The sequence below is a fragment of the Martes martes genome, assembly GCF_963455335.1.
Source record: "Martes martes genome assembly, chromosome: 5".
NCBI lineage: Eukaryota > Metazoa > Chordata > Mammalia > Carnivora > Mustelidae > Martes > Martes martes.
In genome coordinates, this window is record NC_137892.1 from 32,731,405 (window position 1) to 33,264,573 (window position 533,169).

The window sequence follows — 533,169 nt, forward strand, 5'->3', positions numbered from 1 at the left end:
ATCATATAAAAATAATGTTAGCACAATATTTTTGTTTGTATAAGACCAAGGTTTTATACATGAATTTCTCGTGTATATCTCTCATGAATTAAACTTTCTAAATTTCCTGAATGATTTTATGAGTTAAGTAAGTTACCACTGTTTCCATAGCTTGTTTTAAATGACAGATGGTATGTATACAATTTTAACTAAATGATATTATAATAATAGACTTCTTTTATTGTGGTAAATATATATATATATACACACACACACACACACACATATATATATATATATGAAACAAAATTTACCATTTTGGCCATTTTTTTAAAAGATGTTATTTATTTATTTTAGAGAGAGAGAAAGAGAGAGGCGAGGGGCAGAGGGAGAGAGAAAATCCCAAGCAGACTCTGCACTGAACTCAGAACCCAAAGTGGGGCTCAATCCTATGACCCCGAGACCACGACCTGAGCTGAAATCAAGAGTCAGATGCTTAACCAACTGAGACACCCAGGTGCCCCAATATTTTTCTTTTTTTTTTTTAAAAAACCTTATTTTTAGAGAATAGGTTCATAGCAAATTGAGTGTAAAGTGCACAGAGTTACTATAAAACTTTTGCCCCCACACGCATAGTCTCACCACTTTCAACATCCTACACCAAGGTGGTACATTTGTTATACTTAATGAGCCTACACTGACACATCATTATTGCCCAAAGTCCATAGTTTACATTAGGGTTCACTCTTGGTATTGTACTTTCTCTGGATTTTGATAAATGTAGAATGATATGTATCGATCATTATAGTATTATACAGAACAGTTTCACTCCCCTAAATTTCCTCCATGCTTTGCCTATTCATCTCTTCTTCCTTCCCAATCCCTGACAACCACTGATCTTTTTACTGTCTCCATAATTTTGCCATTTCCAGAGCGTCATATCATTGGAGTGATACAATACGTAGCTTTTTCAGATTGGCTTCTTTCACTTAGCAATATGCGTTTAAGGTTCTTCCATGTCTTTCTATGGTTTTGAGCTCATTTCTTTTAAGCACTGAGTTATATTCCATTGTCTGGATATACCCATTTATTGACCCATTTACCTGGTAAAGGACATCTTGGTTGCTTCCAAGTATTATAATTTTGAATCAAGCTACTATAAACATCAGTGTGCCTATTTTTGTGTGGACGTAAGTTTCTTTTTTTTTTTTTTTTAAGATTTTATGTATTTATTTGTCAGAGAGACACAGAGAAAGAGAGCACGTGCGCACAAGCAAGGGGAGCGGCAGTCAGAGGGAGAAGCAGGGTCCCCACTGAGCATGGAGCCCGACGTGGGACTCAATCCCAGGACCCCGGGATCATGACCTGAGCTGAACCAGGCAGGTGTCCCTGGACACAAGTTTTCTACTTGTTTGGGTAAATACCAAAGAGCATGATTGCTGGATCATATGGTAAGAGTATGTTTAGTTCTGTAAGAAACTGACAAGCAGTCTTCCAAAGTAGCTGTACCATTTTGCGTTTCACCAGCAATGAGCGAGAACTCCTTTTGCTCCACATCTTCACAAACATTTGGTGTTTTCATGTTCTTGATTTTGGCCATTTTGATAGTTGTGTAGTGGTATCTCATTGTCATTTTAATTTGCATTTCTTTGATGACTTGATGTGGAACATCTTTCTATATGTGTATTTACCATTTGCATATCTTTGATGAGGTGTCTGTTCATGTCTTTCGCCCCCATTTTTTAATTGGGCTGTTAGCTTTCTTTTTTTTTAAATAGATTTTTAAAAAAAATATTATTCATCAGGGAGAGAGAGAGAACAAGCAGGGGGAATGGCAGGCAGAGGGAGAAGCAGACTCTCCACTGAGCAAGGAGCTGGATGTGGGACTTGATCTCAGTACCCTGGGATCATGACCTGAGCAGAAGGCAGGAGCTTAACCAACTGAGCCACCCAGGTGTCCCCTGGATTGTTAGTTTTCTTATTGCTGAGTTTTAAGAGTTCTTTGTATATTTTGGATAACAGTTCTTTATCACTATGTCTTTTACAAATATTTTCTCCCAGTCTGTGCCCTGTCTTTCCATTGTCTTGAAAGTGTTTTTTGCAGAGCAGAAATTTTAAATTTTAATGAAAATTAAATCATTATCAATGATTAATTTCAAAGATCATGACTCTGGTATTGTCTTTAATAAGTCATTGCCATATCCAAGGTCATCTAGATTTTCTGTTATCTTCATAAAGTTTTTATATCTTTGCATTTTACATTTAGGTCTGTGATCCATTTTGAGTTAATTTTTGTGAAGGGTGTAAGGCCTAGGTTAGAGGCTTTTTTTTTTTTCTTTGGCCTATGGATGTGCAGTTCTTCCAGCACCCTTTGTTGAAAAAACTATCTTTCCTCCATTGTATTGTCTTTGCTCCTTTGTCAAAGAGCAGTTGATGATATTTCTGTGGGTCTATTTCTGGACTCTCTATTCTGTTCTATTGATATATTTGTCTATTATTTCAGCAATACCTCACTGTCTGGATGACTGTAGCTTTATAGGAAAGTTGGGTAGTGTCAATCTTCCAACCTTGTTCTTTTCCTTCATATTGTGTTGGCTATTCTGGCCAGCCCTTTTACCCTTCCATAGAAACTTTAGAATGAGTTTGTTGATATCCACCAAATAATTTGCTGGGATTTTGATTGGGATTGCATTGAATCTATAGATCAAGTTGGGATAAACAGACATCTTGACAATATTGAGTCTTCTTACCCAAGAACATGGAATATCTATCCATTTAAGTTCTTAGATTTTTTCATTAAAGTTTTGTAGATTTTTTTTTTTTTAAGATTTCGTTTATTTGACAGGGAGTTATAGAGAGCACAAGCAGGCAGAGCAGCAGGCAGAGGGAGAGGGAGAAGCAGGCTCTCCACCGAGCAGGGAGCCCGATGTGGGGCTCGATCCCAGGACCCTGGGACCATGACCTGAGCTGAAGGCAACAGCTGAACCGAATAAGCCACCCAGGTGCCCCTGTAGATATCTTCATATAAATCTTGTATATATTGGGATACCTGGCTGGCTCAGTTGATAGAGCATGCAACTCTTGATCTTGGGGTTGTAAGTTTGAGCTCCACATTGGGTGTAAAGATTATTTAAAAATAAAATCTTGAAAAAAATCCTGTATATATTTTGTTGGTTTTATACCTAAGTATTTCATTTTTGGGGGTGTTAATGTAAATTATGTTATATTTTTAATTTCAAATTCCACTTTTCACTGCTGGTATATAGGAAAATGATTGACTTTTGTATATCCACCTTTTATCCTACAGACTTGTTACAATCATTCATTAGTTCCAAGTGTTGTTGATTCTTTTGGATTTTCTACAAAGACTCTATCAAAGTTCATTTGATTGAACAAAGTTTTATTTCTTCATTTTCAGTCTGTATATTTTAATTTCCTTTTCTTGGGGCACCTGGGTGGCTCAGTTAAGTGTCTGCCTTTGGCCCTGGTCATGATCTCAGAGTCCTGGGATTGAGTTCCGTATCAGGCTCCTTGCTTGGCAGGGAGCCTGCTTCTCCCTCTCCTGCTCTCCCTGCTTGTATTCCCTCTCTTGCTGTCTTTCTCTGTCAAATAAATAAATAAAATCCTTAAAAAAAAAAAAAGAAAAAAATTCCTTTTTTTATTGCATTAGCGAGGATTTCAGTACAATGTTGAAAAGTAGTGGTGGGAGGGGACATCTTTGCTTTGTTTCTGATTTTAGCAGGAAAGCTTTGAGTTTCTCACCATTAAGAATGATGTTAACTGTAGGTTTTTTGTAAAACTTTTATCAAGCTGAGAAGGTTTCCCTCTATATATTTTTCTGAGAGTTTTTATTTTGAAGGGATGTTAGATTTTGTCAAATCCTTTTCTGCACCTATTAAAATGATCATGTAATTTTTCTTCTTTAGCCTGGTGATGCATACACATGTGGAGATGTTGTGGTGGAATTGATAAAGTTCTAAATTGGAATTGATAAAGTTCTAAAGTTTCTTGCTGCCATTTCACTGGGGAATATAAATGTAACAACCAGAGACTTAGGCCTTAATTCCTTTTGAGTCCCCAGTCCCTCCATCAACAAACAGGCACCTATATTTGAAAGTTAAGAGCCCTGTCTGTTTTGTATACTTGTTTGTACTAGCATAGCCCTTTATGAAAGAAACTGAGCAATTACTACCTGCTAGGTGCCTTTTTTTGAATTATAACTTTCGGGCAAAATAGTATGCAAGGAATATCGCATATGTGTATATAAAAATTCGAACAACTTTATTGTGAAGCGTATCATACATAGAGAAGAGCATGTAAAATGAATATTTGCAGCTGAAAGAGAAATAATGTGGATAGCTGCATACCCATCACTCAGGCTGGGAAATAAGTTGGTCCCAGAACCTTAAGTAAGGTTCTTAGGGGCATATCATGTTCCCCACGTCCTCCCAGATAACGACTAGCCTCACTTATTAATTAGTATTAATCTTCTTTGCTTTTCTTTGTAGTTTTACTCTAAATAACGTACTCCTAAATAACACACTGTATAGTTTTGAAAACTCCAGAAACAAACTTAAACCCATCTGTGCAAGGAAAAGGCAGTATGGTCACTGTCAGATGAAGTTCCAGAAGATAAACTGAGCAGAGGTTCTGGGGCATAGCCTTGGCTTTGCTGTCCTTGAGTTTTCAAGGGCCCCTCCAAGGAAGTCAGTGGGCAAGATCATGAGTGAGGCCTGGATGGTCTCACCATAGTCGGAATATCCCCCAGGGCTAACAGAGTTCACAGGTGCTGGCAGCAATATGATGGGTAGAGAGGTATTTCTATGCAGTGGGCTAAGCATCCTCAGCTGATGCAGACAGCAGGGCATGGAGAGCAGAGCAGGAAATTTTTCTATATAAACGAAGTACAGATGAAAATTAGGATCAGGCTCAGCTTGGCATGTGTCTTCTGGTTACGAGATGATGCAGTGAAGGTGGGCGCCCAAGGATTCCCCTTCAGCATTCTCCTGGGGTTTCCTTCACTACCCTCCGTGTTGATCTTTTGGTTCCATTGACCTGTTTCTTCCTCTTTCTTGTTTATATTGTGTTTTGGTGAAGAACATCTCTCAGTAGCCTTTCAAGAAAAGGGATTTGGGAGGTCATTTTTTAGACCTTGCATACCTGAGAACATCTGTATTCAACCTTCCCACTCGATGGATACTTTATCTTGGATATGGAATTCTAGGGTGGAAATTATTTTCTTTCAATATTTTGAAATGATTACTCTCTTGTCTTCTTATCTCCATTGTGGTTGTTGATAAATTTAAAGCCATTCTGACTCTTGATCTTTTTGTGTGTGTGACTTGTTTTTTCCACTCTCTCTTCGGGTTTTAGAATTTTCCATTTGTCCCCAGTGTTCTGAAACCTCATAGTAACTTTCTCTGTTGTGTACCTATAGATTTTTGAAGGGCTCTTCTAACCTTCCAACCTTCCAAGATCTTCAGTTCTGGCAACATTCCTTCAATTACTATTATTTAATGTGATTCTTGATTATTTCCTCCCTTCCATTTTCTCACTTGGATGTTTGAGGAGAGTTGCTCTAACTTTTCTCATCTTTTTCCTGCTTTTTTTTTTTTCTATCCCTTTTCCTTTGCTCTACTTTCTGGGAGTTTTTCTCGAATTATCTTGCAACTTTTACATGGCATTTTTCTTTTTTAAAAATTTTTATTTAAATTCAATTTAGTTAACATATATGCATTACATCTTTCCATTTATGCTTTCAGGTTTTATTTACTTATTTATTAATGATTTATTTATTTGAGGGGGAGGGGGCAGAGGGAGAGGGAGAGAATCTCCAGCAGACTCTCCAGTGAGCGCAAAGCCAGATGCAGGGCTCAATCCCAGGACCCTGAGATCATGATCTGAGCCGAAACCAAGAGTCAGACACTTAATGGACTGAGCCACCCAGGCGCCCCTATGCTTTCAGGTTTTAAATTCCCTCAGGAAAACTGGGTAGCTCAGTTGGTTAAGCATCTGTGTTTGGCTCAGGTCATGATCCCAGGGTCCTGGGATTGAGCCCCACATTGGACTCCCTGCTCAGTGGGGAGCCTTCTCCCTCTCCCTTTGCCACTCCCCCTGCTTGTGCTTGCTTGCTCTCTCTCTCTCTCTGTGTCAAATAAATAAAATAAAATAAAAATTCCCAAGTGTTTTTTTTCCCTTCTTTTGAATGTTCCTTCCTTCTTCCTATTTTCCTCCCTCTTTTTTTTTTTTAAGATTTTATTTATTTATTTCACAGAGAGAGAGATCACAAGTAAGCAGAGAGGCAGGCAGAGAGAGGGAAGCAGGCTCCCTGCTGAGCAGAGAGCCCAATGCGGGCTTGATCCCAGGACTCTGAGAGCTGAAGGCAGAGGCTTAACCCACTGAGCCACCCAGGTGCCCCTATTTCCCTCCCTCTTGGCCCTTCCTTCTATCCCTCTTCCCTTTCTTTATTTCTTTCTTTTTAGAAATTATATATATATATCTTTAAGATATATATTATTAATATATTTATATATCTTAAATATATATATTTAAATATCAGTGATAGCTTTAAAAATCTTACTTAATTTTAAAGTCTACATACAGTAGTATTCACTCATTGGATATACAATTTGAAGAGTTTTAACACATGCATAAAGTGTTCTTTCCCTGCATGGTGTCTATTTCCTCCAGGTTAATTTTTTTTATCTTTTGTTTAAATGTGTTAGACATTTTTATCAGATGTCTAGCAATTCCTGGTTCCCTTTTATGATTGAAACTGGGGACTAAGAAAACATAGTGGGAGCTTCACAGTGGGTGATGATGTGGGCCATTTGTTGGGGGTGGGCGTGTCCAGGAAGGAGCCCTCCAATCTTCTGCCTAGAGGGAGGGGTGTGGCTGCCACCTGGGGGGGTGCAGGGAGGGGTTGGGGAAGTAGGGGGCATCTTGGCATTCAGCATTTTGAATGCAGCTGGTAACTTAACTGCCTGTTTTTGGTGTGCCACCCTGTCTCATTCCCCTAAGTGTATGTCTGTTACCTGTTAGCTTAGATTAGTATCTGTTTACTCTCCTGCTGCGAAAGATGAGAAAGCATACGTGTGCTCTCTTCTGAAGCCAGTTTCTTTAATTATTTCTAAGTTTATGTTCTGGAGCCACAAATGTAGCAGTTATCTTCACCTCCATTGCACACTTAAACACATTCAGTGCAACACCACTGACTTCGTTGCTGGTGTAATCGCTAGTTTTTCTGCTCATCTTTGACTGAAAATCATCATCTAGGTCAGTGTTTCTCCAGCTTTTATGTTCATAAGATTCACCTGGGGATCATGTCAAACTGCTGATTCTGGCTCAGCAGGTCTGGAATGGGGCTCAAAAGTCTGCAAGTCTCGGGCCCCTGGGTGGCTCAGTGGGTTAAGTCCTCTGCCTTCAGCTCAGGTCACGATCCCAGGGTCCTGGGATCAAGCCCTGCATCGGGCTCTCTGCTCAGCGGGGAGCCTGCTTCCTCCTCTCTCTCTCTCTCTCTGCCTGCCTCTCTGCCTACTTGTGATCTCTGTCTGTCAAATAAATAAATAAAATCTTTTAAAAAAAAAAGGTCTGCGAGTCTGACTGGCATCTCGCAGGCAAGGCTGATGCCACTGATGAAAGTGCAAGTAGTGAGATGCGAGCAGTTTCTTCATGAGTTCTGAAACTTTGAAAACATTTCTCTGTTGCCTTGATACTTGTGGGAAATTCGGGCATGAAGTTGGGTCTTTTTCTTTTTTTTCCTCCACGACTCTGCAGACATTGCTGCCCTATCTGCTGATATTGAAAGTCGCTTGGAGTTTCTGAAGGCAGCCTCACCGCTTGCAGGCGGCTTGAGTTTTGTATGCTTTTTGGCTTAGATGCCATCAGAGTCTTGCTTTACCTTTGAAATTCAGTGTCTTTGCAGGCAATGTCTCAGCGCTGACTGATATGTGAGAGCTGCTTTCTGGGATGTGGTATGGTGTGCCCTTCTGAATGTGGACTCAAAGTCTCTTCTGTTTGGTAAGAGTTACCTGATTTTTCTGTTGTTTTCACCTGAGTCATTTTTTTAAAACTAAGACATAATTCACATCCTATTATTATAGTATATTTATCCTTTTAAAATATACAATTCAGTGGTTTTTAGTACATTTGCAAGCTTGTGCAACCATCACTACTATCTACTTCCAGAACATTTTCATTTGCCCTGAAAGGCAACCCCGTACCGATCAGGGGACGTTCTCCATTGCTTTCCTCTTCCAATCAAGGACAGTTTACTGGCCTGCTTCCATCTCTACGGATTTGTCTATTCCGGACAGTTCACAGAATTGGGATCATACAACATGTGACATTTGTGTCTCTCTCCTTTCACCTAGCATACTGTTTTCAAGGTTCACCCAGGTCCCAGCATGTATCAGAATTTCATTCCTTTCTATGGCTGAATAATATTCTTTTGTATGGAGAGACCACATTTTGTTTTTCTATTCATTAGCTGATGGACACTGAGTTGCTCCTACCTGCTATTTTAAAATCATTTTTGAGCATTTCTCTTCTTCCTTTTGCTCTTCTTCAGAATCCCAACGATGTGTCTAGTAGATCCCTTTTTGTCTCATCTTTTTTTTCTTATTCGATCTTTTTCAATTCATCTTTCTTAATTTTCTCAGTCTTCTCCTTTCTGTCCCTGTTTGTTATCTGCAGTGCCTCCCCAATTTCTTCCTGTAGCCTTTATTTCAATGAGAGTCAAATTCTCCTCTTTCTCTTTTTCCTGAGCTCTGCTAGAAAAATTTGTTTCCATTGGTTTTGCTCTCCTATCATTTCTTCACCCTGCACTGATATTTCGGCTTTGGGATCTTGCATAATGGAAGTGAATACACTTAGTATACTCTGTGAGTTCTTGGGGGGAAATCTTTGTTCATGATACTTATCTTTACCGTAAAATCTTTTTGAGATATGTTCTTCACTTGCTGCTTTATTTATCCTCTATCTTCCTCCCAGCCCCCTCTCTCTGCTACAGATTCCTTGCCTATTCATTTTGTGGTCCAGTTCTTTTCGGATTAGCTGTTTTCGCAAGGATGGTGTTGGGGAGAAGTCAGGGTATTTGCACTATCTCATGGGGACTCCTAAATAGAAGGTGCTTGTGCCTAAGGCTGCTAACCTCTCCTTTGCTGAGCTGATCAAGAGCAGCAGCTTTGGGGCTGTGACCTCCCCTAGATCCCTTTCTGCTCCCTCCCCGTGTTGGCCAAGGTAGTGGTTTGCCAGGTGCCCTATGCGGCCTCTTTTACCTCTCTGAGCACTGTGTCTCCTTCCACTCTACTGTACCAAATGTGTTGTTTTGTTGGCCCCAGACCAGCCCTGCCTTGAAGGTCTGCCTGGATGGCCTGGTGTTCTCTGCCCTTGGCAGTCTTTCTCATTGACATTAGAGTTCGGAGTTAGATGTTTTCCTTCATTTTGTCAAAGACAGGGAGTTGCTGTTTCTCATTTTTTATGCTGCTTTCCGTGGATTTGGGGAAAGAGGCATATAGGAAGTCATGAGGAGTCATTTCTTATATGTACTTCTTGATACAAGAACTACCAAAAGCAAAGGCATAAGAAGTAATGAAGATTTGGAGATACCAGTCCCTTCCTGATTATAAAATGAGGGCAAAATTGAATACATGTGAAGTCCTGAATTTAGCTCAAAATCTTTACAGGGGTACTCCTCCTGCCTCATACATATGCTAGTTTATGACAGTAAAAATATATGAAATGCTCCAATGACTTTAAAACCAAATTTCAAATGTGTTATATAGTTCATATTTTAAATCAAGCCATGCCAAACATTGCTTCTGAATTTGGAGACAGTCCAGTCATCTCCATAATGTGGTAGCAAATAGTTATCTTGTAGGAAGGCAGAAATACGACTTCATACAAAGGAGCAATGGGTGTAAAACACTCGGCAAACTGTTGCTCCCCTTTGTAATCAACATTGGGTTTTTCTCTCTGCCTCATTTTCTCAGATCAAATAATATCAGGAACCTGTCCAAGTTGGACCCCTTTGGGGAAACAGCTCTCCATCAGGACTGAGTCCTTAGGATGGTAACTGGGCATCTCTTACCTGCTGCTTCCAGGGTCTGTGTCTACTTGGCTGTGGTTTGGGCCTCTCTCTTTCTGGAGCATTATGACCTGGAAGGGCCCACAGCTCTTTATGAGGCTGCTGGAGGCTCGTAACTCCCTGAGGTCACCATCACCCAGCACTCTCAGCCTTGCTGGTTTCCAGCTCAACCTTTATTTTTTATTTCTTATTTTTAAAAAGATTTTATTTCTTTATTTGACATAGAGAGAGATCACAAGTAGGCAGAGAGGCAGGCAGAGAGAGAGCGGGAAGCAGGCTCCCTGCCGAGCAGAGAGCCTGACGTGGGGCTCGATCCCAGGACCCCGGGATCACGACATGAGCCGAAGGCAGAGGCTTTAACCCACTGAGCCACCCAGGTGCCCCCCAGCTCAGCCTTTAAAGCCAGTTCTCCAGATCATCTGGCCTCTGTCTCCACTATTCCTAATGTTCCCCCCATCTCCCGACAGGATACTGCTGTGCTTATGGCAGACTTCACAGCCTCCCCCTGGCTTAACAGAAACCCAGCTCCTTCCCTTATTGACCCCTCACTCTCCCTCGCCTGAGCCTCTTGGTGCTGTTAAAAACAGACAGCTGGACTCAACAGAGTCACTAAGTCCCACCTTAGCAAACCAAGACTTAATATCCAACCTAATTGCAGTTTCAGTCCCTCTCAGGGATGTCATCTTAATTGGAAGAACTAGTGCGTTAATCCTAAAGGAAGGTGACCTTGCCTGAAAGCAATCCACTCATTTTGCTTTTCTGCCTATAAGAGCCTTCCACTTTGTAGAGCTCCTTGGAGCTCCTTTCTATATGCTGGATGAGATGCTGCCCTGTTCATGAATTGTTGAATAAAGTCGATTAGATCTTCCAATTTACTCAGTGAATTTTTTAAAACAGTGCCTTAGCTGAGATTGGAGTGTCCCCATGCTGCAGCTGCCACCTCCCCACAATTATGTCCTGCTGTCCCTTTGAAATCCTCCCTGCTGGGCTCATTACCCGCCCCCATATTCCTTGCCACTACACTGGCAGCTCTGGGGCTGTGGCTCTTGGCTTCTGCTGTGGGCCTGGGAGACTTCCAGGGCCCGCTCTACTGTGGAGGGTTATCACTATGTTTCCCCTGGTGCCTATCACGGCCCCCACCCCCAATATGGCCCTGACCCCTGGGTGTAGTTCTGTGTACGTTAATGTCTCTCCCAGTCCACTGGAAACTCCTCTCCTACCAAACGAGAGTCTTACTCATGGGTGTCCCATTGTCAAAGTTAGAGTCAAGCCCTTGTCAGCGGTAGGTCTGTATTAAGAATAAACAAAAGACTGGAAGGAAGGAAGGAAGGCAGAGAAATAGTATCTTCTCTCCTCTGAAGTCAGTCCATCCTGCTCCTGCCCCCACCTGGAAGCCTTTCTCCATCTGCCAGCCCCACAGGACACTTCCTTCCTCCTCCTCCTCCTCTCTATAGCCCTTGTCCTCTAGGACAAGTCCTCCTGGCCCTGCTTCCTGTTCTCACACCTTCCTTCCGTGTAGGTTGGGGAGGCAGCTGGAGGCCTGTGGCCAGTAGAGGGCAGGCATCTTCCCATTTGCATGAATTGCCTGTCTCTCCCAGTGCCTGCGGCAGGTCAGGAAAGCACAGAATAGGTTAAATAAGGGTATGCTGGTGCTGAGCCCTCAGACATGCTGGTGTCTGCAGCTGGTGCCCTACTCAGCAGCCTCTGCAGGGAAGGATTTGACCACTGACTCATGGGCATCTGCTCTCCTGAGGAAGCCTTAGGTAGGGCAGGGAAGAGATGAGGCTCCAGATATGGTGCAGAGACTTGACCCTCCATTGGTGAGAGACTCTGGACTGATGGGGCGGGAGATCAAGCAGGGGCATGGGAAGGGCGGGAGAGGGAGAGTTGGGAGGCCCAGGCTGGTGGTCTTCTCTGTGCAAGTGCTCACTGCAGCCTGCTGTTCACTTTTCTCTTCCCAAGTATCACAGACAGAGGGAGTAGACTGTCTAGGAACTTTCCTGGAACTGGAAAAGAGTGGGTGGTGGGTCAAAGTTGTGTTTGGCGAGATCTGATTCTTCCACCCATTTATTACTTTAAAAAAATAAAAAGATTTTATTTCTTTGAGAGAGAGCAAGAGTGAGAGAAATAGCAGAGGGAGAGGAAGAAGCAGACTCCCTGCTGAGCAGGGGGACTGATGCGAGGCTCGATCCCAGGACCCCGAGATCACAACCTGAGCTGAAGGCAGATGCTCCACCGAATGAGCCACCCAGGTGCCCCTCATTCATTACTTTTAAATTATTATGGTGGGTGCCTGGGTGCTCAGTCAGTTATGTGTCCAATTCTTGGTTTCCACTCAGGTTATGATCTCAGGGTTGTGGGATCAAGCCCCAAGACGGGCTCTGAGCTGATCATGGAGCCTGCTTGTGATTCTGTCTCTCCCGCTGCCCCTCCACCTTGCACCCCCACTTGTGTTCTATCTCTCTCACTCTAAAAAATAAAAACATAAATTATTATAAAAATCTGCAAACATAAACAAGTACAGAAATTTAACAGTGGACTCACATATACTCATTTTATTTTAAAGATTTACTTATTTTTAGAGAGAGAGCGCGTGTGAGCAGGGGGAGGGAGAGAGAGAATCCTCAAGCAGACTCCCCACTTAGCACAGAACCTAAGAAGGGGCTCAATCCCAGGACCCTGAGGTCACAACCTGAGCTGAAGGCATATGCTCAACTGACTGAGTCCCCCAGGTGCCTCTATACTCATTTTTTAGATTGAATAATTACCAAGATTGTGCCATATTTTATTTGTAACTTTTTCTTTGTGTCTTAAGGCAATTGCAGACATTTTGCCATTTCATCTTTAAATACTTTGGTATATACATCTTTAAAAAAATAAGAATATTTCTTTTATAACCATAATGCCATTATCACACTTAAATTAACATTGGTTCCTTGGTGTAATATCAGTTGAGAGATGAATTTTTTAAATGTATCTTTACTATTGTTTTGCATGGAGGGCCCAACATTTGGATGTGATGATTAATGATAACTCTTTAAGTCTGTGTGTGTTTTTTTTTTTTAAGATTTTATTTATTTATTTAAAAGAGAGGGAGAGAGAGGAAGAGAGCACAAGTGGTGGGGTAGAGGCAGAGGCAGAGGGAGATGGAGAGGGAGATGCTGAGTGGGGCTCTACCCCAGGACCATGAGATCATGACCCCAGCCAAAAGCAGATGCTTAACTAACTGAGCCACCCAGGCACCTCTCCTTAAGTCTGTTTTAATGGACGGAAATCTCCCTTTTATTCTGGTCAGTGACCTGGGTCAATGACTGGATATCATGTAGAATGGCTCTCGATCTGTCTGTAGAGTAGACAGTGTTGCTGCCCTGTCCAGCACCCCTTACTGGCACATCCAATCCCCGGCAATCCAGTGAATGTTGGCTGCTAAGGGCTCACAGCTGCCCCCTATTCAGAATTCTCCAGAATTACTTCTGGAGACTGCTCTTGGCCAACTTGAGTTCACCTTGTTCACCATGGCCAGCAGCCAGTGAGACTGAAATAGGGGTACTGAAGCTTGCAGGGGTGGGGGGCAATTCTGTGGTGGTGGTTATGCTCTAGAGCTTTGGCAGGGGTAGAGGGTATTAGAAGGAGCCTAGGCTTCAGCTGAAACCACTTATATTCTTAGCTTCTTCCCCTGTCCTACTCTGCCTCCTTCACTTCCTTGCAGATTTCTTTTGAGAGTCCTTATATAAGATTCCTGGTGTCAAACTGTGCTTTTTAGAAGACCCAAACAAAGATAGTTCATTTGGCTTCTTAGAGTCATTTAACTTATACCTTGATTTCCTGAATATTTGTAATGTTATCATTGCCTGACTTAATTATTTTTTTTTCTTGTGTAGTATATAATGAGATACTGTTAACTCTAGTCACCATACTATACATTAGATCCACTGGACTTATTTTTTTAAAGATTTTATTTATTAATTTGACAGAGATCACAAGCAGGCAGAGCAGCAGGCGGGGTGGGGGGGGAACAGGCTCCCCGCTGAGCAGAGAGCCCAATGCGGCACACAATCCCAGGACCCCGAGATCATGACCTGAGCCAAAGGCAGAGGCTTAACTCACTGAGCCACCCAGGTGCCCCCGCTGGACTTATTCTTATTATAACTGAAAGTTTGTACTCTTTGACCTACCTCTCCCCATTTCTCCCACCCTGACCCATCAATCCCTGGCAACAACCAGTCTCCTCAGTTTCAATGAATTCATCTTTTTAGGTTAGTTTGCTGTAGTTCCATTTATGAGTTTTGGTTTTGTTGCTTGTGCTTTTGGTGTCGTATCAGAAAAATTGTTGCCAAGCCCAATGTCAAGGAGCTTTCCCCCTATGTTTTCTTCTCGGAGTTTTACAGTTTTAGGTCTTGTGTTTAAGTCTTTAATCCATTTTGAGTTAACTTGCAAGTGGTGTAATATAGGGGTCTAATTTTATTCTTCTGCATGTGATCATCCAGTTTTCCCAACACCGTTTATTGAAGAGATTATATTTTTTCTACTGAATATTCTTGGGGCTCTTGTCAAATATTAATTGACCATAAATGTGAAGGTTTATTTCTCAATTATGTTCTATTGGTCTATGTGTCTGTGTCAGTACCATATTGTTTTCTTTACAATAGCTTTGTAGTATAGTTTGAAATCAGAAAGTGTAATACCTCCAGCTTTGTTCTTTCTTTCTTTATCTGTTCTTTTATTTATCTATTTTAGAGAGAGAGAGTGCATAAGTCAGGGGAGGGGCAGAGGGAAAGACTCCCAAGCAGACTCCCCGAGGAGTGCAGAGTCCCATGTGGGGCTCAATCTCATGACCCTTGAGATCATGACCTGAGCGGAAACCAAGAGCTGTACACTCAACCAACTGAGCCACCCAGGAACCTGTGTTCTTCTTTCTTAGGATTGCTTTGGTTATTTGGGGTCTTTTGTGGTTTCTATGAATTTTAGTATCTGTTTTTCTGTTTCTGTGAAAAATGCCACTAGAATTTTGATAGAGATTATATTAAATCTATAGATGGCTTTGAATAGTATGGAAATTTTAACAAGATTAATTATTCCAGTCCATGGGACACTTGGGACACATTCCCATTTATTTGTGTCTTCTTCAATTTCTTTCATCAGTCTTAACAGTTTTCAGTGTACAGAGTGGATCTTTTACCTTCTTGATTAAATTTATTTCTGAGTATTTTATTGTTTTTGATATTATTATGAGTGGAGTCATTTTCTTTCTTTTTAAGGTATTTTAATGTTAGTGTATAGAAATGCAACCAAGGGGTGCCTGGATGGCTCAGTTGGTTAAGCGCCTAACTTTGGCTCAGGTCATGATCTTGGGGTCCTGGGATTGGGCGTCGTGTTTGTCTCTGCCCCTCCACCTACTCATGCTCTCTCACTCTCAAATAAATAAATGAAATCTTAAAAAAAAAAAAAAAAGAAATGCAACTGATTTCCATATATTGATTTTGTATCCTGTGACTTTACTGAATTTGTTGATTATTCTTTTTTTTAAAAAGATTTATTTATTTGAGAGAGAGTGAGCACAGCGGGGAGGAGCAGAGAGAGGGAGAGAGAAAGTCTCAGACTCTTTGCTGTGCACAGAGCCCCCTGTGGGGCTCCATCCTACAATCCTTAGATCATGACCTGAACCGAAATCAAGAGTCAGATGCTTAACCAACTGAGCCACCCAGGCACCCCGAGTTTGTTGATTAGTTCTAAAAGTTTTGGGGTGGAGTCTTTAGGATTTCTTTATATATAACATCTATAATATAAATAATATATAACATATATATAACATTTGCAAATTGTCTTTGCAATTTGTATTGTCTTTTCTAATTTGTATGTCTTTTTTTTTTTCCTTGCCTAATTGCTCTGGCTAAGACTTCCAACACTGTGTTGACTAGGAGTGGTGAGAGGGGGCATCCTTGTTTTGTTCCTGATTTAGAGGAAAAGCTTTCAACCTTTCATAGTTAAATACAATGTTAGTTGTTGGCTTGTCATATATGGTCTTTATTATGTTGAGATATGTTCCTTCCATACCCAATTTATTGAGAGTTTTTAATCATGAAAGGATATTGTATTTTGTCAAATGTTTTTTCTACATCTATTGAGGTGATGATGGGATTCTTATCTGTCGTTCTATTAATGTGATAAATCAAATTTATTGGTTTGTGTCTGTTTAATCATCCTTACATCCCAGGTATAAATTCTACTTGATCATGGTGCTTTTAATGTGCTGTAGAATTTGATGTGCTGATATTTTATTAAGAATTTTGCGTTTATATTCACCAGGGATTTTGATCTGTTGCTTTCTTTTCTTTAGTGTCCTTATTTGGTTTTGGTATCAGGGTAAGGCTGACCTCTTAAAATGAATTTGGAAGTGAGTGTTCCTTCTTTAATTTTTTGGACATTCAAGAAGTATTGGCATTAATTATTCTTTAAATGTTTGGTAGATTTCTCCAGGGAAAATTCTGGTCCTGGGCTTTCTTTGTTGGAAATTTTTAATTACTGATCCAATCTCCTTACTCATTATTGGTCTGTTCAGATTTTTTATTTTTTTTCATAATTCAGTCTTGGTAAGTTGTATGTTTCTAGAAATTTATCCACTTCTTCAATAGTTCAAGTCCAGTGTTTCCTTATTGATTTTTCTGTCTGAATGAGCTATCTTTTATTGAAAGAAATATTGTCTATTTCTCCTTTCAGATCAGTTAGCATTTGCCGAATACATTTTACTGCTCTGTTGTTGGGTACATAAAAATTTGCAATTGTTATATGTTCCTGAGGAATTGATCCTTTTATCATTATATAATGACATTCTTCGTTTCTTGTTACAGTTTTTGACTTAAGTCTATTTTGTTTGGTATAAATATAGTACCCTGCTCTCTTTTGGTTTCTACTTATATGAAATGTCTTTTACTATTCCTTCACCTTGAACCTATGTATGTCCTGAAGCTGAAGTGAATTTCTTGTAGACAGGATGTAGTTGGATCTTGTTTTGTTTTTGTTTGTTTTTAATTTATTTGACAGAGAGAGAAAGAGAGAGAGCACAATCGGGGGAGTGGCAGGCAGAGGGAGAAGCAGGATCCTCACTGAGCAGGGAGCCTGTTGAAGGGCTTGATACCAGGACCCTGAAATCATGACTCGAGACAAAGGCAGACGCTTAGCCAACTGAGCCACCCAGAGGCCCCTGGTTTTTTTTTTCCCCCTTAAATCCATCCAGCCATTCTATGCCTTTTTTTTTTTTAATGCACTCCCATGTTTATTTTACCATTCACAATAGCCAGGACTCATGGGAACAACCCAAGTGCCCATCAACAAATAAATGGACAAAGAAGTTGTGGTATGTGTGTGTGTATATATATACACACACACACATATATATGTATCTATATAAATAATATATAATATTATATATATATATATATATATATATAAAATGGAATATTAATCAGCCATGAGACAGAAGTAAATCCTGCATTCTTTGACAACATGGATGGAACTTAGAGGCGTTATACCAAGTGATGTAAGTCAGACCGTGAAAGACAAATACTGTATGATATTACCTACATGTGGAATCCAAAAGATCCAAACCCATAAAGACCAAGAGTAGAATAGTAGTTACCATGGGCTGGTGTGTGGGAAAACAGGAGAGACTTTGCTTAAGGGTCCAAATCTGCAACCAGTAGGCAGGAGAAGTCCTGGAAATCCAATGCCCAATGTATGGACAATAACATTGTATTAGATTAATCAAAATTGATAAGAGACTAGACCTTGGTTTTTGCCACCACAAAAAAAGAGATGACAATTATGCGACAGAGGTGCCAGTTATTACCACAATGATAATCATATTACAATACGTAAATGCGTCAAATCAACATGTTGTGCACTTTAAACTCACATAGTGTTTTATGTCAGACCTAATTCAATAAAAAAAGAAAGCTGATTTCCATCCAAGTTTCAGAAGTGTCTTTGTCCCGGCATCACCAGAGCCAGGCAAGTAGGATACCCCAAACTTCAACCAACCCAAGGAATGTGGGTAAATTGCCATAAATCTCACCCCAGGGGATGCAGTGGAAGATACCTTTGGAATGGAAGGAGGGAAGGAGTCTGACCACAAGAAGAGTGAATGATGTCTTGCTGCTGCTAACAGCATAGTGGTAATTTAATGCCTTTATCTTCCCAAAGGTGAAGTATGTTTAACTTGAAGACTCTCGTCAAGAAGGTAGGTGTAGAAAGTAAGGCCCAGCCATGCGGTCCTACTACTGATCCAGAGTGGCCCTCTGGCCCTGCCATGAGGATCATCTTGTTTCTCTGAGTCCTGGTCGTTTTTCTCTCAACCGATTTGTAAGGCCCTGCCCTGGCTTAGGCAGCCCCAGGCCTCTCCAGCACCTTGGAGCACATCCTTGATAAGCGGAAGGAGTTTGGAAACAAGGGCTGGGCAGCCACTGAAAGCATCAAACAGAGTGACATTGGTGATGTTGATCAGCTTTCACCTGCAGAATGACTCGGGTCAGGGTCTCATCTTTCATGAAGGTGATGTAGCTCTCCAGCTAGCCTCAAACATACCCACCTCTCACATATGCAGACATGTGGAGCTCATGGTTAATGAAGTGGGGATATAGGTAGACAACATCTCAAGCTTCCATGGCTGCCGGGTAGCCCGGGATCATTTTGGTAGTGGCTGTCCATGATGTTTTCTGAAGGAGAATTTTGTTTGGGATGATAACTCTGGTGGATTTGATTCCCAGACACGTCCTTCTCTTCCCACAGAGGGTCCTGAGGAAGCTCACCTGCTGTCACTGTAGACATGGGGACAAGTCCACTGTATGCCTTTTGATTAGAGTTTATGATGCAGTTAGTAGAATCCGTGTTTTTTCCATGCCCTCCAGGAGTCCTATTTGCTGCTCTCCCAGCCCCAGTCATGCAGCTCTTGAGTCAGTACCCTGGATGGGATGAGAGAGAAAGGAGCCTCTTTGGCAGAGTCCTGCACAGCTAGGGAAGCCAAGTGCTCACTCACATGCTCTCATGTTCCTGGTGCCTTCTCCCTACCCCACTGGAGAATTCACGGACTGAGAAGGTGATTTCTTGGCACTGAGATGTGCAGCTTAGGGATAGGTAATATGCGCAAAGTCAAACTGTTCCTCTTACCTTCTCTGATGTGTCCAAACACACACACACTCACACATGCATATATACACGCATATACTTTGTGCTGCAGCCGTGTGCTGGAACTTCTCTGGAAACCTGGTCTTATACAAAGGCTCTCTTCTATAAGAGTGGTTGTCTAAGACAGTGATCTCCAGGGGCTCCTCGACCATGGCTGATGGGGGCTAAAGCTGGTTCATGGACCAATGCAGTCTCACAGGTGGGACTGAGGTCTATAACTTGACACGTGGGTGTGTGAGACTTCTCTTGGGTCTCTTGCATACAGTGCTGGACCCCACAGCTCCCATAAAGGCACTTTCATCTGTGGTTGGATGTCAAATTGTTGTTGGTCAGGAGTAGATATCAGTGAGGGACATCATATTAGGCTATGTTGCTGATGGCACTCTAAGCTCTCTTCTGTGCCCCACGTAGCTTCCCAGGGGTTAAAGTGAGGGCAGAATTGTACATCAGCCTCAGAAGAGGGGGAAAATAATCTGCCTTTTCCCAAGAAGTATTAGAGGCCACCTGAGCACCAAGTACCTTTTCCTTTCCCTAGGATTTCCTACAGGCACAAAGGATGGGGCAAGGAGAATGTTTAATTCATTGCTGACCCTCAGACTAGTAATCAAGCACCCAATTTAGAATGGTGGAATTCTTTCGTTCTTTCTTTCTTTCTTTCTTCCTTTCTTCCTTTCTTAGAAAGAGAGGGAGAGAACGAGTGTGAGAGTAGGGGAGAGAGGCAGAGACAAAATCTTAAGCAGGTTCCACATCAGCTCAACGTGGGGCTAAATCTCACAACCCTGAGATCATGACGTGAGCTGAAATCAAGTGTTGGATCCTTAACCAACTGAGCCACCCAGGTGCCCCTAAACTGATGGAGTTATTATTTCTTTACAGCAGACCCTGTGGCTGAAACTGGAGTCACTTAGCAAGACAGATAGGTCCAGTAATAGGGAAAGAAGGAGAACCTCACCTGCAGGGCAGCTCACCTGTTCACATCTAAACCTTCTCTACCCTACTCTGGGTAGGGCCAAGGCTCTTCAGGGCGTGACATGGGAATGGGCTGGGGGAAGTTCCAGTCTCTACATAATTCTGCCTTTTTCTTTCCTGGGCCAATCATACACTCCCATCTCACCCCCAGTCAGAGTGGAATTTGGGGACTCCTGGAGGATGGGTAGTGGGAGTATGTGCAGCTGCCTGCGTGGCTGATGACAAGAGAAAGTAGGCATAGGACCTACATTCAGCTAACAACCCAGCTGTAGGAGGGACTCTGGCTAGAGCAGGGTACCCAGAGTCCAGACCCTGGGTATGCCCATTGTTGGTGGGGCAGGCAAGGGCCATAGTAGGAGTGTGGGGAATGGTGGAACCATGTGCTACGAGTCTTAATAGAAAGAGTCTTTTACCTCTGGGATCAGGGAGAATGCACATCTTTCTCTAGGCTTGGGAATCCAGGGCTGTGGGGGATTGGGGAAGGACTGCTTGAGAAGACACAGAGAAGGAGAGGTCTTAGAGAAGATCCATGTTGTGGCTTCAGAGGCTGAGAATGCAGAGATTTGTCTGCTGCAGATCAGGGGATCCAGAAGCGTGGTGGAGCGGTTGATGGGGGAGAATAGCTGAGGGTGGCTGGATCAGGGTGGAAGGGGACAGGTGCTGGATTGTGCTGGAATAGGGGAGAAGGTACCATAATGATCCTGAGGCTGTGGTGAGGACGACAAGGTTGAAAAGTTTCCCCTCACCCCCTATCCCCATATGACTATTGCTCTGGGATATGTTTCAGCCAGACCTGTCATATGCCTCCAGGGAAAGATTCAAGATGCTCCCACACAGTGAGTGGCAAGGGGCAGGATGTAAGCCACAGAGCTTCCCATAAGATCTTACTGGAAGCCAAGAGCTTTCAGAGGGAATGGCCAATGATTATGTGAAGGGATCAACCAAATTGCTAACCTCAGCCTTGAAGGGATGTTGGTCTTTGCTCTGAATCTACAGTGCCCTTCTGCCCTATTGTCTGCCCAGGGTTGGAATGGTGGTACCCAGAATCCCACAGGAGGGAGGGTGGGAAGGAGGGGGTAGCTTGGTTTAGAAACTTCTGGATCTGAGAAGGTGGCAGAGGAAGGAAGGCAGGCATGAGAAGCCTTCAGTAGTCCCAAGTTGCATAGGGGAAGGAGGAACCCCCAATAGAAAGAATATTCGGGTACTGCCTCATGGGGAAAGCCCTGATTAGCTGCTTTGTGACCCAGCCCCCAGTGCCCCATTCCTGAGACAGGATAGGGCTAAGAGATCAGACCCCCCCAGGAGGCCATCTGCAAGTTCCAGAACCATGAAGTTGGAAAGATGCCCCTTTCAGATGAGTTCTCCATCTCCGTGAAGGCTTCAGTGGCCACCCAGGCTGAGACGTTTGCTGGGTTTTGGCCAAACTGGGGTATGGGATAGTCTAGGAGAGGAGAGGGAGGAAATTCACTGAGATACTATTATGTGCTTGGATAACCCTCTCTCCTCCACCAGGGGAGAATACAATTATACTTCTAAATCTGCAATTGAGGCAACAGACCATGGAAATAGAATATTTTCTTTCTTTTTAAAAAAAAAATATTTTATTTATTTATTTGACAGACAGAGATCACAAGTAAGCAGAGCAGCAGGCAGAGAGAGAGGGGGAAGCAGGCTCCCTGCTGAGCAGAGAGCCCGATGTGAGGCTCGATCCCAGGACTCTGAGATCATGACCTGAGCTGAAGGCAGAGGCTTAACCCACTAAGCCACCCAGGCGCCCCGGAAATAGAATATTTTCACAACCAAATAGTTTTTTTTTAATTTTTAAATATTTTATTTATTTATTTGATGGAGAGAGACACAGTGAGAGAGGGAGCACAAGCAAAGGGAGTGCAAGAGGGAGAAGCAGACTTCCCACTGAGCGGGGAGCCCAGTGCAGAATTTGATCCCAGAACCCTGGGATCATGACCTGAGCCGAAGGCAGTTGCTTAACCAACTGAGCCACCCAGGCACCCCACACCCAAATTGTTAAAACAAAATAGAAGATGCATGAGGGTAGGTTTTACTATTTCATTCCCATTCCTATCTGTTCAACAAATAGTTACTGTGCACCTAAGCATAGTAAGTTGCTTCAACATCTCTCATTTCTGGACTTAGGCAGAAGTACAGAAACACAAGAGAGAAACCAAACAATGCAGGCACATTTAAAGCCTGCATACTTGTCACAACCACCTGCATCCCACTGGCCAAACTGACAGGCCAAGGCCAAAGTATACTCCCACTACTCTGTTGGGAGGCTCTGCTAAGCCACAGGAAAAGGGTCATGAATATGTTCTCCTATTCCTAGGAAGCCATACTCAAGAAGGGAATAAATAATTGTGAGCAAAGAATATAATCTACCACACTTGTGTCCATCTCTTGAGCTTGCAATAATGGCTTGCACAAAGTACATGTGCAATAAATACTTGTTGGATGAACAAATGAATGTGTTTTCTTCTTTGTTTGGCTACCAGAATGGATTGACATGGTGGTTGCAAACTCAAATGCCAATAAAGCCCAAACATTCAAAAGGGGTATGGGGGATAGTGGTAATGTGTGACTTGATGCCCTATTAATGTGTCAGGATAAGGTCTCACTTCCATAAAGGGGGCTGGTTCCCCCTGAAAAGGGTGGTCTTCTGGGGTTAATCATTGGGGAAGAGGCAAGTCCTAGACAGACAAAAGGGAGGAGGGGAGATGGTGGCAATTTAGAAAGGCGTGTTCCATCCAAGGATTTCAGCCAGTTGTGGACATGAAGCAATGAAGACCCAACAGAGCCAGAAATCTTTACTTCTTTTACTATTAAAGTTAGTAGCAGAGCTGCAGGGCAGCCTGGTGAGGCCCACTCCTTCCTCATGAAGATTGGAGTGACATAGCCACCAGCCAAAGAACACTGGGAACCACAAGAAGGTGGAAGGTAAGAATGGATTGTCTCCCAGAGCCTTTGGAGGGAATGTACTTCTGGGCTTCAGAACCATGAGAGAATAAATTTCTGTTGTTTAATTTACCAGATTTGTGGGAACTTACGTCAGTCACAGGAAACAAATACATTTCCTATCCGTATTGGCTCCTCTTTAAAATCAGTGACTCTTATCTCCCTGTATGGGGTCTTTCCTCTATCTGTAGAAAGGTAGCCGTGGCAGAGAGAAGAACACCAAGAACTGAGTCGAACTGGCCAGGTTTTAGAATGGCTCACCTCCTCCTTGCTGGCTCTCCTCTCTAGAGCGGGGACATGTGCATTTTCCTCTGAAGGGACTGGGAAGGGTGCATGTGGAGGTGAATGCGGAGACTGACACAAGTGGGACTCTGTGTGTGCAGCTCCCCAGTGCCCTTCTTTGTTGTTTTGTAACTTGACCTATTGAAGTATCAGGATAAGGTCTCACCCCTAGGGGTAGGGAACTCGGTTCCCCTGAGAAGGTTGATTCTCTGGGGTTAATCATTGGGGAAGAGGCAAGTCCTAGACAGAAAATTATAATTCGGAAGGCAGGCACCTTGTGGTCTATTGATTGTTGATTGTTTCCTTTTATTTTGATATATTCCCAATAGTTTATTTTTGCTCTTATTCTCCATATCTTGGGAGACACATCTAAAAAAAAGGTTGCTATAGCTCATGTCAAGAGACATTATCGCCTGTGTTCTCTTCTCAGATTTTAATGGCGTCAGGTCTCACATTTAGGTCTTTAATTCATTTGGAATTTATTTTGGGGTATGGTATAAGAAAGTGGTCCAGTTTCATTCTTTGGCCTCTAGCTGACCATTTTTCCCAACCCCCTTTGTTGAAGAGACTGTCTTTTTCCCATTGCATGATTTTTCCTGCTTTGTCAAAGATTAATTGACCGTATAATAGGGGGTTCATTTCTGGGTTTTCTATTTTGTTCTATTGATCTATGTGCCTATGTGTCAGTACCATACTGTTTTGATTACTACAGCTTTGTAAGTCTGGAATTGTGATGCCTCCAGCTTTGCTTTTCTTTCTCAAAATCACTTTAGCTATTCAAGGTCTTTTGTGGTTCCATACAAATTTTTGGACTTTTTGTTCTAGTTTTGTGAAAAGTGCTGTTGGTATTTTGATAGAGAGTGTAGATTGCTTTGGGTAGTATAGACATTTTAACAATATTTGTTCTCCCAATCCATGAACATGGCATGATTTTCCATTTCTTTGTGTTGTCTTCAGTTTCTTTCATCAGTGTCATATAAATTTCAGAGTACAGGTCTTTTATCTCTTTGGTTAGGTTTATTTCTAGGTATATTATTTTTTTTTTGTATTTTTTAAAAGACTTTTTTTTAAATTAACATATAATGTATTATTAGCCCCAGAGGTACAGGTCTGTGAATCACCAGGTTTACACACTTCACAGCACTCACCATAGCGCTAGGTATCTTATTTATTTTGGTGCATTTGTAAATGGGGTTGATTCCTTGAGAAGAGATAGTTTTGATTGGAAAGGAATATGAGTTTTATTCAGGATGCTGGCTACCTGGGGTGAAACAGCTCCTGTTTTCATTGGTCTATTGTTTTTTAGTTCCTATATCATTTATTTCTGCTCTATTCTTTATTATTTCATTCCTTCTGCTGGTTTGAGGTTTCATTTGTTGTTCTTTTTCTAGTTCCTTTAGGTGTAAGTTTAGTTTTTTTTTCTTTTAAAGATTTTATTTATTTATTTGACAGACAGAGATCACAAGCTGGCAGAAAGGCAGGTAGAGAGAGAGGAGGAAGCAGGCTCCCCACTGAGCAGAGAGCCCGACGTGGGGCTCGATCCCAGGACCCTGGGATCATGACCCGAGCCGAAGGCAGAGGCTTTAACCCACTGAGCCACTCAGGCGCCCCTAGGTTGTTTTTTTGAGATTTTTCTGGCTTCTTGGGGTAGGCCTGTATTGCTACAAACTTTCCTCTTAGAACTGCTTTTGCTGGGATGCCTGTGTGGCTCAGGGGGTTAAGTCTCCACCTTCCAGGTCATGATCTCAGGGTGCTGGGATCGAGCCCTGCATTTGGCTCTGTGCTCATTAGGGAGCCTGTTTCCCCCTCTCTCCCTGACTGCTTCTCTGCATGCTTGTGATCTCTCTCTCTCTCTGTTGAATAGATAAATAAAACCTTTCAAAAAAAAAAAAAAGAAAAGAAAAAAGGAACTGCTTTTGCTGCATCCCAGAGGTTTTGGACCATTGTGTTTTTATTTTTATTTGTTTCCATGTACTTTCTAATTTCTTTTTTTATTTCTTGGCTGACCCATTCATTGCCTAGTAGCATGTTATTTAACCTCCATATATTTGTAGTCTTTCCAGATTTTTTCTTGTGCTTGATTTCTAGCTTCATAGCTTTGTGGTCAGAAAAGATGCATGGTATGACTTCAATCTGTTTGCATTTGTTGAGGGCTTGCTTTGTGGCTTAATAGGTTATCTATTCTGGAGAATGTTCCATGTGCACTTGAAAAATGTGTATTCTGCTGTTGTTGGATGGAATGTTCTGAATATATCTGTTAAACCCATCTGTTCCAGTGTGTCATTCAAAACCACTTGTTTTGTTTTGTTTTGGTCAGTTTTCTATTTGGATGATCTGTCCATCGATATAAGTGGGGTGTTAAAATTCCCCTACTATTTAAAAAATATATATTTATTTATTTTAGAGAGAAAGTGTGGGGCAGGGAAGGACAGAGGGAGAGAGAGAATCTCAAGCAGACTCCCTGCTGAGCCTGGAGGCCAATGCAGAGCTTGATCCTACAACCCCAAGGTCATGACTTGAGCTGAAATCAGGAGTTGGACGCTTAACCAACTGAGCCACCCAGGTGCCCCAAAGTCCCCTACTATTATTGTATTACTAAAGACTAGTTCCATTACTTTTTTTATTAACATAATTGGCTGCTCCCATGTTGGGTGCATATATATCTACAACTGTTATATTTTCTTGTTTGATTGTTCCCTTTATTATTACATAGTGTCTTTGTCTCTTTTTGCAGAATTTGTTTTTTAATTTTATTTCTCTCAGACTTTGTTTTAAATTCTATTTTTCTGATAAAAGTATTACAAATGGGGGTCCCTGGGTGGTTCAGTGGGTTAAGCTGCTGCCTTCGGCTCAGGTCATGATCTCGGAGTCCTGGAATCAAGTCCTGCATCGGGCTCTCTGATTCGCAGGGAGCCTGCTTCTCTCTCTCTCTCTCTCTCTCTCTCTCTCTGCCTGCCTCTCTGCCTACTTGTGATCTCTCTCTGTCAAATAAATAAATAAAATCTTTTAAAAAAGTATTACAAGTGGGTGTCAAAAGAAAGCTAGAGTAGCATTATAAATGTTTCTCTATCCCCTCACTTTCAATCTGCAGGTGTCTTTCAAGACTTAAATGAGTCTTTCACAGGGAGCATATAGTATCTTGTTTTTTTATCCATTCTGTCACCTACGTCTTTTGATTGGAGCATTTAGTCCATTTACATTCAAAGTAACTGATGATATGTATGTATTGATTGCTATCTTGTGATTTGCTTTGTGGTTGTTTTTGTAGTTTTTTTCTGATCCTTCTTTTTCTCTCTTTTATGGTTTGCTGATTTTCTTTAGTGATATACTTGGATTCCTTACTCTTTTTTTCTGTATCTATTACTGTTTTCTGATTTGTGGTTACCATTGAGTTTATATATAACATCTTTTGCATATAGCAGTTTATATTAAGCTGTCACTTAATTTTGAACTCATTCTTTACTCCTCTCGCCTCCATTTTTGAGATATTTATTATCATATTTTATATCCTTTTATTCTATGCTTCTCTTGACTGATTTCTATAAATATACTTATTTTCACTATCTTTGTGTTTTCCATTTTTCTTATTCTTACTTATGGTTTTTGTTTTCCACTCACAGAGTCCTCCTTACATTTCTTATAGGGCTAGTTTAGTGGTCATGAATTCTTTTAACTTTTGTTTGTCTGGGAGACCCTTTATCTCTTCTTCTATTCTGAATGATAACCTTGCTGGAGAGAGTATTATTGGCTGCAGATTCTCCCCTTTCAACACTTTCAGTATATCATGCCATTTTTTTCTGGCCTGCAAAGTTTCTTCTGAAAAATCTTCTTACTGCAGGGCTTCCTTATGTGCTCTATCCTCTGGCCAGAACAGTTGTCTTTTGTCTAACTCCTATTAAGAGTCTTGGTTCTAGGGGCGCCTGGGTGGCTCAGTGGGTTAAAGCCTCTGCCTTCGGCTCAGGTCATGATCTCAGGGTCCTGGGATCGAGCCCCACATCGGGCTCTCTGCTCCGCAGGGAGCCTGCTTCCTCCTCTCTCTCTGCCTGCCTCTCTGCCTACTTGTGATCTCTGTCTGTCAAATAAATAAATAAAATCTTAAAAAAAAAAAAAAAAAAAAAAAAAAAAGAGTCTTGGTTCTAAAAAGCCACCTTCTTTGACCATCTAGACTAGGCTGGGACTCTTGTCATGTTGCCCCTAGCCTGTGCCCTTCTTGGAAATATGCATCACCCTTATGTCTTGTTCAACCTCCTGCTTCATTTGATATCAAATCATAGGCTCTGTGGGCAAGAATGTGCCTGTCTGGGTCACTGTGTTTCCACTGCAGTGGAGAGCAGAGCATCCCACTCTCAGCTTCAGGTGAGGGATATGGACTCTAAGGTCACATTCTCTGATCAGAGGTTACTCTCCAATGGTTTCTACCCTTCTCCCTGAGCCTTCAGGTAAGTTCCATTAATATTCAGAGACATTGTAGCCAGATTCACAAATGAGCAGCATCCCTCAAGAATATCCCGAAAGTGAGTCTATCTCAGGAGCCAAGAGCTGTCATGTCTCCCTCTCCTCATGTGGAATCTTCCTTTAGTGACATCCTTGGCCTTGACAATTTGGACTTGATTTTGTTGAGAGTACCAACCAGTGAATTTCTTTATAACAGAAAACGTCAAATTCAAATGAGAGGACTATATTCCAAAAGGGCAACCAGCACAGTCTTGATAAAATGTGGGCAAGATCAGGCAGAAGCAATGGGGACGTGGACGCCTGGTCATCTACACCTGTGTGCACATGTGAAGATTAAGTTACAGGGCATGTTAAATGTAATGGAAACTGATTTAGAACCCTATGAAGTGAGCATCTCCTGGAAAAAATTAACCAATGATGTCATAGAGACCCAGATTGACCGAAAAATAGTAGGAAAACCAACATGCTCCTCTGATCTCCTGGGAGAACCCACAAGTTGGGCTGACTGGAGTGGAAGAGCACATGAATCTGAAGAGAACCCAGAGACAGGCACAAGATCATGACAAGCATTCAGGCTATCCAAGAGATGGGCCCAAAGTAGACTTTTCTGGAAAGGGCTCTCCACATGTTGCCAAGGCTTCTTGGGGGCACATCCCTTTACCCCAACTGTTCTGGGATCAGTCACCCACCAATGCATGCAAGGCTTCATGTTAATATCTGTTTAGACACATAAAACACCAGAATTAATTGCAGAGTGGGAGGCAGTAAACATTTAGGTTAGAAAGCAATTTATTTTCCCTCTTATTTCTCCATTTTGAGACAGTTCATCCATCCTGTTTAACACAGGGGTTGGGAGGACCTTTACCCTTTTCTTGCTTAGTATCATGGAGTCACAAAGGAGCCCACAGCTTCTTCCATCCAAGTGTCTCCAACTGGAAACCCAACCTCTCCCTAGTGCTGGCAGAGAAACCAGTTCAAAGAGATCCTCAGTCCCCCTGCAAGGAGCAAGGAAGCCCTGTGGGGTTGGGTGTGGTGGGAAAAGGCAAGAGGTAGACCAGACCAGGCCACTCCCCATCAGTTCACAGAAGGGTAGTGAGTGGATGCTAGGTCGCTGGGGCCCATCTACACCAGCTTCTTGGCTTTAAGTAAGGCTCTTGAGGCGCTGCATCTGCCAGATCCCAGTGGCCATGAGGATGAGGTTTGTAGAATGGACCACAATGGCACCCACTGACTGGTGTTCTTGCTGGTCTGCCAGAAGGGCTGGTTTGCCACCGTGCTAAAGGAGAATGGAAAAGGTGTCTGGCTAGGACTGAATCCCTACCCCCTCCTTCAAGAGCTGGAAGACTCGCTCCCTGGGAGGTTACACATTCCCCGTCCCAACTGGGGCAGCCACGCCCCTCACCCTCCAGTACTCCTGCTCCTTCTGGATCTGCTCTGTCTACCCCACCAGCTCCACCAGCTGTTGCCTGCACTAATGCTGCAGGTGAGCTTGTTGTTGGCCAGAAATTCCACAAAGTCATTAGTATGTTCACCCAACTACATGTCCAAGTGAACGGTCTGGGAAACAGAGAAGCCGAAGGTGGGGGTGAGGGACCCTGGCTCTATGAACCTGCCAGAAACCCAGCTTCAATGCCCCAGTGTGGGCCTGAACTGGCAGTACGGTTCTTTGCACTCACTGACTTGGGGCTGGCCCTGCTCCGGATGCTGAACACCAGATGAGGACCTTGCCTGCGTGGAGTTCCATGTTCAAAAGACAGAAGGGATAGGGCAACATGTGCAGAGAAACAGAGGTATAACTCAGTGTTTGAGACAAGCTATTACTAGAAGTTCTGTGTTGGTGGGAGGTGACAATGGAGAGCCTGGGAACACTGAGATGCAGAACAGTTCTGAATTTCACATTATGAAGCTTGGTCTTTACCCTAGGGATGTCAGGGAAAGAAGGGATGATTTGAGGTCAGAGTGATTCCCCCTCAGTGTTCCCTCTCTTCCTCATCCCCTCATCCTCATCTCTGTATGCTTACCTCCTTATCTCTGTATGCTTATGTATGTGAAGCCCCAGCCCTCCTCAGTAGACACCACCTGCTGCACTCTTCTTACCCCAAGGACTGAGATGGTGATCCCCTGAAATTGTGGACCTCTTGCCTGCCACACCCACCAGCTTGCCAATATAGAGAAGGATGAAATGGATGGACTTGATGCAAGGGTAGGTTTGGTAGTCTTGGGGAAATGGGGAGGTAGGTGATGGTGAAGCTGCCCTGAGGGCAATACTGATGGCCCACAAGTTTCTAGAGGAATCAGCTTCCAGTGAGCACATGAACCTGTATCTAGAAGAGGAAATCTGGGGGTATCCTAGGTCTAGACCCCCATAGGCCAGGCCAGAGGAGAGGGTGTGAGGGAAATGGCATCAGTTTGGGCTGGAAAATCTCAGATCCTAGGATTGCCAATACACAATATTCTATAGTTTGCAAAGAGCATGGCCCTCATTGAGCTTTCTTGCCTGAGGAGACAGGCCCTCCTTTGAGAAATGGAGGACTCGGCATTGATGCTGAAGGCTTGGGGGCTGCAGGGAGTACAGGCCTGCCTTGCCTTATTCTCAGTGTCCTTCACAAATATGAACACAATGATCCACTATGGAGAGGCCTGCTACTTTTCTAGAGTGGGGTCTTATAGCTCAGTCTTGTAGTTTCTTAATGGAAAAATAGTATGGAGTTTCTTCAAGAAATTAAAAATAGACTATCATATGATCCAGCTTTCCTACATCTGGGTATATATCCAAAGGAAATGGAACCATTACCTGGAAATGATATCTATAACCCCATGTTCATTGCAGCATTATTCACAATAGGCAAGGTATGGAAACAACCGAAGTGTCTGTCAGTGGATGAATAGATCCAGAAAATGTGTTATATGTATTCTCTCTATATGTAATGGAATATTATTCAGCCTTTAAAAAGAAGGGAATCCTGTCTTTTGCTACAACATGGATCATGCTAAGTGAAATAAGCCAGACAGAGAAAGACAAATCCTGCAGACTATTTTTTAGATTTGGAATGTTAAACAATTAAAAAGGTTAAACTTATTGAAGCAGAGTAGAAGGGTTTCTAGGGGTTGTGGGAAGGAGAAATAGGGAGAATTGGGAGAGGAAGGAGTCCTGTACTAACACGCCCATGAGTCACTGCAAAGGAGCCTGAGTCCTGCTGTCCTAGAAGAGAACAAAACACACACTCTGGATGGTTTGGGAGATCCTAGAACAGAATGACATTGTGCTGCTTCCCCAGGTGGAGCCCCAGGGAGACAAGCCAGGAAAGAATGGTGTTGTGGTGTGCCAAGGCAGGTGGGGCCCAGTGGGGAGTAGACCAGCAGGTGGGGTGCAGAATCAGCAGTTATACATCAGACCCGAAGGTGTCTTGTGGCTGGGGACAAGCAACAAAGGACACACAAGTGACTTCTGTTATTTGACAACTGAGGATGAGAAACGCCTTCCCACACTTCCTGATGACTTGACACCTTTTAAATCCTCCAGAATTTAGAAGCAAGCCTGGGGATGGACTTGGGGGCCCCTGAATTAACTGAGATTAGGTTAATTAAAGAGAAATTAAATCCTGTGCATCTGTGGAAGGTGAAATTTGTTCCTACCACCTGAGGTTTAAGTAGTTGTAAAATTTCTTCCTGCTCTATCATTTGGTACATATGTAATTTTATATGCCTCAAAAAGTGCATATATTCCAATACTCTGTATGTATCTACAGATCTAGCTATGTAGTCATCAGCTTAAAATGTGTATTAATAGGTTAGCCACAAGGTGGTACTAGAAACCTATCTTTGGCTTTCGGTCCTGGGCTTCGAATGTGGCTGATTTTACTACACAACTGTGAACCGCTGTAATAATGGCAGTAATCATAGTAAAAGTTGAGATGGAAGCAATTGGGTTCACGTGAGACAGTGTTTGTATTTAAAAGTCATAAAAATAGACTCTCTGGAAGATGCTATCAACGAGTTTGTACTCTTCCTCTTTTTCTTATCCGCTGTCATGTCATTATAGAATAATCCAATCATTATCCAAAGCATCAAACACTAACACGTTCAGTACTCCTACAGAAAAATGTAAATAGACATGCTCTTTTAAGCCTTAGAGCTCAACATTTTAATGAGCATTTTTACAAGATGTGCCTCAAAAACATCTGGAACACTCTTAAACCATCTCTCAAACACGAAAAAGCTCAGCCGCCGAATGTGAACACAGTAGGTTAGCAGATGCATTGTGTAACTTCTGGAGCACTTACTCTCATGCTGCGAATGACCGAGGAAAGAAAAAGCAACACCTCTTTCTGGTTTGTCTCTCTCTCTGCCCCTCTTTTTGTCCTTTGTTCTCTGTTTTGTTTCTTAAATTCTTCACATGTGTGAAATCATATGGTATTTGTCTTTCTCTAATTGGCTTATTTCACTTAGCATAATACATTCTACCTCCATCTACATTGTTGCAAATGGCAAGATTTCATTCTTTGTTATTCTGAGTGATATTCCATTGTATACATGTAGCACATCTTCTTTATCAGACTCTTAACTCTAGAGAACAAACAGATGGTTACCAGAGGACGGGGCAGAATGGGTGAATCAGGTGAAGGGGATTAAGAGTGCACTTACAGGGGCACCTGGGTGGCTAAGTTGGTTGAGCCTCTGCCTTCGGCTCAGGTCATGATCCCAGGGTCCTGGGATTGAGTCCCACATCAGGCTCGCTGCTCAGCAGGAAGTCTGTTTCTCCTGCTGACCTTTCTACTCTCATGCTCTCTCTACGTCTCAAATAAATAAATAAAATTTTTTTTTTTTTTAAAAGTGCACTTACATGATGAGCACTGAATAGTATATGGAACTGTTGAACCACTACATTGTACACCTGAAACTGATATAACATTATATGTTGATTACACTGGAATTAAAAGAAAAGTTCCTCTTTTAGGCAGTCTTGATAGGTTCCTCCCCGCAAGTAAATGTAATTTTATTTTATTTTTAAGATTTTATTTATTTATTTGACAGAGAGAGACACAGCGAGAGAGGGAGCACAAACAGATGGAGTGGGAGAGGGAGAAGCAGGCTTCCTGCTGAGCGGGGAGCCCAATGTGGGGCTCGATCCCAGGACCCTGGGATCATGACCTGAGCTGAAGGCAGATGCTTAATGACTGAGCCACCAGGTGCCCCAGTAAATGTAATTTTAAAGAGATGTACAGTAAAAGGGGAAGAAGAGGTTTGGAAAAACAGGGAAGAACTTTCTAAATATAAGGTTGATGGAGAAGAGAAAGCGCCATGTCACAACCTTGAAGACCACTCCCTGGGAAGATGGTGAGGTAGGCTGAAGGAGTCAAGGAAGAAGGCAGTGACCCGACTTAATCCATGGGAGTCTAGTCTCTGGTCTGGTAGCAGGGGAAATTTACTTTCCCGGGAACTGGTGCCACTATATGAATTTAAAGATAGGAGTGACATAAATATGTCAGCTGGCATATGTCCTTGCAGAATTTTAAGGAAACCATGCTGTTAGGATGCCAGTCAAGAGCAGGCTCTGAAAATCAAGTGTGGAAATGATGACACTTGGAGTATTTAACTGTGTTTGTAGAAAGGATCAGATGGGAGGATGCAGCAAGATTGGGGGGATGACACCCCTAGGTTTCTCCCTCAGGAGATGGCTCAGAGAACTAGGATAAGAAGCAGGGAGTTTGTCTGTTCATGTAGTCCTCTGCCAGGAACCCCTTCCTGGGGTCCTCTGAAGAGGAGAAAACATCAAAAACCCACTGAAAGAAAAAAGGTTTATCCCTATTTAATGTTTCCATTTTATTAAAGTATCTAGTTTTAATTTTTTTTTTTTTTAAAGATTTTATTTATTTATTTGACAGACAGATCACAAGTAGGCATAGAGGCAGGCAGAGAGAGAAGGGAGGAAGCAGGCTCCTTGCTGAGCAGAGAGCCCGATGCGGGGCTCGATCCCAGGACCCTGAGATCATGATCTGAGCTGAAGGCAGTGGCTTAACCCACTGAGCCACCCAGGCGCCCCTCTAGTTTTAATTTTTTTAATTAAACAATTTAATTTTACTTCCAGTATAGTTAACATACAACACTGTATTAATTTCAGATGTACAATGTAGTGGTTCAACACTTCCATACCTGACCCAGTGTTCATCCTGACAAGTGCCCCCATCTCCTATTTCACCCATCCCCCACCTCTCCCCACTGGTAACCATCATTCCTCCTTTATAGTTAAGAGTCTGTTTCTTGGTGTATGTGTGTGTGTATGTGTGTGTGTGTCTCTCTCTCCCTCTTAACTTTGCTTGTTTGTTTTGTCAAGGAATTCAATTTTTAAAACTTAGGTCAAGGGACACCTGGGTGGCTCAGTTGGTTAAGCATCTGCCTTCAGCTCAGGTCATGATCCCAGGGTCCTGGGATCAAGTCCCACATGGGGCTCCTTGCTCTGCCTACTGCTCCCCCTACTCTTTCTCTCTCTCTGACAAATAAATAAATAAAACCTTTTTTAAAAGTTCAAGTCAAATTTACCCTTGCATGTCATTGAAGAAGGATTTCCTATGTTTTCCTGTGGTTCAGTAGTGTATTTATACCTCACAAAATAATGAGTTTCTTTCCCCCATGGCAACTTACTACTTTGCAGATATAACACTTCGTTTCTTACTGTGTATTTTTCTTTAAAATCTTCACAAGCAATCACTGAATCTGAGTGGAGTCTCTTTACACTACTCTTTACTTTTGCAGCATGTTTGAAACTGTTGATAATTGAAAAAAAAAAAACATTAAAAGTCTTTCCAACTTTTCCAATGCATATCAAGTTAGTAAACCTATTTCACATGTGAGACAAGTTAAGAGAGTGGTGTTCCTTGAGGAAATGCAACCACCTTGTTTGATAAGATCATCCAAAAGTAGTCAGAAAACTACTCTGGGGGCTGAGAAGTTCACTGGATGCCTCAAACAACAGCACCGGCTTTGTAGTCTCCAGGAGAGGAGGAATGTTTAAGAATATTCCCTAGCTACATGTTTTGGGCCCATTATCTTTCATGCCTGATTTGACAAACTGACTCATGGCTAAAGCTGGACGGGAAGGGGCCCACATGATTAAAAGGAGACTGTATTCGTCAGCTTGGGCCTCCAAGCCAAAATACCAGCAGACTGGGTGGCTTACAGGACCAAAGTTTATTTTCTCACAGTTGTGGAGACTGGAAAGTCCCAGATCAATGGCTGGCAGCACCCAATTCCGGTGAGCCCTCTCTTCCTGGCTTACAGATGGCTGCCTTCTTGCTTTGTGTTCATGTGACCTTTCTTGGGAGAGTATGTGTGGCGAGCGGGACAGGAATCTCTTTTGTGTCTCCTCCAATAAGGCACTAATCCCATCATGGAAACTCTCATAGCCTCGCCTAGCCCCAGTTGCCTCCCAGAGGCCCCATCTCCAAATTCCATCAAGCTGGGGCTGGGGTTTCCATGTATAGATTTGAGGGGGACTCAGATATTCAGTTCCTGACACACATGTAAGGAACTAAGGAGTCATGTGCTAAAATTCACGTGGACTGCAACTGAGTCAAGTGTCCCCAGTCTATTCCCTAACTGTATTCCTGTGCCAACTGGCCTGTCACTTGGGGTAGTGGAGCCCAAGAAATGCATGGGGTTCACATCAGTGCCTTCACACTCTTCTTCAGTCCATTCTCCACCTACCCATAAGACCTCTCTATCTAATGGACTGTTTCCAGCAGTTTTAAATCAATGCTAAGGGCTGAGTAGTCTTCCAGGGTCATTTCCATGTTAATAGGGTGTCTTAAAGAGGAACCTCCAAAAAGAAAAAAAAAAAAATCTCTTCTACTATAATTTCAGGAGATGCTATAGCTAGTGAGGAGTTGGCAAACTTGGAATTTCATCTCCTTATGCCCTAAATCACTGCACAGAAGTACTCACTATTCTCTGCTTGTGAGACGGACCCTTGTCAAGAATTAAGTAACACATGAGCCAAGGACAATTCTACCTTACCAATAACTTGCCAAAAATGGGTAAATGAAACCTTATGGCAAATAAATCATGGAGTTTTAGAAATATCAGCCAGATCATGTTACAGTTGAGGAAATGAAAGTAGAGCTTGGCTGGGTGGATTGCCCAATACTGCATAGCTACTAGAAGATCCAGGACTAGAACACCTGTCTCCTGTACCATTTCATGTTAGTGCTCCAGTTCCGCCTCATATCACTAGACATCAAGACCAGCCTTTGGCAGCACACCCTCTCTCTGGCCCATTAATGTGGAGGTGGGTGAGGGGGCCATTCCCTCACCAGCAGGCCTTTCATTTCTTAGCCCTGAGCAAGTAATTCAGTAGGTTTCATGCTGTGTTGAGCCTCAAAGATTAGTTTGTGGCTTCCTGTTTAAGCAAACCACACATGTTGAATTGCCAGCTGTTGCCACCTCACCCTCTCTGTTCATAATTCACAATGTCAGGTACTTCCCAGGTAGGTAGAGGTCTCGTTGCCTTCTTAATTACCAGTGCAATGAAATAATGAGCATAGGTCTCTTCTACCCTCACAGTTTGCTGGAAGGTCTGACTTCAGAGAGATCTAGGGGGTCAATGGAGAAATGCTGGATTTAGTACACGCTCCAGACACAAAGCCACCATCTCCATCTCTTAAATCCCTTCTGATGACCCAGTGTGACTCTGGTGGATCGGCTGCTCCTGCACCATCCCGTCTAATGCAACTTCAGTATTTGGCTGTTGGGAGCAGCCAAGAATGTGGAAACAGAAACAGTCTAGTGAATTCATGGCTCCCATGTTGGTTTGAGTTTATGAAGGAAAGGCAATATTAGCCCTTGGATGGATTAGTAACAAGGAGGAGTGTTAAAGGCATTTGGGGTCATTGTGGAAAATTTCAAATACAGAGTAAATAGAGTATGATGAATCCCCATGTACTTTTTACCCAGAGTTAACAATCTGCCATTCTTGATCCACCCCTTCCTTTATACACTTCCCACTCTTAATTATTATCATTTTTAAAATTAAACTATATGTACATTGAAATGTACAATTTTTAGCTATGTAATTGGAAATGGATACACCCATGTAATACATACCCCTGTCATCTCCTTTTAGCACATTTAAAATATGTAAATTGGTAGATAAGGAAATAATTTATTTGAATGTTTTAGCTTTTCTCATTTTCAAATCATGAAACATTGCTGTGGATGTTCCTCATTTTGGGGATCCTTCCCTTTTGCCTCCTATCCTCCCATTTCAACACTGCAAGATCAACCTTTCCTTCTTCACCCTTGTTTCTGACACTGTTTTTCTCTGCACCTTGGCTTTAGATTTCTGCCTACTTCCTTGGATTTGAGGATCCAAGTGAGATTTCTAGTAATTTCTTTTTTTTTTAAAAGAGATTTTATTTATTTACTTGAGAGAGAGAGTACACACGAGTGGGAGGGAGGGGCCGAGGGAGATGGAGAAGCAGGCTCCCCTCAGAGCAAGGAAACCTACATGGGGCTCGATCCCAGGACCCTAGGATCATGACCTGAGCTGAAGGCAGAGGCTTAACTGACTGAGCCACCCAGGTGCCCATCTAGTAATTTGTCATTGGCTCCACCTGTCTCTAAGAAGCCCGTTCCAGTCTCCTCCCAGTACCCAACAGCCTAGTTCACTCTTGATTATTTTTCCAGCTAGGAGAGAGAAATGGAGCGGTCCAGCCTTCTTAGCCCACCCAGGGCACCAATCGGAAGCGAGAAGGGGCATAGAAGGAACAGCAATAAAATGCATTCTTCTTGATTACCCCAAGTCTAATGAATACAAGATGAATGAAATGGAAAGGAATAACAGAAATGCCTCAAGCTATTCCTGATCAAACGAAAGGAAAGCAGAGGAAGGCTTTGGGGTTGAGTGTCAGGGTGATAATTCGGGCTTTAAGTATCTTCCCCCTAAGGCAGTATATTTCAGCCAGATACACAATCAGCTACACGCTCATTTTATATTATACCCCAGAAAAAAATATACATTCTCAAATAAAAAGCAGTATGTAGTTATGTAATATAGGTCTCTAGCTCATTGAAAAAAAAAAAAAAAGCTTGTCATCATCCACTAAAATGATTTTGTCACCCTTACATAGGTTACCGCCTACAGTTTGGAAACCACTGCCCTAAAGTCTTTGTCTGACAGGTTGGGTTGGGGCTCTCTCTGGTGTTCTGGGCCTCACCAGTTCCAACACTGGGGGCCAGTTTGATCCCTCACAGGGTATGGTTGCTCTACCTGAACCCAGGATATCTAGGCACCTTACAAGAGATGATATTTGACGAGGGATTATTTAAATCCAACCACTACGAAGTGTCCGCTAGAGGGCAGTCACCTCTTCACAGCCCGCCAAACCCACCATAGCTGGGGAAGAAGGAGCTGGAGAGCCAGCCACCATCTGAGGTAATGAGCCAGTGCTGAGGCTTCATGCTCGGCCGGCCCCCCAATTCCCTATTGTGTTTGCCATGCCCTCCGGCCACAAGAAGAAATGCAGGCCTCTCACTGGGTGCTGGGTGTGCAAAGAAAGTACCAGGCCCATTCTCCAGAAAATTGAATCTAAATACTGGAGAGCTAACTTCCCATATCTGAACCCAGAAAGAAAAATATTTTAAAAAAGGCCTGAGGATATCAGCTATCCAATAATAAAGGTCTTAGAAATATTACGGTGCATAGCTTGATCCAGATTTTTTTTAACTTTTTTTTAAATTATTGAAGTATCGTTGACATACATTATTATTATTAGTTTCAGGTGTACAACATAGTGATTTGACAATTCTATACATTATTCAGTGCTCACCATGGTTAACTATAGTTACCATCTGTCACCATACACCATTATTACAGTATTATTGACTATATTTTCTATGCTGTCCCTTTTATTTCTGTGACTTACTTATTTTGTAACTGGAACTGTGTACCTCTTGATCCCCTTCCCCCATTTCACCCATCCCCCTCCCCTCCCCTCTGGCAACCACCAGTTTGTTCTCTGAATTTATGAGTCTGTTTCTCTTTGTTCATTGGTTTTGTTTTTTAGATTCCACATCTAAGTAAAATCATATGGTATTTGTCTTTCTCTCTCTGACTTATTTACTTAGCATAGGACCCTCTAGTTCCATCCGTGTTATTGCAAATGTCAAGATCTCATTCTTTTTATGGCTGGGTAATATTCCACTGTGTATATATGTGTATCACATAATCTTTATCCATTCATCTATCAATAGGCACTCGGTTTGCTTCCATACCTTGGCTATTGCAAATAATGCTACAATAAACATAGAAGTACATTTACCTTTTTGAATTATTGTTTTCATTTTCCTCAGGTAAATACACAGAAGTGGAATTATTGAGTCATATGATACTTCTATTTTTATTTTCCTGAGGAACCTCCAGACTGTTTTCCATAGTGACTGCACCAGTTTATATTACCACCAATAGTGCATGAGGGTTCCTTTTCCTCCACATGCCACATCCCCACCAGCACTTACTTCTCATGTTTTTGATTCAAGAGATTCTGACAGGTGTAAGGTCACATCTCATTGTGGTTTTGATTTGGATTTACCTGATGACGAGTGATGTTGAGCACCTTTTCTTGTGTCTTTTGGCCATCTGTATCTATTCTTTGGAAAATGTCTCTCCCCATTTTTAAATTGGATTATTTGTTTTTGTGGTGTCGGGTTGTATGAGTTCTATATATATCTTGGATATTGACTCCTTATGGGATATATCATTTGCAAATATCTTCTCCCATTTAGTAGGTTGACTTTTTCATTTTGTCGATGATTTCTTTCGTTGCACAAAAGCTTTTTATTTTGATGTAGTCCCAATTGTTCATTTTTTCTTTTGTTTCCCTTGCCTGGAGAAACATATCCAGAAAAATATTGCTAAAGTTGATGTCGAAGAGGTTACTGCTGATCCAGTTTTACGAAAAAAATGATAATAGTTAAGTTTTACTGGGCTCTTTCTGGCGATCCATATAATGTGTTTTACATGAATTATATCCTGAAATTTTTACAAGTTCCCTAGGAAATAAGTAATACCCCCATTTCACAGATGAGGAAACTGAAACTCAGAGAGGTCAAGTAATTTTCCAAGATCACCCAGGAAGTAACCAGTTTAGTCAGGGTTTGACCTCTGATTCTGATTCCGATATCTGATCCTGTGAAGATGCACCACTTGATTCCCCTTTAAGAAAGGGCTTGTGGCTTCTGCCTTCTGCTGTCGGAGGGCTGTCAGTGACAGCCTTTTTCTGTCAGACTGTTTAGGGATTGATTCAGCTTCAAAGAAACTCCTTGACCAGAGTCACAACCTTCTTGGAGCGGGTTGTATCCAGTGACTGGTTGAGATGGAAATGTAAATGCCCAGCCATGACAGGCCAACATAAGACAATTCGGAAAGATCAGTTTAGCTCTAAAGCTCTGTATCCGATCTTCTAAGACTGTCATCAGGTCTATACCCAGCTGTACTTCTCTTGCTGCTCAATCTTGCTTCCTTTCTCTTTTTCCCCACATTCTGTCCCAGCAGATTCCTTACTAGATATTCTACACCAAATTCTTTCTCTGGGTATGCTTCCCTGAGAAACAAAACCAGCAAGTGAAAATACTCCTAATGGGCAGATCCTCAAGTTGTCATCCGCTTTGTATAGAGAGAAATGACCCAAAGTTAGAATATATATAGACTCATAGTGGCAAATGGCTTGGCCAGCTGGACAGGAACATGAAAGGAGGAAGAATGGAAGAATAGGGAGGCAAGAATGACTGGGTAGAGACAGGTGAATGGACATAAGACTGTGGATGAAAACTGTGTAGACCTTGCTATCGTATATTATAGTCCACCAAAGAGCATCCGCCACAGAAGAGGCACTAAACAACCAGCTAGACAAAATGGCTCATATGTCAGCCAGACCCTGTCATCAGCCACCCCAGTGCCAGGGCAATGGGCATAGAATAAAGTAGTCTTGGTGACAGAAATGGAGGCTATACATGGGTCCAACAACATGGGCACCAGTTTAACAAGGCTGATGTCACTGTTAGTGCTACCAAATATCCAACCTGCCATTAACAGAGACTAATGCTGGGCCCCCAATATGGAGACTAACTGACCATTGGATGGCAAGTTGAGTACATGGGGTCACTTCTCTTCTGAAAGAGCCAGCAATTCATGCTCACACTAGACACACATTCCTGCTATAGGTTTGCTTTTCATACCTGCAGGACTTCAGCCAATATTACTGTCCAAATCTTTCAGAGTGTTACTCTATTGACAAGAGATTCCATATAGCACTGTGTCAAATCTGGTAACCCACATTACCTAACGTGTAGGAATGCTCATGATCATGGGACCCACTGGTCATATCCCATACTGCACCACCAAGAAGCTGCTGGAAAAAGTGGAACAGCCTCCTGGAAGCACAGCTGAAGTTCTATCTATTATTTTTTTAAGATTTTATTTATTTATTTGACAGAGAGAGATCACAAGTAGGCAGAGAGGCCGGCAGAGAGAGAGAGGGGGAAGCAGTCTCCCCACTGAACAGAGAGCCCGATGCGTGGCTAGATCCCAGGACCCTGGGATCATGACCTGAGCCGAAGGCAGAGGCTTTAACCCACTGAGCCATGCAGGCGCCCCTGAAGTTCTATCTTGAAGGTGATACTTTATGAGGATGGTGAACCAGCCTCTAGGGCACAGCATATATGTTGAATCAAAGACTTCATATAGTGTTCCATCCCCTATAAGGAGTCTACATGGGTCTAAAAACCAAAAGGGTGGAAGCAGGAGTGACCATACTTAACTCCCTGTTGGGAAACGATCCATTTGGGAAATTTGGGCCTCTTGTCCCCAAAGCTCGTGCCTCTGCGGAGTTAGAATTTCTCTCCCCTCATGGAAGACCACCTCCACCAAGGGAGAGAGGTCAGTAGACAAGAAGAGTCACTATCTTGGCTGAGATAATTGACACTGATCATCAAGAAGAGGCAGTGCTATAATTACATGATTGAGGCAGAGGACTATGTTTAGCATGCAGGTGATTTATTCGGGAACCTCTTTGTTCTCCCTTCAGTTCTAACAGTCAACGAACAAGTGCAGCAAACAGAAATGAGAATCTGGGGCGCCTGGGTGGCTCAGTGGGTTAAAGCCTCTGCCTTCGGCTTGGGTCATGGTCTCGGGGTCCTGGGATCGAGCCCCATGTCAGGCTCTCTGCTCAGTGGGGAGCCTGCTTCCCCCTCTCTCTCTGCCTGCCTCTCTGCCTACTTGTGATCTCTGTCTGTCAAATAAATAAATAAAATCTTAAAAAAAAAAAAAAAAAGAAAGAAAGGAGAATCTGGGTTGTGTCACCAAGTAAACAGCCTGTACCAGCTCTTGAGGGTGAGGGGATCTAGACTTGCTAGTGGAGGAGGGAGACAATGAGTAGCATTTGAGACCTTAAGACCTACGGCAATGCTGGGGATTGTAATTTTTCCCCCCAAACTTTCTCTTCTAAGATTCCCCCTGAAAGGGAGGCCCACCAGAATCTTGAAGGAGAGGCCCCCCAAATATACATGAAGTGGATCCAGTGGCTCGAGGAATGACTGGTGATGAACATGGAAATACATACAGTTCTCCCTTCAAGACAGGACTTGTTGCCAGGCTTCTAAGCACCAAGTGTGCTGTCAGAAGACAACCCTCAGCTGTCAGTCCATTGGGAACTGACTTTTTAACTTGGGCATGCTACTCTTAAATTTTTTGGATTTGCTTCCTCTCACTTGCCACCCCCTACCCCATAAGTAAGGATGATAAATACTTTCCCTACTCGATAGTATTAAATAAGGCATTTAAACATTTAAATCAGTACTTACTGATTTGTGGTAAGGGCTTAATAAAAGTTAATTGGGTTCCCTCAACTTTACCTTTCTGTTTTCTCTCAGGAATTTACAGCTTCATTTGATAATAAATAAATGGTACTGTGGGAAGGGGAGTCAAATCACCATTAAAGTGTATGATTCTAGTGATTCTATCCTCAAAATGTGTGCTTCAAGCTAAGTGAGCTCTGGAACATCATTGTGACCTGGGGAGGTAAAGGAAGGCTTCTTGAGGGATATAGAAGCTTAGCTGGGCTCATAAAAACTGGGCAGAGGACATGGAGGGAGTGGGACAGGTGTGCAGGTGGTCCTAATTTAGGTAAACAGAATTCAGAAAGGCAAGTGCCAGGTAATTAAGTTTGCACAGTGTTGCAATGGTTTTATTTGTTTTAACTGGTGACTTTAGATATAGAGGATGTATATCTCATAATGTATACAGTGTATTTTGAAATGTATGACAAAAATATGAACTGTTATTATAACCAAGAGGAATCTGAGAAGGAAAAAAAAAACTGGATAAGGACTATGTTGAGCTATGTACTCATCTCAGATAAATACATAAAACCTTTGAAATTATGACATAACCAGTACTGTTAGATTTATGGCCTTGGGTATTGCTCTCATTCCAAGCTCCTGCTTTACGTTTATCATCTTTATATTCATCTGGCATCTCTATTTTCAATGTCTTACAAATTTCACCCTCTCCTAGTAACCTTTTCAGCTGAAATTTCATATGCTTCATATCAGCTCAGAAGCAAATTCTTTTCTGGAAGATTGAATCTATGTGTTCAGCCATTTCTGAATTACCCAAGCATGAGCAAATGTTGTTTAGGAAATTTGTCAAGATCCACTTTTTGTGTGTTCAGATTTAATTCAAGATGGTTTAAATTTAAACCTCCAGAGCTGTCATGCACATATTCTCTGAGGAGAAAAACATTCTTTGCTTTGAAATATAATTGGTTGAGGTTTACATTCTGCTTTCTGTATATATGGAATGTGATTATGAAGAGATCTACTTGAATCCTGGAAAATCTTTGTATTTCCAGTCCCTCAATACATATGTATTTAGAAAAATGCTTTTCTTTTCTTTCTTTTTTTTAACCCCCAAACCATCAGTTGTCTAGGAGGATTTAAGGGTAACAGCTCCTGTTTGGCTATACTGTCAGACAGTAACAAAAGTTTTATTCTGTGAAAAATTAGAAAAATAAAGATATGAAATATTCATTTTTTTAGAAACTTGGTCCTTCTATTGTAGCCAAGAATATTTGTATTGACAGTAGCATCTTTTAAGCAAATACTATTGGATATATTGACAGAATTTTTCTCAGACGACATCTTTTCATTGTATGAATTATAAGTGCCCTGAAGTCCTGGGAACTTACAGAATTAAAAAGAATTGAAGTAGGAAGGAGTGGATGGGGCAGAGAGGGGAGAGAAGAGAGCAAAAACAGCTTCCTTCTGACCTGGCAAACAGTTTCAAGACATACGGACTTCTTCTGGTTCTATTGCTACGTGACAAATGACCTCAAAACTTAGTGGCTTAAAGCCACAACAATCCTTTTATTATTGCCATTGTATCTCTGGGGGTTGTCTGGGCTCAGTTGGACAATTTTTGTTCAGGGTCTAGAATCATCTGAAGCCTCTCTCATTCACTGGGGTCTGGCACCTGGGCTGGGAAGGCTCAAACAGAGGTTCCTTGGGATCTCTTTCTGTCTTTACGTGGTCTCTCCAGCATCGCAGCTTAAGCGTGGACAAATTTCTTTCAAGGTAGTTCAGGGTTTCCAAGGTCCTTGTCCCAAGTGAGAGAGCCAAATGGAATCTGTAGTGTCTTTTTTAGCCTGGCATCAGAAGTTCAGAGAATCATAAAGGCCCCCTCAGGTTCAAGGGGGAGGCAAACAGACTCCATCTCTTGGTGAGAGGTACACCAAAGAATCTGCAGATGTGTTTTTAAAACTACCACAGGAATTCTCAGACCTCTGACAGAAAGTCTGGGACAGAATAATGAGTCATTCCCTAAACCACAAATTGGTTCGTTGTGGTTCCCTTTCTGCTGTGGTAGAAGGATACTGTCGTGTTTAAGGGCTCCTGCTCTGGAGCTAGACTGCCTGCCTGGGCTTGCCTCTGCCCTGACACTTACTAAGCCTGGAACTTTAAGCAGCTCTGGGTGCCTTGGTTTTCTTATCTGTAAATTGGGGATAACAAGAGGTAGCATTTATTGAGTACTTAGTATGTGTCAAGATATTGTCCTAAGTACATTACATACTGTTTTATTTATTTATTTTTTATTAGCAAGATACCCTATGAAGTGGTTACCTACCTCCTAAAACATAGGGTTGATAATAATAGAGACATCTTTCAGGTCTGCAATGAAATGAGACCATCTGTTATGTTCGCTCTTGATGTTATTAAAACTGTCGGGTCAAATGCTAGTGACACCAGGTCAGGAGCCGTTTCCAGAAATGGACCAAACGTGCACAATGCCACACAGGAGAGATCGTTTACAGTACAGTGTGAAAGACCAGTCGGAGCCAAGGAGGTCCAGATTTCTTGACAGGTGTTAAAAAGGCACAAATCCCCTGCCATTCCGGGTCTCGTTTGGGGGTTATGGGTACAGAATCCAGCGCAGTCTTGCAGACTGAGACCAGGACTATCGCTCTGAGTTTTCAAAACGGGAGTGTTTATCTTTTTCCTGAAAAGAAATCCACGCCGGGCAGTTGGAGGAGTTCCTCCCGGAGCACGCTCGCCTCTGCCGGAGCGTCGCGAGCCCGCGTTGTGGTGGGATACACGGAGCTGCCACCCTTCCAGGGGACCTGCTGTGCAGTGCCTCCCGTCGCGTCCCCTCGCGTCCCCCGGGCATCCCGGCTCCCGACTCTACGACCCACCTTCCCCTCCTCCCCCTCCACTAAGGTGACTACCCCGCGATTGCAGAGCGCCGATCTTGCCAGCCCGGGCAAAACCCGGAGAGCTGGAATCCCGCGCCCGGAGCGCCCCGGCGGCCACTGGGCATGCTCCGTTGTCAGGCAGGTTCGGGGCTGCGAGACGCTTTTGCGCCTCGCGGATTCCTCCCGCGGCCGCGCGTCCTCCTCCTCCCGAGCAGGCAGCGGGCGCATGATGGCGGCGGCGGCGGCGGCAGGGAGCGCCAGCGGCGGTGGCAGCAGCGGCGGAGGCGGCGGCGGCAGCAGCAGCAGCGACACGTCCAGCACCGGCGAGGAGGAGCGGATGCGGCGCCTCTTCCAGACGTGCGACGGCGACGGGGACGGATACATTAGCAGGTACTGGGGCGGTACGCGAAACCGGCTGGGGCGCAACCAGCCTCTCCGCGCTGCCCTTGACCCCTCCTCTGCCCACTCGCCCCAACTTCCAGCAAGTTGCTCAGAAGCTCACGGGAAAAGTTGGCTGCGACTTCGAGAGCGCGTCGCCGGCTCGGCCACCAAGGCGGAGGGGCTGATCTGCTTGCCTTCTGGTGGTGCCAGTTGGGTCCAACTTTTCCCAGCGCTGTCTTTGTCTGGGCGTTAGGAGACGTCTCTTTAGGATGCGAGTCCTCCCCGGGTCTTGGAGCGCTCATGCCTGTGCAGAAACGAGTTCTGGCCACTTGTCCCAGGTAGGAGGGGCCGCCCTGCAGCCTCTGGCTCCTGGTGTCAAGCCGCTGCGGCAGCACCAGTCTGGCTGCTCAGTGGACAGCCCCGGGACGGAACCGGGATAGGGATGCGCTGTCAGTGACGGAGTTGGGCGTGAAAACAGGCTGCGAAGAACTTTCGAGTGCTGCAGAGCCCCTGTGTTCCAAACTGCGGAACCCACAGAACGGACGTAGCTTGCCACCCAGTACTGACGGAAACCTGTTAGCTCGAGGGAAACCAAACGCGCAGGCACGAACTGGGGGTTTAGAGGTGAGTCCGGAACATAGACCCGACTCCCTGCCTCAGCTACGCAAGCTGACCAGGTGAGCCTCCCCAGTGGGGTGTGAGCGCGAGGCCACTTAGAACCCTCAGTGTGTTTGCTTCTGGGCTCCCTGCGGGGTTGTGTTGTAGCTTCCAGCCGCAGGGCTTGGCCAAATAATTATTTCTGCCCCCATTTTTAACACTTAACCACACACAGATGACGAAGAAGGCACACGTAATGTTTTATGATCTGCTTCTCTGAAGGGTTGACACAGAGCACTGAAGACCTTCCACGCTGAAATTTGAATTGCCTTCTAGGAAGGCCACCTAAGTCGTATATTACATGTTAGTTTAGCCTTTGTCTTGATGATAGTAAAGATCTCTGAAAATCCCAGGCTGCCTCCTGCTGATTGTCCTTGCCTACTTAGAGAAAAAAAAAAAGAGTGGGGAATCCCCCCAACCCTAATTTTTAGTAAAAAAAAGATCTCTAAAACAGGTAATTTGACATGTAAGATGTTGATAATTAAAAAAAAAAAAAAAAACGTATGTGGGACTCCATTCAGTTATGATGACTCGACTGAATCTTATTACTTTTCTAGAGTTTCACTGGGAAACAGAGAGATGTCAGAAAACTTTATGGAGTAATTCTATTCTGAAATGAAAAAAATATATACTTCTAGTTGACTCCAGGTAGATTTTCATCAGGAAGTCTTTCCCTGTTTAGGTCCTGTGATGAAAAATTTCATCATATAGTTTAGATTTTTTTTTTCCTGCTTGAATAGCCTACTTGAATTTCCTACTTGAGTGCCCATTATCTTATTTGTGATAATAAAAACAGTCTACATTCTTCACATTAGGATGCACAGAGAATTTAATTTCACGTGAGCAAGGGTGCATACAGAAAACGAGCAGAATTCTCTCCTCCCCTTCCTTTGATTTGGGTTTATCTGAACTACACTTTCTGTACAAATGTTCATATTATTTTGAATGGTGGCTCTATCTCCTCTGAAGAATTGTGAATTCTGTAGGCACAATCTGAGAACTTTGTTTTGGAGGATGAGGCATTGTGTGTAAGGGTGTGGTAGTAATCAGGAGATTTCAGATTAGAGTAGAAACGTGCTAAGGCAAAAGTGGAAAAAACGATCCTTCCTTGAGCCATATCACTTTAATACATCTACTTGAAAGTTGAAATGTATGTGTAATAATGAACCCTAAGCCATAACTTCACCTGTGGGCAGAGTTGCTCTGGACGTTATTTTATGCTGTGAAAAACTCCCATATAGGAGGAGTTCAGGGATGACAATCTCATTGCAAGGAGGCACCAAGGAACCTCTCTAGAAGTATGTTTACATAGCACACGCAGTTTTACCTGGAATACATGTTTATTTGATATGGCTTGGGAAAGGAAGTTATGAAGATAAGTGGCATTAAATGCCTTCCTCTCTGTAGCTGATCCTTTGTGCTACTTTTGTTAAATGACCTTTACTGGCTGCTCTACAGTGGGTGATGAGGAGTGGAGGGCTGTGAATTTTCTCTTTTATAATCATGAGAGTTGGACTTTCTACACTAAAACCTTAAAATTCTTGGATTCTTCAAAAGGTGTTAAGTTCATGCTCATGGCATATACCACTGTATCTGTTAGGATTTCAGGTGGCTATATAAAATGGGAAACCAATGGGGCAGTCAAATAAAGATGGACTTTCTCACCTAGAGGTCCGGAGGTGGTTCATTCAGGCTGCACCAGCCGTTCCACAACAGTGTCAATGTCCAGCTTCCTTCCATCTTTCTGCATCACTATTCTTTATATAAAATATTCATCCTCATGGTTATCTCCTAGTCTTAAAGCGATTGCTCTGTTTCCAGCCTCATGTCCAAGTTCCACGGAGGAAGGTATAAAAGGAAGCTGAAATGAGTAGTGCCTATATCATTAGAGCAGAGCTTTCCCAAATCCCTTAATTGAAATCTTATTAGTTAAACTCCATCACCTTACCATGCAGTAGTGTTCTTGCAGTAAAGTTCAAGGAAGCACATAATTCGATTAGTCACACCACCTCCTAAACAAAATCTGAGTTCTGTTACTAAGAGTGGGGAATGGATATTGAGTAGGCAAGTAGCAACCAAACCTATAATAAAACTTGCATGGGAATCCTCATTCAACTATTTTGGCTTTGGTCCTTGACTCGACTCTCATTCTCAAACAGGAGTGTGCTAGAAATCTCGTGTTTGGAGGAAGGCTAGTGGAAGATATATAGACTGAGACCAGGAGGGGATATGTCAGGGTACACAAACTCAGGAAGACGGAGAGAAAGTGTGGGGCTTCAAATCTTCAATATTCTCTTGGCCCATACTTCTCCAGCAGGCTGACAAAAAAGGACACCAGCTCACTGGAGATTCCTGGAATTGCGGCCTCTGTCCAGGAACTCCCAGCCTTCCCCGCCAGGCCCCAAAACCATCCCTGTGGATAGTTGAGCTGGAAAAGACAACTACTCGTAGGTAGAGCCAGACTGCAGCTTGGACAAAGAGAATTGGGACTATACTGGGACCATAGTAGGCTCTTCTGCTACATTTCATTAACTTTATGATCACTTGACCCCACATTTTATAGTATTGAATTTTTTGGACCCTATTTACCATGATATAGGAGGTGGTGGGGTTACTCTATTTGTTGAAATTAATTTGTCTTTGGAATTTTAAAGCTTCCTATTTTTACCTTTCAGTTTAAGAAACTGTCTTGAAAAATTGACAGATACCCAAAACCAACATTTACATTTATATCAAGTAGCCAAGCCTCAGCTCAAACTTTGGTGCCTTAGAGAGAGCTTCCCTGACTACTGTATCCAAGTGGGTTAGCTCTTCCCCACCGTTATTCCCTATCATAGTGCCAGGGACTTTCTGCCATAGTACTCTCTACAATCTATAATTGCATCTCTATTTCCTACTTTGTTTGCCTGTTTATTGTCAGTCTCCCACTAGTTGTAGCTTCATGAAGGTAGGAATCATGTTTATTTTGTTATAATAGTACACTCTGGTGTGCCCCGGTGGCTCAGTGGGCTAAACATCTGACTCTTGATTTCAGCTTGGGTCTTGATCTCAGGGCCCTGCGCTCCCTGCTGGGTGTGGAGTCTACTTTAGAAACAACAACAACAAAAAAGCAAGCAAATAAACAAAAAAGCAGTACAGTCAGGAGCTAGCACAGTATTTGCCATAAAGTATTCAATCAGTAAATTCTGATGAAGAAATGACTGAGTATAAACACTGGTATGTTCATGTATTTTGAAAAATCTTCCATGCATTTTCATTTTCAAGCGTATTCCATATTTATAAAGTACTTTAAATGTGAGTGTCTTTTATTAAAGAATATTTTTCTTTTAAAAAAATTTATTTATTAGAGAGAGAGTGAGAGAGGGGTAAGGGACAGAGGGAGAAGAAGACTCCCTGCCAAGCTGGAAGCCCGATATGGGGCTCCATCCTGGGATCCTGGGATCATGACCTGGGTGGAAGGCAGATGCTTAACCGACTGAGCCACCGAGGTGCCCCAAGAATATTTTCTTTTGAAAATAACTGTGTTGGGCTCCCTGCTCAGCAGGGAGTCTGCTTCTCCCTCTGCTGCTCCCCCTGCTTGTATTCCCTGTCTGTCAAAAATAAATATACAAACAAACAAATAAACAAATAAAATCTTGAAAAAAATAACTTCTTATTATATAAAAGATGTTGAAAAATTGGAAAATGCAGAAAAGTTTAAAAATAAAATAAAAATTACCAATTATCCCCAAGCCAAGGAATATCATTTCTATTTTCCTGGTGACATAGCTACTTCATGTCATTCCTCTAGCACATTAAAAATGATTGGATAGGGGCATCTGGGTAGCTCAGTCGATTAAGCATCTGCCTTCAGCTCAGGTCATGATCCCAGGGTCCTGGGATCCAGCCCTGCATCAGGCTCCTGCTCAGCAGAGAATCTGCTTGAGATTCTCTCTCTCCCTCTGCCCCTCACCTCTGCTCATACTCTCTTTCTCTCATAAATAAACTTGAAAAGATGCTTCCTTTCCCCCTTTAAAAAAAAAAATGGATAAAGGGAAAGACATCCCCTGTTCATAGATAGGAAGATTTAATATTGTTATGATAACAGTGCTTCCCAAAGTTGATCCACAGATTTAATCCAAACTTTCTCAATATCCAAGCTGCCATTTTGCGCAGAAATTGATAATTTGACGCTAAAATTAATATGGAAATTCAAGGGGTCCAGAATAGCCAACACAATCATGAAAAGAAGAACAAAGGTGGAGAATTCACACTTCCCAATTTCAAAACTTACTGCAAAGCAACAGTCATCAAGACAGTGTGGTATTGACAAAAGGATAACCTATAGATCAATGAAATAGAACTGAAAGTCCAGAAAAAAACCATGTGTCTGTAGTAAATTTATTTTTTTAAAGATTTTATTTATTTATTTGACAGACAGAGATCACAAGTAGGCAGAGAGGCAGGCAGAGAGAGAGGAAGGAAAGCAGGCTCCCCGCTGAGCAGAGAGCCCAATGCGGGGCTCAATCCCAGGACCCTGGGATCATGACCTGAGCTGAAGGCAGAGGCTTAACCCACTGAGCCACCCAGGTGCTCCTATAGTGAATTTATTTTCAGTAAGAGCATGAAGACAAGGGTTTCAAAATCAAGGATGAAATAGAGGAAAGATAGACTTTTCAACAAATGGGGCTGGAGCAACTGCATAGCCACATGGGAAAGAACGAAGTTGGACATACAAAAATGTATATATTCCTCATATACAAAATGTATGTGTTCCTTACATTCCTCTTATACAAAAATTAACTCAAAATGGATAAAAAACTTGAATGTTAAGAGCTGAAACTATTAAATTCTTAAAAGAAAACATAGGACAAAATCTTTGTCATCTTGGGTCTGGCAATAGGTTCTTATATATGATATCAAGACACGGACTCCAAAAAAAGATAGATAAATTTGTCTAATAAAAATGTTTAAAACTTGTGCTTCAAAGGACACTATCAGAAAAGTGAAAGGCCATCCAAAGAATGGGAAAAAATATTTACAAATCATATACTTGACAAAGAATTTGCAACGGGATTATATAAGGAACTCTTACATCTAAATAATAAAAAGATAAGCCAATTAAAAATGGACAAAGGATCTGAACAGACTTTTCTTCAAAGAAGACATACAGATGGCCAATAAACAATAAAAAGGTGCTCATCATCATTAGCCACTAGGGAAATACAAATCAAAACTCTAGTGAGACACTACCATATATCCAGTAGGATGGCCATAATCAAAGTCAGATAATAACAAGTGTTAGCAAGGATGTGGAGAAACCAGAATCCTCATAACTACTGGTAGGAATGTAAAAAGGTGCAGCCACTTTAGAAAAGAGTCTAGTAGATCCTCATAAACTTAAACATAGAATTAACATCTATACCAGCAACTCTCCTCCTAGGTATATATGCAAGAGAACTGAAGACATATAACCTCACACAGACTTGTACACGGATATTCACAGCAGCTTTATTCACAATAGTCAAAGATGTAATCAACCCGAATGCCTATCATCTGATGAATAAATAGACAAGATGTGGTATAGCCAATACAACGGAATATTATTCAGTCATAAAAAGGAATGAACTACTCTGAAACATGCTACAACACAGATGAGCCTTGAAAGTACTATGCTAAGTAAAAAGGTCCAGTCACAAAGGACTGCATATTATATGATTCTATTTATATGAAATGTCCAGAATATACAAATTTATAGAGACAGTAAGTAGATTAGTGGTTGCTTTAGGGCTGGGGAAATTGGGAGGATTGAAGGATGATAGCTGAAGTGTCCAGGATTTCTTTTTGAAATGATGAAAATCTTCTAAAGTTGATTATAGTGATAGTTGCACAACTCTATGAATATACTAAAAGCCATTGGACCCAATGAATATACTAAAAGCCATTGGACCAATGTCACTTGGGTGAATTTTATGACGTGTAGATTATATCTCAATGAAGCTGACACCAAAATAAAGAAGATTGGAAAATGTGACTTGTAATTATAATATTCCATTATTTATTTAATTTCTTTAAGTCTTCTTCTATTGTTGGACGCTTAGATTGTTTCCCATTACTTGCTCTGGAATTTTATTAAATCTAAGATGCTATAAATTGGGACACACCATTGTTTTCTGTACCAATCACACTATGATAAGATACATATCATTGAATAGATTTTTAATATTATTTTTGTTTAAAGTTCTGCCTTAAACTTCTTTAGTCATAGATTTTTATCATATTTTACTGTTGTGATAAATAAGAAAGGAAAATAGGCCATCAGAAAACAGGCAAATCACTTTTTGGTTCAGAGTATTGATGTTGGGTCTTAGCACCCAGCATCAGCCTCAATGGCATCAAAATATTCACAGATGCAGCATTTCTTTAAAGGAGACTCCACTCTTTCCTGTAGGATCATTTAAGATGCTTGACATCTTTCTGTAATCACTGATGTTGTTACTTCTGGTCTTACCAGATCATGTCAATGAAAGATTCTCAGACAATAGCCAGAACTTGTATTCTTAAGGAAGCATTGAGAGTTATCTAGTCGTGTTCCCAAGAATAACAATGTGATTCATGCTGCACACACAGTGGTAACTATGTCAGTCAGTGCAGGGCCAAGAGAATTATAAGAATCATTAAGATTTCACAATATTAATTCACTATGCGTCTTAGAAGTTCAAAATACAGTATTTTATGTAATGCTTGAGTAAACACCTTCATGGTTCCATGTACTGTATTATTAAAGAATGAATCTGAACTGAGATTATTAGTGAAACATATGAACAAGAATTGCTTTACAAACATTTTCTTCATCATCTTTGCACAAGGAAAGCAACTACAAGAGATTTTCAGGTCAGATGGAGAATACTGTAGTGTTTAATTAAAGAATTGCAGAATTACATAGTAAACAGGCTCCATTATTCCTCCCCTGGACAGTTAGCAGAAACTGGCTCGGGGAAGCTAGAGAGAAGACTCATTTGGCTTTAGAAGTTATAGGAGGCACTTGAACAAAAGGTAAATGGAGTAGAAAGACTAGGACTTCTAGATTCCTTGTCTCATGCCCAGGTAGATTCCCAGGACATAAGGATTATACTTAGAGGTAATAAGTCTGGAACATAATTTTTTTTTAAGATTTTATTTATTTGACAGACAGAGATCTCAAGTGGTCAGAGAGGCAGGCCGGGGGGTGGGGGTGAAGCAGGCTCCCTGCTGAGCAGAGAGCCTGATGCAGGGCTCAATCCCAGAGATCATGACCTGAGCCTAAGGCAGAGGCTTAACCCACTGAGCCACCCAGGTACCCCTGGAACACAATCTTTAAAGGAGAGCCCTTGGGGATATTCAAGGAATAGCACAACCAAACTAAACTTTCAAGAAACTTAATAATACTGAAAGCCTCAAAGCTATAATCAAATCATAATGTCACCCAGAAAAGCACAAATGGAACCTAATTGAGGGGAAAAAAGGAAATCCATTATAACTAATATGAGGGAGAGAATTTTGAATGGGACAAATTTGGTACCTAATCATCCAGAAAAGCCCATTCTGATATGTAGTATTTCCTTAATTGGATCACACATTCTTCAGTATGTAAAGACTCTTAAGAATCATCTAGCATATGGGGTGCCTGGGTGGCTCAGTGGGTTAAGCCTCTGTCTTCGGCCCAGGTCATGATCTCAGGGTCCTGGGATCAAGCCCCGCATCAGGCTCTCTGCTCAGCAGGGAGCCTGATTCCCCCTCTCTCTCTGCCTGACTCCCTGCCTATTTGTGATCTCTCTCTCTCTCTGTGTGTCAAATAAATAAATACTTAAAAAAAAATCATCTAGCATAGCACTTCCCAAACTTGAGTCACTTGTCTACCGCATTTATGATCCTTCCACATCACTGACCACAACCTCTCCCTTGAATTTAAGACAGGTTTGTGAGGTAACTGCATATTTGACTTGCATGTCTGATGAAAGTATCTCAAACTTACAATGTGCAAAACAAAATTCCTGACTCCTCTCCCCAACTCTTCCTCCCTCAGTTTTCTCCATTGGAGTAAATGGCCTTCCCTTGCTAGAGTAGAGGCTCAAGTCAAAAAATAAAGTCAACCTGCATTCTTCTCTTTTCTAATAGTACATTCAGTCCATCAGCAAACCCAGCAATTCTGCTTTTAAAATATAGCTTCTATCTCACAGTTTCTCATCACCTTCCTACTCTAGGTCCAAACCATCACCCATCTCACACTGAGATTAGTACAACTGGTTCCTTCTTCTGTCTGGGCCCCTCCACTCTCTCCACACACTCAGATTATGCATACTGCAGCCAGGTGACCTATTAAAGAGTAAGTCATGTCATGTTATTTATCTGCAACATAGTGGACAGGGCACTGGATTTGAGTCAGGAAAGCTGGGTTCACATCAGCTTTGCTACTAAGTAGTCATGTGACTTGGTACCAGTACCTGCCTCTGTCTTAGTTTCCTTACCTATAACGTAAGATGATAAAACACTCATCTGTGCTTTCTCCTGGTTGGAGTTTGTTGAAATTCTTGAGTCTGTAGATTTAGTTTTCATCAAATTTGGAAATTAACCAGCCATTATTCTTTTCAGACATCTTTTCTGTTCCTTCTCTAATGTCTTTTTGGTACTCCAGTTATGCATGTATTAGATTGCTTGATATTTGCGCACTTGTCGTTGAGGCTCTGTTAACTTTTCCCCCATTTTTTTCTTTCTGTGTTTCCATTTGGAGAGTGTCTATTGCTATATCTTCAAATTTTCTGGTCTTTTCTGCAGTGTCTAGGCTGCTATTAATCTCATTCATATTTCATTGTATTTTTAGTCCTTTTGAATATATGGAGCATATTTATAATAGCTACTTTTGACTTCCCTGTCTGCTAATTCCATCATTTCCGGGTCTGTTTCTATTGATTAATTTTTCTACTGAATATGGAACATAGTTCTCTTTCTTTGAATGCCTGATAATTTTTGATAGAAGGAAGGACATTATAACTCATTGAGTTCTGGTTTTTGTTGTATTCCTTTACTTTGTTCTGGCATGCACTTGTCTCTAGATCTTTTGGGAACTTGTCTTTGAGCTTTGTTAGGCAGGATCCGAATAACCTTCAGCCTAGGGTTAATTTAGCCTCTGCAGATCTCTGGAGCTCTCTCTTTCTGAGGCATTCCCTCCTCTCTGCACCACAAATTCTATGCACCTTGAATTTGCTGAACTTTGTTCTCCATCTCAGCTCAGCAGGACCACTGGGTTATGTTGGATTCCTTCTCCTGTTCTGCAGTGTGTAAACTGTCTCCAGGCAGTAAGTTGGTATAATTGTAGGCTCTTCTTGCTGGTTTACCTTTACACAGGGATTTTACTCTTGTGCTGCCTGTTATATAATGTCTGGAAATTATTATTTCTTATGTTTTGTCCAGATTTCTAGTTTTTTTTAGGTAGGAAAGTAAATCCAGTCTCTGTCATTATCTAAAGACCTCAAGTGGAGTCTTGATTTTTTCTTTTTCTGTGTCTTCAAGTGAGCCTCCCTATTTGGAAACACTGTTTAATTAAGTTTACATATAAATAATTTTATAGTAACATTTACAGCAATATCTTACTATCTTCAAGCTACTACCTACAGCCTAGGCCCACATATCTTTTTTTTTTTTTTTTTTTTTAACTAACATTATTCGGGCACCTGGGTAGCTCAGTCATTTGAGCATCTGACTTTTGATTTCGGGTCAGGTCGTGGTTTGGCTCCCCTCTCAGTGTGGAGTCTGCTTCAGATTCCTTCTCCCTCTTCCTCCCCCTCTGCCCCTCCCTGCTTATGTGTGCACGCGCATTCTCTCTCTCTCTCTCAAATAAATAAATAAATAAAATCTTAAGGAAAAACCAGCTAAAATTCTGAGTGCTTACTGTGTGTTAGCCAGTACCCTAAACCAACATCTTATATACATGACCTCAGTTACTACTCACAATAGCCTCTTTGAAAAGAGAATTATTATTACATGCAATTTAAGATGAGATACTCTTATTTGCTCAAGATTCCACGGTTAGTAAGAGCCGAATATCAACTGATGTCTTCGGTTCTCAAATGAAGGTCTTGACCACTATTAGTGCTGCTTTTCACATGTGTTTCTTTCAGATATTTTCTAACAGCTTTATTGAGATATAACTTGCATACTGTACACTCTGCCCATTTAAAGTGTACGATTTGGGGCACCTGGGTGGCTCAGGGTGTTATGCATCCGGCTCTTGTTCTCAGTTTGGGTCTTGATCTCAGGGTTGTGAATTCAAGCCCTGTGCTGGGGTCCAGACTGGGTATGGAGCCTACTCAAAGAAAGAAAAAAAGAGAAAGAAAGGAAGAAAGAAAGAAAGAAAGAAAGAAAGAAAGGAAAGAAAAGAGAAAAGAAAAGACAAGACAAGACAAGAAAAGAAAAGAAAGGGTACCATTCAATGTGTGTGGGTTTTCTTTGTTGCTGTTTTGTTTTTTGTTTTCAGTATATTCACAGTTTTGCAACCACCATCATAATCAATTTTAGAACATTTTTATCACCTTAGTAAGAGGCCCTTTACCCTTTAGCAATACTCTTCCATCTTTCCCCAAACTTTCCAGCCCTAAGGAATGACTAATTTACTTTCTGTCTCCATAGATTTGCCTACTATGGACATTTCATGCAAATGGAATCATATATTATGAGACCTTTTGCTGCTTGTGTTTTGGTGACATATCCAAGGAGGCTTTGTCTAACCCAAGGTCACCTATGTTTTCTTCTAAGAGTTTTATAGTTTTAGTTCCTGCATTTAGGTCTATGTTCCATTTCGAGTTAACATTTGTGTGTGGTGTGGAGAAAGGGTCCAGATTCATTCTTTTGCACGTGGATATCCAGTTGTCCTAGCATCATTTGTTGAAAAAACTCTTCTTTTCCCATTTTGCAACTTTGTAAAAAATCCATTGACCATAAATGTAAGGGTATATTTTTGGACTTTCATTTATTTTCCATTGATATATATGCCTTTTTTTGTATCAGTACTAACTACACTGTCTTGATTATTGTTGCTTTGTCATAGGTCTTGAAATCAGCAAGTGTGAATCCTTCCACCTGGTTCTTCTCTTTTTCAAGATTGTTTCGCTCTTCTTAGTTCCTTGAGTTCCCATACAAATTTTAGGATGAGCTTGTCAATTTCTTTGACCCAAATAGCTGGGATTTTTTGATAGGGATTGTGTTGAATATACAGATCAATTTGTTCATATGCATTTTTAGTAACTTTATTTTTTCAGGGTATTTTTATTTTTTCCCCTAGCCCACATTTTTATTTTACAGTCCTTTTATTTTGAGTCAGTATATTAGTATTAGTAAATGTCTAGATAATGGCATGCGTTTATGGAAGCCTTTATAGTTTATAATCAATTAGTCCACACATTATCTCATGTCATCCTTGCAACAGGAATTAGTATCTCTATTTTAAGACAAGGAACCATGATAACAAAGCCTCTGGGGGAAGGATGAGTCTGTGGCCCTACTTGAGGGCCTTTTCCATCGTACATGCTGCCAAGCCAACACAAGAAAATGTATTTTCCCCAAAGCCTTACATTTCTTTACTGTTTAATTTACCCAAGGTCTATGGTGAGGGTGAATTTTCATTTTATAACTGGTTTCTTAGCATAAGTGGGAATGGCATTTAAATACTCGGTACAGAAGGTGAGGCATTTGCATTCTAAATGAAGTTCCATGGGAATCTCAGCTGGGGAGACTCTCTGTTGTTCCGCAAATTGAAAATCTCTTTAAGTGTTACTCCCAGAGTAGAAACCATATGGAGAGAAAGGGCATTTCCTTAGAGAACAGTTAATTGTCAGCTTCTCATTGTCATTTCAAAATGTCAGTTTAAATATGTAAATGAGTAATTCCTAAATTCATGCCATTGATTATTGCTGACTACCGATGGGAGAAAAAAAGTTGGGTCAGCTGGCCTGGGTAAGGACTCCTAGACTTACTCATTTTTCAAACATTTGGGTTCCTAATGAAGTGAGAATGTAAACAAACACATTTCTAGATTGACCGATAAGCATTACATGTATCTATCTGATGGGACAGATGTTAGTTGAGTTTAAGTGTAGCCCTCAGTTGAATATTTAGTTGTAACACTTGTGCTTGGAAAACTCTAGATAGATGTGCTTTGTGTTTATTATTATTATTATTATCATTATTTTTAACATTCACAACAACTAATGTAGATGTAAAAGATACTTAAGATGCATTTTATTTTAGACTTGATGTTGGTGTTAATTGGGCATCTATTTAATGTAATGGCAAGTGCAGTTGTGTTATACCTGTTATCTATTGTTTATTTGTGGTACAGATGAAGGAATTCAGAAAATAGATGGGGTGAAGGGCAGCATTTGTATAAAAATGTGGCGGCATTTCCTTTAAATGTCAGTGTTTTTCACTTATTTACAAAAATTGAGAACTTCTTTAGGGGAAATAACAAGCTTAAGAGAACATCTACATTTGAGTAAGGGTGTGAGTAAGACTATGACAAATTTATGTACTATAGAGTCTTTTTTTTTTTTTTAAGATTTTTATTTACTTATTTGACAGACAGAGATCGCAAGTAGACAGAGAGGAAGGCAGGCAGGGGGTGGGGGTGAGCAGACTCCTTGCTGAGCAGAGAGCCCGATGCGGGGCTCCCCGATCCCAGGACCCTGGGGTCATGACCTGAGCCGAAGGCAGAGGCTTAACCCACTGAGCCACCCAGGTGCCCCATATGTACTACAGAGTCTTAACCTAAGTTCATTTCATGATAAACAGGATGAAAATCAATGTGAGGATATTGTTGGGGAAGTAATTCTTCTAAAAAGTGTGATGGCAGTTTTACATTTGTTACAAGCAGAGTGAAATCAGTGCTGCTCATCCTCCTCTACCTTCTTGGTTCCCTAAGCTCCTTCATTCCTAATCACAATTATTGTCCTAGTGTCCTAACCTGTAGACTCTGCCCATCCAGGCCTCCCTACATGGATGCCAAAGTTATCTTTCGCTAATGTTTTTCTATAACTGAGCAGGAAGCTCTTCTTAAAGTCCTTCAACAGTTGTCCATTTGTTTCAGATAAGTTCGGACTCCTTCTAGAGGCATTTAATTTGAGGCCTGTGGCCATCTGGCACCGTGGCTCTGTCCAGCATGCCTGCCCAGGTGTTCCAAGCATCATGCTTCGCACACATAGGTCCTTCCGTAAGTGCCCTTCTCTCCCCATTGTCTCCCCGATGAGCACCTTCTTATTTTTCTCTAGACTGTGTTCTCATGCACCTCTTTCTCTGGAGACTTCCCTGATGCCTTGGGACCTTACACACACTCCTAGGCCAGCCCTGCTCACATTTCATATTTTTATTCTTTCCATTTCCTGCCTTTCCATAGTTAACATACTTAAGGCGGAGACTACACTTTTTCTTTTGTCTTTGTAACCACGGTGCCCAACATTTTTTTTTTTAAAGATTTTATTTATTTATTTGACAGAGATCACAAGTAGGTGGAGAGGCAGGCGGAGAGAGAGAGAAAGGGGAGGGGAAGCAGGCTCCCTGCTGAGCAGAGAGCCCAATGCGGGGGCTCGATCCCAGAACCCTGGGATCATGACCTGAGCCGAAGGCAGAGGCTTTAACCCACTGAGCCACCCAGGCACCCCACAGTGCCCAACATTAATAGAAACTGAGTAAGTAGATAAAAGTGTTCAGTGGATGATAGTAATTTCAAACACTTTAGAATTTTTAGAAAAAAATTTTTCGGGATTAGTCCAGTTCAAAAGAAGCGGCAGAATTTATAGTTGAAAATGCATATTGTGTGCACTTTACCTAATGTAACATATCAGTGTGGTGGGGATTCAACGCCCCCGCTGCCAACAGGTCATGTGACATTAGGCAAGCTACACCAGCCTCTCCAATCTGTTTCTTCTTCTGTAAAATGACTTTAACATCTTTTCTGGGACTAAAATACCTTCATTTTGTAGACTCTAGGTCCCAGCTCAGGATTTTGGATTACTCACAGTGCTTCCATTAGTCTCTGTTGGGCAACCGTTTGGTGTTTGTTCATGAGCTAACCCCGATGAATCCACAGTTTCTCTACAATAGTAGCTGTTCTCATCCGAGAACCTTCAATACCATCCAGTAGGTAGTATTTTCAAAAACAGTGAACTCTTGATCAGGTTTTTGTCTGTTCCTAAGTACTGGTTATGGGATGAAGTGAACATAAAACTATTCTGACTTTTGTGTCCTAGTTGTTATTAAAAAGTTGGTGGATAGCTGTCCCCATGGTTCTATCTTGACTCTCTCAGGCTATGTAAAAGCTTAGAAAGGGAAGATTTTCAAGTTAATATGTTTATTGCCCACTTTTCTGAGCCTATTCCTCTGTGGTTACTGAGTATTCACAGCAAGCTAACATTTTAAAGTAATGATAGAATAAAAATAAGGGAATTTGCCCAATCATAACTTACGTTTTAGTAATTTCAATTTAACTCTGTTTGCTTACCAGATTATAAGCTTTGTGAATGTGACAACCATGCCCTTCTATCTCTCATATCACCCAACACCATCCCTTGTACACGGATGCTGTGTACATAGATGCTAAGTCAGTGCTGAATGAATGAACTGATGGATTATTATTATGTTACAATAGAATTACGTTGCTGCTTCCACACTCGCAAGATAGGATTTTCATTTTTTTCATTCCTAAAATAGAGAAAATTCCTATGCCAATATTAACCTGTCTTAACTGTATGCTTTCATGATTCTAGAATTACCATCTGTGAAATAACATGGGATGAGGAAATTGCAAAGGATATTGTCTTTTGATCTCTTAAGCTAATTTGTTAAAGCCTCCTCCCTATTCTGATATAAAATACATGTTTCCTTGACGGAAGAGTTACTATTCACAGTGCTTTGTCATTTTCTAGAGTTCCTTGTGAACCTTCAGTACTCAGAGCCCTGAGAACTATCATAGGAGAGTGAATTTAAGAATAGTGATTTTAAGTTTAATTTAATTTAACTTTTCAAAGATTTTATTTATTTACTTGAGAGAGAGAGAGAAAGAGAGAGAGCACAAGCAGGGGGCAGAGGGAGAGGGAGAAGCAGACTCCCCCCAGAGCAGGGAGCACACCGCAGGACTTGATCCCAGGACCCTGGAATCATGACCTGAACTGAAGGCAGACGTTTGACCAGCTGAGCCACCCAAGTGCCCTGGTTTTCATTTTTAGACATTCATTGAATGCCCACTGTATGTATGGAGGAATATAGAGATGGGTGTGTTATAACTCCTGCCCTTAAGGAATATTTGGTCTTTAAAAAAAAAAAAAAAAAAGGAATATTTAGTCTTATGCAATAAGTCCACCCATGACCAGAAACAAGGAAAAGTGCAATGTGCTTAGGAAGTTTCTGGGAAAAGAGAAAAAACAACCAGTTGGACTTTCTAGAAGGATATTGTTCTAGTCAGGGCTGAGTTTGTTGCAAGGAATAAGGACCAGGCCCAGAATGGCCGCCTAGCCTCACTTCCCCTCCTTGATCATGGCCTCCTTCTTTACTTCAGCCACATGGATCTAGTGATCGGTCGTTTCCTGCTTCCTCACTCTCTCCCGTGCACCAGCGAGCCCCGTGCGGCACTGATGACACGGGGAGACCACTCTCCAGAGGCCCTGTCTTCCTCTGTGGCTGTCTGAAGAGTCAGACGCACAGACCTGAGGTGTTGTGGAGGTCACTCCCTGAGGGGCAGCAATCAGTGAGAGACAGGAGATGGGAAGAACCAGTTGAGAAGCTGCTCCTCCTTCTCCCTGAGAAACTATTCCCAGTGCAGTTGTTTCTTATGGTCTCTCTGGAGACGTCGTGTAAAACCAAATCACCAGTGGTTTCAAAGCTGTGGCCAGGTTGGTTAGGCACTCTCTAATATTGGTTCTCCCCACTGTTTCCTCACTTAGATTTCCCCCTTACTCTTGCTTCCCTGAGATTGCACCCCTAATAAAATATAAGCATGTAAGCTTAAAATAGAGCCCGTATAAACAGTTCATAAACATCCATTTGAAATAGTAAACACACTAAGAGACACACACACAGGTAGGATGTAGTGCCCATTATTAGTTGCCCCCACACCTATCCTCACTTTTCATCCCACCCTCTTAGCAACAGTTGGGTTAGGAATGGGCATCTGAGGCAACTTGGACTAATGAGTCTCTAGAAAAAGTTTGCAGGAGGTTTCTGGGCAAGTTTTCCACATTCTTCTGGTAGAGTTTCTGGAAGCAACTCCTTCTCCCCTTCCCTTCCAAGTGGGACATGACCTGAAGAGGATGCAAGTGCCCTCCCTTGTCCGTAGCAGCCACCCACAGATCCAAAGGGAAATTAACACTAGGATGAAGACCACACATTGAAGGGAGAGAACCGCATGGAGAAAGCTAGAGCCTTGATGATACTGATAGAACCATGGAAACCCACCCTGCCTCTAAACTTCCTCCTATAAAAGCCAATCCATTTCCTTATTAAAGACTGCTTGAGTTATTTCTTTTTGACTTATATGCATCCTAGAACACTCATGTGTTTATGTAAATGGGATTTTACTATGCGTGCTGTTTTTGTGATCTGCTTTTTCCACAAACTATATCATATAGACTTTCCATGTAAATATAGATCTTGTATCACCATTTAAAATTAATTCCATGGTTTGTGTGTGTATAAAACGTGATATATTATGCTAGTTCTCTCTCTAAAGAAATTTAATTTTACTTCCTGTCTTAGTTATTTCTTGCTTGTCCCAAAACTCAGTGCCTCAAAACAACACATATTTATCGTCTCAGTGTCATGGGTCTTGAAACCAGGCACGGCTTAGCTGGGTCCTTCGTTTTAGGGACTCTCAGGAGGCAGCCGTCAAGGTATCAGCTAAGGCCAGAGTCATCTTCAACTGGGCAGGATTCATTTCCAAGCTCGTGCAGTAGTTGCCGACAGGATTCAGTTCCTCGAGGGCTGTTGGATGAGGGCCTCAGTCCCTTACTCACTGTTGACCAGAGGCCACCCTCACTGTATTTCTTACCAAGTGTTCCTCTTTACCAGAGCAAACACACAAGAAGCCAAAGAAACAGTGCCACTGAGACAGAAGTCAGTCTTTCATAACCTGATCTCAGATGTGATGTCCCATCACTTGGGCCGTACTCTGTTCTTCAGAAGCAAGTCACGAGGTCCAGCTGACATTCAAGGCTGGGGGGGGCGGGGGCAGTACACATGGGTGTGACAACCAGGAGGCAGGGATCATGTGGAGCTATTTAGAAGGCTGCCCATCACACTTTCTTTTATAAACAGTGTTGTGGTTGTAAGGGCCTATTTAGCCAGAGCAGCTCCATCTCGGTTGATGCAGTAAAACTTAAACTGACCCTGCCCCACCCAGCCCCCCACCCCCGCCAAGGGGACTTACTTAAAAGTAAGTCTGGGAAACCAGTAAAATATGGTCGACCAGTCCCAGGTAACAGAGCCCAAATACAAGGGCGGGTCAGGTCAGGTGTAGATAACAGCCCGAATGCGGGATGAGTCGGGCCAGGTGGAGATATCCAATCAGTGGGGCGAGCATACTACCTCCCTAGCTACCAAGGAGTATGGGCCCCGCCTTTTGGGTACCTTTTGGGCGCGAATTATGACCAAGGTGATAGACTAGTTCGAATAGCTACTGTGGGGTGAATTGTAATTCAATTGGCCACCCATGTGTGACCTGGCATGATCATGCAGCTTTCTCTGTGTGTTGCAATCTCATTGGCCACCTGTGTGTGGCCAGGCTCAACCACATGGCCTTTGCTCTATAAAAGTTAGTCTGTAAGGCAGGGAGGGGTCGCCCTCTCTGTAAGAGGCGGCCCCAACCGGTCAGTTTGATTCTCGATGCTTGGCGCGAAATAAAGCTTTGCTTGACCTTCACTTTGTATCAGTCTCGCTCCTTTGATCACAGACCTATCATGGTAAATATTCTTATGTATACATCTTTGAAAACTCCTTTTGCTATGGGCTGAATTGTGCGCCCTCCCATTCATGTGTTGAAGTTTTAACTCCAGTACCTCAGACTGTGACTATATTTGGAGATAGGATCTTTCAAGAGGTAAATAAGGTTTAAATGAGGCTTTAGGGTAGACCCTACTCCAGTATGACTAGTGTCCTTATAAGAAGTGATTAGGGCATAGATCCGTGCACAGAGGAAGCCCATGTGAGGACACAGGGAGAATATGGCCATCTACAAGCCAAAGAGAGAGTCCTCAGAATGAAACCAGCCTGATGACACTTGAACTGGACTTCTGGCCCCCGGAACTGTGAGGGCAACAACGAATTTCTGTTGTTTAAACCCCCCAGTCTGTGGTATTTTGTTATGACAGCCCTAGCAAACTAATAAACCCTTCCATTAATATCTGGGTTAATATATTATTAATTGCCTTCCACAATTTACTTTGCCATCAGCAGTCTATGAAAGTGCCTGTTTCCTCACATATTTAGTAACATTAAATGTTATTACCCTTTAAAAAAAAAAAAGATTTATTTATTTATTTTAGAGGTGGGGAAAGGGGGAGAGAGAGAGAGAGAGCTTGCATGCATGTGCACAGGGCTAGTGGGGGGAGGGCAGGGCAGAGGAGGAGAGAGTCCTAAGCAGTCTCCGTGCTGAGCGCAGAGCCCAACATGGCGCTCAATCTTATCACCCAGAGACCACGACCTGAGCCAAAACTACGAGTCAGATGCCCATCCAGCTGTACCACCCAGACACCCCTTTACTACCTTTTAAAATCTTCATCAATCTTACATCTGAATGATGGTATAAAATGACTAATTTTACAATTATTTGAATCCTAGTGAGTTTGGACATGTTTTCCATTTATTTATTGACTACCTGTATTTCTAACTTTGGAATTTTCTCTGTGCTCTTTTTTTCTGTTAGGGAATTTGTTTTTCTTTTTGACTTACAAAGAAGTCTTTTTATGTTGGGGACATTAATCTTTTGTTAGGGTGCAAATGTTTTCTCCTAGTTTTTATATTCTTTTAAAATTTGTGCTATCTTTTGCAAAATATAAGTTTTAAATTTTTGTGGAGCCAAATCTGTCACTTTTTTCTTTTACTTTTGCCCATCTTAAGGCTCTAATGAACCCAGGAGATACATATTGATATTATTTTCTTATAGCTATCTTATGGGTTCATTTTATAATTAAAATGTCTAAGCCCTTGGGGCGCCTGGGTGGCTCAGTGGGTTAAAGTCTCTGCCTTCAGCTCGGGTCATGATCCCAGGGTCCTGGGATCAAGCCCCATACCGGGCTCTCTGCTCGGTGGGGAGCCAGCTTCCCCCTCCCTCTGCCTGCCTCTCTGCCTACTTGTGCTCTCTCTCTCTCTCTGTCAAATAAATAAATAAAATCTTTAAAAAAATAAATAAAATGTCTAAGCCCTTTAAATTTATGTGCATATAATTTACATGACAGTAAACATCATTTTTCCCCTAAATGGTTAATAAATTGTCCTAATCTCATTTAATGAATCTATCCTTTCCCTATTGATTTGAAAGTACACATTTTATTGTGTATTGACTTTAAAAATATGTATTTGCATCTGATTATGGATCCTACATTTTCTTTTATTGGTCTCCATATTCTTGTATTAATACTGTTACTTTATAATATTATTCAATATTTCATATGAATTACCTCCCTTCATCATCTCTCCTCAACACTCTGCCCACCCCTGCGAAAAAGCCATCTTGGCTATTTTCAGACATTTTTTCTTCCCAGAAGAATTTTAGAAATTCCGTGGAACTTTAGCTGGAATTGTGGTATATTTCTATATTAATTTAGAAAGAATTGCTATCTCTGTAAGCCAATTGTTTCATAAGAAGTATTATATGTCTCTGTATTTACTCAAGTTATTTTTAGATGTCACTCAGTGGTTTTTCTCATATTTATGCCTTATTTTTTGTTTTGTTTCTATCTTTCCCTCCAAATTTTTTTACTATCATATATAGAGCTTTTAAGAAATTTTTTTCTAGTTGGTAATTGATGGTATATATATTTAAGCTATTTTTATCCCTTCAAATATTTTATCTATTCAACACATATTTATTGAGTGCTTACTCAATATACACTTTCTATGCACTGAGGATATAGAGGTGAACAAAATAGACCAAATTCTCTGCCCTCAAGAAATTTACATTCTTTCTGTGAGGGGTGGGGGAATGAGGTAAATAGTAAACACAAAAACAAAATATGACCTGTCAGATAGTGAGAAATACCAAATAGTAGAGAAGTGTGAGGGGTTAACTTTAGCATTAAATACATAGTTAGGGGAGACTTCACTGAGAAAATAATTTTTGAACAAAGTCCTGAAGAATTAGGGAACAGTCATTTATTTATGAGGAGGAATAAGGTTCCTAATTGAAGGAATAACACATACGAAAGCCATGAGGTGCTCACTGGTAAATTCAAAGAATAAGGAGGTCAGCGTGGCTGGAATGAGGATCTACGACCTTGTAGATTATTATAACACCTTTGGGTGTTAGTCTGAGTGAGAGTTTCCTGCTTAATTCTTAATTATACTTAATTATACTTAATTCTTAATTATACTTCCTCTGTTTTCTTACTTCTCATAAACTCCTCGGCCCATTCAATTCTTGCCTCTGTCCCCCTCAATGATCTGTACAATCACTCCATGGAAATAGTGCTAAGTCTGCTAGTGACCTTGTCAGTAAGTAAAATGGGTTTTCTAGTCCTTGCTGTGTATCCCCTCTCAGGGGTGGGTTGTGTTGTCCATTGTTGGCCTCTTGAAGCACCGTCATGTCCTGGCTTCCATGACCCACAGCCTCCTTGCTTTTCCCCCACCTCTGAGGCTCCTCCTTTTCTATCTCATCTGTAGGCTCAGCTCTTCTCCCTGGCTGTTGAGGGCCAGGATTTCTCAAGGCTTCAACTTTCCCATTCCTCTCTGGGCGTTTATGTCTTGTCTCTCCTGTTTCAGCTTCACTTGTCTTTGTAGATACCAGTGGTTCCCCCAGTAAATGTCCAGCTCAGACTTCTTTTTGGAGGCTCAGACCTGCATAACAAAGGAACTCAATTGCATATCTATCATCTCCCCCCAGATAACTCCACAGGTCCGATATTGGACCCATGATCTCTCACCTCAGATTCTAATCTTCTGGTTTTGCCATCTCAGTAAATGTGACCACTGTGCACCCACATACACAAACCAGGAGAAACCTTGGTGGCATCAGTCTTGACACCCTCATCACCTCCCATATTCATTTCATCACCAAGTCCTATCATTTTCTATCTTTATTACTCCCACCCTAATTCTCTCTAAGCTTTGAGTACTGAAATACTCCTGGCTGACTTCTTGTGTTTCCTTAGGCCCTCCTCCAATCCAGTCTCCACACTATATCCCTAGAGGTCTTTTTGAAATGCCAATCTCTCAAATAGCCCCTGCTTAAGTCCCTCCAAGTGAGGCAAAAACCTCAACTTGGCCAACAAAGGCCCTGCATGGTTCCACCCCCTCCTTCCTCTCCTGCCTCAGCTCTTTTCTCTCCCCAAACACTCTAGTTTTTTTTTTTCTTTCTAAGTTTTATTTATTTAAGTAATCTCTACACCCAGCATGGGGTTCAAATTCACCATCTGGAGATCAAGAGTCCCGTGTTCTCTTGACTGAGCCAGTCAAGCACCCCTCTAGCCTTTGAATGTCAGTTTCTCCCATGCATTCTGCTCTCAATTCCTTTTTGAGTCTCATGCAACTGGATACATCCAGCTAGTCCGAGCTTGTGCGCTCAGCCCTCCTTGGCCCTCTCATCCTCCTTGCCTTCAGAGCACTTATTTCAGCTTGTAATGATATGTTTATTTGTGGGAATTCTTGATTAACGTCTTTCTGGCCCACTCAGCACGAGCTCCATGAGAACAGGGACTGTGTCTGTTTTTGTTCACCACTGAATGCTCAGTCCTAGCTCAGTAACCTGGCGCATTGTAGGTATTCAGTAAATATTTATGGAAAGGATCAATGCAGTCCCTTTTGCTTAGAATGAAACCAAAAGGTGCCTTTTTGCATAACTGGCACACCAGTACATTTATTTTTATTTGCATAAGCAATTTATTTCCATAAACATAAAAAGTGCCCTTTTTGAGAAGTTTCTAGGTTTTTCTAGAGTTGTTAGAGAAGATCTGATATAACTGCCCTTTATCCTTTGTGCATACCACCTGGACTCAGGGTTGAGTAAATGCAAAGATTCTATGCTAATAGCTATCCGACACTGTTAATGGTATTTCCAAATATATTAAAGGTGTTGTTTTGACTTGGGTAATGTCCACTTTCCGGAGGCTTCGGGAAATGAGTGCAGCCTGAGGTGCTTTTCCTGCTGTTTCTGCTGAGCACTGTCCTGGAGACTGTGAAACAGGCAGCCAGGAAAACCCAAGTCTGTGCCCAAATTTGAGATCAGAGCTGTGAGGTGTTTTAAAAGGAGGCAAGGCCCAAAAGTAGAAAATGGTGAACGGCTGGGTCAGCTAAAGTCACATCACCTCATGGACAGTTCCAGAAGGCCAGGGGCCCAGTTCTGTGGTGGGTCTGCAACTGGTTTTAAAGTATTTTGACCTGACTTTGACAAGTCCAACAAGAAAAGTACCCATTTTTTTAAAAAAGATTTTATTTATTTATTTGACAGAGAGAGATCACAAGTAGACAGAGAGGCGGGCAGAGAGAGAGAGAGAGGAGGAAGCAGGCTCCCCGCTGAGCAGAGAGCCCGATGCGGGGTCAATCCCAGGACCCTGGGATCATGACCTGAGCCGAAGGCAGAGGCTTAACTCACTGAGCCACCCAGGCACCCGAAAAGTACCCATTTTTAAAACTTGTTTACATCTCTCAGTTTCTAATGCCTGTGTGGACATTAACAGGGGAAGTTTCCCATGCATGTGGGTTCAACTTTTTTACTTTACTATGCAGACTGACCTTCATGATGGAAAACATTTTTAAATGTATCAGCAAAGTATAATCATTTTTGTTTATTTAGTTATATGCCCTCTATTTAGTAAGCTCTCACTCCTGCTTATCTTGGATGCCTGATCATCTGATGGAAAGAAGCTTTGCTGCTTGCAGCCCTTCCTGAATTAAGAATCCTTTTGGGGGCGCCTCGGTGGCTCAGTGGGTTAAGCTACTGCCTTCGGCTCAGGTCATGATCTTGGAGTCCCAGGATCGAGTCCTGCGTCGGGCTTCCTGCTCTCCAGGGTGTCTGCTTCTTCCTCTGACACTCCCCCCTCTCATACGCTCTCATTCTCTCTCTTTCAAATAAATAAACAAAATCTTAAAATTAAAAAAAAAAAAAGAATCCAGGGCACTTGGGTGGCTCAGTGGGTTAAAGCCTTTGCCTTCGGCTCAGGTCATGATCTCAGGGTCCTGGGATCGAGCCCCGCATCGGGCTCTCTGCTTGGTGGGGAGCACGCTTCCCCCTCTGCCTCTGCCTGCCTCTCTGCCTACTTGTGATCTCTGTCTGTCAAATAAATAAATAAAATCTTTTAAAAATAAATAAATAAATAAATAAAAAATTTTAAAAATAGTCCTTTTGGAGCAAAGGATCTCTCTGGGATTCTACCGTAATCTGTAGCTTCCAGGATAGTTGCTATTACACCTGTGGGTATTTTTTTCTGATGCAAAGTATCCAGCCTTTAATATCTGTTCTAATTATTTCTTTTATGTCTCCAAGAGGCAGGCAGTGTAGAATCATGACATACAGAATGGATTCTGGAGTTCTTTTTTTTTTTTTTTAATATTTATTTATTTGAGAGAGAGAGAGAATGAGAACATGAGAAGGGAGAGATCAGAGGGAGAAGCAGACTTCCTGCCGAGCAGGGGGCCTGATGTGGAACTTGATCCCAGGACTCCAGGATCATGACCTGAGCCGAAGACAGTTGCTTAACCCACTGAGCCACCCAGGTGCCCCCCAACCCCGGATTCTGGAGTTCTTATCTCCGCTCCATCATATACAAGCTCTGAGACCTTAGGCAAGTACTTAACACTTTCATCCCTAGGTTTCGTGATCTGTACAATGAGGGTAAAATGGTACCTATCCAGTTTATTCTTATAAATGGGGTTGTTCAGAATGGGAACTGAGTTACTGTTTGAAAGAGTGAGTGAGTTTTAGGATTGCTTGGCTTACAGTAATTACTGTGTTTCTAAAATGGAATAAATGTGGTAAAGTTCCAGTACTTCTTAAATTTCAGTGTGCATAGAAATCATTTGGGGATATTATTAAACTGCAGACTCTGACTCTGCAGTTCTGGTGTGGGATCTGAGATTCAGCATTTCTCTCCCCTTCCCTTCCTCCCTTCCTCCTCTCCCAGAATGGAGCACAGCGTGGGGCTTGAACCTGTGACCCTGAGATCAAGACCTGAGCTGAGATCAGGAGTGGGCCACGTCACCCACTGAGCCACCCATGTGCCCCTTGGCATTTCTTATGGGCTCCCAGGTGTTGCAGATGCTGCAGAGCCGCAGGCCATCCTTGGAGTAGCAGCCGCCAAATGTAAAGCAGCAAACTCTGTCTTCTTAGACATGACAGGCTGCATTAAGAAGAAGCAGGGGCTTAAAATGCTCCTGTCTTTTGCAGTTCTGTAGGCACACTGCATACGATGTAGAGCGTGGGGCTGTTAGGGGCGTCTAGAGCAGTGTGCAGGCTCCCACAGTCCTCCTGCAGCTTTTAATGGGGTAAAGCCATTATCCTTATTGCTGGAAGTTAGTTCTCCCATCAGCTGGGGGTGAGCCACTGATGCAGCATGTGCCTTATAATGTTTCAGGGCAAAGAGGAGGAAAAGAGGAAAGAACGCTGATAAGAAAATGCACAGGGAAAGAGATAGCAATGCAAATAATTAGTTAAATAAAAAATGGGCACACCCAACTAGAGAGTTCCTGTGGTTCTTCCATTGGGGTAACCAACTGACAAGGTGCCTCCGAGGATGTGTCCCAGGCCTCGGTCTTGACCCTCTTACCTGCCTCCAGATTTTAAGAATTTCCATTGGAAAAAGGGTTCCCTTCATTTAAGGTATTCCCCAATTCACCTGTGGCAATGATAAAAGGCTAGAAATAACTTCAGTTACAGACACTTGGGAAGTTTCTTTTTTTCTTTCTTTCTTTCTCGTTTTTTAAAATTTATTTATCTATTTGAGAGAGAGAAAATGCATGAGTGTACATGGGGGTTGGGAGTGCAAATAATGCTGAAGCAAACCCCCTGCTGAATATGGAGCCCTACATAGGGCTCGATCCCAGGACCCTGAGACCATGACCTGAGCAAAAACTAAGAGTCGGCTGCTCACTGCTCAACCGACTGAGTGACCCAGGTGCCCTCCCCTTTAACTTTTTTTTTTGTTTTTTTAATCATTGAAGTATGAACACTGCATCTGTTTTCATGCAAGGGACGCTTACATAACCTGCTTAGTCTCTCCAGATTTGGTTACTTTCCCTTTTTCTCAGCTTTCCTGAATACCACGTGAACAGAGCACGTGGACAACCCAGTTCCCTGCCCTAGGATGCACAGTTCCGTTTTCTTTATCTGTACCCACAGATTTGAGCCAAGGTGTACGTGCACTTATGTGTGTGTGTTTCCTGTAGTGATTCTGAGTCTCTTCTTGGAGTAGATGTCTGAGCCCTCGAGTTGTGCTTGAAGCGTGTCTGCCTTTTTTTTTTTTTTTTGAGATTTTATTTATTTATTTGATAGAGATTACAAGTAGGCAGAGAGGCAGGCAGAGCGAGGAGGAAGCAGGCTTCCCACTGAGCAGAGAGCCGGATGTGCGGCTCGATCCCAGGACCCTGGGATCATGACCCGAGCCGAAGGCAGAGGCTTAACCCACTGAGCCACCCAAGTGCCCTGCGTGTCTGCCTTTTGACTTTCAGATTAGTGATGGCCTTGCAGTGGCTAAAGTTGAATGGTCCACAGCAACACGGGTTTCTAAGGTACCCCATGATGACCAGATACTTCTGCTCCAAAAGCTTCTGCTTCAAAATCCTCCCCACCAGTCAGAGAAGAAAATAGTGTTCATTGGTCAAATAAGATTCCGGGAACACAGTATTCTGGTTTTTTTTTTCCAAAAGATTTTTTTTTCCAAAAGACTTCTTTTTCTGGAATCTTCATTTATACACATGTATACACACGTGCACACACGCACCCCTCAGCCCTGGTCCTGGACCTCTCGGCTTGCCGGAATCTTCTTGAACAAGCTGTCTGGGAGCAGCTGGTATCTGACAACTTCGGGAGGTTTGTTTTCAGGATGAGGGTCCATCATTAATCAGTAACTTTCCCACAAAGTCAGTTCTACTTTGCTGAGGTGAACACCCTTCTTTCATCCTTTCATGATGTAGGTGAGTTGAAGATTCCTCTGGTCAATTCCTGTGCACAGGCCCCTGAGAGTGAGATCTTAGTAAACAAGCCAGCCACTTTGGGTTTGTCTGTGGTCAGGGCCTGGGGCACTCTCTGTGCATAACCCCTGGAGGCTTCTTCTCTAATTCTAATTCCTTCTAACTGCCCAGCAGCTCAGAGGAATAGCCCTATTTGCCCTGACACCGGCCTACACAAGTAGTACAGGTCAGCCTGTTCTGGTCTCACAAACCGTTAGATTTTTACCTGTGCTGCCTTGTAGAAGAGCCCTCATTCATTTATACCTGAAATTGCATCATTTTTACATCTTGGAAGCAGAATGACTTTGTTGTCCCTCTCACCACCCCCACAGGTCTCTTGAGATTATAAAAAGCGCTTAATTTCCCCTGCTGCGATCTTCTGGGCCCCACCCAGGAACTGACATTCAAAATCATGAAAATTCAGCCATAAATGTGTAACAGCCGTAAATCACTCGGCCTTAACCCTGCCCTGGGGTGTTGTGCCCAAGGGAGGTGGTGGTTAGGATCGGGATTCATCCCTGTAAGTTGGGAAGCAGGTTAATTTTTATTTTATTATTTAGTTATTAGGCATTAATTTACGTATGTCACCTATATTATTTTGTGTGCACCAAATACTACATCATTTAACCTTTTTACAAATTTCAAGGGTAGAGTTCTGGAGTCAGGCATTGCATTCTAGTTTATTAGCTGTGTAAGTTACTTAACCCGTCTGTGCCCTTGACTTCATTTCTAAAATATGTAGGAACCACTTTGCAGCTCCATATTCCTTTGTTAGTATTTCTGAAATCCCAAAAGCTCTAAAACTGACAGCTTTTTCATAAACTGCAAACGTACTAGGAAGCAAAACTTGACCCTGGACGTACCAGAGTCTAGTTATAGTCTATTTAAATCACTTAGTGTGATTATTCATATGTGTAGCTGATGGTTTGATTATTGGTGATTATAAGTGTATGATTATATGTGTGTAATTATACATGTATATGTATGTATGATTATCAGTGCTGCCCAAATCTCTTTGGGGGCTACTATATATACTCTTTAGTATAACATACTGCCTTTCTGAAGTTCAAAAATTCTGAGATTCAAACCTTAAGAATATCTAACCCTAAGAAATTTGGAAAATGGCCTTCGGATCTGTATTCTCCACCTCAGAGGGCTGCCTTGAGGATTATATGTGGAAATTTACTGCAAGTGCCTATCATATAAATTATGTTAGTTGTAACAGACCCCTGATAGATGACCTTATTCACTAAATAATATTTTTTGAATTCTTACCATGTGCCGAGTGTGGGTGGAGCGTGGTGGTGGTGGTGGGACGGCAGGATAAAAGATGCCACCTCTGTCCTTGGGGAGCCCTGGTTCAGTGAAGGGCAGACATGCCGGATGAGGAAGGCCAGGCGGGAGCACAGATGGCCTTGCAGACTGGCTTGTCGCGGAGGGACCTGGAGCCTGTCGGCATGCGACATCAGCGGAGCCAAGTGCTGGGCACCAAGAAGGCTTTTGCAAGCAGAGGATAAAAAATGCAAGGGAGTGAGATCGCATTGCTTTACAGGTGGGAGGTGGGCGCTTGGGGAGCTGGGGAGGGCCCTGCAAGAAGTCAGGTAGGACGGGAGCTGTGGCAGCATGGAGAGAGGAGGCAAACAGGGTGGGAAGTAGGGGGCATGAAATACCAAGCAGGTATATGTGTACGTCCTCAAGAGGTAGTTCATTTCAGTCAGTTACCATTTACTCAATATCATTTAGTATACGAATCCGTGTGTGCCTGTGCATAGTATTTCTGCTCCCAGGTTCACATTTTTAGTATATTCCGTGTAACACTGTGTCTGTCCTTCTCATAAAGCACATTTCAGTACTTCCAGTTAATGAAGATGATGAAGGAGCATCTTTTGAATTTATAGGTTCTTCTTGTAATTTTTTGTTGATGATTCTCCCTTTGAAGTCAGTTGACATAGTTAAAATAATGTAAAGTGTTTTGTTCCATTAGTCTTTCTTAGGGTTTTATTATGACTGACATTTAACTAGAAGAGTGACACTTTATCAAGGAAACCGCCGCCAACCATCTGCTTCGGGCCCTGGATTCTGCTACAAAATCTACTGAACTGTATGAAAACAGAAGCAAACAAAGCAATCCTTTTCAAATAAGGAGGAATAGGAACAGATTTTGAGGGGGTTCTTTAAAAAAAAACTCATTTTATATTTATTACTTTAATAATTCTTAAATTAGTCCCTGCACCACTCCCTCCCCAGAGATCATTTCTTCTGTGACTTGCTTGTCCCGTCCACTTGAGCTGTGGAGACACATAAAACACCTGGAAGGCAGCTGTGAAGTCCCTTATAAACCAGGCCTGCTTTCACACAGGAGGAAAATACTTTTTGTACGAATGTGAACCCAGAGCGGGCGTTGTGGTGCCTGTCCTGGGCTGAGGCGGCAGGAGAACACAGCCGCGCCTGGTGACAGCTTGGGAAGCGCGCGGGCCATCACAGCAGACGGTGTCACTCCAGGGTGGCTCCCGGTACTTCAAAAGAATTGTGAAAATCCAACAGAAAAAGTGTCAACTTTAATTTTCACTTACTTAAAATAGCTGTTTGATAGCATCTTTATTTTTTTTACTTTTTAAAGATTTTTATTTACTTGTTGACAGAGAAAGAGAGAGAGAGAGAGGGATTGAGCACAAGCAGGGGGAGCATCAGGCAGAGGGAAAGAAGTAGGCTTCCTGCAGAGTGTGAGCCCAACACAGGGCTCTATCCCAGGACCCTGAGATCATGACCTGAGCTGAAGGCAGAGGCTTAACCCACTGAGCCACGCAGGCACCCCTTGAAGTCGTTTCTGAAAACAGCAGCATTAAGCAGATTCAGTCAAATCAACCAACAGTTATGCTGGGCCCTGTTTCATCGCTGCCTTGCAAATAAATGACACATAAAGGTACAGTTGCAATGATGCCAGTGCCCCCCTGAGAGCAGGTGGGGGGCTATGGCCCTGCCCCTGTGTCTGTGTCTATGATGAAACCGTAAGCCTAGACTTGAACATAATGGCATTTCTACTGATCTTTCTGGGTCCTACCTATGCTCCTCATAGTCCAGTAGGTTGTCTGCAAATACAGCTGCCCACAATTCTTCCCATTCCTGTGCATGCATGAGACTTCTCCATCAACAGCCTTTATTCCCTTCCCCTTGAATCTGGCTGGCCATGGCTTGCTTTGACCAACAGAAAGCAGTGGCAGTGATTCTGAGTGACTTCCACACCTACCCTTAAGAGACCTGGCAGTTTCCATTTTTGCCCTCCTGGAAGTCCTGCCATGTTAAAGAAAAGTCTGGGCCGTCCTACTGGAGTGACCATGAGAAGTGAGGTCTTGGAGGCTGAGAGGCCAAGTGGAGGAGAACTGAGGTGCCTTGCCAATGGCTAACCAGGAGAATGAGGCCATCTCATTGGTCCAGCCTCAGCCAACTTCCCAGTTAATGTTTTGTGGACCAGAAGAACTGCCCAGCCATCCTGGTTGACCTACAAAATCATGAATACTTATAAACTGTTTTTTTAAGCCACCAAATTTTGAGGTAGTTTGTTACACAGCAGTAGATGCCCGAAATACTTGGTGTATAGCTTGAGCAAATGATTTGACAGTTACAAGCCTCAATTTTCATAATCTGTAAAATGGGCATTATATAAACAAGACCTGTCTCACAGGGTTGTTATGGTGACCGGTAAGATAATATAAGTAAGTGTTCTGGGCAAATTATAAATTGAATTTGAAAAGTTCATTGTTGAATTGTTACTCTTTTTTCATCTCCCCCTGAAGAATCCCTTAAGGCTTTTTGTTATAGTACAGAGAGAAGGAAGGCCCCCACAGAGCATCTACATATATAGAAATACAACCTCAGTCAAGGTATTTTAAACATTTTCCTTGGTGTTATTTTTTTCTACCTTTAGCCCTTTCTCTTTTAACATTTTGAGATCTATTTCTGTATCTGTATGTGTTTATTTACTTGTAAATATAGAGTTGGGAAGAGGTTCTCCTCTAACTTACTTCATGCAGGTCATATAAACGACAGGGTTTGGTCATAGAACACAGTGTCCTTTCTGCTATGAAGTATGCAGCTGAAAAAGTATTATTTAAGTTTGGAGATTTACAGAAAGGTAAAGCATGGAGAGCCGTATTTGGAATGGAGAGCAGTGTTTGCTTCGTAAGTGTTAGCTGTTGTTATTGTAATAAAGTATAATAAGGGCATATTACCTCTCTCTAACGTACCCCCAAACCCCACTCAAAGCCCTCCACAGAGAGTTTGGTTTCCTTTCAGGGGTTTGAAGAAGAGGTGAAAGGGTATCAGGTGGGGTCAAAAGAATGCCACCAGGTAGGAATTCTTATTTAACTTCCTGAATTCCACTTAAAGAGGCCAAACAATGGTGGCATGTGCTGGCCTCTGTCATAGGTAGGAAAGAAGAATGTACAATTGTGGAAAAGGAAAGACACTTGAGAATAAAAAAGGCAGAGACAATCAAAGGGCTGATATTCAAGATCTGTAAAGAACTCCTCAAACTCAACACACACAGAACAGATAATCACGTCAAAAAATGGGCAGAAGACATGAACAGACACTTCTCCAAAGAAGACATACAAATGGCTAACAGACACAAGGAAAAATGTTCATTATCATTAGCCATCAGGGAGATTCAAATCAAAACCACATTGAGATACACCTTACGCCAGTTAGAATGGCCAAAATCAACAGGATGGTAAACAAGTGTTGGAGAGAATGTGGAGAAAGGGGAACCCTCTTACACTGTTGGTGGGAATGCAAGTTGATGCAGTCACTTTGGATAACAGTGTGGAGATTCCTCAAAAAATTAAAAATAGAGCTACCCTATGACCCTGCAATTGTACTACTGGGTATTTACCCCAAAGATACAGATGTAGGGAAAAGAAGGGCCATCTGTACCCCAATGTTCACAGCAGCAATGGCCACATTCGCCAAACTGTGGAAAGAGCCAAGATGCCCTTCAACAGACAAATGGATAAAGAAGATATGGTCCATATATACAATAGAATATTATGCCTCCATCAGAAAGGATGAATACCCAACTTTTGTATCAACATGGTCGGCACTGGAAGAGATTATGCTGAGTGAAATAAGTCAAGCAGAGAGTCAATTATCATTTCGTTTCACTTACTTGTGGAGCATAAGGAATAACATGGAGGACACTGGGAGATGGAGCAGAGAAGTGAGTTGGGGGAAATCGGAGGGGGAGACAAACCATGAGTGTCTGTGGACTCTGAAAAACAAGTTGAGGGTTTTGGAGGGGACGGGGGTGGAGGGCTTGGGTGAGCCTGGTGGTGGGTATTAAGGAGGGCACATATTGCATGGAGCACTGGGTGTGGTGCATAAACAATGAATTTTGGAACCCTGAAAAGAAATTAAATTAAAAAAATACATTTTGATAATAAGAGGGGAGACTAACTGCCCTTTTCTGGAATAGGAAGTATGTCTTTGTAAACCTATTGAGGAATTTGTGTTCTATAGACTTTCCCAAAGATGCTGATGGTGCATTGCAGAAATGCTTCCTCTCAAGGCCATTTCCTCGAGCATATGTGTACCCGTGTACTATGGAAGCGTCAGTTTAAGGTGAATGTGTTTCAGAATGCTTATGAAGAGAATTGCAAAATCATCATTAGAGAGAGTAGTGGAAACTCTGAACCACCTTACAAGCATTTCTTAATGTAGCATATGCTGTGAGAACATCTGTTAAGTGGCTTCAAAAGTGTGCTTGGTCCCCTAAGGGTCTGATAAGCAAATGGTGCTAGCCAGAGTGCTTTATCTCCCGCAGTTTGCACACGTCTCTGTTCAAGATGCTGCCGGGTCTGGGACACCATGTCCATCAAAGACTGTTCGTTGTATTTGCCAGAACTGTCCACAGCAGGCCAGGCCTGCAGCTGACCCCACGGCAGCATGGAGCTCCTTCCTTCCTCCCAGAGACCCTTCAGGAGCCTAAGCCCCTCTGAGGCCTCTCAGGGTCCTAGAGGCTTTTCTCTAGGCTTAAATTAACAAACTAATTCAAGGTAGGGTATTAAAAACGAGGTAACATTTAGTGTTATGTCTTCCCAACCCAATATTTGATTCTTACGCTGAACTTTTACTCTAACTCAAGGCAAGAGTCCAATGAAAGAATTTCATTCTTGGGGACTTGAGGGAGGGTTTATACAGGGAGAGACCCTTCTAATGTTCATAAACTCCTATCTTAAACAAATTCACTAAAATATTGGCAGTGCATTCCTCAAATTGTACATAATGACCGTGTGTTCCTTTTATAAAGGAAAAAGTAAAATTTTCATAATAAAATAAATCATACTCCAAATGCAGCCATATTCTCCACCTACCTGTGAGACCACCCAGGGCTCCCCATCCAAACAAAGGTGTTCTTTCCCCCCTGCCCCCCATTCAGGAGTATAAATTTTTAAAACTTCCAAATCTGGGAATACATATATTTTAATATCATTATTTATTTGTTGTGCTTTGTGGATACTGCTGGAATCTGTTTAGACAAATGCGACCAAAGAGAGAAGCATGTGGCTGGTTTTTGTCTTCCTCCATCTTCCAGATCCACAGGGAGCCTGTCCTGGGGCTTAGCACCTGTAACCCAGGGGCTGTTTGGCCTCAGAGCTTACCCCATGACTGTGCCCACTCTGAATACTGCTCTTTTCCTGGTTCACTCTACCCTGCTCTGCTTCCCTCAAAAAGAAGAATCTTAAATACACTAACTCCCAATTTGTCTCTCTGTCTTTAGATAAAAGTCTGCAGAAATCATCATGGGAAGGTGGGTGCCTGGCCTCTGCTGAGGCAGCACCCAGAGCTGGGGTCTCGGTGACAGTACAAACCCAGTGCCTGCTGTGGAAAGAAGGGAGGAGGGGAGGGAGGGAGGAAGCAGCTCTTTCTCAGTTCCCAGTGGGGTTTTGAATCCCTGACATTACTATATATATCTATATCTATCTATCTGTATGTGTGTGTGTATATAGAGACATGTATGTATATGTTTCATTTTACTCTCATTCCTGGTCTCAGCCACCTTCTCTGCTTTTCACTTATGTAGGAAGACCTTTATCAGAATATTCTTCAGCTGTGGGGTGCCTGGGTGCTCAATCGTTAGGTGTCTGCCTTCGGCTGGGGCCATGATCCCAGGGTCCTGGGATTGAGTCCCACAGCGGGGCTCCCTGCTTGGCGGGAGGCCTGCTTCTCCCTCTCCGACTCCCTCTGCTTGTGTTCCCTCTCTCACTGTGTCTCTCTCTGTCAAATAAATAAATAAAATTTAAAAAGAAAAAAAGAATATTCTTCAGCTGTGTCTTTTCCAGGCTAAGTAACTTGTTTCTTTCAGCTTTCCTCAGAGGTACTATTCTCTAGCTTCTACAATTAGCTGTTTTTCTCTCACTTAAATCCCTGGTGCTGAGAGACATTAAACTGACTTTTTGTTAAGTATCTTCCCTGACCTAAGATTATTTACACAATTGATCAGTTCATGAAACATTTATGCTGTTTTAGTCCCAGTACGTAGGTAAGCTGGCCCTCTGTAGGATTTTCCCGGTGACTGTTAGAGGCTGGGCCAGCACTGATGAGTGGTTGAAAGTAAATAGTAAATTAGTACCAGAAAACAGTGTTAACTTTTATCCCTTATATACCATATATATGTGACACATACATATACACACACATCTATATAATCTATTTTGCAAGCCTTCTTTATTAGAGAGAAAAAATCAGATATAAGATTGACAAGGTCAGGGACATGTATGTGGCTCAGTTGGTTAAGCCACTGTCTTGCGCTCGGGTCATGATCCCAGGGTCCTGGGATCGAGTTCCGCATCGGGCTCCTTGCTTGGTGGGGAGCCTGCTTCTCTCTCTGCCTCTGCCTACTTGTGCTCTCTCTCTCTCTCTGACAAATAAATAAATAAATTCTTAAAAAAAAAAAAAGATCGACAAGGTCAGAATCAAATGTTATGTCTTTTTTGGTGTAGTTGCATTGGAGACTTTTTAAAAGATCATGCCTCCTTCTTCTTAGATACTTTCTCTTTTGATTATGAACATTGAAACCTAAGGACTTTATGGTACTGATTTTTTTAAGATGACAGTTTTGTAATGCCAGGGGAAAAATATGAAGAAATCCTTAATATGCCAAAACAGGGGATTTATTCCCACTATCAATAAAAATGGAAAATTTTGTTAAAAGCTGGGGTCTGTGTGCATTACAGCTGAAGGCACTAAATCAGATCTGAAAAATAGAAGACCTCAGGGGTCACTGGACCTGAGGCTGTCATTCTGTGTCAGTAGGGTCTGTCCGTCTGGGGGAGGGGGTAATTAATTCCCTTTCACTTGAGCACTTCCCCACCTTTCTTTGTTATGAAGATGGTACTCTTCTGTCTGGCTTCCCTTAAGATTAATATTTAAACAAAATGTTTACCTTGGAAAGATTTTTCTAATGTGAAGCCAGTTGTGCCTGGAACCATGATATTTTCATGAGTTACGTGTCCTTACCAGATGCACAGCTCTTCCTTCAAAAGTTACTCACCAAAAAGGAAAGGGAGGCAAGACGGACTGACTTCAGTGGTAGAACAGTCCCCGCCCCCACCCCACCCCACCCCACCCCAGGGGGGCTCCATCTCTTAAACAAAGGCTCTCCATCCTGGCATAATTAGGAACTTCTGGAAGCTGAGAGGAGGCAAATGACAGAAATGGGATGTCATTCTGTCTTGTGGTGAGATGTAGTGTGTCCTCCTTATTTTCTTTGTGGCAGTGGCGACTTCCATATTTCAAGTGTGTTGTTTTCCAGATAGGTTTCATTTTCCTCCTTCCTCCTCCTAGTCCCCCGTTTCCAGGCCCTGCCTTCTCTCCCCGATTAATGGCCAGATTCCAGCCCCACAGGACTCCTGAAGAAGGTCCACAAAGCCACAGCTGTTTGCTGGCTCTCTGCCAGAGATTCCCCCCAAATGAGGCAGCTGGCGCTCTGTCTCAGAACGCTCTTCCTCGGTGAGCAGTTCCAGGCACTGCTGGACTTTTGGCACGAGCACAGAGGCCCTGTGTGTCGACCAGTCTCAGAGGTAACGTCTTCCATCTCTGAGAAAGCCGATCTGGAGAGAGAGAATGTGGGGAGGATGTGTTTATTTGAATTCTAGCCAACTTTAATAGTGTCTCCAGTTTAAAAAAAAAAAAAAAAGATATATCTTTAAAAAAAAGTCCTTAGGGGATGAGTCAACTCTAAGAAAATGTAAAAATGTGTTCATATTGTACATGTGGTCTTCCTCATCTGTCAGAGGAGGTGGTTGGACTAGATATTTCTAAGACCTCTTCTGGCTGTAAATTCAGCTGTAGAAAAATCAAAGTGGGACCGTAATGTACACGGATACCTGCAAACCCTCGGGGAGAGAGTTTTAATCAGAGCTGAGGAAAGGCGGACGCTGGGAGCACTGGACCAGTTACTACAAATTTTAAGAGTGTCATGTTCCCAAGACTGCCCAGACTCGGTACCTGGGAACCAATTTAGCACGCAGGCAAAGAAGGCTGCTCCAACCTTCCTGGCAAGTGGGGATGGAAAGTCAGACCAGGGACCGTGTTCCGAAGTAGGGAGAGCTGAAGTGGCTGGGCTGTATATGAGATGCAGATTTATTTGTGATCATTTGGGGAGATCGAGTGATTTAAGATTGAGAGACTGTATTGTGTTATGGTGAAGCATACGGCGCTGCCCTTGACTAAGTTACTTAAATCCTTTGAACCTCATTTCTCTCACCCATTGCAGCACTTCCTTCATAGTGTTTTTATGGGGATATGTGACATCAAACAACATAAAGCCCGTTTTACATTCTTAGTGTTGTTGTCATTGGGTCATTGGCCTAGAAACTGATTCCAGGCCTTCAGTACAGAGAATTAAAATTCGAAATGAACCACTAACCTGAAAGAACTATAATAATTGATGAACAATAGAAGCCTTTCCCGTTAACATAACTAACAGAGCCAGGAGTCAGTAGCAACAAGAAGAAAAGGAGACAGATGGCCTTTGAGTCTCAGTAATGAAAGCAGACATTGGCCTGAGGGCAAACCCCATCCTTCTCTGATTGTCCTCAAGGACAATGGCTACCCACCCTTCCCTTCATTGTCTTCAGGGTTGTATGGTCTGGATGTGGACTCTACAATTAGAGCCCAAATAAATGTGGTGTCCATACAACCCAGTCTTGCTTCTTTCTTGCTTGCTTCAAAGAAACTCCATCCAGTCACTCTTAAAGACTAGCAAAGGACATCCAATGCACAACCTACAACTGTAGTTTTTTGTGTTTTTTTATAAGATTTTATTTATTTATTTGACAGACAGAGATCACAAGTAGGTGGAGAAGCAGGCAGAGAGAGAGGAAGGGAAGCAGGCTCCCTGCTGAGCAGAGAGCCCCATTCGGGGCTCGATCCCAGGACCTTGGGATCATGACCCGAGCCGAAGGCAGAGAGTTTAACCCACTGAGCCACCCAGGTGCCCTACAACTGTAGTTTTAATAATCCCAGTATCTCTTTACCTTTTCCCTTGTAGCTCTCTTCTCATCTCTTGCACCTTTCAGCTGAAACCCTTTCCAGGCCTTCAGGCTCTCCTTGGTTTTTTCTTCCCCGCTTTCCAGGGATAGGCAAACTATGGCCTACCAGCCAAATTTGTCCTATCACCTATTTTTGTGTGGCCCTCAAGCTCAAAATGGTTTTTAGATTTCTAAAGTATACAAAAAATAAAGAATTTGTGACAGAGCCCACATGTGAACCTCAGAACATAAAATATTTACTACCTGTCTCTTTATAGAAAATGTTTACCAACACCTGTTCTCTTCTGCTCTCTCTTCTCCACTGTGAATAGAACTTGTGTTTTTCCAGTTCTCCATCTGTCTTTGTTGGGTCTTCCTCTGCCCCGTTAGCCTAATCTGTGGGGGTTGGAGGTGGAGAGGAGGGGAAGAAGTTGTGGACTCTTAAGCATGAACAGTTTTTGTCCCTGTCGCACCGTGATTCCAGCACAAATATGAGTAAACCAGTGGTGTCTTTCATGATCGACCAGACTCATTATATGTCACTGTCAAACTTCTGATATAACCCCCTATTTCTTTCTTCCCCTTATCTCCTTCCTGTTCCCTCTTGTTCCTCCTCTGTCTTCATTTGCTGATTTTACTGAAAAATTTACAGGAAATGAGTTTCTTACAGTTCTCTTAAAGGATAGGCTTCTTCCCCCGCGTTCTTTTTCTGTCTTTCCTTCCATTTCTTTCCTCCTTTCTTGCTTCTTCTTTTTGTTAAACAAGCATCTATCGAAGACCTACAAAGCACGGTGCACTGAGACTCCAAGGACAAATAAGATGTGATACTTGCCATGGAAACTTTTTGTTGGGGAGACAGATATGTAAAGGAACAACCACACTGCAGACTGTTAAATGCCTGTGGTGAAAATGAGATGAAGGTGTTGTGGTCCGCCTGAGGATGGGGTGAAGAGGGAAGCCAGGGAAGGTTGAAATGAAGACACAGGCAGGCATATAAGGGGGCGACAAGGCAACCTAGGCAGGGTTGGCAGCACATACAAAGGCCCAGAGATGAGAGATGCGGAGAATGTTGTTCAAATACAATATCTGAGAGACTCAGGAGAGGATGGCAGGAAGCAGACACTGAAGGGCTCAAGATTCCAAAAGAATCTGTACTTGTTCCTAAGGGCAGTGGGGATCTATTTAGGAATCTGAAACCGGGGAGTAAAATATCCAGATCCATCTTTAATAAAGAACACTGAGGCTCCATTGAGGAGAAATTCCCAACTGGAGAGAGAGAGAGACCAGTCAGGGGCTGTCATGGCAACTGGTGAGGGATGATGAGGGGATGCGTGAAGGCAGCATCAACAGTGAAGTCCCAGAGGTAATCCAATGACCGTTAATATTAATAACAACAGCCAACACTAGCTAGGCACCTACTGTGTGTTAGCCTTTTGTTCAGCACTGTCCATCATTGTCTCACTGGTTCCCTGCAGTAATCCTACGAGATACATACTGTTGATGGCCCTACGTTACGAATGAGGATACTGAGGCTCGAGGAGATTGACTGGGATGATTACCTGCGGCCCAGGCCTAAGGTTTTGCTTCTGTATCCCTCATCCATGGCAGGGGTCTCTGGTAGAAAATTTGTGACTGACCATTGGATTTTGCTTCCTTGGCCTGTCAGTTGGGAGGTGCCCAGGGCACTGAGAGACCGTCTAAGGGCAGCCGCCATGTTATTCACCCCTACTTCCCCAGGGCAAGTTCTTTGTTCTTTACTATACTCATTATAGTAGCTTGTTCTTTACTATATTCATTAGCTATACCTCTCTGTGATTTATTCAGATGCTGTTTCTCTTTCCTCTGTTATCTATCCACATCAACCTGTCTTACTCCTCCCCTTATTTCAAGGCTCCTGCCTCATCACCTCCGTACAAGCCTCCATCTGTCCCTTTTCAGCCACTTTCAGTCCACTAAGCATGCCTTCACAGGCGAGTCTGGGACTGGACTGAACCCTTACTCTGAGCCTGTTAATCATGACCAGTCTTGCTCCCCCAACCCCTGGCTCTGGTCTGCCTAACTGATCAGTAACCTGCGCTCTTTATGTCTTTTCCAAACTGAACATTGGTTCCCATCTTTCCATCTGATCCCTTACGTCTTTCAACCTGGTTTTTTGATTGTTTCCTTAGCTCAGATCTTGGCCCTGCATTGTGGAATGTCTACCCTGCCATGGCTCACCTCCCAGCTAGGGGAACCTCCTCCTCCATATGAGGAAGCTCTTATACCTTCTTGGGCAATACCCAGCTCTCTGATTTCTGTCTTCTCTCCTTTAAGATTTAGGAAATTTATTCCAAAATTAGTACTTCTCCATCTACTTAAGTGTAATGTTTTCATATTATTATAGAGCATTCATATATATTCTAGTGATTCCCCCACGAAATGTAAAATTTCTTGAAAGATGAGACCACACCATAGTTTTTCAGCTTCCCCATGGTGCTTAATAGTGTTGAGAAAATGCTCAATAGATACTTGAAACTTACTTGTTTACACGGTCCCTTCTAGAATATTCTAAGGTATATCTAAATGTCATTTGGTACATAGCTGGGACCCTATATACGCAATTGACTCTGCTTTAGACCATTATGACATAATGCAATCCCAGGATAATAAGAGGCAATTTTCCAGGAGTTACCACATTTAACCATCGCAATAACTGTGTGAAGCATGCCCCTATTTCACAGATGATATTCAGAGAAGGATGTAAGTTACTTTCCAAAAGTCATACTGCTAATAAGAAGGAGCCACTGGGATTTATTTATTTATTAAAGATTTTATTTATTTGACAGAGAGAGAGATCACACATAGGCAGAGAGGCAGGCAGAGAGAGAGGAGGAAGCAGGCTCCCTGCTGAGCAGAGAGCCCAATGCGGGTCTCGATATCAGGACCCTGAGATCATGACCTGAGCCAAAGGCAGAGGCTTTTACCCACTGAGCCACCCAGGTGCCCCAGCCACTGGGATTTAAAACCAGCTTCATCTGCCCCATATCTGGTGTTCTCAGCCTAATTCAGATCTTGGGCCTTACTGTGTGGCAGATGGGGCCCCGAGAATATGTCTCTTCAGGTATAGAATCACCAAGTGTTAGATGTAGAAAGGACCTTAACATTTTCTAGTGAAAATGCTTTTCTTTCTTCCTTCCTTCCCTCCCTCTCTCCCTTCCTTCCTTCTTTCCTTTTGCACATAACAAAACCGAGGGATAAGAAGCACAAATCTCTTGCTTAAGATCACAAAATAAGTGGTCAAAGCCCTAAGACTAAGAGTCAGGTCTCTATGCATTCCGTGTAGGAAGATGATCTTCCTGCCCAGATCTGAGAGTTGTGCTTGCCCAGTCACTGGGATTTATAGACTGCTGATGGCCGATAGCTTCAGTGTTGATTTTAGGACACTTCATCTGCCTATGGGATGGTTTCCAAAGAGAATCCCACAAGGAACTGAAGGAGCAGACATTCAGCACGATAGCAGCAGAAGTTGGCGGGCTTCTTGCCCCTCGCCTACCCCCCACTAAAATTTACAGAGTATATTTACCCCTTCATTCTATACCCAAGAGCAACCTGATCAATAATAAAATTCCTCAGTCAGGGTTCTGAAATAGCTCTATTACCTGGAACGTAAAGGAACTCTTTCTTGTCAAAGCATCTAAAGAATCAAAGGAGGACCAAAAAGGGGGTGGAGGCGTCTTGGGGAGTTAATTTTCAAAGTATGGCTCAAGGAATTTTGAGCAAAAGCAGATATGTTCCAAGGGCTGCACTATTTCTGCTTTATCTCCAAGTGTTGTGTGCATCTGTGTCCACGTGCGAGTATGTATGTGTATCATCTGTTGCCCAGTTTTTTGTGACATGCACATACTCAATCACCCCATCAGCTCAGGATTTTAGGTGCAATGTTCCCACATAATCTTAAGGTAATTATTTGTCATTCTGCGTGACTAACTCATACCTCCCTGTCTTTATTCCGGGACGACGCAGAACACAAAGAAGATAAAGGAGTAATAATGGAGAACGGGTTTTCCCCTCTCCCTCCTGGGCCCCAATCCGCCGGTTCAGCCAGTGTTTATTCAGTGCGGGGCTGTGCGAGGCTCTGTGCTGAGGGCAGCCAGGGGACACACAGATGAGAAAGCCCAGTTTGCAAGAAGCTGGCGTCCTTGACTCTCTTTTGTGTTTGCTTCTGCTTGTCTTTCCCTATTTCCTCTGTAAGATAACAGCATTGGGACCAAAATAAAATTGTCTTAGCTGTTTTATTCCTAAGGGTAAACATAACACTGGATGTTTGTCATTGTAGACAGCAATAAAGATAAACTTTTAAAGAAGGCTTGAAAAATATTTTTAAAGCATTAAGCTGACAGAAGGGCTGGAAATCTCTTACCCCATATATGCTTCTTTCAATATTATCTTGGATTCTCAGGAGGAGCATAGATACTAAAGAGAATGGGAGGGAAGAGAAGAAATAGAAGCCGACTTAACCTCTGGTTTATTCAATTTTGATTTTCTTATCTCATTACTCTCCCTCCTGTTCAAACCCTCTATTGTTAATATTGGAAAAAGAGAAAGTGGAAATTTTATTTCCATTTCTAACTCTTCCGTATTTTTGATCCTTCTTGTTTTGTTTTGTTTTGTTTTGCTTCAAGTTTTTTATTTTTTTTAATTTTCTTTATTTATTTTTTTCCTTGCTTCAAGTTTTTTAATTTAAAATCTAGTTAATTAATATATAGGATAATATTGGTTTCAGGAGAAGAGTTTAGTGATTTATCACTTGCATGTAACACCCAGTGCTCATCACAAGTGCCCTCCTTAATACACATTGCTCGTTTAGCCAATGCCCTGCCCCTCCAGCAACCCTCAGTTGGTTCTCTGTTGTTAAGAGTTTCTTATGGTTTGCTTCTCTCTCTCTTTTTTTCTTTCTTTCCCCTGTGTTCATCTGTTTTGTTTCTTAAATTCCACATATGAATGAAATCATACAGTCATCTGACTGACTTATTTTGCTTAGCGTGATACACTCTACCTCCATCCACACTGTTGCAAATGGCAAGATTTCATTGTTTTTGCTGCCCAAATAATATTTCATTGTGCATATATACATCTTCTTTATCCATTCATCAGTCAATGGACATTTGGGCTCTTTTTGTAATTTGGCTATTGTTGATAATGCTGCTATAAACATTGGGAGTGCATGTACCCCTTTGAATCAGTATTTTTGTATTCTTTGGGTAAATATCTACTAGTACAATTGCTGGGCCATAGGGTAGTTCTATTTTTAACTTTTTGAGGAAGCTCCATACTGGCTGCACCAGTTTGCATTCCCACAAACAATGTAAGAAGGTTGCCCTTTTTCTGCATCCTTGCCAACATCTGTTGTCTCCAGTGTTGTTAACTTTAGCCATTCTGACAGGTGTGAGGTCGTATCTCATTGTATTTTTAATTTGTATTTCCCTGATGATGACTGATGTTGAGCATCTTTTCATGTGTCTGTTAGCCATCTGGGTGTCTTCTTTGGAAAAATGTTTATTCATGTCTTCTGCCCATTTCATAACTGGATTGTTTTTTGAGTATTAAGTTTGATAAGTTCTTAACGTGTTTTAGATATTAACCCTTTATCAGATATGTCATTTGCAAATATCTACTCCCATTCCCAGGGTTGTCTTTTAGTTTTGTTGATTGTTTCCTTCACTGTGCAGAACCTTTTTATCCTAATGAAATCCCAACAGTTCACTTTTGCCTTTGTTTCCCTTGCCTCTGGAGACGTGTCTAGTAAGAAGTTGTTACAGCTAAGGTCATAGAGGTTGCTGCCTGTGTTCTTCTCCAGGATTTTGATGGTTTCCTGTCTCACATTGAGGTCTTTCATCCATTTTGAATTTGTGTGTGTGTGGTAGAAGAAAGTGGTCCAGTTTCATTCTTCTGCATGTGGCTGCCCAGTTTTCCCAATACCATTTGCTGAAGAGACTGTCATTTTTCCTTTGGATATTCTTCCCTGCTTTGTGGAAAATTAGTTGACCTTATAGTTGTGGGTCCATTTCTGGGTTTTCTATTCTGTTTCATTGATCTATGCATCTATTTTTGTGCCAGTACTATACTGTCTTGATGACTACACAATATAGCTTGAAGTCTGGAATTGTGATGCCTCCAGCTTTGCTTTTCTTTTTCAAGATTCCTTTGTTTATATGGGGTCTTCTGTGGTTCCATACAAATTTTAGGATTATCTGTGCTTAGCCCTGTGAAATATGCTAATTCGATAGGGATTGCATTAAATGTGATCCTTTTCCTTGTAATCGATACTATAGCCAAGTAAATTAAGGAAAAATTTTTCCTTTTTACTCATAGAATTCGTATTTAAATGCTAACATCAACTTAATGGGAAAATTAATAGCTAATACAGGAAGCGATAAGATATAATTGTTACAAGCATGACCTTCTGATTTCTGTAGATTGTCACTAGGTGCATGATCTTCAGCAAGTTAGTCAAACTGTATGAGTCTCCATTTCTTCATCTATAAAATGAGAACAATAATGTTAGGTGTGCTACTTATTAACATGCTTAGTTCTCATAACCCTACAGAATAGATCTTTTCTAGATGGGAAATTGAGGAAAAGTCATTTTTAGTCACTTGCCTCCCTGTAAGTGGCAGAGTTGAGCTTAAAACCCAGTAATGCTCCAGAGCCCATCACATTCTTTTTTTTTTTTTTTTTTTAAGATTTTTATTTATTTGTCAGAGACAGAGAGAGAAAGAGGCAGGTAGAGGAAGAAGCAGGCTCTCTGCTGAGCAAGGAGCCGGATGTGGGACCTGATCCCAGGACCCTGGGATCATGATCTGAGCCAAACGCAGACACTCAACCAGTTGAGCCACCCAGGTGCCCCTGATCATATTAATTTTCTTTTTTTCTTTTTTTAAAGATTTTATTTATTTATTTGATAGACAGAGATGACAAGTAGTCAGAGAGGCAGGCAGGGAGCGAGGAGGAAGCAGGCTCCCCGCTGAGCAGAGAGCCTGATGTGGGGCTCGATCCCAGGACCCTGGGATCATGACCTGAGCCGAAGGCAGAGGCTTTAACCCACTGAGCCACCCAGGCGCCCCTCATATTAATTTTCTAATGTTAAACCAAACTTGCATTTAAGAGATAAACCGAACATAGTCAAAATATGTGATATGGCCCCAGCTCACCCCAATATTATCCCCTAAGATAACAAAGGGAGACCAACAATCCAACAGGAAAAGCCTTACTCAGACCATCTGTTAATGGAAACTTCTGGTCTGAAACTAGATTTTATCATTCTGTCAGAGGCGACCTGGCTCGGCTAAGTTCATTCATGTTAACAAAATTCATAAAAGACACAGGCTCTGCTCTGACGGCATTTCATATCTGAGTATTCAAGAATGTGGCCTCGATTGGATTTTCATGTTTCCCTAACCACAGGATTATCTCACAGGACTTATTACTTCTGTAGGTTGCTAACCTCATTTACAGTGTTGGTTTCTTTGTTCCTCCATTTGTTTATATGTTTGCTAATTTATTTTATTTTTTTTAAATACATTTGCTAATTTAGATAAGAAGCTGCCTTATCTCTAAATTCTAAGTGCCCCTTACTATTGAGCTCCTCAGAATTTCTCTGAGTAAGTTTTAGGCCACCGCTCCGCAGTCTCTGAAATCCTGAAAAGAACACCACCAGCTGGCCCAGCCAGGGCCAGAAAATAAAAATGTACAGCATTCTGGAGTTAAGAGCACTGACAGTAAGGGAGCAGGAAGAAAAGGAGCTGAAGTAAGGCAGTTGAGAGAAAGGAGAGAAGCAGAGTAAACAGGGAAACAAGTGGTTCCCTTGAGAGGACTAGCACAGTGCTGTACTCAGCTTAGATTACGCACTACTCACCCCCTGTATGATCTTCACCATAACAAGAAACCATAGACTGAGTAGCTTCAATGATGGAAATTTACTGGCTCACATTTCTGGAGGCCCCCAAGTTCAAGATCAAGGTGCCGGCTCATTTGGTTCTTAGCGAGAGCTCCCTTCCTGGCTTGCAGATGGCCACCTTCTTGGTGTGTCCTGATATAGCAGAGAAAGAAATGTCTCTTTCTTCTTTTCTTCTTTTCTTCTTAGAAGGCCTATGGCACTAAGGCCCCACTCTTAAGACCTCCTTTAATCTTGATTACCTCCAAAAGACCCTATTTCCAGATACAATTACACTGAGAGTTAGGGCTTTGACATATGAGTTGGGGGGGGTGCACAATTCAGTCCATAGCACCCTCCCTCACCAAAAGTATACATAAAGGGCTTTTTTCCCCCTTTGCTTTAGTGAAAGAGAGCTGCTGGACAGTGAGATTCTCAGGTATAGTGTGATTAGAAATACAGTAAGTTCTGACCCAACAGAGCTACCTAACAGGTCTAGGTTATTAGCTCGACAGGGAAGCAACTCAGCAGGATACCATCTGTTATGTTAAGATAAGTGAACTTAGGGGCTTCAAAGATAGCTCTTCTACTGGGAAGTCTAAATTTTATTTAATATCTTTTGGACTATGAAGGACTGAACTCTTAATCTAGGAAGTTCAACTGAGTTTGGTTGGAATTAATTTACTTCTTTACAGAAAGCTGAACTATGCGGAGTTCCTCTTAAGTCCTTTTTTGAGTTTGGGTTCTTTAGGTAGGGATGTGGTAGGTCCGGTTTTTAAGGAAACAGACTCTGATGGGGATTTGGGTGCAGAAGCCTTGTTGGGGAGCACTCTGGGGTCAACACATGTGAGGGAACCCCAGGAAGCAGGATTAGGTTGATGGGGAAGTTGAACGGAGACACTTCGACAAGAGGTGTCTCAGCTGATCTTACGGAAAGCTCTGGAAGTTAAGATGGGCCTTCGTCACATCCAAGAGTTGAAGAAAGGAGCCAGGATTTTGTACCCCCTTATCAACCAGTCATTAGATATTGGCTGTCTCTGGGGAAGGAGCGTGACTTTCGGGAGGGTAGCCTCCTTTTGCAGAGGGCAGTTCCATCATGAGATTTCGGCAGGTAACATTTGTAACGGCTTCAGCCCATAACGAGGGCGTCTGGTGCTGTATCACTGCATCCGCTGCACGGCATGGGAGCCAAGGCCAGGGAGCCATTAGTTACACATTCAGATGTGTTGATATTCCTCTGCTTGGTATTCAGTTTTGTGTTTTTTTTTTTTTTTTTCATGGTTAAAAGATCACTCTTGTGCTCGAGGTTAAAGATTTTTTGTACGTAGAAGCCCTCTGAAAATGGTGGGTTGTGGCCAACTAAGAGTAGTCATTAATTGTGAAACTGAAGTGCACAAGATTTCCAGTCATGTCGTTACAAGCCCAAGGGAAGGAGGAGCTAGAACTAGTTGTGCACTTATCTGAAAATTACCGATAGAGGATGTGATGAGGAGCAAGTTTGAGACAAGCCTGGACATTTATTTAGGAGGAGCTCATTTCCGCAGAAGTACACGTGGTTGCAGTAACATTCTGGGCTTTTTTTTTTTTTTTTTTTTTGCCCTGAGAGTGTTTATGTTCATTTGCTCGAATTAGCAGAGGAGTTGTGAATATGGAATATGGCCCAGTGCTATATAAGTGTTCCTCAACACTTGACTGTTAATTAGTGTGGTTAGGTTTAATGAACTCATTTAATAACAATATTCCTGCTGAGAATTTTATTGGGGTACTAAATTCTCAAATTCAATAATGCAAAACATATTTGTAGAGTGTTAATAATGGTTGCAGGACTTTCAGAGAGTAAAATACTGAAGGTTAAGTGTCATGGATTAATTAAATAAGAAAGCCCAAACTACCTTTCAAAGTGACTCCATAATGCCGTTCGCTTTCTTTTAATGAATAAAGTAGGCCGTATCAAATGCCATTTGTGTGCGTTCATTTAAAAACAGCGTTCAAAGCTAGCAAATTTAGACCAGAAGAAACTCAAACACAGCAAAATATTCTGCTTGGCAGACCAAGTTTTGTTTTCTGTACTGATCATTAAATTGAATTACTTGATTTTCTTACAAGATGTCAACAATATGTTTCTTCCATGTAGAGAAATCCGTAGGCACTCTCCAACCAACCCCTGAATAGTAGCAGCTTCTATCAGTGGTGGTCCATGTAAGCATTTGGGAAATGTTTTTAATTGCTCTAATTGCATTTTAGTGAAATGATACAAACTTCTTATAGCCTTTTCAAACTGAGCAATTCATTTAAATTGGTGAAGAATTCTTAAACTGGTTATAAATGTCCTTTATGTGACATATTCAGAATTATTTCTAGCAAACTTTTCGGGATGATAAATGGTTTTGTCTTTCATTATCCTAATGAATTGTTTGGGCCTAGGGAAGGTGTGCCCCTCAGTTTTCCCATCTACACAATAGGGACAGAAAAATAATGCCAATTAGGATGTGATAAGGCAACGTGTGATTAAGTGTGCACACTTGGAGCTCTCCAGAGTCTTCTAAGGCAGTTTTATTTGAGGACGAGTTTTGTGGATTTTGTTTGTGGAGAGGTAATTACTCCAGACAGGAGCCCTAGGGGAGAATATTGAACTCATTTTCCACTCCTGGTGGATTATAAAGGAGTGATTTTTGAGTTTCTGAAATATTAAAAAAGCCTGGAAGCTGTGGTTTCCAGTCATATCCATTCCCATCACATTGGGATGTGATGGGAATTCCTAATACAGTTAGGAATGTGTTTAGTTATTTTGTTTAGTTATTTTATTTCAGACATCAGGAATTTTGGGAGTAGGTAGCTCTATGATGCCTTCATTGAGTTTCCATCCATCCATCCATCCATCCATCCATCCATCCATCTTTCTGTTTGCCATCCTTAGAATGCTTGTTGCTGCAGGATTGTACAATGGCCTGTCCATTCCCAGGGAGCATGTTGCAGGCATGAGGACGAGGGAAAGAGGAAGTAGGAAATGGGGGCGCCTGTATCAAGAAAGAAAAGGTTTTCCAGGAAACTTCAATGTTTGTTTCATTGGCTGCATTTTAGTTCATTATATGGGTGAGGCATAGTTTAACTAGTCCTGGGAGTAGGTTTTGTGGGGGGCTATGTATGGCCCCCTGTTGGGGAGTAACAGACATTTTAAAGGAAGACAATGGCCTGAGGCTCTTAACTCTAACAATTGGTGTTGACTTAGTGTTTGTCAGTCCACGCAGATTTCCAGTTTTGCTTCCTTTGTTATTCCCACCTTCCATGCTCAACCTGATCCCGATTCTGAGCTCAGGCAAGATGGAGATAAAAAGTGAGCCCTGAGTACTCTTGGTCTCAGCATCTGCTCTCGTTGGCGGCCAGACAGGCTCCAACCTGGTGCCCCAGTTCTGAGACCCAAGTCCCCACATTGCATTGTTTCCTGGGCCTGTCTCGCTGCCTTGGAAACCTCCCAGCCCTCAGTCTCTGGAGGACCTGGCCTGCCCAGCTTTCACTCGTTTCCCTCCAGGGAGAGAAATTCTATCTTTGAGCTTCTGCCTAATGGCTGGGGTTCCGCCTTCTGCCGACAGACTCACTTAATGATGCCTCGGGCTTCGGAGCACTGCCAACTCCCCTGACACCAGATCCCTGGCTTGGCCTCCACCTCCCCGTCCACCGCCACCACCATGACACATGCTCACATACACACACATTTGATCAAAGTTATCGTGCCTGAAACAATCAAATATTCAGCACTCATAATGAAAAACAGCACTGTTTTGTCCGTCCCTCCCTACTTGCAATTCTTTTCTGTTTAACACTTCTAACAGTTTTAACTGTTTCTTCTCATTTGCCTCTATAATTTAGAATTTGTGTTTTATTGCTATTTTTTCCACTTTACCTCCATTGTAGATATTATGTATTGATTTTTGACAAGGAATATGCAGATCCAGTGCCCTCCCCAAATACACACCAACTTCCGCTTTACCCATTCTCCAAATCTTAATTTTTGGTTAGATCAGTATTCAGATTTCTTGTTACATAAGAGAAGAATCAACGGTCTTGCTTATTCCACTTTGACTTGGTCACTGGTTCTATGCAGCCAAACCCATATACCATGTTTCTGTCTTCCTTGGAAACAGCCTCTTGTTGATGGATCCCTCCTCTAGTGGCTTCCTGAGAAAGCATTCACGATGGACCAGTGTTTTGAGAAACATCTTAATTCTGCCTTTGCATTTGATTGACTTAATCCTGCCTATGCATTTGGGCATAGAATTTGAAGTTGGACATTATTTTCTCTAGGTATTTTGAAGTGATTGTCCCAGTGTCTGTTGGCACCCAGAATTGCTATTGAGAAAGTAGGTGCCCTTACGACTCCCAATCCCTTCCTTGTGTGAGAGACCTGTTGTTGTTTCTCTTTTTCTTTCCTGTAAGCTTTTGGAATCCTCTTTGCCCAGTGATCAGAAATTTCATGTTGATGTGTCTTAGTATAGGTGTAAGATTTTTTTAAAAATCCATTTTGCTGGTTCCATGGAGGACCCTCTCCTATGGAAACAGATACCCTTCAGTTCTAGGAAATTAAAAGTATAAATGGTAAATTTCCTCTCTTTCAGTTTTTTGTCATATTTCGGGAACTGCTATAATTTGGATATTAAATATTCTAAAATTATCTCCTCATAATTTTACTTTATCTCTCATATTTTCTCATTCTTTGGTTTTTTTACTCTTAGTATTACAACTCTATTTTCTGGGAGATTTTCTCAACTTTACCTTTCAATTTTTTTTTTTTTACACCTTTCCATTTTTTTAATTGAAATTTAATTTCTGCTTTTAATTTCCGAAGGGTTTTTTTTTTGTTATGCTGGTTTTTTTAAAACTTCCTATTCCATGAACATTAATTAATCAAGAATATTAAAACTTTCTTTTTCCATGAATAGTATATTTATGTTAACTCTATACATGTCCCCATGATATTTTTTTAGAAATTTTCTTATGTTCCAGCATTTTTCTGTTTCCTCTGAGTTGCTTTTCTTTCTTTTCTCCTTCTATGTCTCTCTCTTTTATGTTAGATACTCTTATATACTCAAATAGATACTCTTCAAGTATCTATTTGTTGGTGGCTGTCTCTTCATATTTAAGAGTAAGGCACAACAAAGCCAATTAGAAGATATGTGAGTGTGTGTGTGTGTGTGTGTGTGTGTGTGTCTTTAGGGGAAAAGGATGGTGTAGTCAGTGGGCTTTACTATAGGGTGATCTGAGAGGGCTATTTCATTGGTGATCATCCCTCCCCTGTCCAGTATATACACAGGTATTTTCCTTTGGCCCAGGTAGTATCTCCAGAGGGACTTCCTTCAAGGGTTCTCAGAGCTGAGTGGGAGAAAAGGAGCCAATGGTCTTATCATTCAACATGTGGCCTTCCTTTAACTCTCCAGTTTCAGGACAGCACCCTGATCCTCTGACTGGAGGCCCAGAATCCAGAATCCATTTGGGATTAACCACTGTAGAGGGTAAACCTCTGGTTTCCTTTCTGGGTTGGGAAGACTTGACGGTGCTGGGTTGGGGGAGGTAAAGAGAGATCCAGTGTCTCTTTACATACACTTTCCACATACTGATCCACCTGTTTGGAGCTGTATGTGCGCTCTCTGGCTCTCCTGTCCACAGTGTTGGTTCACTCTGTCTCTCTGCTTGCTAAATCCACTCATTTGTTTGCTTTGCAACTTCTGAAATTGACTTCTAATCTTCTCTTCTGTTCTTGTCATTATACAGTTAATTCTCATTTTTGCAATACTTGTGTTCTATGAAGTTGCTTTACACACTGAATTAATAAACACTGAACCACTGTTCCAAGGAAATAGAGGGTTAGGCACCTGTGAGCCTCATTAACTCAGCAATACAGAACCTTATATTACGTGTACTTCTGTTTAAAGAAACCTTATTTAAAACATATTATTGATTTGTTAATATCAAAGTCACGACCAACACTACTGGAATGTATGCCTGAGTGAAGCGTATCCAATACATGCATTTTCTCCATAAGGTGCATGGCAGCCTTCTTGTGCTCAGAAACTCTAGACAGGGCTTCTGCACTGTGCCTGGGGGGCATTTTAGACAACAAAATCACCAATAAAAAGCACAGAAATACAAAAACATGCACTAAATAGACAATGAAAAGGCTGCTTGTTTATAGCGTGTGAGCTGAAGCGAGAAGTCAGGATGTGACCCTGTTCAACCCTGGTTGGGAATGTGAGTGTTAGGAGTCCCCCGTTTTTCACCTCTTTGAGCATGCCCACAAATGACCGTGAAAGCATCATGAGTATTGATTTTGGAGGAGAAGTAAGTTTAAGGAATAAGCAAGTTCACAAATACAGAATGTCCAAATTATGAGGGTCAACTGTAGTTTTATGCTTTGTAAAATTCCTTTACAAAGTGGTTTCAGGAAGGATTGAAGGGAACCAAGATAAATAAGCATATTCAACCCACTGCCTGTAGCTAGTCTCTGTCATCCTAGTTATTTTGCATAGGACCCACTGACACCTGCTTGTCTACAATGACATGGCAAATTTCTTCTGCCTCTTCCATCCATACGTGTCCCCTCTGGGCTCATCCATGCCCAGACCCCCATGCTCCTCAGGTGACCCAGGCCCTCTGTGCCCGACCATGCCACAACATACTGATATAATGTATAGGTTTTTAAAATATCCTGGAATCGGTGGTGTTCTGGAGCTCTGAATTTGGGCTTTTTCTCCCCAGAGAGCCCATTGGTAAACATACACCACCACACCCCTGTTGCCTGAAAAATTGTGTGGAATTGAGTAAAAATAGAAATTAACTGACAGAGGCGATGAGGAAGGAGAGAATAGCTAGAACCAAAGATCCAAAGATATGCATTGACTACTTGGATTTTTTTTTTAATTTTTATTTTTTTAAATTTTATTTATTTACTTGAGAGAGAGAGAGAAAGAGCACAGGAGCAAGGGAGAGGGGCAGAAGGAGAGGGAGAAGCAGACTCCCTGCTGAGCAGGGAGCCTTATATGGTGCTTAATCCCAGCATCCTGAGATCATGACCTGAGCCAAAGGCAGAGGCTTAACTGACTGAACCACCCAGATGCCCCTTTTTATATATATATATATTTTTTCTAAGATTTTGTTTATTTGAGAGAGAGAGAAAGCATGAGTTGGGGGAGAGGCAGACTCCCCGCTGTGCAGGGAGCCTGATGCGGGGCTCTATCCCAGGCCCAGGACCCTGGGATCATGACCTTAGCCCACAACAGATGCTTAAGCAACTGAACCACCCAGGCACCCTAGCTACTTGAATTTTATTAGGCAGAAATAAAGAAGAAAATGAAATGAAGACTTGTAGAACTGAGTCGCAGACAAGGAATCTGGGCCCTTCTTGCAATGTATTATGAAGGGTCTGACTGAGCTGAACTAAAGGGTCTTGTATGTGTAAAGCTAAAGCTTCTATAATTAAGAGAAAGGGGTTAAAAATCATTGCTGCCAAGTTGGAATCATACTGCCCAGGAAACCCTTAATATGTTTGAGTAAGAGATGATTGACCCATATAATATGTTTTTTCTCTGACCAGTTAATACTGTTGTGAAATTGAAGAGCTGTGTTTGTCCTGAGCAATAGCTCTAGGGTAGTTTCTTGAAATAATTATTCTGGAAAAGTCCAAGAGTAAAAAAAAAAAAAATCATATTTAAAATGCTTTTACAAAATTTCTACTAGTTGTAGATCTTCATGAAGTTCAACTTATTGGAGATTATTATAGGAGATTTAAGTGTGTTAGATTTAACTTTAGTGCTTCGAATTAGTTGATTCCCAGAGAGCAAAGAAGAGCTAATTGACTGATATATGTCTGGAAAGGCAGTTAAGGCGGGGGGATCACTGTAAGTGGTAAAAATAGAAAATAGTAGTGCTCCTGTCCTCTGTGGCTATCATTTTTATGAAAAAAAATAAAAAACCTGCTTATATATTTTTTAAAATTTTTAAAAAATTTTTTTCAGTTATTTGACAGAGCACAAGCTGGCGGAATAGCGGGCAGAGGGAGAAGGAGAAGCAGGCTCCCCGCCTGGACCCAGAACCCTGGGATCATGACCCGAGTGAAGGCAGACGCCTAACCAACTGAGCCATCCAGGCGCCCCAAAACTGCTTATATTTGAAAAATAAAATAATTTCTCATCATAGTCATGCTAGGCCTAACATCATCTTGATTCTTAGTATTTGTTCCAAACTCTGGTTTGGGGACCCTGTAATATACTGTCTTTGAAGGAGGAAGAATTACTGTCAGGTTTATATATTAAATTTTACTTCACAGACATGGTCCCTGCTTGAAGTGTTAGCCCCTGAAGTAAACTCAAAGCCTTCATAAAGTTACTCAGGAGATAAGGCCAAAATGTTTTCCTGGGTTGTTGGGTATAATCTTAATGTAACAGAATTTTTATAAGTTGTCCCATCAGATTTCTTTATTCCTTTTTTTTAACTGTTACTAGTTTGCATCTAACTTGTTTTTGGTCCTATTATCGCATCTACTTTTTTCCCTTCGACGGAAAACAAAATCATTCGTCTACATAACATTGCCTAATCTTAAATATGGGTAATCTGTGGCACCATCAATGAATTCATTTTTCCCCAATTGAGATATAATTCATATAATATACAATTCACTGTCTTAAAGTGTACATTTCATTGGTTTTAAATATTTTCACTGTGTTGGGCAGTTATCACCACTATCTAATTTTGGAACATTTCCATCACACCCAAAAGAATCCCCATACCTATTAGCAGGCATGATTTCAATTCTCTGAGACCTATACCTACGGTGGAATTGCTGGGTCATGTGGTAACGTTTAGTCTTTTGAGGAACCGCCAAAGGGCTTTCCAGGGGATCCATTTCTGTCAGTCACTTACCCTCGTGTCCCTCACTGCCCATTTCTACAAAAGTGCATCCCTCTCTGGTGGGTCGCACCAACTGTGATGTTCTCTGTGAGACGTGATACATCTGGCCTCTGAGAGTGAGGTGCTGCTTGACGCAGTGTAGCATGCGGAAGAGCTGCTTTGTCCTGTTCTGTTTACTACCTGTCGGGACATAGTTATTTAAAGACCCTCATATTCCCAGAATTGTGGTGTGTAGACTCTTTTGTGGCTTCTGTGTCGATTCTGCCTTCCCCTTGAAAAATGGCCGCCATTCTTGTGTTCTTCTTCTTGAGGAGGAGGATGGTGGTGGTGATGTTGACACCTCACTAGGCGTGGCGCCTTCCCTGTGGGAGACATTGCACCGGGAGCTTCACACACATCATTTCACTTCGTCCTTGCTGCACCTCAGAGATGGATATTTTAAGTCCCTTTTGCCCTCACCTAGACCAAGGTTTAAATTGGTGGAGACGTTTCACGCGACTGGAGGTTGGCAGGATGGGAGGGAGGTGCTGCTCCACTGGGCCCTCTCATTTCTTGGAAGAGTTCACATGTGTCTACTCAGATGTGGTGCTTTTGATTCTAGTTTGCCCAACTGTATGTGCAAACTGAGATCACACCTGAAGCCTAAAGCAAATAGAAAAGAAAAAGGAAGGCCTTAGACAAAACCATCATGTGGTTTCAAATCCTCTACGTAAAAAAATACCTGAGAGACAAAATGACCTCAAAAGCAGCATGCAATCCTCTTGTGAACTCTGTAATTTTTAAGTCTAATATCCTTTGTAAATGGCCCCAGGAAGGTTATTTCCTATTTTCACTTTGGTGTGACATTTTACACATACACATCATAAACCTAGGTATAAAGTTACACTAATGATTATTGGCTTTCAAGCCCTAAGATGAAAGTTCTTTCTCTCCAAGATTCATCGCAGTTGTAGCCTTTCATATGTGGAAGCTGTTTTGTGCTTCCGTGGACCTGCCTTGCTGCACTGGTGCTGAGGGAAATCACTGCTTGCTTCACTAAGCATGGTAGAAGCTGTAACAGCATTTTCAAAAAGATTTATTTACTTGGGAGAGAGAGAGAGTGAGAGAGCATGAGCATGGGGGAGGTGCAGAGGGAAAGGGAGAAGCAGACTCCCTGCTGAGCAGGGAGCGCGAGGCGGGACTTGATCCCAGGACCCCAGGATCCTGACCTGAGCTGAAGGTAGACGCTTAACCAACTGAGCCACCCAGGCGCCACCTGTATTTATTTATTATTGAACAGGAATATGCACATGGTAAAAAATTCTAGAATACAAAATTACATGCAATGAAGAGTATATTTTTCCTCCCATATTGTTCGCCAGCTACCACATTCTCCTCCCCAAAGACAATTACCATATTTTTAGGGACTCCTTTATGATTATCCATGAACATTGGTAAACACACAAATATGTTTGTATCTGTATATATGTGTGTGTGTATACATATTTATTATATATACTTATATTACTCACACCATTCTTCTATACCTTGCTTTCTTCTTATAACAGTTATTTTTGGAAATTTTTCCATATAATCTTATATAATACAGTTCCCTAATGACAAATATCTAAATTGTTTCCCATTGTTTGTCTTTAGAAAATAATACTGCAATTAAATCCTTATACATAGGTAATTTGGCATATATGAAATATATCAGGGTGCCTGGGTGGCTCAGTTGGTTAAGCGACTGCCTTCGGCTCAGGTCATGATCCTGGAGTCCCAGAATCGAGTCCGCATTAGGGTCTCTGCTCAGCAGACACCAGGGTGTCTGCTTCTCCCTCTGACCCTCCCCGCTCTCAAGCTCTCTGTCTCATTCTCTCTATCTCTCAATTAAATAAATAAAATCTTTTAAAAAGAAAAAGAAATGTATCAATAGGGGAATGCCCTAAAAACAGAATTGCTAGGTCAGGAGGATGTATATTTTTAATTTCATAGATACTGCCAAATGTTCTCCACAGAGATTGTAGCAACTTACACTTATACTAACAACGTGTGAGAATGGATGTTATCCCATACCGTCACCAAAAATGTTATCAAAAGTTTGATTTTTATCAAAATTAATGGATGAAAAACCAAGATACTACTTTTTGCTATTGTTTTGGAAAATATTTTAGAATAAGAGGATACCCAGTGTTGGTGTAGGTGTGAGAAAGAAGGGAGACTCATCTGTATTGGCAAAAGGAAAATGGAGTCAGCCTTCCCTTAGGGCTGTCAAACATGTGGGAGAGGCCTTACTAAGTATATTTCTTTTCGACCCAGCAATCCCACTTCTACCAGTTCCACCTTTAGCCTAAGGAAGTAATCGGAAAAGTCCTCGAGGATGTTCATCACAGCATTTTTTTAAAAAAGATATTATTTATTTATTTGAGAGAGAGAGAGTGGGAGAGAGAGAGAGTGAGCATGAGCACGAGTGGGGAGAGCAGCAGAGGGAGAGGAAGAAGCAGACTCCCCGCTGAGCAGGGAGCCTGATACAGGACTCTGTCCCAGGACCCTGAGATCATGACCTGAGCAGAAGGCAGACGCTTAACCCACTGGCACCCCCATCACAGCATTTTTATAAGAGAAAAACTGAATAGATTTTAAAAACATATTATGCTGTCTCTATACAAGGGATGCCATGCAGGTGTTTAAAAAATACGTAGTGCCACATATATTATTGTGGGAAGATGTTCATGATTTTTTTATCTCATGAATACACATGTTACAAAACAGTGTGTTTAGCATGATCCTGTTTAGTGGAATGTATGGAACGATAGATATGTGGATATACAATTTGAGAAATAAATACCATTGCACAGATGACCCAAACACATAAACAAAGATCTACATATCTGTGTCAGTCTATGCATGGGTATACCTGGAGCAGAGTCTGCAAGAATGAACAGGAACATGAACTCCCCCATACAGTAATGGGAAGTATGATCATAGCACACTGTGATGGGAAGTATGATCATAGCACGCTACCAAAAATACTGATAATTTTTCTTTGCTTTTATTATTTTCTATATTAAAACAATGTATATAGCAAGCATATTGTTTGTTTTTTGATCGTGAAGTAATAGAATGGAAAGAAACTCTCATGTGCAACCCATAGCACCAAATAGAACTGCTAAAAATGTTAAAGTCATTTATTCAGGTGACTTTTATTAAGTGCGTGTTCTGTGTGAGCTTATGTCCAAGGGTCTAAGGTCTAAGTGTTGGGGAAGGGACAGAGGCCAGTTAAATATCCCTATCATCACAATATGATGTATACAATTCGAGTTTTGGAGTAGGGCAGGATTGAGTGAGTAGCACATGATTCTCATGTTTCTTTAAAGTTACTGATTCTCGGGGCACGTGGATGGCTCAGTGGGTTAAGCCTCTGCCTTCGGCTGGGATCGTGGTCTCGGGATCCTGGGATCGAGCCTCACGTCGGGCTCTCTGCTCGGCGGGAAGCCTGCTTCCCCTTCTCTCCCTGCCTGCCTCTCTGCCTACTTGTGATCTCTCTCTCTCTCTCTGTGTCAAATAAATAAATAAAATCTTTAAAAAAATAATAAAGTTACTGATTCTCAATCGGTAAGAATTATTCCAATGATTCAGATGTGACACTCAAGTATTTAACCGTGTTACTAAAATCTGGATGTTTCCCTTCATTGTCCCTGAAAACAGGGCTTTGTGGAAAGGCTGAACTTATCTCAAGGAGGTTTGGAAATGGAGATCTGAACCCAGGTCTGGAAATGCCTCTTCTAATTAGCCACATTCCAGCCACAAGTGAAAATACACATTTTTAAATTATCGAGTACAGAAGAAAAGGGTAACTATAGGGTTATGCGGTGAGAATTTTGATCCCTGTCCTGCTGCTGTGACTTCCTGTGTTGCTTTTCCAGCCTGAGCAATCAAAGGACCCCTTGACTGCTGAATTTTTTTTTTTAAGATTTATTTATTTATTTGAGAGAGAGGGAGAGTTGGGGGGAGGGACAGAGGGAGAGGGAGAGAATCCTGAAGCAGGATCCCCACTGAGTGCAGAGCCCAGTGCAGGGCATGATCTCACGACCCTGAGATCATGACCTGAGCCAAAACCGAGAGTCAGACACTTAACCGACTGAGCCACCCAGGCGCCCCCCACCCCCTCCACCCCCCGAATGGTGAGCTTTTATTTGCTCATCAGCAGGCCCTAAAATGGATCCAGGTCCTGAATTCCTTAAAATCCTGAAACTCCTTAATGGTGAGTTTCAAACTTTTGTTTAAGCTGTGAAAACTTTCATTCAAATAAATTCTTAATCTAATATTATATACAAATATATACAATATTTGTATTGTATATACAATACATAAAATATTGTATATACAAAATATATACAAATATACACAAAATAAAACAAAAAAAATACAAAAATAATATACAAAAGAGACAAGCAGGATGAGGATGGGGTAGGTGTCCGCCCCGAAACCCGGCACATTGTCAGCTGTCTCCTGCTCCCTTGTTCCCTCAGTCCAGAGCAGTGGTTTGAAGACGAAGCCCCAAGACAACCCCCCAAACAGCCAGTATTCATGATAAAACAAGCTTCATGGTTTGCCTCAGTTAGTGATGATCAAGCCTCTTCTCTCAGCAGAATTCCCTGGAGGGCTTGGGAAGACACTCCAAGAGCTTCTAATTCCGTGCGTCTGGTTTTGGACCTTAACATTTCTAACCAGTTCCCAGGTGATGCTGCTGGTCTGGGCACCACATTTTGAGAACCTCAAGTCTGGGTCTATCGTATGGAACATTTGTTTCCCACCTAGTGTGCCAAGTGGGGAAGATTCATGGTTAGGTTAAGATTGGGAAATGCTGGGTTAAGAAGGATTAAACAGGTTTCTCCTGAAGTTTGTAGTGTTTAGTGGTTAACAGTACATTTTCTATCTCTAAGAGAAAGATCTAGCATTTTCAACCCCAGAACACCCTCTCCCTCCTTCCTCTTTCTTTTAAGAACAGAGTAAACAAGGTGCCTGCGTGTTTCAGTCAGTTGTGCGGTTGCCTTCAGTTCAGGGCCTGGGGTCGAGGCTGGGCTCCCTGCTCAGTGGGGAGTCTGCTTCTCCCTCTCCGCTGCCTCTCACACCTTGCTCGTTTTCTCCCTCTCTCTCAGATAAATAAAATCTCTGGGCGCCTGGGTGGCTCAGTGGGTTAAAGCCTCTGCCTTCGGCTCATGTCATGATCCAGGGTCCTGGGATCGAGCCCCACATCAGGCTCTCTGCTCAGCGGGGAGCCTGCTTCCCTTCCTCTCTCTCTGCCTGCCTCTCTGCCTACTTGTGATCTCTGTCTGTCAAATAAATAAATTAAATTGAATTAAAAAATAGAGTAAACGTGGAAAACCATATAGTGTATATGCCAAAGGTGGAATTCAGAAAAACTGGAACACAGTCAAGCCAAAACTACACTTGAGGTTTGCTTTCGTTGCCTCAGAATTTGCCTTCTCTGTCTTAGACCACTGTTCTAGGTACAGATTTTGCTTTAAGACGCCAACTGATCTCTCAGAATGGAAGTGTCTGGAGTGAGCGTTTCTCTGTCCAGGGCGTAATTCTTTCGGACAGCCTTGAGGTGGTTTGTGAGGGTTGTGTCTGGGGTGTGTATCACTACCTCCGTATTTGCTTCTCCGTTGCTCCCCTCTCCTCGCCAGGCCTCTTAATGAGCTGGAAAGGGCTCTGGACTAGGAGTTAGAAGGCCTGCCTGTCTCCGTCTCTAATGAGCCCCAAATCAGCTCCGGCATCAGATGCTCCTCTAAAGCTTGGGGAGGTTTAACCCGGCGCGTGCAAAGTTCATGTTCTGTCGCTCGCTGGGGGTGCCGGCCCAGGGCATGACGGGACACGCGAATGGACTAGCCCGAAGGGCCCTGCTGTCAGGGCGGCAGCACTGGACTCTCTTCTTTCTCAGACTGTATCCTGAAGAGAAACTGGCTACAGACACTGGGCAGGGCTCACACACCTGGCGACGGGAGGATCTCATTCTGTCTCTGAGACTGAAGAATGCTTTCCGCTCTGCCCACTGCCGGAAGGCTCTTACTGCCCAGCTTCTCCTTAAACAGTCTCATTTTTTTAACATTTCCTATGAGTCCTCTGAGACCAGGCAGATTCTGGACAAAAATCTCAACTAACGAGTTACCTGATCTGCATGATCTTTGCCTCCTTCACTTTAAAAAGAAGGTAATAATGTTCTCTTTGCATCTTTAGTGTGAGGATTATGTCAAATGCTGAGCACAAAGTATGGCTCAATATATAATACATCAGTTTATTCTGGAGTTACAAACCTTGTGGATAAAGTTTTGTATTCTGCCCTTTTCTCTTGAACAGTTTATTACAAGCATGTCTGGTGTTGCTCAGGACTTCCATATTTATATGTAGAGGCTGTATCTGTTTTCACTAAGTGGATAAATGGTCTTTACTCATCTCTTCTGTAATTGATATTTGGTTCTATTGCTTATTTTATTACAGTTGAATGAATATAGATCTTAAGAGCCAGATGTAGCTGAGCTAAAATTTCTTTTTTAAAATTTAAAAAAAAATTATGTATTTGAGAGAGAGGAAGAGAGAGAAAGCATGAGTGGTAGGGGCAGAAGGAAAGGGACAGAGAGGGAATCCCAAGCAGACTCCGAGCTGGGCGTGGAGCCCAAGGCAGGGCTTGGTCTCAGGACTCTGAGATCACAGCCTGAGCAGAAACCAAGAGTCAGAGGCTCAGCCGACTCAGCCACTCAGGCGTCCCGCTGAGTTAACATTTCTAATTCTACTGCTATTTGGTTTTGGATTAGCTGCTCGAATCTTCTGGCCATAATAAAACCTACTTTGCAGCATTGTTCTGAAGATCAAATAAAGCAAGCAACAGCTATAAAACTCTTAACACTTTGCCAGGTGCATCATGCATTGTCAAGACAGGCTAATTCTTTCTCCCTTTCACCAGATGGGCCAGGCTCAAGGTGCCTTTCAGCAGACTTAATGATGCCACTTGCTCCCAGCTCTTGTCGGGGATCTGTGCAAACCTCACTGAGATTCTCTGCAGACGGGCCTTCTGCTTGAACCTGCTGGTAGCATAGCAGGGACACACAATTCTCTATGTCAGATGCACAGCCTCAAACTTGAAAGTAATCTTCACTTCTTATTCTATGTGTTATTTGCTTTTCTGTGAGTGAAAGTTGTTTTTCAAACATTATTCTGAATGAGTAGCCAGCTATATTTAGATGATTTGAAAAAAATATGGTTTAATTATGCTTTCACTCATGGGCACAGATGGAGACTACAAATGAGATTGTAGAGAATTATTTTTATTACTGGTTCAGAGGAGAGGGCAGAGGACCATGATAGAGTTTAAGCTTGAGGAAAATCTGCATTACATTTACATAGGCAGGAGTTTATTATGTCCCAACAGAATGGGTCTGCTTTGGGTAAGTTTAGAAAATTCTCCAATATGGACTAGAATCATTTTTCCATGATATAAGTAAATTTCTTACTGCCTTGATTTTTCTATTAAAATCAGATATCCATGGGGTGCCTGAGTGGCTCAGTCGGTTAATCGTCTGCCTTTAGCTCAGGTCAGGATCCCGGGGTCCTGGGATCAAGTCCCATCTCAGGCTCCCTGCTCAGCAGGGAGTCTGCTTCTCCCTCTCCTTCTGCTCTCCCCCAGCTCATGCGTGTGGGCATACACACTCTCTTTCTCTCAAATAAATAAAAACCTTTTTAAAAATCAGATATCCAAATATAGCATGATCTTAAGCTAGCAACTCCTTTCCTTCATCTGGAAGAAAATAAAATGTTATAGAGCTGGATGCTAAGATGTAAATTGCAGGGAAGTTGTCTATAATTAACTTAGAAAGTACTGTTTGTGTTTAGCTTCACCATAATTTTTCAGGATGAACAAATTGCACATTAGTGCAGGCAAGAAGTAAGGCTTTTAACAAGTGTAAATGTTTTTTTTTCCCCCAGTCTCATTTTCTAAGATGAACCTGTGAACTTTTAATTTATACATTGGTTTGGAGTAATTAGCCTCTAAATTGTCTAGCTTTTGAGACATAATTATTTAGAAAAGTGATGGACCATGGAAAGCTTTCTGGTTTTCTGGAATCATCAGGAGAAAAGTGATAGCCTTCACTGAAAATCATACAATGAAGCTCAAAAGGAAAATATAACATAGTCATGTAGACATCCTTGAAATATTTATAATTTTTTTGTTTTGCAAAAGCCACAGTATATTTCATATGACTCTTTTCCCCCTAAATCACTTTGCCTGGTAGGTTTTGAGCACTTTCTTATCTTTACAAAGTTAGGAAAGTGAAAAGAATTCAAATTCTCTCCAACTACCAGGTAATTAAATCTTTTTAAAAATCTCTTATATACTGTTGTCTATATTACATAAGTCACCTACAAAAGATTAAGTAATGAGTTTAAGGCAATCAAAGTGAACTATTGTCCAAGCCAAGTGTGAATTGCAGGCTACTAAAATCTCCTGGCAGGATAACCGCCGGAATGACCTGTAAGCTGATACACCGTAAGGAGGCTACTGGTTTTCCTCTTGGCAAGGTGCTAGATGCCAACGCTAAGCTCCTGGGCTCAGTTTCCTCTGACACTACTCTTTAGATACCAGGATACTGACCGTCACTGCAGATCTGGTAGGTAGCTTTTTAAAAAAAATGCTTTATACGTGTGCATGAATCAAAACTCACAATGTACTGAAAAGGATAGGTGCCAGAATAAGTTTCTGTCCCGTTGCTGTCTTCCAGACACAGTTCCCCCACCTCCAGAGGCAGTCCCTGGTAAGGGTTCCTCACATGTCCCTCCAGAGATAAGCTGCGCATATCACGGGCACACGGACACATATTCTGATTCTCTTACACATATGGTCATATCACGTACACACTGAACTGCACCTGCTTTCCTTAGAACTTGACCGATTTGGGAGATTGTGCCATCATTATTTAGAGCCACCTCATTGTTTTTAAAGGCTATTTGGTATTCGCTGCAGCGTATGGATGGACTTTTTTTTTTTCTTTTATTTTTTTATTTTTTATCTTTTATTTTTTTCTTTTTTCTTTTTATTTTCTTTATGACACCCCCACCTGGGAATGTTAATGTGATTTCCAGTCTTTGGCTAATACAAAGAGTGGGGCATTGGATGAATCTGTACATTCATTGTTTTGCATACATCAGCCTATCTGTGGGATAGATATTTCTAGAAAGAAAATTGCCGATCAAATGATGTGTGCGTTTTTTATTTTGACAAACCCTGCCAAACTGCTGTATACCTGGTGGAAGTTACCCGCCCACTGGCCGAGTATGAGACCATGTGCTTTGTAAGTCCTAGACCTGGCCTTTATCATTGAGGGTTGTATTTTTCTGAACCTGGCCACAGCCCAGAACCTTTGGGCTCACTTATGTTACATTGGTGACTTGCTGTCTGTGATCAGGACTCATTTTCCAACACTCTGGGACACTGGATTTTATCCCAACCATGTGAAGCCATTGCTTACAGCCTTAATAGGAAATAGACATATTTCTGTGTTTCCTCATAGATGAAGGGACCAGGGGGAGGTGCTGATGCTTGAAAGCCCCTGAGTTCTGGCAATGTGGGGGCAATGGAGAGGTTAGTTTATTGTCCTTATGAAGGCATCATCCCAACCTTCAGGAAAGAAACAAACTTAAGTTCTGACCTTGAAAGCTACAGTGTTGGTGGTGTCCTACCGTTATCACTTCACCCCTGAGCCACTCTCTTTGCTAAGCAGACATCAGACATCACACGCTCACCCAAGGATCGGGCTCCCTGCCACCTCTGTGGGGGAGCTGCGTCCCTTTCCCCCTGCTGCTTCCTTTCCTCCTCTTCCTCACCTGCATTTCCTCTCCTTCTTATCCAGTTTTTAGGACGCCTGTTGGAACTTAATCACTTCTCCCTAAGCCACTATCATAACATGGCAGGTCCAGGCACGAACCCGGGCGAACTCTCTTTCATTTTTATATCTATAGATCTCCCTCCTGTGCTTGCTATTTTATAATCTGTGATGTAGTTTGTATTCCCAACTTCTAAAACGTAAGGAGCCCTTTTTGTTCAGTTATGTAGAGCACCTAGTTCACAATGCTGTATTTTAATCATAATTTATATTAAGAAAATATATATATGGGGTGCCTGGATCGCTCAGTGGGTTAAGCCTCTGCCTTCAGCTCTGATCATGATCTCAGGGTCCTGAGGACCCGCATCGGGCTCTCTGCTCAGCAGGGAGCCTGCTTCCTCCCTCTCTCTCTGCCTGCCTCTCTGCCTACTTGTGATCTCTCTCTCTCTCAAATAAATAAATAAATAAATAAATAAAATCTTTAAAAAATAGAGAGAGAGATAATATTTTAGAATTGTGGTTCTGCATACAATTTGAGTAAATCAAATTCAACAAACTGACCCTCAAACCTAAATGCTTGAATTTACTCAAGTAAGCATAGCTTTTTCTTCTTCTTTGTTTTAAGTCTACTTCCTGATTCCAAGTAGCAAAAAAAAAAAAAACCCAAAAACCTTAATGAATTATTTTAACTTAAATATATTTATAACTATAAAACTACGATGGCATTTCTGTGGGTTGTTTCCCCGATACGGTGTTCACTAATCCTGAAGATAGACTTAAATGTTGCCATGTATACTGGCTTTCCTTGGAATGATCTGTCCAGGTGAACAAAAGCAGGGAGCCACCAAGGATATGGGCATTATTGCTGGTTGGACCATTCCTCATGACCTCTGTTGCCATGGCGTAAGGGATTGCTTTAGCTACATTCATTCACTAGAACAGTGCTGCTCAAACAATGGCCCATAGTGTTTTCTTACCTGACTGCAACAAAATAAGTACGGGAATTGGAAATAAGTGGTTCAGAAGTTTTTATATCAATCTGACAGAGTTGAATCTAATTTTTTAAATTGAGCTTATTTTTTTTCTATGTCCTTTTAAAACCCTTTTTTCCCCTAAACACTCCTTTTATTTTATTCCACAAAATATGAATCTATCCCAGATTAGGTTTTTGAAAATAATCTAGAAAATTCCTCAAATTTAAGTGACTGTCTAGCTTGTAAGGCAGATGCATTGCTCTAAAAGTCGCTGCCTTGGCTGGCTTTCATAGTGTGACAAGTGTGATATCATCATGTAAAACTTCAGGAAATGAGACACAATGACAGAATTCCTCGCCTGCGGCTGCTGCGTGTACCAAAATTAAATCTTTCCCTTCTCATTTCTGTCATCAGAGTATGAGGCCTCATCTGCTTTTCGTGATATGATATTTTAATTAGAATCTGAGAGAGTGGTGGAATAAGAGAAAATTCGTCATGAAAAGAACATTGCATTTTCATACCCTTCAGAGAAAAGTGCAGTAACATTTCCTTCCATGTTATTTTTCCTTTAATGCCATTTTCTAAAACTGAAGTACTTTGGAAGATATTTAGGAGAATTTAAACATAATGGATTTGTGCTCAGAAAAAGTTCTCTGTGGGACACCTGGGTGGCTCAGTCTGTTAAGTGTCTGCCTTCGGCTCAGGTCATGATCCTGGGGTCCCGTCCAGCTTCTGTTCAGTGGGGAGCCTGCTTCTCCTTCCCCCTCTGCTCCTCCCCCTGCTTGTCTCTCTCTTTTTCTGTAATAAATAAGTAAAATCTTAAAAAAAAAAAAAAAAAAGAAAGAAAGAAATTCTCTGTGTGCTCAAGGTTTTTATTTTATTTTTTTACTCTTTAAAAATTTAAATTCAATTAATTAACATATAGTGCATTATTAGTTTCAGAAGTAGAGTTCAGTGATTCTTCAGTCTTATAAAACACCCAGTGCTCATCACCTGACCTGCCTTCCTTAACGGCCATCACTCAGTTATCCCCTCCCTCTCCCTACTCCCGTCCAGCAACCCTGTTTGTTTCCCATCATTAAGAGTCTCTTATGGTTTTGTGCTGGATGTTTTTAAATGATGGTGGAGAGTATATAAAATAATATTTGGGGAAATTTGCGGGTGTTACAATGTCAGCCTCAGGGAGAGGTTTGGGTTTCTGTACCAGCCAAAGTACAACCAAGGAGCCAGAATAAACATTGACAATATTGCCTGTTCTTTTTTTTTTTTTAATGACGTTATTTATTTATTTATCTATTTGGGGGGTGCAAAAAGAGGGAGAGCGAAAGAATCCCAAGCAGACTCTGCACTGAGCCCAATGCAGGGCTCAATCTCATGACCCCAAGATCTTGACCCTGAGATTGTGACCCGAGCCGAAACCAGAGTCAGAGACTTAACCCACTGAGCCACCCAGGTGCTCAGCAACATCACCTGTTCTGAGTGACAACACTGGCCTACGCAGCAAGCCTTAGCTGTGCGGGCAGAGTCGATAAGGGTTAGGAGGTCAGTCGTACAGGTCCGAAGGACGCTTGAAGCAAGAACTGAGAGGGGTGTTACATGGTGGAGAGAATAAGACCCAAAGACAGAGGACTGGAAAGGATGGGGATAGGCAGGAGGCCACCACGCTGGCTTGCCTTGAGGCTCCTGGTGGCAGGCTCTGTGGCTAGACCGCTTCCATTTATAAGGGCCAGGGGTCAGGTACACATTTGGAGCCTAGCATTAAAAATTTATTAGCCTTGGTTATCTGGTTGAAGAGCACTTGAAAATTTTTGCTTTATCTTCTGTTACCACTTCCAGCAACTCCTCTTCAACACTGGAAAAACTAATATAGTTACAAGTTTATCATTCACAGCAGGCTGTGAGTTCTTTATATGTTAAAAACATGTAAAAGAATCTTTCTGCCTTGATGAAAAAAATGTGGGTGCAATTGTCTCTTTATAATTATCGTGTTACGTGTGTGCTATAATCTCCCCAAAGAAGTGTGACCTAAAATGATCTGAAAGGATGACTATTCTGGAAGTGTTGTTAAAATGCACCTAGAAATAATTTTTGAAAAGCAGAACTCTTTCCCAAACCTTTTTTTGCCCCCAAATTTAAATCTCTGCAGACTTTTCCAGTATCCTTTCATTCTAGATCTTTCAGATGTGACTTCTTGCCTAATTTTTGGATCTGGGAGGAATATTTATATACCAAGAACCACTTACCCATTTGTCATACTGACCATTATTGCTAATATATCAATTAGTAAGGATTCACTGAGTGCTTACTGTGAGGTTCTGTGTCTGTCACTGAGATTACAGAAGAGGTGCCCTTTGTTCATTCTTTCATCCAACAACCTGTTTAAGCCTGGTGCCGGGAGCTTGGGACAGGTCCTGTCTTATAAGGAACTGATAGACTTTTGTAAAATGGAGCTATATCTTTTAAAGGTATTATGAGGATTAAACAAAATAATGATTCTAAAGCACCTGAAACAGATACTCTGAATGAGTATTTTCCCCCAGGGATGGCAAAGACAGCTTTTAAGAGTTTTTTGCAAATCATTATGAAGATAAGCTGAATCTTGCTTCATAGCAAACGATAATTTACTGATATAAAAAATCCAGGGGCGCCTGGGTGGCTCAGTGGGTTAAAGCCTCTGCCTTCGGCTCAGGTCATGATCCCAGGGTCGTGGGATCGAGCCCCGCATCGGGCTCTCTGCTTGGTGGGGAGCCTGCTTCCTCCTCTCTCTCTGCCTGCCTCTCTGCCTACTTGTGATCTCTGTCAGATAAATAAATAAAATCTTTAAAAAAAAAAATCCAAAGGACAAACACATTAAAATATTTTCTTCTTTGGGAATATCAGTAGGAAACACCAAATTGAGAGATTGCCAAAACAATGAAGAGTAAGAGTATTAGAAATCAGTCACGTGTAAAAGAATTATAGAAGAGCTTTTAAAAACATGTAAAAGTAATAGTGTTTTCAGATGCTATCTTCTTGAATGTTGGTTGTTAGTCGCTCTTGACCTTTTACCTGGAGAAGGGGAGACCATCATGTCAGTGACTGATCTTGGCTGTTCATTATTGCCACAAACTCTCAGGAAGTTCAGTCTGAACATCGGAAAGAATTAATATCACAGTAACTCAAGTCTAAGAAGACAAAGCTGGTGCTTCCTCTGGAAACATACACATCCTTCCACCTGCCCCCTGAAGTCTGATAAATCTTTCAACTAGAGTTCTTTTGTCAGTTATAGCATAGTGGATATGAATTTGAATCTGATCGCATTTCCTTATGCAAAAAGTGGGCATTTTTGTGTGTACCTTCCGAAGAGGAGTGATTCCAAAATTGGAAAATCAGCGGCAAAGAGAACCTACAGATTTATGACACAATGTTTTTTCTGTATTCAGGGGAAATTCCTCCAGTTTCAAAATTCTTTCTTTACCTAGAAGTAATAACTGACATTTGTAACAATTTCCTTGCTTGACTGATACTATTGCCTGAAGCTTTTTGAGGATATTGTACTCTATTTTATTTTCCCAGTGCTATTCAATAGAACATTTTGCTATGAGAGAAATGTTCTGTATCTGTGTAGTGCAGCGTGGTAACCACCAGCCACATGTGGCTTTTGAGCATTTGAAATGTGGCTGTTCAACTTGCATAGCTGAGACGGTGAATTTTTAATTGTATTTAATTTTAATTAATTTAAATGTAAACTTAAATAGCCACCTGTGTGTAGTGACTATCATATTGAACAGTGCAATTCAAGACCATAAATATTAGTTCACAAGAGTTAAAACAGGTTTCACCATAGACAATATTGAGGAGGTTGATGGTTGGAAATTCTGGTTTTGTGAAAGATCTTTTTTTTTTTTTTTTTTTGGCAGGGGGATGGGGAGAGAGAGAATCTTAACCCAGTATGGAGCTTGATCTCACAACCCTGAGATCATGACCTGAGCTGGAATCAAGAGTCAGACACATAACTGACTGAGCCACCCAGGCACCCCTGGTTTTGCAAAAGGTTTTATCTCAATATTCCACTGGGTGCCTTGATCTCAGCTCAGATCTTGATCTCAAGGTCTTGAGTTCAAGCCCTGAGTTGGGCTCCACACTGGGCGTGGAGCTTACTTAAAAAATAAAAATCCATTGGGTGTGAAATTTAAAAAAAAAAATCTTTATAATATAAATTAGATAACAAAGTGTTTCTTCTTTCAATTTTGACTTTTGTTTTGTCTTTCATATTTTCCCATATTTTTGCCAAGTTGGTAACCTCAACCAAAAGCACTTTTCAGAGATAGTAAAAATTAGGCCAACAGCTTCATCATTTCTGGCTGTGCGTTCCTATGAGTGAGAGAGACACACGAGGAGAGAGGAAGAGAGAGAATGAATGAGTAGGCTCCACTTTGAGCCAGGCTTGGATGTTCATTACATCAGCTGACTTGGCTTTAAGACCATAGTGGGAGGTCCAAGATGATTCCACTTAATTTCTTAGAATGCATGTCTTATGCCGTTTTGTTTGTTATGGCATTTCTTTTTCCTTCATGGCTTTCCATGATCTCATTCCATGTGTTTATAAGCTACAACTGATCTTTTCAAAATTTTTAAATTAAAAAAATATTTTAATTGACATGTAATTAATATATGTGTTATATTAATTTCAGGTGTACAATACAGTGATTCAGCAATTCTATACATTACTCAGTGCTCATCACAAGGAATGTACTCTTTGTCCCCTCTACCTATTCCACCCATCCCCCCTACCCACTTCCCCTCTGGTAACCAACAGTTTGTTCTCTGTATTTAAATGTTTTTTTTTTTTAATTTGTTCATTTGTTTTGTTTCTTAAATTCCACTTATGAGTAAAACCATATAGTATTTGTCTTTCTCTGTCTGACTTATTTCACTTAACATTATACCCTCTGGGTCCATTCATGTTGCTGCAAATGGCATTATTTCATTCTTTTTTATGGCCAAGTAATATTCATCTTCTTTGTCCATTCATCTATCAATGGACACTTGGGTTGCTTCCATATCTTGGCTATTGTAAATAATGCTGCAGGAAACGTAGGGGCACATACATCTTTTCAAATTAACGTTTTGTTTTCTTTAGGTAAATACCCAGTAGTAGAATTACTAGATCATATGGTGTTTCTATTTTTAATTTTTTTAGGAAATTCCATGCTGTTTTCCACAGTGGCTTCCCCAATTTGCATTTCACTAACAGTGCACACAGGTTCCGTTTTCTCTACATTATTGCCAATATTTGTTATTTCTTGTGTTTTTGATGCTAGCCATTCTGACAGCTGTGAAGTCATATCTCATTGTAGTTTTTGATTTGCATTTCCCTGGTGATAGTGATGTTGAACATCATTTCATGTGACTATTGTCCATCTGTATGTCTTCTTTGGAAAAATATCTATTCGGGTCTTCTGCCCATCTTTAAACTGGATTGTTTGTACAACTAACCTTTTTTGAAAAATCAGGATTGAATTTTTAAAAGGAGTTTGGATGCCTTTATCCATAGCAGGGTCTTTTTGCCTTCCTCTTTAACACCAAATCACCATTTTATTTTATTTTTTAAAGATTTTATCTTTAAGTCATCTCCACACCCAACCTGGGTTTCAAATTCATAACCCCAAGACCAAGAGTTGCATACTGTTCTGACTGAGCCGGCCAGGTGCCCCCCAAAGCACCATTTTATACTGTAGAACATGTTTATTCCCCTAAAGAAAGTTGTTTGTCGATTAACTGAAGACTATATTTGAAGACTATATTAACTGAAGACTGTATTTGAAGACTATATTAACTGAAGACTATATTTGAAGACTATATTAACTGAAGACTATATTTGCCAATTTGCCTTTTTCATATATATAACATTTCAGTTAAATGGAATATTTCCAATCAGGGGCTTCTGGTTGATTAAAAGCAGATGAAAAAATTACTCATACATTCATTATTTATTTAGGATCACCTATTATATGCCAGGTGCTGTTCTTGGTAATACAGCAGCGAACAAAACACAGAATTCTCATCCTTATGGAGCTTAACTTCTAGCAGAATCCTTTTTGTTTCCATTTCCAAAGATAATTTTTCTAAAATATCTATTTCTCTTCACCTCACAAGTACATAAATTATCATGATCTAGTGAGTTTGTTTGTTTGGTTTTTATTATTAAGGTTTCTGAGCTGCCTTAAATCCCTCTTTCCTCAGTACTATGGATGTAGAACCCAAGTTCTACTCTGATGCACTTAGGGAGCCTTTTAGCAAATACCAAGGCTGCATATTCTGCCCCATCCTGATTTAGCTTTCAGCCATAAGGCATGAGCTTCAGTATGTTTTGATCACCCCAGGCGATTATTATATGCTGCCAGAATTGAGTACTACCAGCATAGAAAGTCTTGGGGGAAGGTGGGGGGCGCCTGGGTGGCTCAGTTGGTTCGGCGTCTGATTTCGGCTCAGGTCATGATCCTGGGGTCCTGGAATCAAGCCCCGCGTCGGGCTCCCTGCTGGGCGGGGAGTCTGCTTCTCCCCCTCCCTCTGCTATTCCCCCTGCATGTTCTCTCTCTCTGTAAAATAAATAAATGAAATCTTTAAAAAAAATTTTTAAAAAGGCTTGAGGGATATGGAGCCAACATATATACCAGAAGATATTTTAAGACCTAATGAAATCAACTTGTTTTGTTTTGATTGTGATTGCAAATTGAGATGTACAAGAAAGAAGGGAGAAACGAGATAGAAGTTTCTTTTTTCCTAAATTCTAACATTTTATTTATTTAACTTTTTATTTATTCACCCAACATTTTATTTATTCATTTATTTAGCACCTATTATATTTCCAGTGTTAGGGTTTTGAAGATGAACAAAGAATGAGCCCTGTTCTCTATGAATTTATAATCTAGTAGTGGGTTCATAAACTTTTTCTGTAAAGGACCATATAGTAAATATTTTTGGTTTTATGAGTCATATAGTCTTTGTCATAACTATCCAACTCTCCTGTTATAGTCAGAAAGCAGCCATAGGCAATACGTAGACAGATGGGTGTGCCTGCGTTCCAGTAAACTTGATTTATGAAAACAGACAGTGGTCTGGATTTGGCTGCAGGCCTTAGCTGCCAGCCTCTGGTCCAGTAAAAGAAAGGGAACATAAATTGGCAAGAGAACATAAATTGGTAGAGTGGAGTGTGTGATCAAAGGGAGCACAGGCATATATGAGTTACGCAGAGAAGGGACATTGACTAGGACAGCAGTTTACCTGAGAGATTTAAGGAACATTCTGGAGGAGATGCTGTTCAAATGGATTATAAAGCATGGGTGGGAGTTTGAAGAAAGGCACAGGAAAGGATGCTCTAAACAGAGGGACAAATGTGCAAAGCATGGGAATGGAAAACAGCACTGCCTCTTCTGGAGACTAAAAGGTATCCAGTGGGGCTAGAGCACAGGTTGCCTGCTTGGGCAGGAGGCTGGTGTGAAGACAGTGGGTGGGCCGTATTCCGATGGGCCGTGGCTAGGATGTGAGAAACATTGCGGGCGGAGCTGAAAGGCTTGTGGGGAGCAAATAAAGGATTCTAAGCAGGCAAGAGTAATTTGTTGGCTGCCCATTGGAAAGGAGAAGATGCAGTAACTGTACTGCTGTGGTAAATCAGATGGAAAATGGCGAGTGGCACACGTTTCTGGGATGGGACGCATAGGAGCGCTGTTTAGACTACAGAATCTCTCGTCTTGGTGTCCGCTTGCACATGAGCATAGATGAGAAAGAAACATCTTAGACAACGTCCAGATTTCTGGCTTGGGTGCCTGGATGGTGTAGTCTACATAGATGGGAGGAGTAAACTTGGGGCGGGGTAAAGATGATGAATTCAGTTCAGGATTTTGAGTGTGGTGGGAATGTATGAGCCCAAAACGTAGCTTCCGAGTAGAAAACACATTGCTCCTTAACTGGACGTGGAGATTCTGGAGTCAGCGTGCCTAGCAATGGATAAAGCCGTTCATTTAGATTAGGTCACCCACAGAGAGCCTGTATGGTGACAAAACAGACAGCAGTGGGCAATAGGCACATTTGGAACCAGAATTATGAAGGAGCAGTCAAATCGAGGTGGAAAGAACCTGGAAGACAGGGCTGAGGGGAGAAGTTTCAAGAAGGCTGCAGGAAGTGCTGAGAGAAGTGTCTCCGGAGTTCTGTGTATGGACACTTTGCAGAGAAGGAAAGTGAGGCCATAGAGACGGGGAATGAGATGACGCTCCCCAGAAACTTAGCTGAAGTGTGGGCAGCTCAAACACTATTGCTGGTGCCATAAATCGCTAGATGTTTCTCAAGGGATATTGGGAAAACTGTACTGAGAAATTTGACCATTTAACAAGTCATTGCGCTCTTAGAAAATCATGCCAGGAAAAAGAATCAGATGCTCTGTAGTTGGTAATGATAAACAAAATTTGCAAAATGACACTTGGGTCATCTAATCTGATTAATTCTAAGAGATATGCCCTGTAGGTGCTTACTGATATGAATGACATTGTTCATTTTAATTGTTTTACCCTTTGACATGACCAGACCAAATTTGTTTGAGTTAGCTTTTTATGTGTTATGTTTTTAAATTAAGAAATACTTAAAATACTGAACGTTACAGAGTGTATAAGGAACACACACATGTACCCATTACCCAGATAGAAAAACGTTAACACTGTGTCATGTCTGCCTATGATTTTTCAATATGACATTACAGATCCACGTTAAATTCCCTTTATACCCTTCCCTAGTCCTATTCCCCTCTCTCCCTCCCCACTTCACAGTTGACATTTATGCTTCCTGGTTTTGTTTTTATTACTTGTGTATGTGTAAATCCATATATAATTTATAGTGTTGTTTTACATATTTTTCAACTTAAGTAAGTGCTGTCCTACTGTTCATATTATTCTTTAGTTTGAGGTTTTTACTCACCACTCTTTCTGAGATTTATTTATGATCATATATTATACCTACATTTCTTTCAAAAACTTCATTCTGTGGTGTTTCATTACCTGACAGGACCTCAATTTATATATTCATTGTTGTTGGTAGGCACCCGGACTAGTCCTTGCACACCTCTGGTCTTCAACTTCCTCACTAATTAAATGGAGCTAATGAGAGTATCAACCTCATAGGGAGTTTTGAGGATTACATTAATTAATATATGTAAAGCACTAGCTCAGATCCTGACACACAATAAGCATCCAATGTACATTAGCTATTCTTATCAGTATGACCATTAATGATATTATTAAACTTCCCAAATCTTTGCTGTCACACATATTGAGCATCTCTCCTTGCATCCATGCATAAGTTTCTTTTTTTATTATTTATTTTAAAATTTTTTTAATTTTTATTTTTAAAGATTTTATGTATTCCTTAGAGAGGGAGAGAGAGACAATGCGCGTGTTCTGTCCAGTGGGGGGAAGGGCAGAGGGAGAGTGAAGCAGACTTTGCGCTGAGCAGGGAGACTGCTGTTGGGCTCAATCCCAGGACCCTGAGGTCCTGACCTGAGTTGAAGGCAGATGCCCAACTGATTGAGCCACCCAGGCACCTCCATGCATAAGTTTCTTTAGCATATACAACTAAAAGTTGAATTTCTGGTTGAAATGTGTGTTTAACTCTGCTGGTTTGGATGTTGCCCATATCCTTTCTGAAGAGGTGGTACCATTTTTTCTTCCACCTACAACACACAAAAGTTTCTTCTTCCTTGCCAACATTTGGTATTGTCAGACTGTCATTTTTGCCAACTCTCTTGGTATTGAAGTGGTATCCCATTGTTTTAATTTGCATTTTCCTTATGTGTAGTGAGGTTGAGATGAGAATCTTTTCACATCTTTTTTGACCATGCAGGTTTTCTTTTACGTTAATTTTCTGCCCACTTTTCAACTGGGCTGTTATATTTCTCTTATTGTGTGGTAGAAATTCGTTATATATTTAAATGCTAATCTTTTGTCCATCATATCTTGAATCAAATTAATGACTTCTTTGGTTTTTTAAAATTTGGGAACCTTACTTTTATCAGAGCACTTCATGCACAAGGTTAAAAAAAAAAATGCGAGTAAAATGGTATCCTCTTTCTACCATTTGTGCTTTGGGTCCTCTGATCATTTTTCCGTAAGTGCTCGTACCTTGTATCCTGATATATCAAGGTGAGCAATATCTCTGGGTTCTGTGCTGTAAAAGGTAAGTCTGGCCCCACTGTTCTCAGCCCCATTCTCAACATTACCATTTGTCTTTCTGGCCAGCTGCTCCCATCTTTCTTATATATCGCCAAAATTTGTTGAAATCCCTTATCTTTAAGGGATAAACTCTTCTCTTTTTTATCTTAACTATGGGTTTGTTAGCTTATTTCCTCATTTGTTTCATTTTCACTGTAATTACTTCACTCGGGAACAATGATAAAAGGCAAATGTATTTGTTCCTTCCAACAGCTATCCCCAGAAATTACCAGCAGTAGCCCAGAGCCTGGTTTTTTTATGTCTTATTTATGGTTTTTCGCACTTTGAATATTTATGCAACTGAAATTAGAGTCTTCTAAATTACATTTTTGCGTGACTCCAGTTGAACAGTTAGGGGCAAAGTGAACTTTCAGACTTTTTTTTGAGTTTTTTCATAAGCAACTCTTTCTGGTCTACCCACGATAAGTGTCTGTTGAGAATTGTGAATAGAAGCATCTCCTTCTTACTCAAAGCAATGATGGCTTTTGCATAGCCTGCATTCCAACTGACTTTGGGATTTAGTATCATTGTGGGAAAGAATAACGTTTTTCTCTGCCTCGGAGCCTCTGAGATGTAAACCCATCTTTTCCATTAGCTATGAATTTCCCTGAATGATAAATAGCTTCACTGAATTTTCCCTTCCTACTCAATTTCTTTATAATTTAAAGGGAGAAGAATAGCCAAGACACAAAAGGCTTTTATATATAGAAAGTAATAGCTGTACATTGTGAAAACATGCAATTTTGAGCTAGAATCATCGATCCTCAGTCGTATTTTAATTTTGCTGCCTGGTGATCGGTGTTCTCTCCAGAACTAAATATTATCTGACTTGGCCAGTTTCTCTGTTATAAGCTGGAATCTGTTCCTTTCTTGCCTCATGGTGATATCCTCTGAAGATAAGATACACATACGTGAATAGAAATCAATTGGAAAGCACTTTCAGAGCAATTGTAAAAGTGATTTTAAAAAATGACTAAGAGGACATTTATTTATCTAGAAGAAATTTAGAGGCTAAAATGTTCACCGCATTTTTGTGACATTACCCAAACTCTCACTGTGGTTATTGCCAGGTAGAGTGACAGCGTGTGATTTGCGTTTTCTTCTCGCTTGTCTACATTTTCTATAATGAATGAATGTATTTTCTGAAAGAATATACAAAATTTTGGTGGTTGTTCTTAAATTTAAGGCAGGTGCCTTCTGTGAGGTACTGCATTACTGCTGTAGTTCTCCACTACATTGTCTTGGTTGTGAACAGCTGTTGTTTAGGATCTCAATATCTCTTCCTTGGAGAAATGTTCCTGGCCTAGAACAGGGAAGCTGTCATTCTGCCCTGTCACCAAGGCTGCAGGGCTGTTGTTGGTTTTTATGGTAGCCACTGGTCATTCATACTTTACCGAGCATCCCATGTGTGGCCGTCTGTGAGAAAATACAAAGAGGATTGGGGAAATACCCAATCCATTGAGAACTCCCTTCAAAAGAGTGATCATTTTCCAACTTCTGAGAGTTTTATGAGTCAGCCCATTGGAACAGATATCCTGGATATCTGCTGTGTAGAGGGTGATGTGCTGGGTGCTGGGCAGATCTTCAGGGTTACTGGTGCATGGCCAACACTGGCTTCCAGGAAATTGTGGTCACATTGGGAAGATAAGACTGGAGTGTGTGAAAATAATACAAAGAGAGAGAGAGAAAAATGCAAGTTTAGTACAGTTACCCAGAAATTGTCATGCAGCTGTACTTGGGCCCCGTGTGAATGGTGCAGATGCCAAGTGCCATCGGAAGGAAGAGCTCTCCTGTGGGTCTTAGTGGGCCACAGGATTGCACGGAGCTGGACAGACATGAGCTGGAAGTGGGAGCAACAAAGCTTCCTAAGGCCTGTACTCAGTGATTCTAGAATGTTATTTCTGGCACATGCCATTGGTCAAAGCAAGTCACAAAACCAACCCAGTTGCAAGGGCAGGGAAATGGCCTCCACCTATTGAAGGGAGGGATCGAAGGCACAGGGCAGATAGGCAAAGTCACGGGTGTGGTCATGGGCGAGTGGAATTCCCTAGAACCATTTTAAACAACCTAACACAATGGCTTATGGTAGAACTCTGAAGCAAGTTCCAGCTCTTGATATGTAAAGGAGAGCTTTGGGAACTTTTTCTCTCTTGTGTAACTTATCATGTTGATAACAAAATGTAATTTATTATTTCATCTGTATTTAACATAGAAGGTAATAATAATATACAGATGGATATGGTCTCTCTGGTTTGATATTAAAGGATTATTAATTAGTGACCACTGAAAATCAAGCTGCCCATATTAGTGCTGTCCTCACTTGTGTTCACCTGCCAAAATTTAGGTATCAATGACATCCAAGGTGCCAGATGATAGAATGCAAAGGGTGAGAGTGTTGGAATCAGAGGGATTCCAGTTACATTTGCAGCTCTGTGACTTTCAGTCTTTGTGTCCTGATCTGTGAGTCGGGGTTAAATCACACTGCCCCGGCCTGTTTGTCGGTCGTCAGTGCTAGTTCTAGATCTCTATGCTGAAAAAAATTTAGCTTTCATTCAGTTTTTATAACTAGTACTTCTAGTTAAAGATTACAATCTGACTTTATTTCGTGGAGCGCAGTGTATTTCGTTTTTGATCTTTTTCATCAGCCTCTCGGTGGCCCACACTTAGAAAATAAAAGTGTATCGTTACACATTCTCTCCTGAGTTGGCATTTCTAGAACACAAATTCTTTATTTAAGCCTTTTTTTTGCGGGGGGTGTAGAATGAGGCTTCCCAGGCCTGGACAGAGCTGGGTTTCTCACCGGGGTGCCCAAACCCGTAAGTGGGCCACAGGCCGGATGGGAAGGCAGCCTCTGCAGACGGATTGCTCTACTTAGTGCGGCAGTCCGCTCAGTTCAATAAACACTCTTTTCCCCCTGAGCAACTTGTGCTTAATTACTAAAGACTTAATCATGAAACTGGGGCGTTGTGAAAGATCTACGATCAATAATTATAAAATAATCATAATAATGATTACTATTTATTGAGTACTTAATATATGCCAGGAACTATGTTAAGTGCTTTACATGCATTATGTCCATTATTCACAGAACGATGCTCTGAGATTGGTGCTATTATTATCCTCATTTTTAAAACCTGAAAAATGACATAGCAATTTATGAAAGTAGCATAGTATGTTGTAGGAGGTTACAAAATACAGATAGGCAAGGATAAGCGTGAAAACACCATTTTCCTACCATTCAGAAAATATTACTGTTAACATCTTTTTATGTGAACTTCTGGAGTTTAGAAAACCTCTTTCTTTTCTTTCTTTCTTTTTTTTTTTAAGATTTTATTTATTTATTTGACAGAGAGAGAGAGAGACAATGAGAGTGGGAACACAAGCAGGGGGAGTGGGAGAAGGAGAAGCAGGCTTCCCGCTGAGCAGGGAGCCCGATGCAGGGCTCGATCCCAGGACTCTGGGATCATGACCTGAGCCAAAGGCAGATGCTCAACAACTGAGCTACTCAGGTGCCCCAAAAAACCTCTTTATTTTCTACCCAACCTAACTGTTAAGACTATTACCTGAAAATATAAAAAAGGAATTTCCATATTAGAATGTAGAATTTTTATATTAGAACATCAGCCCTTTCTTTCTATTTGCATTATTCTTTAGCAATCCTAAACATCCCTAAGTCCTTTTTTTTTTTTAAGATTTTATTTATCTATACGAGAGAGAGAGAGAGAGAAAGAGCACACAAGTGGGTGGAGGGGCAGAAGGAGAAGCAGGCTCCCCGCTGAGCAGAAAGCCTCATGCGGGGCTCAATCCCAGGACCCTGGGATCATGACCTGAGTCGAAGGCAGCCGATTAACCGACTGAGCCACCCAGGGGCCCTAACATCTCTAAGTCTTAGATGAAGTCAGCTGAATATTAGGCTGTATTCAGAGAAGGGCAAAAAAGATAAGCATATACATGCATTAAAACAAAACATTGTTCCAGTATATCAGTTAGTTGTTGCTGGGGAGCAATCACAAAATCTCATTGGCAGAAACAAGAACTTACCCTTGATCGCACATCTTGGGGTCAGCTGGAGTGGCTCCTCTTAGCCATGGGTCTATAGGTTGGCTGAGATGGCTCATCTTGGGGCCCAGACTAGACGGTTAATGACTACCTCCGTTTGTTCTTTTCACAATGATGGCAGAAGTGGCAGGGGACAAGCCCAACTGTATAAACATCTATCTGCTAACATCCCAGGGGACCAAAGCAAGTTCGATGTCAAGCCTGAAGTTAAGGAATAAGGAAAGACCTACCTGCAATGAGTGTCCTTAGTACTGAGGCCAAGGCAAGGGTATGGGTATATAATACTACTATGAGGTCATGAAAAATTAAGACTAATAATTTAATCTACCACCCCTACTTTTCATGTGTATGTTTATTTATTCATCTACCCTATACATAAAAAATATAAATATATACACGTAGGCATTTTTACATGATATACATATGTACACACATATACACAAGATGAAATCAAACATGTAGCTATGTGTCAAAAGATTTATGAAACTTGAAAATGGAATGGCATGTGGAAGCTGGGTGATCAGTTGGAGAAACTAGTGAATTGTACCTGAAAAACCCAATTAAGAGTAAATATGAAAGCATTTCAGGGACAGGACCAGCAGCAATTTGATAATAAATTGGACACTGGGGACCAGGGAGGGGGAAATGAAAGGGAAGAAGGAGTGAGGGAGAAGATAGTAAAATGATTACAGTTCTGCATGCCCGGGGAAAGTGGGGAGACCAGAACAGCAGCGACCAGGAGTGGGAATGGGTGAAGGAGGGCTGGAAGACAGCAGTTGGTCTTATGTGGCACGGTTAGGTTTCAGATATCAGCAAACATCAAAGTAGTCGTGTCCTCAAAATGATTGGACTTTGGTGGCATGTTGAGACAGGAGCACTAGTTAGCTTTGTTTGTGACCATGGACGAGTTTCTAATGTCTTTTCCAGCTCTTAATTTCTATAATCCTTTGACCTTTATAGGGATGTACAGTTGGAGCAATTTGAACAGAACGTTTCCCCAAGGAGTGCAGATGGAAAAGAATAAGACTTATGTGTTGGGGGCCAAATGATGTCCTCTAGAATTGCTCTTGGTCAGCATAGTGTTGTTGTTCTTGTTCCTTTTTAGTTATTTTTATTTTTGTTGTTTAAATTTGAGAACATATTAAAGTTGGATATACTTTAGTCCGGCCCTGGACTCGACCAACCCCGCCTGTCTTAGAAGGACCCATTTCACACATTTACATTGTGTCCTAGTCCTGGAAGACGTTTGGGATTTCGACCTCTGCTCTTGGTCTGGGGCTAACTGCTGATGGGAAGGTGGAAAATACTCCAAGAAAATCAGGAAAAACCAGAGGTGGGCAAGCACTGAGTCATGAAAGTTGGGATTAAACAGGCTTTTAAAGAAGTCCTAAAATTCACTGATTGGTCCAGAAAGCTGAAAACCAAGCTTGTTAAAGTCTTTGTTGTTCTTTTGTAATTGGACTAGGTTTTAAACTCTGCCGAGGGTAGAAACAATGTCTTTTCGATGTTCCGAAACGTTATCTTATAGTGAGATGTCAGGTGCTTGATCGATTTCGAAAGAAAGACAGGGAGGGAGAGAGGAGACAGGAAGAAAAAGAGAACCGAAGGATTCAGAGTTGCCTCACTCTCCCAAATAATTAAATAGGGTTCATGTCTAAAATCACCCAATGAAAGAGGTCTTTTTGCACACTTACCACTTTTCTAGAAGCGATAAGAAAGTTGGAACTAGGTTTCCTCAGTGTGGATATATTCAAGAAACGCGCTTTTCTCCCCCATTAACCGCGTTCTCCAGCTCGATGTCTCTCCTAACGAGTCCTTCTGTTCACCCCTCCCGTAGAAATGACTTGTTGATGGTCTGTCGCCAACTGAATATGGAGGAGTCTGTGGCTGAGATCATGAACCAGCTGGGTGCAGATGAACATGGGAAGATTTCCTTTCAGGATTTTACAAGGTGCCGCATGCAGCTCGTTCGAGAAATTAGGAAGGAGGAAGTAGGTCTTTCTGAGAAGTCAGACAACTCCTGTAAAAAGAAGATGCTGCGGGATAGAATTGCGTCCTGGCCCACGAGCAGCGACAACAGTTTGGGTAGGTATAACCAGGTGGCAGTTTGGTAGTGCCCCACGAGCCCTGCTTGGTGACCTCTGTTAGTGGGAGTGGCCTGCCCAGCCTGCTTGGCGAGGAAGGGCACGCTGGGTGGGAGAGGTGGTGACTGCATCAGCAGACCTCAGAGACTATCTGGGGACGCCTTCAAATATTAGTGCAGCTCTGGGCTGTGAGGTTTTAAAAAAATCCACTTCTCTATCTCTTTTTAAAGATTTTATTTATTTATTTGACGAGAGAGAGATGCAAGAGAGGGAACACAAGTAGGGGGAGTGGGAGAGAGAGAAGCAGGCTTCCCACTGAGCAGAGAGCCCGATGCCATGCCAGGCTCTATCCCAGGACCTTGGGATCATGACCTGAGCCGAAGGCAGACACTTAAGGACTGAGCCACCCAGGCGCTCCCCAAAAATCCATCTCTTGTTTGCTTAATCTTTAAAATGTTTTCCTGTTCATGGGTATTATTGTTTCCTACCAGCACAAGACAAGCAAATTAGAAAGAAAGATCCTACAAATGTTGATAATTATTGAAGCTGGGTGATGAGAATCTGGGGCTCACTGTACATGTTTCTGAGCACTCAAAAATAAGTGTGTGTGTGTGTATGTGTTGTGTGTGTGTGTGTGTAGAGAGAGAAAATATTTATAATTTTTTATAATGAAAAGTTTAGAGGAAAGAGGCATCTGAAAGGGTAGCCTGAACAAAGGGATAGAGGAAAGTATCTGCATTTTCTACTTATATTTTAGGGAATTTTTTTTTTTTGCCCTTAAAACTATCTTCTGGATCTCTCTCTCTGCTGCTTTCTCTTCTAGGTAGATATGGTGGCAGGAAACAAAGCTCCATGTTAATTGTCCATCATTTGTTAAATATATACTAATTAGCATGGATAATTATGTAGTGTCCCATAACACACACACACACACACACACACACACAACCTGAATAATGCTCTTGGCAGTGGAATCATTTGGAGCATTATTATTGAGTAATTGAAATAATAAACGTGTCCTCATATCCCCTATGACTTACTATCTTAATGGATTCCATTTTAACTTCACATCAGATGTCTGGTAATGCATGTGCTCTCAGCATAATATGTAGAAATATTTAATTTTTGAAGGAACGTTTTTTCTGAGTATTAAAGTAATATATGTTTATTATAGAAAAACAAGATTTTAAAAAAGGCAAACAGAAGAAAACAAAAATCATCCTTAATATCTCACATCCAGAAATAGTAACTACTGCTTAGATTTCTCCCTCCCTCTCTCTTTCTCTTTCATGTGTATGTGTATGTGATTTGTTTTTTATTAATTGTTTCACATACTTTCTATATAGTTTTGTATCCTGTAATTCATCCCTTGCATTTTCCTCATGCTTTTAAATAGCATTTGAAAGCATGATTTGTACTAGTTGCATGACATAAAAAGGACATGCAGTAATATTTATTAGATGAAAGAATGAGTGGAGTTCCTTTTGCTAAGCTGTGCTTTCTAATTTTTCTGCCAAGAACATGGCCTTCTTATATAATTAATAAGCCCACACACATACACATTTGAAGTAAACTGTGGTGCATCCCAACTAGTGAATCCCGTGTGGCCACTGAAGTAATATTTATTGTGTCTCTAGGAGGAATACTTGTATGGGGAAAAAAAAACTACACCATCCAAAATTGTATTTTCATGTGTAGTATATGTTTAGAAATATTCTAAAGGGGGGCAGTTTTTTTTTCTTAAAAGAGGCATTTTGGGGGGCACCTGGGTGGCTCAGTTGGTTAAGCGACTGCCTTCAGCTCAGGTCATGATTCCGGAGTTCTGGGATCGAGTCCCACATCAGGCTCCCAGCTCCATGGGGAGTCTGCTTCTCCCTCTGACCTCCCTTCTCATGCTCTCTCACTCTGTCTCTTTCTCTCAAATAAATAAATAAAATCTTTAAAAAAAAAAAAAAAAGAGGCATTTTTGGTAGAATTGCTGCCCACATCTAATTGGACAGGCCATCTCATAGGATTGCCCTAACTTGAGAAGGAGGTGAAAAGGAGTTCCTCCCAACCAACTGTTTGCCCGGGAGAAAGAAGAGGTAGCAGAGAGGCAGTGAGTCATAAAATGGGTCATGAACTGAGGAAATGCCAGCAGATGTGCAAGCTTGTGCCAGTTTATCCTGGTAGTGAAAGCCTCAGAGTCAGATGACTTGAGTGTGAATCCGGGTTCTGTCGCTTCCTGCCTCCGTGACACTGGGCAAGTTACCCAACGTCTCCATATCTCGATTTCCTCATCCAGGGTAGTGTTAGAACAATTACGGTTATTCGGAGGAATGCAGAAGGTAATATCTATAAAATGCACATAAAACAGTGTCTAGCCCATAATAAGCACAAAATACAGGTTAAGTTAATATTATTGTTATTACCACTCGGTTTTATTTCCTGTCGATTGTGACAGTTCAGTCTAATGATGAATCAAATACATTGAAAAATCTACAATAATTAAACAAAGAATCCCTCTCTTTTCCACATTGTTAATCATCTCTTCTGGCTCTATGCACAGAAAGTGCAGTTCCTCCCACCCTGGAGCCGGGGTGGGGGGGAGCCCTTTCCTGGCTCCTGCCTCCCTTCTCTGCCCCTTTTCACACCCGATCGTTTTGAAAAGTTTGTCTACACTGAATGCTTACCAGTCCTCACCAAAGGCCTTCAACCCACTCTTCCAGCTTTGGTTGTCACCGCTCCACTGAACCTGCCCTGACTGCCTCCGTGGGGACCAACTCGATGGGTCTTCTTCTGTCCTCATCTGGATCTTTGGCATTTTCCTCAGTGAACTACTCCCTCATGGCAGCTGTACTTCATTCTTTTGGGCTTCCCCACACCACATCCTCCTGGGGTCCTGTCCACCATTTTGGCTTCCCCTTCTTAGTGTTGGTCTCTCAGGGGTTTGGGGGCTACAGTCTGTTTTTGTGTGAGCGACTCCCATGTATGTATCTAGCCCTGCTCTTTCCAGTGAGCTTCCGAATCAAGTAAAAGTGACCCATATTCCTGGATGTCTTATAGACCTCTCACGCCTAACACGCTCAGAATTCTTGATTCCCTTCCTCGGTCTTCCTCCCAGCATCACTGATCTCCTAGATATCCCCATATAGGAAGTATCACCCTCCTCTAGTTTGCTTAAGCCAGCAAGTCCTGCTGTCTCTTTTGTCAGGGTACCTCCAGAATCTGTCTCCTTCCTTAGCTCTCCTGCCACCCCCCTCATCTAAATCACCATCATGTCTTGGTTCAATGACAAAAATAGTCTATAACTGGCCTCCCTGATACCTGCCTGAACCCCTATGTTTCATTCGTTATCCTGCAGTCAGAGTGGTCTTCTAACATTGTGGGAACACGCTCAGCTCGCTTTCATGTCTGCAGCATTCCGTGGCTTCCGTATCCCCTAAAATGACGTCCAAGTCCCTTACTGCTGTCTGGCTCATACTCATCGTGCTAAGCTGTTATCATACTGATTGCCCTAATTATGCATGTTGCAGCCACACTGACTCCTGCTATTCCTCCAACTTAGCAAACTGAACCTGCCTTCAACCTTTGCCCTGGTCCTTTCCTCTGGTCTAAACTCTTCTTTCTGACCTTTTCTTTGCATGACTCAGATCTTTTTCTTTTGCATGATTCAGATCTCAGCTTAAATATTCCTTCTTTAGAGGCCTTTTCACATGCCCTTTTTGCTTCATACAACTTCTTTTTTTTTTAAAGAGATTTTATTTATTTGAGAGAGAGAGCACGAGAGAGTGTGCATAGGTGGGGGGGAGGGGCAGGGGAAGGGGCCCTGGGACCGGGGGAAGGAGGCTGCAGGGAGCCCTGTGTAGGGCTCGATCCCAGGACCCTGAGATCATGACCTGAGCTGAAGGCAGACTTAACCAACTGAGCCAGCCAGGTGCGCCCCCATACAACTTACTCTTATCTGATATTCTATTATGTACTTACCCAGCGGCTTACGTATGTATGTCCCACAGTACTGTAAAAGTTCCACCAGAGCAGAGGGCTGAGGACCTCTCAGGGATACTGCTATACCCCCAGCACTTGGAACAGAGCTCAACACATTAGAGATGTTTAGTGCATATTTGTTCAATGATTGAACACGCAAAGGACGGTGTCCGTGCTCTTTTGGGGACACACGGCCGCCCATTGCATGGTTCCAGATACCAAGGAACTTACCATTTCATCGTGAAATGAAAAGCACACGACAAATTAAATAGCAATAAAATTTAAGTTAGAGTCAACAGAACTTTAGAAGCAACTGAATGGTGCCAAAGGTGTATAAGGAGAGCTAAGAAGACTGGGAGCAGGAGTTTCAGGAAAGCTTGGGGACGCCACCTGCGGCTGCAATATGGAGAGAAATAGAGGGAACGTCGTACCGCTTTGAGAAAAGCCTGAGAAAAACTTGGGTTTAACAGTTAAGTGTCGGAAGGACTTTATTGTCAGTTCTGACATTTCCCAGCACATCCACAGCAGGGAGTTGGCAGAAAAAGAAGAGCCATCAAAACATTACATGCTCAACTTGAAGGAGGAATTTCGATAGAGTCATTTTTCTCAAATGTTTTCCACAGAGCACTGGTTTCAAAGGATGGTCATAAATATTATGTGAAGAAGTAATTCCTTTGTTAAATACATTGGAAAGCTTTGGATTAAACTAGATTAACAGTTTCCTTTACTGCAAGACATCTCTGAGTCTTTAATATGCTAATATTTCTTGTGACTCTCCAGGAGAAGAACAAAATAGATAGCATTTCACACATTTAATTGACCATAAACTTTCCATTTACCAATCTTCTCTTTGCCTTTGCATTCTCTGCTCAAATATACTTTGGGGAAAAATTAAGATATCTGAACAGCTAGATCATAATAGATTTTTATGCCTATGTTAAGTCCTCTGAGAGAAATAATATTTAAAAGGTTTTTATGTCTTTCAGGCACCAGCTATATAAAATTAAATACTTACAGCAATAACAGTAAGAACGGTTAAAAATTACTAATATTTACTGTGCACAAGGCAATTTGCTAGGCATTTATTTGTATCATATGCTAGGAATATAAATTCCAGGTCACCACTGAGTTACTATGGAATTTAGGCTACATTCTTGATTATTCTGAGCTTCGGTTTTCTTATCTCTAAAGATAAAGTAGTGATACCTGCATTATAAGATAGTTGGAAGGACTTAGTGAGATGTCATTTGTAAAGTTCCCACACAGTGCCTATTCACATTAGGTTTTTCAATAAATAATAGTGTTCCTATAATTATCATTATCCTCTCCAATCCTTATGGCTACCTGCCACGTTTAGAATAGAATCCCCCATTTATAGAGGAGGACACTGAGGCTCAGAGAAGTTTCTTGACTTGTTCTATGCCACAGAGCTAATAATGAGCTGAGAACACTAGGACATTGCTTATTGAGAGAGATGATTCTAAGTCACCTGCAACTTAAAAAACGGTTTTGGTCATCAAGATGCCAACTAAAAATAACACTGCCATCCAGAGGCCAGTCCCAGAAATTGCAGGCACATGGTCTCCAGCGTCTGAGAGGGCAAGTCCTGTTAGGAAATCCCGCCCCTTTGGCCGCAAAGTGACAACATACCTTACACAAAAACAGGTATGAGGTTTTGTGTATGCTGCCTAATTTACAGGGGAAAACAAGTGTTTATTATAATTATTTGTAATTTTCATTTCAGAATTTTGTGATTTGATTCTCTTCATTTTAAAATTTAAATTGAAAAAAAAATCACATTTTTAAAACAATGATTTAAAGTTTTTTCTATTTCCTTTGTGATTAGGAAAGACTGGAGTTAAAAATTCCTAGCTTTGGGGCCCCTGGGTGGCTCAGTCGGTTGGGCGACTGCCTTCCTCTCGGGTCGTGATCTCTGGGTCGTGGGATGGAGCCCCACATCGGGCTCCTTGCTCAGTGGGGGAGCCTGCTTCTCCCTCTCCCTCTGCCTGCTGCTCTGCCTACTTGTGGTCTCTCTCCATCTCTCTAATAAATAAATAAAATCTTTTTTTTTTAAATCCTATCTTTAGGTGTTTATATACGTTAGCAATTCCAATGGAGACTTTATTTAAACACGCCCTTTTAAATAAACAGTTTTTTACTTCAACCAAGCTGTAAACTTTACCCACGATTTCCACATATTTTTGTCAAATGTGTGAATTATGTGAAAGAGAGCTTCAGGGTGATGACCATTGGAAATAAAAACCACTGAATTGCCTGAGGAGAACTGATAAAAGCCTTCAAGCTTGCCTAATGAGGTTGTTACAAGCCTGGCCTTTTCAGATCTTTGGGGGCACTTGTTTTTCTTCGTCTGGTCAGGTCTCAGAGAGCCGAAGACTTATTTGAATCAAATCCCTATGGTTTTAAAACATTGTTTAAGACCGCAGACATAAAGACCTGTTAATTAATACAACTTCGTTTAATTTATGCTAAGATTAGAACACTGGGCATAGTTTCCAATAACCTGTATCTTCAAAAGACCCCTTATTGGTCTTTCTTTAGGTTATATTCCCACGTGATGTGTCAGCCTTCATTACCGCTCTGGTAGCCATCCCTGTGGTCCAGCAGGAACATATAAAGTTCTGAAGTGTCTCAGACAAACTAATAGCAGGACTTTTCCTTAACAGGAATTCAAAGTAAAAAATGAGATCAAAGAACATATAGTTTAGACAGGAAGATCTCCAAAACCACAAAGCCTAAGGGAAAAATGTAAGGAGATATCGATTGCTTGGCAGATTTAAAGAAATAAATAAGCAGCTCCCTGAATTTTAGTTTAGTTTCTTGCCTTCAAAAAATTAAAACCACACGTCATTAATATACATCAAGCCTGTCTGGTCCTGACACATGCCAATTTTTCCAGAATGAATGTTATTTTTAAATATTGTTGGGGCTCCTTTTGTGTATATCAAAATTCTTATAAACTCTTGAGACAGGTTAAGTGAGACAAGAAGGCATTTTCCAATCCAGCTGCATTATCCCTGGTATGTAGGGTTCTGGGTGGTGAATTAAGAAAATAAAAATGGTTTAAATCCTCTGTGGGTTCTGTATGAGCAATTAATAATTAACACAGAGCCTTTGAAATAAAATCACTCATGAGAGTGATTCATTGGTAAAAGTACTGCCCAGCTAGCATAAAACTAAACTGAAGTCACTGTGGTTTTTAGCTCCAGGTGAAGGTTTCTAGAAATTTGTTTCTTTGGTGGGGGTGGTGGCAGTTTTTCACATACACTAAGCCCTATGTCACAGAGTGAACAATATGTTTATTTAATTTACTCCTAAATTGGGAGTTAGCATAGGCTTCTAAAGTTTTTAAGTAATAGATATCATTTCACATTCTTTTTTTTATGATTCCAGTAAGTAAAACATTATTTTATTGCATTACAAAATACTATACTGATTTGCCAAAATTTTGTAGTTTGGAGAAGGAATTCCCTTCTTTTTTTTTTTTTTTTAAGTTTTAATTTAAATTCCAGTTAGTTAACATAGAGTGTAGTATTAGTTTCAGGTATACCAATATAGTGATCCAACACTTTCATATATCACTGTGCTCCTCACACAAGCACTCCTTAATCCCCATCACTCTTTAACCCGGCATCCCTCCCACCTCCCTTCTGGTAACCATCAGAGGCCAAGAGATCTTCTGAACAAAGAAATGGGAGAGAATATTATAAATCGCTTCTCCCCAACCCCTACCAAGCTATGTCCTCACTGGTTATTTCAGGCTTTGTGGAGTCTCAAGTAACTGAACCCATATATTAAAATTTAAGTACAAAATAGCTAATAAATCAAAGATAACAAATGACTTTGACACCATCGGAGGCAGGGAAAACAATCAAGTCAGATGTATGTTATTTATTAGACTGAAAATGTTTCTGTGTTGGGTGTATTTGAACTTTGATTCTTTGTGTTTATTTGGCCGTTCTTTGTCTGAACTTTAAATTCTGCACTTAAGATGTCAAATTCTATTTGTAGTACATTCACTATCATCTCTCCACTCTGTAGTCACTGTGGGTAGGAAAAATTACAGGACGACGTAAGAAGAAAAAAAATACAGGTGTATCTCTTTTAATTTAATTTAATTTGTTTTAGAAAGAGAGAGGAAGGGGGGACTCAAACTGGGGGGTGGGGGGCCGAGGGAGATTCTTAAGCAGTCCACACACCCAGGGTGGAGCCTGAGGCAGAGCTTGATCTCACGACCCTGAGATCATGACCTGAGCCGAAATCAACAGTCAGGTGGTAAGAGACTGGGCCACCCAGATGCCCCTGGTATGTTTCTTTTTTCAACTTTTAAGCAAGTATATACAAGATCACCAGATTCTCAGCTATTTCTTGAGATATTTAATAGTTTGGATTTCTTTTGCACATTATTGCGTCCTGTACGTCACTATGCTGTTCTGTGGTGGTCTAAATTCTTGGAAAATGATGTCTCAGGTAGTGCACACTGGTCCTGTCTTTCTTCCTGATTTTGTCCTTTATGGGTATTTCCATCTATTTGGCAGTGCTTCTTTTGAATATATTATTTTAGCCCCCTTTCCATTAGTTATTTCATTTTAGCCAGCAAAGAACAAAACGTTCCTGGGGATCCAGGTGTGCTTGTCTCAGGTGGTAATCCTGGCATGAGGGCCCCCCCTGATTACCTGCGTTGATTGTATCTTTTGGAGGACATAAAACACAATGAGATTGTTCATCCATTTTCCCTCCAGCATGATTTAGCTGAAGCAATTCATTAAGTGTCACTGTTTTTATGGGATGTTGAAGCCATTCCAAATTCAGTGGCAGTGATACAACTTGGCACAATTTTAGATATTTTTCATGGAGTAAAAATGATTCTTTGGCTGAGATAAAGGCTCAGTCTGCTGGCAGAAAGTGTTTAGTTTGGCCAGACTATTTCATTGTCCATTGTTCGTTCTGGAGAATCCGTCACTCAACATTATAATCACAAAAGGCTCAGGAAGGCTTGTTTTGCTTCCTGTTTTATCTTGTAAGTCTACTGCAAGTTCATTGGAGAACACAAACGAAAGGGCATTAGTAAGTGACTGTTTAAATCACTTAATTTTTATGGTTGTTTTGGAAGGATTTGGTATGGTTTCCAGTAGATGCATTTATGCTTGCTATCTATAAGAAAAACACTTTTGCTTCTAGTTGAAGCAGAATTTAATCTGATATGTTGTGTGTTTATTTAGTTCTCATTTTCTGGATGTATATCAGTCAGTTCTAGATAAATCTTAATGCAAACTAATTACTGTGTCAGATTTGTCCCTTGGTATTTGTGGTGTATTTTCTTTGATTTATCTGACTTAAGATTTAGAGTCCTTTGATAAAATTGTGCCCTTGAATTACAGTACAGCCCAAAGGGTCTGTTAAATACCCTCTGGTTTACCCTCTGTGTAGAATAGATGAGGAAATGAAGATGGAGGGGTTAAATAATAATAATTCTCAGGCCACATAGTTAGTTGGTGGTGTGGCTGGGGCTAGATGAGACTTCTGACTCCTGGCTTAATTATTGCTCTAATAACTCACACCACTGTGTTCTTTTCTATTTTTCTCTGCTGTATTAACAGAAACTTAGAATTCCTATCTTCAAGATGGGTTTTTTTTTTCCTTAATGTATTTTTTTTAAGTTTTTTTGTTTTTGTTTTTGTTTTTGACAGACAGAGATCACAAGTAGGCAGAGAGAGGAGGAAGCATGCTCCCTGCACCCTGGGATCATGACCTGAGCTGCAGGCAGATGCTTAACCCACTGAGCCACCCAGGTGCCCCAAGATAGTTGCAAAAATCTTTTATGAATGCTGCCACTTTGGTCTGTTTGGGATATTAAGGAAAAAGAATTGTCCATTTTGAGCCACGAAGTTTCCAAAGGGAAACAGCTCTGCCTCTCTATGGCCTGGGAATGGTTGCAGGGATAATTAGAGGGAAATCCTGAAGGGGAAGGTGTCTCACGGAGGACAGCAGTTGGGATTATGGTGCTCTGCTCCATCATCCGTTGTGGAGATTCTCCATCTAATGCCAGCCTTGTAAGATAAGAGGTTTGTTTTAAAGAAAATAAAAGTAAAAAATAAATTTTTTAAAAAAAGGATAAAATGTTTGTTTTTATTAAGGGAACTCACTGTTTTCTCACAACTTTCTGCTGATTGGCTTTAATGTTGACCAATATATACCCTGAGAGTCTATTCCTTTGGTTTAGCTTTTTCTAAAAGCCAAATACCAGAAAACATATTTCGTCTTATCAGTCATTTATACTGTATATTAATAATATGACCTGATTTTTTTTTATTTGAAGGGGCTCTGTTGAGGAGGAGCCACTGGAAGGGTCCTGAAGGACCATGGTGGGATGAAGAAGAGTTAGAGTTGTGGAGGAAACCTGAGGAAGGAAGGGGGTGGGGCTTATGAAAGCCATTTTGTTTGTTTCACTCCTGCCTCTGCCTGACCTGATAAAGTTCCCATTCATTTAGGATGGCATAGATCAGTGTTTCCTTAACTGGGCTCAATAGACTACCATAGTTTTGGGAATGGTGACCTTAGATCTGGAATAGGTCATATGGCCCATAGGACCAAACAACCAAGGAACACTAGACATCGGAGGGATTCCTCTAAAAGGGAAAATAGAGACGAAAACAAGTAGAAAAACTTAATCCAAGTGGAATGGAGATTCTGCAAGGAGAACATTCAAAATAATCCCTTGTTAATATGTTTTGAAATACAGGAGAAAATATTGTGTTCACACACAAAGAAAAGGATAAAAAGAAACATTTAAAAAAAATCTACCCTGGAAAAAATAGAGCACACATTATAAACTCCACAGAGGAAGAATGGGAAATAAAGATAAGAATGTCTTCCGGAAAGGGGAGCAAAAAGACGAAGAAATATAAGATGGGGGCACGTGGGTGGCTCAGTCATTAAGTATCTGCCTTTGGCTCAGGTCATGATCCCAGGGTCCTGGGATGGAGCTCCATATCGGGCTCCCTTCTCGGCGGGAAGCCTGCTTCCCCCTCTCTCACTCCCACTCACCCTGCTGGTGTTCCCTCTCTTGCTGCGTCTCTCTCTGTCAAATAAATAAATAAAATCTTTAAAAAAAAAAAAAAAGGAAAGAAATATAAGATACGGGAGAAAAGAAAATCAAAGGGCTGGTGCAGAATGTCTACCACTCAGATAATAGCTGTCCTAGAAAGAGTAAACAAAGAAAACAGTAGAGAAGAAATCATCTACAAAATGGCCCATGAGATTGTCTTGCAAAATGAAGGATATGAGTTTCTTTCTTTTTTTTTTTTTTTTTTTAATTTAAATTCAATTAGCCGGGGCACCTGGGTGGCTCAGTGGGTTGAGCCTCTGCCTTCAGCTCAGGGATCTTGGGGTCCTGGGATTGAGCCCCACATTGGGCTCTCTGCTCGGCAGGGAGCCTGCTTCCTCCTCTCTCTCTCTGCCTGTCTCTCTGCCTACTTATGATCTCTCTCTCTCTCTCTCTCTGTCAAATAAATAAATAAAATCTTTTTTAAATAAATAAATAAATTCAGTTAGCCAGCATGTAGTACATCATTAGTTTTAGATGTAGTGTTCAATAATTTATCATACAATACCCAGTGCTCACCATATCACTTGCCCTTCTTAATGCCCATCACCTAGTTACCCCATCTTCCCTCCCCCTTCCCCTTCAGCAACCCTGTTTGTTTCCCAGAGTTAAGAGTCTCTCATGGTTTGTCTCCCTCTCTGATTTCTTCCCATTCAGTTTTCCCTCCCTTCCCCTGTGGTCCTCCATGGTATTCCTTATGTTCCACATATGAGTGAATCCATATGATAATTGTCTTTCTCCAATCGACTTATTTCACTCAGCACAGTACCCTCCAATTCCATCCACATTGATGTACATGTAAGTATTAACACTTTCTGATGGCTGAGTAATATTCCATTGTATCTATATATACCACATCTTCTTCATCCAATCATCTGTTGATGGATATCTTGGCTGAAAGATGTGTTTCTTGATAGAAAGGGCCTACCAAGTATCCCCTACCATAAAACGTAAGGACACAAATCACTGTGAAATTTTATGACACTAGAGACAAAGAAAATATTCTTCAAATTTCCAGAGAGGAAATACAAAACAGGACAAATAAGAATGATTTGGAATCAGAATGGCTTCTGACTTCTCAAAAATAATAACAGATATTAAGTAAGGACTGTCTTCAAAATTTTGAAAAAGAATGGTTTCCAACTTAGAATTCCTTACCAAACTATTAGTGAAGTGTAAGGATAGGAGATAAGTGTTTTCATGCAAAAGACTTTGAGTGCAAAGTCTCAGAAAATTGACTTCCCATGCCTAATTTCTTCAAAATCTATTAGACCTCCAAGATAACCTAGGAAGAGAAATACTTGGAAACATGAAACAAAGAATGAAAACAAGTTAGAAGTGAAGCATACTGGTGGTCATTGAAACCAATCTAGGCTAGAGCAGATCAAAAAGTTCCAGAAAAATATTTTCTGGCTAAATTTTTGTTTAAGGATTTTATTCATTTATTTGACCTAGAGAGAGGATAAGCAGGGTAAGTGGGAGAGGAGAAGAAGGCTTCCCTCTGAGCAGGGAGCCTGATGTGGGGCTCAATCCCAGGACCCTGGGGTCATAACCTGAGCTGAAGGCAGACACTTAACCAAATGAGCCACCCAGGCACCCCATTTTCAGACTAAATTTGATGAAATTTTATGCATCTTAAATTACTGTGAGGATATTTAGATAACTGACTGAGAATTTGAGACTGAGTTCATGACATGGAAAACTAAACATGAAATTACAAAAAAATGATTAATCCCAGGGAAAACAAAAAATTATTCAAGAAAAGAAAGTAGTCATGGTCCATTTGTGAATATATAGTTTACATCATCACAATTCATGTAGCATAATCAAAGAACAAATATTTATTTCCATAACAAGTAATATTAGATATCAAGATGTATTTTATAGCTGAAAATAATTTAAAAAGCTGAAACAGCTGCAATGGCCACGGTCGCCAAACTGTGGAAAGAACCAAGATGCCCTTTGACGGATGAATGGATAAGGAAGATGTGGTCCATATACACTATGGAGTATTATGCCTCCATCAGAAAGGACGAATACCCAACTTTTGTAGCAACATGGGCAGGACTGGAAGAGATTATGCTGAGTGAAATAAGTCAAACAGAGAGAGTCAAGTATCATGTGGTTTCACTTATTTGTGGAGCATAACAAATAATATAGAGGACAAGGGTAGATGGGGAGGAGAAGGGAGTTGAGGGAAATTGGAAGGGGAGGTGAACCATGAGAGACTATGGACTCTGAAAAACAACCTGAGGGTTTTGAAGGGGCGGGGGGTGGGAGGTAGGGGGAACCAGGTGGTGGGTATTGGGGAGGGCACAGATTGCATGGAGCACTGGGTGTGGTGAAAAAACAATGAATACTGTTATGCTGAAAATAAATAAAAAATTTAATTAAAAAAAATATATATAAATAAATAAACTAATTAATTAATTTTTTAAAAAAGCTGAAACAGCTGTATTTTAAGTCCTCCTTTATCACATATCTATATCTAGCCAATAGTAAATGATTTCTGAGTCTAAAATCTAAGTGAATGAGGAAACCTGGAGCATCAAGCCACTTTTACCTTGAAACTATTGTCTGAACCTATAAAATCAAACTTTTGACTACATGACTATGTGGGCCCTGAGAACAGAAGAAAAATTCCAAGGACTTCTCAGGTGGGGAATGTAATAAGATATACCTTCTTTTTCAAAGGTAGACTACTATAGAGGGCTGTACCCTCTGTGTAAGTTTGAACCAGAAGTACACCAATCTGTATACTACCATTGGAGTATTCTCAATGAAATTGCCTTAGAGATACGTAAAGTAGTTCTGAAAGGATATCCAGAAATAACTTTCCAAGGAATATGGGCAATTCAGTATCTAAAATTACTAAGTATAAAAGGAGACTACATACCATGATCAAGAATTAACATAAAAAAAAAACATCAAGATTTCATTTGTTGAAATTATCAGACTCAGAATACAAAGTAGTTATGTTTCCTGTGTTCAGAAAGAAAATCTAAGCTAGCAAAAGAAAACCAAAGAGCTAAATGAACATCTAGGAATGAGAAATGTTGTAATTGAAATAAAAACTTAATTAAACTTAACAACAAATTAGTTAGTGATGAAGATAGAATTAATGAAATACAAGACAAGTTAGAGGGCATTATTTAGGAAACACAGAAGAAAGAGATATAAAATGTAAAATATAAGAGAAAGAATAAGAGTCAGGAAAGTTTAACATAACAGAATTGGATTCTCAGAAAGAGAGGAAAGAAAGAATGAAGCAGAAGCAGCATTTGAAGTAATGGCTAAGAATTTTTGAAAACTGATAAAAGATACTAACAAGTAGATTCTGAATACTAATGAGTTCTAAGCAGAAAAAATGAAAAAAATATATACAAATCAAGTAACATAGTTAGATAATTAGACATAGTGAGCCTGTGGAACACCAAAGACAAATGGAAAATCTAAAAAGTTTTTGTTTTTTTTTTTAAGAGGCAGATTACTTTCAAAGGAGCAACATTTAGGCTGAGAGCACACTCTTGAGAACAATAGAAGGCAGTAAATAGTGACATTCCCTTGTCCTCCATGTACTGAGAAAAAGTAAGTGACAACCTAACATACCATACGAGCAAAAGTATCTTTCAAGAACCATGATGGAGGGCACCTGGGTGGCTCAGTTGGTTGAGCATCTGTCTCTTGATTTTGGCTCAGGTCATGATCTAATGGCTATGAGATGGAGCCACACTGCTGGGCTCCACACTCAGTGGGGAGTCTGAGATTTTCTCTCTGCCCCTCCCCTCCCAAGCTCATTTGCACTCTCTCTCTCTCACTCTCTCAAATAAAATAAATCTTTTTTAAAAAAGGAGCCAATGGGGCGCCTGGGTGGCTCAGTGGGTTAAGGCCTCTGCCTTCGGCTCAGGTCATGATCCCAGCATCCTGGGATCGAGTCCCGCATCGGGCTCCTTGCTCAGCGGGGAGCCTGCTTCTCCGTCTGCCTCTGCCTACCACTCTCTGCCTGTGCTCGCTCGATCTCTCTCTCTCTCTCTAACAAATAAATAAATTTAAAAAAAATAAATAAAAATAAAAATAAAAAAGGAGCCAAGATGGAATAAAGACATTTGAAGACAAACATAACCCTAGAGGAGACCTTCATTAAGGATATATTTCAAAGGATATATTTCAAGCAAAATGATGGTGGGTCCAGATAGATGTTTTGAGTTGCAAGAGAGAAAGAAGAATAAAGAAAGTGGTAAATATGGTTAAATATAAATAAACAGGGTAAAAACAATAATACTTTGTCTTAAAGACTTTAGAGAAAACAAATATAAACTAATAGTAATCTGTAAGTTGGGAGTGGGATGGATAGATTTCAAGTTTTCTAAGGTCCTTATATTCTCCAGAGATAGATAAATATATTGATAAGCTTTAGATTTTAATATATTAAGGATGTTATAATTTATAGCATAATCACTAAAATAGAAAATAAGTGGTTTTTAAAATTTTATTTATTTTTTAAAGTTTATTGATTTATGTATTTAACTAATCTCTACACCTAATGTGGGGCTTGAACTCATGACCAAGAGATCAAGAGTCCCATGCTCTTTTGACTGAGCCAACCAGGTTCCCCTAGAAAGAAAATGTTTAACTCTCAAACCTATAGATTTAAAAAATGGAATGAGAAATTTTTCAAAAAGGCAAGAAAAAGGTGGTGCCCAACAGTCAAGATTGTGTCATCCTGCGAAGCCTACACTATTTTAGGCAGGGTAGGTGGCCAAGTCAGGGTTTGTTATGACCAATATCAGGAATGCAAAGGAGACATCACTATAGATACTACAGACACGAACAAAAAGAAAATGATATGAACAGCTTTTTGCCAATATATTTAAAAATTTGAAAGAAATAAGGAAATTTCCAGGAAAATATAACTTACTAAAGCTGATTTATTAAGGAATGCAAAATCTGAATAGTTCTATAACTAAGAATGAAATTAAAACAGTAATTTTAAAAATGTCCACAAGGAACACTACAGGCCCAGACAGCTTCCCTGGCAAGGTCCACCTCACATTCAAAACCAAATAACTCCAGTCTCATATAGACTCACACATAATCTTAATACCAAAATGTGATAAGGACAGTAAAAGAAAAGTTACAAGGCCAATTTTACTTTTGAACAGAGATACAAAATCCTAGACAAAATACTAGGAAACCAACGTCAATAATAAATAAGATATCCCATATTTCGGCTACGATGGGTTTGTCTCTTTTTTTTTTTAAGATTATTTTTAACTGTCTTTTTTTTTTTTTAAGATTTTATTATTTATTTGACAGATAGAGAGAGAGAGCACAAGTAGGTGGAGTAGCAGGCAGAGGGAGAGGGAAAAGCAGGTTCTCTGCTGAGCAGGGAGCCCGATGTAGGGCTCGATCCCAGGACCCTGGGATCATGACCTGAGTCCAAAGCAGCCACTTAACTGACTGAACCACCCAGGCATCCTGTTGGGTTTGTCTCTTAAATCCAAGTTTGGTTTAACATTAGAAAATTAATATGATCTGGGACACCCGGGTGCCTCAGTCATTAAGCATCTGCCTTCGGTTCAGGTCATGATCCTGGGGTCCTGGGATTGAGCCCCACATCAGACTCCCTGCGCAGCAGAGAGCCTGCTTCTCTCTCTCCCTCTGCCAGCCGCACCCCCTGCTTGTGCTCTCTCTCTCTCTATCAAGTGAATAAATAAAACCTTTAAAAAAATTAATATGAGGATGCCTAGGTGGCATAGTCGCTTAAGCATCTGCCTTCAGCTCCGGTCATGATCTCAGGGTCCTCGGATTGAGTCCCACATTGGGCTCTTTGCTCAGCAGGGAGCCTGCTTCTCCCTCTGTCTGCCGCTTCCCCTGCTTGTGCTTGCTCTGCCTCTCTCTGACAAATAAATAAAATTTTTGAAAAAATTAATATGCTTCAACATATTAAAAAACTTAAATGAAAAATACCAACTTTTTAGGAATGAAACATAATATAGTACTATTTCTTGCTGAGAAGCTGGAGTCAGAATAATTTTTTGTATTCCTGTTTGTGTATTTTTCCTGCCTGGCATTTTCCATTTTGATTAGGCTGATTTTCAGCCAAGAGATATGACAGACCCTATGGGCATGCCAGCCAAAGGATATGTGTGATACTTCCCACAGGCTCAGATTAGCATTATCTCCATTCAGTCTGGTACTTAAAAATTAAGAACTATGAGGGCGCCTGGGTGGCTCAGTCATTAAGCATCTGCCTTCCTCTTAGGTCATGATCCCAGGGTCCTGGGATCAAGCCCTGCATCAGGCTCACTGCTCTGAAGGGAGCCTGCTTCTCCCTCTCCCACTCCTTCTGCTGTGTTCCCTCTCTCGCTGTGTCTCTGTCTGTCAAATAAATAAATAAAATCTTTTAAAAAAATTAGGAACTACCAAGGGCTTACTGAATACATGACCCGTTAATATGACTTGTAAGAGAAAGATAAATTGATCCAAAATACCATCTCTGCCTTCTAACTGAGAAAGACAAGCCTTTTTTTTTTTTTTTAATCTTAATCTCTGTGGACTGTAAACATTAGCACCCCCAACCCTGTCAGCCTCAGGTACAAGTGAAACTCAGTTAACACTTCTTTGCTCTAACACTCATTTTAACACTTGCCCTAAACTATCCTTTGAACTCTTTAGCCCTAAGTCAACCCTCTTGGTTATCTCCTTCATATATCTAGTTTAGACAAGCCAAGATAATAAGCTGCCCAATATTATTTTTAATTGTTTTTTTTTAAGTTAAAGATGCTTGCCTCAGCTGTGCTTTCATAACTAAAGTATTCATTGCCTAAGGGCAGACATTTTCCCTTTTATATTAAATTTAGCAAACAGAACAATAGAATTTTAAAGGTTATTTATTCCTGCTTCCTTTTGGTTGTCTCTACACCGTCTTCCATTAGATGTTCTCAAGCCTGTGCTTAAAATATATCAAGGGTCTTTGAACATGTTTGTACAGAGTGGGACATCAAGAGATAGCCAGTAATGATGACGATGTTGATAAGCACATTTCCATAAGAAAAATGCATTTCTTCATTTCTTTTTTTTTTTTTTTTTAAGATTTTATCTATTTATTTACAGACAGAGATCCCAAGTAGGCAGAGAGGCAGGCGGGGGAGGGGGGGGAGGCAGACTCCCCGCTGACAGAGAGCCCAATGCAGGGCTCAATCCCAGGCCCCTGAGATCATGACCTGAGTCGAAGGCAGAGGCTTTAACCCACTGAACCACCCAGGCGCCCCACATTTCTTCATATCTTTTCTTCTTGTCATCTATCAACAGCCTTGGCACAGGGGGAAGGGAATTGCATTTCAAAATACATCTTCCACTCTATTCCTGGTGTGTCATTGGAAATTGAGTACATTGTCCCTAGATGGGCCACATGTGACGTATATTCAAAACAGGACACTGATTGGCTCACTTCCTACAGTTAACCAAGGGTCGAAGAACTGACTTTTATCATTGGGAGCTAATATTATTTACCTTCCCTTAATAGGCAGGACATGTGCTTTGCATTACTTTTGTTTTTTGTTTTTCCCAGAAGGCTAGGTAGTTCCTATTTATCTATCCCTTCCCATCCAATTTTCCTTGTGACCACAGACCAGGTTTTTAAGACAATTGTCCTGCATATGCAATGTAATTCGTGCTGGAGGAATATAGAGGTCCTCAGGGGAGTTGGGATCCTGAATCTTAGACCAAGCATTGACATTAATAAATGACTAAAGACTCACACGGTGTCTCCCTTCTGGACTAAACGATTTACTGCTGCTTCTGTTGATGTCAGTATTATCTGGAAATAGTAAATGTACTATGGCAGGGAAGGCTGACAGCTGGCAGCCGATTTGTTCAAATTCTCCCTCGCTTCTTTCTGTGGTGGTGGTGTCATGGTTCTAAATGCAGAAAGGTAGCTGCCTCTGGTTTTTGAAAGGAGTATTTTCTCTCTTGCCACCGAGGGTAACAGATTAGGTAATGTTTTCTAAACAATCCACATAAAGGAAAAATTAAGGACCACTAGATACAGACGGTGACATAGGATACTATTAATCCAGGTCTCAGGACTGCCTAACCACTCTGTGTTATCATCTGCCTGGGATATGATGAGAGGCCCCAACTCTCAATTGAAGGATGGAAAGGAAGGAACTGCGGGTAAAAAACAGAAGGGTATCGGGGATGGCCAGAGCGTAGGTATGATGACTAACTCTACTTGCTCCCCTCTCGAGCTGCTGCTGCTAGGCTGTGTGGATTTCCTCATGGTGCTAGCTGCCAGTTTGAGGAAGGTCAGTTGTCCTCTGGAGGTAAGAGTGGGCCAAATAGAATAGGGAAGCAAAGGGGCGCCTGGGTGGCTCAGTCGGTTAAGCCTCTGCCTTCAGTTCAGGTCATGATCCCAGGGTCCTGGGATCGAGCCCCAGGGCTCCTTGCTCAGCGGGGGAGTCTGCTTCTCCATCTGCCCTCACCCCGTTCATGCTCTCTCTCTCTCTCTCTTTCGTTCTCCCACTCACTCTCTTTCTCAAACAGAGAAGCAAAGTTTCTCAAACCCAATAACCAAAGACTTTGACTTACTAATGGAATATTCTTTACTCAGAGAAACATAACTTTGACTCTGACCTAATTGTCTATTGTCTTTAAAGAAACTAGTAAAGTATAAAACCATTGATGAAATTTTAGCCACTGGTTAGGTACCAAAGGTTTGTTTTTTTGTTTTGTTTTAAAGATTTTATTTATTTATTTGACAGACAAAGATCACAAGTAGGCAGTCAGAGAGAGAGAGGAAGAAGCAGGCTCCCGTGGAGCAGAAAGTCCGATGTGGGGCTCAATCCCAGGACCCTGGGATCATGACCTGAGCCGAAAGCAGAGGCTTTAACCCACTGAGCCACTCAGGTGCCCCCAAAGTTTTGTTTTTCAGCAGGTACCTTTTAGAAGCTGGGAGAGAGTATACCTTTCCTCCGTATATTGTTCCCTACTAAGTTGTCCCAAATGGATTACAAATAACTAGAACTATAAGATAGTACCAGATGATTGCTAACATTCATTGATCAGTTTCTTATGTGCCAGGGGTTTTCTAAACATTCTACATATTTTTATCTTGCTTCCCTCCCGCAACACCTCTGTGAAGAACTCTTCAGTATCCCCATTTTAAAGACAAGGAAACTGGGGAATAGGCTGACTAACTTGCTTGAGATCACATAGCTGGCCACAGTGACTCTTGATTCGACCCCAAGCCATCTGACTACAAGCTCTTAACCACTCTCCTATGCAAACAGACAATGTCTACAAAAATAAGCTGAGAGAGGGAAAATGTCCTCTTCTAAAACTGGGGGGGCATGATTTAGTCATTCATAGGCTGTGGGTAGAACGAAAGAAGATAATACATGGAAGTTGCTTGGAACACCGCCAGCTCCTAGTGTCTTGAGTAGATGTTAGGTATCGTGGCCTTATCCTCATGGGGGCATCTGGCCTGCTGGGAAGGCTGCCCTGAGCCTTTGGTGAATAAGCACAGTGACCACAAGAGCTGAACCTGGGTGGCACTTCGAAGGTGGCACTAGAGCACGAGCTGGCAGCTGCCATGCACCCAGCCAAACAAGGGTCTTGATGTTGGGTGGATTTTCTGTTTCAGTATTTCTCCGAGAGCAGGGTTTCCCTAGTGATATATTTTATAAACATGTCAAACTGCCAGCTGTTTTCTGTGCTTTTCTGATAAGGGAAATATTTAGAATCTGTGCTCTGCCACCTTAATACACTAAATATTTTGGTTTGAAATAAGAATTTACATCGTTGCTTACTTCCAAGTGCCCTAAAGAATTATGGTGGCAGGAGGGATGGCTTTCTTTGGTCCTGTGCGTGCAGAGACCTCCAAGCCCAGGCAGTGCTTTGGGCCTTTGGTCTTTAAAGGGAGGCCACGTGGTCAGTGTCCTTCCTGGCCCGAGAGCGACTGTGCAGTTGGTTGTTCTGGACTGAGTGTGTTCCCCCCAAATTCCCATGTCGAAGCCCTAGTGCCCCAACTTGAAGTTTGGAGATGTGACTCTGGGGAGGTCCTCAAAGTCAGATGAGATCATGATGATGGTGCCCTCATGATGGGTAAGTGTCCTTAGAAGAGGAGACCAGAGAGCCTGGTGAGCATGAGGGACAGTAGGATGGTAATGGTATCCATGTTAAGGAAAAGGAAGCATAGCCACTTCCCCGAGGTCAACGGGCAGTTCCTGAGCTTAGCAAGAGAGTGAAGTGAGGCCAGCTGAGTGTGAGCCTGGAAACTTCATGATATTTCAAAGGGCAAAAGGAGGATGGTTATCAGACCTACAGTTTTTGTTTTGTTTTTGTTTTTTTTTTTTTCAAGATTTTATTTATTTATTTAACAGAGAGAGAGAGATCACAAGTAGGCAGAGAGGCAGGCAGAGAGAGAGGGGAAGCAGGCTCCCTGCTAAGCAGAGAACCCAATGAGGGGCTCGATCCCAGGACCCTGAGATCATGACCTGAGCTGAAGGCAGAGACCTAACCCACTGAGCCACCCAGGCGCCTCAAGACCTACAGTTTTGATGGTTTTCAGTGAGATCATCCTAATTAACTGACTAATCTCACCTTAGGAATGTTGGTTTTTATCCAGAAAAATCAGATATGAAGTCACATTGAAAGAGAGTAATGGAAATAGGGTAATAGTAATGGAAATAGGGTACTGTATTTAAGAACTTCCCCTTTTGGGGTTCATTCACATGGTGCTGATGTGATTGACTTGGCTCCCTAGCAGAAGATCTGAGTTCCTCAACACCACTTCAGCAGAAATTGTTATGGTAATAGTGTGAGAGTGTGAGGGCCTTTTGATCCTGCTGATTAACATGGAGCTTGGCTAACCTGATTATATGACTCTTCCAGAGACTGGGTTTAGGTCTGTTAATACAGCACCATAAATTCAAATGAAGCTTCCTTGGGCCGTCTCATCCCAGAACTGTTGTATTTTATTATTTGAAAATGAGACTCCCTGTTTGCATAGAGATAAAGTTTAAGTGTATAATTTATTTTGATTTGAAAAATTAATCTCCATGTTGCTTTTCCCGTTAAGAAGTGAAACCCTGTGGTACCACAACCGTGGATAATTCAGCCATCCACTCACTAAATGTATATTAAATGCCAGATGTCCTAGGCCGTGTGCAAGGTCCTGGGCCTTGTGTTGAAACATAAAGGCAAGGGCCCAACCTCATGCTTGCTTGTCTTCCACGGGAGAGAGGACCCAACCCGTTTTTCAACTTTTACCTCAGTCAGTCTTCTTGCCACCTGTGCCTGGGCCGGGACAGAGAATGTGAGGCAGACAGGCAGAGGGCAGAGACCACTCAGAGCAAGCAGCAGGGGGAGGGCGGGCAGCCATTTTGCAGTCTACGCTGAAGGAAAACAAAACTGCCTTTGCAATACAGTTAATAGACTTGAATATTAAAAGAAACTTTGAGGGGCGCCTGGGTGGCTCCGTGGGTTAAGCCTCTGCCTTCAGCTCAGGTCATGATCTCAGGGTCCTGGGATGGAGCCCCTCATTGGGTTCTCTGCTTAGCAGGGAGCCTGCTTCCCCCTCTCTCTCTGCCTGTCTTTCTGCCTACTTGGGATCGATCTCTCTCTGTTAAATAAATAAATAAATAAATCTTTAAAAAAAAAAAAGAAAGAAAGAAAGAAACTTTGAGAGTTGTCTGGGTGGCTCAGTCTGTTAAGCCTCTGCCTTCAGCCCAGGTCCTGATCCCGGGGTCCTGGGATTGAGCCCCGCGTCGGGCTCCCTGCTCAGTGGGGAGTCTGCTTCTCCCTCTCCCTTTCACCCTTCCCCCTGCTCATGCTCTCTCTCCTCAAGCAAATGAATATAATCATTAAAAAATAAAAAAAATAAGAAACAATTAAAAGAAACTTGGAGCAGTTGCGAACACAGGGGTTGTCAGCTTTAATACAAAGATATGTCACTCCAGCCGTAGAGCACTGTATAGAGAGTGTTGGGAGACTAACTGAAGAAGACCAGAACATGAACCGTAGGGGGAAAACATCCTAAGTGGTTCCAGACAAAGAAAGTTTACCTAATCACATTGATTAAACTCACCAATGCCTAATAAAGGGGAGAGTGGACATTCATATCAGAACCCACTGTACATAATTTATAGTTTGCTATATGTAATTACACTCAAGTAAATTACAGGGTAATCTGTACATGTTCTCACTTCATAGCACAAATGGAACCATTTGAATGAGTCCCTTTTTTGCCATTGAAAGTCACGTATTGAAGACCCATCAATACGAAAACATCACGGGCTGAAGCTACAATTTCTCATGCTCATGGCTTCATCCCCGGTACCTAGACTTTGGTCATGTTTTCTAGCAGCCCAGGCCTTTTGCATATTCTTCCTGGGTTTAGGAAAGGTCTCACCTTACAAATCCTGCCTCCCCAAAGTAGAAGCCAGAAAACAGATCTCCCAGCCTCCCTCACAGCTGAGACACAGATGCATGTGCCCCAGGCTCCCCCAGCCAGCTGCACCCAAGGGACTTCTGTTCAGAAGTGAGCAATTCAAGGAAGAAACCTTTGCCCCAAAATGAATTTTTCTAGCCATGGTGACAACTGACACATCAGGCTTTCTCCTCCAGATAACTTTCCCTGAGCATCCCCACCCCTCTCCAGGTCTACTCTGTCGTCGTACTTTTCCACTGTATTATAATTATTAGCATCTTTTATTGGGTTTTAATCTGTTGTGATAGTGAAGGTCATACTAGCTGCTGTCCCCAAAAAACTGAAAATATACGGTGACCAAAGGAATGTCCTTTTCCTCATCACAAAAGGTCGAAACAGGGTACCCGGGATTGGCAGACAGCCCTGGGGCGGGAGATCATTCAGGCACTCAGGCGTCCTTCATCTTGTGCCCCCCCCCCCCGTCTGTGCCCCGCGGCTCCCGAGGGTGCCCTGCCCACGCGAGCCAGGCCGGAAAGCGAAGGGCATGGAGAATCGTGCGCTGGGGGTTTTAGGAGCCAGGCCTCGAAGGGACGCTTGGCACTTCTGCTCCCATTCTACGGCTCAGAACTCAGCCGCGTGGCTACACCTAAGTGGCGAACACCGTCTAGCTTCCTGCGGCTTCTTCCAGATAAGAGAAAATTACGAGAAAGTGCCATTCCTGCACTTTCTGTCGACTGCCTTGCTCCCTTCTTCCTTAGCCGGGGAAAAGGATTACAGTAAGAAGGCAGATGATCCGGTAACCCCGTGCAAATCACAGACAGACGTGGCTCGCTCTGGATTTCCTTCCCTTGGCTCTCTGGTGCTTTTCTGCTGAGTGGTTCTGTTGGGGGGGTGGGGCATACAGTCATTGGAGAGTTATTTCTGAATGATTGGCCTAAAACTGCTTTTATCTTGAGGCTCCCCGCGTGTCCGTTTGAAAGAGAAAGCGCTTAGCACGCGGTCTGGGCACCACATGTGTTCTGACTTGCTGGCATGAGGAAGGCTTCAGGGGGATTCCAGATCACTGCCTAGTCGCCACCCACGGGCTAATGAAGGAAACATCTTTTTATTTCCCCTGTATCTCCTGGACGTAGGTGCCCTATCAGCAGCCAGGGAGAGCTGGGAGTACGACTCAGGAGCCAGGGACCTCCAGAGCCCAGACTTGCAGAGTCACTGGGCCCTGCAGAAGCTTCTCGAGCACAGTTCGCGCTCTTTGAGCCAGCAGGCTGCAGCCCTCCACACGCTGCGCACACAGTCCCAGCATTTGGGCAGCTCTGGAGGAGGAAGCTATCTGGAGCTGGCCAACACGGTGAGTACTTTCTGGTTCATGGAACACGTCCTTTGTGTATTCCGGTACAGATATTTTAATTTTGAGCTCTAAGGGACATACTGGCTCTTGTCTTTCTTGCAGAGCTAAACATTGTGCCATTGACAGCATTGCCAAGAATGTTAAGGGCTCCAAACACTTGTGGTCAGTGACTTCGCTCTCATCATTGAGAGCAGAGTGCTCTCCTAAAAGGCATTTCAATGAAGTCCGTAACTTGCAGGATTTAATTACTAGAGAAACGACATCAGCATTTCCATGACTAGAGTACTTCTATGGTACCAGACATTACAAACTGATAGACTATAATCCTTTCTGTTCCCTAATTTGGATGTTACTCATTTAAAATACAAAGAGGAAAATATTTCATTGAAAATTTGATTATTGTTTTCTGCTTGTACTTTAAAAGGATTTTTTGTTGACAACCGCCTCCCTGGTCCTGCCACCATTGTCTTGTGGCACTCTCTCCCTTGTGCTGTCCTCAAAATATTTCTATCTCCTTAAAAAAAATTTTTTTTTTCTGTTGAAAATGGTGAAACAACTTAGAATTTCATTATGTTTAGTTTAACCTTCCCTTTGACCTTGGGATGGATCACGACCAGGGTGACCTTTTGGTGAAGAGCTATTGTCTTCCCTTCGAAGTTAGAGCTGGGGAGAGCAGGGAGGTGGCTGAGGGTCTGGTCCATTTTGGGTGAACTGCAGACAGTCTATAAACTGAGATTGCTATCCAACCACTGTGGGAAAGGTCTACAAACATACCTGGCTTTTTGAAACTGAAGTTTGAATGGTGGAATAAACACTGTGACAACTTCACTTACGTATATTTATAGTCGGGTTTAATGTAGACTAGTGATTTTCAAACTTCTTGTGTTTGAGGTACATTATCTGATTCTGACATTTTGGGTGACATGTTCAAAGGATCTAACGATTCTAAACATACCAGCGATAATTAAAATACAGTCCTTAGACAAATCCCAGTTAAAGGACATTCTATAAAATACCTGATCAGTATTCTTCAAAACTGTCAAGGATAGGGGCACCTGGGTGGCTCAGTGGGTTAAGCCTCTGCCTTTAGCTCAGGTCATGATCCCAGGGACCTGGGATCGAGCCCCGCATCGGGCTCTCTGCTCAGCGGGGAGCCTGCTTCCTCCTCTCTCTCTGCCTGCCTCTCTGACTACTTGTGATCTCTCTCTGTCAAATAAGTAAATTAAAAAAAAAAAAAAAACTGTCAAGGATACTACAGGCAAGGAAAATCTGAGAAAGAGAAACCGTGACAGCTCAGAGGAACCTGAGAAGATATGACAACTAAATGTAATGTGGCACCCCGGATGGGACATTAGCTAAAAAACTAAGGAAACCTGGATAAATTATGGGCTTTAGTTAATAATAATGTGTCAGTATTGATTCATTAATTGTGACAGCTATACCATAATAATGTAAGATGTTAATAATAAGAGAAACAGGGTGTGAGGTATATGAGAACTATCTTTGCAACTTTTCTGTAAATCTGTAACATACCGAATTGTTCACTTTATTAAAATTCAGGAAGTATACCCTGACAGTTTGCATACTTTTCTTTTTTTTTTTAAAAGATTTTATTTATTTATTTGACAGAGAGATCACAAGTAGGCAGAGAGGCAGGCAGAGAGAGAGGGAAGCAGGCTCCCCACTGAGCAGAGAGCCCGATGCGGGGCTCGATCCCAGGACGCTGAGATCAGGACCTGAGCCGAAGGCAGAGGCTTAACCCACTGAGCCACCCAGGCGCCCCTGCATACTTTTCATGTATACATTTTATGTGATCTATAAAAACTCATGACAACCGATAACCAATAATGATGACTATTTATTGGGATACATTGACTAAGTAAAAAAAGAAAGAAAAGGAGAGAGAGGCAGATAGAAACAAAGAAAGAAAGAAACAAAGATAGGGCGCCTGGGTGGCTCAGTCAGTTAAGTGTCTGCCTTTGGCTCAGGTCATGATCCCAGGGTCCTGGGATTGAGCTCTGTGTTGGGCTCCCTGCCCAGTGAGGATTCTGCTCCTCCCTCTCCCTTTACCTCTCCCTTACACTAGTTCTCTCTGTTGCTCAAATAAATAAATGAAATCTTTAAAAGGAGGAAAGAAAGAAAGAAAAAAAAGAAAGAAAGAATAAAATCTTTAAAAGAAGGAAGGAAGGAAACAAAGAGAGGGAGGGAAGGAAGGAAAGAAGCTATAACCCCACAAACAAAATCATTCATGCTCACTTAAGGTGATCCCTTGGTGGGAAGGAGACCATAAATACAAACACAGCCTTCATTATCACAACGTGATTTATTTTTTCACCGAATTGAACATTTCAAAATAGCAGGGCGCCTGGCTGGCTCAGCTGGTTAAGCATCCAAGTCCTGATTTCCAGGGATGTGATCTCAGGGTGGTGAGATCGAGCTCCACATCAAGCCCCTAGTGGGGCTCTGAGCTCAGTGGGGAGCCTGCTAGAGATTCTCTCTCCATCTCCCTCTGCCCCTCCGCTCTCACCTCACCCCTGCATGCACTCTCCTGCTCGAGCTCTCTCTCTCAAAAACAAAAAAAGTTTGAAAATTTCAAAATACTATTTAAACTCACAGACCCTAGGTAATGGCCTTGGACCCTGTGGTGCATTTTTGAACCCCGATTCTTCACCCTTTCCTGTATCTTCACCATTTGTCTCGTGACTTTGGAGTCCTCCTATCAAACATGAGAAATAATAAATGATCGTGATTTTAACTTTTGCATTTAGGGCGGTTTCCTGCACAGCAATAGTTGACTCTGGCTGTGTTCACAGGGTCCCACGGAGCCCACTTTGAGGAATACCTTGTATAGGCAGTCAAGAAAGCAAATCCCGGGACGTCTGGGTGGCTCAGTTGGTTAAGCGGCTGCCTTCGGCTCGGGTCATGATCCCAGGGTCCTGGGATCGAGTCCCACATCGGGCTCCTTGCTCAGCAGGGAGCCTGCTTCTCCCTCTGCCTCTGCCTGCCTCTCTGTCTGCCTGTGCTCACTCTCTCTGACAAATAAATAAATAAAATCTTTAAAAAAAAAAAAAAAAAAAAGAAAGCAAATCCCCTCTCTAAACTGCGCACTTGGGCAGTCCCTTCACTTATGTACTCACATTACACATGACTTAAGTTCCTTGTAAAAATCCTGAACAAATAAAATTGCTATTTTTTAATAGCTACTAAGAGCAAAAGACATTTAATCAGTGTCCAGTTCGGAGACAGAAAGCACACGGTAATTCACACAGGGGAAGTTTTTTTGTTTTTGTTTTTGTTTTTGTTTTTATTGGGGTGCCTGGGTGGCTCAGTCATTAGGCACCTGCCTTCGGCTCAGGTCATGATCCCAGGGTCCTGGGACCGAGCCCCGCATTGGACTCCCTTCTTAGCAGGAAGCCTGCTTCTCCCTTTCCCACTTTCCCTGCTTGTGTTCCCCTCTCACTCACTCACTCTCTCTCTGTCAAACAAACAAATAAATAAATAAATAAAATATTTTTTGAAAAGATTTTATTTATTTATTTATTTGACGGAGAGAGAGAGAGCCAGAGAGCATAAGCAGGGAGAATGGCAGAGGGAGAGGGAAGCAGCGAACCCAGTGTGGGACTTGATCCCAGGACCCTGGGATCAGGATCTGAGCCAAAGACAGACACTTAACCAATGAGCCAGCCAGGCGCCCACATACAGGGGAAGTTTAACGTAAAAAGTGATTAACTAGTAGCAGGAGACTCCTCTTTACTATGGAGTAAAGAAAATTCTAATGCACACAGGAGTAGCATGTATAAAGAGGAGCTACTCTCTCCAGAGCTGAGGCATAATGCTCAAGGAAGACATAAATTAAGAAGACGGCCCTCTCCTCACCAGACCCCACTGAAAGGGAGTGGCTGGAGACTGCTGGATGGCAGAGAAGTTCCCTGAGATGCCACAGGCCAGCGCTGGTGAGTGGGAAGCCAGCCCTCTGGGGTGTCAGCTCAGCTTGCTGGATGTCACCCATCTGGGTGTCTGCAAGACTCATTGAGCATCACCAGGGAAGTGCCCACCGGGCTGCCAGAGGAATTCACTGGGGAGTAGCCTGGTGCTTGGTGCCAAAATCCACTGAGATGTCCTCCAAATGGTGCCACCAGATGCAGTAACACTGGCTGTCCTGTGGCCTCCGTCTACCATAAGAGCATGCAGGGAAGAAGAGCACCACAGAACCAGGATGAGAATTCCTTATTGAAAAAGGAGAGGGGTTCCTAGGTGGCTCAGGGTCTGCAGAGTCTGCTTGGAATTCTTTCTCTCCCTCTCCCTCTGCACCTCCCACTCATGCTCACTCTCTCTCTCTCTAAACTAAATTAATTCTTCGGAAAAGAAAAAAAAAGGAGAAATGTTTACAGGGTCCAGCTTCACTATCACAAAGCAAGGCAAGAAAGATTGAGATGAGAGGTAATAAATCAATAACTGGTACAGGCATTTTTAGTGCTGAGAAGCTTCTGGGAGCTTGCTATACAAGCTTTTACCTTTCTAACCACCCCTTTCTTTTCTTCTGCCACCAAATACCTGTCTTATCCTTCTACCAAAGACAATGGATATTATGACTCTGAGGCTTAACACACTGTTCGAAATGCGAAAGCAACAAGATGGTGATGTACCTAGAGTTTTATCTGAGAAGCGGATGGCTACATGTGGTCTAGAATAAGGGATTTATTACAAAGGGTAGACCTGGCACAAATGTGGGAGCTGGGGGAGCTATCTGTCCAGGCTGTTGACTCTGCATCTAGGGTTGAGCCTGAAGTTACTCCCAGCCTGTCAGATCAGCATACAAGAAGGACAGCTGAGTGCAGAGGAGGCAAAGCCAAGCCAGCACGCATGACGATGACCTGAGACCCATAAGGACACAGTGGAACCCCCATCTGTTCTCTTACTACCACAACCAACCTCAGTGCTGCGGTGGGGAGCTGGCCTCCTTTCATCCCGGAGCTGCACACACACCTGGCCGAGGACTCGGGGAAGCCAGAGGAGGAGACCTGCGGCTCTGGAGCTGCCACAAGCCCGATGCACCAGGAGGGAAGTGGACCGTTAACAACATCCCGAAATCTTCACCTCTACTTCCTGGGTTTCACACCGAAAGTCTCGTGTGGCTGTACGGAATCACGCAGGCAAGAGAACGCTAGGAAACGGCGTTCCAGCTTAGATAAATGGACAGAGCCGTGGCGAAACTGCCAGAATCAGCAAAGCGAGATGAGACACTGAGGAGCTTGGTAAGGAAGAGAGGCTGGGAAAGACGCACCGGCTGCTCTCCAGCGGCTTTCCTCTCCAAACCTTTGTCTTGCAGGGAGGAGTCTAAGTGTCCATTGTGATGTGATAGCTTCTGAGGAGTGACCTATTTAAGTGTTATTAAACATCACTGAGGTGCTGCTTTTTAGCTACAACCCCGATAAATTTCTGAATGGAATATAAAATTCTTGATCGATTCTTTCAGCCATGGTACTTGTTTTAAGTCTTCATTATCAGCTTTATTAATTTTTACTAACAAAGACATTACCTAATTGGTGGCAATTAAAAGTAATTTTTCTATAAAAGAAGTCATGCACAGGATATAAAGCTTTTGAATCAACAGAGAAAGTTGATGAAAAGTTGAGGTCATCATTTGTCTCCCCGTCTCCCCTCATTGAGAAAGTCTTCACCAATTTTTTTTCTTACGTATCCCCGAATTGCTTTTAATTTAGAAAACTTGCCATTTCCCCTTTTGCAATTTTAAGATGCTGTGTTCATTATGGTTCTTGCCAAACTTGGGATGACCCCATCAAAGCCTTGGGTCAAGAGATGTATCCTGGTTGTGGTTAAAGCAAGCAGATTGTTCTGTGAGCACCCTCTTCTGGGCATTGTCCAGAATCAGAGAACAAGAGACTCTTTTTTATTTTTTATTTTTTTTAAAGATTTTGTTTATTTGACAGAGACAGACAGCATCGAGAGAGGGAACACAAGCAGGGAGAGGGGAGAGGAAGAAGCAGGCTCCCCACTGAGCAGGGAACCCAATGCAGGACTCGATTCCAGGACCCTGGGAGCCTGACCTGAGCTGAAGGCAGACGCTTAACCACTGAGCCACCCAGTCGCCCCAGAACAAGAGATTCTTAAGCACAAGGCACACTGATCACCCTTTAGGTTTTCAGAGAATCGAGACAGTTCAAATAAAATACTGGAATTTTGAGAGGGGCTACAGAAGGGTCTAGAATATAGGGTTGGTAGGAACTTTACAGAATCTTGAATTATTACTTCCAAATAATTAAAGCAGAATTCCAATAAATAAACAAATTAGGTTCTATGGAGAGACAAATAATAGTGTTGACTTTGTGTTGTTTGTTACCTGAAAAGCCAGCGATCTCTGCTTCCTAAGTTTTCCCTAACATGTCAAATGATGACAGTTTAGGCACACTTGGCCTCATTTCTATGCAGCCGGAGAGAGCGGTGAGCCTGCTTTTGGCATCCTGCTCTTCAAGGCCAGTTTTCTTTAGAATCCTTTGGACAGTTTGACTTCAGCTTTGCCCATTTTAAGATTCACTCTCATACTTCAAGTCTTTTTGCAAAAGTGATTTACATTTTTGCCTGTGCTAGACGTCCAGCGTGCTGCTCATTGCACCATAGAGCAGGTGCAGTGATTTCCAAGGAGAGAAAAAAAAAGACAGGAGTCGTACAGATAAAAGTAGTGAATTTAAAAACTGGCATAATGGGGCGCCTGGGTGGCTCAGTCGGTTAAGCGTCTGACTCTTGGTTTCGGCTCAGGTCATGATCTCAGGGTCATGAGATTGAGCCCTGTGTGGGGCTCTGTGCTGGGTGTGGAGCCTCCTTATGATTCTCTCTCACTCTCTCTATCCCTTCCTCCTACTCCCCGGAGCATGTCTGCACTCTCTCACACTCTTAAAAAAAAAAAAAAAAAATCTTCAAAATGTGTGTGAATAAGTAAGGAATTTATCAGTAAATAATGGGTAAATAAGTAGTGGCAAGATAGATAAGAGTCACCTTTTTGGTTAATCACTTGGCCAACTCCTCTGTCTCCTGCTAGCTTTTGATGTTTCCCCCTTTCTTCATTCCAAGTTTGGGATACTGGGGTTTTTTAATACTTGTCAGCTGCCACCATCCTTAACATAGCTCCCTCTTGTTTAGATCGGTCGTCTTGATGTTTTCTAGTCAAGGGCAATGAAAACTCTTAAAACATTATAAAAAATTTGGAAATAAACAATAAACGGCAGACTTTTAAAAATCGTATTAGACTTTTAAAAATCGTATTAAAAATCGTGGCTCAGTGGGTTAAAGCCTCTGCCTTCGGCTCAGGTCATGATCCCAGAGTCCTGGGATCGAGCCCCACATTGGGCTCTTTGCTCAGCAGGGAGTCTGCTTCCTCCTCTCTCTCTGCCTGTCTCTCTGCCTATTTGTGATCTCTCTCTCTGTAAAATGAATAAATAAAATCTTAAAAAAAAATCGTATTAGAGACCCCTACAAGCCCTCTGATTCTACAGGAGATCGAGCTTTGTTTGACTTACTGTTTACAAAAGAAGGGTAGCAGAATGTGCCACCCCAAAATATGAGTGTCTGCGTTTAGGACATGTCATCCCCAAATGAACCACTTTGGTATTTTGGTTATTTTGAGCTTTCGGGACTTGAAAAAACAGCAAGTGCAGGGAAGGGCTTTCTCTGAACTCTCTGTATCTGCCTAAAGACAGATCATCCAAAAGGAACTCAAGTGTCATCGATCCTCTCCCGGGAGATACATCAACTAGGGCAAATTGACTCCTATCACAGGGAAGAAGTCATCCTCACACCTGGACAGACTTCATCACAAACTGCCGTTCCTCCTGTCTTCTCCAGCCATTCATTACATCTCCAGAGAAACTGGGAGCAGGTGGTGTGGTGTGAAGCTCTTCCAACTTTTACAAACAAGGTACTTCAGTTCAACCTTGGTTAATAGAAAAGATAATATGGATGTATATACAAACTATCATTTTAGCTCATGCTTTTGTTGATTACATGACATGGAAGCATACAAAAGTTGCCAAAAAAAAAAAAAAAGGCACTACAGTGGAAGTTATTTCTTTGGATACTTATTTGCCTTATTCAGGAGATTTCCATAATTGTACAGAGACAATTTATTACGCTATATACTAATTCTTTGTGAAGGTTGAGTTCTGAAAAAGCCCTCACAAGTACTTTTTAATCTCTGAAGTACTCTGCAGTGATAAAATTGAGATCAAGTTCCAACGTCCTATTGAAATTACCAAGCTCCTTACACGAAGAATTTTAAATTTCACAGAAGTCTTTATTTGTGAAAGTGAAGACGCTCTCAGTGGATTGTTGCTTTACTATTATTGCTATGAGTAGTATAAAATCTGCAAATAAATGGTCAGTGATTTAAGTTAGTGTTTTTTTCCCTGGAGAGTGCCTCTGTTCTTATTTAGCAGAATCTCAGCTTATTCTTACTTCTTCCCCTCTGCTCTTAGTTTAGCTTCTGTTTCCTCTGTGTCTCTATCACAGATGGAAAGACTGACCTACTTGTAGGGTAGCCAGAGGAATCCCCATCTTTCCTCCCTCTGGTTTATTCAGATGGTGAAGAGATGATAATCTGACTGTGCTTAGCAACACATTATCATCAATAAGACACACAAAAGGTAGGCATACCACCCTTTTGAAGCTTTTAATCTTGGGAATGAATAGAGTCCCTGCTTAACACACGGTCAATCAACCAGAGAACGATGGCCCCCAGACACTGCAAATCCATGGACCAGTAAGTCTCAAAATCCATGGACCAGTAAGTCTCAAAAAATTGAGACTTGCCAACTTTTTATTTCGCCAAAAATCAAATAGCCACTCTACCTGCTATCTAATACCACCATCATTCCAGAGAAGAGAGGACTTTTTTGGCACAAATATAGACAGGCATCTCTAAATAAGTAAACAAATGGAAAGGATAAATTTAACTTCAGGGAAGAATTCACAAAGTTCTTGTTTTTCCCATATCTCCATTAACTGGTGGGGACTTTGGCACAGGTGAGGTTCTCTAGCAGGGTAACTGCGGATGTAGACTTTACCCACGTGTCCTGTGCTTGTATGTGTGACATTGGACAAGTCATTTAACCTCTGTTAGCATCTGTGTTCTCATAAAATAGGAATAATAATAACTTCTTCATATGATTGTCCTGGAAACTAAGCAAGATCATGCATCGAAAGTGCTTAATACAATGCCTCATGCAAGTAGGTGTTCGATAAATACTCATGGTTGTTATTGCTGTTTCCCCCACCCAGTTATCAGAGAGAAGCCTTGAGAGTTACTTACATGTGGAAAAGTTTGGGTTGGAATTTGGAAACAAAAACTTAAAATGTTCTGAAGAAATGACATCTCAAGAAGATACCGAGAGGGGCACCTGGGTGGCTCAGTGGGTTAAGCCTCTGCCTTCGGCTCAGGTCATGATCTCAGGGTCCTGAGATCGAGCCCCGAATCGGTCTCTCTGCTCAGCAGCGAGCCTGCTTCCCCCCTCTCTCTGCCTGCCTCTCTGCCTACTTGTGATCTCTGTCTGTCAAATAAATAAATAAAATCTTAAAAAAAAAAAGAAGAAGAAGAAAAAAAGAAGATACTGAGATTTTGAGATATTGAGTACTTTTTTAGGAGCTAGGAGCTGCCTCAAAGACGTTGTTGTTAAAAATTATGCTGAGTAATCCTATGTGTAGAATTCACATGGAAATACCAGATCATGCAAAAGGGTATTCATTCCTACCTTTTCCTAACCCCTCTATTTAAAAAATGAGGATGTAGAGGCCCAGATCAAAAAAATCCTCTTAATGTCCCATAGAGAGAAGTAGTAGAACCAGAACTAGAGGGTGGGTTTCTTGACACCCACCCCCTATACCCCTAACCCAGACTAGGGGATGATCCTCGCCATTGGCAAGGGAAGGAACAGCTGCTGGTGGGAAACGAGGGACCTTTGTGTCCTCTCCTTAGGATCATTGCTGCTGGGCTCTGGATCCCTCTTCTGTTCTGCAGTGTGGCGCTGGGTGGTGGTTCTTATATCCTCTATTCTTCTTTCTGGAGTTAACGTTCAACCATTTGTTAAAATATTGTCATGCTTCTGTACCAGCCCCCCCGCCCAGTGCCCTGGCTACCTGGCTCCATCCCCCAGGAAACCACCACTTGCCCATGGTTCAGCCTCCGAGGGGACGGTGCTGCCCTGCCGGCGCCTGTATGTCTGGCTTCTTGCCGGCCAATGTTCTAGATGCTCGTGGCTGGGCCACACCAGTTGTCAAACATTTTTAATATCCCTTCTGCCCTCTGGCAACCTGTCGGACTGAAACAATAAATCCAGTTTTAAGGCCTGATAACAGTGTGGACGTCAACAGACAGTGAGGTGGCGGGAAGTCCTCTGATCGTCCTCTCTCGGTAATTTTTTTAAGTGATTCTGTTGGAGGGCGTGCCTGACTGGCTCAGTCCGTAGAGCACACGACTCTTGATCTCGGGCTTGTGAGTCCGAAGCCCCATGTGAGCTGTAGAGATTCCTTTAAAAAAAAACTCTTGAAAAAATGATTCTGTTGGATAGCTCAACAGGGATTCAAGTCACATTCTGTTTTCTACCCTCTTTGGGGTAAGATCTCTGGTTTGCCAGAGTAAAGGAGTTTTGTAAATTTTCAAGTACACACTAGAGGGCAGTGGGCCCATATGTAGACACCTGACCATTACCACTTTCTGCAAATTTCTCCGCCCTTCCTTTGTGTAGGGGAGGGCGCCCAGAGTGTCCTCCACATCACATAAAGCCATTTATGCCTGGAGTGTTTTATGAACACAGAGCAGCTGCTGGGGAGCCCCCTGTCTGTCCTTCCTTGTAGGTTTTTTTTCCATCTTTCTTCCAATCACTTCTCAGCGGGGCTGCCGTGGTAGACTTAGCTATTCTTCTCACGGTCATGTCCTTTTTCTTTCTTTCTTTTTTTTTAAGACAAGAGCAAGAAAAGGTGGGAACCATATATTCTTAATATGGGGTACTATGGTTTTCTATCTTTGCCTCTTTGCCTTTGCGAATAAAGTCATGAATTAAGAATGAAGAGAAAACGAACGGTGAAGGGTTCTTGTATTTTGCACGTGCAGACGCAAAACCCATTTACCCAAGTCCGCAGGGCTGCCCCCTTGGCCATGATCACTGAGGAGAATCGTGTTTCAACTGTGTTTACCTCTCCTGCAGGCTCCTAGAGCCCCACTTGCTGAGAGGGGCGTAGCTGGTCTGTGTGATAGAGATCTGGGGTAGGGATGAGTGGGTTTAGAGACCATGAAGTCATGAGGTTGAGTGTTTGTGGAGCTCTGGGGTACTGAAGAGGGAAGTTCAGTGCAGCTGATTGTGGCCTGAAGTTCAAGAGGAAAACAAAGGAACACTAAGACGTATGTCAGTAGCTTATGTATGAATCTACATTTGATGCAATCGGAGAACCTAAATAAAGGGTTTGGTTTCTTTTTAATTACTCTCCTCTGTTGTTCCTTTGAAAGGGCTAACCCTCTGAGCCTGGATTACGTGAGTCCCTTGGATTTACAGAAGTTAGAGAGAGAATATACTTACTGGGGTGTGCTTCTGAATTGGTGAGATCTATAGCAGTTGTGTTCATACACACGGACACATATCTAGATCTATACCTTCTTTTTTTTTTTTTAGATTTTATTTGTCTATTTGACAGAGAGAGATCACAAGCAGGCAGAGAGGCAGGCAGAGAGAGACAGGGGAAAGCAGGCTCCCCGCTGAGCAGAGAGCCTGATGTGGGGCTCAATCCCGGGACCCTGAGACCACGACCCGAGCCGACGGCAGAGGCCTTAACCCACTGAGCCACCCAGGAGGCCCTAGATCTATACATTTTTGAAGTGTTTGAAGTGTTTGTTCACTATGTGTATTCTTAGACACTTATGGGAGATAAGATGCTCTTTTTTGGATTCACCCAACCAGAGGCTGGGAGGGAGGGGGGAGAGGACACCTGGACCCTCATAACAGCCCGTGTTCTGCAGCTCAGGGACAGGGATTCCCTCTGCGTTTCTCTTGGTGTTGCTAATATTTATTGAGCGTTTACTGTATACCACGTATTGTGTTAAGTGCTCGGCTTAGATTATCTTGATTAGTCCTCACAGTAACCTGATGCCATACGTGTGGTTTTGATCCCCGCTGACACTTGAGGAATCAGAGGATCAGGGCGGTTGCTTGGGCTGCAACAGTGAGGAAGCAGCAGGCTGAGATTTCAACGCGGGCTGTCTGACTCTGCAGCGTGGGCTTGTAACCCTCATTTCTGTGCCCCCAGCGGAAGGAGGGGGGCGTGGGGCTGCAGCCGGTACCATCACCAAATCATCCCTTCTCCTGACCAGACCGACAAGGTGCACTGTGGTCTCACACACCCTGAGCTGGCTACAGGCTTTCTGACCTTATTCCTTCAGAGTACAGCCAAGATGCCCTGGCTTTTCTGGGGAGAGCCTGGGCCATCTCTCTCCCTGCCCCCCTTCTGATGCACACACACATTCATGGGTTCAGTTTTCATGTCTTTCATGTCTCTGATTTTTTTTTTAAAGATTTTATTTATTTATTTGACAGACAGAGATCACAAGTAGGAAGAGAGGCAGGCAGAGGGAGAGGGGGAAGCAGGCTCCCTGCTGAGCAGAGAGCCCTATGTGGGACTCAATCCCAGGACCCTGAGATCATGACCTGAGCTGAAGGCAGAGGCTAACCCACTGAGCCACCCAGGCATTCCAATTTTTTTTTTTAATTTTTAAAAGATTTTATTTATTCACTCTAGAGAAAGAGAGACAGAGAAAACACAGGCAGGGGGAGAGGCAGAGGGAGAGGGAGAAGCAAACTCCCCACTGAGCTAGGAGCCCAAAATGGGGCTCGATCCCAGGACCTGGAGATCATGACCCAAGTCGAAGGCAGACACTTAACCATCTGAGCCATCCAGGCGCCCCTCATGTCTCTGATTTTGTATAAGACATTATCACGGGAGAGTAATTAAAAGCCCTGGTGGATTTATGGTGGGGCCTCCCGACATGCTTGTGTAGTTATTTATGCCTAGATGACAGGGAAGATTAGCATTAAATGCCGAGAGAAATGCACCTGCCACTGGGATGCAGTTAGAGGCATCGATCAAAGATGCATTTGGAATGCAGAGGCCTCTGTCTAATTACCAGGAATAGTGCCGGCTTTCTTCAGCTCCAGTTAAGGGTGGAGAGCAGAAGAGTTAGAGGTGAGAGAGGTGGACCGTCACCTTCACCTGTCAGTAGATTCTTCAGGGGCAGAGGAGCAATCTCTTGGGTCTTTGAGGTAATTATCCTAGTGCCATGGTTGACGGCAAAACCTGCCCTAGAGACAGAAGCGGGCAGAAGGACTAATGCGTCTTCCTATTGTTACTGCTACTAATTGGTCACATTTGTTAAGTGTCTGCTATGGGCTGGGTATTCCTAGAGTGAAGTCTTGCCTGTATCATCTCATCTGATCTGTAGATGGTCAGTCCCTCTTTTAAGCCTGAGCCTTTCCAGCCTCCCCACAACTATCACTTATTATGTCATTTGTATCTCTGAGGATCCGGGGAAGGGGTCGCCTGCTTGTACGATTGTTGTACGAGTGGTGTCCCCCTGAGCTCGAGAGGAAATAAACATTGCCAATGACGAAGGCAGAACGGGATTAGCAGATTTATGCATTATGTGATGATTTTACTTCTACTGAGAAGGATCATTTTGTTGTTAGATTATAGTCTGTGTTTATGGATGTCAGTGTAATACATTTCACACTAAAATGGAATAACAATTAGTAGTAGCAGTTATAATAACCCAAATGTCAGCAGTCCCTTTGTCCTTCAGTTTCAGTGTCTGTCTGTGCTGTCTCCAATTTTGCTCTCACTGCAACCCAGAATTGGAACTCAGAGGAAAGAATCTGTGGTCACAAAGGAACTGGTGAGCGGGGTACGTGGCTGGCTCCATCGGTAGGGTGTGCGACTCTTGATCTCAGGGTTGTGGGTTTGAGCCCCACATTGGGTGCCGAGATTACTTAAAAATAAAATCTTAACGGGGTGCCTGGCTGGCTCACTCAGTGGAGCCTGCGACTTTTGATCTCAGGGTATGGGTTTGAGCCTCATGTTGCGTGTAGAGGTTAGTTTAAAAAATCTTAGCAGCGCCTGGGTTATGTTGGTTCAGTTGGTTATGTGTCCGACTCTTGGTTTTGGCTCAGGTCATGATCTCAGAGTCCAGGGATCAAGCTCCGCATCAGGCTCTGTGCTCAGTGCAGAGTCTGCTTCAGATCCTCTCCCCCCTCCCTCCCACTCACTCTCTCTCTCAAATAAATAAAATCTTTTAAAAATCTTAACACAGTGGCACCTGGGTGGCTCAGTCATTAAGTGTCTGCCTTCAGCTCAGGTCACGATCCTGGAAGCCTGAGATGGAGCCCTGCATCGGGATCCCTGCTTGGCAGGGAAGCCTGCTTCTCCCTCTCCCACTCCCCCTGCTTGTGTTCCCTCTCTTGCTGTGTCTCTCTCTGTCAAATAAATGAATAAAGCCCTTAAAAAATATATCTTAAAACAATAGCAACAAATAAATTGATGGGTAACATGGGTTTTGTAAGGGATGAGGACATGAAAAGATTTGTATCACATGTAAATCTCTCCCCCACACATACCTCTTCTTAAGCAAGGAGTTTCAGAGTCCATATTAGGTACTTTCATGCTCTGGAGAGCCTCCCCATCTCAGATCTGAGGCTTTTCTGTCTATGTTCTATACCCTTTGCCCCAGCGGTGCTGGTGCCCACTCTTCCCTACGTCCTTCTCCTTCACAGGAGGGATGGAAATTCCTCTCCTAATATTATATGTTATAGTTTAGAAACCGTCTTTTGTTAGTAAATATATTCTAGCACCTTAACTTCCACCCTTTGTGGTTTATCAAAGTATTCCTTTGAAAGAAACTCTACTTACAAGAAATTCCAGGGGAATAACATTTTTGTTTCATTATAGAAATAGGCCTCATTAAGACAGAATTCTGAAATGAAGGACCATCTGCAGAATCTTGACCATAAATGGTGTGACACCGCCCACCCCCATTCAGACGTCTTATGTTTAACAGTACTTGAAGGAGTTCATTAGCATGGGAATTTATGCAGATGACAGAGTTTTGGGGATGCCTGAATCCATATTTTGTAGTGAGAACCACAGAATATTCATTATAAACGTAATATAGCACTGTGGGGTGGGTGCCTGACTGGCTCAGTTGGTAGAGCATGCAACTCTTGATCTCGGGGTCATGAGTTCAAGACCACGCTGGGCATAGAGCTTACTTAAAAAACAAAAGCAGACAAACAACTTAAGATGGCACCAGCACTACATCAATAATATATTGTGATTTCTATTGTGTGTCCTAACTTAACCTTTAACCAGACAGTCCTGGTTCTGTTTGGGTTCTTCTGTCTGCCCCATATTAGTCATATCCCTAGTTCTGGTTCATAGTTAGATGTGAGAAATTCAAACCATATCACATTCAAACGTATTTTCTCCACTTGTGCCCACTAATGGCTTTAATCCAGACAAAATATCTAATTTACAACCAAAGGTGTAAATGAAACCCTAATTCCTGTATTTGCTCATTGCCCTCTCCCCTTCTCCCCGCCCTCCCAGAATCATCTCGGGTTACCTTTTTACAATGCAGTCAGATTTCCTGGTTTTCACTGTGGCTTTCGAGAGTTCAGATACATCAAGATTATGTCTCTGTCAGAGCCTGTTGGCTAAAAATGTTTCCAATGAATCCAAAAAGGCAACTGTAATATCAGAGGGGTAAAACTGTATCAGGGTTGCTATGGATGGCTGGTTTAAAATTCCTGTGAAATTTAACTGTGGACTGGCTCCTTTTAAAAGCAAAATACAGGTTTATGCTCCTGAAAGTCTGTCTTCAAATGAATTAAGCTTTGATTGGAATGGCATCATGTATTGTAATACTTTCCATTAAGTAAATGGCTTTTAGTTGTTCAATAAAATATGCAGATTATCACTGAGATTTAAGTTTCCCTGGGCCCACAATACTTGTGATTCTGGGCAATAGCCTAAGATAGCAACAAAAGACTTTGCAGGGATGTCCAGGCAATCATAGGAAAATAAGAATGGCTAATGTCCAGGAGGCAAAGAATTTTTATTTCAAACTTGGTATCAGATCATTAGAAATATATTGAGAGAAACTTAGACAACCGAGACAACCAGAATTTAATAGACTTCTCCAGACAGGCTTTGTTTTGAAGTCGAGAATTCAGATTGAGCATTGTTATTGTGTGAATTACTAAACGTGTACCCATCTCTTCAAGTGCTGCTCCTATAGTTACAAAGGGGAATTTTTGGTTAGAATTTGTGGCAAGAAGAAACCTCTGTTTTCTACCCACCCCCCAACTTATTTATCTTAGCGGGAGGTATAAAAATGGTGCCAAAATCCTCTATGTAACGAGCAGTCCTCAACTTTTATTTTTCTTTTCTAATGAGCTAAGGAGGGAGGCTGAAATTAAGGAAATGGATATTTGTGAAATGGCAGCTCAGAGTGACAGCTGCTGATTTGAATGGATGGCCAGCTGCCTTTAGACTCACAGAAAGAAAGGGAAGTAGCATTCTTGGTGCTGTTTATTTTCTTCCTTCTATCTTCTGTGTCTTCCAAACTACCCAAAATCAATATTAATTGTTTTATAGTGAAGAAGGAAAAAAACTAAAAAATCTTAGTTGTGACCAGTTTATATTACATACAGGCATGAGGATACTAGAAGGATATTTATCAACAGGAAAACTGTGTTTATCTCGGAGTAATTGGGGTGACCAGTAATTTTTAGGTTCCTTTCTCTTTTGCACATTTGCATTTCTTAATTATTCCGCAATTCATATCACCTGCATAATAAATGAGCATTTTTCTACAGGGAGCATTATCTCCATAATAAAACACGGGGTTTCTATTTTTAAAAAAAATACCCATACCGAAAAGTAAATATTTGTACTGTAAATTTGTTCTTGTCACGGTCAACATTTTAGGCTTAGCGCGTAGATAACTCCTATGGTTGGAACTGGATTCATCGGGGTTTAGAGACTGCCTCAGAGGAGGCCTCGAGGGGGCGCCTGGTTGGCTCAGTCAGTAGTGACTGGTGCTCTCAGGGTCATGGGTTTGAGCCCCACGTTGGGTGTGGAGCCTCCCAAAAAAAGAAAAGACAGGACAAGAAAAGGTCCTGCGGTCCTGCAGAAATGGGCAGAGACCCCTGTTGCTCTCTCCCCGGCAGCCACCCAGAGGCCACAGCAGGCCTGAGTCTTGAATAATTGGATGGGTAATCCTGAGAGTAATTAGATCTTCGCCTCATTCCTAATGCTTTCAAACCATCCCTGATCATTCTTATTTGAGCCCCTGAATAACTGAGGAGTAGACAGCAGGCCAGGCATCAGTCTTCCTTCCCCATATGGCAGCCCCACTGAGATTTTTAAAACAGAGCAGATCACATTAGTCTTCTGCTAAAGACTCATCAAAGGACCCCCAATGCATCAAGAATATAATGTAAACTCTTTATAAGTGACGCTGCCTGATTTGGCTAAGACGGCCTCTGCCACTTCACCTTTCCCACTTCCCTGTAGGAATAAGCTCTGACCACGCTGCCCCCGTGCCCAGCTCGGGAACTTCACATGGTGCCCATGTTCTGGAATGCTGCTCTTCACCTCGCTACCGCTGCCATGGCCTTCTCCTCCAGACCGACTCCATTTTACCCGTCCCGGCCTACATGTCTTCCTTCTCAAGGGGGCCTTACCAGACTGCTGTGTTTGCTAGACGTGTTCTGCCTCTCACCGGATCTATTCTTTAGTAGTTACCCACAGCTACATGGCGAGTCACCCCAAATCTTAGTGGCTTCAAACAACAAGCATTTATTGTCTCGTATACTTTCTGTGGATCGGTAATCCAAGTGTGGCACGGCTGGGTTAATCTGGCTCAGGGTCTCTCAGGAACTCGCAGTCAAGGCTTCAGTGAGGGCTGGGGTCATCCAAAGGCTCGAGTGGGGCTGGAGGCTCTGCTTCCAAAGTGACTCACTTACCTGTCTGCCAAGGCAGTGCTGGATGTTCTCTATTTCCAGTTAATTCTTTACTTGCTTATTGTTTGTCTCTCCCCACTCATTCACTCTCTGTCCTCTGCACCCACCCAGTGCCTAACACACCGTTGCTGCTCAGTAGATATTTGTTGAATGAATAGGAAACCCCGACCTTCTAACTCAGCTGATTGCTGCAAACAGGGTGTATAAATTGCGGTGGTAAAATGAACATTGCTGGCTAATGTTGACTTCATCCAAGAAACTTTAACTGAATAATTGGATAAGGGTAGGTGGACTGATTTCCTCTTTATTTGCAGAAGCACTTTTATTTCTTTCAGTTGGGAAACTAGTAATGTACAGTTTTATTTTTTTCCATAACTGATTTCTTTGATATTTAAAAAAATTTTTTAAGACTTTATTTATTTGAGAGAGGTAGAGAGAGAGCACAAGTAGGCAGAGTAGCAGGCAGAGAGAGAGGGAGAAGCAGATTCCCCACCGAGCAGGGAACCTGATGTGAGGCTCGATCCCAGGACCCTGAGATCACGACCCAAGCCGAAGGCAGAGGATCAACCGACTGAGCCACCCAGGTGCCCCTGATTTCCTTGATTTTTTTTTTTAAGTGAAACTGTTCACAACAGATTTGGTTTTTTGTATCTTTTCCTATAGGATCATTTTATTTACAGTTAACACTTCAACACAAGTTTGAACTGCATGGATTCACTTACACACAGGTGTGTGTGTGTGAAATACACTACTACAAATGTATTTTCTCCATGACCTTCTTAAGAGTTTCTTTTCTCTGGCTTATTTTATTGTAAAAATCCAGCATATAACATACAGTATAATACAGTATATAAGATGTATACAGTATATAACATGCAACATGCAAATATGTGTTGACTATTTGTGTTATCAGTAAGGCTTCCTTACTGATAACTTCCTTACTTCCTAGTCAATACTAGGCTATTAGTAGTTAAGTTTTTGGGAAGTCAAAAGTTATACACAGGGGCATCTGGGTGCCTCAGATGGTTAAGTGTCTGCCTTCGACTCAGGTCATGATCTCAGGGTCCTGGGATCTAGTCCCACATTGGGCTCCCTGCCCTCTGGGAAGTCTGCTTGTCCCTCTCCCTCTGCTCCTCCCCCCTGCTCATGCTCTCTCACTCAAATAGATAAATAAATAAAATCTTAAAAAAAAAAGTTATACACAGATTTTTGACTGTGCAGGGTCCATATCCCTAACGAAAAGGTTATTCAAAGGTCAACTGTAGTTGTTTCAATACATTCATGGAAAGAGGTTTTAAAGCAAAAATTATAAAAAACGTATGACCATCACATGAAAATCAGTAGGTAGGAGTGATTTCAAGTCAAACTACAATGGTTCCTGGTTTACTTAGAGGTTTTCCCCACTAGAGGGTAAAGCTGGGGAGGGCATAGTTGCATGTTCTCTGTATCCTGGCATCAGGTATGGAGGGTAAATCAGTAGCTTCCACCTCAACTGGGATTTCACTAGAAATGCAAATCTCGGGCACTGCTCCAGCTCTAGTGAATCAACACTTACATTTTAACAAGTTCTCAGGGGATTCATAGGCACATTAAAGTTTGAGAAGCACTGAGCTTTAATACATAACCTGGGGCTTTACATTTTACTTTTTACTTAACAAAAATGGAGCATTTGCTTTTCTGGAGTCAAGTTCAGGAATAAAAGGCCCCTCTTCTAATAACCGAGAGGCTTCTAATTGAGAAGATATTTTTATACGTTCTAGGTGTGAACCACAAACCATCACCATCCTTCCTGAGTTTCCTACTGGGGCCTCTGCACCTGCCTGGTACAGTTCCCTCCACATCCAGAAGGCCGCGCTCTGATTTAGGTTTTTACCTCAAATTAGTAACCTGGTGAAAAACTGGTTGCTTCTGGTTCCCAAAGCCAAGGTTTGAGAATTGGGGTCGAAGTTGTTTAAATGATATGACCCTGAGAATAATTCTTTTCCATATTGTTTTTAGGGAAAAAAATTTCAGATTTGCTTTATTTTACAGAGAAACATTTTTTTTAAGAACTCAGCTATGAAAAGATAGATTCTAGTTTAGTTTCTAGACTCAAATTAAACAAAGAAATTCTGTGTTTTCAGATTTCAGTCGAAATGAGAATTGCTTACCATTCTTGTTTTTGTTTTCTTTCCTTTATATTTTGCAGTTTCAGTCGTTCTGAGGCTATTTCACAAAAACGGAGCAAAATGACCACAGAACCATGAGTGTGTGATGAAATAGTTTCGTGCCCGTGTGTGTGTTTATTAAGTAGGCTCTAGGCCCAACACGGGCCTTGTACTCATGACCCAGAGATCAAGAGTTGCATGTTCTACTGACTGAGCCAGTCAGGCTCAGTTAAAAATTTAGCCTGGGGGGTACCTGGGCGGCTCAGTGGGTTAAAGCCTCTGCCTTCCGCTCAGGTCATGATCCCAGGGCCCTGGGACGGAGCCCCACATCGGGCTCTCTGCTCCGTGGGGAGCCTGCTTCCTCCTCTCTCTCTGCCTGCCTCTCTGCCTACTTGTGATCTCTGTCAAATAAATAAAATATTTTTCAAAAAATTTAGCTTTGAAAAATTAGAGCAGTTGAATTTCCTAAAGCTGTTTACATTATTGTGTCAACTATGGAAGTATAGGATATTATATTAAAAATACTTGAGAACGTATTGAGGCGCCTGAGTGGCTCAGTCAGTTAAGCATCTGCCTTTAGCTCAGGTCAAGATCCCAGGGTCCCAGGGTCAAGTTCCAGATCTGACTCCCTGCTCAGTGGGGAGCCTGCTTCTCCCTCTCCCTCTGCCCCTCCCCAGCTCATGCTCACTCTTCTGTCTCTTTCTTTCTCTCTCAAATAAGTAAATAAAAGATCTTTATAAAAATATTTGAGAAAATATCATTAGTGCTATGCTGACACCCCCCAAAAAGTCAAGAGGATTGACATTCAAGTCAAGCCTCCTGTCACATTTCCACAATCTGGCCAAATTATATTTAAGAGCAAGATCTCATCTATATACTGATTTACCCACTGAGGTTTCATTCAGCAATGTCCCTGTGCCAGCGACTGGGCCCAGCATTGGGTTGCAAAGAAGAGGGTGTCATCTGTGAGGGAACTACCTTTTTCTGAAGCAATAGTTTGGTCAGGGAACTCTGTTAATAATTAACGTGGTTACTACTGGTGGAAAGTTTAAGGTGTAAGCAATACGCTTTCCTAATTCTAAAACTAACCCGTGTTTCTCCAGAAATATAAATATTTGGAACAAGCAGAGGGCTTGTAGGTTATCAGGCTTCTGTGCCAGTTAGTTCTCTGTTCCTCTGGGACATTGACTTTTTTTTTTTAAACACAGTGACTCTGGTGCATTTTCTTAAATAGTCTTGTCTCATGTAGAATTTTATCACCATTGGAAAATCTGTTTCCTGACATGACTCTGAATTTGCATTTCTTTCATTTTCAGTGTGTTTCTCACTTAGGATCCATTGCCATATTTGCTACTGAAATTCGTTTTTTAAGACAGCTTGTGTGTGTGTGTGCATGTGTGTGTGTGTGTGTGTGTGTTATACTACATATTAAGTTTGGTACACATATGAATGTGGGTTTTTCTGGGGAGAGAGTACATGCATATAAAAGTACAGAAAGCTATTTTTGTATTTTTGTAGAAATTTAGATACCTCGTTAAACATGCTACTAAGTCCAATTACAGAAGATGAGAAAACAAAATACTTTCCACACAGGGATGTAGAAATGTCTTTTGGTTATTCTGTTTGACATATGGAGGTGGTTTTTTAATAGTTTATGTTGATAATCTTGGTCCTCTAATGGCCATGCTACCATTCTATACTTTTTTAGAAAAGAAATGAGAAGGCCAAGACAAAATCATGCTGAGAAATGACTTTCGGGGCCCACGTGGCCACTCTTTGAGTCAAGTTTGCCCAGCAGTAGGCAAAGTATGAGGAACTTCTAGCCTGTCTTCTCCGAGTTTTGTAAGAGAGAGGGGCCTGGTGACGTCTGCATTGTGATGTTCACAGTAGTTTAACCAGGAAATACGGCAAAGGCTACTCAATAGTTCCTAGATCCAGCATGCTTGAAGCCTGTTGAATAGAGGTATTTTTTTAAAAGATTTTATTTATTTATTTGAGAGAGAGCATGAGCGAACGGAGGAGCAGAGGCAGAGGGAGAAGCACACTCCCCACTGAGCAGGGAGCCCGACGTAGGGCTCGATCCCAGGACCTGAACCAAACGCAGAGGCTTCACCGACTGAGCCACCCAGGCACCCCAAATATCAGTATTTTGAAAGAATTTAGCCCGATGTTTAACTTTGAATTTGGTCTCAGATTTGTTACATATAAAATTTAATTGAATCATACGTGGAAGCAGAGGTCAGTTCCTTTCAAGTTGAATTTTGATTTGAAACACATCAGATCCAATCAATTCTATTCTATCTTCTCTTGCCTCAGCTCAAAAAAAGGTAATAATAATAAATGGTTGTCCAATGGCGCATGGTTCTCCCAAATTGGGACGACCATGCCACCCCTGGTAGGTAGGGTGATTCCAGGTGGTATATCCCCATGTGGTCCATCCAGTCATCAAAGAAAACTGTATCACAGGAGACAAATGGGATTCCCATTTTAGTGCTCTTTCAGTCCTCCTGTTTACATCAAGAGAAAAGCTGGTACACCAATGTCTTTAATACCTCCCTAACTTTGCAAGCCCTCCTTACCAGGAAGAGTCAGGTCCCAGGATCAGAGCTTTGGTTGGGTCAAACTCTTTATTTTTTATTCATTTTTAAAAGATTTTATTTATTTGTCAGAGACAGAGAGTGAAAGGGAGGGAGAGCACAAGTCGGGGTAGTGGCAGGCAGAGAGAGAAGCAGGCTTCCCACTGAGCAGGAAACCTGACATGGGGCTCGATTCCAGGACCCCGGGATCATGACCTAAGCTGAAGGCAGAGACCCAACCAACTGAGCCACCCAGGCATCCCTGGGTCCCACTCTTTAGCTAGAATTTGTTTTTGTAGTTGCCTTCGGCTTATGGCAAATGATGATTATTTTCTATTAATAATAGTATTATACGATTTTTATTTTATTTTATTATTTTTTAGGTAAGCTCTATGCCCAACATGGGGCTTCAGCTCAGAACCCTGAGATCAGGAGTTGCATGCTCTACTGTCTGAGCCAGTCAGGGACCCATAAATTATTTTCTTTTATTTATTTATTTATTGTTATTTTTAAGTAGGCTCATTGCCCAGGGTAGTGCTTGAACTCACAACCCTGAGATTAAGAGTTGCATGCTCTGCTGAGTGGGCCAACCAGATGCCCCTACATTTTTTTATTTCAAATAAATATTTAAAAATATAAATCTATGAATTAGGGATGAGTATTAAATAGATTATAGCACCGATGGCATGTGGTCTGGCAAAAGTGAAGGTGATGCATAAAAACAGCATTGTAAATCTTCATACTCACCTATCTGTCTGGGTAATTAGTAACTTTGTGACTTTGAGGAAATTATTTCATCTTTGAGCTTTTGTTGTCTTCATCTCAAAATAGCAATAACAGCCCAAGTATGTAAAGTATGTAGTACAGTGCTTTAAAAAACAAATATACCTAAATTGTAGCTCCTCCCCAGCTAACTAAAACTCTTCCAGATTTCATCATTCATACCTGATTTCCTCCACAGATTAATCTCGAACCATCTCCCCACAGTGCGGTATCAATAATTGGAAATCGTCGGGCCTCTACCTCTGTATAATTGATTTGCTTCCCTATTGTCCTTGTATGATTTATAAAGCACTTCAGTCTCCTGATACCTCTTGTGCTACGTAAGCTGTATAACATCTGAAATCTGTAAGACTACGAATTATCAAAGCTGAAATTATCTTCTGATCATATTTTTCCTCTTGATATTCACAGACTGGCTCTGGAATTTCTTGGACATCTGGGTATTGCGAGGTGGCCAACATAATGGTATACCTTTCCCCATTTGCATCTTCATTAGCCCAGCCACCCCGGCATTAGGGAAGACACGTGGATTGCATTTACAATTTACACGGCCATATGCTACGATTCCATTTTTTAGTTCTATTTGTGGAATGAAGTTTTTATGGAAAACATTTTGCTACAGAGTTGTGAATGTACTTAGGGAGATCCATGTGGTTGATCATGACAGCTCTCCCCCTATCATCCCCACACACACTCGCCTCCTTACTTGAAGTGCCTCCTTTAGCATCTGGCCACATACATCCCTTTCTGGTATGATCACTCATGAAACAACTGCTGGTCCACCTGTGTATATTTGAATGATGGCACATCTGATTAAGTAGACATTCCTATTAGAGTGTCATATGCTCAAATAAATCTCCCAGTGTCCATTTCAATATAATGCAATAAACTCACTTTCCTAGCAAACTCAGGAATTGCAAGCCAAGCCCCATGTGGACCCAAGAGTCTGTTAATTCCACATATGGCCAATTCCCTGAAGGAAGATGTTTAAATACAGTCTTTTTTTTTTTTTTTAAGTGGGTTAGCTAACAGAAAATTTAATTCATATGCTAAAGTGTGTCAGGCAGCTGAGTTCCAGCGTTTAGTTCATCATTATCTTGAATTGTGGGTTTAATCAAGTTCCTTCACTTAATGTGAATGTTTGTGTTCAAAACCTAGCATCCTGCTTTAAGGAAAATGCTCACCTTCTATTTCTTCTGGAGAATCCCCCGCTTTGTGAAGCCAATGAAGTGAAGCTAATTTGGGTGGCTGAACACGAGGAAGAGTCAGGGAGACGCACAGAGTGTTGCTTTCATTAAAATAGCTTTGTCCAAGAAGACATTTTCGCTGTGCTTCTGCATCCGTTCCAGGGCTGTTTCCATTTTGCTTTGCTTAAATGAAAAGGGAACGTCATTAAAAGGAAAACTTGGTTTTAGAAATAGAGATGTATAGAATCAAGTCAGTGGTTGGGCTGAGTGCTGTGTCAGTGGACTGAGTTGGTGTGTCTGCCCCAGGATGGGAGAGCAGTTTGGTCTACCCTCGTGGATTCAAAGCCAGTGCATGCAATGGAGTTTCTTTGTTCGGAGCTGGGCAGCAGGTGTAATAAAATGACACACTGTGTTTGTGTGACCCTCCCTTTCATAGCCCTGTAGCTGCTCATTCATTCATTTTTCAGATGTAAATTAAAAGAGGAGGTTGCAGATTAGATGTGGCTCGTGTGGGCTCTGTGAAACGTAGTTCTCTCACTCTCGGAACTTACCGGATCATGACAGAAATATAAATGAGCTCTAGGAGAATATTTGACTCTTGAGAGAATTCATTTCCGTCAAGAATAGGTAGCTGGCTTTGCTAGTGGATGCGGCCTATAAATTCATTTTCCTCTTGTTCTTAGAATTTGTTATTGTTATTTTAATTCAGTTTGCGATACAAAGGATTTTTAGTGTTATCCTCAGTTATCTTTATAGGTTTTCAGTTGGGAATAGGATTAATGTGAAGTAGATTCTCCCACTTATTAGAAGAAACGTCTCTTGAGAGTCTACACTGTGTCCAGCAGCGTCTGGCTACTTTGCAAGAAGTAATCCATTCAGCCCAATCTTTTGCTGTCGTTTTTTTTGTTTTTAAAGGTCAAATGAAGAGCATTTGACCTCTCTGGATGCTAGTAAGATTATTTACATAACAATTCAAACTTGACTTTCCGAACTGGCACTGTGCCACAGGATTTAGTATTAAGTCGAGCTGTTTAAAATTCATGCTGTTTACTGTTTATGTTCTATGAAAATGTTGATTCCGTGAGGTGCTCCCGCTAGAGAAGTGACCGCTCAGCCACTGAAGACAATGCAAACTCGAACAAGAGAAGACACAGAACTTTGGGAACTGCTGTTGAAGAAACGCTCACTGACGTTGCTGTTGGTAGGAATTTGGGGATTTCCTAGCAGGGATGAGGCTCTGCGGATGATGAGAGCCCCGCCCTGAATGTGGGATTTACAATTTAACATCTTCCAATGCTCACCTTAAAAGAACCTCATGCAGCAGTAAAAATCGCCAACGCTATTTGCCAAGAACATGAACACTGACTGTATCTTATAACATTATTTCATTAAGAGATCGTTTCTTGCTGCTGGATGGAGAACAAGCCTCCCCCGGCAGATTAAATCGGGCAAATAGAATATGCAAATCAGAGACCACAGTCAAAGGCCGGAAGGAGCCAGACCCTTGGAGGAGAACTGAGAAGGTGCTGCTGGACCTTCAGACTGACTTGCCAAAATGAACATTACGTACGGCCCAGTAGAGCCAAATGTGGCCCCAGAAACATCTCTAAAACAGAGGGTCACAGTTATCCAGCCTTGACTCCCAAGTCTAACCATACTGTAATTAGGAAAATGGGCTTTTGTTTGCCTATTATATCATTTTTAATTTTTTTTTAAGATTTTATTTATTTATTTGACAGACAGAGATCACAAGTAGGCAGAGAGGCAGGCTGAGAGAGAGGAGGAAGCAGGTTCCCTGCGGAGCAGAGAGCCCGATGCGGGGCTCGATCCCAGGACCCTGGGATCATGACCTGAGCCGAAGGCAGCGGCTTTAACCCACTGAGCCACCCAGGCGCCCCTGCCTATTATATCATTTTTAAAGGCCAACTAAAAGCACAATGAAGCCCCGTGATCTTTTGATTTTATTCTACCGTCTTGCCTGGAAAACGACAGATCCTTCTATGGGCTTCTCCGAGAGCTTTGAGAAAATCTGCAATATCTATTTTGAATTAAGGTATCTTTTCGGACGCTGTGGTTTCCACAAAAGGATGCACAAAGAACATCCCCAAACAATAGGAATCTAAGAAAATAACTGAGGGCTGACATCGACTTGTAACGTCTGGATTAGGAGATGCAATTCCAGGGGCACCTGGGTGGCTCAGTGGGTTAAGCCTCTGCCTTCGGCTCAGGTCGTGATCTCGGGGTCCTGGGATCGAGCCCCACATCGGGCTCTCTGCTATGCGGGGAGCCTGCTTCCTCCTCTCTCTCTCTGCCTGCCTCTCTGCCTACTCATGATCTCTGTCTATCAAGTGAATAAATAATAAAAATCTTAAAAAAAAAAAAAAGGAGATGCAATTCCACGGAGGAAGGTACCCTGGGTCTCACTGTTATTCACCCCCTATTTCTCCTGTGTCTCCAGCCCAGCTGCCCACTCATGCATCAGCGTCAGATAGGACAGAAACTCTTAGGCCAGAATAGGAGCTGTGATTTCCTCAAGCCCATTTTTTCCCCAGTGTGTGTAACTTGGCCCTCACAGATTTTGATGTTCCTTCTCTGTGCTTTTATTTATTTTTTTTAAGATTTTTATTTAATTATTTTGACAGGCAGAGATCACAAGTAGGAAGAGAGGCAGGCAGAGAGAGAGAGGGAGAAGCAGGCTCCCCGCTGAGCAGAGAGCCCAACATGGAGCTCTATCCCAGAACCCTGGGATCAAGACCTGAGCCGAAGGCAGAGGCCTTAACCCACTGAGCCACCCAGGTGCCCCCTTTTCTGTGCTTTTAAAGCACATGGTTCATATACCTCTGGGTTAGCAAGGACATCTCGTTTTCGTGTTCATCTCCCTCCTAGACTGTGGGCATGTCAAGGGCAGGAGTTCTGTCTTTGGGTCTCTCCAGTACCCACCAGATTGCTTGGCCCTGGCTCATTCATTCACTTAATCTCTGAATCACATATTCATTCCCCATTGGACCCTCTTAATAAATGTTCATTAAATAAAGGGATGGGTGAATGATACCTTTGTTTTAGAGCTAACTTGTGGAATTTATGGGCAAAATTCAAGGTGTATGGTTGAGAAACTCCCTATCCACTGCCCAGCCAGCTAAGCATGTGAGAAGAACATTATTACCATCTTGAAACTATTGGGTAGTTCTCCCTGTTCTTTGGGTTGAGTCGGAAACCCTTCACATGTTCCATAAGGTTTATAAGTCACTGTCTATGCTTCCAGCTCATTTCTTTGCCTTGTCCCCTTATCTCCATGTTCCAGCCACACCAGCCTTCTCAAACCATCTCCCTGCCTCTATTCCTTCCCTACAAGGCCTTTGCACATGCTGTTCCAGGGACCTAAACAACTTTTCTCCCATTCTTCACCTGGTCCACTTCTACACATCCTCTAGATCTTAGCCCACACATCCCTTCCTTGAAGAAGGGTTCTTTGACCTCCACTCTCCACCTGCCTAGGCTGGATCTAGCTCTCCCGTATTCTCATGTCTCTACACTCCAGGCCTTCAGAACACACATTGCAACTTCTTATTTTAGGTTTATTTTTTATGATTAAGTGATGTATCAGTATTCTGTTGCCACCTAACGCTGTGGAATAAAACACCACAAAATCTCAGTGGCACTTAGCAGTGAGGGTTTATGGCTCGCGTATTTGGAGTCAGCTGCAGGTTGGCAAGGCAACTGCTGTTCTTGGGGGTAGAGGCTGGGGTTCCCCATATATCTGGGGATAAACTGGCTGACTGCTGATCTAAGACTGGGGCAACTGCTCCACCTGTCTCTCATCCTCTGGAAAGCTGGCTCAGGCGCACTCTCGTGGTGGAGACAGATGTGCACGAGGACAAGTGAAAGGCTCTTGAGGGGGCCCAGGAACACCATTACTTCTGGCTTATTCTAGTGGCCAAAGTAAGTCACACGGACAAGTCCAGAATCGGAGTGGGAGGGCACTGCAAAGTTACAAACGAGGACAAGGAGAAGTAAAGATTGGGGCCATCTTTGCATGCCACCACAACATGCCTCTAGGACTGATGAAAGGCAATGCTGGTATCTCGTTTTAGTCACCGCTATCTCCCTAGTACTTAGCAAGATGCTTGACATATGGTAGTTGATAAATATTTCTTGAATGAAAGCAAGACTGAATATGAAAAGACGTCGTTCTGTCGCCGTTGTCTCAAAGATCTAGAGAGATGTTCACTTTTGGAGGAGGGGCCTGCCTTATGGAAAGTAAAAGAAAATTAGAATTGTCATCTATTTCTCGTTCTTCAAATTTCCAAATCCCCCCAAATAACAGCTGTTTGCATCTAGGGTTAGCTTTTGTTTCTCATGAGATACTTTTCTCTCTCTATCCTTGTTGCCAGTAAGCGTGTTTGAAAACAATTTCAAATGAAGAGAGTTAAACATGAGTTGTATGGAGAAAGGGGGCAAAAACTTAATACTTTGGATATGAGGGGAAAATAGAGTAGCTTTCGTTAGTTTGGATAGCGGTATGTGCACACTTTCTCATGTGCCATAGACTTTCACAAAATAGGCTCTGAAGGGCCAAAAGGAGGTTGATGGTGCATTCAAATAGCCGGGTTCCTAATAACTGGGAAAATAAGTCAAATAGTTTCATTAATTCTGTAGCATGAAATCCTAAAAAGGTCCTAAGGGTATGAGACACAAACAGAAAGGAACAGAAAGGGACACCTAGGTGGCTTAGTCAGTAGAGGTTCTGACTTTGGCTCAGGTCATGATCTTGGGGCACTGGGGTCAAGCTCACATCAGGCTCCCTACTCAGCAGGGACTCTGCTTTTCCCTCTGCCCCTCCACACCCCCCCCGCCCCACCAAATAAATAAAATTTAAAAAAAAGGGGGGGGGGAACTTGACCTGGAAAGGAAATATAGATTGGCATTGTCAAGTATGTGGAACCTTAAATGGGTTTCATATTTGGAGAGTGGTAAAGGAGTTGGGGGATACAGATTCAAATGCTGCTAGGAAATTCTGTAAGAGTATGATGATAATTTAACTGAACCATGTAATTGGATATCTTTAATAAAAAAATGTAATCTTTGGTTCTCTCTTCATTTAAAAAATAATGCGTCTTGGGGCGCCTGGGTGGCTCTGTGGGTTAAAGCCTCTGCTTTCAGCTCAGGTCATGATCCCAGGGTCCTGGCATCAAGCCCCACATCAGGCTCTCTGCTCATCAGGGAGCCTGCTTCCTCCTCTCTCTCTATCTGCCTCTCTGCCTACTTGTAATCCCTATCTGTCAAATAAATAAGTAAAATCTTAAAAGAAAATGCGTCTTTTCTCTAAGGGTGACATTTAAAATGCTTGACAACAGGAAGTAGCCACAGTAATGAAGGAAAGTTCTAGAGCCCTTGATTGTGCCAGCTGTTAGTCCTCTGGCAGCTAAACTGTGGAAAGTTCTGGGAAATGTCCGAAGTTAGGAATGGGGTAACCTGGGCAGCAACTAGTCAGGGAGTGGGCACTCTCTGATTCAGGGCAGTGGTTATTTACCAACTGGACCAGAATTTTTTCTGCTTTCTAATATTTATCCAGCCAATAGATGGTAATGGTTGTGCATCTCTGTGAATATACTGAAAATCATTGAATTCTACATGTTTAAAAGTGCATTTGGGGGCTCCTGGGTGGCTCAGTTGGTTAAGCATCTGACTCTTGGTTTCAGCTCAGATCATGATCTCAGGGTCCTGAGATTGAGCTTCATGTCGGGCTCTGTGCTCAGCAGGGAGTCTGCTTGAAGACTCTCTCCCTCTCCCCTTCCCCCCCAACTCATGTGCGTGCTCTCTCTCTCAAATAAATAAGTAAATATTTTTTTAAAAGTGCATTTTAGGTTGTGTGAGTTATATCTCAATAAAGCTTATAAAAATATCTAAATACAGACTTACTTGCGCAATGACATGATTGAAAGCCGTAGTTTGGAGAAAAATAGCTGGGCTAGAGCATGCAGACTGATTTGGAGTTGAGTCATATTGCTAAGTTATAGTTACCAAAATATAAAGAGACAAGGCCTGGAAGATGCTGCTAGCAGTAACAGTGGAGAGAAAGGCCTAAATGACTAGAAGAGGAGCTGAGGGAGGAGGGCGCTGAAAATGACCCCAGCGTTTCTAGACTGGAAACTCTGATTTCATTTACAGAAATTTGCACGCTGCAATGAAAGCTGGTCGTTGGTGGCACATGACAAGCTCAGTTTTAGACTTGCTTTATGGCGATGGCAAGACTGATGAGAGTGCCTGGTAGTTACATGAGAAACCATTAACTGGAATGCCAGGGAGGGTCATGGCTAGAGATGCCGAGCACCCCACATCTGCTTGGAGGGGAGAGTCTGAGCTCATGAGGCAATCATGCAGGACAACTGAGGAGGATTGGGAGAGATAGGCAGGAGCTTGCTCCTCCTGCCTTGGCTTGTCCCTAGGGGAAATCTCTATCATGGTAGCCCATCCCTTGACACCTTGTGGACTGAGAATCAGGGATGACTTGCCCCAGCCTGTGCCTGAGAACTTCCTTCTTCACCCATCAGCTTGGGACGATGCCAAGCGAACTGCCTTCTTTGTCATTAGGTCTATGAGGCATATTAGATTAACTATTTCTCTACTCCTTATGGGCAGCTCCTGTAACATATTCTAACTAACAGAGAGTAATGGAATGATGCTATTTTAGCCTCTCAAAGAGCCTCACAAATAACAGTGGCAGGCATTTGGAACTCATTTAATTTAAGCATGTTCTCCAAATTTTACTACATCTATTTTCATGCATCTATTTAATATATTTTTTCTTTCCCCTCCAGGAGATTGACCATATGCAAGCACTCCTGGGAGGATTTAAAAACCTTCTTCTTCTTCTTCTTCTTCTTCTTCTTCTTCTTCTTCTTCTTTTTTTTAAACGCCCTTGGATTGCCAAATCCCTAATCTCCACTGATTATTTTTCCTTTCTATAGAGAATTTAATATAGTTTAAAGACATTTGGAGAACAAATGAGTAAAGGTTTGGAAAGATACTTTGAATATTTAAGACGGGATGACACAGAAATTTATTGGGCTCCAAAATATCTTATCAGACAGCGAAGAGGTTTTTGAAGCATCACATGAATGATGCGATGTGAATCTCAGCTAGGAATTCCCCACTAATAATGTCAGGGATGTTGATGCCAAATGATTTAGGTTGTTAGAATACCTAGGCTGGGAGGGAGGCAGCCCATGAATGCAATTAAAGAGACAGACAGACACCCCAAGGGGGCTTTCCTTGCCGGAGTTATATTTGCCATTGGAGAAGGCTGGATTTTTTGCTTGTTCTATGTGTGAGATTTAATCCGGAAATAGTTTTCAAGGATTTCTTTTCTCAGCAAATTTTAATCACAGACTAACCAAAGTATCTACTGCCTTCCATCTATTTCACAACAGTAAGTTATTGCGTCTAAAAGCAATGTGGCTGATTTCATAAACAATAAGGTGAAGACCCAGGGTAATGGAACAGACTTCGGTTACCGGCGTAGGGAGGCTCCACCGCGGTAACAGCTCAGAGTTTCGAATCCCAGCCAAGAAGGGACTCCAGGATAACTTGACTGAAGGGGTGTAGTGCAGGGAGAACGGCTCAAAGGATTATGGTTCAAGATCTCATCTGATAGTGCAGTAGAAGTGAGGCTTGGGGGCAACATGTTTCTGGAAATCTATCTCCCTGTGCTCTCTCAGCGGTTTCCTTCCCAGTCAGTATTCAATCCAGACACATCTAGCTTCTCTCCCTCTCCACCATTTAGTGAAATTGCTTCTCTCAAGGTCACCAGTAATCTCTAGAGCCAAAAGACATGCCCATCTCTTTCATTAAAAACCCCATCTGTTTCCTTGTCTCCTTTTTAGAAAAGATCTATTTGTTTGAAAGGGAAAGAGAGAGCAAGAGAGAGTGGGTGCAGGGAGAGGGGCAGTGGGAGAGGAGAGAGAGAGAATCCCAAGTGGACTCCCCCTGAGTGTGGAGCACAAAGCAGGACTCCGTCTTACGACCCATGAGATCGTGACCTGATCATGGCCGAAACCAAGAGTCGGATGCTCAACTGACACAAATACCAGACATTGTATCATTTTGCCCCTAAATGTTTCAATCTACGTCTATAAAAGACAAAGACTCTTTTGAAGTATAACCCTAAGACCATGAACACATCTAAAAACTAATAATTTTTAATATCACCAAATATCTGAAAAGTGTATTTCTGAATGTCTCATAAATATCATGATTTTTTGTAGTCGGGTTAACTCAGTAAGGTCCACACATTACAATTGATTGATTGATTTGTCTATGGGATTCTCCTTCTCTTATATCTCACCCACTCACTAGCTTTTCTGTCTCCTTGCAATTTATCTGAAGAACGTACATTGTTTGTTCTGTAGAGCTATAGTCTAGATTTTGCTGATTGTACCCCTGTGGTGAATTTAACATATTCCTAAACTAAGGTGGCCTCAGAGGTGTATTCTACTCTTCCATCAGAAGTCATGTGTGCGGTGGGGTGTCCTTCTGGGATGTCAGTAGACGTTGTGCTTTATATCTAAATTATTAATTCGGGTGCCTGGGTGGCTCAGTGGGTTAAGCCTCTGCCTTCAGCTCGGGTCGTGATCTCGGGGTCCTGGGATCGAGTCCCATGTCGGGCTCTCTGCTTGGCAGGGATCCTGCTTCCCCCCTCTCTCTCTGCCTGCTTCTCTGCCTACTTGTGATCTTGCTCTGTCAAATAAATAAATAAAATCTTTAGAAGAAATGTATTAATTCATTAGAGGTTGTAAAATAGGAATATTCCACTTCTATCTGTTCTTCATTTATTCACAGGAATACTTTCACGAAGGAGGAACTATTTTTTGTCTATTTTTTAGGTTACCTAGTGGTAAAGTTTGTACAGACATAGATCACATCTCAGCCCTGCTTGCAGTGTTGCTGTGGCCTCTCCGTGTACACAGAATGAAATCTGTGAACGAAACATACCCCGTTGTCTGCCCCCCCATCACTCTTTTAATTAGGTTCCATCATACAGTCTACCTTTATATTGAAATTTAAAATTAAATTAAATAAAACACTTGAAGTGTATTGAAATTAATTGGAAAAGTGAAGTCCTTTCTTCTTTCTTTCTTAAGATTTTATTTATTTATTTGACAGACAGAGATCACAAGTAGGCAGAGAGGCAGGCAGAGAGAGAGGAGGAAGTAGGCTCCCTGCTGAGCAGAGAGCCCGATGGGGGGCTCGATCCCAGGACCCTGAGATCATGACCTGAGCCGAAGGCAGAGGCTTTAAGACACTGAGCCACCCAGGCACCCTTTTTTTAAAAATTATTTTTATTAACATCTAATGTGTTATTTGCCCCAGGGGTACAGGTCAATGTGAATCATCAGGCTTACCCATTTCCCAGCACTCACCATAGCACATACCCTCCCCAATGTTCATAACCCAGCCATTCTATCCCTCACCCCTACCCCCCAGCAACCCTCAGTTTGTTTCCTGAGATTAAGAGTCTCTTATGGTTTGTCTCCCTCCCGATCAAAATGTTTCATTTTTCCCCTCCCCACCCTGCACGACTCCCCACCCTGCCTCTCAAATTCCTCATATCAGAGAGATCATATAATTGTCTTTCTCTGATTGACTTATTTCACTCAGTATAATACCCTCTAGTTCCAACCATGTTGTTGCAAATGGCAAGATTTCATTTCTTTTGATGGCTGCATAGTATTCCATTCTATATATATATATACTACATCTTCTTTATCCATTCATCTGTTGATGGACATCTAGGTTCTTTCCACAGTTTGGCTATTGTGGACATTACTGCTGTAAACATTCAGGTGCACGTGCCCCTTCGGATCACTACATTTGTATCTTTAGGGTAAATACCCAATAGTGCGATTGCTGGGTCATAGGGTAGCTCAATTTTCAACTTTTTGAGGAACCTCCATGCTGTTTTCCAGAGTGGCCACACCAACCTGCATTCCCACCAACAGTGTAGGAGGGCTCCCCGGAAAGGTGAAGTCCTTTCTTGACCCTGAATTTTTGCACTTGCTGCTCTCGCTGCCTGGTCATCTTCCCCCACTTTCTACCTAATTGGCTCCTTTTTGACCTTCCTGCAGAAATGTCCTCTCCTCGTCAAGGCTGTCTCTGACTACTTCACTTCCTGGGCCTGATCTCCCTCATCATGGCTCCTGTTTAATTCCTTGATAACACCCACCACAAGCTGTAACTATCTTCTTTATTTATTAACCATTTTCTGCCCAGCACGCTAACTCTATGAAAGCAAGGATTTTTTTTTCTGTTCCATACGCTACTGAATCCCAAGGCACAGCACCATTTCTGGTACAAGTGGATGCTTTTCTTTTTTGGAACAAACACCACAAACTTGCTGACCCTGCATATCCTCATCTCTGTAAGTGGGATGCTGGGGTGAATGAGGTGATTATAGGATTTCTTCCAGTTTTTTAATGTTCTCTGAGGACACAGAGACCAAAACAAAGATCATCCAGTGCGATGCTTTCTGGATCCTTTCTGTCGTGGCGCCTGGTGCAAGTGATGTCTGTGAGGGGGCAGGCCGGCAAGGCTATTGGGAGGCTCCCAGCCTGGGACTCCGGCCTGGCCCATTTCCTGAGAGAAGAGCTGTGTTGGTGACTGAGCAGAGGGCCACAGGAGTTGAGTGAGTGAGAGCATTTTTGGACTCCTGGGGGTGGGACCGTGGGGTAGGCTTACAGAGTTAGGGCAGGAAATTCTTTTGAGTGTACACTTTGAGGGCTCCCTGACTTTTATGACCCTTAAAGAATTAGGGGTTTGGGACTTCCTGCATCCCCCCGGGTTTGAAATCTCCTTTTCCTCTGAAAAGTCACTTTCTTCTTCAGGAAATCCCGCCAATTGAGCATGATTTAAAAGCATTCTCTTTCTACAATACAAATTCTTTGCGCTTGGTTGAGAAGGTTATGAGTGTTTTTCACCTTCATGTGAATTAGCTTAAGTAGACGGCTTTCTTCCTAAAATCTGAGGTATCAACGTTGTGTTTAGGTTAAGAGACTTAAGAGATAAGGGGACAGTTTGGGGGTTAAGACCCTTGTTGGGGCTGGAGGAGGACAAGCCTGACTTAGCACAGAGCAGGGGGAGCTTGGACACCCAAGGGGGAGAGATAGAGGGCATAGGTCAGCCAGTCCCAAAGTTTCAGCCCATTTCCTGAATGCTGCGGTTCTAGAATTTTACCCAAGATTGCTTTGATTAATCTGATGTTCATCACCAGAAGAGGGTACAGACAAGACCCAGAATATTATCCTGACTGTGTAGAAATTCACTGAGATCAGCAGCTGTACACAGAGGGACCGGACTGCCCCTGCCAACAGAAGGCAGTGCTGGGGAGGCTGGAACGTGTAACCCGCACACAGATGCATCTGCTCAGGCAAACGGCCACCTCTGCCTTCCCGAAAACTGTCCCAGGCCTGCTGCTGCCTCGTGGCCCAGAGATCAGATGGGAAGAGATTAGCCTCTAGGGCAGATAAGGCCCAGGAAGGAAGGGAACCCAAGGTCTTGCCCAATTGGAAAGCAGGTTTTCCTTCTCCTCCCAGACCTGCTCTCTGATCCTGATAAACCCGGCTGCCACCTCCTGCTCCCACCTCTTGAGAGGGACTGACTCTGTGTTGAAGCAGAGTTTGGAGAAGCTCTTTGAGAGGGATCACATTGGGGCCGCCACAGTACAGGAGGATTTGCAGGCATTCCCAGCTGTACACTCAGGAAACTACGGTGCGTGCTAATCTTGAGGCCGTTTTCTTACGACACTGGAAATGCACTTGGGGCTCTATTTCCCTCCGGTGTGTTGAGATGACACGACGACACGCCCAGGTGCTCTTTGCCTTTCTCGGGTATTTGAGATGTTGACCCAGTTCAGTCTTGGGTACAGCACCCTCTTAGCTTTCTCAATAGTACAGATTCCCAGTCTGATTTCTGACTAGACTAAGAGGTCAAGAAAAATCACAAAATATTTAAATTCTAGACTTTCATGGAGTCTTAGATTGGAAGAAAACAAACTGGATTTCCCTTCATGGGATGAAACTGTTCTCTACATACTCTTGGCCTTCGGGGCGTCCCACCAGCCTTTCACCCGTGCCGGAACAATTTCAGATGTCGGGATCACAGCTTCTGTATTCTTGCATTGACAGACAACTCTGTGGTCTTCCCTTCGTTAAGGTAAAATTTAATTATGAGTTATTATTAGTCTTCATCACCCCTCCACAATCACACAGAGAAACTTGGATGACTCTTGAAGTAAGTGCCGTTAGTTGGTATGCATGCCTGAAGGCTTCTCCCTACTAGTCTGTAAATTCTCCAGCTCTTGCAACTTTAACTGCTGAAGAAGAAAGACAAAGAAACATCAGTATCCTCTGCCTCTCCAGGACTATCCAAAGCTAATCTCATGGTTTGGGTCCTTGGCTTTTACCCTTCCTCCCCTTTCCGGAACTTTACTCCACCCCCTTTCTCTCTCTCAGTATCTCCAGGGTTTCCCTTAGCCGCAGACTACTAATCTCCCCTCCTACCCTCTAGGCAATGTTGCTTCCCTGCTCTGAGAAATTCTCCTGATTTCCTGTCACCATCAAATTTATGGCAAGAGTGGCGTATGTTTACTGGCTCCCCCCACCCCCGGTTCTTTCCTCATTCCCTGTGGTAATCTACATTCTGTCTCCTTAGCTTTGTAGACATTTCTCTTTGAAGGACAGTCACGTCTTTGAAATGCTTTTTTATCAGTTTTCAGGCTTCTGCCCCCTCTCTCGCTTATAATACAAATGCTGCCTCTTCTGTCTCGACAACATCTCCCTTCGACTCCCAGACTCAGAGTTACTCTGGCTATCTTCCTATTTCTCTAATGGGCCTTCCCCATCATTTCCTCTTTTATTCTTTCCCCTGGATGAAAAGACCTTCTTTTTTTTTTTTTTTTTTTAAAGATTTTATTTATTTATTTGAGAGGGAATGAGTGAGAGAGAGCATGAGAGAGGAGAAGGTCAGAGGGAGAAGCAGACTCCTCAGGGAGCTGGGAGCCCGATGCGGGACTCAACCCTGGAAGTCCAGGATCATGACCTGAGCCGAAGGCAGTCGCTCAACCAACTGAGCCACCCAGCCGCCCCCCCCTTTTTTTTAAAGATTTTATTTATTTATTTGAGAGAGAATGAGTGAGAGAGAGCATGAGAAAGGAGAAGGTCAGAGGGAGATGAAAAGACCTTCTTATTTAACATAATGTACTCAGATCTTTTTTTCTCTGTTCTCTCTTCCCTGGCAACCTTACCGGATTTCACAGTTTTATTAATTGTTCTAATAGGGATCATCCCAAGCGTTCATTTCCATCTTAACCCTGATGTATCTCTGTAGCTCCACGTCAAGCTTCTTACTGAATGCCTTGAATACCCAGTTGCCACCTTAGACTTATGGTATCTCAAACATAGTTTCCTCTGTAACCTATTTGTTTTTTGGAATCCCTATTTTTGTTGAGGACATTGCCTGAAACCCCATTTAGCCACATTTTAGAGCTACAAGTCATATTTTAGGGATCGAGCCCTGCATCGGGCTCTCTGCTCAGCGGGGAGCCTGCTTCCTCCTCTCTCTCTGCCTGCCTCTCTGCCTACTTGTGATCGGTCTGTCAGATAAATAAATAAAATCTTTAAAAAAAAAAAAAAGATTGCTAAAGTCACTGTTTGGGGTGCCTGGGTGGCTCATTTGGCCAAGTCTTTGGCTTGGGCCATGGTGTTGGGGTCCTGGGTGGTGCTCCCTGCTCAGTGTGGTCTGCTTCTCCATCTCCCTCTGACCTTCCTTCCCACTTGTTCTCTCTCTCTCTCTCAAATTAAGTAAGTAAAAAAATCTAAAGGGCTCCTGGGTGGCTCAGCGATTAAGCGCCTGCCTTCAGCTCGGGTCATGATCCCAGGTTCCTGGGATGGTGCCCTGAGTCAGGCTCCCTGCTCAGCGGGAAACCTGCTTCTCCCTCTCCCACTTCCCCTGCTTATGTTCCCTCTCTTGTTGTGTCTGTCTCTGTCAAATAAGGAAATAAAATCTTTTTTAAAAAAATCTTATTAAAAAAAGTCACTGTTTAAGAAAAAATTCCATATAGTTACCATTACTCTGGAAAATGCCTTATACTGTCCATAAAGTAGAATCTCAGCCATTCGGCTTCTTAATAAGTTCAACACTGCCAATTTTTCCTCCAGTCTTGGAACAGATCACTTTCTTTTGGTTGAACACCAGATGAAGTCATCTGCTTGCTTTTAGGGGCCATTAGTATGAAAAATATGTTTCTTTAAACACCAACATCACGCTCACCGTTCGTCTATTTGAATTCATGTGAGGTACTCACGAATGTGGTACAGATCCATTGGAATGTCTCAAAGCACAGCTCCGATCTTATTATTTCTGTGCTGAGAAGACTTTAGTGGCTCTCCAATGCCTATCCGAAGTTTCATTTCTTCAGCTTGTCACTCAAAACTGTCCATGATCTGGCTTTAACTCACTTACCTAATGCAGGTTCCACTCCAAAATGGAACACCCACTATTCCTGACACACACCTGGCACATTCCAGCCTCCATCCATACTTTCTTTCACAGTGGTCTCCCTCTCTGGGGTGCCTTCCTCTTACCCCTCATTTTTGCTAGACTCAGCCATTCTTCAGAGATCAACTCACATGCTGCCTGTCCTAAGATTCCTTCACAGTCCCTCTCCAGTTCAGTCCCGCAAAAATCCCATTTCCTCCTCCGAACTGCAGTAGATCTTTATTTCTATTGCTCTCATGGTAAGTTTTATTTTCTATCTAGAACTGACATTTTCTTTGTGTTTTCTGAGACAATACACACCTTATGGACAGGTTAGTGCTTGAGTCTCCTTTATATTTTTATATTCACCACCATCGGCATCTTAAAGCACACACTCAGCTCCCAAATGGTTTTTTGAATGATTTTTAAAGATTTAATTTTTTAATTTTAATTTTTGGGGGGAAGAGATTGATTTTTTTTTTTTTTGAGATTGATTGATTTGAGAGAGAGAGAGAGAGCACACCACATAGGGGCTAGACTCGGGTCAGTGGGGGAGGGGCAGAGGGAAGGCAGCAGAGGGAGAGAGAATCCAGCAGATTCCCTGTTGAGTGTGGAGCCTGACTTGGGGCTCCATCCCACGACCCCAAGACCACAATCTGAGCTGAAATCAAGAGTCAGACCCTCAGCTGACTTACCCACCCAGGCTCCCCTAAAGATTTTATTTTTAAGGAATCTCTACACCCAGCGTGGGGCTTGAACTTCACCAACTGAGTCACCCAGGCGCCCCAGTTCTCAGTAGGTTTTAATGAGTAAATAAGAAAAATAAATGTGGCTTCTTAACCTCTCCCCGAACAGCAGAGTTTCTCCCAACGTGCTCTAGTCTGGCAGTGACCCAGAACTTTGGACCCAGGGCTCCCCCAAAGCAGCAAACTCTTCTTTATCCCAGTAGTGCCTCCATCAGGCAATGAATGAACTCACCAGGAAGGCAGCTGGGCAAGACCATAAATGCAAATGGTCAAGCTCTTTGCTCCTTCTTAAAGAGCAAAATAAACATCCTATTTGATTTAAAAAAAAAAAAAAGACCTTGAAAATTAACAATACAATGGCTTTTTCATAGAAGGCTCTGGGAAATGCCAAGTCTGTCACTGGGGATGGAGGCATTTTGTTCCCAACGTGTAGAAAGAGACTGATGAGGCCTCCTAAGCAATGCAGCAGACCCGTTTTAAGGATCAGAGCCTTTTTCAGTGTATTTCAAGTTCAGTGGGACTTTAAGCTTTATGGAGAGAAAATCCCTCCCCTCCCACCTCCCTAGACAGGGATGCTTTTACCGCAAGGAAACTCGAAGCTGACAGGAGCTCTGATTCCAGGAGTCCACTGGATATAACAGTCGGTTGAATCTTTTCTGATTCATATTCCAAACCCCAGAAACACAAGCCCAGCTCTGCTCAGATGAGCAGTATGATTTTTAAGGAAGGTATGGGAGTTGAGGAGGTTGGGAAATGTAATACTTAAAAGGATGGTCTGGGGTTGGGGAGGATGGGAAATTGAAGCCTATTTTATATCTTTCAAGGGATGGGGCATCTTCGTCTTTATTACCGACGTGCAGAAAATGTAATCTGCCCCAGCGACAGAGAGGGAGTTTGACCGTGAATTTACACCCTCGGTGTTGACTTTAGACCGTTCAGGGAAAATGACCGCCCCACACTCTTGTAAAATCTTAATGTAGCATGGGAAGTGCACAGCGCTGCCTGATGTACAGTGTTCAGATGGGTCTTGACCTTATTAAATCATGGAAAGTGGCTTCTAGGAGGAATTTAAAAAAAAATTTTTTTTTTTCCTGCACAATTACTCAGGTGGCTTTTCCTGTTTCTTCTCTTCCTCCTGGACTTGGGTCCTGTAATTACTATCGCAGAGAGCTGGAAGGATGCCGGCTCTCCCCCGCACGGTCCCCTCTGCTCAGCCTCCTCCCTCCCTCCCACCCCGCCCCGCGCCCTTTCTCTTCCTGGCCCCGCCTCCTCGGCGCACCGCGCAGCTAGACAGCTGTGTTCAATCAGAAACCACTTACAACTCCAGACGATTCAAAAGGGAAACTTCGGCGTGAAGTGCAGCCCCGCTCCGGCTCTCTCCAGCTCTCTCCTTCCCCGGAGCCCGAGGCGCGGACGCCCCTCGCTCCGCCGCCCTGGTTTCTTCGGGAGCTCGCCGAAGCCTTCTGGGGGTGCCGGTTCCTGCTGGGAGGTGCCCCGCAGCCGAGTAATGGGGGGCGGCGAGGCCCCGTAGGAGCGGCGAGGCGGCGCCGAGGGTGGCAGTGCCCCGGGACCGGGCGGTGGGCGCGCGCGGGCGGGTCCCCGCGCCGGCTCGGCCGCTGCAGCAGCTGCGAGCGCACCACGCCACCGAGCCTCCTGCGGCAATGGCTCGTCCGTGAAACGCGAGCCGGCTCCGTGCCTTCCAGGAGAGCTTGCATCCTTCCTTGGGGTTTCCCCCACTGTCTTGGGTGAAAATGGCTGTCTAGACTAAAATGTGCCAGAAGGGACCAAGCGGTGGATCTCGAGCCCGGTAAGCCCAAGTCAGAAGCTCCGAGACCCGGAGGAGGAGGAGCTCGGCTCTGAAAAGTGCAGTCATGAATTCTGGAGTTGCCATGAAATATGGAAACGACTCCTCGGCCGAGCTAAGTGAGGTAAGGAACAGCTGAGGTCGGGAGCTCCGGCTTCTTAGGCATTTGCTTTTCGACAACCGCCCCCCGGCCCGTGCCTCCCAGCCTCCCCCCAGCCCTACACCCCACCCCCCTCGTGCTCCCGGGCTGGAGGCAGCGCAATTAAAGATTAATAGATTTTTTTTTTTTTTTTTGGATCTTGTTTTAACTTGTAGTGCTACTCAGGAAATGACCTGAACTGGCTTGATAATTCAGTCTGAGACGAGAGGTTTCAGAAAGAAACGAGCCCTCACCACGGCGCCAAGGCGTTCTGCTCTCCGCGAATCTGGGTCCCCCGTCCCTTCCCGCCCCGGTTCCCCCAGTTTATGTTCGACATTCCTTTTGGTAGCAATCGGGGATCCGAAGGCGAGCCGCCGCCGGTGGTAACTAATTTGGTGGGGCCAGGGGAGCTCAGCGGATTTTGAAGTCTGCCCCTTGGCTCGCACGTGTGATGCGTTTGGTTCAGTTGGGGCACGGTGGTCTCGCGTCGGCGGAGGGGAACGACCCGCGCTGGGGAGGGAGGTGGGGAGGAAGAAGCACATCAAAGCCGCTTAGAACTTTATTTCCTGCCCGGGACTGGACTTCTGAGTCTTCGAGGCGAGCGCTTTTGCAATTCCTGGCTCTCACTGTAACCTACCCACTTGAGTGTTGGAGACTTGCTTTGAAATTGCAGCTACATCAAACGGTATGCAAATATGTGAGCGGTAAGATGCGCAAAGCTACCTTTTTTGATGACTTTAGGGATGCCTCGGGCAAATCCCCCTCCCCCCCCAACTACTGCCACCCGCGGCTTTGAATACCTGAGAAGTGGCGATGGAAAACCTACAAAACTGGGTACTGGAGGGAGAGGAGGGAGTCCGTGTAACTCGTGTCTACAGCAGGAGGTTTAGTGGCTGTGGGTTTTCCTCCTGGCACCATCCCTGAGCTATTTATGGGGCAAAAGTAGAATAAATAGTCTGTGCTTCTTGAGTATGGCTGAAGACAGGAAAGGGGAAGAAAGGGAGCAGAGCATAAAAACAGCCGGAAGGCAGATAGAGGTGATGTCAGATTACCGACTGTGAAGGGAAAATGAAAGGCTGGTGCCCTGGCTGAGGGGAGAGGGCTGGAGATGGGAAGGGGGGGGGGGCGTTGGCAGGGGGAAACCTGAGTAGGTCTGTGGTGAATATCCAGCAGGGAATCCTGTGCACCCTGCCTGGTGCCCTGTGTCTTGCTGCAGTCTCCGCTCTGGGTTTGGAGTAGCGTTGTGGGGTGTTGGTGAATGAGGCAGAGGCATTTCCTAATCCTGGGGGCTTTCCCTGTGATGTAGAAGGTCGGGAGATGCTAAGAGGGGTGGGTGGAACTTGAACACAGGAGGTTAGGGGAAGAGGCAGGAAGACCTAAGTGATTTACTTACTTATTTATTGACAATTTTATAAGCAGGGAGAGGTTCTACACCTAAAATGGGACCTAAGACCCTGCTCCATAGCTCACCCTATGTAAGGAGAAGCCTGTGACTTCCCTTGTAAGGTCCCTTACAAATCAAGCACTTACTACTGGTGCCTTCCCATGGTCCCTCAATCCTCTTCTCTGTGGCAGCTGCAACTCCCCACCACCTAAAGTATGTTGTTTCAGTTGCCTTTGTTTTAAAAATGAATCCCAGCTTGGGGAGGAAGGTGGTAGAAGGCTGGGTAGGGAGAGGAGGCCTGACCTGACTCGCACAGTATTGGCACAGTGAGTGCATTAGATGAATCCAGGGTGTCCGTGAAACTCAGGTGGGAGGTTCTTTGCCTGGTCGTATCCACTCCCTGTGTACTCCTTAGAAAACCTGGGGCTGAAGGGAAGAGTAGAGGGTGCTCCGTGGCCCCTGTGTTGGTTGGAGCCATACTATTTGAATGTTAGAGGACATCGTTTTGTCCCTGAGGAAGTTTCTGGCCAGTCCTATCCCTTACCAAATTCTCTTTCCTTGTTCTCAGTGTCTGCTCATCATTTCTTACCTTCTTTCTGTCCTTCTTTCTAGGTTCGATGATTTAGTCCACCGTGACCCTCCCCAGTCCCAGATTCCCTGCAGGTCAGGTAGTTGCCGTAGACTGTAGGGTAGTTATTTCTAGTTTTTGGACATATTTTCAATTAGGATATGTGTAAGAGAATCTTTAAGGCAAGGGGGTGTGTGTGGTTTATACTTGCGGACCCTAAATCTCAAGTCAGTTGATCATGGGCATCAGTTGTAGGATTGAGCTCTTCTGTAATACCCAGTTCTGAATACAGTTTGTCTGTATTCTTCACAACAGGTCTCTGGTGGACTGGAGAGTTTCTGGTCACAGTGATTTTTCTCTTAAACACTGGTTCTGCTTTAACGTCTTGAGGGAGGCAAAGTTGACATTCTCTTTTGATGGTTGGTTCCTCCTCCTCACCTGGGAGCAGAGCTAATAAAACCCCTCAGGGGCCCCTTTAGTACCATTATCTCTTATTGCCCTGGAGCCTCCACACGGTCTGGAGGTCACCGTGGGGTCAGATTCAGCCTGTTGTTCCCCAGGCGGTTCAGGGGCAGGAAAAACCGTTGAAAGGGCCCAGCATCATCCTGGGGTTCCGAAACAAGAGGCCTCTCTCCTTGGTATGGACTTGTGAGCTGACCCCTTCTGGAGGGGCCCTCCAGCCATGGGAATCATTGACTGTTCGGCAGTAATGTTGGCACTGACTCCATACGGCCTCAACGACGGGGAGTGACTTGAACCCGTTGCTGGTTGTAATCTGCTGGTCTGGCGGGTGAGGGCCGCCAGCCTTGGTAAGCTGCTGAGGGGCTGACCTCTGCTTGTGCAGTGCTCTGGAATGCTCGAATGGGAGAGAGAGGGAGAGAGAGGAGATTCCGGTGTGAGGGATGCCTGGGTAGGACCTCTAGAGCTAGAGCTGGGTGTTGGGCGGGAGGTGTTTTGCATGTGTGAGAACTTTAAGATAGAAAAACAGGAAATTCATGAATGTGTCCCTTTTGTGTCTTTACTTGGAAACAATAGCTGTTTAAGATCCTGCAAGATGATTATAGGAGATGGTAAAATTGCCTCTACCTGTGGGCATTCAAAACCTTTTTGTTGAGCCATGACCACAAATGGCTTCTATCAAGTCTGAACACTTTAACCAGAGCAAACTAATCCTTAGCATTAACCACAGTAATGCAAAAGGAAAATCTGAGAAACATGAATTGGCTAGTCTCTTTTTTCTTGGCTATTAGCTGTCCCTTTCAGAGAATCAAAGGATGTTTTTCTTTTTCTAATGTGAGGTTAAGGAAGGACTCCAACATCAGCCAGATCAAAAGTCTTTAGAAAATCAAGTACAGGGCACCTGGGTGGCTTAGTTGGTTAAGTGTCTGCCTTTGGCTCAGGTCATGATCCCAGGGTCTCTGGATCTAGTCCCGCATCGAGCTCCCTGCTCCGTGGAGAGTCTGCTTCTCCCTCTCCCCCACACCCCCACCCCAGCTCGTGCTCTCTCTCAAATAAAATCTTTTAATTAAAATCAAATACACTTTTAGCAGCATATATATTAAATTCTCCCAAACCTTGTCAAGGGAAGGCTCTTAATTCCTCTTCCTCTTTGCCATGGGTTGTTGTTTAGCGCTTTATTTTGTTTGTCTTGGTAAAACTTGTGGGACCAGTATGTAGTTGAACCTTGTCACGTCTCTTAGTTCTTAGAATCATTCAGATTTTGGGAGAAAGAGCTCTTAAGGCACAGCATTACCAAGGTATGACTTGAATTCACTAATCTTTCCTGAAGACCTGTCTACTGGATCTGCTTGTCAGGTGGACAGCTGCCTATTAATGCAGCAAAATAAAAATTTATCTTTTAAGAGTTCTTTTTCGGGGCGCCTGGGTGGCTCAGTGAGTTTAAGCCTCTGCCTTTGGCTCAGGTCATGATCCCAGGGTCCTGGGATCAAGCCCTGCATGCGGGGGGGGGGGGGGGGGGCGGGGGCGGTGGGGGCGGTGGGAGGGGAAGCCCTGTTTGCTCAGCAGGGAGCCTGCTTCCCTTTCTCTCTGCCTGCCTCTCTGCCTCCTTGTGATCTCTATCTGTCAAATTAAAAAAAAAAAGTTATTTTCTGGTGATCATTAATCTCTGGGGATTAAAAAATATTCTTAAGAATAATTTGTCTGGGGGTGCCTGGGTGGCTCAGTGGGTTAAAGCCTCTGCCTTCCGCTCAGGTCATGGTCTCAGGGTCCTGGGATTGAGCCCCGAGCCCCGCATCCAGCTCTCTGCTCAGCAGGGAGCCTGCTTCCCTTCCTCTCTCTGCCTGCCTCTCTGCCTACTTGTGATCTGTCAAATGAATAAATAAAATCTTAAAAAAAATTTTGTCTTTAGCAATCAACTTATATTTTCTGCCTTTTAAACATTAAACAATGAACAGGTAAAATTCTCCTGTCATTGTTTACTCTGAAACCTTAGTTGCCCCTGGAAATCCTACTTCCTTTCCTCTTTCCTCATCACTTTATTCAAAGCTGCTTTCATGGGATGGTTCCACTTAGGAACATGAGTATAGAGGCAATTCAGAGTACTTTCACCAGGAACTAGTTGGGTAGCTATGGAGACCCCACATCTTCACTGATAATTCTACAGGGGTTCTCTACACAGACCATCCTGTGAGGGATTTCACAGATGTGAAATTTCACAGATGTATTTCACAGATGTGTTTAGGCTTCATCATCAAGTTACAAAATACCAGAGTTGGAAGGGCCTGTGAGATCACCTAGTATTCCCACACCCCTTTATACTTCCTTATACTCCTTTGTTTTTATAGAATCCACTTCATTCTAAAGAGTTGTCTCCTGTGTGTCCTGCTATAGACCATCAGCACCAGAAGGGCAGTGTGAAGACCTGTCAGGGTCTGGCACATGGTAGGTGTTCTACAAATATTTAAATGAATGAACACCTTGCCTCTTCTCTCCCTTTCCCTTTTTACACACATAGGATTTGAGGAACTGCTTTAAGTGCTTTGTCTGAAGACTTTTTTTTGCGGGGGGGGATCCGTCTGTGGTTGTGTGATAAAGTGCCCCTAAATTTAGAGGCTTGAAGAAATCTTAGTTGTGCAGGATTTTGCAGTTTGGGGCAGAGCTCAGGGGAGATGACTTGTGTCTATGACTGGAGCGAGAAGATCCCCTTCTGACAGCTTCACACATGGCTGGCATAGTGGTGCTGGCCCATGGACTGGGAGATCACCTCTCTTCTCTTCTGCAGGGGCCTGTCTCTGTGCCTGCTTGGGTTTCCTCTCAACATGGCAGCTGCATGCCGGGGGCGGGGGTAGGGGGCAGCTGGCAGTCACTTGTATGCATCTGTTGGTCAGAAACAGCTTTGTGCTTAGCCCAGATTGAAGGTGGTGAAGAAATAGATCCCCACCTCTCCAAGGGGGATATAACAAAGAATTTACAACCATTTTAAATCTACTCCAGAGGCCACAAAATGACAGAGCCTTGTCTAAAACCCTGGTCTCTTGATTCTCGGGGCCTGGCAATCGTTTTGTTTTGTTTTGTCTCTTAGCTGTTAATTCAGTGGTTTTCCCAGGTATCAGTTTGCTTCCTTATCAGAAACCGTATGAGAGACATTTTGTTATACATTGTTATACCAGAGACATTTTGTTATACATTTTGTTATACCATAATACAGGTGTGGAGATTGAGGCATAATGAGGTGAAAACACTCACCGAGGTTCTACAGTCTATTAGGGGTGAAGTGAGGATTTGAGCCCAAGCAGTCTTTCTCCCAGACCCACCAACGTACATGGCTTCTTTCGTCAGTTTCTCTTACTCTTCTGAGCTTTTGGTCACATGCTCCTAGGAGGGAGTATTCTGTATAAGAGGCCTGTTATTTAACTTGATTTGGATTGGAATCTATGCAATGCCCAGATAAATGTTTTTGATAAAAATGAAATGGATAGTGATTAAAGGAATGTGGTCCCTGCATCACCTTCAAGTGGCTGAGGAATTCTAGGCATGGGTTTTCCAGAGCCCTAAAAGCAGATCTGTCCATAAGGAATAGGGGGATCCTCATCTAGGAGAGCCCTCTCTTTTGTCCTTGTTTACCCCTGGGGAGAGAGGTTGCCCCACAGCCTCTGTCCCACTGCCCGTGTGCTCGGTGTTGGCGTGCTCGGTGTTGGCATCGGAAGGATTAGCTCTGCCACATCTGAGGTGTCAGAATGAGAATAAGACTTCCTTTGTCACAAGAATCCGCACTCTCCCGTCCCTGCAGGTGGGGCTCTTGGCTCCTATGGCAGTGAGTTAAATCCCTGTGGGGCCGCAGAGGGCTGACGTTGGTGAAGAAGGCCAGGGAACCCGGTGAAGTAGGCCGCCGTGGCTGCGTGGCGAGGCAGCTGCTGGTGGTCAGATCTCGAGGAAGCACGAGCTGAACGTGGCAGTGGGGCGGTGTATCTGCCCCAGCTGCCCAGGGAGAGGAGATCAAGTGTGGCTGGAACCAGGTGATAGTTAAAGTAACAGGGAAAAGGAGAAATACATTATGGAAGGAAGAGGTTAGTCACAGACCAGGCAGGTGATGGGGACTGAGGTGGCCACAGACAGGAAAGCAGAGAGAGACCCTGGATTCTGGGGATGTTCTTTGTCTAATGGGAAAATTGTAAAACGAATTCTGAGACGTCTCCATATTAAGGAAGTACTTACAGGACTGTGGCTACCAGGTTTTGAGGTACCAGAGCTTCGAGGGAGTGGGGGCACCCATCTAGGGTAGGGAATGTGATGACAAGACTCAGGAAGTAAACTCAAGGGTGCTTGAAGCTAATGTACCCAACGCAAGCCACGCAGAACGTTTCCTCCAAAATGAGACGGAAACTGGAAGATAAAAGATGCATTTACGGCAAAATTAAGGTGTTGATGAACAAAGACTTCAGATTTAGGTTTTGATCCAAGGAATCAAATTTCAGAAAACCAAGATCGTACTTTAAATAATCTCGCGGTTCTGGGAAAGAGGTGTGTAGTGGCGGGATTGCAGAATCGGACATTGGACGAGCCAAAAAAAAAAAAAAAAAAACTGATAATAGTTAGGACGTGCATTTTTACATCAGCCAGGGGATGTCAGGGCAGAGATAAATTATATGCAATTATTTTCCCACCCTGCCCCCCCCCCACTACACCCGAATTCCTGACATTGGTATCTTTCAATCTTTAAAGAAACAAGGAGAGAATAACCTGGATGAGAGATAAACAGAAGTTCAATTTATAGAGTAAATATTTCCTGGGACCACAGAATTCTTTTTCTTTTCTTTTTTTTTTTTTTTTTTAAGATTTATGTATTTATTTATTTGACAGGCAGAGATCACAAGTAGGCAGAGAGGCAGCGGCGGAGTGGGGAGGACGGGGTGGGGGGGGATGGGGACGCAGGCTCCCCGATGAGCAGAGAGCCCGATGCGATTCGGGGCTCAATCCCAGGACCCCGGGATCATGATCTGAGCCGAAGGCAGAGGCTTTAACCCACTGAGCCACCCAGGTGCCCCGAGTTGTTCTCTTTCTAGCAAATGTCCTCCTCTCCTTGCTGAACAGAAATAGCCAAAATTAGTTCATAGGGGAAAGAGGACACCTTTGAGAGGTTTGCATTACCCTAAGGAGTGAAGTTGTAAAGCACTTTATGAAGGCAAATCTTTTAAGATATTTCTTAAACTCAGCAAAGAAGTTAAACCAAATCAAGTCTGGGAAAAGCCAAAATCCTGAATGAACAGCTGTTGATTCTACTTGCCAAGTAAGAAGCTCCAGGATAGGGTTTGTTGACTTTGTAAACAAGCAATAAAAACCTGTTGGGCTGGGACAATTGTATGCTAAAAGCTACCTGATGTTTTGGCAGGTGGGATATTTTGAGGCCTATCCCCTATCCTGATCCTCATGATGGAAATACATCTAAAGCCAAAGGCTGTAGCGTTTGATTACCTGAAACCAGAAAGTTTCATGGAACCTCAGTGTGTGCGCATGCATGTCGGTTAAGGATTCCAGCTGGATTTGGAAAAAAAAAATTTGAAGCGGTCGTCAAGGGAAGAATGCCAACATGGAAGGAGATTGCCTTGCAATTAGAAAAGCTGGGGAGTCCTCTGGTTGGGTGCATGGTGGGAGTGGGAGTAAATTGCTTGTCCCTGTTTCCTATGGGCTGTGTGGACTTGTCCACAGAACACGTGGCACACTTGCAATGACTTCTTGCTTTGTCTGGGCCCCTCCTGGCCTCCCACGTTGGTTGTTCCTTCTCTCACCTGTGTTCAGAACACTTACGATAATTACTCACAGCCTCCATGGGAGACTGTGAGCTCTTTGCAGGTAGGGACAGAGGAAAACCCATCCGTGTCACCAGCACCTCATCCGTGTGTAACATGGTAGGGCGTCGACAAACGTTACTTGTTTGCACTGAACTGCACTTGACATTACAGCGTGACGGATGGATTGGATTGGCCACTTGCATTATTTTGGTTGAAGGGCACATTTGACGGGATTTAGTTTGGTCATTATTATTACTTTTTAAAAGATTTTATTTATTTGATAGAGACAGAGAACACAAGTAGGCAAGAGAGGCAGGCAGAGAGAAAAGCAGGCTCCCCACTGAGCAAGGAGCCCGATGCAGGACTCCATCTCAGGACCCTGGGATCATGACCTGAGCCGAAGGCAGCGGCTTAACTGACTGAGCCACCTGGGTGCCCCTAGTTTGGTCGTTATTTCCATAACTTATACTCTATTCCCCATTTGTTTATTCATTCAACAAATACTGTGTGTCTTCTACACACTAGGTGCTGTTCTTAGGTGTGGGGATACAGAAAACGTATCGTCCTTGTTCTTTTTTTTTTCTTTTTTAAAGATTTTATTTATTTGACAGATCCCAAGTAGGCAGAGAAGCAGGCTCCCCACTGAGCAGAGAGCTTGATGCAGGGCTCAATCCTAGGACCCTGAGATCGTGACCTGACCCAAAGGCAGAGGCTTAACCCACTGAGCCACCCAGGCGCCCTTGTTTTGTCCTTTTTCTAATGGAGCCTGTGTTCTAGAGGGACGCAGGCTGTACACATGACAGATGTATGTCCAAGTGATGCTACATGCTGAAAAGAGAAAACACACAGGGAAAGAAGGAGGGAGGATGCTATTAGAGTGATCAGAGAAGACCTGTCTATGGGACTCTTTGGGTTGAGACCGGAGTGAAATGAGGGATGGAGCCATGTAAAGATGGGAGATGATCACTTCAGGCAGAGGTCAGATACGCATGGTGTGTTTAAGCAAGTAGGTGATGTGGCTGGGAGTGAAGTAAGCAAGGGGAGAGTGGAAGGAGATGATGTCAAGAGAAATAGTTCTGGCTAGATTGTCTGTGTCTCCTAGGCTGTGGAAAGGAATCTGGATTTCTTTGGAGCGGTTTGATATTCCTGAACTGAATTTTTTACATAGATATATACACACACATATATATATTATATAAGGCATATAATATATACATTATACACATACATACATATCCATTATATGTATGTGTATATACAGATACATATATATAATTAAAAAAATATTTATTCAAGATAGAAAGTGAAAGAGAGCATGAGCCAGTGGGGAGGGGCTGAGGGATAGGGAGAACCAGACTCCCTGCTGAGCAGGGAGCCTAATGTGGGGCTCGATCCTAGGACCCTGAGATCATGACCTGAGCCCAAGGCAGATGCCTAAATAACTGCTGAGTCACCCAGACACCCCTGTATAATAAAGTGTAAATAAAGTAATTAAGTTTGGGGGCACCTGGGTGGCTCAGTCAAGATTCCGACTCTTGATTTCAGCTCTGGTCATGATCTCAGGGTTGTGAGATTGAGCCCTGAGTCAGGCTCCAAGGTTGGAGTGGAGCCTGCTTTGGATTCTCTCTGTCCCTCTCCCCCTTTGAGTGTGCGGACATATGCATTCTCTTTCAAATAATAAAATCTTAAAAAAATCTTAAAAAAAAAAATCGTTTAGGGGCGCCTGGGTGGCTCAGTGGGTTAAAGCCTCTGCGTTCGGCTCAGGTCATGATCCCAGGGTCCTGGGATCAAGCCCCGCATCGGGCTCTCTGCTCAGCAGGGAGCCTGCTTCCCTTCCTCTCTCTCTGCCTGTTGCTCTGCCTACATGTGATCTCTGTCTGTCAAATAAATAAAAAAAATCTTAAAAAAAAAATCGTTTAAAGAACTGAGTGACACAGACATTGGCCAAGAATGATTTGAAAACCGTCTTCCTTTGAGGGATGGTTCAGTGTTGAGGGATGCTGAGGTTGTAGAATATAGGTGGGTTCTGAATTAGGAAAATTGGGCTCTATTTTCCTTGGTCACTTGGACCAGTTTCCTTCAATTATTAGAATCATTGACTTTATTGTTATGAAACTTAGTATCAGTTTATGGATTTATGACAAATGTAGCTCTAAGGAGCCTGGAATGCTAACATTTGTTTTTCTATTGAAAAGTTATTTGGTAGTCGGGTTATAACCAGAAAGTTTTCTGGTGAGCATGGAACTGGACAAAGGAGATGTTTCCATTGGGAGGTACCATTAAGCCATTCTTTGAGATGAGGCTTCTCTTAGCCAAGCCATTTGCATAACTGATGAGGAAACTGAGGTCTGAATAAGGCTGGCTAGGGACAGAACATGAAGTGTAGGACACTTTTTTTTTTTTTCTTTTAACTCCAGGGATAATTTTTCCTCTTCTGTCTCAACCTCCTCTGTATCTGTATCACAGGATTTGTTTCAGAGTTTGTGTCTTGGGGTGCCACTGGGTGGCTCAGTCCATTAAGCATCTGACTCTTGATTTCTGCTCAGATCCTGATATCTGGGTCCTGAGATTGAACCTGTGTTAGGCTCCATGCTGAGCGTGGAGCCTGCTTAAGATTCTGTCCCTTTCCCTCTAGTTCCCCACCCCCACAATGTGCACACACTCCATCTAAATAAATAGATAAAAATGTTTTTTAAAGAGTATGCATCTTGTAATATTCTGTAATTATCTTAAAAAGAAGCATATATTCCTTAGTAAATCTTGTCTATATGTGACGTTACTACCAATTGCACTATTGAGATAATTAGAAGAATTTAAATTTTGCCCTGGTCTTTTGGGTCTATTGTAGTAGTCTGCTCTCAGTGGGTTCTTACTGGCTGAGACAGTCGGGGCTTAAGTCTTAAAAATCCAGAGGAGCATTTGTGTTCTGTTTTGACAAACTAATGAGAGATGGGCCTACTGTTCAGCTGGTTGGCCTGCTGCTCTGTGTTGATGGTTGTATGACTTGGTCACTCTACTATCCTTTTTTGGAAACGGTGGTAAGCACTACATACCCTAAAATCTCCCATTTTAACCATTTGTAAGTATGCAGAGCTGTCGCATTAGCTCATTGACCTTGTGGGGCCTCCCTCCTCACTTTCCATCTCCAGCACTTTCTCATCTTCCCTAACTGACACTCCATACCCAGTACCCAGCAAACACTAACTCCCCATTTCCACCCCACCCCCACTCTTTGACCCTATCTCTCCGTGGATCTGACTAATCTAGATCCCTCACATAAGCGACCTCATAAAATACTTGTCCTTTTGCAACGGGTTTTTTTTTTTTTTTTCCGTAGACCTAATGTCTTCGAGGTTCATCAACACTGTAGCATGTGTCATTTTTCTTCCTTTGTGAGGCTGACTTTTCCACGGTGCCTATACATCCCGTTTTGTTTATCCATTCATTCATCAGTGCGCACTTGGGTGGCTTCTACCTTTTGGCTGTGGGGAATAAGGCTGCTACGAACACGGGTGTGCAATTATCTGAGCCCCTGCTTTCAGTTTTTTAGGTGTACACCCAGAAGTGGAATTGGTAGACCATATGGTAATTCTGTGTTTACAGTTTTGAGGACTTGCCTCCATATTTTCCATAGTGGCTGTTAGGCTTTACATCACCCCACCGGCAGGGCGCAAAGGTTCCTCTTTCTCCTCCTCGCCAACACTTGTTCTTTCCCGCTTTGCTTTTTCTGTCTTAGCCATCCTGGTGGGTGTGAGGTGGCCTCTCATCCTGGGTTCTGTTTGCATTTTCGTAACGATTCCTAAATGTCGAGGGTCTTCTCCTGTGCTTAGCGGTCTTTGGAGACATGCCTGTGGGCGCCCTCACCCATTCTTCACCTGAGCTGTTTGGGAATTTTTGTTGTTGCGCCGCCGTAGGCGTTCTTCCTCTGGTGGGGATCTCCATGCCCTTGGGCCTTTCTCCTTTGTGCCAGTCTCGTTTTCTCCGTTGCTGGGGCTTTGCAGGCGCTTCTTGGTATTTCCAGATGGAATGACAGCATAAGGCGAGGCAGGAGAATAAAGCGTTTCGTTTCCCCGTGGAAAACAAACAGGCTCTGCCCGGGCCAAGAGGCTCCTTCCTCCACGGTGTCCAGGAAGCAGGGACTTCCGGGCGTGTTGTGGGGCCAGCTCGCCCTTGACAGGCTGATGACCAGCAGCTTCTTCTGCAGTCCAGCTAGCTGCTCTCCAGCAACTGGGAGGCCCCACAGCAGAGCTCCCGAGCGTTCTGTTCATGGCATTTGAAGGGTTACTTTGCTCCTTGACATACTGTGATTTCACGGTATTGAAAGCGGAGTTTTAGGAGAGCGTTTTAGCAAGAGGGGCCTGTGGAGAGTAGCCAAGAAGTCTGGGGCTGGCCTGTTAGATTAGATAACTGTTACTTTATTTCTTGGTGCTGTGAATCTAATCCTGGTTAAACCAAAATCTAATTTATTTTCATGCTTGATTGGGAGCCCTTCTGATTAAGTGTTTGGATGAGAGTAAGCATTGTATAGGAAGGCTAGGGCTGGGGGAATGAGCTAGTCCGGGGGCTGTGGTGCCGGACTGATGATTAAGAGACTATTAATAGTGAGTGGGGGGGGAAACAGGTGAGTCGGAGGGACTCCAAGACAGGAGGCATTGTTACTTCTGGCTCAGAAGGGTAGATTGAAACTCACATGTGGACTCCCCTCTCTTCAGGATGCCTTGATGTACGTGTGGGGCAGAAAGCAGGGCGCCTACTGCCAGGACTGCTCCTGACTTCAAGGCTGGTCTTTCACTTGGGACTTCTGAGTTGCTCATGAGAATGCTGTCTGGGCACACACGTGATGACTGCCGAAGAGAGCATCTGATGCCGAGAAAGCTGCCCTCAGACCCTTTCATTTCCAAACTGCGAGAGATGGGGCATCCCTCTTGCCCTCTCACATAAAGTGCCCCAGCTGAGTAATGATGACATCCGGGGGTTGGGGGAGTATGTCAAGGGACAAGGAAAGGATCTGGTATTTTTGGCCTTCTTCTCTCCTAACTTCTTTACTGGGTCAGGTTACTTGGTTCATCACCTCTGCCTGTCTGTGTGTAACCCGGTAGTATGGTAAAGTCGTGCGCTCCGAAATCCTGGCTCTGCCACTTCCTGGCTAGGTGGTCCGGGGACCGTTGCTTTTCTGGGCTACCCAGTCCCTGTTATAAAATGGTGATATTGTAAGAGTATCCTCCCGCTTGGACGGATGTTGTGAAGGCCAGTGAAATAATCCGTGTAGCGCTTATCGAAGTGTCTGGTAAATACTAGTCATTAGCTCCAGCTGCTGCAACGCTAATCCAATGTCTGTGTTTTGGGGCTACAGTGCGGACTTGCTACAGTGACGGTGCCAAGTAGAACTTTACAAACACCATTAGGAGCTGTGCTTGTAAGCACTGAGATAATGTGAAAAGAACTTCTTAAGTGGAGAGGAATCTGTCATAGAGAAAATATGCAGGAATCCGGAGAGTCCTACAGCCTCCTGACGGTTTTGTTCTCTGGCCCTTAATGCCAGAAACACTACGAGGGGAAACTGTGCTTCCAAATATTGGCAAGTATTTGAAAAGAAAGGTGGCTCATTTCTTTTTTTTTCTTTCTTTCTTTTTTTTTTTTTTTTTTTTTTTTTTTTTGATTCATGGAGCCAGAAATGTTAATGAGCTCACAAATGGCAGGCAACACTAATTGCTTTTTAAATGTTCCCCTTTTGGTTTATTATCTTTGTTAATTTTGTTTTAATTTTGTCTGGGCTATCGTGTCTTCAGGCCTTTGTGTGCCCAGGAACCTGCCCTGAGGAGAGCCACACCGGGGGGATGGTGGAACGTGGGAGAAGGGAGGTAGTCAGGTCACCCCCCACCCCATGCCCAGAAGGAAGATGCGTTGGGGAGAAACAGACCGTGTTCATGTATTGTGTAACTACTTATTTCACGAAGATAAGGCTTTATCAGTGATGCATACTCTGTGAATTCCCTTACAAGTTGTGATCTGTTAACGGTGGGGAGATAGCAGCAGAGCCGTGGGAGCTCTGCCTGGGTTAGCAATGGCGCGGGAGGTGAGAGAGGAGCCTCGGTAAGTTGATCTGAGAGAGCTGGAGTCTGGGCCACAGCAGGGAAGGCCACTCTGGTACCACTTGTGGCTGGCTTTGTCATCTGAGAGAAGGCTTTTGGTTTGTGCGTGTTTGTTTTAGTGTCTTGACGGAGGTTTGGTCTACTGGTCAGAAAGGAGGAAGTGGTAGAACAATCTCTCTCATGTTCTGAAGTGGTTAGGTTTGGTCCTTTGCTGAAGAGTGTCTACCCGAGGGCAATAGGAAGGAGGTGGGCAGGAGTCGTGGACCTAAGGGAGCCTAAGGCCCTGAGTCGCACTGGGTGGTGGGGAAGGTATGGAGACCTTGAACGTCCACCTCTGTAGACGCCTGCGGTGATGTTACGCAATCCCAGGGCTGAAACCCGTCTCCGGCTAAGCCGTTGCCTCACGAGTCCGTGTCTGACGTTGGGCTTATCCGACTGGGAAAGCCGGAGCACAGGTCTTGTGCAATACGAAACGCCCTGCTCCTCCCTCCTGCCCTTGCAAACCCAATTGCACGCAAGTCCCTCTTCCTGCCATGCTTTTCCCTCCATGGGGACGGCAGCTCGTCTTCGACCTTACACGTCACCTTCTTCGGGAGGCCTTTCTCAGCTTCCGCCCAGTGCTTGCCAGGCATACGGTACAGGCCGGCAGCACCGCTCCTTCCCCTGACTTCCCGCAGCTGTCGAGCGTACGGGGTATTTCTCTATCCCTCTCAGAAGCTTACCTGCTGGAGGGTGGCCTGTGGCCAGAAAAAGGCTTTTTTCTCAGAGCACATTCTTGCAGAGTGACTGACAAGATACATGACAGTTAATAATCATGAAAAGCAGTTAAAAACCAACAACAACAACAACAAAACCGGGCACCTGCGTGGCTCATAATCATGAAAAGCCGTTAAAAACAACAGGGGCACCTGGGTGGCTCGGTCCGTTAAGCTTCTGCCCTCGGCTCAGGTCGTGATCTCAGGGTCCTGGGCATGAGTCCTCTGCTCAGTGGGGAGCCTGCTTCTCCCTCTCCATTTGACCCTCCCCAGCTCATGCTTGCTCTCTCTCTCACTCTCAAAGTGTTTAAAAAAAAAACAAACCCAAAAACTAAGAGGTAGAAAAAATACACAAAGGACAACTACTTATATATGAGCTCACTAGTGCTGCGAGCCCCATGATCCATGCTCAGATTCCCTGTCCCAGCAGATGGATCCTGGCCAACACTGGGCTTGCCTTCAGGGGCCCACCCAGTATGCCTGGGGCTGGAGAGGTGCCCTTCCATCCGTGTCTCATGGGAGCACTGGAGTCTGGCTGGGTGTTCTCTCTCGGGACGAGACATCAGAGTGGAGGCTGACTGGAAGTAGGTTCCAGGCGTGAGGTGGTAGGCGTAGCTCCAGGAGCTGAAATTAGATGATGTTATTGTATTAGAAAAGATAAATGTGGAGGACGACAATCCTAAGATTATGTTAAAACACTTCAAGTGAAGCCATTACTTCTATTTCATCTTGCAAGTATTTTTTCCCTTTATGCATATCAAAGTCTAAATCCTAAAATATGCCACTTTCAGTACACGAAAACTTTTGTTCAAAAGCTTCCCATTAGAAATTACTGTTGTCTATTGATACTGCAGTTAACCTGAAGTAAAATTGTAGAACTCACAAGAATGGTTAACCTAATGCCTCTAACCTTATCAAGGTTTTTTTTTTTTTTTTTTTCCCCAAATTAGAAACGAGTATGTGGTATTTAAGGGTGAGGATGTGGAGGATCATTCCATATATAATTGTGCCCCACATGCAAAAAGACATCTTTTCTTACAAAGGGTAGGGATGTCCCTGCAGTTAAGCTTCTCTATTCATTTGCAAGTGACAGAAATATGTTAATTGCTTTTCTTGGGTGAATGATTCTTAATCTGGTGGGAAGGATAAAGATTTCAATTCATGTCACTAATTTTAAAAATATCCGTATTCATAGGTTACTAGATGGAGCTAATAAGGCATTCCAGTGAGGTCTGAGTTACTGGGTGGATTTCATTGAAAATGTGGCCTTGCAGTGTTCCTCGGTGGTAGGATGAAGTCTTCATCAAAGCAGTCGGCAGGTGATACTCTGGCTGACCCTGAGTGCCCTGAGCCACTGGTGCTGATGTGGGTTGGATGGAAAGACGGGTGTGTGTTAGGCCTTAAAAGGATGAGGCTGAGGCGGTGTCTTATACACACTTCTTAGCACAGCAGTTGGAAATGGGAAGTTAGCGTGAAGCTCTGAGGTTTATGATAAGAAATTTACCTTTTCATTATTCTTTTGACTTTCAAAGGATCCAGGTAAAGACTAATGGCCTTTTCCCACCTTTAATTCACCAAGTAAATGAGGAAAAAGTTCAAGTTGCTTTATATTTTATTATTACTATTTTTTTTTTTTTAGTAAGCTCTCTGCCCAGCATGGGACTCAAACTTGTGAGCCCAAGACCAAGAGTTGCATGCTCTACTGATTGAGCCAGCTAGGTGCCCCTAAATTGTTCTTTAAAAAATAACAGCAGCTCTTTCTGCCCATGGGGTCCTGTCCCTGTGCTTTAATAAAACCATATTTTTGTGCACCAAAAAAAAGTACTCTAACATATTAATAATTAATAGGAAGAGGCCAGTTTAAGAAAAAAGACTTTAGGCTGTAAATCTGTGGATAGCATAAACCAGACTAGATAGTGGTAAAAATGAAGGCAGTTAAATATAATGAGGAGTAGCCCTCAGAAGTGTGAAGCACTTGGCATGCATTTTTTATGTCCTCTCTCAGCTTACAACTCTTCATTTCCATGTGCCCAACCCCTCAGCCCCTGGTGACCTCCCATCCTTACATTCTAGTCTCCAGCTGACTTAACTTTCAGTACCTTCAAGGGGCCTGACTTTCTCTTGGCCTCAGAACTTCACATCTGCTGTTCCTACACTATCCATATCTTCAACCCTTCTACCTTCTGTGCTTTCCTCTTCTAGGACTTAGTTAAAGTGTGTTTTTTCTTCAAAGTCTTTCCTGGTATACCACTCTGGTCCCGTTGCTATGCTAGCCCACCCGCTCTGAGAGCATTAGCTATTTCCGCGTTCTAGAGCCTCATACAACACACTGGCCTGCGGACTTGGGATCTTCTACCAGGGTGGCTGCTGTTGACCACTGCTCACTAGGACTGCACAGAACCTAGCCCTCCACATTCCTTTTAGAGTGAAAGACCTTAGCTTAAACTTTGCAACAGCCCTGTGATAGGATAGAAGTCCTAGCTTTAGGGGCATTTGGTAGTGAGGGAGTGGAAGCTCAGAGAAATGAAGGGTCTTACCCGAGGTCCTATATCCAGTAGGTGGCTGGGCCAAGTTTAAACTGGGGTCGGATTCCAGAAGTCCATGCACAGTGCCGATAGCCTTCTCAGACCATGTGGTCATGACCTCTAGAACGGACATCTGTAGGACCTGGGGCTGGTGGGTTGATGGGTTGCAGGGAAGTTAAGGGTGTTGGGATGATGTCCAGGCTTCTGAGAGGATTATGCTGATAAGTGAGATTGGAGGCTTCATGGCAAATCTAATTTGTAGCAAATGATGAGACTGGATTTGGGCATGCTGCATTCGAGATGCATGTTGGTCCTCAACGTGGAGGTGTAAGTAGGCTATGGGATAATAAGGCTCAAAATTTGGTCAGGATTTGGGAATCTTTGGCCTCCATGGCTCTTTACTCTCAATGCGGAGGAGCTGATGATGGGCTCTGTTTTAGCCGCTCCATCACCCACCACATAGATAAGGAGTAGAATGAAGCCACCCAAGTATTGTGTGTATTCAGATGCTGCTCCAAGAACCATAGTCTCTGCCTCCTAGTATTTTAAGCATATATAATATACACATTGGTGCTGATGGTTCAGAATTGGCATTATAATTGAAATAAGTTGTGTTTAAGTTGTGGTTCTTTCATTTTTTTAAAGAAAAATCCAATTAGCTCATCACACATCCTATGAGCATTTCTGCCTTTGAGTGTTTCTTAAAGGACAAGGTAAAGATTAAGGAGATCATAAAAGTAATGCATGTACATACCAAGTTTGGAAAATAAAGGAGGAAACAAAGTCTTAAACGGTCCGGTAACATTTTGGTATGTTCTTTTTAGTAACATTTTTTGAAATTTTAAAAATTTAAATTCTTCATATTTTCTTTGATAACAACTTGAATTTTAATAACTCTGAAGTATTTTATGGTATATAAGATGGGCTAGTAGCTGTTGACTAAATACTTAGGTTTTCAGGCTTTGTTTCTGTAGATAATGTCTCGACACAGTTTTGCGTTTTCTTCTATCTTTAGGGCAGATGGAGGGAGAAGGAGAGTGACTGAGAAGGAGAAAATGTGTGTAAATGAAGAAATGGAGGAGTATATTGTGCAGAGTTTGTGTCTGATGTTAAAGAAGAAAACATAAGGGTGCCTTGGGGCCCTGGGATTGGCTTTGTGAAATAATCCCAAGACTGAAAAGATCCGTTAAAAACACACACACACACACACACACACACACACACGGGCTGTAATAAACTGGGACCATCTGTTGTTCTATCTCGGCCTGCTTACTTAGTTTTCTGCCTGTTGCTTATTGAAGAATGCCTTTAAGATGGTGACGGGGTGCGGCCCAGGGACAGAGGGCAGAGAGGCCAGCAAGGCGGTTGTGGGGGGTGCTGGATTGCAGGTCTGCAGCCAGCTTGGGTTGCCTCACTGTTCCCCCACGATGACCCTCTGGGGCCAGCACGATTGTGGCCATGGTGGCCTTGACATTCTGATCCATGGAGGTGTGCGATGGGGGTTATGGGAGGTTAAGGAGTGAATCCCGCCTACCTTTTTTTTTTTTTTTTTAAGATTTTATTTATTTATTTGACAGAGAGAGAGATCATAAGTAGGCAGAGAGGCAGGCAGAGAGAGGGGGAAGCAGGCTCCCTGCTGAGCAGAGAGCCCGATGTCAATCCGAGGACCCGGAGATCATGACCTGAGCTGAAGGCAGAGGCTTAACCCACTGAACCACCGGGCGCCCCTAGAATGGTGTTTTTTTGTTTTCTTTTTTAAAGATTTTATTTATTTATTTGACAGAGATCACAAGTAGGCAGAGAGGCAGGCAGAGAGAGAGGAGGAAGCAGGCTCCCTGCCGAGCAGAGAGCCCGACTCGGGGCTCAATCCCAGGACTCCGAGATCACGACCCGAGCCAAAGGCAGAGGCTTTAACCCACTGAGCCACCCAGGCGCCCCTAGAATGGTGTTCTTAAATAGCATGTTTCATGGGCACTTCTAAGAATGTTTTCCTTCCTTCTTACATGTATGTTGATACTGACTTTTTCTGCGTAATTTCCTACTAACGCATGGTCGCAAAGTCTTCTGCGAACCAGTCTCTGTGTAGGAAGCTTAATCCTTGGGGTCCTGTGGAGTTCTTTTTAATTATAGGGGCTACTGAAATTTATTTCTGGCCAAAGAGTGTTACCATTATGAATTGCTAGTGTTGGGGCGCCGGGGTGGCTCAGTGGGTTAAGCCTCTGCCTTTGGCTCAGGCCATGATCTCAGGGTCCTGAGATCGAGTCCTGCATAGGGCTCTCTGCTCAGCAGGGAGCCTGCTTCCTCCTCTCTCTCTCTCTCTCTCTCTCTCTCTCCCTCTCTCTCTGCCTACTTCTGATCTCTGTCTGTCAAATAAATTTAAAAAAGTCTTAAAAAAGAATTGCTAGTGTTTCTCTGTTTTATTTATTTTTTTTTTTTTTAAATTTATTTATTTGTTAGAGAGAGAGAGAGCGAGCACAGGCAGACAGAGTGGTAGGCAGAGGCAGAGGGAGAAGCAGGCTCCCTGCCGAGCAAGGAGCCCGATGTGGGACTCGATCCCAGGACGCTGGGATCATGACCCGAGCTGAAGGCAGCTGCTTAACCAACTGAGCCACCCAGGCGTCCCTGTTTCTCTGTTTTAAAGATGACTTTCTATACAAACAAAATTATTACTTGAAAATCCCTCAAGTTGAACCATGTTGCTAAGTACCAGTCTACTGTTACAGGCTTTATTTAACTTTTGTTTAAAGTGACCAAAATGTTAATCTAGAACAACATTTAACTTCCTGGTTTGGCAAACTATCTATGTCAGGTAATCAATTTAGCACTTGGAATAATTTTTTCTTTTTTTTTCAAAGTATTTTTGTAGCTTAAAGGAGGAGGGCTTGCTTTGTAGCTTCAGGTTTTGTTTTTTGGGGTTTATTTTTTGGGGGGGTTTATTGTAGCTGTTTTTCTTTTAAGGAGTTTGTTAACCCTGGGGCCTACCCTGGATGACCCGTCTGGAGGCTTTGGTTGCTAGGATGGTCTCAGGGCATTGCTGCTTTCAAGGAAGTGAAGGGAAGGCCACAAGCTGCAAGTTGGCCTTGCTTTCCTCAGCACCCCAATCCCTCCCTTCTCTGACATGTTGAAAGCCAACCTGGGAATATAGGCAGGGTGCAAGGAGGTGTCAGAACCTAGTTTCCTGCCCAGAAATATCACTGGGAGCAAACATCTTCTTAAGCATAAGATAGAACATTCATTCAGAAGTAGGTATGAAAATAGAGCTGAATGTGGAAACTTGTATGATGAAAGCCTTCATACTTGGTATTTCCAGTAGCCCAGGATTAAGCCCATGAAAGGATCATAGTAGAAACTTGACTGAATGACAGGAAGTGTTTTCAGAGTGCTAGTCTGGCTTCCATTTCATTAGCCCTCAAAGTATCTTTAGTCAAAATGAAATGACCCCAGCTTAGGACAGATGCTTCTCTATTGGTTTGCCTCTTGCCTGGGAGGAAGTTGGATTGTTAAGAATTACCATTCTTAGCAAGGCAGAGGAAGGAACGGACCAGTTTCTAATCCTGGAATTTGATTTATGCTCAGCTGTAATTGCTACTACACATTGGAACAAGCATCCTGGCCATCCCAGGAAGTAGGTGTTGTCTGATATCATGACTGAAGTAAGTCCTTACGTGGCACTCATCAGTGACCTCCTGGAAGTCTCTCACCCTGCTTCCTATGGCTGGTGGGTGTACAATGTTCAGCAACTTGTGTTTGCTGGAGAAACTGGCATTTTCCTATAGAGAGGTAAAACTCTGTGTGTCAATGGTATAAATAAAACCTGAGAACAGCCCATAGTTAGTGGAATTGAAGGACAAGATAGGCAGAATTGGGGGGATGAAGAAAGGATACTGGGAACAGCATATTTCATGGAGGAAGGTTTTATTAACCTATCCACCCTTGATATTACTATGTTTTTCATCACCCTGTTTATTATGGATGAGGAGATTCCCCATATTTATTACCATGGCCATTTGCATAGTGTTATTTGCATTTCTTAATCCAAATTCATCATGAAAATGCCCTTATTTGGTCCAGCTGCCTCAGCTTGGCACCACTACATGCCTACTCTCATCCCTTTTCTAAAAATCCTATTGCATTTAATCTCAACTTGCACATGTTAAGTGCTTTATTATTATTTTTAGAGATTTTATTTATTTGACATAGATACAGTGAGAGAGGGAACACAAGCAGAGGGAGTAGGACAGGGAGAGGGAGAAGCAGGCTTCCCGCTGAGCAGGGAGCCTGATGCCGGGCTCTATCCCAGGACTCTGGGATCATGACCTGAGCCACCCAGGCACCCCATGTTAAGTGCTTTAAAATGTGTGGCCTCATCCTGTATCTTTTTTTTTTTTTTTAAGATTTTTTTTACTATTTATTTGACGGACAGAGATCACAAGTAGGCAGAGAGAGAGGAGGAAGCAGGCTCCTCCCTGCTGAGCAGAGGGCCTGATGTGGGGCTCGATCCCAGGACCCTGGGATCATGACCTGAGCCGAAGGCAGAGGCCTTAACCCACTGAGCAACCCAGGCGCCCCCATCCTGTATCTTTTGCTGAAGTTTTTCCTGCCCTACAAGTTTTAAGCACCTTCAGAGGCTTGGAATGTCTGGTACTGTATGTGTTCTTCTGCTGACCTTCTGTGATACCTAACACAATATGGGAAAATCAGAGAACACCCAACTGATAAAGACTAAACGTGGAAGGCATGACTCCAAAAGGTGGATGGAGTCCCTGACTCTCAGCTTTATATAAACTCCCCAAGATCTCATTGTTCATCCACGGGGCTTTCCCTGTAGGCGGCTTTTAGAAAACCCTGAGCAAGTGGGAGATCTCTGCTCCCCTGTACAGAGCCTGCTGTAGCTGATAATGGAACTTTGCCAGAAGGGGAAAAGGACACACGGTCGTGGCATTCCTCCTGTTTGCTGGGGAACGTGCACTGGTTCAGTCTTTGGTAATGAATCACTTTCCTGCTTCGGAGGAAATGCTGCTTTTCTTTAAACTCTGAAAGTTTGTCTAATGTCATGGTCAGCCTCTCAGGAACTGTTCTGATAAACACAGTAGTTTCTTTTATTCTCTTCCTATTATCATGGGACTAATAGTTCTCTCTCATTAACGTTTTCACATTGGTGAAACAGTAATGGTAACGTCTTTATTGCTTGCCCCATTTCTACAGTCCCTGTTGTGGGAAGCCCCAAGAATCCGTGGCCATCTTGTCAACATTATTAAATTTTTGTGATTCCGTGCTGCCTACTCAAATGATAGTCAGTGGTTTTATTAGCTTGAGATTGAAAATTCAAATGAATAAAGGTGAACAAAGTAAAAGAAACATAGTCCAAGAGGATAGGAGAGTAATGTCTCTTAATTCATTCACTGAAGTGCTTCCTTGCAAGCCCTGCATTATCGTATTCATTTTTAAAGAATAATTACTGTGTTTTGTTGAAAGAATGGGCTCATAAATTCCAAGAAGCTAATTATATTTTGTTACTGGTGTTGCTAGAATTCTAATAAGCTTATTCCTATTTCTGGTCTAGCTGTTGGAAAGGGAACCTATCTTGAAGTGGACAAGTGTATTCTGGTAATTAGGAATTACTGAGAAAGAAATAATGCTATTTTGTCATTAGAAGAGTTTTCTAACACTTGGTCATGCTGAAAGCAGTGTGGTAGAGACTGATTTTAAATTGAAAAAGGAAATCAAATTGTATCTTTTATCCTTTATATAGCTCTGTCAGGGAAAAGGGGAGAAATTAACCAAGGGCCTATTAACTTGATTATACTTGAGATTCTTCTGAGATTTAAGAAAAAAATCCATAGTATTTATACAGCTGATAGAGGATCTCCCGACGTTACCAGCAGAACAAAGATGGCAGCACCACTCGGCCTTCTGTTTTCGGGGTGATAATGCTGGCTCTCATTTGAGCTTACTAGGTGCACGGGAGCCTGAGGAACTCGAGACCAAGGTGAAATAACTTGCCCAAGGTCACAGAGTTAAGTGACCATCCCTAGATAACTAAGCCCATCCTTAGTTCCCTTAGGTGAAACTGAAAAAAAAAAAAAAATCAAGAAAAGGGTAAAATGCATACAAGCTAAAGTTAGACAAGCTCCAGTTTTTAGTGCAAAACACTGAGGTAAAGTAAGTATATTCGATTAATCGTCTTTGATGATGCAACTATTCTTACTCACTTGAATTTCTGTTAAGGTAACGAACCGTGTCCTAAGAACCCTTTTCCTTTTTCTGTTCTTTTCTCTTAAGGAGCTAGGTCTCCTGCCTGTGGTTATATCTGCCTTCCGTTTAAGGTTTGAGCCTGGAGACTTCATTGCATACACATTGCTTAGCACTTGTCTAATTATTTGTGAATCCCAGCGTTCTGGGTGGTTGGTGGAAGAGATAACATTATGCTTTTGTTAGTGATGGGGAAACTGAGTCAAGGGGAAGCAAACTATTTCTTGCTATAGGAGTCCACAGCAGCCAAGTCCGTAGTATTTCATCCTTGTGAGTCTATGCTTGGAAATGTAACCAAAGACCTCTTAAATAAAAATACTTCCTTCCCTTTAAAGTAAACTTGCTTGATTATTTAAGGGTTCAACTCCAAATAGTCCTCGTGCAGCCACTGACTTAGTTAAATTGGTTAGTTAAGCAGACTAGTTGATTGAAAATTTAATGAAGCAAATATTTTTGTCCTTGTCTCAGCAAACTTAATGTTCCTCAAGGAGGGATCAAATTTTAAGCCCACGTATGCGAGCGTTTTACTTGTAGACTTGTTTTGTTTTTGCAGGGAAATTTAAGAGGTAAAGGGAGAAAGTTGTCTTTGTGTCCAAGGCTTTTCTTAGCACCTGTGTGGGTAGTATTTGGGTCCTTTAATTGAAAGAGCAAAGACCTCCCGGGCTACTTGGGAGAGTACATGTGTGGGAGTGAGTGGGGAGTCCAGGTCACGTGCGGTTTGATGCTGGCTTTTCCTTTTCTCCACTTTCTCAGCGGAGGCCTTGTTACCATTTTCTCTGCTTTATCTAGTAAGCTGAGGAGTTAAAATAGGCCTGTATCAGAACACATGAGGCATCTCTATATCCTGTTAGGTGGGGTAAAAGGAGTCAGAGAGAGATGGGTGCGGGGGCGGGGGGAAGAGGATGACAGGAACATTCTAGGAGCCTGGAAGTTTTCTTTCTTAAGAGGTCAGCCTGTGGGACTAGACGGAGTACTTGATTTTCTTTATCCTTTGTTTTGCATGATTCTCCTTTTTCATGGCACTCGGAATGAATTTGATGTGTCACCATAGGAACTTTGGACTTCTGTCAGTGAAAGGCTGAGTCCAGCCCCTCAAATCAACACTCATGCTTGGGCTCCCTCCAACCCGCTCCTCCCCCCCCCCCCCCATTCACTTAGCTTAAGTGAATGCCTCCCGTGCTGGGACATCTAGACACCCATGACCTGGAGGTGAATAGCTCTATTATCCATTACTGACTCTTAGAATGATTACCTTTGTCAACCGCTTGGCTTATTTAGGGAAAAAAAAAAAAATTGAAATGGCTGAAGAAGGAACCCATTTTTATTCTGTCCCGATTAAGTCATAAACAGATCCCCCCCTCCCCCACCGTGCAATCCAGATCTACCTCCTTTAGGTGCCTTTTCTTTAGCATTCTGAATTGTGTTGAGAACGGAAGCAGATTCTGTTAAACTGTCCTGCTCTTCCCATCTCTTCCCCCAAAACATTTTCTTATGCCCTCTTCCTTCCGTAGTTAAGCTTCTTATACTCTGTATGTTTAAAAATTTCAAAAATGTGGGGCGCCTGGGTGGCTCAGTGGGTTAAAGCCTCTGCCTTTGGCTCAGGTCATGATCTCAGGGTCCTGGGATCGAGCCCCGCATCAGGCTCTCTGCTCGGCAGGGTCCTGCTTCCCCCTCTCTCTCTGCCTGCTTCTCTGCCTACTTGTGATCTCTGTCAAATAAATAAATAAAATCTTTAAAAAATTTTTTTCAAAAATGTAATTGTACTTCAGGCAAAAGATATAGTTAGGCTTTGGCCCTGAGCTCTCTGTACTCTGGGGCCCTGTCTTGGAACTCCATCTCGCAGTGGTGAGAGAAACGCAAGGAGTCTGTCAGTGGGGCACTCTGGCTACCCTGCTAGTAATCATCTTTATTGCCCTACGTTTCTCCTGATTGCTGCTCTGACATTTCCATGCAAATTACCCAGGGCAGCTGAACTAGATAAATTAGGCCCTTTCTGACCAAATAACAAACCACTGACATTTTGGCAGTGCTAAACTCATTAACAGTATTAGCCAGGAGTCCTGCTTTTAGCAGAGCTCCATCCTGGGCATGGGACTGGAGGTTGGGGAAGATAAAGACCTTACAGCTCCTAATTAGCAAGTGTAATAAATGGCAAACAGTTTGTGGGAGTCCCCGAATAACATTCATCAGATTTAGAAAGTGAATACCATTTAATAATTTGTTGCAGTGTCAGTGTGGGAAAAAAACACAACATTCTAGAGATGTGAAGGAAATGCCTATTTATTTATTTATTTATTTATTGATGTTGTATCCTTGCGGGGAGGTTAAATTCGAGAACTGGGTGTTAACCATGTTTATCATTCAGGCCTTACTTGAGACGGTGGGTGGCTAGGGGTGCGAAGGCCTCCGGGTCCCTGCAGGAGAGCCTGTTGGAGTCAGAGAGAGCCCGTCCCCGCCCGGACAGAGCTCTTCCAGCGTTGACGCCAGGAAAGGAACTTGCCGGCTGGTGTTCCCTTGGTTTCCTCTAAGCAGGGAGTGATTATGCCTCGTCTCCCTCCGGCTTGCAAAGCTGGTCTGACTTTTGTCTCTTCATCCCTGGCTGCTCTGTCAAACCTCACCCACCCTAGGGCCTTGCTCTCTTTCCACTGCTACCTTCCCTGTTTGTCATTTTTGCTGCCATTTTTCTTTTGTTCCCCTTGGTCCCCGTTGCTCCTTCCCTGCATTCCTTTGAGAAGCAAGTCTGGCCTTTGCAGATAACAGCAGCCAATGTTAATATTCTTGTCCGTGTGTTCTCTACAAACCAATTAGGATACCAGTGGGTAAAATCGTTAGCTTCCCCAAGCTGCTCTGTGTCAGCGGCTGTTTCTCTCCCCTCGGGCCCCATGGGGGGAACCATTCTACAAGCCAGTTAGAACTAGTTAAGACTAGTTTCCAGATAACCAACGATTAGTGGATGATTGGCTCAGTTGGTTAAGCAGCTGCCTTCAGTTTTGGGTCACGATCCCGGGGTTCTGAGATAGAGCCCCTCAGCGGGGACCCTGCTTCCCCCACCCCTGCACCGGTCTGCCTCTCTGCCTACTGGTGATCTCCCTCTTTCTCTCTCTGTCAAATAAATAAATTAAAAAATCTTTAAAAAAAACCCCTACTTTTAGAAAAGTAATTGTGTTAACCCAACTACTAATGTTAATGAAGTTATTACAAATAATATTTAGAAGAAACCCTTTACAAACTCACTAGACCAGGGGCGCCTGGGTGGCTCAGTTGGTCAAGTGTCTGCTTTCAGCTCAGGTCATGATCCCGGGGTCCTGGGATTGAGCTCCACATCAGGCTCCCTGCTCAGTGGGGGAGTCTGCTTTGCCCTCTGCCTGCTGCTCACCCCTTCTCCTGTCTGCTTGTGCTCTCTCGCACTCTCTCTGGGGTGTTACATTAGACAGTAAATGGGTAACTGTTATTTTTTGGAGCGCGCAGTATTCTGTAATGGCCGATACACTGAGGGACACTGTATATAACAGCATTCGAATTTAGGCCAGATGGTTGGAGGGAGGACATGGGAGATGCCCTACCAGCTGCCCGAGCTGCCTTTTGACCCTCACTGGGAGACAGAACACAACTTTGTTTTCTCCTGTAGTGTAAGTTATCAAGTGAGCCCTAGAGATTACTGCTAGGTGTTGAGAAAAACATGATGGCCTGGAATGGCCAAGGGAAACTGAGGAAGGTGGTGCACCCTAAAGGTGCCCTTCCCTGCGCCCCGGTCAGCAGGAAGAGGGATTTCTGGTGGTGTCCGTGCTGCGAGCGCCAGCCCCAGAGACACTCCGGTGGGGTGAGGGGGGGCCAGCCCCAGAGACACTCCGGTGGGGTGAGGGGGGGCAAGCCTGACCAGATGGGACTCTAGATGGAGTGGGAAGCCAGGGTTCAGCCAGGCTCCTGAGGACCACTGGATGCCAGGTGGAGTTTGATACCAGCGCCCACTGGCTGCTCTAGGAGAAATGACTGCGACTGCGAGCTTTAGTGGGGAAGCAGGGCAGACAATGGGGCCTCGTGGAAGATAATGGTGAACTTCTTTGTATGGGACTGTTGGACAAGGAGATGCAATGTGGTTGTGAGGCAGGAGACTGGAGGTGTTGTCAGTAACCATGTTCCGTTCGTCGAGACTGGGCCTGGATGGAGATGGAGAAGGGCTGGGTGCAGGAGCGACAGGACTGACTGGGGACTGTGAGAAAGAGGGGCGGAGAGGGGCTGCAAATGGAGTGGGGGTGGCGACGGTTGTCCCCCATTCATTCTACTTTCTGTGCCTCTAAGGCCCATTCTGTTTCAATGGACGTGTCTTATTCCTAAGATGTTGCGTATAAATGCAGACTTATTTTTAGTAGCTCCATTAATATCTTCATATACTGTACAATCTATCCATTTAAAATGTACAACTCAGTGGTTTTTGTATATCCACAGGATATGCAACCAGCCTCACAATCTAATTTTAGAACATTTTCATCATCCCTGAAAGGTACCCCATTTGCAGTCACTCGCTGCCTCCCCACTCCTAGGCAACTACGAATCTCCTTCTGTCGCTGTAGATTTGCCTGTTCTGGGAATCCTACCTTCTTGTGACGGGCTTCTTTCACTTTGCATCATGTTTTCCAAGTTTGACTAGGTTGTAGCAGGTCTCCTGGTGAAGCCGGGGTCTGCTTGGGCTGGCGGGTGGATGGGAGAGAGTGCCCCGAGAGAAAGAAGCTCGGAGGCCGAGTGGCCTGTTACATGGGAGGGATCACACCACCTTCTTCCCAGAGTTACTGTGAAGATCAGATAACGGGTATGAGCATGAAATTATTTTATATACGCATAGAGGTGTTTATGACCTCTTTTGCCAAAGGGGTGGTGGATGCTAGGGTGGAGGGGATAAAATGTAGATCCCATTATGTTTGAGCTGATAGCAGGTGGTGCGTGACTGCCTGCCTAAAGAGCCTCTTGGGAAGTCACGTTTGTTGCGTCAGTGGTTAGTCCCTGTGAGCTAATGAGCTTCTCCAGGCAGAGGTTAAAGAAGGGAGAGCAGAGGATGGAGATGGGAGGAAGGCCCGCTGTGGGAGGGTGGGAAGAAGAGAGCTGCAGAGAGAGAGAGCCCTAGGATACATGGCAGTGTTAAACCAGTTCTGCTGAAATGGTTCAATCATGCAGTCATCGCTCAGTTCTCCTAATTAGCTAACCGTTGGCCAAGTCATGCCTGTGCAGGATGCTCTGACCCAATTTATTATTGGCCCAGGCCCACATGTTAACTGGTCAGTAACTTAAGCCCTTATTTTAAAAAAACAAAAAACAAAACCAAAAATTAAACACACACACACACACACACACACACACACACACACAAATGGAGTAAAACAAAACAAAGTGTCCTGGGCCGGAAATGCGACCCGGATCCCAGACCAAGATTCTGCTCTCTTGTGTCGGCTTGAGCTGGACACCCAGTCACTCTGAGCCTTAGGGTTCTGGTGTTCTTGCCTGTGCGCTACGGTTAGGTGTCCTGCTGGGATGTTGGAGATCGCATCACAGGCAGCAGGATGTGCGAACAGGCTTTGTGAGTGCTGAGATGCCTCTCGATGGGAGGGACTGGTGAGATCCCATCTGCTGTCCCTCCCTCTCCCAAATAAACACAAATAAAGCCAGATGTAAGATAATGGGACTTTCCCAAGGACTGGCTGGGGCTGCATTTGTAAGGAGCCCTGCTGCATTGTGTAACCCCTCCTGTAAATGGTGTAATTGATTGCTGCTGGGTAGATAAGAGTCCCACTTTGGGAGATCGAGCATCTAGTCTGAATATTTTTCTGGTGTTAGGTCCCCCCACGTCCCAGGGCTCCCCCAAGGAGAGGAGGGTGATTCTTATGTGGTGGGCAGTGGTAGTGGTGAGTGGAGTATGGAGAACGTGGAGAGGGGAAGCAGGAAATATAGATGGAAGGTGGAGGTGGTGGTCATCTGAGTTGGGATATTTTTCAGATTTCCAGGAGAAGGGATGAAACCAAGGGGAGCCATAAAAAAGAACATTCCATTTTGGGGCGCCTGGGTGGTGCAGTCGGTGAAGCAACTGCCTCTTGATTTCGGCTCAGGTCATGATCTCAGGGTCCTGGTGTCCAGCCCCGTGTTGGGCTTCGTGCTGGGTGCGGAGTCTGCTTGAGACCCCCTCCCTCTCTCCCTCTGCCCTTTGAGCGTGTGCGGGCACATGTGCTCTCTCTCTCTCTCTCTCAAGAAAATAAATCTTTGAAAAAGAACATCCATCTTTGCATGGGATTGGCATGGGACCTAGGGTTTTAATAAAAGTTGAGATCAACTGCCTGAGACTGCCCCATAGTGTGAGTGTCTTACTAGACTTGGCCTTGGAAGGAGATTTACTGTCTCCCTTCTGAAGTACTTATAGCTTGTTGTCCTCCCCCTGTGTGTTGGTAGGCAAGGTGGATACTCAAAGTATTGTTCATCTAGATGTCTCCTCATTCTTTAGGAACCACCCTGCTCTCTATACTACTGTACTGGGCCCTGTGTTCGACCCATCTCCTGGCCATTTGGAAGTAGGCTATGATTTCACTCCTAGCTTGATTGTCTCTGAAGCAGGGGAGATGTGAATCCCAGTGGCTTATGAACTGGGAAGGGGGCTTGGTCTGCGGTGAGGGAAGAATGAAGGAGACGTGCATGGGAGAGCAGAATCAGGCGATGTAGTCTTGGCAACTTGCAACCAAAGGAGCCCTAACTAATAGAGCAGTTAAAAGCAGTCTGAGGGGCACCTCGGTGGCTCAGTGGGTTAAGCCACAGGTCAGCATCCCAGGGTTGCTGGGCTCCTGCTGGGCTCCATTTGGCTCCTTGCTCAACAGGGAGCCTGCTTTATCCTCTGCTCCCTACTCCTGCCCTCTCTTGCACATAAAATCTTGAAAAGCAGTCTGAGATTTTTATAGCTGCTTTAAGGACCTGTTCGCATGTAACATAGGGGATGTAAGCATGGGCTGAGTCACTGGTAAAGCAGCCCCAAGGAGAGAGCTGATCTGTCCTTCTCTGAGCGCAGGTGTTGAAGTTGGGGCACACGATAGCCTTGCTCTGAACTAGGAGGAGAAGCGTGTGTTAAAGAGACCAGTCTGGGGCGAGATAGCCACTGTGCTGCTTTTCACTGTAATGGTCTGTCTCTAGCCTTCACTTTCTAAGGGTCTCACAGTGCTCAGAGGCACGTAGGAATTGGACCCCTAACAAGGCAAACATTTTCTATAGAGGGCCGGATAGTAAGAGTTGTAATTTTTGTGGGTCCTAGGGGCTATGTTGCAACATAGTTCTGTCATCATAGTATGAAAGCCACCATGGACACATGTAAACAGAGGGGGAGGCTGTGTCCCAATACAGCTTTATTTACTGGCACCGAGACCGCAGGTTCATGTAATTTTTGCATGTTATGAGACACTAGTTTTATTTGTTTTCTTTTGTTTGTAAAGAACCATTTAAACACTGAAAAAACCTTTCTTGTGGGTGATACAAAAACACTCAGGGAGGTGGATGTGGCCGTAGTTTGTAGACCCTTAGAGCTTGACCTGGAGGCAGAGGGGCCCTTCTGTCATAATGGCTCAGGTCGGTGAGAACAGCTTTCAGCAAGGCTGAGTCCTGACTATTTCAAGCTCTTCATTAACCCCACCAGATCTCTGTAAGATTACTGGCTAGCGCTCTAACTAACCCTTGAGATGGAGGAAGGTTTTTTTAAGCTCAGTGAGCCTGTTTCAGAGCCGGGAGCTAGTAACTGCCAGGCCAGTCTCTTAGCTGCTTGGCCCATGACTGAGGTCCACTGCATCAACCTGGAGTAGAGGCGGTTTCCCCGGGCAAAGAGAGAAGTCGGGGCTCCTAAAATACTGTGTAATGCTTTATGTGCAGCCTGAATTAGAATTACAGAGCTTTAGCTGCTGAAATTCACACCTTCTCTTACTCAGTAGTAGAAAGATCTAAGTATGTTTTTCTTCTTAACTGTTTTGTTGATGTGTAATTGACAATGAATTGCACTTATTTAAGGTGCCTGAGCTGAGAAGTTTTGAGATATGTATATACCCATGAAACCATGTCTACGATCCATATACTAAGCATAACCATAACCATCATTCCCCAAAGTTTTCCTCTCCCGGCTCCCCGTTTCCCTTCTCTTTCTGAGACAACTGCAGATCTGCTTTCTGTCCCTATAGACTAGTTTACATTTTCCTGAATTTAATGTGAGTGGCATCTTATAATAGGTACGTTTTTTTTTTTTCTTGGTCTGGCTTCTTTGATTCGGTATAACGATTTTAAGATTCATCCATGTCACACGTGTCAGTAATTCATTCCTTGTGGCCGGGTAGTATTCTGTTATAGTGGAATTTATCTAGTCATCTGTTGACGGACATTTGAATTGTTTCCACTTTTTGGACATTTCAGATGAATTTGCTGCTAACATCTGAGAATAGGTCTTTCTATGGTGTCATCTCTTTGGGGTAAATATCTAGGAATGGGATAGCTGGTCACCTGGAAAGAATGTTTTTTTTTGTTTTTTTTTTTTAAGATTTTGTTTATTTATTTGACAGACAGAGGTCACAAGTAGGCAGAGCAGCAGGCAGAGAGAGAGGAGGAAGCAGGCTCCCTGCCGAGCAGAGAGCCCGCTGTGGGGCTTAATCCCAGGACCCTGAGACCATGACCTGAGCCGAAGGCAGAGGCTTAACCCACTGAGCCACCCAGGCACTCCTCTGTTTAACTTTTTAAGAAACGCAGATTGTTTCTCGAAGAGGTTGGGACACCTGACATTTCCACCAACATGCAGGAGGGTCCCAGGTCCTCCACATCCCCACCACGTACACTGGACGTAGGAAGCTATGTTATTAGGCATTTCCCTTATCAACTGTCTTACATACAAAAGATCACATCCTTGTGGATCACTTAATTTTTGTTTCCAAAGAGCACTAATAGCCAGCATCTCTTGTTCATTCACAGACCTTTCCTGTAAAATGAAAGGAGCAAATATGTCGCATGTCTGACGCAGACAGAGTCCGATTGTTTGACCTCCCGTCTGGTGGTGGTGGTTCTTGTTCTTTCTCTTTCCCCTTAAATAGAAGCCACTGGTATTCTTTCTTTCCTCATTTAGTCCCTTCGGTTATGTTGCTTTTGCCACATTGACGTGTGAGATTGGTGTCTTGATCTGTGCGGAATTGGCATTCTCGAGTCGAGCTGTTGTTGGCCGCGCCGTGGATGTCTTGGGAAAATTAAGATGCTCCCGGAGATAACCCCTTAGGTAATAGCTGTATTACAGCTTTTACTTTTCAGAGTGGCTTCCCTGCAATAGAATTATTGCCATCTTTTTGCCCTGTCCTTGAGTTATGTTACTCTGAGAAATGAAATGTTGCTGAAGATGTGTGCATCTCAGGAGGCGAGTTTTAAACAATTTGAAAGGGCTGCGTTTTAACGGTGCCAATTTCACAGCTTACGAGGCGGAGGTTTGTTACGTGAACCTGTAGCTCTTCAGCTGTCCAAGTGAATCAGGGGCACTATTGATTAGTCAATAGTAACCTCGCTATGATTCTTGGGTAGAGCAGCCAATATCTGATCCAGGGTTAATGTACCGAGAATGTGTCTCCTCTTGTACATTCCGTTTCCTTTGTCTTTGGCCTTTAGCTTCCACTCCCTTTAAGGGGCCTCTCTGTCACAGTCACTTAGATTTTGCTGCAGGCCCCAGCAGTCAGGTTGGAAGACTGTTCACCATCTCCAGCTCCAGTAGACCCTGCTCAGCTGTTGGTTGGTCTAGAAGAGATAGCAACAGCCTGTTATTAGGGCTGGTCTCTCTGTTCTTCCCTGACTTGGGAATACTCTCACTCTACCACGGGGAGGACTGGGTATTCTTGGTTTCTTATCAGCTTGGGTGGGGGGGGTGGGGTGGGGTGGGGGTAGGGGTAGTGTCTTCTGCTCTGCGGGCTTCCCAGTGGTGCAGTGGGGCAAATGGAAACCCGAAGCAGGTTTCCGTGAAAGGCATAAAGAGAGAGGAGAACAATACACAGGTAGGAAAAAGCATTTCTCAAATTGAATTTTTTTTAAAAGATTTTATTTATTTATTTGACAGAGAGAAATCACAAGTAGGCAGAGAGACAGGCAGAGAGAGAGGGGGAAGCAGGCTCCCCGCTGAGCAGAGAACCCGATGCAGGGCTCAGTCCCAGGACCCCGAGATCATGACCTGAGCCGAAGGCAGAGGCTTAACCCACTGAGCCACCCAGGTGCCCCTCTCGAATTGAATTTTTTAAAATGTCAGAATTCCAACCTTTTCATTCCATATAAACTTAGTGGCTCTGTTACCACCCTTCATTTCCTTTCTGCGTGCACAGGGACCCCTCTGCAAGGTTGTGTTGGCTGATGTGGTTTAGAGCCCTAGTTCTCAACGTGTGGTCCCTGGATGAGCAGCATTAGCATGGGGGGTGGAGGGGTGGCTTGTAAGAAATGCAAATTATCAGGCCTCACTGCAGACATACTGAATCAGAAAATCAGGCGGTGGGGCCAGGAATTCCTTTTAACAGGCTCTCCTGGTGATTCTGACACATACCAGAGTTTGAGAACCACTTGTCTAGGGCCAAGCCTGTGCTTGTATCTTACTTGTGTTACCTAAAAGCTAACTGGGGACTAGTTTTCCTTCAGTTTTCCTCTATAGGAAGAGGATAACCGTTTCTGCTGTCCGCGGTCGCTGTGGGGATTATTGAGATGAAATATATATATATTTGTACTTAAGTGCTCAGTAAACAGTAGCTGCAGGTACCATCTTTTAAAAGGGGAGCGATCAGGGGCGCCTGGGTGGCTCAGTCGTTAAGTGTCTGCCTCCCTGATCAGGTCATGATCCCAGGGTCCTGGGATTGAGCCCTGCATCAGGCTCCCTGCTCAGCGGGAAGCCTGCTTCTCCCTCTCCCACCCCCCTCCTTGTGCTCCCTCTCTCGCTGTGTCTTTCTCTGTCAAATAAATAAATAAAATCTTAAAAAAAAATGGGCGTGGTGGTGGTGATCAGCAAGGAGAAGATAAAGGCCTAAGACATGGGCTCAGCCCTGAATTTTGTAGTCAAGAAGAGGTAACTTACATATAAATAAATGATTAACTGATGCCCACCCCCCTAACCAAAGGTAACCTTTGTCATAAAATCCAAGTCAAGGGTATATTCCTTGACTTGCCCCCCTTTCTATCTGATAGCAAATGTGATAGTTGAAGTACAAGTAGATTGTGATTCTAGAGTCATGAAATTGACATGACTTTTGCTGGAAATCTGTTGAGCTTGAATTCATAGTCACATGTTAAAAGATTAAAGGCGCCTGGAAGCCCAGAGCTTCCCAGAGGGTACCTTTGTTTCAGGGAGCTGTAAGAGAAAAGGCCTTTGGTTTTTGCACTGACCTTGTATTTTTTAAAAAATAGGTTGGGGGGCGCCTGGGTGGCTCAGTGGGTTAAGCCTCTGCCTTCAGCTCTGATCATGATCTCAGGGTCCTGGGATCGAGCCCCGTGTCGGGCTCTCTGCTCAGTGGGGAGCCTGCTTCCCCCTCTCTCTCTGCCTGCCTCTCTGCCTACTTGTCATCTCTCTCTCTCAAATAAATAAATAAAATTAAAAAAAAAAAAGGTTGGAAGACAGACCTGAAAAAATTAATGCTTTTGAGTTGGTGGGGGATTGGTTTATCAGTCTTTATTACCAATTCTTTATTAACAGATGGATAGATGGATGCGTTTTTCAGTTTTTTTTTTTTTTAAATCATCTGGTAGCTTTGTGTATACTTCAGTAACATTAAATAATGTCAAATATCATGGTTCCAGAATAGCTTTGACGAATTCTATAGCATTGTGTTCACTCTGTAGTAAAAGGAAGTGATTAGCAGAAAGGTCTTGGATTTTGGACAAAACCCCTTTGTTCTGTCAAAATTACAAAAGGATAGTCTTTGGGGGAAAACATCTAAAGAAATGCAGGCTTTTTACCTCCTGTGCCAAAAGGCAGGGCCTCATTTGTTTCCTGTTGGATGGGATGGAAGAGGATTTGTATTCCATTCTTTTTTGCTTGTGTCAGTGATGTTGAACTCAAGGTGTTTTGTTTTTATTTGATTTTAAAAAAACTTTTTTTTTTTTTTTGGATTTCATTTGAGAGCAAGAAAGAGAGAAAGCAGGGGGCAGAGGGAGAGGGGGAAGCAGGCTCCCCGCTGAGCAGAGAGCCCGATGCGTGGCTCAATCCCAGGACCCTGAGATCATGACCTGAGCCAAAGGCAGAGGCTTAACCCACTGAGCCACCCAGGCACCCCAAGCTGCTTTTGTTTTTAAATTTGAAGATAATATTTGTCAAGCTGTCCCATCAGTGTTAAATTTGGTATCAATGAGTGTTCATTTGTAACTTCTTTTCAAAGAATAGGGGTGATTCAAAAGATTTCATTTGAGAGAGAGCGTGAGAGCGCGCACCAGAGAGCACAGGAGCATGAGCGGGCAGGGGTGTGTGTGGGAGGGACAGAGGGCAGAGAGAGGGACAAGCAGACTCCATGCTGGATCCCATGATCCTGAGATCACAACCTGAGCCGAAACCAAGAGTTGGTCACCCAACCGTTTCACCCAGGTGCTGCTGCCATTAACTTGTAAGAGACTACCCTGACCAAATTGTATGCCCTCATCAGTTGTGTATATTATGAACAGCTTTTTGCATATTAATCTGATTTCAATGGAGTGGTTAAAAAAGAAAAAAAGGAATTACTACTTGGTGGATTTCAGGGACACACCAAAGAAGAACATCCCCTTATCTGAAAAGGCTTTTATTTTTTTTATTTTTTAAAGATTTTTTAAATTTATTTTATTTATTTCACAGACAGAGATCACAAGTCAGACAGAGATTACAAGAGGCAGAGAGGCAGGCAGAGAGAGAGGGGGAAGCAGGCTCCCTGCCTAGCAGAGAGCCCGATGTGGGGCTCGATCCCAGGACCCTGGGATCATGACCTGAGCCAAAGGCAGAGGCTTTAACCCACTGAGCCAACCAGGCGCCCCTGAAAAGGCTTTTAAAATACCGTTCCATTTTTCTCACTACTTAGCTGCATGAGGCCATGATTTTTCTTCATGAACTTGAAGCTACGCAATGTATTGCAACAGAATGTATGCAGAAACAAGCAGGAGACCCTACTGTTTTCTATCAGCCTGGAAGTTGAAGTGAGGTGGGAAAATGCGAGACAGTGCCATTCTTATTACTCAATCTTTTTCTTTTGGCAGATCTACCTTTCATTAAAAGTATTTTATGTTAATGTGCAATTTAAATTATTTTTAATCGAATAAATATTTGGAAAATTTCTCAGTTAATCTTGGATGCGGTGATTGTCAATAATTATAACCCACATGACCAAGGTCTTTGAGGACCTCAGTAATTTGAGCGTTAAAGATTCCTGATACCAAAATGTTTGAAAACAACTAGGTTAGATGAATTTCTATGTTGAATTCCCCTCCTGCCCTAGATTTGGAGCTCATTGGTTTCCTGTGTCTACTCATGAATTTGTAATGAATTCAGGCCACCTTGAGAGATAATGTTCATTAATCAGGTTAAATGATTCATCTTTTTCTATCTGCCTGAGTGTCTTTCTGCGGTGAGAACTTGTTGATACATTTTGGTTAAGTTGAGGTGTAACTTTTCCTAGACATAAATATTTACTTGAGTGAAATACTGCATTCGGTGGTACCCAGAACAGTGTCATTCATATGAAGTAGCTTTTATTCACTTTGATTTTGATGATTAATTGTGCTAGGGGTTGGAACCTCTTAGAGGGAAGAATAACAGCCGTGGGCTTCCCTCTGCCCCCTCCCCCCAGGTTTAAGCTGATTCCTGGAGATAAAGGAACAAGTGCTTCATAGCTCTCTTTGCAAATGAATTTTGAAGCGTATTAAGAGCAGCCTGCTTTCCCATTAATTTTGTTTTCTTGTGGTAAATGATAATGAGCCCTTAAATGACTTGGGGGTGGGAGTAGCGTCCCTCCCCTGGCAACTGTTTTCTCCAAGGTTGGCTGTCTTCTAACTCGAGAAGTAGACGCACGGAATTAGAAGTCAGGGCTGAATGATTGTGAAGGACAGCCTTGCTCTCTGAGTAGTAGTCACTATTTGCCTAAATGAGAATGTTCATTTTTTGGCTGTTTCAGGTGGGATTCGTCTGTAACAACGGGGCTTCTCTCAAGTGATGGAGGATGGAAAATAAATGCATTCCTCTGTAATGGAGTAATTTTGATAGTTCTTTTGGGGGTGGAGGAGTACCCTTCTAAGAGAATTTATCAGTGGGTTAAAGTCTCTGCCTTTGGCTTGGGTCATGATCCCAGCGCTATCTGCTCAGCGGGGAGCCTGCTTCCCTGTGGGGGGCCCCCCAACCGCCACCTGTCTGTCTGCCTGCTTGTGATCTCTTTGTCAAATAAATAAATAAATAAATCTTTTAAAAAATGGGGTTTTGTTGGGGGGGGCAGGTTTGTCTTGCTTTTTGCTATTGTAAATCATAAAATGTGGGTGGTTTTAAAATAAAACACCTTTTAACCTTTTTACGCCCAGCACGTGATCTATCTTAACGAGCTAAATAGATCACTTAAAGATCCTTTGATAGAAGAATTTTAATGGATAGCAAAGAGCGTAATTACGTGGTCAAGCAGGGGAGTGCAGTCCCTTAATATACTGTCAAATTACCTTAAAAGTTTTAATTAGCATAATTAAGCAGAATAAGTTACAAGATCTATTACTTTATGTGTTTTTATATGCGCTCCCTCCCTGAGTCACTGCATTTAACAGGAGTCTTTCAATTTAATTACCAGGTGTGAGGCACAAATCCTTACAATGTGGGTGAGCGCTTCCACAAAAGAAACTGTTTCCACCTTTGCCTGAGTCCCCAATGCTCCTCAGCCATTTCTTTGGTTTGTGCTCTTCTGTTGGCTTCTCAGTATTTTGATTGCCACCCACGGAAAGAACACTTTGATACCATGATTCCGTATCCACACAGACGTGTTATATTAATTGCATTCTATACAAGATGATCGCTTTTATTATATGCAATGTGCTCTCATTTTTTAAGTCCCTTTTTAAAATTTTTTTTTAAAGATTTTATTTATTTATTTGTCAGAGAGAGAGAGAGAGAGAGAGAGCGCGCGCGAGCACAGGCAGACAGAGTGGCAGAGGGAGAAGCAGGCTCCCTGCGGAGCAAGGAGCCCGATGTGGGACTCGATCCCAGGACGCTGGGATCATGACCTGAGCCGAAGGCAGCCGCTTAACCAACTGAGCCACCCAGGCGTCCCTTTTAAGTCCCTTTTTAAAAAAATATTTTATTTATTTATTTGACAGAGAGAGGGAGACCACAAGTAGGCAGAGAGACAGGCAGAGGGAGGGGGAAGCAGGCTCCCTGCTGAGCAGAGAGCCCGATGCGGGGCTCGATCCTAGACGCCTGGGATCATGACCTGAGCCGAAGGCAGAGGCTTAACCCACGGAGCCACCCAGGTGCCCCTTTAAGTCCCTTTTTAAAGAGTACTGGTTTATTCTCTCTCACCATCAGCTCACTGACAAACATCGCCCTGGACGGCTCTCTCTGCCGTTGGCCACAATGGTTATTTGCTATCTTTTCTACACTCCTATCTGATCACGTCTGTCAGTTTCAGCAGCGGCCCTTGCCCCCTTCTTTACAGAGCCATTGAGTTGTGACTTCCTCAGCTTGTCACCAATCTGTCCTCTCTCCCTCCCTTAACGGAAAAGGTTTCCCTTCTCCACGTAGGTTCTAGAGAGCACCCCGTGCTGTCCAGTCCCATGTACCCTGCTGGGCCGGGATGACTGGGAGTGGAGCCTGGAGAGTATGCCTGAGTTCCCTGAATCTTACAAGTGAACGTGCTCAGCCCCATAAGACGCAGCTGCCTCTGTGTCTCGATACCACAAACTTCTGGTAGTCTCTACCAACAAGATGGAAGGTAGAAGGCAAAAAGAGATGAGTTTGGGACACTGATTTGCTGACAACAGAGACAGGAAGTGGGGGGGGGGTCATGGAGTTTGATAGCCTCCTGCCAGGTCTCACGTCCTGCTCGAAAGATGAATTGAAGTTAGTTACCTTGGAGAGGTCAAGGAAGGTTGTCATCTGGCTCTCAGAATGACTTCCGGGTTTTGCTTTACAAGCGAAAAGTTTCCTGCAAAGTAAGCAAAACGTTGGTATGGGGTAGAAACATTAACCCGGGTTTGAAGGCCACAGTGACTCTTCCCTGATTTGAGGCTGCGCTGAGTGTGTCCGGTTGGAAGACTGAAAGTGGCAGTGTCTGCAGTAACGTCCAACCCTCAGCTTAGATGACTACCCGCTGGAATCCTGTCTGAATATCTCAAACCCATACTCCCTTGAGTTCTTAATTTCAGTAGTGATAGGACTGTCTACCTGGATGTCCAGGTAGATAAGTTCCTTGAACTTGAACTTAAAGTTTCTTGACTATACCGTGTCCTGTCTTGCCTCTAGTCCCTCTATCTGGAGAGCCCATCCTAAACATCCCTTATTTCTTCTAGGGCTCCTTTCCTGATGTTCCTTTCTTTTCCTTTCCCCTCCAAATCCCTGCTCTGTATTTCCATAGTACTCTTAAATTTCCCCTTCGTAGAACTCCTTATACTGTATTGTAACAGCTTGGTGACTTTGCCCTCTCTGAACCCTTGCCCTGCCCTGCTATCTCTAGACAGAAGCCCTTTGAAGGCAAGTATGTCTTACATTCTAGGTTATCCACAACACCTGGCAGGGCATCTGCTATAGTAGATGCTCATGTAACAAATACTGTTAAGTGATTCAAAGAAACAGTACTAGGATGAGGATAGGCTTTGATTCAGTTAGAGTGGTGGGGTTGGCTAGCTGCCTCTTGCATGAAAACTGGGGAGAACCAGGAATAGCCCTACTAAAGAGAATAGGGTTGGCACAGCTAAACATCATGGTGTTTCGAGTTAGAACCTTCCCTTTGGATTTGGTTTATTTGGGGTGTGGCGAATTACCAGAACAATAAACACCCAGTTTAAAATATAAAATCATTCAAGGAAAACATTATTTTGGCTTTTCTGTACCATTGTTCACTGAATAATGGAGAGATGAGTGGTGAATGAAATGTTGATGTGACTGAACCCTACCGAACACTCTTGAATTTAAGAATTTGCAGTGTTTTAAAATACTACTAAACTGATCTAAATTACTCCCTTCACTGTACTTGCAAAACATAATCCCATACTCTGGCAATATTTTGTGTTTGTAAATTCTCTGTCCCGTTTTAGTGAGACCCACGTGGACAAACGTGGTGTCTTGTCAACTTGGTGTCCTGTACTCAGCGCAGGAATTAGCCTGTGGTTGGGACCAAGTAAGTAATTAAATGAAAGCTCTGTGGGATGCTACGCAGCATCCCATTCCTCTCAAGGCTGAAGGTAAAAGATTGGATCTTTGACTGTGACTCTTTGTCCTTTGGAGCGGAGTGCAAACAAAGAGGGTATGTATTACTTTCTGGCTGGCAGGTGACAGAAACCCAGCTCAAACTGCGTTTCATTCAAAATGCAAACCAATTACTTGTTTGAGTTACGAAAGTGTTCCCCAACAACAACAGACATGTAGCTAACATCTTTAATGGACAAGGGTTAATCTTCTGTGACAAGAAGCCCAAAGGAAGTCCATCCAAGGCTGATAGAGCACTCCTGGAGGTCATTTTGGACTCTTGAACTTCACGCCCACCATTCTTTTCTTTTCTTTTTTTAAGATTTTATTTGAATGACAAGAGCGGGAGCATGCACAAGCATGGGGAGGGAGACGAAGAGGGAGAGGGAGAAGCAGACTCCCTGCTGAGCAGGGAGCCTGATGTGGGGCACAATCCCAGGACCCTGGGACCATGACCTGAGCTGAAGGCAGAAGCTTAAACGACTGAGCCACATAGGTACCCCTCATGCCCACCATTTTTAATGTGTGGCATTTATCCCCAGAAGCAAAATGGTGGGAAAAACAGGGAAGAGAAAAGGGCAAGCCTTTCTTTTTAGCAAGTCTTGGCCTTCTTTTTTTTTTTTTTTTTTTTTTTTTTTTTTTTTTTTTTTTTTTTAAGATTTTATTTATTTGACAGAGATCACAAGTAGGCAGAGAGGCAGGCAGAGAGAGAGGGGGAAGCAGGCTCCCGGCTGAGCAGAGAGCCCGACTCGGGGCTCCATCCCAAGACCCTGAGACTATGACCCGAGCCGAAGGCAGAGGCTCAACCCACTGAGCCACCCAGGCGCCCCAAGTCTTGGCCTTTTTAATCCTAAAGGAAACCACCCCAAGGACCTGGGCTCTAACTATGGTCACACTGCAAAGGAGGTTAAGAAATCAAGGTTGGAAAATGGAGGTTTCCTCAGCCTACTAACAGCATCTTTCACGCTTATTTTGGGAAAATCCACGAGATGGTTTGCTTTTTTCCTTGGCTAGCCAGAGGCTCAGATATCTCTTTTAAGGTGCTCTCCAAATGGGCCATAAAGATAGAAATCTATAGGGGCGCCTGAGTGGCTCAGTGGGTTAAAGCCTCTGCCTTCGGCTCAGGTCATGGTCTCAGGGTCCTGGGATCGAGCCCCACATCGGGCTCTCCGCTCAGCAGGGAGCCTGCTTCCCCTTCTCTCTCCGCCTGCCTCTCTGCCTGCTTGCGATCTCTGTCTGTCAAATAAATAAAAAAATTAAAAAAAAAAAAAGAAATCTATGCTTCTATGTGTAGGTTATTGGAAGGGAGAGAGTCTGATCACCTAAGTCAAATTCTCTCTTTAGTTGTGGTCATTTGCTCAGGACCATGGTACACTTATGTTTGTTTTATATGTGGACTGTGATAATCTTGTGTAGCTCCATAATTCCTGGACCTTCTAATTGCCTTTCCATTGGCAAAAGTAACATGTTTTCTTTCTCTCGATGCTAGAATAATATATTCTCTCAGTTATACAACTTTTTGGAATTTTTTCCCATTAACTAACTGCTTCCTCCGACCTTCTTACACAGCTGTCATCCTGAAATTTCTTTTCCTTTTATTCTACTTTTTCTTGGATTCTATATCTTCCTCTTAGACATATTTTTAATTCTGCTGGAGCGTATTTTGAAATAAGTTTTCAGAGAGAGTGCGTGGCAAGCATACTTTGAACTCATGCTTATCTGCCTTCATATGTAATTGGTAATTTGGCTGGGTATGAAATGCTAAGTTGAAAATAATTTTCCCTCAGCATATGAAAGGAATTTCTTTCGAGCAGCCAGTGTTGCTAAGTCTTGTGCCTTCATATGGACTTTTCTTTGCAAGGTTAGAATGTTTTCTTCTTGACATTGTGAACTTTCATGAGAATCTTTTTTCATATATCCTGCTCAGTACCTGTGGGCTCTTCTACTGGAAAGATTGTGTTTTTCAGCTCTTGGAAACCTCTTTTTTCTTTCATTACTTCCTTTCCATGATTCTCCTCCACCCCCGTTTTTAGGGGGTAAATTCAGTAGATTGTCAGATTTCCTAGCTTAACTCCCATGTTACCTTATCAAACTTTCTATCTCTGCTTTCCCTACACCTGCCAGCTGGTTTTCTGGGAATTTCATCACTCTTCTATTTGGACCTTCTATGGAATTTTTAACTTCAAAAGTCAAATTTTAATTTCTGCGTTCTTCTCCTTTTCATAATATGTTTGATGTATGTATTATGTGTTTTCTGATGTCTTTGACTGCACTCAGATACCCTGTCCCCTGCATTCTCTGCTTCTTGGATTACTGTCTCTTTCCTCTGAGTGAGTTCTGTCTGTTTCATACTTGTCTTTCTCTTTTGTTCTTTTAGCATTTCTCAAATCTGGTGATCCTTGGTTACTTATCCATATTCACAAATGAAAGACTTGGTTATGGTTGTAGGTAGCAGACTTAATCTCTCCCAAACATTTGCCCGTGCTGACCTTTTCCTTCATTGGCAGGGCTGGCTGTGCGTTCTGAAACTGAGGACTCAGTACGTCCAAGAGCAGGTTTCAGTTTAGGGTATATCAAGGTGAGGCAGCAGGCTGTGTTGAGGTTCGATCAGTGTCAGAGAAGAGGTCCCCATTGAGGGCTGCCTTCCTTCCCGGCAGATCGTTTGCTTGTTTTGGAGAGCAGATGTCTGACTTCAGACCAGGGCACTATCCTGTCCTACCCTCATGAGCTGAGGAAGGCTCAAGCTGGGCCCCCGTTTAGACTCTCAGTCTCTACGCTTGTCTCCGCCTCCGCCAACTCCCAGCTCCGCTCTTGGTTTTACCTGCCTGTGTCCCAAGCTCTCCTCTGCTTTATTTCTCAGTACGCGCTCATCCCACTTATTAAAATCGTTAAGTCCACGAATGAGCCCTTCTGGGTTGGGATGGGGAAATGTTTTACTTCTTACTCCAGAAGCTCTGGGATACTACACTTTGAAAAACTTACTCTATTTTTGAGAAATTAATATTCCTATGGTGAAAACAAAATTCAAAAAGCATAGAAGGGCTGCAGGGGGCAAGTAAGGCTTCCTCAAACCTAGGTTTTCTGTTCTCCAGGTCCCCTTTCTGGGAGCAACCACGGTTCGCAGTTTCCTTCCTGCTTCCAGAGGATTTATGATCGGTCCATTGAAGAAAAATCACTTCAGTAGTTTTCTGTAGAAGGGACCAGGGTTGGAGAGAGGCAGAAGGAGAGGGAAACGGGTCTGGGGGTCCCATAGCGGCTGCAGTGGTCTAGGCAATGGGTGAGCTCTGCACCAAGGTCTCAGGATGGGAACGAGGGGCGGGTGCTTTTGGGGCTTGCCACTGGTTGGGTATTGGCAGGATGTCAGGGATGGCTGGAATAAATGGGGGCAAAGAGAGTGATGGAGGAGAACAGGCCCCTTGGCTGACTTTTGTAGTGGATGAAGGGTGGGGTTTTATTTGCATTAACCCAGTGACTTCACAGAGAATCCAAATGCTTTCATTGTCCCTCAAGTCAATGAAACTTTAATAATTTGCTGTCTCTGCTCATGTTCCTATTCCTTTTACACATTTCCTCAGGCCACTGGAGGGTTTCTGAGCCTAACATTGTAAAGGAATTTTCCAAGTATCCTAGTCATTGAATATGTATTATTCCCTTTTCCTGTAGCAGACTGGAAACTCAACAACCAAGTCTGGCCCTTGGGCGTATTTGGTTGGGCACACTGTTTTGTTTTCAACTTGAGTTGACATTTAAAACAAAATGGAAATCATCCCCCAAACCTGGATTAGTGGCTTCTCTTGAGAAGGAGGAAAATCTGGCTACAGTGCAGGGGTCTTCCTCACGGTAATAGTGGGCTAAGTCTTCACAGCTACCACCTCTGTAGATGGGCCATACCTTCTCCGCTTGGCCACAGCCCCTACCGCGGTGTGGCTGCATGTGAACATGGCCCCGCCATCTTGATTTGCGTTGTTATCCACCAAGCCCCTGCGATCCTGCGTCAGTCATCGTGGCTGTAAAGATTTGGCTCTAGAAGATTCCACACTATCAGAGAAGCTATCCAAGTTTCTTTTAGTACTCTGTCTTGTGGTGGTTTTTTTTTTTTTTTTCTCTAAGCACAAACGAATGGGATCATAGGGAAACTTTAATCCTTAAAGTTGAAATCCAACCTAGGGAATACCAATGTTTTTGTTTAAAAAGAAAAGAATAGGCAGCCCTGATTGAAAGGTATTAAAGGGGAATACATTCTAGCTTGGCCAGACTGACCTAAATAATCCTGGTGCTGTGGGTCGCACATCTGCCATTCACAACGGTGGAGAGGGGACCGCTGGCATTCTTCTGAAGTCCATAAGCTAAGAGATGGGGTAACTTTATTTTCCTCAGAACAACAGTAATGTATTAACATGGAGGAAAGTGGAACCGAATAAAACAGTTTTGATGGTATTGTTGAAGGAGTACCCTAAGGAAGCCTTCTGGATAAAATCTCTGCCCCTTAAGTTAATAAGGAAAAGGTATAAATTGTTTGTTGCAGCATAGTAGTTGGAAAAAACATTGTCACTTGAGATACTTTATTGGGGAGGATATGCCCAAAATTTACCTCTTTTGTGGGGGGCATATTTCCCTAAGACCTTCCTAGGGAGTTCCCTTTGTGCGTGTGTAGATCGTCCTTGGACTACCCCCAAGATTTCCAGTCATCAGGACGTAGGAAGTGGAGGGAGTAGCATTACATAGCCTTGGAACCCAGCCCATTAGAAAAAAGCCACATACATTTTCCAGTGTTGGCTGCCTTTGTCTCCAGTTTTGAGTCACTCACTGAGTATTTGATCTGAATTCCCCATCCTGCTTACATAAACCGTTCCACGCACTTCTCAGGAGTTGGGCGACATAACTTTGTGACTGATGTTAAGATTCCAATAGCAAAGAACACATGATCACAGAAAGGGTCTGGTAAGCTGAGTAACTCTGATTTATGTCTCCACGTGGAGGAAGACAGACCTAGGGCAGCTGTGCCTGTACTGTGGCAGTGGGATAAATTGGGATGACGGCCCAAGAAACACAGGTTCCAATCCCAGCTCTGTCTCTGTCTTGATGTGTGACCTTTGAGCAAATTTCCTATTTCCTTTTCCTTTTTGTATAAACTGAGGCAGATGAACTGCCTGATAGCCTTCCAGGCAATTCCCATCTCTGACATTTGAGCAATCATTTACTCTCATTACCTTGGCTTGAGAGAGAATCTTGGGGAAGATGCTCCTCAGTGGCAGTCTGATCAGAGACACCATCGACTTTTTCCTCCCTGAGGTAATGGCTGAATGTCCTGTGTAACTGACAATGGGGAGTCTTTCTGACCGTCTTCAATTCCTGCTGTACACAGTGCATCTGGAAACACCATGAGAAGCCAGACTGGCTTTGTGGGGAGACCATCTTCTCTGGTTTTCAGAATGCCAGGGAAGTTCTCTTCCTTCTAGAAGTTTCTCTTACTGTTGGGTAGTGGTTTCTGAAATTGAACAGTATTTTCTTTCATCTTTTTGCCACCCACCCACCTACCCCCATCCCTTGAAGACTGTTTTGGGGTCTGAAGATGCTAGTAACATGGCACGTCTTAAGTCGTAGAGGATTAGTTTAGTAGATTGCAACACTGAAGGGTTGGGAGGTAGACGAGGACACCAGGGGGACAGTGGGTCAGCGGGCTTCTGCCACAGTGGCCCGGCCTGGGTCCAGCGGGTATGGATGTCAGCTGAAGCCTGCTGCTCGGCATGGCTCTCCTTTCTGCCGCTGACACCCAACAGTTCCATGTGTACTCCGCTTGCCCTGAACACACGGACACAAGCAGAAGCAGCCAGACCCCCCCGCAAACATATTTGTGGGGTGAGCCAGGAGGAAGCAAGAGAAGATACAAAGGAGAAGAAGTAGCTAATGCAACCAGAGCTGGACGGAGGCTGGAAAGGCTGGAATCACAGTGCCGGTCGAGCGTAAGGGTTTGTGAGACGGGACAGGAAACCTTGTCATCACAGAAAGCTGTGAAAGAAAAGCGTAGGATATGGTTTGGACCCTGGGGAGAGGGGTCCTTGAGGAATTGTTGATCTTCTGACTTGTCTTCCGTAAAGTGGGGGAAGTCTTCCTGTCCTCACCTCTCTGCCGACCTCCTGATTTTCTGTGTTTTATTTGGTTCTAAAGGGATCTTTCTGTTGTTGAGATTGACATTTGGAGAATAGCTGTAAACAACAGGCACTTGGCTCCGCCCTACATCCGCTAAGCATTCCCTTTCCGAAGCCGTAGGGTGGTGTCTAATCGGGCATTTAAACAAGGGAGGGGTTGCTTTACAGGGGCCTAGAAGCAGAGTATTGTTCCATCCTGTTCCTGGAGCGGAGCATGTGTCTGTGTTAGAACCGTCCTGTTAGCAGTGGAGTAGGAAGGTGGTGATAGCTTTAAGATTCAGAACCGTCCTTGCTCAGTGTTTTGGCCCAAGAACGCTTGACCTGTGTCCCTTTTAGCATTTAGAAAATCAGCCGAGTTCCAATGCTAAGGCAATTCAGGAAGCAGCCAGATCATCTCTTACGCACTGTCCACCTATTTCTACTTCGCTTACATATAACATTGATTTGTATATTTAACCAGGCACCGAGGGATGGTCACAGGCAATAAAACTGGGTATTGTACTTGATCTAATTCACATTGCCCTGTCTGACTCTGATCTCCAGCTGCTTGTTGAAAGCAAGGTGATGACCGGCCGAGGGTAAGCCACTCTTTTGGGCGCCTGGCTTACATACAAATACAGCAGAGCCCTTTTTGCTGAGACGTAAAGAGGCCAGAAAAGGGAAGCTGGGTCTTCAGGGAAGCCTTGGCAAAGACCTCCTGTAACCCAGAGCCTGAGAATCTCAGGATGTTAAGGCTGGAAGTGTTACGCATCAGCAAAGTCTAGTCCTGTTTTTACAGGTGAGGACCCTGACGCTCAAGGCCACACACAACCTGCGAGAGACGAGCAGTGGCTAAGGTGCACTCAAGGCTTCGGACTTAATAGTTTAATTAAGCTAATACTTCATTAGCTTCTGTTCTTGGTCACGTTGTAGAACTTCTCAGTGCTTCATTTTCTGCAATTAAAAAAAAAAAAGAAATGGAACTTGTAGGGTTCCCTCTGTGGGCCTGTTGTGGAGGGCGAGTTCATTAACACAGGGGAAAACACACAGCGCGTGGCACCCTTTCCTGCTCAGCACCGTGGAGCCAGTGACACGGTCAGACCTCGAGGTTCCTGAATCAGTGCACAGAGCCTCCTGCTGCATCTCCCCGTCTTTCAGATTGTGCCGATTTTATATCCTTACAGATGATCAGTGGAGATTGTTCAAGTTCCCATATTTCCTTTTGGAGCATTTTATTGCTTAACATCAGCGTTCTTAACTTTTTCTTCTAATACCCATCATCTTCCAGTCATCTCATCAAATCGTTTTCTCTGTGTTCATTGACTCTGATTCCTTGGACATTTAATAATACTGATTTGTGAAGCTCTTTTTGGCTTTCTCTTATGCTGTCTTCATTTTTAGCCGCCCCCCCCTTTTTTAAAGATTTTATTTATTTATTTGACAGAGATCACAAGTAGGCAGAGAGGCAGGCAGAGAGAGAGGAAGGGAAGCAGGCTCCCTGCTGAGCAAAGAGCCCGATGTGGGGCTTGATCCCAGGACCCTGGGATCATGACCTGAACCAAAGGCAGAGGCTTTAACCCACTGAGCCACCCAGTCGCCCCTCTTAGCCTCCTCTTGAGGCTTTTCCCTCTCTGTCCCCTTTCCTGAGTTTTCCTGCTTCTTACTGGCCCCTAACAATGGGGTGTCCCCCAGGCTGAGCTCTGGAACTCCTTGGATAACACCTTCACCGTCAGGGCTCGGATGTTACTTCTGTATGATTCCCGACACTATACTTCCTAGAGTTTTGCAGAGCTGTAGTTCAGCATCTGATTGATCTCTGCCTTTTTGGATCTGTCTTCATATGTACCCACACTCTACCCACCCCACCCCCGCCACCTCTCAGGGTATCCCTGACATCCTTCTCTCTGGGGGTGGAGACCCCATCCTTCCATACCTGAGCGTGGAGATGTAGCTTTCTTGGATTCCTCCATCTCTTTCCTCCTCCCCCATGTCCAGCTGATGGGCCTGTCCCATTGGCCATTCTCTGAAAGTTCTTTCTTAGACCTATTCATTCTTCTCTTCACCGAGCCCCACCATCTAACACCTGAACTGCTGGTCTCGCGATTTCCCTAGTGTCAGTCTTCTTCCGTCTACCTTATTCTGCATTTCCAGCGCTGTTCTCCTTAAAATGCCACCTTGCATGCAGCACTTTTATTTCTGCTAAAACTTCTATCAGAACCTGCAGAAATTTTTCTTGGCTCTCTGGTAAGAGAAGTTTAAATTCCTTAGCCTGTCATTCAAAGCCTTCTATAGCTTTTCTATTTCCTTCTCATCCCTGTTCACATTGTTCTCCGTTTTCTGAAAAATGTCCCGAACTGTTCCAATGTGTTTGTGTGGGGGGGATGTGGGGGGTGGGACTGTAACCCCACCGCCCTCCCCCACTGAGAGTGCTCCCTTGCGGCCCTTGCCTATGCTCTGCTCTTTGTCCACCATGTGCCCCCCACTGTCACAAAGCCCTCCTCATTTGCCCCTGCCCTGCCCTTGGCAAAGGCTCCCTCTTCTGGATTCCTGTAGGACTTTTGCTAACTATATTGTCACGTGTGTGTGTGTGTGTGTGTGTGTGTGTGTGTGTGTGTGTGTGTGTTTGTTTGTTTAATTTAATTTAATTTATTTGACAGAACAGGAACACAAGCAGGGGGAGTGGGAGAGGGAAAGCAGGCTTCTCACCAGGTGGGGAGCCTGATGTGGGGCTCGATCCCAGGACCCTGGGATCATGACCCGAGCCGAAGGCAGACGCTTAACGACTGAGCCACCCAGGCGCCCCTCACCTGTGTTTTCATGTATATCCCAGTCTTCTTCAGTAGTTGTAAACTGTTCCAGGGCAGTAATTGTGTCTTAAGAATGTAACCAGAGCCCAAGGCCGCAAAGGCACTTGGCTCTGGGGGTCCCAGACAGATGAGGTTTGACCACTCAAAGCTGACAAAATCCAAAGACAGACAAGTGGTGGTGAAAGAAGAAAGGAATTTACTTCAGTGAGACCAACACCGGGAAGATAGTGGACTTACGTCAAATGTCCACAAAGTGCTGAAAAGACTTCCAGGTATATTTAAGGAAATGTGGGACAAAGGTCCATGGGCACAAGCAAATGGGTAGTAAAGGTCAGGTAGATCACTATCTTGGGGTCAGTCCTGCCTTGGGGTCAGTCATGCGGGGTCTTGCTGGCTCAGGGCAGCCCTTACTGCCTGAGGGGCTAGTTTCGTTCGGTTCCCATCCGGTGGGTGTTTTGTCCGTCAGGTCTTTTGCCTGAGTTAAGAGATGAGCTGGAAAGAACTTCATCAGTCAGAAAGTACAGACTGAGGTTGAGCTAGAGGAAAAACCCTCTTTCAAGATTACATCTCCAGTGCCCAGCGTCTTTCTTTTCAACAAGTTATTTGAGGACCAAGATAGAATAGGCTCTGTAATAGACTGAACAATGAACTGAGCGAGGAAAATTGCCTTAGAATCTCACTCAGGCTTCCAGAAGTCACCGAGAACCTCCCCGTGTCTCCTGAGCTCTCTGGGGCTCGGCTTTTGCATGCTTCAGTATGAAGGGAGCAGAGGTCGTTTTTCAGGTCCTAACCCTAATGTTACACGAGTGGCCCCGATGATCAGGTTTGGGAATGATACCAGCATTGCAGCCTTCCCGTCCCTGTTGTGAATAAGCGGGGGTGTAGAGTGGTTTACGAAAGCAATATATAACTTGATAAAGACAATAGAGAGAGAGGGAGTTCCAAAATAAAGTGGAAGGATTTTTCCTTCCAGTCACAGAAAGTGATGAGACAACTTTCAGAAAATAATGAAAAGCCTAACTGAGACAAATGACAGTATCTCCTCTTAGGACTCGTTTACTTGGCGCTCAGCCTCTGTCTGTGTCCTAAATGGGATTAGCTGCCTCTTCTTTCCATTCCCCTGAATTCCTGGTTGAATTGGCAATAGCAGGCACTTACCAAACCATTAACTTGGCTTTCCTGCTCTAAAAATTAAACCCACCCTTCTTCCCTGCCCCACCCCTCAACCTGGAAGACATAATCTGAATTCCTTTTCGTTCCATAACACATCACTGCTTTTCTTCCTCCTTTTCCTTCCCTTTTATGTCCTTCTTCCTCTAAATGAAGGTGAGACTGCTACTTTTTTTTTTTTTTTTTAGATTTTATTTATTTATTTGACAGACAGAGAATATAAGTAGGCAGAGAGGCAGGCAGAGAGTGAGGAGGAAGCAGGCTCCCTGCTGAGCAGAGAGCCTGATGCGGGGCTCGATCCCAGGACGCTGAGATCATGACCTGAGCGGAAGGCAGAGGCTTTAACCCACTGAGCCACCCAGGCACCCCAAAGGTGAGACTACTTCTTACAAGAAATTGCTCTTGGAAGAATGAATTGACTTCCCGTCTGCCAATTGAAAAAAAAAATGTTTCAGTGGGTAGGGAATCTCACGATACTAAATTTCTAACTGGGGCAAGCATGTAGAAACCTTTTTAACTGTCTATGGAATGCTGAAACTTCTAGAATCTGAGTTGTTTGGGGATAGCCCTGAAATTCTGGCTCAGTGCTCTTTCTTACCATTGTTTATCAAATTCTCTTCTAATATAAACCATCTTTTGATAACCAACTCCAAATGTTTCTCTTTTCTCCCAAAACTCCATTCTTTTTGCTCCCCATCTTCCCCTTGGGGAATATATTTGGTTAGAACCTTTTCCCAAAGCCTTTTTCATAAGATCTTTTTCTAAAACCCCTGAAATAACGCTGTTCTCCTTGGCCTCAGCGTCATTGTGAAGCCCAGACTTCCAGACATTTTCTGATCCCATTAGATGTTGATTACATTGTTGGCTTTTACTCCTGGTGACTCCCCACCCCCCTTTCTAAGTGGCAGTTGCTGTGATTGAATGAGTTCTAAATTGTCTCAGTAGGAGTTCTTTATGGCTTGGATCCCTTTGGATTTTCCATCATTTCAAGCAAGGGGATGAAAATAAAACTATGAGGCTCGGTCAGACATGTGTTCCTGAAACTGAGAAGCCGTACCTCCTGGGAAGTTCGCAGGGCGCTAACACAGCTTCAGCATTAATCACTAGGAGTTTTGTTTCTTACACTGGATTCCAAACAAACTATTATCCTGGTGGTGTATGTCTTGTTGGCTTTGTGTCATTTGTTCCTCCAAAGATACTGTGGCAGGGGCTGAATTCAATCCGCACGTTTAAGTTAATCAACTTTAAAATGTTCAGTTGGGTGAAAAAAATCAGACAAAAGAGAGAACATGAGAGATTTCTTTGGTTTGCTCTTCAAGGGTCTTTCAGTGGAAATCCTATGGGGAAAACAAAAATTGATGTCATTTCCAGAAGCAAGAGCTACCCAGGTGACTTAATCTAACAGGTTTGTGTGATTATTATTTTTTAAACCCACATTGACAAATGGATACTAAATTTTGCATACCTACGGGCAACATTGCTAGTTGAACAACAGTGGAGAAACTCGGATTTTATCTGGCAAGTTTGTTGTCACAGTGGGCTTACATGTCATAAATACTGGGGGAGGGTTCTGCTTATAAGAATTTATAGATGTGGTGTTTGGAGGATAATAGTAAAGTGAAACATTGTTTTCTTAATTACTTTAGGGAGGCATTTCTTAGCATTGCTATCTTTGCTACAAGCCTCCCAGAGTAGAACTCCCGTAAACTCACTTAGTGACATCATTTCTTTAGTGGGGAGAACAGGTTTGGATTTGCACTGATTTCGTTTCCTTCTTTTTGGAGTCTGACATTTCATCTTTCAGACGAAGTAAATTCTTAGTCACAAGAGATACTCCTGGTAGCCAAAAGCATGTTATTTAAAGGCTTTTTTTCCTCTTTTTTTTTTTAAAAAAGCCGAGATGACTAAAGTTTCACAATGTATAGGCTAAACGTCAGAGCAGATGTTAAAACACATTCTCCCCACAGTTCCAGAAGATTATATCAAGTATTATATAATGCGGAGTATTTCTTCCATTTACTCAGAGTGTAACTATCGGAAGATAAAAATACATCGTGGTTGTTTGTACTGGCTTTAATATTTGTCTACTTCCAGATGACTTAACCGGGCATATTTATTTTGTGTACTTACATTTCATTGAAATATAAATGGTCATTCCACATGTTAAAAGTACATCTGTCACGGAGACCACAGTTCCATTACAGACACAATTGAGGGATGACAGAAGCATGTTCCCGTTTAGAAATCTGTTTATTACATCAGCCACGTCTGTCAGAATCAATTATTTAGATTTAGATCACTTTGATATTTCCCATATATACTACACAAGGAAATATCTGACTCAGAGTTCTGTGTGTTTACTTTGCTCATTCTGTAGACTTGGATGCCGGTCCCTGTGTACTGATGCTGGGCATTGAGTCTTCTGCTCCATGGCCTGGCATCAAGCCTAGCATTCAGATGTGGGTCAAGCTGAGTGTTGGATGGCTGGGGGAGCAGAGGATGATGGTAGTGGAGCCTGAGCAAGGAGAGGAGGTTGGGAAATGCTGGATGTATTGAGAAATGCCCTCGTGTTAGCTGGCTGCGACATGGGGCAACGGGGGGGTATCACTGAGACCTGGGCCGGAGAGCCGGGAGTCTCATTGCCAAGGCCTTGAATGCCTGGCTGGGTTGGTAACTTAGTTCAGGAGTCCAAGGGAGCCAGTGATAGATCTTAAACATGAAGAAAGGTAAAACCAGTGGGTGTGGCCCATACGCTTCAGTTATTTTCCAGAAATCAAGGTTTGGCTTTTGTGGGTGTTCTATATCTGCTAAATGTTGGCATGTGAGTTATAATTTTTTAATAAGTCTTCTTTTAACGTCCCATTTATATGTGTTGATGATTCATTACTGGAGAAGAGTTGGTGTAACTGCAATAAAATTCTAGATCATGCCATTACTTGATACCATCCTATTAAAAAAATTAAAAAAGAAAACCATGGTTATAGACAGCCAGTACTCGACCTGGGGCTTCTGGAATACATTGATTGTAAGACGTGGGATGCAGAGGCCATGGTTGTTAGTTTCAGGATTCAGTAGATTGCTTGCCTGGCTGTTTTGGCTTAAATTCCTTATATAATAGGTCATTCACTAGAAACAGAAGCATCTCTGCATGGTACCTCAGCGTGAACTGGATTGATTGGATACTCCTTGTCTGAATGGGGAGCAGAAAAGATCTCACTACCACTGATTCTTCTAACCGGGTGGTGTTCACTTGTCTCGTCTGACCCTTACTGTGAAGTCACAGCTTTACTCTCTCAATTCCCACAGCCCTGTTTCTCTTGTTTTTGGTGAGATTGGAGAGTATGGCTTTCTGAGCAACCAGAGTGGGAAGGGTACAGTTCTCTATTCTGCGTAGTGTTGAGCCACGTTGGTCTGGTTACGCTCTCTGGTCCTCTTCTGCCCTGCTTGCCACGCTCTTGAAGTGTCATGCCTGTAAATTACCTGGGCTGGGTCCCGCTGTGCAGCGCTGAAACGCAGAAGCTTGCCCAGTGGCTTGGGCATTCTACTTGTCCTGCCTCCATCAAAGGTTGTGTTAGTCTTTTGGGCAACCGTTTGGTAGAAGAGGCACTAAATGTGTAGGCAACTCTGAGTCTTGAGGTTATGTGTTTAAGATTTCTTAATAATTTACACTTATTCATTCAAATCTCCCTCTATTTGTATAGCTTTTTAAAAATAGGAATACAAGATAATTTCTGATTCATTCAATTTTGTCCTTACTCTGCCGGTCATTTCAAACTCTGTTTGGATGACATCCATTTTCTGCCGGCTTATGTTGGCTGTCCCAACTGGAGTGGTGTCCTCTGAAGTTTGAGACCCAAACCACTGACCTAATTATCAATAACTCGAATAAGTGTTGAATAAGCCAGAATGGATGCCCGGTAACATATCACAGGAGGCCTCGCCTCCCCCAAGATTAATTTTTCAACCCGGCCATCTCTTGACACAAGGAACTTAAATGATCTCCTGAAAGAATTTGTTAATACTTGCTGAAGCCCAGAATACTGTGAATGAATCCAGGCACTACCAGGCATATCGGTCTGCTGTCCGAGATGGTTATAGTGGGGAATTTGGTTAGCACTGGTAAGGGAAAGGGTATAAGGGGCCATGGAAAAAACTAAAGTGTGGTTTGTAAGAGGGAGAGGGCTCTCCTTTTATGCTATATTACTTGGTCTCTCATTTATGTTGGAGCAATTCCTCAAATGTATGGTGCTCTTGACCATTGGCTCTTTGTTGAAGAGAATATGAAAAAACTGATTGGAAGTTCTATGATAGAATAGGGTGGTCTGGCCGACAGGTGGGTTTTGAAGCCAGCTGAATATCCATACAATAGCTGGGGGTCTTATCTGAGTTTTTCCAGAGAAGACACCTAATCTCCTACTTTGGGGGCATTCTGATATTTGGAAGAACAAAACTTTGGAGAAGGAAAGGAGCAGTTGAGTCCCATGGGTCAGAATGCATATTTTTATTTAATGCCCTTTCTTTCCCCCTGATTCCAAGCTTTTCTTGTGTTGCCCATAAGTGCCTGAGGTTTGCAGTCGTCATACTTGACATTGTCCAGAGCTCTCTTGTTGAGGGAAGCTTGTCAAGGTGAGAAGATACCACACCTGTACCTATGAAAGGATAAGGCAGAGACCTAGGGGTCCAGCCTCTTTCTAAATAAACTTCCAAACAGTCTTTAAGTTTCCAGTCTCCTGTCTTCTGTCCTCCGTGGTACATAGTGTCTCCAAACCCAAACCAAACCTCTTTGGGTTTTTGTGAGGGCAAATTCTTCTCAGTATCTCCTCTGCAGGTTCTTTAGGCTATAGCAGAATTGAGGAAGTTACATTATTTGTGAATAAAGGGTCCTTATTTTGTGAATAAAGGGTCTGGTCTTCAAGGTGACTTTTAGGGTCAGCAGTCTGGGATTCTTTGGCAAAAGGCAGTTTGTGTGGAAGCTCTGTACCTCTCACTTACGGGGTTTTTGCTCTGGTCCCAGAGACTCAAGCCCAGAGGAACTGAAACCCCTGTGAGATGTCCTTGCCTCCTGCGCAAAGTGGAGCATGAGGCTCATCCTGGTTCCCGGCTTCTCCGGTCCTGAGGCTTTAGCTCCTGGAGCAGATCCCGGTTGGCTGTAATGCAAACTCCCATCTGCTCTTCTGTGGCAGCTGGTGTGTTAACTGTGCGAATGCAATCACTTGGTTTGCTCTCTGCTGAGTGTTGGCTAGAGGGCTAGAAACTGTTACCGCCTGCATTAGGCTTTCTGAGGGAGGTCAGTGTGCTGAGCGCAAGCTCCGCTGAAACTAGCCTCCTGGAAATAGTCCCGCTGACCTATGACACAAGCCGTTATAGAGAGGGGGGCTGGAGGGAGTATAGTTTTTTTGTTTTTTTTTTTTTAAGATTTTATTATTTTTTTAAGATTTTTTTTAAACATTTTTAAAAAAGCTTTTATTTATTTATTTGAGAGAGTGTGAGATCCGGAGTGAGCACACAGCAGGGGGAAGGGGCAGAGGCAGAGGAAGAAGCAGACTCCCTGCTGAGCGGGGAGCCCATCGCAGGACTTGACCCCAGGACCTTGGGATCATGATGCGAGCCTCAGGCAGACACCTAACCAACTGAGCTACCCAGGTGTCCTGGAATGAGTATAGTTAATCTCTATAAACTGGAGAATGGACTCCATGAATCATGTTGCATCTGGACGTATTTGCTCCTGTAGCCTAATAGAGACACATCAGTAATAGGCAGGGCAGTTCAGTATGGTCTAAGTTCTAGGTTTATCTTAGTGAGAAGTTTAGAAACCTTTTCCAAATGACCCAAACACAACAATAAACAATTTTAGTTTACAGAATTTACAGGTTCCACAGGAGTGACTTGCCCCAGAGCTAGATCCCAAGGCCAGGTGTTCATGCCTCACTCTCCCTCCGTCTGTGAGTTGTGCTCATGCATGTTCACCTTAGGGAGGATTCGCTCGGATCCAGTTCCAGCCCCAGGCCGGTCATGATGCTGGGGAGAGGGTATTAGGACTGTCCTATCCCAGGCAGTGGACCTCTGGCAAGCACACCCAGGGGAGAGGAGCTTTTCCCCCGAAGGACCAGGGTGGGTAATAACAGTTCCCCACCCTGCTGGTTCATTCGTGGAAAATACAGCCATCTGTGAAGGTTTAACTGGAAACCAGAAAGGAGCAGGACTTAGATTTTTAAAAGTAGGGAGGAGCCACTGGAGGATACAGGTGATGTATGACTGCTCTGACGAGGCTTGTATCTTAAGCTGGCTCTGGGCCCTTTGGGGAGCCCTCCTTTGGGGAGAATCCGTCGCTTACAGGGGGTTGGCAGTAGGGGAGCAGGTAATGATCAGAAACTAGTAGCATCTGGCACAGAACCAGGACTCTGTCCTTCTCAGGGTTTGGGTTTGACCCAGAGAGGAGTTGGCAGTTCCTTGTAGGAAATCTGACAAACAAGAAGTGTGTGTGTGTGTGACAAATGAGTGTGTCCACCATGCTGACTGCGATAAGCATCCCAGATTTGGGCTCCATCCGCACAAGCCGTCCCCCCCTCCCCCCCCCCCCCGGAGAATTTCCCACAAATGTGCAGCATGTGGATGGATCAGACCTTAAATCCTCACCCTTATCCTGACTGTACAACTCGAAGGCCTTTCTAGTTGTGGCTGAACCCACCTATCCGTAGCCTGATCCCAGGTATCATGGTTCCGGGGACTCATGTGGGTGTTTCAGCAGGTACATCAACCAGACCCCTGAAAATGGGTGAGGAGAGGGTCCGTCCTACTTCCCAGATTAATAGGGGGCTAAACTGAAGGAGGTGAAGAATGACTCCCTTCTGGGGGTCCCCTGGGAGGAGGGAGGAGCCCTTCCTCCTCTCAGCGCTCCTGTTCTGGGATTTCAGACTCCCATTGCTGAGTTTGTTTCTGAGAGAGACCCAGAGACCCAGAATATAATGGGATGTTCCAGTGACAGATTTATTCCTGGGGCTGTCTGGGTTAAAACTTTTTTTTTTTTTGACCATGTTTTTGTAAAGAGATCTTGTTATCAATATGATAGTAAACATGAGGAATGTTGGTGTTACTGTATAAGCGAATGGGCTCCAAATCTCTGCTTAAAAAGTAAGAAGTTAGAGCTTTTATAGCTTGTACTGCTGATTTCTATATATTGAGAAATGACTTTTCCTACTGTATTAATGTTAGGGATCCTATAAAACAAACTAGGCGGGATGCCTAGGTGGCTCAGTTGGCTGTGTCTGCCTTCAGCTCAGGTTGTGATCCCAGGGTCCTGGGATCAAGTTCTGCATGGGTCTCTTCTGCCTGCTGCTCCCCTGCTCGCTCGCTCGCTCGCTCGCTCTCTCGCTCTCTCTCTCTCTGACAAATAAATAAAATCTTTCTTACTTATTTATTTCTTATTTATTTTTTATTTATCACAACCTGAGCTGAAAGGAGTCGCTTAACCAACTGAGCCATCCAGAGCCCCGATAAATAAAATCTTCTTAAAAAACCTTAAAAAGCCCCCAAAACTGGGCATTAAAAAGGTGAGAAATGAATGAATATTCTCACACTGCAATGAACTGTCACAGTTACCTAATCTTGGAGAACTTTGGTTTAAACTACATGGATTAGGGGCACCTTAACTGTCTGCCGTGGGCTCAGGTCATGATCTCCAGGTCCTGGGATCGAGTCCTGAATCAGTCTCCCTGCTCAGCGGGGAATCTGCTTCTCCCTCTGCATGCTGCTCCCTTGCATGTGCTCTCGCTCTCTCAAATGAATAATGAATAAATAAATGTAAAAAACTAAAAAACTACATGGCTAAGATTTTGCAGAGTAAACTGAAGTATGCCGCAACCTCTTTCTTGTACTATTTCCCTGGAAAATGTGTTTGTTTTTTTCCAAAAAATTTTAAAGATTTTATTTATTTAGTTATTTGAGAGAGAGAGAGAGCGCCTGGGGAGAGGGAGAATCGATCTCCCCGCTGAGCAGGGAGCCCTGTGTGGGGCTAAATCCCAGGACCCTGAGATCCTGATGTTTACCTGACTGAGCCACCTGGGTGTCCCTCAAGTTTTTTATTTGAAGAATAATTAACATACAATGTTACCGGTTTCAGGTGTACAACATGTTGATTCGACAGTTGTATGTATTATTCAGCACTCACCACAGTAACTACAGTCACCATACATTATTACAATATTATTGACTCTATTCCCTATGCTGTACTTTGCATCCTTATGACTTACTCATTTTATGACTGAAAGTTTGTACCTCTCAGTCTCCTTCTCAATCACCTATTTTTGCCCATTCCCCTCTTTTCATGTGCCTTTTGGCCATCTGTCTTCTTTGGAAAATTATGTTTTCGAGTTCTCTGCCCATCTTTAATCAGATTATGATTTTGGTATTGAGTTGTAAATATGCTTTTATATTTTGAATATTAAACTCTTATTGGATATGTCATTTGCAAATATCTTCTCCCATTCAGTAGGTTGTCTTTTGGTTTTGTTGATGGTTTCCTTCCCTGTGCAGATTTTTTTTTTTTTTTAAGATTTTACTTATTTATTTGACAGACAGCAAGAGAGAGAGAGCACAAGCAGGGGGAGTGGCAGGGAGAGGGAGAAGCAGGCTCCCCGCTGGGCAGAAAGTCCAACATGGGGCTTGATCCCAGGATCATGATCTGAACCTAAGGCAGACACTTAACCAACTGAGCCCCTTTGCAGAAGCTTTTTATTTTGATGTGGTCCCAGTAGTTTTTTTGCTTCTGTTTCCCTTGCCTCAGGAGACATATACATAAATATGTCGCTAAGGGTGATGTCCAAGATACTATTGCCTATGTTTTCTTTTAGGAATTTTATGGTTTCAAGGCCTCGCATTTAGATCTTTAGTCCATTTTGAGTTTATTTTTGTGTATGGTGTAAGAAAATGGTCCAGTTTCATTGTATGTAGCTGTCTAGTTTTCTGAGCACCATGTACTGAAATGACTGGCTTTTCCCCATTGTACATTCTTGCCTCCTTTATCATAGATTAACTGACCATATAGACATGGGTTTACTTTTGGGTTCCCTGAAAGTGTTTTAAGTTCTAAACAACCATTTTAGCAAAAATGGGAGCTATAACTTTATATATTTGAGGCCCCAAGTGTTATCCTGCTGCCATGTTCTGTCACCTTGAGACTCTGGGGCAAACCGTGGTAAGGATGGGATTTTGTCCTCATTCCATCCCATGGAGGTGTGGGAGCACCAGTGGGAATCCCCTGAGTTCTTCAAGGTGTTGATCTTTTCTTCTAATCTGACTCTTCGTACTTTTAACTCTGAGATTTAACAGCCTTTGTTTTCGAAGTAAAAACAAACAGCCCCCCCTCCCCACAAAATCTTAAAGTTGGGAGAAATCTGTGAGCAAAGTTTATTTTAGCTTAAATTACTTGGTGGTTTTGTTTTAACAGCATCAGTGAAGAGTTTCTTGAGAGGAGAATAAAACGCAAGACTTGGTTTCTTGTGTGGTTCCATGTTTAACTGCCAAATGGGAAATTAGGAGGAAAAAAAAAAGGACTAGAATGAAATCTACAAAATGCTAACAATTAGTCATGGGTAGTGATATTGTAGGTGACTTTTTTTTCCTCTTCATTTCCCAGTTTTCAGTGATAAAATTGTTTTATTTACAAAACAAAAAAAGTCCCAAATGTTACTGCCTTTCTAAAAATGCCAAAAATGCATCAGCCTGATTTCAGAATGTGCACGTCAACAGGCAGTGGTGGGCAGAGAGTAACATGAGTCGGTATTTTACTATGTTTTGTACTCTAAACTACTCAGGTTCCCGTAACCCCAAAGCTTTGTAATTCTCAAAATGCCTCCTTTCTGAATTGAAGTGACCCGTGAGGCTGGGTGGTTGCCGTTTGCGCCGGGGTGGGGGTGTGGGGGGTGGGGAGGGTGGGGGGTGGCGGACAGGACGACACCGAATGTGGCTGCCTTCTTGATGTCTGTCCATACTGGCCTACCAGCCAGGAATTTCAGAACTCTCTGTTACTGTGGAAGGAGGGAAAATCCACAAGACACACTTCCTTCTCTGAATTCCTACTTCAGTTTTTGCCTTCCCTCTCCCCACCATACTCAATTCATGGAAATTATTTTTCTGCTGTCACTGAAAAATAATTCAATTTTGATACTTCTAGCATGAGATGACCCCGATTGTTTTTCACTGCTCTTTCCTTGGAAGAAATTAAATCACCAGCAATGTTTTACATCCAGCCAGCACACATCAAAACTCCTGTCTGTGTTTTGCTCTGAGAGCCTTGGAAATTTCATAATCAGTTAGAAATTACGGTAGAGCTGAGACTGATCAATGAGGAAGCCAGTTTTATTGCTCAAAGCCCAATCTCTCTTGTAGCTCATGTGTGTGCCAGTGTTTTCTCTCAAATACACCTAGCTCTTATTCCCGTACTTGTTTTACACCTGAAGCCTCTGTGTTTTCTCCTCTGGCTCCTTGGTAGACAGCTGTCATTTTCAAGTAAATGACCCGTCTGTAGATTTGAACTTCACTTGGATTTTCCTTGGCGTAAATAAGATTAGGTAATTTTATGACCACCTAGTTCTAGAGGCATCAGTTTTCCTAGTTTGCAATTTTGTTATTGGGCATCTCCAGAAAAATACTCAAAGAACATTAAGTTAAATGAGCTGTAGAAGCCGTTGGCCATTGCTTTCCATGGAGCATGCCCGTTTATTTCCCATCACATGGTACATGATGTCAATGAACATACCTAAATCACATTAAAATATCTTTGAGCTATGAAACTCAAATTTCTGAGTTTAAACATAATGGCCCAAACTGTACCCACTAAAAAAATAGGAACAAAATGTATAGATTTTCACGTCTGTGATCTCAGGAGTAGAGTTATACCAGTTAAATATTTAACTTAAATATAAACTGTATTCTGTGGTTACTATTAGGCAGCAAGATGCTTAGTGAATTGCATACGCCAAGATTTGTTCCCCGCAGGCATATACATTTCCAACTTTTCTTTCAACAGACAAGTTCAATTAGCAAGTATTTATTGAATATCTTGAGGGCTTTTAGTACATTAGAAGCCCCTTTTACCTCTCTCCTTCCCAGTTTTCAAAAACTGTCAGTGAATACAACTTAACCTGAGGGTCTAATTTCTTTTCTTTTTCTCTCTCCTTTGCTGTGTTACTTTTTATTGAAGTATAGTGAACACACTATGTTACGTTAGTTTCAGGCGTACAAAATAGTGACTGGACAACTCCTGTCTTACCATAAGCTCACCCCAAATTTAGCTACCAATTGTCTGACAAGGCTGTTTGCCATCAGCATTTCTAGGATTTGTTAAAATTTGCCTTCCAGACTATTGGCGTCCTTCTTGGTTTATGCGATGAATGTGGTGGTGTCGTTTCAAAGCTGAAGTCACGTACACCTCACCTACTAACTGCTATCTAATGCCTTCTTGGGGGCATGGCTTACCTGTTTGCATCAGAGAGACCTGAGAAGGGATACCACAGCCAGCATCTTGCCCTCTTACAGAATTCCCACCTTGGAGGCCTTCAAGGGTCTGACACGAACACGGGGAATCCAGCCTACATAGGTTCAGGAAACCAAGGGCATGTTGGCAAGAGCATCACCAACGGTGCCTTGGTCTTCTAGATTCCCAGGAAGTGTGGCAGACCCTGGTAGAGCCTTATTGTTCTCAAAATCGGGCAAATTAGACTTAACGTTCGGGTTCTAGTTATTTCTTCTTCTGCAAAGTTGGAGCTGTGGATATAATGAAGTAAAAGGGTGTCCCCTCAAAATGGTTTTTGTTTTCTGGAGAAATGGACGTTCTGGAAGGTTTTTTTGTTTGGTTGGTTGGTTTCATTTTTGTTTTTGTTTTTTCAATGAAAATGGTGTCTCTACAGAGAAATCTTGCCTGAAGAAACTTCCTTATCCCTGTAGTGAAGATGTGCTTCTCCAAGCTCTAAATTTCCTTGTGTAGTTCTCTGGGGGAAGGGATGTATGTGGATCAGGGGAGTGTTTCCCAGGCACTCTGGCCTCAAGTGGCATAATAGTTAAATCCACACCCACCATTTTATTATAACCCTCCCCCCACACGCTTCTTTAGGGATAATTGGATCTTCTTAATTCTCAAATGCTAAATTCCATTTAAATATACTTTCTCTGTGGCTCATCTCCTTTCCTCCTATTAAGTGGGTTAAAGAAACTAAACCACTTGCACAGCTGAATCAGATTAAATTTATTTGGGAATTTCTTTTGGGAAGGAGCACAGCATATGTACGTTTGGCTATTGAAACCTAATAAGGAAACCAGTGTTTTTATTTAGAGGAAAATTTTTCTTTGATTCATTTCACATGTCTGCCGAAATCATACTTTTGGAGAACCCAAGATGGGAAGTGAAAAGAAAAATGGGAGTTTTGTGTTGTTGCCTGTATTGATATATTTTTAAGTCCAGCTCGTTTTTATTGTGGAACAATTTAGAGTTTATATGGCACCTTTCATCCAAGGCAGTTCCTTGAGCAGAGTCACCTCGTCTCTAAAGTTAGAGAAAATCGGTCAGGCACAGCCTGGGAGAAGCAAAAGAAATGCAAGGGAACATTTTAGGAATCTAGTTGGTAAGGCAGCTGGAAGTTAGCCAGAACATTGAGGTTACCATCGACATCTGTAATGGGGAGCTCAAGAATCCCAGCTAATTGGATCAGGACCCTGGTTTTATCTCCTCGGACCGAGACACTTATGTCTCTTTCATGTTTCTTCAGGCTGAATTGCTAGAACCCAAGAACTGGTCATTCTATGAGGAACCCAAAGCTGCTTTTAGCAGCTTGGGTTTTATTTGGAGTCTGCATATCCGGGATCCGTGAAGAAGGATAGTATTATGTACGGGGCTGGGTGGGGCCCTGAATTTCCTTGAGGAAATGGGCAGGAAGAAGAGTACTATTTTAACTGGCTGTTTTCTATATATAATATTCGTGTTGAGTGTTGCTTTCTATTTTCCCGTCGTTTTGAAGGAAAACTGAAAACGGTGGGTAGAGATAGAGACCTTTTCTGCATGGATTTTGATTTTGTAAAAAGCCTCAGTGAGGGGGACCTCTCCTGGTGTCCTGAAGCATAATACGATCCCATAGTATGTTCCTCTATCCTGATCTGATGCAAGGTCGCTCACTGCTTCTAGTCCCATGGCACAAAGGAAAAAACTGGTATGCTTACTTGCATTCTATTATTAAGGGTTCCCTTCAGAGTGCTCCTCTTCTTGGAGGGCTCATAACGCTTGGTTTTATCCGAATACATACTTATATGAGATTCTGGTCTTTTTCTGGTAACGCGAGTGAGTCAGTGTGAAGGATTCATCTCATGTGTGCCAAATATTGAAAGTGACCGTGGATCAAAGTAACAGCGTTATTTAAAAATAATTTTCAATATGATGGCAATATATCGAATAGGTTTCTTTATGTGTTTAAATGTCTATTCCTCATCAAAGCAATGATTAGGCAATTTCTTTCTCACGAACTATCAGAATGTTCCTGAAAGTAGGTCAGCACCGCCAAACTCAGCTAGTCCACAAATATTAGGTGCCTATAACTCTTTCCAGGGCTAGTAAGAACGGATCTTTGCGTGTACACTGTATGTTAGGTTTATACTGTTAGGCCAGGTGGCTCAGAACATTTCTCCCACTCTTAATGGTAGAATGTGGAAGAATTTATTCTCCAGCATATACACTTTTTTCTCTCATTCCTTCCCCCCCCCCCCCCCCCACCGCGCTAGGGTCTCCCCATCCTGTGAATTCTTTTCTGTTTGGGAGCAGAGGATGATCTGATGAACAGAATTGGTTCTGACAACCAAGGTCCTCCTGGGCCATCTGTTAGTGTGACAAATTTCATAGCAGTTAGGTTTGAATATTATTTGTAATCTAGGGATTTGGGGCAGCTAAATATATCTTGGGTGACTTGGGATGGATTTGGATCTAATTCTCCAAATGTTGATTTAATGGTAAATGTTTCAGCCTTTCCACACCAAAGTGGCAGATGTCCTATTAACATCGGGCTGGAATGGGGGTGGGGGAGACTGGAGGGAGGGAGGGAGAGAGAAGGCACACACATGCAAGTTAACATCACCTCAAAACTATAAACCACAGAGAAATGGGAGTTTTGAGCCTATTCTACATCCCCAGATGGTCTCTTGGAGAAATAAAAGACTTGACACACCTGGAGTTTCAGACTGACAAGTGGAGGAGACTTCATTACATTCATACTTGTGTTTGGAGCCCAGTAGCATGATTACTATGGTCATTTTTTCCTAAATTCATCCTCTGAGGTACTTCCTAGTCTGGACCATTGCGGGGCATTTGGGATCTAAGTCTGAGAGGCAGGCAGAGAGAGAGAAAGAGGTGAGCAGGCTCCCCGCTGAGCAGAGAGCCCGACGTGGGGCTCGATCCCAGGACCCTGGGATCATGACCTGAGCCGAAGGCAGAGGCTTAACCCACTGAGCCACCCAGGCGCCCCCGGGATCTAAGTCTAATGATTTAAGATACTTACAGGAAAATACCAAACCCTTTTGGTCCCCCTTCCTGCCCCGAATATGGGTATTTTCAGCCTTTACAACTCCTGTGGTACCTTGTGTAAATAAATATTCCATCTGGCCTCCAAACTGATTGTTTCAGACAAGCCTGTTTCCTCTGTTTTGATAGTTTCAGATAAAGTGAATGGGCCAATACCACCCATTTACTCTCTTGTAAAATTTTGTGTCATTAATATTAGCGACAGTCAGGGCACCTGGGTGGCTCAGTGGGTTAAAGCCTCTGCTTTCGGCTCAGGTCATGGTCCCAGGGTCCTGGGATTGAGCCCTGCATCAGGCTCTCTGCTAGGCAGGGAGCCTGCCCCTCCTCTCCCTGTGCCTGCCTCTCTGCCTACTTGTGATTTCTGTCTGTCAAATAAATAAATAAAATCTTTTTAAAAAAAATTAGCGACAGTCACGTTTACAGAGCACTTACTGCATGCTGGAGGCTTTGTTAACTCTGCGTATGTTACCTGATTCCATCCCTGTAACAAGGATCTGCTGTGGGTCTGGAGGTGTGTTTACTGTGCTCCTCACCTGCCTGGCCACTTCCAGAGTTCTGGAAGAGGCTTGCTGTGCGTGCGTACACTCCTACACCTTTGCAGATGACTACTCACTCTAAACTTCAGCACCCCAAAACCTGGTTCTGTTCCTGGGTAGCTACATTTTAGAGTAGAGAAGACAGAAGTTAGGAATCTGCCCCAGGGTCACATAGTAAGGGGGGAAAACCGGGCTTGACACCGGAATTGTTGGACTCCAAGCCCCTACGCTACTCCGCACACGGAGAAGTCTGCGTTTTTCTGAAGATCTGTATGAAAGTCCTGCCTCATGTGAAAGTTACATTAATTATACTTAATGAGCAATTCTAGATTCTTCTTAGTGTTCACATAGGTCCTTTCTTGCTTTAATCAATTTTCAAAGTACCCTTCATTAGAGGTAGAGGCTTAAGTGTTGAAATTGTGAACATATGTGTATATAATTATTCACTAATCGGACTTTGAACCCAAAGTAAGAAACCTGCCAAGTAGACGGGCAGATTCTCCGCTCTCAGTTGTTTGGAGCTTTTTGGGCATGTGAGAATTAGGGAGACAAAAGGAGCGGCTGGGGTGACCTAAAAAAAAGCTGGCAGCTGTGGCAAAGGTGTGGGCGTGTTGACTCGCACAGGTGTTGCTGTTGTGTAGCGGTGCCCAGACACCTCGTTCTGGAGAGGGGCTTCAGAAGTCAACCAAGGGAGCCTCTCATCCACGCACCGAGGCCGTGTCTTCCAGCACTGGGAGAGGAGATGATATGGATTATATTACGTAGGTTAAGTGGAAACTATTAATGCAAATCTGAAAAAGTTTCCGAGTTTGTTTTCTCTCTACCTCATGTGTAAAGGGTGTTTTCACATTTATTGGGTCTTTGTTCCCTGAGGTTTAGAAAATCCAACGTTAGACGTGGTAAACTTTATTTTTGCTTGTGTGTTAGAGCTTTATTTAAGGTGAAGGTTAACGTACAATCTTTGTGCTTGAACCAGTGATAAACTAGGTAATTGTATTTCATAGTGTATGAATCCACTGTTTAGTGAATATAAACTCAGAAGGTGAAGTTCAAAGTCAGAGTTTTGTGGAACTTAGTTAATAAATTGTTGGATGTAATAAAAACGAAGGATGAGTATAGATAAACAGAGTCAAAGTGTACCAAAGAGTAGACTATGATTTGGATGTGTATAGGGAACGTTAACCATGTGAAATACCCTTGACATAAATATGAAAGCTCACAAAACTCATTGAGGATCATCAAAACCGATATTTTTTATTGCCTCAAAGTTTAGTACATATTTTTCCGTATTTCTTACACATTGGCAAATTGGTAATCATGATTACCTTAGATAATGTTACTTGTTTCTTTTCATAGCTGTCAAGAAAGTTTGTGAGCATTGCCTTTCTAGGAGAAAATTCCGATCTGAGGATGGTATGGGGAGGGATGGGGGGGATTAATGAGAAGGGTACAGGGAGAAAGCAAACATGGAAGGACCACCATGACAGATGGAGAAAGAAGCCTCACCTGCGTCCTGTGGCCAGGGGAATGTTCTGGGTTGAGATCTGGCTCATTGTGAGTAAACAGGTTAAGAATAGCTCATTTGCAAAACTGAAAAAGCATGATCCTTCTTCTGAAGGATTTGCATCCTAAGATTTTTTTTTTTTTTTAAAGGTGGGAGCAGACTTACTTGTGATGTGTGAGAATACAATACAAATTGAGCTCCTAAATGAAATTAGAGTTGGAAGTGTGACAGAATCTCTAAAGCAGGGAAACTCTTTTCTTATGAGGAAGCAGAGAGATTCGTGAGAAGCATTGAAATAAGAAAATGTTCCTATATCTTAATACTCCACTTTAAAAAAAAAAAAAAAGACTTAATCTCTGCCATTTTCACCAGTGATTGAAAGCTAGGCTCTTGAAATTTTTTCACCCCAAGGAAACATTTCTGGAATTAGATAAGCGTTTTGGAGGAAAGGGTTTGCTTTTCAGAATGAGGACTTGAACATTTTGAGGGCAGTGTGCAAATTCTGCAATCCAAGGAATTTCTGCAGCTGGGGAAAAGTGTGCGCTGGGCTCATCTCTCCAGAGTCCAGAACTTTCTTGCAAGGTATAGGAAGTACGTGGGAGCATGCGAATCAGAGGTCAGAGGTAACAGTCCATTCTCCAGGTGGTTTTGCCGTCGTTTGGCTCATCTGCTGGAAGAGAGAGTCAGGGCAACTGTAGTTTTTGTCTGGAGAAATCACAGTAAGGAGATGCAGTCCTATGGCCAGGTTCGTGTAACTGATGTGGAGTGGGCACCAGGGTTCTTCACCAAGTTGCACCAAATTCTTTATCTGCAAGTTAGTAATTTATAGCTTCCAAAGAGAAAGAAGAGCAAATCCTTTTCCAAGCTAGGTCACATTAACATGTTCCTTCTGCTTCAGATGGACTAGTTTTTTAATTCTTGTTGGATCAGGGGCATCATTTTGCCAGATTGCAAAATTATTGTGAATTATTTTCTCCTTTATTTTAAAGGAAGGAATGCCAGGTTACTCTCGCTTTTTCAGTTCACTGTGCTGGAGGGAATAGTGAGATGGGCAATGTCACATGCAAGAATTTGATTAGGCTCTCTTCACATGGTGTTAGCAGATTGATTGGTTTCTGAAAATACAGTGGTGTTCTGTGTTTATGAGCTGTGAGTCCTCCGGCCGTGTCATCTCAAATTGGACTCACCTCAAAGTCATTTCTCAAGGGCGTGGATGTGTTAGCTCCCTTAAGTGTCCTCAGGTTGAATTTTTAATGAAGATATTTTTAAATTGCGGAAGCGAGTTTTAAAAAACCCATGACTAGTTTTTTAAAAAATCCTGTTGCTGCTTTAATTTAGTAGGAAAAAGGATTAGACAGTTGAACTATTCAGTGGCCATTTTTAGAATCCACTCTTTAACTTCTGATAGGGACTGAGAATTATTGAGGTGATGTGAAAACTGCAATTTGCTTTCCTCCTTTGACTACACATCAGCAGAGAGAATTCTCAGAGAGCAGAAATGCAACCTATGTAATAATTGCCAGAAAGTTTTCTAGTTTTCTAGGTTACCACGTAGCCCGGCCTGGGGTATTTTGCTCAAAAAAATAAGAGCATTAGAAAGGGGCAGAGTTGGACCTCTGGGCTTCAAAAACATCTGTTTTGCTAACTTGAGAATTTTTCATCTTTTTGAAAAGCCAACTTCTCTGAGTGTAAGTTGAAATCACTAATAGTTCACGTCACTGGGTGCTCAGAAAAATTCGTAATTGCAATCTCTGGTTGTACTTCCGTCACGGTTACGTGGGTACCTACAGGGTATTTAACTGGGTACTCCCTAAAAGAACAAGCGGTTTCTGGAATTTTAAATTAGCTTTTAGTTCACATGTTAGTGTGGCCAGGACGCTGCTGTCTTGGGGCTCTTCTCCCCGCTCACTGGCCGCCCTTTTTGAGCTCTGTGGCGGGTCTTCCCGTCCGTTCCAGCTCCTCACGTTGAGTTGTCCTAAAGCCTGATCTCTTGGCTGTAAAACCGTCTAAATGTTGACCTCTAAGTCCACGTAGCCCGTGCCTCTGTCCCGATTAGATCCATGTCCGGCAGCCCCTCCGCATCTTTGCTTGAATATCCAGCAGGTGTCTCCAGGTGGACATGCTGAAGGCAGGCTGCAGGGACTTCTCACCGTCTGTCCCCTGGATCCACATGGGACCTGACTTTCCATTTGTTAGGGCCCAAAGTGTCGGGGTTTGCCTTGACTCTTCTTCCTCGTACCTCCGAGTCCTGTGGGCTCTACCTTTTTTTTTTTTTTTAAAGGTTTATTTATTTATTTGACAGAGATTACAAGTAGGCAGAGAGGCAGGCAGAGAGAGAGAGGAGGAAGCAGGCTCCCCACTGAGCAGAGAGCCCGACTCGGGGCTCGATCCCAGGATCCTGGGATCATGACCCGAAGGCAGAGGCCTAACCCACTGAGCCATCCAGGTGCCCCGGTCTCTACCTTTAAAGACAACCTTGAAATCCTGGCGGTGTGCGCCTGCATAGCCAACTCCCCACCACCTGAGCCATCTGGTTTTGTTTTTTGTTTCTGTAACTGTCTCCCTGGATCCATCGTTGCCGTTCCACCGTCCAGTTCTCTCTGGGGCAGCTGAATGATCCTTTTAAAATGTGTCAGTGTGTGGTAGTCCTCTGCCCCAAACCGCTTTCCATTCACTCGGTATGAAAGCTGAAAGTCGTAGGAGGGGGCCATAAGGCCTGGTGTGAGCATCTGCCACCCCCTGCAATTCTGCCTCCTTCTCCCTTCTCCAGACTCATCGGGTGCCCTGCTCTCCCTCCGGCATGCCAACACCTTCTCTTTCAGGGCCACACTTACCCCGGATCGCCACAGGATTTGCCCCCTCCCCTCCTTCAGGCCCCCGTCCACATGTCAGCTCATCAGTGAGCCCTTTTGGATCATCCCATAAAAAAGGCAGCATACTCCCTACCCCTCCACTCCTACATTCCTAGCACCATCTGGATTTTTTAAATAGTTTGTTCATGTACATGTTTTATTTATTTACATTTGTAAATAATTTTATATTAAATCCATTAATTGGGTGTCTGTGTGACTCAGTCGGTTGAGCATCTGTCTTCAGCTCAGGTCATGGTCCTGGCATCGAGCCCTGTGTCAGGCTCCCTGCTCAGTGGGGAGTCTGCTTGTGCTTGCTCACTCTCTCCTGCCCTCGCTCTCTCTGCCAAATAAATAAATAAATAAATAAAATCTTTTAAAAAATGCATACACTTATCAATACAAACATCTATAATAAATTTATATATGTGCATATTATATATAGTATATATATATTATATATATGAAATATTATATAAGAAAGATTTCATATTTGTTATATATATACATATATACATTACATTTTATATAATTCTATATATAATTTTAAAAAACATGAAATCTTTCTCTATCATCCCCTGATTAAAGTAGAAGTCGCGTGAGGGCAGGAACCTGTTTTGCACATGCTATGTTCCCAGCAGCCAGGATAGCGCTGGGTACATGATACCCAAAGATAATTAACAAATGGAGGTTGGATCCTCTCTCTCCCCCACCCTCGCCAAAGTTGCTAAAGTATATTTCATAGTATTTTTGATAGAGAAAATGACTGTTAACTATTTTGCTGAATAGTTTTATTTTAATTTCTTTCTGTTACAAAAGCCTAGCTGGCCATATTATAGGCTTATTGAAACAGGTTAAACCTTGAGAAAAGTTGCGGGCATAGTGTAATGAACATGTGTATACCCTTCACGGATTCTAACGTTTTGCCACTTTGGTTTAATCCCTCTATCTATGCCTGGGTTATATATTTTTTTTTTCCTGAATTTGAATTAGTTGTAGACATCCTGACCCTTCATGCCTGAAACACTTTAGGGTACATCTTCTAAGGACAAGGACGTTCTCCCGCATATCTGTAATATAACTATCATTCCCCTGAATTTACCACTGATACAGCCCATATTTAAATTTTTCCAGTTGTCTCCATAGTGTCCATTACAACAGTTTTTAAACACCCAGGATCTAATCAAGTTTCATCAAGTGCATTAGTTGTCATGCCTCCTTAATCTCCTTAAATCTAGAAGATAATTCCCTAGATTTTATTGGTCTTTCATGACTTCACATTTTTTTTTTAGAATCCAGGCCAGATGTTTGATAGGCTGTCCTTCAATGTGGGTTTATCTGATTGTGTAATCTGAGTCTAGTCATGAGAAAATATTTTTGACAGGAGATTAACCCAGGAGATGTGGGTGCTTCTTAGACCATCCACTGGGCACGTGGTGTCCTTCTGTCTCACTGTTGGTGACACCAGTGGAAGTCGTCCATCAAGCTGATATCCACTAATTTCTCTGTTGTCAAGATACCTTTTTTCCTTGTGTAGAAAACGGTGTCTGAAGTGATACTTGGAGACTGTGTGGTTATCCCACTTCCCAATAACCTTTCAAGCAAGAGGTGTCCATTTCTCCTGAAGGTTCTTGCCTGAAACAATTACTGTGGTTGCCATAAAATGGCAGTTTTCTTTTTTCTATGATTCCTTCCATTGTTCGTTGCGATTCTTCTGTAAAAAGCTTTCCCCTCAGTATCTCCCTTGTTTTAAATCTTGGTCGGTATCAGTATAAATTAGTGAATTATTTTCTATCCTGTGTGTTCTAATCATTACTCTTATTTATGTTGATACTCAAATTGTCCCAAATTTGCCCAGGAGGAATTCTCCATCTCAGTTGTGATGGGGAGAATAATTGAGGTAACTCCCCCCCCCCCTCCAATATGGTGAGATATTTGAGGAGCTAAAGGAGTCTACTCAGAATTGGAGAACATTAAGGGAACGGACATATGGTAGATTCCCCTTGGTAGATTCCCCGTGGGGAAAGTGAAGAGGCCTCAGGTATCCCCGGTGAAGGGCCTTGTTCCACTGGCTCTCTGCCAAGGCCTCAGTACCTGCCGGTCTGGCTGAGGCAGGTCTGGAAGTGACTGCTTCTCTCCTGGAGCCGTTCCTACCCTCAGTAGGGCAACATGGTAGAGTCTCGGAAGGCTGGGGTCTCTCACTGCCGCAGTGGTTTCCAGATATAGGTGATAAAAGTAGAGATATTTGGGCTGCTTTTTATTTTGTTGTGTTTTTTGTCTTGTTTTTGAGTGCAGCGTGTAGACCCATAGTCTAACTCTTTGGATCAGGTCCCATACAAACTCTGAATGCTGACAAGTTTCCCCCCTGGTGATCCTCATATCTTAGGTTTGGAAATAAGTTTTTTTTTTTTCTTTGACAGGGACGTGAGCTGTCAGATATTTTGGGCTTTTGGGAGTCATTGACCTCAGACTCCCTGGGGCTAAGAGGCACAACCTGTGGATGGATTGCAAGTGGCCTGGCATCAGCTCTGTTGTCAAAACCTTGAACTGGTTTTGGTTAGCCTGGACTAGCCTTTAACCAGAAGGACGTGTTGGCTCAAGAGGGAATGATGAGGAGCATAGCTGATAAGCAGTCAACCTTACAGATTTCTTCCTATAGGATTTTCATGACGGGGTGGGGCGGCAGGGGGCCACCTGGGTGGCTCAGTCGGTTAAGCATCTGCCTTCAGCTCAGGTCATGATCTCGGGGTCCTGGGATCGAGTCCAGCTCAGTGCGGCAGTCAGCTTGTCCCTCTCCCTTTGTGATCTCTCTCACGTTCACACTCTCCCAAATAATAATTTATTTTTTTAAAGAAGATTTTCATGCCAGGTAGTAAAAAGTTGGGAGTAATGGAAAGTAATAGATCTAATGCGGGCAGGGGGAAGACCGCCTCTTCTGTTCCTTCCATGAGAGGAACAGAATATGTTTGGCATCTACCTACTTTATAGCTGTTATAGCTGTAGAGAAGTAGTATATGTCCATGAGAATTTTATAAGCAATCCCACTGTTGTTTCCTCCAGACTTACTTAAGCTTTGCTGTCTACTAAAGCATGTAATTTGACCTTTGTTTAAGGATTAAAAAAAAAATGTCAGTGGGGTAGTATAAACAATATTTACTTAAAGCACAAGGTTAGTATATTAGTGAACGAAGTACACACAGCTGCGGGATTGGAACTGAAGTCAAATTTGGGAACCATGTTCCTACCTGGAGGACACTGTATAGGTAACTTGAGTTGCTGTAAAGTATGGTTCAATTCAGGAAAGAAAGATTTGAAAAATGGATGTCTGAGTTATCTGAGATATGATTAGATGTGGTATAATATATGATATCTTTTGGTGAGGATTTTGAGTCTGTTTTCTCGAACATTTTGATGTCTTTTATAGTACCTAACACCAGATTATTTGACAAAAAGGAGAATGCTTATATTTTCTGGTGTGTTGGAGATAAGATGACATTTGTTATTTGGAGATGGTGTTGGGACACTAGAGATGAGAGGAGATAACAGAGACAATTGCAAGAAGTTAAAATGTGCGTTAGAGCATTATGGGCAATTTTTGTTAACCATCCAAAAGTTTTGTAATGCTCTAATGCTAAACCAGATTACTTAATTAGTTCTTTTTAAAAGTAGGTTGTCTCATCACTTTGGTTGAAAAGTAAAATGAAATTTGAGGCTTGGTTTTGCTGGTAATGTTAAATATATCTGCCCTAACTGCATTGCTCTATCTTTAGCAAGTAACAATATATATCCTTAATTTTCACAACATACAAGGCAGGTGCAATTATCTCCGTTTTCAGATGCAAAAACCGATGTTAAGATAAAGTAGTCCAGTTGAAGTCACTCAGCTGGCTGATAGCAAGAGACAGACTTTGAACTCCATCTGAGACCAGGACTGTTCTCTAAGACTTCTCCCCTGAAGACAAATAGTATTTACCACAAAGAAAAAACATCGTAATTTTCACATAATTTCGTACCCCAGCAATAAATGCTGTCACTATTTTAGGGGCTATTGTTCATTATTGGTTTGAGGAAGTATCCAATTGGCTTGTGAAAAGCATATGGAAATTATTGAAATTGTAACATCTTTTATTTTATAATGGGGTTTAGTAACCTAGATCCTCACATTAAATGGTTAGTTACTTGCAAATGTAGCATTTAGACACACATATAACTTACTTTGAAGATACAAGCTGTCCTTTGAAAGCCTGATTTGTTCCACGCACAGTCTCTCTGAACTTTCCGCTCATGCTGCACTCTGGTGCAGAAGTATTTGTGGATTTCTCCTTGCCTGCAGATATCTGAGCATATCTCCTCTTTCTCCATTGTGGCTCTTGCCTTTCCAGTGACATTAGCCCCTCCCAGGGACTCAGAATTGCTGTTTTTCATCCTTTAGTACAACTCCCCCCTTCTTCCCCACCCCCAGGAAAGTTCCTTGCTCAGCACAGATCTGCTGCCTGCTAGCATTCGCCGTAAGCCAGGTTGCTTCATCTCTGTAGTTAAGGGATTAGATACATTTGTTTAATAACCCCTCTAGCTCTGATATTGTGTAATTCTCACTGCTTCTGGGGAGACTGTGACTGTCCAGCACACACCAGTGACCCAGGTACAAGTTGGTGTCTGTATAGGTTCCTCAGCTTGTGATTCCCACCCTCCTGTTGGAATTATGGGAGGAGATCAAGGAGATGAAGGAGTCAGTGGGGCTTGCAGTCATGAGGTGCTCATTGGAGTGGAGGGTGGATAGGGTGTGAGTGTGCAGAGGAAGCAACCAGCAGAATTGAGCTAAATTGCACCAAACTTCAGTGAATGCCTTAAGTAGCTCTTAAGGCCCAAAGAAAGTTCAATAGGAGTAAGGTGGCACAGGTAGAAAGAAGGGTGGCCAGGAGGTTTGGTTGAAGAAGGGAATCTTGGTAGAGAGCGCTTAGAGGTAGAGCAGTTCTAAGTAGTGGATTAAAATGGAGGTCTTCAGAATGGCGTGGTCAGAACACCTCCAGGGCAAGTTTTAGAAAGAAATTGATTGATCATGTTAGTTCAGTAGAACATAGGGAAAAGCATGTAAGGTTTCATGTCATAGCTGGGTTCAGGTCAAAAATTCAGGTAATAACCGTGCTATGGGCATTTTTGACTCTGTATATGAATCTGTGAATACCCATCTCAGAGGTTCTCACCAAATCAGGCAGCACATATAAAGGCCTGAGGAAATCAATCAAGCACTGTGTAGATCTGTCGGTGGTTGTCTGGTCCTGGGATGTGGCCTCATTCTGAAGCCCCTTCCTCTCAGTTCTGCAGACTGAGTGTAGACTGGGAGCAGGGCCTCTCCTTCTACATCTCTTCTCTCCTACCAGCGTCTTTTCCCTTTCCAGCCTGTCTGTCCTACGTCATGGATCTTGGACAAAAACATGTTCCGAAGCCACTTGATATCCGCTGCTTGATGTTTGTCTCTGTGAAAGGGAATGTGACCTGAGATTTACCTCGTTGTAAGAGATTTGGAGTTTGTAGCAACTATGTATAACCATTGTTTGGACTTTAGGAAGGTCCTTTTTATGACCTTTCAGTGGAGGTTTTTCCTCTATTTACTCCCATTCGAAGAGCTGCTGTTTGGATTAGTGGTTGTACTTTTGGAATTTACACAGAAGAAAACATACTGTTTACTGACTCTGGGAGTCTTAAAAGGCTTCTGTTCTTCCCATAGTGATATTAAAAAAATTCAATGTTGTGCCACCATTAGAAAATTCTTAAAGATAAGGATATTTCCTCCAAGGAAAGGAGGCATTTTTGGTTTGGGGCCCCTCTAATTCAGACTTGAAATAGTAAAAATAGTTTGCATACTTCCAGTATATAAAAGCAGGCCTAAAAAAAACAAAACAAAACAAAACAGGCTTTTTAAAAGACGGTGGAGAAGAGAGGAAGCCATTAAGGGAAAAAGGGGAAAAAACTATTATACAGGTGTGCCCCCACATAAAGACTATCCCATTATAGAAAGAAAAAACACAACCCAAAACTTTTGAACTTGAAAGCATAATGGAGATAGAGGGGAATTCACTGATCTATAAAAAGAATCCTTAAATATTTCTAAGTCCTTTTTAGATAATTAAATTATTTAAATTCAGGCTGGTGGCAATGACGCTTAAATAAGCCTCAATGTTAGAAGAAGATTAATTGATCAATCAAAAGTAAAGATTAAATATGTATGATAATGTTTGGAAAGGCACAAGACTTTTGGCTTGCATGTAGTAGCTTAGGACCCTATCCACAGAGCAGAAGTAACTTGGAGAAGAGTAGCCTGAGGGAAGGTGGGAGCCAACTTTAGGTTTATAAAGGACGCTCACATGAGAATGGGATCAGGTCTGTCTTCCGGGATTCGTGGGACACTTGGTTGAACTTGAGGAACTATAGCTGTGAAGTAGGAGATTGTAACTCATGTGGTCCAGCCATCTAGCATGCTTGCAGAGTGGGTAGGCCACCGCCGGGCGTCCGGCATCCCCAGGCCAAGTGCTGTGGTGTTGCCAGGGGAATGCTACAAGGAGAGGATTCCGGGTCTTCCAAGTTGGTTTTTTGGGAAGGAACTAGAGATTTATGCTTGAAAAGAGTTCTCTAGGAGAGTGTGATGAACCAGGTTGGGAAACCACAAGGCTAGACAGTGTCTAGGAAGAGGTGGTGATAAACGTGGGGATGGTCAGCATATTAGCCTCCAAAGTTGCTTTACATTCCAAGTTCTTTCAGAGTCTCTCAGTTAACAATTTACTCAAGTACAGGACAAAAAGTAGTTAAGAACATGTGGTCTACTTAGAGTCAGACTGGCTAGGTTCAGGTTCCATACTTATCACCTGTTGGCTTTGTGTCTTTCTTTGGCCAAGTTGCTTAACTTCTCTATTTCCTTATGGGCAAAATAAAGATATTAACAATACCTACTCCAAGAATGGTGTATTACTTGAGTTACTGTTTGTAAAAGATTTTAAAAGCATGCCTGGCTCATAGTAAGCTCTCGGGAACTGTTGCTGGTACAGCAGCAGAGCAAGGATCTTGAGGTTCACGGGAGGGTCTCACGAGTCATTGGCCTGGACACTGACCAGAATGCCGGTATGTCAGGCCTTGGAAGGAGTGCCAGTTTTCAGGTTAGATGGATCGCACATGAAGTACGTGTTTGGCGAAATCTCAAATCTATATGCCAGTAATAGAAACAAATCTACCCTTGCTGGTGACTTTGCCATTCTGCTATCTGGGTTGATTGATTGAAGCTTGATTCCTCTCTCTGGTGAATCACCATTTAATCCTTGCTTTAAAAAAAATGCTCAAATAATCCTCCTTTCACTCTAATTCCTACTTCCACTGCCCTCATATAGGCTTGCTGCCTCCCCTATCCTCTCCCTGCTACCAGTCGTCCTGTGCCCGGCTTGGCGCTACCACAAGAGATGTCATCTAGCACCTAGATCCGCAGACTGAATGCCTTGGAGGACCCAGGCTGGGTAGACACCTTGGTGAACTAGGGGAGGCTCTGAGGGGGACAGCGGGCTTCTCGACTCCGGGGGTCATGAACTCCATGTGGCTAGATCTTTTGAACAGGAGCCAAAACCCACATTTGTATATAAATCCCCAGAGTTTTAAACTTTCATAATTAATTCAAATATTTCACAGACAGAACATGTTTATGGGCCAGCAGGTGTCCAGGCACGAGTTTGCGCCTTCTCTCAGTGTCCCAGTCTAGGCACACGAGGCCGTCTAGGACAGCCCTCCTGCTTGCCTTCCAGCTCTACCTTGTTACACACCCTGTTATCGCACTCCAAGCTGCCCTTAGAGCAGTGGTTCTTCAGCACCTCATTACACTGGTGCCTCTGCCCCTATTAGTAAAATCCTTGTTGCCTGGAATGTGTGCTTTGATCTCCTCACACTTGGCCTGACAAGTCTTACCCTTACATTTTTGGGAAGATATCTGAGCCCTAGGCACTGTGCTGTAGTGATGGGGGGCACAGCCCTTGGCCTGGGCATCTTTGCAATCTCTGGCTCAGGTGTCCTGTCCACAGGGGGTCTTCTGGAAGACCCCTTTTGTAACCTACCCTGGTAAGATTGTGCAGCCAGTTCTGATGTGTGAGCGTTTTTCTATACTGTCAGGCGCTTCTCAGATACCAATCTGGTGTCCTACAGTTTAACTAAGTCCTGATAGGATCTCCCCAGAGATCCCCTCGGATCCCACACAGGAAGAGCTCAGTCCCACGAGACTGTCCTCCATTTCAGATACCAATTTCTAGTCCAGGTTATTACCTGTACTTCTGATTGACTATAAATCAGACGTTCCCATGACCCCCTCCTTGGGTACGGTTAATTTGCTATGGTGACTCCTAGAACTTAGGAAGCCAGTTGACTCATTAGATGGTGGATTTATTACAAAAGCTCTCAGAAGACACACATAAACAGCCCGGGGAAGAGATACACAGGCCGGGTTGCATGGGAGGAGCTGTGGAGCCCACATGTTCTCTGACCCTGCCATTCTCTGAATTTCCACATCTTCACCAACCCGGAACCACTCACTACCCATCTAGGAGAAGAGCTCAAAGTAAAAGGACTGAATAAACAAGGATCGGCGTGCATGTGGAGCAAATGGAATTCTGATCGCCCACTAGTGCGTGCATACAATTGTTCAACCACTCGAGAAAGCAGTTTTACAATTTCTTGAAAGTTAAACATACACCCACTGTATCACCTTGCCACTGCAAACACTCACACACACGTATTGAAAACAGCTTTATTTATGACAGCCAAAATCTGGAAAAAACCCAGATGCCCGTCAGCAAGTGAATGAATAAGCAGACTGGGTTACATCCGTACATTCGAGTACTCCACGATAAAAAGGGTGTTGAACCGTGCCATGGCCAACGTGGCTGTGTCTCAAAATAACGCAGAGGGAAACAAGACAGAAAAAGTACAGAGTGTATGACTGCTCTTACGTAAAACTAGGAAACGCAAAGCAATCTAGTGACAGCAGATCGGTGGTTGCCTAGGGTTGGCAAAAGTGGGAAGGGGCTGAGAAACTTTCTGAGGGTCCTGGATATGTTCACTCTCTTCATTGTAGCAATGGTTTCACAGCTGTATAAATGTCACTGCATTTTCTGTCTACTTGAAACATGAAGTTGATTATATGACTCTTCTACCTCAAAACTTAAATACGATGACAGGACCAATATTTATTAGATCTTGTCTGTTGTATACACCCTTGTCTGTTGAATACATCCTTACTCATAACGGGTGCTTATTAATTAGGTCTTGAAGTGAATTTTTTAAAAGTTGGATGTGGGAGAAAGTGGGTTATGAAAACACCTGAGGAACCACTACAGTGTCGATAGTCGAAGCTTCATTTATTCAAGTGAAGGCGGGTTCAGACCACTTTTCCTTTTAAATTACTTGAGCATTTATTTTCTTGTCTTTAATAGACTTGTTTCTGGAAGAGAGACGAAGATAGAGCTGTGTTTGGTGCACTGGGGTGACGTAGTCAGTTGGGCATCCAACTTTTGGTTTCAGCTCGGGTCATGGTCTCAGGGTCATGAGATCGAACCCTGCGTCAGACTCTGCGCTCCATGGGGAGGCTGCCTGAGATTCTCTCTCTTCCTCTACCCTTCCTGCTCACGTTCTAGCGCTCTCAAATAAATCTTTTTTTAAAAAATTAAAGAAAGGGGCGCCTCTGCCTTCAGCTCGGGTCATGGTCTCGGGGTCCTGGGATGGAGCCCCACATCGGGCTCTCTGCTTGGCAGGGAGCCTGCTTCCCCCTCTCTCTGTCTGCCTCTCTGCCTACTTATGATCTCTGTCTGTCAAATAAATAAAATGTTAAAAATTAAAAAAAAATAGAGCTGTATTTTACTCTGATAGAGCCTTAGGCTTTTGTATACCTTTATGCTCAGGGGCGGCCTGAGGTACAGGAAGGCAAATCCTACTTTTTATAGGTGAGTAGATTGGGCTTGAAGTTAGAGAAAACAAGCTGGTACCACAGTGTAACCTTTACCTAAAACGGTTTCACTTTTATGAGCTATCCTCTTTGGTTCTGGGCGGCTGACACTCTCTCCAGGTCACACCACCACTCCAGTTTAACTTCCTGCCTGATTCTGAGAGGGGAGGATGTTCATTCTTACTTTCAGGAAACTCGAGTAAAAACTCGAGTAACAAAAAAAAAAAAAAAAATACAAATTATTCTCAGTCTGACTCTCCTAAATACCATACCTCGGTATTTCTGAGGGATATGACCTTGGTCCCTTTGTCTTTGGATCCTTGTACTCATGTTTTTGGAAACTCTGAGAGAGAAAATGGAGAGGAGAGTTTTTGCTCAGCTGGGTTGACTTTATTTTGATGGCTGACCAGGAGGGTGTGAGAAGCCCGTTACTTGAACCTGGTCGGTCAGGTTCCACAGCACACCTGGGTGTGGAGCGGAAGGGGCTGTGGGAGAACAGCAGGAGCTATTCTGAGGGCCAGTTTGGGTAGTTGGAGAGGGATCAGTACCCTGATCACAGCAGACCCAGGCCCCCAGGACTATGTTTGAGGGACATGAATTTTACCTCACATCTGTCTAGTCTGCTGGGATTGGCCGTAAGTCTTTGTTGTGGAAAATTTCAGTCATGTGTAAAAGTTGGGAAAATAGGTAAGGGGATTCATTATATTGTCCCCAGCTTGGACTTCTTACACAGTCATTTTATTTTAAAAATTTAATGACGACAACAATATTAATAATCATGTTAATATATAATAAAAATTAATATTATCATGTAATTGTATTATTAATATAATGAGAAATGATTTATTCTGAGACATTAATGGTTTAACCCCACATTCCTTCAAATTGTTTTTGAAAATAGAAACATCATGTTAAAACCATTTTGTAGATACATTTGTGGATAAATATAACAATTGATTGTTGTTGTTTTTTAATTGATGATTCTTAATGCTGGTAACTTCATACTGGAAGTCGCAGCAGAAGTTGAGGGCCCCAAGGAAAGGCCTCTGGAGGGAATTTACGGCCAAGGGCTGTTTCCTCAAACTTCCCTGTGCACAGACTGCACGGCACCTTCCAAACAATAGTCTCCAAACTGACTTGGCAACTGAACTCTGTGTCCGAATGAAATCTTCAGCACCCCAATATTGAAAACAACCACAGAGCTGAAAGGAATAAACAGGGTACCTCTCCAGGCCTTTTGGGTTTGACACAAATCCCTGATTGTTTGCAGGAAGCTGTAAACACTTCAAGGAGGCAGAGGCAAGGCTTTAGAAACTGTGGTTTCCTACATTTCTCTCTTACACAGGGGTTTGTTTAAAACTCTGTCCCTACTTCCATTAAAAAAGAAAAAGGGGCGCCTGGGTGGCTCAGTGGGTTAAAGCCTCTGCCTTCGGCTCAGGTCATGATCCCAGGGTCCTAGAATCGAGCCCCACGTTGGGTTCTCTGCTCAGCAGGGAGCCTGCTTCCTCTTCTCTCTCTCTGCCTGCCTCTCTGCCTACTTGTGATCTCTGTCTGTCAAATAAATAAATAAATTTAAAAAACACACACACACACACACACACACAAACGACATACTGTCTATAGAACATCAAAAATTTCTATGGATAATCTTAGTGTTCTAGGTTATTTCCAAAGCTGCTCTTATGTTGCTCCTTCTATTTAGAATGATAATTATCAATTAAAAATTTTTTTATTGAAGTAGCTGAACATTTAAAACCGAGAGTTCTTCATGTCTGAGTATATCTTGACATGCACAAAATATATTGCCAGACACATTGTGCACAAATCAAAGGTTTAACGATTTAACACGTTTGAGAAGGCATTTATATTCTAAAAGAATTCTATAGTACATTTTTGACGTGAAGAAATAGCTGCCTAACTTATCTGAGGGTAACTTACTTTGGACGCACATGAAGCCAGATGCACCCACACTTTGGTGTTCGAAGTTCGTTTCTCCCTCTAGGCATTTTCTCATTAGTTGCCCTTGTGGGATTTGTAACAAAGAAGGGGAGAAAAACCCTAATGCACTTAACTGATTATCCTGACCTACCTCCCACCCTCCCGGTTGAGTGGATGGTAATGTCAGTAATAAGGAGGAAGCAGGGGCACTCAGCAGATCGCATGGTGCCCTTTGCCCTTGTCTGACTTACACACTCTGCTCCTGAAACGCTGTCTGCCCAACCCCCAGCCTTTCAGCGTCGTGCCAAAACTCCCAGCTAATCGCAAGAGATGCAAATGTTGGAGATGCAAAAGAATAAAATTTAATAAAAGCCGGGGTATGGATCCACCTACCCAGCATCCATTTCAGAAGTTATTTATTATAGATGAAGCATTTATAAACCAAGAGAAGTCCTGTAGGGGCCTTTCCAGTCCTCTCCCCGGCCCATCTTCGCGGTCAGATGCTCAGTTAGGAGTTGTGTCTCCTTTCTAAGCGAAACCATTTGCAAAGTCTGGTTCAACAGGGGGTAGAGCGAGCTGCAAAAATAAAAATGCCGGAGACCTAGGTTTTGTGTATCTACTCTACTTCCCTGGCCCCCCAAACTGTGCTGTGTTGGAAGAAGAGCAGAATATTCGGGCATGGCGTACGCACAGTACACATGTCCTTTTTGACCTCTCACTGTTTCTCCTGTCTTCTGGGAATAGATAGGCTAGTACCTCCATGAGCAATGCTCAGTGGGCTCTGCCTGAATTCTCTGGTTTCACTCCAGAAGATAAATGACCGCGCTCTGGCCATCCATCATAGTCACGTGATACAACCAGAGTGTCCATTTAGGGGTGTAGGTGGAGGGCAGAGCTTTTCCCCTTAATTAGCTTAAGACTCCACCTTTTCCCTTAATTCCCAGCCTTTTCAAAGGTCTTAATATACTGACAGGATATCTGTGTGTTCCTCTTTTGGTGAATTTGTTGGTATTACCCCCTCTTTTTATTTTGACATGTGCAAAACTTAAGTATGTCTGCCCCAACCCCCATAGACTAAACTCTACTTAAAAAAAAAAAAAAATTCCACATATATTTGTTAATTTGGCAAAAATATCTTGGCAATAATGAGAGGTTAAAAATTCACTTACTCGGGGCGCCTAGGTGGCTCAGTGGATTAAGTCTCTGCCTTCGGCCCAGGTCATGATCTCAGGGTCCTGGGATTGAGTCCCGCATCGGGCTCTCTGCTCAGCGGGGAGCCTGCTTCCCTCTCTCTCTCTGCTTGCCTCTCTGCCTACTTGTCATCTCTCTCTCTCTCTCAAATAAATTAAAAAAAAAATTTCACTTACTCAAAATCGTCTTTCTGAGTACCAAACTGTCTACTCTTAAAAATTTGTAGCTCGAACTTTAAGCCATGTGTTATGGCTAAAAAACATAATGGTAAAGTCTATCAGGGAAGGACAATTCACGGAACATTTTGTTGACTCCACTTAGGATCAGCACTAATGCCTTGTAACTGATGAAGCTTTATGGAGGAGAGGGAAAAGCTGCACTCTTAGAGTTTGATGTTCTCTTTTTATTGATGTTAAGACGCAGCCACTTGTTTTTCTAATGTTAAATATGAACCAACCACCTGAACCTGGGCTCCTGCCATGAAAAACTGAAGATAACGCTAATTACAGCCATGTTCCTTGCCAGTGTACTTGGAGCCTTAAAGCAGAGGAACTTGTCCATAAAAATAATAGCTCCTATTTATTGAGCACCGAAATTGCTTGACAAGGTGGTGGGGCCTTTTACACATATTCCTAGTTTCACAACCACCTACTGTCTCATTATCTTCATTTTATAGGTGAGGCCACTGAGGTGCGGAGAGTACACCCCTTACAGAAAATCCTACAGCGAGTAAATGGCAAATGCAGGCTTTCAGCCCTCATCTTGAGGAAAAAAATCCCCCAGTTAGGGTTTCCACTTTGTCCCCTGTGTTGTCTATAAACAGATCAAGAACAGATCACTTACAAGAATAAAAACCTTGTGAATTGAACTATTGTGTTTTCACCAGGGGACCATGCCTGAACTTTTTTCAGAGCCTTTAAATACATTTATTTTCGAAATACCTTGTGAATACTCGTCCACCTTGTTGATATTTTTGAATGGCTGCTGTGTGCCTGGTGCTCTGCTGAACTATAGCCATAATCGTGAGCCCCGTCCTCAAGGAGTCTAGTCTGTTGGGGGACTCAGAATTACACCACAGGTTTGCGATGAGGCGAGGTTGGGTCTAGTCTGTTGGGGGACTCAGAATTACACCACAGGTTTGTGATGAGGCAAGGTTGCATGCCATGGGAACCCTGAGGGAGGGAGACTGTGTCAGGTGGGAAGATTGAAAGATCCTGGGGACCCCACTTTCCATCTTCACTGGGCGACAGAATGACGAAAGCCTGTGGAAGCACAGTCACCAAGGTAGGAAGGAGACCCATAGGAAAAGTGGGACTGGGGGCACCTGGGTGGCTCAGTGGCTTAAAGCCTCTGCCTTTGACTCAGGTCATGATCCCAGGGTCCTGGGATCGAGCCCCGCATCGGGCTCTCTGCTTAGCGGGGAGCCTGCTTCTTTCACTCTCTCTGCCTGCCTGCCTTTCTGCCTACTTGTGATCTCTGTCTGTCAAATAAATAAATAAAATCTTAAAAAAAAAAAAAAGTGAGACTAGATAGAGCAGGGCTTGGCAAATTTTTCTGTAGGGTCAGATAGAAAACATTATAGGTATTATGGGCCATTTGACCTCTGTCACAGCTACTTAACTCGGCCCTTATTACAGCCAAAGCACCTCGTCTCCACGTCCATGAATGGGTATGGCGAGGTTCCAGTGAAAGTTTATTTATAAAAACAGGCAGCAGGCCGGGTTTGGCTAAGGGTTTGGCCATACTTTCCTGACCCCTGGACTAGGTGAAGCAGAGGGACTTGTTCCCAAACAAGGGATGACCGAAAAGTGACCGTTTTGACTGAACAACGAAGAAGTTGGTGGCTGCTCTGAGAGGTGTGGGTGGTTATTCTAGTCCCACCTAGCATATTTGGGGCATTTACTAAGGATTTGTCAAATGACTAAACTTGGGCTTCTAGTTAGCCTACAGGCTGTAGGCAATCTGGTAGTGAAGGGAGAGGAGAATGCGGTGGGAGTCTGATTCAGATTCTAAATGAAATATGTATAAATTACTTGATGTTCTATTTGGAAGAAAAACAGAAATAACCTGCTCAAAGGCTTATTCTTACTTTCAGATGGATTTATGAGGCATCTGTTGGGGCCCTAGTGGGCATTCTATTGTTTCTGGTTTTGTGTTTTTGTGAGGGGAAGGGGAAGTGCTGGTATTGAGTGTCCAAAAATATTCAACTAGCTGACGCTGAAGAAAGTTTTGATTGCTTATTAAAAATCTGAGCACTTAGGGGCACCTGAGTGGCTCAGTGGGTTGAAGCCTCTGCCTTCGGCTCCGGTCATGATCCCGGGGTCCTGAGATCGAGCCCCACGTCGGGCTCTCTGCTCTGCGGGGAGCCTGCTTCCCGCTCTCTCTATGCTTGCCTCTCTGCCTACTTGTGATCTCTCTCTGTCAAATAAATAAATAAAATCTTTAAAAAAAAAAATCTGAGCACTTGTATCATCCACAGGGCACAGGCAGAATTGTTGAAAATGAAGCTTTGAACTTCAAAGTATCCATTTGTTGCTATGCTGTAGGTGGTTTTAGTAATCTCTCATTGAGCTAAGAGTTATTTATGCTTCATTTCACATTGTTCTTACTTCTGAACATCTAGGATAACATAATGAGGTCTGTTGTTCAAGTTACAGTGACAGTAGTCCACCGTTCAGTCGTAGAAATAAAAATAAGTCTTAGTAACTCAGCGTAGTGATCTTTTAGGGGATACCAAGATGAAGTGTTTTGTGCCCATATTGGAGAAGACAGGCCTTGGCAGCCTTGATTGATGTGGGGGCACAAGGCTAATGGGAGGGTGGGCTTTGCATTTGTTTTAATGTGAGGACCTTCCTAGAGTGACAACCGTTGACACCACAGTCACAACTGGGCCTTCCCCAAAGCTTGGACGAACCATGTTCTTGCCTTAGGACTGAGATGATCTCTTCCTGGATGAAGCCTTCCTCTGCCTCCAGGCAAGTTTGTCCATTCAGTAAGAGCCACCTGCTTTTGTTAGGCACTGTGCTAAGGACAAAGATGTAAGGGCAAATGCGTCCTAGCTCTTGTCCTGGGATTATCAAGAGACTACTCTGCACAAGGTTCTAGTCCCCTTAAGTTGTCTGATCTCTGACAGAGGCAACAGGTGTGCTTGCAAACATTTGCGCTTGGTATAGGTTCTACAGTAGATTTTATAGAGCTTAAAGGAGAAGCATAAACTTAGAGGCCTGGGTACAGCTAGCCGAATGAAGGGTGGGGGCAGGAGGGGGCCAGGAATCATGTTCTAGGGAGGGTTTGTGTACCAAGTCCCAGAGGCAGGGATGAGCATGGTGATTTGGGGGTACTATGAGTGTTTCAGTCTGGCTCAACCAGGTGCCAGGTGGGACATAGGGAGAGAGGAGGGGTTACAAAGAGTGACTGATATTTTTAAGAGGGGGCCAGGGCCTGCATTGAAGGAGCGGTCTGAAAGAGGTGCCTGGCCGCGTGGCATAGGTGGGGATGAGAGAAGAAGGAGAGAACCAGCAGCAGTCTGATGTGATCTGGAGAGAGTGGCTGCTGAACTGAGTGTTGAGTTGGGAAGTGGAAATCGTGCAGAATTTAGGTGCTGGAGTTGACGCAGGTGGTGAGGCCGACGAAGTGGGGGGAGCCAAGGCACAGACCTGGATTGCTGCTGGATCTCCCAGATCTCCTGTGCATCTCTGTTCTAGGGCACGTCACACTGTACTCGAAGTGTTTCCTTTTGAGGCTGTCAAGTTGGACCGGAGCTATTCAGGGAGGTTGCCGCCGGGGCATCCAGCATGAGAGGGTAACACGAGCGTGCACGGTGACTCAGTTAACGGCCACGGATTGAACAGAAAGTTCTTCGGATGGAACCGACTAGAGGGGAGCCATGAGCACAGAGAACTGAGCCTCGGGTGGGGTCTCCCCATCCCCCACTCTGGTGTCCTTTGTGGGCTTTGAAAGCAGGACTGAGGGAACCTCGGGCCTTGGCCACAACCCACATTGGCACTTCTCAGGGCTGCTTGGTGTGTGGCTTTGTGCTTTTGTGCATTCACACCATGGTGCTTGGCCTTGTAATTTAGAGTTGAGAATAGGGAGACAGACTGGGAGGAGGGAGGCGGAGAGACAAGACCTCCACAAAAGCTGCCAGTCCCACAAATTCCGACTTGGCTGCCTGGCTCCCTTGTGCTGTGTTCTGTGCCTGGAGGGCACTTGGGGAGTGGAGGGAAATGAATGATGCCCCCTGTGGACAAGCTTCAGTGCCCAGCAGGACCCGGGGATTAGCTGGTGAGCCCTCTTCCGGGCAGAGGAGCCTCTGCGGAGGGACTTAAAGGACTGTGAGTGAGGAGGGTAACAAAGGAGAGTGGCCAGGCCGCAGCAAGTGTGTGTGTGAAAGACAGCACGTGTCCGGAATTAGAAACAAGCCTTACTCTGTCATCCGGCAGCTTGAGGACGCGTAGGCCCAGTGAAGGCTCCCGCCCCCGCTCTGTGCCCTGGGAAGGACCTTCAGTTCACGCCTCTCTCTCTCTCACCGGACATGTTTTGACATGAGACTGTCAAGGCCACGGGCAGCTTGTTGGTCTAGCTAGCCTGTCCTTCGTGACGGTTCTGTGCGTTCTTTGGGTTACATTATCGTTCTCCTTATGACCCAATATTATTGGGGCACTGCTGGCTGCAAGCTGCCCGAGGGGCCATGGTAGTTGTAAGCCTTTCCCGAAAGCTGGGGACATGGGGGCCGTGACGCACTATGTGTCCCACTCCATCCACAGAGGTGCCCGATGTTGTCCGCTCTGCCTTGAAAGCCGCCTGTGGCACCACCCAACTCTTAGGGCCGAGCTTCCATTCTGTTTACTTTCGCAATGACTCGTGGCCTCCTTTCTCATCAGCCAGGTAACCCTAGCTCCCAAGGACTCTGATTTTTTTCTTGTTTATTCCTAGACCCATGAGTCTGCTTTCGCAGGAAGATGAGGGAGGTGTGGGGCAGTCAGTATGAAGCAGAGACCCGAGGAAAAAGTGGCAGATCAGATGACCCGGCACATGACAGTAGCAATTTCGGTTCTTGCCATCTTCTAGAAAACAGTCTTGGTTAGGTTATTCTAAAATACAGCTCAGGGACTCTTTCCACTGGGAAGCAAGCGTCGCAGAGTAGAATTGTAAAATGTGGAGAAACAAGTAGGCTTCAGAAGGAAGGAGGCACATAACAAACAGAGAAATGAAAGATGAAAATGATTGCCTAAGTCAAAGATAAAGACAAATCAGACCTGAGTGGGAAGGGGAAGCCGCAGCAGGAAGGGAGAGGAAAGCTTGGAGCAAGATTGTTTGTTTGTTTGTTGCCTATTCGTTCAGCAACAGTTAGAGCAGACGGGCACCGTAGAAATTGTGCAGTCTGGAAAGTACAAGAATGTCCCCCTTGGAGCCCCATGCATGCAGGAACTGTGTTTTGTCTAGTTTTGTGTTCTGTGCCTGGGATTCTGCACCTTGGCATTTAGCGTGTGTCCGTGCACGACTAGTAGGAGGAACAGGTTTTTGGTGGAAGGGGCTGGGAGTTGAGAGCATGAAATTCCAAGTGGGGATACATGTTCCCTGAACTGCTGGAGATTTTGCATTTGAATAATGGCAAAGTGAAAAAGAAAAAAGATGGTTCTGTTTAGAGGTTTCCATTTTTGTTGTGCATGTCTAACAACAGCACGCTAACGTAGCAAAGCTGTCTGCAGTGTGGGATTTTTTTTGGGGGGGGGGTGTTTAAAAGATCGTGCTACATGTGGCAGCTGAATGCTTTCCAAGAATGGTATGAAGCCTTCTCTCAGGCCTTCCCTGGAGAGGAGTCAGGTCATAGAGCTCTGTCTGACGGTGGCTGTCAGCAGCAAATGTCCATGGGGAAGATATCTAGGGATTTAAGATTAGTGAGAACGAAATGTGTACCTTGCTGCTTGGCCAAGAAGGGGGTCTGACTTTTCTGGCCTTTTAGCATTGGATATGTGTGTATTGCCTTTCTCTCTCTCTCTCTCTCTCTCTCTCTCTCTCTCTCCCCCCATATATATATATTTATTTATTTGTGAATTGATAAAGATAGATAAAGATAAAGATATATATATAAGATATAAAAAGATATATATAAGGATATATATAAAAGATATAAAAAGATAGATATATATATTTGTGAATTGATAAAAATTGATTATATGTAATTTATGTACCAACATAATTTTATTTACTAATGTATTCTTACTGAGAACTCTGGTGGGGTGTTAGTTATCAAATACTGGTTTTTAAATGCCAGGCGTTAGTAAAGTGCACTTCACTAAGCTGTCAGTATGGATTCTTGCTAGAATTATTTGGAATCTTACAGCATCTTAGGGACATTGTCTTAGAGAAGCCGTATGGGAATTAAAAAATTGTAGATACTTTTCTTTTTCATGTTTAGGTTCTGATTTTTTATTTTTATTTATTTATTATTTTTTTAAAAAAAGATTTTATTTATTTATTTGACAGACAGGGATCACAAGTAGGCAAAGAGGCAGGCAGAGAGAGAGAGAGAGGAGGAAGCAGGCTCCCCGCTAAGCAGAGAGCCCGATGCGGCGCTCAATCCCAGGACCCTGGGATCATGACCTGAGCCAAAGGCAGAGGCTTTAACCCACTGAGCCACCCAGGCACCCCAGGTTCTGATTTTTTAAAAAAGATTTTATTTATTTGAGAGGGGGAGTGAGCAGGAAAGAGAGAGATTGGGAGAACATGAACGGGCAGAGGGAGAGGGAGAAGCAGGCTCCTCACTGAGCGGGGAGCCCTATACAGGACTCGATCCCAGGACCCCAGGATCGTGACCTGAGCCGAAAGCAGATGTTTAACCGACTGAGCTACCCAGGCCCCCCCTTAGGTTCTGATTTTAATGAAAATCCATTGTAGTATGTAGTTTCTACTTTTCAAGCGTGTGTCACACATAGCTACTCCCATTTTTCATGATTTTAACAATGTTAGTTTTTACGATAGGTTCGTTTCTAATACAGTGTCTTCATTCACGTGTGCTAAAAACTGCCCTCTAAGCCAGTTGGGTTATTTTTAATTAAGTGGGGTTTAGGGTGGCGATCCCTGAGCTTCGGCAGTCGAGGAAGGTGTGAGATAGAAGTCTGATTCCCCCATGGTGCCCTGAGAGTGAGCGTGGACTCCTCCCAGCCCTGCTACGGGTGCAGGTGCCTCATCGCAGAGGTAGGCATGGAACAGCCTCCGAGCCCGCCCTCTGAACTTTCAGAGGCCCCGACAATACCTTCCATGCAAAGTTAATGTGAAGCAAATGTGACATTTCGGGGGGGTGGGTGGCGGAATCCCGCTAACCTAGTCAGGATCCGATGACGAGAAGCCTCCAAGCCAGTGGCTGTACGAAGGACTGTTCCAGAATTGAGAGGTGGGCTCCATGACACGGGGCAGGGCTGGCTTGTCAGATGCCCCTCGCTCGTTTGTCCCCTGGTGGAGTGCCTTACTGTACTTCTGGCGCATCCACGTAGCTCAAACACCACAAATTTCCCCGCTGGGAAATCTTTCCTGACCTCTAAGCTAATGGACCAATCCTTCGGTGTTGACAAAGAGGTGAGGAGCTGAAAGTAGCCACTTCCGGAGTGATACCTTGCGATGAGCGACTTGCAAACACTAGTTTCACGTGTCTGGTGTACGGGAGTACACGTGCCCGGTTGGGGGGTGCTCCCAGCCCCTGGGGGGCAGATGAAAACTAACACCTCCCCAGCCTCGGGTCTGTGCTAGACTACTCTAAATTAGTGTTCCTGTAGTTCTTCCCTCACTGGAAATTAATCTCGTCATTCAGAGAGCTTCCCTAGTACCAGTCAACCTTGATTTCTTCTCCCTGTGTTCACTCAGGTCAGGCCTGTCTTCTAGCTTGTGTCCTTGGGTTCATGGACCCCCAGACACCCTGTTTGCTTTCACCTCCGCGAATGCCGCCTTCGGATTCCTCGCCGCACTTGGCTTCCTAGTTCCCGAGGTCTTTCTGAATCCCAGCCACAGTGAGTCTGGGCACATGCGTTCGTCAGATGCACTAGCTGGCTTGGGCTCAGTAGAGGTTTGATGTGTATGTTGAGTGGGGGTGTGTGTGCTCATCTCTTCCTTGCATTCCAGACTAGAATAGAAGGTTTATGATGAGGGCCTCACATGCGTTTTCTGAACTACTCCCACCCGCATTTAGCAGAGCACCAAACTCTAACAGGTGCTGGATGAATAGGTTTTTTTCTTTTTCTTTTTTCTTTTCTTTTCTTTCTTTTTTTTTTTTTTTAAGATTTTATTTATTGATTTGACAGAGAGAGACACAGCAGGAGAGGGAACACAAGTGGGGGAGTGGGGGAGGGAGAAGCAGGCTTCCCGCCGAGCAGGGAGCCCGACACTGGGCTGGATCCCAGGACCCTGGGGCCAGGACCCAAGCTGAAGGCAGACGTCCAATGACTGAGCCACCCAGGTGCCCCTGGATGAATACTTAAGAGAGAGAGAACTGAGGAGGAAGAAGAGATGATATGGGAAAATTATGGGAAGGTATATTTAGATTCCCTCTTATCCCCAGAGTTACTTGTCTGGGGAAAAAAATGTCCTATTTTGCTGTTGACGGCTTAACACTTCACTCTTTCCAGCCACAGCTTTGTCCCCTCATTCCCTGCCCTATCTTATCCCTTTGTTAATGCCAATGTGTGTGCTATCAGGGTCTACTGAATGGATTAGGTGGTTGTGGTGGTACAAGGAAAAGAGAAAAAAAATCAGACACTCAACGGTCAGGTGGAGACTGTATCTTAGAAATCTTTGTAAGTTTCTCATTTTGTTTCCAGTATAGTTAACATAGTGTTACTTTAGTTTCAGGTGTATAAAATAGTGATTCAGTAATTGTGTACATGCCTCAGTGCTCATCATGATAAGTGCACTCTTAATCCCCTTCACCTGATTCACCCATTCCCCCTGCCCTCTGGTAACCATCTGTTTGTTTTCTAGAGTTAAGAGTCTGTTTCTGGGGACGCCTGGGTGGCTCAGTTGGTTGAGCAGCTGCCTTCGGCTCGGGTCATGATCCCGGCGTCCTGGGATCGAGTCCCGCATCGGGCTCCTTGCTCCGCAGGGAGCCTGCTTCTCCCTCTGCCTCTGCCTGCCACTCTGTCTGCCTGTGCTCGCTCGCGCTCTCTCTCTAACAAATAAATAATAAAAAATTAAAAAAAAAAATTAAAAAAAAAAAAAGAGTCTGTTTCTGGGTTTGTCTCTCTGTCTCATTCTTTTTCTTCTGCTCTTTTGCTTTGTTTCCTAAATTCCACATATGAGTGAAATCATATGGTATTTGTCTTTTTCTGACTGACACATTTCACTTAGCATTGCACTTTCTAGATCCATCCACGTTGTTGCAAATGATAAGACTTCATTCTTTTTATGGCTGAGTAATACTCCATTATATATGTATATCTACCTATCTATCTACCTATTATATACCTTCATTATCTGTTGGACACTTGGGCTGCTTCCATCACTTGGCTCTTGTGATAATGCTGCTATAAACACAGGGTGTATGTATCGTTTTGAATTAGAGTTTTTATATTTTGGGGGTAAATGCCCAGTAGTGCAATTACTAGATTGGATGGTAATTCTATTTTTAATTTTTTGAGGAGCCTCCATACTGTTTTCCACAGTGGCTGCACTCATTTGCATTCCCACCAATAGTGTATGAGGGTTCCTTTTTCTCCACATTCTCACCAACACTTGTCTGTGGTTTTGAATCTAGCCATTCTGGCTAGTGTGCGGTGATATCTCATTGTGGTATTGATTTGTTTTTCCCAATGATGAGTGATGTTAAGCATTTTTTCACGTGCCCGTGGGCCATCTGAATGTCTTCTTGGGAGAAATGTCTCTTCATGTCCTCTGCCCATTTTTAAATTGGATTATTGGGTTTTTTGGATGTTGAGTTTTGTCAGTTCTTTATATATTTTTGGTACTTAACCCTTTATCAAATATGTCATTTGCAAATATATTTTCCCATTCAGTTAGTTGTCTTTTAGTTGTGTTGATTGTTTCCTTCGCTGTGCAGAAACATTTTATTTTGATGTAGTTTGTTTTTGCTTTTATTTCCCTTGCCTCAGGAAACCTGCCTAGAAAAATGTTACATCAGCCAGTGTCAGAGAAATTGCTGCCTGTGCTCTCTTCTAGGAGTATTACAATTTTAGGTTTCACATTTAGGTCCTTAATCCATTTCAAGTTTATTTTTGTGTATGATGTGAGAAAGTGGTCAGTTTCATTTTTTGTTTCATTTTTCATTTCATTTTTTTTTTCATTTTTCATTTCATTTCATTTCATTTTTTTAGCTGACCAGTTTCCCCAACACCAATTTGTTGAAGAGACTGTCTTTTTCCCATAGGATATTCATTCCTCCTTTGTCAAAGATTAGCTGACCATATAATTGAGGGTTTATTTCTGAGTTTATTGTTCCACTGATCTTTGTGTCTCTTTTTATGCCAGTACCATACTGTTTTGATCACTACAGTTTTGTAATATAACTTGAAGCCTGGAATTGTGATGCCTCCAGTTTTGTTTTTCTTTTTCAAGATTGCTTTGGGTATATGGGGTCTTTAATGGTTCCATATAAATTTTAGGATTGTTTGTTCTAGTTCTGTGAAAAATATTGGTATTCTATCTTACAAATGTTATCACTGCTGACAGATGGCTCTAAGTATGCACACCATTTTTATAGCAAAAATGAAATAGCCTCTAGACACATTCGTTTACAAATTTAACAAAAACATTATCCACTTTTCCCCATTTCTACATGTGTGTGTGCGCACGCGCATGTGCCAGACTTGGTTTTCGTCTACCACCCCCCCCCACCCTTTGAAGAGTGGGTAAGATGAATAAAGGATCCTAACCAAAAAACGATATCTCAGGAACTAGATTATTCCATACAGGACTAGCTATGGAAAAAGAGTGTTAGTAGATTGGCTGACACCAGGAGTTAGGGTGGAATGTTTGAAAGCAGCTCCTTTCCTATTCTGAGTGCAGTGGTGGCCTTGAATGAGAAAAAACATACCTAGCTTTTTGCTTGACAACTTAATATAAAACTCTTTCCCAGAAGAAATTTCTGTGCTGGGCTTTTATATTAAAATTATTACAGCCATAAAGGTAGTCATATACCAAAAGCCTAAAGGAAATCAGGATAGGTCTAAAATAACTGTGTATATTCTGTCATCCTTCTGTTTCCTTTGTAGTCTTTATGGGCTCTGTTGGGAGGAACCCAGTGGAATTGCCTTAGACACACTCTGGTGTTTTCTTATGTTGCCTTGGGAGAGCATGGCTGATTGGGAACCACTGATATATGACAATTGGGAACAATAACATTGTGGGGATGAATATAATTTTTGAAGCTTTATTTCCTCTGCTTCTGAGGCATTTTGGTAAGTTCTTTATGACTTTAGGTAAACACGTCAAGTATTCCCTAAAATCTGAATGAGTTCTGTATGCATGGATTAATGAATGTCTTAGAACATCAGTCTTGAGATGTAAGAGCCTGTCGAGGAAAACCCAGACCCTCGATACAGAAAATAATCTGTTGGATATACAGCTTCCATAAAAACTCTGGTTGTAAGAGAGGATTTTTAAGGAAGGTATCTTAACAGGCAGTTTATATCAATCCACTTCTTGAAATATTTTAGGATCTGTCCTGGGATAAAATTAGATCACTACAGGATGTAGCTGTACAGTGCCTCACTTAACCCCTCACAGAATGACTTCAGAATCTGACCTCAGATTTAGGCCTCTGAATTTTATAGTGCGTTGCATTAAACGAGAGCATTAGGAAACGCACATCTGCAGTTCGTGGCCATGTTGTTAGTGACATTGTGTTTCGGTAATACCGTGGGGATCTCTATAATCCTTCAGGCAAGAGATATATCTTTAAAGAATTGGATCTTTTAAGAAACGGGTATTTTTGCTTTTTAATGTGGTACTCTTTACCTAAAGTTTCTATGACTTCCTCTTTGTCTCAGTTTCCAATAAGCTTAAAAGGCAAGTGTTCTCTTCTTCATGGCAGTTATATTTGTTATGGTTTAAAAAAAATTTGTGGGTCTTTTTTTTTTTTTTTTATTCAGTTTTTTCACCTCACATTTCAGATTAGAATGAAAACTCTTTTCCTGTCTCCAAGAACCTAGTGGAAGAAAGTCGAAAAGATCATTATCCAAAGAACTTAGTCCCTCATTTTTTTAATACAGGGCAGCAGCCTGAGACGGATGAGAACCATCTGGGAGGCAGATATTAATAGCTTCTGGGTGTTCTTGAAAGGTGGTAGTTTTTCCTTCTGCATAAGATTAAGGAACTTTGTAGAAAGGAGTTAATCGTGTCCATTGGGATAAAGGACAGAAAGATAGGTGCCAACTTCCTTACTCATCAAGTTGGCTATGCAAAAGATTGATATGAATTATCCAGCTTATGAATTCTCATATTTTGTGACTTTGTTTTATCTTTAGTAGCAGAACTTTTTTCTTAAATTTCACAGGCTAGCCCATTTTGGCCATATCTTCGCTTCATCCACATGAATATACCTTTGGATATACCAGGAGCAGGAGAGTCGAAAGGTATAAATGGAGAGGAAGTGAGAATCATAGTACAAAGTGGAAGGTGTGGGATTATTATCTGTGTTACCTTCTGTAGGCAAACATGGCCTATGAGCAAGCATTTGGCCAGGTGGATTCTCTCCTTCAAATGGAAGGTGAAGTTTTTCCATGATGGAAGTCCCAATCACCTCAGGCCACACCTGTGCTAGAGAGTTGGGTTCTCCTTCAGCTGCTGACCACTCAAATGTGGGGCTTCGGTGGAGCGAGGCATTCTTTAAATTGCTAATAGAAATCATTTTGCTGAGGTTCTCTTTATAGGTGTCTATCTCTTAAGCTGTTACCACTGGCTCGGATCAGAATAGACCACAGCTATGCCTCATTTCACCCAGTAGGTATAACTCTGAAAAGTTGTGAGTGTAGCTCTTCTAAAGGAGCTCGTATTTTAAGTATTCTAGGAAAACCCTTTATTCAAGGGAGCCCTGCTGAGAATCATTTTGTAAAGCACTTGTGCTCACGGTAGGCACTGGATAACAACATGGATGGACAGATGAAAAGAAGGCTCCCTTTTGTACACACAACCCTCCCATCAGAGCCATTGTCTACGTTTCGGTTTCTTCAGAAACTCTTGTCTCCCAAACCAAGTACAGGTGTCACTGGGCTCTGCTCCAATAATGACCTTGATATGACTCGATCGTTGTTGTACTGGTTAATGGTGATTAAAACAGGGTATACTTCCTGAATGCTTACCGTGAACCAGGCCCCATACTAAACATCTTCTATCTGCTAGCTCCTTTGATCCTTGAGGCAGTCCTATGAGATGAGGAAACCACAGTTTAAAAACATTTGGCCATGGCTCGCCATGTTCACATAGCTGATAAATAGTGGAGTCAGCTTTCAAATGTGAGTCTAACCCCAAAGCTTCTAACCCATGAGGACATGTCTTTGCTACCTGTGTGTGTGTGTCCACTAGATGCCCGTTCCCTGAAAACCTGAGCTCTCTTCTGCCCACCTTTGTCCCACCATGCCTGCTGTATCCTGAAGTGGATGAACGGAGAAGGAAGGGCCAAGGTTGTGGTCAGAGGGCTTGGGTCCAACTGTGGTTCCGACATCAGATACATCCTTTAACCTCCCCGGAGCACCACATAAGCGGCAAATAATCCCTCCCCTGCCCATATCACAGAGCTGTTGTGAAGATCATGTGAGAGAGAGCTTATGGAAACCATAAGGAGCTATATAGGAAGGATTCATAGACTAATTGCCTAGTTTACCTATTTAAAAAAAAAGTTATTTATTAGAGAGAAGGAGAACAAGCAGGGGGAGGGGCAAAGGGAGAAGGAGAAGCAGGCTGAGCAGAGAGCCCGATTTGGGACTCAGTCCCAGGTCTCTGGGATCATGACCTGAGCTGAAGGCAGACGCTTAACCGACTGAGTCACCCAGGAGCCTGCAATTTACCTACTTTATCAGTTCAAAACAATTCAAGGCTAGGATTCCTCAGAGTACTTGAAATATTTAAATATTTGGAAAGTAAGGAAAGGAGAAGAAACAACGATTCTTTTATCAAGTCAGGAGGAGAAAATATTCTAAGATAATCTAAAGTCTCACAGTGTGTATATGCATATTGGCAAATGGGTAAACCATATGGTTCCAATTAGGTGACCAGAAAAATCCCAGGTTAGTGGAGTGGACACCGGGTGGGGAGTCTGGGGAACAGGGTTCTCAGTGGAGCTCGAATGCTACCTTTCCCAAGGAAGTGCCTTCATTTTGCTGCCGAGCCTCAGTTTCCCTATCCGTAAAGTGAGATACTTGGTTTGAATGACGCCAGGCTCCAATGATCCGTCATTCGAAGCTTGGGTGTCTAGGGCAATCCTGAAGGACTTGGGTGTCTAGGGAAATCCTGCAGGACTGAGGCAGCAGACTGATTGTCTGCTGCCAGCTTCTGGTCTTTCTCCAGGCTGGCAAAGGGCCGGATAGACCCTCACCAGCTAGGGCAACAGAGAGGACCATCACTGTGGTAGCCTTCCGGTGTCTTGTAGAACGCTGCTGGATTCCATAGCAGGTCTGTGCTCCACATCAAATGAGATTCCTCATTAACCCCTTTAGCTCTATGTCAGTGGTCTTATTTGGGAGAATGTTCTAGTCCCTGGCCCCCCCATACCCCGAGTCCATCTGTTTGAAACTATTCGATTTCCCTTACTTAAAGCAAGTACATTTTTTTTTCTTAGAATACAATTTGAAAATGTTCTCGAAGACTTTCAACTTAGAACTATTTATACTCTAAAAACGTAGCGTTTTCAAGACTGATAAGAATGTGCCCTATGATAGCATCTTGGGTTTTGTAATATTTATTTTCGAGTGCATTGTTTAAAGCTTTGTGTTGACACTGGCAGGTACACAGAACGGGAATGACAATCCACATTTTACAAATGGCCTAAAAGGGGAAGGAAAGCACACAAGGGACAGGGGGAGCTGGGACTCAGGCTTTGTCTTCTTTATCCTGTTTAATCCACCTTCTGGATGACACAAAGCCACATTCACAGGCCAGACCGTGCAGGGTCCAGGTCAGTCCCGAGAAGGAAGCAAGCAGGGCAGGTCATGCTCTCGAGATAGCTGGGGAGAGGAAGACTCGCACGTCAGACTCCTCGCACACAGGCCTGGGGCTGCTACGGGTTCTGTGTCTCCAGCCCCCCTCTTTGGCTGGTAGGGCTGCTCTTCTCACTACACCATTGACGTCCATTCAGCACTTCCCATAAAAGCTTCGGGCAGTGCCTTCCTGTCACCAGCATAAAACACATCAAGTTTTAGGGACTCCTTGAGGAAAACGCTAGTAAAGCAGGAATCGGGAGAAAGAGCAAAGGAGGAGAGACTGAGACCAGCACTTGGATGGGCTGCCTCCTTAACGAAGAGTGGGAAGCTATCCTCGTGATGGGAACCCCTCCTGCTTTGTCCCTAAAACCCTCAACCAGCCCCCAGACTCTCTGCTTCTGCCTTGTCACGTGTTTAGGGGAAGGTTACAGACATTTCCACTTTTTCATGCTAAGTATTTGTGTACTTTTCCTATTCTTGCATATTTGCATTTATCAGTTGCTATATATATAAAACTTCCAAATGGGTTCAGTTCAGTTTTCTAAATTAATCCACCTTGAATTTGAGATCTCCTGTGTGACCAAATGCAAAAGGCATTATGATCAGAAAGCAGTTGGGATTTGCCTCCCTTCTGGTAATCATTGCCAGACAGAAGGCAAGCACCTTTGGAATGGATCTCCGCTTCCTTTCTCCTGGGTTCTTGATGGCAGTGCTCCCTGCTCCCGTTTTCCTGCCTGGAGGGGCTGTCTGTGCTGCGCACAGTGGCGCTCTCCCCACCTGGCCTTGCTCCCCCCGTGGGGTTTGCCGCGGCACCCTCAGAACTGCCCAGCTGGTTGGAACATGGACTTCAAATAAGCAAGTATTTGCATAGTAAAAGTGAATTTTTATTTGGTGCCTGTTTTTTATTTGAGTGTATTTCTGAGGGAAAGGGGTTGAATTTTAAGTAGCTATCATCACAGTTTTAAAAGGAAAAACCTTTGTGTTCAAGATCAATAAGTAGAGATTCTCTGAGGAAGAGAATTCTGTGTGCACAGGGTTTCCTCTGCTGAGCAGGCTTCATCACTTAACACCGAGTGCTGGAAAAATCCTTGGTGACGACTTTATGTATGGCCTCGCATTCTTGTTCTCACACGTAATGCTGATGAGACTGTTCTTCTAAAATCTCAAGACTGCCTCTCCAGGCACGTATGTGAGTGGTTCTCTGGGAACACCCAGCAATCTCCCTGACAGTTCGTGGGCTCTGGACTCATCCCTCTTATTTATCTTATCTGCTCAGAACGGCTATGGAGAGAGAGGCCGGCGTTCTTCTCTGCCAGCCATCAGATTGTAAAAACAGGATAAAAATTGCTGGAAAAGATGAGGAAGTAGAGAAGTTGGGTCTGTACTCTGGTTCCCTCGCACCTTCTGTCGGGTTTGAGAGACTGTACCCCCATCAAGGAACAGTGTAGACTGGATTGGCTAGGAACCCATCTTAGTAATTGGATTAGCCCTCTTAAACATATCCTGCTCAGTCTAGATAAACGTGAGAATGAAATGCCATGTAGCCTTGCCGTGGCTCTACTGGCAAAGAAATCTGACAGCAAAACCCATACATCTGGTATTTTCAAGCCCACCTTCCCCTGGCATTTCCTATGCAGCTTTTATTTGTAATCTTTCGGTTCGGTGGCAGTGAGGATGTATGTTGCAGTGACACTCTACATCGTGGTTGTGTTTTCTGGAACCCACGAACGATTCTTACCGCTGCTTCTGTGTAAAACCCAGCCTCCCTTTCTCATCCCGGTGGCTTGGACGGCGCGGGGTGGTGCGGTTGAATATTGGTGGCCCAGTTGCTTTGTTAAAGCCACAAACTTTGGAAGTGAAATCATCACACCGAGCGATCTGGCTTCTGTCGACTCTTCTGTAAATAGTACGCGCCAGGGGAGTATTCTCTGGCCCCCAGGGAAGGTCAGCAAAGTGGTTGTGAGACAGAGTAATCTGGTGTGGGTCGTGCTGAAAGCTCTTATTGATACGGGATTAGTCTCGGTGGAGACAACGTGCTGTCACGTGGACATCGCAGTGATTGAGAGGAGTGAGATGGGAGGCCAGTGGGGGGAAGGGGACGCTGCTGAGTCACTGAGTTCGTTGAAAGGCTACGGCAGAGGCGGGCAGCAAGACCAACGCCTGGACCGTGCCACCACCGCTCGCACGCCCCTGGGTGGCTTAAGACTCAGCTTCGCTCCACACCAGGCGGGAGGACCACAGCGCTTGACAGGGTAGGAACCTGAGAAGCGCATCTCTCTCTGGGGCCCGTAGACCTGTCACGGAGCCCAGAGCCCCCTGGGCAGATTCGTGGGGGGTGGAAGGGCGACACCCCAGACCGAATGCACAACCTCAGCCTCTGGTCCTTCCTGAGCGTGGGCTTGCCAAGGAGGCTGGCCACCAGAAGATTTCCTGCCTTGGTGGCTCAAAAGTTCCGAAAGGGAAAAGAGGAAGTTGTGTCTGTGTTACGAGTAGCCAGCAGTCAGAAATACTATTTCTCCAGCTGGGGCGTAATTTAAAGTCCCATTCACACTCAGCAGGGAGCACGCATCGCTGGTGTGGGTGGGAGAAACAGGGCTGAGAATGTTAAGTCCCTGTTCTGTCATGGGTGCCATCTAGTTCGTTGGACGCTTCTGCACTACTAGAAAAAGTACAAAAATGGCAAACTTTCGTCTGCATCGGGGCTGGGGGTGGGGGATGTGGAGGCTGTTTGGGGTGGGGGCAGTGGGGACAGAAGTCATGGTCTAACAAACTGTGTCTCACCTCTCTAAGAAAGGAGGGTGGTTTTCTGGTCTTGGCCTCCAGTTTTGTTCGCAGCCTTCCTCTGGTGTGTGTGAGTGTGTGGCTCCTGCTGATGGACGAGGCGGGCATGTTTCTGTGTCCCCACCACATACACTGCAGGTATATCTGAACAACTGCTAACAAACGAACATGTCTGAAAAGGAACTATTAGAAATGAGTCTAGAGACCAGTTGTATGTGTACATTGTCAATAAGGACTGAAAATTGGTGGTGGCTGGAGAACACCGTTCAAAGTAAACTCGGAATGTTGGAAGGCCCCACTCTCCGTTATGAATCCTGGAAAACTGATTTTGGCAAATCTTGATTAAAATGGCTGCTTGGACGAGGGGAGTGCATTTTTTTTTTCCCTAAAGGTTTTATTTACTTATTTGACAGAGAGAGGGAACATAAGCAGGACCGTGGGAGAGGGAGAAGCAGTCTTCCCGCTGAGCAGGGATCCTGATGTGGGGCTCGATCCCGGGACCTTGGGATCATGACCTGAGCCCAAGGCAGATGCTCAAAGACTGAGCCACCCAGGTGTGGCCCCCCCTTTTTTTTCTGGTAAGAAACCATCTCCCCCTGAAGCTCCCCGTGCATTCAGGTAGAAGATAGGCGTTGCTTTATTTTTTGAACTTCTTCTCTGCCCCTCCCCTTCTCTCCCATTTGCAAAGCTGAACATTGAGTTCTATTCATCTCAAGTTGTTCCGAGGTGTCTCAGGCAAGGAAGGCAGACAGCAGATGTTTGCTGGCTTTGGTGAATGGGGGATATTAGTAACGGAGGAGAGAGGTTGTGCAGGGTAAGGGAAGAAGGAAAGCTTGTTTTAGTGCAAGAAAAGGTTGCTGTTTAATTGGTTGTGTTGGCAGCCAGTAGGGATTGGGAAGGAAAAAGAGCAAAGATGAAGAGAACGGGGTGTTGGGAGGGGGGGTCATTGCTTGCTCCTGTCATCTCTTCCCTGGCTGGCTTGAGTATAGCTTGTCTGGCGTGTTGCTTGGATGACCCGTCAGGAAACCACTTCATGCCTGGCTCCCCTGGTCTCAATTAGCTTGAGTGTAAAAACTTGCTTGGTTTAATCTGTCCCTCTAGCAGAATAAGACTTTCCCTTTTTAAAGAGAAAGGAATGTGTGTCTTGGGCATTAATGAACTTCTATTAAACTCACCTTCCTGCATAATTAAATTACTTACTTTGAAGTAAAGGAGCACCTAAAAATTAAGGGTTGAAGTATGATCCAGAACATGTTTAAATAGTTCTTTTAAATTTTAATGGAAGTTCAAAAAAGGAGAAGGTCAAAAGAAAGCATCAACTCTGATGTGGAAGAAGTTTGTTTAACAACACTCATAACTGGGAAGAAAAACAAAACCTAGTTGGTTCTTGAATTTTGTAAGTCTCCAAGGAGCTGTAGATGAGGCTTCATCTAACTTGGGGGCCTTGGTTTATGGAGGTGCGGGAGGCTCAATTGCAGTGGGCCAGTCATTTCTAACTCTAGATCTGAGCATATGTGACGGCAGATTAATTTTAGAGGGATAGATCAGAAGCTTTTTCCCATGTGGAATAGTTTAAAATAAGAATTTAAACATTTATTTGAGAGAGAGCACGTGTGAGTGGGGGAAAGGGCAGAGGGAGAGGGAAGGAGAGAATCCCAAGCACACTCCCCACTGAGCATGGAGCCTGGCTCCTGCGTTCGATCTCACAATCTTCAGATCATGACCTGAGCTGAGGTCACGAGTGGGAGGCTTAAATGGCTGAGCCCCCCAAAATGAGAATGTAAATGTTTGATCTCATTCTGTCATACTCCAGGTAACCTGCAGATTATCCAGTGCAGAAAATTAACCTTGCACGTGCTGCATGGTCAAGTTCGTTTGTATTGAAGAAATGCAAATACATGCAAAGATTTAGCCTGACAAAAGTCTTCTCCCTCTCTTGGTTTTATGGAGGATGGTACTAGTTCCCTATCAGCTAAGGGGTCTACAGACCTCACCCTGGACATACCCAGATAGCTGTGGGGTGCTTTCTAGCTTCAAATCCCTTCACTGTTATGTCTCTGACATTCTTCTGTGTTTCTGGGAATTGATGCTCTTGCTTACAAGATTGGCTAGATTTTTTTTTTTTTTTTTTTTTTTTTAAGATTTTTGTTATTTGAGACAGAGAATGAGTGAGCATGGTGGGGACGGGCGGAGGCAGAGGGAGAGGGAGAAGCAGGTTCCCCGCTGAGCAGGTAGCCCGACTCAGGGCTCGATCCCAGGGCCGCGAGACAATGACCTGAGCCAAAGGCAAGCGCTTAACCAACTGAGCCATACAGGTGCTCCCCCACCTTTTTTTCATTTCTTAAGTTTTATCCAGTATCACTGTATACTAAAATAAGTAAGGAGCTTTCTGTGTTAGCTCAGTCTGCTGTATAGACCTGGGGTCTACTCTGACAAAGCAAAGCTGAGAAGTTGAAGACGGAAGAGCATTTCTCGAAGTTGAACTACCAAGTCGTTGCGTTGCAAGGAGCCCTGTTAGCCCTCCCTCGTACAGGCTTCTGCCTTCTAGTGGGGAGGGGATCTATGGAGACGTAGGGATGTGTTCTTACAGCCACACGTGGTTCCACTGTGAAGTTGTCACCTGGACACACGGCCGCCCTCCTGCACGTTCCTCGGGATGGCTTTCTTCAAACACTATCTATATTGTTTCCACCAAGGCTATACTTGTACAAGATCACCTTTCCTTCATGAGTTCAGGTTCATGGTGTTTATTACCCACAGTCTGTGCGTTTATGGTGACATCCCAGCTCCCTTTTATTCTTTCCTAGTGGGTTTGAAACCCCTTGTGTTAATTTATTGCCTTCCACTCTAGCTAGGTTTTAAGTTTTACCCAAGGGTCTTTCTCTACTTCCCAAATTTCACATTAAAACTTGTTCACTTTGTCAGTTTGTCTTTGCAAAATTTCTTTTCACCCGAGATCAGGAGGTGCCCTCTCTCCCCTGTTGGGGGGGGTGGGGTCCTTACTCTAGTGCCTTATATGCTGTCCAAAAACTAAAAATCCTGTTTTGCATTGTCACATATGTTGTTACAATCCAGGTCCACTTTATCTTTAAAAATTCATGACCTTCACCTGGAGGAAAATACTCCCTTGGGTTTCAGGACTGCCCTCAGAAAGTCCAGGAAGTTTTAATGGTTGTTCCTGTGTCAGAAAGCAGATGGGGAAAGGAGAGGAGAGGGTGGGCTCAGTGTTGGCAAGTGGTTGCATCCTTCCCTGGACTGTTGGTCATTTTCTTCAGGAAGTCTGCACCTTTGGGATTCCTCATCTCATCTGTGGGGGTCTCCAGCTCCCCCCTCTTAGCATTCCCCTGGAGTGGCCCTGAGACCCTCATGTGACCCCAGATGCCGTCCTTTAGCCTGCCTGTGACTCGAGTTAGATAACAGGTGTTTTCAAGAACTTGAAAGCTGCAAACCTTTCTCCCGGAGGAAATACACACATGCTCCATTTGTGTCCAGTTTCAGGGGATTCGGCATATCCCGATCAAGGTGTGGGAACTCCGGGTGAAGGTTCCCAGGCATAAGCCATGCACACGTTGCTTTGAAACTTGGCAGTTTCTTTTCACTAAAGTCTATATTACAGATTGTTCTGCATGCCGTGTTTCGTTTATTATGTACTTGTGGCCTCGGTGCACAGAATTGGGTTAATCGTAGTTCATGTCACCCTCATTACTGGTCCACACAGGGCCCTTCTCTGTCCCTTCTGTTTCTGTATAACAGCTAACGCTGGGAGCCCATCCCCAGCCGAGGGATGAGAGTGTGGCCTAATTTACCTCCACCTGCTCAGTCCCGCCTACCCAAGCCAGTGTTGCCTGTCTCCATAATCATAAACCAATTATTGCCTTGCTTTTTTCAGAAATAATTTTGTCACATCTATGCATTCCCAAAGGGCCAGCTGGGAAACGGTTTCAGTTCTTAAGTCCTCTCAAAACACCTGTAAGTTTTCCGACGTTTTTAAATTTAATATGTTGGGTATATTTTAACATTTAAAAGAATTTAAATATTTAAGTTTTTTTTTTTTTAAGATATCTGAGCACCTACCAGGTGTTAGGTACCAAATGGCAGAGGAAGGTGGACGTAAAATGACAGACCTGCTGTCACACAGCTCAGGAAGATGATGCCAGGATCCCTTATGCTCAAATAATTATACCAACAGAGACACAAATCGAACCACCTTCTACGGGCGATTCCATTTCTGTACATAGCAGGAGACCTGTTTTAAGTCAGATGTATACATATGGTGAGCAAGAAAACCTACAGTGCCGCCGCTTTCCTTGGATCTGAATTCGTATCTGCTTTCGGCACGGCCAGCAGCCCCTCCTTCCGTCCTCACACCTGCGCTGTACCACCAGCTCACACGTCTTCATCTTCTCCTCACATGACACTCCTTCCCCTCTTCCCACCTAGGTTTATGGTAAGCAGCATTTTTGTCCCAAGTGTGGGACAAAAACCACAGCCCTCGGTGTCTGTGACCCTGGGTTCAAGTCCTGACTTCCCAGGTGCTCTGTGACCTTGAGCAGATTACTTAATGCCTTCCCATCTCTTTCCTTGAGGGCAAAGGAATGATACTAATAACTTTCTCATAAAGTACTATGAGGATTGAATGAAAATAAATGTGCTTTATTTCATTTATCTCTGAAAACAAAGAACGTGCTTAGTACATAGTACACAGTAAGTTCTCAATATCTGAGGCCATTTCTAATTGTTTTGGGACTGCCGTGGCCCGAGAAATAGCAGGAGGCCAACATGATGACAGAGATGGGCTCTGTCACCTGTAGTCAGAGACCGCAAACTTCCTGCATGCTGGAATGGGCCTAATAAGAGCTGCTTTTATTTTTTATTTTTTTTTAAGAGTTTATTTATTTATTTGACAGGCCGAGATCACAAGTAGGCAGAGAAGCAGGCAGAGAGAGAAGGGAAAGCAGGCTCCCTGTTGAGCAGAGAGCCCGATGCGGGGCTCCATCCCAGGACCCTGAGCTGAAGGCAGAGGCTTAACCCACTGAGCCACCCAGGTGCCCCAAGAGCTTCTTTTAACAAGAAGGAAGCCAGTCCCAGCGACCTCCAGCCCGGGGCAGCCCTTCTCATTTCACAAAGTCTGAAGTCCTGTCTCCACAGTATTGTCATGTGTTGCCATTTCCTGTTCCTGTTACTACACAGGCATGTTGTGTGTCCAGAAGTCGGGCGCAGGCTTTCTGAGGGTGGAGACTGTGTCTTTCATTGTCAGTGTTACACACAGGGTGGCACCCTTCATAAATAATTACAAGGAAAATCAGTCACATATGTTGTAGCGGGACGTCTGGGTGGCTCAGCCGGTTTAGCATCTGCCTTCGGCTCAGGTCATGATCCCAGAGTCCTGGGATCCAGTCCGGCATCATGCTCCTTGCTCAGGAGGGAGCCTGCTTCTCCCTCTGCATGCTGCTCCCCCCTGCTTGTGCTCTCTGTCTCTGACAAATAAATAAAATCTTAAAAAATCAATGGAGGTTCTAAACCACTAGCCCCAACGTACTTCTATTTGTCCACAGATTTTTTTTTTTAAGTTAGCATTGGTAAATAGTCCTTTCACATCAAAATATTTCACTGAAAACTCCAGGTTTTTGGATTTGCTTACAGAACTGTCTAGCAATACATGGTCCGCATTCCCACCTGGCTGTGAGTGCTGGTGTTGAGAATCGCAAGCCCACTGGTAAGCAGGGTATGCCCTTTCCAGTTTGTCATGGACCCCACTGTTCCCTAATGCTCACCTAGCCTGCATCCCTTATGTCTGAAGATCTCCTGGGCCCTGGAGTTTGTTACCCCATCCCCAGTGTATCATGAGACCCTGCTACTGGGTGGGAGGGTCAGTCATTGATTCTGCTGCTTCTAGGACCTGGCCCTGGTTCCCGGGGCAAGGCGGGGCGATGGGAATGAAGAGCGGGACTGGATGATGTGTGTCTCTACTAGATATGTCCACAGTCAGACAGGTGATTTGTGTGCGGGCGTGATTGCCGAGGCGATGACGTGTGCCCAGTGAGTGGTGAAAGACAGAATTGAATGGAGGGGGTATGTGCTTCTTCCTGAGCTGGTTATGGGGCAGGGGGTGTGGTCTCAGGAAGGAGACCTAGCTCTTTAAGGATAACATTTCAATGTCTAGAGGAGAAAATAGCCTTCTCTCCGGAGGGAGCGACATATGTAGGAAAAAACAGCTGTGACTTGACCAGTTTGACCCACACATGGAGGAGCAGAGGGAGCTGGAAAGGGAGGAGGGGGTCAGGTGAGTGACCTCAAAGTCCAGACTGTGGCACTTGGAAATAGGCGCTAGGGAGCTGCCAAACATTTTTGAGGAGAATATTGTGATCAAAGGAGTTTGAGGAATGACCCTTCTTTTGAGTTGTCAGCAAGCAAAGGTGACATTTATCACTTCATGCCCTGGGGTTTACAAATTGAGTTCTCCAGATGCTGGTTCATTTCCCTCAAGTGCTATTTCTGGAGCTGGTGCTGCTGTCACCAGGTGACCCAGGGTACCTGCAAATGGGGTAGGAATGACAGGTGGATCCTCAGGTGTGGGTAATGGGGAAAGGCAGGAATAGCTCATAAAACACGATTTCAGAGAAAATTAAATATTATCTAAGCTTTGGTTAATCCTTCTTAGGAAAAAAAATGATGAGAGGAGGAATTCTTAGGTGGATAGCCTTCATGGAAGTAAATCCTGGTTGGTCTGTAGACCTCGGTGTACAAGTTAGCCCCACAGACAGATGGAAATGCACGTGTCCGTGTGACTGAAGAGTAGAAACTCTGGGTGAGTGGCTCCAAAGCTATGAGGTGGTTTCCTGTGAGAAGCAGAATTTGCTCTTACTTCACGCATCTCTGTAGCATTTGAACTTGTCGCAATGAGTAAAATACACACAGATACAGGATTTGACAACAGACATGTTGCTTTTATGGAAAGAATTTAACAAGCTAGAGAGAACATTTCCAACAAATATCCATCACCAGCCTCACAAAGCTTAATACAGTAAAAACATTCGGGTAGGCTGAATGATGGGCACCCCACTAACGATGTCCGCAACCTAATCTCTGAATTTGGGAATGTGACCTCACAGCGTAAAAGGGACTTGGCATACGTGATTAAGAATCTTGAGATGGGGGTGACTGGGTGGCTCTGTCAGTTGAAAATCTGCCTTTAGTGGAGGTCATGATCCCAGGGTCCTGGGATCGAGTCCTGCATCAGGCCCCTGCTCCGTGGGGAGCCTGCTTCTCCCTCTGCCTGCTGTTTCCCCTGCTTGTGCTTACTCTCTCTCTCTCTGACAAATAGAGAAAAATAGAGACAAATAGAGGGGAAAAAATTATTCTTTTTTAAGAACAAAAAATTCTAAAAAAAAAAAAAAAAGTCTTGAGATGGAAGTGTTCTTCTGGGTCACCAGGTGGTCCTAATATAATCAAAACGGCCTTTAAAGAGGGAGGCAGGAGGATGGAAATGGGAAGAGGGACGTGATGAGGAAAGCAGAGGGTCAGAGTCAGGGCGATCTGAAGAGAGAGGCTGGTGGCTTTGAGGATGGAAAAAGGGGACCTGACCCAAGGAATGCTGGCAGCCCACTGAAGCCTGGGAGGAGAGAGGAAGGGACTCTCCCCCAGCCGCTCCGGATGGAGCCCAGTCCTGCCGACCCTGGGATTTTGGCCTAGTGAGACCTTTTCAGACTCTTGACCCCCAGCACTGTAAGGTAGTAAATGTGTATTGTTTTAAGCACTAATTTCATGGTAACTGGTTAGAGCAGCAGTGGGAAACGGAGGATCTGAATGAATGAGAAGCTCCCCTAATGAGGTCTGCTGTCACTCAGCTAGTGTCCAGGCTGCATCATGTGTCCTCTCTCTGAGTCATCATAAACCTATGGGGAAGGTGGTGTAACTCTCAGTTTTGCAAGTAAGTTAGGTATAGGTTATAAATTGCATGACACACGGTTAGTGTCAGAGCAGGGATTGTCCCTGGCCCATGTGACCTCACAGCCCATGCGTATGTGTCTTTAACCCTTACTTCTTAGGACCACATGCAAGGGACAGGCTAAATGTAAGCTGTGGGGTTGGAGGTTATGAGTGATATTTTCTGCTTATGGTTTTTTGGTTTTTTTGTTTGTTTGTTTGGTAACTTAGAAATTTTCTGCAGAGAATATATAAACTTCAGGAGGAGAAAACACTTAGTGACACTGACCACAAAGTCGTCCCAAGAATGTTTCTCTTGTGAATTGGAAGCCTTCTTGGAGGTGGTTTTCAAAGGGCGCTTTGATCTAATAGTGTGGCTGTTTCAAAACCTCTCCAGGTTTTGTCTTGGCTGACTCTCTGGGGTGGGATCGTGTTCAGGGCCGGGAGGGTGGGTGCCGTGGTGACAGTGGGGCACAGATGATGGGGCACGTGGCCCCGGGTCATGGGGAATGTGCACCCCTGGGGAACCGATGGCCCCGGCAGGCCACTCGGCTTAGTTGCTGTTATGTAATCAGTTGTGTCCCTTTATGGTCACAAAAATCAAAATGTCGAAAAGAAAAAAGTCACCCCATCCTCTGCTCTGCGACCTTGCTTCCTTCCTGTTCCTCACCTGTGCCGAGGTGCGGCTTGAGATGAAGAGCTAATGATAATTGGGAGGAGACCTCGGCCTGCGTCACCGTGAGGTCAGGGAGTCCCCGCGGTCGTCCTCTCCCCATCCCATGGGTCCCCCCTCCCCTGTCCACCAGCCTCCCTTCGTTCCAGCCGAGGGCCACAGCCTGGCTGTGGGGACACACAGCCCAGCAGGTGCTCTCTGGCAGCTGTGCCGTCATGCTCGGGGACCAGCCCATTTCCTCACCACACAGTCTGGAACCTGGTTTCACCAGGATGGCTGATGCTTCGGCCAGGTCCTGGGCCAGAAAGAGAGCGGTTAAAAAAGACAGGGGACCCGTCGCTCCTCTGAAGGAATAGAGGGAGAAGAGAATGGCAGGGGCAGAGCCCAGCGGGAATGGAATGCGAGGTTCGGAAGCCGACTGGGAGGCCGAGTGGATGGAGAGTGGGGTGATCCCCTAGAGGAGTTCTTGAAATCCGAAAGGCCAAGAGAACTGAGGTCAGAGAAAGCTGTGGCGGTCTGCTGTGGAGGCAGGTAGGGGCACACCACCCTTCTTAACCCTCCCTCCTCTGACATTTGTCATGTCTGGGTGGGAAGAAATCAGGAGCATGCACAGCTTCTGCTCAGAGACACGGGGAACCTACATGCGGTGTGACATGTATTCCAAAAGGCAGTGATGGTAGTTTTTGCATTTGATGAGCTCTTGTTTTATGTATTTACATAGTTTTTTGAAAGACTTACTTACTTTAGAGAGGAGAGAGGGAGGGGGGAGAGAGAGAGAGAGAATGAACAGGGGAAGGGGCAGAGGGAAAGGGAGAAAGAGAATCCTTCATGCAGGCTCTGTGCTGAGCCCAGAGCCCAATATGGGGCTTGATCTCACGACCCTGAGATCAGGACCTGAGCTGAAACCAAGAGCCAGCCTTTCAGCCAACCGAGCCTCCCAGGCGCCCCGGTTTCTGGTGTTTCACAACTCAGGTGATCTGGAGGGTGGGGCCCTGCACCCGCTGTCCTAGCACAGCCCCCCAGCTCTGGCCCTCCCTCCATCCCCCTCTCCTACTTCAAGGTACTTCTGTTTGGCCCTAAGCACTGTTGTGGATGTGGTGAGGGGAGTTGTTTTCAAGGGGCGTTTCCGTGTCTGTTCTGAAACTTGAGGGATGTTTGCTGTTTTTCTTGGCCTTTCACAATCAGGCAGGCCCCCGGACAAAGGCAGGGGCTCTGAGGGTGCTTTCTCCCACTACCTCTTTCCTCTGCCACGGGCTGCCCTGGCACAGCCTTCTCACGTGTCCAGAGGCTGTGGTCCTCGAGCACTCGGGTATTTCTGCAGCGTTGTACCAGTGCCTGGTGACTGTGGCCGCACACGCTCCTGCTTGCACCCCACTGGTGACACCCGAGGTTTGGTGGCGGTTTTGTCTGTCTGTTGAGTTTTATCAGCAGAAGGGGGAGCTCCTACTGACTAGCTCTGCACGCTTCAGCTGTGAGGCAGGGACGAGTTTCCACCCTGCCATGGGGCTCTTCTTTGTTTGGAGTCAGAATCATTTCTTTCCTGTGTCCTAAGGGCCTCCTTTTCCTGTGCTTCACTTGAAGTTTTTTTCTTTTCTTCTTTTTTTTTTTTTGGTAAGAGTTTTGTTCATTTGAGAGAGAGTGCTCATGCTTGTAAGTGAGAGGTGGGGGAGGGGCAGAGGGAGAGGGAGAGAGAATCCCAAGCAGACTCCACACTGAGGGCAGAGCCTGACCTGGGGCTCGAACCCAGGACCCTGAGATCATGACCTGAACTGGAACCAAGAGTCAGGTGCTCAACGGACTCCCCACCCCCCAGGCGCCCTCACTTGAAGTTTTTCTGACCTTGGAGAATTCCCGTAGCCTTCCTTTTCCACCAGATTTTGCCCTTGCCAGGCAGGCCAAATAGCCAGGATCTGGGGAAAACACATGAGCTGTCACTTTTTGGTTCTCACCCTCCTTCCCCTAGCCTGCTTAGCTGTGTGTGGACATGGAGACCACAGCCTCGCCAGTGCAAGCAGAAGACCAAGCCTCTCACATCTTGTCTGCTGACCTGTAGGATGTGGAGTTATAACGGTCGCTGAACAGGGGACCTCCCAGGGACGTTAGCATACTGTTTGAATGCTAACGGAAGACCCCAAGGCAGGGGTGTGGGGGGGAGAGTGCTGGGCTGCAAGGTGACGAGGCTGAGTATGACTGGCGGGTTAGGCCAGGGTCTCCATAGGCTAATGCTGCCATCTTGGTAACCAAGCAAAGAAGAAACCCCAGGGGCTCCTCCTGCAGGAACATTCTACAGCGGCTTTGCTGGTCAGAGCGCGGCCACTCTGTGTGACTGTCTGATTAAGATTGTGGCTAATGGACGGTGAATGCCTAACCTTGTAAAATTAAATTGGATCATCCCACCTATGTCCTTCAAAACAAAGTACTTCTCTTTTCAAAGCTTAACTAGCTTTTCAAAGCTTCAAACTCTGATCACTGTCTCAGCATTTGGAGGCTCTTGTCTGCCCAGTGGGTTTGCCTCACTTGGATTTTATCCTCTGTTGCGCAGCATGAATATAGAGGGATAAGTGAGGCACTGGGTCATAGTGGTGGTTGGGGGTCTTGGAGTCACCGGAGTCCTGGTTCTGCTTTAGCACATCATGGTCCTGCAGGGTCCATTCCGTTAACTTCTCAGACTCCATTTTACCGCCTATAAGACAGGCTTACCTCTAAAGGACAGGCTTTCACTTTGAGACTTTTTTGATCATGATATGATGATGATGGTGATAATTGAGTACTTGCTATGTGCCACACATTGTTTTAGGTGCTTTAAGTACACTCTTTAACCATAAGAATGCCTCTGAGGAAGATGCTGTTTTTTATACCCACCATGTTACTTGCTGGAAAACCAGTGTTTAGTGAGGCCAAGGAACTTGACTAATGTTGCATGAGCAACGGAGTGCAGAGCCAGACTTGAAAGCCATGATTCCGACTCAGAAGTTCAAGTTTCCTTATCACACTGAGATGTGAGTGGAAGTAACTATTAAAGGAAGGTTTCCACACGCATCCATGTATCAACAATTACATTCCCGTCATATGGTGTGTCTTAGGATGAGAAGCGATAGCCATTCTCATGCACTGCTTCTGGGAGTATAAATTGGTACCACCATTTATAAGACCATTTGGGTAGCTTTCTGGAAAACGGAATGTAGTCTAACACCTGTGCTTGTCGGTGAATCCAGGAGATGGTCCCTCACAAGCACAAGGAGACAAGTAGAGGACTCTGCATCACCGTGCTGTTTATAGCAGCGAACAAATTAAGGGCAGCTGAGACTTCCAGCAGAATTGACAAACCCTGGGATCTTCCCATGGTGGAATACCATACAGCAATTAAAATGAATACTTCATTGATACTGTTACATCAGCAGAGATGATGATCTTATGGCAAGTTGGGGGTACCATATTAAAGGCTGTGTAGAAGAGAACAGTATGTATAAAATTTAAAGGGAAACTGTTTTAGACCTTTATGGAAAGTTAGGTTATGTGAAAACCTGGTAAGGTGGATTCTTACCAGCTTTGGTGGGGTAGCTGGCTTTGAGGAAGAGTATGGGGTCAAGGATGGACATAAGAGCTTCAAGTGAGCTGTAACCTATTGTCTTTCAAAAAATCTGGCAACAAGGGGCGCCTGGGTGGCTCAGTTGGTTAAGCGACTGCCTTCAGCTTAGGTCATAATCCTGGAGTTCTGGGATCAAGTCCTGCTTCCGGCTCTCCACTCGGCGGGGAGTCTGCTTCTCCCTCTGACCTTCCCCCTCTCATGCTCTCTCTCTGTCTCATTCTCCCCCTCTCAAATAAATAAATAAAATCTTAAAAAATCTGGCAATGAATAGGACCAAAGATTGACATCTATTAAATCAAGGTAGTCAGTATATATACAATTCTCTACTGTTCTGTATGTTGTAAAGATTTTCTGATAAAAGTGGAAACAGGCTGTGCTTAAGGGACCTTTGTTTGGAATTCTTGCAAAGATTGTCACACACTCTTCCTCTGACGTTTTCTTAGTAGCCAAGCATCTTCAGCCTTCGAGGGCAAATTGGATTTTTTTTCTAAATAGAGGGCAATTGGCGTTGAATCTGAGCAAGGTAGATAATAAATCAGAAGGCTATTTTTGAATTCAGAATTTGGTGTGGCCATCAAAGAAAGAGAGTGAATGTCTGAGCGGTAGCAGTGTTGGGAAAGCAGGTCCCGGTCCTCCTGAGAGACTTGTCAGGACAGAACTCATCCCCATAAATATGTAAGTTGGGCCTGCTTGTTAATAGCTCACCCTTGTTCCTGACCGGCCTCGCAGCCAGACTGCTGTGTTTTCTGATAGACCCTCACGGTCTGTCTCTGCTGCTGAGCCTTCAGGCCATTCTTTTCCGTTCAAGTGTAAAATTAGGCTAGAACTTCAAAGTTTCTTTCTCCTGTCCTGTGAAATCCCGGGGGTGGCCTAGGGTGAGTCCCTCCACCAGGGCCACAAGCGAGAGCCTTACACTGCAGGGACAGCTGACTGGGTCCCAGGACAGGATGCCAGCGTCTTGCAGAGAGTGTTCCGAGCGAATTAAGGGCTGCAGCTGTTGGTAGGTTCAGAGAGCACACGCCGGATTGTTTTGTGTACTCTGGTTTCGGAAGCCTTTGGAAGCAGTGGGCAGGTCGGAGGTGTTAGGGATTCTGTTCACGTCCATCTTCTGGATGCGTTCCAGGGCTCTGCTCTGTGACGGCTTTTCACAGGGCTCGGCAGACAGCCTGACTCTTCCAAGGTGAGGCCGTCTCTGGGCTTTGCGGTCAGGATATCTGTTGCGCCAAGTCCCACCTCGTCCTGCGGGGGGACAGGCATTTCTCTTCTCACGTTTATTTTTCCTTGTGTGGTAGCTATTTCTCACCCAGGTTATCTAATACTGGCTTTTGATATTCTTTGCTCTGTTTTAATAGTCCATTGAACTTGGAGTTTAGCTAAGTTTTGATTCTTGGCTCTGCTGCTGACGGACCAGCTCCGTGACCTTGGGCGCCATTACTCAACCTCTGAGACTCCGTTAACTCACACTTAGGAGAAGAGCGATCGCACCTTCCTTAAGGGGCTATTGTGATGACTCAGTGACTGGATGTGGATAGAATACCTTGCACGTGACATTCAGGTTCAGTGTTAATTGGTATCTTCCTACCATACTCGAAAAATGTGTGTGCCCTCAACCTTGATTTCCCCCTCCTCCTCTGTGCCTTTGGGCTGCCTTTGCTTAACCATCATGTCAATGTAAAGCCTTCAGGCTCTTGATCAGATTTACCTTTTTTTTTTTTTTTTTAAAGATTTTGTTTATTTGTTTGACAGAGAGAGAGAGAGAGAGACAGTGAGAGAGGGAGAAGCAGATTCCCTGCTGAGCTGGGAGCCCCACGTGGGGCTCGATCCCAGGACCGTGGGATCATGACCTGAGCCGAAGGCAGACACTTAACGGCTGAGCCACCCAGCCACCCCAGATTTGCTTATTAAATAATAGAAGCTTTGCCCTGCAGTCACCAGGGCTGTCCTTTTGACACTAAATCTGGACTGCCAGGTATACCGCGGCAGGACACACGATTCTGTGTTTCTTGGTTACCTGTTTGACGAAGGTACCAGAATAATTGGAATCCCTTTTACCTCCTTTCGGTAAACAAAGATGAATTTGATTTGTCAGATGGCTCTTGTCTTCTTCCGAAGCTTGACAATATCCAGTCACGGCTGCTATGAATTTATAATGGAAAATGGGGTATCCAGAAGCGACCGCAGGCTTGCATGGAATATGGACAGGCTGGCTCTGATAGGAGCTCTCTCTGTGATTTCAATTCCCATCTGAGGTCTCTGCCTCCTTACTTCTAAATAATGCATGACCCCTTTTACATCCCCTTTTGCAAACCTGGGAGCAAGAGAAGCCTCTTTATGGCTTGGTTTACTTGCTCCTACTTTCCCATCTCTAGAATGATCGCGGGATCATGCTCCAGCAGGCCACACACTAACTTTGTTTATGTCCATGTTGTTATGTCTTTGTCACTCAATTTGTTCTGAGTATGCAGTCGAACTGTAAGGAGCCTGGCTTGTAACGTGGGCTCTGTCTAACCTGTTGTGGCTCACGTTTGTGAGAACTTACGTCTCAGGGAGAGTTTTGCTTTTCTGTTCTCTTCAGGAGTGCCCACATTCACTTCTGCTTCTGTTGGTGTGTTTTATTATCTCAGTCTCTACTAGACGAAAGGATATGTAGAGGTTGTTGGGGAGCTCGCTAAGTGGTGTTACCTTGCAGGAGAGACAGTCCACACAGCCGGCACACACTTGAAATGATGTCGTATGAAACGGTGTTCAGGGGTGTGTCGCAGTAGACGATGAATGCCTATTTCAGGAATTCTGTTAACAGTCACACCGGAGGGACCAGGCGCTCTGCTGTGGACATGACTGGGTTAATGATTCATCTATAATTTAGAAGTAGACATTCTCTTGGTGTTGTGCTGGATACGCAGAGAATCCCAGCTCTGGGGGCAGCTGGTGCTGTCTCTCTCCCTGGGCACGTGAGATACCTACATACAGCATGGTCTCCAGCTGCGGCATTAGAAGCGGACCTACCCTGAACATATCTCCGGAATGCCTGGTCTCAGCTCTGAAATATCCTGGGATCCTCTGACCCTTCCAATAACCTAGTCTGCTGAGGGTGCTCTTAGGCCACTTTTATTTGGGCGAAGAAAAAAAAAAAAAAAAAGAGGAGTCGGAAGAGAAGGAAGAGACTTGCCTATGATCAGAGAGCCAGTGAGGGATGGTGCGGGATCCACGCCCTGGTGTGCCGGGGTGCAGAGCCCAGGCTTCCATCCACCCTACTTATAGTGCTCTTGTTGCTCCCCAAGCAGCAGTGTGGTGAGAATTAAATGAGCTCGTGTAAATATGGGCAGATGGAACAATGCACAATAGAGGTGGTCATGTTTGTGAGATCATCAAGGCTTTTATTTTTAAAATGTGAGAACACAGAAGGAAAACCATCTAATTTGGCAAGGAAACCTTGGGGTCAGCTTCTAGGAGGAAGTACTATTGAAGGTGACCTTGACAGGTCAGTAGGAACAGAAGGGCGTGGCGTTAATAGGGCCACATTGTGTGTGAGGGACAGAAGCAGGATAGGTAGTGATGGGACAGGTGTGGGATGGAGGAGGAACGAGGGATGGAAGCTTAGATGCTCTTGGAATGGTAGGTGGAGGCCAGCTGTTGAGCAGCCTCAAAATATCCTGAACCCTAAAGGCCAGCTCTTTTCAGTCATTCCCCCAAAGCAGAGGTTTGGGGTGGGTAATTCTTTGTTGGGGGGCAGTCCTGCGCACTGGGGGTGTTCAGCAGCATCCTTGGCCTCTGCCCACTCCATGTCAGTAGCCCCCTCCTTGCTCCCCCCCACCCCACTTCCATTGTGAAAAGCAAAATACATCTCTATACATGGTCTGGGAATGGACTTGCCCTGGGCCCTCAAGTAAGACAAACTTAGAAACTGCCCACCTCAGGAAGCAGAGAGCAGCCAGGGCTGACCTTCGGAAGCATTCATAGCTCGGAAGTTCTTCAACGTCTCAGGGCTAATGGAGGTTTTCTCCAGAAAGTGCATGTGTGTGGACGCCTGGGTGGCTCAGTGGGTTAAGCCTCTGCCTTCGGCTCAGGTCGTGATCCCAAGGTCCTGGGATCGAGCCCAGAATTGGGCTCTCTGCTTGGCTGGGAGCCTTTTTCCTCATCTCTCTGCCTGCCTCTCTGCCTACTTGTGATCTCTGTCAAATAAATAAATAAAATCTTAAAAAAAAAAAAGTGCACATGTGCTGCAGAAGACGAAGCTAGCTACCTTCGGAGGCAGGAAGGCTACAGGTCTTCCGCACAACACACTGATGTTTTCACTGCGCTTTGCTCTGGAAATAGGTTTCTTTGTTCAGATCCCTCTTAAATATTTTGCTTTGTTTGTGTGTCAGTATTTTGATTTCAGAAGATGTCTTATGAAGTCAGGGAGCTTGTCTTTTTTATTGGGTATTAATATCTATTTCAAGCATACATTATGTAATTTATGTCATGGACACTTAGTTCTTTTCTATAATCATCATCTATAAAATACAATATTCCTGCTGCTTGGCACTGTGTTTAAAAATATGGTTTCGATTGCATCAGATGTTTAGAATGTGAAGTCAAATGATGGTTGAACTGAGCACACAAGGTATGTGCAGGGATTATTTTTTTATAATAGTGATTCTTGGTATTTCAGTATTTGATTAAAATAAATAAGAACCCTAACTTTCTCTTAAAAGGAAAAGTGCACACATACTTTACTTTGCTCTTTAATATATCCATGTCAATCTTAAAAACATTCTAAGTTATGGTGAAATCAAGTAAATTGTCGCTCCAGGGCAGGCTCCCACGAACTCAAATGCCAGGCTGGGCAGGTTCAAGCAATGAAGTGGGCTAGAAGGTTTATTTGTTTTAGTCTAAAAGATGATGTTGGGGCTCCTGGGTGGCTCAGATGGTTAAACGTTCGACTCTTGGTTTCGGCTCAAGGTTATGAGATCAAGCCCCAAGTCAGGCTCCACACGCGGTACGTAATCTGCTTGAGATTCTCTGTCTCTACCTGCTCTCCCACCCCTAATGAATTTTTAGAAAAGAAAAAAGATGGCTGTGCCAAGGGCTCGGTTGGGTAAGCGTCTGCCTTCTGCCCCGGGAATAAGCCCCTTGTTAAGCTCCTTTGCTCAGTGGAGAGTCTGCTTCTCCTTCTCCCTCTGCCCGCTTCTGCCTCTGTCCCTCCTCACCCCTCGTGCATGCGCGCGCTCTCTCTCTCTCTGTCTCTGTCTCAAATAAATAAATAAAATTTTTTAAAAATGTTAATTATGGAGGGCAGTGGTTGGGAGTGGAACTGCTGACACTCCTAGTCCATTGTCACCATGCCTGCTACAGGCCTTGGGTTGCTAGAGTTCAGGTTTAAAGAAATCCACAAACGTATTTTCATGTTAAATCCATTCGTGCTTAAAACAGGCTCAAATAAAGGAGACTGTGCAAACCAAACACGATATATGGGATGGTCCGTTTATAACCCCCTTCCCCTGGGAGCCACCTGTGTTGTGGCTTCAGGTGCTTACTGGTACCTTACTGGCACCCACGCTCTGGGTGCCCCCAGTTTGAGAAGCAGGGCCTCGGAGCCAGGGAGACCATGCAGATGCGGTTGGATCCCTAGTAATTTGAAAGGAGCGGGGCAGCACTGGGGTGTGTGTCCTCCAGCATCCCCCAGGGGACCCCTACCATGCTTTAGCAGCAGCTCCAACTCAGTCCTACCTACTGGGTTTTTATGCATCACCCCCTCCCCCCAACATAGAGCCCATCCCTCCACTGAAACACCCCCACAACCTTTCTCATGTTACCCGTTTGCAAATCTCTGGGTCCTGGTGCCTCTCCTCTGAATGCGGGCTTATTTGCTCTTCCTTCTTGAATCAGGGAGTCCTGAAATGAATTCGTCTGACCAGTGTAGGGTCTGGAGGCATTGAGTCCTCTCTCAGACTCCCCACACAGCTTCTGTTACTCTGTCCTAAGACTGCAGAGCCCCTTGGCAGCCACAGGCATGCTTAATTCACCACGAACTTAGTGTGAACTAGAATTCCTAAATCTCTTTTATATATTCTGCTACCAAGCCATATTTTCTCTCCTACACTTGTAATAAATTACTTTAGCCCGCTCGGGGATGGTAATGACTGAAGAGGGCCTGAAGCTGGTAAAGCTGTTTGTGCCTCTCAGCGATCCTGGCTGCTGCCGCATGTTTAAACATGTTTGCTTTTTAACATAATTGTCCTTCTTACCTTCTTGTCAGCGGTCAGTTTTTGCAGTTGCCTGTGTGGCTGTCTCTGGTCCTTCTCCTTTGCTGCTTCTGGTCTCCCAGGAGTTGGGAATTCATGTGTCCAGGAATTTTAGAATCGTGGAACGAGAATTTCTAGAATTTCAGACAAGATCGATGGTCTCTGTGTGTGGGCCCTTAGTATGGGTCAAGCATGGGAGTGCAGGTTGGATGATAATGTTTCTTTTGCCGGTCAGAGTTATTTATTTTCCCTCCAGTTTTCAGGTCTGTAGAGGAGTTGTTCCCTCTAGGACTTCTGTCTTGTCAAGTAAGACTGGGCTGCACAGAGAAACTCTTCCCGTTAAGACAGCCACTCTTCTTCACCTTCTCGTCTCCCTCAACTGTCTGGGGAACTGGGACCTCATCGTGGGGACCACCTAGATAGGACCCAGGCTTGGATGCTTTTGACTCCTTATGCGTATTCTCTCCTCATAAAGGTGAAGCTTCAACCATTGTGGAGAAGCCATTTATAGACAGAATGGTTAATAACCTTTGGAGGCCTGACATTTATTCCATGGTTTTTGACTAGTGTTCCTGTGGTCGGTGTGATGGTACATGGTCATTAGATCCCCCATGGGCTCCTCTGGTGGTCTTTGCCATCTTCCTCTCTCCTCCTTTTCAACTGAAAGGTAGAGGAGATGGGACACCTAGGTGGCTTAGTTGGTGTATTGTCTGGCTCTTGGTTTCGACTCAGGTCATGATCTTGGGGTTGTGGGATCGAGCCCTGCCTTGGGCTCTGTGCTCAGGGGGATCATGCTTCCCCTCTTTCTCTGCCCCTCCCCCAGTTTGTACCCACACATGCACTCTCTCTCTCTCAAATAAATCTTTAAAAAGTGGAGGGGATGAGATGTGGGTTTGGGCATAGAGGTTCTCAGAATAACTTTTTCTTTTACTACAGAGTATTTTGTAAGTCCTTTAAAACTTAAATTGCCTATTTCAGAATATAATTCTAGAATTGGAGATGTAAAGTTGAAACTGTTAGCTGTCTAGTATACCTCTGTTAGGGGAGTATAAAGTTTTTATAGTGAAGTTCTGTCTTTGGACATGCTCAATTGACTTAAACCTATCCATTTCTTGTCATTTTTGCTAAAAGCAAGCCCGGTTAACCTCTGTTCCAATAGGGTTATAGAAACTGAGTTGCTATATGGGAAAGCCATGTGCCAGTCCACAAATTAGCAAAATGAAGTCTTACAGGTTGGTTTAATTTTTCTCCCACCATCTTTCTGACCAGCCCAAACAAAAAAATTATGTTATGCCTGTAAGTTAAGGAAAACCAGTTGAGTTGGTGGGAGAGTGGGGGGCAGACAATTAGAAGCTGATGTTGCTTTTCCAGACCATCTTAAGTAGAAACAGAGCTTTGGGTTAAGGACGTGAATTATCCCATGATGCTCTGCCAAAGTATTGATACTTTGTATTGCCAAGTTCATCTCAACAAAAATGGTGCTATCAAGTAGGAAAACAGTCTCATAAGAGCAAACTGTAACATTAAGAGATGACAGCTCTTTGGAAAGTCACCACAAATTAAATGCCAGCTCTCTCCTCTAATGAGCTTTGGAGGGAGGGTGGAGATGGGTTTTGGCATCAGACATTCATTCTGCGCGGCCAGCTTTATGACTTTGGATAGTTACTCTAACCTCTATGGGCTTCAATTTGTGCAAGAGAAAAATAGAATGGGGAATTGTAAAGAGTGGAGGAGTGTGGAAGGGAGGGTAACAAAGAAGGGAGTAGGGTGGCAGGAGCTAGGTAATGGTGGTAGTCCTTTATTCTTACTCCTCCCCACGTCTTGTGTCAGACGGAACTTGAGGAAGTTTGGGCAATCATTCCTCACTAGTTAGGGTTTCCAGATAGCTCACACTCCTCTGGATGGTCTGCTTTTCAGTGGTACTCTTAGGATGGGGGTTTTGCCTCTGCATCATTCCCCAGGTGTCTGACTAGCTCTGGGTCTACATTCCCAGATACTGTGCCAGATACAATTTTCCTGTTAATGTAGCTAAGGTTGGATTGTCATTTGGGGCCTTTAATGCAGTGTTCCCCTGCAGGCTTATTTGGAAACAAAACCCTTGGGCGAGCCGAGGCCCCTCCTCGGGAGAGAGATGTCTGGGGGAATGGAGGTTGCTGAGTCAATGACCTTGATGTTTTAGTCAGGGCTGAACACCAATTGGACACTCTTCTTTCTTAAATAGGAAAGGAAAATGTTTTTAAGAATAGTGTTCTAGGTTTTCTCCAACCTGGTACCTAAAGGGAAAAAAAAGATTGATTTGAAAAGAGTCCTATGTTGAAAACATTGAAATTTAGAGATACTTATTCTTAAAAAAAATCTTTTTCTCTGTCATAACACACATAGCTTAAACTTTTCAAACCTCCCTCCAGTTTGAATCAAGAGGGTAAGGGACCTGCATTTTGTCTGCTAGAGTGAGCAGCCCCTAACCTCCCCCCCTCTTTAAGATTTTATTTATTTATTCTGAGAGAGATCACCAGTAGGGTGGTGGGCAGAGGCAGAGGGAGAGAGAGAATCTCAAGCTGACTCCACTCTGAGCACAAAGTGCAACGTCGGCTTCCATCCCAGGCCGTAAGATCATGACCTGAGCTGCTGAAAGCAAGAGTCCGGAGGTTTACCGGACTGAGCCACCCAGGAGCCCCCTAACCTTCTAAATCAGTAACAGTAAGGAGCAGCTGGGCTGCTGAGCGATCCAGAGCCCCAGCTGTGTAAGGCCATCTTCCGGCTGCTGGGTACCCAATACAAATCATAGGTTGCGCTCACTTGAGCTGTTCTGCCCACCTGGACACCTTCCCCGCAGAATGAGAGTTTTTATACCTGTTGAAATCTACTCCCAGGCTCAGCCCAAATACCTACTCTCTCATAAGATCTTCCTAAGTCCCACTCTCCCTGCTTGTGTTCCCTCTCTCACTGTCTCTCTGTCAAATAAATAAATAAAATCTTAAAAAAAAAAAAATCTTCCTAAGTCACCGCTGAGGGGAATTGCATGGAATCTGCTATGCTGTCTGGTGGCAGATCATTGGGACCTGCACTGTGGCCCTGTCACAAGCCCGCAGTGGCTGGAGGGGCAGCGCGGTTGCTCGGTAAACACCTTCTGCTGTAGATGGTCACGTCCTCATGGGCTAAACAAGCAAGTTCCTGCTGGGAACCAGGCCTCGCCTAAATGTAGGCACTCAGCATCACGTATGGAGCTGGCACGTGAGTACAGGTCTCACTGTGCCAGGAAGGGCGTTGTAGGGTGAAAGGAGGTAACGAGTGCTATGGTGGTTTCCCGTGAGCGTCTCTGTGTAACTTTCGGAGGTCTTACCTTTTGAAGTTGGCGAGTGTCTCGTCAGTGTCTCGTTGATCTTCGACACCTTAACAGAATGCCCAGTGCCTAACAGGTCCCCAGAATGCGCATGTTAAATGAATTCCTTACCATTTCGTTAGCAAAAAGAATGTGTGTGCCCATTTAACCACACCGCACCGCCGGGCCGGGCTTGAGTGCTCTGACAGAAGAACAGACGTGAGGGGTACCTTCATGTCAGCCTTTTGGTAAATGCTAATGGGAGGCAGATGTTTTGTATGATGTGCATAAGGCAGTTTAATCCCTCCCATCCTGTGAACACCTCTTTTAAAGCTCCCCTGATGGAGAAACTGACCTGACAGGTAAGGCGTCCCCCCAGGGGAGAAGAGCACGGTGGCTATTACCGTAGGAAGACACAGGATGCTTCCAGCAGAGTCCTCTGAGCTGACACAGAGCCCCGGGCAGCTCACTCCGGCTGGGTGGTTAGGGGGAGAACGGGTGATGCAGGGAGGTGGTCCTGCATGGGGAGGTGGGGGGCACTGCAGTCCCAGCCAAAGACACTGGCTCGTTCTTCACGGTGACCAGTTTCACGATCTTATTTTTATGCCGTGTTGGTTTTGGATCTGTGACTTTTACCTGCAAAGAGAGGAGCTATCCGGACGGATGAGCTTCATTTTGGTTTGAGGTCTGCATTTTGCGGTTAACACTGCAAGCCCAGAACCTCTCGTCTGTCAGTGCTGTTAACCCTTTCCATTTGCTCATACTCATCCCTTTGGCTGCATCGATTCCAGTGGGCTAGGTATCCTGCAGCTGGGGAAACGGAGGCCCCGAGAATAAAGTTCGATTTGACCCCACTCTTCTGATGGCACTGTGTAATCAGCATATAGTGAAGGCCACCATACGTGCTCTCTCATTTATATTCCATTCTGTAGTTAGAGATGCAAGGGACTTTCGTTGGATGCTATCAGTTTCGTCTTTGGAGTTCATATACATTATCTCTTAGTAGGTAATGTATATATAATATATATAATGTATATTATGCTTAAACACTATTAGTATTAGAAACAGTACAACAGCCAAGCTATTAGGAACAGTACAACAGCCAAGCTGAATTCCTTTGGGTCTCTGTGAAAGTGTAGCTCACCAGAACCTATTTCTGAATTCTGATCAGGACAGTTCAAGGCTGGTCATGGTTTTCCAACAAATAGTGCTGGTCTCAAATTTGCCTGATACGGTCTTTGCAGTCAAATGCTCTACCACTGAACTATACCCCCGCCTAACACGGTCTTTGAAGAGGCCTGTGTGCATCCGGGCATATTTTGTTAGCAACAGAACCAGGGAACCTGCTTCTTGGGATTCAAAGCTTCCCGTCAAAATCTATTTTTAGGCCTTGTCGAAACCTGGCAGCTGTCTAAATTGTCTGTTTCTGGCGATTTAAATTGAGTTGTCTTTATTAATTTGTCTTCGAGTTCATGAAGACATTTGTTGGTCTTAAACTTGGAGCTTGGAAGAATGCATATAGGTTTTTAGGTCACTGCTACATCAGTATAATTTAATCAGTTTGGCTGGTCAAAGCTATGGCTCTTCAAAATTAGAATTGGCTATTTAGGATTATTTCAGACTAAATTATAAACAGGATTAATGACAGTTTGCAGTATAGAGTGCTGAATGGGGATAGGACATTATTTCACATAATTAGAATTTTTTTTTTCTGATTAGAGAAGTAATTTTGCCCTTCGTTGTAAAATATAGGAAGTCAGAAAAATACTAAAGCCAAAATTCCCTAAAATCCCACATCCAGTTATATTTACCATTTACCTTTTTTAAAAAAATTAACGTATAATGTGGTATTTGTTTCAGGGGTACAGGTCTGTGAGTCATCAGTCTTACACAATTCACAGCACTCATCATAGCACCTACCCTCCCCAATGTCCATCACCCAGCCACCCCATCCCTTCCCCACCCCCAACCCCCACCCCCAGCAACCCCCAGTTTGTTTCCCCAAGATGAAGAGTCTCTTACGGTTTGTCGCCCTTTCTGGTTTCCTCTTGTTTCATTTTTCCCTCCTTTCCCCTATGATGCTCTGCTTTGTTTCTTAAATTCTGCGTTTCAGGGAGATCCTATGATGATTGACTTTCTCTGATTGACTTATTTCACTTAGCATAATACCCTCTAGCTCCATCCATGTCTTTGCAAGTGGCAAGATTTCAATTTCTTGATGCCTGTGTAATCGTCTAGTGTGTGTTTCTGTCTGTGTGTATGTATATGTATGTATGTATATATACCACAACTTCTTTATCCACTTGTCTGTCCAGGGACATCTGGGCTCTTTCTATAGTTTGGCTATTGTGGACATTGCTGTTCACCATTTACCTTTTAATATTTACTGGTGTATAGAGAAAAAAACTGGTCCTGTTGACATTGTCGAGATCCTAACATGTGCAAATGGGGTATTTGTTTTGGATAAGAAGTGCTGACAGTGTAGCATAAGCATTTGCCATGTCTGTAATAGGAATTTTTGTTAAGAAGCTGCTCATGGGTCACTCAGCCCTGCCTGGAAGGTGAAGGAGAAAGAGCCCACGAACTAGAATACTCTTCTCCTCTCACCAGTGTAGCTTGAGCAGGCTTGAAAGCAGAGGGGTGAAGTGAAGGAGGAGGAGGAAGTCAGTAGTCCCGTCTGGGAAGACAGCAAGTGGGTTTGGCAGGGGCTTTCTCTGTGCAGTATAGTCCACAAATCTGAGTCATACCGTATTTATTTCCGTCATTAGATTTCTGAACTGGAAGCACTGAACTGAAAACTTGAAATGTATAAGGTTATTAAATTGAAAGCATGGGAGACAGAGGATGGAAATGAAGAGAAATGAGACCAATAGAAGCGTTAGGAAAGAGAAAATGACAAATTCAAAACCAGGTTTGGGTCGGGGGGAGGGCGGTAAGCAGTAGAGATGGGCCAGTGGAGTCTAGAGTCGGCAGTGAAATAGTGCTCAGGGAGAACGGTGTGAATAGCTACATCTGTGCTCGAATTGGGGGAGGAGGGTGGCAGGCCACCACTGAGCTCGTTCTCTGTAGAAGTCGTCTTCAGCTGCACTCGCGAGGTGGGAGTAGAAGTATCTAGGAAACACATAGTACAGCATGTGAAGCTACTTTTCAGAGAATTCAAAACCAAGACGTAGGAATGCATAGCAGTAGCTTAAGTGAACACCCCAAAGCCCTTGGTTCGGGACGATACCGGGCTGGGTGTTACACGTGCTAAATCATTGGATACTTGCAATACGCACGGCCACAGAGCATGGAGGTGACAAATGGTGGAGCTGGGATCTGAACCCAGGTGTGCCTGTGTCTAAGGCCCTGCTCTTAGAAACATCAGCAGGCCTGGGCTCTCGTGTTCCCCAGTGTGAGATGTAAATAGGTGGTATATCCTTGCAGAAGGCTCACGGGTCCTAACACAGTTGCCGAATTTGAGTAAAATCTTACTGAATTCAGCCACGTCCTTTTTTTTTTTTTTTTTTTAAAGTAACGTATAATGTATTAGCCCCAGGAGTACAGGTCTGTGAATCGCCAGGTTTACACACTTCACGACACTCACCATAGCACACACCCTCCCCAATGTCCATAACCCCACCACCCTCTCCCGACCCCCCTCCCCCGGCAACCCTCAGTTTGTTTTGTGAGTTTAAGAGTCTCTTATGGTTTGTCTCCCTCCCAATCCCATCTTGTTTCATTTATTCTTTTCCTACTCCCCAACCCCCCACGTTGCATCTCCCCTTCCTCATATCAGGGAGATCATATGATAGTTGTCTTTCTCTGATTGACTTATTTCGCTAAGCATAATACCCTCTAGTTCCATCCACGTCGTTGCAAATCAGCCCCATCCTTTTGTCTTTGAGAGAACTTGCATACAATTAATTAGTAAATGAGGCACTACATTAACTTCTGAAATCAATGGAATCCAACTGGCCTTAATTTAACAAAATCTGGCATCTACAGTTTTTCAAGTCTTAAAACACGAGCACAATGGTAATCCGAAACCCTTGAACCAGGTTTGGCAAGAATTTCCCTTGGATTCCCTCCGTGAGGAGTCCAGAGCCGGTCACTTCAGAGTCCTGAGCACGGCCCTGAAGTAGCTCGTGTTCCTAACAGCCAAAGTACTTGTCTCTAACAGCGTTGGAGAAGACAAATGTACCTAGTGCTCGGCTGCAAATGGATTAAAGCAGTGTTGATCCTCATCTGTCAGAACAATTAACGTGAGTAAAATACTTGCCCTACTTAAAGCAGATGGAGGGAGGGGAGGGGAGCAGGGGAAGAGGGGAGGACGCTCTGTACTACTGTTCATAAGATTAATGTTGCTCTGTGGGCAGAGAGAGCACTGGATTTATTTTCTGAACATTACATGGATTTACAGGGATGTCAGTTATTGCTGAAAGCACAGACTGTGTTCTTAAGGAGTCTCTGTAGGGTACTGAATGAGGCACAGAAGAGGTGTGGGGGTGGGGAGTGACGCGTGAGATATATAGCATTTTTAACAGTAAAGTACGACTTGTTGACCATTTGTCCTCTGATTTTTAAACTCTGTTAAATCCAAGGCTTAACAGTAGCACAGCTTCTTAGAGGGTGTATAAATATTGTTACAAGATTTTTTTTGATAAAATAAATAGGATGGACAGACACAGGACTGTAGCGACTTGAGACCACAGCTCCGTGTTTTCAGGGAGACTTGAGATCCCCTCTGCCTTCCACGAGAACTGGATCCATGCTACCAGGGTGGGAGGAAAAGAAAACAGCATATTAATTAAGAATGAGACATCCAGGAGGATTTTATTATTCCTTGACAGTGGAAGTGGAAAGGGAAAATTGTTGAGGTTAGCACAAGAATGATAGAAGATGACAGTCGTGTGAGAAAGAATATTTACCTGAGTGCTGCATCAAATTTTAATTATAGGAAGCCCACTGAGGAAGGCAGCGGGCTGTTGGGGGAAGTTCAGCCGTCCCTGCCAGGACCGGACTTGGGGGTGAGGAGGGAGTATTATGGGGTGACCGCCAGCTGTGGGCAGATTGGGTAGAGATTATATTATTCCTTTGGTTATGCTCCCCACAGTGTTCCTCGTAAATAAATATTCTGTCCTGGTAGTCACTCCTCCCCTGGATGCTCTTCTTCTTGCCTCCTAGTCCCTCAGTTACTGGAAGTTCAGAGTCCTCTGCTGTCAGTCACGGCTTTCGTGTTTAAATGAGATACTTAGCCATCTTGTTAGAAGAGCTGTTGGGTGCTGAGATGTCAAGATGGTCCGCTTACCACTGGAATGTTGTCTTTCTGGACAGGGACAGCAGAAAGGTAGCACCATAGTTAACTGACTGAGGACCAAGAGTAGCTCTGGAATTGCTCTTCTCAGGTCTTTCCAGAACGTCCTCTACTTGCACCTTGCCCGTCTGAATCCCTGCTGCTGCTTCTCTGAGCAGCATCTCTTCCTTCCTCTGGTCTTTGTCACCACCGAAATGGGAAAAAAAATTAACTCTGTTCTGATTTGGGAAAAAAAAAAGTGTACATATAAACATTTTATATATATGTTACATTATTTAAATTAGTAAAGATCAGAAATTTCCTGTATATGATTAAGAAAATTGAGTATTTACTTGATAACATTTACTCAGTCATTAAAAACATATGAAGACTCTACACCCACTTATGAAAACCTATACAAGATAACAGTAAATGAGCAATGTATGTACACTGTGATTATAACCATTAAAAAAACAACAACACATGGTTAAAAAATGGAAAGGACCATAGAGAAATCTAATAGCTGGTGTAATTGTGGTTTTCAAAATGTAATTTCTTTATATAAAGTGGTTTTAAAGGTAAAGTATATTTAATGTTAACATTGTTCATAATCCCAAGCAGGCTTACATAATTGACTTTAATGCTCACGTTTGTTCTGCAATTGTGTGGCCGACACACAAACCTCTTAGCTGTAGGTTTTCCATCCCTGTGCATTTCAGAGGCTTTATGGCTTCCCTGGCCACTGCCAGAAGTCCATACTGTGTCATTGTGCAAGTCCCACGAGGGCCCTCCAATGCCCGGTTAACTTTCCCATAGTTCCCATTCCCCCTAGCAGGGGAACTGAGTAATGCTAATCTCCACCATACACACATTCCACATTTGCTGTGTGCTAGGCACAGTGATGGGTGTTGTAAACCAGTCAGACACAATCCTGCTCCTCGGGGGAATCTAGAGGAGGGGACCCAAGAAATGGAGCCACTGGGTAGTGAGGTAGATGCTGCGGTAGGAAGGAGGAAGGGCACGTGGGAATGGTGCCCCCCAGGACTCCAGAAGACCTTTCAGAAACCACCCGAGTGAGATGTGCGGTTAAGTGGCATGGGGTGGGAGGCAGGGGTTGCAACATACCTGGAGAACTGCCATCTGTTCAGTATGGCCAGAGAACATAGATTTCGGGCAGGGAGGGAAGGGTGTGGTTCTTAGGCCAGATTGAGAAATTCGGACTCTACCTAAGATCAAAGGAAAGTCACTGAAGGGTTGTTCCTGTTTATAGCGATCTTTTAGCAAGAGAAGTGACGTGCATTACTCAGAATTGCATTTAGAGTGTCGGCTCTGGCTTTGGAGAGCAGTTGGGAGAGAAGGCCAGAGGCAGCAGAGCCCAGTAAAGCGCAGTTGGTGCCGTCCAGGGGAGCAATGGCATCCTCAGTTAGAATGGTGATAGCGGGCATGGGGAGGAGCAAACAGTTTCCGGAATGACTTACGAGGTAAGATCAACAGGAACTAATGGTAAGAGTGAGGAGCAGGGAGGAAGAATTCAAAAAAGGATGCCCCTGTCTCTGGCTTAGGCAAAAAGTCATGTAGAACCTGGCTCATTGGGTTGAAGCAGCCAGCAGGCCAGCACGGTGATGGGGGAACGGGTTGGCTTTGCGAGGGAAGAAGACGGGTTGCGTTTGGAAGCGGGTGAGCTTATCCCTGGGCACAGAGGTCTGCTAGGCAGCTGGACGTACCGGTCCGAGGTACAGGAAGGCTGTCACCATGGCTGCTGGGTTTGAGATCAGTGTTTCACTTGTGCGTGAGGCCCGTGGTAGAGCTGCAACAGATGTCACTCACCCTGAGAATTCTGCTGACAATAGTAGTTTTTGGAATTGCACGTGCCAGCTGCGCCCGGCAAGAAGGAACTTTTCAGTTTTGAGAGTTAGCTATTAGCTGTTGCACGCAGGGCAGGGTCCCCGCGCTCTTGCCGCTGGTGCGGGGCTGTTGCTGCAACACTTCAGAACCTAGCCTGAGCCCAGCCTTACATCTCTATTGTTGTAACCGCCTTATTTTTACATGGCATTTTAATATACAACAAAAGGGAATTGGGGAATTATTTCTCAGAGATCCAAACGCAAAGCACTTACCTGTTATAACAAACACTTTGTTGTGAGGTGGAGAAAATAGAATTATCTCTTTACTTTTCTAATGGATACTTGAACCTGACTTTTTTTTTTTTTTTTTTTTTAAATGGCAAAATCAGCTCCTTGAAAATCAGCACAGGATGTGGCCAACAGACTTGAAAGTGTTTCGCTCCTGCTGTTAGGTGTAGGAATAGGAATGGGGGCAGGAAAAAAGGGAGTATTTAATGCAGTGGTTTTCAAACTTTTTTTTTTTTTTCCTTTTTTGAATCTAGACCTATGCTGATCGTAACAACCTAAATTTATTTCTAGAGTGATTCATGGGTCAAGACCTTCAGGTTGAAAACATGAAAAATACTCTAGGGATAGTTGACTGGGGACCATTTTATCTCTTTCTTAGGGTTAACTATATTTTAGAGTATATTATAAGGACTGTCATGTGATCTTTAATTTATTCCCAGTTACGCCATAGCACATTTGCCATTTCATACAACCTCCTTAATATTTTCCTGAGCAGGTTGAACAAGGCTTTCAAAAGTCAAATAAATTATGGTGGATATAACCTCATCTCTACTTCTCTGTCACTGCTTCCCCTGTAGTTTGAGTGGCTAATTGAACACCAACTATAGTAATCTGATTTGCATTTTCCCTGTCAAATGTGCCACTCTGTGAATAGCTAAATTAACTCAGTCTTCCTGGAATATACCCAAATGTTGAGAACCATTTAGGACTTTTCAAAATCATTTGGTCTATTAGCTCTGTCTTAAGATAAGCAGAATAAATGAGTCCCTGAAATCAAAGGGAAACTAATTGTAGTACCTCTTTCTAGCTTTGAGTCATCAAAGCTTGGCTGTCTCAAGTATGTTCTAATGGGGTTCATTATTTTGTTTGTTCTACATTTGATAATTCTGAGATAATTTTACATTTGCATTGTTAATATCCATTTTTCAAAATTTGTTGATATGTCTATTTATTTTCAAGAATAATAATTTATTAGCCTTCCCTTTCAAGGCACAAAAGCTATACGCGCCCATTTTAACAAGTCAAAATGCCATGGAAGCATCGCATGCAAAAGCCAACTCTGTCCCTTTTCCTCCATGTGTTTCCATCTTCCTCCTTAATGCATGTTAACAACTCAGTGTTTATTCTTCAGTACCCATCTATGCTCATATATACAAATACGGAAAATATCTTTATAGAAATAGATCAGACTGTCTGCATCCTCCTTTAACTTCTTTCAAACTTACCAATATATCATGGTTTTCTAAGATCTCCAGTAGATCTCATTCTTTTCCAAAGCTGCAAAATACGGATATGCCAGTTTATTCATTCACTCCCTTGTAGATGAGCGGTCTCTGTTTTGCTTGTTTAGTTCAATGTCATTATTACATTGCTATAGTATCTTTGTAAATAGATCCTAAAACTAGTAAATTAAGTCAAAAGAGGTACTTCCTGGATATCCTAAATAATGCCAGTGATCCTTACCAGTAGGCTGGGCACAATTCACATCATTCCTTCCAGCGTCCACCAGCTGGTTGCTTTTTCTTAGTTGAGTTCCTTCAGCAAGGTATTGGGAAGAAGGGATGGGTCAGGAGCCGTGAGTCAGGTCATCTTTTGGACCCAGGTTGCTTCTCTCTCTACCCACCCATGTCCTGAGCCATTGTTCTATAAATGTCTTAATTCTTTCTTAGCATTGGCTCCAATGACCCCCCCCCCCCCCCCCCCCCCCCCCGCCGCCAGGACTTTTTAAAAGCAGTTTGCTGACCACTCTATTCCTCCATGGCAATGATACAAAGGGGAGCCCACTCTAGTAAGGTTTCTATAGTTCTCAAGCATAAATTCCTACTCTGTGGTTTTAGTCCATCTTCGTATATCCGAGCGTTAAACCTCTTCTTTCTTTTGCCCTTTGTGTCGCTATTGCAGTAATTTATGGAGGTCTCCATCTTTGGATTCATTATGCCATTGATCAGAGTTTCGCGCAGTGGCCTGTAAGTCCCTTGTACACCTTTGCTACAAGGGCATTCAGAGTTAGAGTGTTGTTTTAGCTATTTCGGGTTAGAGAGACTAAACCAAATAAGATACTCAAGACCAAAAAAAAAAAAAAATTCTGGGCCACTTGGATTTCATTCGTTTATTAACTATATGTGTGCTTGTGCTTGTGCTGGAATAACTGCTGGGAATAAGATACCCTGAGGAAAAAACAGGCATGTGTTTGTCCTCGAGGAATTTGCATCTGGATTCAGGAGAGCCACTACATGTTTTTAGCAGGCTTACACATGACTCACTGACTTTGGGGGTGGAGATGGGGAGAGTGGAAGTTTCATGTTTAATGTTCTCATTCAAGCCTTACGTGATTAAAAAAAAAAAAAATCTTCATGGTGATTTTATCCAAAGAATAAATATCTAAAATATTTTTGAAAAACTGGATGTTTTAATGTAACATTAAATGTTAAAATACCGTCATTTAAAATAGCATAAAGAGGATTTTGTTGTACCGTAATGGCAGCAAGAAGAACAGTAGGGGTTTAATTATTTAGTAGTACTAGGACAATTGTTAAGTAAAAACAAATTTGGATTGGTAATTTATGTAATAAAATTCCATACGGAATAAAGGTTTTTAATATGACCATATTTTAGAAAATAAAGAAAATGTAGGTAACTCTCTGACTAGAGTAAAGAAGAAATTTCTAAACAAAAAGCAGAGGGAAAAAAAAATCTGCAAAGAAGATTTATGCAGACAACTTAATAATATAAAACATAGATGCAAAAAATGCTATATAATTTTTTCCAAGTTCATAATTTATTGTACAAATTGAGTATCACATCATGAGTTGACATTAGCTTCTCCAGGCATGGAAACTTAATAGATGGGGTACAGGTTAAAATCCATTTATGTTGCTTTCACAGCTGGTACCTTTTTAGACCTTAACTTGAAGTATGATCTGATACTTCAGTGCCTCCGTATGTGGCCAGTACACACAATTCATTCTACCTGTGAGAGTATAAGAGTTGAAATATTTTTTGATACCAGTGAAATGGGATTGAGCATCAATTTCTGGACCTGCCATGATTTCAACCTTGCAGAAGGCACCAGTTCTGCCCAAAAATGCTATATAAGTTAAAAGGTGAACAGAACAGTCAACTAGGAAAGAATAACTTCAAATACATATGGTGAAAGATGAGTATCTATAATACCCTTCAAACTCTAAGAAGTCAACATCCTGCCAAAATGGGCAAAGAACATGAACAGGCGATTAGGAAAGTAAAGCCACATGTCTAATAAACTTAGGGGAAAAAACCTAGCCTCAAATAATCAAGGAAACAAAGACAATCATTTTGGAACCATATTGGCAGAAGGAATTTTTACATGGTCTATCTAGATTTGCTGGAAGTAAAGCAAATAGATATACCTGGCAGAAGTATATACTGCAGTAGCTTTTCCTCAGCTTTTGTGAGGGAAGCAATTTCACATTCAGAGGCTTTGGACAAATAATTCTATTTCCAGGAATTTGCCTAACATTCTTCACTGCAGCATTATACAACCAGGGAAATTGTTCACACATCCAGTAACCGGTTATTGGTTAAATTATGATATATCCAGCACATAGGTAATGACATCAAGATGGACAGATGGCCATGGGTGAAGTCTTCTTTCTTGTAGGTTTCCTCTGGGATCTGTCAATGTTTAGGAGGTGTGTAGAAAGAGCAAATTCTTACATTTGCCACCTCTGGTCCTTTTTATTCCAACAAGATTACTTAGGAAGCTCTGTACATGGAAAGTAAAGATTTCTGAGCTCTAAACCTACAGGAAGTATGTGACCACATATGGAATGAAAGGAAGATAAAGGCTATTCTGTATCCACATGAATTGCTAAAGAAGCTATAATCACCTCCAAAACCTTACCTAGGCTATTAAATAATCTGAAAGAGATGATCGTGACACCTGAGATGTTTACCTGTGTTGTTTTGTGGTCATATGGGCAGAAACTGCACCATTCAGCTCTGAATCCTGTCTCACTTATAAGTGGAATTTGGTCATCAGTATTAAGTCAGGCACCTGGATTGTTTGAACTGAATTATGTTCATTTGGTATGAATTGTCCACTGGTACATGTCTCTGTTGTCTTCCACTCATTGACTGGAGAAAAGTGTCCTGTGTGTTTTCATATAGAATCCTTTCTGTAAATAATAATTTTTTTCTTTCTAAGGCTTCCACAGTGCCCGAAGTCCATCTGCCACATTTGAATAGCTTTCCATTTTATTTTCTCAGGCCAAAAGTTCAGCTGATGGTAGATCGATCATGGAGGCAGGGAAGGGAGGGTCTTCCTTAGGTGGGGCTTCCGACAACAGTGTCAGTTACCGCCAAGTTCCACGGCTCCTTGGTTGACAAACAGATCTCTCTGAAATGCTATGTGCCTTGAAACCTCACAATTTCTGGAGAATTCCTTCCTGATGGCTGCTGATTTTCTTGGAGGCTGCCCAAGAGCCATTATGAAATGATAGGGGACATAGAGCCACTGATTATATTTTCTGGGTAAAGAGGGTTTCGACCTTCTGCTTGTCTGTGCATTTTTGCCCTTGTTAGCTAACTATGAGACAGGACCTTAATACATTTTGGGGCAGGAATGCAGACTAATCGGTACCCAAGTGATGAAACCACTCTACTTTCTGTGCTTCTTCCTTTAGTCTCCAGGGTTAAGAAAATGGCTCCCTGTCCAATAGGAGATTACCTTGGACCATGCTGTGGTTACACCTTGCAGAATTTGTCTCGGGAGCTTCCTGGTGGATGTATGAAGTTGTGATAGGATGTTTTGTGTGAAAACAGATATCTGAGTGAACTTGCAGGAACTCACTTTCTGTGATTCATTGAGGTCATGGCCAAATGCCCAGACAGAGCAGAAATGCTCCGCAGGAGCACCTGATGTGTTTGAAGCCACAGCTTTAGCGGCGGCCATTCCCAGTACTTCAGTGAAGTGTCCATTCAGAATTCAGAGTTGCCAGTGTGGGGGCCAGACACCATTACTTTGCTGTAGGAGACCTGACTTCAGGAGACTCCTATTAGCATAACCATATGGCACGTAATTTGGCAATATGTGGATCCTGACCCTCAAACTTCAAATCTTGTCCTTAAGATCCCTTCTCCTTCATGCTCTTTGGTGGAACAGAACACATCAGAGGTGCTCGCTTACACTGTAACCACCGACTTCATTAGCAAAGAGGCTGTCGCCCACAACATCACTTCTTCGCAGACTCTATAACAGAGGCAACGTAAAGTGTGTGAGAGAGGAATTTTGAAGACCCAAGTAGGAGGAGTTAAATATAAAAGTCGGTAAATACTCCCCTTGAACTGTATCCTATAATATTTTTATAGTGCTTGTGACCTATAACCTTTATCTAAACATTTTCCTCTCTCCCCAGTGTCTGTGGGACGTGGATACGGCGAATATTAGCTTCCACAGCGCAGATAAGCAATAGGAGGGGTTGGGGGTAGATAGAGGTTAGGCCCTGAGGTACTTCAGTTATAGGCACACACAAGAAGCAGTGAGCTTCCCATCATTCATGTGGTTGTGTTTCATCAAATTTTCAGCCATGTGGCTTCCTGCCCGAGAGGTGGGAAAATTGCACATTGCCCAATCCTACAAGAGAAGGGTGTTTCTGTCCTAGGGTAGAAATAAAGTACGTTGACAGAAAGGAGGAGAAAAAAAAAAAAGAAAGAAAGAAAGAAAGGGACCAGGTACATCCTGGGGCTCCACTTGTCCTTGTTTAAAAGAAGTAGTTGCTGGAAGGCAAGAAAGAAAAAAATTAATGCGGATGGTACATGAATTATTTCCTGCCACGAAGACCAGCCTGTCCATGATCCTGCGCTTTCAAAAAACAATTTCTTTGTGCAATGTATAACAAAAAATTCCTCATTTTACACTGGAGTTGAGATGTGGGATAGACCCATCTCATCCTATCGTGGTAGCTATAGCCAAGGTAGTATGCACTTGTCCTCCCCAGAACAAAGTGCATTATTTAACCAAAGTGATGTCGGGCAATGTAAAAATGGTGGGGAGGATCGCATGGTATCATTTGTGCCTGTCTCCCAAGCAGCGCGCTTTGCCGACTAGCCCCCGAATTGCCTCTTGCTGCCTGAATAGCTACTATTAAAGAAATGAAGCATTTTGTTTTCCAGACAGCTCTCTGATTGTTCCCTACACTCACACAGGAGTGCCTGGCTGCGGAGCTTTCTGTTTTTCTCCTAGGTCATCCCACAGCAGTTCAAAAGGTGATCTGTCACGGGGAGGAGGGCAAGTCAATGCATTTTAAGAAACCCGCCCTTGTGTCTCCCTGTGGCCAGCATGTGACCTGCATGGAATATCTGAACTTGAACATGAACCCCCTTGGCTCTGCACCTGAGCCGTTCGACCAGGTCTGAATGAGAGAATTCTTTTTTGAGAACAACCTCAAGCTGTTTCTTAGTCCACAGCTCAACTCCAGCCAATTATCTAAGTATGACTGCTCCTCCGTGTGCTTCTGGGAAGGGGTGGGGTTGGGATTAGAGGAGACGAGGCAGGATGAGGGCTTCGACACATCTAGCTGCAGGAGTGATCCTGCAGGAAGTCTTTCAAATGGCACATTTTGTGGAAAAAAAAAATATGGAGATATAATTGATAGACAAATTTATTTATGTTAGCTTCAGGTGTAAAACATACAATATTTGTATGTATTGCAAAATGATCAGCACCATGTCTTATTTAACACCCGCGATCACACATGACTATGGAGTGTTTTTTTCTTGTTATGAGAACTTTTAGGCTCTCCTTTCTTAGCAGCTTTCACAAATGCACTACAGTTTTGTTAAGGACAGTCACCATGCTGTGCGTCACATCCCCGGGACTTAATTTATTTCATAACCGGAAGTTTGTACCTTTTGACTCCCTCCACCCATTTCACCCATCTCCTCCCCGGCTCTCTCCCCTCACTCTGGCACCCACCAGTCTGTTCTCTGCGTCTGTGAGCTTGGTTTTGTTCTGTTTCTCCCAAAGGGCCTGCTTTATTTTTTTTTCTTAAACCTATAATGCTAATTCTCATCATGATTTTTTCCTTATTTTCCTTTTTCCTTTCTCCTTCTGGATTTCTTGGCTTCCTTCAGAACTAATGGCTGCCTTCATGTATCTAGCATGTCCATTTTAGTTCTCCTTTCCCTTTGTCCTTTGGATTGAATTCTTTCCTCTTTTCCCTCTTCCCTTCTTGTCTACAGAACCACAAAAGCAATGCAAATCAGTATCCTCCTTCTCCACCAGGCATCTGGGATGGTGACAATTCCAGAATTTCTCTACTGGGCGGACTCAGGATGCTCTGGGGCGGGGGACTGGGGAGGGGGAGGCACAAGGGGCCTCACCTTGTCTGTTTTCTTAGCCAACTTCTATTAGATGCTTACAGGAGAGCTGATGGGTATTCTGGGGGCTGAAGCCTGCCTAAGTTATTGTTACTAGTCTAGCCCAAACTCAAGGAGTCTTTGCTTTATAGACTTAAAGGGATAAAATGCAGTACGTAGAATTAGCATTGCCAAATCTTTGGTGCCTGTGTTGGTCTACCCTCTCTAGCTTGAGTCATTTGTCTTCTTCCCTACCCCCCATCCGCTAAGAGGGCTTCATAAAAAACCACAGACACAGAAGAGAAGCTTGCATTGCTGTGGCCTGCTCCCTATTCAAACTTGGAGATTTGGAATTCCAGAAACCGCAAGAGTTTTGTGCGTATGGTATATTCTGGAATTTGAACTCACCGTAGGCAAGGTCTGCTTTATATTAGCATCTTTCCTAGCATAGCTTTATCCTGTGTACTCTATTAAGATATTTCTGTGGAAATCACTTAACGTATGGGGCATGGCTAATCTTTTTTAAAAATTTTTTTTTTTTCTTAAAAAGTACATGAATAACTGTGTTTTTGTCCCAAAAATGCAGTGAGAGAAAGAAATGCATGTTTTTTCAGAAGGTTTCAAAGAACAGATCATGTAAAGCACTGGTCTGAATGGATATGAAGCTACTCTTACCATCTGGAATTTATTAGGAAAAAAAGAACACATATTCAGCAAAACGGTAACAGTCCACATTTCAAGTTATCAATTCCTTAAGGCTCCCCGGCTGCCGTGTTGAAGTGAGTGTGTACTACACCCCATATAAGCTCCAGATGGGCTTGCTGGAACTTGTCTGAGGCTTAATGCACACTGGGCATGTGAAATGACTAAAGGAAAGTCAGCTTAACCTTGTTGCTTTACAAGGACACTCTCCAGCTCTGGGAGTCCGCAGGAAATGATTTGAGATGTTCCCACTTTTTCTTTGTGAACATGAATCTGTTGCTCAAAAGAATGTAAAATCTGGAATGAGGCGGGTTAACTTTGTAATTTTAAAAAAGAATCCTGGGACAGGAGGCAATTTCTGAATAATTTTAGTTTCTTTTGAGATGTGAATTGAAAGGGCGAACCGATGCCGTACATTAGGCGTGTCTGCCCCAGGAGAAATCGCTTTAAAGCTAGAAAGGAAGTTAGATCTCTTCCATTGCGATTGGAGGGGAGAGTTCTCTGTACCTTTTTCACCCTGTTATTGTGGGAGAGGGGGAGCTCTTCCTTGACGTATCAATCGCTTTAAGTACCCAGTTCCAGGATGCCTGGGTGGCTCAGTCATGAAGCATCTGCCTTCGGCTCAGGTCATGATCCCGGGGTCCTGGGATCAAGCCCTGCATGGGGGTCCTTGCTTAATGTGGAACCTGCTTCTTCCTCTGCCATTCCCCCTGCTTGTGTTCCCTCTCTCACTGTCAAATAAATAAAATCTTTTAAAAAAAAAATGACTGCACTCTTTTAAAAAAATTAAATAAATATATATTAAAAAAATTAAATAAATATATACCCAGTTCCGACGCAGTCATTTTGTGGCTGGCTCTGGCCCCCGTGGGTATGTCAGTGCCCTAGTTCTCAGGCCAAAGTGCAGCAGGGAACCCAAGCCCACAGATGCTCCGCTCCCGTAGATGCACTTGCTATCGGTTTGTTTTTTGTTTTTTGTTTTTTTGTTTTTTGTTTTTTGTTTTTTTTAAACCCAGCAAACCCCAGAAAGCTTACTTCAAGGGGTCTGTGCATCCCTGGAAATAACCTCTGTGTTCCTTTGGCACATGAAGAGAAATGTCCTCCATAATCGCTCTGTGTGTTGGCTCACCTTATTTGGCCCCAGCTCATCTCCTGGCGTAAAATGAGAGAAGCATCAGACTGGAATGAATTTCCAGAGGCTGTAGACTGAACTCCCCAGGCGGTGCTGCACCCACACTAGCCCGGAGAGAGGAGGCTCGCCCCCTGTCTTGAAAGGGTTTCCCGGAGCGGAATTCCACAGCCACTGGGGCACCTGCCAGGAAGTTTCCACTCAGGGGAGACCTTGGGAGCAAACCCGGGTCCTTGTGCCAAAACATAAATTCATCATGTCGGGCTGTATATGCTGGGGACTCTGCATGGAAGAACTCCTCCTAGGCCTGTCAGCTCATGCCCATTTGCCTTCATCCTTCTTGCCTCAGAGCTAAATAAGCCCATTCACATTTGTGCTGTTTTTCTGGGAGCCCAGAACTAAGCTCAGAATTTTCTATAAAATGATGCCCGGGATCGAGATGGATGGGAAGATGATCTCGCAGGGTCTTTTGATGTGTCGTCCTGTTGATCCGTCTCGGGACGGTGTTTGCGTCTGAAGGACGATAACCCCAGCACAGTTTTATAATTAGCATTCCAGAATTGGGGGTGCACAGAGCAATGCATTCCAGCCTCTAAGGAAATTGCGTCTAAATATCAGGCAAAATCTTGCTCCCCCCCATTGAGTCCTATGCCCAGCGATTGACAGCGTCACCTTCTTTAGCCGTGAAGCTAAGCTTTAATAGTTGGGGTGAATTTGGGATTTCGTATTGTTGAAACTGCAGTATTGCTAGTCGCTGCTAGATTTAGGCTTTCCTTGGATATTTTTGTCTAGGTTGGAAATGTTTCATTCTTAAACAGCCTAGGAATCTTGGATACTTTTTCTGCTCAGTGCCTTTCTGCTCCCAGGAAGCAAAATAAGGGGACTTTAGGGAATTTTTGTCAACATTCTAGTACCTGTCTACAAGGAGGTAGGAGGGCAAAGAGTATTGGGGAGGGGGTAGACCGTGCAAGAAAGTCAGAGGTCAGGAATCCTCCTGTTTGGGCATGGCGTGTTTGACCTAATGATCAGGCAGACTTCTTGGGTGTGGGAAAACAGGCACTTTGTCCCCCGTAAGCACAATAGGAATTCAGTTTGCAAGTGAACCTATGTGATGAGACGAAAGCAATGCCCTATCCAAAACACGTGATGAAGGAACAGCTGACTTCTGGGAGGCCCTGTGGTAAAATAAAACCTCCCCACCTCCTAGGCAACCAGATAGTTGGTCTCTGTCCACATCATTCAGCTAAGTCCAGAAACACGCTTGGGTGTGTTGCAAGCCATGCCTTCTTCCCTGGGGGATCCTTCCTTTCGGAAAAGTCAGAGACAACTCACAGTGTCTGTGCCCAGAGGAACATTTCTTTCATCAGCCCTCTGGTATGGCCTCCTCTTTATCCTTTCTGCTGCTTGGCTCCCAGGTTATTAGAGAAGCCCCAGGACAGCAGAAGGGCGGAGATGAGCACTGCTGCGGGAGAGCTCACGTTGCCCTTAGCCCCCCTGCCTGTGGCCAGCGGGGTCTGCCACCACCCCCGCTGTACTTTATTCATTTCAGCATGAGTCCGGGAATGGAGGGGCCAGGAAAGGGGAATAAACCCATAAGAGAGAAAATCATCGAGGTGTCGGTGATCAAATGTGTTCCTTGTAGGTTAGAGCAGAGGGGAGGGGGGAAGGGAAACTTGGTTGATTAATGCTGAACTGTGATGTACCTGTTGGAATTCCCGTTGTGTTGTGGTTTCTAGAGGCAAAGCAGGAGGGCAGGGTGCCTTTGAAGGACAAGGGCTCCTTACAGGAAAGGAACGGGAATGCTGTCAAGCTCGACTCAAACCACAGTGTTTGATTCTAGCCTGTGCCTCACTTGCTTGTGTCCTAGCGTTCAGCTGCAGTTCTGACATCTTTGTGATTTGGCAAGGGATTGTGCAACACTCACCGGGCCCCTGCCAGGCAAGCTCTGGCAGATGCGGTGGGGGGCACACCTGCTCCGGGAGGTGAAGGGCTCACTTGTATGCATGGGGGTCGTTCTGGGTTCGTCTGGCCCTGCCCTTCACCTGCGCTGTAGCTCCTTCCTTCCAGTGCTGGGCGAGTACAGGGGAGCTCACCGAAACTCCCTTCTGGTGCCAGTGGCTTTTCCAGTTTGTGCAGCAGTGCTAGAAACCATCTGGTGCTGGGAACCATCCAACTCTGCAATCTTGACTCCTCCGGTTCTTTCCCTTGGCCCGCGCCGGATCGTGGGATCTGAGAATGTGCGACGCCAACATGCGTAGCCGGTGACGTGCCATAATGGTAAACGGGATAGGTCAGCCTGGGAGTTTGGGGTTTCAAGTACTAGAAAAACTGTGCCCCCAATTGTTATCTGCATAATGAAGTAATAATAGCTCTTATCTTGTCAGTGAGAATTCAGTGCAACCCATTTAAGGCAATTGGCATGGTCTCTGGCTCGTAGGAAGTGTGCTGGCTAGATTTCATCGGGAGTGCTGGGCTTGGTCCTAGGTAGTACTTATCAAAAGGAACATTGACATGCTGGAGGGAGCACTGAGGGATAGAGGATTGGTCTAGAGATTTGATGACAGGGAGGGGATGTTTACGATATGGTGAATTACCCGGAGAGGCCAAAGTATAGAAGAGAGTACTACAGTAAACATACTCTTTTGTATAAGCCATTTTAAGTATATTTACACATAGAAAAATGTCTCACAGGTACTTGTGAGTGGTACAATCTCTAGGTGGTAGGGTTAAAGATAATGTAAATTCTTTGATCCAAATTTTTAAGTTTTCTCAATTTATCCATGTAATGAATACCGTCTGAACCATCCCAGGGCAGGCTCAGTTCATCTTGTGCGTCGGCTGTCTCTCCGAGGGTCTCGACTCATCTGCCTTCTGGGAACTCATAGTCTCATGGGGGAAATGGGTCAGCAAAAAACCTATACGTTACATTGTCCGGTAGTCACAAGTGTTACGAGAAATAAAGAGGAGTAAAAGGTGGGTGTGGGGTAAGGGAAAGGGAAAACTTGTTCCAGGGGGCTGTTGGGGACGGTGGGAAGCAATCTGAATGACCTGAGAGAATGAAGTCGTGATTGCCAGGTTAATTGTTATATACATTTCTTTATTTTATTGACAACATAGTATATTATTATGCATATCGTGCAATTTATTCAACTAATTTTTTTTTTTACCATCATGAACAGATCTTTGTGCACATCCCTGTCCACAGTGCCTTGTGTCTTCTTAACATTCAGGTCTATTTTCATGAAAATTAATTCTGGGGTCACTGTATATGTCCCACTGGGTTCCTGATCATCCCTTACCGTGTGATACGAGGAGTCAGGGTGTCGGGCGTGGGCAGGGAACACGAGGGTGGGTGTGAGGCTAGTCCAGTTGCTAGGCTGTTGAGGACTTGCGTGTTTGCGTGCTCTCCTGCAGGGGCAGCCACGGCGTGGGAGCCGTGGATTCCGTGGCACAAGCTCAGAGACTGAGGATACATTCCTGTGATTAATGTGCTCTAGGCCTCCGTGTGATGAGTCATTCTGACTGCTTAATCAGGGTTTGGGAAAACAGGAAGGCACAATAGTTACCATCATTGTTTGCAAAGGCTCAGTTTTATCTTAACGCTTTTTAGCCAGCTCAACACATGACATGATGATCACGATAATTAAGGTGATGAGGGTCATTATGGCTCACGTTCTGCCAGGCGGCACCGTGATCAAGTGATTTACCTGTAGTGTGTTCATTTAATCTTTACAGCTCTGTATGGTTGGGTATGGTTCCCATTTTACAGGGTGAATAAACTGAGGTTTGGAACATTTTAACAGTTTACCCAAGGCTGAACCTGGTGTACTCAGGTCTGGGGTTTGGTTTGTTTTTGTTTTGTGTTAAGCCTATGCCTTTCATCATGAAACAGTTTTTTTGGCCATTTTTTTCTCTCTCCCATTTTCTTCCTTTTCAGGGAACAAGGTAATCCTGGTTGGGGCTAGTATGGGCTGGGTTAGGTGATTTGGAAAGGAGAGGAGATTCAGACGTTTTCTCTTTCGCTGAATGCACTGTTCTCTGAACAATCAGCAGGACCCCTGATGAGATAGAACATTGGAGCCGATTTGAAATGTGTGTCTCCGGCTCTTTCCTGTTGCTTAGCATTAGATGTACTAGGGAGTATAAAATGGTCCGTCAGTCAGTAGCCTGTGGTGAGGAGGGAGAAGTCCGTGCCTTCTGCTTGTGCCTTCACTGAAATGAGAACTTGTTTTTGACATCAAACACTTGAAAGGGATTATCTTTAAATGTAATGCATATTAAAGTAATTTTAATAGTTGAGGAGGCATTTAAAAATGACCATCATGGGGCACCTGGGTGGCTCAGTGGGTTAAGCCTCTACCTTCGGCTCAGATCATGATCCCAGGGTTCTGGGATCGAGCCCCGCGTCGGGCTCTCTGCTCAGCGGGGAGCCTGCTCCCCACCGCACCCCCCGCCTGCCTCTCTGCCTACTTGTGATCTCCATCTGTCAAATAAATAAATAAAATCTTTAAAAATAAATAAATAAAAATGACCATCTTGAATATTTCGATGGTCAGCATCTTAGCTGTCTCCTGTGCTCTAATGAATAAAGTCTGAAAGCACATGCCTTGCGTCTGGGGTACTTACAGATTTCACACGTGTGTATGCGTGTGTTAATACATGCATATGTGTATAAGTAAGTATCTGTGTATGTATCCATGCAAACACGCAATCTAAATCTTCCGTTGTTTCCCCAAGAAAAAGCACTGTCCTTGATCCAGTGAAAAGCAGGATCCTTCCAAAGCAATCCACTATTGCTGTAAACGTACCTTGTCCTCTGCTGATGTGCAGAGTTTACTGACTGTTTCACCATTAAAGGTACTTGGTTTTCCTAGAACAGGGAATTCAATACCTGCTAAATTGGATTAATATAAAAATTTATGAACAATGCAGGCCTTATCAGGGAACTCTTTTCCTCCTGTTCATAGAATTCTCTGTGGGAGTTTCTGCCTCAGGGATCACATCAGTATTTAGCGCACACTGAAATATTCATGTCCTCTGATTAGCGGGATTTAATTGTTATACCTTCATCTCCTTCATGGTGTGTCATTAAGATGCAACACACCTTGAAATTTAAGTGGGTGCTACCAGTTTATTGCAGTGTCTTTATTTTGTCAGTGTTTTCTTTCCAGACATCCTTGTATATGCATGTAATTTTGGTTTCCCTTGAAAACAACACTACAAAAAGTAAGAATTGGTTAGCGAAAAATACTAAGTGACTTATTCTTACTGGCAACCATCGCACTTTATTTATATAATAAATTAAAAAATAAAAGCTTTAAGATTTTTTTTTAAATTTATCATTTGTTTCCCACCAAAATCTCTCATATTACTGAACTAAACTAGTAGTATGGAAGCACAGAAACAGAAAAATCATTTCTCAGGTAGAACATGTCCAGTTGCTCAAGTGGTAGTGATATTTACAGAGTGATATGGTATGACGAGCAAGTGAGGTTGGTAGAGCATGACCATGTGTGCCATCTCACATGAACTTGATAGGGCGTGCCTACACCCGCCATGTTGTGATTCCTTGTAGACCTGGCGTGGTTCTTCTCCAGTGTCTCCTCCTGGGGCTATACGTGATTTTGTCACCAGTTTTCATCCAAATCCACTGGGGGATGGAGAGATTCTGCTTTTGTTTCTTGGCCAGGAATCGCTGAGTCCTCAAAGTCGTGAGAAGACACAGTGAGGAACAGTCAACCACACACACCATGATAGTGGGGAAGAGGAGAGAGCTCACTTTTTTTTTTTTTTGAAGATCAGTTAAACTAAGCTTTCCTCCCATGTTCAGTTTATTTAGCTTTTCACCTACACTGCAGTATTTTCCTCTTTACCTTTTAGGGTGTGGAAATCGCTGGAGATTAATTTTTCTCTGATAACTTCCTGGGTCTGATATCAGCTGAGTTGTCTTCTGTTTCTCAGTGTTGGAAGTTTTAAAGAATTAATGCCCTTTTCCCCATGCTAATGTTGCAATTCTGCCCTACCTTTTAAAAAAGAACCCTCTGTCGGAGACCTCATCTTCTCATCAGTTTCATGGGGATCTGGGAGGATCTCAGAAGGGCTTTGATAGTCTGTTGCAAAGCATGAGGCATGACGGGCTCTGGAATTAGACCGGGGCTTTCATTCTGGCTCTGCCACTTCCTAGTTTGACAAGGTGCCGAACTTCTAAGCCTCAATTTTGACCTCTTTAAACTGGGGTTAACAGCACTGCATACTTGATAGGGCTATGTGAAGAATGATGGAGAAAGTGCATGTTACATGCTTAACATAGCAGCTAGCACATAGTTAAGTACCCACATGCTAGCTAATATTATTTCCAGTAAAAATTATGGTATGACTTATTTTTACAGGAGCTTACGTTCCTGGAGGGGGTGGGATTGAGGAGCCTCTTCAAAGCTGGGATGGCCAGTCTTAGACACCTCCACTTTTTTTTTTTTTTAAGATTTTATTTATTTATTTGACAGAGATCACAAGTAGGCAGAGCGGCAGGCAGAGAGAGAGGGAGAGAGAGGGATGAAGCTCTATCCCAGGACCCATGACCTGAGCCGAAAGCAGAGGTTTAACCCACTGAGGCACCCAGGCACCCCATACACCTCCACTTTTTGAGTGCCATCTCCCTGACCACTTATTTGAGGCAGAGAAAGAGTGACTTTAAGTGTGGCTGCCTCCATGGTCTGCACCCGGGCCCTGCTTTGTGACTCGGTCCCATCACCTGTGTCAAGCACCCTTGGATGGGGTCGGTTTTTCTTCTAAGAGTGCTGTTCTCATGCCACCACCTTGAAGCAGACTTAAATGCCGTTTTCAACAACTGAATTTCAGCAGAGGTTTAAAAAGTAACCTGGGCCACTGATCTCTCAATGAAATTATCAGGTAAAATGAAAGACAAAAGGCTGATGCTTTCTGAGTTGATTTGGGCAGCAAAAATTGATTTGCATGCAGTGAGCAATCTTGCAGATGATATTTAATGAGTTTAACGTTTCAAGGCCGTGAGCAACCTTTCTCGAAGTTACTACACAGCAGGTGCCCCTAGCTGGAGTTCTGGCAAGAAATAGGAATGTTCCAGCCCTGGAAACCACTGAACAGGCCTAACTATGTCCATTTGGAAGGAAATAAGACCCTTTTGCCAGGGATTTTGTTCTTTGTGTATCTGAATTAGAGCATCCGGGATGTGGGGAGTCTTGGAGTGGAAGCTGAATGAGGCTGCTTTGTCGTGTGCAGATGTCTCCTGCTATTTCCAAGGCCAGGACTCGGATATGCACACTTTTTCACTACCCGGGAGCTCCTGGATTGCCATATGGGAGAGTGGGAAGCCTCAGGACGGGGAGTGAGGAAATCTGGATTTGATGAGCCTTGTTTCTCTGGGTCTGTTTCATTTCTTTACAGTGAGGGAATTGGACTAGATAGTGATTCTGAGTGCTCTGTCAGTTTCTAGGAGAAAGATCTTTGCTGATCAATTCTGTGTATCGTGAAGCTTCCTCATATGGTGGGCTTTAGCAGCTACTTTCTGGGACTAGTGGGCAAATAAAGTACGCAAAGCTCCAAATGCAGACCTCAGGGTGGGGACTGTGCAGGCGAATGTGCCGGGAATACATGCTTATAGGTTTGAACCAGAAGAATCTTACCGACCATCTGGTACAAATCCTTCTCAGAAGGATGAAAGAGCACAGGAAGTTAAAGAGATTTCCCCCAGACTCAGAGCTGAGCTGACTACCAGCCCCAAGTGTTATCACTGCTGCCAGAGGACTCCCCCTGCTCCTCCCATCCGTGGAGATCCTGACCCTGTTTCTCCCCCTGTCCCTGCCCCTGCCAAGGCATGCATTTGATCTCTAAACCTCACATCCACCTGCCCAGGTCTGTGCGCGTGCACACGCACATGCATCCCACAAGCAAGGGAGAATAGTGGTGAAGTCTGCATTAGCATCTCTGCTATGTTTTATCAGTTTTCTGCCCCTGAGTGATTTCCTGCCCTGCTCTATGCCTGGGTTTCTTCATTTGGGGGAAGGAGGTAGTAATACCCGTCTCAGAGCATTGTGGTGAGGATTAAATGAGATACTGCATGAAATTGACTTAGCCCAAACCCCAGTTCAGCAGATGGTAGCTATTAATATTATGCCTTCTATTGTTACTGTCAAGTTGTCTGGAATTCTCAGAATATTCCTAGACGTTGGCATTGGGGTTTGGGCACCGCCTTTCTTCTGCAGGACTCTGCAGCTGGTTCAGTCTGGAAATAATAGAGAAAACAGTGCGGAACCTGTCAAGAATGTGTGTGTTCAGGAAAGTCGTGCTTGTTTCTTGCTCCTCCATGAAGAAAACAGCTCACTCCGTGAAAGAAGTTGGCACTACCTGTTGTCATCACTCAAAACTAAGCGGAAACTGGGTGTTCCTTGTATTTGGACGGCACGCGGCTCCGTTAGGACAGAATGGTGATTCCTCTCATCACACGGTGGGAAGGAAGTAGAGGTATCCTGGCAGCGAATGACTTATAGGAACACCTTAAGCAGCTAGAGCAAGTAGGAAAGAGAGAAAGCACGGTTTGCCCTGGACGAGCTTATCTGCCGCTAACGTGGGGAAGGCCAGCTCTGCCATCACAGCATTCGGGCCCGCATGGTGCCGGTCTCTGTCTGGAGATTCTGGGAATGAAATTCCCCTGTCTTAAGTGTGAGTGGGGAGGCCTTTGGCCCCTTTGAAGAGAGTGCTATTCAAGGGCAGACCGAAGTTCCAGAGAGATGAGTTGGAATGGTGGACTTAGAATTTGGCAGCCTAGGTTCAGGCCCTAGATGCCCTTCACCAACCACGGTCTTGGGGTAAAGTACTTGCCCATCTGCCGACGGGGAATCCTAGCTTCCTGTAGGCCACAGGGCTGGCGTGCGATGGTGAAGACGCAATGAGCCGATGCAGAGGAGAGTGCCATGCAGACTGGACGGTGTGGGCACGTGTTCATTGTCGTTGCCGGTGGTGGCAAGATGCAGAAGTGCTTTATAGCTGGAAATACACCGTGGTGTCTGGGGCACTCATCTGAGTCACTGGGCTGCTGGCTTAAAAGGCATCTCAGGAAGTGCGAAGCCCTTTGTCTCGTGGCTCAGGTGTACTGGGAGAAACATCTATCCATGTAGCCCGGGAGAGGCCATCACAAAGGCACTGCTGGCTTCTCACCCAGGTCCCTGGCGGCTGGACCCCGTACCTGTCCGAGGCTAAGCGAGCCTGTTCTGACAGACAGTTGAACAGTGAAATATTAGTGAGTAGTGTTTCATCCAAAAATAACAACCATTTTGACAGCCACCTTGCAGTCAAAATTCCACGTGGTTTAGTTTCATTTGGACACACTGTAAAATGAGAGGCCAGCCTGGGGACTTCGTGCCTCCGATCTCCAGAGTGATGAGGTAAGTATGAATTTATGGCCTTCATGCACGAGACCCACATTTGTTTAGGAAGTGTCACTGTCCCATCCCAACCTTGCTTAGGCCTCGGGTGAAAATTGCACAGAGATGTAAGAGCCTTGGCAGTCAGCTCTTTAAGATAAACCTTAGGACATCAGCAGAATCAGACGGACTAGCTCTGGTCTCCCACTCCCATGCTGATACCCACTGGGAAGGAGGCTGTTCTGAGACAGGACTGGCTTACTCACTCGGTTGAATGTCCCACTCACTACCTCTGATGGGGCTTCTTCTAAGAAGGCTGTTGACTTGAAACTCATTGACTTAAACCTTGACTGGGAAAGAGGATGTGGGCTTTTGTTGAATGCTCCCCGGGTTCCAGACACCCAGCGAGTTACAGTTTCGGCGTGGTCTCATTTGTCTCTGTGGCAGCCTATGACAAAGTGATTAAATTAGCCATCTAAAGGCAAGTCTCCTGCAAGTGGCTTAAATGAGATTTGAACCCAGGCATATTTGATTCTTTACAAAGTAGGGTTAGATCAATTGCATTTGCCAGAGCACCTCAACGTAAGAGTGGCCTATACAGTGGAGGTCTGTTGCTGCCTATTCTGTTCCAGAAGTCTGACGCCAACAGTCCAAAGCTGGCAGGGTGACTCTACCAACTTGCTAGGGCTCGGGCAAGTTTTGGCCCTTTAGAATGTGGAGCTCACCTTTATGAAGGAGAGTGGCTGCTTGAGCTCCAGCCATCACATAATGTACCAAGCAGCAAGGATGGAGGAAGAGAAAAGGGGAATGACTTCTTTGAGATGTTTTCCTAGAACTCCCGTATAGTATTTCTACTTACATCTCATTGGCCAGAACTTGGTCACATGGCGATGCCTGGCTCCAGCTGTAGAGGGAGAGCTAGGAACTGGGACGATTCAGCCGAGCAGCAGTGATATGATTGGCTAAAATGTGGGGTCTTGGGGCGCCTGGGTGGCTCAGTGGGTTAATGCCTCTGCCTTCAGCTCAGGTCATGATCTGAGGGTCCTGGGATCGAGCCTCACATCGGGCTCTCTGCTTAGCAGGGAGCCTGCTTCCCCTTCTCTCTCTGCCTGCCTCTCTGCCTACTTGTGATCTCTGTCTGTCAAATAAATAAATAAAATCTTTAAAAAAAAAAAATTGGGGTCTTGTTGCAGAGCACGAAGAGAAAAACGAGTTGGAGGGGCGCCTGGGTGGCTCGACTATTTCCCTTCGACTCAGGTCATGATCCCAGGATCAAGACCTATGGAAGGCTCCCTGCTCAGTAGGGAGCCTGCTTCTCCCTCTGCCTCCTGCTCCCCTGCTTGTGCTCACTCCCTCTCTCTCTCTCTCACATAAATAAATAAAATCTTTTAAAAAAATAAATGAGTTGGAGAGGATGCTGGCACAGACTCCAAGCATCATATATATTTCTTCTCTTTGGTTAGTGAAACATCTTCTTTTCATGGTTCTTTATGGGTCATATGTCTAAAGCTCTGACTCAAGTCAGAGACCATTTCCAAAACCAGGGAACAAGTAAAGAGATCTCAAAAATGGGTATACATATCATTTTCCTGTTACAGATATTTAACCGTTTCAGTTGCTTTGGTAAATTTGTCTTTCCAGACTTAAGTCCACTCTTACTCTTGTTAAAAATTTACCCCAAAGACCTCTATCCTTCTTATCTTTTAATACTTGCCTTGACAGGGCACAGGGTGTGTCCTAATACTTGGAGTGTTGCGCTCACACTCCGCAGCCTTTGAATTCCCAGGGCTCCCACAGGTCTGCCAGAATGAGGGGGAGCGAAGCCCACAAAGAAGGGAGGTCAAGCTAGCTTTTGATTACTGGATTACTAATGGGGGAACTTCTCGTGAAAACTTAGCACACCTCTCATGCTCAGTTACCAGGTAGGAAGGGGGTGCCGTCAGCCCGCTCCTAAGCAACATGTCTTGTGACTCGCCTGCTTTGCCCACTCTACTTCCCACCTTCTGATATTAGTTTCTGCCGGGAAAGCCTCTCTCAAGACTTGACTTAATGTCTAACAGACCACAATGTCTGACACAGAAGGAGAATCTTCAGATGGACAGTTCAGAGGCAGAGGGGGTTGCCCAGCTGTCTAAGGAAGGAGTGAATTTGTGTCCCTCTCCCCGCTGTTGGAAGCAGAATGGCCTGAAAAGACTACAGTGGGACCACTGTGGTATTTGTGCTGAGACTTCTTACACAAAACCTTGTACCTGAAACCCAGAGTGACCTTTTTTGAGCAGCCCTAGCCCTACATGAGAAGGCAAATACCGCCAGATTGCCTGACATTTCCTTTTTTAAATTTCAGGCATTCCTGATTTCAGATGAGCTATTGATCTGTTGGTTTGCAGCCCTGATGCAATGAAGCAAAGTCACGGTCACTGCCATTATAGTCTAACATAAACAACTGCTTTGAAAGCCCAGACCCTGCCCTGGGTCTCCTTCTCCCTTCCTCCCACTCATACCCCCAACAAGCCTCCCAGCCGACATGCAGTTGCAGAAAAGCATTTTCTGAACCTGCAATTAAAATCTTCAAAGTTGAACTGTGGACCGTCCTACCACGTCCATCTTTAAAGATCACATTTATTTGTCTACTCCTTACTTTAATCCCTCTTGGCAGAAACTACTAAAAACCTGTCAGGAAGGGAGGGTTTGTTCTGATCCTAATCACTCACCCAAATGGAGTGTGGAATTTGGCTAGGGAATGGTCTACACTTCCCCCGCTGGAGCTGCCAGTGAAGACAGATGAGAAGCAGTGACTCAGAAGACAAAGAAGGTTGAAGAAGGGTGCTACTCTGGGACCTGAGTGTTGAGCTCTGTCCGTTGCCCTGCAAAGCCACAAAGGCTCCTGGGGTAGCTTTGGTGCTGCCAAAGCTCAGTGTTTGGGCTCGGAAGTTGGGCATGTTGAGATCCTAGGGGTGCTGGGTACCCCTTGTTAATGTGTTAAAGAACTTCCCTTGTCGTTCCAGTTAACCTGAGGGAATTGGCTGGGGAAGGGGATCTGGAGGGATTCTTGGTGTGTCTTCTCCGAGCATCATTTATCAGAATTCTTGTTCTGTTCCTGGGAGAGGGCCTGCTAGCCCAGAGGCAGCATCTGGACAATCTAGTGTGTCTGGAGGACAATGAGGAAAGATGAGCTGGCAAGGAAATAAAGGACCGACTTTATGGGGAGACCATCTGACAAAAAATGAGCTCGCCCAGGTTTTCTTAAACTCGGCCCCGTGATCTGTCTGTACACGCAGCAGGATGGGTCACAGAGTTGCCCTGTCCAACTTTCATATGTTCCAAAGTGAGTTCAAAGCTGATCTGGTTCTCCTCCTTTCTCGTGGCTCAGGTTGAGAATCAGGCAACCCCACACCAGCAATGAATCGCACCCTTGCTGAGTAACAGAGGGAAAGCCCTCAGAGTGAGGAGCTTTGCTCTCTATTCTGATGGGACCCCGAAATTAGGTCCCGCTGCCCACATGTGAGTTTTCTCCCTGTTACGTTTACGGTGACCACCATATAACCCGGCTTGCCTGCCCGACACCTGATTTAATAGCACCCATTGGAGTTGCGGCATTTTTTTTTTTTTTTAATATGATCACAGTAATTACAGGGAAGGAACGAGTTTCTGCCAGAGGATCTAACCTTATGCTCCTTTCCTTCTCTCACCACAGCTCCACTTGGCAGCCCTGGCATCACTCAAGGGAGATATAGTGGAACTTAATAAACGTCTGCAGCAAACGGAGCGGGAACGAGACCTTCTGGAAAAGAAATTAGCCAAGGCACAGGTAAGGGATCTGGAGAGGTTTTTTATTTTATTTAAACTCTTATATTTTTTATTTAAAGATATAACCTAGATTGAGGAATTCCAGCAGATCGAGTTACGGGGTCATGAGCAAACATTCTCATAAGCACTGTTCAGGTCAGGAAGTAGAACTTGCCAGCCATCCCAGAAGCCCCTCCTTATGTCCTGTCCTAGTCGCACCCTCCCTCCCACCAAGGTGACCACCACCGTGACTTTTATAGTCCTATTTCCTGTCCCTTTACCCTATATCCCTGAAGTTTATATATCCCTAGACAGTGAAGTTTAGTCTTGCTCATTAAAAACTCTGGGTTTCCTTTGAATCTCTTAATTTATAGGTTTGGCTTCCACTCTTGGTTTGCTTTTTAGTTAATCTGTTAGAAACCTGCCATTTGACCTGTGGAGTTCCCTACAGTCTGCATGGTGCTCATTAGACACTCACCGTACAGCTCACCACATCCCTCCGTCCCCTCTAGCTCCTGTGAAATGGCAGGTGGACCCAGAGGCTCATTCAAATTCATGTCTGGTCCCTTTGGCCAGACAGTAAGGGGTATTTGTTGTTTCAGCGGGAGGCAATATAGGGTCTGCTTGTCTCATTTTCTGTGATGTTAGCAGCTGTTGATACTCAACGCCTTTGTTCATTGGTTCATTGAATTATTAGGTCTTATAAATATGGTGATATTTCAGTTCTGCCATTTCTCATTAATTGGAATGCTTTTATAGGGATATCTCCCATCATCTGTGATTTGGTGAAACAATGGTTCATAGAGGAAAAGCAAAATTTCTCATCTTTCTATTAACATTTTTCAAGAAAACAAACTCTGATCCTCTGAAGTTGCCCAATAATTTAAAAATCTATAATTAAGAAATTATAGATTTAAACATATTTGGGTTTTCATTCTACCATAACTGTTTTCGTTACAGAAACTCAAATTGTATTATCTTTGGCCAGTATGAGCCTCTTCAGGTTGGCTCCTGAGTCTTTTGATATGAGTCCAGACTCAGATAGTACGTTTTTTTTCCCCCAAATGTGGTAGTAACCATCCTCTGAGTAACTCTTACTTCTCTGAGCAGAGAGTAGTATCTTAAGACCACAATCTGAGTGCTAAGAGTGCTTTTGGCTTCTAGGTCGGTCATTGTTTCCAGGCCCCTTTTATAGACGTAGCCAGGAAATTCTTTATTTCCTTATTTACCTACATATGCATGTACATATAACTTTTCAGATAAAATATGTTAGGAGTTCGTACAAATAGCCGCAATTTAAATTGAGACTACAGCGTACTTTATACCTAGCTTCCTCTGTATTTTATCTGAATCTCCTTTCTTTCACATGAAGAATCCTAGTTCTTAATGCTACAGAGGACAATTGAATGAAAATACTCCATGATTACTTGCTTCATTCCATATTACATACAGTATCAGGATACTACTACTACTGCCGTAACAGATACAGTTCCTGAGAAGAATGTGATTTTTTGTTGTTGTTGCGTTACACTCTCTGCACTCCCCCAGTTTTTTGCTAAGTTGTCTTCCTTCCACCTGCCTCGCCGTCTGGCCATTGCAACTCACACTCTCCCCCTCTCGTCCTCATTTAGGCTTCTCTAAGTACCTATATGTTTAGTGTTTACCGTGGTCCTTATGTCAGCGTTCCTCGTTTATTCTTTTATTGCCTGAAGTGGATTTTCTAGGCGATTCCTCAGGGAGGACTCGGCATCATCTTCACCAAGTTCTTGCTCATTATTAACAGTATGTCTGTTCTTTGCCCTTCATACTTGAAAGACGTTGCGGCTGGATAGAAAACCCTTGGCCCATCTTTTCTTTGCTTGAATACATTCCCTTCTTCTCTTTTGGTGTAGAGTGCTGCTCCCAAAGTCTGATAATACAGCCTCACGGACATGTACTCTAGATGTCCATAGCATGTCTTGTCTTTTCTTTTCCTTTTTCTTTTCTTTCTTTCTTTCTTTCTGTCTGTCTGTCTAGTAATTTTACTAGAGTAACTTTTCTTTAAAAGACTTTATTTTTAAGTAATCTCTACACCCAGCGTGGGGCTGAAACTCACATGCTCCACCAACTGATCCAGCCAGGTGCTCCTACTAGAGTAACTCTTGATCTGAGTCATTCTGGTTGGATATTCTCAGGTTTGCTGTGTATTCTTTTGATTATCTCTTTTAATCTTTTAATTTCAGGAAAGTGTAAAAAACTACAGTGTTTAATACCAGTTCTCTTGCTTTGATTTTCTTCTTCAAGGATGCTTATTATTTGTATGTTAGATCTTTTTTGCCTGTTTTCACTATCTCACTATCCACATCCTGTCTCTCCCTTTTTACTTGGTTTTTCCTGTTGTTCATCTTCTGTTTCTTTTGGGGCTTTATATGTTGTGTTTATTTCTTCCCATGTGCCTTTTAGTTTAGTTTATGCTCCTGAAATGCATTTTTTTAAAAAGATTTTATTTATTTATTTGACAGAGATCACAAGTAGGCAGAGAGGCAGGCAGAGAGAGAGAGGAGGAAGCAGGCTCCCTGCTGAGCCGAGAGCCCGATGTGGGGCTCCATCCCAGGACCCTGAGATCATGACCTGAGCCGAAGGTAGAGGCTTAACCCACTGAGCCACCCAGGTGCCCCGTCTCATGTCATTTTATTTCCTTAAGGTCTTTCAGCTTATTTTGAAATAGTAGGCTTTGTCTGGGCTTTTTGGGGGTGAGATGTCCATTTTGTGGCATGCTTTCATAGTATATAGGGAGACATTCTCTTTTTTCCTTCCTTCTTATAACTTTGTATGGAATTTGACCTCAGGACTTCTCCATTTTTCAATTTTTTATGAAAAAAATCGTTTCCTTGAACTTTTAGGAGGCCCGGTTTAAGATGGTTTTTTAAGTTCATAAAGCTTAGTCTTCTGTTGTTTTCATTTTGTCAAAAATATGACCGCCTGCTTTCGGACACTTCCTGGCTCTGTTCCTCTCACCTACTTCTATCTGGATCTATTCTTTCCTTTGTCTCTGTCACTCCATCTTGTTCAGTCCTGATCCCACTGTCAGCAGTTTCTCCTCCTGGAAGCGAGTCCTGAGGCCAATCTTGAGAGTTCTCAGGGACGAACTGCTTTAGGTCTTCCAGATCTTGTTGGGGCCCCTTCCCCGTTTACTCTTGGCTCAGGCAGAATACCTCCTAGTTTTAGCGACTCCTTTCCAATTGGCGCCCCTCACTTTCCTGTGGGTATTGACTGTTTATGTTGGGGTTTTCCAGTTCTCGGGTCCACCAACCTTACGCTTCTCGCTGCTTCTGCCCACTCAGAAACCCTTTCGGGCTTGTGGATGGTGTGGGTTTGTCCTTGCTTGTATTTTGTTGTTCGAGAGAATACCTTGTCTCAAGCATTTGGTTCTGTTGAATAAGGTGTTCTGTTTTGTTTTGTTTTTAAAGATTTTTATTTATTTGACAGAGATCACAAGTAGGCGGGGGTGGGGGGTGAAGCAGTCTCCCCAACGAGCAGAGAGCCAGACGTGGGGCTAGACGCGGGGCTCGATCCCAGGACCCTGGGATCACGACTGGAGCCGAAGGCAGAGGCTTTAACCCACTGAGCCACCCAGGCGCCCCTAAGGTGTCCTGTTTTTTATGTGAGAATTCAGAGAGCTCTAAAAACCAGGCTGCCTCAACCCTTGGTCTAGATGACCTGTGGAAAGTTTTGAAAACTCAGGTCTCATAATTGTAGATTGTTTGAGTAGAGAGGAAAGACCCTTTATACTTGAGATCTTCTACTTCCACATTTGTCAATATCCCAGAGAGGTTAACTTGCTTACCCAAGGTCAAATGAATAGCTTGGCGCCAGAGCCAAGACAAGATCCCCAGTGTTCTTCTCTCATAAAGGCTATTATACAGACAAAATCTTTAAGTTTTTACTTGGATGAAAACTTACAATATTTTCCTTCTATTATAAAAGTAATAAAAATGTGATAGGAAAAGCTGGAAAGGCAGCAATATGATGTTTTAGTAGTGGGCTCTGGTGAATTACAACTTTTTTTAGTGCTCTTTTTGGTTTTGTTTCACAAGGGTTTTGTTTGTTTGTTTTTTGTTTGTTTTGTTTTTTTTGAAAAAGTGATTTTTCAAAATCACTGGGGCACCTGGGTGGCTCAGTGGGTTAAAGCCTCTGCCTTCGGCTCAGGTCATGATCCCAAGGTCCTGGGATCAAGCTCCACATCACATCAGGCTCTCTGCTTAGCGGGGAGCCTGCTTCCCCCTCTCTCTGTCTCTGCCTGCCTCTCTGCCTACTTGTGATCTCTGTCAAATAAATAAATAAAATCTTAAAAAAAAAAGAAAAAGTGATTATTTTTGTATTAATGATAAATACAAAAGAGTGTTAGGTGAGTTTTCTAATTTGCAACCATCAAAGGCAACCATTGTTAGTAGTTCTTAACAGTGATAATTTTTTAAAAGATTTTATTTATTTATTTGAGAGAGAGAGAGACAGCACCAGTAGTAAGGAGAGGGAGAAGGGAGAAGCAGCCTCCCCCCAGGCAGGGAGCCTGACGCAGGGCTCCATCTCAGGACCCCGGGATTGTGACCTGAGCTGAAGGCAGATGCTTAACAGACTGAGCCACCCAGGCGCCCCTGTGAGAATATTTTTAAGAGGAAAGAAGTTGTGAAAGCTCTTAACTAAAAGCTGGCATGTACTATAGTTTTGGATTTTTAAAGATGACCAGGAGGGTATTTATTAAAATTTTAAGCCTACAAGGACAGAGCAACTTGTGCAGAGGATGGTAGAAGATAATGGAAAACTTTCTGTGCTGTGTCAAAGATTGAGTCAGTTCCCTTTTGACTAATTGTCAAGACATTCTTATGTAATAATGTTTGGTGGCTCTTTACATCATAGTGGCATTCATTGACTCTATTCCATTTGCATTCTTACATTAAATATGCTTAAAGATTACTCTCTGTTCCTTTCAATAGAGACATCTTTCCAGTGCAGATACTGGGACCCAGGAGAGAGAACATGGGGGTGGGGGGAGGTCAGACTCACCAGTCTCATACCTTTTACAAAGATGAGATTTATGGGGCGCCTGGGTGGCTCAGTGGGTTAAAGCCTCTGCCTTCGGCTCAGGTCATGGTCTCAGGGTCCTGGGATCGAGACCTGCATAGGGCTCTCTGCTCGGCGGGGAGCCTGCTTCCCCGTCTCTGTCTGCCTGCCTCTCTGCCTACTTGTGATCTCTCTCTCTCTCTGTCAAATAAATGAATAAAATCTTTAAAAAAAAAAAGAAATTTATGCAAGAAAAAATAAGAACAATGAAATGGCAGTGCCATGCTTCCTGTGTGAGTGATTCATGTTTGAAGCTTGACCAGATTGTGGAAGAGCAAGTTCATGCATAAATTTATGCTCTGTGGCTTTAGAGAGTTTTACCAACTCTCTAAATATTACAGAGCTATGATTAACCTAAAATGTGAATGGTGGTTGTCTTCATCAGAAATAATCAAAAAGAGCTTCAACATCTGTTGAGTAATTATTGATGGTGACCCTGGGACTAGTTGAATAAAAAAAAGGTTCATTATATAGTCATAAGGTCAACCTGCCAGTAGAGTTTTAAGAATAGCGATGGAAAGGGAAATGCTGAATAAAGGAGCCTAGATCAGCATGATGAGGAAGGTAGAGTGCTTCCGTATTCATTTTCTATTGCTGTGTAATAAGTTACCACAAAATTACTGGCTTAACACACATTTATCAGCTCACAACTTCTGTGCTTCAGGAACTCAGGTATGGCGGTAACAGGGTCCTCTGTGTGTTTGCCATCGAGGTGTTGCCAGAACTGAGTGCTCATCTAAAGCTCAACTAGGGAAGAGTCCACTTGCCCAAGTCCTTGACAGAATTTATTTCTTTGTGGGTGTAGGATCCATGACAGTTTGCTTTTTCAAGGCCATCAGTGCAGAGAAAGATTCTAGAATAAGTCTGTTGATCAGACAGATCCTGGGAGTGACATCCCATCACCTTTGTCACATGGCACTAGTTAGAAGCTGGTCACAGATCCCACCCAGGCTCAGTGAGAGGGTGTCACACAGAGGAGATACAGGGATCATTGGGGGCATTTCAGAGGCCACTCATCATACTGTCCTGGGGGATTTGATGAGCAGCGCCACTGTTAGCGTGTAGTGTAGCGGTAGTGAGAATCACCACACTTTAGCTCTGTTTTGTGCCAGGCAGTGTGACAAGCAACCTGCTTGCTTTATCTCAGGGAGTTCTCATAATGGCCTCTGGTGCAGGTACTGTTAGCAGGGCCGTTTGGCAAGTGAAGAAAGAGAGGTTTGGGGAATCTGAGTATCTTGCCGAAGATTATGAGGCTAGAAAGTACCAAGAGTTAGAATTTGCATCCAGGTTTTATGGGAATCCACAGCTGTACTAGTCCTGTATTGTCTTTTAGGCTGTCCAGGCTGCCCTTAGCATCCAAAGGGGTTCCCAAAGTGGGTGGAGCATGATGCACGGGTCCATTTGGTTTAAACTTCCCTACCGTCCCCATCAAACAGGTGCACAGACACATGCATGCACCAACATTAAACAGCCTGGTGGGAAACTGACAGAGATTCTATATGCTACTGGTTCGATGCTTTCGGCATATTTGCTATTTTTTGAGGACCAACAGTTTTACATTGCTGCATTTTTTTTAAGGGCTATAGAATGATATATCTCAAGCAAGCTTATGAATCTATTATTCCCCATGTAATCAGTTAGTAGTAATACGGAATGCTTTCTATTTCTAAGCTCTCTATCTTCGGATAGCAAGGCTTCTGAATTTTCTACCTCTTAGCTTTTAGGAAGAAAACATAAATACTTTTCATTAAATGTCATGGAGAGAGCACTTTGTTGGTGCTTTCTCGTTATATGAGATACTTAAAGGTACGGTTTGGCTGTGTTCTCTTGGTCAGGAATGTCCTCCATTCCTTCCTTACTTGTTTCTACTTTGCTTTGGTAAATTGCGCTAGCCGTTTTCCTCATCAAGGGCATTTCCATTTGTGCTGGGCCTCTTTGTTTTGTTGGCCTGGTTCCTCCCATCTTCCCCCTGGGAGAACCTGGGCAAGGACTTAGAATGAGGGTGGAAATAACCCTGAGTAATATTGCCGAGACCAATTCAGTGCGACCCTGGGAAAGTGGCATGACTTCTTTGCATATTTTACAAGGGGGTGGTGCTGACCCCCTTCACCAGGATGGTTGAGAGGGTTAACAGATTAATGATGGCATTGCATTTTTCAAGAATGGAGTTCCTAATGCTCTTAGGTTTGACAGCTGAGACTAATGTGATGATTAAAGATCCGTGGCCTCTGTGGAGTAAGATAAAACCCAGTGAAGAACATTAATAAAACCAGAAAGCTCCTTAGCATTGCCACTTTGCACAGGGTTTTTCCAACAAGAGCTCAAGTTCTCAGACCGGTCTGTCTCGAGGCTGACTCATGGCTTCATCCCAGGATTGCACCAAGAGCGGAGATATTCTTGGTGGCTGGAATGATACCGCTTGTTTTTATTACACATTTTTGCATACAGGCAATTTCACCAATTTATGTGGCTAGACATAGGTATTTATATAGATTTTAAAGTTGCTTCCTCATCATGATAGCTGAAACCTAGGGAAAATGCTCCGAGTATACATTAAGTCCCAGACGAAAGTCAGGAAAAAAAATTTCCTCCTATCCGATCCCAGTCTTTTTTTCTTTGCCTTTCACACTGACTGTTTGTAGTTGTGGGAGAAATCCTAGTGATTCTGACTTCCAGAAATTCATGGTAAGCAAGATGCTGCAACCACAGGCTTGCTTTCTTTGCTAAAATATAGGATCAGTCAAAAACTGAATATAGGCTGGGAGAAAGGAGAGCCCTGGATGCGATTCCCTGTGATAAGAGGGAAAAAGTGGCAGCGTGTTGTTTGAGACCATTTCTTATTTTGTTCAACTGAAATTTTATGGGGTATTTCGGTGTGGTGAGGAGAAGAAATTCATCCCTCACTCGTAAGTTTTGCTGGAAGAAGCTACCACTCCTCCCTGTTAAGAAAGTTGTCGCTGAATAATTGACTTTGGCAGCTAAAGCTGGCTTGATGGGTACCAGAGGGACCTAGAATTCCCTGTCTTAAAACCCCTTGTGTCTACTTTTATATTTTGGTTCTCCAATGGACTGAGGAGAGAGTTGTCTGGGTTTCCTACCTTCACCTGGTATGGGAAGGCATAATATTGGTGTTTCCTGGAGTTTACTGGAGGTGGGTCGGGGAGGAAGACCAAGGAGGGTGACTCTGCTGTCCCTGGAGATCTTAAGGCAAATCGCATGGGGACAAGCCCGCAGGTCAAGGAGCTGGGAGGGAGTAGGGGGGAGAAGATGGTGGCTACAACAGCATCTACCCTTTGATGGTGTAAACACAAATCAGACGGTTTTTCAGAGAGTTCTGCTTGTTGCCTAGGATATAACAAATCAGTCACTTTACATTTTGTTTTCATCTGTAAAATGGTTGTATCATCAGAATATGCCCAAATAAATAACCCCCAAACCACCTCAGCGGCTTTACATATCAGAGATTTATTTCTTGTTTCTTGCTAGGAGCTCTGTAGGGCTGGCAGGAAACTGTCCCGAATTGTCCTCTACCAGCCTCCTAAGCTGATGGGGCTTCTACTGTCTGGAACATTGCCAGTAGCCATGGCCAGGGAAGGGAATGTAGCAAATCCTGAAGGAGCCTTAAAGGCTTCTAGGCATAAGTGACATAACTTCACTCATACCTCATTGGCTGAAGTAAGTCACATGGCCATATCTAGCTTCAAGGGGAGAGAGAAAATATCATCCCCCCACTGTGCATGGATGGAGGTGAACCAGAGTCTTGAGGAATATCCGTGTTGTCTATCAGGGGTGCTGATGCTTACGAGGCACACACCCCACATGATGGCCCTGCCAGAGACCCCTGTGTGTACCGGAGAGAAACGAACACCATTGCAGGAACTGTTAATGAATTATGCGAAGAGTGGACGTCTATCGCCTTTTTTTTTTTTAAATAAAGATAGATTTATTTATTTATTTATTTATTTGACAGACAAAGATCACAAGTAGGCAGAGAGGCAGGCAGAGAGAATGGAAGGGAAGCAGGCACCCTGCTGAGCAGAGAGCCCAATGTGGGGCTCGATCCTAGGACCCTGGGATCATGACCTGAGCCGAAGGCAGAGGCTTTAACCCACTGAGCCACCAGGTGCCCCCATCTATCGCTTTTTAATGTGTATATAAAGTGCCTCGACTTGTAACTTAAAAGTCAAGAAATGTGTGCAAACATGAAGGAGTAATCTAGAAGTCCTACTCCTTTAACCTGTTTAGCTGTCATTGTTGTAGTACCGCCTGGATTGAGGCTTTACGGGGATACCTGCCCAGAGGTGACTCGTAGATGGAGGCGCGGTATCCAGCCTGACCTAGCCTGTGCCCCTAGGAAACAGAACACTCGAAACCACATGCCCTCCCAGGCTAAACAAGGCTCTCACCGGTCATGAAAACTCAGGGTGGTGAGAGGCGTGGGTCAGTCACCGTACCGGAGTGTGTTCATAAAATCGGGCAAGACTGGAACGGGCAGTCCTGCGGCCGCGGGAGCTGGCCGGCGCAGGAACGCGGATCACGCGCAGAATGGCTCTGTCTGTCCTGGGTCCCGCCACTCGTCTCCCACTTTTCCTGCACTGAGGTGCCCCTTTTCCGAGGTTGGTCTTATGCAGTTCAATGGGAGCTGTTGAACAAGGGTGTTCTGTCGGGTTCTTCGGGCTCCGGCAGGTAATGGCTTGTCTTCTGATGCCCCGTTGCTCCACCCCGCCCTGCCCCACCCTGCAGCGTGGAGGTCCGGGCTTCAACCTGTCTTTGTCTGGGTCCCACCAGTGTGTGCAGAATGGGTAAAGTGTTCAGTGTGATACCTCAAGGGGATGTTGATTTGTACGGATGAGCCTTGGGCAATATCTTCTCAAGCCATCCATTCTCCTTGAGGCTGGGCATTTTGATAATTATTTTCCAGTGTTCTCTTTTCATTGTGTGAAGGATCCCCAGGGTACCATTCTACCATCTCTCCTTCCCCCCACCCCCCATTTCTGTCCACGTTTCTTATTCTCCAGCAGAGAATTCCACCTGGAAGCTGTGACTGTGGTTCCCTTCGGAGGACATGTCCCAGTGATCCCCACTCGGTGGCACTCAGCCTCGTATCTTAAATATTATGGGAAATCAAGCTGTATCTATTATTTTTAGGAAGAATTAAATTATAGAGGCTTTCCACTATTTTAAGAAACCATACTTATGGAAAAAATATAGGAACATAAACCAGATATCTTTGCCTTCAGCGAAGAACTTTTCTGCCTCCGATAGAGTCTTGTTGCTACTCCCAAATGAACCCCTAGTTCCAAATATACATTATGAGTCTTTTGTCTCCTTTTAGCTACAAGTGCTGTTCTGTCTGAATCATCAGGCTTCCTGTTGTCTCTTGTTCATACTCTTACCCTCCAGGCAGACTTCCCAGTTACAGGCAGGGGCGAAGGTGGTACAGTACCAGATAGTACGCTCTCGTTATCTGGGCATCGGCCATCTGCTCTCCCGGCAACCTGGGCACCCCTCCCCCGCCTGCAGCCTGGATCTTACCTGTTAGGCAGCTCACAAGAGTCACCAGGGGTGTCTGGAGTTGTCTTGGTGATTATCAGTAGTAGATTGTGTGCCATTTTCTTGTGTGAATATTTGCATACCTCCATTTTAACGTGAATTTTGTGGTTTCTGGTCTGCCTTGGTGGTGGTGGGCTGTTGACTTCTAAAGACTATGAAGGAGGAACTGTAAGTGGGGAATTAAAGGAGACTGAGAGGGGTACCTGGGTGGCTCAGTCAGTTAAGCATCTGCCTTCCGCTTAGGTTGTGACCCCTGTGTCCTGGAATCAAGCCCCAATTGGGCTCCCAGCTCAGTGGGGAGTCTGCTTCTCCCTTTGCCTCTCCCCCTGCTGGTGCGTATTCACACGTTTTCTCTCTCTCTTAAATAAATACAAATCTTAAAAAAAAAAAATATAAGAGAGTGAGAGCTGTTGAGTATGTAAAGGGAAGCATTTCACAATGGCTTTTTTTTTTTTTTTAAATTAAAGATTTTATTTATTTGTCAGAGCACAAGCAGGGGGAGCAGCAGGCAGAGGGAGAAGCAGGTTCCACACTGAGCAAGGATTGCAATGCAAGACTCGATCCCAGGGCCCTGGGATCATGACCTGAGCCGAGGACAGATGCTTAACCGATTGAGTCAGGCAGGCACCCCATTTCACAGTGATCTGTAGCCCTAGAGAGCTGATTATGGAAAACCAAAGAGGAGGAGCCAACAAGAGTGCAGTGTAGTAAGAGTCACAGCATAAATGAGATTCAGGTCAGGCTGGGCAGTATCTTGTAATTATTTTAAGATCTAAAACTGGTGGTCTTCATAAGAGTGCCAGCTACACTGAGACATGTGCATACTGCACATGCACATGTACACACATGCACACACACACACACACACACACACACACACACTTTGAAGGTGGGAATAAAGCATAATAGCAAAAGCTCATAGATACTTTGCAGGAATGCAGAGAAACAGTATTCAGCTGTGAGTGTGCTCCAGAGAAATATGAACCTTTTTCACTGATTGACACATACTGTCTCTGACACATTGTCATTTTGTGGGTTTGTGTTGTTCCCTGTAAAATATGATGGATCATGGATGAAAAGGCATAACTTCATGGAAAGAGTATCTGTGGCCTCTTAGGGTTTTAATCTGTTTAGGAAAGCTTCTCTGTAGATGTGACTTTATCCTTGCCTCAGTTGCCACATACTTCTAGTTGTGTTCGACCTCAAGGGGAGGTTATCTGATGTTGCAGGTTGTCCCTGAGAACAGAAGTTGCCATTACTGTTTCCCTGAAAACAGCCAGCTCACAAAGGTCTGGGACACAGTCTCCACCACCTCCTTGCCTCCAGTCTTGTTCCTGGAGCTCTGAGCAACCCCCAGGACGTTACTGCATTAATACACATCAAGGTGGTTTGTAGGTGTGGTCTCTGCCATGACCTGTACCGCCATATTGCACAGACTTACTTGCCGCATACATCTGTCAATAGGGAGTGGGGCTTAGTGGGGTGGTGTGCTCATCTCTGAAGGCATTTGTCCCGTAGCTTCTGGGTTATGCTGCCATAGGAAGCAACAGATTAAGGGTGGGTGGAGGACATTGGACATGGTGGGTGAGGAGTCTTACCCTTGCCCGTCTGCTACGAGCCCTGAAAATGCAAAGCTGGCAAGTACGTATCACTCTTGGCATTAGGAAAACCTCACTAAAATGAAATTAAAATTCCTCTGCTGGACAGGAAATTAATCAGGGCTGAATACAGTAGACAGGGATAGAAGTTGGATCCCTTGTTCCATCACTGATGCGTTTTATTGTTATGCAAATGAGACTAAATGTACAGTGACTGGTGGGGCATTGAGGAGGGAGCAGAGAAGTGAAGGAGATGAACAGGTTCCCTAGGATTTAAACTCTAGCTACGAAAATGTTTTTCTAGCATCTGCTGCCTCTGAGACCATCAAATGCTGAGCAAGGGAAGCGCCTCAGCTTCTCCTGTCATTGTTTCTGCGAAGTGGTCTCCTTGACGGTGTGATATATTGCCATTGATTCATTCCATAACACTACTAGATCACCCACAGTGAAGCAAGCCGTTTGCCAGGTGTTAGGGCTCAATCATGAAAACACCTAGTTCTTGCCTTCCCAGAGTTCATAGTCTGGTAGAAAAGAATACTGGAGGGGCGCCTGGGTGGCTCAGTGGGTAAAGCCTCTGCCTTCGGCTCAGGTCATGGTCTCAGGGTCTTGGGATCGAGCCCCGCATCGGGCTCTCTGCTCAGCAGGGAGCCTGCTTCCCTTCCTCTCTCTCTGCCTGCCTCTCTGCCTACTTGTGATCTCTCTCTCTGTCAAATAAATAAATAAAATCTTTAAAAAAAAAAAAAAAGGATATTGGAAAGAATGAAGCCTTACGGATACACCAGCCAGATAAGAAATGTTGTCATACCACTTAGGATTATTTGGTTGAAAAGTGGCTGAAACAAAAATAAAATAAATAAATAAATAAATAAAAGTGGCTGAAACGTACCCCAGCAATGTTAACAAAAAGGGAATGAACTAAAAATAAATTAATGTACAAAGAGAACTAAACAGCTACAAGGAAACATGGGGGGGAAGCTCTGGGATATCGATGTCGGGAACGAAGGGACAGTCTTTTCAGGCCCCTCAGTGAAGTGAGCAAACTGCAGGCAATCTTAAGTCCATTCACTCAAGATTCACATTCCCAAAAGAAGGTAACTGATGGATCCAGCTCGGACACTTGCCTCCTTCTTGGTGAGGGAAAAGCAAGAGACTTGGATAATGCCCCAGAGATTGTGAGCAATGGCAGGTGGACTTTCTCCCGAAGACAGAATGAATGCTACAAAGGCAAAGACTTTTTCCCTGGCGGGGGTTGGGGGGGCAGGTGGGAGATGCATTCTAAAATTCAGCTGCTGTTGTGGCTTCTGGGATTCCGGGCCAAGGCACGGGTCTGTGTTTATTTGGAGCATGCTCAACGTGGAGGTTGTGGTGGTTTGAGACCATAAAATTTAGCATCACTCACCCGTTGGTGCATCCACTCATTGGCACTTCTGTTGTTCTCTTGATCCCAGTGTGAGCAGTCCCACCTCATGAGAGAACATGAGGATGTCCAGGAGCGGACGACGCTTCGGTACGAGGAGCGCATCACGGAACTCCACAGCATCATTGCTGAGCTCAATAAGAAGATAGACCGTTTGCAAGGCACCACCATCAGGTAGTGAGCTCCCAGACGCGGCTTTCTCTCTACCCCTCTGGGCTCCAAGCTGGCTCTTGGAGCTGAAGAGGTCCCGATGGGTAATGATGATGTTTTATTTGCGGCGAAGACTTTCACAGTTGATATCTACTCCTGTCTCTTCACCTTGTTAACCATGCCCTTTCCCCTCCACTATTCTGTTCTCTTCTGGATCATCACGAGGGCTCCCCTGGAAGGCAGCCAGGGTGGGAGTTGTAATCCTCCCTTTACTGCTAAGAGTGTGGAATTGCAAGTGGGTGAAATGATTGTTTAGCGAGTTCTAAAGGGCGCCCCTCCATCTCCCTCCCAGTATCCCTGTCACCTCTTGAATCTACTCGATGTGCAAACTGTGTGCCTCCCTTGGGAATTTTGAGAGATCTATCAGTGTGGTTTAGGACTAAGGAGTATATCTGCTTCTAGATAATGTAACATCTTGAGCTCACTTGAAGTTGATTTACCAACATGGATGTGGCCTCTTGCAAACTCGGGTGGGGAACAAGATTGGATACATCGTTTTACTGACACAAAGTCTGAGGCTTAAAAATATTAAGGGCTTTGGGGTGCCTGGGTGGCTGAGTGGTTAAAGCCTCTGCCTTTGGCTCAGGTCATGATCCTAGAATCCTGGGATCAAGCCCCACATCTGGCTCTCTGCTCAGCGGGGAGCCTGCTTCCCTTCCTCTCTCTCTGCCTGTCTCTCTGCCTACTTGTGATCTCTGCCTGTCAAATAAATAAAGAAAATCTTTAAAAAATATATTAAGGGATTACTTTGAAGTTCTAGTTAGAGGACAGAGGTGGAGTCAGAACCCACAGTCTCTCTGCTTTTACTTAATATTCTTTCCATGAAAGTGACTCCTGGGGGTCCTGCCTTCCTTAGACATCACTTAACCCCTAAGGCTCCTGCATGCAGCACTGAATGGGTGTGTCTGCCCTGCTGTGCAGAGGAGGGGATCGCTTTGAGCCACTTAGCCAAGGACGAGGACTTTCATCTCCCTGCCTGTCCTCAGAGAACAGCCCTGAGGAAAGCAGATGGTTGTCTTCCATCTTCATGGAGAAAGAGGGCTTTGCCCACTGAGTGTCTGTCCAAGCCGCAATCAGGACATTTGTAGAGACCGCTACTTTAAACTCTCCCTCCAGAAGTCCCGGGTTAGAAGTAACTTCGGGTGGTTTTGTTCCAAGTCTGAGAGAGTAATGACAGGGCTATCTGATGAGAGTACTGATGGGCCTCTGGTTTTTTCGGGTAAAATCATGGAAAACTTTGCACGACTGGAGCCATACCAGAAATCCCATATTCCAATTTAGAACCTCAAGGCCTTTAAATTGTATCCCAGTCTTTAGAGTGATTGTAGGTTAGAAACGCATGAGCAGAGGAGAATTTTCAGACCAAAGAAATGATTATGGCAGATTTAAAGGAGGCTGACAGAGTACATGGGCAAATTTGTAATTTCCATTAAAACATGTTGCACTTTGAAACACTTGAGAAGGTGAGGGCAAATGGGCTAAGTGAGTTGTGAAAAAAAGCATCACACATCACCTGGAAAACTCAATTTCGGAATGTTTAAATTAAGTATAACGGCCAAACGGCTTCGTGTTAAAATATAGTGAGCTTCTCGACTGTAAACATTTATTGGTGCCTCTTATTTAAAGTGAGATTGTGTCTGTGCAGATGTCACATTAAATTCTGCCAGTTTTCATTATGTAAATGAGCTGCCCCTCCTTGAGGGGACTCCCTGCAGGCCACACAGACATGGGGGCCAGGAAGACAGGGCTCTTCTGGTCCCCTGAGCTCCTCGGCTAAGGGGTGTCTCCTGCCCCCTGCACTCCAGGAAACTGATTTGCCCTCAGGTCCTGAGATGCTTGCTAGACTGAGTGAAGCGGGAGCCAGGTACCTGGGAGGAACTCCCAAAGGCCCTCGAAGATCCAGGAGGTAGAGAATGGAGAGTCACACTAGTCAGGCACAATGCTGGTCCTGACAGACTTTCTTGTCACTTTGGCTTGGGCCCGAGTTAGGAATTTATTGGAAGTGCTGAAGAATCATTCGTAAGGGAATAGTGTATGTAAGCTATGACCTATCCATATGTAAGCAATACTACATTGCTTAAGTAAAAAATAATCTCATAGTTGTAAACTTTCCTCTCTAGTTGCAGTCAGAATGGGGACCTTCTGTGGCCACCCTAGAACACACTCTCTCATATCCTGTAGCCACAGGGCTAAGGCAGCCAAGAATCAGACACTGCAGGGGGCTGAACTCCAATGTAAGTTGAAATCCCAGCCCCATCAGATCTCTTAGATGAAGATGAAGCATTGATAGGAAAAGAAGAAATGGTGAGAATTTGAATCGAGACACCCGGGTGGGTTTCTATGAATCGAAATACCTAGAGCCTACAAACCCCCATCCTGCAGAAGCTCTCCCCCTCCCTGCCTGATAAAGCTAGTCTTACTTTGCTTGGAGACTCTGTAAGCAATCTCATCCCAGGTAGGGGGTGCCAGGTGTATACACTCATAGCTAGGTCCCTCGGGAATAAAGATTGCTAATTATTTCACTCGGTGAAGAACTCTAACCAGCTAAGATGCTGGCCAAACACAAAAGAAATAGGGACTTCCGAGTGAAAGAAGAAAGTTAGCAACACCAACTGGCCTTAGGGCCAGTTGTAGAAAAGAAGGCTAGCCTGTGCATATTTTGGTGCTTATTTGCGTATATATTCAATTTCTTTATTTTTCCTCTTCTTAATTTCTCCTGTTACACAAGGTGAGCTGGTTTTGGTGAAACTTATCTATTGGTCAGGTTAGCTGGTATCTAGGAGGATTTGCCGCTGAGCTAGAAGAGCAGTGGGTGCCTGACGATGGAGACAATAACTGATGGGACTTGGGGTCTCCCAATTTGGTGAGAAGGTGAGTCCCCTCCCATTTGAATGAGGGGTGGTTACAGAAGCTTGGGGTCATGGCTGTTGCCATTTGGAAATTTCAGTGTGTGTGAGAGGTTGTGTGTGGTTGTTGAGTAGCCAAAGAGGGTGGCCTGTGACATGTCATCTAACAGCTGGTACCATTCCCACCCCTTCTCTCTGCTCTCTCCAGAATCAGAGAGGCTGGACCCGTGGGACTGCTTCCCAGACTGCCTAAATAGCTGGGTTTTGGAGATGGTTTTGGTTCTGCTGGTGAGGTGCCTTTGAATGGGTTTGGAAAGCAGAAGGCAGGTGGGAGCCGTCGTTCCTCAGGCCATGATGGCGGCAGCGGACATAGAGACTTTCGTGGGCATGAGGTCCTGCACCTGAGAGCCGGGAGCTGTGGGCAGGTGTGAAGGAGTGGCAGTTTGCTGACCTTCGAGGGGTCCACACCTGTGATGGCAAATGTCACAGCTCCCGGTGGCCTGCACCCACACTTCTCTGGTCCTTCCAACAGTCATGCAAGCCTGGAACTGCCTAAATTGAATCTCTTCTACTTGAAATATCCAGTGTAGTTTATGTTCCTGACTGAGCCCTGCCTAATGCATCCTAAATCCCATCTCCTGGGAATAAACACTGAACATTTTGTATATACGGCCTCCTAAAAAATTTTATTCATGAATATTTTAAATAAATTGGATCATATAGCAAACAATGTTTTGTAATGCAGGCTTTTTAACTTAACTATATGGTATGAGTGGCTTCTTTTAATGCTCATCTGACTTGGGGAGATTGTATAATGGGATAGGGAAATGGAAAAATACATCAGTAGCTCACTTTGGAATGGGGGGGTGTATTTCTAAACAAATTAAACATGAGCACTTTTGTTTCCCAAGGAGATTCTTTTCTTTTTTTAAAGATTTTATTTATTTATTAGAAAGAGTGAGTATGAGCGGGGCGAGGAAAAGGGCAGAGGCAGAGGGAGAAACGGTCTTCCCGCTGAGCAGAGAGTCTGATGCAGGACTTGACCCCAGGACCCTGGGATCATGACCTGAGCCGAAGATAGACGCTTAACGGACTGAGCTACCCCGGGGGCCCCTGAGGAGATTATTTTCTTTGCCCAAAAGCTGCTCTCCTAACACCACCGTTTCACTGCTAGCTGTCGTGAGTAGTCATGTTTCTGCTTCATTGCTTGGTTGTTAGCCCACAGCTCTCCGGCTTCTGAGTGCAGCAGCTTGCTGACACGCCTTTTGCTAAGGACTGAATTGTGTCTCCGAATTCAAAAATTCATTTGTGGAAGCCCTACCCCTGAATAGGACAAGCATTTGGAGCTGGGGCCTTTGGGAGCTAACTGTCCCATTGAGGTCATGAGGATGGGGACCGCATGGTGGGTGTAGTGGGCACCCTTCTGAGAAGAGACACCAGAGGGCTTGCTCGAGGACGCGCTCGCTCCCTGCTGTGTGAGGACACGGTAAGCCAGGAAGAATGCCCTTACCAGAAACTGACTGTGCAGCTGCGTTGGTTTGGGACTTCAGACCAAAGTCCAGAACTGAGAGAAAATCAAATCCTGTTGCTTGAGCTAGCTTGTCTACAGTGTCTTATTACAGCAGCCTGAGCGAAGAGGCTTTTTTGACAATCACTAGTGACTTCCTAACTGAAAAATCCAGCGACCTTTTCTTATTTCGGGTCCTTTTCTACAGGATTTGCTTCCAAATCTTTCTTCCTGGTGTGTTTTTCTTGAACTTGTAGGACCCTGTATCTTTTCTTCTGTTGCTGAGATTCACCTTCAGCCTTGGCTCTTACCCTGGGCTCTCCCCTTCCCTTTCACCTCGAATGGCTGCAGCCCTACCGCACTGACCTCTCCCCTTGGAGTTTCCTCCCTCTACTGTGGCCCTTCACCCTTCGGCTGCTCTGTCTGCAAAATGCTCCTTTGGCAACAAAGATAATATGCAAAGTCCCATCTACTCTGACATAATGCAGTCTCTAAAATCTCATACCTGCCCCATGAGCCTGACCTTTCCATTTGCCCTGTTATCCACCAGAAGATTCATAGATGAGTCCATCTTCCTTTGCACTAGATGGAAAAAGAGGTGTAATTGCAGGAAGAATTGAGACTTAACACCGATTTCCTGCTTTAGAGCCTCTGAGAGAATTGGAAATACAGTTCCTCATTGTATCTAAAAAAAACTTTGTTCTTTAAAACAATGATGGCATTTCAGGGCACATCTGCCTTTGCTTACCAGGAAGGATGTAGTTCAGCAAAACCCCCAGCAGGTCAGGGCGGCGGGATTAGCTGGACGTAGTTGACTGACAGGTGCCAAGACAGGCAGACGTCCATCTGGATCTTATTCACCAATCAATCCAGTGACAAGGCCTGAATGTCCACACCAAAACAGAAGAGACATGGGGATTGCTGAGGAAATAATATTTGTACCAAATATTACTGATTCCGTAGTACTTTAGCTTCAGGTCTGGAAGTACTTCCCTTTTCAGATAAGATCATTTCACCCCTGGCCAGTTATGAGAAGGAATCTTTAAAAATTGTCATCAACAACCACCACCAAACCTTCTCCTTAGATCACCATATTTGACTATTGATTCATGGTCCTAAATTTAGGAAAGAGGCTGTACCGCTCACTAGTTGCTGGCTCTTGGGTAAATCATTAGCCTCTTGAAGCTTCAGTCGTCTTACTTGTAAATTAAAGGTATTGGGACACCTGGGTGGCTCACTCATTAAGCCTCTGCCTTCGGCTCAGGTCATGATCCCAGGGTCCTGGGATCGAGCCCTGCATTGGACTCCATGCTTGATGGAGAGCCTGCTTCCCTCTCTCCCTCTGCCTGCTGCTACCGCTGCTTGTGTGCTCTCTCTCTGTCAAATAAATAGATAATCTTATATGCAAAAGAAACGTACTGATCCCAGCTTTGATGAACCCTAAGATCTCTGCTGGTCAGTCACTGCTAGTTACATAGGTGGTGGGTACAATCAGATGCTTGCGTCCTTGGGAGCATTTGTCTTTTGGTTTGTTTAAGCTCGTAGCAAGTAGGCACCATTGCCACTCTAAGAGCCACTTGTAAGCACGTCACAGATACTTCTAGGTGAATGAAATAAGGTACATTCAGAACCCTGTGAGATGATTCTTTATCTTCCAAAGAGAAACACCTGAGCACTTTGTAATTCCATAATTATGAAACTGCCACAATAGTGTGTAATTACCAACATTTATCACTCGATCAAGCTTCTGGGTTTTTTTGTTGTTGTTGTTATTTTTGGCTTAAAATGATCACTTCTTGGATCTTTTCATGTTTTCTTCCTTCTCATCTCCAGCATTAGCAGCTGGTATTCTTTGGGGAGATCCTTTTTCCCCCAAAGAAAAAAGTTACCATTTGCTGAGAGTTACCATATACACAACAGAAAGACGCAGGCGATGAAGTCACTTTGAGATGCCGATGCTGTGATGTTAGCTAGACATCTTCACCTGCCAGGTGATTCCTGCCGTGCAGAGCAGCCTAAAAAACACCCCTCAAGTTCCTGCTTTTGTAAAACTGCTGGGACTGGTAGAGGCTTTCTGGCTTCTTGTTCCATTGCTCTGGGTGAACCGGTGCTCCCGGATAACACAGTAGGGAGAAAAGCCTGCGCTCCCATCATCTACACGCACTGCAATTGCAGATGGACCGTCCTGCTTACAAAAGGCCCTGTGAGGGTGCCTGGGTGGCTCAGTGGGTTAAAGCTTCTGTCTTCAGCTCAGGTCATGGTCTCAGGGTCCTGGGATCGAGCCCCACATCAGGCTCTCTGCTTGGCGGGGAGCCTGCTTCCTCCTCTCTCTCTGCCTGCCTCTCTGCCTGCTTGTGATCTCTCTCTCTCTGTCACATAAATAAATAAAATCTTTAAAAAAAAAAAAAAAAAGGCCCTGGGAGAATTGGCTTTTGTTCTCTCTCAGTCCCAGATCCCAAGCTCTTTTTAGGAATGATGCCAATATTGATGTTCAGGAGATGATAAGGATATGCAACTCTATGAATTTTTAAACCAGGATCAGTGGGACAAACAAAAGGGTTGCACATACTTTAATATTTGGGTTCAGTTGAACCATTTTTCTCCCTCCTTCGTGGTACAGAATGCTGCCTGAACTCACAAGGTTTTTTCTGCCTTGTATTACCATATACTTGGTTTGCACGAGTTGTTTTGTACTTTAGTACTAGGATTACCACAGGGAGGCATCTTAACCAGGAATTCTGTGTGCTCAGCTCAGCCCTCGCCTTTGGGGTCAAGAACACAGACCTTTGGCACTTGCCCCTGCTTATTTTCTCTGATTCCATATGAGAGCTCGGCAACGCTTCTTCCCCTGAATTCCTAGACTTTGTCATTTTGTTTTTGTTTCTCCTAACTCCAATGATTTGCCCCCTTCAATGCCATCCTTCTGATCAAAGGGCCTGAGTGTCCCTCCAGCCTTGTGGTTTCCATTGGGAACCCCATGGGGTTTCAGCGGTATCGACCACTTACTCCTGTCCATTCCTCATTCACATTCAGAGGCTTCCACCCTCATGACCTATCTAAAGTCTACTTGCCTGGGACTTCTCTGGAGTGCTGCTCCATCCCAAAAGTCTTTCCTGGCTACTACTCACCTGCAGCCCAGATGCTCCGCCTGTGTCCACACACAGCTTCTTGGGCTCGAATGAGTTGTGAACACATTTGACCCCTAGAAGACCGCACCCACCTGGTCTTTGCTTTCCTGTTCTTTGGTGCTCGAATACATTGACCACGGGTCCTTAGTTTGCATTTCATGACCCTGAAAGTCTTTGGCCTCAGGTGACACTTCTAGGGTAGTGTGATTGTCCCTCAGACCGTGCTCTGACCACAGTGAGGAATGAGCCCTGCAACCGACAATCTCCTCTCCCAGCCCTTCCCCATTCACTGCTACATACAGTTCATCCTGGTAATCCCGGGAAGTAGTTCCTTACAAAGCACGAGATTTGGCAGGCCCTATGTGTTTTGGAACCTGCTGAGCCGGAAAGGTTTAAGGTGGCTATGAGTGATTTTGCAAATGCCATTTATACAAAGATACAGCAGCATTTATCTGGCTTTCTTGGCTGTAAAACCGTCTCAGCCAAGCTGAAGCTGATTACATTGGCCATGCAACAAAGGTAATTTATTCATCATACACAAAACCACCCGTTAACTAAAATCAGATTTTGTAAGTGCTGATGGAAAAGAGAGCTGATGTATCAGGGCACAATTACCCTCTAGACCGAAAAGGCTACTCTTAAGGTGCTTTTTAATTGTTTTCATTCCTAAACCTAATTATTGTTAGCTTTGCAGGTGTCTCATAATTAACTTAGTCAGAGAACATTAACCTATATTTTTCCCCTTCACCACTCCCATTCTAATTCATATTTTGCATGTCTGGGGGCCTAATAACTGTTAAAAGTCTCCCCAGATTTCTGGATGGCTTTTATTAAAAACCCCTTAAAAAGCAGGGGCTCAGCGGAATTCCTTCCGAGACGATGCTGATTTCTTGAGAGAAGAACTCTGGAGAGTTCTTCACATTCTCTAATTTATAGATGTGTCTCCCCAGCTTAAAATGGCGGTTGCCTCTTCCCTAAGTTCCAGTGGTGTCACCCATTACCATCTTGGTCTACCCCAAACCCAAGGCTGTAGACTCTTGGCCCTGCTGGTGTCCACAATGTCAAGCAAATGCCAAGCCAAGAGGACTTCTCTTCCTGGCTTTCTTCTCAGACATCCACGGGCTTCACAGCCTCAGTTAAATCCCCTGACGGTTTTCTCCTCTGGTTCACTTGCAAAATCAATGCTTCACAGCCTGGCTGATTTTTGCCCTCTTCCTATCCGTGTCCAGTGTGTGTGTGTGTGTAGTGATGGTGGTGGTGTGAGGAAGAGGTATGCGTGCACCTTGACAGACATACTACAATCGTAAGCTCCCGTCACATGCCCATAGCTAATTCAGGGACCAAATGTTGAGGGATTGCGAAGGGCTGAGAAGGGGCGGGGGTATGTGTGTGCAGATACAACATGGCAGCATTTAAGTGTTGACTTCTCGTTACAAGTGCTAACGGACGGAAACAGACCACTGAGTGGTGTGCTTTCACTCACTGTGTCCATTTTTCTCCTCTGCCCATTCTCTTTTCCTATCCCCTAACTCCACTGACTTGCTTTAGGGAGAGTAAGTGTGGCATTTACCTCTCAAAGCATTGAGAGTTTTCTGGTAGCTCGAGCCCCAACACCTCCTTATATCCTCTTCCAAGGAGAACGCCCACCAGTGGGACCCTCCAGGTGGTGGGATGTGACATTCCCATGCTCTGGGCTCCTGTTTACTTTGCTCGCTCTAGCCTCAGTACTCACACCAGTTTTCAGGTCTTGGGTTCTTTCTCACATCAGAATTTGAGGAGGTGAAGGAAACTAATTTTTTGAGGAAATCTTAAAAGCAAAAAAATTTCAATAAAAAAAATTGAAAAAACAAAAACATTTCTACTAGGCTGTTAGATGGATCTCGTTCACCATATGGATAGGTATGGGGCCACAGGAACAACCTTTCAGTTTCACATGTGGACCATAGAGATGACTGAATGTTTGGCCTCTTAAGAGTCCTAGCCCATACAGCTGAGTAGGGTGGGCAGGGGGAGTCGATCTGTCTTCTTTCTCTCTGAGTATCTTTCTTGTCTTTAGAAGTCATGTTCTCTGGGAATTTGTCTTCTGTCTCTGCCGGTGGTGGCTGACTCTCCTTTTTTCTCAGGGAGGAAGATGAGTACTCGGAACTGCGATCAGAACTCAGCCACAGTCAACATGAGGTCAATGAAGACTCTCGAAGCATGGACCAAGACCAGACCTCTGTCTCCATCCCCGAAAACCAATCCACCATGGTCACTGCTGACATGGGTGAGTCTGCCTGCCACTGCACGAAGCCAGAGTTTGGTTTCTGGATTGTAATGGGAATTTTAGACATAGGAGGCAGCCTGAAGCAAAATTTAATTAGTCAAGGAGTTTGGTGAGTAGATGGAAACACACCCATTTGAGTCCCTTACATGCTACTGTGTCGGAACTAAAGGGGTGAATGAGCTTTCTGTCCTCATGTTTGTGATTCAGACATAGATCACCTCTATTTGAACATTCTGGAGATGGGGAACCAGCTGAAAAGGCTATTGTAGTGTTCCGAGTTCCAGTAAAATCCGAGCTACGAGGGCAGGAATGGGAAGGATGGAGTGGGTGGCGACACATTGCGGTGGGAGAACCAATTGGCTTTAACAACTGTTGGCTCAGAAGGAATCCAAAATGACTCTAACCTGTTGATCCTGAGTGACTAAGAGAATGATCATAGTTCTTAGGATGTTCGGTTGAGAAATGAGTTGGGAAATAAATATATTGTGTTTGAGGTTGTAGAGAAATGTCCATCTGGGAATACTTGGTTTGGTGTATTTTAAACTGCAGGTCATGACCTGTTAGTGGGTCTTGAGATTAAATGAAAAATATTTTTTAAGTGAAATCAAATAGGAAAAAAATGAAATGACAGTATTACTTCGTGAGACTTATTTGTTGAGTTATGTGGGTATGTAGAAAGTTGCCAAGTGAAATGTTTCTGCTGTGCGCTGCAGTCAACCCACAAAATGTTGCAAAATCACAGGTCTACTTGGAGATGCTTAACCAGATCTTTGGAGAGATGAGGGTTGGGGATAAAGGCTTTGAAGTTATGAGGTAAGGAGATCTCTGTGATCAAAAGGGTGTGGAGTCAGAGAGGGAGGAGCACCATATCTTAGGAAATGTTCACATGTAGGGAAGGTAGAAGGACTAGGAGAAGGGGGAATAAACATAGTGTAAATTTCTTAGAATCTAAAATTTTGTTGGGGAGAGAGACTTGAAATATAATACACATTTATATTAATTTTGAAAGTGCTATAACATTAAGGAGCATAGTACTATGAATTTATCAAAGGAATTTAATTCAGTTTAAGATTCTAGAAGAGCTCCTAGAAGTGACATTTGAGCTGAGAGCTGGAGGGTAAATAGGAATTAACCTGTTAAAGGAGGAGATGCATTCAGGGAAGGGTGGTGTAGTGGATGCGTTCAAGGAGATGGAAAGAGATGGTGGAGGGCGCAGAGGTGTGAGATGCAGGCTGGAGAGGTAGGCGGGAGCTGGAGCATGCAAGATCTCATAGACCATGTTAGAGAGTTTGACCTTTAATCAAAGATGCACAAAAAACCACTGAAAGATTCGAGTAGTGGGGGAAGGGGATGCGATGATCAGGTTTGCATTTTGAATCAAACGTTCTTTGATAAAGAGAATCAGTGTATCAAGAATGAATGGGGGAGGCCAGCTAGGAAACCTTTGCTAAAGTCTCAGTGGGCATGATTATTGCTAGGTTCAGGGCGATGGTAGTTAATCTCTAGAAAGATTTAAAGTTGGCAAGATCTGCTGGAGGATTAGAGAAAGAAGGGAAAAGGAAGTCTGCATGTGGAGATGTTCTCTCAGTGTCTGGGTGACGACACAGTGGGTGGACGGCACCGCTGAGCACCAACATGGGAGCTCAGTGAAAAGAGCCAGGCGGTTTTGCTTCGAGTTTCATTTTGTTGCACTTGAAGGAAGTGGGAGTGCAGGGTGGAGCGCCTGTGTTTCGTTTGGGGTATCTCGAGGTTTCTGGGGGGAGATGCTTCCAAAGGCAGCAGGTATCCATGAGAAGCCAAGAGGAAAGGTCTAGGCTGAAGAAAAGCAGTGAGGAGACACTGGGCTATGTCCAGTTACTAAAGCAGTGGGAGGCTGTGGTCGAGCGAGGAATGTGGAGAACCAGGGCAACCGGCCAAGGAGGAGACACAGCAGAGCTCCTGGTAGGGATGCCCCTCCCGCCCGTCATTTTAGTCTCAGTTTAACTGCTCCCCCTCCAAAAACATCTCATGGGCATCAGCCTGTAGCTTCCTGTGTTCCCTCTGGCACTACCCCTTTTGTCTCCTTCTTCTATTGCATTGGAATATTAAATGATGTATTTCTAGCTCTTTGCTCGACTGACTCTCCCCCTGAACTCCACTGGACAGAAGTATGTTTATCTACTAGCAGATCTCCAGAGCCCGCCAGTGGGCCTGGCACATAGCGTGTGTTCAGAGGTATTAGCTGGGACAGACAAGTGAAGCAGTCAGCAAGTCCTTCAAGCAGTCGGCCAGCCAGAGCTATAGGAGGAAGGGAAGAGAGCCATGTCTGGGCAGTCGGTGGGCCAGAGAAAGCTCTGGAAAGGAAGCCGTCAGCAGGAGGGATGGGCACTGAGGCCAACAAAGTCATGGAGAGCTGTATACGGATACCGATGTGATCCCGACAGGAATGGAGTAAGGAGTGGAGGCCTCTCCTAGGTCCTCAGGCTCTAGGCTTCAGGCTGAAACTGCCTCTCTGAACTCACCCGAACCCCTCTTTCAGGCCTCGAGTTAGAACATATGCAACCTCGGGGACCATCCCAGCTGCGGGCCCAAGTCCCACGTGCTGCTGTATACCAACCCCGCAGTCTCTCACCCTAGTGTCCCCAGGCTTCTGGGCTCTGCCTTCCAGCCTCGGGAGTGGGACAGGTGCAGACAGCCCAGGAGTTCCCACTCAAGCAGAGAGATACGTCTACACCGATCCCTCCACTCATGTCTCTGAACATATATTTTATGAAATAAGTGCCCCACACTCCAATTAAGTTTATCAGTCAAGTAAGGTTGGGAAGTAGAGGGATGAACCTACTTCAGTGGGCCAGGCATCTTCACTGTGGGGCTTCTCGGAGCACCTGACAGAGCGCCCAGTAGCTCAGGCTGTCTACCCAGGAGCTGGTGTCTGCCTGTCTGGGCTGTGAGCTGGCTTCATTTCCCAAATGATGAATCTCCCATCCTTTCTTTGCATCCTTCTTCCCGTTATAAATATATGTTCATTATAGCCAGGGAGAGCGTCTCTGCCAACGAGACTGAGCTCCTGGAGGGAGGGGATCCCATCTGCCCCATGTCTGCGTGTGTTCTCGGCCCACAGAGGCGGCCTTGATTCGTTTATTCAACAACTCACTGGGTGCTGGGTGAGGGACCCGGGGTGTGAGACACAGGATCTGCCCTCAGATCGCTGTCATCGCACGCTCCCATCTCTCACACCGAGAATGATGCCCGGACTCCTGGCCACGGACTATAGGGCCTCACAGAACTGGGGGTCCCCTCCCTCAGGCCACATCCTCCCCACCCATCCCCATTTCTCTCCCAGCTCTGGCCACACTGGCCTCCGTGCGGCCCCTCACACCCTCACATCGGCTTCCTCCAGGCCTGCATGGAGCACGCTCACTGCCAGGCACTCTCCTCCCTTTCTGGGTTTGCTTCTCCTCACAGCACTTAGCGCTCCCTGGCGATGTGCTGTATGTGCCTTTCTTTGACCGTGTATTGCTAGTTACCAGTCTCTCACGCGAGATTCTAGAAAGCCAGCACCACGAGGGCAGGGACATCAGCTGTCCTGGCTGCCAGTTCCAACAGCGCCCACGCAGGGGAGGCACCCAGATACCTGGGAGCAGCGAACGCCGGCTTGGAGCTCACGGTTCTCTGGAGATGCAGACCAGCAACGGGAAATGACCCACAGTGACGTGAGGCCCGTGACAGGAGGTAGACAGCGGCTCCTAGCCACACCCTGGGGGCAGGAGCCTCCGGGAAGACATCCCTGAGGCCTCATCTAGCGGACTGCCGAGGGGACAGGTGGGAGTCAGGTGAAGAGCAGGGGCAGGAGGAGAGCTCGGGAGGCAGAGGGCCCGCACCTGCCTGTCCCCTGGGGAAGGCAGGTGCAGGGACAGCAAGGAGGCGGGGTGCAGGAAGGCTGCTGCAGGGTGCATTCCCCACGTGTGTTCATCGGGACCGGACGTCTGCGTCTCCGTACTCCTCTGCCATTTTCCAATTAAACTGCTTCGATAGGGAAAAAAGCTTCCATATATAAACACCATTATAGGAAATCATTAAAAAGCAGCCATTTCATTATGGTTGCTATATTTGCAAACCTGCATTAGCAGCCCAAAGGTTTTCTTGAGCTGGCTTTGATATGCAGAGTTGGCTGCGGTGTGTTTGCTGATCTTCATTCTAGATAGGAGGAGTTAGTCCCATCTAGTCCCTTCATCAGAAAGCACTTTTCTTTTGTTTTCAAGCCCCACCCGTCAGAGCCCGGCTGCTCCTGCAGTAAACTGGCTCCTGGATCCTGTCCTCGGGGCCCAGGATGAAAATTAGCAATTTAGAAAGTGCTTTGATTTCCCTGACCAGTTCCCTGACCCCGGAAGGTCCTGGCAGTGTCACAGGGCATCTTCAACTGTTCAAACAGTTGCTCTGTTCAAACCTGGTCACACAGTTTGGAAAATAAAGGGAATTAAATAGACAAAGACAAGATGGGAATCATAGCTTGGGACTTCTCTTCCCTCAGTTTGGCAAAGAGCTCTAGTTCAGAGGTAACTGTAACGGGTAACACAATTCCCTCAGTGTCGAGCGTTTACATGCATCTTGGTGTGTAATCCTCAACATTTGAGAGGACGCCCTGTGGAGCTCCTCCTCTGTAAAATTGGGCTAACAGGGATCAGAAAGGGTGAGTCACTTGTCCCAGGCCACACAGCCAATCAGTTGCCGCTGTTGCTGGCGCCTGCCGCTCTGCTGGTGGCTTCGCTCTTCAGCGCTGCTGCCTAAACAGCGAAACATGCCTCTGGTTAGCGGCCCCACTCTCTGCAGTCCTTGGAGGTCTCTAGTGCTGACCGGGGAGTTGAGGGAGCAGCTGTGCCCAGCTTCATAGCAGAGTGTTTGTTGCTAATCGAGATCTTGCAGACCTCCGTCTTAGAAAACAGCGCTTTGAGGCCAAGTGATTCTGGGGGTTGCCATAGAGCAGAGCACAGATGTGTGTGCACGGGCTCATCGCGGCATGCGTGCTCGTGCGTGTGCGGTCGCTTCCTGGCCGGCTGCTTCCCTGCTGTGTTGGTGGCACGGCAGAGCTCATCCAGAGCAGTTGCTCACAGAGCAAAATCCTTGGTCCAAAGGACCTTGGCACAGCCTGTGTTGGGTTCTGTTCCTTATTTTGAGCTCTCCTCTGGTTTTAGGTGAGAAATTCTTATTTTTCTGGAATCTAGCAATGCTCAACTATTATCCCCTTAGGGATGAAAGGAAGCATATGATACCTTGTTTGCTGGTGGGATCATTGAGATTGAGATTTCCTCCTTATGAGTCGTTTTTGGAGGACAACCAAGGAAGTGTTTACACATGAGACCTGACTCTTTGGCACGGCAGTGACTATGTGATATGTTTAACGTTAAAGCCAGATTTTCCTGGCTTCGTGGCGGATGAGGCTTAATGGCTTCAGGAAAAATGTTCCAAAGTGTCAAGCAGCCACTCCCAGTAAGGAGAAGGGGGGTCGGACAGGGAAAGGCAGCCCTCCCTCCTCCAGAAACAATTTCTGCAGGGTTGGGAGAGAAGTGGTAACAAAGGCAAAAGGAGCCTGTCTGGAGAAAATTTGCATTTTGTTAGGAGCAAGGGGACTAGACAGCCAGTTACTCTCCAGCAAAAAAATTTTTTAAAACAGATTACTTGTAACCTGATTCTGGAACTTTGAAGAACCAGTCCATAGGTTGGAAAGATTAGATGGGGCTGAAAACAGCACCCTGAGTAGTAGAGAGAATATGCTGAGCCCTTTGTTGCCTTTTTCCCTCTTCTCCTCACTTTAATTGGGCAGCTTAATTTCTCCCAAGAGGTTCACAGTGTTGGGCATCCCTGAGAACCAAGCCCAGAGGAGACTTTGAAGTTTTGAACATGAATTCACCAGAGGACTCTTTGAAGGGACTGTGTGCTCTCTCCTTGGGAGCTGAGCCTGGTCAGACAAGACCTGTCTGTGAACGTCACCAAGGCAGAGTCACTAAGGAGTCCATCTAACTTATTCTGGAACTTTCCTTAGAGTAATCAAGCTTGAAGGCAGGAAAGGTCGCTACCCCACATCAGTTTGTTATTTTGGAATATTTCCCTCAAATTGTACTCAATGATTTTTTTCAGCCCCTCAAAGACACTTGGGGTATAAGATGCAAATGGCAAGGGATTGATCCATCATATTTGTTCAAAATGAGTTCCTATAAATGTTGGGATTCAGGAACTCCTTTTATAATACAAGTAGTCTTGATTTTCTAAACACCAGGTCCCTCCGGGTTAGATGGGTTTTTTGGTTATCTGAAACTCAGGACATGTTATTCCTTAGAGCCAGCATTATAAAGAAGTGTTTGCTTCCAAGACCAGCCCGCGAAAGCCTATTTTCATCTGTAATGGGAACAAAGTATGGGATCTCACGAGTGTTCCTACAACCCCAACCGTTGTTCTGGGGGAAAGGATTGTGTCGACCACATTTGACTGTCAAAGGCCCATCGACCCCCTTCTTCGGGAAGTTTTGGAAATTCTCCCATCCCTGCCACAGTGAGAGCCCCAGAGTCTGGGACCAGTACCTACCACCTACTCTGCACTTGTCACAGTTCACTCTCGAGGGCTTGAGGCAAGGGCCTGTCCGAATAGGGCCCTCGGGCTGAGACGGGAGACCAGGCACAGAAGAAGGAAGGGCCCTTTGGACCAGAGGTTAGTGAGCCTGGGGGAGAGCCGTCAGAGGTGATGTTGTGGAAAAGCAAAGTGACAGGAGCAAAAATGAAAACAAATGCAGGCTTTTAAGATGTGGCTGACATAGAAGTCCTGAAAATACAGCTTCGTTTTCTTGGGGAAAAAGAAACCCATCCCTCCTGGCGAAGTTAGGACCCAACCAGGCTGGAGGCTCCCACCCTCACCCGTGCCTATGGCCTTGGGGGGGGGGTGATGTGGGTGTGGCAGTGACCCTTTCTCAGGAGAGCATTCCAGTTCCCATGGCTACACTGAGAAATGGATCATCACTGGGGTCCCCACGTCACATCCAGACTCAGTGCCCCCATGTTCCGTCAGACCCTCTGACCTTGAACGATAAGGTGTTTATTTCCCCCTCAACTTTTTATTTTGAAAAACTTCAAAATTACGTAAATGGTAGAATGAACCCCGGTAAACCCTTTGCCTAGACTGACTAGTCATTAATGTGACAACACATTTGATTTTGCGCTCACACGGAAATATTTTTCCGGAGCTATTTGAAAGTAAGTTGCAGACCTCATGATGCTTCACCCTAAATATATCAGCAAAACCTCTTAGGAACGGGGAGCGTCTCTTTTTTAACCACAGCACTTTTATCATACCCGAGAATTTTAACCCAGATGGAACGTTATATATAGTCCGTATTCAAATTTCCCCCAAATGTACCATTCATGCCTTTTGTTGCTTTTGTTTAATCCAGGATCCAGGCAAGGCTCTCGCGTTATATTTAGTTACCACGACTCTTTAAGCTCCTTTCATCTAGAACAGGTTCTCCCACCTTTCTTGTCCTTCATGACATTGACATTTCTGAAGAGGCCAGGTTTGTGGTGCCGCAGAAAGTCCTCAGCCTGGACGGTCTGGTTGTTTTCTTGGTATTAGATTTGAGGTTAGCATTTTCCACCAGAATTCACAGGGGCGGTGAGATGCCCTCACAACGGGGTCCCCCCAGGAAGTTTGTGATGGCAGTTTGACCGTCAGTGGTGATGTTGCAGTGTGTTCAAGCTGTAACAGCTCCGTCCCTCCGCGTCCTCTCCCCTTCAGGAGACGCAGGCCCTGGGCCTGTTACACAGGGTGCAGCCTGCGTGGATACTGCCTCATTCCTTTCTCGCAGACCTTACAGGCTCCTCCTGGCTTTTCATTTTCTGTGTTGCGTGATTCTGCTCTGGCTTCTTCTTTGCTGCGTGCTGCCTGGAGGAAACTGCTCATGCAGGAAAGCCACAGCCCTCCTCGTGTCAGCCCTGGAGCCACAACAGGGGCCGGGATGTTAGGTCCCCAGGACATCACTGCTGGCCTCTTAGCAGGACGCCTACATTGCCACTGAAAGAATCTGTAGCTTTTTCCTCTACTTGACCCGTCTTATGAGGCGCACGACGTGTGCCCGTCAGAATAGAGGTGGGGGGACGTGTGCTGGCCCTTGGAAGGCCGTGGGGGTTGTGGTTATGCCCTGAGCTGCTGCACCGCACAGGGAAGGCCTTTGGACTCTGCGCACAACAAGCCTACCACTGCTTCTGCCTCTCAGACCGGCTCCGGTTCACTGTGCCTGGCAGCTCTAGCTCGAGCGGACACATCCCCCTCGGGGACCCACCCAACAGAAAGCTTTCTGCCTTCTGAACAAGCCGTGGTCTGCCCCAAGACAGGTCTTGGATTTGATGATTCTTTAGCAGTGAGCAGACTAACAAAAACCAGCTCCTTATAAATGTGGATGTACAGAAAGTCTTTCCTTTCTTTTACACATTCAACTCAATCAAGTAGGCTTTACTGAGCACGATCCTGTGCCCACTGTTGTGAGCATCTGGGAACACAAGGACTAATAAACAGTCATTGGTCCCAGGGCTGGGCTTGGTAGGGTTGATATGTCAATTATAGGAGTAGATCCATTCTGGTACAGGTACATACGTCAGAATCAGGTAAACCAGGGGAGTGTTTCTAGTGTCTAATGTTTTATTGGGGTTAGGGTTTTTACAGGGGGTTTAAAAGAACAAAGAACAGGCAGCCTCTGACACCTAATTCCAAATGAACCCACTGTGGCACAGTTTCTTGAATGGAGCTCGGGTAGGCTGAGTTGATCCTGAGAGAGAGAGAAGAAAACTCTAGTGTATGTGTTGAACAAAGCAAGAACACTGGTTAGGCTTGATTTTCATAGCCATGAACGCCCTCTGACCCTTTTTCCGGGTTCCCCTAGTACTGGGGTCTTCCCTCAAACAGCAACATAAAAACCTAAGCCTCTGGGGTCTGTCAGAACAATTAACCCGAGCTGTCATGTCTTCAGCTCCTCTCTGGGAGAAGTCATGCTCCGAACGGAGAGCCGAGGCAGGGTGGCTGATGGACGGGGGCAGCGAGCGGTGGTGAGGGAAGTGGAGGGGCGCCATGGCCATCCAAGTCCCAAGGGGCCAGCTGCCGGGCGCGCCACAGATGGTCCTGTGAGGAGCCAGGCCCGCTATTGCCAGACCTGACTCGACAAGAAGAGCCATAAATTCTAATGACTTCCAAATGCCGACCATTAATTCAAAACTGCTTCAAAAAAACCCAAAAACCAAAAAGGCCGTGCCAGACTTCTACGTCTGCCATCCAAACAACACGCATCCTCCTGGAATGCAGGTGGCCGTGCGGCCTCCTCTGGTCAAAGGGAGGTGCTCGTTCCACTTACTCGTCTGTGTCCTCGGTCTCATCTTTACGGCAAATTAGACCACTGGAAGGCACAGTTTCGAGACCGTGTGAACTTACTCTTCCCAGAAATCCCTTCACCTTATACTTTCATGGCCCACTGCTTAAATTTTTTTTTAAGATTTTATTTATTTATTTGATAGAGATCACAAGTAGGCAGAGAGGCAGGCAGAGGGAGAAGGGGAAGCAGGCTCCCTGCTGAGCAGAGAGCCGGACGAGGGGCTCGATCCCAGGACCCTGGGATCATGACGTGAGCCAAAGGCAGAGGCTTAACCCACTGAGCCACCCAGGCACCCTGACCACTGCTTAATTTTAATTAAAGATTAACATAAGAAGAAGCCATATGAAATCTGCCTCTCTTTGAAACTGGGTCTGAGGAGCTTGGTAACCACATTGCTTTACACCACATATGAAGTCCCAAATACCTCAATTCTTTCAGCATCTGTCACTCAACACCCATTGTCTGTCTTGGGAAACCGGCATGCTTCCTCCTCTCTGACAGGAGAGGTTTCATTTTCACTCTGGCTGCCAGGAAGCTCAGGGATAAGTGGAAGAGTCAGCCCCAGCAGCTGTGCGAGCCTCTGTCGGCATCCTTGGCCTTTCCCTGGGTCCGGTCACTCTGTTTCCCCCTTACGTGCGGGTGTTTGCTACAGCCTACTTCAAATTCTTCTTTGGAAAGATAAAAATAACCTCTGTTAAAAGCATGTGTACCCTGGGTGCCTGAGTGGCTCAGTGGGTTAAAGCCTCTGCCTTCAGCTCAGGTCACGATCCCGGGGTCCTGGGATCGAGCCCCGCATCAGGCTCTCTGCTCAGCCGGGAGCCTGCTCCCCCACCCTCTCTCGCTGCCTGCCTCTCTGCCTGCTTGTGATCTCTGTCTATCAAATAAATAAGTAAAATCTTAAAAAAAAAAAAACATGTGTACCCTATATGAAGGGCCTCCTTTTGGTTGTCAGCAAGTGGGGCCAAGCCATCACCTTTCTGGAATAAACAAGGCACGGCATGGCCTGAGGTGCTCCTAGCAGGTCAGCCTGCACATCCCCCTCACGACAAGTGTGGGGTTCGGTGGGAGTGAGTGCACTCAGAGCTGTGCGACCCTCATCACCATCCATTTCCAGGACTCTCTCCTCCTCCCAAACAGAAACCGTGTATCTGTAAGCAGTTGCCCCATTCCCTCGGCCCCTGGTAAGCTCTGCTCTAGCCCCCTCATCATTTCAGGGGTGTCATATGACATCTGTCCTTTTGGAACTGGCTTATTTCTGGTATAATGTCCTCAGGGTTCATCCATGTTGTAGCGTGGGTCCACGTTTCCTTCCTCTCGAAGGCTGGGCAGCATTCCCTTGTGTTTCTGTGCCACATTTTGTTTTTCCGTTCATTGGCCAATGGATGCTCAGGCTGCTTCGGCCTTTGACTATTATGTGTGAGGTTGCTGTGAACATGGGTGTGCAAGTATCTATTTGAGCCCTACTTCCAACTCTTTTGAAATTGGATTGAGAAATTAGAGTGCTGGAGGATAGGATAGTTCTATTTTTAACTTTTGAGAAACGGCCATAGTGTTTTTCTCAGCGATTGCACCATTTTATATTCCCACCAGTAGGGCACAAGGACGCTCATTTTCTCTCTGTATCCTTACCAACACCTTATTTTGTGTTGCCGTTGTTGTGGTAAATAGTATCCGTCCTAATGGGTGTGATAGTATCTCATTGTGGCTTTGATTTGTAAATGAGGCACCTTGTGCCCAGTCCGGAATACCTGGTCCGTGTCTCGGTTTATCCTGCTCCTCTGGTCCCTTGGTTGAACAAGAGGTCCCTCAATCTTTCTTGTGGAGACTCCCGCTTGCCTCAGCCTGTGGTGTGGATGCGCTCGTCTGTAGCAGGGGCCAGACCAGGCAGAGCATTGTAGGTCCGGAGGAGGGATTGAGAATTTATTCTGACTCAACGTCTAGAGGAACTTGCCACAGACTGAAAGCTAATTCCACCCTGTGTGGAGCAGCACTGACGCTCGGGGTGAACGGTGGTGAGTGATTGGTCCCACGGGGGAGGCACTCAGGGGACTCAGGGTAGCTGCTCCTGCCAGCCTAGCCACCTTGTCCTCCTCAACTGAAGAATGACAGAAAGACAGCCACACATCACCCAGTCACTAGTGGGACTCGTGTCAAACCACAGGGCAGAACGCGGTGGATAACAGGCAGGAGTGTGTGGAGTTCATCATCCGGCTTGTGCCTTGGAATTTTGGCTTCCGAAGACCACAGAAAGCGCTAATGGCCCTCTTTGGTTCAAAGGGAAGAAGCTCAGCTGTTTTCAATCTGGATGTTAATTTACACACACTCCTCATCTCCCGATTCTCCATCCGGTACCAGCACCATATTCTCTGTGGCCCCTTTCCCCAGGATGCTAGTGAACAGCTGAGAGAAGAGACTGTGGCATTTCCTCATCCATCTGTGGGCCTCTCAGGGTTGAGGAGAGTCTCTTACTTATTTTTGTACCCTGCTGCTCGCCTGAGGCCAGGACTCAGCAACTGTCTGATTAAGCAATGAGAAAGAAGTACTGGCCAGATTTGTACACCTTCCTCCTGCTCCCGAGAGCCCAGCATCATCAGCATGCAGCCTGCTTCCTCCTCTCCGGTCCTGCCAGAAGGGCCCAGAGCAGACACGTCTGGTGTGATCGCTGTAGCAGGTGGAGCTGTACTAGGGAAATCCAGATGGAACGGCTGAATAGAGCCATCTTTCTTCCTCATCCTGCTCAGAAGCACTTAATAATGCAAATAAATCAGGAGTGTATGTGAACTCCAGCTCTGTGGACCAGGAAACCTACAGCTCAAGGTAAATGATCGTTTGGAGAAATTTCTCTGATTATTACTTAGAACTAAGTAATAATTCTAAGTAACTATTACTTAGAATTAATCATCAAATCCAAGACCAGAGAGAGTTCCAGTGGCACGTGCTGGACCTGCTTACCTTGAGATGATGGTGGGCACCTGTACCCCTTCTCCAGAGGGCCTTCTGCAGTGAGGACTGTCCCCCAGTGGTTAGCAGCTCAGAGCATGGTCTGTGATGAGGACAAAAAGCACAAGGTTGATGTAAAACCTGCTGCTGCTGGCAGTCTGGGTTTCCAGTCTGTCTCTTAAATACCTGACCTGAGGTTCATATTTGCTCACTTGAAAATAATTCTTGATCGCCTACACCCTTCTGTGTTGGAGATACAGTGGTGAGGAAGATCAAAGTTTCTTCACGGAGCACACATCTCAGTAAAGAAGAGATAATGAACACATAAGTCAGAACAGATAGTGGTAACTGTCACAAAGAAGACAGGATAATGGAGTAGGGACTGAGCAGGGAGAAGGGTGGAACCATGCCTTGGATAGGGAAGAGCGTGGTGAGGAGGTCCCGTCTGACTGAGAGCTGAGTAAGAGGAGACTTGGGTGGAAATCAGTCTTGGCAGAGGAAACAACAAAGGAGAAGGAGGCCCTGAAGCAGACGGGATTGACATGCTCCAGGGATGGAGAGGAGGGCAGGAGCATGAACGGAGCAGAGCAAGTGAGGGGGAGGAAGGCAGATGAGTCAAGGTCAGGGTCTGTGGTTCTCACCCTGGCTGCATATGAGAGTGATCTGAAGATCTTTAAAAATTTCCCTAGTGTCAAGCCCCACCCCCCAGAGACTATGATTTAATTGGTCTGGGGTGGGGCCTGGACACGGGTAATTTATAAAAGCTCTGCAGAAAATTCCACGGTGCAACCTGGATTGAGAACATCATCAGTCTTGATCATGCAGAGTCTTACAGACTCTGGTGAGGAGTTTGGACTTGAGCTGCATGACAGCGGGAAGCCATTAGGTGGTTTGGGCTAGGGGAGTAACATTGGACTTATGTCCTTGAGAGGTTCACTTCGGCTGCAGTGTGGGGAGTGGAGGTTGGTGGTTGTTTGGGTCGTTTGGCAAAGAAGTGATGGTAGCCTGAGCTATGGTGATGTTGGTGGAGGTAGTAAGAAGAGGTCCCTTTGCGGATAAGTTTTGGAGGTGGCACTCTCAAGGTGGTTTGGGTTTAGGATGTGAGACAAAAGGAGATGAAGCTTGCCTGACAGGTAACCTGAGTAACTGAGCGGATGGTGGTGCCATTCACAGAGATGGGAAGGAACAGGTGTAAGAGGAAGTGGAATATTGGGTCCATTGGTTGTTGTGAAAGCCTCAGGCTGTCTTCTCTCTAGATTCAGGTAGCTTGGAGATCCAGGCAGTCAAATAAGGCTGACCAAAGGATTCTCATATATTGTTACTATAGTACTGAGTTTCTTGGTGTCTTCCAAAGGTAAGCACCAAAAGCAATGGACTGTTTTCGTACATGGAAGCTGTGATGAGAAGGGAGCAGGAACAAATACGAGAACTTGAAGATGTTGAGCTTCTTTCATGTAGGAATCACACTGGGTGTAGGGGAGGAGTGCACTTGGAGAGGTTGTTTAACAACCTGTTTTGCTATAACCCAAAATAGAAAGTTACTTGTGTTTGACTTTAAGGGGATTTTTTCCCCCAGCAGAATTATGTTCTAAAACATTTGTAGCTCATACTAAGATTATAATTAATTTTTCTTCCCAGACCAGGCCCTAGATGTCCAGAAATTAAAAGTAACCTAAAGTTTTCACCTGGGTAGCTCAGTTAGTTAAGCATCCAACTCTTAATTTTGGCTCAGGTCTCAGGGGTGTGAGATCAAGCCCCAAGTCATGGAACCTGTTTAGGATTCTCTCTCTCCCCCCGTACCCCCACAGTTTTTTTTCTCTCCTTAAAAAAAAAAAAGTAACCCAGATTTTTAATTCAGAATCATTAGAATGACTTACAAGACCTTCACAAGGAGAACAGTATGAACTTCATTACAAGAGTTTGCTTTTCCCCTGAGGGAAAAATGGGTTAAATTGCAATGGTAGAGTACATTGGTTGGTCATATCAGGAAAAAGTCCTGATTATATGCTCACTGAAGGCAAGGACTGTCTCTTACAGATAGTTATTTATTTATTCATTTTGAATGCTTAGTGTCTCTGCTTACTCTGGGCCTTTTTGTTCTGTTGAGTAAAGTTCTGAGATCTTTGCTGAAACTCTTTCTGGAGTTACACTTGTCTTAATGGCTAGAGAGGAAGGTTGACCAGAAGGCTTCTGAAGTCCCAGCAGCCTCTTGTGAGACCCTTCCTCGTTCTTATCAAAGGACTTGAGACAGAGCTCCCTTCCAGTGAAAGACTAGAGCATTTAGTGCGGCATGGCTGTCTAGAAAATGACCGTGGTCTGAAACTCCTTACCAAAGGCTTTACCTTGGCTCTAAACCTCAGAGGTGGGGCCAGCAGCCTGTGACATGAGGCCGCATTGCATTAAAGTCTAGAACATCAAGCTCCATCGCCATCCCATTATACCCGACTGGGTTCCCCACGGTGAAACGGAGCGCGTTCATTGCCCGGCTGCTTGCTTACCTCACCCTGTCCACCTTCACTCCCAGATAATTGCAGTGATCTGAACTCCGAGCTGCAGAGGGTGCTGACGGGGCTGGAGAATGTCGTCTGCTGCAGGAAGAAGAGCAGCTGCAGCCTCTCCGTGGCCGAGGTGGACAGGCACATCGAGCAGCTCACCACGGCCAGCGAACACTGTGACTTGGCCATCAAGGTATATGCTCCCCGCCTCCTGCCTGGCTCTGTGAGCGCCTACGAGGGAAACGGTCAGATCTCTTTGTTTTGAAGTGTGGTTTTCTTCAATACCTGTTAGGAATGAGTGTTTCTGAGAAAACCATACTATACCAGGACCACCAGGGAGAGGTAGGAGCCCTGTAATTTTTTGTTGGGAGTCAAGATCTCTGGCTTTTTAGCAAAAATGACGATTTCGTTGACATCTCAGCCTCCTAGGATTGAACCATATCATTTTAGCGCAGCACTCGCAAGTTGTAGGATTAACTTGGAAGTTTCATTTGAGCTCTGAGGCCTCTAGTATATTAATTCAGAAGTTACCAATTCATGGTGCCAATAAGGGGGAAGGGAGTTCAGGGTCTGAGTGAGTCATCTATCCTGGGCACGCTGGACGAGGCCTCAGCCACCCTTCCACAGCCATCCATCTTGGTACCTCAGGAGCACGAGAGAGGAATGGGCTGCATCTGCCCAGGCTCCTCATGAGCGATGGGAACGCCAAGGCCTATTGATACTGGGCCTCTGGTCTCCGTATATGACTTTACCACAGTTTAGTAATAGGCATGGCAGTCCAGACTGAAAAGTCTGGGAGGCGCCTGTGTAAAGGGAAAATGTGACACATTAATTGAAAAACCCTTCGACACTAGGCCCAAGTTTCTATCCATAGGAATCCTGGATTTCACAAAAGAGCTGTGGTATCTCGAGGTAAACCATGATTCCTATTTAGAACACGGCTGGTTTTCCATCTTATTCATCACAATTATAAATATATAGTTGATGTGGTTTGGGTAGGCAACCACTGGCGTTTCTTTCTTTGGAGTCCCCCAGGCCCTGTATTTGATTGTAATGTCACCTTGGGTGTTAGTCCTGGTCTCAACATTGAGGATTCAGCATTGAGTCCTGGCCTCAGCCCCGCCAGTAGGAGGAGCTCAGGGGTTTCTGTCAGCCAGCAAGGGATGGAGTGGGCCTGGAGCAGGGCTGAGGAGAAGAGCTTCAGATCTGAGGGGAAGGATGAAGCCCCACATGTGGAAAGTGGTGGCAACACTTGGCTAACATCTTCATCATGGAACCAACTTGGGTATCCAAGGGTGTAATCCCTCACGTTTTTACATTTTTGAGACCACCTGTTTCTCCTCACATCTCCTCACATCTGCCTTCTGCCCTGCATGGTACTCCTCCCTCTTTTTTCCGTATCAGTTGGCTTATGCCTTCTATGCCAAAGGACTGCGGATGGGAACGAATAGTTTCTGAAACCAAGCAGAATTACTTCTTCCTTTTTTCCCCGTAATTCTATGCTTGCCTCTTCTCCATTAATACTACATTTTAAATGAATTTGTAAAAATCTCTCCAAGTACTATTAAGATTCTATTCTTTTTAGCTCATAGCTGTCTTATTAATTAATGAAATCCCTGCTGCCTTAGAAGCATCCACAATGAGCTTCGTCTTTTCTGTGTCACTGAGGTTTATTTTTGTCTTTTACATCTTGGGACTGAACCTCATTCACACCCTCTGAATTCTGATATGACACCGAAAGCTGGAAATGGTGATGTGACTTCTGCCATCTCGGAGTTGCAACACGGGAGACCTGTAATTTGGGAAACTTCAAGCTAGCTTTCGTATGCTGTTTGCAACTTCACACTTGCATTGTGAAGCCCACTAACGGGCTTTCTGTCCGGTTCTGAATGTTTACCACCTCCGGAACATGGACAGAGGACAGAAGCATTTGTGTGGACATGGCCGTTAGATCCACAGATAGATAAACATACCATATAGGGACTGTGTTATTCTGACTCTGGGGACTGTTAGGAGACACAGACTGTGACCCAAGCGAGTGACAGAGCCTTCTCTGAAAATGGGGAGAGGGTGGTTTGGGGGTAGTCATGGCTACCATTAGCTGTGAAAGGATCGTAGAAGCCCACTCCTCTGTTGACACTTGCTCCCTGTCCTGCCTGTTTTCTCACCCTCTCCTTTCTCCCAGAGAACCCACCGGACTTGTCTTTGTGTTTTCCAGACAGTCGAGGAGATTGAAGGGGTACTTGGCCGGGACCTGTATCCCAACCTGGCTGAAGAGCGGTCTCGTTGGGAGAAGGAGCTGGCCGGGCTGAGGGAAGAGAATGAGAGCCTGACCGCCATGCTGTGCAGCAAAGAGGAGGAGCTGAACAGGACCAAGGCCACCATGAACGCCATCCGCGAGGAGCGGGACCGGCTACGGAGGCGGGTGAGTGCGCCAAGTCCATCGTGGCCAGGCCTTCCCCCTGGGCTGTGGGGCTGGAAGACAAACAAGCATACAGAGCCAAGGGCAACCCCAAGAATTGTGTGGCATTCATAGTCTTGGGAATCTCCTTCCCTTTCTGATCAGGAAGTCATTCTCTAGAGGGGAGTAGTTTGAAAGCGCTGAGATGTGCAGGTAAGATTTTAAAAAAAACCACTCTTGTCTGGAATCACAAGTCTAAGTGGATGGTAAAATTCTGTCAGCGCAGTGATTCTCACACCATTCTCCAGGATATGCGTGTGTTCCCCAAGCTCAATTAGAGTGTACTTCTTTTAAGATAGACCGATAATATTTTATAATTTGCGGAATATATAGAATTTTCCCCTTTGCAGTTTCTTCTATAAAGTTTTCTCTAAATTTATAGTACCTGCTCTCACCTGTGGTGAGTCTAATGTGAAATGTCCTCTCCTCTGGGGTATGTAGGAAGGTTACGGTCACATATGTGTGTATGTGTGTATGTGTGTGTATACGTGTGTACGCGTGTGTTGTTCCTGGCAATCACCCCAACGTACCAAATGGTTCTGTGGCCGCTTCCAGAGCAACTTGCCTAGGACATACACCCATTACAAGAGTCATGTTTGGGAGAGTTGTTAGAGCCCTCTGTTTTCTAAAGACGGAGGTTTTTTTGTTGTTTTTTTGTTTTTCTCGGGAACCCACAAGTACCTCTTTGTTTCTCTGTGAATTTGATTCTGTGATTAGTCTGGAGTAGAGCAATGAGTTCTTCAGTCAGAAACATACCCTCTGAACTTCACTTTGAATGACTAGACTGGCTTTACTCTTTCTCAGTCTTGGCGATATTAGCAGCTTGCTTTCCAGTGGTTCTGACTGGCCATACTGCACACAGATAAAGCCAGCTCAGAGGGGGAAAGGACATCTAGTAGACCCCTCGTCCTTCACCATCGCTCTTGCTCCCTTACTTTTTTTCTTTTAAGATTTTATTTATTATTTGTCAGAGATCACAAGTAGGCAGAGAGGCAGGCAGAGAGAGTGGGGGAGGCAGGCTCTCTGCCGAGCAGGGAGCCCGATGTGGGGCTCAACCCCACAATGCTGAGATCATGACCTGAGCCATAAGGCAGAGGCTTTAACTCACTGAGCCACCCAGGCACCCCGCTCCCTTACTTTCAAAGACCATAAGGTCAGCCTCTATACACCAGTTTGTTCTAAATGCACACACAAGTTTTCTTGGTTGCCATTATGCATGAATATGGAAGAAATGACCATTTTTGAACATTACCAACTCTTAACCTCATTTGCAGCTAATGTCATAGTTAAAAGGCCAGCACTCGCACCTCTCCTATCAGAGCATGATTTTTTCTGAACTCATGTGCCTAACCTGGTTTTCAGCCCCCAGCTGTACGGAATGCCTTTCTCCAGCCTGGCATCAGCAGGTGTAAATCATCCCAGTCAGCAAAGACTTTATCTGGGCAAGCTGATGAAATGTACTTAGGGCTGAGGCCCACACCGCCTGGAATTTCCTGGGTTACACTCCCTGATTGTTATGACTAATGCCCTAATTTGGTGTGCTTGCTATTAGCGTGCACATTCTGATGGTGCACATTTCGTGAAGGAAATGCTGGTCTTAGGCGTAATTGCACATTGTGGTTTAGAATAAATGTCCTCCTCTCAACTTGAGTTACTAATGTAGAAGACAGCCCTGCATGGGGACAAGCAAAGGATGAAAAACCAGTCTCCCTTCTGTCCAAGAATGTTCTCCAACTCTGGAGGTCAGCGTTAAGAACAGCTCAAGGTGGTGGTACTGTTATGATGTACCTGGGGTCACAGTTTGACCTGCCAGGTCACTGTGAGCCTTGAGCAAGTTACTAACCTCTCGGTGCCTCAGCTGACTCTGCCATGAAAGGGGAATAAGAATGTTACCGAAGTCAGGAAAATCAGTTAACACTCCTAAAGCACTTAGACAACTTTCATTCTGATCACACTTACTGCCCTTCTTAAGCTTTGTGGTTAATATGGTTTTAGATAATCTGGATTTCCATTACATCCACATCATAAAATGTTGAGGAACTTGTGTCTCTTCCTCGACTGGAAATGTCCTCAGGAATGTGGATACCTACCCATGGCTCATTTTTCTGTATTTCAGAACTAGTTGTGGGTCTCGTGGAATTTGCTAGCTGCCTCTGAATGCCAGTTTACTAGACTTTCAGTGTTGGATCCCTTCCGCCCACCACCACCCAGTATATTTCATTTCCCTGAGGAGGAATCTGTCTCTTATTGTTCGTTTTCTTCTGTTCTTCGTGATGTGCCGCTCTTTGGAATGACTGAGGTATGGTTTCATTTCCATCTCTGTGACACCACATGATACATGGCTTGCTGTCCCTTGCTGGTTTTAGAGCAGGTCTGAATTCACAGTTCATCAGAGTTGCCTGAAAAGCAACTAGGGCCACTTTTTTTTTTTTTTTTTTCGTTATCCACATTCACTGTATAGAATTTGAACTGACCAGATCAATAGAATTGGTGCTTGCCCCCCTCGCCTGTAATTAAACAAAGTGCCTCAGTAGGTTTTCTAAGCCTTCCTCAAGATTTAATTAAATGAGATCTTTAATGTCAGTTAACAGATTGGGCTACTTGGCAGAGCAGTAACTAAGGAGCAACAGGCAGACAATTTTTATTATTGGCCCCAGCTCGTTATTAAATGAGGTGATCATTTATTTCTGCATGCTTGGTAATATAGCCACTCATTTCCTCACACTTAAAGAAGTGGGCTTAATTTAGGCAAGGTAGAATTAATTACCCAAAAAGGAAGCACTCGACTCTTCATTCATTGATTCATTTCACGAATACGATTGGCCCTCTGTGCTGGGTAGAGAGGTTGCAGTGATAAACAAGACACAGTCCTTGGCCAGAAGAATGTTGGGGAGACAGGCAGGTCAACAGGTTGTTCCAGTGCTCTAGGGAGGGAAGAGCACAGAGGACGCCTGGGCAGTCCACAGGAGGGACACTGGATAGTAGGTCCAGCTTCTTTACACTGTTTTCACCTCTTACCTAGTAGTTTAGGTCGACTGCCAAGTAGCAAAAATGATCAGTGCTTTCCTTAGGTAGCTGGGTAAAGCATAGTCTGGTAAAGTTTTTGGTAAATCTGTAACTACAAGCTCATGGTTCTGTAACCCATTGAGTCATAGACTTGAATCAAAATTAGGCCACACAAGTTCCTTCTGAGATTTTGTACAAATTCTTCAGAGTGTTCTACAAGTTCATGGCCTAGGGTGATGGTGGGAGTTCGTTCTGTGTACATATCCCACGTAGGTATTTTCAGCGTATCTGGAAATGAATTTCACCAGCTTCTCCTGGGCTTCCTTCCTTCTTGGGATTTGACTTCTGCTTTGAGTCTCTTGCCATCACCACAGTCAATTCAAGAGACTAGAAGACACACTGTCTTGAACTAAATAAAAGTCACTCTAATCTTGGGGTGCCTGGGTGGCTCAGTGGGTTAAAGCCTCTGCCTTCGGCTCAGGTCATGATCTCAGGGTCGTGGGATCGAGCCCTACATCGGGCTCTCTGCTCAGTGGGGAGCCTGCTTCCTCCTCTCTCTCTGCCTGTCTCTCTGCCTACTTTCGATCTCTGTCTGTCAAATAAATAAATAAAATCTTTAAAAAAAGAAAGTCACTCTAATCTCACATTTTTCCCTCTCGACGTCTTCTGCTTTTCCTCCACATGTCTTAAAAACCCTTAGTGTTAGTTAATTGACTTGTCTGGGGCGGAGGAAGGGGGCAGTATTTCTACTAGTGATAAGCCGGTCTTTTCCAAACGAATTACTCTTGATTCCTAACTGTGGTGTTACTTTTGTGAAGGGATTTCATTGTTCTGTGTTCGTAGGACCCATGTAATACAAATGGAATCCTCCCAGTTCAGCTAAAATCTTTTAAAATACAAATGAGGACTCAGCTCCAGATTTTTTAATGTGGCTCCTTGGCCAGGAAAAAGGATGAGTAAATTTCTAGAATGCTCCAGGGCCCATTTCCTCTACCTTAACACCATCTTAGTAAACAGGAAGTAGCCCCCAATCCCTGGTAATGTCACCTTTAGGGAGGAAGAAAGGGGAAGCTGGGAAAGGAGGATTACAGGTAAAAAGAGAGAAATTTCCTTCACACATTGTACTCTCTGAGGACCATTAACGCTGAAGCGTTTCAAAGTAACAATCCTGTCATATATTCCTCTGGGCCGCTTTTTTAAAATTTAAGGTTATAGTTTTATTATAACAAAAAATCAGAAGCAGCCGAAATAAGGAGGCGCAGATCTGGAAGGGGTCCAAATGCAGACGTTCCTGTTGTCTTCTCCAGGTAGAACCCTGTTTGGCATTACCTCCTCTTCAGGCAACACAAGAGTATTGCCAACCAGGGAAGTTCACCCAAACTTCTGTATCCAGAGTTTTTATTGGGGTTTCACAATGCAGGCATGATTGATTGACTTATTGGCCATGTGGCTGAACTCGGTTTCCAGCCCCTTCTGCTTCAGGGAGATGAGGCTGAGATCGGGTAGGCTGCTTTTAGGTTTGTGCTCCTGACAAGCGGGCTGGGACTGCACGGTGTCTGCCCCGTCCTTCTCCTAGAGATCCGGGAGAATGGGACAGTCCAGGGCTATGCAGCTCAGTGTGGTATGCGACACACAGGTCAAGCGTGTGTCCCATGAACTCACCAGCCAGGGCCATTTACAGAGCATCCTCTTCTGTGACCTCAAGGCCCTCCCCTAGAGCCATTAGTTCTAAATCCCATTGGTGCCAGTTTCTAAATACAGAACTGGTTCCACATGCCAATTCCACTTTCAGTATTCATATTAACCTGCTGTTATCTCCAAGGGCGCTTGTCCCATCAATGGTCACGTTTAAAGAAGCTGGAAAAAAGAATCCAAATTAAGCCAAGAGGCCTGTTAGAAAGAGTAATCACCTTATAAACCGACTGTGTGTTTTACTGTGTTCTTTTTTTCTACTCATTCATTCTTGTATAATATCTATTTACTAGTAGGCTACCCACCTCTACCAGGAAATGAGATTTCTACTGTCACACTGACGTGTCCCGAGCACGGTCTGTCTCCGAAGCAGCCATTTACTTGGTCTGAACTGTCTCCTGTCATATGCTAAGTCAGTATCTCTTTGATATTTTTAACTAAAAACCGGTAACAGTGGAGATATTTCTGGAAGTGAAATTGTTGTGACCTTATGTAGGTTAAATAAAGATTCATCTCCGATTTGCCTTCCTTGGCTTTGAGTCCCATCTGAGCTCTTTCCGTTCTGCCTCCCCCTCCATGATGCTTTTCCTGACCACAGTGTCTGGATATGGAAAATGCAGGGCTGCAAAATGGTACTTTATATTTACTATGAATTTGTATGTGTATAAATTTACATTGGCTATGTGTGCATGTATTTAAAATAGACCAGAACAATGTAAAAAAATCTCAAAATAGTTACGGTGAGGAGGGGAAGCAAGTACCTGGGAATGTCCGTCAAAGGTTACTCAGAATTTTCCACAGTGTTCTGATTTTAATTTTTTTTAAATATTTTATTTATTTATTTGAGAGAGAGAGTGCACGTACAGAGGAAGAGGTAGAGGGAGAAGCAGACTCCCCACTGAGCAGAGAACCCAACATGGGGCTCGATCCCAGGACTGTGGGATCCTGACCTGAGCTGAAGGCAGGCACTTACCTGACTGAGCCACCCAGGCGACCCTGATTTTATTTTTTAAATGAATGTATTCTTTTTGTATAACTTTTAATAGGTAGAAATAGTATGTAGACATAGAAGGAAAGCTAATATACCAAAATATTAACAGAGGCTAAATCCAGGAAATGAAATGTTAGGCATATGTTTCTTCTTTATACTTTCGCTTAATTTTCAAATTAAACAAAAAGTGGATTATGGTCAGCGATCCGCACCTCCCAGCTTTAACAACTTGCTGTAGTCATACACCGTCTTCTCCTTTGTCCTTGATGGAATTTCGTGCATATCTTATTTGTTCCGTTTATTCTTAGGCATTTCTTTATATGAAAAAGACATGGCTGGTATTAGCTCAGCTTATATTAATAAACAGTTTGGAAAGAGAGGGAAAGAAAGCGAGAAAGACCACCTGTTTTAACACTCCCAGCCCTGATCTGGCCACGAAGGAGGGAGCTGAGAGGAGTGGGGTCTGGCTCCAGGGCTCTCCTCCCAGCCGCTATTTTGGGGGTCTCAGGTGACTCTTCTTTGGTGTGGCTGATCTGTTAGCCGGGATGAGGATAGGCTATACAGCCGTTACAAATGAGCTCCCCTGATTCCAGTGGCGTGGCACACCAGAAGAGCTCATTTCTCGCTTGCACGGCATGTCCTGCACAGATGTGGGGACACGAGCACACAGAATAACACAGAGCTCTGCTCCGTGTAGTCCCTCGGCGGGGCAGGCTGATTTCTTCACCCATCATCTGAAACGTCCCTTGAAGGGACCCACCCCACTCACCGTCGATTGACCAGAACTGGACAGATGCTCCCCGTAACCACAGAGGGACTGAGGAACGTGAAGGAGCACGTGGATATTTGCGGAGCAGAAAATGTTCCTAACTCAGCTGGTTTGTTTGCTTTGAGCGTGACGCCAGATAGACTTGGACGTGAATCAGGGTACCAGAGAAATGGGCTGCCTGCCCCTCCATCTGGCGGTGGCTCTCCGCGCGTGTCGGAATCATTGGAAACTCTTTCGGAGGATATGTGCCCAGGCCCTTCCATGAGCCACCGCATCAAGGGATGGGGCGCAGGACCCTGGCACGCTTCTGCTCGTCTTGATCCCGGCAAGCGCTCGGGGACGGGAAAGGGAACGAGGTATCCCTCAGTCACCCACTGGACGTGGGCCAAGAGCCTCTGCAGGCGTCTTCACCTCTGCTCCTGCAGGGCGAATCAAAGAGAGGACCGCAACTTTTCTGGCACCTTCTCCTCACAGCTGGCCTGCTCTTCCTGGGCCACAGTGTGGTGGGGATGAGCCCCGTGTCTGGGCAGGAGCCACTTGATGTAAAGAGCCTGCCCTGCTCTGTCCGTTCCTGGGGGTCACAGGAGCTAGAGGAAGGAGGGCAGAGAAGGATGTGATTGTCCTAGAATCCAGCAGGACATGGGCACCTGGGGGCCCCCAGAGGCAAGGAGGCATTGGCTGGCATGGTGTGTAACTCCCCATGCACATCTGGGAAAGGAGAAGACAGTTTTTCGAGGTGCTGCTTACCACTGTGGTCTTTTTTTTGTCCTCCCCTCAATGCAATCCTGATAGCTTGTTTTTAAAAACCTGTTCATATTGATAGTGTTACATTCTCTGAATATTTTCAGAGTAAACATTACCCCTCTCAGACTAAAAACAGATCCTCTGACGGCAAAGCCGGATTTAAAGCCTAAATTCAAACGCTGAACGTACTTTGAGCTTTTGCTTGTGACAAGCAAGGATGTAGGCATGTCTCGTTTCCTGTGTTCCAGAATTCTACAAGACCACTGCTAGTATTAAACCCTTCTTAAAGATGAGAAAACGGAGACCCACAGAAGTTTGATAATCTGGTCCTAGTCCACGCTGGTGCCAAGACTTGGGCCCTGGTAGCCTTATTATGGGATGCAGTTTCATTGTCCTGTTGTCCAAATGCTTTTCCTGGGTCCTCTTCTCTTCTTCTCATTCTGTCACCTGCCTCCACACAGGCTTGAAGTTAGTAAACCATCCTCCGTTATGGTAACATGGGCACCAGATTCCTTGGGCTTCTACAGGCCAGTCTTGCTAGCGTGGTAAGACAGCACTAAGTGAAGGCAAAAGGAGTTTGTTTCATAGAGGATAAGTGACCTGTATGTGTATTTCTCTTGATCTGAGCCCAACAGAGCATCGCTGGTAAAACCTATCACCCTTCCTCTCTGTGGTCTGAGGAGGGGTGAAGTGTGGGATCCGAGGCAGAGATCCCACAGAACTATGATTCTTTTCATGTCCTCTTTGGAAACCGTTCCAGGGACTCTAAAAGGGAGTCCCGCACATTTGTGCCATGGAAATTGTGAGGTGACGTACTCCGCTGAGGGCACTGGTGTTTGCTTCTCCATCCCTGGCCTCTCTTCTCCAACCCCTGCTCTGAAATCTCAGGTTAGGCTGTTCAAAGGCAGACTCATGGCTCTCAAGAAAGTAGTTGAGTCCCTTTGTTGGAAAGCTGGTAAGAAATGAGGAAGGCAGCCGAAAATGACCTTTTCCCCGTTGCGGCCATTTCGATGATCCGATCCACGTTCTTCAGTGGTCTGTAGAACAAAAGAGAAAACAATGCACCTAGCACATCTTCAGAAAATGGAAATGCTTTTGGGTTTGTTTCCCTTTTTCTGTTCTGTGGTCCCCCCCCTTCCTCTTCTGTTTCAGCCTGCACAAAATTGCCCTGAACAATGAAAATACAACTTTTCCCAAAATATAATGTAAAAATGAGATTCAAAGGAACAAATGTATCCTTTCTGTAAATAAATTCTGATTCCTCATTTGTCTGAGGGTTCCAAGAAAAAGTCTTATAAAATCAACATAATAGAAAACAATTTAAAAAAAGGAAAAATATCTTAATATCAACAACGACAACAGAAATAACGAGATAAAATCTTGAGTAAGAGAGCGGTTCTTAGCAAAATCTGGACTTGGAGGAGGCTGCTCTCTGAGAAGCAGAAGGACCCAACTGCCCAAATCCCGTCGAGGAGGGCTTTTACGGTCCACTGGTTCTGCCCCTCTGCAGGGCTGAAACACACAGTGAAATTATGAACTACAACCCGAGAGCCTGAAATTACAGCCGCCCCGCGAACATGGCTGCACATCATAAGGTGAGCGGACCCCTCCAGCTGGTGACCGTGTTTCTAATTCTGCCCAGGACTCCCGGGCCACCTTTCATTCCTGCCTGTCACCCGTCTGTGAACCACATTCACAGATGACTTCATCAATCCCCCAGTCGTCTTGTCTGCATCCCTACAGCTGTCCTGGGAGATGGAAGTGTCCAGCGGCTGTCCCGTCTTACACTTGTCCTAGGCTCCCTTTTTTGGTAGACTTTCCTCCCACTTGGGAAACCCTCCCCTGCACCCACCCCACCGGGTGCCAGCTCCAGTTCCAGAACCTTCGTCACCGGCATCCCGCCATCTGGCTTCCATGATCTCATAGGTTCCTGATCTCTCATCTTTGTATTTACTTTCTTTCATTCGTTGGCTTTTAATTGGGCCTGCGAGAGCAGAGAGATAAGCCAAAGACGTTCCTCTGTTAGAAGCACACAGTGAAAGGTCCCTCACTTAATTTTTTCTTACTCCTTTTATATCCCATTCCCTTTTCCCACTTTGCATATGTCTTTATACGCGGTGTTTTGTGTCTTGTTTTTAATTCGCATACATGTTGTTGTGCCGTAGGCTTCTCTCTCCCACTCACCACTCTGGATCTGCCCGGATTGCTGCGTATCCCATCGGGCCCGACACACTCACGGCCGCCTCATAGTGTGTAGGGTCCCCACCATGTGGGCCGAGCCTGACAACAAGACTTCCCACTGCCACAGACAGCCTTATGGCGCATGGGCCCTTGCCCACGTCCCCTCTGGGCCCGGGTGGGAATTCCTCTGCAGTACGTATCCAGCAGTGAGTCCTGGAGCGTGTCCTCCTTGGACCAACCATTACGGGCTGGCTTTGCAGAACACCTTGCCAGTCCCTGCCCTCGTGGGCAGCATAGGAAGAAGGTTCCTTCTGCCTCTACTTCTCTGCCAGCTCCTGTACGTACCGCGATCTCTTCCAGAGGGGTTCTCTTTCTGGGTTTAATTTCCTGGCACCTGGAAGCATGCATCCTTAAAGAGTCCCTTCAGGGAACCTGGGTGGCTCAGTGGGTTAAAGCCTCTGCTTTCGGCTCAGGTCATGATCCCAGGGTCCTGGGATCGAGTCCCACATCGGGCTCTCTGCTCAGCAGGGAGCCTGCTTCCTCCTCTCTCTCTCTCTCTGCCTACTTGTGATCTCTGTCTGTCCAATAAATAAATAAAATCTTTAAAAAAAAAAAAAAAAGAGTGCCTTCAGTAGAGGTCCACGCAGGACAAACTCTCGATCTTGGAGAATGTCCTTGTTTTTGCCCACGCCCGGCGTGACAGCTTCATAGCTCCTGTTGCTGCTGTGATGATCTGTCACAAGCTTGGCTCCAAAGAGCACGGACCGGGGATCTCACCGCCCTGAAGGTTAGAAGAAGTCCAAAGTGCATCCACTCCCTAACAGCAGAGTAGCGCCACGCTGCAGCCACGGACTTCCCTCTCAAACTCCGCCACTCCTGCTCCTCTCCTTCCAGGGTGCCTCCCGTGGCTGGCGTCTGCCAGATAATCAGGGATAAGCTTCCCCTCTCAAGGTTCTTCCGTCTTTCCTGCACATTCCCTTCTGCTATGGGAAGTCACAGATTCACTGCTTTCTAAGGCTACAGTGTGGACATCTCTGGGGGCCATGGTTTGGTCTACCACAGTAGTTGAGCTAGGTATTAAATTGGGGGGCGATCATTTTTAGTCTTTGAAGGTTTTTTTTTTTCTTCCATTACATTCAGCAAATTACAGTAAGACGGATCCTGTGTTCAAGGTGCTGGCAACACAGCAGTGAGTGGAATGGACCACATGCTTGCTCTCAGAACCTAAGGTGGCTCTGCCTCCCACCAGCTTGAAGATGATTATTCCTTTTTCCCTCTACATGTGCCTTACAGTGTTGCTACATATGCAATTATGTTTGCATCCTCATTTTCCAAGTAGCTTTAGCGGCATAACAAACCACCCCGAACGTAAAGACCTATAAAAAAAAGACTTGTTCCTATCTGGAAGCCCATGGTTCCCCAGAACCATGCAGCTGGCAGCCCAGCTCGCCTGGGCTCAGATGTGGTTACAGGTAGACAGTGGCGAGGCCAGAGTCATCTTGAAGGCGTCCTTACTCGTAGGTCTGTGGGGTGAGGCTGGCTGTCCTCTGGGGCCTCAGCAGGGACTGTTGGTCAGAAACTCCTGTGGGCCTCTTCTCTAGGTGGCCTGGCCCTCCTCACTGTGGAGTGGCCGGCTTGTAAGAGCCAGCATCCCTAGAGGGAGCGGGCAAAACAGATTCTCCTGGTCTAACGTGGCCTCGGAGGCTCTTAAGTATGGCTTCTGCTGCTTTCTGTTCCTTAGAAGCAGCCCCCCCAGGCCAGGCGCAGGCAAGGGGAGGGGTCTGGGACTCGACCCCTTGATGGAGGGTGTGTCGAAGAGCTTGTAGGTCTTGCCGCCTGTTAGAACCCAGGGTGATGCCTCAGTGTTAGGACTTGGGTCCACCTCCAGTTCTGGAAAACACATCTGTTCTCATCTCAGATACTGTTTCTCCGTCATTCCCTGCATTGTCTTCCTCTGGAACTCTTTTATAAGTATGTTGGGGCCTCGGTGGGTCATTTGTAGTTCCAGTGACATATGCATATTTTGTATCTCTTTGGCTCCCTGTGCTGTGTCCTGAATTAATTTCTCTGCACTCTGTTCCAGGTCACTCATTGTTTTTGGTTTTATCCGGTTGAGAGGTTAACAAGTACATTGATTTTGTGTCGTCGGCTACATTTTCTGCTGCGTGTTTTTCTTGTCTACCTATTCTTGTTTGATGGCTGCCTGTTTTGTTTCCTAATTCCTTACTTTTTAGAGAAATTACTCCTTTTAGGGGTGCCTCGCTGGCTCAGTTGGAAAAGCGTGCCGCGGGGCCGTGAGTTCAAGCCCCACGCTGGGTGTAGAGATTACTTAAATAAAGAAAAAACTTAAAAAGAAATTAATCTTTGTGTCTTTCAAAGGGCCCTACGCAGATTGATTATGACATAGTTTGCTGTTTGCTTCATGTTTGTTTCTTCTCATGTGGCTTCCTCTTGTGCTGTAGATTGCTGCCTCTCCTGGGTCACCAACCCTTCATGCAACCATCCCCCCATGGCCAGCCCCTTCCGGTCATGGGAACATTGTCTCCTGCCCAACCCCCCAACCCCGCACCATGATGTGGGTGATTTACAAATTAAGTCTCTGAGGCAATGGCCGGCTGGCGAAATCCAGACCAGTTTTAACTCGTCATTGCTAAGATAGGGCCCTGCAGTACATAGATACTAAAATACCATGGATTTGACTCAACACCCGAATACATCCTGGGTGTGGGATTTTGGGTTCTCATGGTTGACCGCCCCCCCAGGCAAGTTCTAGGGCTTCCTTCCGGCTTCCTGCTAGCTAGTGCGCTGGTCACAAAAGGGTGGGGCGGGAAGGTTCCAGGCTTCCAGAGGAGGGTGTGGACACAGCCTGACTCGCAGGGGCCCCTCTCCGCCCCTCCTGGCCCCACACTCTACACCCCGCTCTCCATTCCCTGGGCTGCGACACCACCTCCCTCCTAACCTCTGTAGCTTTCTTTCCCACTTCATTTCTGGCACCTGGAGATTTCACTGCCTTTCTTTTAACCTTGGCAGTGAATTTCTTTCTCATTGTTCCTCTTTTATGCTACATTTCTATGCACCCTTAGGAGGAGGAGGGCCTGTTTACTTTAGCTGAGGCTGTCATGTGCTGGAAATGGTCATTTGTTTTGTTTCCAGACCGTTATTCCTCCCATTTTTTCAGCATCCTTCTCATTCTTGTGCTTCGTATACCTGCCAAAGCTGAGTCTTAGCCCTGCCAACCTCCTCTGGGTTAGACAGGCCGCCTCCCCTTGCGTATTTGATAGAATTTGGCTTTACCATTCTGTTCCTTCCATCAATACTCTTTCTTCCACTTTGCATTTACAGAACGTGCCCAAATCTTTCTGCTAATGCCCTAAGCATGTGTTTTGCACTGTTACGGTTTTAATCCGTTTCTTATTCTTTACTATTATTTTCACGAGGTCTCCAGAGTTTGAAGAGAACAATGCATTTACTCAGCCTACTGTCTTGAATGAAAGAGCTCAGCTGAGTTCTCAGCGCTGCTGTGTAAGCTTTTTTCTTTTTTCTTTTCCGGTCCTCATTCAGCTCCCTTCCTCGTTTCTGACATCTGCTGTTCCCTCCCTCAGTCCTAGCAGAGGACCTCAGCTCTTTTCTCTTAGGGAAACAAACCGTCAGATGGGGGCCGTTGTGTTATCCTCCCTCTCTCTCTTCTTATTTCCTATCCTCTCCTCTTTCCCATCTTTCCTGGAGCCAAGTCGCGTTCTCGTCTGTCCGTGGATCCTTCAGCTCACCTGGCTCTGTGTGGGCTTTCCTCCCCGTCCCACCACTGCCCTGTCTCATCAGTGGGCAGCCTCATCCACAATAAAATTCCGAAACTATACACCAGGTCTGATCTCCTTCCCTTAGGTTATATTTCTGACTGCTGGCTGAGTATCCTCTACCCTTCAGCATGTCCAAAACTAGCATCTTTAGTTCTCTCTGGAACGTCTGCTCCTTCCTACGTTTTCCCCATGGTGCCAAGTAATGTCCTGATTCACTGAATCACCCAGGGGCCCCCCAGTTTGAGGTTGTTTGTTTGTTTGTTTGAACTTACTTGAATGGTTCTAGAACTGCCCTGACCAATACAGTAGCTACTGGCCACACACATCTACTTGTATTTGAATTCAAATGGACTAAAATAGAATACAATGAAAAATTCCGTGCCTCGGGTCCAGCAGGCACCGTGCAGACACTCTCAGTAGTCACGTGAGGCGGGAGCAGCTGCAGAACATCACCAGTGTTACCAGAAGTCGTGGGGCGACGCCGGTCTAGGCTGTATTCTGCCATTTTTTGCTCCCATCTCGCTGGATTTGAGTCTCATCGTCTCTCTCGACTCACCCCCTTTTTCTTGCTCATTTCAGTTCATCCTCTTTTCTAATCAAATGATCTTTTTATAAGACCCTTTACTCCCTTTGAGAGTCATTAAGTTATAAACGAGAAATGCAGAGTTCGGGCATTTCAATGTCGTGTCCTTCCTTGAACCTTTCTGAGTCCTCCCCAACCCAGCTCTACCCTGCCTCTGTTGCCATTCCTTTTCGTTGGCTTGGTGAACAGCGACTTGACCTCCAAGATCGAGGCCCAGCGTTTCCTGCTGTCGCAAGATGGAGGCAGTGTTTCTTTTATACTTGGACATTCCCATTGATACCCCTTTTCAGGGCACATTCACATGGAGTCTTTGGTTAGACTCCAAGCCCCTAAAAAACAAAAATTTTACTTTCATACTCTACCATGTTTCCCATGTATATAAGAGATTGACTCTTTTTTTTTTTGAGAGCGAGATTGTGTGCGCATGAGTGGTGGGGGAGGGGCAGAGGAAGAGAGAGAGAATCATACGTAGGCATGGAGCCCAACCTGGGGCTCGGTCTCATCGCCCTGCGATCACAATAGCCGAAATCGAGAGTCGGACACTTAACCGACTGAGCCGTCCAGGCGCCCCTGCAACAGATTGACTTCAGGGCATCCTAGATGAGGACTGGCTACGTGCTCCCTTCTGGAGAAATGAGAAAAGGGCCACTCAAATCACATCCTGTATTCTGCTGCCAAACTCCAGTTGAGAAAACCTGGAAAGGATGATGAATGACCTTCCTACAGGTATCGGTTCCTAGTTTGGGGTAGTCCTGATTCCTGGCCACGCCCCTGACTCCGAACCACATATTTTGTAGAGACAAACATATTTTTTTTTAAATACAATATTTTCAGTGACAGATGGGTATATTATGTAATTACCCCAAACTCAGTGGCTTGAAACAACAGAAATGTGTTCTCTAACAGTTCTGGCATCCACGCAATCCAGGTGTTGGCAGGGCTGCGCTTCCTCCAAGGGCTCTGGAGGAGAATCCTTTCTTGACTTTCCAGCTTCTGGTAGGTCCTGGAGTTCTTTGACTTGAGGCCAGTCTCAGCCTCCATCTTTTTTTTTTTTTTTTTAAGATTTTATTTATTTATTTGACAGACAGAGATCACAAGTAGGCAGAGAGGCAGGCAGAGAGAGAGAAAGGAGGAAGCAGGCTCTCCGCTGAGCAGAGAGCCTGATGTGGGGCTCGATCCCAGGACCCTGAGATCATGACCTGAGCCGAAGGCAGAGGCTTTAACCCACTGAGCCACCCAGGCGCCCCTCAGCCTCCATCTTTACTTGGCTTTTTTCTCTCTGTGCCTTGCCTCTTTTTTCCCCCCTTAAGTAATCTCTATGCCCAATATGGGGTTTGAACTCTCAACCCCAAGATCAAGAGTCACAGGCTCCACCAACTGAGCCAGCCAGGTGCCTCACATACCTCTGTGTCTTCAATTTCCCTCTCCGTTTCCTTACATAAGGATACCAGTCATTAGAGTTAGGACCCACCCTAACCCGGGATGATCTCGTCCTGAGATTCTTAATTTAATGTTATCTACAAAGACCATATTCCAAAATGAAGTCACATTCACAGGTACTGCGGGTTTAGAACTTGAACCTGACTTTTGGTGGTGCGCGGGGGGAGGGGTGAAGGGTATGACACAACCTGCTGGAGTGAATAAGAATAGGAATGAAGACAATCATAGCTGAGTTTCTCCCCTCTCCCAAGCTTCCCCGAAGCGGAATCAGCAAATTGGCTGTAGCCTTCATTTCTGTGCATTTATTCATTTAAATTAATTAAGACCCCTCCCCACCTCCAATCAAGAAAAGAGAGAAGGCTATTTAATCCAGCCAGCTGTCTGTCTTCATGACAAGCTCGCTCCACTCCCTTCAGACAGATTTTTTTTCACAGCCTAACAATTATCATTAAACGATAAAGCGTAGACCAAAAATAAACATGTTTATCATTCTGTAGTTTTCAAAGGCATTCTCTAGGACTAACACTTTTTAAATGAAAATGGATTTTAGATTTAGAAATCATCTTAAACATGCATGTCTGTGCACAAACAAGTCGTGGAAAGATCGGAAGAAAGAATGTTAGGTACCTTTTCTGTTTTTATTTTTCACTGCCATCTAAATTTTCCACAGTGGACATGTTTTACTTGAGTGATGAGAAGAAGAAACTTCTTTCAGTAACATGGGTAGTTTTAATGCAGTTTTTGTAAATTCCCCAGGACAATTTATATATATTTTAAAATAAGGTGAGTTGGGCCGCTTGACATTCTAGGAACTGACCACGGATTGTTTTGTGAATGATTCAGATACTCTCTAGAATTTGGAGTGATGTTAACATTATTAATTATTCAGGACCTCATCAGACTTTCACAGCAGGAGCAACGGAAATCCATGGTCACCATCAGGGAGGTTTCCTGGGTGTCAGGAAGCCAGCCTGACGGAAATCAGGCCCTCCCCCTTTCCCATGCGCCCTAACGAGACATCTGCGCCATGCCTCTTCTTGGTTTGTTGAGGACCAGTCCAGAATGAGCCCTGCCATCTCTCACCAGCAATACCCTTTGGCTTTAACAAGCATGTGTTTTTCTGGTCTTTAAACTATTCTGCGGTCTGCCCTGTGTCTGGTGTGCGATGAGGATGACCCATGTTCCCATCAACCCCCCGTTACTGGAAGCCACCGGAGAGTGTGAGGCACTTTTAGCTGTTACACTATTGAATTCAATTCGCTCTGAGGGAAATTTCCTATTTTGGCTTCTAAGATGTTGATGAATTATTGAAACTTCAATTACTTTTGGTTCCCAATTTAGCAGGATGGAGACATCCAAGATATTTAATATGAAAAGCTTTCCAATCGCTTTTAGAGAAGGGTTTGGTGTCAAGGATGTGGGTGCGTTCCTCCTGTCTCTGGGACTAAAGCGCTGCGTGGCCCCGGGGACGTTTAGGATTCAGGATGTGAGCCCCCCGCTGGGAGCATCTGCAGATCCTGGAAACCTATTAGAGATACACATTCCACCTACTAAATCAGAGTCCCTGGGGATGGTGCCCTGGGCTCTGTGCTTTAACAAGCCTCCTGGACATTCTGGGGCACTGACAAGTTTGGAAAGCCCTGACTTAGATGCCCCAGTGCTAATTCTTCCCAGCAGGACCTGGTGCCTATTTCTAAGGACCCCACGGGTGCTGTCGTCAGTTTGCCCTTCAAGGTAGACGTTGTACCTGATGACGAAACTGTGATCAAGGTCATCAGACCAATTTCTAACAATTATTTTCACTTACTTGGAACACTTCTCACTTTGGAAGTCACCCAGCCATGACCACAGAGAAGAGACTTTGGGCCTTTAAATTGTGTGCAGGTAAATGTGTGTTCCAAATGTAATTCCAAGGGCCCGGTGTTTCTCTTTTCTGCAGAAAGACTGTTTAGATATTCCTTCTGGGGTAGATATTCCTTCCCGCTGTCCTCTGCATAATCCCATCCTGAAGTCTCTGGGGGGGGGGGGGGAGCTGCAGGGGCTTCTGTGTCTTGCCCTTGGCCTCCCCTCCTTGCCGGTGCACGTGGCTCTTCCACACCATGCAGTTCTTCAGATAGAGTGCGTCACCCTGATGCCTGTGCACTCGTGCAAGGTGGTCTCCCACCCCCAGCTTGTTCAATGCCACCACCAGAGCCGGCCCCTCCTCATCCTGTCCATTGTGGTCTGGGCGCTCACAAGACTCTGTCCAAGCACCATCCCCTCCTTCCTGGTCGACTTGGGATGAAGGCACAGTCTCCCCTTTTCGCCTTCCTACCACACCCGAGGTAGATACTTACAGCTTTCACATGCACTTGCACTGAAAATATTTGCTCTCTCTTCCTCCGAACTTTGAGTTCCAGGCGAGTGGCGGTTTCATTCCGGGTTCTCCCTCTGCAGGGCCCAAGATGTTCAGGCCTGTGAGGCGGAATGAATAAACATTCCTTAAAGATGGTCCTTCCACCTTGGCTGGGAGCTTTCAGAGCCTCAGAAAACATTTTTAGATCCTATTTGTGAAGAACAGATGACGGCTGGCCTGTGACAGGTCTAGTTAAGAGTACAGCAGAGTTTCATGTGGACTCAACCAAGTTAGTTTTAGTTAGTTCTTCAGCGAAGCCTGGCTCTTCATGGAAATGATGACCCAGCCATCTGGCTATTTTGCTCTTGGGCCAGGCAAGCCACCAACTGTGTCTAAAGTTTGCATTATTGTTTCAGGTTCGAGAGCTTCAAACACGACTACAGAGCGTGCAGGCCACGGGGCCCTCCAGCCCTGGCCGTCTCACTTCGGCCAACCGCCCGGTCAACCCCAGCACTGGGGAGCTGAGCACGAGCAGCAGCAGCAATGACATTCCCATTGCTAAGGTGAGCTCCAGGGGAGGGCAGGAGCCCTGCTGTTTTATCTGGAATCCACACCAGCCTCTACCAAGCATGGCCATCGTGTGGGCATGGGATGAGCTCACAGAGCCCCGAGGAGCTTCCCTCAAGTCTCTCGCAGGCCTCCTATGCTAACTAACCCACTGGTGGTTTGGTCTGTCTTGACTATGACCTGGATGCCAACCCTCATTAATCAGCCCACGGGAGCAGGTCACAGCTGACCAGTCATAGTAGAAAGTGAGATGTTTTGTCAGATTCCTACCATAGTAAGAGGTGGATGGATAGTTGCTCTTGAGGACTGAGATTCTGCCCAGGAAGGGACCCTGAGTAATGAACCAGTGGGCGCCCTTCTCATAGGATCACCAGCCCTGTCTGCAGACCAATATGTTCTGTTGGGCAGGCCATAGCCTTTAGAGAGCAGCCCCTTCCTGCACGTATGCTGAGTGTGCCCCAGAGGGACTGTTCCCACGACACATGTGCTCTTCCCTGGTGGTCTGCTGGTCTCTGCAAGGAGGGTGGTTCTCAACCATCCAGTTGAATCAGTGGGGTCAATCCATCGTTTCTCAACCAGAAGTGATTCTGGCCCCCCCTACCCCCCAAGGGATATTGGGCAACGTCTGGAGACATTGCTGATAGTCACTGCTAGAGTGCTAGTGGCATCTTGGGTCTAGAAGCCAAGGGTGCTGCTAATCATTCCACAGGGCACAGAAGAGCCCTGTACAACAAAGAAAGTCCCACCCAAGCTGTCATGAGTGCTGAGGTTCGAAAACCCTGAGTGAAACAAATTGGTGGAAACATTGGGCGAGTGAGTTATTTTTAGGAAATTGATGAATCCATCGCTTCTCGGCCTTTTGGCTAAGATCAAGTGTAGGAAATTGATGAATCCATTCAGTTGCCATGGCTGAACAGTAGCCCTGTATATGCACAGTCTCAAAAGTTTATCTGGAGAGTGAGGCGTCATTTTTTGACAGTGTTTTGTTTTTCCAGATTGCTGAAAGGGTGAAGCTCTCGAAGACCAGGTCCGAGTCTTCATCGTCAGATCGGCCGGTCTTGGGATCAGAAATCAGTAGCATAGGGGTGAGTGTTTGTGAGAAACGAGGCAAGAGAGTGCCCAGTAGGGCCACACAGATGGCAGAACTTCCCAGGTTCACCTCCTGTGAAGAAGTTAATTATAAAATAAATCATACCCCATTTCCCTCCAGAGGATCAGATTAAAGGGTACAGTGGTTTCTTCATCCGGGAATTGCTTCTTCAGCTATAAGAGAGTTCCTCTTTTTCTCTACCTGAAAACTGTCAGAAAGAGGTGATTTAGGTCTAGTTACTGGTGATGGAGATGAAAGTCTTCAAGTACCTGCTTTACATCACCCTGGTCCCCCGAGACCAAGTGGGTCAGGGAGCTCTAAAAGAATCTTACCTTTTACACATGGCTCTTAAAAGGGAACGTGTTCTCCAGGGAGGATGACTGCTGCCTTTGAAGTGCAGCCCAGTGCTAGGAGAGACTGGAACCCTCTCACTTAGTACCAGGGTTTCCATCTGGAGAGCCTACAGACCCCTTGGGGCCATAAGAGCTGATGGATGGTGAACAGGGAGTAGCTTTAGTTCCCTAAGGAATATTGTTTTAGGCTTGGGGATGAGGCTAAAAGAGCTAGCTGTTTGATCCCCAGGGGTGGGGAAAGCCTGAATAGTACTTTTAAAGCCCTAATTTAGAATTTTGCACTGAGAAAAATTGCCTGCATCAGATTTGGTGCCAGGGCCAAACTGAAAATAAGGGAGCCAGCTGCTCTCTTTGGCTGCAGCAACCAGAGACGGGGGCCCGGGGGTTCAGGGGGCTCAGGAAGGGCAGGGGAGTCCAGGCTCTGTTCAATACCCCAAATCTGGAGAACTCTAAAGTGGCGTGCTCCCCCAGATCTGCTGCCCGGCAATACAAGCCTGGAGGATACAGCCGTATTTTGATCCTGTTGTTGTACTCTATTCGCAGTAGTGAGCTTTTTATCATAGAATCATGTTATAATCAGGGTAGCCATCTTCAGGTGCCTGATTTGTCAAGGAATATCGGCTGTAAATTCTTCTGCATGCAAAGCGTGCCTGATGACCGGTCCCCAAAGCGACCCTGTCTAGAGCGGGATTCGTGCCCTCCTGTACAGGTATCCAGCAGCGTGGCGGAACACCTGGCCCACTCTCTTCAGGACTGCTCCAACATCCAGGAGATCTTCCAGACGCTCTACTCACACGGATCTGCCATCTCGGAAAGCAAAATTCGAGAGTTTGAGGTGGAAACGGAACGGTTGAATAGGTAAGGAGATATCCTGTATATGGGACCGGTGGTGTGTGGGAGGGCGGGGGTGGGGGGTGGCGCTGCCCTCCTTTGCCTTTCAAAGAGCAATTCAGGTTGGCTTATGAACTGTGACACAGAGAGCCGCTGTCAGACTGGTGGGTGGGGAGTTCCCACCTTCTTGTCCATCAGAAGAATGCTTGCAGCCCTCGGGGCTGGCTTCATGGGCGTTATGTGACCTGTGTCAAATGCATAGGCCTCGTGTTTGGAAGGATCCCACACTTGGCTTTACTGCTCTACTGTCACCATTTTGATCTCTTGGGGTGCCTGGGGGGGGGGTGCTCTGTTGATGAAGCATCTGCCTTCAGCTCCTGATCCTGGAGTCCTGGGATCAAGCCCATAGTCGGGCTTCTCCCTCTCCCTCTGCAGCTACCCCTGCTTGTGTGCTCTCTCTCTCTCTCTCTCTCTCTGTCAAATAAATGGATAGAATCTGTTATGCCCCAATAACGGGTCCGTGATTAAAGGAGCGAGACCGATACAAAGCGAAGGTCAAGCAAAGCTTTATTTCGCGCCAAGCATCAAGAATCTAACCGAACGTTCGGGGCCGCACCTCTTACAAGAGAGGGCACCCTTCTCTCTTTCACAGTCTAGCTTTTAAGGGTAAAGGCCATGCGGTTGGGCCTGGCCACGCACAGATGACCAATGAGATTGTAACACACACAGGAAACTCCACAGTGATGCTAGGTGACCAATTGAATTATAATTTACCCTAGTAGACATTTGAATCAGCCTGTTACACCTTGATTAGGATTGGCGCCAAAAGGGTTCCCAAAGGGCAGGAGCCCATACTCCTTGGTAGCTAGGGAGACAGTATGCAACCCCCTACTGATCGGATGTCTCCACCTGGCCTGACCCACCTTTGTATCTGGGCATTGTTACCTGGAGCTGATTTCGGACCCGCCTTTAAGTGAATCCCCTGGGGGAAGGGGAGCAAGGACAGTTCAAGGGCTAAACAACAAGGTTTTGTTTAACCTCAATGAAAGCGTCTTGACAAAATATAAAATAGGCCCTTACAGAATCTTTTAAAAAATAAAAAAGAATTCTTAATAATTTATGAAGCAGGGTTCCACCTTTTCATTTTGCACCAGGCCTTGCAAATTATGTAGCAAGTCCTGGGAGCTAGTTGTAATGAATGACAAGTAGGTCAGAAAGACAAGATGGCTACCAAGTGTGCAGGCCTGTGCTGCGGGGAACCACAGAGAGCAGCTCTGGAATGTTGCGTCAGCATCCCGGGGGCGCCTGGAGCTATCAGCAACCAGCAAAGGCGGTCTGATGGGTCTGATCGAGGCATTCCGGGATTGACCAGGCATGCTGGTCTAGCCCTCCCTGCTCCTCTGGAGGGTTGCTCAATCTTATTCATGTTCTTTGTGAACGTACACAACCCTCTGCCCCTCTGTTCTATCCCACTTAGCCCTACTTAGAATCACTTTCTAAATACCCCTAACTGTCCTACTTAGAAAATTTTTCCAGTTCGATGGATTCTTCCCAAATCTCACAACAGAGGTAGTTAAAGTTTGCACTCATGCCTCTTGGCAAGGACTGGCTTATAGGTCATCCCTGTGATGAGAGTTGCTGAAAAAGCAAAGAAGGACCAGGGCCAAGTCCTGGTAAACCACTGACTCGGAGTGGGTCCCGCAGGGGCAGAGCACAGTACTGAATCCTATCCAAGTGTGGCGCGGCTGGCCTTGACCCACCAATCTTCAGTGGGAGAGCATAGTCAGAATTTGAAAGGCTTGTGAACTAACCAGAAAGAAATGCGGATGCCAGTTCCCCTCCACTGTTGCTTAATGCCATTCCCCTGGTGTCTGGCAAACCTGAATAAATTAAATTATCATATTAGTCCTCCCTGATTTGATGCTGTTTAATATAGTGCTTGAGGACTAAGGAAATGCAGCAATCTAGGTCATTTCAAATCTGGAAATTAAATGGTTTCCTTATTAAATCCAAAATACTTAAGAGTGACAATCTTGATGATTACCTTGTAGCAGTAAAGAAGCAGCCCTCTCAGTACAGCAGGGAGTGCTTAAGAATTGAATCAGATACGCCCTTTGCAATTTAATGAAGTCAGATGCCTTCAGGGGCCCTCTGTGAGTGAGGATCTCCTCTCCACAGATTCTGGGACTTAACAAGCCTGCTTTGTGGTTGAACTTGGGGGTAGTTCCTTTCTCCTCAGTCTGTGCACCTAGGAGACACCAAAGAAAGGGGAAGCATTTGTTGCTCGCGGCTCACGGTTATTCTGGTGTCTCACAGTTTACGAGGGGTTCTCACAATCACTTCATCTTCAGCTTGGGAGGGCAGAACAGTCCCATTTTGTAAATGAGAAAACAAAGTCTTCCGTGTTGAGCGACTTGCCTTGAGTCCAGAGCTGTTAAATAGCCCAGCTGGAATTCTTCCCTTACCCCCCACCCCAACCTTGGACTTCCCCTCCAGTGTCTTCCCTATGACCATAGCTACAGCTGGATGCAGGAATAACCTTAGAAATAGTCTACCAGTATGCCCTCTTGTCTGTTATTAAACTACCTAACCTCGAAGTCAGGGGCCCTATTACACCCACCAAAATGAGAGCCCTTAGCTTTGTGATTGTGTGTGGGGTAGAAGTGTTTCCTGACTTAACAAAGCTGTTTTAAGCACCTACTCTGTGTTAAGCTATTTGTCATGCAAAGGAGAATGAGACAGACAAGGTCCCTGCTCTCATGGAGCTTCTGTTCTATTCTGGGAGCTGAACAAGAAGCAAACAAAAGGAGATCATAAGAAAACTCCCAGTAAACAGGGCAGTGCGATAGAGCAGGGGCAGGGGTGTTGATTTTTAAGTAGGCTCCACATCCAGCAGGGTGCCCGGCACAGGGCTCCAACTCACAACCGTGAGATCAAGACCTGAGCTGAGATCAAGAGTCAGACGCTCAGCCAAAGGGACCACCCAGGTGCCCCCAGGGGGTTGTTGATTTTAGATGGGTAGCCAGGGAAGGCATCTCTGAAGAGGCAGCTTTAAGTTGCGATTTTAAGGGGAAAAGGAAGCATCCATATGACAAACTGAGATTCTTACAGAGCAATTAACAACCTTAAGGTGGAAAAGGAGGTTGACATGAGGTAGGATCTGTCCACAGGTTGATGGAACTAAAATAGAGTGAATGAGAAGTCACACTCAGTAAGGTGGCAGAGTTGGCAGGGTGTGGTAGGCATGAATTTTGAGGCTGTGGACCAAATTTGCTGTTTATTCTAAGTGTCACTGGAAGTCATTAAAGGGTTTGTTTGTTTAGATAGCAGAAGAACAGTTCAGTTTAAATTCTGAGAGCTGACTCAGGTGTAAAGAATGGAAGGAGGACAAGAGTAAAATGCTGAGCAATGAGTGCAGTGGCCCAGCGTGGCCAAGGTTCAGGTGATGGGAGGAGGTGCCGGGCAGTGGGTTTGGTGGTAGAATCAGTGCAAACTTCAGCTGGATTGGATCGGGATGTAAGAAGAAGGGATGGTCTTGAAGATTCTCACATGTCTCTCCAGTATTATTGGGTGGATGGTGGTAGCATTTACTGAGATGGAGAAGATAGAGGAGGACGGGGTTTGGGTAAAATCCAGAGTCTCATTTGGTAATGTTAAGTTTGAGGTGCCCTTGTGATATCCACATGGAAATATCAGGAAACAGTTGGAGATGTGAGACAGAAGAAGAGCTGTCTGGGCCAAAGAAATTTGGGATCCAGAGGAACATAAATGTCTATTAAAGTCATGAGACTAGATAAAATCACCCTGGGGAACAGGGGGAGTACTGATAGAGGAGGGCAGCCAGGACTGCGTCCCGAGGGAATGCTAACCCCCACAGATTTCACAGAGAATAAAGAACAAACAAAGGACACCGAAGAAATGACCTTTTAGGCAGGAAGAAATCCAAAAGGGACCTATCATGCCCCAAGGAGAGAGAACACTTTCAGAAGGAAGGAGTAGCCTGTTAGTGGGGTGTTGCCTAAGAAGGCCCCTAAGATGGGATTGGTCACATTGGAGGTCTGTGAGCCAGCTAGAGTTTCACCTACTTAGTAGGGACTGTTTCAAGACATCTTCATGTCAACAAGAACACAAAAATATGTTCTTATAAAAACCTTACGTTGAATTAAGCTTGGAGTGGCCAAAACCTCTCAGTGGTTTGAATTACATGCTCACCGGATATCTCCCATGTTGGAGTGAGTGTCTCCACGATCTGCTCTAAGATACGTGGTCCTAAGATTGATCCCCCCCCCCCCCCAAGGCAAATGGCTTGCAAACCCCTTACCATTTCAGGAGTCACTTGGATTGTGTTTGTGTGAAACCCTCTATGTCTTTAAGACTTGGTGGTCAGAGTACTATAAATGAGTGTGTCTGTGGGAAATGAATCATTGCATCCAGAGGCTCTGTCCCAGGACAGAAAGCAGAGAAGCTGAAGGCTTATGTTTTTCAGACTTCGCAGTAAACTCATTTGCTCTGAATTTATAGTCCTGATTCCTATAAACCGTGAGGTTCCTGCTGCCTGTTCTGCCAGCAGTTAGCAACTGGGGGACCGTCCAGCCTGGAAGGAGTTTTGGGCACAATCCACAGTTCCTGGTCCACTGCCCATTCAGAGGCCCTTAGGGATAGTTTCTTACTCCCTGATTCATCTGTTGCTTCTGCCCTGTAGTGAGCGGTTAAGAGTACAGGATCTGAGTTCAAATTGCGTGGTTCAAATCCCAGGGCAAGGCACTCAACACCTCTGTGCCTGTCCTTGCTCCTCGGAGAATGAGGATAATCATACTTTATCCAAAGAGCCATGGTGGGTTATTAAGCACAGGGTTTAACAGGTAGTAGCCCTTCCTGAAGGCTTGAGGTCACATGGTTGGCTTCTCTCCCTGGTGGGTCCTCAGCACCTCACACGGTACCCAGCACACGCTCTGTCCCGGGCTGGGTGGGAAATAACCTGGGGGCATGTGTGTATTTCTTAGTTCACACAGAATTTAGCGGTTCTCGTGCTTAGAGTTGCTCCCTTTATTACTCACATCAGTTACATTTCCTACTCACATCAGTTACATTTCCTAAAACCGCTGACAAGCTCACATCCTAACAGGTGTGTCTGACCTGGATCTCGCTTAGGCAACTCAAATATTGGCAGATGAATTGTAATCCTACTGTGAAGTCATGGACGATTTTTCTCCCTTTGTAGCCGCATCGAACACCTCAAATCCCAAAATGACCTCCTGACCATAACCCTGGAAGAATGCAAAAGCAACGCGGAGAGGATGAGCATGCTGGTGGGAAAGTACGAATCCAACGCCACAGCGCTGAGGCTGGCCCTGCAGTACAGGTAGGCAAATACGGGCCGGGCGTGCGTGTGCGCATGCGTGCGCGTGCGGGGCGGGGGTCGTGTTTTAAATTAGAAATGCATCCGTGGTAACTTGCCTCCAAGTGGAAACCAGGGTTTTAGAACGCATACGGGGGGCGGGGGAGGGTTGGACCAGCAAACATAGTGTGATACATATTGAAAATCCATTAGACCTTGTGGCAATTAACAAAATAAGAGTAATGAGTATGGTGTCAGAAAAATGGCATGTCTCTGCGAACATGTTGAACTTGAATGTTATTGAAGTAATATCACTCAAAGTATGTATTTTCATATTTGTATCCCCATTTGTTGCCTTTTCCAGTCTTTTTTCATTGTCCTATGTATTTTACATTGTTATAAATCCCGGACATTCCGTTTCTTCAGTTTATGGTAGTTTTGTAATGTTGTTTCATAGTGTAGGGTGCAATTTGGATGGCTGTGTCCGCCGCCTCAAGTTTATATATTGTTGTTTTATTTACTCATTTCTCTAAAAGACGGTTAGACTTTTGCTGACTTAGGATATTAAAAATAATTTTATGGTGAGTAATTTAATACGGATAATGCCTTCATTCTTTTGAATATTTTCCTTAGAAGAAAATCTCCAAAGGAGGAATTACAGGTCAAAGGATATGAATATTTTTGTGGCTCTTCAGGCACATGTGCAGTTTTTTCCCACAAAAGCAAGCCAGTTTAAATGACTGCCGTTCATCCATCGATGAGCAAGCAGTATATGATTGTACCATTTTTTTCAGTCTCATCAGCTTTGGAATTTCTCTGTTTTCAAGTGATTGTTTGTTTCAGAGTGACAAAGCTATGCATTATTGTTTTCAGGGGTTTATTAGTGTCTCGCCTTAGGCATATTTGCCAAGATCCAGAGTAATGACTCTACCTTACTCTTAGCGTCCTCTGAAAAGATCAATATGTTTTAAGAGACTTTGTTTCTTCACAAAACAAAATCAAACTCCAAAAGCTTTGAGACCAGGGGCGCTTGGGTGGCTCAATCCGTTAAGCATCTGACTCTTGATCTCAGCTGAGGTCTTGATCTCAGGGTCGTGAGTTCAGTCCCATGTTGGGCCATACGCTGGGAGTGGAGCCTACTTAAAAAAACAAGACACATGAGACCAAAGCTAGAGTGCAGTCATGCTAGTTTACAGACACACCAAAGCAAGCAGATAATCCACCTATGATAACTCTTGAAACAGGCTGTTCTGCAGTCTGCCTTTGATCTGTGCGGATGAAGCAATGTTGCCGTGTGTCTAACCTGAAAGATGGACTACCCTTGAAAGGAGGGGCTGCCAGCACCCGGGGCTAGTGATGGGGCGCTTTTCCTTATCTCTCAGTGAAAGAAGATGAAAGTGAGACAATCAACAAACAGATGGTCTGTTGACTAGGTGTTGAGTAAAGCAACATTTCCCTGCTTAGCTTAGAGAAGCTAATCAGTTATTTGCTTAGCAGGGAAATTTCTGCTCTGCAGGCATCTTGTCCCGGGCTACTCAGGCATTATATACATGCTCCACTTCCTGTGCAGACATGCGTCCCTGTGGGTCACGTGTGGCCATGGAGAAGGGGTCCCTCTGAGATCCTATACCTGGTGTGTCCAATGATGACAGGCACAAAGAAGAGAGACTGATTTCTTCCTCTTAGAAATCCACATTTGTCAGGTTTCATACATGTTTCAAGGGGCAATTTTACACACATCTAATAGAACTTTCTGTGATGTTGGACCTATTATTTATCTGTGCTGTAGTATGGTAACTGCTAGCCACATGTGGTGCATAAACATACGCTAAACGGCTGTCGCCACAGGGGAACTGAATTTTTCATTTTACTTAACTTAAATTCTTTTAACCTCAAATAGCCACATGTGGCTAGTGGCTACTGCCGGTCTAGGTCAAAATAGTCTTCTTTCTGGGGCTTTCCCTGCCTCCCTCCCTCATTCCTTTCTTTTCTTCTTTCCTCCTTCTCTCTCTCTCTTTCTTGCTTCTTTCTTTCTACCAATGATTATGTAACTATTTCTTGTGGCACAGTTTCTAGGGTCAGGAAGCTGGGAGTGACCCCTCTAGGTAGTGTTCCAGCTCAGAGTCTCTTAGGAAGCCTGCTCGAGCTGTCAGCCGGGGCTATGTCATCTAAAACCTTAACTGGAGCTGGCAGATGTGCTTCTGGGAAGGCTCGTTCACACAGCTGTTTGGTGGAGTCCTTCACTCACCGTTGGCTGGAAGCCTTAGCTCCTCACCACATGGGTCTCTCCATGGGGCTGCTTGAGAGGCTTCAAGACATGGCAGCTGGCCCTCTCTAGAGAGCATGATCCAAGAGAGAAAGTGAAGGGAGAGAGAGAGTGACCAAGATGGAGGTCACCATGCTTTTAAATAACTTCATCTTGGAAGTGATATTCTATATCCTCTTAGTCACATAGACTAACTCTGGTACAGTGCAGAAGAAGACAACACAAGGGTGTGGACACTAGCATATGGGATCAGTGGGGGCCATCTTGGAGGCTGGCTACCGTAGGCATAATACTTTTCCTGTTTAGCCAATCGTTAAAGAAGCGGTTAACTTACTTCTCCCACTTCTTTTTTTTTTTTTTCTTTTTTGAAGATTTTATTTGTTTATCTGACAGAGATACAGTGAGAAAGGGAACACAAACAGGGGTCATGGGAGAGGGAGAAACAGGCTTCCTACTGAGCAGGGAGCCCGATGTGGGACTTGATCCCAGGACCCTGAGATCATGACCTGAGCAGAAGGCAGATGCTTAACGACGAGACACCCAGGCGCCTCAACTCTCCCACTTTTATTGCTTCTCTTGTATTTTTCTAGGTTCTAGTTCATTGATCTATTATTATTTTTAGAGAGAAAGCATGTGCCCATGGGTATGAGTCGGGGTGGGGAGTGGCAGAAGGAGAGGGAGAGAATCCCAAGCAAGCTCCACATGGGGCTGCATCTTACCACGCTGAGATCACAACCTGAGCTAAAGTCAAGAGTTGGATGCTTATCTGATTGAACCACCCAGGTGCCCCTAGATCCTAGTTTAAAGCAAAAGTTTAAGTTAAGTAAAAGGGGAGGGGGTGGGCAACAGAGCAGAGCAGAGCAGCAAGCCCCTGGCTTTATACAGGAATATTTGTGGATGTTTCCTTGCTTCCGTGGACAGTGAGGCCAAGAAGCAGGTCTGGAGCTGCTTCCCCGGGGGACAGTGTGGCACTGAGGAGGCTCCCTGTCCTCTGCCAGAGCTGAGGATGCCGTGTGTTTCTGTTCCAGTGAGCAGTGCATCGAAGCCTACGAACTCCTCCTGGCACTGGCCGAGAGCGAGCAGAGCCTCATCCTGGGGCAGTTCCGGGCGGCCGGCGTGGGGTCCTCCCCTGGTGAGTGTGGCCCAAGTTCCTCCCTCCCTCTGCCTCCTTGTTCCCTGCCTCCTGGGCTCTGTGGTGCCCCCATTTCACTGTTGGTATTAGAACACCTCCCGATGACATGAAATTCGCTTGTCAAGTGTGTTTTTCGTTTTTTCCTCATGACTGAGTGAGTAAATTGTTTATGTTGAATGCAGCAAGAACTGGAGTGGAAACAGAATTACAGGCAAGTTAAAACAATCAAGCCCTCTTAGGAAACATACTCTCCCGGGCCAACAGTAGGAGCAGATGGAGCAGGAGGCCCCCAGTTTGTGATGAAAGGGACCGATTTTCCTACAGCCTCTCTCTGGGATGCTGACTGTTAAGGGTCCCTTTGCTGATCATGTAGCTTTCGCTGAGATGCGCCACTTCTGTTGGCTGTGCTTCTGGGTGGTGTTGAGGCCTGGGCTCCCCCTCCCGGGTCTCCAGGTTCCTCTTGAACACCAAGGAAATATTTTCTCACCCTGCTGTCCACTTCAGAGGGCTCTCCCTGGAGCACAGAGCTCAGCCCTGTGGGCGAACAGAGGGGTGAGCCAACCCGCTTGTCTCCCACTCGGCAATGGCTGGGAGCCTCCACTGGGGCCGCCCTTCCAGGATGCACCTTGCAAAGAAGGTTGGCATGGGGGCCTCCGGAGTGCATCTGCATCCCTACCCCCATTGTTCTCACCAGCTCCTCCCCCTCACCTGGGGTCTAGCTTGGGCACTGAACACTCACAGGTTTTTCCTCCTTCAGTTTTGACCTGGACAGGAATATGAAGCAAATCTGAAGGAAAGGAAGTATCCCAGGCATTAATTTCCTGCTTCATATCTAAGATACAAGGCAAGGGAGCAGGCCTCCATTTGTATGGGTGACCACCCTCCTCTCTCTCTCTCTCTCTCTTTTTAAGAGTATTAATATCCCAGCCCAGATGTAGAAACTCTGCCAGCATTTCCATTAGAACCCTCATTTTTCAGAGTCTTTTCACTAAACCATAAAACTTTATACCTCACATTAAACAGATCCTAAAATGATCTCGGCCTGCTGTCAAGTTTTTTTTTTTTCCCTTTTAAATATCTGTATTAAGGAAAATGATCAATTAAAGGGGAAAAAAATCAATCCTCTTATTTCCAGTTTGTATGATCAGAAGATGCCTTTAAACCATCCTGTCCTGGAAAGGTACCTTTTATTAGGCTTGTCTCTAGTTGGCACAGTTACTTGGTAGGAGCTGGAAGGGCTTATATGAATCTGCATTTAAAATATGTAAAATCAATAATGAAATGCTTTGTATTAACATAATCCTGGGTAGCTCATGATATATTTATCAAAGGAGCCAGTCAGTAATATTATGCCTGCTTCAAAACAGAATTCAAAGAGCAGTCAGTTGGTAAGAAGGATATAAACTAGCTCATTTGTGGAAGGAAAGAAGGAAGGAAGGAAGGCATGAAAGTTGTCGGAGACATGGCCGCGGGGGCGGGGGTGGGCGGTGGTCCAGGAAAGCTCAGCCTGCAGGATGGGGACACCCACGCTTCTTCCCCACTCTCCATAAAGCTGTGAATTGGCTTACCTGGCGCAGTTCCTTATGAAATCTCCCTTCCATTCTGCTGACGGCAGCTGTGGACCCACCGTTCTGCTCTAATGGGCCATAGAGGCGCCCGGCCGGGCGAGGACTAGCTGATGACATTGCCGCCAGGACCAGCCCCTGTGGTTATTTCAGTTTCTTGTCGATGACACAGGCATTTGTTACGTTCGTTCTGGATGAGTTAGATCAGCGGTTTTCAAACTGCGTCCGGGGAGGCTGGAGGAGTGTCTTGGGGCCTCAGCAGTGGTTTCGGAGGATGGGGGGGAAACCGGAATGTAGGACCCCCCACGCCTGTTCAAGTCACCCAGTTCTGCATTTACCATTTTGGTGCCTTGGGCTTTGGCATATGATTTCATTTGAAAGTACTTGGAAGACTAGGGATCTAGGCTGAAGAGGTAGCAAACTGGTGACCTGTTGGGCCAGGATGGTTTTGAAAACACAACAAGAACATGACCATCTTTGGCTGGGACGTCGCTGTCTGGCCCTGTGTGGGTGCCCGCCGTTCCTGAGGTCTTGCCCCGGCCCAGGGACCTGACTCCTGGAGGCATCAGGGCTCGCCACAGACCATGCTCCAGCAGAGACAGCAGAGTTAGGGACAGCAGTGGTAGAGAAAATACACTGCCGATCTCAGGTGCTCATCTTAACTCTTCAGTGTTTCTCTTGCTTATCCAAAGCTCGAAGCAAAGCTCTGGGTGTGTGCAGGGCACAGTTTGGGCTTCATTCATGAGAAATTGCCACCATAGGAATGAATGGCCATGAAGTAAATTACAGCTGAATGGGAGAACTCAGGGGCCTGGATCCTTAGAAAATCACAGCATGTTAGAGCGAGAGACAGGCCTCCGAGATCATGCTGGCCAGCCCTTCATCGATAGGGACAGCATAGCCCAGGGCAGAGACGTGCCTTGCTACGTACAGTCTCTAAGGGACGGCGCCCGGCCCCGCCCATGTGTCTCTTCACTGGCCATCCCCTGCTCGTTTCTCTCCCCCGGGCCACCTCTGCCCCAAGTAACCGAAAACTGATGATCCGGACTGTGCTCCCAGGCTTGTACAAGTGTGTGGATTAATCCTTTGGCCTCTTTGTAACATAGGAGACCAGTCAGGGGACGAGAACATCACTCAGATGCTCAAGCGTGCTCACGACTGCCGGAAGACAGCTGAGAATGCGGCCAAGGCCCTGCTCCTGAAGCTGGATGGCAGCTGCGGGGGCGCGTTCGCCGTGGCCGGCTGCAGTGTGCAACCCTGGGAGAGCCTCTCCTCCAACAGCCACACCAGGTAATTCTCGGCCCTTCTGCTACCGACGGACGTGTGTGTGCCTGTGGTCTGCTCACCAGGCCGGACATGTGGGGACCCACCTCTCAGACTGTGAGGCTTGGATGAGGTCAGAGGTGCCCCCATGCTTGCAGCCTGCTCCACCCTGGGGAGTCGGGGGGTCAGCATGGGAGAGCTGGGAAGGGCCTTGCATGGCCAGTGTGGGGACCACAGCCCAGAGAGAAGGGGACCTTCGCACAAGAAGGCGGAACCTGAAGGTGGGAACCAAGCCTCTCTTTCTGTCTGGTGCGCTCGCTCCCATTTTGTTCTGTTCTCCATTTCTTCGTAGTTCTTGATTTCCGAGAGCATCTGGGGTAGCATAAGGCCCATTTGCTGCAAACAGTCGCTAAGCATCCGCGACCCAAGCTGAGTCCGAATTCTAGACTCCATTCCCTCCCCTCTTCTCCCCGGGCCTCTGTCCTTCATAAGCTCTTCTAGGGCGATAGCCTCCTCCTCTCCCGTCTCTTTTGCTCTGCAGCGTGATGCCAAATTCAGAGCTGGTCGTCCGCAGATGCTCGGTGATGAGCCTGAGTACAGGTTCAGTGTCTGTGAATCTAGAAAACTGAGGCGGGTACATGAAAAAGGTGGGGAGAAAAGCAGCGAAGACCTGGCTGAGCATACCTTGTGGAAGCCGTTGGATTCTTCTAGAAGGGGGTAGAGGATCAGAATGAAGCCGTTGCTAGCCATCTTCTCAGGTCTTACCACGGAAGCCCTATGAATGCCTTCCCTTTATGTATCAGTTCTAGGTCTAGAAACTACTTTGTTACAGATTCTCCTATGGTAGCCAAATCATAAGACACAGGAAGGTGACTTACCCTGTTCACACAGGGGAGAGAGCCTGGGCTCAGAGATCTGTAAGTGACTTGGCTAAGTAAGGTCTCATGGCTGAAAGAAGCAAGTTGGGACTGAGCCCCAGCACTTTGGCACCAACATATGACTCTTGCCACTACACCAGGCTGCATATCATAATGTTAAAAAACGGTGTCCACTCGCCGACCAAGTGACAAGAACCTCAGAAGGCTGGATGGGATCTCAGGTGCCAAAGGGGAAATACTGGCATTTTCTTGGTGCCGGAGCATCTCCCCTCCCACTGGCAGGACCCAGCCATCTGACTGAGTGCCTCCATGTACCTGCCCCATCCCCGGGGCCTCGGGAGAGGGGCTGCTCCCGACAGCGGAGCTGGCCGGGTGCTCATAGGCTCCGGGGAGCCCATCGCTTTTGACTACGGCGCCCCAGTCATCTTATTCAGAGAAACAGAGATTATAATTTATTTTTGTCTTAAAAACCACATTCTTCTGCTGAACACAGAAAGCAGATGCTCTCCTTAATGGCTTTTCCAGATGTGTATGATCTATAATTTCCTCGTTCATTCAGAGTAGAAACATAGTCCCCGGGCTGTCAGTGATGCTGTTCTGTTGAATCCATGAACACGAGAAGCCAGTCGACGGGGAATATGTGCTGTTTCAGTAACTTCGAAGGGGCGTGTTACACATCCTTTGCTCACACCTCCCCACTCCCAAAATAATTTCGTTTTAATCCAGATCAGAGACAAATTTGGAGACAAAAGTAAGAACCCGCACCGTCCTTTTAGGGGAGATCCTCGTTTTGAATGTTTGCTAGAAATACTTTAATATACAGGTGAGCCTTGATTCTGAGACAGTTTTCTTAGAGAAATTTAATTTTTGGTGATATCTTAACACAGGCTGAGATCAATTCAGGACATGGTCTTTATTTATTTATTTTTTTAAAGATTTTATTTATTTATTTGACAGAGATCACAAGTAGGCAGAGAGAGAGAGGGGGAAGCAGGCTCCCTGCCGAGCAGAGAGCCCGATGCGGGGCTCGATCCCAGGACCCTGGGATCAATGACCTGAGCCGAAGGCAGAGGCTTTAACCCACTGAGCCACCCAGGCGCCCCCATGGTCTTGATTTTTTAAGGACGCTCTCAGCCTCAAATGGGTCTTCCATCAAAGTACAGTGGACTCTAATTCAGATTTCACTCTCTCGTCCTTAAAAATTCACTTTCACCCTCCCACCCGAGTCTGAGCAGCCAGGGTGGGCACGGAAGAACCACATGCAGCCCACTGGCATGGCATTCCACATTTTCTCGTCCTGACACAACCAGAATACTTTATGCGACCCGTGGGCTCTGAGAAAACGTCCCAAACCACCAACCCTTTTCATAAATATAATGACTAATTTTGTGTGTAAATTTTGCCATTCCAGCTCAGACATGCCCCCATGTCAAGTTTAGGGGGAGAAAGAGGTGGAGTTTTCTGTGTCGGAGCCCTGTCTGGCTCCGTCGCCCCCCTTTCCTCCCACGGTCACCGACTGGCCCGGAGAATCCTAATCAGAGCGTCGGTCAGCTGTTCCTCCAGGGCTCAGGAAAGGAATGCCGAGTGTCAGGTCTCCAGATGCCTTTCCGGCAGCAGACGGGCGGCTCCTGATGACAGGAGGGTCGTGGTTTGGGAAGGGAACAGCAGCAGAGTATTTACCAGAGAGGAGAATAAAAATGGTAGCCAGCCCGTCACCTGACTGTTGGCAGGAGCCTGGAGACACTGCTATTTCGCTTTTGAAAAATTCAGCCCTAGCCTCATCAGCAGTTACAATAGACTTAATGGACTGAGGAACTAGGTAATGTTGATGGCCTGGATAGCTTTCTCGGCATCTCACAACAGAGGGGCCAGGAGACTAAATTGTTGAGATGGGAATAGGGAATCCTTAGTCAAGCCCACCTTTCCTGTCAGGCATCACAATTTCAGTTCATTCCGTGGAAGCACAGTCATCGATCTCAGTCTGCAGAAGGACATGTGGCCAAGACAGAATACGCCTCAGCAGATCTGTCCTAATGGAGACTAGAGCTGCGTCCCTTCTGTACCACCGTTGGGTGGGGATCACGGAGAGCCATGGGAGTCCGGTCACCACAGCTGTTCTGGGGAGCGGCCGGGCACCTTCCAGGCATCAGGGTTCTACCCGGCTGACCGTTCACCCCCAAATTGGAGTAAGGGCAGTGGAACTCAAGATGCCCACTCTTCACATTCTAAGCTTGTTGTCTTAGGTGAAGTCTCACTGGAGCAGAAAGGAGGGTTGATGACAGTGGAACCCTGTCCTTTGAAAGGATGGATGAGATTAGAATGGCCAGCCCATTAGGAAAAGCCTGGGCCACCGCCTTCAGCAATCTTCTGGGAGTGAGAGACCAGAGCTGGCTGTTGTAACTGTAATTGTTCTCATCCCTGTGAAGAAAGGAGTTGCTCTCTCATCCCAGCTATCAGAAGAATCTATCCACAGTCCTTGGGATTAATGCTTAGAGGTGCTAGTACATTCTGAAGCCCAGCTCAGACACATTCCTCAACACGGCAGCATGGTGCTAAGGCCTGCTGCTCAAATGGCCTTGTCATTTACCTTTTAGGCTCTATGAAGACTAGGTAGAGACCTGAAATGTGTTTTTTAAAGAGTTTATTTATTTGAGAGAGAGAGCGCACGAGCAGGGGGAGAGGCAGAGGGAGAGGGGGAAGCAGGCTCTCCACTGAGTAGGGAGCCCGATGTGGGGCTCGAACCCAGGACCCTGGGATCATGACCTGAGCCAAAGGCAGACGCTTAGCCAACTTAGCCACCCAGATGTCCCAGAATCGCATGATCATTGTAAAACTAAATTAAAATCCAAGCATTATATCCAATTCTCTATAGGACGACTCTCACTGGAAAGGACACTGTGAACAGCTCAGGGTGTATTTCCACAGTTTTACCTGTCCGGTTTTTCCTTTGTTAAGACCTTGGGCTGAAAATGACAGAATCATATTCAAGTAGCTAAAAAACGGGGCCTTGTTAGAAGGCCACTCCACGCACAGGAGCTGCCCACCCAGGAGCAGCCTGCGCTCCCCACGCGCGGCCTTCATCTTCCTGCTGCAGGCAGGCACCCCAGATGACAGAAAACCAGCACAAGTCTCGCCTTTGTACTCAGGCTGACTGGTTTCACTGATGTCAAGTAAAAAAAAAAAAAAAAAAAAAAAAAAAATTCAAGCTGGGACATCTTGGTCCAGGTCTCACGTCCTCCTCCTCCCCCCACCCTCCCCCACCCGTCATCGGTGGCCAAGACAGTTCCCACAGGAGCCACACAGGTGAGAAGAGAGGAGGTGGGTCCCAGGAGAAAATGGAAGATGGGAATCTTCCACCAGCAGGCCAAAGCACAGCATCTTTAAAAATATGATTATATGTAATTTTTAATCTGAGAGTCCTATTATATGGACTGTCTTGAAATTTGTTTTTCCCCTTAGCATTCAATTTTTTTTCCATGTGACATTCGTATCTGTCAGTAGCTTCCCACTCTCACGCCGGATGGCAGTCCTTCGTGTATTCAAACAGCTTCCTCTCATTGGACATTCCTACCCGGCTTTTCACTATTAACCATTAGAGCCACCGTCCTGGACCCCACACCTGTCCCTCTTGTGCAATTTCTGTGGGAAACTCAAAGAAACATAATTTGCTGGCCCAAAAATGATTGTTTCCAAGGTCAGAGAGCCTCCATACATGATGAAGTTTTTCCTCCTCTTCCTCCAAACCCTTGCTAAAACTGGGTAGCATAGATTTTTTTCGATTTTGCTGATCTCTGGGCAAAAAAATACCCTTAATACTTTCCTTTCTGTCTCCTATTTATTAGCGATGTTGAAAATCATTATAATGTTTAATTTTTCTAATGTCTGGGAAATTGTTAGCAACAGTGTAGCTGTGAGGCCTAGATAGCGTCTATCTTGGTGTGTTACCAGTGACTGAATGAGGGAAAGGTTACTGTTTGGTTGAGAGAGGTCTCATTTCCAACACTGTTATAAGGACACCTTTACAAATGGCTACGGAAATAGAATCTGTTTCTCGTTTGTTCTTCCACTGACAGCTAAGTTCTTGGGAGCTTTCTGGAATGAGGCAGGTTTTGAGAACTTCGGTTTTCTGGCACCAGATTTTCCCTGTATTTTGTCAGATAATTTTTCTTCATTTAACCTCCACTTCTCCCAGAGAATTCTGATAACCATCTGAGAGAATATAGACCTGAAAGGTTAGGATTGTGTTTAGGTGTTTTTAGTCCTTAGTGACAATCGTCGGACAGGGTGGGGAGCTGCCCACAGCCAACACTCCAAGATGCAGGCAATTGACAAGGCCCCGCCCTCTGTCTGGAGGAATGGGGGGTCACCAAGGAGTGGCTGACCCCCTCCTTCAAATCAGCTTAAAATGCTCAGCAAAACAGAAGGCCAGGCCTGATGGCATTTTCCTTCTGAAAATGAGCTGCGCCTTGGTGGAAATGAGATCTTACTGGGGGCCAGATAAGACATTGATAAAAACTCAGGGAAAAACCCATCTCTGGTTTTTGTGGCAAAGAAATGAAATGCCATTCTAGCTTTTTGCTGTGACAAGACGAGGCTGCAGAAAAAACGGATTTTTCTTCTAAAAAGCAGGTTGGGGAGTTGTCTGGAGGTTGAGGCTGGGACATGAAGAAGCGGGGGACAGAGGACCAGATATCGGAAATCTGGCAGCTGCTTCACTAAACTTGAGTCCATGTCCCATCATGTCTAGGGCAGGTAGAAGGGTAGGGTGTCCCAGGCCACCAGCACTGACCCCCCCCTGGCTGTAGGCCACCCCCTGGCTGTAGGCCACCCCCTTGCAGTGTGCCAGAAGATTCCTGGCAACTCATGGACGTGGAGCAAAGCCAGCAGGAAGGGGCTCCCGCAGAGCATCCCGGAAAGGAGAAACCCACGTGACCTGGCCCAGCTTCCTGAAAAAAACAGAACAAAATGCAAAGATGGGCTGTTCCACCATTCTGGGGTGGGCTGGGGTTCTCCACCTGCGGCCCTCCCCAAAATCCCTCTCAGGGAACAGGCCTCCCACCCTGGAGACGAGGAGTGACTGGTCCGGGTGGGCAGTGATTCATTCTCCCTTGACAGCCAAGACCAGCCAGCATTCCAAGCTGGGAGAGCTAATGGATGACCTAACCCGGGCCCAGCAGCCAACAGCAGGCCCTCGGGAGACCGGCAGCGCTTTTGCAGGAGGCAGAGGACAGGCCGGCTGGCTTCCCTGCCTTTCACAGTGTCACAGTCCTATTCCACAGTGGAACATTAGGCCACAAAGCAGAATTGTAATTAACCTCCCTGATCCATTCCCGGCTGGCTTCCCGGAAGGGAGTGAGGGAAGCCACAGAGGCTTCGGGGATGCGGCGTGTATCTGGAAATCAAACTTTGTAAGAGCATTTTAGAGCACTGAACTTCCCACAAGGGTCCATCTGGGGAGGGAGATCTTGTTTCTTCTTTTTTGAAAACTATACTCATGGTAGAGATGGTGAAATAAAGGCCTTCCCCCTGGCCAGGTATCAGATCCCAGACCCTTGGGGGTCCAGGACACCCCAAAGCCTGTCGGCCTCTGCCTACCCGTGTTGGTGTTTCCTTGAACATTCTAGGTGGTTTCTCTAGTCCCGTCCAGCACTTGATGCATTGCTTCTCCCTCAGCCCCTGTATTCTGCATGACTTGCTAGGTGGCTCTCATCCCTAGAGGGAGCCCCTGAGTCTGTGCAGGGAGGGCCTGGAGGTGGGCACAGCTGTTTCTCCAACTTCCCAGAAGGAGTGCTGCACTGGCTGGCCCTGCCAGCTTCAGGACCCATCGTTCCCTTCCAACGGCCTGGTGATAGGGGACTTACTTGTATTCCCATTGACTGCAGCCTGCGAATATTGGGTCATTTCCTCTGGACCATAAAGCCAGGCAGAGGCAAAGGAAGAACATCTGCTCAGGTCTAATGTCAGAGATCTGCTCATAACCATTGGCACCTGCCAGATCAGCCCAAGAGAGTATGGCCTCCCCCTAGAGATTTTCTGGGAGGGCGGCCCAGTTACCCCACAGGCTACCGTGCAAATGCCCACCTGTCTTATGGGGTAGACCAGTCGTTCCCAAACCTGGCTGTGCCTCAGGAGATGGGGAGGGTATGTTAGAATGCAGATTGCTGGGCCCACTCCCAGAGTTCCCCCTCTAGAGGTCTTGGGGGGGGGACGGGGCTGGAGCATGCATTCCTAACAAGCTACACAGCTAGCCCAGCAGCGACTCTGGCCGCCACTGGGCACACCAGCCCTGTCGAGTGGAAAGCCTGCCCAAATAGTATCAATTTAGCACCTGCGAGATAATCACAGAATTCTAAGCTTCTAGTGCCCTTTGAATTTTGAAATTTCTTTAAGTGAAAGAGAACAAAGCGTTCTTGGAGTATAAGTGTTCTATTTCTTTAAAAAAAAAAAAAACCAAAGAGAAAATATATCAAAAAACTCATCTGAGTGGTAGGTACATGGGTATTGGTTCATCTCCATGGTTTTCTTGACGTAGTAATTTTTAACGTAAGGAAGGACGAGGGTTGTAAAGGGAACCTCCAGCCCAGAGTCCCAGCTCCCCGGGAATCAATTTCGTTCCTGAAGCCTCCTGGCAGCTCCCTGAAAGGGAGGTGCTGCCTGCCGCTGCCCAGCACACGCTGTCCAGACCTGCCACGCCCCCGAGCACAGCTCCAGGCTCACTCCTGTGGAAGGCACTGTGTACTCGGCCACCGCCGCAGTCAGCTCTCATTTCATTGTCGTTCGTTCTTCTGCTCTACGTTTAGATGCCTGTCCCTCCAGGTCTGGGTTGACAGTCCATGAAGGTGAGCGCTGAGTCCTACTTGAATGGTTTTGTTCCAGGCAGGCCTTCCCCCATGGCCGGAGGCGGCCTGCTTTACTGCAGAGCAGGGCAGCTGCTGAGGGAGGGACCCTGAGTACCCCCTGGGAGCAGTCCCCCTGGTCCCCAAGTCCCACCGGCCTCCCGGTGCCCTCTGCTGGGGCTACTGTTAGCTCGTTCGCTTCTCTTGAGTGGCTTGTTTCTTTATGAAATTGCCACCTGAAGGGCTCCAGCCAGAGGGTGTTGCTGCTTCTCCCTTCTCATCCTTTTTAAAATGCAGCTTGAGAAACCAAAGGAACGGTGACCGATCATAATAACTGTGTCCTCCTTCCTGCTGCCCGGCTTCCGCCATCTCTTCCTGAGATTGTCGCAAGAGCCCAGGATGGGTCCCCCTGCCTCTGCCCTTGCCTCCTTGTATCTCTCCTCAGCCCAGAGGCCAGAGGGATCCTATTAAGATGAAAGGCAGATCACATCACGCCTGTGTCACAAACCCTCCAATGGCTTCCCTTCTAATGGCTTCCCTTCTAATTCTAGAGAGAAAGCCAACCCTTATAAAACCTGACAGGACCTGGAACCCTGCCCTTACCCCCACCCCCACACACACCCTCCTCTCTGACCAGCTCTCTTCCTTGCTCTCCCTTAACTGACTCCAGCTCAGCCACACTCACTGCCTCAGGGCCTTTGCATTCGCTGTGTCCTCTGCCTGGATCACTCTTCCTCTAAATATCCACACAGCTCCCTTTCTCACGTCCTGTCAGTCTACTCTATCCGTAGGTCTGCTTTATGTAACTTTTCATGCAGGTCCTCCCTACAACTCAGTTGCACAGAATAAGCCTATCTTTTTGTGCTCCCCATAATTGCTTCATTTTTCTCCATGGTCCTTCTCACTGTCTGGTATATTCCGTATTTTACTTATTTGTCTCCCCTGCTAGAATATGAGTTCTGTGAGAGCAGAGATTTTTCTAGGGCCTAGGAGAGTACCTCATAGTGGCCCTCCAGTATCGCTTAAATGAATGATAGCTACATTTATTTATTGAGTGCTTACTGCATGCGAGGCAGTTCTAAACCCTTTACATTCCAACTTCATTTTACAGATGAGGAAGTAGGTCTAAGGAAGTTGAGTCATGCTACCTGTAAATCTACCAAGCGGCGAAGATGCTTGGGTTACAGGTCAAGGTAACACCTCTGTATTAGGGTTCTCCAGAGAAACAGGACCAATAGGGGTAGAGGTGTCAGTATGTATACATGGGAAAAGAGTGATTAATTTTAAGGAATTGGCAAGTCCTAAAACTACAGGGCAGGCACACTGACTGGAGACCCAAGGAAGTCTTGATGTAGCAGTCTTGAATCTGAAGGCTGTCCAGAGGCAGAATTTCTCTCTTGGGGGGTGCCTGGGTGGCTCAGTGGGTTAAAGCCTCTGCCTTCAGCTCAGGTCATGGTCCCAGGGTCCTGGGATCAAGCCCTGCATCGGGCTCTCTGCTCAGCGGGGAGCCTGCTTCCCCCTCTCTCTCTCTGCCTGCCTCTCTGTCTACTTGTGATCTCTCTGTCAAATTTAAAAAAAAAAAAAAAAAAAGAATTTCTCTTTTGGGAGACCTCAGTCTATTCTCTTAAGGCTTTCAACTGATTGGACGAGACCCACCGACATCATGGAAGGTAGTTTGCTTTACTGAGCGAATGATTTAAATGTTACATCTCAGGGTGCCTGGGTGGCTCAGTCGCTTAAGCATCCGACTTGATTTTGGCTCCGGCCGTGATCTCAGGGTCATGGATTCAAGCCCTGTGTCAGGCTCCTTGCTCAGCAGGAAGACTGCTAGAGTTTCTCTCTCTCTCTCTCCCTCTGTCGCTCACTCACACTCTCTTAAATAAATGAATGTTAAATACATCTTTTAAAAAAATACCTTTGCAATGACATCTAGATGGGTGTTCGGCCAAGCACCTGGGCGCTATAGACTAGCCCTATTGCTGCATGAAATTAATGATCGGAATCTGTAAGGAGGTATTGCTCCTTTCCTCTGCAAGATACATCCTCCCTGCCCTGATGGGATGAAGACGGTGGGGTGGGAGAGTGGCCCCAAAGGGTCTGTGGTGCTCAGGAACTTGCAATTCTAGTGGGAGTTTTCTGACTCAAAGATCACCCAAGCCCCAGGATGCTGGCTTCCTCTCGTGCACGGGCAGCTGCATGGCGGGGCTCCCGCTCATCCCTTCTCTTCACCCTTGTCTCTAGAAGGCCTTATCTAGAAGCCCCATCTTCTAGATAATGCGTTGCATATAAGAGTGGAATGGTCCCTGGTCACACCTAGGTTATGGGACCATTGCATCTGCTGAGTTGGGGTCCTGGGCCTGTGAGGGTTCCAGGGTGAGGTGAGGAGGGCACCCTGGGCCTCCAGCAGCCAGCAGGCTGTGGAGACCACTCCTCGCTCCTGGCACAGCTTCTAGCAACAGGAGTCTTGGGAGGATGTGCCTGAGGAATGAGAAGACAGTGGCCCAAGTCCAAGTATACCAGTGTCCAGCCTCATGACCAGCCACCTAACATCTCAGAGCCTCAGCCACCAAATCTGTAGTGACAGAGATGATCATGCCAACCTGGCCTGTTTTGATGAGAGTTCAGTGGGCCCCTGCTTGTTTTCTAACGTCTTTCCAAGGCCAGAGCCATGAGGGCTATGTCAAGTGTCGGCGGGACCAGCGTAGGTCCAGAGAAACTGTAGATCCACACTGGCCTCTAATGCTCGAGGACTGACAGGGAGCAGAGGGCCTCATTCTGAGCCAGTGGGGGCAGCCTGCCCACGCCACAAAAAGTCGGTGCCCTCTTAAGAGCCCGAGCCTGCTCCTCAGGTCTGGCAGCCGTCACCATTCAGCACAGCTTCCGGGGCCCTGTGGGCGGACCTGGGTCCCTGTGGTGGACAGTATACTCAGCCATGAGCCAGGAGGAATGGCGCGGTTGGCGGGCGGGGTGGGGGGGGGTGCCTCCTGCTTTCTAAGTTGTCACAGCAGCAATACACATGGGGGTTTGTTTCATGGCACCCCACTCCCCCTTCTCCACCACACCTTCCAGCTCCTACCCCAAGGGGACTGCCACTGCAGTCCTAGATGTGTGTTTACACGAGTGAATGCGGACACACACATGGATCTGTACATCACACCATAGGTATTTTGTTCTTCAACTTTGTTCCTAAACATATCTTTTTTTTTTTTAAAGTCCGGCCCACATGTATGGCTATTTTTTAATCAAATACTACTTTTATCCTATTTCTCCACTTAAAATGTTTCCACCATGTCATAATTATTACTGAAATGTCCATGCAACTTCCCTCCTTTTGGCATGTACCGTAATTAACTACATCCTCTATGCCACACAACGTCTTTGTATCTTGTTGCTTCTGTGGGATTATTTCCTTAGAATTCATTCTTAGGGTCCACATGTTGTGTTAAAGGGGGTAAGCATTTCTGTTATTCTTCAGACTGATTTCTCTCCTAAAAGGTGATACCAATGACCCAATGGCACAAAGAATGCTTTTTTTGGAGGTGCGGGGGGTGGGGATTACCATGGAAGGCCGTTGCAGAGATGGGGTGTGGAAAGGAGTGCGGAACAAGACCCGTTCTCAGTGGCCGGAAACCGTGAGAGGTTTGCTCTGTCTCCTCAGCACAACTAGCTCCACGGCCAGTAGCTGCGACACGGAGTTCACTAAGGAAGACGAGCAGAGGCTGAAGGACTATATCCAGCAGCTCCGGAATGACAGGGCCGCGGTCAAGCTGACCATGCTGGAGCTGGAGAGCATCCACATCGACCCCCTCAGCTACGACGTGAAGCCCCGGGGGGACAGCCAGCGGCTGGATCTGGAGAACGCGGTCTTGATGCAGGAGCTGATGGCCATGAAGGTACCGTGGGGCCGGGGCCTGAGGCAGCCCGGGGTCGCGTGCTGCCGGGTCCTCTGGGGGAGACAGGAGAAGGCCCTCTGGAAGCAGGTCAGCCACGATGACCAATCAACCCGCCGGGGTTCCGTCACCTCCCCCTGGAGGACAGCCAGAGCCTCATTTGTAGACAGGACTAGTTTCCGTGTGTCTGCGGTCCCTGGGGCTAGACATGACCCTGGAGGGTCAGAGGAACTCCAAAGGAGGCCTCGGGGTGTCTCGGCTCCGCTCTGGAACACCTCATTCTCCAGGAGAAGCCAGATCAGGTCCCTAGAGGCGGGAGCAGCCCCTGTCCCCGTAAAAGGACCTCTCGCCTCCAGGAGCTTGGGGTGCTTCCTGGGTGGATGCTGATGTTAATGAGGAGAAGGGGAGGACGGGGTGAGGATGGGTGCAGCACTTGGACAGACCCCCCCCCCGTCCTGATGTCCTTTTCTCTTCCATGCCACGCAGAGCCCGCCAGCATCCTGACCCCCTCCGGGGAAGTGGCCAGTGCCCTTCACATCCACGTTTCCTGATAAGATCCTGGCATTATCTGCTGGCATCTGGAAAGTGGGGGGGTGGGGGGGGTGGGCAGCATTCTTGAACAGCTAGCCCCTGTCATTGGGAAGTGGTTACACGGCCATCCCTTCCATTGGACACAGTTTGCACGGCTCTGGCCAGGGCCTTCTGCTGCTGAGTGCTTTCTCAGAAGACAGTGTGGGGTGGTAAAGAATATTCTTGGTCTGTGTTCCCAGCTCCCTCTGGGAGCTCCTCAAACCCTTGGAATTTCCTGCCTGGGAGCAGTGTCTCTGTTATGCTAATGCAGGCACTACAGGCTGGCCCCCTGAAAGCCAGCACCTGGACTATCCCTGGAAGGATGGAGCCTGTGATTATAGGGTTGGATGTTGAACCCCTTGACCAAGGAGGGAAGGAGGGCTGCTGGTTGAGTTTCCCTGTGTGGCCAGTGATTTCATCCATCGTGCCCAGTCATGAAACCCCAGTAAGGTCCCTGGGCACCGAGGCTCAGGAAAGAGCTGCGTTCAGCGCTCTTCCAGGCACCCCCGTGTGCACCCCCTGTGGTAAAGCCCTAATCTTAAGTACAGCGCTTTCCTGATGAGTTGTTGATCCGAGTGGGTTGTGCACGCCCCTGAGTGGGCGAGAAGGGCAAGTGGCCTGGGGACCCCCCCAGTACTTGTGGCTGGTATTGGAAGTGAAGGCGATCTGGGAGGATTGTCCTTACCTGTGAGGTGTGCGAGAACTCAGGAAGCTCAGGCCAGTGTGATGGATTGCGTGCCCCCCACTGGAGCCGGAACAGGGTAACTACTGGCCAGGAGCACGGTCCCAGAGGGCTGCCACCAGGTCTCAGCAGGCCTGGGGCAGAGGTGGGCACTTGTAAGGCCTGCGGACGTGGCGAGTAGGAGCTGGGAGCCAAGTCCTCGAGCCTGCCCTCCCAATTCCATTCTCTTGTGCACAAAGGCCTGATTGACACAGCCTTGGGTTCTGCAGTGTCTCTGGCCCCCTGGTGTTGAGACAGGAAGGGCTCTCAGGGACAGAAGCCAGCTTGGGGGCCAGAGGCAGGTCCTTTGGGCCAGGTGGGTCGAGGAAGTACTGCGTTAATAGCTCGTTAAGTGTTATCTCCTGTTGAAATCACTACTGCCCCTGCAAGAGAGCAGGCCCCCCTCTGGTTGACTCACCTCTGGAAAGAGGAGCCACCAGCAGTGGTCAGCCCAGCACCCTCAGGGCCTTGCTCAATGTGTCCCTGTCCTCGGCAGCGGCTCAGTCTTGAGTCTCGCTGAATCCTGGGAAGACTTAGGGCAGTGGCAGAGGATTAGGAATGAGCCCTTTGCTTCCGAGCTGGCTTATCACGACCCACCCACTCAGCTCAGACCCTGACTTCTGCTCCGTCTGGGGAATCCTCCTGCAACCTTGGCTGATTTCTCCTCTTATTGCCCATGAGCCAGGCACTGGGTCTGTCATCACAGCACCTTTCTCCCCAGTTGGGAGCCCTGCTTTGTGGGCCTTTGTGCCCTGAGGCATGAGCTGTGAGGCTGCCCTTTCGTTTTGTGTTCCAATCATCATGTTCGATTTGGCCAAAGACTAAGTATTTCCTTTTTATTTTATTTTATTTTATTTTTTTTATTTATTTGACAGAGAGAAAGATCACAAGTAGGCAGAGAGGCAGGCAGAGAGAGAGGGGGAAGCAGGCTCCCCGCTGAGCAAAGAGCCCAATGCGGGGCTCGATCCCAGGACCCTGAGATCATGACCTGAACCGAAGGCAGAGGCTTAACCCACTGAGCCACCCAGGTGCCCCTAAGTATTTCCTTTTTATATTTGAGCCAACGTGTGATAAATTCCGGTTTACTCTGGCCAGGAAAGACGTTTTTGGTGGTATAAAATATTCCCTTTGCTATTTGAAAATAAAATGTGTATACATCCTAGAAATTGTCTAAAAGAGTAGAAATGGTGTGTCCAGGTAGCTCAGTAGTTAAACTTCCAACTCCTGATTTTGGCTTAGGTCATGATCTCACGGTCCTGAAATCGAGCCCCGCTTGGGGCTCTGTGCTGGGTGTGGAGCTTGCTTAAGATTCTCTCTCTCTCTTTTCCTTCCTCCTCTCTCTCTCTCTCAATTAATTAAAAATTTTTAAAAAGAGCAAAAATTATAAAAAGCTGGGAGAGAAATAACCCACAGTATGGTCTAGAGGCAGCCATAGCTGGTGTTCTGGCTCCGGGCCCTATTCCTGTGAGGTCTGCGAAGGATAAAATCAGAGTCCTATCTCCCTCCCCTCCACACCACTCTCTTCATTTTAAATATTTATTTTCTAGTGTTTCACCTGTTATCTCTGGTTCTCATAAATGCTGATTCTGTCTCACGTGATTCGTTTCCATTTCCTTTTCATGTGGGTCGAGGGGAGGGCGTGCCTAGCAGCTCATCGTCAGTGGAGATGGTGTCTTCCATGTCTTATGGGTCCTGGGTTGAAGATGTCCCTACAGCATGGTTCTGTGCGTGGATCTGTTGGGACCCATGGATTACAGAGGTCTGGGGCTGGTTTCTAGTACGTTCGTGACTTAGGATTCCTGTTTCATCTCTATATATGACAAGTGTGTGGCTCTGATTCCTCAAAAAGAGGCTCTTCTGGCTTTTCCCACCTGGATGCTGAGGGATAAGCTTCCTCTCCACATCTCCAAAAAGGAAATCATCTAGTCTTTTACTCTAGGCAGTACTTGGAGCGTCCCTGCTCATGTAGGGGGGTCTCCGTTCTGGCTCTCTGCCCTGCCCTTAACTCTGGTGCCAGAAGCCCAGGTCCTAGGGCCTCCATACTGGTCTGAAACCTCTGTTGGCCTATATTATGGCCGCTTTGCCTTTCCTCTTGGGCAGAGTTCCTTCTTCATTTCTGGCACTCATGGGTTCATGTTTCCTTCTTTCAACCTTTATAGGTTTGTTCTGGGTGTGACTAGTCTCCTTGGCTCAGTATGCAACATTGCGAGAACCTTCAGAATCCTATTTCTAAGGGAGAACAATGAGAAGGCTTCTGTGCATGGAAACGTCTTGCATGCTGGTTTTATAGCTCATCTTTAGGAAAGGTCTGGGGGCTGCTTTTTTTTTTTTTTTTAAGATTTTATTTATTTATTTGACAGACGGAGATCACAAGCAGGCAGAGAGGCAGACAGAGAGAGAGGAGGAAGCAGGCTCCCCACGGAGCAGAGAACCCGATGCGGGGCTAAATCCCAGGACCCTGGGATCATAACCTGGGCAGAAGGCAGAGGCTTTAACTGGCTGAGCCACCCAGGCGCCCCTGGGGCTGCTTTTGAACAGTCACTGAGCACACAGCTTTCTGCATGTCTAACGTCTCCCCAGCCCTGATCTGAATATTACAAGTCGTAGTGGGTGCTCTCTAGGTATTTCCCTACACTGGAGGGTGAGAACATCTACACTCCAGGTCTGGCTCACCCAGAAAAACATAGCAGGCCTGTGGCTTTTTACCTCAGAAGGGTCAGTTCAGGGATAAGTAGAGTTGGTGACCTTGGTGAATCCTTCTCAAGGCAGTGAGTCAATTACAGAGAATCTTTGTAAAATCACAGAGCGAGCAGGGAAGACACACATGGTCACGTGGTAGTGGAATCACATGACCGGAGTCATGCATGGGCTCACCTGGAGGGAGGGACTATAGGTTTAATGATTAAGAGCCAGACAGCCTGGGTTCAAACTCCAGGTCCCAATTTACCCAGTAACTGTGGGCAGGTGGGTTTTCCTTTGCGTGCCTCAGTTTCCCATTCGTGTAGGGAGAGATTCATAATGCCTACCTCAAGTTGGAAGAATTAAATGGGTCACTTTGTATAAACATCTAAAGCAGTGTCACATGCTCAGTAAATGCTGGTGGTTATTGTTACCTGGTTCCCGGTCCCTGCTTTCGAGTCACTTCTTACATACTCTCCCCCAGAAAACTCTAACTGGAGTTCTCTGAGACACTTTGACAAGTTATCTGATGAGTAGTCACCTGTGAAGGACTCTGTTTCCATTGGTCTCATTTGGTCCTCCTGCAGTAGGTAAGAGCTGAGGTGATCTCCTTGCTGTGGGCCCACACCACCCACCGGCTCAGCTGTGGGGCACCAAGGGAGGGTTGACAATGTAGATTGGGGCCATGGAAAATGGAAAAGGAAATGGGAATTGGAAGGGAGCTGGTCAGACCCAGCCTTGCGTGGACGACCCTCCTTCACAACGTCTTTGGCTGCTGGAGCATGGCTGATGCATGCTGGAAAACTGTTCCCAAAAGAGACAGGTGTGCCCTTGGGGGTTGGAGGGCAGGAGTGGCGGAGGGGGGTATGTTCCAGTTGTTTGAAAGGTTTTTCTTACAATGAGCCAAAATCCGCTTGCCTGTACTCCCCTTCATTTATCTCCGTTCCGGTCCGTAGACTGACAAAGCACATGGCTTTGTCCACTCGAGTCCTTCAGATGGCGGAGGCGGCGGGCTTGCGTCCTCCCGGTCCTCTTGTCCCGGCTGCGAGGTGGTAACTCCACCGCAGGTTGCGGGTCCCAGCCTAGGACGCCCTGGTTGCTGGCCCGCTTTCCCACGCCCCGTCCTGCTCCCACGGCATGAGTGCCTCACACCATCTGTGCTCCGCAGGAGGAGATGGCCGAGCTGAAGGCCCAGCTCTACCTCCTGGAGAAGGAGAAGAAGGCCCTGGAGCTGAAGCTGAGCACGCGGGAGGCCCAGGAGCAGGCCTACCTGGTGCACATCGAGCACCTGAAGTCCGAAGTGGAGGAACAGAAGGAGCAGCGCATGCGCTCCCTGAGCTCCACCAGCAGCGGTGGCAAGGACAAGCCTGGCAAGGTAGGAGCGAGGGCGCAGGGATGCCCCAGCCCTGGCCTTACCTGCCCCCCAGCCTCCGTCCCCACCCCGCCGCCTCAGTTTCCTTATTTGCAGGGGAACTGCAAGCCTTTCTAGAGATCTTAAAGAAGGTAACATTTTGAATGCAAAGAAACGAAGTCCACTTTTTTTTTTTTTAATTGCATGTGAGGTATTAGTGACCACATTTTCGTATGCCACAGTCTGACTAGGGGAGTGATCGGTGCATTTGTCCAGGGGTCTGACACCGGGCCGCCTCCTTGGCTCCCCCGCCTGGCACAGTGACCATCGCCTGTGGCCTGTTGGTCACATCTGTACTGATCATCGCATTGGTTGGCCTTCTGTAAACCTCAGCACTGAGGAAGGAGTCAGTACCCCCTTTACACGAGGGAAATGGGGCTCACAAGACATGAGGGGGTCTTGCAGCTGGTAGGTGCAGAATCAGGATTTAACCCGAATTTGGCTCATGGCCCTCCTCTTCTCATCCGTGATGCCACGCCAGCTTCTGTTGGCATTTCTGCCAAAGGCAAGAGGGGAGGCCGGAAGTTGCTCAGGCAGAGGAGGAGGAAGGCGGGCCCTAGGTCACACACAGGGTGTCACAGAGCGTGGGCTGACAGGGGATGTCATCTGGCAAACTCACACTCTCATGAGCCCAAAAGTCTTTTTCTCTAGAATCTAAGCTCATTCCATCATACCATATCTCAGAATTATTTCAAATATTGCGTTGAGAAAAAAAATACTGCGGACCCTGAAGAATTACAACCCTTGTCCCAGGATATGGAAATTTTGTATTCTGCATTGTATTTTCTCTTCTTAATAAATGCTAGCTTCTCCAAGCCCAGTTGGTTTCCAGCCCAGGCCCCGGGGGCATACGCCGACTTGATCGTCTCAGGAACAGCTTCTTACAGCCCAGATGCAGGGGTGTCCCTGGGAGTTTTGCACATGGAAAAGAAGCAACTTGCCAATTGGTGTGGCAGTCAGTGGCCACTCCCTAGACAGCTAAGAACTGTGGAGCAAGCTTCGCAAAGGGCCACAGCTGCACTCTGTCCACCTCTCACCTAGCGAGGGAGTCAAGGGAGTTCAAGTCCATGGCCCCTGGCTGGGCCATCTCTCCCAAGACCTGGCTGCTTGCCTATCATCCATTCACGAGATAGATGGGAGCTGGTCGTGCTGAGGTGCTAGAAGCATTTTGAGGAATTTCTATCCAGAGAGGGACAGTGATGGGCAAACAGATGACTGTAACACGGTGACCTAAGACCAAGGATCAATTCTTCGTGCAGTGGGAGACCATGGGACTGACACAGAGCCCAGGTGTGATTTGGGACAGGTTTCCTGAACCAAGAGCTAGAGGAGAAGAGCAGCTACCTGATGAGAAGGGTTGGGGCAGAGAAGTCAGTCCCCTGTAAGGGAATGGAATGCCAAGGGCAGAGACCCAGAGGGAAGAGGAATATTGGTACATTGGCTGACGAGGTGAGGCAGCTGTGCTATCCGGAGGACAGTGAGAAGTCACGAGGGTTTTGCAGCAGGGGATGACATGTCCCCATCAGGGCTTCAGGGGGGTGCCTGTGAGAGTCCCCATGAAACCATCTGCCCACTGCCTGCAGAGTGGAGTCTGGGTGGACAGTAGCCTACAAAGCGTTTCATGTGGTAATATCTGTGGTTCAAGAAAATGGGGTTTCCCCTTTAATGGGAAACACCTTGGAAATCTGTACAGCCATTTGAGCCTATTTCCAGTCACTCTGGGACAGAGCTGAGGGACAGAGCTCCAGCGTTCGCCAGTGTGTTCTTAAGGGGTGGTGGAAGCAGACCTACCGGGTTCTTGCCAGAAGGTCCATGAGCCGAGCCTTTTCCCCTGGTTCTTGGTGTTTATTTTGACTGAGAGAAACACTGTGTTTCCCAATTGTGTGGAATGGCTTCAAAGTACAGGAATCTAATGGAAAAGGCCAGATGGTTTTATTTTTAAATTTTTTTTTTACATTCAAGTAAGAAGCTTCATGAGAGAGAAGAGTACCTTGTGCTGCTGAGGTGGTGAAGTCATTGTAAGCTGATTGTCTTGTCTTTCAAACATGAGATGCATTTGCTCTTTCCGTGAAATTTCCCTTCTGGGCTCTTCATTTGATCTCGTTGGTCGGTAGAGGAGGCAAGCAGTCTGTAGGAAGGGTTGCCAAACTGTGATGAAGCCGGAAGCCATTATCTCGAGGGCCTCAGGTCACACAGACATCTCTGCGAGTCCGGAACTGGGCTGTTCTAGAGCTGTGGCCTGAAAGCAGACCCAGTGTGGACCGAGAGGAGCGTGGGCTGTGTTCTAATAACAGTTCATTCACGGACACTAAAATTTCGTAGAATGTATACACATCACAAAATCATCTTTTTTTCATGAGTTTAAAAATCGGAAACAATGCTTGGGCCGCGGGCCTTAGAGTAACAGGTTGCAGGCAAGGCCCGGAGCTCGTATGGCCACTCTGGCCCCACGGGGCGGGTGTCGGGCTTACTTTCAAACCGCCTCCGGCCCTCGAGCTGGAATCCTACCCAGGCTGCCTTCAGGTTTTGCAGCTCTTGTCTCTGTGCAACAGATAGTACCGCATGTGTTCAGGGAGAGGCACCGGGTGAGGCAGAGCCACCCGGGCTCTAAGGACCCTTAGGAAACATGAACATCACATGGGAGCCGATACCCAAAGAGAGAGGGTGTTGGAAACTCGGCAGATGCCAGGGGCTGGCAGAGGGGGCCTGGGTCTGCAGGACCAAGATGGAGAGGGGTGGGGAAGGCAGCGCAGGTGGAGGGCGGGGCAGGGCGAGGGGTCCGGAGGCTGGTGGGGCTGCCACAAAGGGGACCCCCGAGGGTGGTCCTGTGCTGGAGAGGGCTGAGGGACACCCTGTGCCCTCCTGTCATCTGGACCGGGGTGCTCAGTTCTTACATCCCAGCACGCGACAACTTTCCTTTGACCTCGCATCTCCTGGGACAGACCACAAGCTTTTTGTTCTTAAGCCCTCAGTATGTGTCTGCCGGGAGGAGAGCCCCCCAGGCCCCTGGTTCTTCAGCACGGCTGCTGCCCTCCATCTGCCCACAGGGAAAGGAGTGCCCCAAGGTGTCTGAGTGTTCCTTCACGGTAGTTCAAACTCCATTTAGGATTTTAGAGTTCCGGCTCTCGTGCTTCCTCATCAGATGAGAGGACTGGGTTTAGATGATGTCAAAATTTCTAAGGTTAACATACAAGTGGGGTCACAACCGAAACTAAGGTAACATGTGTCTACTGTATTTCAGTTCAAAAAAGGGGGCGTTAAAGGTGGCTCAGTCCGTTAAGCATCTGACTCTTGATTTGGGGTCAGGTCGTGATCTCAGCGTGGTGCGACGGAGGCCTGCTGGAAGCCCTGCATCAGGCGCCACCCCCTCCCACCCCACTCTCTCTCTCCCTCTTTCTCCCTCACACACACATGACACACACACACGGAGGGTGCACATCTGTCTTCCTTTTTTCCTGGGTTTTCTGTATGATTACACTGAACCCATTCAGGCTCCCAAATCTAAGGAAGATTGGTTTTCTCCCAAGAAGTGGGTTGGGGGAGACGGCAAGAACACCCAGGTGCATGTCCCACTCATCTTTTATGAATCACACCCCAGTGGTGAAGAGCACAGATCTGTAACCAGCTGACCGGGGTTTGAATCCTGGGTCCACCCTGTCCTAGCTGATGACTCGGGGCAACGTAACTTCTCTGTGCCTCCATTTTCTCCTTGGTAAATGGGGGTAAAGACATTGCCTCAGCAGGTCACCACGAAGAGTCAGTGAGAGAACGTGTGTGTGAGGTGCTCAGAGCATGCTGGGAGTCCCCATCGCCCACAGCCAGCCTGCAACGGTCCAGAGAAGTGGGGCAGATCTTCCTTGTGCTTCCAAGGTGCTCCCAGGGCTAACCAGAATGTGTCTGCTGTCCTCAGGACTGTGCTGATGCCACCTCCCCAGCTCTGTCACTGGCTGAACTGAGGACAACGTGCAGCGACAGCGAGCTGGCTGCCGAGTTCGCCAATGCCATCCGTAGGTAAGCCCCCTCCCCACGGCCCCGGTGAGCGATGTATTCCTGGTTCTCTGGCTGCACGTGTCCATGGGTCATTACAGGGAAGGAGCAGGTGCCGAGAGGTCCGACTTTTACCCAGGCCTTGGAGGCTCGGTGTGGAGAAGGTGTGGTGCCAGGCCTTTTGAGGGGGGAGTGGCAGGGGAGAGCACAGAGGCAGTCATTTCATCTACAAGCGGGAAAGTTCTCTTTGCTTTCTTATTGTGCTCCTGCATTGACGAGGACAGCGCTAAATGGTGATGATCAGTGATCTTTGTCTCATTCCCAACATTAGCGGGAATACTTTCTTTCAACATCACTGGCTCTTCCCAGTCAGAAGACCTCATAGGTTTATTTATTCAGTCCTGGACATTCTTCCTCTGCTGTCTCAGTGTTTCTTTCCCTCCCTTCTTCCTCTCCTTCTGCAAGGACAAACATGCCGACTCGTCCCCATCTGTCTCCCGCATCGTCAGCTGGCATATTCCCACCATCATTTGCAGTGCTGTCCAGGAGGCATGGAACACAAGCCACCTAGGAAGTTTCACATTCTCTAATAATCAAGTTCAAAAAATAAAAAGAGGGAATCTGGGTGGCTCAGTTGGTTAAGTGTCTGACTCTTCATCTCAGCTTAGGTCCTGATCTCAGGGTCATGAGTTCAAACCTCACGCTGGGCCCCATGCTGGGTGTAGAGCCTAATGTATTTTATTTTTTTAAAGATTTTATTTATTTGACAAAGATAGCACAAGTAGGCAGAGCAGCAGGCAGAGGGAGAAGCAGACTCCCCACTGAGCAGGGAGCCCAATGTGGGGCTCGGTCCCAGGACCCTGGGATCATGACCTGAGCCGAAGGCAGACACTTAACTGCCTGAGCCACCCAGGCACCCCGAGAGCCTATTTTAAAAAAAAGTAAAAAGAAAGCTGAAAGTCCATGCTAATTTATTTTATTTAACCCAGTATATCCCAAATATCATTTCAATATGTAATTAGTATTCTTTTTAAATGTTTAAGTTAGTTTTTCTTCCTCTTCCCCCTCTTCCTCATTCTTCTTCCTCACTAAGTCTTCAAATCTGGTATATATTTTACACTTACATTTCATCTCACATTCAAACCAGCCAGTATTTTAAGTGCCCAGGAACTCAGGTCATCTTTCTAGAAAGGTTCTTTGGCTCAGTTTTCCAACTTACAAATTTCTTCTCAGCTATATCAATTGTGGTGTGTGGCTTCTATGTTGAGTTTTTTCATTTAGGTGATGAAATTTGTCCTCTCTTTACAAAGATGAGGATGTTTATCATTTATATTCTAAAAATGTTAGTCTGTCTGCTGTAGTAACTCTGTTTCCTCACGTGTAAGTTCTTTTTAGAGTTGAGTTTTATGACTCTTGGTTTTGGGTCACAAGGCCAACTGTTGGGCTTCCAGTCCTCCTGGCTGACAACACCTCTCTGTGCAGATGGGGCCACAGCGTTGGGTCCCCTCCTGCTGCATGGCTGGCGTCCCTGGTTGGGCACTTCTGAATCCCCTTTCTCCTCTCACAGCTTTCTTACCTGTGCATTTTGAATTGTGGTTTCCCTTTTCAAGAAGAATAAAAGTCTGCCTTTCACATTTTATGATTGCTCATGGTTTCTGGTATACAAAGAGTGCTCCTTGCTTTCTTGACGTGCTTGAGGATTTTTTGAAAATGGGTTTGCCATCATTTCTGGGGGCAGGAGGCGGGGTAGGAGGGGGTAGAGCCACTCCGTCTGCTGTCCCGACCCAGCCAGGGCTGTTTCTGTTCCGGCGTGGCCTCCAAGCGGATGGAAGGCTGCCTGGTGGGGAACTTCACTACCCTCCTGATTTACTCACTGTCCTTTGGTGTCTTTCCTCCCAAGCTGTAATAGCTCTGCTTCACATTGCCAGCGCCTCTGGCCACGAGGTGAAATGGTAGTTGCTTTGCTTGAGGTGGGAAGAGGAAAGCAGCACAGGGAAAATAAAATGCCCTCGACAAATCCCAACGACGACGTGACTGTGCCAGGAACATGGGCGAAAGACCCACTCCCTGCTTTCAACTGGGAGCCATTTGGATGTTGCATCTGTAAGCTAAGCCCCTCAATTTTTCAAATTCCCCAAACCCCCAAGGCCTTTGCTGGCACAAGTAGGATGCGGGTTCTGCTGACTAAACAGAGAGAGACTTCGTTTGTTTTGTCAGTCACAACGGGCTTCCAGTAACCAGCCGAAAGTTGGTTAGCATGGATTTCTAATCAAGACCCGGATAGATGGAGCCAAGAAAGAACCCGCAGGGCTACAGGAAGAAGGAAAATAACATCATTATATTGTAAATATAGCCTAGGAACTGGAATAATCATTTCATGGGGGCAGAGGATTTGGACACCTGAGAGCTGAGGTCTGGGGCTGTTTTCATTTTTAAAAATCAAGTAGAAACTACCATCTTCTTTGAAGGTCTTAAATCACTGCCAAACTCGTGGTTACGGTCGGCTGCGGGAATCGGCCTTGTATTTTCAGAAACAGTCCTCCCTTAAAAGAGGATGGGTGCAAACACCAGTGTCATGGGGCCGGGCATCCAAGCTGCAAAGAGCAGGGGTGGGGAGGGGCTTGGGGACCAGGCGAAGCAGTGGTCTTTTCGGGAGGAGAAACCCCTCGGGAAGGTGCCTTGTGACATCCGGGTTTCTGGTTCTAGGTCACGGCCCTGTCCCAGGCAGGTCTCCCCGAGAGCTACCTTGCTGGGCTTCCGTCCCCAGCACCGCCCTCTGTGTGTCTTCTCCAAGCCTTATGTCTGGAACCAAACCAGGACTCCAGACAGTCACACACTGGCTGCGTCCCTCCCATCCAGTCTGATTCCATCCCCTCCATTTGCGTGAACGTTGGCAGCATGCTTGTGGCTGCAGGGTTACCATCAAAGCCCGTCCGCACGGCTGGGTTTCCGGTCCCGCACAGGAGTTTTCTCATCGGGCTATCTCGCTCTGCCGAGTTCTGCAGCAGCTGTGTGCCACGACACCCTTCTTCATCTCCCATCCCTCTCTTGCTCTCGGTCCTGGTAAACTCGCAGGGAGTGGCCTTTCCAGCAGAGAAGCGAACTGTAAAAACGCGGCTGAGAATGTATTTTCAGAAATGACTCTGCTCTCTAGCGGTCTGGGGTCTGTGGAGGCCTCCTTCGGGACCCGAGCTCACCCAAGAGGAGGGGCCATTGCATCTCCGCCCTGTTCTTGCGAGGCAGCAAGGAGCAGGTGTTGCTCTCCGCAGGCCGGGGGTGGGCTGGGGACCCGCATAGCAAGGCAGAGGAGTTCCCCAAGGTCAAACAGGGAGGCAGTGGGGAAATAGCGAGACTTCACCTCCTCTGCTGGGCCCCGTGTGCGGACAGCGGTGCTCCCAGATGGGTGTGAGCTAAGCCTGCTTGTGTGGGCTCCCCTGGAGACTCTGGCCACCACAGTGTGCATGGTCTGGGCAAATGGGAACATCCGCACCGCTGGTACACGACCGTGCATCTGTCTCCCGAATGCGGAGGGCAGATGAAGGGCTGGGGGTCAGGGGGCACGCTTCCTCCAACACACACAGCCCTGTCCTACTGGGGAAGAGGTGGGGCTGCTGAGCCCTTCAGGGAGTCGGGGTCTACCACCTGCACACACACGTGTGCCAGATCATTCCATAAATGAATGTTGGAAGATCAGTTCCTTGCGGTTGTAGGGCTGACATGCCGTTTCCTTGCTGGCTGTCGGCCTGTGGTAACTGGGCTCCTGGAGGCCTCTGACATGCCTTCCACACAGCCCCCTCCCTCCTGAAAGTCAGCAAGGAGAACCTCCCACTCGTCACATCCCTTGCCGGCTGTAAATCTCTTTTAGGAGGAGCCCGGTCCCTTTTAAGGGCTCATCTAATTAGGTCAGGTCTTCCCAGAATAATCTCCTTATCTTCAGATCAGCTGTTTGGGGCCTTAATTACATCTGCAGAATTCTCTCCCAGCAGCCCCTAGATTGGTTTTTGACAGAACTGACTGGGAGAAGGTAGGTCTGTACTAAGGCGCTACAGTCTTGGGGGCCATTTTAGAACCCTACCAGTTCATCTTGTTACTTAAAACCTTCCGGCGACGCGCAGCACTGTCCAAACTCCTTAGCACGTGTGGGATCTGACCCCCCACCCCGCTTCTCCACCCTCACCTCCTATCACAGGTCCCCTCCCACCCGGAGCCACATCAGACCACGTGCTCTCTTTTGTGCCTCGGGGACTTCCCTCTGCCGCTCCTGCCCTCACACCATAACCTCACGCTCTAAGCGCTCACACCCGTGTGCTTCTACCCTGTCAACAACATGGGTTGGTTTGGTGTTTCTTTGGCTCCTGTGCCCTGAACTTCCTTCTGTCACAGAACCCATCATTGTTCCGCTTCTCATGTCCCTGGTTCCAGCCTCCCCTCCCCGTTTCACCTGCCACTCCCTGCAAAAGGAGAGTCCTTTTTGGGTGGGGATCGCGACGTCATCACCCAGGTATATGACCTCAGTGAGGATGACTTTCTTTCCTTCTAAATGGTCCCTAAATTCGCTCAGCTGCGTTTCTCTCTGCCCACTGGACGTCTTTCCCAAATACGATGCCAGAGCTTCAAAACACAGCACATTGAAAACAAATTCCAATCCGTCTCCTCCTGCACTTTGAAATTGGCCCCTTCTTCAGAATTCTTATAGCACAAATTATACTTTGTTAATGATCCAGGATTACAACTTCACAGTCTCCTACCTCCTGATGGCAGGGGAGGGTGGGTTTTCCCCCTTAAAATCCCGGGCATTCGTGGCCATTTGCATTATCTTCTCCTGAGGTTAGCCCTCAACTCTTCAGGACTTGGGGGTTCTGCCACCAGATAGACCTTTCAGCATACTCCGGGTCGGGGCTCTCTGCAGAGGCGTCTTCAGTGGCTTGGCATGCCAGACCCGCTGTGTGTGGACTTCCTAGCCCTCTCAGACGTCTCTCCTGGATGGAATCTACAGTCCAGCTTCTTCTGGACACTAACTCTTTCCAGGAGCATCTTCGTGCCCCTGACTCTCTTAAGCCACGGACCCCTCCCCTCGTCCCCTCCAGTAGAACTCTCACCGCCCCGAAGCTTTCCTGTCACCTCCACTGTGTGCCTTTCTGCTTTTCCCTGGGCTCCGCGGGTGCTGACCACGAGCCGCCTCAGTTCAAAGCCACGTCCAAGTTCCACAGATACCTTCCCAGCTCTAGAAATCTCCCAGACTTGTAGGAAACATGCGACCATGAGAGGACAGAAGATGGCAACAGTTGACTCCTCTTACTAGCGGCTATGGATTCATAATGTTTTTGAGCCATACAAATCGTGGAATGCAATGAAAAGGGAATTAGTTGGGGGTCCTTGAAAAGGAGCCCCCAGTGGGCAAAAGAGCAGCAGAATCTTCGCCATTTTGGTAGTAAGGCCAGTATTTTAAAAGGTGCTGTTTTATTAGATTTGCACTTGCTGATTCTTCATATTTGGCTGATTTATACTGGCGATCAGATAACTGAAATTGCGCTTAGAATTCTGCAAGCGCGCAGGGATCCATAGGATGGTAATAGGAGACAAAGTGCACCAAGGAATTGATTATCATGTAAATAACTTGCTGAACTCTAGAGCCAGAGCCCCAAAGGGCACCAGTAAAAACCAGGGCTCACCCCTAGGGTTGAAGTGGACATAGCTTGGGTAACGGAGATCCTTGTGCATTTCCGTCATCCCCTCCGTGTTCCAGAAGCTTAGAGAGAAGGCCTTATCTGGGATCTCGTAAAAGCGAGGTGCGCAGGCAAAGGCTGCAGCACGCCTGTGAACACACAGCTGCATTTCTCAGGCAAGAACCATGGTCTTAGGAAAGTCTGGGCCAAAATGCTAGACAGTCACGATCGTCTTGCTTTTGCTCCCGGGCAAATACAGCCACGCTCCCCCATAGTACCTGAGGAACATCACTACCAGGGGACGCCTCCTCATCGGGACCACAGGAGCGCTCTTCACTAGAGGTCTGAGTGCCTGCTCCACGCCCCTGCTATGAGCCACGGCAGGGAGCCCAGGAGCTCAGGCTCACACAGAGCCCCTGGTGAGCCTCCCAGTTCTGTGGACATACTGGCAAGTTCTTACCTGGGCCCCAAGTGCCTCCTCTAGAAAAATGGTTTTTTAGATTAATGGAGATTGCAGTGAATACGGAGGAAGTGACAAGGTGCTGTGACATCATAACCCTGGGACGTGTGTTCAGGTGGGCAGTCAGGGTGGGCTTCCGGGAGGAGGTGACATTTAAGCTGGGATGAGAAGGAGGAAAGGTAGCCTGTGGAAGAAGCACATCCCAAGCAGAGGGACCTAGTCCAGGTTGTGCGGTGGGAAAGAGCATGGTGCGTGCCGAGGTCTGAGAGGATTCCAGCCTGCAAGGGGGAGGGTGATGCCCAAGACTGGCCAGGCAGAGGTCAGGTCAAGCAGGGGACTTAGATAGACGTCCAGATAAGACCCAGACTTTGCGCCGAGTGCTGGTGGAAGGCACCAAAGGGCAATGATAGGATGTGGTTTGTCATACTAAAGAATGAGCGGCTGCTCTGTGAGAACCAGTCTAGAGGGTGCAGAGGTGACACAGAGAATCCACTTAGGGGAGGTCTCAGGGCTGCCCAGGTGAGAAACAAGGGCAGCTGGGACCTGGGTGGTGGGGCAGAATTGTCCCAAGACTTGGTGGTTGGGGGCTGCTGTGGAGTAGAAGTGGAGGACCAGGAAAGGGAGGAGTTGGGCAGTGGGTGTTGCCGTGTGCTGACAGGGGAGGAAGGTTGGCTTGGAGGATCGTCTGGAAGTTCCTGCTCCAGGCACGTGAAGTGGGAGACGCCTGTTAAGTTGAGATGTCCAATAGGTCCAGAGATCCAAGGGAAGGCCTGGAGATAAAGAATTGGAAGCTTCTAGCATGAAGGTAGTCTTTACGAACATCAGTGGGAATGGAGAGAGGCAAGTAAAGAAAGGGTGGGACACACGATATGGTCCAAGTGCACGTCCTCCGTCCTTGGGGACTTCGAGGCAGCAGCGAGCGAGGATCGGTGCGGAAGCCAGAGGGACCACTGGCATGGGCCACAGCGCGCACTCAGGAGCGAGGCCTGTGGGAGGAAGAGAGCAGGAGCGCGGGCGTGCAGGCAGGGAAGGAGGTCCCCGATGATTCCGGGGTGACCTCACGAGCAGTGGCAGGGGAGACAAGCCCACTGGGGTTAACCAGTGGACACCGAGGGAGCGAGGAACCACACGCGCTGATTCCGGCCATGACTAATGGCATCTCTCGGACAATGACTGAGTGATTGTGGACCCTGTGATGCCCACGCGGAAGTTGTCCTGGGGACCACAAAGCCCCTCGCCCTTTGCTCCGCCACGCCCAAAGCGTCTTTGGGTTTGTGATGACAGTCTGGCCCCAGCCTTTGATTTTGGGAATAGCGTACCCCCGTCCCAGGGAGCCGGAGAGCCCTGCCTGGCGCCTCCCAGGCACTGTCCTCTTATCCCCCATAGGCTGCCTCAGACATGTGTGCATGTGCCCTGCCGCTCATGGGGATGACATTGAAGGAGGACACCCTCGGGGCGCCTGGGTGGCTCAGTGGGTTAAAGCCTCTGCCTTCGGCTTAGGTCATGGTCTCGGGGTCCTGGGATCGAGCCCCGCATCGGGCTCTCTGCTCTGCGGGGAGCCTGCTTCCTCCTCTCTCTCTGCCTGCCTCTCTGCCTGGTTGTGATTTCTGTCAAATAAATAAAATATTTTAAAAAAAAATGAAGGAGGACACCCTCCTGACTGTATGGTCAGAGTGAGGTTCACGGGACCCATGGGCAGCAGGAGGAACCCTTGTTTTTGGTGGAGTGGGAGGCCCTGCCAGCTGTGCCAGGAGCGGGCCCCCTGCCAGTGGGACCCCGAGGTGACTTTTCACCTGCTGCTGGAGGCAGGTGTTCCGGACTCAGGGAACAGGGAAGAAGGAAGGGATTATGCCCTTCTGGGCATTCCAGAAAACACTACTGGAGGGGCAAACGGAACGTGTAGCATTTAATGTTGACTCTCTTAGCTGTGTGGAGACTGAAAGTGCTTGTGTTAGCTTTATTTATCTTATCTAGACAAACTACAAATTCTTCTCAGCTGAAGGCCAGAATTGAGCTAGAAACTTCCATAGAAGGCACAGGACATCAATAGTTGAGGTTCCAAAGTGACCTGGATTCTTATCCCAGTGCAATTTCTGGAAGTTGAGGAAAGTGGTAGACTTTGGGAAAGCGTGCCCCTGCGCCTAATTTCACGTTCAGATCCAGAGCCTTCTCCAAGACACAGGAAGTTCATCCGCGGTGCCGGGTGAAGGACAGTCTGCCTTACCAGTTTCCCAAATGTGCTTGATAGTTAGGATCGACTGGGTGCTTCTTAAGCTGCGGGTTCGGGGCCTCACCCCAAAGCCTGCAGCGGAAACCAGGACCAGGCCTGGGGCCCCAGAGCGGCACTACCCACTGCCGGTAGAGCAAACACAGGTCACAGGTGCAAGCCACGGCATGACGCACATTTCCTAGTAGCCACGTTTAAAACTTAAAAAAATTAATGACATGTTTAGCCCAGTATATCCAAATATCATTTCAACATGTAATCACTGTTTTCTTTTTTTCATATGAAGTCTTCAAATTCGGATGTGTTTCTACTTCCCTCACATCCTCGAGCCCTGACCAGTGCCGGGGCCGGTGCTCAGATGCCCACCGCGGCTCGTGCTGCCCTGCTGGGGTCGCGGGGGCGCAAGAGCACCTGGCTCCAGGGATCCCAAACAGACCGGGCTCTACCATGGGCCCCTCACAAGATGGGAAGGCAGAGAGACAAGGGGTGGTGAAACAGAGATTTATTTCACTGAGGCCAACACCGGGAAGACAGCGGCTGCCTCCAAAGTGCCGAACATAGACCGACACTCATATTCGGGAAAAGGTGGTACCAAGGTCTGTGGGTCCGTGCATGTGGGCAGTCAAGTTCAGGTGGATCACAGTCTTGGGATCAATCATGCGGGGTCTTGCTCAGGGCAGGCGTTACTGCTTTTTGGGGGGGCAGGTAGTTTTGGTTCCCTTCAAGGGGATGCTTTGCTCGTGCGTGGGTCTTGTGCCCGAGCTGAGAGGAAACTGGAAGGAAAAAATTAAAAAGTACAGACCAAGGTCAAAATGGAGAAGTCCCCTTTCATTGTCCTCGAAAGTGGTTTATAGAGTTTCAGTCAGTGAGCTGTTGCAGATACAAACAGGTAAAATAACCCACATTTTAGGTTTAGGTTTGGCTTCATCTTTGTATTGTTGAATAAATCAGCATCCTGGTTCTGTCCTGGACATTGTACAACAAGTGCACTTCAGTCTCCTTCCTGAGGCCCAGGGAGCTCTTGGGGGCAATTCTCAGCTCCCAGCGGGCCCCCCCCCCCCCCCCCCCCGCCAACCAGGGGTTAGGCAGAGTCTTTAAGGGCCTCTCCTGTCTTCCTGGGTTCTGTCCCCCATTGGAGCCTGCCACGTCCGGAAAGTTCCCTCCAGTCCCCCAGGGGCCTGAGTACTGGGCAAAGGAACGCTTTGTTTTGTGGTGAGGCTGGGATTTCTGTACTCTCAGCTGCTGGGGCAGTGGTGTGGATGTAATTGGGGGTGGGAAGGGGTATTGGTCTGGGCAGTTTTTGTTTTGAATTTACTGTGCTCATGGTGACATTTTAAATTCTCTTCACAGTTTTCTTTTCTCCATTTACACTATTAACTTTAGAATGAGAAAGAAAAGAATCGAAACAGTAACAAAATGTCGGACAAAGAACCCCTTCCCCATTCTTAATAGCCAGAGAGGAGGGGGGTGAACTCTTTCCTGTTTCCCTAGCCTTCCCTCAGCGACAGAGGGCTGTCTGTAGGGCCCCTCCTCCCCAGACACTTCTCTCGCTTCTGCTGGGAAATGGTCCCTCTCTGGATGTCAGTAGGAAATGCAACCAGATCTGAGACTTCCTGGTGCTGCCGGGGCCCAGGAGAGACCCCCATTCCTCAGGAATTCCTCTGCAGTGGCTCTGACTTCTCTAGGATGGGCAGGAGGATTCACTGAGGAATCGGAAGCCCTCGGGATTTAGGTTGTCAGGTTTCGTTTAAAAAAATCTTTCCCCTTCCATCCTCACTCACAAAAGCAGGACTAGATTTTTGTGCTGCAGTTCTTTCAATAATGAGCTTGAAAAGCTTTGACTTGTGCTGCCAGTAGCTGCAGGTACAAATGTAAAAGGTATCTGAAAAGCCAGGAAAGACCCGACCATCTGAACATCTGAGAGCCCTACACCTGGGGGGCCAGCCCCCCTTAGCCCCCCTACAGGAAGCGGCGCCATTGAGGCTGGCTTTCACATACTCCACAAAAAGCATACAAAATTGTAAGAACTTCAAGCAATGCAGGAGTGAATAAAGTAGAAAACGAAAGCCTTCAGTCACCCCCCTCCGGGAGGCACCCCTTGTCGAGTGGTGGGCAGCTGTCTGGTCTGTTGTTAGAGTAGCTTAGGGATTTTACACTCAGATTTGTAGCTGTTTTTGTAAAACTGGCATCCCGGAGAAGTCACCCTTTTCACTTGACAACATATCACTTTCCCATGCCAGTGCATGTTGATCTGAGCTTTTTCTTTTTTTAAATAACCGCCGAGTATTTCAATAGAGCCATCATACCTTGTGGAATTAACCAGCCCTCAGTTGATCTGCATTCTTAGCTGTTGGAACCAATACTGAAGTGAACCCAGCTGTCATCTCATGTGTCTCTCTACACCTACGCCCACTCTAAGAAAAATTCCTAGAAATCAGGTTGCCTCATCGAGATACAGGGTTACTTTTTTATTTTGCTAGATCTCCCCAGATTGCCTTCCAAAACAGCTGTGCTCACGTACATTCTTCATACACGTATGAATCAGTTTTAGAGGAATTTCTTGCACAAATCAGGTTTCTCGTGAATCTCCAAAGAATCAGATGCCTTCGCGGAATTGTTTGGAAGCTGTTTTAAAACAACTGTTGTCACTGAGAAGCGGTCACCTGGCTGGGGGTAACCTGAGAGCCTACATGCCCATGGGGGAGCCTGCTGAGGTGAAAGATGGATGGGGGGGTGCCTGGGGGGCTCCATCCCAGGGTCCTGGAATGGAGTCCCACATCGGGCTCCCCGCTCTGGGGAGCCTGCTTTTCATTCTGCCCGCCGCTACCCCCGCATGTGCGTAACCTCTGACAAATCTTTAGGGGAAAAAAAAGGAGATTGTGCTATACAGGGCCCTGTGACGATGCAGTGACACTGTGCCCATGTATAGGGGCAGCCGTGGAACCGCTGTAGGGAGGGCTCTTGTGGAGAGTTTCCCTGCCCAGGTCTTAGGCTCAAGGGCATCAGAGGACGGCAGGAAGCGCACTGGGCACTAGAAATCTCCTGAACCTAAGTCAGTTACTTTGGCTTACCCCAGCAGTAAAGAGCCCATGGAACTTGAAGCCTTGGGGGAGGGAGGATGTCAAAGTGCACATCTAAGTACTTTAAAGGGGAACCAAGGAACTTTAAAATGAGAGTATCAATTTCTATTCCCTCTGTCACTACTGTTTTGTTTTGTGAAGTAGGATCATGTTGATTTCACTGAGTGGGGACTTGTCCAAGGTAGGGCACCCAGTCTATAGGTTTCTGTTCTCAAATCAGTGATTTAAGAGATACTACTAGCACACCTGGAAAAGAGGGGTGTGGAACCCAGATGAGGTTTTGTGGCCAAGCTGCATTTGTGCTACATCTGGGTGGCTACAACCTCATGTCTTGTTCCTTTGTGGCTTGTACTGCACTCTGAGCTCTCAACGGTCCTCATCAGCGTTCAGCAAGGCAGCGTTCAGCAAGGCAGTGGTGAGATGTTCTGGACCTGAGAGGACCTCCAGGTACCTCCAGTATTTTCCTTTTCGTACTTGCCTTTTGATTTGGCAAGCTCAACCTTCCTCCTTCTGCCACCACCCTCGGGGTAACAACCGGGATCTCGTTGGGTTACTCCAGGCATGCTTTGTCTCTCCCCCACACAGAGAAAAGAAGTTAAAGGCCAGAGTTCAAGAGTTGGTGAGCGCCTTGGAAAGACTCACCAAGAGCAGTGAAATCCGACACCAGCAATCAGCAGAGTTCGTGAATGACCTGAAGCGGGCCAACAGGTACGATCTCCATTCGTGGGCTCCTCCTACACCGGGAGGGCATTTCCGAAATTGCTGGGAGCCAGCTCCAGGAAGGGAATGGCAAGTCTTCACCAGCCTGCCCTCCCTGCCACCCCCAAGACTGGCCTTCCCTCAGGCATTGGTTCCCAGAGTGTTCCACAGGAAACTAAGAAATGCTCAGTAAAGGCTTGTCCTTGGACCAGGTATGTTTGGGAAATGCAGCATACTATGGTCCCCTTAATTCCTACAGTAAAGGTTCTGAGAAGTCATACAATAAGAAAAAAAAAGATGGTGTTTAAGCTAACACTTTCCCAACAAAATTGGCTCTAGAACTTTTTTTTTTTAAGTTTTTTTTTATTTTATTTATTTGACAGACAGAGATCACAAGCAGGCAAAGAGCCAGGCAGAGAGAGAGGGGGAAACAGGCTCCCTGCTGAGCAGAGAGCCCGATGCGGGACTCGATCCCAGGACCCTGAGATCATGACCTAAGCCGAAGGCAGAGGCCCAACCCACTGAGCCACCCAGGTGCCCCGGCTCTAGATCTTTTATATGAACAACGGTCTTATTAAGTAAACTCTGGCCCCCAATGTGAGGCTCTAAATCGTGACCCCCCCCCCAAGATCAAGAGTTACTCTATCAACTGAGCCAGCCAGGTGCCCCTATGGGAAAAACATGAAGTATCTGGTGGACACTTTGTGGGACACTATTGTAAGATAGCATCTGAAGCTTTTTGGGCTCAGGACCCCCTTATGTTCATAAAAAAAACGAGGAACCCAAAGAACTTTGTTCTCATAAATTATCTACTGATAAATCTCAGTTTAGAAACTAAAACTGAGACGAATTTTTCTTAAGTTTTTGTTTTCCAAAAAAATAATAAATTGGTCATATGCAATACCATTGGCATTTATTTTAAAAACTGTTTTCCAAAAAGATAGAAGAGTAGCAATTTTTACAATCTGCAAACCTCTTTCATGTCTGGGTTAGAAGGCAGCTGGAGTCGCACCTTCCCTTCTACAGGCTTATATACTGTGAAATAAATCAGAACACCGAGCTGCATGCGGACTTAGGGTATCCAAGGCCGCTCTCCTGAGAGAGTTTTGGGAATCTCAGGGAGCTGGTCTCAGGATGACACTGGGAGGACTTAACTCTGTACATGGAGGGGACTGGGCTATTTTGGACCAGACCAGGTATGAGGACTTACCAAGTCCTGGGCTTTACCCCCTGCTCTCTCCCCACCAGGCTCTCGGGGAGATGGCTCAGAGAGGCTCATACTCTGGCTGGCAGCGCCAGTTGGTGGCCTTATGTCCCGAATCCCACCAGCCTGAAGCATGAAGAGAAATCATCAGGGCCTCTCTCTCTCCTCCTAGGTGGGGTCACTTAGACTGCGGGACTTGAAGAACACTCCTGGTACTTAACACTGGACCATCTGTTGCAGGCAGCCACGGAATGACAGACTCATTACTAGTACCTCTTTATTTTTAAAAGATTTTTTTTTTTTTTTTTTTATCAGAGAACAAGCAGGAGAAAGGCAGAGGGAGAGGCAGAAGCAGGCTCCCCACTGAGCAGGGAGCCTGCTGCAGGGCTCGATCCTAGGACCCCAGGATCATGACCTGAGCCAACCCTCCCACCCCCCCAGGCAGCCCTCATCACTTGTATTTAAATGACAGATTTCTGGAATTTAGCTGCTTTTTCTTTCTTACCTATTTTGGATGTGACTAGTCTGGGTTGTTGGTTTACACCCTTCCTAACAGATGAGGGACAAGCCTCTAGCAGGGAAAGAACTGTAGTTAAGCCAGTAACAGGTGAATGGCCGTGAGTGTTGAATACTTGATTTCCTACTCCTTTATAGAGGCTGAGGGACCTCTCCAGACCCAGTTACCCTGCGGACAGGACAGGGTGACTCCACACTACTCCAATGACTGACTGTTCCCTCTCCTTCCTCCTGCTCCCCGCACAGCAACCTGGTGGCTGCCTATGAAAAAGCCAAGAAGAAGCATCAGAACAAACTGAAGAAGTTGGAGTCTCAGATGATGGCCATGGTGGAGAGACATGAGACCCAAGTGAGGATGCTCAAGCAAAGAATAGCTCTGCTGGAGGAGGAGAACTCAAGGCCACACACCAACGAGACTTCACTTTAATCGGCACTTGGGCTCCAAAGCTCTGTGGAAGCTCAACTCGAGCAGGTCACCGGGGAGAGAAGGGCCCTGGGAGACTGAGCACCTGGTGGGAGAGGGACGGAAGGGAAGGCTGGCAGGTGGGTGAGCACCTGCACGATGGAGCACCATGGACTCTGCTCCAGGGACGAAGGGCCTGGTGACACCGTGTAGACTCTAGCTGGAGGATCCCGCTCCTCCCCTTCTGGGCCCAGGGACAGCGTGTATATAGCTGCTGTGTGCCATGCGCGGTAGGCCTTGCTTCTGCTTCCAGGGCGGGCACTCTCCCTCCCACCTGTTCGCTTCTTGGAGGTTGTGCCTCGGTGGTACCCTGGGCATTCATTTGTTTTGGATCGTCCCTTCTTTTCTTCTCTTTTTGGTAGCAACCGGCCCTCTGTCATCCCCAGTTTCTCCTTTCTTTCTGCTTCAGGGATAAACACTGACACATGGGGGAGTGCGGAGGGGATGTCTTCAGCCTCTCGAACTGCTGATTTGCTTACTGCACCAGGCTTTGTTTTCGAGACCCACGTACCAGCTCTGAGACACAGGCTGTCACTCAGAGGTGCTCGGAGAGGTAGACTACAGGGGAGGGTACACAGGGCTTAGGGTCCCAGGTGCATCTGAAGTTAAAGGTAGAGCAAGCCCGGGGCTTCTGCCTGAACAATTCTGTTTGGGAGAATGAGCACTTCTTTCACCTCTCACTGTGGAGGTAGGGCTGGGAAGGGCACTTCCTTCTGAATGTGGGATTTTCCCTCCCAGTAGAGTCTTATTAAAGCCAAGACTTAGAACTGAGATGGTCCTGTTGAGACATAGAGTACAACTAAACTTTTATCAGGAGCTTCTTCAAGAGCGGAGGAGCACTGTTAGTACTTCTGCTCCCCACCCCCCCGAGGGCACCACATAACGGCTATTCCACATCCATCAAGATTCATCCACCTGAGTGTGTACGGAGCTCTGGACCTGCCTCTGTTCTTATCCAACGGCGAGAGGCAGGACACCGAGCAGAATGTTTGGTGGCCGATCCCACCTATTTAAGAGGCGGCTACTGAACCACCAGTTCAAGACTTCGCTCCTGCTGTTACGAAGGGCAGGGGGTGAAGGAAGGGTCGTCGAGGCCTCCTTTTGCCCGCATCCCCCACCCCCCGCCCCAAAGTGGTGGTTAGTATACGGTACTTAAACAGGTTAAATTTTAAGTAAAATGCTGACAAGGCTGGGCCAGGACCAAAGTGCCTGAATTCTTTCAGGAAGGCCTCCCATCTTACACTCATTATTCCATCTCCTGTCTTTCAAGTCTTCTTAGTTACCCCACACAGATATATTCTGAAGGACCACTTGCATTTCACTCTGTAGTACTGGAAGATCCACCCGAAGCCCCCTGAGAATTCTATCCCAATGCCAGAGTTCACAAAGTTTTATTTATGACCAGGTCACCCCATCAGAGTCCCAATGTCCATGAGCTGAAGATCTGTTTTCAGACAACCTGATACAAGTTCCTCAGCCTTCTTTGCAATGGAGAAGCCACTCCAGCCACCACCTTGGAGGGCAGAGCAATTCCAGCCCAAAAGCAACCACCCTTCTTTCTTAGGCCCACAGTAAGAATTTCCCAAAAACACCACCAAAAACCAAAAAAACTGTTACCAGTCTGGAAGGACCAGCTTTTGGCTGCTTTGATCACTGTGAAAGTGCCCACTGGCTCCTGATTCTGTTATGAATCTACCATTTAGTCAAGGTTGGTTCTTAGATTTTTTTTTTTAATCGATTTTTACTCTTTGGATAAAGTTTCATTTTGTCATAAGGAAAATGTGACTGAAGTTATGTGGGGGGTGGGGGGGAAGGGTGTTTAAAAGACGAAATACTGGCTTTCCCCATTTTTCCATTTTGCCAAGGGGAAATATTTGAGACCGAACACTCAAAACAGACAGCTTTCATCTTCACCAACCCTGAAAAGTATAGCTGACACAGGAATATAATCCTGTCTGCTGACTTCTACCATTCTTGGTCCAAGTTCAAAGAAAACTCACCCTTTTTAGGGTCATGTAACTCTTCCAGACCCAAGAGGCCTCCTCTCCCTCCATTATAAGCCCCAGTATTACTGACCCTACCTGGCCTCCTTTCGAATTTATACTTCAACATAATACTTTTAAATATGTGGTGATTGGGTGAAAACTCTTTCCCCAGAAAAACTGTTACTTTTTATAAATGTGTGGAATAAAAAAAAAAGCAATTAAATAGTTGATTTCCTTTCCTTGTATTTTTCAAATGCTCCCTAAGAGAAGATCCTTGCTGAAGGTGAACCAAGAGGCATTCATTTATGCTAAATGTAAAACCACACTGATTAAATAATTGCAGGTACCTGCATTTTTTTTTAATAACCTGAGTTTCTCTTTCTAAATAGTAGCTGGTTAATATTAATCTCTCCATCAAAGGTAAACAATGATACGGATTTAACTTGTATGAGGTGAAAAGTCTTCAGACTTCCATGTTTTTGTTTTCCACTTCCCTCAATGGTTACCCCTTTCAGGCAGTCACCTTCTCTGTCCCATCTTTGGCTCTTAGCGAAAAAGGCATGGGAAGAAAGGATCCCTTTCACAGTTCCCCTGGAGTGTATTTCCCACTGCTGAATTAAGGTAAAAACCACAGGCAAAACAGACTTCCGTCCCGCTGGAGTGGCATCTATGTGTGGACCTGTCAGCCGACCTGATGTTCTGCCAAAGCCCATCTGCACCAGCTGCCAAAGCTGCTGTGGACTCGCAGGCGGTAAGACTCCTCTTGGAGACCAAGCCCGAAAGTTATTGATGATTAAGTATCTTAAGTGATCAGACAGCTGAGATTTATCATGCCCTTCCTCCCTCTCCTGCTCCAGCCCCAGAGGTATCCTAGACGTTTCATCATTGCCAGTGCAGGTAACTGTTTCAGATTCACGCTCATCTACAAGCATGTCAGCTTTCTGAAGTTAATATCCAAGCTGCCTGAAACTGGAATGTTAGGTTAATAGAAACTTAACTGCCAGTTAAACAGAATGGCTTAATATCTCCTTCGAGATGCTTGCACTTGTTGCTGTCTTCCTCTGAGCCTGCAGCAATACTTTTACAGGGATCTCAGAGAACTTCAAATTAGAGCCGCTATGATTTCTTAAAAACTGTTAAAGTAGTAAAATCCTTACTAGCCTCATCCTAAGAAAAACTTAAAACTGTATGAAAATCTCCTAGTTCCTACCTGCATACCAGTTACTTTTTTTTTTTTTTTTTTTTTTTTAAGAAAAAACACACCCCCATAGTTTTACCTCATCTGGACTGGAATATGCCACTGGCATGAGTTAGGAACCTCTATAGCTGCCTATTCCCTTCCAAAGGTGTTCCTACGGCCTGCTAACGTTATCCTGCCATTATTTTTAAGCTCTATCAATTGTCTTAAAGCTCTCAAGAGTTTGGGGTGTCATGCCCATATTTTTAGTGAGAAAGACATTCAGACTACAGAAAACACCCAAAGGATCCCCAAAACTTTTAAGCCATTTGCAAACGCCTAACTGGAAGTTATGTGTCGTCCATGAAACTATATAAAGTGAAAAGAATCATGTGAAGGTTACAGCTGTACCTGTATTTCTAGATGCAGCCAAGAGAGAGAACATTTTTGGAGGTCGAAAGGGGGAGAATTTTCTGATGAGTGAAATTTCTGCATTGAACTGAGTTAGGGTGCAGCCACAGGGTTGCCAAGGTTTTCTGGGAGGGAAGGGAAGATAAGTAACATTTTTGAGTTTTTTTTTTTTCTGCATTAAGTGACAGCTTTGTAGAACCAGAGTATTAAAAAAAAAAATCACATAGCAACTATTTTTCTATTTTATCTTTGTGGAATGGCCTATTTGACAAGAAATGATACAAACTCTACTTGCTACACACCTATTTCTCACGAGGTTTATCCAAATCCTATTCTTGCTCATTGAAGCCTTGTGTTTATGAAGGCCAGGCTGAAGTTGGCTATGAATCTGTGGCCTTCTAAAGTTCCCCGTTTCAAGCACCTGAAATTACTTTCTAACTAATCACATGTGATTCACTAACAGACACAGGTCTTGGGCTGCCAAGCATTGTCTTTTTAGAACTGGACCCAGAGCTACCAACGTAATGCTGACTGCTGCCACCAGTTCATCACTGAGCATTCGATGGCTGTTAAATAGAATCCAGTGGGAAAGAGTACAAGCTGAATAGCAGCTGTCCCTGCATAAAGGTAGAACGTTTCACATGCAATGGTGGCATTTTTGATTAAGAGTTGTATTGGATACATTCTCTACCACACTGCATCTGAGTGAGCTCTTGCGTGTGACCCAGACAAGAATCTTTCTGCCCGTAACAGCAACCGCTGTTGAATAACTAGATCCTTGAATGACAGTGCTGTATTTTTCCGTAGTCAGGGTTGCTACAAATCACGCATCTACTGATCATCTGAAATACCAGCTCAGCAGAATGAAGAAGCAAGCTATATACAAAATTCCCCCCCACATTCACACTGATGACCTGCTTTTAGTTAGTTCTTACCGTACCTTTCACTTTTGCACTTTCTGCAAATCAAATCCATGTGGAAAATGTTCTGTTTGTAAAACTCAGTTCACTTAAGAGTGCTAGTGTCATGACTGCCAACTGAATGAGCCCCTAAGAATCTGCTTTTTGATCCTAATGCAAAGATAATGACACATGTTCACTTTTCTATTCGTAATCAGTTTCTAGATATATTATCAAGACTGACTGACTTTGCATGAAATTTAAGTTTCCTATTATTTGAAAATGTGTTCCTTTTAAACCACTTGAATTAGAAGCACCTGCTTGAATGTACTGTCAGTTATTAAAGCACATGTGACTAAGTTTGCATTTGTCAGTATTGTCCTACTGTTTGTACTGAAAGTCTCATTTTAAAGTTGCCCCTTAACACTGTACTATACCTTGTAATTTTTTAGATTCTTCACTTGTATGCTTTAAATGTTTCCAGATGCCTTTAGTTTTAGCTGCTGTAAAATAGCTACTTTGTGTTATTTGATATAGAATTGTTTAAAAAAAACTCCATTTATTTATACAGAGACATTTATAATATTTTACAAACATTCTTATATTCTGAATAAATATTTCTAATTCCATGATGTACTTTAACTCTGTTCATTAAAGGGTAAGACTGTCCTTCTGCAATACATGTAAATGTCAAACCCATGCTGCTTCACATTAAACTGAAAGCTCTAGTCAAAGCTGGGGACCAGAAGACACTACATTAGGTCCAAACAGCCAAAGAACCTTCATTCGTCACCAATTTCTATTTGGCTGCCTTTTAAAATGTGGTACGAATGGGAAGTTACCCATTGAAAATTTTTTTTCATTTTTAAAAATGAGGGAAACAATATAATCAAGAATTGGAAGTGCAAGGAAGTTACACATGATGACAAGAAAGATGGCAAGCAGCTTTACAACATGTCTTTTAGAGGAACAATATTTTCCTGCAATGTGGTCAGCTCTCAGTATGAAAGCAAAGTGTAATATCTTGGTCCCCCCCTCTTAAAATTTTAAATAAAAATTATCATATAGCTGAGGCTTGTAGTGGAGAAGAATGTATTTCTCCCATGATCCAAAGACTGTTAAGTATTCTATTTGGAACAACTGTTTAAGAATTACTGGACTGTAGGTATCTAACCAATTTTGCTTTATATAATACATATACATATATATGTATTATTTTAATTAAGATTTTTAAAATTTGACAAAGAACACAGCAGGGGAAACAACAGGCAGAGGGAGCGGGAGAAGCAGGCTCACTGAGCAGGGAACCTGATGCGGGGCTCGATCCCAAGACCCTGGGATCCTGACCTAAGCCAAAGGTAGACGCTTAATGACTGAGCAACCCAGGCACCCCCCAATTTTGCTTCAAAGCAATAACCAAACTGTTAAATGTTTAAGATGGAGAATACATACCAGTTCTTTATTTTCACTTTTGCAGAGACACTCTTTTAATAGTTCTTCCCATCATATAAACATGCCTTTATCTCATACTTGTCATATTTTATTGGTCCAAAGACAGACAAAATATGAATAAGCTGGAACCTATGATAACAAGTAACAGTAGCAGAAACCAGGTTAAGGTAGTAATTAAAACTGTCCAAGCAGCAAAATTTATTGATATTGCACTACAAACAGTCTCAATTTAACACGATAATATTTTTACAGAAAGCCAGTATCTGAACAATCAACTGTAAAAATGTTTTAAAATACAAAAGGAAACCTTCATTCTCTCAAATTGTATTCTGCAAGATAAAAGGTTTTTAATTTCTAAACTGGTGTTATTTACATCAAAAAGCTTTCAAAAAAGCATAATAACTGTTCATTTTCTCAGGGGAGAGTACAGCTGGCACTGCTAGTCAACTCTGGAAATATAATAATCCTGCAAAACATTTAAACTCACTGGAAATTCTTAATTTATGATAGTCACACCCAATATAAGTGAGAATCAGTCCTCATCCTCTGATTAACACTGAGGGAAAGAGACAAAGCTACTGGTTAGCCAGAATGTAATAATTCAGAAACACAATAAATCCAATTGAAAGCTATCAATTTGTATAAAAACAAGGTAAAGCCCACAAGTATTCTGGGGTTTCTTTTCTGCTGTTTGACAATTAACCAAAACAAGCACCAGGAACATCATTACTACCACAGACAGAATTACTCTAATGGTTTACTTACAGTCTTTTTTCAAACATTAAAATGCCCTAGAAGGTAAAGTCATAGAACACTGTGACAGTTAAGGCAAAAATTAAATGTTAAATTATTTTCATATAAGATAAAAATAATCACTGAAGAGTTTACAAATCTAGTTATCACACTCTCAAGTCCAGTTTGCGCAACATATTTAGTGAAACCATTTCAATTTTTTCCTACCAGCTTTCGTAGGCCCCACATGAAATTTGACATGACTCAGCATAAATATCTTCACCTTCTTCAGACTAAAACCTTCTCCCAAAAAAACTGTTTTAAGACTACACATCTTCCTTGAACATTACCTAGTCTCTGCAGCATAAAATACACTTCAAACCCTTGTTTTGGGAGGGGTAGGGTTAAAAAAAAATTCTTATTCCCTTTCCCATCCAAACTAACCTGCATAAAAGACAATTTTATATAGGATTTCACTTGTTAATACATGAACTATAATTCCACTTGACTAATCATTTTATTCTGAAATAAGACTGTTAAAAGTTTTTGTTAAAGCCAACAGGTAAACCTTTACATCTGAATTGTGTCAATTACCAAAGATGATTTTTATAAGGTATTAAGCTAATAAACTTCAAACACAATCATAAGAAAAAATATATATGTGTGTGTGTATATACAGCATGTGTGTATTATATACACAAACATATATATACAAAATAGTTCATGGTTTTATTTTCCTTCCCTGTTACTGAAGGAAAAGCTTATAAGAAAATGGAAAGTCAGTTAGCTGTCTCCCATCCTAACTTTGAAATGAAATATGAGCAAAAAAGTAAAATTAAGGACTGTTTTTCAGACACTTATATTTGAAATTAAAAGGTACCTGTACAGCATCCAAACGCAAACCTACAATGAACAGAGACAGCAGTGCCCTGGGACAGTAGTGAAATGCACAAAGAAACTCTTGTAGATATGTCTTGTGCTTTTCTATCAGTGCACATTTTATGTACAGGACATGAAGACAGCAAGTACCCTGCTACTCATTCACTGCAGGAAGTATTAACATCTAAATGAACTACTAAGGAATAGTTACTACCTTGCTAAACTGCATTCAGCTGAGAACTCTTGCTTTCATTTGTTGCCATCCATCACTGATTCCAAATATCACAAAAGAATAAGATAAACCGAGATATTTCACAAAGAACTAGCTAATCTCTTAAAGCTTGAGAAATAACTAACAATGCAGATTTGTGCCCCAAGTGCTTCACACCATAGTTCGTAGCTAGAGATTGCTTCAGAACTTCAGTCAATGAATGCAAAGCAGATTAAATTAAAATGTTACATACCTCAGAAAGTCCACAACCTAAGACTGTTAACTAAGACCTCTCCAGGACTAGCAGAATACTGCCTATTTCACCCTAGAACCACAGTTTTCTTTGTTCCCAATCTGACACCTACATGCACTGAGACCCAAAACAGCAGCAGTGTCCATAACCTCCTCCGCTTGTGGCCCAAGGGCAAGATATGATCACTGCATAAAATTCCCACAGCGGCTGATTTACCGTGAGGATGTAGCACAAACTGACCTTCTACAGAAGGGACAAGATACAAAGTGTGGGGTGGTGATGGGGACTCCATGGCCTCTTTCTGGCTTCGGAAGCCCATAACCAAAACGACACCCAAAGCCCTGTAAGAGCTCTCCCACCAAAACAGCAGCACATGTATGTGTTCAGGGCCTATTCTTCCATCAGACTAAAGGACTAAAGAAGTCTACCAAGAGGAGGGTCCATGTGGGCCAAAGTTACAATTGATTTCTGCATCCAATCCCTTTTCCCCAGGCACCGTTGGCCAGTACTACACAGCTGACACAAGCACTCTGTCATGTTTCTTTTCAGATTGTGCTTCCGAGCCACGACCGTCGCTAGACCATCCCCTCTGCTAATCACAGAAGACACAAGACAAATGCAATCTCTTTACTAACTAGTGATTTCATTAATCTGGGGACCCAGATTAAAGATTCAATTATAAACATCTCTCAAAATAAAACTTCCTTATTTTACCATAGTTTTTTTAAATTTACATTTCTTTGTACTTTACATTAAAGTCTGACAACTAAAGTTGGTGGAAGCCAGCCCTTCAAGTCCACTCCCATGTATGAGAGGTAGCTTTATGCTCTTCCCTAGCTTTACACTACTGCTTCAATAGTACATGCAGTTTGTCGTAAGAGAACTAGATGGGAAGGAATGGATCACTGTTCAGGACGAATGTACAGCTACCTCATGAAGTGGCTGTCACATGCCTGACCATGGCCGGCTGTGCTCGCACACTCCTAGAAGAAAGTACAGCACTTCAGTGTGGCTGGAGCTGTAAATTATCAAAACAGGAAGGACCAGGCTCAAAATACTGATCTTTAAAGTAAGAAAAACTGCTTTAGATTTACTGGATTGCTTGGCAACCATAAAAAAATAAGGACAATTTTATCCAGAGCTAGAAAACACTTGGTCATGGCCATATATATTAGACACTGCTTGGCCTAGGCAATGATCACATTTCTAGCCTAAAACAACAGACAGCATTAAAGAACTGGATTATCTTCTAAAATGTCTTCCTTATACTCTCTTTGCCCAGCAACTATAGCTATCTCCTTCCTTCAGGGCACTTTTGTTCTATAATAATCATCTATCTTATATTTTGAAACTGCAATCCAGAGCTTTATTTTGAAAGCATGGGACAGAGCCTTTATTGCCTATTTGCAATCTGCCGTCTTCAGGACACACAAGTATAAACTTCAAAAGCAACTTAACTCTAGGAAGAAAAAGATGCTGATGCCATCATAATCTCATTTTTAGAGTTCTCCGTAACTATACAAATACACTTTAAAGTCTTAGGACAGAATATAAAATGAGGAACTCTAGCTCGGCTTTACCAAGCTATCAGAAATAAGGTCTAACAAAACTGTTGTTTTACTAAACCTGTTTACCCAGAAACAGGTACTTAAAGGTAAAGGATATTTTGATATCTTCAGACAAAGTAAGATTTTGTCTAGCTTATCATTCATCTAAAGTTACAATACATATGAGCCCCTTCCCCACTGCCAGAATATAATCTGAGTCAAAATCACTAAGTGACTTACTTTTCTTCAATCATAAATATGTTAATGAATCTGACCTTGTAACTATGATTAATATGCAAAGAAAACACTGCCTCAGAGAACACAGAGACACAAGAGATGTCAATAAAAAAATCTCAACAGGCAGAGAGAGGTACTGGTACAAAAATAAAGATAAAAAGCCAAGAGACATTATCATAGTAAGAAAAGTAACTTGGCAAACAGTGTAATTTTTATATTGACTTTGCTCCTTACTCTTCAAGTTAGCTGTTGGAAACAAACAAACAAACAAAAAGAGGGAATTAGGTAATGAAATGTTTCTAATGTACACATGCCCTTAGACCTAAACTTTCCTAAAGACCACCCATAGTATGTTGAGTTTTATAATAAAATTTAAATTTAATCCCTGTGGAAGGATGCCATTTACTTAGATTTGAGTTTTTTGATAGTACACACAAACTACTAAAGCCAGAAAAGACAAAGTACCAACCCATTCTTACAGCATAAAATTATGTTTTGCTATATATCTTCCTTATCTGCACTTACTAATTGATATTTAATAGAAAAATAAGAATATCCAAAGCTCAAAGCAGCAAGCAGTGACGACAAATCCCTTGGGCAGCTTAGGAGACTTGCTTTTATGTATTAACATGAAAATCCAACTCAAGTTTCAAACCTCTTCAAACTTCACCCGTGCTAAGGGTTCTATTCAGTTTGTGTCGCGGGAAGAGTGTCACTGGTTGAAATCCTAAAACCATTCATTTGCTATTTCTTAACAAAAACTTGTGAAAGCATGTAAACTATACCCCTATCTTTTGGATAACAATGGTTAAGTACAAAAAAATTCATTTAACATCTTACAAATCATTACAGTTATACATAAAAGCACCTACAAAATTTAAAAAAAATAAAAGATTCACAGTGCACTGAACCTTGGAAAATGTAAGGCTAGAACATAAGAACATTTAAAAAGTGGATTCAAATAACTATTTTTCTCTCAAAGACATTAAAACACAATGAAGCCAACACAACTACTCTTCTCATCTAGCTTCTTAAAATGCAGCACACAGAAGTAAATTATTGCATATTCAGCACACTCCTTTATCACTTGATTTCTTCAAACCATGCTAAAATTCTCAAAGGAGAAATCCAGTTCTGTGCTAAGCATGGCCTTTCTCAAGGTAACCTGAACACTGAGAAACTAATACACAGGTTCAAGGGTGTAAGTATAGCAGATGTACATAAAACAGGTACATCCAACGTACACATTTTCTGCATAGTTAAGTCACATCACACACATAAACTTTAACTCACATCATTTTTTACCTCAAACTGTCAAGAGAGCTAAAAGCCTCAAGTTACCCAAATCCCATCTCAACAATACCCTTATTTTGTTCCACAGTGCATTAAATGAAGCAGCACAACAGCAGTAACATTTAACCATAGTTAAACTGCTGTAATTGAAAAGCGATAATCTGTTGGTTCTTGAAAAGGCTCAACACCTTTAGAAGACACATACTTCTGGTAACTAACTCTAATCTCTTTTGCTTTTGTAATAAGAGCTGAAAAACCCAACTCGAGGCACGAGAAAGACTGACTAAAATACTCAAAAAACCAAAAACAACACACACACACACACACACACACACACACACACACGAAATCACGAAAAATTATGTTTGCCAGATGACATTAAATGAGTGATAATGATTTACCTGCTAGGCAAACTAAGTTTTCACTCCCTTAACAATTTAATTAGAAATCTGGAATGCTGAGACCAACTACAAATATGGCTCAAGGAGACCCAAGCAAAGCAGCTGTATTTCTGGAAAGAACAGTAAGAGCTTCCAAAAGCAATCCTACAATGCATTTTAAAAAAGGTCACAGAAGGATTCACAAGTTTGTCACATTAAAAGATGCAGGATTATGGATAACCTAATTTTAAACATACTGCTATAATCATGAATTCTCCTGCTTAGCACCAAGAGGATGACACTTTTATTAATAAATAGAATTTCTCCTTTAAAAATCAAGCCATTTAAAAGCTAAAGCAAAGAAATACCAAGTGAGTTCCTTACAATAGTACTTCTTCTGAAAGTCCCACTGGGTCAAATAGAACCCCTATTAAATAGGCTATCTATACAGAATAAAGACTTCTACAATAAAATTTACAAGCAGAGATATATTCTGTGGATACCACATGTAAAAAAAGATTTTTAAAACCCACATGGCAGATGCACACGCACGCATATGCTCACACATCACCCCCTGCCAAAAGAAATACCTTCAACGAGGTCAGAAGCAGTCCAAACACTAAAGCCCCCTTAAAGTCCTGGTGATTGTCCTCAATTAGAGCTGAAATTCTTAAAACGGGCATTGCCATCTTTATTAAAAGAAGCCTGAAGGAGCAAAATACAGTCCTAGAAGTGAGTTACATATGTTACCTTCTTGTTCTGATCATCCGCAAGTGAAATGCTTTACTTGTACCTGGGTGAGCCGCATACCCCTTCCCTTCTTGCTCCATCATCAAGGGGCTTCAGCATGCTCCTAAAGGCATGTCAGTTTCTGCTACTACCGCAAACTGGAACCTAATACAACATTAGTTTCCAGAGATCAACACCGAGATGCAATGTAAAACCTAATAATGTCAGTATTCATTCCATTCATATTTACACAACTGTAATAGAGAATAAAATTTTCACAGGAACGAAACCATTGTACAATACTGAAGAGTTGGCGGCAGGACAGTGAAGACAAGACCAAAGCAGTTGCCACCAAAGCAGTTGCCGGGTCCCCACCTCAAGGCTCCCCGCTCCTCTCTCCCCGGTTCGCTGACTGCACAAGGCTCTCGACTCCCAGTCAGAACATCCACTCCCTACCCAACCAACTCAGACCCCCTCCGGGCTGAGGACTTTGTCCTGTAATGAAGTGCTGTGTTCATTTTTAACATGAACATTACATAGTAGATGCTGGCTCTAAATAAAACCTTTCAACAAATCTCCCAGCACAGGAGGATTAGAGAACCTCAGTGGTTAGAGGCAGAGAAATGAGCAAAATGCCACCAAAGCAGACGACCTGCCATCTTGACTTCTGTGACAATTTTAGCTCTTGCATTCATTTAATATTTGTGAATTCTAATTTCTTTTAAAAATGTCAACATAAGGAAACTCTTGTTGCAATCACTGTCATGGCTAGATGAAGCATTCCCTTTAACTTGTCTACCTGATGATGACTCAAGCACTATTTTTTGACCAGAACACGAAATAAAAACCACAATCACACAGAAAAAAATGCTCTCATAAAAAGCAACTTAAATTCGTTAGCCAAACACTGAAAAGGTATATCTGTATAAAAGGTTATAACTGCATTTACAGTGCAAACTCATGTTTCTTTCTACTCTCTCTTCTGCAGAGAATGTTATCTTCAGAAACATCATTGCCTCCCTGCATTTCTTTAAAACACCTGAGAAAGGTAAGGCTCAAAGAGACACCCACTCAAATGCAACAGGTTTCTGATCCTGGGACTTCCACAACACAGCTGCTGCTATCAAAGGTCCAAGATTTTCATTATAGCATTATGGTCAAACTTAAAACTCAAAAAGGCTCTGGATGAAAAGGGGAACTTGCAATGACCATTACACGCCACAGACTGTCCCTCGGCATGTTCTAGCAACTGGTCTTCACCGGAGCAAGGCAAGTCATATACAGCATCTGTTTAATAAACAAACAAACAAACTCAATAACTTAGTAAGAACTCAAATAATGCCCCACCCACCTTTTGTTATAAAGGAATGCACGTACAGAATATATCTTTCCTCATCACATTCTAAATCTAACCTAAGCAGAACCACCAAGATACTTTCCCTTCCCTAAACTGGGGCTCAACAGATTTTCTAATCTAGGATTGTCAATTTCCACACATTCATTCAAAATCTTAATCTCAGCCTTTAAGACCCTTAATATTCACATGCTTTCAAAAAATGGGCACACTTTTTTTCCTACTCCCATATTTGTTTTCTGTGCCAACATAAAGGAAGCTTTCTAACAAAGATCAAAATGTAAGCACTGTAAAAAGGAAAAAAAAGGAAAGCACGGTAAAGATTACAACTGTAATCTAAGATTTACAAAGAGTCCAATTCTAGAAAAATAAAGATGGAGCTTACCAAATCTTTAGGGAATATATTAACCTAAGGAAAAATCCACATTTTCAAAATCACAGTCCAACAAAACTCCCAATTTATCAGGGGTTGTTTTTGTTTTTTGTTTTAAAGGTAGAGGAGACCTGACCAGGAAAATGGATCGGAAGCAGACATCAAGAAGCTGAGGTATGGGCACCTGGGAGGTTCAGTTGGTCAAGCGTCTGCCCTTGGCCCAGGTCATGATCTCAGGATCCTGGGATCGAGTCCCACATGGGGCTCCCTGCAAGCAAGTAGCCTGCTTCTCCCTTTCCCTCTGCCCTTCCCTGGGCCTGTGCATGCTCTCTCTCTCTCCAATAAATAAATAAAATCTTTAAAAAAAAAAAGGCTGCGGCACAAAGAAAATCTCAAATGAGGTTTCCCAAGACAAAAATCTTTTTATACTTCCTTTTCAAGACAAATTTTGTATGTCCATACCATCCCCAACTAAGCTAGGTATATGAAGTTACAATATACCTTCTCCCTGAATATACGGGCTTTTTAAAGATTTTGTAAAGTAAGTCATTTCTGAGCTTATGTTAATTAAACTATCAGCCTATCATATCCCCACCAGACAACATGGCCAGAAAAATCTTATTAAGGGGACTTCTACCCCCATACGTATATATACCAAATGACTGACAGTTCTTATGACTTCATAGTTAACCTTAATTTTCCAAAATAGGTTTAAAGCATCTTTTCTTTTTTTTTGGCCCCCCCCAAAGCATCTTTTAAAATAGCATTTATCCTGCTTAAACTATAAACAGTACTGCAAGAAAATATGATTATAATGCTTCCTATTTCTTCAGACTTTTCTGCATGAAAGGCTTAAATTTAAATGGTGAATAAATGTATATCTACTGCACAGGGATTTCACACAATTCAAAAGAGCACATAAGAAAAGTCTACCGTACTTAAAAATGACATCTATTAAATCAGTATTACCGAAGAACTTTCTACATTCATCACCATTACTTTCCAAATCAGGTCACAAACCTACTTTTTGTAACTGATTAATAAAAGCTATCTCTAGTACCTGCTTAAAAAGCTGCTCACTGCCTCCTGAAAAGTGGGGAATGTTGCCCTTCTGAAGTTAGTACTCATATATGTATGTGACAATGAGGTCTCCTCACCTTTACAATACTTGGTTCTACTCCCCTCTCACCAATATTTATTGACTTACAATGTTCACACATAGCACCAAGGTTTGACATTCACACACAAAAGCAGCACACTGAAAGGAAAAATCATTTCCTCTTGATCATTTAAGGTCATTTTAGCAAGTTTCATACTTAGAGAACGTGACCACATATACGAACTCTCTACAAACATGTGCAAGTCTTACTGCTTGTCTATCACAGTCCACCATACCTCAACTAAAATCAAGGTTAGGGGAAAACCAAATCAAATCCCACCAGAGGTTTTAAAAAGAAAATGACTTGCCTGTTTCGAAATTATCCTGAAGTTTTCGTGGATGAAGTCTTTTTTCACATTTCTATTTAAAAAAACACACACACACAAACACACATACAACAGCTGCAGTTATTCTACTCACTATAAATGAAGAGATGTATGATCAAGTTTTCAGGAAGAAGATTCAACCAGTAACATAAGCACCATCCCCGGTCTTACACTGCTATATTTATTTTTTATTTTAAGCCTAAAACTTTTTTTAGTTCTTGATTACATGTACAATATAGAAACACCAGAAAAAGAAAATTACTCATTAAATTTCTCAACCCAGAGATAATTATTAACATTTCGTGTATCTTTGTAGTTTTTTCTCTATGATGATACTGTGAACTTTCATATAATTACTAAAAATTCAGTGGAATTATTCAGTACATAGGACTATGCTATAATCTACTTTTTTTTTTTAACATTTATTTTAGAGAGAGAGAAAAAGTATAAGCATGTACAAGTGGGGTAAGGGGGAGAGGGAGAGAAACTCTAGGAGACTCCCCACTGAGCACGGAGCCCAACATGGGGCTCAATCCCACAATCCTGAGATCATGTCCTGGGCCGAAATCAAGAGTTGGATGCTTAACTGACTGAGCCATCCAGGCACCCCAATCTACTTTTTAAATGTAAAATACTGTGAACATATTTTTTTCAATAAATATAAATCTATGCCATCATTATTAATGACTACATGGTAGTCCATTGCATAGATATATGATACTGCATTTAAAATGTTATTTTGGGGTATCTAGATTGTTTCCATATTTTCATTATCAAAAGAGTAATAGAATGAACATTCTTTAAAACTCTCTTCTAGGGAAACAATTTGAGAACCTTTTTAGGGGCACCTGGGTGGCTAAGTGGGTTAAGCCTCTGCCTTCGACTCAGGTCGTGATCTCAGGGTCCTGGGATCGAGCCCCACATCGGGCTCTCTGCTCCGCGGGGAGCCTGCTTCCCCCTCTCTCTCTGCCTCTCTGCCTGCTTGTGATCTCTCTCTCTGTCAAATAAATAAATAAAATCTTTAAAAAAAAAAATTCTTTTCGGGCTTTCCATATAGTCAAGCTACTCTCTGGAAGATTGTACCAATTAGTTATTTTTAAGTGTTGCCAAAACACTCAACAATATACAAATGGCTCTTTTTATCTGTGCTAATCTGACAGGAAAGAAGTATAATAGTAAAAGGCAAGTAATCTAACAGTAAACTGATCTTTAACATGTGTTTGCCCATGGAATCAATATACCCCAAGTTAAGTAAACAGCAAACAGAAATTGAGGTAAAAACTTTTTGCTAAAACCTTAAAACTACTATTATCACCCACCATTAAAAAAAGAAAAGTAGGTGAAACTACAAGAGAATTCATCAGGACTTACAGAAAAGGTAAGCAATGGAGACCCATTAGTTATGAATTGCTACTTTCTAGAGCACAGACTAAGAGTGAAAGTCAATGCTTAAAATGCTCACAGTTATCTGTCTGCAGGCCTAGTCTAAGGGCTATGGCACTGGTTTTATTTTTAATTTTCTAAATTCTATCAACTTGAAAGGAAAAAAATATACTGTGATGTTCTTCCCAACTTTCAACTTAAGTAAAACAATACAGACCCTATACAGAAAAAGTGTCAAGGACTTGCTCCTTCTAGAAAGGAGGGTTGACTACACAGTTTTCACAGTATTAAAAAATATTTTTAAAAAATTAAAATATTTAAAAATATTTAAATATAAATATAAATATATATAATTTATATGTAAATTATATATTATATAATATTTATATAATATATTTATATAACATAAATATAAAATATTTTAAAATATTTTAAAAAAATAAAAAAGCAAAAACCAGCTGTGCAATTGAATCAATGTGACAAACCTGTAACAGAGAGCCAGAGATTTTAAGTGAGCAAATAATGCACAATTTCACTCCATACAATCTTACCAATATATCAGTTCCATGTGCTTTGACAATGCCCTTGCTCCACTCCTAAAACAGGGTGAACTGCCTTCTTAGATTTAGAGCTAGAAGTCTTACCATCAAGGGATTCTGATGCTTGGCTGGCTGGCTGTGGACCCCGTTTGTTCTTTTCTTTTGATTAGGTGAATCCTGATACTGTTTTCTGCCATTCCCCCTCATACTTTGATTCTGTTTTTCCAATGAGAAGAAATAAAGTGTAAACCTACACTATAATGTAACAGGACAAAAGCATATACCCCCAAGATTATGTTTAGGTGGTTGAATAAGAGTTTAGCAAAGTCCTCCCCCCATATTTTCCTAAAACACTGGGGAACCACATCATATCAATATCAGTATCAAACTGATGCTTGCCAAAAGGGGGATGCACAAAGGTAAAGGGGAGTGGGAGATACAGGTTTCTAGTTATGGAATGAGTAAGTCACAAGAATAAAAGGCACAGCATAGGAAATACAGTCAATCACATTGTAATAGCATTCGTTATACAGTGGTTTTATGCTGACAGATGGGAGCTACACCTGTGGTAACAGATGATGAATCACTACGTTGTACACCTGAAACTAATGTAACATTGTCAGCTATACTCCAATTTAAAAAATTATTTTTTAAATAGTAAGGAAATACGTTGACAGAAACTCACATTACCACATGCTTTTAATCCAATTCCATTCATTCTGCTCTTCCTGGTATTTTGTAGTGTGGTATAAGAAATATAAAGTTTACCTCTATAACTACTTTTAAATGTACGATTCAGTGGCAGTAAGTATAGTTACAATGTTGTGCAACCATCACCAGTATCCATCTCCAGAACTTATTTCATCAACCCAGACAGAAACTTTATACCCATTAAGTAACTGTATTCCCCCATCCCTCGCTTTGGTAATTTGTATCTATAAATTTGTCTATTAGGTACCAAATATAAACAGAATGGTATATATTTGTCCATGGTGTGTGACTTACCTCATGCAGCATGTGCCTAAGTTGCAATGACCATGTTGTAGTATGTATGTGTCATGATTTCATTCCTTTTTACGACTATTATACCTGTACGTATATTCTGTCAATCTGTTCATCTGTTGACAGACATGTGGGCTGTTACCATCTTTTGCCTATTGTGAATAATGCCACTATGAACACGGGTACACAAGTTACCTGGTTGAGTCCTTGATTTGAGTTTTGTGAGGTATATACCCAGCAAGTGGAATTGCTGGATCATATGGTAATTCTGTATTTAACCTTTTAAGGCACCACCAAACTATCTTCCATGGCAGCTGTATCATTTACATGCCCACCGAAAATGCAGGGGAATTCTAATTTCTCCACATTCTTATCAACACTTGCTGTTTTACTTTTTTATTATTTCTATAGCTATCCTAATGGATATGAAGTGGTATCTCAGAGTGGTTTTGATTTGCATTTCTCTAAAGACTAATGATGCTGAGATTCTTTTCATGTGTTTATTGGCCATTTGCATATGTGCTTTGGAGATATGCCTATTCATGTTGTTTGCTCATTTTTTAATTGGGGTTTTTTCATAAATTTGCGTGTCATCCTCACGCAGAGGTCATGCTAATCTTCTCTGTATCGTTCCAATTTTAGGATATGTGTTGTTAAAGTGAGCACTAATTGGAGTCTTTTGCTGTTGAGTTAGAGGAGTCTGGATGTTAATCTAACATCAGATAGGTGATTTGCAAATATTCTCTCATTCTGTGGGTTTATCTTTTCATTGAGTGTCCTCTGATGTAAAAAAGTTTTTAATTTTGATGACCCCAGAATATTTTTTAAAAGAATGCAAACAAAGAAGAGTGGCACATCCACCATAGTGGATGGCTAAAATGATAAAGACAGAGACTGCCAAGAATTAGTAAGGATGTGCAACAAGTGGAGCTCTCATATATTCAGTTGGGGATAACTTGAGAACAGGCATATCCAGTGATCAAGAAATTCTATTCATTATCTATACACAAAATACTCATCAAAATATATGTACGGAAATATCCATAGCAACATTGTTTGCAAAAGCCCAAAACTGGAAACCAAAATGTCCATTAAGAGTAGAACTGATAAAGTGTGGTATAATCACGCACGAGAATACAACACAATAATAAACCTTTCATTGATAGCATATATACCAAAGTCAGATGCTAATTTTTATTACTTACTATACTGTATTTATACCAAAACTGTAAAGGTTAAGAAGTCTCTGCTGCGCTTCTAATCACAGGTCGGGAACACAAAAGTCTTAGATCAACAATTCAAAGTTCTGTAACTGTTAATCTGCAATTCTTCAATTCAGATACATTTCGAAGTCAAATCTAAATTTATGAAAATCTCTTTAAATGTATTATCACTCACCTTTGCTTTTAAAAGGTCAGACATTTCAGAATGATTATTATATGGCTTTTGCTGCAGTGGTTGCCTGTGCTTTATCCACTGGTCACCAGGAGAACCTTCAGGAAATAACTGCTGACTGTGGCGGAATTTGGTTCGACTACACCAAGATTTAAAAAAAATAAAAACCGTATCACAAAATTTTCACTTAAAATTCTTCTAACACCTTGACAATTTATCTTACAGATCACCAACCTTACTTTCTTATTTACTATCTACCTCTCTGCAGTGGAATGCAAGTTCCCTAAGGGCAGGGATTCTTACCTACTTAACCTACTGCTTTGTCCCCGGCACCTAGCAGAGTGACTGGTGTTCACTATTTCTTGAACGAATTAATAGTCCTACATTTAATCCCAAACTTCCCTAAATTATCCATATTACCTCCTCCCTATGAGTGATTATACCTTTTAGGGGCGCCTGGGTGGCTCAGTGGGTTAAAGCCTCTGCCTGCAGCTCAGGTCATGATCCCAGGGTCCTGGGATTGAGCCCCACGCCGGGATCTCTGCTCAGCAGGGAGCCTGTTTCCCTCCTCTCTCTCCACCTGCCTCTCTGCCTACTTGTGATCTCTGTCTGTCAAATAAATAAAATCTTTAAAAAAAAAAAAAAAGTGATTATACCTTTTAAAAACCTGAAGAAAATAATTCTAAATTTAGTTGAAACAAACAAATGTAAGTGGATGTTCTTTCTTATTAGGAGAGACAACTCATTCTCAATCAGAATATTTAAAGTGTGGAATCTGATACTGCACAGGTCCGTTGCAAGTCTTCTATGATAGAAGGGGATCTGAAATTTAAGCTATATTCTAAAGCAAAAAAATTAAGGGGCCCAAGACAATAGATGAGCAAATTAAATAAAGGTCTGGTCTCAAATTCTTATGTTAAAGAATCTGATTGTAAAATGATGTATTCACACAGTAGTCTGTAATAAAGAGATACCATTTTTTTAAAAAGATTTTATTTATTTATTTGACAGAGAGATCACAAGTAGGCAGAGAGGCAGGCAGAGAGAGAGGGGGGAAGCAGGCTCCCTGCTGAGCAGAGATCCTGATGCGGGGCTCGATCCCAAGATCCTGAGATCATGACCTAGGCCAAAGGCAGAGGCTTAACCCACTGAGCCACCCAGGTGCCCCAAGAGATACCATTTTATAGTACCACTTACATGTATAATAACAGTCCAGGGTCACTGATCCAAAGAACTGTACTACAGTGATTGTTTCTGAATATTTCACAATTCTCCTTTCCCATTTAAAAATAAAAATAAGGGGCGCCTGGGTGGCTCAGTGGGTTAAAGCCTCTGCCTTTCGCTCGGGTCATGATCCCAGGATCCTGGGATCGAGCCCCGTGTCGGGCTCTCTGTTCGGCAGGGAGCCTGCCTCCCCTTCTCTCTCTGCCTGCCTCTCTGTATACTTGTGATCTCTATCAAATGAATAAATAAAATCTTTTTTTTTTTTTAAATTTATTTATTTGTTAGAGAGAGCGAGCGAGCGAGCACAGGCAGACAGAGTGGTAGGCAGAGGCAGAGGGAGAAGAAGGCTCCCCGCCGAGCAAGGAGCCCGATGTGGGACTCGATCCCAGGATGCTGGGATCATGACCTGAGCCGAAGGCAGCTGCTTAACCAACTGAGCCACCCAGGCATCCCAAGAATAAATAAAATCTTTAAAAAAAAAAATAAAAATAACAATAAAATTGCAGCATGCCTACTTTTTTGAGACAAAATTCAGGTATTTCCTCTAACACATCATCACAGACATTAGTCTATATGCTAAGAACACACCATCCTGCCTAAGAAACCTGAAATTTGCTTAGAGTTGCTTCATAACACCCTTACTCCACTCTGCAGGACCACAAAGCCTAGGACTAAAAGATATGGGAGTCACCTCACTTGCTATGATGGACAGTCTCCCAAACACCAAATACCACTGTTTTCCAAACACTGTCACTATTTTGTAACTTTTGAGTAGTATGTTTCTTCTAAATCTTAGCTACACTCCTATCTACTTTTCCTATACTGTTTCACTTATGTCTAATAGTATATCATTTGGGGATTATAATCGCAGGTTCTGAAAGGCAGAAATGACTCTCGAGGCATAGTCTAAGCTCCTGTCCTCATAAAACCCAACCAAGATGAAATATTCCCTATGTATTTAAAAAAATACTGACTATAGATGTGGTTTGTTCCTTAATTTCTGAAGCCCTCAGATAGAATCAGAACATTTAATTAAAGAAAATGTATAACGCAATTCTCTCTGAACTTAACATATAAAAGTTCTAGCAAGCTTATTACAAATATATATGCTTATTTAACAAAATTATTTACTCAGCCGGGGCGCCTGGGTGGCTCAGTGGGTTAAAGCCTCTGCCTTCGGCTCAGGTCATGATCCCAGGGTCCTGGGATCGAGCCCCACATCGGGCTTTCTGCTCAGCAGAGAGCCTGCTTCCTCCTCTCTCTCTCTGCCTGCCTCTCTGCCTACTTGTAACCTCTGTCAAATAAATTAAAAAAAAAAAAATTAAAAAAAAAATTATTTACTCAGCCTACTCTGTAATTATAATCTGGATATAATTAAGTTCCAACCAAGAAAATGTTCTTTGTGGTTCCTGTCCATGTAACAGTCACTTTTTATAATACAACAAACAGTCTTTGTTAGGGAAAGAAAAGCAGCAAGCCCAAGTCTTCACAATTCAAGTTTCTGAACAAATTATACATCAGTATTCCTCATCACCCCTATACAAAAACAGACTTCAATATATCCTCCATTCAACGATCTTCAGAGACTCAACTGTCTCTGAAGTAGGCTATGAGGAGAATAGCAACATACACAGAGGCAGAATTTTTTTCCTTCCATGTTCTATCTCCCCATCTAAAAAGTTGGTACCCTCTTGTGTATGCTATTTTAAAATGTGCCTGAAGCTCCCTTCAAACTCCAATTAACCTTTTTCATCTCATCAAAAACCCTTAAAAAAAATTTCTATTATCTCTAAGACCAGTAACAAAATACCCACAAAAAGGAATCTAGTATCTCTGTAAACTTTAGAAGGAAAATGCTACAGCATTAAAAACTATCAGAATGCAGGAATTCTATGAATATATTTCTTTACCTCAATTTTTCCACAGTGGGTTTAGCTGGTGTGCTACCAACTGAGGAAAATCCATTGTCACTGTCTGAGGAATCTCCAAATCTCCGCGAAAGCCAGTCCCTTAATGGTCTATGAAAATATTAAGAATTCACTCTTAAAATTTGGCTACATTAAAAAAAAAAAATCAGAAGTAGTATTGTTTTTCAAGAAACAGGAACATACCTGATAAAGGGAATGGCCATAAAAAATTTATTAGGTGCCAAACCAAGTTTGGATTTCGGGGTCATATCATTTCTATGGCAGGGCAATTTCTCAATGGAGAACCACTCAATGTTCTGAGACACAAAAAAATAATTCATTTAGTTAATTATCATCAGGGAGTTTCTAAAAGCAATTTCTTACTTCATTCAATTGGGATACTGCCCAGCAGCCTGAAAATACTTTAAATTACATACCCGAATTTCTCTTCTGGTTTTTGGGTTAAATTTTGTGTCTTTTGGAATTCCTGGAATGATGTACAAACGAGCAAGCTGGTCATTGATTCGAAGTTCAATGTAATCATCCTTACAAATATAATCTTTGATGTCAAAACCAGTTTCTTCAAAGACCTGGAAATAACAAATTTAGGTGACGATTTTCAATTGTTTCTGTTAGACCTCCAGTTTGTTAAAATTTATTCCAAAGCAAAAACTCAGAAAAATCCAGACAATTAAAGGCATGAAAACATGAGGCAAGAAATCAGAATATTCTAGGATCTAGTTCTAGCTCCGAAGTGTGTTCAACTATGGATAAACCCTTTTACATATCTCAGCCCAAGTTCTTCACCTATTCAATGAAGAAAGATGTGTGATATGGTGATTTACAAAAAGGAGTATGTATTATTTGGTCTTCATCCCTTTCTGATACAAAGCTCCTAAAACCCTTGGAATTTCCTAATCGATGAAAGCAACCAAGGTACCTTCTGCCATGTTACTGAGGTGACTTTTGGACTCCACCTAAAGATGGGGGGCTGATTGCAAGGACAACCAGCCAAGGGATCAGAGGATTAGAATTTTCAGTCCACCTTCAAACCCTATCCCACCTCCCACCTCCATGAAGGGGAGAAAGTCTGGATACTGAGCTCCATGGTCAGCAGCTAATGATTTAATCAACCCTGCCTATATAAAGAAGGCTCCATAAAAACCCAAGGAGGGGGGGCACGACTTCCGGGCTGGTTAATGTGGAGATTTGGAAGAGTGGTACACTAGGAGACAACACAGAAGTTTTGCAACCTTTCCCCATATCCTGCCCTCTGCAGCTCTTCCATCTGGGTGTTCCTGAATTATATATCCTTTTAAATACACTGGTGATCAAGTAAAATGTTTCTCTCAGTTCTGAAAGCCACTCTAGCAAATTAAACCCAAGGAGGGTGTCTTTGGAACCTCCAATAGGTTAGATGCACAGAAGACAACAAATTGCAACTGTCATCTGAAGTAAAGGGAAGTCTTGTAGGACTGAGCCCTTAACCTAAAGAATCTGATGACACTTCCAGGTAGACAAGAGTCAGAACTGAGTTGAACTGTAGGATACCCAGCCAGTGTCTGACAACCGCTTTTGGTGTGAGGAATGTCACCCCTCCCCCAATACACACATACATTGTAATTGAGTCCATAACTCTTAAAATGTTAGAATACAGCAACAGTTCCCAGTCTGTGGAAAGTACATACTGGGACCACATACGGATTTTATTCATAGCATCTACAAATCTAAACATACACTAAGTTACAAACTAAAAATTGTCTTACACACATAAAACTGTTTCTCGGGCTCCTGGATGCCTCAGTTGGTTAAACATCTGTCTTCAGCTCAGATCATGATCCCAGGGTCCTGGGATAGAGTCCTGCACTGGGCTTCTTGCTGTGAGGAGTCTACTTCACCTTCTCCCTCTACACCTCCCCACCCTGCTTGTGCTCTCTCTCTTGCTCGCGCTCTCTCAAATAAATAAAATCTTAAAAAAAAAAAAAAACCATTTTTAAAATGAAAACTGAATTGTGATTAGTACTAAAACTTAAACGCACAGATTCCAAAAGTATAGCTACAACCCCAGTGTTGGGGCTGGCAGGGTGGGGAGATGAATGCAAAAAAACCCTGAAAACCAGTGAAACAGACTCATGGTTCTAAAACTGCCTTCCCTCAGCAGTGCCTTAAGGGCTAGAAGAGAAGGAATTGGGAGAACATAAATCTCAGGAACTGATGTTACATCTAACCTTCACCTCTTCCCTCAACTAGAGAAACCACACTTATTCTGATTAAACCACTGGTCTCTTCTGGACTTAAAGTTCTCCTTCAAATAACATCTGTATTACTCTGACAAAGTCCTTCCCCACTTCACCCCACCAATCAAAAAGGCTTTGAATTCTCAGTGGCTAGAACCCATTGTGGATCTTTTACACATTCCTAGTTCCTCCCCTTTCCTCTGGTTTAGGCATCTTTTAACCACTCGGTGGGACAAAAGATGTTAAAACACATGGACAGGGGCGCCTGGGTGGCTCAGTGGGTTAAAGCCTCTGCCTTCGGCTCAGGTCATAATCCCAGGGTCCTGGGATTGAGCCCTGAATCTGGCTGTCATTCACCGGGGAGCCTGCTTCCTCCTCCTCCTCTCTCCCTCTCTCTCTCTCTCCCTGCCTCTCTGCCTACTTGTGATCTCTGTCAAATAAATAAATAAATCTTTAAAACACATGGACAGGCTTGAATCTCTTAAAAGGTACAGATATGCAGGAGCTTTTTCTGCTCATTTGTCTCTTCCCTCTTTGTCACTTCAAGCACCTCTTTGTACATTCCTCAAAAAAGGCATAGCTATCCTTCTCCCAGACATGTATAGTCTAGGACTCCCAATTTAAGCTCCTCCACGATATGCAACTCATTTGTTACCATTTCTGTAAATCCCTAAGCATGCTAAACCTCCTGTTCCTCATTAAAAATAAAAAAGCTAGGTGAATATACTCACTTGAAAAATGTTCTATAGGTATATAGAATATGAGAAACATTTTTATTTCCTACTTCTGGGAATGTCAGACTGGGTACCTAAGTACATATGTGGTATTGGAAAAAAAACTGTCCTACGTTTCTTTATATCTACATCTGGTATTGTCCTATGTTTTTTATATGTTTGTCCTATGTTGTCCTATGTTTCTTTATATGTACATCTGGTATTGTAAGTATACATAGTTAACAGTCTATTAAAGGTGATCAGTGACATTCAAACAGAGCAAAACTATGTATCTTTCCCAGAATAATATTCTGAAGCTCCATGATAGAAGTTTCATACCTCCTCAAATCTTAACATTTATATACATAGGACAATGTAGTTAAAAGATCAATCATGTGGATTTATTTCACAATGCATATATGCTATCTGATGTTTCCATTAAAGCAAAATCCAGATGCTCTAGTTTTCCTTTTACTTAAAACAAAGGTCTACGCTACTGTTTGAGACAGAGATTAAAAACATTTTTGATTATATATTAACCTTGATAGATATTAGATTTATAACTATAACAATTAAGACTGCGGCACCAAAAAAAAAAAAGACCGAGATACCTAAAAGTTTGCACATCAATGATACAGGAAACTGCTTCTCTTTATCAAAGGGAAGACATAAACCAGAAGACATTAACAGTACAATCTACAATATATCAGAAAGTCCTATGTATCAAGAGAAGTAACCCACCTTTTAAAAAATGGGTAATATACAGGTGGGTACTTAATTAAGAAAACATTCAAATGGCCAATAAGAACATGACAATGTGCTCAAAATCATTTAACTTCAAGAAAATGCAAATAAAAATACAATGATAAAGCATTGCATTCCCATCAGAATGGCTAAACTTTTTAACTGAAATATAATTAATGGATAACGTATTACTTTCAGGGGTGCCTAGGTGGCTCAGTGGGTTAAACCTCTGCCTTCGGCTCAGGTCATGGTGTCAGGGTCCTAGGATCAAGCCCTGCATTGGGCTTTCTGCTCAGCGGGGAGCCTGTTTCTCCCTTTGCCTGACTCTCTGCCTACTTGTGATCTCTCTCCCTCTGTCAAATAAATAAATAAAATCTTAAAAAAAAAAAAAAAAAAAAGATTGGTCTCTCTTCTTCCTCCTCTTCCCCTCCCGTACTCTCTCTCTCAAAAAATAAATGAATAAAAATTTTCAAAAAGCATTAGTTTCAGCAGTACAACACAATGATTTGATACTTGTGTGTTTTTTAAAGATTTTATTTATTTGACAAACAAATATTTATTTGGCAGTGAGAGAGGGAACACAATCAGGGAGAGTGGAGGAGGGAGAAGCAGGCTTCCCACTGAGCAGGGAGCCCGATGTAGGGCTCGATCCCAGGACCCTGGGATCATGACCTGAGCCAATGCAGATGCTTAACGACTGAGCCACCCAGGCGCCCCTAATGATTTGATATTTGTATACAGTGAAAATTACCGTAAGAGTTTTTCTACTGTTTTTGAGATATAATTGACATATATCACTGTATAAGCTTAAAGTGTACAGCATAATGCTTTGACATACATATACTGTGAAATGATTACCACCTGAAGTTTAGTTAGCAACCACTGCCTCATACAGCTACAGTAAAAGGGAAAAGGCAAAAGTATTTTTTTCCTTGTGATGAGAACTCTTAAGATGTACTCCCTTAACTCCCTTTTATATATATATCATACAGCAGTGGTTACCTATAGTCATCATGCTGTACATTACATCCCTACCACTTATCTATAATAGGAAGTTTGTACCTTTTGACCATGTTCCTCCAATTCTCCCTACCCACCGCATCCCCACTCTGGGAACAACAAATATGATCTTTTTCTGAGACTGGTTTTTTGTTTTTTTCTTTCTAGATTCCACATATAACTGAGATCATATGACATCTATCTTTCTCTGACTTATTTCAAAATCTTAGCATAATGCCCTCAAGGTCCATATATGTTGCACAAATGGCAGAATTTCCTTGTTAATGGCTGAATAATACCCATTTTGTGTGTGCAGTGTGTGTGTGTATATATATACCCCACGGCTTCTTTATCACCTGTCAGTGGACACTTAGGTTGTTTCCACTTCTCAGCTACTATAAATAATGCTACGCTACGACCATGGGTACAGTATCTTTTCAAATTAGAGTATTAGTTTCTTTTGAATATAGTGGAATTGAATTGCTGGATCATATGGTAGTTTTATTTTTTGAGAAATCTCTATACTGTTTTCCATAGAGGCTACACCAGTTTACAATCTCACCATCAGTCCCCTTATCTTCATACCTTCATATTTATCTTTTTGATAATGGCCATTCTAACAGGTGTGAGGTGTGTTTTTTTTTCCTTTTTGCAGTTTGATTTGCAATTTCCCTAATGACTAGTGATGTTGAAGACCTTTTCATGTACCTGTTGGTATTTGTAGCTCTCCTTTGGGAAAATGTCTATTTAGGTCTTTTGCTCATTTTTAATTGGATTAGTAGGGGGTTTTTTTGTTACTGTGTTTAGGAGTTCTTTATATATTTTGGGTATTAACCCCTATATAATTTGCAAATTTCTTTTTTCCATTCTGTAGCCTTTTTACTTTGTTGGCACTTTCTTTTGCTGACGCTTTTCAGTTTGATGTAGTCCCACTTGTTTTTTATTTTGTTGCTTGTGCTTTAGGTGTCACATTCAAAAAGCACTGCTAAGACCCACGTCCACGAGCTTTTTTCCTATATCTCCTTCTAGAAGTTTCATGGTTTAGGTCTTACATTTAATTCTTTCATCCATTTTGAGTTAATTTTTATGAGTGGCATAAGACATGCATCTAGTTTCATTATTTTGTCAATGTCTAATTTTCTCAGCACCATTTATGGAAGAGACCATCTTTCCTCCCTTGTGTTTTCTTGGCCCCCGGGTTAAATATTAGTTGACTGTACATGCTTGGGTTTATTTCTGGGCTCTCAATTCTGTACCTCTGATCCATTTTTCTGTCAGTACCATACTGTTTTGATAACTAAAGTCTTACAGTAGCTTGAAACCAGAAGTGTGATGCCTCCATTTTGTTCTTCTCAGGACTGCTTCAGCTATTCAGGGTCTTTTATGGTTCTGAACAAATTTTAGGACTGTTTTTTCCTGTTTCTATGAAAAAATGCCATTGGAATCTTGACATGGATTGCACAGAATTTATAGATGACTTTTACCAGTACTGACATTTTAACAATATTAATTCTTCCAATCCATAAACATGGGATAAAATTGTTGGAATTTCTCATGTTGGCCTGGATAACTAGAACTTTCATATATAGGTGGTAGGAATGTAAACTGGTACAACCACCCAGAAAACTACTGGCAACAGGTTTACATCACCTTTATGACTAAGCCACACCTAGAGAAATGAGAGCTTATTTACCTCAACAAAGGTATATAAGAATACTTGGAACAGTTTTATTAATAATAGCCAAAAGCAGGGTGCCTGGGTGGCTCAGTCGGTTAGGTATCTGCCTTCAGCTCAGGCCATAATCTCAGGGTCCTGGGATAGACCCCTGCAACAGGCTCTCTGCTCAGCAGGGAGTCTGCTTCTCCCTCTCCCTCTGTGCTTGGGTGCTTGCTCTCCCCCTCAAATAAATAAAATCTTTAAAAATTAATAATAATAGCCAAAAGATGGACACAATCCAATGCATAAGAGATAAAGCACTGCAACTATCTGTACATTGGAATACTAAAGAGCAATAAAAAGAAACCCAACTACCAATATATGCAGTATAAATAAATCTCACAGATTTATATGGAGCCAAACACATAAAACAAAGTACCTAACACAAAATCCTTTTAATATGAACCTCAGGAACAAGCAAAACTAATCAATGGTGATAAAAGGCACACCCTCTAGGACGTGTGGGAAAACTGGGTATTGACTGAGAAAGGGCAGGAAACAATCTTCTGAGGTGTTGGCAATATTCTGTATCTTGATCTGAATGATGGTTTCACATATATATACATATATAAACATTATTAAATTGTTCTGATTAGCTTCCTTCCTTGAATAGTATTTATAATAACAAATAAAAATACACACCCAGTCATGTAAGTCTGTATGTGAGAAACTACGCTGAAAGTAAATAGTATAATTCAAGTTCCTTGTGAGCAAAACCTGTTAACTTTGTGTTACAAATAGTATCTAACTAAACACACGCTTAATAAAATAAATATTGAGGGGCTGCTAGGTGACTCAGCTGCTAAGGATCAAGCCCCACTGTCATGCTCCTTGCTCAGCAGGAAGACTGCTTCTCCCTTTCCCTCTGCTTGGCATTCCCACTGCTTGTGAGCTCTCTCGCTATGTCTCTTTGTCAAATAAACAAAATCTTAAAAAAAAAAAAAAGTACTGAAGAAGACTGAGGAACTTTTTCAAATTAAAGGAGACTGAAGATATGTAATAATGTAATGCAAACACAATGCCTGAGCCTGGAAGAGAATCCTGGACAGGGAAGGGGTTGAAACTGCTGAAAAGGAACATAATGGGGCAATCAGTAAATGTGAACATTAAATGCCTATTAGATAACAACACCTACCAAAGTTAAATTCCTGAATTTGATAATTACACTGTGATTACATAAGGGAACTTCCTAGTTCTTAAAACTTATCTGCATTAGTATTAAGGGATTAAGGTGCATGATGTCTGCAATTTACTCCAAAATTATTCAGCAATAATAATAAAAACCAAGGGATGTCTGGGTGGTACAGTCGGTTAAGCATGCGACCCTCGGTTCTGATCTCACAGTCATGAGATCGAACCCTGTGTGGGGTTTCACATTCATCTTGGAGTCTAGACTCTCCTTCGGCCTCGCCTCACCATGTGCTCATTTGCGTGCACATGCATCCTCTCTCTCCCTAAAAAACATAAATAAATCTTAAGGGGCACCTGGGTAGCTCAGTCGGTTAAGTGTCTGACTCTTGATTTCAGCTCAGGTCATGCGACTGAGCCCTGCATCAGGCTCCAAGCTCAGCGGGGAGTCTGCCCCTCCCTCCCCCTGCTCCCGTGCTCGCTCTAAATCTTTTTTAAAAAATAAAATAAAACTGGGGTGCCTACGTGGCTCAGTCAGTTAAGCGTTTGCCTTTGGGCTCAGGTCACAATCTCAGGGGCCTGGGATCAAGCCCTGCATCAGGCTTCCTGCTCAGCAGGTAGTCTGTTTCTCCTTCTCCTTCTCCCTTTGCCCCCTTCTCCCTTTGCCCCCTCCCCGAAAACCCACTTGTGCTCTCTGTTGTCTCTCCTGCTCTCTCAAATCAGTAAAATCTTTAAAAAATAAAATAAAAGCCATACGCACATATATAAGTGAATGTAAAAAACCAAGTATGGCAAAATGTTAGCAGGCAAATCCATTCTTTGTATTATTTTTCTCTATACTACTTGAAATTATCTCTATCAATATATTTAGTGCATTCAAATATATACCGTGTGCTTAGTAAGTTAACAACTACTATTCTATGCATGGGCTTCAGGAATTAACAGAGCAAGCACTGCTCTTCAAGGAGCTCAGCCTAAAAAAGAAAATAGTTGTAATCAGGACATACATGCCAAGAGGTAGGAGGGTACTATGAGAATACATAACTCAGCTCTGGGTTAAGGTGTGAGTTGTGAAATGGGGTGGTCATCTGGAGAAGGTATCATGGAAAACATCCTATTCTGCTGGATACACCTGAGCTGGGACTTTAAAGATGAACAGGATTTAGCCACATAAGAAGAAAAAGGCATTCCATTTGGAGATCTGGGAATGGCTATAGCTGGAAACATATGGAAGGAAGTGGTACAATAAGAGGCAAAATAAAAAGAGCCATCAGCACTAAACACAGGCAGCTTCAAACCCTGTACAACCAAACTTACAACAAGTATAATAAAGTAACAGATATAATCTCTCAATTCTATAAGTGATTAATAATCAATTTGCCTCTAAAGTTAGGAATCCACTCTCATTAGACTTACTGGGAGAAGTTTTTAGTCACTCACTTACATATAAAGATACCAAAGACAAAAATTTCAATATTATCTTCTGTGGATCAAATTCATTTCTGTATTTTAATACTTAAATTTTCCTAGCACACAGAAAAGGATTAACTTCCCAAATGGTATCAGATAAAATTCCTAAAGATTTAAAAATGTGCTGAAAAAGCACCAGCACAGACAGATAAAGAAATCCTCTGCCTACTGTCCTTTTATAAACTTATAGGAAGAGGTAGAATAAATCCACCAATAGTTCCTCTGCACAAATTCTATCAAGATTAAATCACAATACGCAGGATTAAATGCATAATAAAGCAGGTTTCATTACAATAAAATATATTGTTTTGCTAAATAACAAGCAACAAAAATAAGTCCCAAAACAAGTGAATTGCCAAGTATCATTTGCTTGTACAACAACTGGTGTTTCATAACAACAATAAAAATACACTGAGGTTATCCTAACGCATCCTTTCAACAGTATCTAGAAAACATTTTCACATCTTTGTCCTAAATCTACTTCACTGAATAAAAGTAATCAGAACCCAATTAACAACGGTGAACCAAAAGGTCAAGGATTGGAAACTATAATGAAGATGACACTAAGCTTTCTGTTGACAGTTATATTCACACCTTGTCCCTGAGAAGGCTGCCACTGCTTCTTTCAGTAGCCCACAGACACAGCTCTTATAAGATGGGTCAGATTCTGCTATAACAAAACACCCCTGGACAGCCATAGATAATGAAATAAGAACAGTAACATAACTAAAATAAACCAAATTAATTTGTCATTAGCAACTTAAAAGCGTAATGACAGAACTGCATAACTTAAGAGTCCAAGAAAAAGCGTTTAAGGCATCACCCTAGCTAATGGAAGCTAAAAAAAAAAAAATTATAGGTTAATACAAGGGAAATCTAAAAGAAACACTGTTATTTTTCAGAGGAGTTTGTGGTAATATCCCAATCTGGTTTTAAACTAAAACTTACAGACAGTACATCCTCCCCCTACCACCACCGAACAGTACTGCAGCACCATCAAGTGGCAGAAGGACACACTACAAGTCTAGGACCGCTAGGTGGACACTTTCATTACTCAAAACGGCAACTGCTATGAACTAAAACTTTTATCTCACCAATATTCATGTTGAAGGCCTAACCCTCAATGCGACTGTGTTTGGGGAGAGGGCCTGTTGAGGAGATGATAAAGGTAAAATGAGGTCATAAGGTTGGGAGCCTAATCCAATAGGGCTGATGCCCTTGTAAGAAGAGGAAGAAACACGGGCACCCAGGTGGCTCCGTGGGTTAAATAAGCCTCTGCCTTTGGCTCAGATCATGGTCTCAGGGTCCTGGGATCAAGCCCCACATCGGGCTCTCTGCTCAGCGGGGAACTGGCTTCCCCCTCTCTCTCTGCCTGCCTCTCTGCCTGCTTGTGATCTCTCTGTCAAAAAAATAAATAAAATCTTAAAAAAAAAAAAAAAAAAGAAGAAGAAGAAGAGGAAGAGACATGGCACTCACAAAAGCACCCAAGAAAGACCACGTAAACACAGTGAGAAAGCAGCCACTTGCAAGCTGGGATGAGAGCCCTCACCAGGAACCTTATGAGCAGGCAACTTTATCTTGGGAGCCTCTAGAACTGGGAGAGATAAATTTCTGTTGTTTAAGCCACTCAGGCCCTGATACAATGTGCAACCCTAACCTTAAAATTTTTGTCTCTTTATATAACAGAGGCAACCATTTAAAAAATCAGATGTAGGGGCACCTGGGTGGCTCAGTGGGTTAAAGCCTCTGCCTTCGGCTCAGGTTGTAGTCCCGGGGTCCTGGGATCCAGCCCCACGTCGGGCTCTCTGCTCAGCGGGAAGCCTGCTTCCTCCTCTCTCTCTCTCTGCCTGCCTCTCTGCCTACTTGGGATTTCTGTCTGCTAGATAAATAAATAAAATCTTTAAAAAAAAATCAGATGGGGCACCTGGGTGGCTCAGAGGGTTAAAGCCTCTGCCTTCAGCTCAGGTCATGATCCCAGGGTCCTGGGATCGAGCCCCGCATCGGGCTCTCAGCTCCGTGGAGAGCCTGCTTTCTCCTCTCTCTCTGCCTGCCTCTCTGCCTACTTGTGATCTCTGTCTGTCAAATAAATAAAAGCTTAAAAAAAAAAAATCAGATATAAAAGTCAAATTCTAATCCCAAAATTTACAAAAATTAAAGAAAAGGTTTTTTTCTGACAAGTTCCTTTATCAGCTAAAAGAGGAGGTTTCTTAGATCAGAAAGATTAGAAGGATTATTGTTATTATCAAAAGGGAAAAAATCTTTCCCTGAAATTGAGACTATAGTTCCTAAGAATACTTGCACTTTCCTCAGAGCAAGACAAAAACTCTAAAACAGAAAAACAAATGTGATTGAAATCAGAAAGGTAAATATTATTAGAAAATATTTATACTTAAAAACCACAAATTCCTTCCGTTTTCAGCTGTGTGTTAAGAAATACTCATTTACAAATATTCCTTGACTGCCTATATTGTAGTAGTCAGGAACATGGACTCCAGAACCAACTACCAGTGTTTTGCATCCCTGTTCTGCTGTTCACTGTGAGACCTTGGTATATGACTGAACTCTCCCATAATGGTTGTATTCTTCCCCACAAGACTCTCTATAGCATCCTATCATCGACACTCCATTCTCCCACTCCCCATGCCCCTAATATATTTCATTTACTTTCTTAGAAACTGTGGTGATCTATAATCATTACTGAAATTAGCACCACATGAATTGGACAATCTTTTACTTCAGTATCCCAGAGCAGAAAACAAACAAGATAAACTAAACTGAAAACTAGGTGCCTCAGTTCACAGGTTAACTGCTTCTGCAACACCCCCCCCCCATTCCCTCCCCCAATACTTTATTTCTGCATCATCCTGACTCTTTATAATACAGTGTATAAAACTGGTCAGAAGAAAGGTTCTAGAGATACATGTAGATAATTCCTTAGACATGGGATAGTTCTCTTCAGTTTTGCAAGTTTAAATACTTGATTTCCTCCAAGTTCCCTCAAAAAGATCCAATTAAAAAGACAGATCTCACCAAATTTAGTCCAAATTTAGACTGTTTTCTAGTTAATGCAGTGTCTTTTCTGGACCCAGACAATTATTTACTGCTATAGGATTAACCTAACTCTACATACAGAACTACACATCAATCTCTCTAAGTAGGATGCTATGATTTCTACTTTGTCCTTCCTTTCGAGCAAGACAATCAGAGTTTGAGGACATAAAAGGGAGACTTTACAACTGCTCCATTTCATCTCCTATCACCTACAAAAAGGAAAAGGAAAGCTCTTAGAGTATGTGTCAATTTCTCTCCTGCTACCTAAACAGCTTTTAATGTTAGGAGGTGTATATAAACCTTCACTTACCTGGATACAATGACTTTGTCTATAAGCTGTTGAAAACACTTACTTCGATTAGCTGTTCTATATTAAATTTAAAATGTAAACCATTAATGGTTTTTATGTATTAAATAACTACTAGTAGTTTATAAGAATTCTAATTACTATTGCTCACTAATAATTACATCCAAACTTAAACCAGGTGGTGAACATTGCTGCAGCAAAACACTGAATTAAAAAAAATAAGGCAACAGATTGAAATGAAATTTGCCACAAAATCTATATTGCCATCTCAAAAATATTTCAAAGTTAATCACTAACACCTTAGATTTACCTCAAGTTATTAAGTCCTTACGTAACTCTTCTTAATAAATGTGTATCTCACAGAGAAATTAAGTAGCTCACCCTAAGTCTCTAGGCTACTGACTAACATATATGAGAACTATTAACAGAAAAAAAATCTTTCAACTCCTAGGCTAGTTTTCTTTCCATTATTATCATGCTGCTTTATAGCTCAGGGTCTCAAATTTCAAGGATAAGATGTAGTGCAATAAGTGACCAAGGAACTGATAAATAAGAATACAGTCCACAGGGTGTCTGGGCGGCTCAGTGGGTTAAGCCTCTGCTTTGAGCTCAGGTCATGATCCCAGGGTCCTGGGATGGAGCCCCGCATCAGGCTCTCTACTTAGCAGGGAGCCTGCTTCCCCCCCCTCTCTGCCTGCCTCTCTGCCTACTTGTGATCTCTGTCAAATAAATAAAATATTAAAAAAAAAAAAAAGAATACAATCCAGTGTATCACAAGTACTACATAAATAACACCAAGCAAATGTTTAGACAATAACTTATAAAAGTTCAGAGACTATTATAGGGTAGAGCTCATGAATTAATTTTTTAAGTACATGGAATTTTAATTAACAATAAACTAGAAATTTTCCACTCTACAGAATGACTAGAATCAGAAAGACAAGAAATAACAAGTGCTGGTGAAGATGTGAGAAAAAGAAACTCCCATGCATCTGTTGGTGGGAATGCAAACTGGTGCCTCCACTGTGCATAACAGTATCAGGTTCCTCAAAAAATTAAAAATAGTAATAACCACATGATCCAGTAATTCCACTACTAGGTATATACCCAAAGAATACAAAAACGCTAATTTGAAAAAGTATATGCACCCTTATGTTTATTATAGCATTATTCACAACAGCCAAAACATGGAAGCAACCCCAGCATCGACTGACAGATGACTGAATAAAGATACGGTGTGTACACACACACATACACACACACACACACACACACACACACACACACACACACACACAGGAGTATTACCCAGCCATAAAAAAGAATGAGATCTTGCCATTTGCAACAACATGGATAGATCTAGAGGGTATTATGTTAGGTGAAATAAGACAAACAGAGAAAGACATTACCATACGATTTCATTTATATGTGGAATCTAAAAAACAAACAGCAGAAACAGGCTCATAAATAGAGAACTGATGGTTGCCACAGGGGACCAGATTGGGGGATAGGCAAAATGGATGAAGAGGAGTGGATAGTACAGACTTACAATTATGGAGTAACACATAGGGATGAAAGGTAGAGTATCGGGAATATGGCCAATGGTATTTTAATAACAATGTATGGTGACAAATGACAGCTACACTTGTGAGCATAGCATAATGTTTAGACTTGAATCCCTATGCTGTACACCTGAAACTAATATAACACTGTGTGTAAACTATACCTAAATTTAAAAAAATTTATTCACTCTAAATCTCATTGACAAATAAACTCAGACACTGGATACAGAGCTGCTTGGTGGCAATCCTTCAGGCAAAAAAGATCATTTGAGCTGGGTCTAGATAGGATTTGAATAGGCAGGAAGAAGAGAGAAACTTCCAGTTAGGGAAATAATATAAGCAAAGTTTAGAACTGAAACAAAGCAGTCAAGTTCAGAGACAAAATAAATTCTTTTGACCAAGAACAAAGACAAATTTAGGAATAGCTAAATTTTGTGTTGGGGATAAGGGAGGGAATTTCAATATTTAAAAGAATTAAATTTCATCTTATAGACAACAGGAAGCTAGAGAGGGTTCTGAGCGACAAATGTAAATTTCTTAGAAAAGCCCAAATTGTGTCTGGAAGCCAAGACTATAAACGTAAAACAAGGACTGTAATTGCCAAAATGTTCTACCAATTACAAATCCAACTCTTAAAAAAGGGTAGAGAATATATCATCAAAATAGAAAGGAATTAGAGATAACAATTAAAAATGGGCAAAAAAGAAAATGGAGGGGCGCCTGGGTGGCTCAGTGGGTTAAGCCTCTGCCTTCAGCTCAGGTCATGATCTCAGGGTTTTGGGATCAAGTCCCGCATCGGGCACTCTGCTCAGCGGGGAGCCTACTTCCCCCTCTCTCTCTGCCTGCCTCTCTCTCTCTCTCTGTCAAATAAAGAAAGAAAGACAACCTTTTTAAAAAAAAAAAAAGGAAAGGAAAAGAAAATGGAAACAAATTAAGGGAAGAATCATAAAAGAGATATGGGCAAAAGCATCACTATAAAAGATAAGTTACTTCATGCAGTCAAGTTCTAGAAAGAGGATTTGATGGTCCAAACAATAATTCTCCACGGCTAAAAAGCACACTCAAAGCATAATCACCAAATATTACTAGGTTTCAAACTGCAGGAACTCACCTCTCTAGCAGCACAATCATGAGGAGCTTCTTCTTTATTTACTTTTCCTTTTGGAAATCCCCAGCCTGATTTTGCTAGATACCCCTGAACCAGTAGTACCTATAAAAACAAGCAGAGGTAAATATAAAACTTGCTTTCTCCTTACTTCAAATAACTGTCATAACCAATAATTTTATACAATACTTGATTTTAATATCTTCTAAGAGTCTGACTATACCACTACTAGTGTGAAGGCAGGCATTCTGACCATTTTAAAGTATTTCTCCAACAATTAAATGACTTTTTCTTTTTTTTGCAGTAAGTCATACTACAAGTAGAAAATAGTAAGACCCAGAATGCAGACAAAATATGCAAAATTTGGCCTTTCAGCACTGAAAGTCTATTTTAAAACCTGTTTAGGACAAAATAACACATATATTTTACTAGTAAGATGAAAACAGCTGATCATTGCACTAAAAATCTTTTATTACACTCACATTTTCAAGTGTCTCATCAAGAATAATTGCACCATAAGTTGGTACTCCCATTTTATATTCCTTCCATTCATCCAAAACTTTTTCCACATCTTCACCTTGAGGCAGCAAAAATGGACAATGACTGAAGAGTATACATAGTGTTAAGGAAGCTCCTCTCTCTAAATACAGCTTGAGTACTTATATACAGATAGAAACCTATTTAAATCAACTATGAATTTTATATGAAATTACTCAAATCTTCACCTAAGTTTCCCCTTATTTATTTTTTCCACATTTGTTTCCTCCTGAACAAGTATAAATAAAATCTTTAAAACAAACAAACAAACAAAAACCAACAACAATCATAAAGAAATATTAACTCTGGGCATTAAGGAAGAATAGCCTCTTTCAAAAGAAATTGGGCATGGTCCCCCCAAACTGGGCAGTGTAAAAACTTACTTTTTTAAAGTAAATAGAGCCTAAATCTGTAAAGTATATGCTCAGCTTTCCAATTCTCCATTGTCATCAAATGTCTCATCACTACAACACTGTTAATTATGAAAAAGGTGGGAAAAATTATAATTTTTCAGTGTTTCTCAAACCAAGGACATATGCTTAAGGTTCCTCAAGTCCTCTATGAAAACATACATTCTGTGTTTTTATTTTGATGTTAACCTAAAAACATGTAATATGAGCATATTTTCAATCATTTGGATGATGACATATATCAAGTACTACAACTTGATTTCAGAGACCATACTGATACTAGTACTTCTCTAACCGCTGTGGGCTACCAAAAACGGAAGAAAGTTAATACACGAATGATGCATTAGGATCAAACAATATCCCAGCACACACACACAAAAAACATTTCTTAACAGACGTAGAAAAGAAAGATGTGCAAAAACGGGTAGTACAGGCATATCAAAATACCCTCAAAGAAGCATTATATTCATGTTGTGACTGGCAGCTAGTTGGTTTTAAAAAATCACATTAATTCATTTTATGAAAACATATTTTAAGTTCTATAAGCTTTATATTTAAGTTTTTATTTTGGCTTTATAGTTGAAGTAAAAATTACAGAGGCCATCAAAGAGCCCAAATTACAGAGGCCATCAAAGAGCCCAAAAAAATCAACCATCTATAACAACATTGTAATTAGACAGGCACTACGTTAACCTCAATATAATTAATATAATCTCAATACAATGCCTTCAATTGGGGAAAGGGAGAAAAAAGAATAAAGTATGGATACAACATCAACCATTCCATGAAGCCCTACAATTCTAGACAGGCTTGCTAACATTCTGGAAAGGTACTTCCCACTAACAGTCTGGCTTTAAATGTTTATGAAAACCCCTTATGTGTTTTAAAGTTATCACAGGTTTTTTTGAATCTATATATAAATTTTAATTAAATGTTATTTCTTCCATTAAAGTCTTTACCAGAGGAAAACATAAAAATACACCAGGAACAGAGATAACTCCTAACTGTTCTATACCTAGGTTATAGCTTCTTAAAAGGCAAATCCTCCATGATTTCTCCACAGAAATCTATGACCAAGGCTTTAACAAAGATAATGTTCAAACTTATATCCCCCTCTGATTCCTCTTTTACTTTTTTAAGATTTTATTTATTTACTTGAGAGAGAGACAAAGAGTATGAGAGGGGAGAGGGTCAGAGGGAGAAGTAGATTCCTGGCTGAGGAGGGAGCCCGATGTGGGACTAGGATCCTGGGACTCCAGGATCATTACCTGAGCTGAAGGCAGTCGCTTAACCAAGTGAGCCACCAAGGCACCCTCCTCTTTTACTTCTTCATAGTTAATCAGCTTGATCATTTCTGCCACTGAAATGTCTCTTCAGTGTTTAGTCCCTCTACTATGGCTTAGGACCTTATTGCTACAATGTCAAGTAATTTGACAGCCCATCCTATGGTTTAACCTATCCCGCCAAGTAAGTCTTCTTGAATACCATTTTCAAATGATTTGCATAATATTCCTTAGCCTTGCTCAAAAATGTTTCATGGCTAACATATTTAGAACAATCCGTGTTACGTCCATTTTCTACAGTGACCTAGTTAGGGTCGGGGGGGGGTGGTCTTTATTTCATGGAGCTCAGGGAAAATTATAGGGAGCTGAGTACAAGGGTTATTTTCATTCTTATTCCAATTCTAGCACAGTACAGTGAATTTGTGAGCATAATTCCATTTGAATACATGATTTATAGTTAAAAACAATGACCTACAGGATAAAAATCAGTTTGGCTCAAGGTTTAAGAACCCACAAATACACCCTATATACCTGCCATCTCTTCCTAATGTGTCCCCATAAGAACTGTCTCCTCAATACAAACTAATTTATTTCCCGAGATATCCCTTATATTTTCCAACTCTCTAATTTTGCTCAATCCTTTTCTTTATATGGAACATACTCCCCACTCCTCTCTTTATAAAATCCTATATTCCCTTACAAACACAGCTTTGCCCAAAAAACAAACAAACAAAAAAAAAACCCCTCTAAATTCTAAAAACATTTACTATTAGAACCATTAGTAATTCAACAATTTTTTTTTTTTTTGCCTTGTGACATAGCTTCTCTTATAATCTTTAGTTTGTAAGGCACCTGGGTGGCTCAGTCAGTCGAGCATCTAACTCTTGGTTTCAGCTTGGGTCATGGGATCCAACCAGACTCGAGCCCTGCATCAGGCTCTGCACTCAGCTGGGAGTCTGCTTAAGATTTTCTCCTCCTTCCTTTGCCCCTCCCCACTCTCACACACGTTAATAAATAAATCTTTAAAAATAATTACAATAATAATCTTAAATTTCCAAGTGTATCTTTGATAACTGAGAAACTGACAAGTTTCTATCTTATTTGTAAGAAACTTCAAAAACAAAAACTTCTTTGTATTTGCCACAAAACTAAAAACACTGCTTTTAACATATTAAGTATTCAATAGTTATTTAAGAATTTCTGTCCCAGAAAGGTAGTGAATTAAAGATCATCTGATTAAATGAACAGCAAGAAGAAAGTAAAAATAACAGGTCAGTTCTAGAAATAGGCTAGTTATTTCTGAAAGAGAAAAATCAAATTTAATTCTAATCATCAGTGTACATTTCAAGGGGTCCTCTACATAAAAATAAAAATAGTATTAAATTCTGCCTACTATTCATATTTGACAGTTTTTAGAAATCAAGGATGTGTACCTAATAACTCATAAATCTCAAAGGCGATCAAAAGAAATCTGTGCTAAAATATTTTCTTAGCAATAATGAAAGACAGACATAATAATAAAAGGATATCAGCTTTAGCAAAGTCTCTTATCCCACACTGAGGTAATCCTGGTGTGTTCTGCATGTAGAAATCCAAGTAAAACCAATGGGCAAGCTCAATCTGAAAACACACTCGGATAGCATTGTCTCTTTCCTCGCTGGGAATATGCAAAATAAATCGGCTGTCAAAAACAAAAAACATATTAAAATTACATTTACAGACTGTAATGATTTTAACCTACTTAACTGCTTCACCCCTGACCCACCAACATAAAAAAGGGACCAAGAGCAGTGCTGATCAAGGAAGCAAAATTTGGGGGAGATTGCTATAGAAAGAGGAGTCTGGAAGGCAGCTATGCTCACCACTATGGCACCAATGCTGCACAGGGTAGAGGAGTCTGGAAAAAAAAAGTTTATCACAGGTATCTCACTCATAATAGAATTTTTTTAAGAGCCCTCCTAAGAATATACACAAATATATTCATTCATTCAAACAGGAAAGATGTTAGGTGCTTAATCTCCACATTTAAAGTATTACAAAGAGACATTAAAGAAATCAACTCTGTTCATTAATAGAACAGATAACCTCATCTGCAGAATCTGAGTTCAAAATAAAGTATACTCACTTTTTAAAATCCCAAATTGTCTTTTCCAAGTACATTTGAAGGGAGCTGGAAATATTCCATATATATAGTATATACACTACATACATATGTAAAATACTTTATTATTTGTATGCGATGAAGATAACGAACCCCTCTTTGTGCAACAAGTCAGAATTTAAAAATCTAAATGAATGGAATTTACAGCACTCGTTAAGCAATCACCAACTGCTTCTTCCACTACATAGCCTTGTTTGGTAATGACCTCGAGAGACAAGACTGAACTATATTAAAAAAAAAAAAATCCATTGGTTTCTGAGTTATTTTAAAAAATGAAAAATTAGTATCACCCAGCTTGATCACTCACACTCTTCACTAGCAAATATTCTTGGTGGTTTCTGAGTTTCAAATCAACCTCAAAACCATGTTTTTAAATTATAAAAATAATGTAACATTTCCACAGAGGAATGAATATGTAAATGGTAAGACAAATGAAGGTACAATAACCTACATTTCAATACAGAAAAACTTTGGGGAAAAGGGAACTTAAAGAGCATATGTACTAAGAAGAAAATGCATAACATGCAACTCTGATGGCATTAGCTAATACAAAAATCAAAACTCTTCTACATGGCATTTGAGATCCAGTCCCTGCTCACCTGTATAACCTCTTAGATTACTCTATGAGTTTTTTATACCCAGCAATACCAAATTCTTGGAAATGTCCTAAACTATCATCCACATACTATATCTACTATCATCCACATACTATATCTACTTCCTTTTCCCTGTCCATCTAGCAAACTCCTGATTTGTCCTTCATGACTTACTAACACTACTCTCTTATGTAGAGAGGCTCCTCTGAACAGATTTACATACACTCAGACTCCCACTCCTTTACAATTATGTGGCTTTTACTATTATTGTCCACAAACTCCTCCGAGTTAATTCACTGAGATAATGTACTCTATTCTTGTATATTTTTATTCCCACGGTCTAGCAAATTGTTTAACAATACTTTGAAAGTGACATACTGATAGTTATAATGTAATGTTTAAATGCTTACATAGGTTCCTATTCTGGTTAGATGAAACACGCACAATCCACTCTGTCCCTCCAATAAAATGCAGCTACTAAAACCTTAACAAAATGCACAGAGCAGCTATTGGAGGACTATGAAAAGTAAATAGTAGCAGGAAGACTGGGGAAGACAGTATTCCAAGTGAATTTACCATTTTTCCACCTTCCAGTGTCACCTGGGTGGACGGGTTTGGAGGTGAGCACCAGCACGAACAGACAGCCCTAGAAGCCTTCTAATTCTGCCTCAAGGATGGAGAGAGGAGTCTAAGCAGATCTCCTAACACTTGGAGATAGGAAAATTCTTCCTTTCTTTTCTCCTTTCTCCCATGCCCCAGCCCCCAAGCAATGGTATCATGGTTAGAGGTGGCTCCAAGAGTGGCTTTAACAGAGACCCACAGAGGCTAAAACTCTAAGGGACAGGAAACTTCCTCTTGAATCCTAAGAACTGTGGTTCCAAGAGAGTAGGGCCAATCTCCACAGCTTTTATTCTTCTAACATCCAGCTGCTCAGTCTCAGACATGAGCAGAAACACATGAAGTGTGAGCATCAGAGTGGCTCTCTGGCTACAGAACCCAAAAGGACAGACCCAAAGAGCCAATTAGTACCAGGGAGAGAGCAAAAGAGAAGCAGCTCAGGAAAATGGTCCTGGGAAATTGTTTATGAACAAGGCTCAACCCCAAGCTACACAAGCTTGCATCAGACTACAAACAGCATACCATCAACTTTGTGAACTGAACTCTGACACAGACCACTGCTAAGTCTCAGAATAGCCATTGGATGGTAAAACAGGACAAATAGCAATGTAAAAAACTAACTTTTTATCTGATTTTATCTTACTTAACACATCTCTAAAACAAACTCTGGTTTTTATTTTCTCAGTTTGGGGCATTATTTCCATTATGGAATTAACTCTATTCCCACTCCCATTCTACAACCCCTTCTGATCTCTCCACCCACTCAACAAAATTCTATCAGTTTTGGTTAGGTTGTCAACTTCCGCACTACTAACATTCTAAAGCAGGTAACTCTACGCTGGGAGGAGCTTTCCTGTGCACTGGATGATGGTCAGCAGCAACCCTGCCTCTACCCATTAGATGTCAACAGCCCTCCCCACCCAAGGTGAAACAACCAAAAAGATCTCCTAATATTATCAAATGTTCCCTGAGGGGAGCAAAAAATCACCCCACTGATAACCACAGAGTTAGATCAGCACTCAGTCTTTCCATTACTATGACTCTGTAAATGCAATTCACAACTAAGCCACATAGTAAGCTAGGCTTACTTTTCCTTTCCTGCACAATCCTTCGTTCTTACCATAATTAATAAATGTCGTATCACTGCATTTGCTTTGTGTTCTCTATTACACCTGTCACTAATTCAATCTTCCAATAGTTTCCCAAATTTTTTTTCTCAGATGTTAATTCAAATACATAGTTTCATCTTGAAGAATATCTTTGAGACTTCTTATCTGTTCCAATCTGAGCTAGTTGTCATCTATGACTGTCTACAACAATCAAACACATCTGTCATCCTATGTTGTCCTTTCACTGGCATCCCATGGCTCCCTATGCCTCTATCTCATTAGATTTACTGTTTCTTGTATCCTGTCTTTCTCCTCAATCTTCTTTCCTCTTTTCGTTGAAGTATATTCTCCCAAATCTGGTGGAAAGATGCAAGGGAGATAAATACTGAGACACTCTGTATCTCAAAATACCTTTATCTTCATATTTGACAATTAGGCTAGATAAAGAATTATAGGTTGAAAATAATTTTCCTTCATAGTTTTGAAGGCAATGCTGTCTCCTGCCAGCCTCCAATTTTGATATTGACTGAAACCATTCAGATTCCTTTGTCTGGCATATTTTTTTTTCCTTTGGCCTGGAAGATTCCAGGTTCTTCCTTCTGCCCCCAGTGTTCTGAAATTTCCCAGTTGTCTATTTTTTATCTACCGCACTGGCCATTCAGTGGACCTTGCCTATTTGGAAACTTACATTCCTCAGTGCCATGGACTGATCCTCCTAATTCTTTACTCTCCTCTGGTATTTCCCACCTCTGATTCCTTCCCCCACCCCCCCACCTTCTGAGAAACATTCTCAACTTTATTTTGCAAGCCATCTATTAAGATTTTTGGTTTGTGCTCATATTTTTAATTTTCAAATGCTATTTTTAATTGTTTAAATTATGCTTTTATAGACTATCCTGTTTTTCCATGATCACAAAACTCTACCTCTCTAAGGAGATCAATATTTTTTTTAACGTTTACCTGCCTAAGTCGATTCTTCCCAATTGTCTTTTTTTTCTTTTAGTTTTAAGCTCTAGTTTTCATCTTAAGAGACCTATTCAGATTTTCACATTTAAGTGACAGACCACAAAGCTATTTAGAAAGGTTGTCAAACTATGAGGCACCATTTAAAGTGAGTGATCAGGCTGAGCCATTTAAATGAGGAACCACCAATGTCAGTATCTTTAGGTCTATCCTCATGTGTTAGTCATATCACCTAAAAAGAGTCTTCCAATCTTGGACCTGGAGGGTAAAGGCCAAGCTCTGTCATGTTGTACTAGCCGAGCAGGGGGAAGAAGGCTGAGGGTTTTCAGTACGTTTACAGGACATATAAATTCACTTCTGCCATTTTTCAATATTCTCTTATTCTAGAGTAGATTAACACTATTAACACCAGTCTCTCATTTGGGTCTATTAGGTCTGCTAAGTCATATACAACATTCCCTTTTAGTCACCAAATTTTGTTGCTCATCGTTTCACCCATTCTTCCTTTCCTTGTGGCTTTATCTATCTAAAATTTTTTTAAACTTTACTCTTTCAGTGGAATCAATGTTTGCATACAACCTACATTATCTTTAACCAAAAACTTTCATTTCTAGTTAAGTTTCTAGACACTAACCACAACCTCAAATGTGGTAGGAAAGTACATGGGACAAAGAAATTCAATCTCATTCCCATCACAATCCAGAAAAGCCCCAAATGAAGAAAGGTAAGCTGAAAATGGGAATAAGAAATAGGACTTTTAAAAAAGGAGAAAAATGCCAGGACACCCCCTGTGCAAAGTACCCCAGGAATCTCTGACCTATACCCACCTCTGCTCCAACCACGCTGCCAAGAACCCAGTGCACAGAACGCCCTGGGACACCCCCCCCACACACACGGTGCCCAGCCTCAGCTCCAGCCATCTAGGCCAGGGCACCTCTGCATGGGCCATCCCAGGCCAGCTAACCTTGTGACTGTTTCAATTTCAGGAACCTTGCCAGAATACCTCTGTTCAGAGAACCTCAAACCATTCCAGCCACTGCCTATTTCAGCTTCAGTGATCTTGCCGGAGTGTCTATGCATAAAGAACCCCAGGACTCCCTCTGCTTCCAGTCACTTCAGTTTCAGCTGTCCTGCCAGGGCACACTCTATACAGAGAGTTCTGGGACCACCCTGGCCCACGCCCAATTCAGCTGTAGACATCCCACCAGGGCAGTCCCAGCAGAGTGCCCCAGGACCTCTAGCCCACACCAGCCAAAGCCCCAGCCAGTAAAAGTCACTGGGCACACACAGTATACGAAGGGGACAACCATACACAAGACCATGCCCCTCAATTTTAAAAGGAGCTGTTCTGCCCAATTCCTACAAACACATACAGAAAGTCAAGCAAAATGAGGAAACAGGAATATGCTCCAAACAAACAGACAAAACCTCAGAGAAAGAGCTAAATGAAACAGAGATAACCAATCTACCTGACAAAGACTTCAAAGTAATAGTCGCACTCACCAGACTGGAGAGAAGAGTGGAGGAACACAGTAAAAACTTCAACAAAGAGAGAAAATATGGGGGGAAAAATGCAGTTGAAGAGTAACTGAAGTGAGAAGTATACTATAGGGAATCAACAGTAGATTAGAAGATGCAGAAGCAACATTCTTGAAAACATACTAATAGAAAGCACCCCAGCTCAACAGTTTAAAAAAAAAAAAAAGAGGATAGGTCATGGGATCTCTCAGATAACATCAAGTGAACAAAATTTGCATTATAGGAATGCCAAAAGGAGAAGAGAGAGAGATGAACCTAAGGAGTTCCAAACCATGACACATAACAACTAAAATGTCAAAGATTAAAAATAAAAGAATTTTAAGAGCATTAAGAGCAAAACACTTATGTACAAAGAAAACCCCACAAGGCTATCAGTTAATTTTTCAGCAAAAACTCCACAGGCCAGAAACAAGTGGCATGACATATTCAAAATGCTGAAAGGAAAAAAATACACAATGAAGAATGATCTCTCTGGCAAATTATCATTCAGAATTGAAGAAGAGATAAACAGTTATTGACACAAAAATGAAAGGAGTTCATCACCACTAAACCAGCCTTAAAGAACGCTAGAGGCTTAAGTGGAAAATAAAAAGCCATAACTAAAACAAAATAATGAAAGGAAAAAATTTCATGAGTAAAAGCAAACATACATAAGGGTAGTAGAGCAATTACTTACAAAGCTAGTATGAAGGTTGAAAGACAAAAGTAGTCATTATATCTAAATTATATCTAAAAAATTAGAGGAATTCACAAAACAAAAACACAAAATATGACAACATATACATAAAACGGAGTAGTAAAAATGAAATTCTTTTAGAATTTATTCAAACTTAAGTGACCATCTCCTTCTCTGATTTCATATTGTTTTATTTTTCCCTCCCTTCCCATATGATCATGTTTTGTTTCTTAAATTTGACATGTAAGATCATATGATAACTGTCTTTCTCTGATATACTTATTTCACTTAGCATGATAGCCTCTAGTTCCATCCATGTCATTGCAAATGGCAAGATTTCATTTTTTGATGGCTGAATAGTATCCCATCAACAATTACTTTAAATGCAAATGGTCTAAATGCTCCAAATGAAGGACACAGACCGACAGAATAGACAAAAAAACAAGTCCCAGCAATACACGGCTTACAAAAGGCTCACTTCAGACCTAAAGACACATACAGACTGAAAATAATGGCATGGAAAAAGATATTCTATGCAGATGGAAGCGGGGGGGGGGGGGAGACAACCAGAGCAGGAATACTTACATTAGTTAAAACAGACCTCAAAACAAATACTGTAACAAGAGACAAAGGGGCATTACCTAATGATAAAAATATCAATACAAAGAGGATATAACAATTGTAAATATCTATGTACCAGACATAGAAGGAGAAACTGACAGTAAAACAATAGCAGGGAACCTGAACACCCCACTTACATCAACTGATAGATCATCTAGGCAAAAAAAAAAAAAAAAATCAGTAAGGAAGTGGTGTCTTTGAATGACACATTAGACTGAATGGACTTAACAAATATATACAGAGCATTCCATCCTATAACAACAGAACACATGGAACACTCCCAGGATGGATCACACATTAGGCTACAAAAACAAGTCTCAGTAAATTTAAGACTGAAATCATATCATGCATCTTTTCTGACCAGAACAGTGTAAAACTGTATCTCAACTGTAAGAAAAAAGTTAGAAGGGCTCCCCCATGGCTCGGTTGGTTAAATGTCTGATGTCATCTTGGGTCATGATCTCAGGATCCTGGGAACCAGCCCTGTGTCAGCTCTCCTTCTCCCTCTACCCTTCCCCCCAGCTCCTGCACATACTTGCTCACGCTCACTGTTTCAAATAAATAAAATCTTTTTTAAAAGTTTAAAAATAAAAGGGAAAAAAACTAGAAAGAACACAAACACATGGAGACTAAACAACATGCTACTAAACAACCAATGGGTCAAAGAAGAAATTAAAGAGGGAATTAAAAAATACATGGAGACCAACGACAATGAAAACACAACAGTCTAAAATCTTTGGGACATAGCAAACACAGTTGGTAAGAGGGAAATTTATAGCAATACAGCCTGCCTCATGAAACAAGAAGAATCTCAAACAATCTAACATTACACCTAAAGGAACTAAAAAAAGAACAAGCCCAAAGTTAGCAGAATAAAGGAAATAAAAAAGATCAGAGCAGAAATAAATAAAAAACTAAAAAAAAAAAAAATCAATGATACCAAGTATAAAGACCAACAAAATGGATAAACCTTTACACAGACTCAAAAAGAGAAAAGACCCAAATAAATAAAATCAGAAAAAAATGAGAAGAACTGACACCACAGAAATACAAATGACTGGGAAGAGGCTACTATAAAAAAGGTATATGCCAACAAATTGGACAGCCTAGAAGAAAATGAATAAATTCCGAGAAATATACAATCTTCCAAAACTGAATCAGGAAGAAATAGAAAATCTAAGTAGACTGATTCCTAGCAACAACATTGAATCAGTAATCAAAAAAACTTCCAGGGGTGCCTGGGTAGCTCAGTGGGTTAGGCCTCTTCCTTTGGCTCAGGTCATGATCTCGGGGTCCTGAGATCGAGCCCTGCTCAGCAGGGGATTTGCTCCCCCCCCACCCCCGCCTTTGCCTGCCTCTCTGTCTAACTTGTTATCTTTTTCTGTCAAATAAATAAATAAATAAATCTTCCCCCCAAAAAAGTCCAGGACCAGATTGATTCGCAAGTGAATTCCACCAAACATTTAAAGAGTTAACACCTATTCTCCTCAAACCATTTCAAAAAATACAACAAGAAGAAAAACTTCCAAATATATTCTACCAGGCCAACATTATCCTGATACCAAAACCAGACAAAGACACTACCAAAGAAGAATTCCACCATCCTGGGATGGAGTTCTATAACCTGCTCCTTGCTCAGCAGGGAGCCTGCCTCTCCCTCTGCCTGAGGCTCCCCCTGCTTGTGTGGGCTCTTTCTGACAAATGAATAAATAAAACTGAAAGAAGGAAGGAAGGAAGGAAAGAAAGGAAGGCCACCAAGCTATAATCATGAAAATAGTATGGGGTACTTACAAAAATAGACACAGATCGACGGAACAGAGAACCCAGAAATAAACCCATGTTTATTTATATGGTCAAACTACAACAAATATATATGGGGAAAAGACAGTCTCTTCAATAAATGGTGCTGGGAAAACTGGAGATTTACAAGCAAAAGAATTAAACTGGACCACTGTGTAACACCACACACAAAATAAACTCAATATAAAGATCTAATAAAACATGAAAGCTTAAAACTCCTAGAAGAAAACACAGGCAGTAATTTTTTTTAAAGATTTTATTTATTCATTAGATACTGAGAGATAGAGCGCACACGAGCAGGGGATGCTGCAGAAGAGGGAGGGAGAACCAGGCTCCCTCCCTGCTCAGTGGGATCTCCTGGGATCACGACCGAGCTGAAGGCAGACGCTCAACTGACTGAGCCACCCAGGCACCTCAGCAGTAATTTCTTTGACATCAAACTTAGCAACATTTTACTGGGTATGTCTCTTCAGGCAAGAAAACAGAAGCAAAAAATAAGCCACTGGGACTACACCAAAATAAAAAGCTTCTGCACAGCAAAGGAAACCATCAACAAACAAAAACAACAAAACAACCTACTGAAGGTAAGAAGATGTTTGCAAATGATATATCCAGTAAAGCGTTATTATCCAAAATACATAAAGAACCTATGCAACATCAAAAAACAAATAATCTGATTAAAAATGGTAGAGGATCTGAATAGACATTTTTTACAGATGGCAAGGAGACACATGAAAAGATGCTCAATATCACTCATCATCAGGGGAATGTAAATCAAAACCATAATGAAATATCATCTCATACCTGTCAGAATGGCCAAAATCAAAAGGACATGAAATAACAAGTGTTGGCAAGGATACAGAGAAAAAGAAACCTTCATGCATTGATGGTGGGAATTTAAATTGGTACAGCCACTGTGGAAAACAGTACAAAGATTTCTCAAAAAATTAAAAATAGAAATACCATATGATCCAGTAATTCCACTACTGGGTGTTTACCCAAAGAAAATAAAAACACCAATTCAAGAAGATATACACACCCCTATTTTTACGGCAGCATTATTTACGATAGTCAAGCTATAGAAGCAACCCAAGTGTCCATAAACAGATGAATGGATAAAGATATATATCTGCATATATACATACATATATATAATGGAACATTACTCAGCTTTAAAAAAGAATGATCTAGCCATTGTGAAAACATGGAGGGACCTAGACAGTGAAACAAGTGAAGCTAAATGAAACAAGTCAGAAAGATACCATGATTTCACTTATGTCTGGAAGCAAACAAAACAAAACAAATGAACAAACAGAAAGAGACCCATAAATACAGAAAAACTGATAGTTGCCAGAGGGGAAGGGATTAGGGGGATGGGAAAATGGGTGAAGGGAAGCGGAAGATACACACTTCCAGTTTGGAATGAGTAAGTCACAGAAATGAGAGGTATGGTACAGGGAATATAGTCAATGGTATTTTAATAGCATTTGTATGGTGACAGATGGCAGCTACACTTGTGGTGAGCACAGCATCACAGAGTACTCAAATCACTTCTGTTGTACACCTGAAACTAATGTTAACATTGTGTCATCTATACTTCAATTCTTAAAAAGGGAGAGGGAAAGGGCAAGGTCTATTTATGTAACAGAAAACTGTCTATGTGAAAGAGTGTCCTCTTTCACTCCATTGAATCAGGACTTTCTCCTCCAAGAGTGGAGGAAGGGGAACAACATTTGAGGCTCTTTTCTAACTTTAGCTGATGGGTTTGGGTGTTGGCACCCCAAAACAAAACTGGTTTTCAAGGATTCCCAGTGTAAGAGCTAACACCTTATCTACTCACATAAAAGAGAAGCCTTTCAATAAACAAGCCCCTTATACCCTCATCTTAAATATGGAACAGCAACAAAAAACAATCATCCAACATCAAAGGAAAATCTGGGGCATGATGAAGAAAAAATTACATTGAAAGAACTGGCCCTTAAGAAAAGTGTTGAGATTGTTTCCTAGAACCCTGGTACTCAAAAGTCTGAACCCTGGACACCTGGGAACATTAAGTGTGGGAAGAGAAACAGGCATTTTAGTCATATAAGGACTCAGAAGTTTACTTTCTAATGACCCCCTCAAAGTAAATTACTTTAGAATGTGCACCAGGAAAACAAGAATGAAAACAAAGAAAGCATAAAACATGATATTTAAAGAGGTAATAGACTCAACCAGGGAGAGCCATGAAAGAGAATTCTATTAGGCCAGTTGTTTGGCAAGACTAGTGAACAACCAGTCCAGATTGGGCTAGAAGAGTGGAGGTGTCCAAGAAGGCACTCTCCAGGAAAAAAAGAATTCTGCAGCATAGATAGTGTTAAGACTGAGGACAAAATAAAGGAACAAACAGGGCTGGAGAGCAGGAAGCTATTTTGAATGTGTTGGGCTTAAAAAGAGATAAATGCACATGAGAATCATAATCCAAATATAAAGCAAAAGCCAAAACTAGAACAATACAATAAAAACAAAAACAAAAACAAAAAACAGACTTCAAGAATAGCCAGAAAGAAAGGAGGGTCCCTGGCTGGCTCAGTTGCTACAGTGTCCAACTCCTAATCTGGGTGTTTTAAGTTCAAACCCTGTGATGGGTGTAAAGATCACTTAAAAATAAAATCTTAAAAAAAAAAAAAGAGGAGAGGAGTCAAGATGGCGGAGAAGTAGCAGGCTGAGACGACATCGGGTAGCAGAAGATCAGCTAGACAGTTTATCTAACCATTGTGAACACCTACAAATCCAACGGGAAATCTAAGAGAAGAAGAGCAACAATTCTAGAAACAGAAAATCGATCACTTTCTGAAAGGTAGGACCTGCGGAGAAGTGAATCCAAAGCGATGGGAAGACAGACCGCGGGGGGAGGGGCCGGCTCCTGGCAAGCGGCGGAGCAACGGAGCACAAAATCGGGACTTTTAAAAGTCTGCTCCACTGGGAGACATTGCTCCGGGGGCTAAACCGGGGGGAAACCCAGGCGGGGTCAGCATAACCCCAGGTCCCGCGGGGTCACGGAAGGACCGGGGGTGTCTGAGGGCTGCAGAGCCCACAGGTATTGGAGCGGGGAAGCCGGCTACAGCGACAGAATCGAGAACTGAGCTCTCAGCCCGGGGTTACCTTGTGCCGGCTGCAGGCTGGGTGGGCTCGGACTGCGCGGCTGGAGGCCACGGAGATGGAAGCGACCAGGCGCTTTTCTCCAGGTTCCAGCAACTGACTGCGTTCCTACCAGCGCGACCGCAGGCCAGGGAGGCAGGGCGGTTGGGCGCTTTTCTCTGAGGGCGAACTGCGGAGCGGAACCCCAAGCTCTCGGCTCCTCCGGGCGGAGAGATGGGGAGGCCGCCATCTTCATTCCCGTCCTCCGGAACTCTACGGAAAGCGCTCAGGGAACAAAAGCTCCTGAAAGCAAACCCGAGTGGATTACTTAGACCGGCCCCTGGCAAGGGCGGTGCAATTCCGCCTGCGGCAAAGACACTTGAGAATCACTACAACAGGCCCTTCCCCCAGAAGATCAACAAGAAATCCATCCAAAACCAACTTCAGTCACCAAGAACAGCGGAATTCCACAGCAGGAGAAAGCAAATCTTATCTGGACAAAATGACAAGGTGGAAAAACTCACCTCAAAAAAAAAGAACAAGAGGCCATACGGAAGGCTGGAGACCTAATCAATACGGACATTGGTAACATGACAGATCTAGAGTTCAGAATGACAATTCTCAAGGTTCTAGCTGGGCTCGAAAAAGGCATAGAAGATATTAGAGAAACCCTCTCCGGAGAGATAAAAGCCCTTTCTGGAGAAATAGAAGAACTAAAATCTAACCAAGTTGAAATCAAAAAAGCTATTAATGAGGTGCAATCAAAAATGGAAGCTCTCACTGCTAGGATAAATGAGGTAGAAGAAAGAATTAGTGACACAGAAGACCAAATGACAGAGAATAAAGAAGCTGAGCAAAAGAGAGACAAACAAATACTGGACCACGAGAAAAGAATTCGAGAGATAAGCGACACCATAAGACGACACAACATTAGAATAATTGGGATTCCAGAAGAAGAAGAAAGAGAGAGGGGAGCAGAAGGTATATTGGAGACAATTACTGGAGAGAATTTCCCTAATATGGCAAAGGGAACAAACATCAAAATCCAGGAGATGCTAAGAACGCCCCTCAAAATCAATAAAAATAGGTCCACACCTCGTCACCTGATAGTAAAATTTACAAGTCTTAGTGACAAAGAGAAAATCCTGAAAGCAGCCCGGGAAAAGAAGTCTGTAACATACAAGGGTAAAAACATTAGATTGGCAGCGGACCTATCCACAGAGACCTGGCAGGCCAGAAAGAACTGGCATGATATATTCAGAGCACTAAACGAGAAAAACATGCAGTCAAGAATACTACATCCAGCTAGGCTATCATTGAAAATAGAAGGAGAGATAAAGAGCTTCCAGGACAAACAAAAGCTGAAAGAATTTGCGAACACCAAACCAGCTCTACAGGAAATATTGAAAGGGGTCCTCTAAGCAAAGAGAGACCCTAAAAGTAGTAGATCAGAAAGAAACAGAGACCATATACAGTAACAGTCACCTTACAGGCAATACAATGGCACTAAATTCATATCTCTCAATAGTTACCCTGAATGTTAATGGGCTAAATGCCCCCATCAAAAGACACATGGTATCAGAATGGATAAAAAACCAAAACCCATCAATATGCTGCCTAAAAGAAACTCATTTTAGACCCGAAGACACCTCCAGATTGAAAGTGAGGGGGTGGAAAACAATGTACCATGCTAATGGACATCAGAAGAAAGCTGGGGTGGCAATCCTTATATCAGATCAATTAGATTTTAAGCCAAAGACTATAAGAGATGAGGAAGGACACTATATCATACTCAAAGGGTCTGTCCAACAAGAAGACCTAACAATCTTAAATATCTATGTCCCTAACATGGGAGCAGCCAACTATATAAACCAATTAATAACAAAATCAAAGAAATACAGCGACAGTAATACAATAATAACAGGGGACTTTAACACTCCCCTCACTGAAATGGACAGATCATCTAAGCAAAAGATCAACAAGGAAATAAAGGCCTTAAATGACACACTGGACCAGATGGACATCACAGATATCTTCAGAACATTCCATCCCAAAGCAACAGAATATACATTCTTCTCTAGTGCACATGGAACATTCTCCAGAATAGACCACATTCTGGGTCATAAATCAGGTCTCAATTGGTACCAAAAGATTGAGATCATTCCCTGCATATTTTCAGACCACAATGCTCTGAAGCTAGAACTCAATCACAAGAGGAAATTTGGAAAGAACGCAAATACATGGAGACTAAACAGCATCCTTCTAAAAAATGAATGGGTCAACCAGAAAATTAAAGAAGAATTGAAAACAATCCTGGAAACAAATGATAACGAAAACACAACGGTTCAAAATCTGTGGGACACAACAAAGGCAGTCCTGAGAGGAAAATATATAGCAGTGCAAGCCTTTCTCAAGAAACAAGAAAGGTCTCAAATACACAACCTAACCCTACACCTAAAGGAGCTGGAGAAAGAACAACAAAGGAAGCCTAAACCCAGCAGGAGAAGAGAAATCATAAAGATCAGAGCAGAAATCAATGAAATAGAAACTAAAAAAACAATAGAACAAATCAACAAACCTAGGAGCTGGTTCTTTGGAAGAATTAATAAGATTGACAAACCCCTGGCCAGACTTATCAAAAAGAAAAGAGAAAGGACCCAAAAAAATAAAATCATGAATGAAAGAGGAGAGAGCACAACCAACACCAAAGAAATACAAACAATTATAAGAACATACTACGACCAACTCTACGCCAACAAATTTGACAATCTGGAAGAAATGGATACATTTCTAGAAACATAAACTACCACAACTGAACCAGGAAGAAATAGATAACCTGAACAGACCCATAACCAGTAAGGAGATTGAAACAGTCATCAAAAATCTCCAAACAAACAAAAGTCCAGGACCACACGGCTTCCCAGGGGAATTCTACCACACATTTAAAGAAGAATTAATTCCTATTCTCCTGAAACTCTTCCAAAAAATAGAAATGGGAGGAAAACTTCCAAACTCATTTTATGAGGCCAGCATCACCTGGATCCCAAAACCAGACAAGGATCCCAGCAAAAAAGAGAATTACAGACCAATATCTTTGATGAACACAGATGCGAAAATTCTCACCAAAATACTGGCCAACGGCGCCTGGGTGGCTCAGTGGGTTAAGCCACTGCCTTCGGCTCAGGTCATGATCTCAGGGTCCTGGGATCGAGTCCCGCATCGGGCTCTCTGCTCAGCAGGGAGCCTGCTTCCCTCTCTCTCTCTGCCTGCCTCTCTGTCTACTGTGATCTCTGTCAAATAAATAAAATCTCTAAAAAAAAAAAAAAATACTGGCCAATAGGATCCAACAGTACATTAAAAGGATTATTCACCACAACCAAGTGGGATTTATTCCAGGGCTGCAAGGTTGGTTCAACATCCGCAAATCCATCAATGTGATACAATACATTAATAAAAGAAAGAAGAAGAACCATATGATACTCTCAATAGATGCTGAAAAAGCATTTGACAAAGTGCAGCATCCCTTCCTGATTAAAACTCTTCAAAGTGTAGGGATAGAAGGCACATACCTCAATATTATCAAAGCCATCTATGAAAAACCCACCGCAAATATCATTCTCAATGGAGAAAAACTGAAAGCTTTTCCGCTAAGGTCAGGAACACGGCAGGGATGTCCGTTATCACCACTGCTGTTCAACATAGTACCAGAAGTCCTAGCCTCAGCAATCAGACAACAAAAAGAAATTAAAGGCATCCAAATCGGCAAAGAAGAAGTCAAACTATCACTCTTTGCAGATGATATGATACTATATGTGGAAAAGCCAAAAGGCTCCACTCCAAAACTGCTAGAACTTATACAGGAATTCAGTAAAGTGTCAGGATATAAAGTCAATGCACAGAAATCAGTTGCATTTCTTTACACTAACAACAAGACAGAAGAAAGAGAAATTGAGGAGTCAGTCCCATTTACAATCGCACCCAAAACCATAAGATACCTAGGAATAAATCTAACCAAAGAGGCAAAGAATCTATACTCAGAAAACTATAAAGTCCTCATGAAAGAAATTGAGGAAGACACAAAGAAACGGAAAAATATTCCATGCTCCTGGATTGGAAGAACAAATATTGTGAAAATGTCTATTCTACCTAAAGCAATCTACACATTTAATGCAATCCCTATCAAAATCCCATCCATCTTTTCCAAAGAAATAGAACAAATAATCCTAAAATTTATATGGAACCAGAAAAGACCTCGAATAGCCAAAGGAATATTGAAAAAGAAAGCCAAAGTTGGTGGCATCACAATTCCAGACTTCAAGCTCTATTACAAAGCTGTCATCATCAAGACAGTATGGTACTGGCACAAAAACAGACATATAGATCAATGGAACAGAATAGCGAGCCCAGAAATAGACCCTCAACTCTATGGTCAACTCATCTTCGACAAAGCAGGAAAGAATATCCAATGGAAAAAAGACAGCCTCTTCAACAAATGGTGCTGGGAAAATTGGACAGCCACATGCAGAAAAATGAAATTGGACTATTTCCTTACACCACACACGAAAATAGACTCAAAATGGATGAAGGACCTCAATGTGAGAAAGGAATCTATCAAAATCCTTGAGGAGAATGCAGGCAGCAACCTCTTTGACCTCAACCGCAGCAACTTCTTCCAAAGGCAACAGAAAGAAGCAAGGGCAAAAATGAACTATTGGGATTTCATCAAGGTCAAAAGCTTTTGCACAGCAAAGGAAACAGTTAACAAAACCAAAAGACAACTGCCAGAATGGGAGAAGATATTTGCAAACGACATATCAGATAAAGGGCTAGTATCCAAAATCTATAAAGAGCTTAGCAAACTCAATACCCAAAGAACAAATAATCCAGTCAAGAAATGGGCAGAGGACATGAACAGACATTTCTGCAAAGAAGACATCCAGATGGCCAACAGACACATGAAAAAATGCTCCACATCACTCGGCATCAGGGAAATACAAATCCAAACCACAATGAGATACCACCTCACACCAGTCAGAATGGCTAAAATTAACAAGTCAAGAAATGACAGATGCTGGCGAGGATGCGGAGAGAGGGGAACCCTCCTACACTGTTGGTGGGAATGCAAGCTGGTGCAACCACTCTGGAAAACAGTGTGGAGGTTCCTCAAAAAACTGAAAATAGAGCTACCCTACGACCCAGCAATTGCACTACTAGGTATATATCCTAAAGATACAAACGTGGTACTCCGAAGGGGCACGTGCACCCGAATGTTTATAGCAGCAATGTCCACAATAGCCAAACTGTGGAAAGAGCCTAGATGTCCATCAACAGATGAATGGATAAAGAAGATGTGGTATATATACACAATGGAATACTATGCAGCCATCAAAAGACATGAAATCTTGCCATTTGCGACGACGTGGATGGAACTAGAGGGTATCATGCTTAGCGAAATAAGTCAATCGGAGAAAGACAACTATCATATGATCTCTTTGATATGAGGAAGTGGAGATGCAAGGCGGGGGGGTTGGGGGGAGGTAGGAAAAGAAAAAATGATAAGATGGGATTGGGAGGGAGACAAACCATAAAAGACTCAATATAAAAAAACAGACTGAGGGTTGCTGGGGGGAGGGGGGACGGGAGAGGGTGGTGGGGAAATGGACATTGGGGAGGGTATGTGCTATGATGAGTGCTGTGAAATGTGTAAACCTGGCGATTCACAGACCTGTACCCCTGGGGATAAAAATACATTATATATTTATTAAAATAAAAAAAATAATAAAAAAATAAAAATATATATAATTGTTTAAAAAAAAAAAAAAAGAATAGCCAGAGAGAATGAAGAAACAATGAAGAACACATATGCTTCTTTTTCTAAAAGAAAAAAAAAAAAAAACTATAAAAGGCAGCATCATTTTGACCAATTAAGAGACTATAAGAAAGGAGAATTCATTTTGGCATTCTCTTCCAAGATCCTTACAAAAGGGATCCTAACTATGGCTAGAGGGAAAAGAAACAAAATCCTAACCATTATAAACTTGCATCTACTATGAAAAAATTTGTACAAAGTTATACTGTATAAAAATGCTATTATTCTTGCTCAGCTTTTGCAGTCAACCAAGTAAAAAGTGTAACAACCCTCATTAAGGTTACAAAACGGAATGTAATTATCATCAATATTTAAGAAACTGAGGGAATGTGTAAGAAGGAAATGGAAAAGATGGGGCACTGACTGCCTCACCTTATCAAATACAGACTCAAAATATTGTCCGTAAGTTCATATAGCAGAAAGGTAACCAACAGAACAATTTAAAATAGTGATATAACTATTGGAAGTAGGGCAAAGGCATCAGTAGGCTTTTGATAAACTAAACCCTCACCTAATATCAACCAAGACTAACTAAATTCTCAATCTAACATCTGAAGTTGATAAAACAAGAAACTAGTCCACGTATATGTTAAAATACTAAATTATCTACCAGAAGAATTCAACACAAACCAGGTAAAAGTCTGGAGAACAGAACTGTGATAAAAAGGGGTAGGACAGGAGACTGTTGCTTTTCTAACTTCACCCATACTCTTTGACTTTTTTTTTTTTTAACCTTACACATGAATACATCTTTTTAAAACTAAAAGCTGACTTCTTGGGGAGCCTGGGTGGCCAGGCTGGTTAAGCATCTGCCTTTGGCTCAAGTCAGGATCTCAGGGTCCTGGGCTGAAGCCCTGCATCGCACTGGGCTTGGGCTCCCTGCTCAGCAGGAACCTCTTCTTCCTCTGCTTGCCACTCCCCCTGCTTCTGCAAGCTCACACTTATTTATCTGTCAAATAAATAAATAAAATCTTAAAAAAAAGAAAAACTGACTTCTTTAAAACACTTTGTAAAAAAAAAGGAGAGCTCCTGGGTGGCTCACTCTAAGCGACAACGGACTCTTTTTTAAAAGATTTTATTAATTTATTTGACAGAGGAAGAGAGCAAGAGAGCACAAGCAGAGGGGAGCAGTAAAGGGAGAGGGGGAAGCAGGCTCAGCAGGGAGCCGGATTGGGGCCTCCATTCCAAGACCCTGGGATCATGACCCCAAGCTAAAGGCAGATGCTTAACCAGGCCAACAGACTCTTAATTTCAACTCAGGTCACGATCTCAACATCCTTAGATGAACCCCGGCCATCAGGCTGGTTGTGGAGATTGCTTAAGATTCTCTGGCACCTGGGTGCCTCAGTTGCTTAAGCCTCTTTCGGCAGGTGTCATGATTTTAGGGTCCTGGGATGAAACCCATCATCAGGCTCCCTACTCACCCGAAAGCCTGCTTCTCCCTCTCCCTCTGCTGCTCTCCCTTTCTGTCAAATATGTAAATAAAATATTAAAAAAAAAAAAAAAAAGATTCTATCTCCCTCTTCCTCACCTCAGCACTGTAAGCATGTACTCGATCTCAAAAAAAAAAAAAAAGAAATTTTAATGCATGAAAATAACACTTTGATGCTTTCATTCTATGAATGTTTTTTATCTGTTAAAGATTTAAAAGTGTGTGCAGGGATGCCTGGCTGACTAAGCTGGAGGAGCACTCAACTAAATCTCGGGGTCATGAGTTCAAGCCCCACATCGCGTGTAAGATTACTTAAAAAAAAAAAGTGTGTACACATAGTATATATGAAATAAAATGCTTTTCTCCATAATTTTTTATGGGAAAAATTTCTCCACCTCACAAAATGTCCTCTTTTCAATTTTCCTACAGATGGAACATTAATAGAACTACAATTAGTATAATAATGATGGAAAACTGAACATTAAAATGGCAACCTGAAGATGAGCAAGAATTATTTGATTAGCTTACACAATCACCAAAATAGCAGCAACATTAGTTGCCAGAACATACCAGGAGAGTGGCTTCACCATTTAATTCTTAAAGGGGTTTTAAAAAAAACTCCAAGCATTTCTTTAAAAGCGAAACAAGCTGTAGTTTTCAATTTTTACTTTAAAAACGTGTTTTTCAAGTATTTAATAAGCTAATTTAAATGGTACTGAAAAATTCTTTGACTTTTAATGTCAAAATCATGGTGCAACAGAGGCAAGTATCGCAATAAAATGGGGCAGACTGACTTTTTACATACAAGTTTACTAGAATGTTCACTAGAACATTTCAGACGACCGTCTTTCCTTCCTCTCTAATTTCATTGTACCCAGAAATAACTAGTGTTTTTCAGTTTGGTGTATATGCTCTCAGACATTCCTTGTGCATACACACACACACACACACACATATATATACACAAAACATTTAAAAATTTGTTTTAAAAAAAGGCATCAAGTGACTAAGTATTATGTTCAATAGTATACTGTATACATCATTTCAAGACACAAATATTTTCTTTCAGTTTACTGTTTGCTAATTGCCTTAGGAACTCATAATGGCTGCACAGTGTCCCAGTAAATGAAATATTGCATACGAAACCATCTGCAAAATAACATTCCATGTCTTAGGTTATAAGCAGGTTATAAAGTCACTTCTTGAGAAGTGATTTTCACATGAAAATCATTCTCAATTTTACATTTCTCCAAATGTATTACTATATAATCAATGACTGAAGTAGACAAGATTAGCTGGAATATGTAATTTATCAGAAATCAAGAACAAAAAAAAAACTTCTTAAATATACTAATAATAAACAATAGAATCAGGGAATACATCAAAACAAGAGTCAAAACCAAACACATAAATCGAGAGGTACTTAAAAGAGCAGAAAAATTAACCATTTTCCACATAAGCTTTATTTTTATAGAAATTAAACACAAATTCTTAGTAAATTTATTTCTTTAAAAACCCCACGATAACAGCCTGAATTATTTACATTAAAATTCTTTAAATTAACCATCAAAAATATTATAAATATGAACTTTAAAATGGAAGGATTTTTAAAACTTGAAGTTTTAAGAAATAGTTATTTGGTTTATTAGTCAAGTAGCCAGCCCTAATTTTTAAAGATAGAATCCTTATTTATGTAGCCAAAACACAGTAACTACAAAAATGTTACTCTCGGCACCCCTGGGGCAAATAATACATTATATGTTAATTTTTAAAAACGTTACTCTTGTTTCTTAAAAGAAAAAAAAAATGCTACCCTATTCCAAAAGATTTGTATAAAATTCCTTAAATAAACTCACTAGAAAACCAAGAACCTGTAACACTCAACAGATAAGTTTAACGTATTGTTTACAAAACACAACAATTTTGTGAGTAAACAGGTTCCACATAAAATCAATCACCTTCATAATGGTTAACAGGTCTTCTTTCAATGATGTAATCCTCTGTAAGTCAAAATAAACCCATACTAGTAAGAAGATTATTTTAGATGCCTGTAAAAAGTGTGAGATTACCCATCTTTTTATTAACCTATATCCCTACTAATCCATACATAATTACTGCTCACCTTTTAAAAAACATAGTCACCTGTACTTTTTTTTTCTAACTATAAAATACACATCCTTTAAAAAAGTCTTGAAAATATCAGTAAAAAAATAAAAATCATCATCTCACTTCTTGTATATGTTCATCCAGTCATTCATCCACACAGATAAATATACATTAAATCTCTTTTCTTATGAAATTGGGATCATAGAAAATAAGTGCATTTTGTGTGGTTTGAATCGATTATATTCCAAAAATTATAATCACAGCATCACCAAAGAAGTACAGCAACATTCTTTTTAGTTCCAAAATCAGTCTATTTAGTTATCTACATGTACTTTTTGCGAGGTTTAAAATGTTAGACTTGACTTTCTGTAACGTCTACCTGGTATAGGAGAAAAAGCACAGACACTGTAGGGGAAAGGGCTTAAGTTTCAAATCTTGATTTTCTGAGTTACAAGAAATGTGACCTTGTGTAAATTACAAACCGACCCTATCAGATGAAAATGAAAATAACTACACAAAATAGGAGTTGTTTCAAGGATTAAATAATATGATATATGTGCAGGGAGCACCCAATTCCTAGCACACAACAGTACCTCCACAAGTATTAGTTCTTTCCTTCCCGTTAAAAAAATAAAAATAAAAAAAGGCGTGAAGGCGACACAACTATTAAAAGGCAGACTTCTAAACATAAATACAGTAATTAATTGTATTTGAAAGGTGCTATTTTATCAGAGCCTTTTACTCACTTGTAATTTATTTCACAATCCAGCTAGCCGGCAACAACACAGGGTATTACTGCACCAAAAATTTTATTTCGGAACAAGAAAATATTTTCCTTAAGTTTGGCTATCTGAAATCATCGCTAACAAGAGGGAAGAAAGCAAAAAATTTCTCTTCTAAAAGTATACCATGAGTTAAAGCCCTGCGGTTGAGAATTTCCTGTAAGGAAAATTAAAGAATGGAAAAAAAAGAACAACTCTCTATCCCCCACCGCCCTCCAATGTTAAGTTTGGGAATGAACAAGACAGTAATTCCTTATAGCAATTTAGAAAATGCCACGGACGCGTGAGAACGCACCGGCGAAAGGTTAAGTTTGAAAATGCTTCCCTGCTTAGATCCGGGGGCGTGGGACTACTAAGACTCAAAACCCTGGGATCTTGGACAGAACTGAGGCCTGAGACCGAGGGAGGAGGGGGGAAACGGTCTATAAAAGTCAGAGGCAGGAAAAAAAAAAAAAAAAAACACAATGGGAGGGGGAGGGGGCAGCCGAAAAAAACAAAAAACAAAAAACAAAAAACGCTCCAGACCCTGGCTTTGGCGCAGCGGCAATCACTTGCAGGAAAACAAGAGTTGGGGAACTAAGAAAATGAGGAAATTCCGGGGCCCCGCGAAGAAGGACGGAGGGGCCGTGAGAAACCCGGAGGCTGCGGCGGAGAGAGAGGGGTGGTATCGTCCGAGAGAAGGGTCGAGCGGGGAAAGCGAGCAGCGGCGGGACCGGAAAAGGAGGACAAGGATGGGGGCGGGGGGGAGACGCGGAGGCCTCCGTGGTCCGCCAATGTGAGAGAAAACGAGGAGGGGACGAAGGGGGCCGGGGCAGCGCCGCGGTACCTGCAGAGATCGTCCAGGACGCTGCCGGGAATCTCCACCCGTTTGGTCTCCATGATGAGGACCCACAGCAGGAGCAGTGCATCCCGGCTCCGCGCGGCCGGGGACCAAGGGTACGGCACGGAGACTCCGGCTCGCCGGATAGGGGGCAGCGGCGGCAGCGGCGGCAGCGGCGGCGGCTGCGGCGAAGACCAGAGGAGGAAGGGGCGAGACCCACTCACTTCCGTCCCGCTCCCTCAGCCCCGGACCCCGAGGCTGGGCCAGAGCGCGGGGAGGAGCCCCGGGAGTCACGCCCCTACTCTGCTTGAAAGGTCCAATAGGAAGCTGGAGAATCGGGAGGCTGAGCACGCTAAGCCAATGAAATGTTTGTTTATTGGTCTGTCATGTCCAATCCGTCTTCAAGCGGCTCAGTTGCTCCTCAGAAAATCAACTTCCCGCCGCCTTTGATTGAGCACTGGTGTGGTCACGCGCATGCGCGCCACGCCTCCTTTGCACTACTAGGAAGTCCAGAGGATTCAGGTTTTCCTGGTAGACCTGGAGACCAACCTCCTAGGGTTTGGCGTGGTTTGAGCGTCCTCTCGGTGAGTACGGAGGCGCTCGTACTTCTGCAGGGCAGACCTCCAGAGGCGGTCCTGCGCAAGCGTGCATTTACAGTTCCTGTCACCAAGTATCCTGCACAAACATTCATTGTCGACCCCATCCCCTCCAGGCCAAAGACTGTATGTACCTCCTTTAACTGCAAACACCTGAAGGGTGTTGCCTTTTTGCTTGCGACTTAACCTCTGCCTTTCCTCAGGCGACCCAGACAAAACTTTATCCCAATATCTGGCACCTAGTGAGAAAATACTGATTGAACTGGAACTCAGGAATTTGCATTCTACCTCCTACACACACCAACCTACTGGTCTTAGCTGATTCCTCGTCTTGCTTAATGGAGCCCAGTCCATTAGGATCTTGCAGAAAAATCTAGATCCATCTGTTCTTTAACCGCCTTTTACAGCAGGTCCACAGCAACCTCCCCCCACACCCGCTCAGCCACAACTTCAGTTCATTCTACCATTTAATCTCTCATCTTTTTCTTAATTTCTGTCCAAATGTCCTTTGTCTTTGCATCAGGTGCTCATGATTTCTCCTCATTACTACAAGAACTGCCTAAGCAGGACCTCTACTTCCATTCTTGGCCCGTACAACTGTCCAAGTTTTACTTTCTTTTGTTCAGGTAGGAATAGGTTGCAGTCTTTTATCTTCGGATAGCTCCCCTATATCAGCTTCTGGTGTATACTCAACCCCAAACATGATGTAAGAGCCCTTTGACCATCTATTTTACTCTCCTGTTTCCCACCTTTGTTTTTGTTTTTTGTTTTTTTTTTCTTTTTGCTCTTTATTGGAGAACTCAAATTTTTCTTTCAGCCATCTATACTGTTTTTACTCTTGTGGAGCTTTCTTTCATCTTTCAAATGTCTCTTCATTATGGTGTCATAGCCTTGCTTCATAGATTTCTTATCCCTATGAAGATATTAACAAAACATTTTTAGGGGCACCTGGATGACTCAGTTGGCTAAGTAACTAACTCTTGATTTTGGCTTAGGTCATGATCTCAGGGTTGTGAAGTCAAGCCCTGCAGGGGGCTCTGAGCTGGGTATGGAGCCTGCTTAAGATTCTCTCTCTCTCCCTTTCTAAAAAAACTCAAAAAACAAAAAACAAAACAAAAGGAAAACCACAAACACAATACATTCTTAAAGTTTTCTTCCTGAATAGTCTCTTCTTCCTCTCAGCTATGTTTAGCTATTAATTAGGTCTCCATCTAACATATTGGAAGTGTTCTGGTAGTCTTCAAGTATTCACTCACACTTAAGAGAGCATAACTAGGGGCACCTAGGTGGTTCAGTCAGTAAGCATCTGCCTTCCACTTAGACCATGATCTCAGGGTCCTGGGGTTAAGCCCTACATTGGGCTCCCTGCTCAGTGGGGAGCCTGCTTCTCCCTCTCCTTCTGCCCCTCCCCTTATTCATGTGTTTTCTCTCTCTCTCTCAAATAAATAATAAAAATAAAATCTTTTTTAAAAATACGTAACTAAAAGACTGGAGTTAAGTGCTATAAAAGCTTCCAGCATGAAGGTGGAACTTGTTTCTTGAGGGCTTCTCTGTAGGGTGATCTGGCTGGGCTGTTAGTTGGGAACACACGTCATCAGTATCTGTCGGTCATTCTTTCCAGCTGGTCAAATTCTCTAAAGAGAAAATCCTTCCAGACCAAACTGGAAGTGTTCTGGGAGTCGAGTATGGGAGCACAGACAGGAGTATTGTGCTTGCTTTATTCAATCCCCCTGGCACACTACAAGTCTTAGTTTGGGTTTCCTAAGAAGCAGGCCCTGAGACGAGGATTTGAGTGCAAGTAGTTTACATGGGAGGTGATCCAGAAAAGCATGGTAGAGCAAGGAAGGGAGTCAGAAAGGAACTTTTCACCAAGGAAGTTAGCACTGTGTGAAACTGGAGCTGATCCCACTGGAGAATTCTGGAGACCCGGGTAAAACACACATTGCAGAGTTATCCAGCTGAAGGGGTGGGGAGATGGGGATTTCTATACTCACTTCCACCAGTTCTTGGTTCCATCATGTTCCTGGAGCCTACACCCCAGTCTGCCCCATGAGCAGGAAGGCAGGCTCTGGTGGCTAGAAAAAGCCCTCAGGCAAAGAAATGCAGTCACTAGAGCAGTTAGAAGTCCAGGCAGCACGGTGTAATGGATCCGTAAGGCTGACAGTGAGCCCCTTTAATGGTTCTATTTTGCTGAATATGCATTCTCTTTGTCCTATCTGAACTTCTTTTCTCTGGCTGGTGGTATCTTAGCAGCCAATTTTCTTAGTGGTCCACGTGAAGGTCAAGTCTGGTTTTTAGAGTACTCTAAATGATGGCAGTGAAACAACAGTAGAAGGCCCAGTGGTGTTTATCCCTCAGGGGCCAATGGTATCAATGGAAGGAAGCAGGCTGCTGTGCATTTGCCAAAGGACCTGGAGGAAATCTTCCTGCTCCTTTATCTCTCCAAGGTTTCAGCCCCTTTTTTAGCTCTAAGGGGCCTGCAAATCTCCAGACTTCCACACAGTGCTAAACCAATGCCTCCACGGAGAATTCCACAGTTGTCTGGGGACTAGCAACTTCCAAGCTACTTTCCTGCCCATTCACCATCCCACTCCTGCCTCCTCACACACACACACATCTAAGAGCTGGACAGGTGCACAGTGGAGTAGTCCTTATAGCAGTCCCCTGAGCTGTGACTTCCAAAAAATTCAGGGCCTCATTCAAACCCAACTGCCCAGAGGCCCCAGCAGCCCGTGGCTTGAGAAAGGCAGATAAATTGGAGTTTGAAATTAAGGGAACAGGAGATGCTGAGCTTCTTGAATTATAATACGGATACAATTTTTAAATAACTGAATTGATCAAAACCTTTACTAATTTAAAATATGCCATCTCATTTAGTCTTTTTAACTACGTGGGATAGGCAGATAGAGATTAAAGAGACTTACTGAGATTAAATGATGAAATGACAGTATGAAATGAAGCCAGGACTAGAATTCAGTTCTGAGCTCACAGCAGGAATTCTGCTTAAGGGAGAATGACACCATAACAATTATTATTAATGTCTGTACAGCATGGTATGGTATAATATTCTTTCAAATACAATAATCCTTACAATAAAACAAGTTGTCATCACATTCTTAAAAAAACACTGAATATGCTTATTGGCCTTCTTTTAAATTGAGTGAGATTAAATTAAGTCTGTTGGAAGCCTTTTCACATATCTTCAAAGTTCCTTTTTAAAATGTATTTTCCAGCTTTATTGAGGTGTGATTGACAAATAAAAATTGAACATATTTAAGGTCTTGTCCTAGTCCATTCAGGCTCCTATGACCAAAAAATGCCTTCAATTGGGTGTCTTACAAACAAGAAACATTTATTTCTCACAATTCTGGAGGCTGAGAAGTTCAAGGTCATGGCACTAGCAGATTTAGTGTCTGGTGAGAACCCATCTCCTAGTTTGTAGACTGTGCCTTCTAGGTGTAAGCTTACATGGCAGAAGAGGTAAGCTAGCTCTCTGGGCTCTCTTTTACAAGGGCACTGATCCCATTCATAAGGGCTCTACCTTCACAACGTAAGCATGAACCCCCCACCTCCTAAGACTATCACATTGGGCACTAGGATTTGAACACATGAATTTGGGGGGGACACACAAACATTCAGACCATAGCAGATATAGAACATGCTGCTTTGATATGTATTGTGTAATGATTACCACAAACAAGCTAATTAATATATCCATCACCTTCCATAGTTACCGTGTGCGTTTGTGTGTGTGTGTGAGTTTGGTAAGAACACTTAGGATATCTACTCTGAGCAAATTTCAAGTGTGGGAGGAGTTGGCACAAAGGGCAAATATGTGTTGTTGTGTAAATGACTTGAATCAAAAGATCTTTGTTAGTTGAAGAGTACACACTTTGTTGTGAGATGAATAAGTTCTGGAGACCTACTGTGCAGCAAGGTGATTATAGCTAATAATAGTATATTATACACTTGAGGGGAGGCCCTGTTAAGTTCAGACTGGTTTGGGCGGTCTGGGCCAGTGGAGCTCTTCTTCCAGGCAGTCATTGCTGCTTGAGGGGTAGCTTTGGTTTCCTCCAGGTCTCTTGCCTGAGTTAAGAGATAAGCTGGAAAGAAGGAAAAACTTGGACCAAAGGTGGCTGAGCACAAATAGGTGAGTAGTCAAGGTCAGGTCTTGGGTCTGGCTGGTGTCAGAACTACTAGGGCCATCTCACCACCATCCGGAGGCTAAAGTGAAGACATGCGAGAGGGCAAAGCTGAAAGGCCTGTGGAGAAAAGGAGGCAGATCTGTCAGGAGCTCAGCTGAGCTGGTGTGGGGGTGGAGGTGGGGATAAGGGTGGGAGAGGAATGAAAGAGAGAGAGGGAAAGCACACGCCCAAGCACCTGGCCCCAGGTAGGAGCCAGAGTGGTCAGGTGTCAGTCACCAATTAAAGCAAGAAGCCAAAAAATGAGAGTTAAGCCTTTAATCAGCTTACCACGATGGCCAGAACCAGAGAAAGCACTGACTGCTTCTGTTTCACTTTCCCGTGGAACAAGGTACTACCGGTCAAGGGTCAGGTGATCTCACTGAACAAAAGGCTCATGCAGTTTTGTGGACCCTGGGGAGAGAGAAATAAGGGGAAGACCTAAGTGTAGAAAAGTACTCCTCCTTCCCCAATGAGGTGGCTTCAGCGAGGAGACTAAAGAAGACCTCTGCCAAGGCCTCAGATTAGGAGATAGGAATGGACGCCCTGGGGCTGGGGATGCAAACAGGAGAAGCTTGGGAGGCACAGGGGCCAAGTCCCTGAAGGCAGCGCCCTGACTGCAGTACACTGGCAGTGTGAGGAGGGCAGTCACTCCGGAGTAGACCTGCCGGGTAGAGCGTCTGTGGTGGCCTACGGTTAGGCCTGAAAACTCACACGTAGATCTCTAACCACAAGCCAGATTCTCAAGAACTGCTGAAGTGAACCCCAAAGACTGTCCTACCTCCGAACTCACATGAACCCACACATGTCTTCTGGTTTCAGCCAAAGCCTTCTTTCACTTTGGCCCAAATCATTTCTTTTTTTTTTTTTTAAAGATTTTATTTATTTATTTGACAGACAGAGATCACAAGTAGGCAGAGAGGCAGGCAGAGAGAGAGGGGGAAGCAGGCTCCCTGCTGAGCAGAGAGCCCGATGCGGGGCTCGATCCCAGGACCCTGGGATCATGACCTGAGCCGAAGGCAGAGGCTTTAACCCACTGAGCCACCCAGGCACCCCTGGCCCAAATCATTTCAATTGACATGTTCCGCTGGGCATCCAGAGGCTCAAACCAGAAGTCTAAGAGTGAACCCTAGTTCCTGTCTTTCTTACACATGCACATGTCCAACCCACTGCTGCATCCTGGCCAGTCTACCTCCAAGATCCAACCCTTCTTCTCCACCTCAGCTTCCCCCACCTCAGGCCAAGCCTCCTCAGCCTCAGCTACCCGGCTACCATAGGCTCCTACATGTCTCCTGGGCCCTGGCAACCCGCTCTCCACAAAGCAGCCAGAGTGGTCATCTCAACACATTAATTTGATCCCTCTTGTGCTTGAAAATGTTCATGACTTCAGAAGCAGAATCCAACTGACGTGCCATGGCTTGAGAGACTTTTCGTGATGGGCACCTGCCCGACACCCACTCTCCTTCCCTCTCATGTCCCATCTTCATCTCTCACTACACTCTAGCCGTGGTAGTCTCCTTGCAATCCATCACGTTCTCCAAGCTCTTGATGCACACTCTCCTTCTGCCTGGAATGCCGCCCACTGCTCCACAACTCCCTCCTTTACAGGCATTCTCTGCAGCTTGAACATCACCTCCTCAGAAATTCTTCCCAGACCACTCTACCTAATAGTCTCCTCAATGGGTACCTGGGTGGCTCAGTGGGTTAAAGCCTCTGCCTTGGGCTCAGGTCATGATCCCAGGGTCCTGGGATCGAGCCCCACATCGGGCCCTCTGCTCCGAGGGGAGCCTGCTTCCCTTCCTCTCTCTCTGCCTGTCTCTCTGCCTACTTGTGATCTCTCTCTGTCAAATAAATAAATAAAAGCTTTTTAAAAAAATAAATAGATAAATAGTCTCCTCAATTTGAAATTTTCTCAAGCCATTTCTCCCCTTCCCCCACTAAACTGTAAGTTATAAGAAAGTAGGGATCATTCCTAACTTATGCACCGAATCCCCAGTGTTAAGAGTGTCCTTGCGTGGTGGACACTCTCTAAACATTTGCTAACTAATGTCGGGCAAAGAGTAAGTTATCACTAAGTATGTGGTGTGGTTACCGAGGAGGAGGTGGTGGGATGCAAAGTAAGTATGAGTAAGTGTGAATGTCTTAAAAAAAAAAAAAAAAAGTAAATCTGCTGTTGGAAAAGATGAACTCATCCTAGCTTCAAGGGGTTTTGTTACTTTCGTTAAAGAGTCCTAGTAATACAGAGCTCACTTGCTCTCTCTTTTGTGTATCTATGTAATAGATATATATTATATAAATATAATACAATAATTGGGACGCCTGGGTGGTTCGGTCGGTTAAGCTGCTGCCTTCAACTCAGGTCACGATCCCAGGGTCCTGGGATCGAGTCCCACATCCGGCTCCTTGCTCGGCGGGGAGCCTGCTTCTCTCTGCCTGTCTGCCAATCTGCCTGCTTGTGCGCGCGCTCTCTCTCTCTCTCTGACTAATAAATAAATAAATAAAATCTTTAATAAAAAAATATATAATACAATAATAAACAAATAATATATGTCAAATAAGTATAAGCATCTTATGTGCGAATATATATATGAAACAATTCTACACTCTAGGTGGTTCTAAAGGTTCTAGAACTCTAGAACCTCTTCCTTCTCTTTCTCCCTCTCCTTCCTGCTCCTCTGAACCTCTATACCTCTAACCACCACGCTTTGGTGGGTTTGCTCAGAAGACGAGAAAGCCATTGGAAGAGAGGGAATGAAGTTGCCACACCCAAATGAAAAAGCTTAATCCACTGGTAAACAACCTTCTTTTGCACGGGAACAAATCAGGAAAATGAAAATTGTTTCAGGATTTTTTTTTATATAAATCACTTCTTAATTTGAAAAAAATCAGAAATATGATCTCTATAACAGTTCTTAAGAATTCTCTCATTAATTCCTTGTCATAAAGGGATTAATTTCTGACTAAAATTTCAGAAACTGAGTAACACACTAATTATTACATTACGTCTTTGAACAGACGTTGAGTAAGCGTGCTAGAGGCTGGCTTGTTTTTCTTTAACTGAACTTGCAAACATCTTAACTGGGAAAAGATGTTTGTCTCGTAGTGTCTCTTACATTGAATTCTTTAAAAGGAAAAGTTCTGTTGAAACAACAAACAGATCTAAAGAGGTACCTCTCCAACCATGCATTGTGAGCATAATCAGCTCGGTCTAGCCCCATCGGTATTCCACAGTCTGCATGGGGCTCAGACTTCAGTTCATCCAGACATTGGCCCCCCTGTGACAGGCCTGGGCTAGCTAGCCTGCTCTCTTCCCAGCATATACAAGGAAACCAGAATCCCAAACAGGAGAAGGCTGTTTCCTATCTACCAGCAGGGGGTGTACAGTCCCTTTGTTCCATTTTCAAATTTTAGAGCACACTGCTGACTCACGTTCTTAGCAAAAGAGCAGGACTTGAAAACTGAGGCTTTTGCCATCCGTGGGACCCTACTTCTGAGGAGCTGTTGTAACTACATTATTTCCCGGCTATTTAAATGACTCAGATCTCTGAAGAGACCCTTTCCCACTTGTCCCCTTCAAGTTGCCTATTGGTGACGGCCTCTCACTCTGTACGTTAGTGTCACGTTGCAGCTCCAGCAAATTACCAGAGCTGGGCTGGCTTTAAAACAATACAAATTTCTTATTTTAAAGTTCTCCAGGGGAAAAGTCCAGCGCTGGTCTCACTGAAAAGAGAGGTGTCTACAGGGCTATGTTCTCTAGTGGGGCCCTCTGCATGCTCTGGCTCCTGGTCCCCTTCCTCCATCTCCCAGGCCAACAATGGCAGGTCGATTCCCCTTACATCACTCTGGCCCTCATAGTCCTCTCCCTCACAGTCATCTCTCTGTGGCCCCCCATCTGCTTCCTCTTCCATTTTTAAAGAACCTTGTGATTACATGGGGCCCACCCAGATAACCCAGGACAATCTCCCTACCTTAAAGTCAGCCAATTAGCAACCTTCATTCTATCTGCAATCTTTTTCCTCCTTTTCCTTTAAGGTAACGTATTCACAGACTCACACATGATCACAGGATTATGAGGGACATTTTGCAGGGGGGGGGTCATATTTTGCTTGCCACATTCTGTATCCCTGCTCTGTAGATTTCTCTTTGTCTATACACCCTCTTGCTTCTGTTCCCAGGAATCCGTGACTGTACATTTTTCCAGCATGTGGAAGTTGCTAGTTCTAGTAATCTGAAATTATAGAGTTTTATCTCCCTTGTTTGTTGTGCTTGGGATCACGGAATTTAAAAATAGCTTTTATTGAAAGCTAAAATAGTATAACGTCTGGGATTTGCTTTAAAATAATCCACCAGGGGGGGAAATTGCAAGGCAAATCGATAAAATAAGACTAGCAAAAGGGTGGTAATTGTTGAACTGGGTAATGAGTACATGGAGTTTAATTATATTCTTTTATATATACTTTCAAATGTTCAGAATAAAATGTTTTCAAAAATTGAGGCCTTCTTCCTGAGAATTCAACTGACTTTTCCTCCTTGTTTCTTTAATACTTGAAAGGAAGAACATTGATAAGACTAAGTGAAACTGCATAGTAAACATGTCATTGTTAAAGGCACCAGGTTGAGATGGAATTGATTTAAAAAATTAATGAGATATAATTTACAATGAAATGCTGTTGACTTCTGCAAAATTTAAAAATTTAAAAATTTAATAAAAAGTTAAACTTTTTGTTTTGAAGCAACTACAGAGTCCTATCTAGTTGTAAGATGAGAGATGCAGTTGGCTCTTTCCCTAGTTTCCCCCAATGGCAACATTTTACAAAACCACAGCGTGTTATCACATTGATGTGACACAGTTGCTGACGTGACACACCACACTGTCATCACCACAACGATCCTTCATATTGCTCTTTATGTTGTCTAGATGTCACATATTTATGATCTCTTCCAAATGAAAACCTTTTCATGACTTTTATGTTCCTTCCTTTCTTAAGAGCAAGATCTTAAAATGGCCCAAACCTATTTTTCAGAGCTGTCAAACATACTGTGTGATGGAATCTGAAAATTGTACTGACTAAATTTTAGGTACCATGGATGAACTAGCAGAATATGACCTCAAATAAGGGACTGAGAGCAGTGCCCAGACAGCAAAGAGGCATCTTGGAAGTCCAGAGTCCAAGCAGCATGGCAGGGAGGCAGGGCCATTGGCATTGGCCACTTTGCTGGCCGGAAGTCACCGTGTGACAACTACCACTAGTGCCAGCAGCCTCCTCCACCATCCATTCTTGTTCTTCCTCTCAGTTAAAGGGCTCACTGAAAAGTCTATATGTTCTGGCTCTCTCACAGCTACCTGTCATGAGATGTGGCAACTATCTTAGGGCAAGGAGATGTAAACACGGAGTAGCTGAGGACTTCTGGGAAGTTCTAAAAAAAAAAAAAAAAAAAAAAAAAAAGGCGTCAGGCTTTGTTTCTCTCTTTTCTCTTTGTTCCTTCCTGTTGCCAGCAAGTGATCATCTGGGCAGAGAAGCAAAATAGGAGATGCCGTGGTCTCTGAAGACCTCAGAGCTGCCAAACCAGCCCTGGAGAGCCTATCTCTAGACTTCTTTTACTGGAAAGAGTGATAAGCTTCTATCTTGTTGAAGCCACAATATTGGGTTTTTCTCTGTTTTAGGCAGACAGTAATCCAAACTGACGCAGGCTGTCTTCTTATCTAGAGACAGAGGCAGATCTCATTTGAGGCTTGAGGCTGCTCTTTTGATTTGGGGAAAAAAAGTTTTCAATAGGCCTTTTGATCATACCAAACCAAAGTCCCCAAAGAATTCCAGACAGAACAGTTTGAGACCATTGGAAGGTAAAGAGATCTGCAGAATGATGTGGAGTTGTACCTTCCTTTGAGCCAAGTTGAGGGTCGCAGAAAGAGGACTAGGGTGGTAGAGAAAGGAAAAAGGAGCAGGCAGGTGGCATCCCCTCATTTTAGAAGGAAAAAAGGGGACAGTGGAGAGCCTGCACCCTGGGTGGAGTTTAGGGTCAGGGATTCCCACATGTACCACCTATTCTCTCAAAGATGCTCCTGCCAACCGGGGACCTCAGGAGAATGACAGCTAGGGGAGCAGCCCTCTGCAGAGACAGATCTAGAAGCCAGGGTATCAGTATGCATTACTTTTAAAGTGGATTTTTTGGGGGGTGTCTGGGTGGCCCAGTTGGTTAAACATCTGCCTTCAGCTGGGGTCATGATCCCAGGGTCCTGGAATGGAGCCCAGCAATGGGTTCCTTGCTCACTGGGGCACCTGCTTCTCCCTCTCCCTCTGCCTGTCACTCCCCTTGCTTGTGCTCTCTCCCTCTCTCTCTCTCTGTCAAATAAATGAACAAAATCTTAAAAAAAAAAAAAAAGAAGTGGATTTTGTTTTCTTTTCTGCTCAGTAATTTTCTTTGCTGATGTCCAAGCACAGTGAACATCTGTTTTGTTTTGTTTCATTTGATTTCTCAGCATCCATTTTCCCTCTGGTAGCATGAACGTTATTTTCCTTTGGGAGCTATTCCTCCCCCCACTCTCATCCCGCGTTTGGGTGGGTTTGACTCCCCACCCCCAACCTCTTCATTCTGGCTCTCAGTCTCCAAGAGCATTTGTCACAGTGATTATTAAGGGTTTTTTTGTTTGTTTGTTTGTTTTGTTTTGTTTTTTAAGATTTTATTTATTTATTTATTTGACAGAAAGAGAGAGAGCACAAGTAGGCAGAGAAGCAGGCAGAGGAAGAGGAAGAAGCAGGCTCTCCACTGAGCAGAGAGCCCGATGTGGGGCTCGATCCCAGGACCCCGGGATCATGACCTGAGCCAAAGGCAGACATTTAACCGACTGAGCCACCCAGGTGCCCCCTGTCAGTGATTATTTAAGAGATATGTGAGGAGCCCAAGCCAAGGCCAAAGACCCAATGCTGGGATGTCGGCTGAGCTTAATCGGAAAGAAATGTCTTCTTTCTGCTCAACTTGCTAAAGTGCTGGAACATAAGCCTAGAGATTCTGCATCTTATGCAATGCAAGGAGAGAAAAGCAGCATGAAAAAAAAAGTTATGAGCCGAAGAGATGATTGTCAAGAACTGAGCAATAGTCCAAAGCATAGCGGTCAAACTTGGGGGTGGAAATGGGAGCTTAGACCCTACTACTTTGGGATAGAACAAATGGTCTCTGAAGCCTGAAGAACTCGAGAATGTTCCAGTTACAGCAATAAAATCAATATATCATGAATGAAATATGATATCTTCAGAAAACTGCTCACAGGTCCAGTTGGGAAGAGCTGAATCAGACACTTGGCTAACATTACTCACATCTTTAGAGGAAACAATGAGTCAATAAGTCACAGAGGGGAAAGCCTGGGAGAGATCAGAGATGGTGAGTCTGGCACTGCCTCTCCAAATTCCAGACACTGGAGACACACCGAGTAGTCAACCTGACTATCTGCTTGTTCGTACTTCCACATAATGGCACTGAATGGACCCTTAACCTTTAAATGTCACTCAACTTGGGCTCTGTGTCAATTCAACACTCTTCAAGCAACATTAAGATGATCATTTCATGGGGTGCTGGGGGTGCCTGGGTGCCTCCGTTAGGCAATCAGCTCTTGGTTTCAGCTCAGGTCATGATCTCAGGGTCATGAGATCAAGCCCCACATTGGGCTTGAGCTCACAACAGTCTGCTTGAGATTCTCTCTCCCTCTTCCTTTGCCCCTCCCTCAACTTGCACACATGTTCTCTCTGTCCCAAACAAATGAATAAATTCTTAAAAAAAAAAAAAAAGATGACAATTTTACATCTGATGTAGCTTCCCATTAGCACTACTAAGGCTGATGCAGGGCCTTGCGAAGGAGAGGGAGTGTCTAGAGCAAAACCATTTGAGAAAGGAGAAAGTCAAACTACAGCTGGGAGGCCAGGTCCAAGTATCAGGTCTGGATGGTCTTAAACAGAATCAGAATTTGGGGACAGGGTATGGAATTGGAAAGGGGGTTTGGGGGGGTTTGGAGTGAGGGGAATTGGAAGGGGGGTTTTGGGTGAGGGAGCTACACTTTCTGAGTCAGAGGAAAGTAATAAAAGATCAATTTGGTAGACACCCAGGAGAGAGAGTCGGTTAGGCATCTGACTCTTGGTTTCAGCTCTGATCGTGATCTCAGGGTTGTGAA

The 533,169-nt window shown here is 44.0% G+C and overlaps 2 protein-coding genes and 1 pseudogene across 3 annotated transcripts; 1 reads left to right on the forward strand and 2 right to left on the reverse strand.

Moving 5' to 3' along the window:
- Positions 1-194,405: 194,405 nt before the first annotated feature.
- On the forward strand, positions 194,406-458,092 carry MCC (MCC regulator of WNT signaling pathway; the record flags this gene model as incomplete). The annotated part of the gene is made up of 17 exons (XM_080804526.1): positions 194,406-194,462; positions 347,682-347,795; positions 361,473-361,615; positions 371,256-371,398; positions 386,245-386,408; positions 388,434-388,640; positions 406,631-406,777; positions 407,777-407,866; positions 408,934-409,082; positions 414,277-414,417; positions 417,688-417,791; positions 420,463-420,646; positions 431,992-432,226; positions 437,362-437,568; positions 441,515-441,615; positions 453,610-453,732; positions 455,690-458,092. 17 exons carry the CDS (start codon positions 194,406-194,408, stop codon positions 455,868-455,870), a joined length of 2,490 nt encoding a protein of 829 aa, XP_080660652.1. The 3' UTR covers positions 455,871-458,092.
- LOC308343650 (ATP synthase membrane subunit K, mitochondrial-like) lies at positions 328,290-328,467 on the reverse strand (annotated as a pseudogene). Its single transcript has one exon. The product of its transcript is annotated as an ATP synthase membrane subunit K, mitochondrial-like (transcript).
- A 10,703-nt stretch (positions 458,093-468,795) lies between the features above and the next one.
- On the reverse strand, positions 468,796-520,493 carry DCP2 (decapping mRNA 2). Its single transcript, XM_080803781.1, has 11 exons — positions 520,235-520,493; positions 497,546-497,697; positions 494,269-494,396; positions 493,793-493,891; positions 479,191-479,343; positions 478,958-479,070; positions 478,757-478,864; positions 475,626-475,761; positions 473,331-473,441; positions 471,286-471,337; positions 468,796-469,378 (listed from the first exon to the last, which is right to left on the reverse strand). Exons 1-11 carry the CDS (start codon positions 520,285-520,287, stop codon positions 469,215-469,217), a joined length of 1,269 nt encoding a protein of 422 aa, XP_080659907.1. The 5' UTR covers positions 520,288-520,493; the 3' UTR covers positions 468,796-469,214.
- Positions 520,494-533,169: the final 12,676 nt, after the last annotated feature.

Excerpts from the sequence above, each read along its gene's own strand:
- DCP2 (XM_080803781.1), bottom strand. The coding sequence starts at position 520,287 with ATGGAGACCAAACGGGTGGAGATTCCCGGCAGCGTCCTGGACGATCTC. Across the intron at positions 475,762-478,756 it reads CCCACTGTGGAAAAATTGAG|TCGAACCAAATTCCGCCACA; the intron begins GTAAAGAAATAT and ends ATCTTGGTGTAG. Across the intron at positions 473,442-475,625 it reads CTGACCTTTTAAAAGCAAAG|AATCAAAGTATGAGGGGGAA; the intron begins GTGAGTGATAAT and ends TTGGAAAAACAG.